The sequence below is a fragment of the Ooceraea biroi genome, chromosome 10 (assembly GCF_003672135.1).
Source record: "Ooceraea biroi isolate clonal line C1 chromosome 10, Obir_v5.4, whole genome shotgun sequence".
Classification (NCBI taxonomy): Eukaryota; Metazoa; Arthropoda; class Insecta; order Hymenoptera; family Formicidae; genus Ooceraea; species Ooceraea biroi.
Genome location: NC_039515.1, coordinates 2608081 through 3184796, shown reverse-complemented (window position 1 = coordinate 3184796; position 576716 = coordinate 2608081). Strand labels below are relative to the sequence as shown.

The window sequence follows — 576716 nt, the reverse complement described above, 5'->3', positions numbered from 1 at the left end:
GGCGAGTTTGTATCTATCAACCTGCATCAGACAATTGCTTAAGTTAAAGAATTTTGTGAATCTCGTTACTCTGACATTGATATAAAATTTATTGATTCATTCTTAATGGTGCGAAGGTAATGTGATATTATAATTTTTATAATTAATCAAAATCATTGAAATTGTGCAAAACTTAAACGTCAAAATTAATCAAGTTAAATACAATTGTTGTCAGTAACGATACATGAATTCTGCCAGTTGTTATATTTATCTGAAAATAAAGAATAAAAGTACAAGTTATTGTGTCTCCGATACGACAAAATTCATTACGCGATTATTATTATTATTATTATATAATTTGATGCGATTCTTTCAGAAATGTAGTTTTTCGAGAACGCTTGTTACCTCATCAAAAAATCGTCTGGAAGTTGAGAAAAAAATCATCACTTGCATGGTACGCCAGTTTAGCATAAATGGTTCAATTGTCCTACATCTTGCTCTATCCTCTCAAAACGAAGAACAAATTTACAAAACTCAAGAATCGTAGTGACTGTACAATATAATATGTATGCGCTTCCTCTTTGCATATAATTTATTATATTTAAATAAGAACATTTTTTGGCACTGTAGAATACCGGTTTCTCTTGCGTTTCTACATACTCTTATCTTTGGGACATATATCTATCATCTATCCGAATCGTCAGGCGTCCGCCCGACGTCTATTTATTCACGTAGGAATGCCCAGCGCGGGATCCTACCATCTTATACAGTGCTCCCTCACGCGTCGCCTTTTCGACAAGGAGAAAGACGGACCCGTAAAAAGAGACGAGACGAACCGCCGGAATCAAAAGGAAAGAAAGAAATGGGGAGCATATACCTGTTCCACGCGCGAGCACGCACATACGCGGAGCGCACACATGTGCCCGAACGTCGCTCCACACATGCATACCCGTACGCACGGCAGCCTCCCCCCACCCCACTCCCCACCCCTCTTCCCACCGCCCGGCGAATACAAGCGCCCTTAAGCACGAGACCCGAGTAAGCACGCGTGCACCCTCATACACGCACGTATGCAGACGCACGCTCCGCTCAGTGAGGATAAAACCGGACCGAATGGAGGGGGAGCCAGTGGATGGGAGTAGGCGCGCGCCACGAATGTGAGGAAGGGAGGACGGCTCGCGTCTCTTCCCCTTCTCTTCTTTGTCGTCGTACATGTCTTCTTTACTAGCGATGGCAGCGAGAGTCGGATATCATTGATTCCGCGAGTTTGTCTCGGAAGCGTCACTCCGTCATGAGATGATCAATGATGTTGATATGCTAAAAATGAGGCGATCCTGTGATATCAATGTACGTTCATGTATCCTTCGCTCGTATCTTCTTTTCTTCATCATCTTCGTTGGTCTTGGTTCCCGCAGTTTTATGAAGAAACTGATGTCTTTTTTTATCGTACGAGTGAAGTTCCGGAAGGTAACTTAGCTTCTAGCTTCAGCATTGAGCTGATGATGCGTTACTCGGATGTTTCAAGTTCCGCCATTTTGCGATAAGCATGTTGGTTCGTAGCGCAAACTGCAATGCAACAAGACACGTGCTACAGTTGAGTCCATCACTACACCCTTCTGCCGTCGCTGTCTCTCCCCTCATCGTTGCAGTCGCCTCGTACTTGTATGTTCCGTGCCACCGGGCTCCCTTACCCTCCTCCGATACCTCTTCGTCTTCTGCACAGCTTCTCTGCAGCCGAAGACCTCTCCATCTCCTCCCACTCCTTATCCCTCATCGTTCTTCTTCTTCTTCTTCTTCCTCCTCCTTGGCTTCCATCTTCGTCGTATTCTGCGTCTCACTCTCTCGCCATCTCGCTCCGTCGACTTACTTCGGGCCCCCGGACCAGCTTTTCTTTCTCCCGGTAACTGTTCAAATTTCGATCCCCGAGACATCGCGCGGCCGGTGGGGATGTGGACCCTTCGTACGTGCGCGCCAGTGTTTCTCACGCAGGAATATGCAGACTTTACTAGGTACGCAGGCACACAGTGGGCCTTACCGATATTAAAAATTATTGACTAAACAAAATTTATTTATAAATAAATTGCACGAATATTCTTGTCTCTTACATAGTTTAGCATGCATGGTAGATGCACATATACGTACCTACTGTACATGTTCTGCTGCTGCGGATTTGGAAAATGAATATATATACTTACACATGAAAAAGTTGTAATTTATATTTATACATCCAAATGTTAAATTTAAATGTTAAACTCTTTAAAGAGAAAAAGAAGGTGAAAGAAGTATACAACTCACATCTTCCAAAATAGGATTTATCTTTTTCGAGTCCTTAGCGTTAACTTATCAACTTGTCAAATATTCCGGCCATATGCCGATGACAAATCTTATCGTGTCGATAACAACGCGTTGTACTCCGAAATGTGAGTCAACAAACAGATCGGGATATTAGCGAAGTATACTAGCACGAGGATGATCGAAGATGAGAATCTCGGACAGCGTAGGGCCTTTGGGACCGCAGTGGTGGGGAATCACGGGGGTATGAGGTACTGCGGGCCGGTAACGCGGGGAAAGGGGAAGAAGACGGGGGTTTAGGACCCGAGATCGAGTACGAGGGACTCTTGGAGGGGATAGGCGCGTGCCCGCCCCGGCTATATAAGGCCCCGAACCCTCATTGGCTAGGCATTTCGGGAGCCAGAATCGTACCGAGAGCATCGAGGGTGCGGTTTTATTTTTCTTCCCACGTTTTTCTTTCCGGTCGGTCGGAGTAAACTTCACACGCTTACGTCTGTCGTTTCATCTTGACGATCACGCGTACTACAACTACTAAGGTGGACTACTTAACGAGTCGCATCGGACTTCACTCGACTCGACGAAGTTTTTCTCCGATAAATCGAACAGTGTAGCCAAGCGAAGGTCGCCTGGCACGCGCTGCTACAATTCCTGCTCCCGGGTAGTGGGGAGATTCGGATCTGTGATATGACCTTAGTGGGGCCCAAGGAGGAGAGCGTCTTACCCATCATGCTGAGTGTGCAACCGCAGCATCACCACCATGGCCTTCACGCCACTTCGAGCGCGCAGACCCATCGTGGCAATGTGATCGTCTCTACCAGCAGCATGCCGGCTAATAACAACACTCTGCAACACGGGTGCAAACGATCGAAGATCTACGGCCAGGCTACTGGACCCTATGGCACGGTACCGCATCAGCCCGCCTCAGTGGCCAGGCGAAACGCACGCGAGCGCAACAGGGTGAAACAGGTTAACAATGGATTCGCCACACTGAGGCAACATATACCGCAGACAGTGGCACAGGCCCTCGGAAGCAGTACAGCCGGAACTCATGGCGGATCCAGGGCCGGCAGCAAGAAACTGTCGAAAGTAGAGACCCTGAGGATGGCAGTGGAATACATAAGAAGTCTTCAGCGTCTTCTGGAAGAGCACGATACCGGCTCCGAGTCTAGTGGTTCCTCGCTCACCTCCTCTACCTCGCCTACGTGTGGGTCCGAAAATGGGGTCAGCTCCGAATCCAGCCATCATCTGGCTGAACTGAGATTACGAGGTAGCATCACCGGGGAGATCCGTCATCATGGTAGTCCACAAGGATCCGATATCCATCGGCACCAGAACCTCAGGCAAAACTCCAGTCCGACCTTCGTGCCGGCACCGTCCTCGGAAGCGTCAAGTTCACCAACGCCAAGTTTCGTCTCCGAGACGTCGTCGGCCGGAAGTCAAGGTTACGGCACACCGACCACGATTTACGCAACGCATTCTGATAGTTACGACAACTACGAACCGATGAGCCCGGAAGACGAGGAATTACTGGATGTCATCTCTTGGTGGCAGCAGAGTCAGTGAGGACATCAGCGTTGCTTTCATTAGACCCACACGCCCTTCTCAAGGTTGGTGTCGTGATCCACTGGTTCTTTTTCTCGTAGTTGTAATTTGCGGGTCATTCACGTCGCGCGATCTTGCGGCCTTGTACATTGCGACTGCATCGCGTACCGTAATCGTGAATGTCAATCCCGTCTCACTGAACTTATTCTTTGTGAATTAGTTGATTGTACAACAGGTTCTGTTAGTGACATCGGGTCCAATTTTGTTGTAATTTTATTATGATGTTTTTATTTATTTGACATGTTTTGTCATTATTTTAACTTTTCTGGATGTTGTGTGTGAATTGTGTAGAAGGATAAATCTGGGATATCAGAATTCTTGGAGTAAAGTTTTTTTATCATTAAAATTTACCGCAGAGAATAATAATTTTAGTAATTAATAATTTGATTTTAAGAATTAATGATTAATTGAATGACATTTTGATATAGCGACATTCGACAATTCGGTCATCCTTAATTGTTCAGAATATTCTTTTATTCTCGCCACCCTCACCAGTTAAAAATCATAAATTTTCGAGGGTGAATATCTCGCTGAACGGGGAAGTTCAAAGAAATTTCCGACTAGATTTGTGACCTTGCCCCCTCACAATGGCGCGCGCGAACCCTCGCTGAAACCCTGTCCATTCAAATCGCAGACTCCATTCAGAGGGGCATCGAGTATACATTCGAGGAGCGACGCTTTTGTGCCGCGATTTCTTTCATACTAGGTTAATGCGCATATATGTGCACACGTGTATGTATAATATATATGTACGTGAGTGAGTCCTTCTTCTATCGTTTTTTCCCGACCTTATCCTGCCACCCCTCTCTCTCTCTCTCTCTCTTTCTCAACATACCAAGTCTTGATCATCAGGGAAGACACTATTTTTTTAACGGATGTACATATACGTTATATAAAGTGAACTTCAAAAAACAGCAATTTTATAACGATAATGTATATTAATGGTATTGTTTTTGTTTTTTACATTGAAGACTGCAATTTTCTTTTCTAATAGAAAATATTAAATCTGGTAATTATTAAAATATAAGAATATATATAAGAAAAATCGAATAATTTAAATTGGTTAAATATTTGTCTTGAATTTTATTAATATTCACAACATACGTTTCTTTTTATTTTAATTTAAAGATCTTATCAAATTGTGACACAAAAAAAGGTCACACACTCACGTACAGTTGCCTTCCAAAGTTGTCTCTAATCTTGATGGACGTAACTTTTGGATTTATCAAGGTATCCTCTTTTATTCGTGCCTTTTCCTCTCTTTTCTCTCTATCGCTATCCTTCTCTATTTACCTTCCGTTCCACCTCTTTTTCACGAGGACGATTTCGTTTGCCACGTTTAACCTGAATGCATCTTTCAGGATATTCCCGTCCCTCGTTTGTCGGTTTTTGAACCGGTATAGGATGTTCGCTCGTCTCTCGTCTTCTCTCCTTTCCACTTTTTCTGTCGCTTTTACCCACGAGGAGCGGGACTCCTTTGCAGGCCTTAAAACCGCCCTTACCTGAAATCATCCCCTACTTCTTCCATCTCGTATACCTGCAAGGCTTCTTTTTTATCATTCTCGACCAACGAGTAATCTGTGATCTATTCAGAGGAGTCGATACCGTGCTGAAAGCATGAACGTTAAATAATTTATCAACTGTTATCAAAGATACAGAAAAATTATTTTAAACGTTCTGTGAATAAAATTTTAGACATATTTTTTTCATATTTTGAGTACTTAATATTTTATTTATGAGTACATAAATCAAATATTGTCAAAAAGCAAGACACTCTAATGTAAGATGTAAAAGATTATCTTATATTGTTATAATATCGATTATGCTCATCTAATAAATCTTTTTTATTATTTTTTGTTACAGAAATAAATGTAGAAGCATTTGTGGATCAAACACAAACATGAGCAAACAAGGAATGCAAAGGTAAAGAAAGAAAAGCAGCTGTTGCTAACTATATTCTAGTCATATCACTTTCGGTACTCCCTCATGAATATTATAAATCTAAATTAGTTTAATATTTCATTCTCTCTCTTGTATATAGGCAAGAGTCTTTTAAACATTATTTTTAAGAACGATGTCGTATCGATATCAAACATCTTGAAAGTGTACAACTAGGAGTAGTACTTCGAAAGTACTACTATACAAGAGACACATTGCAATTTTTAATAATGCTATCCTTCTATCTTATAATTTATTACAAAAGTATTTTTTCGTATTTTATTACCTAAAAATAAATATGTCCTTTAAAATGGACGATGTCTAATTGGCAGTTGATTATTTATACAAGATGATTTAGCTATCTTAATGTTGCAAAATTATTCTCTTGAACTATTTATTGCATGAGAAAATGTTTCAAAGAAAAGAGTGTGATCTCATGAAGAACTTAAAAGCATTTAAAATAACATGCAACATCAAAACTCCGTTATAAACCGTTACTCAGATTTCCAATTTCTTCTACTCTTTTTATTGGCAGAATGATTAGTAGATATTATATAAAAGATTATATGATTATAATTAGACATTAGGTTGAGTTTTGAAAACTGAGAAATAAGTCTATATATGAAACAAATTTGTACTAATCACAAGATGATTGCAAAACTATAAAACTACATAACATCCATTTGAAACATTTTTTCATTCAATAAGTAATTCATCAGTAAATTGAGCTCATTAATTTTCATAAAATCCATCGGTATGTTATAATTATTATTGTTTACAATAATTATGATAACAGCTATTGATATTATGATAATAATTATATATTATATTATATTACTTTATATTATATTATGTGTTGTATTGTATTATATAATATAATTATTGTACAACAGTGATAATTATATACACATGTATGCGAGTGAATCTTTATGTGTGCGTCCAACCATACGAGTGTGGATATGCGCGCGCGCGTGTGTATACATAATATGACTAATTAATTCAACAGTAATTTTATGAAATCTTTGCAATTCTATAGAATCACTGGCTATGTGTTATCGAATAGAGTTAGTGCTATCAGTATTCAGGGGTTTCGCTATTTCGGATATTATTCGGTATCCAAGTGCATAACTATTACTATTACATTAATGCAATTATATTATATTATTATATATTACACTATATTATAATATTTATTATTATAGTAATTATAATTATTGTTATATTATTATATATAATAATTGTTTGTAGTGCTGTTAGTATGGACTGAGTAATGTCTATAGATTTGAGTACTCGAATACTTTACTCATTATACGAATCCATAAAAATGACTTGAATATCCGGATGTGTTATTTTATTTTGAATTATTACAGATTAGTTTTTGGGTACAACTCTAATATCAGGTCAATTTGTTTAATTTAACTTCTTATAGACATTTATTTGAAGCGTGCTTCATCTATTGAGTGATAATTGATAATCAGTACAATAGAAATATTTTTTAAAAATATGACTGTATTTACTAAGAAAGTAAATGTGACATTATATAAATTCAAAATTATATATACATATATAGATTTAAAATTAATAATTGAAATTAAATTTAATATTATTAGTCAAAAAATTCAGAGAATAATGTTACATTAATATTTGTTGAAGTGTTATATTGTTCTCTGACAAAACTGTGCTATTATATTTTGCATATTCGAATACAAGACATTTTATTATTACTATTACATTACATTGAGCGCATACAAAAGTTTATCTTGTAAAAGACGTAATGATCTAGAGAAAATGTGACTCAAATGTGATTTATATCCCCGTTATTTTATACCCCGATTTCTATAATAGTTATAAGATAAATCTAGTAGTACCCAGAAGAATAATATCCAAAACACCGGTATATTTTGAATATTGACGGCACTAATTACTTGTACACTTGGTTCATAAATTATGTATAGAAATTGTGTATGAATGAAAATTGTATGAATGCGCGCATGTACAATCAAACGGAATTGTGTATTTAATTGTAATGAATCAATCAACGACATTTCGTGATCGGCGGTGCCTTTTTGTACATAAAAATTATTGTAATAAAATTTAATGACACAATTTGTTAAATATAACGAATGACGTTACGAATATGCCTACAAGAATATTATTTATTAACCTACTTTACTATCCCACTCCTTTGTGCAAAAAGTTCAAACAACTAATATTAACGAGAAACAAAAAGACTTTTAGAATCCACTATTATTTAGCGATAAGTACAAATTTAATTCCTTAAATATAAAGTCTTGAACAAAGACTAAAATGTTTCTTAGTTAACTGCATATATATTCGCAAATTTCAAATAGAACATGTTGAGTAATCTTAATATTTAAGCACAATAGAATCAGGATTAATAGTGAACACGTATACAAATGCTTCACAATTGTCCACTGTTTTTTTATTACACGGTATGTTCGTAATTTCCAACTTTATGAAGTTTCATCAATATTTTTTATTACAACAAATTAAAACGACTGTACCAATCTTAACATTATCTGATTGTGAGATACAATCGTGTGTGCGCCCGTGTATTCTTAAATGCACCTTACTTTACTGTAAATTATGGACAATTACATGTGTCCAAAGTTGTGCAGGTGCAGGATCCTTTTATTTGATTTACTTTTATAACTATAAGTTACCAATATATTAATGAGAAGCGGCTGCAAAAGAGAACATAACATATACACATCTATCATATGTTTCTTCAAAAATTACTTTTGAATAATAATAGTATGGTACACATAATTATGTTTATTTATTTTCTCAGAAAATATGTTTAATAAAAATCAACGAATGCAACTTATTATCAGCTCTAAAACAATAATTATTTTACATGTGCAACTATTTTTTATACCGATTATTCTTTTATTAATTTCAATTTTAATTTCAATTATATGTAATCTTGTTTTAATATCGTGTATGTTATATTATCTATTAGTACTATTTAGTATTATCTAATAATAATAATAATACGAGTACTATCTTCTTTACGTCAATAAAATGATAATTGCTCATTTTTGAAGTTAAATGAAAGTCGGAAAAATAATCTTTGTATGAAAGAAGTGACGATATGACAGTGTAAGGCGGAGCTAGTCTCCATTATCTCTGTCAATGTCTCTGCGGTTCCTGAGCAAATAACACAAAAGAAGAACAGTAATTTCTACGTCGTAGGTCCTTTTAGTTGCCACGTGAGTTTTGAAACCGCAAATGACTTACGACGACTGAATTAGCGTTAAAGGTTGCGATGTATAGTGTCATGTTTAGTTCGCAAAACGCAATGTATCACTTTGGCACAACACGGCGCAGCGTCAAACCACAAAACTGATACGAAATTATATATATTTGATTTCTATTCTTTATGGAGTTAAAAATAAAAAAACATTTTATAGTAAAGGAAATCTAAATTGTCTTCAATTAAAGAGAGAATAATATACAGGGTGAGGCACCTAAAACAGGCCACCTGAATATCTCGACTGTTATTGGTGATAGAAAAAAATGTGTCAGACCAAACTTGCATGGTTTCGAGGGACACATAATTGGTTCTAAATAGTTTTTTATTAGGTGGACGCGTAGAGGTCATATGAAGGTCAACTTCGTTTTTTTAAATGGTATGATATGTTTTTTTACGTACCATCTAGTAGAGGGTTTGAAGATGAGCACATTGATCTACGGGTCAAAATCATTCAAGGTCACTGAAGGCTAAAATTTCTAAGTGCTAGAACTTTTTCATTTCTGAGTTTACGGTATTTTCAATAACAGAGAACTCTAGGCAATATAAAAAATATAGATATCAACAACTCAGAACTTCTCGGAAAAGAAAAAATTTCTAAGGGCTAGAACTTTTTCATTTCTGAATTTATGGTATTTTCAATAGCAGAGAACTCTAGGCAATATAAAAAATAATGATATCATCAACTCAAACTTCTCGGAAAAGAAAAAATTTCTAACGGCTAGAACTTTTTCATTTCTGAATTTACGGTATTTTCAATAGCAGAGAACTCTAGGCAATATAAAGTAAATTATTTTCCCTTGCAGTTGGCCTTTAGTGACCTTGAATGATTTTGACCCGTAGATCAATGTGCTCATCTTCAAACCCTCTACTAGATGGTACGTAAAAAAACATATCATACCATTTAAAAAAACGAAGTTGATCTTCATATGACCTCTACGCGTCCACCTAATAAAAAACTATTTAGAACAAATTATGTGTCCCTCGAAACCATACAAGTTTGGTCTGACACATTTTTTTCTATCACTAATAACAGCCGAGATATTCAGGTGGCCTGTTTTAGGTGCCTCACCCTGTATATAATATAATAAAATATAATATAAATAGAAATAAGATATAATAGAATAATATAAAACAGAATAATGTATAATAATTTTTCAGTCTTTATCTTAGTTTATATTTTCAATTTATTTCTATATATGAGGAGTCATTTTCTTTTCTTTTATATTATTATTTTAAAATGTATTGCAGTATAGCTTATATTTAAAAGTCGATTTTATGTTCAAAGACGTCGGCAGTTTTGGCGTACCTCTTCTTATCCTTATTTCCTCTTATCTACATCGGCGAGCTATGTGAGAACACGAACAGGAACGGTATTGAGATTCACGAAGCTCACATCAGATCGTGGGCCTGTCTTACCGGTACAGCGAGTTAAATCGACGAGCTTCTTCAAGGGTGAATTGACTGTACGAATCCAAATTATCTAACCAGTAAGGAATCTCATTGAAAATGAGAGTTAACAATGTGTTCTGGTTATTACACGGCTAGTGTTTTCAAAGACTTTTAAATTGCATTTATAATTCAAAGTGGAACTCGCTATACAAATCATATTCAATAAAATAAACGATCCACCTTCTATTATCAGAATTGGCTAGATTTATCTGATTTATATTTATATATAAAAGCTTGAGAGATTTGTGCAATTTCAAAATTTTTGAAAGTTATTACATATTTATCATTATTATGAAATTTTTTAAATCTTTTTTATATATCTATTAGTTCTAGTGTATGAAAATAATCTTATTCAAGACTTTAATTTGATATGAACTCTTCACATTTCCTCATTCAGTATTTATCGCGCGTATAAAAGCAATTCTCTCTCAATTTCGCATCCGCAGTTGCTATAAATTTTACGACGTCGCGGTGCGCTTTGTCGCTGTGATACTGTTGCCTACAAAAACGTAGTTTGATACGAAAATAATCTACGATAAACCGTTATTCACTTTCGGGTGGGTCCTATAGAAAAAGGAGGAAAGAAGAGATCGACCGTTAAGAGGTCAACTAGAAAGCGCGCGCGCGTGTACAGAGGCGATCACGTGCATGCGGCAAACGTGCGTCGCGCTTTCCTACAAAGTCCGTTTCAGGGACACTTAAGTTAACACGAAACCCAAAGCGAGATTTCAGCCCGGCGCAAGAAAGGAACGAGTCTATAATATATTCCGTTGCGTCTGTGCCGCCCTTCTCTCCTTGAGGTCCGGTCCTCTTCTCGGTCGCGCGTCAGCCTTACCCGCACGCACGCACGCACGCACGCACGCACGCACTGTGCTCGCACGCGCGCGTGCATGCACGTATGCACGCATGTGATGCACGTATGCGAAACGTAACGTACTTATGTACATACGTAACACACACATGTGCTCAAGTGACTACTATATGACTCAACAGGATAATTAGAAGTGAGTTTTCCTCCCAACTCTTCCAAGCTGTACGGAATCCGATGCGTTCCAGCGCATCGCATATCGCGTTCCGTTTCATTAGAGAAAGAGAGAAAGAGAAAGTCTGTGTGTATATGTGTGAGAGAGAGAATGCTAGGGGCTGTTTTGAAGAGCATTATACCATTCTGCCTTGCTATCGTTTTCTTCGATTTTGCTCCCGAACGCATTTCTCGCGCCTTCGTAACTGCATTACGAAAAGAGCGCAGAGGATGAGGAAAATGCCGCGAGGTTGCGGCTAAAAAGAGGATCAAAGAACATCCTGCGAGATGTTAAGCGAGCTTCTCGTTTTCTAAATTGCTGGAAACTTGATAGCTATGAAAATGTGATTCTTTGATTCCGAGATGAGGCCGAAAACGTCATCGATGAAAGATGAGAAACAAAGAAGCGGAAGAACTCGTAAGCGCTCACATTTTAGATTTGCTGTGAGTGTCGTGGGTGGTCGTGGGCCAAACATCATTCCAGAAGATGCGGTTTAGATGTTGCGTTTCTTCGGGAAAGAATTCGACAGCGGAAGATGCGGGAGTGAGATACCACTCGGAATGAGCTTGACGATCACACATCAGTCGCCTTCAACAACTCGCCTCGTATTCATTCTGACTGTCACTAACAACAAGATGTTTATAATATTATGCACTGACATATTTGTAGTATTTGCAAGTTGTTGAAAAATTTAATTAAAAAAATTGCACATATTATTATATGATCTAATGTTAAAAACAGACTTTAACTTGTAGAACTAACTTCATAAACTTCAGCCAAAAATTATTTACAATTAATACTCGTAATGTTTAATCAATTTTGCATTGAGTCAAATCTGGATCGAGAATCAGTTTCTAAAATTATTTTCTCATTTCAATAACGCTTAATTAAATGAATAACGTCCAATTCGATGAATAAGACAACACAAAAATTAATTTGTATAAAATAATGTAAATATAAATACTTGCATACAATTCATTTTGTGCGTGTTTTCTATATAATTGGAGTTCTGGAATACTATAGCGAAAAGAATTATTACCTCTCTCGACTTTTCACGTGTCTAGGCTTATCTTCTTTACAATACGATACACGAGATACATAAGCTGTCAACGAGAAACAGGTGACTACTTGAAAACATATGTAAGCTACTTTATATAAAAAAATAAGTAAGCGGACAGTTCCATTTCTCTTGAGTTCGGATCGATGTCGTTCTCGCAGGCTCATCGGTTATTTCTTGAATACAGGATTAGCCATTGCAAGCTTCCCCCTTTTGTTTCGACGGTAACAGCGAGAAAAAGAGTTGTAAAATAAAATTCGAGATCTCAATCTCGATGTCAACTTACAACTTCCCGGAGGTCGCAACGGGAGGCTACCACCATTGGTCACAGGAAAATCAATCTTATGATCCTCCCCTCGGCGTCATAACTGACCCAGGCAGGAAAATCCGCTTGCGACGTAGGTGTGATATCTAAGTTAGATCATCTCGATTCTTTCAGTTTCTCTGTTACAGCTCCTCGTCTGTTTCAGCTCTTTCATCTCTCTCTCTCTCAGGTATAACGAAATAAGGCATCATCCATAGTACCGATGTATGTATTTCGAATGCACATCTTGACCGCATTCGACTTCGCGTGCATCCATTCCGCGTTTACAGGAGGATTCTCCTTGCAATGATCCACGTTTACACGATTTGTAAACCTTTTTCGCTTGTTTTATTGCAATTCATAATGTCTAAGATGCTGATACAATCCAAATGAGTAAACTATGCTTTTCGGATTGATCATCGATCGGTGGCGGTGCGGAACATTTCATTTGCCGATGAAAGATATGTTTAAATCCGCAAACTAGAACGATTGCACATCAGCAGATAGACGCCTTGCTGTAGCTATGAAAGGAAGAAGCAAATTTCAATGTAAGCGATACTAATCATAGGCTAGATTTAAAGGGATATTTTTTCTAACATATTTAGAAGAAGAATAACTTAGGCATTTTAAAAGTTCTTCCGCAAAAAATTAAAGTGCCGCCGGTTTTTAGCATAAATGGTAGGTTTCAATCGGCTACCGATACCGATTAGCATGCCGACACCACAGATTATTACCGAACCGCTTTTTTGGCTTCCATCCTTGTGCGCGGGCTGAAGTCGGTGAAACAACAACGCGAAGTGAAGAATGGACAGGCGACTTTGGTGAACGAGAAGTCTCACGAGGAGAACTTCATGCGGTGCCTTCGCCGACGTCGGCAGGAAACTACCAGGACGACCACGGTATTACCGCATAACTCCTCGACACGGTATAAACTCCAACGGATCCATTGTTTGTCGCCCGAGGCGTCCGTTCAACCGAGAGCCAGCTTCATTGTCACGATCCCGTAACCCATGAATGGCCGGCTATCTCGTTTAACTTCAATTACCGTGCCTTCCCTTTCATCTCGCTAGTGGTAGTACCGGGGGAGACGGCACCACATGAATGTTCTCTTCTCCTTTTTCCCCTTTTTCTTCTCGCGCCATCACTGCGTAACCTACGCTTTTGTCGCGGAAAAACCATACTCCAGCCTCGTTAGCCTGTATATTAACTAAGAAGAATATAATATGATGCACTTTACTGAGAGTAAATCTATTCGTCTGCGATTCTCATAATGTCACGATTGCACGCGAGAGCACCTTGAGAAATGTTTTGGAATTTATAATATTTCAAGAAAAATAGAAATAATCTATTTAATAGAGTTCCTTTTCTAGGGTGTGTCAGAAAGATGTATATATGAGAGATAAATTTTATAATATTAAAATATATACATTTATTGTGAACAAATAACTGTAACTGAAAATTATTTTCTATATATTTTATAATTTTATCTCATAGATTTAAATATTATGGGGGAAAGCAGTGTCTCATACAATAAGTTTATATGAAACAGTATGATCGCATCGGCCAGTTGAGAACCTCGTAAGTTTTTGTACCTCAGTAATGATTGGGTCAATCAGACTTCTAATAGACTGAATCGAGATAATAGACGACTCATAAAAAAGTGTCTTTACTTTGTTTTATATGTGAAGAATATGCGATCAGACATGTGCAATTGAAATTCATTTTATTAATGTAACAATATCTGTATTCAAGAACTCAAGATAGAGACAATATTTGTTATCTATGTTATGTTAATATTTGGTCAACGGTAATATTCATTTAACTACAAAGAAGCAGCTGAATTACTTTCCGAGGAAAGTATGAAAAATTCATTAATATTCACATTAACGATAATGCTCAGCCTTAAACATGAGAATACTGCTTAAGAGGAAACAATAGGACTCTTCTCTGAAGCGTTGAATATCCGGTAGGAGAAATAAGTAGGAGCCGCAGGGGTTCGACCCAAGGGTCGGTAATCATCGAGGCGTTAATTACTTTCTAATCGTTCATCGACAACGAAAACGAGATGCTGTGACTTTGCCAAAAAACAATTGTTCACGCTTTGTATTCTTTCCGCTTTATTATCGCTTATCGATCATCGCTCTCCGATATGAAGCAAATGCATCATCGAGAGAAGCCACAAGAAATCCCGTAGCCTCAGACCACCTGGTGAACCTGGAGAAAAAATAATGAAAAAAGACAAATAAATTTAATGAGGAAACACATACAAGCAACATGATTTTAATGGATTTTGGAACATCACGAAGTATACTGCGTTTCTTATACATATTCAATTGCGCATTTAGTGATTGATGTATGTAATATCTCAAAGATAATTTTTGAATAGATTTTTTTGTAAAGAAAAAAATTAATAAAGAAAACTACACATGTTCTTTCTTAAAATACTTTCAATTTGTTATACCAAACATAATATTTAATTATAAGAAAAAAATTTTCAATATTTTGTTCTTAAACATAATAAGTTTCATATATTTCCACCAGCGCAGAGTTCCATGAGATAAATTTCAACCAATCCCTGTGAGAAAGCTTCGAGGCCGGAAGTGACTGCAAATATTTGCTGAGCTAACTTTCGTTCACGATTGGGTCTCGATCCGGGCTAACTGAAACATAATTGTGTTCGACTAACGTTATATGTTCCTCATCGACGTAATAAATCTCGAACAAGTCTCGAAACACATTCAGTTGTATTTCACACAATCAGTGACATCGAATTGCATTATTAATTCAACTGTGATAATTTATCTTAAAAGACAAGAGCAATTTTAGAGTTGAAAGATATGTTTTCCTCTGGACCATTCACATACTCGTGCAGCGGCGACTAAAGATCCATTACGATCGTCGCTTCTAGATAATCGTGGCTACGGATTAGTCGCGACGTGATATCGTGGCATTAAGAACGGGGAATCGGCTAGGCCTCACGAAAACGCAGCGGAAGACAAAAAGGCAGCAAGCATAGGGGAGGCGTTGCGGTTGTTGGTCGCATTACGGGAGGCAATATGCCGAAGAAGAGTTAATAAGCAGCCGCCTAGAAGTCGGGACGGCCTAATGCAAGCCTAAATATACACGTCGTGACCGACGTTGGTAGGCACCACCGGCCGCACAAGCTCCACAAAAAATCCATACGGATTAAAAAAGCACGGAAGACGGCCGCTCCTCACACGAATTAAGAAGATCTTTATATCCTCGCAGCAGCAACACGCGACGTTTCGCACAGCCGTCTTTTTCCTTCTCCTCCTTTTTATTCTTCTCTTTCGCCCCTTTTTCCTCTATTTATCATTTATGACACCTCTTTCCTCTCGGATTAGCACGATCGCTTTTCGCTTATCGATTGTGCGCGTCGTACGCAATGTGTAAGTGCTCGATTGCACTTGCATCTGATTAAAACAGTTTACGCGGATTTTTTTGTAGCGCAAATCGATTTTGTCAATATGTTATTTACTACAATGTACATAAGATGCCATCGATCATGAACAGTGCTTGGTCAATTATGGAAAATGGTCAAGTAGACAAGCTCGAGAACATATCTGTCTTTAAATCAGATCCCCCTACGGTTACGAGCGCGCTTCGGTAATCCAACTGAGGGGAAAACGGAGAGATCCCATCGTCGGGAAAACGAGATCGAGGGATGAATCCCGGTGGCTGCGTACGCGGGTATCGAGTTTTTCTAGGCTCCTAGGAAAATATTATCGCAGTACCTTGAACCCGCGATTTTCTGAGCCGCCGAGAGGAGGAGGGTTTTTACGACGAAAAGTTCTCGTCCATCTTCGTCTCCACGTGGGTTTCCGTGTATACCACCACTATCATGGGTGCAACCGCAGTAGGGTCGACTAACTTCACCTCGTTTGGCTACCATTCTTCCCCATTCAGTATTCGCGTTTTCTTCTGCGGACAATCCATGGTATCCTGGGGTCTCACGCCTCGACATTGACCGCCACCATTCAGTTTGCCATTCTTTTTCTTCGACAGCGTCTCTTTGTCACCCCCTGCGAGAGACAGGGCATAGAGGGATGGAAGGAAGGATAGCTCGCTCAAGAGATTGTGGTATATAGAATGGGCAGCGAGATGAGAGATGGCTCGAATCGCGGGATCACCAACCGCTTGTGGGCTAGATTCAATAGAATGCGAGATCGGTGTGCTATTTTCCCGGCCACTTTGCCGAAATCACGCCCCACGCTTGGGGTGGGCATAATGTCGCTGTGATTCAGCCGAGGTACCTTAAATCATTCTCAGACAAACGGGGATCATCGATAAAAGATTACCAAAAGTTTCGAGATAGACATTGGATGCCGAGGGTACCATTGGCACGCGCTTATTTCAATGCAGAGATTTAAACAAATATCATTTTTGTATCGAAAGTATATGGTAATGCAAATAAAGTAGTAATATTAATGTATCTATGGCATATAAACCAAAGAAATATTATAATCTCAAAAATATCTTATATTATAGCTTACATCCCACACTTATATAAAGCAAATAACATAAAAATCAATTTTTAATTAATCTTTAATTAACGTTAACATTACATATTCGTCTAATTTTATTACTGAATTTTATTTTATTACTGAATAATTATAACGCATAATTTTATCACTAAAAGTAACGTAGACATGTGGATGCTGTTTCTTTCACAAAGAGCTCTACTAATTGTAAGTGGCACAATGTAATGTGAAATCCTGCTTCACTGGGTAGTCATATACGTATTCGTAGAAAGCACGTGCTTGACTTTCGGTGGCTGCAACCTGGACCAATTCCGTACGAACGAATTCCGACGATAAAGCCGACACGGAGTGCGGTCGATCTGTGTGGTATCGGAGCTGCTCTCCAGCAGCAAATCCACGAGTCAAGCGGAGCGGATCTAACGAGGACCCGAAAGAGAGGCTCCGACAATTACCAGTACCCTGGACGGCAGCAACGAACGGGTCCGCGTGTTACTCCTCCCTTTGCACTCCGGTCGAGTATAAACCGGACAGGTTTCGGCGCACCAATTATTAATGTGAGAGAAAAGGTTGAGGAATATACGCATACACACACACGCGTGCGCGCGTGCGCTTATATATGTATATTAGAATAAAATAAAAATGAGAAAAGATATAGAAAAATTAATCTTATCTGGAAATAGAATACAATAATAATATTATCCAATTATATTAATATTGGCGAATAAGAAAATGGATGTAATCGTGCATTATCTATGCACATCATGATAGAAAACCATTAAATATTTATAATATAGATTAATACAACATTAGTATAGTCTTTTCTATTTAAGAAGCTGACTATGCGAGATTTGCTTTAAGCGTAACTATTTATAATAATCAGAATGAACAATCCAAGACAGAGAAATCGCTCTTTCCTAAAATCAGATCAGCCAATATCTTCATGTAAATTGAAAAATAGGAGTTGCACGGCAAGAAAGTTACTCATCATAATTAATTAAAAGAATTAACTCTTCTTACATTAATTCATCAGACTTTGATGCTCAATTTGGAGATCAGTGTGGATCAGAAATGAAGTTGGCACAAGCTCGTGAACATTGCACGTGCCAGTGGCATGCACATACGCGCTTACGGTCCTTCGGATGCACGGAACCTACTGGCCCCGTGGCATACGGACCTACAAACCGAGCCGAATGCTTCAAGTTGTTCCGCGACCGAGGAACGAAATAAACGCTCCGGGACCACAGTGCACCACGCCTGGTGCCCTTTTTCATCTTCTGAACTTTACGCGGACGCATACGTGCGCCGCATGCACGTGCAAGGATAAACAATGCCGGTCGCAACGAGTCTGCTCCGGTAACGAGACCTCGGTGAACATTCGACGCACCTTAGGCTCCGGAACGAGCATTAAAAGTCGAAATTACATACGAGTGCACCAGGTCGACCTTGGGAATGAGCACGTCGAGTGCTCCCAAAAGGATTTTTAAAGTGTAACAACGATCTCGCAAAAAACCATTTTCTAGTTATGTTTCTGGGAATATTTAGAGTCCGCGAGCCATAATAGATTCTTCATAGGTATAATAATAAAAATGTTATCAATAATAATCGCATGTCAAATTGTTGAGTCTTATAAGTGAAGAAAGTTGGATTGCGTGTGTGTTATTTCTCGTCTTTTATGATAATGTCATTGTTTACGCTCATTTCACTTACTTATAAATTACTCTGTTAATCGAGCACAAAGCAATGGTTTTGACTAAATTTTACATAAATTGAATAAACTTTACAAACGTGACAGAAACTCGTATCAAAGTTTAGAAGTGTAAAAATGTTTTCCAAATACATTTGTTACTTTCTACAATAATATTCAAGATATATATTTTGATCGATTAATTAATAAATTCCAGTGAATTGAGCATTACGACGAGTCTTCACGTACACGCGCGCTTCTTCTGGCCACGCGACCGCCACGGTTGCTATTTCGAAACTTAATCTTCTCTCTCTCGCTCTCATCTGCTCATCGTTCTCGTCATCTTCCTGCGCTTTTCTTCCACGGAATGCCGATGGCTATCTCTGCATCGCTTCCACCCTCCTTCAAAGGAGGATCTCTTCTTCGTCTCTTCCCCTGATCTCTTCAGGGCCTACAATTCACCTTTCTCATCACTTCGAGTTGCTTTTTTTAGAGTCTGTTTATAATAGCCGAAGTAATTGCACGAGATGGGTGCATCCTCCCGCTTATCCACCCTTATTTCTGTATAGACAGTAAAATACGTAGTAATCCAGTCGACACGAAAGTCTTGCGTAATAGATTAATAATAATATATATTTTTTTTAAATACAACATATAATGATATGATATTGCACACACAGAATCGCATATCAATGTTATCGGGCGCGTGCACGGTAATTATTTAATATATTATGTAATATACATTATACTATATTACATTATATTTATTGTATTTTTATAATAATAATTATAACATTTTTACTTCTAATATAAAAAAAGTCCATAGCGCGGTTACTAAAGAAAAACTATTCCAACTGCTTCGAGCGCAAATTATTCGACGCCAAAATTTAATTTTATCGCAAAAATTTGTTTTTCTGGATACAACTGGAAATAGAAAATGATGAACTCTCTTTAAGTTAAACAACTAAACATGATGAAAATATCGATATCTCTCATGTGCCGTTAAAAAAACTAGAAGTCGATCGCGCGCGATTGCTTCCCATCGCTAGAAGTGCAGCGGCAGCAAGATCGGCAGCAACTTCTTGGGTTCCCACCGAACCTGGGTTCTTCGTCTTTGTCTGACCCCGCCGTCGATCCCTTTCTCGGGTGAAGCGTGGCGGCGCGGCGTATCGTGAAATGCGCTCCCGGGGCGGCGGCGGCATTTTATTTTCTCGACGTGTGTACGCGCCGTGCGCGCGTTGCACCGACTGCAACAGTGTTGCCCGTTGAAGAAGAAGAAGAAGAAGGAGGGACCAGTACGTCGGCATGACGAGAAAGTGAGAACTCAGTAAACGCTATTCCGCACAAATTACATAATAAACGCGCGCGACATATTGTATGATATAACCTCCACGCGCACCGGTCGAAAAATATTAACGACAATTCACGATATGTCGAAAAAATTAGCGACATGCATAACGGTTCGCTAATTATTCAGTTAATACAATTTATGTGTGTACTGTATGTACACACACATACATATGTTACATGTATACAATAGGTGCACGCGCGCAGAATCCGTATCTCGGAATCTCGAACCGCTTATTAAAATCTTCCCGCTTTTGTTATTCTGTTGATCTCACAGTTGGAAGTCGATCTTCCTTTAAAGTGATTTTCTTCAATAATAATTCTTTCAAAATGATCGTTTTGCGTACATGCAAATTTACGCGAAACTGTTTTATGCATGAATTTGCATAAATGCAAAACGAAGACCTCGATGTCAGACGGAACTTGGGAATTTACATCACGGAAATAATGTCGTGTGGAAAAGTCCCGGGCAATGAGCGCACGATATCGCATTCGTACTCAATATTAAAAAATGCGCTCTCTGCTTGGCGGGTACGCATTTGCATTTTCCGTGACATGCAACAACAACTGCGCATGTTCTCTCGCACACGTTCTTCCGATTGTTGGAGGCAACACGTACCGGAAATCGGCCGACCTGTCGGTCATTTCTTTGTCTCTGCCGCGATCTTTACGTTCTCTTTGTTATTTTTTCGCTGATTCTCCGCAACACTGTTTCATTCACGAAACTGGTTGCGGACACGTTGGCCCATTAAGAGCATAACCGCACGCACGCGTATCAAAATTGCGGCATTCGTAGAACCACGGTAATTGGCAAACGTTTCAAGTCGTGCTAAATTACCGCGCCACGTTTATCCCCCGATAATTTACCGTACCCGCATGTTAGCCCGCGTGTTCTTCGGTTATCCAGCGCGTTTCTCCAATCGCGTTAACTTCAACTACTGTTCGATTCGTCTTCGTCTTCGTCTTCGTCTTCGTTAGATTTTTAACGCAATTATTTTATTGTGCTAATTGCGAGAAACCCCACTATGTGAATAACACAAGTCATACTGCTTGAAGTCGCAATTAAAGTTAAAGTCAGATTGCCGTTTGTCAATATTTTTTATCCTGTGGAATTCAATTATTCAATGACATAAGAACGGTCTCTGGCCGAGAACAATAATTTTTAAGAAGGAATCTTGGGTTTCGCAGAAGCGAGACTGATCGACACAGGCGTCCGGAATTATGTTTTGTCTTTATTTCTTGCACGCGATAAATAAATACTTTAATATCACGTGGCGAATCGTCGAACGTCACCTGCAAACGACGCCCAGTTACGTCTGCCCAATTATTTCTGCACTTCTCGAGAATCTGTAAACGAAATCTGTAACAATGGATGTTTATATGTGTCCTCCTGTCCTTTTTATTTTCCTGTTGTTTCTTATTTTATATCCTTCGTATGCGGTTTCGAATGCAAGCGGTATTTCAGATGAGACCGAACGGATTGTCTATGCGTTCTTTCTAAACATGTTCGCTGCAATTTGCATTTGGTAATTGAAGCACGAATTTATTATAATAATCGACCACCTCCCTTAAGGCGAAATTGTCTTCGTTTATCTGTCGATAATTTGCACCACGCGTGCAATTCTGGCGCAATACATTGTGACCGCATGCGCGCCCGCTCCAATGATATTTCTCACTTGCGTGATTATCGACGTTAACCGGGAATTTTCTGAACCTGTTATCTCGTCATAAAATTGTAAATGTATACAATACAGGATTATTCGCGGTAATAACAAATGTGACGTTTCAATAGAAAAAGATTCTTCTTCATATACATGCACAACGTATTATTAGATCATTAACTAAATAATCCGGGTCGCGTCTAGATGACGATACAACTCAATGTAGCAATGTTCTGGAAACTTTTGTTCTTCGTTTTTTAACAATTGCCTAGTCTGCTATAAAATTAATATGTAACAAAGTTACGTTGTGCTATTACAAGTATGTGTTTAGTTTGACTCATCGCCATATAATCCGCGAGTCGGATTACTTACTAATGATAATATAAATAATATTAATATAAATAATTAATGACAATATAATCAAAATTTTGTAAATTATTTTATAAATCGTTAATTACTCGCAACATTTTCACGCTAATTCATTCTCGTTCTAATGTCATCGAAACGTCTGATCGATTGATATGCATCAACTGTGTCGAAACCGACATACAATAAGCGCATCCTCATATGGATGCAGAAAGTCGAGCGAAAGGATGAAACGAACGCTGCCGGCGGGCGATTTCCCCGGCGCGTCCGAAAAGAGAAAAGCTTTCACGCGAGTGAATGATCGATCCGGGCGCACGATCGAAAACATCGAAGTGGAATTGATCGCAGGTCTTGATACAGCGTCCCAGCTCGTTTCCTTAAAGAGACCAAAGTTTCTCTTTTCCGAATCTTTCGGCTGTTACTCCGTGATTTTCCGGAGATAATGGACCAATTCCACGACAGTGTGGATCCATTAGATCCGCAAAGAATTTTTTGATTTTGTTGAATTTTGTCTTTTTCGATCAACAAGATAATTCTCCCTGCCGAAAAAAAGAAAACAATCTAGCTTCTCCATTAGTGGCTATAATCCGTTTCTCAGGAGCGTATTGTCAAGAGGATACAATATATCGAATAGAGAAACCGTGAAATGATTCTTTCGGGGCCATCAAAACACTTTCAATTTACCATTACCGTAAATTGAAAACGTTCTTTCCTCCATCTCGGTCGTCAGCAACGTGAGATGCAATCTAAATCTGGATTTCTTTTCTACTCAATTTTCGCAGATTTTTCTGTTTAATAGTAAGTATACAGCAGAATCCCTTTAATCATCCCTTACAAACGAGCCTTCGCAAAAAACCTACGTGCTGCATTCTTATAAATCTTCCTTCAATGTTCACGCATCCCTCTACTTGCGCCGCCTTCGTGCAAACGATCTTCGTGGAACCTCTTTTTTTGGCCTCACCGATTTTGGTTGCGCCAATTTCCGATCTGATCAATTCGGCGCGATATCCCGGCGAATGTACGTGCGAATGTACAATTCCGCGCGCGAAATTCCGCTCGTTCGCACGAGCATGTCCACTCTCTTTTTCCATCCGAGCGTTGATCGCGAGCCAACTCACCCTCCCTTCTGCGGTGTATCATTACGGACTCGCGTGCGCTGCCCCCGGTCATTCTCGTCTCATCTCGAGCAGGATCCCCCATCTCTCTTCTTCGTTCGCCCGCTTCCGAGCCGTGAACCGTGCACGCGCGTGCGAGTGCGCGTGTGTGTGCGCGCGGTAAGCGCGCGCCCGCGCCCGTCCGCTCCTTTTTTTCGGCACTCGTGAACACGGCCGATGTTCGCCAGCGACTTCAGGTATTGAGGCAGGTATCAGACGCAGCACGTCTGATCGAACGATCGCCCGTACCAGCCGATCGATCTTCCAGTCGCAGCGACCGCCGCGGTGTTCTTCTCCTGCTAGCGCCGTGGAAATTGATGCGATACACTTATGTCGAGTTAATCGTGTTCTATTCCGGGTAACAGAACCGCGAGGAGACTGAGATGCAACAAATAACGTTGGCGGTAAACGTTTGACATGATACTAATGCTCTGATATTTCAAAGTGTTTTGAATTCTATGTCGCTGTCGCGTTTTGCGGCTTGAAGAAAGAAGAATATCTTTTTTAAAGAGTATATCGAATTTTATATGTGTTTAGAAAAGTTTAATCTAATTTCGTAATTGCTTATTATCGAATAATTAGTTTGACATAGGAGACTTTTGCTTCTCCTATATTTAATGAGTTAAAGTAAGCGTTTATGTATGTGTTTTGGATAATAAATGTTATCTCTCATATGTGTTTGATGTTAGTTTTTTATTAAATGCTATGTACAGTATGTAATATAAAGTTTTCAAAACTTTATTAATAAAACGATACATTTAGGAACATTTTAATCACACTATTGAATAGTATAGATCATTATAACTTATAATTTTATATTTTGTTTCTGTATTTAATTAAATATCGCAATATCAAAATCGCAAGATATTGCTCAAAACAACTTTGACAATTGCAAAAAGAAATAATACTTGATCATTTGTAACTTTGCAAATGCAAAAATTGGCAACCGATTAAAATTGTTATATATAATAATAATGTAAAATTTTACAAACATCTTAATCGACACACCCGTCGCAGAATTACCAGGAAATAAATTAATCTGCGACTGCGAAAAGTGAATGCTCTCAATCAATCGAAAGCGGCGAGGGTGAGGGACCGACTCTGGAGAAATTCGTTTGGATAGGAAATAATAGAGGGGTTCCGTTTCCCTCCTTTGTGCGTCCTATTTGTAAAATGCACCGTTGTACGCGGTCCTGGCAACGGCTACGACATTAGATCGACAAACTTCTCCTCAATCCCGCGCAAGAGACCCTTCTTTATCTCCTCGACCCTCGATAAATAATACATCCATATCCCGAGGACCGTCGATCTTATTCGCAGACGCGTCTCGATCTCCTCTCCATTTCAAGAATCGTACTTTCCGTTATTTTTGGAGAACTGCTACCGGAGTACGGTTAACAGATTAATTAATTGGCACCAACTGCTGAAACGCAGAGATAACTTGACAATTTATGATAATTTAAATTCCAAAGGGTCATACAGATAAATTGGCAGATAGAAAGTGTAAATACTAGTGTAGAGACTGGACACTCTCTTAAACATAAAGTAATTTATCTGAAGCCACTTTGAACACGGACAACGCTCGTAATTGCAGTAAGCGTTTGATATCGACATATCACATATTTTTGCGACTAATCGAATTATCAGGAATCAGGAGATACGATTACACGAATTAAACGCACTCGGCGCACCAAAATTATTATCGACCAACGACTTGTTTACGAAGTTGACTCGATTAGTTTTCAGGACTTGAAGTCCATCGGGCTCTCGAGATCACGATCGCGTCACACTGTCGACGCGTAAAACGACGAGAATAATGTCGCGGGAACGAAACGGAACGTTAACGTATGTAAATCCAGCGGAGAACTTGCGTGTATGCCAGGAAAATAATATCGGCGCCGTCGTTTAATCGCGATACTTTCCGCTCGTTGTAAATCGGCGATTGTTCTTTTTGTGGCTCGCGCCGGCGCAACGATCGATCCAGATCACGCACATTCAGAACTAATTATTCCGCTTTCAATTAATAAGCCTGCTGCTTGCTTGAAACCGATTTTCGCACATGTCGATTTTTCTTGTTAATTTTAATTCGGTCTGCCGCCGGGATCGGTTCGATAATTGCAATAAATATCACTTTTTGATAATCGCAAAAAGGTATTATTCAAGGAGCAATTTCGCAGAGACATCATTTAAGAGTCCACCGTAATTATGCAAAACAAAGTCATGGTAAAATCATGGTAAACTGGCGTCACAATAAGACGAACACGTTCAACGCAGAAAATGCGATGCAGCTGTGCTTCGTATATTCTCTTTTAACTTCATATAATTGATCATAAATACCTCACGCATCACGTTAATTATTAATTAATCGCAAATGTCAACGTTACACGAAATTGTCTACCTCGCCTGCACAAGAGAAGTATCCTCTCCGCAGGTGTATCACAGTGTAGTCTACTATTAGGCGTACCAAAGCAGAAGTCGAGATCTCACTAAAGCCTGCTGAACTGCGGACAACTTTCCTGTACTAATAATCGCTTGCGATTAAACGCTTTCATTCGTAAACGCTTATTATATTAATTATTAGGTGAAATTTATTACGCTTCTTTTTATATTTTTTATTAATTATATGTATATATTACGGCAAAATTCGCTCGTTTTACTCATTAATCATATAATTTATTAAACATAAAGCGGCTACATTCAATCTCTGTTTGCTTCTCGATGATTGATATAATTAAGCTAAAATGAGAATTTGCCGTGCATGCGTGAGGATACTTGATCTATCCACCTTATTATTCGACTTTATCTTTTACACGGAAAATACTGCTCATTCGTATTATTTAGCCATTATCAGCGTTCTGGTACATGTCAACTATAATTGTCTTCGCGATTTCTTCGGTATAGTTGTCCAGTACGATGTCACGTGTAGTCGTCGTCGACGCCTGATCGCAGGAGCGCTTCTCGCGATTATTTCGGTGCCACGTGCCCCGGACCTCCCGCCCCGCCGCACCGTCGTTTCTTATTATCGAACAGGCCGACAAGGACGAATGCGGCTCACCGAACGAAGACGGTGATACGAGATTGCACCTGTCGCTGTCGCGAAAGCAAGGTGCAACAGCGAAGGCAGCTCTCGCGCTGTCCGCGCGATAGTGGACTAATGAGCTGCACCGCGTGCGTTTCTGCGAACGGTTCGACCGTGTGCAAGAACACGCGCATGCACGTGCACCTCTACTGAATGTACGAACTTCCTGACGTCACGAGGAAGTACGTAGAAATTAAGATTAGATAACAGAGAAGTTCGGACACGATCATGCATGATCAACTAGATAATTCGCACACAATTGGAGGATTATAGTAGTAGACTAGTAGCAGTAGAATAGTAGAAGATTGATGTATCAGATTGCAAATTATAATGATACTTTTTAGTTTTAATAAATATTTGAACGTTACGCGTCTAAAAACTCTCTATAATTAAATTATTAATGTATTTATAATAATTTACTTTGTTCTAATACTTGCACGTTTATACACTGCATATTGCAACTGCAAGAAGCATATTTTCTGTTTATTTATGCAGTATTATGTATGTAACTTATTGTATGATTCAATTATTTTATACGCTCGCAAGAGAGATGAGAAAAGTCAAGATGAGAGCACATCTCGCGAGTTTCTCTTGTGCAGTTGAGCTTATCTTTTTTTTCAAAAATGTTATTACTGAAATTCCCGCCCTTGAAATATTTTAAAGTATAAAGTTCTCTTTCAGTTGATATATTATTGAGGAGATGTTTAAGTAACAACTATAAGTACGGGCTTTAGTGGCGTGCGAACAGCAGGTGCATGACCTCTTCATGATCGTAACTGCTGTTCAAAATTCTTTTTCCTGTCGCTGCTTCTTCGTCTCTCTCGTTGCCCTCGCGTATCCACGAACCTGTCGTCGGTATCACGGAACCAGGGTCCACTTCCGAATCTTGTGATAATTAAAGGCTGCCCGAGCAAAGCTGTCAATGATGATATACATGCCGAAGATTTAATGCCCGGAATTATTGCAGCTAAATAGTGCCGCATAATCGCTTACTATACTGCTATATTTTATACTATACTGTTATACTATACGTTTGTTAAAATAAAATGGAAAAATTCACGATAAGTCCATCTGTCAATTATGCGGGCATCAAATGCATTTGTAAATGCATTTAATCGAATCGTTTCAAGCAAATGGAATGGACATAAAATTTATATATATATATAGGCGTAAATGCAATGTACAAGGAAAAGCAGGATGACTAGACCAGATACAAGAAGCTACAAAAACTTGTCCGAAAAAATCCGAATACGGAGTTACAGTCTTTTCTGTGATATATAGACAACCGTATTAATCCGGGAAATCCGGGAGGGAATCGCGTTGGCTGCCGAACCGAATTGCTGACAGGCGGAACTGTTTGTTACCTCGAAGAAATCTAAGCTAGAAAGGCTGGAAAGCAGCTGTGGAGAGCGCAATATTACTTACATCTTACAATATTCCACAGATTACTTCGATATTCCTGGGAAGAAAACAAATCGAAGCCACGCTTCTTCCTTTGAAATATTAAGCAAATTTGCATTAGCATTTTCCATAAAAATGATAATTGCGTTATTTTTTTGCACGAACTGCGATGAAATCATCATGATTCAAATAACGTTCTTCATTTGATATAATTCATTAGTAAGCGTATGCGCTAATTATCATTGTCATTATTATTGCCATATAAAAAATGAGATTACTGAGTTTTAATCTTTTGCTTGCATCATTTATGCAAAAACATAGTATTAAGAATATAACTTTGTAAATCGAGAAAGTATTATTCTAGTTTGATCTACTAAGGATCTATCCAATATCGTAATATTAAAATTGTAATATTAAACATAGAAGTTCACAACTTCAATTCGTGTATTCATTGGACGTAATACGAATCATTGTTATTCATTGCCTCTCTCTCAATATGTACCCTTTTATTTACCCTTTTATTTCAGTTTTATATATAACTGCCTCTAATTTGCATTGTTACGCATTTCATTATATTTAGTAGTAAATTACGCAGCAAACGCGAGTACACGTTGCACCGTCTCACGGTGCACCGTCCTCCTTCTTGTTCCGAGGATACCTGTATTACTCTCTTTCTCCTCAATATCCCGTCTATCCTCTCTTCCGTTTACTCCCCCTCCTTTCCCTTCCTCGGACCTTCAATCTTCCCCCTTTCTCGTTGCTCTCGCTTTCTCCCTTTTTCTCCTTCTCGCACGTGCGTACGCGCGCGCGCCTTAGGACTTTTTTCCTGTTTTTACGCACCGCTCGTTTTTTCCCTTCCGAAATATAATTGGCGGTACGATGCACCTGTCTCCCTTTCCCTCTCCACCCTCTGGGCCCTTTCCCTCACTCCACGCTCGGCCGCCGCTTCTTCAGGCGAGGACCGTGCGGACCCGCTCGCTTATTCCGCGAGGCCCAACTTCGGCGAAGTTGCACTGGACGCGTGCCGGCAACTCGCTAACTCGCGGTTGCTGCAGACAGGAAGCGCTAATCGTCCGATATCTCGGAGTTAATTCTTACGGCAGAGCCAAATCTCGGGTTACAGCGTAATAGACCCAGCAGCGAGTCAATTATTATCCGCCATTACCGTTAGAATGTATTTTCTCCAAAGAACAAAAACAATAGATTATCGTGAGGCAATTATTTATTAGGTACCTGATATTTTTTATTGTTATACAAAGATTGTACATTAAGATCAGCGTACGTAACAGATAGAACGAGTACAACAATTATTGTGATTAAACTATGTATTTTTCAAACTCTGTATTTTTTAATTCTTACAAAGTTTGGCATTTAAATTTTACTAAAGAAATTGGCATTCTTCGAGATATCCTAGAAGCAAAATTTTAAAAATTAATAGAAAAATATTCATATTCAAGTATAGTTGTATAGTTTATTGTCCATTGGTTTTCACACTCATAGACGAATCGGTAAATCGCTCGTCCGCCGACAAAAGTTGGCACAGCTATGCAAGCAACGTCTTTGCAGCTTAAAACGAACAAAAGGATCTGATCGGCGACCAAATCGTGTCTTTGCCTGTACGTTGACCTTAGGTCCCTCTCTTTTGTTGGTTACGCGCTATCGAATCCACCATCTTTTGTACACATGCAATTTATCATTAGGTACAGAAATCATACTTTCCTAAAAAAGAAACAGACATAAATTATGATCATCGATTCACTTTTTTCTTTTCAATATTATTTATTCTATTTACTCTGCATAAATATACCAGTTTTGCAAACTTCAGACAAGTGATGACAATTATGTAAAATAAACTTTTTTGTTTCTGAATTTAATCGCAACTTGTTCTAACACAAAATATATCGTTTTATATCGAATGAGAAAACAGAAAATATATTAAGAAGGAAAAGTCACGCATTGTTTATTCCTTTATATTGCAAAATCTATGTATCGCAAAATTGTGGCTGTTTTCCTTCTCTTCTTCTGCTTCACGCTTTTTGACAATAACAAACGCCAGATACTATCTTCTAGATACTTTCCCTGTCTCGATATGCATGATAAATTATGTATGCACATACGCGACTAATGCAGACGCACGCACGCACGCACGCATGCACGCACACACCCATGTACAGGCAGTGCGTCGGCAATGGCTAATCTCTATTTGCATCCCCGAATTTAGACTCGATCCAGAAACCTGACTGCTCCCCTGATTTTCGGCATTCAGGTGGCATATGTCGCCCCTGTTCAGGACTCGGGGGCCGATACGTAGACCGTGATCCGGCATAACTGCACTGATATCGTGTAGCGACATCAGGGGTTCTCAACGATATGTGCAATTTTTTAATCAATTGAAACTCTAATAAAATTATTGCCATAATTATTTGAAACGTAAAAGATTAAAAATTGAATTTGATCGGATTAAAATAACGTCAATCACACACTTAAATCCAAGAATAAATAAATTATAATAATTTATAATGGTACACATTGAGACTGAACTCAAAGAAGATCACGTAAAAATAAAAACATTTGAGTCTCAAGATAAACTATAAATATCTATATATTATTTATATTTATTACATATCTACATTTATATCTATTATTTATAGTTACACTTATACTTGTGCTCGTATATTATTTATATATATTTATTTCAAACGTAGCATTTGCAGTCTTTTCATGTCAAACTTGTTCAATTTCAAAGCGACGATGAGAGAAGATGATGAGGGAAAAGTACGGTTTTCTCGGTAGTGGTAATAAATCACAAACACTCGTTAGCACGCCGCGAATACATTAAAGGATACAACGGCGCGCTCGCGCATTTTCTCGATGTGAAATACAACATGAGATCCGTTGTCCTCGCGTGCGAACACGCATGTGCAGGCGCTTGCCCTGATAGACGGAGGGTTGCGTGGCACCCCTCGCGCACGAGCGCGGTCATGACAGGGGCAAAGGGACGAAGAGAAGAAGAAAGGTGCGTACCGATTCAGCGGAGAAAAAGGAAGAGAGAGAAAGAAAGAGGGAGAGAGAGAAAGGGAGAGAAAGAGAGACGAGAGGTGATGTTGGCCGTGGGGTCGAAGACACAAAAGAATAGCGTCGCATGCCACGGAACGGAATCCACCCCTAAAATTCACTCTCTCGCGCTGCTCTCTCATGTGCGCAAGGTTGCCCGAACCTTACAAAACGCTCCTCTCGACATAAGAGATGACGTAGCGACGGATGAATCGATTTCCAATTCAAGTTTCAATCGAGAGGATCGAGACTTCGCGTATCTGATAACACAATTGAGCGCGATATGCAATACTTACCGTAAAAATGTTTATTACTGACGTAAATATAACGTCAGAAACTTTATTGCGCTATATATTATATACAGTTACGACTAGTATGATATCGAAAGAAGAATCAACGACGGTTCTCTCTTCCGCTGGAAAAATGCAAATCATCTTTGGCAATTTTTGGAAAATATTACTTAAGCGAAAACACAATATATTTCTCTTTACTTTATTGTTTAATTCTTTAATGTTTCGATATGTACCTACTAGTCTACTAATTACTAGTAGTCGCGAAACGAGCGCGACCAACTTCAATGCTGGAATTCCGAGACTCTACAAGTGGTTGGCAATCGGCGAGAGAACCACTGTACGCATTATTGATGAGTGCCGCGCAGGGTGGTTGGATGAGTCCCGGGATATTTTTGGGGTGGGCAACAGGCGAAAGTACTCGCGCGCGCTCGTGGAGGGTGCCCCGAGCTTTTTCGGATCGAGTCGCTGAGACGCAACGCGGCACGAAGAGGGGAAGCCAGAAATCGAATGTGCCGGGGTGGTACTGAGAGAGCGGGGCGGAGGGGGAGAGGGGACAGAAACCATCTGCCCGCATATGTTATGGTCCGCGTATGTCAGGCCGCAAGCCGTAAGAGAGAGAACTCGCTCGTCCGAAACCAGGAACCGACTGTCTGCCTGACGAGAGGAAGTCGGAAACGACGAACCCCGTCACCTCCCTCGATATATTCGAGGAAACGAGTGTTTTCGTAATTAGGAAATGTAGTAGAAGAGAAAATTGAGCCGGTGAGGGGTGGTTGGCTCGTGTCGGCGTGGACACGAACCAGCGCACGTTTTGATTTCGTTCTGGGCCTTGCCTCCGTGCGTGGCGCACATGACAGCACGCGCGTTCCAATTTTTCTTCCTTTGATGCTATGGAGTTTCAATATCCGGTCCTACTTATGGCGGGTCTGCCTACGTACGAAGAGAACATTTCATTTCAATTATATTCCCCCTAGTTTTTATTAATGGTTACAGAGTCGTTTCAGGATTATGCGGAGCCCCGATTCTGTCTTCGTCTTCAAGTTTGTTAAAAGATATTCTTGCAAGACTCTCACATAGTTACTAATTTTATGTATTTCACATTTTAAAAGTGAGAAAATTGGAAATAAATTGATAAATTTCTCCGAGAATACGTAAACGATGTGTGAATATTGCGCAGATATTGTTAATCAATCATTTTGACTATATTTTGACTTGTAACAAATATCGCTTCGCTGTCGGCGGTATGATCGTAATTTCATATTGCTCAATTTCGCGGTGAATTCAGGTGCAAAGTCGGTTACTTTCACCTGCATCGCAAGATCTGCAAGTCACAACCTAAATTCATTTCATTAACAATATCGGAGTTGCCCGTGTAAAAAATATCAGAATCACTCTTCAATCAATCAATCTTCTATAAATCTGCGCTCCGCAAAATATCGATTTCACAAATTCTCTTATCTGCTATGTAATGTTGATCCTTTCATCTTCCATAATTATCTATTCCAGAATACTTTGAAATATTCAATAATCTCTTGAAACAATTTCGCAGTCTAACATAAAAGAGAAAGAAGTTTAACGCAAGTTTAAAGCAACAGGAAGACTTCCCAAGGAGAATCCGTCTCTGAAATAAAAATCTAAGCTATTGCGCATGAGATATTCTATAGTAGTATATAGTATATCCTACATATAGCACACCGGACTAAATGAATCCATCATCTTTCACATTAACTGCAATTACTAGCAGCCAACCAGCAAATTCGCGTTCAGGATGGCATTAAAGAGCGCGTGTCTCGATCTCGGCGTGAATGGCCGATGAGCGCGGCCTCCCGAGGACCGTTCCGTTCCCTTTAAAAAAGCCCGAAGAGCAGAACACGACACGTCGTCGGCGATCGTTGCATTGTGATGCCGCGAACCGACCGACCGACCGACCGAACGAACGAGATCCCGTTCGCGCGCGAGCACGCAGCAGACGAAGCAGGCACCCCAAAGTGCAGCTGGTCCCACGTCACTCGTTCCGGGCACACGAACGAACGAAGGGCGCACTCGCCGTCGCCGCCGCCGCCGTCGTCCTCGTCGTCGTCCCGTTTGCACCATCGCCCGGGTGTATCTACCGTCTTCCTCCGTCATCCGGTTCTGTCCGACCAGCTGGGATGGACGAGGACGGAGGATCGCAGCCACGCTTCGGCCACGCGACTTCGAGCCACACAGAAGCTTCCTTCTTGCACTGCGTATATGCCTGTAGGTCGGAGGTTGTAAGTTGTAACTATGCACACACGTGCATCATCCCTGGATGATGATCGGCGCAAGCTTTGCCTCACCTTGCATCATTACGTGCGTCATTACGTGCATGGGAAATAATTATAATTATCATGACTAGTTCAGACGGAGTGCTGTTCAGCAGTCGTAAATAGATTCTGTTTCGGTTTCATTGCGAATGGAATTGTTCGCCAGGAAAGAAAAATAGTTTAGGTGTGTTTCCATAGAAAATTTTATATTAAAAATTTTATATTAAAGATACACTGACGTTAAACGCGCTTATATCGATATATTATTCAAACATATCAGTATTCATTATTGAACATTTATTTCCCGCATGGCCACAATTCAATATTGAAAATATTATGAAAATATTAACGCACATGTTAAGACAATTCTAGGTCCTGGGCATCTATCACGTAACTTATCCCCTAGGATGGAAAATGAAAAATTAAAATTTTTCCGAACTTTTACGTTATGAAATTTGCTGCTGAGATGCAAGAAATTTTCATTTTTCATTTTCCATCCTAGGGGAAAAGTTACGTGATAGATGCCCTGAAGGCACTTATGATGCGATATCAATGAAAGAAAATAATGCGGCGCGAATAATACATATAGTTTCTTGCAAGAGAAAACGGCGACTCTCTTGTCTTTTGATTATCATCATTGTCGCATATCCTTAAAGAACTCGACAGTTGGCTTTTTGTCGCGAGCGGTCGCGTTATAGATCCTCGACGATACGACGCGCAAGCGTCGCGGTGGCATTTCTGCCGAGGGTCGGCAAAAAAAGGAGCGTGAGATCCATCGGTGCTACGGATTAGTCTGCGCGCGAGTTGAACGGACTGCATGCAGCGTAAAAAAGGGAAGAAAACGAAAGAAAAAAAGAGAAGCGATTTCTTTTCGGGCTCTTTTCCGCGCCCTTTTTTTTACAAGTCGTCGAATCCTGGAGCAGGAAATGGCTTGGACTTTTTGCGCCTTCGAATCTCGCACTATCAAAACGTTTTGGATTATCTCAATCTTCAATGAAAAAAAATGGAGTTTTCCGTTATTTTCGTTGTATCATTATTATTCATTATCATTGACGAAGAAAAATGGAGCGCTTGCCACGAATAAAAAAGAATATTTTCGTAAGACTTTAAGCGCATTGACGCCCATTGCACACACACACACATACACACACACACACAAGATCCATGATATTAAACATTTTTCTGTTTTAAGTAAAATTACAATTTACGTATTTAATACAATTAAACTCCTATTATAACATCGATTTACCGTTTTATTATTTTATTTATTGCGATATTGTAATGATATTTTCTCGAAAGGAAAGAGAAAATATCATTACAAAAGATTGTGTGTGTGTCGTTATGAAAAATTTGATACGAAAAATCCGTATCTTGTTGCCCAAAAATGTTGCAATATCGTTTACAACTAAAAAAATTTAAGCAAAGTCAACTATGAGTACAGAGGAAGAGGAAGGGGGAGGTGTAGGTTCGAGAGAAGGCTGATCGTATAATTTTGCACATTGTAAAGCTTGGCCCATGGTGGGGTGGCCCGATAGAGAAAAAGGGAGTAGAATTACCTTTTGCAGTTGAATAGAGCGCACCTACATGGACGCGTAGGACGAGTTGTATAACGGAGTGTAAGTGCGTTTCGGATCAGGGTCGGGAAATCAAATCATATAAATAAAATCGATTTATAAGTTTTGCGTACTATGAGAAAGAATGTCGCATATATCTTTATAATATTTCTTTTAAGGCTTCTCCATAAATTTTGTTTCTCTATTTTGTTCTTCATCACGATTTACTATTTTAATTAAAATCTCTTTCAATTTATATTCAAACTTATTCATACGATGAATGTTGCAAATTCGTTACATGTTATATATAATTAGACACTTTGTGGTGGTCACTTTTAATTGTATCACGGTTGTCGGACTGCATAAAACGGAAGTTTGTTCTCCACTCGTTTCCCACCGAGACACCGTCGAATATAAATTTATGGCTTTTAAGTCCGCCCCTGCAACGAAGCACGGTGCGTAACAGAAGTGCGTAGGCATTGGTCGTGCACACGTGCAGGGGCACGCGTCGTGACAAAGGGCCCGCACTGATCCACCCCCTTTCTGCCTCGTTTTACTCCCTACTTCTCCGTCACCACCCTCCATCCCTCTTCATGCTCACGTTCTCCTGTGCGACTGTGTGATCTCGTCGTCGACTGCTCGGCCGCTTAACACAGACCCAGTTCGAAACACTCATCGCGTTATCGGCGCTTTTCGATCGTACAGGGCCTCCACGATGCATTGCACCGCAGTACCGCACGAATCTCACGTTGAAGTTGCGCTCACGCCGTAACTTGGCCGATAATCGTAAATCGAGGGACTTTTTGCGCCACCCCTTGCCTGCACCGGAAGAACGAGTCATGTTCGTGCCAGGCAGTGGCAATTCCATACAGTGAACGGATATACGACGAGTCATGCACTTCACGATCAATACTTAGATAAACAACATTTACAGTCATAACGAATTTAGAAGAAGTTCAACGGAAAACGGAACGAAGAAATGTAATATTGAGTTGTCCGAGAAGTTCGTACGAGTTTCAAAAACCACGTGGATGATTTCTTGGCCTCTAAACCAGCCAAGTTCTATGAAGACGGAATCCTAAAGATGCCTAAAAGATGCGTTAAAGTACTGCAAGATACCTACATATTGATACTTTGATAAATAAAATTTTTATGTAGTGTTTAGAAATTGTGTTTCATTTTAACTTAACAAAAAACTCGTATGAACTTCTCGAACAACCCAATATATTCTTCCATAAGCGACATAGATAGATGAAATATCAGACATCTCTTTAATAACAAACGCAACAAATTAATAGGGAACATGTGTCAAGGCTCGCACCATCCTACTCCATATGTAGAGCAGCATAAGCATAAGACCGCCGATGCGCTAAGCGCTGCAGTGACGCGAGTTCGAGGAAAACGAGAGCTGCGGCCGAATTTATAACGAAATATATAGAGCAGCGACCCTCGCGAGCGGCTTTAATCTCCCAGGGGCGCCGAGGGGGTGAAACCTCGGGCGCGCGCACGCACCTCGGCAGAGTCCCACGAGAAACGCTCAGGGATTATGCGCGAGAATCGAGGGACTGGCGAGGGGGCCCCACCGGGTCTCCCATTGTTGGCGATCTTCTCCGACGCATAATGCCCCCGGATGACACTGTAAACTTATCAGTCGGACAGTCGCGAGCGGCATCGATGCGCCGCTCGATAATACCGAAACTCCATGATATAAGGATGACGGCGGAACGGGGCCGATATCGCGGAGGTACACCCCGGTCGCGCACCCCATCTGAATACGTAAATCAGGATCAGATCATTTTGCAGCCGGAGTCCGCGCGCGCGCGTGTACAGAAGAGGCTCGCTCCTGCACCCATCGCAGCGAGCGCGATTGCCTTTGAAAAGATTTGATTCCGTTCTGCGTGCGACCACCGGATCAACATATCCGGCGACTTTACGAGTTCCGCCGTCTCTCGACCACAAGAAGTCACGCGCGATTTCGGCTCCACCCTGCTCGCCGTCAAGCTTAAATAGCGCGGAGGCGCTCGATATACGTTATCCCCCGTAATGATAATCGCGAAATTACGCACGTTTAACGCGCAATAAGACACGATACTTAGGTGCTGTTGCCATATCCCGACGCGTACACGTATAAGTCGCTTTGTGCTTCTCACGCGATTTTGTACGCGTTTGTGTATTGCGTCATATAAACTCTGATCTTGTATCAGCGTTGTACAGAAAGAGAAATTACGTGAAATTCCTGATAGCTAATTCTTTCAGTTTGCTTGAGAGCTGAAGAAAATCTTTCGTCAACGCTAATGAACGTTACATGTGTAGGAACTGAGCTCTTCCCGTTTTCAATGAGAATTAACGAGGAAGCGAGAGGATAAAATATTGCTCGACCAAATTTTCATAAATCACTGTCTTGCTTAACCGCTGTTAAAGACTAACCGGTGTCACGTGAAGACCATTCGCGCACGAATTACGTTAATCCTCTACGGGAGAGCGGATCTTCCTTACATGTGGGAAAGTCGTACCGCGTTATTCTCGCAAACAGATTTCTCGCAGCTGTTTACACAGACCAGAAACTGTCTATTTTCCATAAAATCGTGAAATAATAATCGCCATCCAGAGATTTTATTTAGAAAATATCAATTTATATATTGTATGTATATGAGACGTAAGTATGTAATATTCTGACTTGTAGATATCTATCATACTATGGCAAATAATTATTCGGTTTAGATCTACAATTAAAATTCTGCGCAAGGGTTTGCGAAGCTCCGCTTTATATAATGCGTATTATAAATTCGGGTCTTCGTTACCGGTCCCGTACGCGCCCGGTTTGGGATCTCAGGTTTAGGTGCACAAATGCAGACTAGATCTAGGTCGAATCCTGAACCCTCCACTGATCCCTTTGGCATAATCAGTACAGCCCCCGGTATAAAAGGTTTTTTATCGCAGTTGCTTCTTAAATTATAATTTACGGATGCGCATATAAACTACAGTTACGCTCTGACTCAATATTCAATCTGTTCGCTATTTTGTGTAGTAAGTAGAGCAAGCTCTAATTTTTTAACTCTGCTTTCTCTCCTTGTATTATCAAAGAAATATTGGATACTAGTATTTTTTAAAATAATGGTTGAAAAAAAGTTAAATTTTAAAGTAAAATTATTTATTCTTAAATAACTTACAAAACTTGGATATAAAACGAGAGATCCGTTAGTAAACGTATTTGAAACCGGTTTTCTTATTTTCCCGAATAAAAATCATATTTCGCATTTGGTATGTCAGTCTCACGAATGTACCGCCCCGAAACACGAAACTTCCGTGATGCATCGAGTGCGGCTCTTCCTGTCTTTTACCGAAGTAAAAGAATATACCTAGAATTAAAATATTACATTAAATTTTTGGAAAATATAAAACTGATTGAAAAAAGTAAGTAATTTGCGCAAAATATTATTTGTAATTAAAAATATACAAGATAATATTAATATGAGTAACATTAAAGTCTTTATTTTTTATTATTATTAATTTTATTATGATTTTACGAAATAAAATATCTTATATAATTTTGTTATAGATAGCTATGTACAGTACACAATACATGCGAATGTGTACCTTTTTATGATTCATTCTACAACGACAAAGATTTAAATGTTCTTTTCAACTAGGATAAAAATGCAAATCATGGAACGAATTTATTTAGGATATCTAGTGCGGGGATCTATACAATCTTTCATCACATGTACCGTGTCCGAAAAAATTGTAATCCACCCTGCGGAAGCAGCTTTCGTTACATAAATAATTGATTACATAACATAAAAATATAAATAATGGTTAGATATTTTTAAAAATATGGAATTTTAACAATTTTAACAATTGTTCCTAATCCATGATAATTTCTAAACTTAAAGTTTATAACACACATTTATCAATATTTATTAAAATAAGTAATTTAATACTTTCAATAAAATTTAATACTTTCAATAACGAAACGCGATACTTCGGCTACAAGTAAAAATTATTCAATAAAAACGGGCGTGTTTAAGATCAACAATGTAGACATATTTACACTTAATAATATTGTTTGCCACGGGTAATGCGCGTGCAATAGCGTAGAGCAATAAGGCCCAGAGTACACAATAATATGTACCTCTCTAATTGCGTATTGGCCGCCGTTCAATTACGCATTAGATTACCAAGATCACTTTGTCTTTCGTCTTCCGCGGCCGATGCCACCGGCACGAGCAAGCGGTAATTGCAGGGCAAGGTACGCGCGCACGCACGCACGTACGCATGCACGCACTTATTGCTGGGCCATAGACCCACACACGTAGTCGACGCAACTGGCACACGCTCTCTCTCCCCCGGCATATGGCGCGCACGGTCCCCCTTTTTCAGTTCCGGGGGAAAAGAAACGAGGGGCTGCGGCGCGTGCTGAAAATCTCCCACCATCCTCCTCTCTCTCTCTGTCTCTTCTCTGCTTCCCTTTCGTAGATTCTCCATCCTGTTCCGCTCCCTCTCGCGCCACGGCGCCCTTCCTCCCTTCTCGCACCCCAAACCCCGCGATCCAACCCGGCACAGTGCGGCAAAATGCTGAAACCCAACCCATCTATCCGATGTCCGCGCTCATTCTCGATGCGGACGCCATGTAGTGCATATCATGCGGACACGATCAAGTGAACAGAAGTGCTGGTGACACACAGTCGTAAGAGATCTCCCTTCCGAACGACATACGCGAGTTGTCTACTAGATTCAGGAACTTGCATGCTACTCCTCGAAAGCCCAGAAGGAATTCACGTTCCTGAGTGCTCCAGTTGGTGGACCTAATGTGGACCAGGATGTACATCGCATGATGTGAATCGTTGATTACGAGTGAAAAGTGAACAGTGGAGATAGGTCGAATGGATTAGTCAAGTGCGTGTAGTTTGAGTTCCCACAGAATGATCCTTTTGTTCACACGTCTAAGATATTCCTAATGTCTTCTTCCAGAAAACCAGCAAATGTTAATAGTGTTTGGTGTGCATCTTTGATAGTTTAGAACACCAAACAGATTGATTTTGACAACCTTTATGTGACTGTTGAACGATGTGCTAAGAAAGTTTAGAAGTAAGCCCCCAGTCATCAATCGTCTGGCCGCTGAATTAATATTAATCGATCGAATGTCTACACGCGTATGACGTTTCCAACATGAATGATTTCGAGTGGATGACACAGTTTCGTTATTATTGTTGGTGACGTTATTGTTGTCCAGAACAAGTTCGCGGTTGGAATCTGGATCATGAGTGCTTGCTACATGCGCAACATGTAGATCAACGTTCTGATAAAATACGAGAATGTGTGCCAATTGATAGTATCGCGTAAAAAGTATCGATGAGTAAAACCGATTGAATTGTTGCAACTTAAGTGCCTTTATCTAGTGAGATTTCTTGCCTTGCATCGGAAGTGTTATTCTATACGTAAAGACATTTGAAAATCGAATGGACCCTGCACGAACTCAAAAGATCTTCGTCTTTATCTTCATGGAAAAGATTACATTGCACTATCTTCAGCAGAAGTCATCTTGATATTCGGTAAGCATCTAACACTAGGAGGATATATTAAACATTAAAAATTCCACATTTGTTATCGCTTGCTTAATAATGCCTCAGTACAGCAGCAAAATTATATAAATAAGTTATTTTAAGATGTAGTTTAAACTAAAAGATAAACTAGATTATTTTATCATTTTCATTCAAAGTTTCATGAAGAGAATTGATATTATGGCTTGCAATTTGATTCGGTGATCAAGTGAAAATAAATTGTTCATCCTCGGATCGAATTTTCGGCGCGCGAAGACATTAGGCAGAAAAAAGAATGCAAAAAAGGATTGCTCTATTAGAAATGTATCAACAATTCGCGTAAAGATTTGTTTTGACTGATCTGGATAATAGTTTCTGAGGAGTCGACGACCGTCACAGAGAAGAATAGACGCTGACCTCATGCTTTACTTAAGCCGCGGCGACCGGCAGCGAGACAATTAGATCTCGGTTTGGGTCATCAGCTTCGTGGTTTAGTGGAGGAAGAAGTTATAGGCACTTGCAAAAGACCTGCAACGAAACGTTCTCACATTCCTATTTTCAAATAGTTTGATTAACAATGGACGATTAGTCAATTAGTAGCTGTAAAAAAGTAAAAGTAATCTATACAAAATAAAATACTAGACATACATTATTTTTTCGCAAATAAGTATTTAAAAAAGAAAAAATTATGTGTATAAATAGCCGCTTTAAATTCTTATAAAAAAGCTCCATGTTACTTTGTCACGAGAGACAGATTTGACCTAGATACAAATTGATACTCAATCGTCGCGTCCTCCAATGCTCTGCACCAATAACCGTTTTAGTATCTGACAAGACGATGTATTTTATCTATAACTCTGCCAGTTAAATATATCCTCAATAAACATTAGTATTTATCGATTGGTTGGCATTACCACTTAACATAAGCCGTTTATTTTAATACGGTTGTAAAAATTATTTGACAAAGGATTATATAATACAAAACAAGATTTCCGTCATGGAAGATATTTTACTAAAATAAAATGCTTATTATTAATCTTTAATAGTATGCGATTAATTGTTTTTTAAAACCGCTTGAAATATTGAATTTTTCGGTACATATTTTTTTCCAGCTAAGACAAAATTGCGTAACTTCGATGATAATTTACGCATCCTTCAAGATTCACGCTGATCCATAAATTGGACGAACAACCTGTAAGAGTAAGAAAACACTCGTTAAAACGACGACACGATGGCGATGGGGGTAACGGTGTTTTGCAACAGGGTACAGATAAACGGCAACGATCAGGAGCAATTGATGCTGCTGCGAACGTTGCAAGATAACGAGAACAACATTATCGGCAATCAGCCGCTGATAGTCCCGAAAAACAGCAGCAACAGCAGTAACGCAACAAATTCTGCGACGGTGTTACCTCCTTACGATCCCTCGAGATTAAAAAAGCACGGTAAAAATGGTCAGCCGCCGCCAGTTGCCGTTGCTCGAAGGAACGCCAGGGAGAGGAATCGCGTGAAGCAGGTAAATAACGGATTTGCCACGTTACGACAGCACATTCCGAGCCACATCGCCGCGGGTTACGGAGATAGGGGTAAGAAGCTGTCGAAGGTGGAGACCCTCAGAATGGCGGTCGAGTACATCAGAGGTCTTCAGAGGCTCCTGGCGGAAGCTGACGGTGTCGAATACGATTCCAAGACCGTAATCGCCGCACAATGCGCTCCTTCGCCAACTAACAGCGTCATCTCCTCGAGCCACAATGGTTCCGGCGAGAGGCTTGTTCTCGAGGACGATGCACTAGCTGCGGAAGACGAGGAAGGGGAACAACTGGACGAGGAAGAGGAAGGGAATAATGCGAAATCGAAAATCACGTTGTCGAGGTAAACGCTGGATATTAAACTGAGGCTGATAGACGCATGCAAGTAAAAATATTAAACTAAAATTAATTAAATAAAACTAAACAGTCTAAAATCTGAAACTTTAGCCTTGTTTTACAAGATACGCGAGAACACACCTGCATAACTACGATTTTGTAGTTTAACTTTATTTAACTTTATTTCTATTAAATCACATAATGCAGAAATTAAACATACCCTTTTTTAATTATATTAATTTTCTTTTCTTCTTCTTAGATTATCCCCTAATCGGACAACTATATCATCCCCGCATGATTATTACGCATCGTCAGTGGGAGACGAAGAAAATCTAGAGCCGCGTACCATGGTCGGTGGACAGAACTTCTCGAGACTTTCACCGAATTCCGTGACGTCGCCGCCATCAGAGTACTATGCTCAAAACGAAGAGAATCTGGAACCACAAATTTTGTCACCTTATAGCGGCACCGGGGACAGCGAAGAAGGTGCGACTACTGTCTACGCTACCAGTCCAGAGACTTTTTCCGGGGCTCTTTATTACAAACAGGAGATCACCGAGACGGGGGAATTCATGGACGTCGTCAGCTGGTGGGAACAGGAACAAGGCAGATTCGTTCACCAACAGCACACACAACGGCTGACGCACGTGTAATTCTAGGTGAGTCCCTCCGTTTCATGAACTTCAAATATTCAAGTTGGCGGATTTGGAGATTCTTCAAATCTTCAAATTAACCAGCAAATTATAAATAGAAAAATAGAAAAAAATTCTTAACATTATTTAACGCAACATGATTTTAACAAATTTTTAATTGCATTTTATTACAATATTATAATAGGCTATTCCTCCCTTGTTTTAACTATCGCAAACGAATAAAAAAGTAATTATTTAATTTATGCTAAAGATTTAAACGATGATCGCGAAAAGAATAGAAAGTGTTCGGCAAACATGACAAATAAGCAATGAGGAGGGTGACGATGTCTCGTCGGACGTGTTCGCGAGTTGTGTTCTTGATGCGTCCAGGATGCACACGTGATACCCGCGTCGCGGAAGCATCGTCAAGTGGAAACTCGTGTTCGGCAACGCTTCGCCTCGAACACGTGCTACGTCGGCGTCGAGCTCGAAAATAAACTTTACGCATCGACCACTTTGCGAAGTACGTGCCGACGTGACACTTGGGTGTCGCGATCCTCTCTCTTTTACATTTTTTGTCGTAGAATACCCCCTTCAGAGGGTTTCAGAGGCTTTATGAGCAACGGATGTATCTTTCTGATGAAAAGCACATCGTAATTTATTATACGTTATTGTAAAAGAATTGTCTTCCCTCTTCAACAATTATATATCACATATTCATATGTAACTAATATAATATTATATGTCATGATATCATTGTCAATAATGGCAAACATACTTCGACAAAACTTTGTATCATTTATTATATCATAATAATAATAATTTGTATATTGAAATTGAAATCTAGATTTCTCTTTGGAGAAAGTTCAGTTTTTTCTGTTGCGTCTTTGCTGTTAAAACCTTATGCATCGAAGGTCAGAGCAATCTTAACGGTCTATAGTATGCAATTTGGGAGACACATGGCTGGTGGTGGATCGTGATGCAGTCATTTTAAAAGCGTGCAACCGCGAACGGAAGTGGCGGAACGTCTAGCCATATGTTGGATATTCTCCTTGAAATATCTCGCAACCAGACCTTCCTCAATCTTCTTGGTTTCCAATTGCTGTTCATCAATCCCCAGGGAATATCTAACATATGCTTGCCTTAGGACCAATTTTTTCCAGATCCACTTAAAAGAATTTTAGATTCGAAATCGACGCCTACGTGAAAGCAAAAAAGGCCATACGTATTGCTTTTAATACTTTAAAACTAAAACTGACTCTTTAAGAGCTTATCAAGAAAAATCAAGAAAAGTTAGTATAAACTTCAGAAATGATAAAAATGAAAGAAAAATAAAAAAATTTTAATCTAATTAATTGTATTTTTCTTAATTTTGTGACATGATAAACAAATGTTTATTCGATTCGAAGATGCATCATCTGAAAATAAAAAAAAGCATCGAGCCTTCTAATGTGTTAGATAAAGTATACGTATAAAATAGCTAAATTTCCGTCCTAAATTTTATAATGAATTGTATATAGACTATTCGCAATAAATATCAATTATAAAAATAATTTAAAGTAATAACAGAAGAAATATCTAAAGTAACAATAAAAGTAGCTTAAAAAGTGAAATAAAGTTGTAAGCGAAAATCGATACATTCGATTCCGTTGCGCGGTTGCAGTACAGAAAAAAAATCAGCTGGCGAGCGGTCTCAGTTACCGCGCCACAAATAGAAGTCGCGGTTTCCTTAGAAACGTGCGTAGCGTCCACGTGCCATGTATACAGGCCGACATGTAGCGCTGGCCGCATATACGTTAAATCGACCAAAGGGCGGCGGAAGTTGCATTGCTGCCGCTGTTATCGCTAACATGTGCACGGCATGACGATTTAAAAAGCCTCTTGACACGTAAAATTTTGCTTTTACAATAATTATTCTGTCACTAAAACATTTTATTTGATAAAATATTGGCATATCGTGATATTGATATTATGATCTACCATAAGTAAAGCCAATTTTTTAATATTAATAAAATCTTTATTTTCCAATTTTATCTTACAAAATTTTTATAGTTTTACAAAACGGTAAAACAGTTAAACAAGATAAACTAACATATGAGATAAATACATATAAAAATGGTGTGTTGTTCTCCAAGTTTCTTAAAATCTTCTCTTTCTGAAATAAAGATACATTATTTATAAAATATTGAATTTATTCAAACACATCCATATACATGTATGTACGTTCATAGTTAAACTATCGAATTTTGTCTATTTTCTCAGCACAGTGTCTCTCAGGAAATAAGTTGTTTCTCGTTTCTGCAGTAGATTGTTACGTATAGAAACATGTCGGCGCGGCCAGAAACAAAAGGAGCAATGAGCCTCGCACGAGAGCCTGAAATGAGGCGGCCAGCAAGTAATTCTCGACAATTATAAAGTGAGGTCATCTGCGGAGTTTACGAGATGCGTCGTCGCGTCAAATTAATTTAATAAATTCCTTACTTGGCTCCCGGTCACACATATATTGGTGCGTGCGACCGCTATGCCGGTTCCTTTTTCTCGCTTTTAACTCGTCCCTCGCGCGAGGACAACACCATGAAGAGCACAGGCTCAGACCTTAACCCCGTGTTAATTCATGAGAAGCCTGAATCCGACTTCGACATTCTTCCAACTGAGCTGTGGGCAAACCCAATTAAATTTCCTTTTTGGGTAACGTATTACAGCAATAACGGAAATGCGTTGCGCGAATTAAATGTGGAATAATCCATGATAATGAAGACTATTAATCGAAGTAACTTTGCATTGAACACGGGACATTCTCGGTAAGAATATATATCAGAGCAGCCGGAAAGCCGCGGATTAAGAGTTACATAATGATCACGACTTGCTTCAGTAATTGAAATGTATTATAAGAATTAAATGTGCTGCAAAATACAGCCCTCTCGCAGGCACGTAGGTATTCGTAAGGTATTTGTAAGGTATTTGTAATTGTAAGAATCTTTCTTGAACCTTTTCAAATGTCGGAAGGAATTTATAAATTGACTTTATTAAAACAGGAAAGAGGCAAAAATAGCTTCCCCCTCCGTTATTCGAATTACATTTCGCAGACAAGATGAGGGGAAATTTTTTATCCTTATGTATGATAACATATCTTGCAATAAAATAAGCAAATTTTTCCAGATAAGGTATAATTTTTTATTTAACAGAATTTTATTTTCTTTTTACTATTCATTGAAAAAGAAAATGTCGATATTTATTTTCTGATATTTATCCTTGAAAGCATCTTAAAATAAAATAACTGATCGCAGTGAGTTAGCACAAACTGCACTGTAGAAAAGTGTCTATCATAATCATTAGTCATTTTGTGCTTTTGACTTATTCTACGGACATTTAGCACGTGAAACAAAGAATCGAACGAACAATTATGCTGGTAGAACCCGCATGTTGGTTATCTTATCAATAAACATTACCAGCATGGCAATGCGACGATTTTAAAACGGCCGTTCAGTGTTAATTTCAGTACTACTAAATTTTCTGTTTTTCAAAGTAGTCTCATCTCTGCGGCTTAATTATGAAAATATATATAATTTATAGATATTTGTATTTTTTAATAGCACTACGACGAATAAGATATTTATATATTAAATAAATATTTGCATGATGAAACATATTTTCGGGAAATATCGAAGATATCCAATAGCAAAGTTTAAGGTACATATTTCTTCTCTTCATTTGATATGCGTTAGGTGCAGCAAAGAAACTTAAGGGTTTCCAGATTTGGAAAGAACGAACACTTAGCCAAAGACTCTTCATGTCGGTTCTTAAGATCTTGAGAAAGCGGCGCGCGCATGACAGGTCATCTAATTTATCTATCGCCACTACACATACCACACACCGCTCTCTTTAAATTTTCTTTTTTAATTGCCATCTTTGCGATTAGGAAAAGAAAAAGTGATATTTTTTACGGAATTTTTTAAGGGACCGCTGAGACTTTAAAACGAATATACGATATTGCTATAAAATACTGTTATAATAAGTATTGGGTTGTAACATAAAGCCGTTATTAAAAACACTAAAAAGTCGGGACAAATATATGTTATAATGCAATATTATAAATTTTACCTTCTAAGTCATTAAATTTCTTAATTCGCCATATGTAGGTAATCAAAAGTAAAAATTTTTCACATTTACACGTATGTATGTATGTACGACGATGTACATACGACAAAATTATTTTGCTTCTCTTTTTCCGGAAATTTCCTGCCAGAAGGATGAAGATTTGCCATATTATTTGAACATACGTTTTTCCCACGATGTATCCGAAATTTACAGGACATCCGCGCGATTCATTCTTCCTTTTGCGAATTTATTCTTTCCCGATTCAGGTAAAAGCGGAGAATGTACGATACGATGCACAATAGTGAGAGGGGACAAAGGATTCAGAGGATGTACGGGATTCTTCTCCTTCCCCTTACTTTCTTACAGGATCATTGAAATTGTGACAGAAACTGTCTTTTCTCGATATAAATCTTCGATGAGTATTTACAGCTTTTGCGATCTGCAGGATTCTGCAATACATATAAAAATAATCATTTTAATTTAGTGAAAAATGCGGAAACGTTTATGATAAAAATGATAAAAACAATTTAATATAGGTAAAACTAAAGATACTGCAAAATGCTAATATTTCTTTGTGATTTCTTTCAGTTACAGATTCCAGTTAGAGAAGGTCTACCCACAACAATTCGTAGTCCAATGTATACTATAAGGCTTCGATGGAATTTCAAATGATCTCACCAAGAATTTAAAAATGAAGACTTACTTTCGAAAATATAATGACGAAAATGTGTATCTACAGGGTGTCCTAGATCTAACGCATTATCTGTTAATAGCATATTTCTGAGATCATTAGAGATAAAATTCCTAATACCAAACGTATTGAAACTATAATAATTTTCAAATCGGAATTTTGAACAATTACATTATTTACACTTCGCACACTGACACGATATAACGCATAGTAGCGAAGGTGTCATAGAACAAATGACATTCTTGATATGGAAAACAGTTAAAATTGATATTAATAATTAAAGTTTTGGAAAGACTTTCATTATATGTGATTTACTGTCTCTAAACATTTCCCACTTAAAAACTATCATAGTTTCGAGATTTTGGTGTCAGGAATTTTCTCTCCAAAGAATCTCACAATTATGCTTTTAGCAGGTGTTACGTGAGATCTGAGAAACTATGTACATATATGCATATAATAATTAATCAAGCAATAATCAATCTTAAGAATTGTACTTACCATCACTGCTATTTGGACGCCGAGCAAACCGACTTATTGTTTTGTCTTTCAGATTATCAATGAAGTGAAGCTCATAAATGTTATATCCTTACTTAATAAGGATAATATATTTATTTAAAAAATATTGAATCTTGACATCACATCGTATTATCCTTAGAAAAAATATTAATTATTTGTATTATACTTTATAAAATTCCATTTTAGATTATATATCATGTACCCGTAAATAGCTTAATTATACAAATTGGAATTAATAACAATATTTATAGACAATCTCTGTATCACATTGTACCAATCAGTTATTTTAAAGACAACTGAAAGGGATAATTTAATAATTTCTCTTTAGCAATGACGAGTCGCGCTTCCGAAAAGTATTTATTAATATCTATATCAAATCGAGTAATTAAGTTAATAATAATATCACGGGATTAATTATATTTATATAAAACTGTTTGTCACACACGAGACTATAAAATTATGGTAGTTACGATGAATATTTATAATTTTTTATATAATACAAAATGGAATTCTTGTTGTACAAATATCATCTATCGTTGACATAATATTTTATTCAATTTTTATAGCGTCTAAGGTTCAATAATTAAAACGTGAAGCTCTTATATTTAAAAAGATCTTTAAAAAGATATGTTTGTAACATATTTATTATGCGGTGTGTTTAATTTAATATGTTATGTATATCCAAGGTAATATTAACACATTCACCGCCATGGTTATCAATGATCGAATGCAATAAAATAAAGCAGTATATTTAAAAATATACTGCTTAAAAGACAAAATATGACATAGAAAAATTGACAAAGATTGGCTGTAATGAAATTTAAATTATTTTTATTAAAAAAGATTATATTATAACATGTAATTACTTATATTTGCAAGATGATAATTATTTAATAGCAACAGAAAAGCATAACGGACACTGTGTATGTGTAAGCTACACATAATCTTTATTTATTAAAATTATGGAAAAGGATTGTATGGATGGTAAATTGTAATAATGCAGATGATATGAGCAAAAAGTCAATTAAAACATGCGTGGCGATGAATCTGTTAAAACGAAACGACTATATACATATATATACATAGGGGTGTATCAAAAAGTAAGATCAATCGCCAAAGAGATAACATAAAAAGAAAATTATGTAAATAATATTATATAATGAACTTTTTTTCTCAATATTAATTTAATATTAATTTAATAAATACAATATTTATCTTTCTATTATGCCAAGACTAATGCAGAGAAAAAATATATATGCATTATTTTTATTGTAGATGATACATATAAGTCTATCTATCGGAATGATAATTTCCTTTTATTCATATGTGATTCATATTTGATCCTACTTTCTTATACACCCTTTATAGAAATGTGTGCATATATTTAATGCTGCGAGATACAATCAAAACAGTTGTAAATGAAAGTGCCTTAATCGACCGAAGAAATACAAATCGTATTAATATTTACGATTATATTTTGTATTAGAAATTTTTGATGAAATATTTAACAACACAAATAATGTAAATTGCTATTACATTTTTAAACACGAAAATGTACTACCTATTTACGGTACTACGACTTATTTAATAATAAAAGTAATTACTTAAATAGACATAATATTGCGGCAATCAAATGACAAAGTCAAATATTTGTTAATGATTTTATACAATTTTAGGAAAGCATTTTACAGTATATTTATATTAATACGTACGTTCATGTGCCTTAATTCTGAAACAAATCTAGTGCGATCAAGTCCCCTCCCCTTTCCCAACCGTCATTACTAATTATTAACATTTATAAAAAAATGGATAGTATCTTCTTTAATTCTGCGAACATAGAAAAACTATCATGTACAGTAAAACGCAACTTAAAAACTGAAATTGTTATATGCTTCTTGTGCAGAATTAAAGTATTACTGTAATACGTCAAGTGTTGTTTTAGAATTAATTTACTCATTGTAAATGATAGATCTAAACAATATTCTAACACTAATAGTACAATATCTACGCATTTCTGTAAATAATAGTGCCTTGATTAAGCCTAGAACAAATATTTTATGTTCTTGTACTTTATATATCTTTATAAGGAATATTTAAAATACATTTCGCTAATTACGCACATCCATTTGTAATTTTAATACTCCACAATACCTTTTACTTTAAAGGTGACACTTATGCTTATTAAAGGTGAGATGACACTTATTGTGAGATGATAAATATTCATATAAGATCTACGTATAACGATGACTCCTTGTTATGCTAATAATCAAAGCCATCTTTATTCAAAACAAACCAGATATTGCGCGATAAAATGTCTTGATTCTCGATCAACAGATTATTTTGGGCTGTGTGACATGTAATATGTATCTAACATATTTCAGTGTATAATAAATATTATACATGCATATACGTACATTTAATATATTTAATTATCTCCTATCATTATCATGTACTTTTTATCTAGCATATTACTTCGAGAACATAATAATGGAAAAAATCAATAAAAAACCTTTTAAAATGTGTATGTGTAAGTTTTCGCTCTGGGTCAATATAAGCCGGCATTCATCTGTCGCGTTGCTGCACGATTATCCATATTGCGAGGGTTAAATCTCGCATATCATTCGTTAATAAAAAAATAATAAAAATTCTTAAGATCATTTGAAAACGAAAATGCTGATACCTAAACATCAATCAAGATTACAATAGTTACAAATGTTGTATCGCAGTATAAATGTATTATGTACGGAATATTTAATTTAATTTTATTTGTCACGTTAAACTACAATTATTTTAAAGGAAAGTTTTAATGTTGCTGTACTTTTATAATAATACAATAATATTGCAATATATTTGCTATATTAAAATCTTGTACGGAAATATTTATTCAATGTTTCTGCATGTTCATCGCGCCGCATAAAAAATAATATCATAATAATGGATGCATATTGAATCAATTTGCACTCAAATAGGTGCTATATCTGATTTGCGATAAGCAACATGCAAATAAAGTGAACAAGGCTAGTTGAAAGGAGGAAACAATAGAAAAAATGCAAGATTTCTGCTTTATAAATTATCGGCCACTACTATGAGTGGTTTAGAACGCTGCTATTCGTCGTCTCTAAAATAGTAAGAACGCGATAATCATTAACGCATTTTTTCGCCGAGGACAATACGAGAAGTGTGTATATTTCTATTCAAAGTGTAGCTATACGAGAAATAACTGATATATACGGTTTAACGTGATCATTCTATTAGCGAGTACGAGAGATTTGAGGATTGTGACTGTTCCCAATCTTTCGCTCTCAACGATGGATGTGGCTGTGGTAATGGAGGAAACATCATATTTAACAACCTCGATTTATTCTGTGTTGCTTGGATTCATTGCTGTATTAGCTGCATTGTATTATTACATCGAAATACATTCTGAAGGACATCGCCTTATTAAAAAGCTACCAGGTTTACCAAAAAACTATTTACTGTTTCCTGATTTATTAAATATTATTCCTTTCATAAATGTTACTATTTTCTTACACTGTGATTTTAACGAAGTTTCAATTCAATTTGATTTAAACAAATCATATCTTATTTTATCCGTAATAAATTTTCAATCAATAAATTTTCTTCTTTAGGGCCACCATCCTTGCCTATTATAGGCCATTCGTTACTAACTTTAGGAATATCCTCAAGACTTATATTTCTAAGGTGTATGGAATTGGTGAATCAATACGGACCGGTAATAGGAATGTACTTAGGACACAGGAAATGTGTCGCTTTGGCAGATCCACAAGACTTGGAAATAATCCTGAGTAGCTCTGTGCACATTAACAAAGCCGAATCATATCGGTAAAAAATTAAAATACCGAGCTTTCATATAAATTTATTCTTATATCATTGTATTTTACAAATTTTATTGTGAAATATTAAAGTCTTGTTCGAAATTCCCCTATTGTGTAGATTTTTCAAACCATGGCTCGGAGATGGTCTGCTAATAAATGAAGGCGAGAAATGGCGCAGACATAGGAAGATAATAGCGCCCACATTTCACATAAGCATCCTAAAGTCATTTGTTCCTCTGTTTTATGAGAATAGCATAAGTCTCGTAAAACGGCTTACTAAAGAAGTAGGAAAAGAGTTTGATTGCCATGATTATCTATCAGCTACGACGGTCGATATCTTGACGGAAACGGCGATGGGAGTCCCATTAGAACCAGGACAAAGCACTGGACACGAGTTTGCCAAGGCCGTGATGGAGTATGATTCTTTTTCTTAAAATACATCTATTATATTTCACTGAATTACGTTTGTTATGCAAAAATCAATCATCATTGTTCGAATTATGTTACACAGGATGAGCGACATCACACATCGTAGGCATTTTGACATATTGTTATTTTTTGACAAGACCTTCAGCTTCTTTAAACTATCTAAACTACAAAAAAAACTACTCAAGACTATCCATACAGTAACGAATCGTGTGATTGAAAAGAAATCGAAAGCCGTTGACGAGCAGCTCAGAAATGCTCAGCAAAACGAGCAAAAAGAAACGCAAAGTGACAAGTTGACGAAAAGTACAGACGCAGTTAAAGATACGAAGAATACTGGGAACAATGGCGATAATCACATGAAATTCCATTACGTAAGAGATGACCTCGATGATATCGATGAGAATGATACAGGTGATAAGAAGCGACACGCTTTTCTGGAGACAATGTTAATATTAAAAAAGATGACTGGACAAATGACCGACCAGGAGGTTTGGGACGAAGTAAACACTATCATGTTTGAGGTATAATGATAGTGTTCCAATCTCAATCTTGCAACAATGAACTCAATCTTATGATGAAATGAAGTTAGACACACACGCGATCAATTTTAATTTAGCTCTGTACTTGCTGTTAAAAATCCCGTCACATGAGTATGCATTATGCATTATCATGCTAAGTTAAACTTGCATGATATTTATCTTGAGTGACAAAATTCATTGACAAAGTCAATTTTTTACAGGGTCATGATACCACTGCAGCTGGTTCGAGTTTCACACTTTGTGTCTTAGGAAGTCGTCCGGATATTCAGGTAAATTTTTAACAACTACTTGACCTGTACAGAATAATTTGTATATGTAAAAATATATATATAGCAGTTATTTTAAAGCGAGGAAAAAGATTAAATCTCATCGATTTTCAGGTTTCTTCACGCCATAAACTGCCATTTTCTTAGGATATATTTATTGGAAACTTTCAGATAATCGTTTAAAGAATTTTCGTTTTCATGGTTTCCGTAAAATTGTATCCCAGAATAGCTATAATAGCAAGAATTAAATAGTTTTACATAAATTAAATCGTTATATCATTAAAAATAAATATGATACTATAATACACTTGTTCAATTTGTTTTTAACATAACAATTTATATTAAAATTTTGATATACCTGATATATATATATATATATATTTCTGCAACTTTTGCCATGTAGTTTAGGATCTATTTTATACTTACCATTTATTTTGATAGTATGGCACATAATTTTATGAACAATTTTTTATCATTAATTGTATTTTAATAAATCATCAATTTTTATACCACATTCATTATTTTTGTTAAAATTACAATGATAATTTAATGAAACGCACCGCTCGTTGCAATCTGCGATATTAATTCACTGTCGTATGTCTTATAGAAATTGACATTATTCAGTACATCAATTCTAATTACAATTTGATTTTGCATTTTTTAGTTTAATATTTTTCATTGTGCAGGCTCGCGTGCATGAGGAAGTAGACTCAATTTTTGGCGACAGTGATAGGCAATGTACTTTCCAGGATACTTTGGAAATGAAGTATCTTGAAAGAGTAATTTTGGAAGCCTTAAGACACTTCCCGCCAGTACCTATAATTGCTAGACGTCTTACTGAAAACGTGAAAATAGGTAAGCTCACCCGTTAAAATCGATATTAATATACAATCGACGCATGCATGCATGCACATACATCATATATAATCGTTTTGTAATCTATGCAGTGTTTTATATTGCATAAATTTAAGTTGCACAAATACACACATAAAATTTTATAATAATGAAAACATTACTTAGTGACTTAGACATCGAATTCTAGCCTGTATTAAAATCAAAGAAGTCCGTACTTTAATCTTTCGTAAATAATTATAACAAGTAAAATAATTATATAAGTAAATAAATATAACAAGATTTTTAATGTCTTTAATCTTGTTTATTTAACAGTAACAGGCAATTACGTCATTCCAAAGAATGCCGAAATACTACTTGCTCCATACATAACTCACCATTTAGAGAAATATTATAGGAACCCATATGTATTTGATCCAGACAACTTTTTACCAGAAAAAATGCAAAACAGACATTACTATGCTTATATTCCGTTCAGTGCTGGACCGAGGTATTTAATATGGCTCCTTTGAAGCTATGAGAGCCAAGTTATGCTTACGTTTAATAGACATTTGTTCTTGAAATATGAGCATATCGTGGACATTCCACAAATAATGTTTTTATCACAGATATCACGATATGTTATTTATGTGCTGATAATCAATTATTTTTTAAGGTCATGCGTGGGACGGAAATTTGCCATGCTGAAATTGAAGGTTCTGTTGTCAACAATATTGAGAAACTATCGTATCATATCCGACAAATCAGACAATGAATTCGAACTACGAGCTGATATTATTCTAAAAAGAGAAGACGGGTTCAATATCAAAATTGAACCACGCAAACCAATGTCTTTTACACCAGGACAATAAGAAACGTTCCTTTATCTACGGAAATAAAAATCGCACATATGTAAAAGAATATATCTTTGAGTATATTTCGTTTGATGTTTTCCTATACAATGCACAATACTTGCGGCAACATTGCAGCAACGTTACTTTTGTGCTGTACGCGTTTCTTTATATTATATTATTATACTATGATATCAGATTCTTGTACATGTTTGTTTAAATGTCTGAAGATAATTCATTATCATTTTTATTTCTTGTAACGTTTACAATTTTTCTACATTAAATTTAAGTTATAAAAGAGGATGGTATGTAAGTGCATATATCTTGTATTGTACATATGTATTGAGTTGACTGGAAAGTCCGTGCCCCTATTTGTTTTTTGCAAAATTTAAATGCAAAACTTTGTGTTAATTTGTAATATAATTCTTAATGAATTTTGTTAATAAAATTGGCACGTACTTTCCAGTCTACTCAATACTTAAATTTACTTGTAGGCAAGAAATATACGGCCTTTTTTGTGTTAAAAACTGATCTTGAAGAAACTGGATGGTAAATGGTAAGATTAGTGGCGATTTCCGCGCGCTCCGATTTTAATTGGTCATAATTTTGTAATAAACAACGAGCGAGTTTCTTTTGTAATAAACAACGATTAAAACTTTTTGGTGAGACCGTTCCAAATCTTAACATTTGCCAACTGGACTATTTATCTTATTTACAGTACTAATAAAGAGGTATTGATAATGAGGCACTTACTCATTTTATTTATAGTATTAGTAACATATCCTATAAAATATCCTATAAAAATATAATGTATAGCATATATATTAAAATTATACTAAGCTACTTTTCCAAAAATAAATAATTATCATATAATTATTTATATATACAAAAAATTCAATATGTCCTATAAAATATAAAAAGTTCATTTTATACAAACAGAGAACATATTAATCATAATGTTAAATATACGTATAATTTCAAATATATACATTAAAAATATCCAACGGTGTTGGTACACATAAAAAAAGAGCAGAAATATAATTCTTTTCTATTATTATAATACTTCATGCATGGAATTTTCGTTATGCACAAAATTGAATTAAATAAGCATTTATATAGATGTATATTTACATATACCTCTCGGCATTTTTTTACATCCATTGATGATTGTTAGATAAGGAATTTGCACTGATTTTTTGCATTCGTTGTGTTCGCCATTTTTTAAGATCTATAAAGATAAATTGCAAAGCCCAAGGTATAATAAACGCACAATTTAATACTAGCAGAGAGACTTGATAAATCTTATAGCTATTAGTCCAATCCTTAATAAATCCTGCAAGAAAATGCAATAGAATCAATATACGTGTGTAATTATTGTGTGTCGAAAATTGTATTCAATACTGTTGTAATTGTTTGAATCTTTTGAATCTTACCTACAATAGCGCCGAAGATTATGGTCACTAAACCGCTGATAACAGCGAAGATGCCATAAGCTGAGGCAAATTGTTCTATACGTATATCTTCAATGATGACTAGAGGCTGCGGAACTATCAACCACGATCGCACAGTACCAATTATCGCTGTCATAATTAATACACCCACAAGCGTATGTTCACATAATAAAAAGCCTGTAACATTTTTATTTTTATTATAGTATTATTATATTATTATTATTGTATTATAATATTATTTTAACTGAAAATTAGTGACAATGGTTTTTAATATGTAATTCACTCCCTAGTAGAGATTTCAAATATCGCATATTGTTTGCTACATGTTTATTATAAAAATTGAATCTCAAAAATCTAAAACATTCCCAGTAAGCAAATTGATCGCAGACTGCGCGCAGATTGGTAGCAAATTTGATCAAAAACCCATACCAAAACCGTAGCCATCTGTGTCCGCATTCAGCTTGTGTTTTGGCGACAGAGTCTGCTGGCAGGCAATAGCAGCAGATTTGCAGCAAAAACCGCGCAGAGTCTGCGCTCATAACTTGGCAGCAGATTGGCGCCAGAAACCGAGCAGGATCTGCGCGCAAAACTTTCCAGATAACATTAAAAGACGTCTTATATTCTTATAACCCGGTAAAAAATTTTTTATATATTATCAGACAAAACTGGTTATACAAAATTATATATCATTTTTGTCCATATATAAATAGATATGCTTATATATAAATGGATATGATATATAATTTGTATATTATTAAAGATATGTAAGTAGTAAAATATATTATTTATTGTAATCTGAAGTCTGAATTATTCGAACTTCAAATTGCTTGCGTGCGTGAACTACATGGACGTCTATGGGAGTCTCTGTGCCGCAAGCTCAACAATTCTCAAAAAAATTAATATGCCAAGGCGTGTATATTAACTTTATTATATAACTGTCAGGCTAAATCTCAACGTTGAGTAAGAACTCGACGTGTGCACCACATAGCGGTGCGGAGCGAAAACGCATATTCCTAGTTTATATAGAATCATATACAATTATATATGAATGCATCTGAATCATACTTGTGTTTATGTATATTTATACATGATGCATAAGACTTATATATAATTATATATTAGACAAATACAGATCCATATATAATTATATATAAAACATTGTAACGTTATATATATAAGTATGCAAAGTGCGCATCTTATATGTAGCAGTTATTGCATTTATATATAAATATATATAACGTTCTATACTTTATCATTTATAATTATATATTTTCTACACAGATTATGTATAATCTTGTACAAGTATATTCAATTCTTCATGGATATACATACAACATTTTTTACCGGTAAGACGTCTTCTAAAACTATCAGATTGAGAGCAGATTGATTTTAATTTTATATAAATTGTATAAATAACATTAATATTATTTAATTAATAAAATTAAATTAATGAAATATAAATTTTATCGAATTATGTAATTTTTTTTCCACATTTCTTCTTCAGAATAAAGAAAACTATTAATATAGCAATATACAATAATAGATCATATATAAAAGCCATTTAAACAGCTGATTGGGTGCAACGTCTGCTCAGTGTTTGCTATCAATCTGCTCTCAAGTTTTGCACGCAGACCCTGCTCGGTTTCTGGAGCCAATCTGTTGCCAGGTATGAGCGCAGGCTTTGCGCGGTTTTTGCTGTAAATCTGCTCGTGTTGCTTGACAGCAGGCTCTGTCACACTTCTGGCAGCAATTTGACAACATAATTCCAGAAAACAAATCTTGCTTCAAATTTGTTGCCATTCTGGTATCAAAAGTTTGTAGCAAGCACTGCTCGAAATTTGTTTGCTCAGATTTTGCTATCTGGGTTGTTGTTACTAGATTATTTATACGTAAGAATATTCACCTGTTCTTGCAAATCCCATAAAGATCATAGCTCCGAAGAACAAATACTTAGCCTTTACGTCCACTATTAACGTAAACATTGTCAGTAAAACTCTCGAAACCAGTTCGGCTATCCCACTAATCGTGATGGCTAATGCCGCATCGCCTTTCGTATATCCCGCATCACTCATCATAAGCGGGAGAAGAGAGGAGAACCCATAGTCACTGGTGCACACGAAACTGATGCCAAAGCACAAGTTTAAGAAACCTAGATTCTTTATCAGTGACATATCCAGAAGTTCTCTTAGGACGGTTTTGTAGCTTCATTAACAAAATAAATAAAATCAAATTATGTATTAGATATATAGATATAGATGCAGAATTACACAAATAATTATAATAGAAAATTTGTAATAGAAAAAAACACAAATATTATAATAGATATAAAAAGATGAAATATTGTTCAAATAGAAACAGATTCTAAGACGTTACCACCCATTGAAATATTGAACTTAATTCTACACATAAATGTATGAAATAGCTTATAAAAATAATGCTTACCCTTTCTCCTCTTCTTGTTCTTGTTTCTCCTCATTGTCTTGTTTCTCTTCTTTCTCCTGGATTTCCTTATCAACTTGCCTTTCCTTATGCTGCTTTTCATGAAGATGATGTTGATGTATGTCACTTAATGCAACGCTCGTCGCCAAATTGACCAAACTGGACGCCGAAACAACTGACATACGTCTTGTTAAATTTTTCTGGATAGATTCCGATCTCGTTCGCTCGTGGATCTCATCCTCGATCGCTGATATTGATGCAACTCTGTACGCAGTAGGCTGACACACAACATTAGTTGCAGTATAAGCGCGATAAGTAGTATAATTAAAAATATGATACTTTAGGTAAGATTAAAATTTAAACGATAAATATCTATGAAATTTCAGACTTAAGATTGAAGTACCTTAACAGTTTCAAGTAGTAGAGACACGTCTGTGCCATTTTCTTCCTTAAGACTACGAAGACTACTCCATCTAGCCTTGGAAGACACGTGATTAGCGCCAATCGTTGAACGACGGTTGGATAACGTCAATTGTTGTTGAAATTTTCGTTCCTTCTTACGCGCTCTTTCGGCGCGAACTTCTTCTGGTTTTTTAGCGTGCCATTCCACGGGATGCATTACGGACATGCCGACGATACTGTTAAGACTTATTGCGCCCATAATCGCTGCAGTGCCTAATGGCAAAAAGTGAAACGTAACAAGTAAAGGTAATAAATAGAATTAGTTGTAATATATCTTTTAAATTTCCATTTTTGTCTTACCGCGAAAACCGTACATCGTCATCATCTTTTCAGTCAATGAGGGATAAACAATACCGCCCAACGAGATGATTACTTGTGATGCGCTCATCACCTAAAAAAAGAGACATTTTTCTAAGTTCTAGGAAGATAAAAATTCAAGCATTAGTAAATAGAAATTAATAATAATCATAATTGCTCTACTTTTGCCCTTTTCTTCACGAAATATGCATTGAAAATGGTGTTGCAGATTGTAAAAAATAAACCTGTTCCGAAACCTTGGATAAAAAATAGAAAAGCCATGTCGTATATATTTCTGACAAACGCTAGGACAATGTCTGGTATCGAGAAGAGAAGTGCTCCCATGATTCCCACTGATCTTGCAGAATATCTCTTTAATAATGTATTAGTCAGCAAGCCTATAACAAATATTCATATTTATATTTTTATATCATATTTTATATTTATATTTTTATATTTATATTTTTATATCAGTATATTTACTAATAAAGAAAAGTACTTGATATTTTATTCAGTACAACATAATTAAAATCTTGACACTAGATTTATGATAACAGCGTCATTTCATTAATCACAAAAGCTCATTCTCATTCTTCGGTTAAGCTAGCATTCTTATCTGACAGTTGTAAATAATTTGTTTAAAGAACCTAATTACATGCTGTAGTACGATTAACAGTAAAGTGCATTAAAGCGATATATGCATTATTCACAGACTACTTAAATTAGAAGCTACTTGCAATTAGACTCGTATTGTGACATTTTAATTTAAAGAAATTATTAATATCATATTGGCAATAATAGCATATTGGCAATTATTAATATCATATTGTGTGCTAAATCAATACTTTGATACTCTCGCGTATAAGAATGTCGACGCCAGTTGCTGCAAGTTTGCGGTAAAAAGTTAATGGCTTGATGCAGCGAGACTGATGATAAGAGTGGAAAATTGCATCTTATTTTGAGAATCACTCTTAATCTCCTTATCGTAGATATCGATGTACAAATATAAATGCATATTTACTCTTTTGAAAAAAATCCCGAGAAAAATAATACAAGTAGCACATGCGAATTCTCGTTATAAACGCGCATTTTATAAAATATATTTGCTAAACTTATAGGACTAGGTATTGATCAATAAATATATATGAGAGAATAATTAAATATTTTTCTTGAAATTTAATTATTGTAGATTGTACACTTACTGGCAAGAGAGTAAGTGATCATAAAGACGGAATTGAAAAGACTATTTGCCATCCCCGCCTGTCCGGAAGCTTCGATGAAATCACCGAAAATTATAGCGAATGACGTTGTCGGGCTAATGGTGCTAATCTGGAGCAACAAAAATTATAAGTTACATAATATTATGTGATATAGAATTCATTTTTATGTTGAAAGAATTTCTGAGACAATGTAACGATTTAAAGATATTTGTTGCATTCATTATACATACAATACGTACACGAATATATTATTTGTTAATGAATAGTGATTTATTTGTTTTATTAGTAAGCATTATGCCATCTACTAGTTATTATGGTTTTATACTAACAAAAACTAGTATCGTCGCTAGTGCAATTATCCATCCCCAGCCACCGTCTGGCGCCAAATCTTCCAAAGTAATCTCATCATCTTCGGTTGCCACTTCCATTTTTGTGATTGAGTGTTTCTTTCCATTTTTAGAAGCTTTGTTGATTGCTGTCGGTAGATCGATTGTATCGTTGGTTTTCGTCATCGCCATGCTACGCCTTTAATCTTTAAAATAAGATTTTAGAGTAGTCAATTTATATATGTCAAAAATTATATAAAAATTATATTTTTAGTTTTAGACAAATCTAAATTTTTATACATTTCTTTTCTAATTTATACAAATATATTCAACGTCATAATTTTGACAGAATATAGAAGCACAATAAAAAGTACGAAAAAACACATATCTTAAATTATTATTAGAAGAATACGTAACAAAGCGCTGATGTTTTAGAGTTGCAAATTGAACATACCGATTTTGTTATATCCAATACAATATACATGTATATTTCCCTTAATCGTATGGACGCACACACAAAACTGAAAATTTTTTAAATAGTCACGAAGCAAAATTACATGAATGTATTCTGCAAACTTTTGCCTATTCTTCCACGCGGCGACTAAACGTACATACATTTCAGCACCATATTCTTGTACTGCTCAGCGCTTTGACATTGATTGGATATTGATATGAGACGGATAATTGTGTGAACAATCATTTTTCAAACCGAAGTATTTTTACAAATCAAGGATTATCTGCGTTTCTGTTATTATTCACAAGTAATGGACCTTTAATATCTGACCAACAGAATCATGCAACAACAACTAAACTAAAACAAAACAGTGCTTTATGCCGTTCTAATACCGGTTATGTCGGTTAAAAGATAAGATTTAAGTATTTACCTATACTACTAATATAGAATTCGTCACACTAGATAAACAAGGTAAACGTCAATGATCTCGATACGCCGACACGATAATCGATGGTAGACAGTTTCCGACTAACTACAGCACGTCAGAAACAATTCTCAATTCGAGGGCTTCCTTATCTACGCACAAAATGTCATCGTAGTAAATACCCATCCTTAAATCAGAGTGAAATATTACCATCGTATCTGCAATTACGGAATTGCGGAACAAAGCAGCAAAGAATGCAAACAAAATGCCTTGAATATTTTCTGATGCATAAGATGCATCAGTTAAATTCAAGAATTATCGTTTTCACTTCATTCACTGAATTGCTGTAAACTTCATTTTTTATATTTACTTGAACAATGAATGGAAATGATTTAATATATAGCATTATTTTAAATATACAAGGATATATAATGAATAAGAAGAAAAATTAAATTATCGTTATTACACGTTATTGCAACAGTTCATGGCTTATCTAATAGAACTTTAGATAGAGTACAAACTAGATGACCTGTTTCCAAATATTTGTGTTAGCTTAAGAATATTATTAACAATTTCTGCAACAGTAGCTTCTGCAGAATGGTCATTTAGCAAACTCAAGCGGATTAAAAATGATTTAAAGTCCATAATGTTTCATGTCTTGTGGATTTAGTCAAATTAAGTAGTATTGAATAACTCCAATTTCTTCGCCAGTGGATGTTTAAATAAATAGTTTCAATAATTTTTCGACCAAACTGGCACAACTTTTATTAATTAGTGACACAACGTTTCGACCAACAGTATTTGGTCCTTTTCAAGTGTTTCAATATTCAAAACAATCAAAGTGTTTAACATTATGTTGCAAAATGTCAAATTGCAAGAACTAAAATTGAAATCGAAATTAGATGAAATACAAATAAACATAAGAGTGATAAAAAATAACTTACATGTTACGTGAAAAGTTAAAATTGAGACCAAAAGATCGAAGTATAAAAGTGGACTTCCAATCCATTCGGAAAACACATGCAAATCACAAGGCAACTGACAAAGGATTGGTATCGAGACAAACAATCTGTTATTCTCAAAATCTTATCATAAACAGGAGGCAAGTTGTCAGTGTCCTTTTATAAGTTGAGAGAGTTCATATTTTTCTTGATAAAAAACATTTCAGCCACTTCATGTTTAAAATTGTTCCTTCCCAAATGTAAAATTTCTGCATTAGTTCAATCAAAATCATGGTTGTTATCAATACGATGCTTGTTAACAATAGTCTTACAACTGCTATGTTTTTTAACGTCAGCCTTATGTTTCCAAATGTCGCTTTGTTTGACCTACCACTCTTATGACTCTGTCTCTGCCACCGTAAGATTGGGAAACCATCTGCCACAGCTCACGTCATATTTTTTTATTTTTTGATACTAAAAAGACAGACTATCTCTTGATAAAAGTTAAATAAAAAACAATCGCTGTAAAACGTACGACACTAAGCTCTTAATATAATCGGTATCACACACATACGTGATAATGAAATATTAATTATAATACATTAAATGATATTTAATTATTCGAATATAACTAAACAAGTTGTATTTTATTAATTAAATAACATTTTATTTTGATAACAATTGTTACTATTTTGCATAATAAATTATCTTAAACTAACAATAAGATATCATGGAAAACTATCTTGATAGTTAAACGCAACCTGAATAATGATTATCAAGCATACACTTTCTATTCCCCAGTTGCATAACTCAAGGCGCATAGTATTGGCAGAAACGTAACAGCAATATATAGCTATACATACAATACATACAATATAGATACACACAATATAGATACATACAGAACGCGCATTAGTAATATTAAAGAAAATTTTTGTACGAAGTTGTAATTAGTTTTATCATTAAATAAATGTGCGATATTATTTACGTCAAACTATGTTAAACTGTGTTATATTGTATAGATTCTATTGGTATAATTGATATCATATTACATAATATAACATTGAATTGTCAAGGTCAGCTTGACTTATATTTATCATCTTACTAATAATATCTGAATATGTAGGTAACGTACATCCATTCAATGAATGTTGGCAAGTCCTGTAAGAATTCACGTGCGGTCACTTTAGACGCGCGCGTCAATGATTATGCGTCAATCAACTTATCTATATCTATCATTCACGGCGCGCAAAAACACTCGTGTTTTATAGATTAAGCGAATAGTGAGAAGTGAGAAAAGTGATGATGTAATCGTTGTAAATCAGCATTGAAATGGAAATTACGAACATTTTAGAGTTAAATCTTTAGCGAGTGTTTGTGATCAAGAGAGACAGTAAATTTTATCGTATTTGTTGCATTATACACATAATTTTCATGGTGGTGTTAAAAGAATCATCAGAAAGTAATATAAAATTAAGCATGATGATGCAACTGCGTGTAACAATTACAAACTTACGTAATAAAATCGGACCTATAAATATGCTTTAATATTTTCTTATATTACTCATATTTATATATAATAATGTAACATAATATTTTTATTATAAATTGTTAAAAAAGCACTCAAACTAAACGTTAACGTTACATTATTTATTCGATAAAATTTAAAATTAATTGCATACACAAACAATTATAATTATATAATTATGTAATTATCTTTTTCATCGCATATCATTTTTTATCGGAGGTGATACTAGAAAATGCAATGTGTGTGTGTGTGTGTGTATACGTGTATGGATAATATTTGTATACATGTGATTGAGAATTTCTTATTAATGTTAATGAAAATTCGCTTATATATTTCCTATTAAATATATATAATTAAATATTAACATAAAAGACGTTCATTTGCTATAATCATGAAAATCTGTTACGGAATGATTTACGTGTTGTGAAATTATTTCCACTTAACGAATATATTATAAGTTAATCGCCGCGCGATTAACTTTGTCCTGATAACTGTAAAATTGTTATCTGTATTATTACATAATAATGTGTAGTACGCATATTACTGTTATCTTCTACTTTATTGATTTTTCAACTGATTGTCTGATCGATCACATGCCACTCCGTTGGAACAAAATTCCCCCTCTATGAATTGTCTAGTGTACTTTTCCACAAGAGTAGAAAAAGAGGCGAGTGGGGTAAGAAGTGAATAGCGTGCTAATCAGAGCTTAGTCACTCTCTAGAACGGACAGTAGTATAATAGTAAGACAAAGTCGTTAGTGTGAACATTATCTATCTTGGCGATTAGTGATCAATGGCAATTAGTGCTAATGTGATGATGAGATTTAATTATTAATGAGCGGTATAACTCTCTTAGCAGGTATCGTATCTTCTCGCAATATTCTGATCCATTCACGCTGCATCACATGAGGGACGATTCGTGCGAAAGATGACAGAAATTCAGAAAAAGAATGTTACGAAACAGGCTCTAGATGGTGGCTGGGGTTGGTTCGCTTGTCTCGGAAGCAGTCTGGTTAATGTAATTTTTGACAATGTTGTTACAAGATTTATGCATGAAACTTAAATTAATTATCTATTATTATGTATAGCTCCATTTTTGAAAAAAATAAGTTTGAATATTTGTTAAGTGCGTGTTTAACTATATCTGCATTTAACTTAGACCTCATCATTATGTTATCTTTGTACACATTTGTATTTATAAACATTATGCAAATATGTTCAATTTATCACTAACTGCTTCAAGAACTGCTTGCACAATTTTACGTCAGTACTGAAAACTTTAAAGTCAGATGCACAATTTTTATTAAAATGTTCTGAACTGCGTATATTTATTTATATTGCTCCTCCTTTTTGATACATTTATATTTATATTTCTTTATTTATATTTACATTTATATTTATATAGCTTATAAGCTATTAAATGTTTTATAAATTAATATATACTATAATTACACAATCAATATTAATAATCCATTAGATGCAAAAGATACGATAAAATATCATTTTTTCTTCTATTATCATTACTGTTGTTGTCATTATTATAACAATTTTATATACCTTATCTATAATTGAAATACATACAATAATAAAATGCAGCTCTCTTTGCGATCTTTGGATCCATCCTTTGGCCTGCTTTTCAAAGATCTGCTAGAAGATCTCAATGTTGGATCTACCGGGACATCAGTTATAATGGGTGTTTTAGACGCTATTGTAAATTTTTCAGGTATAAACCTAAAGCTTATAGCGCATGATAATGATATGTAATAATACAAAATACTACTATAATATTATGCATTATGAAATTTAACACTCACGCTTTCAAAAACTTGAAACAAGAAAATTATTCATTAATCGAAATGTTCATTAATATAATTATATAGGTTTTCTAGTTGGACCTTTATTAAAAAAGTATTCTTATCGACAAGTTGCATTCTTTGGATCTTTCATCAGTTGTATTGGATTGATACTTACGTCAAGAGCTAATAGTATGCTGTATATTATATGCACCTACAGTATTTTAGGAGGTATATATGGAAATATTATATTACAACTCACATACAGAAAGATAATTTCGTAATCTTAATATATCTTAATCAGATAAAACATATGAAATTACATAATTATAAATAATATTTTACTATCCTTCATTCGTTTTTAATTATTATCTTTTTATTTTGCAACAGGTTTAGGCACTGGTCTTGCGACGGCGTCCACTTTTGTCGCACTAAACACGTTTTTTTATAAAAAACGTGGACAAGCCGTAGGCTTTTCCATGGCAGGAACTGCACTTGCAATGATGTGCATGCCACAAGTAAGAAATATTACTTTTCCAAAAGAAGATAAAACAATAAATTAAGTACATACACGATTATTTGAATTTGTTTTCTTAGAAACTAAAACCTCAAAAATTTGCACCAGCTAGTCAAAGTAAAATAATATTTAATGCAAAAGACTTGACGTTACTAGAATAACATTTTAATTATTATAGTAATTAATTAAATATATCAACTATTTTTTAATACTCTCTCTCTCTCAACATTTATTATTTTATCTTGTATTATTTGTATATATTTATAGATGTCATTGTGTGTGTGTGTGTGTCTTTATACAAAATTTAAAGGAAAAATGGATTCTTTATAATGAACAATTCATTTGTTGCAGCTAGTACATATGTTACTAGAATTATATGGCTTCCGCGGCACAACTCTTATTATTGGAGGTTGCGCACTGCATTCTTTAGTAGGATCATGTTTATTACGTCCATTTGAAAAACAACCATCAGTACCATCTCCCGCAGTTAAAGTAATTATTTTAATTAATTTATTTTAATTTAATTTTAATAAGAAATACAGATTATATACGTATGTCTGTATAAAATTTAGTCTCAGGAAAATATTGAGAAGCGAGAGAGCGAAGCTTTATTAACGATAAACAATCCTGGGGAACGTAAGATGTCAAACGGGTCCATGTGGACCAGGGATCAAAACGCGGAAGACAAGAAATCGAAAGTCCAGCCTAAGAATGAATCATTCATGAAGAAGATAAAAACAACTTTCGATTTGGATCTTCTGAAGGACTCCATTTACTTAAACATCTCCATAGGTTGCAGTCTTTTCTACGTGGCTGAGACAAACTTCAAACTGATGACTCCCTTTTTCCTGATGAATATTGGTAGATTTCAATTAATTAATTAAATGTAGACCAGTATCGTAGAAAAGAATGTTCATTCGTTGCGTTCATGAATTTTTCTCTGTGTTACAAAGATATGGCCAAAGTAGTTTTCACATTTCCCAGATATTAACTTATTTATTTTTGCGTTTGCTTTGGTAAATCACAAGAACTTTATTTACGTGGAAAGTTTGTGCTGCATTCATATTGTAAATCTGCGCCAACGCCACATTAGAGCAACATTGTAGGAACTTCATTAATCGGAAAGACACCGATGCCAAGAAACATTCTTGCTACGACATTGCTCTCAGGAGTTACATAGACTGCTCGTAGGAATTTGACGATCGACAGGAATGACCAAGGCGGAGGTTGCATTTTGCCTGTCTTTGACTGCACTTGCTGACATCTTTGCCAGATTGTCGCTATCAATACTTTTCGACAGATTTGGATGGAAAAAGCGCATGATTTTCTGGATCTTCTGCCTTCTCGTCGGAATCTCACGTTCTAGTAATTTCTTCATTCAAAAGACTAAAAAAGGACTTTTGTAAAATTTGAATTTAACAGCTTGAGTTTTATATTATATTATTACTTACTGTTAATTATCACCATCGCCTATCTTATCAACTTAGAGATAGACATTTAGCTGCAATTAATATAATAATTAATAATAAAAATTTTAATATGGAATGTAATTTAATGTAGTATTTCGGAATATGCAGGAATACATAAATCTTTTTTGTTACAGCATTAGCAGAACAGTCGGAAAGGATACCACTGATCGTTATGCTCGTAATAGCCGGATTCTTCCGTGGTGCTACACTGATCAATTTTAATCTGTGCATATCAGAGTGTTGTACTCTGAAGCAGTTACCGAGCGCCGTTGGCATATTTATGGTGTTTAAAGGACTTTTCGTAGTCACTATGAGTCCTTTAATCGGTACGTTTTTATGATTCGAGATAATAATAATTTTCATGCATGTTTTAAAATTAAGTTAATGTAATATTCCAATTTCTGTTGAAAACAAAGGATACATCAGGGATGTCAGCAATAATTACAAGATCTGCATTCATATAATGACAGCTATAATATTCATCATGTCCATCTTATGGAGCGTTGAGTTTTCATACACTGCCCTTCGTAAACGTCGGCTTGCTCAGCAGTTACAATCGCATATACTGGAATAGTAATCTAATCTAGTAATCTAAATCTAGTAACAAGTGCGATGAACTTTTCTTAAGATGCATTTTTCTGAAGAAACTTTTATTCGAAATATAGAAATATATAGATATTAATAAAATTAATTATTTTAATCAGAATACTTATTTTGCTTATTTTTAATAATTCTCTTGTGATGAATAATAAACTATGATAATTATGAAACGTTAGTCTTAATTATACGTTGACAAAATTTCTATCTCGATATTTTATTATTTGCTCGTTTAAAGGACGGAATAATTCTTGTGCTAAGATGAATCAAAATATCTTCTTACTGTCTTCATAATTTGTAATCTGACAGAAGCATCTGATATCATCTAAGAGTGGAGATGAAATTTTAAGTAAAATCAATATTTTCCCTTGTTTCCTTAGCAAAACTTTTTTCTTGTGCAAAATTGCAATAAACTCCTTTTATCAAAATGTCATTTATCAAACCTTGATGCAAGACGTAGCTACTCATGTTATTGCACTCATACGAAATGAGACACGTTGATTAATTCGCACCAAACGCAAAAGAACCGATTATTAATTGAATGCGCCGAGAGGCAGCACTGCAGGCGTACGCATTCACACTGACGAATGAAAACACGGTCGTTACGATCTCGCATGGTCTCAAATGGAGTAGCGACTTTCATCACGCCGCTTCCTCTTCAGTCTCGCAGCAGCCGCAGCCACGTCACAATACATACTCTTCACTTCAAAGTGCCGAACATCCGGTCGTCTTGCGATATCTTGAAAAAAAGTGTTGAGCACATTATAATTGGCATTGTAATTTGGCAAATGATTAGCATTGTAATCGACATTTTAATTTGGCGAATAAATTAGAGATAACATGTTAATACTGACAGTCATATCGACATTACACCGCGTTGAATAATTTTCAAGTTACGTTTATAGCATTATTAAACGTATTTCAGTGATTGCTTGTAAAGACTAAGACTCGCGTAAACATCTCGCTTGACTGTCGCAAGAGAAAAAATCCTGAGTCATTCGTGCAGATAAAGAAGTGTGATGAATAACAAATACACAAATACAGAGATTAAACATATTCAACAGATGATTATCATCATGCTATCTAAATCATTTAAATATTGGGTTGTAACATAAATAAGTTCAGTTATATTCAATGTTCAATCTTTTAATAAGGTGTTGTGAACAGTAGCAGTGCTAAGTTTAAACTGACTACAAGTGACTTGTTGTTAATCACAGTTATGTGCAATGAGTCATAACTAAATTCTTGGAGTTAGAACATATTTATACTTGCAACCGAACTTATTTATATTACAACAATTCATTGATCAAACTGGAGATGTAAAATTTCTAGGATTCATCGCTATTCATGGTTTTCGATTTTTTAAATAAAAATAATCCAAAGATATCTAATACAATTATTCAAGCCAATACATTTGAAACTTGCAGAAGCATATTTGAACTACAAAATATTAGACTGCTGCATAATTTCTGTCGCATGCCGCGCGCTTATCCTCGACGTGCAGTAAATTATTATTAGATTTGTTGCACTGCGCTGCCAGGTTGGTTGCACACTACCTCGGCATGCTATGTACGGTAGTATATGTTACAAATACTCACCGCAAATATATAACGCATAGGAGCCGAAGTTAAACGAACCCTTATCCCCGTTCTGGCTTCGTATCTTATCATTTGTCCAATCCAGACTTAGCAATCATGCTTCGTCGTGATGCTTCTCAACGGTCGGGACAATGAGCTACAGTTCGTCGACGGTACCAGCACTGGGTACAATTGAGAATCCTGAGAAACCGCGTGCCGTCTTCCATGAAACATTTACAGAACGGTGATTGACCCCCTGACAGTTAGCATGGTGCGTGGGGAGACTGACCGAGGCTGGGCATGGGCGATTGTTGTCGGCGTGACTGTTATCAATGTAAGCCGTTCTCTAATCCATTACGATCATCATAAGAGATTATTCGAAACTATCACTTCCTGTTAATATAAAAAACATGTCCGTCTTAATGTCAGTCTCAGCTCTAACGCAAGTTCTCTCTCGCAAATTGAAAATCAAAATTGTTCTGAAAAATAGCTAAGATAAAAAGAATGTTAGAAAGAATAAAATAACATTCAAATCAAATATTTTTTGACAATATTATTTTGCTGATGTTCGAAAATATTGATATCATTATTCTTTATTATTCTTGTAAAAGCTTTTGATAGCAAGAAAAGTCTAACCGTTTTAGAGCTTTAGTAACATTAGGTTCTGCTCTTTTTATAACATAAAAGACATTTTGTACAAAGAAAAGTTATAATAAAAATTATAATAATTACACACACATACACAGTTATGTTACATCAATCTATCTAACTCTACGTGATATATTCTACAATATTTGTTTTATTTCCAAAACTTGCAATTTAATAGCATTTAACAATAAAATAGCAATTTCGTTACAAAGAACATGTTACATAGAAAATATGATACACATATAAACCTGAGGAAGAATGACATCACGAGCAGCATGAATATTAAATTTAGAGATACATTTATTAGTAGAACTAATTGTAACTACTCTCATCAGCTAGCTGTGCTGCCGATTCAACAATGTTTCGGCCTTATCTTCGCGGAGCGTTTTGCAAACCTTGGCATCGCCGCCACGCAAACAAGTCTCATTCTCCATCTTAATGGGACAATTACGTGCAGTCTAGGCCTGATAAGCGGCCCAATGATGAAAAGATTTACTTTTCGTCAAGTCGCATATTTCGGTAGTTTAACGGTCGTCCTTGGAATCTGCGCCGCTGCCTTTGCCACATCTATACCAACTCTCATTATCACTTATTGCGTTATCATTGGTAAGTCATTTAAATGGCCAATACTGAAGCTCAGATAAGAGAAAAGCGCGCCGTTTAAATATTCGCATCAAACGTCATTGACTTTTAAAAATCCAGAGAATAGTAAAATGACAGTGCAGGGAAATTTTTTATTTAAATCATTTCGTTTTCTGTTATAAGTATGTGTCTCGGCAAATAATCTGAAAATAAGAATGAAATATTCCTAGTTGTTTAAATATGAATCTAAATTAGATTTATGCTTTACGAGGAGAAATATTTGTTCTTATTTTATTATAAAAAACCTGATTTTTATAAACGTAAGATTAAAATTCTGTATTTTTATCTTAAATAAATGGTGTCATTCGTTAAGAAAAACATTTAAGAGCTGCAATTACATAATTATATTTGTGGTTTCAAAATTGTCTAAATCTGTAATTAACAAATTGATAGCTGACTATTATATATATATTATTTTTTAAAACAGTATTTATTATTAAATTCTATAAAATAATATTTATATGTATATAATGTAGACCTTATTTAACAGGTATTGGACAAGGAATCATTTTTCCAGCGACAACTTTAGCTCTGAACACATATTTTCGCAAGAAACGTAACATAGCGATGGGTTTCGCGGTCACGATGACCGGTTTGGGCCCAATTTTAATGCCCCTTCTGATAGATATACTTCTTGAAAATTACGCCACAACGGGTACTATCTTAATTCTTGCTGGGATCGCCACACATTCCCTCGCTGGTGCATCATTATTAAGACCATTTGAAGAGAAGCAGAAAGAGGTGAGTTAAAGGTACGTGAGGAAAAGCAATCTTATACGATTTCTACCTTCCTTATTTTATGTATATATCAAGTTTTCAATTGTTATTGCATGTATTGATAATATAAATCATGCTTTTGAGGGCTTCTCCTGCTTTCAGCAGATTCTGATAGACAAAACTAACGATGTAATGAAGGAAGAAAACAGCGTGAGAAAAATAGAAGATACTGAAAATGAGGCGGATTTAGAGAGCAACTCAGTTCGATTATTAAACGAGACGAACATTGAAGAGAAGAGGCATTCAATACATTACTTGGAAAACAATAATGCAGAATCGAAGGAAAATAAAAAAATCTCGTTTCTTAGAAGAGTCGCTGCAAGCTTGGATCTCGATCTTCTCCGTGACAGGCATTACATAGCAATAGTCTTAGGTAAATAACAAGATTTTTTAAAGAACTGTTTAAAACATAGACTTATCGTTATGATTTAGCATACTTGGAGCATGACTATTAACAATCTAGTGAATTTTGTGAATCTTTTTTTCACGTTGTTGATTAAAAATCTAAGAGTGTCCGATATTTCGACAATAGCATTAATTATCAAATATCTCTAACGTATTTCGCTTATATGAAAAACAGGCATGAGTATCTCATTAGTGGCTGAAACAAATTTCAATGCAATGATACCTTTCGTCCTGGCCGAACTGGCCAGTCTGGACAGAACGTCGATAGCTACAGTGATGTCGATTCAAGCTGCTGCAGATATTACGGGACGACTTTGCGTACCATTGTTAGCGCAAAAAGCCGGCTGGACGTGTAGGAACCTTTATGTAATATCTCTATTGGGATCTATCCTTGGGAGGACTCGTACGTATTGTCCAAGTATATTAATTCGAAACGATATAAATAATTTTGATATTAAATAAATTCAAATTCCAGCAACCGAAAATTTCACAACAGAAATGCCAAGAAACGTTTATTTCACAAAGAACAAAAAACGCGAAAATATCTTTTATGATATCAATTATTTAGAACTTTTATCGATCTGATTACCATGTGTTATTCTTCTCAATGCTTAAATACTTTCATGAAAGCAATACTTGTTAATTAAATATAATAATTTTCTACAGTTTTATCAACATGGGGCAACTTCTACGTCATTATAATCGGGATATTCCTGATCATCGGTCTAGCGAAGGGAACCAAGGCCGTATTTCAAGCACTAATCATTCCCGATTATGTGCCACTAGAAAGATTACCGACTGCATCCGGTATACAGATGGTTTGCAATGGCATTCTATCTATCAGCGTGGGACCAATTATAGGTAAACTAAATAAATATTCCAAACCGTACATCATTCACACGCACGCACACATATACAAAAAGTAGCTTGCAATTTTTTTCTATGTAATCGATTTATGATAGGATTTAATGCCTAATCCTTAATGTTTAATTGTCAATGATATTGTTGCTTCGATTTTAATTAAAATTAGATATTCTTAGGCTTGGTGCATGACTCGACGAATAGTTACGTGGGTGCACTATATTTCACGTCCTTCCTCAGCCTATTCTGTGTCTTCCTATGGTTAATAGGTGGACTTTGGACTCCCTGCGGCAATATTTTAAGATCAAATAAAGCAACTTCATCAGAGGAACAAGAAAATATTTCCAATAATTAACTAATATAATTAATTAATTTGACAGCCTTTAAAATTTTTTATTTTTAAGGCTCCCTATAAGTGATATAGTGAAATTATATATATAACTATAATGTTGAAATATTATATGATATATTAAACATATATTAATGATGACATATTACATATAATTTTCGATATTCTATATACAGGGTGAGGCACCTAAAACAGGCCACTTGAATATCTCGGCTGTTATTAGTGATAGAAAAAAATGTGTCAGACCAAACTTGCATGGTTTCGAGGGACATATAATTTGTTCTAAATAGTTTTTTATTAGGTGGACGCGTCATATGAAGGTCAACTTCGTTTTTTTAAATGGTATGATATGTTTTTTACGTACCATCTAATAGAGCGTTTGAAGATGCGCACATTGATCTACGGGTCAAAATCATTCAAAGTCACTGAAGGCTAAAATTTCTAAGTGCTAGAACTTTTTCATTTCTGAATTTACGGTATTTTCAATAGCAGAGAACTCTAGGCAATATAAAAAATAATGATAACAACAACTCGGAACTTCGCGGAAAAAGAAAAAATTTCTAAGGGCTAGAACTTTTTCATTTCTGAGTTTATAGTATTTTTAATAGCAGAGAACTCCAGGCAATATAAAGTAAATTATTTTCCCTTGCAGTTGGCCTTCAATGACCTTGAATGATTTTGACCCGTAGATCAATGTGCGCATCTTCAAACGCTCTACTAGATGGTACGTAAAAAAACATATCATACCATTTAAAAAACGAAGTTGACCTTCATATGACCTCTACGCGTCCACCTAATAAAAAACTATTTAGAACAAATTATGTGTCCCTCGAAACCATGCAAGTTTGGTCTGACACATTTTTTTCTATCACCAATAACAGCCGAGATATTCAAGTGGCCTGTTTTAGGTGCCTCAACCCTGTATATGTATATATGTATTGAATATTTAATATGGTGATTCTCCGAACAATTTTTAGCGTTAATGTAAAATTACGTAATGTGAAATCAACTTTTTATAAAAATATTAATATTTTTAACGCGTAATGTGTACACACACACACACACACACACAGTATTTGTTACGTAAGCAACATCATTAAACTTGAATGTGAAGTGAACTTGTACGTGATAGACAATAGCAGCTTTCTGTAACAATTTCTATAACAATTTCTTAAGATGATCCTTAATACGAAATTTAATATATTTTATATATATCTTTGCGCGCGCATTTAATAGTTATTATGAACAAATGCTTCAATATTTAAATACTAAAACATTGCAAATAGAGATATGCAAATAGAAATGTAAAGATATTTTAATATAAAAATATTTTGTGTATATGCATATGCATGCGTATACACATGTGTATAAATGTGCGTATGTGTATGTATCGCATGCTAGTGTGCACAATGTACATGTACGTATATTCATGTTTCCATACAAGTACAAATATCTTAATACTGTATTACACATACCGATTTCACTCTTACTTTTCATTTTGTTCTGTCAACCATAATATCAACATAAAGTTCCAATAAGAATTTAATTAGCATATTTCTATTGATCTGAGATTATATCTGATATATTAATGTAAGATATACTTTATCCCGATTATGTTATAATATATTTTTGTATAAATATACTACGTAAATAACAATGAAAGTTTTTATTCTTGTTTTTTGGAAACTTTTTAAAACTCTCTCTCTCTCTTTCTCTCCCCCTCTATTACTTATCTACTACTTTAAGTAGAATTATGAAAAGAGAATTTATATAATAAAATTAGTTTTTTATAACATGCCCATGAAATATGATATGGCAGTTAAATAATATAAAATTTAGTTAAATAAAATAGTTAAATAATGGAATGGTTTAGATTATAATATTGGAAAGATTTAGATGATTAGATGATATAGCAGTTATATAAATATAAATATATATTATATATCTATTATACATTGACCGCAAAACTATGCAAAATAATTACATATCTTATAGCAAAGTTTTTCTAAACTTATTTACTTCTCTGTTTTAGGCTGATTAAAGATTTTGCCTTGTCATTTGATTATTTATTGAACAGTCATGCATTCTCTTTGAGTGATTGCAATAACTAGATTAGATTAGTCTTCACAAGCTTTATCACTCGCAAAAATGAAAAGGGTATCGTCGTTATCGTCAGTATAACTTTTATCGTAATACGCGATACATTATATGATGGAGCTGGAGATATATAAACTTTATACAAGACATTTTGCTGTTATGTGCTACGTTCATCGGTGCATGAGTGTTAAACTTGTACAACTATAGAAAAGTTTCTAATGTAGTGCATAGTGTCCATATTGAACATTGTTTTTTTAATATAATATAGAACAAATTAATATTTTTCTTATTAAATATTGAAAACCTATTTCAAGCCATTTTACTGTAATGTTCTATCGATAACGTTGCGTGTTATATAATAATTAGTAAGTACAGGGTTCATTCATTCTTATCACAAATAAAGTGAAAATTAGTTACATTCTTGAAAGTTTTAATTAAAATTACAGATAACACGTTTCCTTCTAAACTGGGCAACTGACAAGTAATAATTACTGTACTACCGATCAATATAGATAATCAATGTAGATAAGATCTATTGTCCAGGAATCAATTGCATCGAAATGATATTACATAAAGTCAGTAATATTTTGAAATAACTAATATATAATATAAAATATAATATATAATATAAAATAATGCAAGTTTAATGTTTCAGTGAATTAAATGTGTTGTTGTAAATAATTATGAAATGACTCTTAATGTGCATACATGGTAAATGTAAAATCCGCACAATATTTTTTAGATAGATGTGAATCTTTAGTTTAGAATTTTCAGTATACCATCTCATATATTACATCTTGAGTAATTATATAATAATATATTAAAATTTGCGGGGCGATCGATTGTGCAATACCGTTTTACGTTCATTTCTAAAATGTCTGCGAAAGTACCGCCGGATGGAGGATGGGGATGGATCGTTGCCATGGCCGGTGCATTAAACGGTGTAAGTTCATTAACGGTGTAATTAACGTGAATATATCATAACATTAGAAATAAAATGCAGAAAGGTGACGAAAAACGTTATAACACAATATCATCGATCATCAAGATATAAAAAAATCTTTGTCCCCAAAAAAGTCTGACCGAGATTAATTTCCGTGATAATATTTTAGTTATCAACTATTCCGATTATACAAGGTTTCGGATTAGTATTCAAGGATATGTTCGTTACACTTAATCTAACAGCAACAGATACAGCGATTATAATCAATGTGAATCTGGCATTCGGTATGATACTTGGCTTGATTAATGGACCTCTCTTGAAGACTTTCGGCTATAGAAAAATAGCAATAGCGGGAAGTGTAATGAACGCACTTGGGATAACATTAACAGCATTCGCTAACAGTTTTACTCTCCTCATCATTTGTTACGGAATCCTAGCCTGTAAGTGAAGCAAAGTTATTTATTTTATTAATCGTTAATAATATCCTATAAAATTATTAGTTAAAGTAATTTATTATTTGTTTATAAAACACGTTAAATTAAGACACAATTATTTTGATTACTACGATTACAGGATTAATTAAATACACAATTATTTTGATTACTACGATTACAGGTAATAAATATATAATTACCTTTACACCAGTAAAAATAATCTCGATATGTAATTATTAAAATTCAATAATTTTCTCTAATAGGAATTTACGTCTCGTAAATTTTTGTACATATGTCCATGTCCATGAATGAATGACTTTTCTATATTCTTTGTATAGCTGTTGGTATGGCAATGTCAATGGCAGCATTTTCCCTAGCAGTTAACTCTTATTTTACTACAAAACGGAACCGAGCCATAGGCTTCATGATGACCATCATAGGACTAGGTCCGATTCTCATGCCTCAACTAGCATCTCTTTCACTCTCATACTATGGCACTCAGGTATTATGAAAAATATCTTCTTATTAAGATAAATTTCACAGATCCAAATAAAAATTGAAAGTTTTTCCATACTCTCGGAAATAAGATTGTTGTATGCAGCAAAAGCATTTAAAGATAACCTTAATACTGTCAAACAGGAAGTCTAAAATCGTACATTTGCGTTTCGATAAGATCTCGTTTGATATAGATGTACTTTTACTAGATTATATCGATCGTAAAGTTTAATACCTTCTTATACTCTAATAGTTCTTATCAATGTGGGTCAGCATTTGTTTACTTTCTGTTTCTAATTGTATGATTATCATTAAAATGACACATTAATGCCGATCTATGACGTCGAATCGATACGCTTTGATTAATAGTATACGTTTCTTGAAGCTATTTCTTTAATTTTCAAATATTTAATTAAGTTATATAAAAAAGAGAAAAAAAGAGATAATTAGCCTTTTATACATAATTTTAAATTTATGCTTCAATATACAACAAGGATTATCATAAATTTTATTAATGGTTAACGTAATAAAGAATGCATGTAATTCAAGATATATAATATTGAACAGGGAACCGTCTTATTATTAGGCGCTTATAGTTTACATTCGATGGTAGGCTGCTTGTTGCTGCAACCAATTAAATGGCATATGAAAAGTGTTCCCATTTGCGATGATCACTCATCAGAATCAATCAATAAAAGTCCTGAACTTCTAACAACTAAAGAAGGTAATTATACACTGATTAAAAATATATATTTATATATTTTGTATATACGTGCGTAATATATAAAATGCTCTTCGTTAATACTTGATAATTTTTACAATGTATAGAAATATCAAATCATGATGTGGAAGAAAAAATAAATATACATTCTAAAAAAGTAGCAATAAATAATTATCAAAGAACAAGAAAAATAACAACATCCAGCATCGATCATGATGTCGATGTTGCAAGCATTTATGGATTAGATACACCTCCACCTCGAAAGATTTCTATGGATGCCGAAATAAGTGCGTGTGGATAATCGCAATTCTCACTAACTGTTAAATTATGAAGTAACTAATTGTGAAGTCCTTTTAATTGAGAATCGTGTGATATTAAAAACACAAATTTTACATTTCAGACTTGTACAATGTAAAGGACATCGAGATGACAGTAATCAATACGGGATTAAAGAACAACCATACAAATTTGTATGGGAATCTGCAATATTTAAGAAAGCACAATTTAGGTAATTAGACTAAAATAATATTAATTAAATTTTACCGATGTTTATAAACATAATAAAGTTAAACCAACTTCAAATTTGTAACTAATTACGAATATTCTTGCAACTAGCTCTAGCATTCCAACAATCTAACGTTGAAAAAATATTTTCTTATCTTCCTCCTTCTTATACCTGCTTTTCTTTCTCTCTTTCGATAATAATATAAATCTTTATGTATATATCTTTAGCGAGAAGTGTGGATAGTATCAATCTTGGCAGCAGCTTCAAACTTTTTGAAGACTTTGCACCGACAACAAACAAAAAATTGACTTTTATTGACGATAATGATACAAGTCAGAAAGCTTTGGAACAGAATGCATTATTGGAAAAAGAAGAAGATATGGATTCAACCGAAAACAAAATCAGTAATAATGAGTAAGTATAAAAGTATTCAAACTGATTAATAAATAAATAAAAATGAAATATATATTTTATACACACTTCTTCTTATTTTATACATTAATACTAATGTAAAATTACAAAATGGTAACATAAATTATAATTATAAAGAAAGATAAACAGGAAAGAATTTCATATATACAAAATATGTTGTTTTGAAATTTGTGACACAAAATACTTATTTTACAGATCTAAACGCAATTCCATCTTTTACCGAATCGTGCGACAAATATGTAACCTTTACGATTTTGATCTGTTGCGCGATCCAATTTATGTAAACATCATGTTGGGGATGTCGATTGCGATTTTCGCAGAGGCAAATTTCTCGCTGTTAACACCGTTCATTCTTGCTGACATGGATATGAACACAGCGAAAATTGCTACTATCATGAGCGTCATCGCGATAGTCGACCTCATTAGCAGATGCGCGGCTCCTTTTCTAGGAGAATGGTTGCATCAACCGCCTAGAATAATGTACCTGATTAGCCTGAGCCTTCTGATAATTAGCAGAACCTGTAACGTATATTATACATTTATTATCTTTTATTATTATCTTTATTTATTGCCAAACATTTCCATAAAATATAGATTTATAAGATAATGTAAAAATGTATGTAATATGAAAAACAAATATTGATTAATACAGCGGTGATATGAAATTTATTTTGTTTATTTCTGGCACAGCACTGATTTTTACGAATAGCTTCATTTCGATAGTGGCCGTTGCGATCGGTCTAGGATTGGCAAAAGGAATTCGATCGGTGTACATGGTTTTAGTCGTGCCCAATTACGTTCCCATCCAAAAGTTACCTAACGCATCAGGGATTCAGATGTTGACCAATGGAATGATTCTTATGTGTGCCGGACCTGTATTTGGTAAATCACACCAGCTCTTCACTATTTGTTTAATATTTGTTCTAAGTAACGGAAATCTTCTCAGCAAGCACAAACTGTTAACAGTTGCCAAAAAGTTTAAATAAATTGTAACATAGAGAATTAATGTGTTGCAGGTTTAATACGAGACAATACTGGAAATTATACTATTTGTATTATCTTAATTAATTGTGTGACTGCTCTTACGATACTTATCTGGACAGCGGAAATTCTAATCACACGGAGAAAATCTATACAGGAGAAGATGTTGCCTAAAGTAGCTACATGATAATATTAATTAGGTCAAATATATATAGCACATATATATATATAATTTATAATGATATATTTTGTAAATAAATCATTTCCGACAATTTATACTCCGATTAAATTTTATGAAGCTCACTACACACCCAATTTACATATACCTTAGGTGTAAAGTGCAGGTCATATTTAGTAATTCTTAATTTTACGATGTACGAAAGGGAATAAGACATTCTTATACCTTTCTTAAACGACGTGCCAGATTTCCCCGTCAGCACGATCGCAATTAAGGTCGTGTCCTTGTTCGATACCATTTACCGTAGAAATGGATCTAATTACAACGCTAGTCCTCTCGACGACTAAAGTCTTCGAGGCAAGCAACCATACACTGTGCAAAACAATGGAACATCTTTTCCCACTATCTTCCGGCAGGAATTCCCACGTATCGCCATGACGAGTAACGTGTGATCTTCCTGAAGAGACCTGAAGAAGAAGTTCGAAGGTCAATGAAATGTAGATAATACGTACCATCAAGCCGATTTAAAACCATCAGTCTATTTAAAACTGTCACGTACAGTGTCTCTCGCATTAAGTTCTTATTTACTAAGTGTAACGCTTTCATTGTTACAACTATTAAACAATATTTTTGTCATAACATAATAAACTTAATATTAGCATTTCATAAAATCTGGCTTGAAATACGATCGAAGAACGAATACGAAATTCGCGACATAAAGTCTTCTTTTACGATTGAGAAAGCTGATTCGCGGGATATATATGCATATCACGTACGCGTCTATATTAAGATGCAGCAACGCTCAAATGGTCGTGACACTTTTCAGAGAACGTTCAACTTTACGAAATCGGCGAAAGTGACGATCAAACGTGATTGGCAAATGCATAAAAGAGTAATTTAAGCATAAAGGCAAGCTAATATTGAACAATATAACGTACCTGCTATTCTTTACACTAAAACGAGAGAAGTGTGTGTATTTCTTTTATCAAGTCAAATGAGAATATTTAGTATATGGACAGAGCAAATGTACAAAAGTTTAAACTTTATATCGTTTAGAGAAATATAGGACTGTACATATGATATATAAAAGTTTTTTTAGTTTATTTTATTAACTTTTAATACATAAATATATCAACAGTAACATGTAACACAATGTTTATTTTATATATGTACATATATTTTTATTTATTTATTTAATTTATTTATTGTTTATTTGTTTGTTATTTAATTTTGTTATTTACTCATGTAAATTACTCATTAATTTATGTTAAATTAAAATTCATTATTTTGCAGTTAATTGGAACATGACTAGATATAAGAAAAACTCGTTGGAAAGTGTTCGACATGCATAACATATAAACTAAAAAAGATATAAATAAAGGTTGAGTATATAATAGTATACACTTACGCCAATTTGACTTATGAAAGTGCACCAGGACAAAAACGTGTTCGGTTAAAATTCAATTCGGGTAACGCAGATTGATCTGGTCTAAAAATACTCAAAATAATCAGAAGGCAAATTTGAAAAAAAGGAATTTAATTTTTAAAAATACATAATGTTCTAGATGATTTTTTTGTAATTCATTCTCTAATTTAATTCAAATTTGTGAGACGCGATTGAATTGCAAAAGAATTATATAATTCTCGTACATTTTCTGAAATAAATTATTCAAACCATGTTTATCTTATATATAAGAAATTGATATTTTATATATGTATGTAAAAAATGTTTATTTGCGGCAATTTTTATTAATGTACAACTTTGCAAGTCACAATGACAAAATGCAAATGTATGCCGCACTGTCTTTAATTTTCTGTAATTTTTCTCCTTATTTCTTCAGACTTATTAAAAAATACTTATAATAAAACTTATAAAAAAATATATATCCGGATTACAAAGTATGTCATTATCCGGTTCACTGGCCACAATAATCACTTACATATACATGTAAAGTCGATACAGTTCACTCCTTCGCATTAAATAGCACTAAATTCAAAAGTTTATTGAAATGAGGTCGAAAATCTCTATTTTAAAATAATTATTCACACACAATTATTCACGAAAACACACCATCAAAATTACCCGCACACATACAAATTGCGTTGCACATTTTCTACAGATTAACGCATCATCTTCTGGCATGTGATACCTGTAAAAGGAAATCATAATAATTTCGTAAAATTATTTAGACAAAGAATCCAATTCTGAAGATACACTGAAACAATAGTGATACTTGCCCTTGAATGCCCGGTATAGAGCACAGGAATATCCGGAGATTCATTATTCTCGTTATCCTGTTCGCTGTTGTCAAGCGACGCAAACTCCTCATGCTCCATGATGCCCCATAAGGGAACGCTTTCTGGACCCGTGGAAGCCACAGCCAAATTGTTCACAGCCTGTGGCAGCACTTGATAGGCTTTCTCGATCGACTCCAAAATATCAAGTCTGTTTTTTGTCTTCTTAGCGTCAGAAGTTCTTCTTAATTCTTTTGTATTTCTGTCTATTTCTTTCACCGTTTTCTCCTTCTGCTGCTCAACTTGGCTTGATTTGGTGCTGGTTACAATAGGTTGCGGCGTTACCACATAGACTCGTTCTTTGTTCGATGGAGAAATATCCATGGAGAAGCCTTGCCAACTGTCGTCCTTAGTGGATGCGATTGAAGCATCGATAGAACTTTCAGTCGATTTGGAATTTTCTACTACCTTGAATAAAAAATTAATATTAAAGCAAGATAAAACATTATTGCTTATTTTACATTAACACACTTATTTAAAATTTTTCATTCATTACCTGTACTCGTGATTCTTTGTGATTGCTAGCCGAACTCTTGTATTCCTGATCATTAAAGCTGAATCCAGCCAGAGTATATGTTTTAACGTTACTCTCATGGGAGCTGACCACATGATTAATGGGTTCAGTAGTGGTCAAGTATTCGTCAGGAATCTGCTTTGAAGGAAACAGATACGGATTTGCGGAACTAGGCGATACTGTACTAGCAGTTGTACCTTTCGAATATTTCTACATTTGACAAATAAGCGTATTTACATTATCATGTTTGCTATAAATAGGTTAATAATAAATAAATTATAACTTTATGATTAACTTGAGAAATCAAGATAAAAAAAGTAATAATTTAAAAAAATCTTATAATTATGATCTTTGCAATTAAAATTAAATGTCGATTGTTTTCATAACTCATAAACTCATCACTCATAAACAATATCAACTTTAATAAAAATAGAATACAAATTTTTATTTCATCAAGAACTTATTTTATGTTGAAGAACACAAATATTTTTTTCAGGATTTTATATAGATTTTAAGATTTATATTAATAAAATCATATTTATATTAAAAAGATATGATATACCTGTATTGTCCAATTATCGATATTCTTTTGCAATCTATGCACATCTATGGAGTTATTCACTTTAGTACTAATATAGATTGGTTGCTTAGTGACATTCTCTAGTACTGTCGAAGTAGTCGGCCAAGTTTGCGTATTATGAGAGACGTTCGGACGACTAGTCACTCTAATCCTGTTTCTTGATTCTTCACCGACATAATTATCGTGATTGGCTTCGTCTGTATAAGTAATCTTTCGATCGTTATATCGTTGGAACGGAAGTGGTGTGTACTGCGATGTATAAGGAATTATGACCTGCACCTAAATTTTAATTACAAAGATCCAGATTATAGTGAGCATATTGATATAACATTTAAAAATCTTTTAAAATAAATCCTTTTACTCAAGAAATATATAATCGTGTCACCTGTTTATTTCTCTTTACGCTTTGCTGTCTCGTAGATGTCTTGTTTGCGTTTTCCAAATTAGTAATAATAATTTTTAACGTTTCCTTTGCTGTATCATCGTGGGAGTTTACCGCAGTGTTCCAAAACGATTCTCTTCCTGTATTCTTCAAAGTCGTTGACAAGTTACTTGGCCACAAATGTTCCGCTTGGTCAGATGGCGAGATGTAAGAAACATCCTTTCCATGGGAAACCTTAGAATCAAGATTTCCATTGAAATTCTGTGTTACGCTGTCATTAATCTTCGACGTTAAGGAATTAATTATCTGAATGTTATTCGTAGACGAGTAAGATTCTGTCGAAGCAACTTCTTGTCGCGTTCCGTAAAGCCCGTCTCTAGGCGCCAAGGTCGTCCCGGCGGTCTCGGCACTCTCAAAATCTGCGATCGCGTTAGAGGTCGGCGGTATCGAGGACGAGCCCGTCCGACTTTCACCCCCGTATGTGAAATCTAGCAACAGTGACTCCTCGTAATGTACTGGATCTTCGATCTTCACGGAAGATCCGTCTGAAGTACGCAGAGGTGCGTGAGAGTTCTTGATGACGTTGCTGCTGGGGAACAAATGGTCGTGCCCGCGCTCGAAGTTACTCGGCACTTGATCGAGACTAGAAATTCCATAACTGGGAGGATTCTGATCAATTTGACTCGAATTGCTGGGGAGATTACCCAACGGTTCACTTGATCCTGTTACACCGTAAATTTCTTCGCCGTTAAACGAAGGTTGACCAGCGACAGTTGAGTCGCCGAAAGGTGCTTGATGGCTTATGGTGTCAAGTGATTCCTGACGAATCGCGGTGGCGTCGAATCCATGGTGATTCGGTACAGTGTGACCATGAGACACCTGGGTGCTGCTGGAAGATAAATCGTTATGCGCGCCATGATCTTGAACACCGAAATTTTTCAACTCTCCATAGTTTGCATCAGGACTGGTATATTTTAATTCCTGATGGACTGCTCCTAAATTCGACTGACTCGATGGATGAACGGATTGTTCGTATCCATTGCTGGGACTGGGCTCTACATGAAGAAAAGAATCATTCCCCGCAAGTGGACTATCCTCTGACGGTGGTGGTGGTGGGCCACGATATTCCGAGTTCTCGTCAGGGACAGTTTTCACAGGATAATTAAAATTTTCCGCTTCGAAGAGCGGCGGCATCGCTCCAGGATACAAATGCAGATTTGGTATTTGACTAATCAAGGATTCATCCTGTCCATTAGCTGATAATGGCGGCACAAAAGAGAAATCCGGAGCCTGGACTTCCTGCGTAGCGGCTTGATGAACATCATGAGGGACTTCGTGATTAGCAGGCGGCAGGTAATTGTCGTTTAACGATGAAGATTGAGGCGGTGATGTAAATGAGGCGTCTCTTAAATGAGGAAGAGCGTGATGTATCGGCATCCACGGTATCTTGTTGCAAGGATTGCAGCTCTTGCCTTTAGGAGGGAAAACATATGTTGGATTGTTAAAGGAGGCTGAGGGAAGAGGTGGTTTGTCGTAGACCGGAGGTGACGGTTCATTGATTGTGGCGAATGGTGGATTGGGTGAAGTAGGAGGTTGCATAAACTGTGATGATGGGGGATAAGGAACCTCGGGCTGCAAGGGTGGCGGCGACGGTGATGAACCGAAACTAAAAGGATTCAGCCAACTCATTAGCTGCGAAAAATATCCTGGCGCTTCGGTCGGTCGATGGTTCGCCAATCTTCCAGTTCTGATCACTGAGTTAATCATTGGCGGTGGCGGTGGAACGAGATATTCGTTCAAGCTAACTCTACGAACGTGCCGAACATTATCAGGTCCTGCCCAGCCATTTCTGATGGAAGAAGCCGCGCTAGTTGTGCAGATCACCAGCAATAAGAATGGCAAGAACTGAAATAGAAAATTATTGCTTTAAAATTAAAAAAGAAACTTGTTGACATAAGCTTTGTGCAATTAAAATATTACATTATTTAACAAAAAATACTATAATTGTTAAACTATTAACTTTACTTCTAATAAAAAATTTTTGTCAAATCTGCAATTAATGTGCCATAATAACTAAACCACTGAAAAGATAATTAAAAGCAAAAATTTAAGTTTTTAAGTTCTTTGAATATGTCCATCAAATATTTATGATCTAAATTCTCACATTTCCGAATTAATAAGAAATAATTTCGAGCAAATGATGGGAATAAGAGTAAAACAAATGTTTCGTTGTTAAAGTTGTTGGATACGAGCTATCAGCCCTTGTCTGCAATGATAATTGATGTATCATTAAACCGATGAAAGTTTGTACGTATGTACACTTTCCGTAGCAGTCAACGACACGACGAAGAATAAGTGCGCGATAGCGCGAACTGGGTCGCACTATGAGAATCATTCTATGCTGCCGAGGATTATGTATGCCATGCGCAGAAACTGGTCGCCTTCCACCTTGTTATTCCAGAACGGAGAGCACTTGTTGCTCTCAGTTTTCCTCTCCTTAGTCCTGGATACACTTGACTACTTCGTTTTAGCGCGGTAGACACGTTTTACCGCTTCACACTTGCCGCACTACCTGGATTTTTGCACGTACAAAGAAAAGACAATATATTGCCGCGCCGCAAAAACTATTCTGCCGAGAAATGACTGGCAATTGGTTACAACACTGTGTCTGGCACAGTCAGTCGCCACAAATCACACGTTTGTTGCGTCGGTAATTCCATACTCGCTTCGTTATGAAGCTAAACGTTTTTAGATTTCGGTCAAAACTCTTTGCGTATTTTTAATTCGGAGATTGGCTCATCCTCGAGATGAGTGAAAAGCACTCGTAAATGTCATTTGAGGTTCTGAGACTGTTTGACCTATTTAACCGAACGTAGAACCTTGCAATCATCGTCTCCGTGAAGAGATTTCAAGTCAGCCGATCATTAGTAATGGCAAGAGGTCATAAGGCACATAACTGCGATGCCGGTATAAGATCGAGAATGTGCTACTATTTCATTCTATGCAATTGTTATACGAGTTCCTTCCTTCTATCTCTTACTTATTCCATCAACTACATATGTATGTCATCATTTATAATTGTACCGAATAATAGAGAAAGAGAGAGAGATCAGAATTTCAAATATTTTCTTAAGTAATTATAATTCTCTTCTCAATTAATCATATAATTGAAATTAACTTCTTAGTTTTTTATTTTGCTTATGTGTATACCTCTTTCGGAATATTAAAATATTAGAATATAACAATATTTGCGGCACAATATTTGTTCTAAACTAGTATGAATTCAAAAATATAAACTTTTATTGCATAATATATTTATTACATAATATATCACTGGAAAGCCCCATATATTTGATATACATTTTAAGTATATTCAGCATTTTTAATATGATTTACTATGATTACATTTCTACTTTGATTTATATTTAATTACTATTAAAACTATTGATTTAATTCTATCGAATTCGATATGGATTATCCTCCCAGAAAGCAAGACATTGTTACAGGAAAAACCCTCTTTTAGCGGCAGACGGCCGTTAGGAAAACGAACCAAATATCGAAGAAAGGCCGGGAATTGTCGCGATTCGCGACACTCACGGCATCCGCGGCAACTCTGAGATTCTCTCACGTGGATTGAATGCGAGAAGAGCTCCACGTGCTAGTTCTTCACGTACGAGCGCGTGTACGCGCGTCGCCTCTCGTGAGAGAGAACGAGAGTAGTCACGGGTGACCGTGTTTGTCCCGCGAACCGGAAACCGCGTAAGAAAGTGAAGAAACGGAAAAAAGAAGACTGCGAGAGATTCGCGTGTACGCGAACACGTCTCTAATAATGTATCACAGTGTTGCAAACGCACGTAATGCAAATTGTTTCCGATGAGGGTGCATTGCTATATGTTTCATGTACAATATGTAATGCAATTTGCAATGCACCGTCACGTACAGTCTTGTTTAACAATTAAAACAATTCGCTAATTAAAGTAATGACGCGTTTGTTTCATAAATTATACAATAATTAAGATATTATTATTACATTTTAATACATTCCGACAAATTGATTGAATTTTGAAAATTTCAAATTCGAAAAATTCAAATAAAAAATTGTTTGATATAGATGGATATAGGGTGATTCGTTTCATTGCATACATTTTGTTGAAATATTACATCCTCGCCAGAGAACATAATGTACATAATGTAATATGATAATAGTGCTTTTCGAGATGAATATTAATGAGAAGCCGGTGGGCGAATAAGCAGCACAGCAGAGCAAATAACAATGACTCCGCTGTTATGTCAAGAATAGAAGAACAGATCAAAATCTACTAGGAAGTAGTAAGATCCGATTTCTCGAGTCAATATCATTGAGAACATCTGGGCAAGAACATGGATTTGGCACACGGATTCCACGATCGAGTGTTTATGACTGACGAGCGTATCAACTCTCTTCTTCGATCATTTAAATCACCACGTCTGGATGGAAGATTATAGTTCCATCAGGCTGCTGCGATATATTGTGGTCTTGATCACGGTCTTCGCAGATGGAAGGGAAACGGGTCGTAGGTCTCGAAGAAGATGAGAAAACGCGCACGATTCACAGTAGCGTAATGCTATATTGAATGGCAATACTGCATTCCATATCTATAAATATATTTTCAGTAATAATAAATAATAAGCTCTTTAGCTTAGATATTGATAAAATGTGTAAATAAATATATAAAAGCAATTAGAGAAAAATGTTGAAAATAATCCACCTTTACAGCAAAAATTTAGCTTAGATATTACTATTTGTTTCAATTATATAATCTTATATAAATTATTTTACTTGTACAAAGCGTGATATATCTAAACTATGCCAATCATATAATATAATTAACAAACATATTTCGATATATTCATATTTTCTTAATAATTTAGATTTGAGTACAACACAGTACAATTAAATAACAATCAACAACAAGGTAGAAAACAAAACAACTGTTGCATTAAAAATTAAATTTTTATAATTATAAACAATCGATGCAACATCATAACAATACAACAATTAACAACATGTAATGGGACTATGACGTGTTCTAATAAACCAAGTCTGCCGGAAAGCGGCGAAGAATGCAATCGCGCGGAAGCCGCTCGCCGTGCGTCCCATCATTAAGAGCATCTCACGTTGCGGCAAGGAGATTCATTACTAAAACATCCGATTATTAAAATTGATTACGCCACTGCGCTCGTGCGCGTACGAGCCAAGCCGTCGCCGAATGGTGGATACAGCTCCCGCGCATACACGGCGCGGATAATGTAGGTAAGTGGGCTGTGGGTATTACGAGAGTCCGAGACACACAGCGCGCGAGAGGAGATGTAACCGCGCGGGACTGCGCGCGTACAATCTGGCATGCGCACACACGCGCGTGCGCTTTCGTACGAATGCACGCGCGGCAAATGAATGTCAGCGCTAATCGAGACGAACCGTCTCCGATAACGAGGCTGTGCTCTCATTGCTCGGGATAACGTTGCCCGTAATGAAACTGATCATCGCTGATTAGCCGGCGCCGCGTAATTCTGCATGTGCAGAAAAGTCAGATATCCCCGTGAAATCGAGACCGATCGTCAACGAGATCGATATTTAAATGCAATGCACTTGTTTTAATATGTGAAAGCTGCTGAGCTTTCTTCGGCGATCAGCATAACGAAATTATTTCACGGAGGTACGCGGAGGTGCGATGATTGATCCGGGATGCTTAAACAAATATGAATTTTCTTCTTTAGTTGTCTGAAGATTTTTTTGCATTTGCAGTGCGAAAATATAGGGAAAGAGAATGATGTTATATGCTTTTGGAATCTCGATAGTCCTGTGGGAATGGTTGGGTGGAAATCGGGTGATCTTGACGATTTTCTAGAAAAGACGAGCCCCCTAACGGTGCTTCAGCAACGCGGAAGACAATTATGTCTAGGAGCGTCGAGACAGAGAGAGTTAACTATCGTATTTACATCGCAAACTGTTCCAGTTCGACGTATGTCAGAAAAATGTAGCTCGTGTGTGAAACGTATTGACTTCTTAAAATTAAAAATCGTAATGAATTTTGTTGAAACTTATATGACTAAACCTGACAGCAAACTCCTTTGATAAATTATCATGTTGTTTAAAAAGCAATACAATTGAAGGTATTACAAAATATTTAGCCTTTCAGCTTGAATCTTTTTGTTAGAGATTGTAAGTTTTATAAGAAATTGTAATCCGAATGTAATCCGAAAATATAATATTTTATATAATAGTATTTGATTATATATATATATATATATATATATATATATATATATAACATCGATAATGCAATTAATTCTATTAAAAAAGGATATAAAAGAAGAATTTCATAAATTGTACTAGGAAATACGAGCTACATTGTATTGTGTCATGTCATACTGGCATTTACAATGTTACGAAAAGCATGAACAAACTTCCTAACAGACGGAATGAAGTTCCACCTTTGTTTTTTCAATGCAAACAAGTCTGCCAACTAGATACGTGGCTTATTTGTTATATTGTACTTTATGCTGATTAATACTACATCATAATTGAGATATTAATGGTATAATGATATAATGGTATAATCAAAAAATGAACATTACATTTATTTAAATTTGCTTGCACGCTCATCAAGATCAATATTAACATTTTGCTAAACCTAATAAGCTGTGTAAATAAAAAGTATGTCTAAAGAACTTTTTCTTTCCTTCCTCTTCCAAGAAAACAATTTCTCTCATATCTGCGCTGGATTCGCTAAGAACTTTGTGTGTATTTATAGATAAGAATGTTAAACACGTATTCGACTAATATATGAGGTAATATCAATAACACGATTAATAATGTTAAAAGACAAAGAACATTTTAGATATTAATTTTAACTATTATAATAATTGTACAAGATTCCAAAATTCTAAAAAATAAGAATTGAGAGATTAATTCAATTTTATAGTAAAAACTTTTTTTAATAGCTAATTCATATAAACCTCTAACTTAAATTAAAATTTTATTGAAGTCATATTATTTATTTTTACAGTTTTATTTGCGAAAAGTGTTTCATTTTTAATCATGTAACTCGAAATTTATCAGCGTTTCTATATTTTTGTTTAATCGCTTTCTACTTTCTACAAAAAAAATAACACATTTCTTATTTCTTACAGTTTTAAATTAACAATTTTATATAATAATCTTAATGTAAAATCTCACCAAAAAAATAAGATAACCATGGAACTGTTATGTTCCAACACATAATTTTGGAAATCGCAATCAGATGAAACGTGCAAAGCGACACAAACGGAAAGCGACAGATTTAGGTCGTACGAAAGAGTTTCCCTCTTCGACTGGCGCTGTGCCGAATGGTGTAATCGTTCGCCTCGAAAGCGGCATACGTCTTTGTCACTTATTCGTTGTCCTGACGCGCACTATCGACAATTCACAGTCTGCATAAATCAATCGTGACATTCGAAACACAGCGCGGATCGTGCATTAACATACTGTTCCGACAACGCTCTCTTACTAATTAAAGAACGTGATTCTGGGACTATTCTTCCCGTTTCCTTTCATTTTGTAATGCGATTTGTACGAAATCGAATCAATTGGTTAAAAAGATGATAATTTACCGATTGGAAGTAAATAAATTGGAATAAAAATAAAAGCGAGATATCTTGTATAATTTAGAAATAATATTTTACATCTTCTTGTTATTTTTCATGTTATATTACAATTACAAAATCCCTTAATTATAATTTATCGGATGGATCAACTTAAATGTAACAAGTATGCGAAGATTTAAGACCGACTTCATTGACGAAACAATGTTTGACATAAATATGGAAAATTTTCACACGTATATATCATCCATATGCAATATATAATAGATTAAATTGGAAAGTGGTGTACATACGTCTTTTCTGTGTCGTCAACGTTCTCATGATTCTCGACATATCATAATTGTGCAGCTTGCACAATTTCGCGTCGTTATCAATACCACGAATAGGATTGCAGCGCGTTAAAATAATCCATCATTAAGTTAACTAGAGCAATCAAGAAATGCGAGGCCAATCTACATTTTTAGTTAAAAACAGAATTAAATGTGACATTGCTGCAAAACTACAATATTAATATGTAATTATTATTTCTTATCAAAATTTTTCCCATTAATTTCATTAATCACAAAATTTTATGAGATTTTTATAGGATAAACATCAATTGTTTACTATTAATTTGTTATTAACAATTATTATATTATCAAGAATCTTTTCATTTTTCATTATTTTCATGTAGATAATCTATTACCGCCTAAAAATAATTTATTTGTTAATAATTTGATAACAATTTGTTGATTGACGCACGGCATCCATCAAACATGCAATCCACATGTAAAAATTTTCAAACTCCTTCCAACAACAATAACAACTCGACGATCGCCGTCAAACGACCTAAGATAATTTGTTGCAAAATCTTGTTATGATAATAAATGTCTATTATTATCATTACTCACTTTTCGAGCATCCATCTCCTATAATCAGGATCTTCCCATCAAGAACATGTCACAAGATCGCACGCAAAATCAAGTTTACACTTTTCGTCCTGGATGTATCTCCAGAGCAAATCCGAATCCTTGCCAACTTTTAACTTTGTGTCATCGTCATCACAACGCGCGCAGTGCAACCGACGGATGCGACAACTGAATTGAATTCTCTTCCTTCTCCGCGAGAAGGTGAAGGCTGAAGTGGAAGGACGCAGCAGGACCGGGACGGCGTAACCGTCCTCCGCGAAGAAGTTGGAAGTGAAGAAAATGGGAGGGAAGATGCGCACTTGACCAGGGTCAAAGAGAGAGTCCATTGGAGCGTCCTCGAACGAAGTCACTTATATACATTAGCGCTTCTCTCCTTCCTTCCTGGCGCCTCTCTCTCCTTCCCGTTACACTTTTCCCTGGCTTTGAGGCAAGGATTCTTCCTCCATATACATGCAGCCGAGGTTCTGAGTACCTGTGGTCGGGATACCTTGCCCGAGGACGAAGAATTTTCCTACCTGTTCGGAAAACCCTTATTTTATTTATCGGTGATGAATATCAAGAAAAAGTTACCTGAAGACGAGGGTTGCGCGCTGAAACATCGATGTGGATAGAAATCCTTCCTTTGTTCGGACAATGTAGCTCGGATTGCTGTTCCACAAATACCTCATGCTTTTTTATCTAATATATAATATATATAAAATCTTTTATACATTTTGTGATTTTGCATATTAAAATTTGTAGTACATATAAATTATATTAAATTATTATTGAAGCTACTATTAATTTCAATGTTTAATGTGATAAAACAAAATAATAATATTAATGTGGCAGCAATATGGTATAATTTTGATAATGGAGAAAATATTTTTAATGTATACATATAAATTGATTCTTCTTTTATTTAAAATATATGCAAATTGGATGCGCCCAATTGACGGATTACCCCAGTACGCGGCGACCACGCGATATTACGCGCGGACGTTAAACTCTCGGTAAAACTTTCTCGTTGCTTTCTGGTGATTTCGTATTCCGTAGATTCACCCTCGGTTTCCTCGTTGTAAGGCCGTCGCATTGAAAAACTGCACATTCTGTCTCGTCCGACATTTCACCTGAGGAAGAAACGTCGGGGCTGCGCAAACGCCGGCCTTGATTTTGAAGTATCGAAGCGACAGTGTTATATTTCAATCGTATTGTAAGGAAACCTCAGTTTTGATGATTACATAATATAATAGTGATTACATTTTTAGTTATATTTAAATTAGCCATAATACAAAAATCAATTAATAAAAGAAAATAGATAAGAAAAGATAAGAAATGATAAGTCGAAGAAATATCGAGAAATTAAATTCATAGATAATTCTTCAGCAAGGTAAAGATTGGAGTTTCAGAATAATTCACGCATGTTTGCAATAGCCTTAAAAGGATCCATATTATCTATATAGTTGTTGATGCATACGTTATCATGTTTTATAATCTAACTATACTCCACCTTTCTGATAAACGAGCATGTGTGACAACAAATCATAAAATTCTTCGCTATAAAAGTATTCGACCGTCGTGTCAAAGATCATTTGACCAGATCCACAGACGTACGACGCGACAATGGAGCGAGTCCAAATCCTCGTTCCTGTACTGTGCCTTTTGTGTGCCTTCGTCGTATTCAGAGACGCGAAAGCACAGACTGCGCTACCTGTCTGCACAATTCCAGGTGTCTTCGAAATCGTCGACGGGACATGCAAGAATTATTACATATGTGTGGATGACGGTGTGAACCTAATTCCGGTGGTGCTGTCATGCGCCAGCACTGCCATATTCGATCCTGTGAGAGGTATTTGCGTGCCCGAGAGTACAGCTATTTGCCAACAAACAACAACTCCATCGCCATTGCCAACAACCACCCCAGGACCACTCTGCGTCCGATACGGCAGGTTCCCGATACCGAATACGAATTGTAAAAGCTATTATTTGTGCTACTGGAACGGTATGGGTTACAGCGTAATGAATAATCTCACGTGCCCAAACACGCTGTTATTCGAGCCAGTGTCGGAAAAGTGCGTCTCTCCACTGAGGTACAGCTGTCCGGTGATACAAGGATGATCAAGCTCTGCGATCATACTGTGTAGATATAGTCTAGTGTAGAATACAATCTGTAGATTGTGTCGATGTAATGTGGTACCAATAATAAAAGATATTAGCAAGTACTCAATAAATTGTTTACTGAAGTAAGAATAAATAATTCTTGCCAAATAAGCTCCTTTTTTACTTATTGAATAAATGAGAACGATAAATCGAGAAATAATTTTGTCAAAAAGATGTTATAGTAATTAGCACTTGGTGTAAAGACTGAAAGGAATCAGATTCAAATTATTTACAATTAAAAGTTACAGATATTTTTCCACTTATGGGTATTATGGACTGATAAAGGAATAATACGCAGGTCTTTAATTCGCCTGCTTAATAGTCGAGTACTTATCAGCCAAGACATTATTTTCAACTTAATAAACGATAAAAGTACGTAACAATTCCTCGTTAGTGCAATCCATTATAGATGTGATTCAGTCAATGCGATTGCGCAATCAATGTTCGCGATTAATTATTTTCGAATGTTATGAACGTGCAAACTATAATCATTCGTACGATAATCAGACGCGTTTACTACTTTAAAGATTACGCTATAAAAGTTGTAAATATCTGTGCAATTCATTATAGCGTGAATGCCGGATGGACTGTTTAACTTAGCATTGGCTAAATAATTATTATGAACCAATGAACGTATAGAATATCGCCTTTTTATTTTATGCTAATAACTACATTTAATAACTACTTTTATTATTGTAAGAAATAGATTTTCTAAGCATTTTTAGAGCTAGCATATTCTGAAAAATTTTAAGAATGAATTTTATATAGTAATTTTTTTATAAATTTATATGATTAAATTAATAAAATATAACGAAATTCTGTACAATCTTCTATATTTTCGCTTTATTAAAATTATACGACATTAAATGTTACGATATTACACTCGCCAGAGTAATAAGAAAGTAAATTTCAAGACAGAATATCATACAATACAAATTCAGTGAAACTTCTAAGATTGCCGCCTATTGCCGCCTTCCTGATTCTTTCATTCGACCAGCGTCCAACTTCCTCTGTAGCCGCTCTTCTTCTCCTCGAGTGAAACCTGCTGTCCTTGGGATTAGTTATGATATCAAACAGATTTACTTTTGGCACTTTTTTAGGATCGTTTTCCATTGAATTATGTCGCGCGAATTGCGACATTACATTTTGGAACCCGACCGAAAAATCTTTCACTACATCTGGTAAAGCTTGTCTCACAATTTCCATCTTTGTTTTCTCAATATCCCTTTTATCTGGCGTTGATTTAATTTCATTCCTTTCCTTTCCATGCGCAGCGTTACTTGTCTTCTGTTCGTTCCTAGATCTTATGCTTTCCTTCATCGAGTTAGCATTCAAAGTGCTCGCAGGATTAACTAAATCTGCAAAAGTATTAAGAATTGTATCTTCTTTATTACTTGCAAAATCTCTTCGTTTTCGTTTTCGGGATTCCGTCTCGTATTTTTGATCAGATTCAAGAAGATCGTCTTTAGCTTGTTCCGAAGTGAAAGACTGCCGTGAATTCGTATTCGCGGAAAATGTAAATTGCAATTCATCAGATTTACTATCAACATTCTGACTTGGTTGTTTGCTGACGAGGCTTACGCCTCTCGTCAGATTGCCCAAGCTGGTGCAATTCAGCAACGCGCTGATGGCCTCCATATTAATGGAATCGTTGAAAGATTTCAATCGTTTGAACATATCGGGATGTCCGTGATGTTCCGGGTTCTCGTCTAACGATAACTGCTTGTCGACTTCAACCAAATTCTCTTTCTCCATCTTCTCATTAACGTGTTCTAGGAGAACCTTGATCTTCAAAATCAACTTATGCCGCGGCGTAGTCGTCGATGACAAGGGTGTGCTTCTGCGAGTCTCCACCGTAGGAACACTGCCGATCGTCATTGAACTGTTGTCACCCTCCTCAGAGATCAACGTGGCGGCTGTAGTACTTGTGAGTTGTTGCTGCACTTCGGACGTTGGCACTTCAGACGACTGCAGATCAATCATGGGTGTGTGAGTCTTCATTGTTGATGGAGAAGTCACATCAGATATCGACTTATCCTCGACACCTTGTTCCTTGGAACATACGCCCAACTCGCAAGATTCACTGGTACTACCGCAATTCCCGGACTCATCGCAAGCTTCCGAACTGCTGATGTACGCACAGTCCTCGGAGTCTTCACATATGTAATCATATTCATTGCTTGTTGTCGGTGGCAAGGTTGTTGATTCGATTTCTGGCATTTCCGATACTGTTGTTGTAGTTGAAACCGTCGAAATAAATTCTTCTTCCACAGCGACTTTTGGCCTGGTCGTCGTTGCTTCTTCGATTTCGTGCGTTAAATTTTCTTTACTTTCCCTAACAGATCCTTCTTCGGACGTTGATGAGAACTCGATCGCTGTAGTCTCGGTCGACAAGGACTCAGAAGCTGTATTTTCAATCGACTCAATAGTTGTACCTCCCGATGCGGACTCGATAGTCGTACTTTCAGTTGAAACCGTTGCAAGTAATTTGCCTAAAATCTTACCAGATTTTCCGGGTGCTTGCGTGAATTCGATAATCAATGGCGTTGCAGTTGTAGCAGCTTGTTCAGTACCAATTTCACCTGAAGTTACTGTGTTGCTCTCTAAAGGTGGAACGTAATCGACTCTATCTGATCGTTTGCTTGTCGATTCGGTTGATGGCATCATAATATCTTCTTCCGTTGATTCCTCCGAAACGGAGCCACTGATTTCTTTATCTGTCATGTGTTCTTCCTTTCCTTTTACCACACTAGGACTTGTTGTAACATCCGTTTCTGGTATAGTAGTAGTAGTAGTAGTAGTAGTAGTAGTCACACCATGACCCTGGCTGAGACTTTCAATAATCGTGGTAGTTGTTTCAACCGTTGGCTGACGTGTAGATTCCGCACTCTCCATCGAAACACTCTCGTATTCAGACACTGTCGTGGGTGTGATTGAACTTGTTCGTACGGTTACTAAATCTGACATCTCTTCTGAAGTATCTACTTCGATAGAGATGAAAGGTTCCGTGGGGAGCAATGGTCTCTTCTGGCTAGAAAGCTCTTTCTCTGTGCCCACTTTCGTGGTCGCTTCTTGACTAGCTGGAATTGAAGTCGTCGCTGTGCCCACCGAAGCCGTTGATGATGTTCCAGTCTGCGTATTCGTTTCTGTCGTAGCTGATGATTCAGTAGGCAGTTCCCACGAAGACGTCGTGACGTCTCGCACTGCACACGCTGGATCTGACGAATTCTCACAGTCCAAACCGTCCTTCTTCGAGGACAAGGACTCGTCGCTCGTTACGAAAATCGTGACCGGTGTTTCCGTAGCAACTGATGATTCTGTCGATATCTCTTTCTCGTCAGGTGATGATGTTGTGACGCCGACAGATAAACTCAAGTCTTCTTCACTTTCTTCTTCACTGCTGCTTCTCGGTAACTCGGTGATTGCCTTTTCAGTCGTGCTGATCTCAAGATATTTCGTCGACTCTTCGCTACTCTTCGTGGTCACTTCGCAAATGCCGTTCTTTGTGTTTTTACAGGGTTCAGTGACGTAACTCGTGCCATCGGTAGGTATACTGCTCTCTTCGATCTCTGTTGTCTCGGTACTTTGCGTGCAGGGTTCTTCTTCATTCTTTGTCGTTAGCTTATGCATCTTGGGGCTGACCCTGATCTCCACTCTCTTCTTCGGGTTATCCGAACCGTCGTTCCATTCAATAATGTTTTTGCTAACCACTGGACCAACTCCGCACTTCACCCTTTTATGTTGCCAGATGGTGACATCGCCGATGTGACCGATTGAAGTGAAGTTGACGACTTTGCTGACCTTAGTGTCCTCGTCTATGACCTCGAACAGAGCCGTCTTGCCGATCTCGAGATCGTTCGCCCCCAATTCGCCCTCGAGTCTCTTACATTCGAGATACCTATCCGGTATGGTCGCGGAATTTTCAAAAGAGATCGTGTACTCGCGAATTACCAGCCTCTTCGGTGGTTCAACGGTCTTATTCTCTTTGATGGTCATTGTCTCGATCCAACACAACGTAATGTCCTCGCCTTCGTGGACGCTGCTGGTCGTCTTCGCCTTGGAATTGTTGCCGACTACCTCGTTGAATTCCTTCTCGACGCTCAGATTGTGATTTGTTGAGTTTCCAACAAAACTGCTCGAGTATCTTTGATTTTTCTTCTTGTCATTCGCGCAGTTCACATGTTGTTCTTTCGTGATGACGTCTTCTAGATTGTTGATTGTAGTCAATAGGGAATCTTTCTTTTTACCTTGTCTATAGCTCCCGTGATAGAAATCGTTGATATTCATGTTTATGTTTCGAATCACCGTGTGACTCTGATTATTATTCACGCTATACAGAGAAAAGGAACAATTAAACTATTAATAATAAAATGGAAATTAATTATATTAGATTAAACTAACGTTTTCTTTTTTTGTGGTCCATGATAGTTCAGATTATGAGTCTTTGTCGCACTAGTTCTGTCGACATCCGATAATTTTATCTCCTTCGGTGAATAAGATTGCAAGGTAGTATCTTTCCAATTACTCTGGGAATCTGTTTTTTCCTTTTTGAATATATCTTGCATCTAAAGAATTAAATAAATACAAAAATTGGTAAAACAGTTGATAAAATTTGAAGAAATAATTAAGATATATAGAAATATCATACATAGAAATTTGTATACATTATAAACGACTATACGAGAAATAGATTTAATTAATGTGAGATTATTAATATTATCGTATTTTTGTGCATATAAAATAAATAAATCGGTAAATTCGATCTATGCAAAACTATTACATTTTATATCAAATATTGCAATAAAATAATTGATAATAAAATATATAAAATATTACATCATAAAACTCATAATTATAGTAATATATGTCAATATAACATGTCGTTCATCATCTATAAATTTATGAAGAAACAAGAAGAGTACGAACGCGTAAGTAATAGCAAAGACAGAAAAATTCCTCTAAATTCACATTGCGTACACAGAATAACTCTACATACTTGATTCGTGACAGCTGAATGAGAGGCAAGTGGTATTGCAGCATTATGTCTAAACGAACAGCAAACCTATTTTAGGCAAACAAATGTAATGTTCAATGATCAACAAATTATTCACTATTACATAATTAATCATTAAAGTAAACATTTTTCATGTAACAATGCACTACTAAAATAGTATATGAATAACAGAAACACAGTATAAATCTGTACAAAAATTACTCAATTTTTGTCATTATATGTAAAAAAGCTTATAGATATATTCAATATTTCTCGGTCATAAAATATAAATAATTTAATTTGCCAAAAGTTAAACTTTTTTCTCTTTCAAAATTGATTCAATTGATTCATACAAATCTAACGATATCTCGGTACGCGAGATTAACCAGCAAAATAACTACACAGCGTGCCAACATGAAAGTGAGAATGGCCAAAGAATAAAATATATATCACGGTACGATAAGGACGGCAATATCTACCGAGAGAATTAATTAACGAAGAATCTAATTGATTTCAAATGCTATACTGCTGATTTATTTATGGTATCGACAAGGCGAGAAGAATGTACTAGCTGTAATATATTTTCATTGGTATTTGTAATTAATTCAACGAAATAAAAGAGTAATCTCTTGAACTAGAAGTTTAAAACTTTGCATTTTTCTTTATATATAATAAATATTTCATTAAATTACTAATCTCTTTCGTTTTTATTAATATTTAAAAATATTTTTCTCTCGTGATGTAATTAATGTGTGAATATCATTTTATTTTTATATTATCAGTCTGCTTCCTTCTTTTCATAAATTAAATATACTACTTATTTTTTTATTACTTATTAAAAAGAAACAATTTTTCTCTTTCTTAATTTTACATTAATATAATTTTCAAATATTACGATTAAATAGAATCAAGATGAACTTACTGCAAGAATGAAGGATATAATGTAAGGCGCGCGAATCATCACCGCCAGAATGTCACTTCTCCTTTCAGATTCACCGTCTTCTGGTATCGTCAGCCAGCACAGCCTACACACAACACCAAATCAGAATTTCTGATCTGATCAACAAAATCGCTTCCACTTCTTGCACGTTAAACCATTTGACAACGCTGATAAATTAATCAATTATTTAATATCATAAATATTTTCCTAAAAAATTATCAAGAAGCAGGCCACTGATTTCTGGAATGATCAAACTGCTTCTTCAGGTTGATATTGATCACGACGAATACACCCTGATGCCACTTGGGTGGCAATACTCGTCTGGTGTTGAATCGAAGTCTGTTTCCCAGTGCCAACTCGACTGGATCTAGCACCTTCAGCAAATGCAAGCCACCGGCCCCCACTTATCATCAAGTCCTTCCAACCCCCGCTTCTTTTTGAACTACCGATTTATAACCGATCTAATTATTTCGATCTCTTCCGGACCTGTTATCAATAATACAGTAGCAGCAGCAACGTCACACACATCTCTTTATTTCTCATCCTTGTTTCTTTGCTTCTTTCCTATCCGCCCAACCGAATAACGATTAAATGTCACTCACCCGCCAACGCACCTCGGACGAAAACTTATTTGGTACTATCGGATTAATTACACAGGCCGACATGGTTTTTGCTGTTTGAATATAAGATATCATTTTCGATGTATTTTTTCACGCTGAACACGAATCCGGCCGCGAAAGTGTTCTATGATGTCAGGTTTTTGAGAAAAATGAGGTTAAAAGTGTCAAAAGTGACGTTTTTTGCCATTTTTATGATTTTTTCGCTGGTAAAATAAATTTTATTTTTTACTTTCGTTTTTGCCATCTTAAAGTGCCAACTTTTATCTTTAAACTCGATTTTTCGAAACTCCGTAGGATTTTTTTTTGCCGAGTTAACCACTCCGCTGTCAGACGAACATTTCGTGCCAAAAATGTACTTGGAGAACAAAACTTCAGAACTGGATAATAATGATTTTAATATGACGGTTTTTGAGGTCGCTGAATCTGAATCTGAAATAAGATTTTAAAAATTCAAAATGACCGATCCAATATGGCGGACCAAAATTTGTAAAACTATTAGAATTTCAATAAAATTTGGTATATACTGTTTTTTTACTTCTGGGTGGGTTACATTTCGCTTCCCCAAATGAGATTCTGGCATTTTTAATCTTCTGTGTATAATGTACTTTACACGAGCAAAAATTAACTATACCTTACTGATGCAAACACAGTATCCTGCACCATGTTCTTTGTTCGTAGACCGTTTAGCCGCAGTAGGAGCGATTTTACAAACCTTCTACGTTTACTAGAGTGCACCACGTGGAGGCAGCCTACATCACACTCTTTTGATTTTTTAAAAATGTTTTTAGCTTTGTTGTTTTTAAATTGTTTTATCATTTTTTATCATTTTAATTTTCATTTTTTTAATCATTTTTTATAATTTCATTTTTTTATTTTTAAATCATTAAAAAGATATTATATAAGTACATAGGCACATATAAACTTAATAACTTAATATCATAAATACTTAAAATCGAGTGCTACGGAGGCCGAAATGTTCGTCTGACAGCGGAGTGGTTAACTCGGCGAAAAAAATCCTACGGAGTTTCGAAAAATCGAGTTTAAAGATAAAAGTTGGCACTTTAAGATGGCGTAAACGAAAGTAAAAAATAAAATTTATTTTACCAGCGAAAAATTCATAAAAATGGCAAAAAAACGTCACTTTTGACACTTTTAACCTCATTTTTCTCAAAAACCTGACGTTATAGAGCAATTTCGCGGCCGGATTCGTGTTCAGTGTGAAAAAATACATCGAAAATGATATTTTATATTCAAACAGCAGACAAAAAGTCTAAAAATGTCGGCCTGTGTTATTTCAAAGAGCAGCGTGATTGAATATTGTTGCTTCATCATCTAGTCAAACTAATTAAACATCTCATATAATTCGTTATTATTAGTTAATTGAATTAAGTTGTTACAATTATCAAAATACTAAACTTTGATAAAGTATCATTATTTAATATCAATTTTTTATTTTTTATAATAATAACTGAACAAGCACTTTATCTTTTAGAAGATATTATATTATAATTTATTTTGGAATCTTCTCGTAGTATTTTAAAAACTGTCTACAGCGTTAATTCTTTTGGATTTATGAACAGACTATATATTTGGCTATATTCGTTTCAATTTAGCAAGCAATCGATGATTGACCGTGAAACATTTAATTTCAAAGTCTTCGTTCGTTATGCACAATAAAGTTCCACCGCTTTGTTCGTTTCTATCCTCTATGAGAGAAACATTTTGCCCGCTGCATTAAAAAGTTTAATGAATTACTGTTGTTCCATGTCCTTGAATTATAATAAAAAATTGCAGGTACCAGCTTGAAATAAATTTTAATCTAAAAAGAATTTAGTTTATAATTGCATAAGAAAAGTATCATTGTATATAAAAAAATATATTTAATGACTGTGCACTTTAAACGCCTATACAAGCAAGTATGAAAAAAATTGGAAAAATATATAATATGGCTTATATATATATATATATATATAGATATAAGAAACTTAAAAGAATAAGGAATAAAGATTTATTCTTTCAAGTTTCTTAGTTTTCAAGTTTTCTTCATACATCATAATCTCGCGAATAATATGAGAAAGTAAATGAAACAAAAAGTTATTTAATCATTTCCCGTTCAATGTAACGCAGTTACACATCTGCTTTGCATCTAATTATTTCCAATCGATAAGTGCTAAAAACGTCACTACGATAAAGCGCGGGGGCATAATTTATTAACAAACTGCCAATAGTCGTAACAGTGTCAACAACCTACATACTACAAATACGATTCGGCAATTCAACCGGATAATTGCGTGCGAATTAACTCGGCGTTTTTAAGTGGCTCGCGGCGATCGTTACAACGAGCGGCCGACTGTTTGATCGTTCTCGTTTCGATTTGACGTGGCCTGCACGTTAGACGGAAGAGGACGAAGACGAATGTCGGCACGAGCCGAAGAACGAAAAAAGAAAGATTAAAGGATCGCGTGCATGCGGGCACAATATCGTAAATGCTATTGCGCAAGGTGTTAGCTGAACTTCGTATGCCGAGATGAGGACCGTCTTGCGTTTCGATGTGGGCGATTGATTGGTACCGCTTTACGATTCCATCTGCCGCTTATACTTTTGTGATTACTTTGCGCCGCTATAATCGTCAATATTAGTATCGGTTTATACCCAATGCATAAACGCATTATACGTTACTTTCGTCTCTCTATGAGCCTTATTGTACTTGGATGGTGTATACCAGTGATGGCAAATACAAAATTTTTCGCGCACCAAAATGGCGAAAATTGAACATAGTGTGTCACGTGGCAAAATATGTCACAAAAAAGGTGCACTTTTGGATAATTGATGTATAATATATTGTCGAATCAATGTTACATTAACGTTAAAATAATTAGAGATAAAATAAAATGTAAAAATTGTATGCATGTAAATGGGTTATATATCATATAACACGTACGTAAAGTCTTGTTATTCATAACTTTCAAAATATTAATAATAAACATATAATTTAAAAAACTATTATTTAAAAAAACAACCATGTCATATTTTAAGACGTGAAAGAATTGTTGCAGAATATTATACATTACACTGTAATTGGACATTTGCAGTAACATACGTAACTCAATACTGGTTAATACAAGAGACAGACTGTCGCAAGCGAAAAGTCCGTAGATGCTTATTTCATGTACGACAAGAACCTTGAGCCATAATCGTCTTAGCTAATATATCATAGTGAAAGGACTGTTTTCCATATATAGTACATTTTCCACTAAGTTTTCATGCAGTTACAATCAGTGCCGAGTGCTGTGAATGACAATTTCCACGCAAGATTATAAAACATTCATTTTATGTATTCATTTTGCAGACGCGACGTTTATTTATTTCTGATTACGATCGCAAGTATTTTCAAGTTTCCTTAAAATGCAAGGCGATTTCGTGATATAGTAAAGTTTGGTGTGTAACGTTATTCTCGTTGCTGTTGAATAATAAATAAAAAATGTGGTTGATAATTTGTCTGGCAATAATATTGATAGTAAAAATTGTAAGCGGCTGGCAACGACCACTAAAGTTTCCTCCAGGTAAAGAAATAGTTTTTGTTGCAATTTTACTGAATAAATTAAATCCTAAATCTAAATTCTGTGTGTGAGACTTATTATCTAACAATTTAAAACGTTTGAAAATGCACTAAATGTACTAAATTTAAGTTAAATTAAATGTATTAAAAATAAACTATTGTACTCATATTATAATAATGCAATAATACGAAATAGTATCTATATTTTATGTATTTATTTCGAAAGAATGTTTCTTTGCTTTTTACTAAAAGCATTCACTTCATTTTTTATTTTTGATTTATGTAATTTGATATTTTATGTCGACGCGCAATTTATTACATAAATACATATAAGATGTTTTTAAACTTTATCTCACAAATTCTTTTATCTTTTTATTTGAGGACCTTGTGGCTTACCGATCCTAGGGAATATACTCGACGTGAAACGTCTCGTCAACGAAACAAAATTTTATTCTCACGCTTGGTGTCGTCTAGCCAACATTTACGGACCCATTGTTGGCTTGAAACTTGGTATAGCCGAACCGCTGATCATCGTGTCCGGTAGAGATGCCGTGATCGAAATGATGAATCGACCTGAATTCGATGGTAGGCCTGATGGATTTTTACATAGACACCGGACCGGGGGTGTACGGAGAGGTGTAATATTCACTGATGGCGATGTCTGGCGAGATCAAAGAAGGTATTTCGCGTTCTTTTATCATGGGCTTTATACAACCTGTGTTATTTATTTAATTTAAGTATATAGGACGTATTATTATAAAAATCAATATGAAAAATTTTTATTCTTAAAAATTAGATATTTTCTTCATTATATTATTCTCCAGAAATGCATTAAAAAACAATCAATTTTAAAATTCTAACAATTTCTATGATATCAAGAGATTTATATAAATATTTTTTTCTTAAAAATGTTGTTTCATTTACTAAGACACCGTTTAAACATAAAAAGGGCTATAATTTTAAACTGCAATGTTTATATAAAATCTCGGCTCATGTTTCATTAAAAAGTTTAAATTTTAAAACCAGCATAAAATTGTATGCTTCATTCATTGTAATTGTAATTCATATTAATTTTCTAAAATTACACAGCATTACTCACAATCAGTTTATGTAACACTTAATGTACTTTTCCTTTATATAACTCCTTTCTTGCATGAAAACTTAGGAAACCAATCAAATTATTGCATTGTATTATATTCAGATTTGTTTTGAGAACGTTGAAAGAATTTGGATTCGGAAGAATTGCTATGGAAGACATAATACTAAAGGACGCGGTTTCTTTAACAAGCATAATAGAATCACTGAGCAAATCAGGACCAATTACAAATTTGCATAATATTACCTCGATAGCCGTCCTCAATAGTTTATGGACATTAGTTGCTGGATCAAGGTAGGTCGCAACAATCAAAACTTTATATACAACGTTATATACACGCAATTATATTGTCAAAAATTACTAAAATTCCTACAACATAAGAATATACATAATTTGCTTACAGATTTGACTTGGACAAAGAAAATCCTAAACTAATGGAAATTTTATCAATAGTAAACGATCTTATTAGAAACAGTAATGTTACTGGCGGCATATTGACTCATTTGCCCTTTCTAAGGCACATTATGCCTGGATTTACTGGATTCACAGTTCTAAATCAAAGACTGGCACAAACGTCGCAATTCTTTTGGGTAACATCGACATTCTCTTCTATAGTAACGTAATTTTTATCCACACAATATCTTATTTCAGAGTGAAATAACGAGACACAAGCAAACCAAAACGCAGGGCGAATTCAAGGATTTTATCGACGTTTATTTAGCAGAAATGGACACCAAGCAATCAAATTCGGTCATTTCATATTTTGACGGTATGCAATGTTTTAACAATAGTTAAACAAATAAAAACAGAACAATTTTATGTAATAGAAAAACATAAATTTAAAAAGTTTTTGATCTTTTGTTATAGATTTGTATAAAGTTGTATATAATGTAACTAATAAAGATAAAACGAAAAAGAACGGAAAGAAAAACAAAAACGTAGTATTATTTAAAAATAAATATTATATTATTCGCTGCAATACATCTTATACCGACGCAATGCGTTAAATATCCAGAATTGCGCAAATAACCTTAAAACTCTCGTTCCAGAGGAACAATTAATTAGCATCGTAAAAGACCTTTTTACCGCCGGTGTAGAAACAACGAACAACACAATTGGCTTTATAATAACGTACCTCGTAGTGAAGCAAGATGTGCAGAGAAAAGTACATGAAGAAATCGAAAGAGTGCTGGGCAAAGAAGCGCTACCTCGCATAGCGTACAAAAATCAGTACACGCAATTATATCACTTATTATATTTACTATAATTAATTCGTAAATGAACACCTTTATGATATGAATATGTTAAATTATGTTATGAATATATGGCTGTCAATTTCCAGACTACCGTATTTGAACGCGACAATAGCGGAAGTGTCAAGATTAGCAAATGTCGGTCCTACCTCGATCCCTCATCGTGCAATGATGGACACTACCCTGTTGGGCTACGAGATAAAAAAGAATTATACCTTGTTAGCTAATTTCAGAAGTGTTCATATGGACGAGAAGCATTGGGGTGATCCGAGAGAGTTTCGACCGGAAAGATTTATTAACGACAAAGGAGAGTACGTCGAGGACCCTTGGGTAATAACATTTGGCTTAGGTAATTATAAATAATTTAATAAAAATGTATACATGAAGAAATCTCTATCTTCTTCTTTTCCATTTTATATTTGAAATTAAAGATTATAATTTTAACATCTGCAGGTCGTAGAAAGTGTTTGGGTGAGATCTTGGCAAGGAACAGCGTATTTCTATTCACAGCGTGCCTGCTACAGAAATTTCACTTCGTATTATCTCCAAATCATCCTGATCTCATCCTAGACGGCGTCGATGGCTTTACGATTGCGCCACCTAACATAAGTATTATTGCTATCAAAAGAACGTAACTGCTTTAATATGTACGCTGTAGTAAATAACTGATGTAAAATCCGAGTAAGAAAATAAATGATATATTCTTGAAGTAGAAATTTTTTATTAAATAATGACAATTTTTCAAGAGGATTACAATAATCGATCGTCGTACAATGGCGATAACTTTTATTTCATTTTTAAATACAAGTTTTTACCTGAAATAATATTAGAAGATTCTATATTTACACTTGATGTACAATTAACAGATTTTCTATTCACAGGAAATGCTTATAAGAAATCTTTCTATGCCTCCCATGTTTCCACAGGAAAAAAGGACATTATGTTCGTTTTTATCATTGGCCACAAGTTGTACGTTTGGCATTAAAACGATTAACTAATTATATAAATCCTTCGTTCAACTTTACTTGCATATAGAGCGCGATGTAGTAATGAGAGCGATAAATAATGGAAGACAATAGAGTTGAGATAAAAATCTTATCAACAGATCGGTATCGTCTTCGCAATATTAGAATAATTATTTATCTGTACATCTATAATTCAACGATTCAAGTCTTCAACCTTATTGACCAGAAAACTTTTACAGAGATTATTACCTCGAGCAATTAATTGGCATAGCATAATTTAGCAATGGAAGTCTCTACCTTCGTAATAAACAAAATGTATACATATATCTTATATAGCAAAACAGAAAATATATAAATGTCAGTTTTGATTGATATATTAACATGATTCCTAAAAAAAGGAAAAACAAACATATACTTTCAATATACAATATCAATATTTTTAGAGAAACAAATATTTTTGCACAGTCAGACGCGCGTTGTGAGAAATCTGTAGATTCATTGTACGATGTAGTGGAAGTTCCGAGTTCTAATTACATTAAATAGAATTTGGAGATTCATATGGTCCACATAGATACAACTCTCTTCTAAGAGAGTAATAATATCGAAAGTACATGCAGTCATGATCCAATAATTGAGAGTGTCAACTAATTGTAAGTTTAAATGACAATTTTACGATCTCGAGATTTGGTACGAACACGATGAAGTTTCAATAAAATTACACAGACCTCGTTTAATATTGTACAATAGAAGATATTAGTTAGAGTGCAATTAATAATATAATGTACAGACTAATAAATTAATACAGTGAAACAAGACACAATAAAAACGGTATAATACAACAACGAATTAACTACAATCCATATATAACACAAACACATATCTAATTAACATAAATAATTTAAGGATTCTTTCGAACTTTTCTTCTTGTCGATGTGTTGATACCAAATCGCGACCGGAAACTTGTATCTGTACACACACATACGCGCATACACGCAACATACACACGTATACATACAAATATGATTGTTAAAATCGTCAACTATCTCATGGAATAGACAGTTTAGAATTTGAACCGTCGTAATCCACCTGAATCTAACAAGAAGTTTTACGAGATTCGAGTAAATCTCTAAAAATGATATAATAATATATTTCGAAAATCTCTTTTGTTATTTACATTCCTCGTGTAGGAGAGCCGTCGACGATGTCTGATCTCACAGCACGTTAAGATCATTCACAGCCTTGTAATCAGCTTCGTCAACACTTTAGCTTGCTCGCAAGCAACTAGATCTAGAGCACGACCAATATTTCGAAGAAATTCACGTGCCGTAAAACTGAGTACTTCGTATCAAATGTGCTCTCGTATATATCTTTGCATGTAGAAATAATTCGATGTGGTAGAATTATTCGCTGAATAATCATGAGCTGTACGTGAATATGTAAAGGGGCAAGTTCATGAATAAACTAAAAATATTTTACAACGATGAATAAACAATAAACAATTTCCTGAATAGTGGCGTAATTTTCCTGGAAACAGCGATTTCTGTTTTACAGAATTAAAGAGACTCTAGATATTCCTCCAAAATGGTTGCCACTATACCTTCGTTGCGCAAAAGACCGATAATCGATGAGATCGTTAAATTATGTCGATTTTCTGCGCAATCCACGGACTGATTCTGTTCCTACGTTAGTAACTTCCTGGCTCGAACTGATTCGAAATTAGATGACATCCCGTCTACGCGAACCTCAGGACGACAGCGCCAGACCCAACCGTGCAAATACCATTTCCTTTCTCAGCCGCGTAATCTCCCAATAAACGTCATGAACTGTAACGATAAATGATGAAATTCAATATAATTATGTATACATAATTTTTTAATAAATTATTAAATTATATTTTATTATTATTATATTAATAATAAGTAAAGCACGTTTATTTATTGTTTGAGATATTTCTATTGTAAAACTTGCCTGAGCTCTTAACAAGACCACGCTCGACATATCTCAGATAATTCAGAAAATCACATACTGCTATAATCTGAAACAAAACCTCATTTGTTATTAACTTTCTAATTTCTTATAGAGCGGAATTGAAAGAGCTTGAAATCAGTTCAAGTGATTACTTACGCGATTGCGACAGATTTGCGAAATGCAGTACCAGTGATTCTCCTGATCACCAAGCCGCATCCGATAATGACATTGCCGTGGTGCCTCTAACAGTGCACATTTTCTGAAATCGGAATATTGTCGTTATGTCACATGGAAAACACATCTTTTATAATACCTAACTAATAATCCATAATTATAATTATAATAAAATAATTATAATAAAATTGCAATGACTGATACCACGATATCGCAATATTTAAAAAAAGAATCTAATTTTATAACAAAATTATAGCAACACTGCACAATATATTTGTAATCTTGCCATCGAATATTTTTGCAAGTTTCTCTTGTGCGAGTAATGTTAAATATTTCAATGTAGTAATATATTTACAGAAACGTACTTGGGAAAAGCAAGCTTCGTTTTGTCGCTGACCGCTTCAATAAATATGATGCCGTCCAAAACGGCTTGCCTGACTTTGGCTCCTAGTTCTTTATTAGGGAAGTCAAGGCAGAGGTCAATGTCCTCTCTGAATACTCGCGCGACGAAGCAATCGCTTTTGTCGACGCAGGGATTCGCCTTCCATCTCAGGAATTCGGTGTGCACTCTCGGATCAACTTCTAAACCGAAGTCCTTACACTCCCTTTCTTTCTCCTTCTCGCGATCTCGCTTCCAGTCTCTTTCGAGCGCTTCCTTGTCAGTCGGTAAAGGCGGCCTTTGTTCTTTCACTGGCGAATCGGGCGGTGAAGTCTCTCGACCATATTTCAAATTAAAATGGGACGGCGATCTGCATCAAAATTGCAAATCATGTTTTTAACTTGCTATTAATTTGGAGTTTTTATCTTGTAAAAACTAAAAATATTTATAACATATACTGTGACACACGATTATTATTTCTTCCTCCACGCTTATCACAATTACAGTGATCCGGAAAATTTTCATAAACTTGAAATAAAAATTGATCATTACCTTCGATGTTTCTTTGTGAAAAGTCCTTGTTGACTCTCTTCTCCACTGCCAACCCGTCCTTTTGTGTCAATTTGAGGGTGCAAATGAGGATTGGGTCTCGATGGCGTAGATGTGAGCACCAAAGTTTTCAAAGCTGCTACTTCGGCCGCGAGCACTTCCGATTTCATGCGACTCTCCTCCAGAAGACGTTCTGCCGTCGCCTGACGTACGTTAGCTTCTCGAACCATATTATGTGCCTCCTAATGTACATGTCACATGTAAATAATATGAACTATATCTTTTAGTTTTCTTTAAAGTAATTTTTTCTTTATTTTAATGCGAAAGTGGCGACTAACTTGGAAGAGACTGGCAGTGAGTTCCTCGAGCTCGGCTTCTACGTCTTGTCTGATCCGCGAGAGCCTAGCAACCTCCTCGTCCTTCAATTTCAATTCCTCGTGAGCTCTCTTAAGTTCCTCTTGCAGTTTCGCCACCGCGTGTTCCTTTACCTCCGCCACTGCCCTCCCCCATTGCAAAGTAGTAGGCGACGGAGGACTGCTGATCTTGTTAGAAACGCATAACGATGCTTCTTGCTTTTGTGCTTTTGACGCTTCCAACTAAAACCATTTTTACAAATATCTTTGTCAAATTTTTGTAAATCGCCCGATTAGGAAAAATATATTATAGATGGATATTAACAAGTTTATATTTAATATAATCTAGATAGATTTAATTCATGCGATAGACTTTTTTATTAATATCCTCTCTTATTTTTATAACGTGTGAAAACAGTTCGCAAAATTCGCCTCTAATAAAATAAGATATCGAATTACCTGCGTATCTTTAGGAAGAGAGAATTTCTTCAGAGACTCATGAGAATGGTCTTTCGTCACGTCCGTATCAGCTGTCTCGTTTTTCGTTCTTCCTGCGGATTTAACTTCATTCAACCGAAAATCCAGAGGTCTGCTGAATTGCGTTTGAGACTCCAAGGCTTCTAGCTCATGAGATTTTACTTTGTCGCATGATTTCTTTTCTTCCGATGGAGCTCGATGTCTCGTTAAGACTCCTCCTTGCAGCTTGTCGTTGTACGTGAATAATGGAGTTTTGCTTGAGCTGGAACTGAAGTGCGTGCGCAAACCATTATGATTTTATTCTCAAAAATAATATTATAATATTATAAATAATAACTTAATAACTGCACATCAATTAAAAGTTAAAGCATAATATATACTTTTTATTTTTATAAACAAAGAATTTTTCTCTTTCTTTCTTTCTCTCTCTCTCTCTCTCTGCTTCTTTGTTTGCAAGAAAACTTACTTGGGCGTGTATGTTGCTATATTTAATATATTTAAAATGCAAACATAATAAAACTTTACTATCAATATCTCTCTCATCATTAACTATAAATATCCTTTCCAATTCATGTGGAAGCAGAAAAATCTATACGCATCATCTACACGCACCTGTCACCTAGGAACTTATTGTCATCCTCGTCGAATAGACTAGTGGGTTCCTCGTCTTCATCCTCGCGCTTGCTGGCATATCCGAAGAGATCTGTGGCTGCTCTCGCGAGATCCGACTTGAGAATGGGATGAGGCGGATGCGAGGCACCAATCGAGCAGTCAGCCTCATCCGTATAAAGCTCGTCCTCGTCCGTAGTATACTCTTCATCTCCAGTTGTCCCGGTACTTCCAGCTCTTCTGTGCTTCGTCGTGAGCGGTCGATAGGCGTATTCATTTGAGCTGGAAACTGACTCGTTGGATTCCATTGACTCTGGCTGCTGCTGCTCCTGAACCTCCTTCATCGTGCCTCACTCTGGCTGGATGAGGTCTTCAAGCTTCATGAAACATTCAAAGTCTCGATTACTCCACGAAAGACGCGCAGCAGTTTCTTTAATCTTTTCCAAACATTCTTTGTGAAATGCTTTATATTTTTCGTAGCTTTTCACTTTAGAAATAATTCACCACAAAAATTTCTAAATGCTGATATCATAGATTAGTTTTGAATAGCAAATATAATAATATGACTCTTAATAATATTATTAATATAACATTAACAAAAATCTAACATTTAGAGAATCAGGTTAAAATAAATAACTCTAAATTATAATTGTTCAACTTAATGTAAGATAGGAAATCGCAAAAATAAATTATTTTTTAAACTTTCTTAAGCTAAATATGAAATGATAGTTTCTAAATGATTAATTGTATTCTTGCTTTCTAAAGCAGGTGTTTATTCGCAAAAGAATGCTCATTTAATCTTGAGTCTGATATTTAACATGTTGCGATCTTCGGATGAACCACAGAAGCCTTTCTTCAATGAAACCACACCGAAAATCCTTGTTTTATAAGTAACTTAAGTGAACTCTGCGTGGGCATCAATGTGGACGCAGGCACGCACATACTGGTGATTACGTCTTACGTAAGCGTACTTTGAAAATTTTAAGCTTGTTATCACTCTGGCCACGTATGTTGAATAAGCTTATTACTCGTCATGGTCAATACGCAATGGCAATAAATTTTCACGACAGAATTTCAATTAGCCAAATTAAATAGTCATCTTTTAAACGTACAATCAGTTATTTTGATTACATTTCTTAAACCAAATGAATAAATATAAAACATGTATATTATACGTTATTTAAATGCGAAACTAACACATGTTAAAATTCTGTGTTGATTGAATAATCTCTCTCGACTGTTTCGCTGATCCACTTTAATGTTTATTAACTATTGTAATGCATCTACAATTTGAGATAATGAAAAGGAACAGACGCTGTCGTGCTGCACGCAAATCCTCGCATTATTATATCATGTCATGAATGTGAACGTAACATTTAGAGGAGATATTTCCATCATACGCCCTCTTTACAAAATGCCAAAAATAATTAAGAACTCATCAGATCTTTCTTTTTACTGTAAACTGTTAATATAATTTCTCCCTAGTAGTAGACTTTCATTAAAAATCCGATAACATATTCTACAATATTATTGTCAAATTAATTCACATCAATTATCAAATTACGACTGTTACAATGTTTTAATCAAAATTCTTTAATAACTCGTCCAGTTTTAATCACCATTTTTTGTCTTAATAATGCATGGAATGCAAATATAGACATGCTTCCGGTTTAACTCTTCATAACGCTAATTGACGTGAAAAGCATGCAGAGAAGGGTATGCTGCAATTTGATTTGCATACATCCATCAAATTACTGCAACAGCGCTAAAAGGGAGAAAGAGGAAAAGAGAGAAAACGAAAGAGAGAAAGAAAGAGAGAGAAAAAGACAGAGAAAGTTTGTTGTTTTCAGAGTCCAGTTACGAATGTGAAGTTCCACATATTATTTACATATTTCTTCCACATATTTACGTGCACATCATCAAATAACGAAATATACTGATCATGTAATATTTTCCTCAAAATCATTATTATTCATATATAGGGATGTTATGCACAATTTTTTAATGCAACTGTCTTTCTTATCATTCTTCTCCCATTTTACATAATGCACCATAATTTCTACAATCAGAGTCACGAAACGATACCGATGACTCGTTCAATTCTCCATAATGCTACACGTATTATTTCTTCATATTCTCACGAGACAGGACCGTTAACAATGTAACAACCAGTGCCGTGGAATCTACGGAGATGATTTCCTTGAGGGCTATATGAGGGTCGCGCGGGACTTGCGTCATAGTTAAATCGTGATCGCGCGAGAAGGCGGCGAATGGTACAGCCGAGTACACGTTACGCTTATGCGAACACTGCTCATTAATATATAATCGCAGATTATAATAAAGCGACACTGAAATATTCTTTTTTTTAATTAAGGGTAATCCAAAAAAATTAAGAGTTTTAACAATTCTGCAGTCACAATCTACTCAATTAATATTATTTTTCCTATGAATAAATTATTGTCTGGAATAAAAATTTTACTTCTTTTACTTTAAACAAAAGTGAGTGCTGCAAAATACTGTAAGGAACATTGTATATTCTTGCCTTAATTATACGTCAATATATTATTTTACATTTTACGAATGATATATCTCAAGAATTATCTTATTTTCAACTTTTTCTAATAAAAAGTAACACATTATAAAAAAAATAAAATTTCTGCACTCCATTCACGCTTATTTTAATATCAACAAAGACTCATAAACCCACTCTCAATTATCAGGCGACATTAATCCAAATTAATTAATTTACAGAGAATATTCTGCGAGAAACTCATCACAATCCACGATAAAACTCCCAAGGCATACGGCCCTGGCCTTGCGCTCTCTCACGCTTCGTGTGTGCCAGTTACACACGGATCTAAATTGACGATATTTCCACGGTGTGAGTGTGTATGCATTTGTTGTCTCATATATGTGATACGTGTACGCCACGCATACTCACGAGCGTGTAAGCCGCGTGCGACCGCGTACCAGTCGCAAGCACGCTCCGTGAATTACGCGTGGTGCACAGGACAACGGCGGAAAGATACGACTCTGTCTACTGTATTTGCTTTCATTCATCCGCCAAATATAATACAAGCGAGAGAAAGCCTTTCCTTTTACCGCAAGACCGTTCATCATTTTCTAGAGACGACAGTAAGAACGCACGAGAGCGCAAAGCAGGATCCTTTTACTATCGATAAAGCTCTGCGGAGGCTTCAAAGTCTCACAGATTCTAGAAAATGGCAATAGGAACGTGATAATCAAAGTAAAACTCTCCTCGCATACGCAGAAAATTATTATTGAATGATACAAACGATATCGAGCACGAATAGGATTATAGACAAAATTATATTTATTGATGCTTGATTAAATAATTAATTAATTAACACTTTCTTTATATACCTTTTTCATCTAATGATATAAAAATTTATCATAGAAGAAATTTTCCGATGTTTCCTGTTGCAAAGTTTTTTACATTATAGATTTGTTATAATCAGAACGAACTTGCTATGCCATATCGAGATACTTTTATATCATTCATGTGAAATCTGAAGAAAGGGTGAGTCAGAATTCCCGAATAAACTTTTTGCGTGGGCAAACCCAGAATACCAGATACCAAACTGCGTCCTCCATCACAATCCACTGCCTTCATCCGAATAATGTCAACAGATTCTTCATTGATACATACAGCATACCTCACTATGGCGATATAATTATATAAGTACGAATTAAAATTAAAGTTAAAATAACTCGAAAATAAAAATTAATTGTTTGGACGAGACTTGTACTGGCTTTGATCCTGTAAGAAGGCGATCGACAGATCAAGGTTTAATATAATAATGCAACGTTAAAAATACTTCTGCCTTGAAAAATAAACTAGCAAGTACATAGATTTCAATCACATGACCTAGAATGCCGGTAACAGAAGCGTAATTTAATTCCCGCTCGCCACTGGTCGTGTCCATTGTTAAGTAGTCCATTAACGGACTTCATGTGTACATATACAATAAATATATAACATCAGTATTCCTGCTCTTTGCTACAAATATGCAGTTTATGATTTCTGTATCCTTTTCTTTATTAGCAATAACTCAATGGCATTCTGATCTAAGTCCACTGTATAAAGAACGAAATCCTGACATAAAAATGTATACGCAGAAATGCTTTGACATGGCCTGCAATGTCTTTTATAACGGCCGTTTGTGCCTTTGATAAGGTAAAATGACTGCGATAGCAACGTCATCAGGTTTCGTGTCACAAGGCGCATGCAAGCGTGCAAAAAAACTTCGAAACGTCAAATGAAAATGTCGAAAGGTGTCAGTTTACGCGCTGTTTGCGCAATTCGACACCCCGCGAGCGGGTAGCTGCATTTTTTTTCACGCTGAATAATTATTGTGCATCGAGATACCGCAAGAGAAATGTACAACCTCGGTGCTAAATAATATAAAGTTGTAACCTTCAGCTCCTTTGAGAAAGTATAGCGGTACTTCTTTATTGATAACAGATAGTTAGATATATTGATAACACGTGTGTGGAGACAGTTTGTAAGCATCTCCACTTACATTTCATATTTGCGATGATGACGCACGCCGTGCGTAATAAAAGGCCATTATTTCCTTCTTTGATGTACGACTCGCTCGTTGTGTCACAATTGACAAATACACACGTGCACACTATGCTGCAATGTATTATGCCTTTTTTCCCCAATTACACATCGCAGATATTGTCACAGCACGGAAGTGCAATATAGTACGTCGCATAGCTTCCGATTGTAGAATTGACATAATGTGTCTTGAATGATGGAGACAATAGCGTGGATTAATTCAGCAGTGTCTCACTTCGCACCCTGTCTCTCTCTTGGTCTCTGTTCCCTCTCTCTCTCTCTCTTCCTTTCTCTTTGACTGATGATATCGTATCACCGCATAATTAATGCAGCACTAAGCTGTCGAGACGTGTGTTACCTTCGCGAATGGTAATACATAATTCAAAAGGCGAAGATAACGGAAATAGTGCAATAGAAAAATTGTTACACTTTAATGAATCCAGACGTACACACACATTGATTTCTGAGAGAGAGAGATGGTTAAGATAGAATATAAACAAAAAATGATTATATAAGATGAACGTATGTGTGTGTTTTGTGTAATGTTCATGAATATATAATATAAAGGCCACGATAATACGAGTGGCCGTTCCACAATGGTAGGAGGATTACGAAAAGACAGTATGAAAAGAACTGTGGAAGTTGTTTCCCACGTATATCAGGACTGGCGCGTTACATCCGCTACTAAATCAACGTCTGCAATACCCATGACGTCTGCAAAACACTGTAAAGATTGCAATGTCCTGTCTGACTAGAATCCTAAACCCTTGTACAATTAAAACTTTACAAAAAAATAAAAATTTAGGTTTAAAAATGTTAAGCACTGTTACAACTTTTCGATGTTTACTGAGAAATATTATTTTATTATATCATTAATATTTTAATTCAGTTACTGACTTCTACATATTCGAAAATAAAAGTAAAATATTGAAATCGATAATTACATAAATAATAAGGTGGATTAAAATATAAAATCTAAAATTAATTTCTTATATAATAATTATTTTTAAAGATAATAGTGTAAGATTCTTTATAAAAATTATTATAATATAAATATATATTCTTGTTACATACATATACGTTATGTTTATTATAAAAGTAAATACTTTGTCATTTTTGTTATGAAGTGAATTACTTGCCAAGAGAAATAGTTTCTGCTTCATAATCAAAAAACTATATACCATAATTGTATTTAAGTATATATCTCGCTTTCAAGTAATCATCACGCTGAAATTCTCACATTTTTCGCCGTAACAATAGGACTGAACAGTAAATTATCCGGTGATTACAATGCTTACAGAACAAACAAGAGGAAAGGATAAATCAGGGGTGCGTTATCGCCTAACCAATCCGGCTTTCCGATCGATAACGCGGCACATGTTTGACACAATGCGATCTCAAACAGATAAATCCCGAAATAGGACGAGCGGGCGAGGCCGAGATGAATGGAAACGAATAAATCACGCGTGTTCAGTAACTAAAAGTACCCACTAGCGATGCGTATATGAAACGAACCACGGCAAATATCTCTTTTTCTTTCTCTCTCTCTCTCTCTCTTTCTGTCTCTCTCGACACTTTCCAATGTTACAAATCCACTTCTGGCAACAAACGCCATTGCGCATTTCGCACGTTCGACGCAATTTCAATCGGCACAGATGACGCAAATAGAGAAATATTCTTCTAAGAAAGCGCACCGATGTAATTTTTTACGATACGCTCCATCAATCAAACGGTCCAGCCAATCCCGGAGCAAATTGCTATCGAGAGTCGAAGGTCGGGTGCGAGTTTCGCCAGATTCGACATTCGTCTGTAAAATTCGCGCACGAGTAACGCGAACGGTGGCTCTCGGAATTAAAAATTAGCTCGATACGAAAAAAACATAATTGACGATCGCATGAAAAATATGCAGTTTTACACTGCTCTACATCAATTGCCAATTGCTCGCGATGAAAAAGGGAGGAAAGAAGAGAGGGTAAATGTCAAACTCATTATCATCGCAATGGCGCAAGGAGAATCCACTGACGATGTTCGCATACTTCATGCGTCACCATCGTGTTTCAGGCTCCCCAATCTACATTTCTCCCTGACGCGCAGCGTCAATCAGCGTCGATTTCAATTTCACAGCAAGAAATTCTCTCGAGTTGTTATCGATTATTTTTTCAATTCGAGATTCGAGATTAATTGTAATCTAGAATTCTAGAAATCCAGAAATAATTCGCTCGGCATAAAATCATAGAGCATAAAATCATCGATCGAGGGGTAAAGACACCTCCAAGACGAGAATAAAAGAAACAGAAATACGCTCTTCGAGCACGAGCTTTCCGAGAGCATCCCGATTGATGCTGTAACAAAAGCGTAACTTCCAGCAAGTGGCGCGGCATACCTTTCGGATGGGATTTTCTCGGATGATACAGTCTCCGAAGGTGGCAACATTCGTCAAAGTCCATTCAGAAATATGAAATGTGAAAACCGTTCGATTACGTCACACGATTGCAAAAGTTAACGGCAAATGTGGAACAAACGCCAATCGATTCGATGTGGAACGAACGCCGAACGTCACACCGAATCCGCGCTTCACGACGGTTCAGCGCGGACTGAATCTGCGGTTTCCTCCCACTCTAGAAGAGAGAACCTGCCAGTGATTTCTCCCCCCTTTTACTTGGCATCGTTTCGATCATCATCCTCGTCGTCGCCGCTCATCATCAACCTGCTGGTGGCGGTCCAAGAGGAATTACGTTGTGCAACTACGACGTACGCATGAAAGTAATATGTATTGATAATGACATTTCAGATAAAATCGAGCGAATGGAGAGTCGCAAGGGAACGAGCAAAAGGAAAATGGAAGATAAGGTCTCTACGAATAGACACATTCCAAGTGGCACTTGACGATCTCTCTTCACTTCGTGTTCGCATTGAATTTCTTGATTCCGCGATTCCAATCAAATCGTTTTCTGAGAAAAACGTATGAAGCATGTTTTCGAGGAAAAATTTGTTTGTACATTGTTACAAGCAATTTTCTAATCTCATCTACTCGAGTGAACAAGCTCCTGGCTGGTGTGCGTATCGTGTACCTGAAAAGAATAACAATTGATTGTTCTCCAACATCACTTTACGCAAAACAAACATCGGGAATTTATTTCTACTTCTTTTATTATTTTCAATTGCCTCTCTTAATGAATTCAAAAAAGTGTTGTGTTGAGTGTTCGGTTTTATTCGCGAAGCATTATTGATTGATTGTATTCTCGTCCGGCGTAATTGCTCGCTACACGTGTTTTCGCTTGTGCATTTATATTTAGCGTTTTTCTTTCCCGGATCTCTCAACCACTTGAATCGTCTGGAAGCCTATTCCTCCCACACACAGTTTTCGATAACACATCCCTCTCGTGCCTATCAATACTCGAGTGGGTTAACTGGAACGTTAATTATAGCATCCATAATTGAGTTTGATAGAGCTCAATGAGATAAGTGTGACCCTTGTAATGCAAGGCGATTCGTGCGTAGCACAGTTAGCAGTATTAATGCCAACCATCAACTAGTTACCTCCTACGCGCATATGAAGAATGAAAATCGCTCGTGTATCGAATGGCGCAATTCTTTTCTTTTGAAAACTGCTTTGAAAAGCAAATATTGTCTCTACGTTATTTTACCGCGATAATTGTATGGTAGAAAATTCATTAATAAAGACTTTTTAATATTAGAAAGAATTTAATAAAGAGAATATGATAGAAACAAAAAGATTTTATTAAATCTTTCATTTTATGCACATGGAACAATTGATAAGATAAACATTGCAAAAAGATATATTAATTTGAATAGTCACTTGCCACTGGCAGCTACTTTTTAGACGACGTGGCCCATTTGCATCGCAAGAACAGCTAAATACCTTTCTTGCGGCAATCACAATGCAATTATGTGATTAAACAGACATTGACTATTCAAGACCTCTCCTATGTGAAATCCAATACAATCAAACTTTTATTCACTAAGTTAAAGTTCATCGCATATAACTAATTAAAAAAGTTGCTCCCAATTTGAGTTTCTAAAATCCAATGAAAAAACTATTCCACCCATTTTTACACGAACCGGAGGCGATTGCAGGTATCAAACTGGGAAGAAGAGGTCAAAGTGCGATCGGTCCCCGTGCGGTCGTCCGAGCTTACTTTTAACATGCACCTTTCATGCACTTCGCCTGCATCGCGATAGAAATTCCGTACGCATACGCGATATTACATACGTCGCTTGTATGTATCGGTGCCTATACGTAGTGGCTATACGGCGTGACAGTATCGTGCAGATCATGTGTAGGTACATGCTCTCACGTTCCCCTCGGGCCGTGACCCGACTGCGCGCGAGCCGCGATGAATTCCATCGATGCAAAAGGGCTCGGTGCGCACGTAGCGGCCGATGCACGTGCACGGAGAGACGGTCGTGTCGTTAGATGGGTCGCAAAGAGCAACTGCGCGGACAGTGCTTCGGACGATGCATAATGGGTTTATCATTTTATTACGACGGTCTTTTTCCCCCGCCCGTTATCACATCCAACGACTCGACGAACCCGCGCACGTAACTTCTTGCGTACATCGCGAGTTGAGAAAGTATTATACATCCGGCGGACCTCCTGAGATTGAATTCGAATTCCGGGTGCACGGGCGCATGCGAAGAATACGAGGGAATATAATTATATGAATTGTGATAGATGCGTGAGAATAGCATGAGGTGTTTTTTATAATAGTTGTATAGTCGTGCGTACTTGCGGTTTTACTTGTGCGTTCTTGATGTAACATTCCTGACTTTCCGCATGAGCACGATTGAACGAAGCAAATTGCAGAGTTGGTTTGATTTCAATGCAATTTTTCAAAATTTCGCAATATACCCAACCTTAATTAAAATTCCAAAATAACTAACGTATAATAACTCGAGAGATAGCGGAAACTCTGAAAATATTAAATAAAGCCATTGCATTTGGAGAAGCTTAGTTATGAGAATCGATTTGGTTTTATGTGAAAAATCCGGAATTACTCATTACATAAAATCCAATATTTATGAAATATATAGTAGACATTTATTACTTATTCGCTTTTCAGATGTAATTAAATAAACATTATTTTATTAATATCAATGCCCCAACATGCATTCAGCAAAACGTGACTCCGAGTTTGGAAAAACATAATATCATGTATTTCTGTGATGTTCTTGATGATAAGAGTAACAAAAACTATTCTAGAATGCCGAGTACAATATATGTACAGATTCAGTCTATTACATCGCATATATGATATACTGGTTTAAAGATCATATAGATAGGGTGGAATGAATTCTCCTGAGAAAATGCACTCGAGCGAGTCTATTCCGCTTCAAAGAGCATAAATGCCGTACGGTGCATGTGATTCTGCACACAAAGCCGTGGGATCGCTACACACCCTCGCAGAATACCTCCTAAAATCGCAAAATTCTAATTTATACAAAGACAAAGTGTTAAATACAAGGGAAAAATTTTCTGTACAAATTACGATTTTAAAAAATAGCATGAAGCAAACAAGATTTAATGGAAAAACACTTGCTAAACTTATTATACTTGAATTGTCTCGCCCATTACTGAGATATAATAATTTACGATATATCTCTCACGAAATTGGAGCGAGACTTCGCGTTTTTTGATAAGTATATCAACAGATGTCCAATTAAGAATGTCACATTGTTGTTCACAATACTCAATTTATTTTTCCAAAGCATATATAGATTATTTACTTTCCTCATACTATCATTGTAAAAGAATAACCGTTACGAAAAAAAGATAATATTAATAACCGTCAAGTAATTATAAATCAGTACATATTATATTAATTTAGAGTAATATACAGAAGATTACAGTAGTACAACGAAGATACTTCCTTCGTGTCTGTATCTCGGTCCTAGTGATAAATCACCGAAAGGTTCGGAGATATTTTATCACGAACAGACGCCGCTTCCGTCTGGGTATGATAAAGCATGCGAGATTTATGTAGCAGCATATACCTGCATCCTCTGCGTTGCAGTCGCATGCATTTCTAGTTATCTCCGCTGGTTCCAGCGATACAAATGCATGATACTGCATGCACGCGCGTCGCGCATTCACTCTATCTCGAAAGGGGTAGATGCGCGACCTATCATGCACCTTGCGGGAGAAATTCGCCAAGTTATCCCGAAAGTGAAATACAGTATCCCTTCGTTTAATCACGCCGACACTGAGTAACCCTGCAAACTCACGTGACATAATAAAAATAGCACGAGCTACCGTGGAACGGAAAAGGCCGCTTGACGCATTTATTTCACAGTAAAGAGCTTATTTACTTTTAAAAAAGGTATCCCTTGAAACTCTCTAGATATAAAGTTACGTAATGTATTAAATTATTTTATTTTAATAATTACATAATATTATATATTAATTATATTCTTGCAATTTATATATATACGTGTGAATAATTTTGAATATTTATTTCATATTCATTTTCTCAAAAAAAAAACATAGAATAACAAATATCAGATTTAATTAAAAATTTCTATATTAAATTCCAAATTTTTCATAATAAAGTAATAAAATGCAGAGGCACACGCGCGATATTATACTATTTGTTAAATAAACTTGTTAAATAAACATTAAAAGGAAACGCTGAACTGAGATGATGCCTGAGCGATCCGATCAGGGCTGCCTCGAGGGTAGAAATCGCCCCGTTCACGTCTGCCCGATGCCGTCGAACCGCGGCGCGAACCGGAATCCAGAGGAAACCGGTACGACGGGTTCTACGGTCGATGGCTACCCGGCGATGCACAACTTCCCGTACTCCTAACTCATAAACGAGATAGCTCTCCCGTGTACTTGCCCGTAAAAATTCTTGCGGCAATCGTAAGGCGCTCCTCCCGAGCACGCTACGCGAGTATACGCGTGCGTGAGTACCCGTGTACGTGCGTGATTCCTCGCCCGAGCACTCCACGGGTGATCGTGTTCATTAACTACCATTGCACCGCGATATTCTCCCTCGCTGCACTGTACAAAAGCTGCCCTCTTTGCAGTGCGTAAACAGATTCGGAAAAATAAACTTTTTTAATATCAGTGAATAAAACTGTGAAAGTGTGGGCGTAGAGAAAAATTCTGAGAGTATTTGTAAAAAAATTGAAAATTAGTGTACAGTTGAAATGTGGATGAAATACAAATTGATCATAAGTTTGATGTATGATTGATATATTAATGATTATAATACGATATGTTTAAATGAATTTTCCTTTCTTATTTTGACAAGTAAAATTATTTCGATAAAAAGAATGCATTCTAGTGCGTTTAACCATAGTGAAAGAAGATACATTCTAGCGCGTTTAATAAACAGTGATTAATTAATTTTATTTGATCAATATAATAAAACAAGAATTTTCGTAATAAATTAAATTATTTATATGAATTTGAATAAACCAATTGGTGATTGAAAATGATATGTATACGCACTATTTTAACCATTTTTTCTTCCATGAAGTTATGTAAGTCATTGCATAAACTATGGAATTCTTTTAATTCGAAAAATATGATTAAAATAATCACTTTTTGTATTGAACGGAAAAATATTCGAGACGCATCGAGACGTATCAAATGTAGCAATGCTAAAAAGGAAACCTGGAACAGGGTTGTACAATATGAAAGTAGAATGAATACATCAGTAATGCAGATAAGTAGAATCGAATAGTGGAAGAAGCGATTAGTTCCACTTGTCTAACTTTAATGACCAGTCATAGTTTGCGCTCGAACGATTTTCAGGCATCCACGCTAATCAACGTACATTAATACGAGCGTCATACATTTCTCGTATTCGTGACTGTTTCAATTATCGAATTATTTAAAACTTAGCATGCGCATTGCAAAACTTTCCACTGTCCACGTATGCGCCATTGATTCCCCAAAATGCCAAGATCATTACAATCATCGTTCAATAATATTATGCGCATCTCATTAAATCATCTCATAATTATTGATTTTGTTAAAACACGCCTCCATTGATAGGAAACCATAAACATGAGGATACGATAAATGTTCATGAGGCAATGATTATATGTGTGATCATTACACGCACTTCGTCATCGACTGATTCTGTTGTCGATGATTCCGTTACCGTCAATAATTCGTGCACACACACGTGAGAATCTGACGTAGGACCGGTTTTCGTTGAACCGGTTTTCGGAAATGCGACGCCCCGTGAAACCGGTCGACGAAACAAAACAACAATCGCAATGGGATGACAATGATCCCTTTTTCCGCAATGAAAAGTGAATGAAAGGTGTATCATCTCGTGGACCTCGAAAAGTTCCTATCAATTTATCCGATTCATGTTAATTTCGTAGACGGGAGACGTTTCGGCGTTCGCAGGCTGATGGTCATGATTGTCTGATTGAACTCGGTATAATATCCAATTAGTCCTCTCTTTTCTCCTCCCTCTTTCTCATTTTTCCCGGAGTCTTCGCTCTTGAATTGAAGTGCACAAAGCGGATTAATTGAGCATCAGCGTGCACATGTCGCACGCGCTTCCATTGTAATCTCTCATGCCGCCTTTTGTCTACCGTACGGTACGTGCCGTCGCCAATTCTCAAGATTACAACAGTTGTCTGACTTTTTCTGTACCGTCACTTTTGCACCGCAAAGACTCCCGTGGCATTTTAGAATAACTAACATCTCTGCATACCGCTTTCCACGGTTCGTGAGATTTCTCCTCCCATTATGCACCGTGCAGTTCAAGTTGGCGTTTATTGTACTGCTCGTTACACTTTTGATCTAGATTGCACAAAATGTTTTAATAAAGTGTTAATCAGGTGTTAACAATGTCAGAAGTTGTCAAAATGATTCTTTCGCAATCGTAGTTGTTTTTGTTATTCATATAGATGTCCATCATGTAGATTCATGAATACTCAGTACTTTGATTTCCATAAAAAATTTTACAAAAATTATTATTAAATATGCGAGAAAAAAATGCACTAACAGTGAAAACATATACATGAACATATCTTGCGAAATATATCTACATTTATTTTAGATATCAAAGTTTACTGATTCTAAAGACAAACTTCATCAATGTAATTTGCACAATAAGATGTCTCGAAGATATTTCACTAGCTCTGGAGACTCTCTACAGGAAGGTTTTAGAAAGGCTGACAAAATCTCGTTTGGCGCAAGAGCAAGTAGAACGGTCTGCTCGAGTAACGGCACCCAGGATTTCAGGGCCGTACATTGATAAGGAAGAATAATCCTCCTGACACCTGCGTCATCCTTTCCGTTCAAACAATGCTGCAGTTAGCAGAACAACCTGCTACATTTCCGCAAAGGCAATTGTCACATTTTGACAAGAAAGCAATCTACTTTTCTCAACTTCTTATTGCTACAAACTATGAAACATCTTGATTGCGTTTGTTCCTCTTCTGATTTATTCCTCTTTTTAAATTGTTTTTTAACTCAATAGTTCAATACATATGAGAATAAATAAACAAGGAAACAAGAACTCTGATCATGTCTGAAGCAACATCAATCTTAAATTTCCTTGTAATTACGATCAGAAATTACGATCAGAGAGAGAGAGAGAGAGAGAGAGAGAGATTTTGTTTTATCGAGATAATTATTTGTTGAGTAACAAAGCTGTAGCCCGTTATTAAATAAATGACCGTATCAATTTTTCTAATTTCTCGATATCCTGTATGTTAACTGCTAACATATTTTTATCATTATACATACTTACGTATACGTAACTACGTTCACGATAGTGGTTGCTTCCACAGTACTAATTTGTAGTGGCCATTACGCGCGAAATAACTAGAATTATTAAACTGCTGTTACTAAAGCCTGTTAGAGACAAGCGAGTACAATGACTCTTGCGGACTGGTTCTTGCATTCCTTTGGTGATAATGACGCAGGTATCAATTATGCGCAAGCCTATCTGTGTATTTATGATAATATTATGGCACAACGTGATTCATTCAACAAAGAAGTTCTTTATGCATTTTAGTTGCATTTAATCTTGCGAAATGTTTCAATGCGCTATAACGTGAAATAATTTACAGTGGTCGCTGGTTTTATCACTGGACAAACGCTGATCGGAGAGGCAATCAATGAAACGTGCATTAATAAAAGCAACCAATTTTTCGATATTCAGCGATATAGCACTAGATATAGCACGGCAAAAACTCGATTGAGACACTTTGCACGCACGCTGCACAATAAGTCAACTTTCACCTCGAAAGAGAGAACCTAGAACGAGTGCTTTCGCGTTGAGAGAGAAATCTTAATAACAATCGTGCTTTTGGCTGGATTTAGACCTCTGCAGGTGTAAAATAAATATATAATTATATATAATAAATTATATAAAAATTGATTATATTTCTTGTATAATAAAAAGATATAAAATTTATGAAATTCAGTGATTCTAAATATTATATCTTTTTCTTGCGGAGTATATCGTGTCTATTGTATAATTCATGTACAATATACATAGGATGATTTTTTATTATTGGAATAAAAATGACGAAAAGGCCAGTAATAATTCCATGTGAAACATATAAAATACAGAAAATATGAAACGAATTCTTTTACCAAGCGTCTTGTTTCTTAAAACAAAATTTAAGAGTTGAAGTGTTAATAATATCTTTGCTCTTTCAAGCTTGCATAATTCTTGATAGCACTATGCCATAAATTAATAAATACATTTCAGCAGCACAATTATTCAGATATTCTATCCAAGAACATAATAATCTTTAAAAATCGTTCGAATATCATTATATAATATTAATATATTTATATGCACCATCAATGGCGGTAATTATACCATTCTATAAAATATCTTTTGCCATATTGTAAAGCATCAGTCAGAGAAGGCATATTTCCGGGCTCTTTTATAGACATCATTCGTCAAATGACGTTTTTTTACGATCTGATTTACTCAATATAATTAAAACGTCACCGAAGTTATTGGATTACTAGCAGGAAGAATCAATTATTTTCTAACGAGATGCTTCATAATAATTGGTTGCACACACGGGGGCATCCACCAAGTTCCTTTCTCATCGTTGAACACATATATGTATCGCACTTTCTCTTATTTCCTAGTTAAATGAAAAACCGGAATCTTCGCACGAACTTCTTCGTACACGCGACTTCCTGAAATTCGCAATTACCAGCGAATGCCATTATAATTACTTTGCTTCCAATTTGATCGGAAACAAGGACACGCAAAATCCGATAGTCATTAATATATGTGCATTGTATTGTGATGTTGCATTTGTATTAGAAAACTTTCTTTTATATTTATAAAGTTATGATTACTAACAAAATCAAATTTATAATTAATTTTAAAAGTTTAATAGAATAAAATCTCCCTATATGCGGGAATGCGGAATATAGAAAGTATTTTGAAGTGTAACATACAAAATGTATTAGTAACGTAGAATTTCGTAACGACCCTAAGTAACGCACTGACTAATACATTCCGCCGTACATTGAAAATGTTTGGAATGCTATTGTACATCTTATACACATATAGTGCAAATGCAATATTTAAAAATTATCATTCAACTGGTCGTGCATGCGTGCAAGCACGTGCAATGTTGAAATATCATACATAAATATCGTTATATGAAGTTATATGAAGAAGAAATCTCAGTTTAACTCTCCTTCGGCAAACACCTCGTAGAAAGGTAATTTTTAATTATGTAAAACATGACTGCTTTTTCCATACGATTAGAAAGTGCGGAGAAATTTCTACGGTGCTTGCGAGTACTGTTACATTTCAAGATTTCGCCACAGCAAAATATTCAAGAAAATCGCGTATAAACGCCAGAGTGCGCGCCAAGTACAAAGACCTCTTGCGTTATTATTAACGGATCCTGCTACCTTTTACAGTATACATCTCTTGTAATGCCTGTGCATAATATAATAAATTACGATTTTTCACACTATTACGCTGTAAAAAGTTTATCTAAAGAAGCTATATTATACGTAAGATATATAATTATAATGTAATAATGTAATTTAGTAAATTAAAAAATTATCTGGCGGCTTTATTATATTACACATATAATTTTACATTAAAAAAATTAAAAACTTGAAAGAAAATTGAAGAAAACACTATTTATGAATTTCCTAAGTTACATTACGCGAATTCAATCATAGCAGTTGCGAGGTAATTCAATATAAACGAGTTAATGCGATGGATCCATAAACAATACTCTTATCGGGTAGTAATAAACGTTCCTACCAAGATCGAACACTCGCGACTGATTTTGCGATTGCCAATAACCGATAAGACCGTTTATTCGTGTTTCAAATGGATGAAACTAAACCGAAACACGCGACAAGAAAGTGGAATATAGCATCTTGTATAATGCACTAAAAACGCATTACAAAATTAGGCTTATAAAAAAATCCTCTTTAAAATTCTCGGGGTAATGCGTTACTCAAGATAGTACACATCACACGACAAAGACCTACTTTTTAAATGGTCAAACATGATAGTTTCTCTTCCCCACATATTTCGCCAGCCAGTTAAGTGAAACTGAATATCAAATTCCAACGTGATATTCCAATGTGCGAGAATACAATTAAATTATTCTATAACAATTTAATTATTTAATTAAATCTATATTTAATAAATAAGTATTTAAACGACGAACTATACAAACAACAAAAAGAACAAAAAATAAAGATTAATAACAATTTTGGATATAGAAATATAAAATGGACATTCTACACAATAATCAATCAGCAAATCCATCGAAATTTTCAAATTCTTGTTTCTCTGTACAATAAGAAACAAAGAATATCTCTCGTACAGCATCCGTCGTGCGGAATCCGCCGAGAGAATCAGTATCGATCCGGAATACAGTCCGATTCTAATAATGGAAGCGACCAAACGTACCCACGTACCGCTGCTCGCGCCCTGTCATTTGCACCAGAAAGATCCCGTGCTCCGCGACAAGTCGAAAGGGCGGACGGCGAGGCCGCGGAATCACTTCCGGGTTTTGTCTCCGGATTACAATGCACTCGTACGTCACCGGGCACATCGGCGATGCAAATCGACCCAATCCTATTCACGCGCCGCGGGACAGACCACTACTGGAGCATCTCGGATCGCTGAGCGCGCCGACGCGCTCCATGCAATCCACCTGTCGGCGATGCTCCGACTAAAGTGCCGCTGAGATTTGCCGATGGTAATGCGCGTTCAGTTAATCAGAGTTGCAGTCGGTAATCCAACTCTCATGGTAAAAGGTTGAGACAGTCGTTGAGACTTACCCTGTAATTGGTAATGTCAATTCTGTCGATAACGTCACTTACGACTTTTCACCAGTTTCATCTGAATGAAACGCTTGGCGCTTTCGCATTGGAGCAGTCACTCCAGCATCCTTTTAAATAAAAATTTTTGGCCACAATTTAGCAAGAGTTTTAAAGAAAGTTTATGTCGAGTAATTACATTCATAATTATTGTTATCAATAATAACTAACTGCGTTATTGTCAGTTTTGAAATAATAAACGAGGCAATATATATAATACTGTATTTTAGTAGCTGGTTTTTAACATTTTTTTATACGCTTGTTTTTGTAAATCTTGTTAAGATATATGTAGTGTGCATTTAGTACGAGGCACTGTACTGTCTTTTTGAATCATTTTTAATTGTATCTTTCTTCTTGGCGAATTTTTATTAATAATATTATAAAATTCCAACGAACAGAGATCGATCTAGATGATAGTATACTCCAACTTAAAATAAAATTATTGTAAATTTCTGTTATATCTCTCTCTGATCTCTGAAATACATTATATATAATAAAAAGTATAATAAAAAGATAAAAAGTTGATAAAAGAATAAATTATATTCGAAGAAAAGTTGAAAGACGAAGAAGAAGCAGCTTCTTTTTGCGGTATTATCAATGCGCGTGGGTATATCCATTATAAAGTCGGGAGAGCGCAATTCTCCCGGAGCTGTATCAAAATCACACACATACATGCAACCACATCTCTCCGATGTATATGTACGTGTATAGACCTACGAGAGAGCAACGAGAGAGATATCGATTCGTCCTCCTTCCCACCGGCATGTTTCTCTTCCGCTCGGTGCCGATATGGATTAAGCTCAGTTACAAAGAGCACACCACAAGGCGCTTCGTTTTTCTCTCGTATCAGCAACTTTTCTCAATACGTGAGAAGTGTAACTGTAACAAAAGCGCGCGGACAAGTACTTTTTATTATAAATCTACAAGATTCTTCTCGTATTCTTCTCGTTTATCGATACGACTTATCATTCACTGTTTTTCCGCTTTTTTTTCGAAGTTCCGCGACACGCAGGCAGTTATTCCATGGTCTCATTTTCTTTTCAAAATTTTCATTGAAGGAAAAATTATAACGAAGCGCGCGTTCTCCTCGAACGAGATCGCTGGACGAAGGTTAAAGGAAGAAGCGTGGGTGGTTTATGGCGAGCAGCATGGAAGCGTTGCTGGTAGGTCAAAGTTTAAATTGACACACGCTCGGCGCTCCAATACGAGCTGCAAGCAAGTTGTCGGCAAACCTGATCGGAAACAACGGCCGGTACTCGCGTTATCTAACGCAGCCACACTTACGGACGCAACGTTAAGCAGTAACAACAGTAGACAGTATAATGGCATTCAAAGGGCTGTTTGCAGTTCAATGGAGGGAAGTGCGTTCTATGCAGTTACATAGAGAGATGGAATGGAGTATTTATACGCGTCTCTTTCTCTCTCTCTTTCAAGGAGAATGTAAAGAATGAATTTACAGAACTGCGTTCTGACTTCGTACTTTGGTACAATGTATGGAAGCTGGCACGTAAAATGCAATTGTAAAATTATATGCCAGATGGAAAAGATATCTTTAGCGTTTTGGATATCCATCTGTGCATCAAGATGATGTATACAATTTCATTCGTTAAACATGTGAATAAAGTACAACTTTAATGATTTCGAGTGAATATGTTCTCAAAAAGATGTTCGAGATTTATTAATTATTTTATACAATTATCCGCATTTCCTAAATCATATTTTAAAAAGTATATTTGATATCTCCCAACACATCGTATAGCTTCAATATTATTAAAAAGTTTTTAAAATTAGTCGATCCTAGATTTTATGTATAAATATATGTATAATATAAATTAAGATCGTAGAGACTGAGAAAGAATATTCTACAATTGTTGCATGAGTAAATCGAGCTTGAAAGGTTGTAGTATAATTCAGAAAAGCAACATCAAATTTAGCCTTAACTCAAACATTTGTATAGATTATTTATATCTAAGTTGTGTGTATCTGTGACTTTTGCACGTTAGTAAAACTTTTACATTTTACATTGAAAGGAAAAATAGATTAAAAGAAAAAATTAATTTCTATAATACCCTATACACTACACAAATAAAAATCGTAGAAGAACAAGGTCAGTTAAAATGACTGAAATTGCGGAGAAACCTCCGAAGCGAAAACCAAATGTTTCGCTCCAGTTCCCAATCATCCGGCGCGGTACACCAAACTCCTATTCTGCATAGAAAACAAAGTTTCTCATGCAACTTATGAAAATAGTACGCACCAAATGGAGTACAATCGATAAAATGTAATAATAAAAAATAGAAAATTTCAAGTTTCCGTGAAAGAAAGATATTCAAATCGATAATAATCTATAAAATTGTATAATTAATAAGTCATTTTTAATTGTATGTTCCAGATATTTTACTAAATGTTTAGTATATTATTTTTTATTAATTAAAATAAATTAAATCAAAGAGAGATAATTTTCAAACGGATGCAAGTTGTTTTATTGCATTGAAATTTTTCATTTTTGCTTATAATTACCAAAGATAATATTTTCATATTAACTATGATTAGAAAAATATTACCTTTGCTTCCATTTAAGAAATAAAGGAAAAATGCAAGTGAAATGAAAAGATAAAACAGTTATTGATTTATTGTCAACGTCAGTTTAACATTTATCGGAATTACCATTGTAACATTGCTGTTCATTTTGCAAACAGTTAATTAATGCATACTAAAAAATGAGACTGATAAATTAATAATTCAACACAAGATTGTATCATGCACACGATATATTACACAAAGCATCCGTTGCCATTATATTTTTCATTATATTTATTGTAAGTCATAGAAAGAGCATAAAAACTACAACGAAGAATATTGTAAAAATGGTACAAATATAAGAAATAAATTTAAAAACTCAAATGTAAAAATGTAAAATATAAATTATGCAGAATACTTTGAAAAAATAATATTACAGTGCCGATATGTTTAATTCTTTACAAACAATTCTAACACACATACACATGCACACGCGCACACACACACACACACAGAGATAATGAACTTAAAGACTCGGAATTTACTTACGTAATTGATAGTTGTTTATCATAAAATTATTAAACTGCTAATTATTTATTAGTCATTAATAAAATTTGACAATAATAATATCATTGAAAATCATATCAGTAAGGTTGATTAAATTGCAAAACAGTGTTTCATAATTAAACACATTTATTGAATCTTCTCGTGATATGAGTAATACATCGCCGCGTCGACCAGCGCGAGACGAATATACAATATATATGTATATATATATATATTATATATTTGATTACGCATTTAAATATATAGATATATTCACACGCACCTATATTTCATTCATACTGCTACGCACGCAAAAATACGCATAACCCGTGAGAACTGCCGAAAATACTGTTTGCCAATCAGCAAGCGCTGCACAAGACACACGATGATAATAGATTAAATATACTTATTGTATTAACTTTGAATTTTGATTTGTTGGAATTACCATGGTTGAGAGAATTTAGTCCTTAATTGTTCACGAAAGAAATAAAGAAGTAAAATTTTGTATTCCATTCCACTGAATCACAATATCACAAATGCCTGTGTATAGTTACGTAGAAGAGAGATGTCGATATCGAACGTCATGAGCATCGTTCTGATAGGCATTTGAACAGATTCCGACCTTGTTCTCGAGAGGATGGCAATAGGACTTCATAAACGACAGATAGGTAAGATATGTAGGCATATGTCCCACAGGCCACAGAATCTCTTGGGCCCATCTAGAAAAATATGGGTATACAGTACATATATATAGAATGGTCCAGTCAATTTTCGACAGCAGCGAGAATGAAGAACCTCTTACAAAAAAGTCCTTGAACCGTCAAATCTGTCACGTGAAATAATAAAATTAACGGAACATTGTTAGGATCAACGGTTCTTCTTTTGTTATCTTCATTTTGATTAGTATTGCTAATTTAATTTGAGTCTAATATCCATAATATCCAGTCTTGGTCGCTCAATAAATGATATTCATGACAATCAAGTTAACTTTTTACTTACGCATTGCTTTCTTTCGTACATTTGTGCGAAATTATACTAATAATATAATTTTCTAATAAATAACATCTTATTTTCTTCTAGCACGTATACGTGGATATTACCAGTGCCAAAGACGGGAAATTCCGTCCGTACAATTTCTCCAAATTCCTCATTTAACTTTAACAAACTTATCGACCTAATTGCCACTTTCTTCGTACCTTGGAAAAGTGTCAGCAAACTAGAGAAAATTTCGCGAATGCTCCTCGTTGTCCAATACATTTTATCTATTCTAAACTTCGTGACACATTCGTGACGAGATTAAAATACTTTCTGTAACTCGCTCGTTCGTTTCTTATTTGATTATTTATCCAGATAAATCTTCAATTTATATCTCTGATATATTTTCCTAACAGACATCATGAAAATGTATCAATAACGTAAAAACCAGAAATATAAACAATTTTTAATATAAGATATATTCAAGATATATTCTTAGCACTATGTTTTTCTTCTTTATGATGCATTTATGAAAAAATTTATATGTGTAAGATTTTTTAACGACTTATCGAAGATATGTCATTGAATTTAACTATGCATTTGTCATTCCGTAAGTTTAAAGAAGTATCAATCGCGCAGCGAATCCCACGAAGCGCAAACGAATGCTTACATGTTCGACTAATTTGATTAACCGCGTTCTACTATGAAGCTTACTCGAAGCCGATCGTAGAATAAATCAAACAACAAGTTATTTGCTTAGCTTTCTCAGAAATATAAGGAAACTAAAAGAATAAAATCAATAAAGAAAACGAATAAAAGCTTTCCCGACATGTCCACTTCTTTATTTCCGTTACTATTGTAATTATTTGTGTGTGTGCGCGCGCGCGTCCACACTTTTGTTTCCAAATATAGTATATATATATATATATATACACACACACACACACACACACACACACACACTATTCTGTACTTTAATAACTATATGTGTGTGTCTTTACTTTTTAATTTTAAAAGTGTATTTGTCAGGAAAAATTGTTTGATCAATATCGCAATTCGATGCTACAAAATAAGTAAATAATTTGCTATTTGATCTACTTGCTTATTGGCTTTGTATATTTATAACATTTAAATACAAACTTGAAACTGTGATTCTGACAAAATTATGACTGATTGCAATTAGCAAGTCTTTTAGATCCTCGCATTGTCAATGCGATTCTTAATATTTAAGATAAAGCAGAAAAATTGAAATCCTTGGAAAAAATAAAATATAAGTAATAAGTTTCCAATAATTTAATTCTAAGAAGAATAATCTTTTTACAAGAGGAAATTAATAAGAAATATCAAAATAATACTACAAACTTTGCTATCTTGTTTAAACTTAGAATTTAAAACTTAAATCAAAAACTTTATTAATAATTATACATTTTGGCATTTTGAATTATAAAAAACGCGGCATCCTTCATTATAATGTCACAAAGCACAAAGGGTACAGGTGAGTCTGTTATAAATGGGATGAGATATAGAGACATATCATACACATGCACACATACATACACATGCACATTCTATCTGTAAAGATTTAGAATAAATGATCAAAATCTTCACTCTTCCATTTGTAATTTGTGATTATTTTTTTATCTTTTGTGCCCCATAGCAGTTAAGGTAAAGAAGTTTATATTCTTTTAATTGCAAATGCAGTGTGTATATCTGTGTGTATCTCCTATTATTTAAACAAAATATTTTTTAATCCAAAATTAAAATATCATTGAATTATTTGTTCATAATACTAATATTATTTATATTTTTTGGCACTTGCTAACTATACACCAACGATTTTTATTTTGCCTGTGTAGGCATAATATAACTTCGATTTATTCAATTGGTCTCAATTCTTACCCCACTTACATCTTCCTATTTTACTTTGTACAGATAAGATGTGTTTTTTTTCTTTCTTTTTGTCAGGTTCTTTTATCAAAACTCAGAAGTAAAATGGAAAGAGGAAGACGAAATCGACCTGTTGTGATATGTTTTAAACTTTGCTAGAGGGTACAAAGAGATCACACTCTCTTTTGTGGGAAGAAAGATTGACTGATTCAGATCGAGTGTCATTAATGTTTTCTGATCCTATTTAAGCATTTTCGAGTTGAACGTGCCGTGTTTAATTATTTATGCACTGTGATATTTCGGATTTTATATACATGTCGTTTATTGAAATTCTAGTATTTTTATTATATAACTATATAAATATATTACAATATTTCTTGTATAACAAAGTTTTCATATTAGCTTGTAATGTTGTGCATAATTTTCTTATTTCTTTTTAATATTTTACATTTAAGTTTTTATATTAAAGACTTGGGAATATTAAGCACACACGATAGATGCGTTCCATCCAGGAAAATGCTTAAATCTTAATCAGAAGACATTAATGACATGGAATGTTTATTAACGAGAAAATCCTCGAAGGAACACTTATTGTTTTTTATCGCGCTATTGCAAGGAATTATACACATCGACACATCCAGGATTAATTGTCGCTAAGTTATTATTAATTACTGGTTATAAGTAGGCATTCCTTCAATTATTATGCCAAACGCAATTCACCGACGAATTCTCTTGACTGCTGCATCGAACGTTGAGAAGATGTAGATTCATCAAAATACACAAAATACGATGCAGATGAATTTCGTCAAAATTCAGCGAGAACCATTGAGTTTTGCTGGATGTGCAAATTGATACAGCTTTAGCGAGTTCATATTTCGACGCTACAAATATACAAAAATAATCCGGCTTCATCTTTATTTATTCGGCGTGTATGTATATATATCCTCTTCTGCATCTTTATAGTATCGAAAAATGATTCGTCGAAACTGCATCGTTTTAGACTCTCCACGATTTTGAAAGAACACGGCTGATTCGCATGAGCGAAACGTGATTTAATGGAATGGAGGTAAATCGCCGCAATTGTCATCGGGAAAGAACATTATACTTTGCGTTTGACATCGGACACAGGTACAAGTGCGCCATCGTCGATTAGTTTCATTGTTGAAAGAAATACTTAAGCGCTTCAACGTTTCGCGAAATTTCCCGAAGAAAATATTGAAAACGTCAATATTTAACAAGATAACTTTACAAAAATCGTTAACAATATTTGTTCGATAGAACTGTATAATAATGTAACTATTAAACTATTATATATTAAACGAGGAATGATTATTAAATATGTTATTAAATATATTATTAAATTTAAATTCTTATGTTCTACCTATATTTTATATTTTAACAAAATACATTTTTATATTATATATTTACGTTCTTCCACTAGAACGTCGTAGCTGATAGTTTCAGCGTTGCGATACTATACTCGAAAACCCGATTGAATTATTCTTTAATTCTATTATCGACGTATTGTAAATGTAAATGTTGAAATATAATTTTTTAACCGGGGAATGTAATTATGAACAATAATGATAAAAACGTTGATACTATCGTTAGAAGTTGCTTTCACAATGAATTACACCCGATAGACTACATCCGATAAGTATTTAGAATTCAATTTAATATTTACACGTGACTGAATTAAAGAAACTTCTCCGGGAAAGTTTTTCCGGGAAAGCACTTAAGTATTTCGTTCGACAGAATTCACGATTGAGAAACGACCAGTTAATTTCTAGTGGAAAATTTATTCGCGGAATCACAGATAACTATACAACCCTCGACGCTACATCGTCTGACTTCTGTCGCTACACACATCGTAAGATCAAGAGTACGTGCATAAAACGGCAACCGGTCTCAGTTAGACATTACTCAGGAGACTTCGGAAAGAGGGCTCAAATAATATAAACGATCTCTCCAGCGTTCCTCGATTTTTTCCATCCGTCGCGTGCTTATTTATAGTATAACAAAATATAAATCTGAAGGCGACACACATATGTACGCGCGATCGCGAGCACGTACACGTATACGGGGTCGTTCGTTCGATCAAATTGACACATGCACCTTAAATAACACAAGCCGCGAAGCACGCTTTATGTATAATATCTTTTTAGAAAATCATTCAATGTGCAACGCCAAGATTTCCAACCTAGCGTAATTTTTCAGAGAAATTATTTATTTAACAATTTTGCAAAAGTGTAATAATAAATAATAATCAATAAAAGATCACAGCACAATACAAAACAACGCGCCAATAATTCTCTCTCGATTACGAAGGTGTGTGAACAAAATGAAACAGAACATCATTATATTAATGATCACAAATTAAATTACATCAAACTATTAACAATTAAATAATTGCTCGATAGTGAATAATGAAGTTCACGAGACTCGCTAACTTGTCAAACGTGTCGATGTTGTGTATTGTGCCAATGCGATCGGACCAACGTCCCATATACTTGTACACATAGATATTTGTCTAGTATACTTTATGCTTGCGTTCATAAAAACATCCGGTACAATGAAGTCGGCTCGAGTGAGAAGTGCGCCGGGGATCTTTTAAATCTCATAATTACGGAACTTATTGACAACCTGATTGGACTCCTGATAATCGAACGGTACGCCGTGGCCCGAACGATAGTAGAGATTCGAAGCTCCACCCTCGGAGGCTCGCCTGTGTGCATTTGTGGAGTGGCCTTTGACATGAGCCGGTGAACCGCCTGCCTCTCCAGTATCCGGCAGCATCCTGTCCTTCGTCTTCGGCGTACTCCAGTGCATGGTCTGTGAACAGGAAAAGCTTCTGGTTCTTTACTGCGATTACAGGACGCGCCTTAATTAATCAAAGAAAGTGCGTTCGGTGTACGGCAAATCGATGAAATTAATTGGCCACGTGGAAGGCACACCTTGCTTTGATATTAATTTATGAACCAGAAACGAGAGAGTGTATGTATAAATTTCTTGCATTGGACATCAAATAGTATTATGAATGAGTCACTCGATTCATACGCTGCTGTTTGCGTTCAATACAATAGACTGAATCTATTGAAAAGCACCCTTTTGAAATAACGTCTCTCTTCATTATGATAATCTCACTCATTCACAAACAATTTATTTCATGATGCGCAATTTTTCTCGGAATATATTAATATCGTCCGATGTGCCTGCGTCTAATGAAAAATAAAATTTTATTTTGTCAGATGCAATTCATCGATTCTTCGAGATGAGAATATTCAAAATAAGCAGTTAATCAAGCAAATGGAAAGATGATTCTTTTAAATATTGCATTTAATTGTTCGATGCAGACGCACTGGTCAGTATTAATGTACGCGATTGCATATCGAAAAAATAAATAATGATAAAATTATTATTACAACGAGCTTATGTCACAACACGAGTTTATTACGCTTAGATGGCAAGCGTGCACATTAAAAGCTTATTAAAAATGTTATACCAAATAATACTATAGTCAAACGAATCGACTATTAATTGTTAAATTTTACCTGATGCACGTGTTCCTTCATGCCGAGCCACTGCTTATAACTGATCTTGATACCGCTATTCCGCCATTTGTCATAGTTGCTTCTCTTTTCGGGATCGCATAAGACCTCTTTCGCATACTGTGATACGAACAATATACCAGAGCTCAGTTTGATGTTTGAGAGCGTAATTATAAATAATAATTCGATAAAATTGATCGATCCTTCCTGCGTGGAAGACGCACCTTTAAGAGCTGAAATTTCTTCTCAGCTTCCTTGTCTCCGTCGTTCTTGTCTGGATGATATTGTAGAGCTAATACTTTATACTCCGCTGTAATCTGCTCAACCTAATTTTTGAAATAATAAATAAAATAGTATCTAGGATATTATATTTGATGGTAAGAGTGGAAATTTAATTTGTTTCTATTTTAAAGTTAATTATTTTTGTCTGTCTTTTGGCTCTTTCTCTTTTTAATTAAAACGCACATATAATCAGATATATTAAACGAAAGAAGTGAAATTAAAACAGAATATTACTTTAATTCTTTCATTCCTTTAGACGGCATAATTTTTTAAAATAATATAATATTTCAAAATAAAATAATATTCTAAATATCTTTTTAAAAAGTTTTTGAAAAAAGGAAAATTAAATATATTCAACAGTCTTCAGGTTCTAACAATACAAAGAGAAAAGTTTCGCTCATAAATCTAATCATTTTTACTCTTTTGTAATACTTTAATAATTATTTACATTAGTTTGTATCACAGCACGCAGATTTAAATATCTTTAAATATCTTTGCCGTCCGTAAAATTATATTTGTACTATTGCTTGCTGATAGAAGCGAAATGTAATGAACATGCTAACGGTTTATCGACAGGAGACTGAATTTTTATCAGCAGTCCAAAGATAACGTTAGTAAAACGTAAATACGCGAGAGTTGAGAGGCAAATAACCTTTCTATTACGTTATCTTCGTTAAATTGTCTGGCATCTATTGTATAATATTGATAAAGAATGATACGCCAAACTGTAAATAAATAATATGTTCGAATTTATAATTTACCATCTTATGCAAATATGTATTAGTTATATCGATAACATAGAATTTTGAATCGAATCGATTTTCTTATTCGCTATTGATGTCTCGTTGCGATTTGACTAATCGCTAAATATGGAACAATGAATGCATTTCAATCATTTACGAATCAAACCAATCTCTCACTCGATAGAGAATGTGATTTGATTTCAACAGAAATGCATCGTTGCGCAACTCACGACGTGAGCATACCGTGAACTAGAAACAAACGAGATTACGCGTAATTGTGTTGATCAAGAATTCAATTAATGCAGAGTCTAAATTGCAGTTTCCTTCGGAGACATAATTATTACAGAGGAGCAGCACCACGTTCAATTTAATTATCTCAGCACATAAATGTAGAAAATTATTCTGATGTACGTAACAGCGAAAGTTGCGATTAATTCATTAACATTATTACGATTGTGTTTATTATTCATAATTGATTAGATTATATCGTCTCCATAATATTTTGTATACTAATGGTATTACCTCAATAAATTAATGTTATTGTGTGATATGATGATGAATCATCGAATATCAAAAATTAGGAATAAAATCAGATTACAGATACATAAATAAATTGAGTTACACAATTATCGCACTACAGTTAATACACTTTTGATATATGTATACAGCTGTGTAATAAAATATTTTGAGATATATCTTATTAATTAATATAAATACATCAATAAACATTAATAAACTGTAATTTAATACACGTGTTAGTAAATTATTGCCAAACGTTTAATTACTAAGATATTATTATTACAATTAAATTCTTCACGTCTTTTTTACAAATTTCAATTTATAATTGTAATTTCACGCTATATCTGTTCTCCAATATGATTATTTCAGACATAAAAGCTTAGTTGGGTAACGCCTATGGTATATTTCGATCGATAAAAGCAATAATGCATTCGTTTATTTCGGATAGACATTTAAAACGAAACAGTGTAAATTAGAAAGTGTAAATCATTTGTTTCTTCGTATTTGAAAAATCACAATAATTCTTTTAGTAATAATGATGATTCAAATGTATTTTCTATGTATATAACATTAAAAAGTGCTAACGTAAACACTTTCTATTTCTTAGATATCTACAATATGAATAAACGATCGAAAATAATTAACTAAACACTCTCAACGCATCATCAAAATATTTCGAGGGGCAAATCTTTCCCGCAAAACAAGAGATCGCGTTAGAAAATGTTGTAAACACAAGATCAATCTTAATAGAGTCATGCGAAAAAGAGGTGGAAAATATATATCCAACATTCATGTAACAACCTACACATATTCTTTCACCTTTCTCATAAAATTTAGCTTCCTCTTTTTGTATGCCCGGCGCTAAATGTTAGACGAGATGTTATTTTGTTTCTAACGATTATACACCGTAACATTATATTATTTTTGTACGATAAATGGCAGTAAAATGGCGAGTCGCAGTTCACGTGAAGCGCAATAAATCGATTACAATGTGTCATGTCTCACCGTGGAAGACTCGTCGCAGGACAACAGCGCGTAATAGTCCTCCTCCTCGTTGGGTGAGTAATTGATGGCGTCCTCGACACTCATTTCGCAATTTCTCCTAGAAACTCTTTCTCGCCTTTCCCTTTTCGGACGTTCCGGACGCTGGACGCTGCTGGAACCGTAGCCGTTGACCGAGCAGCCCAGATATATGTATTTTGTCCAAACTTCTCTCGCCGGAATCCTTCTCGCGTCTGACCCGGTCAGTCGAGATCCTCGTCACCTGTTGCGAGCGAGTGAGTCCGTGAGTGTAACGTCGCTGACTACCACGGGTGCTAAAGTGAGCCGAGTAAAGGGAAAACCGTGTCGCGGACCCGGAAAGACCCGATTCCCGGGGAACCTCGCGCGGCTGCGTACTCGCGATCCCAAGCCCGCACCCCTTCCGCACCGATACCTTCCCATTCCTCGTCGCCGACGTCGTTTCTGCGCGCAATAAAGGGGCTACATCCCTCTGGCGCTTCAACACAGTTCTCTGAAACCTGCCTTCTCTTTCCTCCGTCGCTGAAAACCCTGACAAATTGAATCCGAAACAATCGAGTCTCTGAATAGTTTCTCTCTCTCTTTCACTCTTTTTTTCTGTTTCTCTCTCCTCTCTCCTCGCAGAGATTATGGAAAATTATAACATTAAAAGCAAGAGATTGCAGCAGAATTTTCCGATGTCAGGATACGTCAGAAGAATTGCGTCTTCTTATGTTTCGATACATTACTCTTTATCAAGAGATAGTGCTCAGGCGCAGCAAGGCTAACCGGATCGTGTAATGCTTATGCGAAGCCTCTAGTCGAATGGAGGCACAATTATCGCATCTCCGTAACACTTAATTTCTAAGTAGGCTCAATCGATAGGCTGCAGTCCTTTTATATCATAAAAGCGTTTTCACTTTTATCCTACGCGCCTTATAGGAGGAGATATTCTGTCACGCAAACCAAAATAGCGAAATTAAAAAAAAATATATATTTCAATATTTGAAATATTGTCGTCGCCCAACGGAATGTACAGATTCTTCGTAAAAAAATGATAACGTAAAACATTTTTCAATACGTTAAAGAACGAAAAAATCTGTTTTTATCAATTTTTTTATCATATAGTAAACTGTAGTTTATGATAACTCTAACTTATTTACTAAGTCACAAACATACGATTATGACGTTAATGTCAATAAAAATAAAATTCAAGTCCATATAGAATTTATTTAAAAAAGTGTATAGTACTAGAAAATAATAAATAATTTCATTATTATATCCTTCATAAGTTTATTACAAGTCTTTTGCAAGGTATATTAATATCACAGAAAACTAGATTTATTATTTATTCGAAACCTTTCTCTAACATTTATTTTATGTAAATATCATCTTTCATATGTCGTATTTTACGATATATCAAGTCGAAGCGCTTAATCGACACAAAACTTGCTCCAATAAATGACGTCAATAGTAGAACGATTGAATGCATTTGATCTTACATAACGTTACTATTATCAGCAAGATTCGCTGATATATTGAAATATATTGAAATCGCTCTCAAACGACGAACGGTCAATGTGCAATTACCTTTCCCTCGAGAAACCCGTAACACAAAAACCGTAAGAATGCACTTACGAGCACGAAGATTCAATCCCACGTACGAATTTAACGATCCTTTCGTCAAATTACAGCGATGTGGCTCTTGGAACATGCAGTCGCGCATATTGTAAGAAACACTATTCGACATTGAGCTCGCCGCATCTACGTCTCGCTGACACTAGATTCCGGAGACTCGCGGCTTTCACTCGCGATTGACCTTGGATCTCTTTTATCCGCAACTTTACCGACCGAGCGGGCAACTGTTCATGTGACTGGATGGGCACAACTTTTTATCATTTATGGCTGTCAATATACGTTATACGCTTTGATTGGCCCAGTAACGCGGACTCTTTTTGCATTGAAATTGTTTTACTTTTCATTAATTCCATCAGTTTTATTGATACACATGATAGGCCTCTGTGACACTTTTTTCGGAAAGTTATATGTTTAAATTTCGCGCGCGCAAGTGTATGTATGTATTTCTCAAAAAACAGATGAATAAAAAGTCTTAAATTTACTATGTTTTTCGTAAGAGACTTTTTTTAATTTTCACTATCCGATAAGCCTTTAATCTGAAAAATTTAATTTACATGATAGCGCTAAATATAAATCTTTGCATCTGCTGGTGCAACGGTATTCGTGCATGAATACACATGGACTTGATTAGAAATTTAAATCTTCTAAAGAATTATGAAAAAGGACGAACAGGAGACAGACCGAAACGTGAGTGAATGTATATGGGATTCATTGTGTATTCCTCTTGCTTTTGCGAGGAGAATAGATAGCCATCGCCAGCATTTTCATTTGCAACTATCGATACCACTGTTCCAACAACTGATATCGTTTGCAGAAAAGGATATCAGTAGCAAGTGAATAAAGCGTATGTGTGAATAACAAATGACAAAGACGTATCCACTTACATACAAGAAATAATGCAAGTAATAAATAATCCCTAAAAAACCTTTTTAAAAAAAGAAAAAATATATGCGCCAAGTATAATATATAAAAAGTCCCAACTTGTCAAAAGTCAAAACTAAATATGATTTTATACTCCGTTTTCCGCATTGTATTCACAACGCGTATATGTATAGTTTTATAATATAATTCTTCTAATATCATTTTAAATCGCAAATCACATGTATCACATTCAAATTAAATTTTCGAACAAAGATCTAAACGAATAGTATTATAGAATTCTATCAAGACAAAGCAGCTTTGAAGCCACAAACATTCGATAATAACACGCAAGTCACTTTGTGTTTACAGAAATTCATATAGCATCAATAACAGCGGACAATTTTCAAAAAGAAGGTTGTATCACGTTAGACGCGCAAACGTAGAGATCGTTAAGAGAATCAGAATTCTTTTTCAGTATTGATCGGATTAGTATTTTATATTTAGACGCGACGAACTGATTCACATTGTTATTGTACATTTATAATTCTCAGTTTCTGATTTGTTCACGTTGGACGATTTCACCATACGCAAAAGTGATTTGACGTACGTAGTGATACGAAGAACCTTCATTACATCGACATTAAGCAACAATGTATAAGTACATGTCGGTTTACATCCGCCACCTGAATTCAATGATACCAGCGAAATATGATCGTGGTAATGTATTAATCTGTAAGATCATAGTATGATTATATTATACGAACTTATCTATTTAAGATGGATTGTATAGTATCAATACAAAAGTATGTTTCCTTGTTATTTTGCAGAAACGGACCCTGTCTTGTGCGTGGATAAGTGGGATCTTCTTGACAAGATTCGGCAAACGTTAATATTATCATTTAAAGCAGCAATTTTACAAAAACAAAAGAGGTTTACTGAGATAGAGACAAATGATATAGCGGGACCACTAGAAGACGGAATGGATATATTATATAAGAAAGTAAATAAAGCAGAGTCAAAATTAAACGATGTTATAGTTCTAGCAATATGTTACTGTAACATGGGTGTACTGCGGAGTTGTCACGAAACAAAAGAGAAGTTATTGCTACGTAAGAGTCATTTGAAGAAATCTTTAGAACTGTTAAACCGAAAAGAATTGGATCGCAGAGCCATTTTGATAGTTTTGAGGGCATCTCTGCAATTAGAATGCGTTTATCGCAAATTGAATGAACCAGAGAAATTTTATCCATTCTCGCATAAAGCGCTCGCGTTATGTCACAAATATACCAAGTATGGAGAAAAATTTCCTGCGCCTATCAATATACTCTGTGTTAGTCTTGATATTGAACCAGAAGGATTTTATCCAAACGCTAGGGTTTCCTTCGTGGCTCTGTATAGAGAACTTTTAAATCGTTTAAAGCCTGTAGATGTAATAGTGAAATTTGGCTCCAATTTACGTGATGCATATACCCTTATAAATATTATGCAGAAGTTTTTAATGCGTCAGTTAGTAATGGTAATGACGAATCCAGTGAAAACAGGTTTGGCATGGGTTCGTGCTGCATGTGAATTGTCTAAGTCCTTTCTGCGCTTTCGCCTTTCCTTCACTGAAGCAGAAAATTGTCTTGCTTCTGCACAATATATGCTAGAACTATATAACAAAAAAGTTGATAAAGCCGAAACATCTGATCGCTCTAAAGATTTTCATGATGCATGTTATTATGAACTAAAAGCGAGTGTAGCTTCATTGTGGGGTGAGTATGGCAATCGACTGTTATTCTTATCGAAATATAACATGACAAATGTTAGACCTGGTAGAAGTATCCCAATTGATAAAGCAACTAAATCTATATCAATGTCTTCTACAACGCCTATATAATCTTTGACACTGGAGAAAAATCTAAAAATTATCCATAAGTATACCAACCAAGTCACTGATACATATGTGACAACTCGCGACGATGCTATCTCAGTTTTCTTACATTGCATCAAATGGTTTGAGGTAACTAAAGTATGTTATACGAAATTAGGATTTGTAGAACGTATTAAAGCAGTAACATGCGATAATAGTAAAACATACAAATATTTCGCGTATTTTGAACCAGACTTGAACAAGCAGATAAAATTGCTCAAACGGCAGATAGGGATGTTAAGAGATATTTGCGATATTGATAATTTCAACCCTACGGTAGAAGATTACCATAATAGAGCGCTTTATTATGATTTGGTAGTTGCTTATGCCATTATTGTGGACATGATAAGAGAAAATGCGGAATGTTATACAACATGTGGAGAAGAAGGGAATCTGACGAAAATATATGCGATAGCATAAAATGTCACATAAAGTATATCCTTTTATTTTGCACGTACTGGAATATTATGGTTGATAAAGGCGATTTTAAAAAAGCGTTTGAGTAAAATCTAGCGCATTTGACCTACTGCTTATCATGACTAAAAATAAATAACTAACAAGTTACTAATATCTATTCTATTTTCCTTATTATTTTAATATAAAAACAGAACTGTTATTTTCTAATACGGCATTCTATTTAATATTGTATCTTATATTTATATAATAGTGTATTACATTTATATTATTTATAGTTTGTTATATTATAGTATACTCTAATATTATATGAATTTATTATATAATACATTACTAAATATAATATTACATTATATTTAGTATTGTATCGAGTATTGTATAATATATTGTATATTATACAATGTATACAATGTATATTATATGATATAATATTATACGTACAGTATACCTGAATTTATTATAATGTTCATAAAATTATGTTTGGTAGGAAGCAACTTTTATAGGAATTTCGATTGTTAAGCGATTTGTTTAAAGCTAGTTTTACCAAATTTTTATCGTAAATTTCTTTGCATCTGTCACAAATGATCATTGTCTTATATATCCTATTATATAACATATGTCAATTAATTAATGTGAAAGATATCTTGATTTATGTCAAAGAAAAATTATTTATGTATATTGTTGAATGCAATAAAGTAAACTTTTCTACAAAACTCGAGCCAAACTTTGCCATCTGTAAAACTCAAATTTTACTTTTTCGCACTCAGTGAAAACAAGTTATTCATCAAACTAGTAATCACCATCGTTGTCTATCATTAGACATTATTATCTACGATGTAGACATTATCAATTAGATCAACATTGCCAAACATTGTTTCCTATATTACATGTATATGGCATTCTGATATTAATAATTGAACCAAACTTCTTGACTGATACAATATATGTAATACTCATAACTGTGTACTAAAAGTATATTTGATGTGTTAACTGTTAACAGATATAAGCTGTTACGTATAGAACTCAAATAATCGTGCACGATAAAAAACAATAAAAATAGAAAATCATTCGGATATCTTTATATGTATAAAACTATTTGATAAACCAAATATTTAAATTATGCAACTTAAATGTAATGCGATTACTAATGCGATTATTTAAATGTACATTATTATAATAATAATATTAAATGTCGATCAATATTAAATGATATATACATACCGTGCCAAACAAGTTTTACAAAAATATTGATAAAGTCAACAATTGACAAGTTATTAACAATTTTGTGATTAAATCGACAGGATCATTTTAAAAACTTATTAGAGTACAAACACGTGCGAAAGAAGAACAAAAGAACCAAGGATACAAATACTGGTATTTAGTAACAGCAGCCTATAATGTTTCGAAAACGTGTAGTCAACGTGTGGTGAACATGTGTCAAACGCTTACAATACTTGTGAAACTGATTCTATGTCAAATGTGAAAACAATTTTTTCCGCTTGTTAGGTGAAGCGAAAAAATGCTATATATTTTTTTACATTTAGAATCATACTGAGCATATTTCTATTCATTTTCTGCAATAGATGAAATAAAATGTTATCGATAAAAGTGTAAAAAATTATTAAACATATTGAAATTATTAAACAGAGAAAAGAAGAACATTTTTTAAATATTTCAAAAGTAAAGAAAAGAAAAAGAATTTGCTTTAGTTTTATCAACAATCGCTGATTGCCGACGAATTATAGCGAAATAATGGCCCAAGAGACGCTAAGAGATGCGACTTAGGGAAACGTGTCGAAAAGGTCGAACCCTTTCACCGCTCGAGAAGATGTGCACGTTCGCGGGCAGGAAATACATGCTCCGCTCCGCTTCCGCACGCATATGCGTGACAGACACGCAAGCGTGCACGTGCGCGGCACTATCCTTATTCTTTTCTCCATTCTTCAACGTACACTCACACAACAGCATTACCACTAAGGTATACAATACACATATTCACATTTGGCGCGTATCCACCAGAAAATAAGTCAGAGAGAGAGAGAGAGAAAGAGCGAAAGAACTGTTTTCAAAGTAAATCTTTTTTAAATAAACTGTATTAAGTAAGCAGAATTATTTAATGCCATATTTATTGCTATATTTATTGCGTGCTTCACTCAATTATCACTCAAAAAATATACATATGTATATAAATTTTTCATTGATATAACTTAAGAATAAAAAGAAATGATTTAATTATTATTATTATTCTGTTAATTTTTGGAAAAGCGAGATATTAATTTCAAAGGAAATTTGTTAATTTTCTTCATATCCATTCTTACAGTGAAAAGTTTTCTACTTCTTATTTCTTCTTGGCTATCTAATCTCTCCAATAGATACTATCTATACAAAGCAAACAAACGGGTGTACAAAATACCGTGAGCAACATAGTTACAAATACAAGGAAGAAATGGCGTGCAATGCATCGAAAAAATGCAACGTAGGTTCGTTTCTCTTTGCCAATGAAGAGTCGTCCTTCGACATCTCGACTCCGCCGTCCTCGTCTATCCCGAAATAACGTTTCGTACAAAGCGTACATGGGCGTTTCTTCGTGAGACTGCCAGATGCGTAGGTGGTGGCAATGAAGAAGAGAAGGAGAGCAAGAGAAACGAGTGAGCGAGCAAACGAGTGATCATATGGCAGTGCCGCTGATGGGGCTCCCTCCAGGTCTGGCTTGTCAGTACTTCAAGAAGTGTTGTGCTGTACCAGTGCACGATCCCTGACCGGGCACGATCCCGTTAAAAATTCGCGAAACTTAAACCGAAAATTAAACATATGGGATTTTCTCTAAAGTGAATGAACGTTTTTCTTATTCCGTAAAATAAATACAATGGAGCGTCCGAAATATATAAAGAAGAAGAAAAAGCTACTGCCTTAATATTTGCAATGTGAATTGAGTGAATAGTATGAGATCGTGGATGACAACGTAATTGATTGTTATCGGTAATCTTGTGACTTGGATAATTCATTACGCTAATTAAGATCGTAATTGGCTATATTAATTAAACGTATACAGATACGTAGATTGACTTTAATAAAAGATTACTCAGAATATTTTTGCATCATTTATATGTGAGAAATCCTAAATCAATATTCGATCAATCTAGAAAAATATATTGATTTGAATTATATAATTTAATATCATAAAAATAAATAAGGCTGAATGTACATCTTTACACTAAGATTACAATATTTTTTTAAAACATTTTATAAAATATATTGAAGAACATTAAACTCTGAATAAATATGTAGATATTCAAATTAGTTAAAGATTGTAAAACATAGATGTGTTATGCAAAGAAGATATACTTTATGTGTAATACAAAAGAAGAGAAAGAAAAAGCAAATAAAAAATTACAATATTTTACGAACTAAAAAAGTGCCACTTTATTCAAGAATATTAAAGTGATGTGACATCGTTATTTGTTAAATGTTTCTTGTTTCAAGAATAAAGAACTCGATAGTGATATCGTAAATACCACAAATTGGATAAAGCAGACAATGTCATGTGAAACGTGTGTGTATTAAAGGTGAGTTTGTTCTCACGATAAATTGATTGAACTCACATTTATTTTATATTCTTTGTTATATTCTTCTTTATACTCTAATATATTATATAATGATTATATCTCAAATCTCGTCGTTAGGAATAAATTTATATCGTATAGAAAAGTTTCACTATTTAGATCTATTTTCTACCCAGTGATAACAAGCTGCAATTTCGATGCTACATTGACATGATTTTGACTAGATATAATATTTTATTATACTTTAAATAAATATTTTTAGATAATACGTAGAGAATATATTAAACGGATATTTCCACTGATAATAAATCAGTTTGTGCATCTAGTTCATATTAAGTATTTTTTGTTGATATTCAATATCATATTCAACATTCGATAAGACCAAATAAATACAACATTCATATTATAAAAACATAATAATCAATAGCAAATTGTTTCCAATCTACTTTATTTATTATTTTATCAATAATTTAACTTTAACTTACTGAAAAAAGAGAGCAATTTCAATTTGCAACTAAGCCGCACATAAATTAAAAAAGTACTTTTAAATCAGAAGGAAATGTTTTTAGACTTTTCAAAAATTTCTGGAAAATTAGCTTAAAACTTTACTTTGAAAAAGTATTTTGAAAAATTGGTTTAAAAACTTTGAAAAAATGACAGTAAGAATGTAACAGAAGTCAAAAGCAAAAGAGCGAGAGAACAATCACAAACCAAGTCGAGCTAATTTAAGTTCCTCCCAAGAAAGAACTCCCTCGGTTGCACTAAACCGCGGCTTTATGGTCGTGAACAACGCACTACATTCTGAATGTAATGTTTGCTGCACATGTGCGCGTCTACGGGGAGCACGTGCGTCGCCGGATACAAGCTTCTTTTTATCGGGCCATGCGCCGGTGCAGGTGCAGTTGCAGGGCGCGATGCAGCGCGGCGCGCAGCGGCCAATCCTTCACGACGGGCGCGGGAACTTCTATTAATAGCAACGAACGCGTGTGATTTGTTCAAGAAACCGCATCTCGAAAACAGGACGGCTCGAGCTACTGCAAATATGATGGATTTAAACTGCCATTGTCAAAATAACTTGATAATTTGATAAAAAAACCGAAAGTTTTTTAAGCAACTTGTATAGTCACAAAATTATTTGTAATGTTTATACATAATGACCGAAATGAATATTGAATGTTATAAGTTTATAATTGTCATAAATTTCTTTATATTTTCCTTTCCTAAATTTAATAATTTTAATATAACTAATTGTTATGCTTTAGATTTATGATTTACATTTTTTATTATTTCTTACATCTTTTGTTGCTTCATTATACTACGAGATTTAGTTCAACAAAAGAGATAAATATTTTTTTTTATCTTTTAGTTTTTAAACTTTTGTAAAAATCTAATAAACCGTCTCGCGTGTGCAACTTTATCTTTTTCGTTTTTTTTCCTCTATGTTAATCATTCTCTCTTTCATCAGACTAATCTATGTATTTAGATAAAGAAACACTGGGCTTTTCATGGGTACGATCACCCTGTTTCTCTCTCTTTTCTACCTCTCTTTCGCTCTTCTTCTACTCCCATTTCTCTCTTTCTCATTTTCTCTCATTCTCTGCCTTTCTATTTATCTCTCTACCTCTACCAGGCACATTCTACCTCTCCCGGTCATACGAAAATAGTAACCGTCATCGTTGCAGTAGCTACGAGAGCAGAAAATTGCCATGTCGCGTATTCGTTTAACTAAATTCGAAGAAATGCGCAACTTTTCGGCTAATTTCTCTTTCATCAGACTAATCTCTCTCTTTCTCTCTCTCTCTCTCTCTCTCTCTCTCTCTCTCTCTCTCTCTCAATTGCAGCCTCATGAATAATAAAAATGACTATCATATAAACGTAGTATAAGCAAATTATCACGAATTTGCGAGTAAATAATCGTTCTGTTTCTTAATAAAAATTTAATAAAAATTGTTAATAAAATTCTGTTAAATTAGATCTAATTTTAAATTTTATTGCGAGCTTCATAGAATTTACAGGAAGTAATCGTGTCAATAAAAATACTTAGTTTTGTTAATTCGGAGAACTTATACACATAGAAATTTTAAAAGATATTTATTTTAAACGTAAAAATTTGCATGATTTTAATTATTGCAATTGATTTGCGAATAAAAAGATATGTTATCACAAAGGAACAATTTTTAGAATTCGCAAAATTTTCTTTACGAAGAAACTTTCTTTCAAGAAAATCTCGTTACAAAGAAAAATAGTGTCTTTAACAAATACCGTCGTCGAAATAACAGTGACGGATGCAGGGACGACGTGATAATGTTGCGTGCATAAAACGTGAATGAGCTGCATTCGCACTCGACCCCCATTTCTTCATTCGCCACCCCCTTCTGTATGTACGTAAGTGTTAAACGGGTCGTGTTTCTCATATACGATGCGATGCGTCTCTCACCGATGCTAAATATAATATTCGCGCGTATTTTCAGCAATGAATGAAAGCCCCGACAGACATTCTCATAGACTTTCCCGCGTGCAATTGCTGAATCAGGAAGGAAAATCACGATCACTCTTTCTCTGACGTCGGAATTTCAGCACTTTTCTCTCTCTCTGTCTCTCTCTCTCTCTCTTTCGGATAAATATATTTGTGTACAAGAAAATACAATAAATAAATTGTAATATATGTCATATTACAGGTATCCGTGGTATCCAAAGAAGCGATTGTAGAGGGAAGGTCATCATGGCAGTTGGTGAGTTTTATTCTTCTCCAATACAATCGCAACGGAGATTGCCAAGATCGCATACAGATCGTCGCAATATTTAACACGCTGGACACGTCGTTTACGCATAGTCGCATGCATCCCTCATATCCTTCATTTTCGCTGACAAATATCAACTTGCTCGGATATTTGTTAAATGAAATCGCAAATATAATTCACGAAGCGATATATATTAGTATCGTCAAAATTTGGAATGGTGAAACATGATAGTAACATAATTGTAATTAAAATCTTTTAATTTTCCAGTATACAACAATTTCTCAAATAATTAAAATTAATTATTTACACATTAATTATTTTTCTTTTAAATGGTACAAGAAGAAACTCTTGATATAGATTCCTCTAATAATGTCTTTCAATACGCTTGCTAAATTATATTCATGAAAAAAGTGCTGGCACAGTGTATCTCGTAATATCGAAGAACTCTGTTATAAGAGAAATAAGATAAATAACATTAAAGTGTACACGCAGATAATTGGAATCATAAGTAAAGCAAATAATTAATAATGTAATTAATAAATAATAAGAATATCGCATAAAACAATAAGATTCGGTGGCGCGCGCAAAGATCGCGCAAAGATCACGCAAAGATTGTAAATCACGGTGGTACATTTCCGGTGCAGCTACCGCATATTACTGCCGGTTTACCAAGTGGGGGAACAATGCAACGTCCGGTCCGATGCATCCCCCCACCATGATCGGATGCAATGGTGTCGTAAAGCTCGTTCATGGTGTCCCATGAAACTCCCGCAGTTACAGGTGGACTCGCTATTAGGCAGGTTGTGAATAAAGTGCATTGAGTCGAGCTGTGATAAGTGCAAACTTGATACATAACTAAACCTTGTGTCTTACTTTAGAACTAGAATATAAAATTAAAAAATTTATGTTTTTTATTGTTTATTTTAAACCAAATTTTATATCCAACTAATTTGATTGAATTTGAAAGGTGACTCTTACAATTTCGCATCTCTTGTGGTGCCAATTCGCTTTAGGATAGTGTTCATCGTAGAAAAGTGCACAGAGATGACAGACATACAACAGTGTGAGAATAATTTCTTGCGAGGAGCCGAGGAACGGCAGAACAAAGTGCGAAGTGAGTCAAACCTGTGATCCAAATCCGTTCGATCCGTATGTTCACAGATAATCCGTGGTACTTCTCGCTGTCCGGCGGGGCAGCGTCGTCGACGAAAACGACGACGACGACGACGACATCGACGTCGACGTCTTCGAGCAAGGGTCACGGCAGCGGTCTCTCCGCCCTGTTTCGACGAAGAGCTGGCAAAATGGGTGCGGCTTCCTCTCAGGGTGGCATCGCGGAACCCGAGTCCGGAGCATCAATGCACCACCATGGGGGTGGTCGCGGCAGCAGCGCGTCAGCCGGGTCGACGCCGACGGAGGAGCACGTTTCAATGCTATCGCGAAACATTACGATCCATCCCGGATGCGGGAAGAGAAGAAGCTTCCGGAATCTCTTCAGATCGATGAGCGCGAATGCAGACCATGCAGAGAAAACGCAGAAATTCCTGAAAGGCGACCCGAGGCCATCCGATGTTGCACCGCTGGCATCATATTTGCCACATAGGTAAATTCGATAATTTCGATAAGGATTAACAGGGATAAAATCAGATTAAATAAATATTTCGTTTATTTATTTCTTATTTTTTCTTATTTTTTAAATTGTTAACAAAGACATAAACAGGATTAAGGATGTCAAATGTATTCATTAAAATGTTAATGGTATTAGTTGTAAAAGAGTAAATAAAATTATTGTAGAATAGAGAAATTGATGTAGATTCTAAGCAGAAACAAAAAAAATTAATATTACTTGTTAAAGACTGAGAGAGAAAGAGAGAGATAATTGACTTATTTATTCTTGTAATAAAATCAGATTTTAAAACGTTCTGTACATATACAGATTTTATACAGACTTCTAAAGAATTTCTCGCTTTCAGTAAGCATTGACAAAAACGAAATTACCTTATTACAAATATATGTATCGCGAATTGTCTGAATATAGATCGTATTCGCATTCTGAGAAAGATCGGCATCGGCCTGGCCGAGATAGAAGAGCTTTGAAGTCTACTAGCGAGCTTCTGTCCAATGATATGATTTACTGCGGTTTAGCGGAAAATTCGAAAAATCATAATGGTGACGATAACAATAGCAACAACGATGACAATAGCAACGATGATGATGGTACCGCAGATGTCTTTCTCAGTGTGGATAACTCCAGGTTAATAAGAAAATTATTACTCTAATTTCTTACCGAAGATCGTTCATCGATTATAATCAATGTATCTTCGTGATTGCACTTCAAACTTTGATTTCATTACGTTTACATTAGTGCACCGCAGCTGTCATATATTTTCCAAATGCATACCATCTCATATTCCACAAATCTCTGTATCTTATTTCTGTATATGTACTGATTAGTAGTACAATTTTAAATCATTTTGTCAATTTTGATTTACCTATTTTGACGTTAATTTTGACATTTTCCTTTTCATATATTTGTGATTAATTATACATACTGGAAATCTCTCCGTGAAACATCTCGATACTTCAAAATCCACTTAATCGATTTATACCTGACTTTATCATTTATTTATCTCTTCTAACTTTGGTTGCAAAAGATTCTTTCTATTTCTTTTATATACATAATACCTGACTTGTTACTATTTAGTTTTCAGTAACAGACTCTTTGGGTAATTTAAGACTTTCTCATGTCGATGATATATTGTATTTGACATATTTGTTTATACACTTGTTTATATACTTGTACATACGTATGATCAAGGAATGCAACAAAAACTGGTGCCAAATGAATTACTTTGTTAAGAACTTCCTGTAGGTACTACAACCTTTCTTCCACTCTTCCCATGGCCAGTTCAACAACCGCATGTCGCAGAAGGCACTCAATCGGCACTTTTCTTGGAAAAGAAGCGTGCGCGTTTAATAACGCTGTGATCACTGGTGGACGACAGCAAACGGGAGGATCCAGAAATTTGTTGGAAACAGACCCAGCAGCAACTCCTATGTTAATTGATGATATCGATGGCATCCCCTGCAACGAAAACGAACAAATGTCTTGCAACAAGATCAGGCGTAGAAGATATAGAAATGCCTCCAATAAAGGTAAGTCTATCAATCAATCAAAAACGAATACGGATATTTTTTAAATTCTTTTCGTAATTTTGTTTCGCGCGTTTCAAAATTATTCGTTTCGAACTTGTACTTCTGAAGTCTGGAACGGCAAAAATTCGTGAAATAAATCATGGAGCACAAATCGTGCGAATTCTTTTTTTATTGCGGGTAATTATTATTATTACTATAAGAATGGTGCTCGAGTGAAGAGTTCTCACGCATTCCCACGTCTCGTATGCCCGCATGAAACGCCAAGCGTCACAAAAGTCGAGGTGCTACGACACAATTTCGATCGTTCTGTTTCATCGATTGTTCCCCAATCTCTATTCAGATGACACTTTTCAGTTACTTCAATCTTAATTAGTGCAACAAAGTGACGATTCTATTGAACGACTTTTATGTCAAAGACATCAAATACTTTTACACAAGAACTTAATATGAAAGCCCTTATGTACAAAATTCTTTCATCTAGATTTATCTTGGCAATCAATTTTAATGATTGCCTAAAATATTTTCCTATTGATGATAAAATTATTATAATTGAATATTGATGTTAATTATAGATATATTATTACACATTTACCAGACATCAATAATTTATTTGATCTAAGGCATAACATTTATTCATAAAATTTACTTATTTATTTATGTCAAGAGATGTAAAAGTACAATCTCTATATATATCTTGATTCTAAAATTAATTCTTAAAAATCACTCTGTACAGAAAATTATTTTATATTAATATAATAATTTATAACTTAATAACGTAAACTTTAAATTAATTTGTTAAATTATTTAACAAACTAATTACTTAATCCAATTGCTCATTTAAAATACAAACTTTTCTTAAACCGGTTAGTGATATAATTATATTTCTATAAACTTTGGCAAATACTGTCAAAGAGAATATGTAAATGAAAGAAAATACAAAAACAATTGAATTGTAATGTTATTAGTAACTCACTTATATGTATATATTTTATCTCTAATAATACGATATTATTATAATTATTTCATTAATTAATTCCGTTTGCGTGTGATCGCTTTTAAAATTCGGATCGCAGTTAAAATAAATAACGCATAAAGGATATCCGGCGATCTCGCAATCACGTAACAGATAAAATCCGGGTCCAATAAACGCGCATAAGTTGGATAAAGTCTGCTCCGGAAGTTCACAACTTTTAGTATTCGGCCAACGACTTCGTCGTTTTCCGATGGTCGATGTGCCGGTCGTCACACAGCCATGAAACTCTGAAATTTACGACATTACGTGATAAGTTACGTGACAACGAAACAATCTCGTGTGCATTTGCATATATAAAATCAATATATAATGACTTTTATAAAAAAAACTCATTAAAAAGTTAAAAATTTTATAATGAAATTGTTTTCACAGAAATATTGTTTAACATGTAATATATGTAATAGCATAGTAACATTATTGTATTAACATTCTTGCATATATCAAATATTTCGTGTATTGTATATTTAAATTTTATAAAAGTTCAGTAATAGGATTTATATATTAACAATTTCAATAATTTGGAACTTTAAAGCGAGAAAAAAGGAGAGATAAGTTTTTAATTTAAATTTTTCTAAAACCTATTCTAAAAACTTTAGATTTTATAATATTATAAGCTTCATGAAATTCATAATTAAACTTTAAATATCTTATATTTTACACATAATATACTCCTACAATATAGGATATATATGGAATTTTAAAATACACATGTGAATTACTCAGCAAATTCTTTTAATTAAAAAAATGAAGTAGATGTTTTGTCGTGCGTGCCTTTAATAAAGAAAATGCGACCTTGGCCAATGTCCGTTTTTAATTGATTGCAACGGAAATGAAGCTAGAATGTAGATAGATGTTCATGCAGTAGACAAAACTATTGATTCCATGTGCAGTACTGATAATGAAATACATATAAATAATTAATACAAGAATCCCTTCTTGTTAATTTCTTCTTCTTAATATCTCATAAATAATACACTCATACACACATGTATACAAGTGTATTAGTCTATAAATACGTTTTCAAACTGTGTTTTTACATGTCTTTCGTTGCAAGCAATGCACAGTGTGCTGCTTCCAGCATGAAACGGAAATATCCGTCCATATGTTGACACAGTTATAAGCAATCGCTCCGACGTACATTCTACGATCTGAACGAAAGAACACACTCTTTCTCTCGCATCGTAAATTCTTTCCTATTTTTCTTATTTCTTTTTTTGTAAGAATAAATTTAAAAAAGTCATATTTCAACTCGTATAAAGAGAAATGTTACCATATTTTTAATTTATTTCTTCATACAGAGTCATTATCTTCTCAATTATATCAATAATATGTGAAAATATGTGTTATGTGTTACGAAATTCACTCGTGATGCATTACCAACAAAAATGAATGTGTCAAGTGATAAAATGAGCCGCGTAAATGTATTGCAAGACAGAGGTCAGTGACCGCAAGATTAACTATTCTGCCTGCATATTTGATCCTATTTTCATATCATTTTTACCGGTTATACTTCCTAGTATTACGCCAGCACAGATCTAGCGCTTCCGGTGCTGACAGTTACTTTCCATGAGGCAGCATGTCAATCTTCATGACGATAAGTCAAAGCTTTACAAAGTTAATTCAAAGTCCATCTTAGTTAATCAGATAATCATCATATAATATTCAATTTGCAAGAAACGTTTGAAAACGTATAGAAAGGATAAAATTATAGAATCTTAAAATTAATTTTTATTGATCGATCGAATTGTCAATGTAATTAATGCATTCGCATAATTAATGTTTGTCTAATGATTATTCGCATTGTATTTTAAACGTATTTTAATCAAATATTATTGATTATTCTCGTAGTAGTATGTATGTCGTTATTTAAGAAACAACGAAAACTTCCGAAAGGAAAGAGAGGATGCCCTTCTGCTCCGACATTTACACGTGCTATAAACATTTACACAATCTCTGAGATTTTATCCAGAAGCTAAAGGGAAACAGCTTCTATAAACTGCCCGGAAGTAACTACTAATTGTTTATATTAATGTATATGTAGGCATGTATGTATGTAGGTAAATAGAAAATTATTATATTCATGTAACTTCATTATCTGCTAATAATTCATCGTGAGAAATTAACAGCTTTCTTGTTAATAAATAATAATAGCGCCTACATTTTGTTAATATTTTATTAGTTTTTTAATTATAATATTTCTAGTACTTTTTTAAATAATATCATGCTAATAAATCAAAGTTAGGAAAGATATTAATAATATAATTTACAAATATATCTTGTGAAGATATTTTCAACTTGTCTAATTTTAAAAATGCAATGTCAACATACAGGATGCAATGGGTTCTAATATCTGTTTCGTTAAAAAAAATGATCGAGGCGAAAGTTGAACGATGTAAAACAAGATGCATGTTTCTACCTACGAAACAGGTGCTACAATCTGCTGTAATCATATAGAACACCTTGTACAATCGTACAAACAGGCATGAAACGATTAAACATCTCGAACGATTAAAAATCGATAATAGAATATGTGTTCTGGATCACTAAAGCGATAATTTCTCCGTTGAAAATACACGTTGATCCCGTTTTATTTGAAACACCAATCTAGATTCGTGCTCGAAAAGGGATTCGAGTAATCAGAGTTAGTACGACCATCAAGTATATAAACGAGCTTTGATTGGTCAATACGCGATGTCCGGTAACTGATGGATTTATTCAACGTACCAAAACTCCTCGTCCCCATTACTCTTCGATAGCTCTCGTTCACTTATCGATTTCATCAGTCCTCTGCAAATTGCATTTATCGTGGAGTACCTTGATAAACATCCGGAAAATAACTTTCTCATTTAGCTCATTCGAAATACGCTTTTCTATAATTTGATCTTTCATAGAAAAAAATCAGGATAAAAAATGTTAACGCAAAATTTTACACGTTATATTTAACACGCTTCTTTCATCTTTTAGTAGTTTTTAATAGTTTTCAAATGCTCTGAGATGAAGAAGCGTACGATATTCGAATGTACATAAAAATTCAGGGTGCTTTCAAGCGTTTCTGTGAGTTTCACAGTAACTATGTTACTATGATGAGAGTCGAAAATGAACAGGCACAAAGGAGGATTGAATATATTCGTATGTATATACTTTTTTCAATTTAAAAATACGATACATCTACCATCTACCAGATAAGACTTATTTGCTTTAAGAAGAGTTTTCACAGAGTATCTCGGAGCGTAAGGCATGTATCCTCGAGCTATGTATATTTTTAGAAGAAGCTTTCCTATTTGATCGTATGCTATTTGAAAAAAGAAAAGGAAAAGGAATAAAACTTTATTTTTTAAAAGATTTCTTTTTAATGAAAATATTTGAATAAAAAATTATAATTTTTTTATAAGATATTCGTTTATCTCTTAGCTATCTCCGCTTGTCTTATGTAAATTTAAGTCAATTACAAACTCCTTCATCGTCAAGTCGATTTTTCTTTAATAAAAATGTGGAGAATTCAATGAATTGAAAAGAATTAAAATTATGGAGCTTTAAAAATCAAGCTTTGGAATTATGAACAAATAATAAGCTTTCACTCTACATTTAATTTCAGGTAGATTTTATATTAACAGATTTGTAATTTTAAGATACGGCAAAAAAATCCGTAATATGTCCTAAAATAATTCCTATAAAAGAATACAATTGTCATATTAGCCGGAAGATATTAAGAAAGAAGTTTAAAATTAAATTTCGGTGTAGTCAAGAATAAAAAGTTATTCTGTAAATCCTACTCTAAATCCTAACATTGTTTTAGATTGCGTCAGACTTAATCTATCGAAAGATTAAATCGTAAGCTTAGAATTTCTAACTAGATATTTTCTCTCTCTCTCTCTCTTTTTCTCGAAAATCCCATAAGCTTATAATCTAAGCTTATAAGGTGCAGCTAGCGTTAGAATAGTTGAGATTTTGTTTCCAAATAATCTTTGAGGATGTATTCTCGAACAAAACAAGAAATTGATTACAACAATCATTAAAAAACTAAAACATATATTATAAACATTAGAGCTAATATTGATAATACGTGCAAATATAATGCAAGTGAGCCCAATTTACATATCTTTATCCATAAATGAGAATTTATAGTTACTGTTAAAGAATTATCATGAAAGAATTGCTGTTAAAAAGTTACTATCAAAGAAAGATATAATCACAGGATTGAATGAATTAAAAACTTTATCGATTTTCTACTATAAAAATTAATCAATTTATTTGTACTGAAAAATTAACTTATTTGTTTAACTAATTCATTTGTTTATTTTTTACAATATAATATCATATAATACTATGTAATATGCTACATTATTCTTGTTATGAACTATCGTACATGGACATTTGAAATAATGATTTTCACTAATAGCTAATTTGTAATGTCATCTATTGAAATATTGCCATGACTTTTTAACAGACCAATGGATAAATAAGTGGGAGAAAGGTTCGGCAGATCTGAAGTTGTTTATATTTAGACTAAAGTCTGTACTTTAACGAGAAAATTTTATCGGTCATTATTCCCCGTAACGGCCAATGATTCTCTTGTCAGTCGTGATTTCCAAGAAAGAGAGGAACCTATAAATGCGGCCGCTAACTTATCGCGCGTCTTCTGTCCCTCCGAGAAATTTATAAGCGTATGCTCCGAATGTAGCACGCGCGTATGTATTGTAGACACATGATTTCATATCCGTTTGGCAGTTTCCCGCAATATCCATCACGTTTCCGGCGACAGAAATATTCCCAATGCTCGCTACTTCATATCGCAACTTCCTAATAATCCACCACGATGAAACAGTTGCGCTGTAAATGATCAGTTAATAAATATCCATTATGCAATCCAGTATTTTTCACAAATGGGAAATATTATTTTCGTCGAGTACTGTCTTGTTGCCAATCAAGAAAGTGATATTCTTGGAATGATTGACGTATAAAGTAAAAAAACTATCATAATAAAATACATAAACACTGTTCTCATAAAACCTCAAGACAGTTATTATTCTCTTGTTCATCCCTCGAGGATCGAGTGACTCAGTCTCCTCTTCTGATCTGACTAATTGAGTAGTCCAATTTCTGTATCAAACGCATGGCTAGATGTACGCGATGTATATATGCCCTAGTAATACTAGTAATACTTTCTTTGAAAACTAATCTTTTATTTAATCACATTCATTCTTTCCAATCGAATTTTTTCTATTTTTTCATTTTTCATTTTTACGAAAGTTTTATTTTTCAAAGGCAGTCTTTTCAAGTTTTACCTATTTCATCAAATTACGAAAACATCATCGATATAAATAATTAGTCATTAATTATAAGAATAAGCAATTTAGTGAAGAGAAAACAGACGAGAGAATGGAGATAGAGAAAGGAAGAGAAAGAACGTCTTTAAAAGCCGCATCGCGCCAGTGGAATTTTGATTCATCTGTGAATGGGGCTCCTGTTTTACGTCTTTGCTTTTAAGAAACTATGAATCAGGGATAGATGGATGATAAAAACGGTGAAAGTTGTATCATTCCCCACGCGCGTTTCTCAGTCTCTTTCAGAAATATTACTGAAACAAAGAACTAAACAGATTTCCTCTCCTTTTTTAATTAAGCGTTATTTAAAATTTTAAATTATTTTGTTATTTAAAATTTATTGTTATAATTACAAAACATGATTTACATATGTAAAATTTTTATTTTAAACTCTCTGTTAATGCATATTAACAACTTTTTCGTTAATCTAAACTAAGAATGAACAAGTCAAACAGAATGTGAGAGATAAACTACGATCTAGATTTAGCTGGCCGCTTTATTTAGTTGGCACGTTCTTATCTGTATGATAGTACAAATTATCACATGTTTCTTCAGAGTTCCTTCTTCAGAGTTCAGGAACAGTTTTCATGTGCATAATGTTTTCCTTATTAAACTATTGTATCACTCGAAATATCTATCTATTCGCGCTATCTATTCTCCGAAAATATATAGCATCTCCAAAAATATATAAATACAGTTTCGAGCATTTTCTTAAAAATAATACTTTTTCAATACTACTTTATATTTTATATACTCTTCACAAAAATGTTACAACATTCTAGTCCATGCTTCGTATGAACTGTATATTTATTTAATATTTTATTTTTCTAATTAACAAAAAGGAACAAAAAGTTATCAAATAACTACTGCATAGATAATTATCTAAAAACATAATTTTACAGTACGAGAATGCCCATTTATCAATTCCGTTACATAGTAAAGAATGGAATCCATGGATCGCCACATGGATCTACGGATCTTTCTTCACAGGCACGCACATCTTGATGCGCTTGCGCCGGACGCAAACGTCGTCGACGGTCGGTGCATCCCTAAGAAACACTCGGATGTCTGTTCAGTCCCGTCGCGCATCACATTGGAGATCGGTTTTATACTCTCTTCATTCTCGTGTACTTCTTTCTTCATCAATTTTTTAAAGCCAATTAAATACCGGTGTAATTTCGACGCGTCTACGATAATTATTGCTTTTCCACGAATAAATTAGAAAATCATATTTCACAGTATTAAAAAATAGTAATCTTAAAAAATATTATATGGATCATTATGTTATGAAATTGAAAATTGGAAGTAATATTCATCTTGCTAAAACGTAAATTTATCAAATTTAAACCGTTTTTAATTCTGCGCGCTCTGTTGATGATGAGAAAGCATTTTGTCATCGAATCAATTATATATTATATACATCTAGTAATCGTTTACTTTAATCGCGAATATGTTCCTTTTAACAGCTTGAAATGAGTGGATGGAATCGATGAGTGAGAAAAATGAGGATAAAAGCTGAGGATTATTATGCAAAACGCAGCGTTGAGTACTTCGGTAATTATCTTTTGACATTATCTCTCAATTACTATAATTATTATATATTTAATATTTTCTCAATTACTATTAATTATATTTTTATAAATTTAATTAATAAATAACATAGAATTAATTATTTAATTAAAACAAATAACATATATTTATTATAATTACTGCTATTATAACTTATTTTTGTAGGAACTTAATTTTGTAATTCTGTAGAAGCAAATAAGTTGATTTGAGATTTATTAAATATTTAATAAAATTGCACATTTGACAATATTTATCATAATAAAAATGTAAGATATTTTAAAGAAACAAGCATACACGTTCGCAATGCGATCCTTAAATTCTTTTTACAAGCACGTCAGTTATCGCCTTGACATACCCGATAAGAATATGGTATGTTAATAAAATGCAAAATTAATCACATATGTGCATTAAACGCAAATGCATAAGGTTATGAAGTACCATTAGGGCAAATTAATTATCAACTCTTTGTCTAAACATTACTTTTATTAGCGCATTCCAAGTTAAAATAATATTAAGTATTAATTTATTTTTTCTTACTTATTTTTTTATTTCTGACAACAGAAAAATTATTTGAAATACAATAAATACCATTTTAAAAGTTTACTAAAAATTCTCTGAAATACATTCAAAATTATCCGCGCCATTATTAATTAGGAGGAATCACAGAAATGATAAATATTTTTAAACTCTTTATTAAATGTATTATTAAAAAACATATGCGTCTAATATTAATCTACATACACAAATTAAAAGATTTTTAGCGCTGAAACTTTACATTACAAGAAATAATAAATAAATATAGAGAATCTACTAGATATTTTCTACTAATGAAGCATATCTAGAACAAAAATCAGATAGTGTAAATAAATGCAAATAAATTACATAATGATAAAATAAAATGAAAATATAATCAAGTCCGCGGTATATAGACAAATCCGGTTCACAATTGTATACAATATTATTATTGCTCGATGTATAGTTAGTTACATTACAGACAATACGAATGATGGAGATCTCAGAATTTAGTATGCAACATGCGTGCGAGAAAATTATAGGCGTCGCCTAATTCGCGTCAGCAAAGCTAAGAGTGTAAAAACAATGCGTGCAGGGTGGGGCTTCGAAAACGAACGGTACGATTTCCTCTCTGAGAGAGAGAGAGAAGCTTCAAGCAGTCGTATATCGTTATCCATTGACTCGGTTCTTCTGCGATTAACAGAGCAAAAGACCTTGTTCAGAGAGAAAAAAATTTATCGAAGTGTGCGAGAGTCATGCCGCATGATCGCCAGCAAGCTCTCGGTGAACGATTCTCTAAGACGTTAAAATCGAGACACTACAATTAAAATTTACAACAACGGAGAGAATTGTGCATGTTTCGTTTTGCGAATATAAAGTTATACAATTGCGAGCATCGGATGTTACAATGGTTGATGTTTACTCTAGTCTTCAATTGGAAAAACGAGACCGAACGAATTTTCTAAATTCTTCCGCAATTATACGTAAGTTACACAACGAGAATATATAAATACTCAACAATGCAAATTATTATTAAGTATATAGCAAGTGTAAATATATATATATATATATATATATATTTGTTTTGATAACTACAGAAGGCAGAATCATACATTTTAAAGTAATCCGATGTGCGCTCTTTCGAGAACGTTGATCTCTCTACAGCAATTATCGTCAGAACGACATGACCCACATGCCTTAGAAATCATTTGTATTTCTCGCGATATAATCATGACATTATTATAGTTTCTCGTCGAGATTGTCAGTAGCAATGAAAAATTCACGTTAACGTAAAATTCACGAGAAAGAGGAAGAAGAAGTGATTTATACAATGTACAATGATATATATTTATATAATAATATATAATACAATACGATACAAAAATATGCAGAAAAATAGATATTTTTTTAAATATTCTATAATTTTAGCTAATCAATTATTCTATAGCAAAGACATGGAAAAAGAGTATCGATTATCAATCGTTGCACATATCACACGTCTGTCTGTTCAATTAATTCAGATCACAGGCGACACTATACCTTGATTTTGAACTTGAATTTTACAAAATCATTTTATCATCTTAAGGTTATTACTTTCGCGTGTAACACGAAATAATCACGTTATCTGTGGCATTATTTCATCAAACACATTACGACCGCATCGCGTGCACCACGATATACGTCACACGAAATTAAGTGTATTTCCTATGCGTCACGACAGTGACCACACAGTTGCTTGTAACACGCATATGATAAAAATTTTATAAATTAAAGAGCGACAAAATAAAAGATAAAAGTAGAAGATGTAAGCAACACTGAAGAAAAATTTAAACAAATTATTAAATAAAATTGTCAAACCACATATAAAGCATGTGATTAAATTTCGATATTACTTCATAACATTAATGAAATTATTTATTTATTAATGATTATGTTATTTTCTGCCACTCGTGTCTTTACTACTACTGACATCAAAATTTTATTTATCGTACAAGAGAAATAAAATTATAGATATTTAAACTCTACTAATTTGATGTTTCAATTACTCATTTCAGGACCACAATCAGGAACTACCGTATCGAAGGATGGACATGGGGAAGATGACGTTCTTTTTGTATCCAGCAAGGAAAGCGAAGCTTCCAATCTATGGGTTAAATACTTAACAGCATGTTTCGAGCAAATCAGTCGTCAACAAGGAAGACCTCCGTTTAAGTGAGCATAAAATAAAGTGTCTTGCGACTGCAAAAGTTACTTCGATGTATGATCTATCCTAATTAATAACGTATATCATTTTTCAGAATACGTCATCTAGTGATCGAGGAACCAATAGCTCCGAAAACGGAGAAGAAGATCCGATCGTCCCGTCTCCAGATCGTTGTCGTCTGTCCAATATTGTTGGATCGCATCCGGATCAGTCCCGAGCATGCGGTTCATCTGACCAGTCATCTGGTCGCCGAGAAAGTCCTAGCGATGATGCTGGGCGTTCACGATAGCCACATCAACGATTCTCATAGATCCAATCTGGTCTCCTACGATCAGTGGAGGAAGTTCTTCGTGAAGGATCAGGATGAAACGTTTGTGGGTGAATTGCTGGGTGCGGCGATCGCCATTCTGGGCACTGCGCCGCCAGCAACCCTCAGAAATGACAAAACTGCATTTTCCGTGCACCCGAAAAAAGTCAAACTAGTAAGTAATTATTTCTGTGGCCAAATTTTGGAACAAATATTAAAATGTATAGATACTGGGCGCGTGCGTACATATATGTAGCGTGTTTAAGGCAAAAAGAACAAAATTAGTTTAGATATAATAAACTTAGTTTTAATTAATATATCAATTCTAAATTCGCCATTACGCTCTATGCACTTTAATATATGTTTGACTTTATTAACAATTTTCTTAAAATATTGTAGAACGCTCAAAATGATGTATATGCTTTGTTCGCAGGGGCAAAACAAAATAATAGCTTTGCTAAATGACCCATTGAGTCCGGAGGATAATGTTTCGGTAGTCGTCGATCGTTGCGGCGACGCGATCGATATAAGTAACGTGAAAAGAAGAAATCCTTATGCACTGCAATTTTCGATACCAGAGAAATGTCTCGAAGTGTCCATGCTGGTTGGCGTAAGGATATCTAAAAACGGCTGTGCGCTCGGTGTTAGACAAGTCAAATGCGAAAGCCGACTCAGAGAACTCGACCAAATCCTCCGGGCGTACGATAATCCTCTTGAATTTATGTGCCAGGTAACTCGAAGATTTAACTCGAAGATTTAACTCGAAGATCTTTACGAGAATTTTATTTCATTTACTACTGAATTTAATTGTCATTGTCAAAGTCAAATCTAACTTCGGTGATACATTAAAAATATATTAAAAAGACATTCTAATGATAGAGAATTTATTCTTACACTAGCTTATTATATTGATCATGTAATCAATTGCTATTATTATTACAAGTATTTGATCTATAATTTAAAAACTAAATCGAAAATTCAAGAGCAGTAGATAATATCATCGCATCTCTATTATTTATTACAGACTTTCGGCTTCAGTTCCACTGATCGAGAACAATTGGACAACTGGATGGTCCATGCGTTTCAGAAGAACATGCCACCGCATTTCAGTCTCTTGTCGACTCCGAGCGGCATGGTGCCCGCACATAGAAATCATACAAGTAAATGACCTAAAATTTAATTATCAAACAAAAGCTACATTTTCAGTCTTCTTTTATTTTATTTTATTGGCAGCGTATAACTGTACCTTTAAAAGTACATATATTTAATTTAAATATTTATAAAAAGGAGTAAAAGTGGAAAAGCATCTTTCTCTGCTCTCTGAGATAATTTTGATCAGTATGATTCTCTATTTTGCAGGCTCAGAAGAAAATCCAACGTTTCTGCATTTCGCCGCACGGTTCGGCCTGGAAAAGCTAGCGTGGCAACTACTTGAGTGTCCGGGTGGCGATCTAGCGTGCGACTTGAAGAACGTCTCCGATCTAACACCAGCTGATCTCGCCGAGCAAGCTGGGCACACGAGACTGGCACATCAACTGCGGGGCTACATGGTACAAAAACCTCGCCTTTAGATCGACGTCGCAAATAGTCAAACACAAACCGGTACTTCCGCGATATTTTACTCTTCGCTTTTCTCGAGACTCAATACTAACTTGACGCGTGCTTGTCTTAGCTTACGAGAAAAGTCCCAAAAATAATAGGACATACTTTGAGAAACGAAATGTACATTTTTTTCTTACGTAATGAACGGCTCGTAGTTTTTAATGGCCGATGCATTAATTGACGTATCAATTCTGTATTGCATGTTTTGGGCGTGACTTTGGATCCTGATGGATAAAATGCCAGCAAATGAACGAGTTCACCAACATGTACAGCTACCTCAAAGTCATAAGTCAAACGACGAACCGATCAACAGGTATTTAATCTATTAAAATAAATAATTGATCTTTACAGTAGTATAACAATTATGCACACTTAAAATTGGATAAAAAATATTATCTAGTTACGGTAAATTTAATCTACCGCAAGAATAAAATTATGCAAGAACAAAATTATAGCACATATTTATTCCACATTGTAAATATATCTATTTTTTACGTTCTTGGCGTTTGTTATACTGGTAAATTATTTTATGTGGAATGTTCAGTAAAAAAGAATCTATTAAAATAATATATAAATAAGTAAAATAAAAATTATTTATATATGGATGATCTTATTCTTAAAAGAAACAATATAAACAAATGTATATATTTAGGAACGAATTCAGCCACGGATGTCCCATCAGTGATTGCGAACGAGATCAACAACGAACAGGAAGATTACTGCCAACCGAGACCTTTGAGTGAAGTTTACTTGGTTCCACCGGTCGCACGACCGGTAACGACTCTAATTCCGACTATGCTAACGACGACGATCGCTAATATGACAGCAGACAGATCTTTAAATTCGAATTATTCAACCGTACCAACACCAATGCCAGTTATGTTCTCATCTGCATCTTCTGTTACATCAAACGGACTGGACCTATCCTTCCAGGGTTACATGAAGATGCATGCCGGTAATATTTTTTATTTCAAAATATCCGACAATTAATTATTGTCAATTATTCTCTATTTTATATTTTATATAAATATTTTATTAATATTATTATATTCTATATACAAAAGTTAATTTCTTAATCATAAATTTCTTATGTATGTGTATACAGGGTGAGGCACCTAAAACAGGTCACCTGAATATCTCGGCTGTTATTGGTGATAGAAAAAAATGTGTCAGACCAAACTTGCATGGTTTCAAGGGACACATAATTTGTTCTAAATAGTTTTTTATTAGGTGGACGCGTAGAGGTCATATGAAGGTCAACTTCGTTTTTTTAAATGGTATGATATGTTTTTTTACGTACCATCTAGTAGAGCGTTTGAAGATGCGCACATTGATCTACGGGTCAAAATCATTCAAGGTCACTGAAGGCTAAAATTTCTAAGTGCTAGAACTTTTTCATTTCTGAGTTTACGGTATTTTCAATAGCAGAGAACTCTAGACAATATAAAAAATATAGATATCAACAACTCAGAACTTCTCGGAAAAGAAAAAATTTCTAAGGGCTAGAACTTTTTCATTTCTGAATTTACGGTATTTTCAATAGCAGAGAACTTTAGGCAATATAAAAAATATAGATATCAACAACTCAGAACTTTTCGGAAAAGAAAAAATTTCTAAGGGCTAGAACTTTTTCATTTCTGAATTTACGGTAGTTTCAATAGCAGAGAACTCTAGGCAATATAAAAAATATAGATATCAACAACTCAGAACTTCTCGGAAAAGAAAAAATTTCTAAGGGCTAGAACTTTTTCATTTCTGAATTTACGGTATTTTCAATAGCAGAGAACTCTAGGCAATATAAAAAATATAGATATCATCAACTCAGAACTTCTCGGAAAAGAAAAAATTTCTAACGGCTAGAACTTTTTCATTTCTGAATTTACAGTATTTTTAATAGCAAAGAACTCTAGGCAATATAAGAAATAATTATATCATCAACTCAGAACTTCTCGGAAAAGAAAAAATTTCTAACGGCTAGAACTTTTTCATTTCTGAATTTACGGTATTTTCAATAGCAGAGAACTCTAGGCAATATAAAAAATAATGATAACAACAACTCAACTTTGCGGAAAAAGAAAAACTTTCTAAGGGCTAGAACTTTTTCATTTCTGAATTTATGGTATTTTCAATAGCAGAGAACTCTAGGCAATATAAAAAATAATGATAACAACAACTCAACTTTGCGGAAAAAGAAAAAATTTCTAAGGGCTAGAACTTTTTTATTTCTGAGTTTACAGTATTTTTAATAGCAGAGAACTCTAGGCAATATAAAGTAAATTATTTTCCCTTGCAGTTGGCCTTCAGTGACCTTGAATGATTTTGACCCGTAGATCAATGTACGCATCTTCAAACGCTCTACTAGATGGTACGTAAAAAAACATACCATTTAAAAAAACGAAGTTGACCTTCATATGACCTCTACGCGTCCACCTAATAAAAAACTATTTAGAACAAATTATGTGTCCCTCGAAACCATGCAAGTTTGGTCTGATACATTTTTTTCTATCACCAATAACAGCCGAGATATTCAGGTAACCTGTTTTAGGTGCCTCACCTTGCATATGAAACATTTCCAATAACGAAACTATGTATATTTAAAGGTGCTAAAACAACAACAACGAACAATGCAAATCTACCGTCATCCCGTACAGATACGCCCACACAAGATACTCGCCAAGAAGTTCATCAGAATTCCTTGGGAGCACGGGAGGACAATTGCAGCCAGAAAATATGTTATAATCTTCCGTACGGCAGAACGTCGTCTAACAGTAGCACCAAATCCAGAGAGCCATCAGGTCCGCAGGACGAGCTCCTAGAGATCATAAACGACTTCAAGAATAACGTTTTCACCATATCCGAAGTAGAGAGACTCGTTGAGAATTGGCAGAAGCGAAACGATGTGCAGCAAAGCTTTAAAGACAAACAGCGACAGCTCATGGCGATGAGGGAGGAATACGACAGAATACAGAAAAAATTGAAGGAAGAAATGAAGACTCCGACGCCGTTCGATAAGATACGAAAATTTTTCTCCAAGGGGAAAAAAGGCGAGTGTGACCATGCGCAACTGTGATATTTTTTTATAATCTAGTTATTACTTTTTAATTTATTATTAAATTGAATAATGAATATTTTTCGATTAACTTTCGTTACAGATGCGAAGGAATCTGCTACTACTGTCACCGATTTGTCTTCAAGCAAATCTGAAGGTATTAATGGTGGATTAGCTGATCATCGACCTGTTAGTAGTTTAAGTCTTCGCAGCGTTTCCAGTAAGTTATTTCAGATTTAGTATGACAAGCATTATAATAAAATATTAATTAAATAGAATTGAATTGAACGTCACTTTTGTTATAAAAGTTAGTTGTTAAAATTTTTTATAAATATTGATAATCTTATTTAAAAATTATATCGTGTAAAATTGAAATAATTAAATTTCATATGATTATATATGATGAGAATGGATAAACTTTAAAAATTATTAAGAAAATGTGTTTGAAACATGTAAATATTCAAAGAACAACTTAAAAGATGTTACAAAATTATAGAAAAAATGGATATAATTTTTTGACATCTTTTAGAATTGTTGAATAATCATTTTAACGCATGAGTTTATATACGAACAATTAAATAATCTCATTTGCCTGTACAATTCAATGTATCTGTTTAGGTTCATCATCATCCGGCAGAATGAGCACTATTAGCGGCTGCAGCGGCCTTAGCTTGAGTGACAGCGGAACTCATTCCGATTCCGAAGACAGAAAGGTACAGTTAGCATGTCACAAATCAGAAATAATCGAAAGAACAACAATCGAAGTCACAAAATCTTGAAAACAAAAACTCAGTTTTTTAATAATAATTATCACTCTTAATAATCAGCATAATTTTAATGGAGAAATACAATATTTGTTACGTTATGCATGTGTGATTAATTTAATCTCGCATTCGTGGCAGAAAAGTGTGTCAAACATAATGTAGACAATACTTAGAAAGTTTTATAAAAATTTGTAAGGAAAAAGTTGCAAGAAACTAAATATGTTCCCATTATTAAATCGTGCACGGATTGTTTTCAGCTGCAAAATGCCAGAGATGAGAAGGCTAGCATGACATTTTACGAAATACCACCTACGCCTAAACCATTCACGGGCAAATCTCTACTAGCATCCGGGTATTCCCCATTACCGATTGTCTCTGTCACGCGTGATCTTGATTTGCGCCAAGTGCAATCACTGTCCAAAGCTGATCACGAGCATTACATCGCATTTCCACCATCGGGATTACCCGTTTACGGTAATGTTGAAGTAATCGAATCAAACGCACGTACGTAACTCTTACTTATTCGAGATCGCAATTTGCACCAAAAATCATAGCAAAAATTGAAAAGATTTTTAAGATATTTAATCTCGAATGTGAATAAATATGAAGAAGAAATGAAAATGTTCTTTGGACATTTTCATGATTCTTAGATATAAAGTATTTTAAATATTCGAAAGGCTTCAGAAATGACTAACTTCCAATGTACCTCTTCGCAGCGTTTAAGGCGAATGGCTCTCCGAGGGAACCGGATACACCGAGCTCACCATGCGAACGTCCAAAATATCCTGATTTTGCGCAAAACGTTATTATTCCATCAGACAAACATCAAGAAGAAACCAACGCGATGAAGCAACACACTAACAACAATAATTACGTGAACACCGACCCGTCACCATCGAACGGTACTCCAATTCCATCGGGGATGTGCATCCCAGATTGTGCAAATGGCAATGTTGCAGCATCCGCCGATTCTGCTCATGTGGACCAAGAGAACGCGAAAGAGCGTCACAGCGATTTTAACGATACCTGCGGCCACGATACTGAGGCGTGCTCTGAAATTACAAGGATGAAACCATCGCTGTCTCAATCTACTGTTGACGAGGTCGATTCTGCGCCTGTCAGCCAGGGTCAAGAAGGCGCTGGAGTGATATATGACCAACAACACGTGCCAGCGGACTCGATGAGCGTTGTGAGAAACACGAGTAAGGTCAGCGAGACCAGAATGCCGGAATACATGAACCTTGCCGTCAATATGGGTCAAGATGTCATCAATACCCTTGGCGCCATACCAAAGAAACTGCCTGGACCACCTGTACCGCCGAGAGGTATGACTTTTCACGTATTTCATGCAAACGGGGCAATGCACAACGAGCAGTAGTACAAAATGTTATATAATAATATAACATGTTGTTAATAATTAAATTAACACACATATGTATAAAATGTTAATATAAGACACTCAAATACTATAAGTTGTTTAAGTTTTCCTTTTACATGTTTGTAATCTTGGGAAATACATTTTATAAGATGAATCATCTGATCTATTGACACAAGTTTTTCAATGCAATTCCTAAGAATTATTTTCTAGAATGAGAGATGAAGAAAAACTTGCGAGAAGAAGTTTTGAAGAATCATGATTAAGATCAATGATCCATTCATTAGATTCATGCGAATCTAATTGTAAATCCTATTGCAAATCTATTAAGAGAAAAGTTCTTATTTAATTGCTTTTAGATTAAATTTTGAAAAGTTAAGTTGTCAGTTCTCTTAATTATTAACAACTTGTATTTAATAAGTTTTTATTATTTGTTTCAGTTACGACTAAGAAATAGAAAACAGTAATCAGAGGCGGATGCAATGTTCGTTGACAATTTATTATGCAAATTATGTATTATTATATCTTTTACGCATTCAATCATGACTGAATTAATGTAATGTTGCTGATTAAGTATTAGTCAGTGTACGATTTATATATATCTCAATGTTACGTATACACTCGGTATTTATATGTGACGTAATATCTATATTTCCGTAAAAAAAAAGTATCCGTTAAGTGCAATGGTTATTGCTAATATACAACATTACCATTGCTAATATCTGTTGTTATAGATATTACATGATAAAAACATCTACAATATCGATATTTTTTCATATTACGCGTACAAAGCATTAATTAAAGATTAGATATATGCAAATTAAGATGTAAAATCAATTATAAAAGTAAATCTATAGAATGTCTCATAACTCGCGATGTAAATTTTAACTACGCTTGGGAACCCCATGTGACGTTGGCACATCCCAACTTATTTTTTTATTTTCATTGAAGTTGTACAATTTCTTTATAATAAAAACACGCTTTGTCAGGCAACGTTCATACCACATTTAAAGCACCAGTTTTCGTCCGATCACTGAAGTTAAGTAATGTTGGGCACGGTTAGTACTTGGATGGGTGACCGCTTGGGAACACTGTGTGACGTTGGCACATTCCAACTTTTTTTTTATTTTCATTGAGGTTGTACAATTTCTTTATAATAAAAACACATTTTATCAGGCAACGTTCATACCACATTCAAAGCACCAGTTCTCGTCCGATCACTGAAGTTAAGTAATGTTGGGCACGGTTAGTACTTGGATGGGTGACCGCTTGGGAACACCGTGTGACGTTGCCACACCATTCTTTTTTTTTCGTAAAAGTTGTACAATTTTCTTATAAGAAATACGTATTCTCATCAGCTAACGTTCCAATCACGTTGAAAGTAGTCAAATTTTAACAAAAAAATTTTCTGATAATGTAAGAATTAATTAAGAATCAATTTTTCAGTAGATATGTAAAAGCACAATATGTACACGCATCTGTAGTTACAAACGATTAAAACCAAACTTTTCACTCCTGAGCTAGTGGACGAAGAAATAACAGAATATTTATGGCGATAAGTAATACTTAAGAAATTAAAAAATTACAACAAATAATACTCTCGACATCTTTGTTGCTAAAAATTGATTTCCAATTGAGAATTATTCAAAAAATAATAGTTACGAATGAATGCATGAAGCTATGAAACGTTCTGTTTAATTCATAAAATGTGACCAATCGTATACCATGCGATAACGTAGGTTTTGTCGAATGAAAAACATAATAGATATAAAAAAGAATGATTTAAGTAACAGAGAGCGCAGGAAACATGTTTGAATATGCACGCATATAAATTGTTAATACAAGTAATTTACATAAATGAATTACACATGATGTTACATTCTCTCTATCTTCTTTATTTATTCTTACGCATATATATACAAATATATAACAACACCGTGTCTTTTTAATTCCTCGTTTGCATGTCAATAAGAAGATAATAGAATGCGAAGACGTAGATACTTGGGAATTATAGATGCGCTTATGCATTCCACGTTTCCATCCTTCTGGCTACACGCATACGAACATCGCGAGTCCTACATTTAGAAATACATTATTTTTATATATTTCGTAAAGGCAATATAAAATTACTATTAAATCAGTTATTCATATATTCGTTATACTCGACTAGACTTCTTCTCAGGTTTGGAGAGGCTTGTGTACCAAGAATGCATTTATTGTTAATTTTAAGACTACTGCGTAATCATAAATGTTTTGTACTATTTTTTATCACGTCTGTGACAACAACTTTATTTTATATTTATGTATGTAATATTGAGTCAATCGAAAAATATAAAGATATATTCAAAACTTAATTTTCATTTTTCTCATACATTACTATTATAATAATTTAAGAAACGTGGCAACAGTGAAAATTAGATGATAATGAATATTCGTTAATGAAAATTTATTCAAAATATAAGCAAAAATATTATGATTTGTCAGATAATAATCAGAATAACATGCAATAGTTTTTACCGCATTGTTTGCAACATTTGTAACATGCATAAAACAATTACTTTTATAATGAAATTTGCGTTTACTTCCTTAGATATAAAAGAAAATTTAATTCTGTTCACAAAATTATATTGCTCTTATTATTATCATCAGTAAAGTTTACCCAAACTTAAGAAAATTCTATGTAAATAATGATTTAGAAAACAAATAACTTTAATTCGAAACAAAATGTTACTCTCCAGTAGAAAGGAAACAATTTAGACGATGGTCCCCTCCCCTCCTCCGCCAAAAAACCACTTCTTTCCTTCCGGTTAAATTGATATTAATTGGTGTTCTAATTACAGCTGCGGTTCACCAACGTTTTCCGATTATAGCATGTGACCATGCTCAAAAGCATATCTGATACACCCAGTACAGAAAGATAATAGTCTAAAACAAGAATATATATTGAAAAATGTAATTATTATCATGCTATCATTGCAAACAATATTATTTCTAATTCGACTAAAAATTTTTCAAATTATTTCAATTATATATTTATGTATTTCTCAGCTCGAATCAAAACGAAATTAGTTAAATATTCCATGGATAATACAAAAAACAAAGAGCATTTTAATTAAGTTTAATTTAATTTAATTCAAGTTATTGTACATATATCACATTTAATTCTAAAAAATATGATTTTAATAAAAATCTGATTATCGAAATACAAATATATTTCATTTAGATCAACAAGTAAGAGGCAACATTGTATTTTTAATTTACAAAACTGAAATATTGGTAAAATACAATTTATACAAAATGTAAATAAGACTCAACATATCATTATATTATAATACATTACATCAGATTGATAATTACATCAGATATAATATGAAGTGTTATAAAATTATCTGCGGAAATGAGCGTTGAGATGCGTAACGCATGAACGTTGTGAGAGGGGGAAAAACGAAGCCGACGATAAGCATATATATTAGAGGTGCCGATTCTATTGAATGGCAAAAACGCGCGAGAAGACTCCCATCAACTTTGCTGCCAGGTAATACGCACCATAAGTGACAAAGTATGATAACAACAAATCGCAGCAAGTATACGTTTTAAGTGCATGTTTTATGTAAAAAACGTGTTTCCATCCACACAGTTCTCGTATTCGTGCCATAAAACATCATGATAAAACAAAAGTCGAGAGAAGGAATCGATAATGCAGTGAATAATCTTTTAATAATACATTTGCAGTAAATACAAACTCCAAGTTGACCGAATAATGTTACTACATTATTCATTCGAATCTCCATTCTGCTTAATTTCTCGAATTATTAGAAACATAAAAAAACAGAAAGAAAAATGCAGAAAAAAGATGAATATTATTAACAAAAATTGGGGCATTCTATGTTCTTTAATTAGAGTTGGATAATAAAGCTATTGACGTGATTGAACAAAAAGATAAGAAAAATATTATATTGTATAAAAAATTACATTTAAGATATTTATTTTATTTCGAAAAAAAATATATATGATTTTATCAATTTCTAGTGCAATTGTAATTAATATTTCAGATATATTGCAAAATGAACTACAGATCTTGAATGTATATCTTTCTCTAAGTAAAATTGTTATTTATGTATTCTGCTTATCGTCGCTAATCAGAGAATTGCTGTAATTATATTATGTAAAATCATTATGTTATATGTTTTAGACAATAATTTAATTATAATTCATAATTTCACACAAACTGCTCAATATTTATAAACATGTTCCTTACGGCTCTATCGTTATATTTTTTTATTGTACAGCTAACATACCAGATAGCAGTTAAGCATTGCCTGGAAACAGCAGGAAAATGAAGTCACTATTTATCTTGATCTTTGTGGTTACGATCTCCATTGCGAAAGCGCAAACCAATTATGCAGCAAAACCAGGCTCATGTCCACCTGCCTTACCTGTACAGTTTTGCGGACGTTCTTGCTACGTTGACTTACATTGTGCAGGAGTCGGCAAGTGTTGTCCAACTCAATGTGGCGGTGCTATTTGCTCCCTGCCCGTCACGACGACGCGATCTGGCCCGACAGGTAAGTAATTTCATCATCGCGTTTAGTTTGACTGGTGAAGCTGGTAAAACTGGTAAACTGAGGAAGACCATTGGATCGATACGACATTTTACTACAATTCTAAACACTACGATAAAATTTAATATAATATCGAAGTGTCATAATGGAACAAAATGTATTACAACTTATTCTCTGAAATATTTTCACTTGCAATCATTTTTCAATGTTATTTTACCGATAATATATTCCGAGAAAATATATTCTAACAATAAGTATCCTATTGTATTTGTCTAATATTTCACTTATTGAATATTTCAAATGAAACAAAACAGTTTCAGGGAGTAATTAATTTCTAAACATTAACAGAGTTATAATAATTATTGTTCTTTATTATAGTTTTGCAATAACAATGCTTCTTGTTAACTGCGATATACTGTATAATGAAAAAGATACTATAATAGAATATACATATAGGGAAAAATCTATAATCATTATTAAATATAATTTTTATATGAAATTATCATATAATAATTATAATTTCTACATTTTATATAATATAGAGAAACCAGGATCTTGTCCTTCAAAACCCACGGGAAGATGGGTGTGTTCATCGACTTGCAATGGCGACAACGATTGCAGAGGAAACTTAAAATGTTGCAAGAACAGATGTGGTGCACTAGCTTGTCAAAAACCGGACATCGAAGTACTTGAATCCAGCGAACCTCCTGCAGTTCAACCGGTTGCTCCGCGCTTCGGAAATGATTATAATGATTATTAAGAAATTTGTTCGATCAGACATCTCATCTCTCTATTACATTCATAATCTATTACAACTGACATTAAGTATAACTATGAGAGTATTTTATTTTTATTTGTAATCGTTTAGAATAATGACATATAATATTCTTCTTTCCTCTCTCATATTTATTTCAGGAAGAGAATACAGAATTGTAAAACTAACATCTAAATTTATATTGATGAGTAACATTTACGTGTGTTCTACCACTGTTAAAAAAGTGTACATCGTTAATTTTTTTTCTACAATGCCGCACATAGCAATTATTGTAATGAGGAAGTACAATTTCCATACGTTCGTATCACGATTCGATTTCCCACAATTGTATTTTTACTGCGAAAAGATTTGCAATCTTATTGCGATCATTAAATTGTCGTTTAGTCAGGCAATTTTTACACAGATATTTATAAGAACATTTTCTTAATCTGAATTATTTTGCAAAAAATAAATTCATTATATTATATTGATCGAATACATTAATATAAGTAAGATAAATATAAAAATTTACTTTATATAATAAATTTATATCTTTTTGTGAATTTAGAAAGAGAGACAATTTCATAAATTTGTGCCCAGCTTCCAGACTTTAAGAGAATCTAAACCAAGGTCATGCCAGCATCAAGAAAAACATTCTTAATAGTGAGAGAAGATTTACTGATACGCTAATGAGATTAGCTTCAGGACTCTTGGGAATGTCAAGGTGCTCTTGACATAGAGATACGTGTCGACATTTTATTACTTCTTATATGTAATGTTCTTAGCTTCTCTTTCTCTCCCTCTTTTTCAATTTTATTATCATATTAATTATCATGATATGAATGTCATAATCATGCCAATTGTGTAAAATACAATTTATATTAATTATAAGTTTTTCATATGTCTGCATATATTTTCGAGACATAATCTATAACATGTATATGTATACATATATGCATATGTAATATATTGAGCGTGCATAGATATGTGTGTTATGTGTACATACCGTACTAATAGTTTACTAAAGATTAATTTACAACAGTCAATTTTTAGCCTAACAAAGATAATAAAGAATAAAGAAATAAAGAAACAAATAAAACAATTTTCTTGAAATGTTCAGGTATGGAAAAATAAAAATGGAAACAGATTACACAATTATATATAATTATTCATGTTGTAGTCAATATTCTGAATGCATCCCGATTCAATTACATCATGTGCGTAGTAAACAATCTTCGTGTTATATATTTTATTTTTATCATTTTCCTTATAATACAACACGTAATACAAAGTGCATAGGTTCAAATAGATCATATCAATAACAGTTTTCTTAGTCACGCTAAATATGAAGTTACGACGCATTTGCCATATTTCGCACTCTCTTTGTCGCAATCATCCAATGTCAAAGTAGAGGTGGAAAGTATTTAAACATCCGTTTTCGCCGTTGCGTTTTAGAAGTCTCATCGAAACCGTGAGAGATAGAGCTTTTTAAGCAAGTATACAAGAACAGTTTGCAAGATGAAACGTAAGTATTTCAAGACTGTGCAACCTTGGAAGTCACAATGGAGTTTATGCACTTCAGCGTGATATGTATGCAATACGCAACATCTCATGAGATTTAATATATGTTCTCAGCGTACATTCCAATTGTAATATATGTGCAAGGTTTCAAAAATTGGATGTATGGATACGATATTCTTTACATTTAATCAATCATCAAATTTCCCTACAATACTTAAAAATCACACACTATGTTTTCGTTTAAACAATAAATTATGTGATTTAATTGTATACTGACACACAATAAAATCAATAGAGTCAATTTGAAGAAAGTAAAGATCGTAATTCATACATTGCAAAATATTCTCTTGCGCAACTAGATACACTGAACAATCTCTTAATGCTTGCGTGTGCACTTACGATCACCCACATAAATATAGGATTTACGTAACTCTTTTGCAGAAAATTTATCGCTCTTTGTGATACTGCTAGTATTGCTAGCCGCCGGCACATTTGCTCAGCTGTTTAGTAAGTAAATATTAGTTATACCAATATTAGTTATGCCAATCGGTTATGTGCACGGAAACAATAAACGGAAGTGACACATGCATCCTGCATGCTTTTCACCCTGACACTAAAAAGTTTATTTTACTTTAAGCGTTAAATAGAACTTTAATTAGCAATGAAGATAAATGACAAAAGTAAATTATGAAAGATTCCATCAACAATATTATATAATGTACATTATTATCGTTCTGCAGACAAAAGCGGCAACTGTCCACTAAGGAATACCGTGACAAACTGCGTCTCCAGATGTTTAAGTGATGATCAGTGCCCTTCCAATCAGAAGTGCTGCCCGAATAAATGCGGTCATACATCGTGCACTCAATCAACTGTCATCAACACTGGTAGTGACGGTGGATACAAAGGCTCGAGCAGTGAGTCATGAAATTCTATTTTCATATGCTAAGAATTTTTACACACTAGAGAAAAACTTTAGTAAAAGATCTAAGTTACGGCGTAAAGGAATGAAAATCAGGAACTTTATAGATACTGCATTTTAAATAAAAAAAATACATATGCATAGATATAAAAATAAAAAAAAAATCCAAAATAACCGTTACAAATTGTGGATTTGCTGAATATTCAAATACCTGAATCATCACAAACGTATTTTGTTAAATGTTTATAGATAATCAAGCGGTTTACTGCAACGGGGTGAGATGCGCTCAGTATGAAAAATGCCAATACGATCGCGACACCAGGCGTGACAAATGTACGCGTGCTTAACGCACTGAAAGAATAACATTTTTTTACCTTTCCCAAAAAAATTCTGTTACATGAATAAATCAATTAAAGATAAGTTACAACTGTATGAGTATCACAATGATCCTACGTTTGATTTTATTGATCATCAGCTGTAAAATATTTTATAGATATAAAAATAGATTATAGCTATTAGATATGAGAGAGATCTAAATATTTCAAATGTGTACCTCCATGTTTGTATTAATTTGACAATAAATTTATGTAAAAATCTTAGAATTACTTTATACCTAAATAAATCTCTTTCATTTCAAATTCAAACGCTTAGTTTGATGTCGATATTCGATCTCGATAATCGAAAAGTTATCGATGGAGTGATACTTCGCGTTATGTCGACGCAGAAAGATTGTAGGTTATGTGCATCTTGCGCAGATCCGAATCTTCCTCAGTTTAGTGAAAAAAATTATAAGTTTACACGGCAAAAGCGCGAGACAGTATGAATAGTCGATCGCGCAGACTCGACTTGCAAAATGAATTGCTGTTGTGGTGTTCGTACCCGATATAAACCGACCTAAAATATCTTCCGGCTCCGAGAGAGAGGTTAACTTTTCATTAGCTGATTACCGAAAATGGCTGTGGAATTTTTAATAAATCGGCTGAAAGCCTTGCTCGTGCTGCTTCTCGGGCTATTTAAGCGTGCGATGTGTTGCCTCCGTCGTCGAAGAAGATCGTCTTGCGATTCTGTGCCCCTGTCCACAGTCGGAGTGGTACCAAACGTCCTAACCAATTCAACAGTAAGCTTTGACATCTTTTTCTCATAATAGTTTCTTTTTAAAAAAATAAGGGTGAGAAAGTAGAGTAATAATATAAAAGTTTGTAAGAGTTAGAAATAAACAAATGCAAATATTTATATCTTTTTAATTCCTTATCATCAGTATCACTGTGCCATGTTATTGGATCATGCATTGTTTTATGATATTAACTTTTCAAAAAAGAATTAAAAAATAGAATATGTTAAAATTCGCATCAGTATAATAGTATAAAATAAAAATAACACATAATCTTATAGATTATACTAAATATGAGAAAGTAAAGCAATGTTTATACAATTAAAATTTATAAAAGTGCTTACCGAACATACTTACTTAAGGAATTAGAACAGTGGGACAAGTGGGAGGAAAATCCAGTTGTCGTTATACCAGATAAGCCAGTTAACATGGTGCAAGCAAAGATAGAGCAATACCGACAACAAGTGGTCAAGTCTCCCGAAACGCCTACTGAAGAGCAACTGAACTTTTTTGAGGTAACTGCAAATAGAACTGCTGTTCTTAATAAGTTCATTGCAACTTAATTCTTTAACATGTTTAGGACATGACTCCAAAAATCACCAGACAAACCAAGATTCTGCTGAAGGATAAACAAATGGAAAGCCAATCCCGCAACGCTGCAAAGTTTACAGCCATGGATCTCATCCCAACCGTAAGTTGATTGACCTTTTGCTTAAAAAAGGAGCAAATTTCTCTCTAGAAGCTCACGTCGCATTGTGCATCCAGAACGAATTGGAGGAGTGGGAGGAGAATACGGCTGGCTGGGACGTAGACGCTATAGAGGAGTTCAACGATCCTAGCAAAGTGCTGCGAGAGCAAAGGAGAAGAGAGAGGGAACAGCGGTTGATAGATCAGCAGCAGAAAAGACTGGAACGTACTGCGAAACCACCCCTGGGCGCAAAACTGTACTCCTGATGCAAAATCATATATATATGGGAATTAATATCAAAATACGCAATATTTTACAATCCGATGGGATACCAGAAACTTCTAATATAGCATTTAGCTCGTTCGTATTAAGCCCCTACTACCCGATACAAATTTGTTACTCGTACTCGTTAATTTTATTGTTTACTCGATTGATTTTATTTGTTTTTTTCTTATGTTCCTTTTCATTTATTGATCTCTGAAAAAGGAATATAGAAATCTGTTCCTAGATTCCCTGCTTCCAAAATTGCACATTAATTATTTTTATTTAACTTACTCGTATTTATTGAACGTTTTTTAGTGAACTTGTTAAATTCTCAATAAATAATTCGAGCAAGTTAATAGCAGTTAATAAAATATCACAAATATGTTTCTCTCAGTTACAACAGCATAAAGTTTGACATCGATGCATTGCGTTGATATAATCTTGAAAAGGATTAGAAATTTGTTACATTGCCATATTGTTGAATCATGTAAATGTCCACAAATGTTTCTCAGCCTTCAAATAAAGTCCCTTGCTAATTTCCTCTTTTATACTTTTAAGGTACTATATACAACGGAAAAATATGTTCAATGGAATATACATGTATAACAGAAGGAAAACGATATGCCTGTTTCCAATAAAAAATGATAACATTTGTAAACATTCCACATGAAATCTGTAAAGTTTTGTCGTGTCGTGTGTAATAGCTTTTACATAAAACAGAATACCTGTTTTGTAAGTTTATATAAGTATTAACCAAATGGAATTTATCTTGTAAATGCTTCTTTCTAGATTTGTTATCCTTACAAATCATTTTTCTATTACAGATTTTTAATTCGGCAAACTAATCTTATAAAAGTGACATTAATATATATTTCAATTTATTGTAAAGACGTTTTTGTTATTCATATACCGTTGTCAAAAACTGGTGCAGTGATCACGGACTTTAAATCGTTTTATAATAAAAAATACATTTGTTTCCAAACACTCCAGTTTTTAAGATACCTTACACGTTATATACGTATCATATAGTACAAGGAAAGGGGAAGAGACAGAGATACATGTTCCTGTTAATATAATTGATAGTAAATTAAAGGAAAAAAGAAATCTTCATCCTTCTTTAAAAGATTGTTATTTAAAATTTTAAATAAGTTTTCTCAAAACCGTGTTTTCCAAACTGATTTTAATGATATCTAAAGTGATGATATCTGAGTTATTCGATTGATTTTAACTTTCACATATATGTATACATATATAAAAAAGATTTACAAAAAACTTATATCTCTCTAAAAGAGAAGAAAAAAGAAGATATCAAGTACATGCGCTTGTGTTTCAATTAAAATGTTTAATAAAAGTTGTGAAAATCACAAAATCACTTTAATTGTAAGGAATAATATAATTTATATATTTTATTTTAATATTCATACATCAAACAACTGTGTACAGAAGCAATGATATCAGAAAGTGATGTCAACTGTAAATAAAATTAAAGCAAACGATTTGACAATATGAGTATTTTTATATTCAACAATACATATTGTAATATAATTAAGAAAAATAATCTTTGCTTATATATATTTAATTAATATCTTTAATTAATATTTAATTAATATCTTTATATATTTATGTTAATAAAATGTATTATTTTTATACAACTCTTTTAAATGTAATTTAAAGCATCAAAATTTGGCAGATCAAACGTGGAAAAAAATTTTCAAATTTTGCTTATTAAATTTTCATATACACAATAAATACTTTTTATTTATCGTATTTAAAACTATCAATTTAAATTAGCACACGTAAGTCGACAAGTGCCGACACATGTCAGTACAAGTGGAAACATCTATCTCACGTTTAATATGCAATTTCTATTTACGTACCAACTCAACTGTATCAATTACTCTTTGCAGAACCCGCCAAGATTGTCGCAGGCCGTCCATAGTTTTTCGCACAAGTAACGTCGCTGCATTCGCACAGTTTGCGTCACGAATGCGCGAAAAAACCAATCCAAACCGATTGGAGGTGTTGGAACCCTGGAGATCACCGGCCTAGCTGTCTTCTCGCCAGACTCGTCCCATATCAAAAGTGTGTTATCAGAAACGTATGTAGTGTGATTCTGTGAGTACGATTCAACCTACCGGTTAACACACAAATTTTACGTGTCAAAAAACCTTGACAAATCGGTGATTGTTACGTTAAACAACACATTATAAAGGAATAAAATATCTAGTATTTCAATGTGCAAATATAATGACACATGTTTGACTTTGATATTCTTGATAATGTCATATCTATATGCTTGACAAAGCATAATATTATTAAATCGAAAATAGTATAATGGAGTGAAGTAAGAAATGTTTTTAGTATTTTATTTAACTAGAAATATTATAAGAAGATATACACACACATAATAAAAGAACCGAATAAATTTCGCTGAAATAATTCACTCAAAAGTTTACTGTGCAAGATAAATAAACCTGCACTAGACTCGAAAACTTATACAAAGATGTAATATGTGTAATAAGATTTAAATAAAATTTTTTCGACGTTCTTCATAAATAAAAACCTGTTTGAAAAGTTAAAAATTTTAATGTTACGAAAAGAATGTAATCTGATAAAAGTCATGTTTAGTTTTTGAGGTTAAATTGACAATTAGTAATAGTATAAGATTGTTATATTATTCTTCCGTTATTTATTACTAGTATTGATACCTTTTACTTTCATTTGATGAATAATTTCGCTAACTTTAATAAACGGTAATTGATGTTACGTTACAATAGAAAGAAAATATGTTAAGTATTGGCTTAGAGTGACAGATAACCTCAAAAAATGTTGTCGACTTTTATGGTCTTATTATAGTGTCTTATATATACTTTTTATAATATCAAACAACAATTTTTCGAAACTTTTCAAAAAATTCCTTCTTTTACATATCAAAAGGCGTTAAATGATATATATTTTGATCAAGATTTGTAGTAAAACTTGTATTTTAGAAATTTATTCTACAATTTAAACATTTATTTGAAAAATTTATTTAATTTGATAATACAGTGGTTTTTGAATTTTAGAGGAAAAACCAAAACTGATTTAAAAAGCCACAAAACATATAAATACAATTTTATCAAGGAGCGATCTCACAGAAACACAAGTCCGTCACCTATAAATTAATAGTGGAGTCTTCAATGAAGAGCAAGTGTGACAGCAATTTAAATTGTAAAACAATGACGAAACAATATACCTTTTGTATCTCAAGAATTTTAGCCATCAGTAAGCGATCAGTGATCCCATTGTGCTTTATGAAGCCTGAACCTACATAAATTAAAAATGATCGAGAGAATGATGACGACTTGGAGAACAAAGCTTAAATATCAAAAAAAGCGAACACAAGGAAGAAGACAGAGCCAAAGTGTGAAAGCTTATCAAAGGCTACCGATCAAAATTAAGAAGTTCGACAAGAAAGTGGAAAGCATTGGAAAAAATGAAGTGAAAACGAAGAAATAAATCAGCTTGGAATTCCTGGTTCAAGAAATTTATAAAGTTTCATGTAATCACTAGACCGACACTTATGATCATCGAAAAGATCACGATTATGTAAAAGTGCATAACTAAACAGTGGATAAGGACGAAGTTTAGAATAACAAAAAGTCGACAAAAAGTTGATGATTGGATTTTAAAAAGAAGTTCGATTGAGACTTCAATAGAAAATATTTATAATAAACTATATGTAAGAGAAGAGCAAGAAAAGCTTGCTTCGCAAGCTTATATAAGAGAAAAGACAGTAAAATTAAATAAATGTTGGACAATAAAACAGGAAGAAAAAATGTATGTGTGTGTGTGTGTGTGTATATGCGCTTTGCCATACCTCTCATTACGTTTGTTATCCTGAAAAATCTTATTCCTTTTTATGGTATTAAGTCGAATCTTACAGGAGGTGATTATAATTTTAAGCAGCGAGGATTAATAAACAAGTTGCAGCAAGGGGCACGTCGATATTTATTTCAGATACACACATCTAAAAATACCTTTTGTAATTTTATTATTATGTGATATACACACACACACATTTCTAACATTATCCATTTGCTATTTACATTTACATTTACACACACACATACATATCATTAAATCATTTTGCAATTTCTTCATACAGAGATATAACATACATACACATAAGTATTATGCAAAGATTATGTAACAGTGAAGGTTCTTAGGTAACAAGGTTTTTATTCTTACTAAATTATTAAACAAAAGTAAATATTTTCCGACAAAATATAAGCTTCGGGAATACGTACATAGTATATAAAAAAATAACTGGAGAATATATGCCTAATCGATCTTTTCGTAGTTCATTCGTCAACCAATGCCGAATATCGAAAAATAGTATGTTGCAGAAAAACATTAACAAAACAGCGAAGAATTTATTTCTTACTTTTTCATGAAATCGTTCGAGTAATGACGACATGTGAAAACATCCAAACGGATGATCCGTATTTTAGAAATATTAAAAAATTTTAATAAACTTATTGTTACTCCAAGTAAATATCTCATATTATCTACTCCAGTCTGTAATAGACTGCGTAGAATTTTGGTCTGTATATATTTCAAATTTAAATAATTCTTAGGATAATTAGAGTAAAAAATTTCTAGCTGTTGATTGTAGTTATATTGATTGCTTATTAAAAAAACAAACAGTACAAGTTAACGATTCTTAGAAGTTATACTGTAAATGCTTTTAATTCAATGTTTCTGAGAATAGCAGTTTCTATATATGCAGCGTAAAAGCAAGTGTACGATTACGAGCGATGTCGCATGTTGGTTTGCCAGTACAAAATTACAGTATTTGCATAACTTTGGAAACAACTCTAATTCCACCTCGTTGATCATGCTGGACTTTCGAGAGACACTAAGCTAACACCAAGCTATTCTAATGACTACATTGCACGAACGAAATGATCGAATGTCTAGTGTCCCCTGTCGCAAGCTCTTTAATTAATTCTTCCAGGATTGAATCTTCCTACCATCCACTTAATTTGCAATGCGTGTAATTACAATGAGTCCGATGGCTTAACGACTATTTACATAGCATTTACGTAAGAAGCGATCTACCACCAAGGGCGAGTACAAACTATAAAAGAGATAACTAATCGAATCGACATCCAGTTTCGCGCAATCCTGAGACCGATAAAAAAATGGGTAAATCGAGTCTTTGCTTGCTGACTCTTCTGGTCGTACTGGCGGCCGCCATCGCCCAAGAGAAGTACTCAGACAAATTCGATGCTATGATCGCATCGGATGTCGATAGAGTTCTGGGGAACGATGAAGAACGAGATAAATATTACAAATGCTTAATGGATACCGGACCATGCGACAGGGAAGAGGAACTGTTTCTCAAAGGTATAATATTTTAATAATATTTTAGCAATTTTATTACACGTATACATGTAAGTTTCAAGGTTCATGTTTAAATCAGAGATATAAAATCCCTTCTCTCCCTCTCTCTCTCTCTCTCTCACGTTTATAAAAAGCGTTTATAAAAAAAACTAAAAATATTTATATCAAAAATGTTATCAAAATTAAATATACAAATAAGTATCTAAGAGGTATTGGAGATTTACGGTGTGTAAGTAAATAATTAAAACATGCAATCGATAACTCAAAAATTAATTGTTAAAAAATATACGTTTTGATTCTGCTTTTTGAATCTTTTTCTCAGAGTTCAAATGCGTTCTTGCGATCATTCTAAGAGCGTTTAAAATAGAATCGAAATGTGCGTTGTTGAAATTGACATTCTGATTACAACTTTATTGCCTTGTGCAGCGTCAACTGTTAAACTCTTAACTCTTGTTTCTTCGTACCATTGAGAATCGCAGAATCTTTATTTGTTAGCGTTAATCCATTGTTTGCACGATAAATATTTTTATAAATTTGAATTCTTGATAATTTCGTATTATTAAAAATTCCGCAATTTAATTTTTACAGAACACTCCGTCGAAGCGTTCGTGACAAGATGCCGAAAGTGTACGGACATACAGAAGGAATTTGCGGAAAAGGTAACCATCTGGTACACTCAGAACCGTCCCCAGGAATGGAGCGCCATGGTAGAGAAATTTATAGCGGATGCGAAGAAGATGAACATTACTCCCGACTCATGATCACCTGATGTTGCTACATGAGTCCTCAATGTCTCCCGCTACGTACTTTAACTATGGAAAAAAAAACTAATCGGACGTCAATTTTGCATAGTCTCCGAAGGTGTGGTGTAGCCGCAATAATACGAGCACATAGAGGCAAAATTTTAGTATGCATTATTACTAATAATAAAACATCGATTACTGATTACGATATCACAATGAAGCAAGCTACCTTGAAATAATCACTTCTGCAGATACAATGTCGTTTTCATGTAAATTCGAATAAACTACTGAACGTAAATGCTAAATGCTAATCTCTTTGCGCACATGGGAATACCTTATCGATGTAAGCTCCTTAGTCTTTCATGTTAAGTTAAATTTTGTAATCGTGCAGCGTCATCCGGATAAGTCAACCGACACGATAAATTTTACTCATAAATTACTAAGCATCGCGAACGAGAATCTTTGAAATCCGAAGGGGAAACAATAGTTGATTTTGTGAAAATGCTGATTCATCTCGTTTTTACTGCGATCAGTCCTCTCGGAAGATATTATTTGGCAAAGACAGAGCTAAGTATCATTCCCGAAGCTTCTCCAAACAAATACAGAAATACAATAATAACACAGGCACACAAAATAAAAAAAGTGGTCGATCCCAGAAGCCAAACTATCCTATCCATATGTATTTTGGGTTGCTGAACACGAATCCGAGGTTAGTTTTCGTCCATCGGATCTTGTTTTTTTCGAACCTGAAAAAACCGCCAGAGTCGCTAAAATCGCAGTTTTTGCTATGCAAAAGATAGATATGGGTACGGTGACGAAGAAGAAAGCTATATTCTTATGTTTTGAGTTGCTGATTGAGATTGACAACAATCATAGAAAGAAATGAACGGAAATGTTTTTTTAAATGTTTTTTCAGTTTTTTCAGGTTCGAAAAAAACAAGATCCGATGGACGAAAACTAACCTCGGATTCGTGTTCAGCAACCCAAAATACATATGAATAGGATAGTTTGGTTTCTGGGATCGACCACTTTTTTTTTGTGTGCCTGTGTAATTAATAATGTTGCTGAATAATAATTGTAGCAACATTATTGTATGTACAATCGTGTACAAAAGCCTTGCGGTTGAGCTTACATACTATCTGACTGCATCGCCGTTTTTTTCCGCCGAATCGAGGCAAAAGATCGCGAGCCGCGAGCCGTCACGTCGCGTCGCATCGCGCGTCGCGCCGCTGGCACGCATGCGTGTCGGTGCTGCGTTTCATTACTGTGCGCAAGGATCGGCGGCGGCGGAGGGGTGATGCGCTCAACGACGTCGCTCTTATTCACCGACGGAATCATTTCGGCTAGTCGACAGATAATGCCCGCGAGGAGAGGCGTCCGTGCTGAATTTCCGACGGCACTCTCGTAAGTGTAAACGTAATCTGCCGCTAATCTCGCTCGCGAGTCCAAGCCCCAAAGTCAGCGAGAATCGATCGATATACGGTGGTGGAGGGGAGTACGTTGAACGTTCGCGGCGCGTACGTACGTGACGAGTTGTACGTCATGCCGAATTCAGCAGCAGCCCCCTCGCCGGCACCGACGAGAACCCTCGTTCGGGGCAGCAGGTGGTGGTTATCGCGGTGTGCTGCCCGTCGCATCGTTGATGCGACGCGACGACGGATCGCCGCGATAACGGTCTCTGCAGTCTCGGCAACAATCGATCAAACAAAATCTCGCGGTGTGCGGTGCGAGATCGCTCGCGCGCGACTCGTCAAGTCGAGTCGAGTTGAGTCGAGTCGAGCCGACGACTGGCGGCAGACTTCACACGGCTACGTACGTACGTATGATAAAACCGAACGCGCGCGAGGACTCGCCGCAGATGGCGCGTATCCGCGATAGTCGCGCGCGGATTTATCTCGAAGCGGCCGCACGCCCTTCTTCTTTTAACGGCTCTCTTCTTTTTTTTTCTTTCTTCGTGACGTGCTCGGATCTGCTCGCGCAAAGTGAGACAAAGCCCGACCGCTCTTTCGTTCCGCGCGAATGATAATAATCGGAGCGCGAGTTTTCCGTTGATTTCGTTCGCCGATTCATTTCCTGTGTCCATGGCCAGTATCGTGCACGAGTGTACGTATAATAAATAAATATATCGCGCGTGGCACTGCAGTTACACATGTGTGTGAGACGAGCGTGCGAATTTATTCACCGGAAAAGCGCCGGCACGCGCGTGCCGCAGATATTAATTTCGCGGGAGAAATCACATCGTAATAACATCGTGTCGCGTTGGACCTCGATGAACATTGAACGTGAAAGGAAGCACGCGCATGCAGAGAGCAACCCGGAGATAAACACGAAGGGTCACAGTGGAGCTTTCGCGAGCGCGCGCGAGTATTGCGCGCCGTTACTATTCGCTGCCGCTTCGTTCAAAAGTGGCTCCGCGATTTTGTGGCATTACATAATGCGTTTTTCGTCGTGATACCGCGATACTTGATTCCTTGTTCGGAGGTAGCTAATATCGCGCCTGCAGCGTGCCGTACGTATTTGCGGCGCAGCTTGTATCTGTTCTTTCTTTTTTTTGATTTCGCATTTTCCGCGCGAATAAGCGCGCTCCTTCCACAAGGAAAACCTGTGTGATTTTGCGCGCCATGTGATCGTCCGCTGCAACGCGTTATTGCGCGCGATGATCTTTCGCAATCATGTCTGGTGCTCTAAATTACGCGGAATAGGGCGATTTAATCGTAACAATGTATAATATAACAGTCTTATTTGGCGCACATCTTGCGTGAGATTTTTGTTTGATTTTATTCCAGTTTTTCGCTTGTACTGCAACGTATATACCCGATAAAGAGGAATGGCGTTTCAAAAGAAGTATAATTATTTGCTTTATTTGAAAGGCAAAAAGTTGTTGCGCAGTCAAGTAATCTGTTTTGCAAAAACGAGTTTTTGATGAGCGTGACGATGGCTAGTAAGGAAGTAAATTCTGTAATTTGGAAACTTGTAATCGGTTGATACTCGGAAAGTCTAGTATCATTTATTGCGAACTAATATTTTCTTAAAATAATATATTTGCAATATATTTTGAATGCGGTTCACTTATATATAGCACTACATATGCTTTGAATTCTTTTTATTTGAAAGAAGAAAAAGAATAGAAAGTGTTTTTGACTTTTAACGCTAAGTGAACCGCAGCTGATATCTGAAATGATTGAGTTCTTTTGCTATCATATCAAAAGTAATGTTATCTCAATTTCTTTTAGTTATCGCTTTCTTTGTAGCTTCTATTGAACAGTTACTGAAGTGAGCAATCGGAAGATTCTTGCTATTTTGTTTCGAAGTAGTTATAATGATGTCTTAATTTTATAATATAAACTTTAACAAACAATATCTCTCTCTTTCTCTCTCTTCATGCAATTTTATATTATGTGTAAAAGTATTATACCTCAGATTTCAATAAGAGAAGGAAATACATTATCAATCAATGAAAATAAAAACATTTATTCACTTTATTTTTGTATGATAACAAGATTTATTACATTATCTTTTTCAATATTAAAAAATTTAGAAGCACGAGTCTGAAATTTACATGATTTCTAATTCAAAGTTTCAAATAAAACAAGCTTAAAGGACTTCAAATTTTTCAAATTATGCGTGTGTGTATCGTACTGCCAATTGCATCAAATATTTTTTAATGTGAATGAATAATGAAATGTACTGATAAAACTAGAAAAAACACTGATAAGACGCTTGTTTTTTTTTCTTTTTAAGAAAGCGTACGGAGTAACGAGAAACTGAAGAGGAAGATGTCTACATACACCCGTTGTAGACAACACAGTATTCGTAATACATCGTGACAACATCCTTTGCTCAACATAGCCCAATGAAAATCTCCTTAAGAATGAAAAAGCGATTATTATGGTGCGTCTTCGCCTTCGTCATCGTGGTCCTCATCCTTATGATCTCAACCGAGAATAACATCATCCAAAGGATACCGTTCTTCGATGTAACGGTGACCAACGGTATCAAATGCTACGATGAAGTTACAATCACGGAAGGACTCCGAGATTTCGATCCAAATTCAGGTAATCAATACTGCTTTTGCATATCAAACGTTCAAGGAATTGGAGCGAGGTCGCAATTGACAAGTTTCATTTTAGACTCTATTTCGCGTTCAGATATCAAAACGTTACCACGACAAATATTCACACACATTTAAAGATACTAAATTTAATATTTATTAATTTTTGCATATGTTTTTTTATTTTGTTTGTCTTTTTATTTTCATCTTTGAGATAATTTTTATGGTAATCTCATACATCTTTTTCTCACCGCGATGTGTAATGATAATTCGATTACGTGATTCGTCGACGAAGATTTAGTTTTTCGGTATATTTTTGTTACGTGGAAATAACCGAAGATTCGCACGGTATTGCACGATACACAGGAAACTCTTGGAATTAATTATTAATGATGTGTTCGTTTAACGCACGTTCAACATGTGTTATCATGTGTCATGCGATTGCACGAAGTGCAGTATAGATATAAAAACGTAACATGAAACTCTAGAAAAAGCGGCGTAATGTGCAGCGCACATTTTCCTCTCTTCTACGAAGTATAGCGATAGAAAAGCGTAACGTGAAACTCTAAAGGAGCGGTGTAGTGTGCAACATTTTCCTCTCTCAAAATTATAAAACGTATTAGTTAATTCTAATTGAAAAATTTTTATTTTTATCAAATATATACATAAAAAATTGGCTTCTATACCATTAATATTAACACATTTTCGAGCGTTTGATTTATTGACATTTGACAATTAAAATCGTAATACAGTAATCTTTTTCACCAATTTTGAATGAACTTCCGGACATCGCTAAAACGCAACCGAATAATGTATTTTCATATCATACGTAGATATATATATACCTGTAAAGAGAAAAATTACTTAAACTACATCCGCGCTTCAGAGGACGACAGGCCAGTGCCGGGTAGGAACATCTTTTTCCACGAAACTTCCTGCTTCGGCGAAGAAGGCCTAGTCCTGAACGCCCGACAGGCTTGCGCCGTGGAATCGGCGGCACGGATGAACCCGACGATGACGGTGTACCTACTGTTCGTCAGCAAGTCCGAGTTCTCGAACAGCACGCGCGAGATCATCAGGCAACTGCTCAACTATCACAACATTAAGATTCGACACATTTATCCGGAGAAATACGTGAAGAACACGCCGTTGGAGGCGTGGTACACCAGCGGCGCGCTGAAGAAGAGTCGCTGGCCCGTCAGCCACATGTCCGACCTGCTGCGTTACCTGACTCTCTGGAAATACGGCGGGATTTATGTCGATCTGGACGTGGTGGTCACCAGCTCGTTGGAGAATCTGACGAACTTCGCCGGTGCCGAGGACTGGGACGACGTCGCTGCCGGCGTCATGGGCTTCGACATGTCCGAGCTGGGTCGGCGTGTTGCCAACGCGTGTACCCGCGACCTCAAGAAAAATTTCCGCGGCGATCTGTGGGGTAACAACGGGCCCGGAGTCATCACGAGAACACTGCAGAAGCTCTGCGGCACGAAATACGTGAGTATTTATTGTACGAACGATTGATCTCTATCTCGCGTTCTGTATATATCGTATATGATTCGCGTTCTATATATGTGATGTTTCGTAAATATTAGTTTAATTTCGCGTCTCGGAATATACGCGATATCTGACGCAAATAGTAAAACGCAAAACCATTCAGCGTAAATACAGACATTCATGATAACGTAATTTATAACGTTATCTTTTGCACTGGAAGTGGATATTTTGTCTCTACAATGTACATACAATGTATTTTATTACACTGGCAATTGTTATAAAACTTTTATTATTTTCGTAATTTCAACATTTTATAATCACTCAAAACAATCCTTCTTTCGACCAAACCAGCAAAGTTTATTATTAAACACACGACGTTTCGACTGTAAATTCAGTCCTCTTCAAGTGTATACATAAATTAAAAGTAATACGTCATTTTCTGTAAAAATATGAAGTAATTAATTCATGAAGTAATCAAGTCATTTTCAGTAAGTGTATTTTATTGATTTTTATTTGGTCATACATTACTTTAATTACTTTATATTTTTACTGGGTCATACATTACTTTAATTACTTCATATTTTTACAGAAAATGACTTATTACTTTTAATTTATCTATACACTTGAAGAGGACTGAATTTACAGTCGAAACGTCGTGTGTTTGATAATAAACTTTACTGGTTTGGTTGAAAGAAGGATTGTTTTGATTGTATTATTCCGGCGATACTAATTCAAATTCCGAATTTTATAATCACATTTATTTCACAAAAGCATGAAAATTGAGAATTTAAAAATACATGGAAAATTTCAATCATTATCGAAATATTGGGTCGTCCGGAAAGTTCGTGCCGATTTTTAATAGATGACGTTGGAACATGTCTGAATATATCAATGTTATTGAAAACATACGATTTATATACATATGCTTAAAGGTGACATTTCAACGCATCTTTAGGAAAAAAGTTGTTTGAGATAAATTGATTCGTGTCAGTTTTGTACTCTTTTGAAGATGGAAGAAAACAAAGAATATTTTAGACACTTGATGCTTTTCTATTACCGGAAAGGCAAAAATGCCTCACAAGCAACAAATTCGATATGTTCTGTTTACGGAGAAGGCGCTTTAGCTGAAAGAACCGTACGTAAGTGGTTCGCTAAGTTTAGAGCTGGTGATTTTAACCTTAAAGACCAAGAACGCTCGGGCAGACCTCTACTACTGATGATGACCAAATCAAGACACTGATCGAGAATAACCCGCGCTACACGACACGTGAATTAGCAGAGATACTGAAAATATCGAAAACCACTGTCCACGATCATGTAGTGAAGCTTGGTTACGTAAGTCGCTGTGATGTATGGGTTCCGCATAATTTGGCCGAAAAAATTTAATGGATCGCATTTCCATCTGCGACTCGCTGTACAAGCGCAACGCAAACGTACCATTTTTGAAGCAATTAGTGACAGGTGACGAAAAATGGATCATTTACAACAATGTAAAACGAAAAAGATCCTGGGGTAAGCGAAATGAACCAGCATTAACCACTCCGAAAACTGGCCTTCATCCAAAAAAAGCCATGCTCTGTGTCTGGTGGGATTGGAAAGGAATCCTATATTATGAGCTCCTACCACACAACCAAACGATAAATGCAGATAAGTACTGCTCGCAACTGGACGAATTAAAGACAGCGATTCAGGAAAAACGTCCAGAATTAGCTAATAGGAAGGGCGTCGTGTTCCATCAGGACAATGCCAGACCTCATGTTTCTTTGACTACCCAACAAAAATTGTTGGAGTTTGGCTGGGATGTGCTACCTCACCCACCGTATTCACCAGACATTGCACCTTCAGACTTTCACTTATTTAGATCTTTGCAAAATTCTCTTAGCGGTAAGAACTTCAACTCTTTGATCGGCATAAAAAACCACCTTGAGGAGTTTTTCGCCGAGAAACCTAAGAAGTTCTGGGAGAATGGAATCTTCCAGTTGCGTGAAAGATGGACAAAGGTTGTGAAACAAAACGGTGCATACATAAGTCAATAAATATTTATCGACATAAAAAAATGTTGCCTTTGAATTTTCCTTCAAAATCGGCACGAACTTTCCGGACGACCCAATACTTTATTCTCACGTTTTGCTTTATTATTTTATTATTTGCTTTATTATTCTAGGCGCGCGATATGACGGTCGAACGTTGCCACGGCTTCACGGTGTACCCGCCGTCTATTTTCTATCCGATCCATTACAAGAAATGGAAGAAGTACTTCGAAATAAAAGACAGCGACGCAACATTGAAGATACTGAGCAAAGCGAAGGCGATCCACGTGTGGAACAAGTTAAGTAAGGCCGAACAGGTGCACGTAAATAGCAACGTACCTTACGCAGTTATCGCGCGGAACTACTGTCCCAATGTTTTCAATAACTGTGGCCAAATATTTTGAATCCAAGCTTAGTTAGGATAAAGAAAGAAAGAAAGAAAACATCGTTCGAAATACCATACCGGTAAAATACCATAAATTCTATACGCGAATTCCGTGGAACGCTGTCGCGATAAAGCGGAAGCGGACAATGATAAAAACTGCATTTAACGAGATAAAGGCTGATTTAGAAAAGTGTTCTAATCATCTCGCATGATGCTTCTACAAGTATTAAAGGATATTGTAACAATGTCGGAGGCACTTTACGCATCATTACTGCAGGTTACATGTTGCGGCCAAGTATGCGTTTAAAGCAATAAACAAGCGACCGCGGCATGCTGCAGCGAAGCAATTACAGCACGTGCATCTTGCATGTTTCGAGCGATATTTTCCGGCTACACTGACGAGGTGATCTCGATACAAGTTAAGGTGACGTGTACAGTATCATATACTAGCAGATCCCTTTTCACTTACCGCCTTGCCAGCGGAAGAGCTCTATTTTTGCACTTGAAGTCTCCTCGAGCTGTATTCTTTCAATTACATGGTAAGCGTGTAAAACAGGTTTGCTCATTTCCGTCGTGCACGGGGGTACTGTTTACATCTCGAATGTATCGTTTATCGCGTGCACACGAAATTAGTGTTCGTTTTATACCGGTACACACACACACACACACACACACACGTTGTTGCGTTTGTTCTAGTCAATCTCGATATACGGATAGTATATTAATTGACACAGGCACACAAGCTAAGCTAGGATTCCCGAAGCGGAATCAAATGCTCAGTATAAAAAAAAACAAACGGCTGTTCAGCGATACGTAATATCCACGTAACGTTTTCGTCCGTATCGTCTGTTTTGCGGTTGAATAAAACATTTCTGCAATATCGAACGCGAACGCGATTACGAAACGCATCCATTAGTACAAACTGTCAAAAATAACTGGCGTTTAATTATTATTAATATTATTATGATTAATTATAGTTATATATTAATTTAAGAATTCTACCCAGCGCAACACGTTACGTCGCACACTTCGAAGATTGACAGAATCTGTAATTTACTCTTTCGATTTTATTCTATTATTATCGACGTCTCTATTTTGGTTAACAATAGTCATTCGCGATACGTAATTTATTAAATATAATTACACGATATACATATAATTTAAATATCAAACTAGCGTAATTTCATTGCTGAAATTTATTTTCCTGGAAACACCATCGCAAATCGAGAGCAGCGACGTATTTCTTGTTATGTACGTATCTTATCTTAAGTTTGCACTGATAGAAGATAGATCGGAAACGTTACCATAGTATAATATTATGTCTGTGCGATATTTGAGTTTACGAAAGAGATTCACGAGGAATCTGCAGCTGCTCATATATATGTGCAAACATGAGCATCAATACAATAATGTAATACGTAATCATAAAGCATGTTTTATCGTTTCTCATGAATTTATATCTCCCTCATTTACGTATCGTACACAATTCTTTTTACAGCCATTGAATATCTCTTTTGTTTTCATTAGGTTTTGTTTCTAATAGGTTTTAGATAGCATATCGAGATAGTAGCGTTCGTGTGTTCGTTTGATGAAGACATAGGAAAATTGAGTATTACTCTCGCAAACCGAGGTTGACTTAATGTGCCAACAATTAAGATCTTAGTTTTGCACTAACGTGTAAAACTTGTTACATCTTGTTGAACCGTTGCAGATTTGTTGGCTATGCAGGTAGAATACGTATTTGTCTTGCGTTGAGAACTAGAAATATAATTTTCAATTTTCGGTACTTAAGGAACCAAAGAAAACCTAAAGCTGAGAAATATACTTTAATCGTTTCTATTTTCTCTATTTCAAAACAACTACGCGTATAGCAATTGATGAGAATTTCCGTCATGTTACGTGTTACAAAACATCGACAAGAAATGATAAATTTATCCATATTTCTATTAATACGCATTGTTCGGGAAATTCATACTGTCTTAAAGCAATAATGTACCTTTATAGTACAATATGGTATAATGGTACAACCTCCTACATACACTTTACAAATGCAATTATAAATGTAAAAGAGCTTCAGTTGAAAAAAGGTTTTATAAATTTTGTATTTTAACAATGTAAGAAGACGTTTCGTAACTTTTGGGACTCGCTACAACTTAACTCTATTTCTACATACAAAGATAAATAGCACATAAGTCCTTGAAAAAAAATCAAAAATGTATTTTACGAATGAATATATATAAATGAATATACAAGATACCTCAAAATTCGAATATGATGCATTGTTTTCATATCTAAACTTTAAGATATTACATGTAGAAATAAATGTTATGTACATACATAGTCGATGGAAAATCTTTTATTTCGATATTGTCTTGCATTACTGTATTAAGTTGTTTGTTTATTTCAAATAGCCAACATGTAAATAGTTTATTTATTATATTTTTTGACAGATCCTCTGATACAAGAACTGCAAGATCGTAAAAACAAATAGGTAAAATATACACAGATGTATTATTATTATTAAAATACGCATCATAAAATTACTTATTCTTTAGATTTCATACCTTGACAATTATCTTCCGTCTTCCTCGATAATGTTTTACATATACCCGGCCTTCACCGACGTCGCAAGACATACGTCGCGCAGACGTGCACAAGACGTAGTGACGTCGTAGTGACGTGCTTGTCACGTATAGTGCTGGCAGGGTATGTAGAAGTTTTATTTAATTATTATAATACATGTAATTATTAAATTTTACATGCATTTTTACATTAAATTCTTACATACGAAAAGTAAACTTTATTTATTAATAATATTTTCAAAATAGTTCAAAAATTGTTCTGTAAATACTTCACCATATTTTAAAGAAAGAGAGAGCATCCAAATTCATGTTACATAATAATAATCGTGCTACATCCGGCAGACCACAGCACGTGTAACGTTATGCAAACCTCACAAAGTCGTCTTTCGTGTAGACTATTTACATTCATTTAGTCTTGGAAGTGTAATTATCCGGCGTGACTCATCATTGACTTTATTCGCAAGGTTTTATTTTCCTTCATGGATATGCATCCATGTATACGTATGAATACATTATTATTATTATTACGTAACGTAATTTGTATTTAACGCATTGCATATAAGTCAGGAGATTTCGTGATTTGGCAAACTATATATATAACTATGTATATAAAACTATACATTGTGACTAAATAACGCTTTGTTTTCACACTTCGTTATCACACATTGACTCACTGAACTTGAAATAATGTGGGAAAAAGATATTATCATTATATCGAGAAAAATTTAAATATGCATCCACACGCATCGAATTATTTATTATCTAAGAACCAGTATTAAAAAAAATCATTCGTAATATTCCGTGCAAGCCAAGTCAGATGTATCACAAGTATACGTGAGTATAAAGTAAGAGAATTTGAGCACGTAGCGCGTCCCACGCAATGCGTTAATGCTAAATTGACGTACAATTCGCTGAGTGCTTCCCATGTTTCCCGTCAGATCGATATATCTTCACTTGAAAAAACTTATCTGCAGTATATTATCACGTCTGGAGTATTTAGGTATCAATATATTGCCACGATATAATCTGACTCCATATCGCTGCAAGATAATAATAAACGTATCCAGTAGATACCATGATGGATTCAGAGATAATCGTATACCGCGATGAGCAGTTGAAAGTCGTTTGCTGTACGTTTCATCGTGAAGATTGCAATAACAATTGCGCGGATCGCGGTACAGTTATAGTTACAGCCGCTCTGACAAACAAACAAAATGCTTGCCGCACGAGGAACAGATCTCCAACACGCTCTTGACGTCCGCCGGCAGAAATATCAATAGGAACAGGGGATAATACTGTCGCGGTACGTACGCTCCCGCGGTTTCTCAGTGCGATCAAGGATACGAAGTTATCCTATAGTCATGAGGAAACGTCGCGCGTTCTTGACGCTCTGCCTCGTAGTCGGATTCACGACTGTCGTCTGCGTCTTCTGGAGAGAATTGTCGATAGGACTGACAATCGCCATCTCGTCCAGCGAGCTCTACTGTCACTGGAGCAACTCCAAAGGCGTCATCGAACTCGGACAAGGAGAATGGGGTCAGTCATGAGTGAGACTTTCTGATAAGATAAGAGAATTTCGAATAAAAGCGCTTTATACGAGAGTATTATATAATATGTAAGAAATATTACATAACTGTGTCCAAGAGATTCTCGAGTAACGATTCTAAAAGAGCTTCTGCTTTAATCAAATTATCCGTTTTGGATTCACACAAGAAAAAACTTAAAAGTTACGATTATAGCTTTGATGTTATCATGAATGATTGCTCTCGATTGACGCTGACGCACAACGCGACGTGCTAGTTTAAATAAGCGCGTGAAGGAAAACACGCTGTTCCTCCCCCTTCCAGTTAAATGGAAATAGTAACTGTAAGCCGATGGGAGGAATAACTATCTAATCGGAATTTGTATAGTAAACATCTGGCGTTAGTTTTGAGATATTTAAGAGCCAATGGATTACTGATAAAGCGCATATTGAATCAATTATGACTCATTCGGTGACAAATAATGCGCTTACGATACGCTATACGATTCTTATGCTCTCCTGCTTACAATACTTACTAACAGTAGAAATGCCAGATATTTAGATAGATTATTTAAAAGCACTGTATGTACGTGTCATACTTATGTGTATATAAAAAATAAAAATTAACACAATTCTTTTCTTCTCTAGAAGAGAGACTCCAATCGGTTAATAATTATCTCATAATTATAATTATATAGAATAGAAAAATAAAAGATAATTAATATTGTTACGTAATATTAATTATTCTTTATTTCCTAATAATTGTGTATTCCTTTTCAATTATTAATTATTGTTCCTTATATCGTAATAACTGTGACGTATTCTTTTTCAATCGATATTTAATTCACGTGATTATAAAAAAAAAACATTAAAACTGGCCTTCTCAGAGACTTGATAAAACAAGATTGTAAAAGTATCCCTTCTTCCCTAATTTCAGATGAGCCGATGCTGATACCAAGCAGATGCATATTCTTTCACGAAACCGCGTGTTCACCACCGAATCTCACGCCTCGGCAGGCATGTGCCGTGGAATCGGCAGCCAAAAATAATCGCAACTTAAATGTCTTCTTGCTTCTTCTGGCGCCCGGTCGATTTTCTGACAACTCTGAGGCTTTTGTCAAGATCTTGGAGACGTACGACAACGTGTACATAAGGAGAATACGCTTGTCGACATACGTTCTCGATACACCGATAGAGGACTGGTTCTCGGCGAGCGTATGGAAGTTTTCCGAGAACCGAGCCTGGCTGCGCAGAGATCTTCATGATTACATCCGCATGTTGACTCTGTGGAAGTTCGGCGGTGTGGCGTTAAACTTGAACAGCATAGTGCAAGCGTAAGTTTCTGGATTCTCACACCGGATTAGCACGGATTATCCTATTAGAGGCTCCAAAGTCAATTTTACGAAGCGTGAAACTGGCGATCCCCCCCAAGTTTCTTGTTGATTTTTCCTTCAAACAAAGATGTGCCTTCAGAGTTGATCAGATTCTACAACTTCTAGAGAGGATCACTAAATAATACGTGTTAGCATTTTGTCATTGAATCGCAGAGAATTTGACACAACACTTGGCGAATATATTTGGACAAATAGAAATTTATTTTCAGATCGCTGGACGAGTTAACTACTTTCGTAGGTGTACGAGATCGAGATAAAGAGGTCGGCGTGATTGGCGTTGACACGAGCACAGATTTCGGAAGGCAGTTTATCGACGCCTGTATGGAAATTATTAAAAATACAACTGTGGACGATTATCTGAGTTACAATATCACGAACATCGTAGCTAAGGTTCTCAAGCAACTCTGTTATCAGCAAACGGTAAGTACAATAATGTTATTAAAATTTTATGAAAATATTATAGAAATAATTAATTATTTAAAACTATATATTGTACATATGTTATTTTAATAATTATAATTATTAAAATAAAATGTATCTAAACATCAGTAAGAATTTTAAGAACAGATTTTATTAATTCTGAATAATTAATTTTATTAAATATTCTAAGAACAAATTCCTGATATAAAAATATCAGATTACCAGCTTTTTTAAGGAGAAGAAATGTTATATTTTGATATTTTCATATTAAAATTTTTGTTTTAAAATAGATTCTGTCGACTGATATGTATCAATTTTATTAAATAAACAATTATATTTTGTATGCGTGCGAACGCTTTGCAGAATAAGGAATGCCGGCGATTCACAATTTATCCATCGGCGAAATTTTATCCCGGTTACTCATGGAAAGACGACGCAAAGGCGAAAGAACTGATACAAATAATGCGAAACGCGACAACGATTCACCTGCGGGACGATTATAACCGAAACACTAAAACCGACAGTATGGCGACTTACAAAATAGCAGCCAAACAACATTGCCCGAAGATATATGAATTCACTGCAAAAGACTTTTAAAACTTAAATATTAGCACAATATTGTACTAATTGACAACACGCGTAAAAGTATTGCGTGAAGAAGAGTCTGAAAAATACGTGATTGCGTCAATCGAGTGCATCAATACACTAGATTTCAGCCCGATTCAATAATCTGGAACGCAATCAATGCACTCGATTGTACGTACGCGTCTTGTACATAACTGTTGTTACAAATAGAGTGTTCGATAATAAACCAACGCCGAAAGAAGATAGAGCGGATTATGTTGAGTAGAGATCGAAGTCCTACGCCGTTTTGCGATCTTCGAGATATTAATGAAAGATTGGCAAACGAGCGCGCGTCTCGTGCGTAAAAATGTTTTAGGCAGCGATCCATTTTGGAACATATATTAAATATTAAAATATATATTTAAATGTATATTAAAACATGTCAGGGACCCGTTGTCTCTCTCTTTGTCGCGCGTTTCTTTCATCTTCGAATTATTTCAGCTCTTTCCTCGCTTCATTTAATTTTATAATTTTCATTAATTTATTTCATCACGATTGAGAATGTTGTGCTATCGAACGCATTTATATAGTGTGGGTTTGTAGAAGATGAAATTATCTTTTGTAATACTTAAGAAGCTTCTCTCTTCGCTTAATATCGAAGTATGACTACCTCACTTGTAAAGAACCAAATGCAACCGAATTCCGCGTCACGGAATATTTCTGCGAGCGCGGACACACTGGGTGGCATTAATGCAATGTTTGTACAATGCAAGTAGCTTCGTAATGCGTTTTGTGTACACTCCGTATACGGTTAAGTAGCAATTTAAGTTAAGTAGAATATATATCTATTGTATAAGTTTGTAATATCATTAAATTATAAATTAACGTCTATATGCAACATTGATACTTTATTTTATTTTATTCCGATTTATTGCACAAATAGATAAATATTCCAACTTTAAATTCTAAATATTATTTTTATCGTCATCTTAAAAGAAATGTTCGAATGCGAAAATATTTTTAGATGTCACAATCATCGATCGATATTGTAATATTGATAAAATGTGCTTTTGATGTAATAAGAATATATTTAAAAGTAAAATGTAGATAGAAGTTTATCGCTCGCAAAATATATACATCAAATGTGCTAAAAGCTCTGTTTCGTAACTGCGAATACAGATAATATTCATTCTGTCTTTGAATATTCGATGAGCAAAAAAGGAACTAATTTTGCCAGTGAATAACGCAACAATCTACGTAACATTATTTGGCCAAGGCTGTGGTCCAGTTGACGTTTCAAATGCCGCAAAACACTTCCTTTTCCTTCATATTTTCAACACATTTTAAGGTTAACTTTCCTCACGAGTTCCAGCATTTTCATTAATTACTTGCAGGGATTAATGCCATTTATAATTATTAAATTAGCAATGTTAATAAAACCCTTTCAGAAGAATCTCACATTTTTAGAAATCAATTATGCGACGCATCGAGGTTATGTTGTCGGCAAATGACAATGTAAATCGGTAGAAGAAATAATGAGAAAAATTATTGACGCACATAACCTTGACAATTTAATCTCCGTTCATCTCACAATCAGTTCTCGAGTGAAATCAGTTCTTGAAAAAAAGCCACTTGACGATCATCGATGTTCACCTTGAAATTTGATCGTCCGATATTACCTGATGCAGAACGTGTCAACCGCGATATTGTTTCACGCTACGAAAACATTGAAAGCGCGATCGTCCTTACAAAGCTCGCGTATTGCTCTCTCAAGTTTGCGGTATAACACGCATGTTAAACAATTAGATGTCACGATGGCCAAGCGAATATTCAAGGGTCACAACGATCATTACAACGGCATCACGATCGACTCGGCTGAGGAGGACTGCGACAATAAAATATTTATACAACGTCTCAAAGGTAGACACGTTCTCTCCCTCACTTTGTCTCTTATATAAAAGTATCAAATAAATTCCAAAGATGTATGAGACATTGCAAAAGTAGAATCTAAAATGGTTCACTAAATTATATTTTGCAATTATACTTTGCGTTTGTGCAAAGATAAAAGTGTTAAAACATTGTTTTATTGATAGTCCATCTTCTTTTTGTTAAAATTAAAATTAAATAGAACGTATCTGTGTGTTTATAAAAATATTTATGTTTAAAAATTATTCCATCATTGAGTTATCATTTTATTTTTATCATTAAGAGTGTTCATTCATCAGAAATATGTATTAATGAATGTATAAATTAATAAATTTTGCATCAAGATTGAGTTTTAATATTGCAGCAATAAAAGTGACAGGGATATACATAATGCTCCATGAATATGTTTGTAGATTCTTTAGAACAGTGGTCAAAAGACAGGAAACGCGCTATATGGTTTCGCGTGCACATACCGCACGCAGAATGGGTTCCCATATTAACGAAAATGGGATTTGTATTTCATCATGCGAAAGAGGAATACGTCATGTTGTACCGTTGGTTGCCCATCGACGAGGAATGTAACGTTCCAAAATACGCTCATACATTTTTAGGTGTCGGTGCATTCGTATTTAACAAGGACACCAACGAGATCCTTGTCATTAAAGAGAAGTACATTCTCAACAAAGCAAACTGGAAGCTTCCGGGCGGTTACGTGGAGCCAGGTTAACAAAACAATCCACTGTGGCTCTCATGATAAAATTAATTCGTGGGCTTAGATAGCTTTTTGTGATTATAGGAGAAAACATCGAGGCGGCAGCTAAGAGAGAGGTCCTCGAGGAGACGGGAATACAGGCGGACTTCAAGTGCTTGATCTCCTTTCGACATGGGCACGACTATTTCTTCGGTTGCTCGGATATGTACATGATTGCGTATCTGACACCTCAGAACTTCGAGATCGAGAGGTGCAAGCGGGAGATCTCGGAGTGCAGGTGGATGAAGGTAAAAAAAGCACACTCCAAAAATATCACAAAGCCTTGTTCTTTATCAAATCATGAAATCATGAAAGACTTGAAATTTAGATTACATTACACCCACAACATGATTTTAAAAGGACTTAAAAAGATATATTTTGGAATGCCTGCGTCTCATTTCAAATCGTTGCACATCTGCTTAAAAAAAAAAGATCTTTCTTGTATTGCACTTTCAGTTAAACGAGTTTATGCAACACCCGGAAGTGCACGCGAATAATAAAACTCTCGTGACGAAAACGGTAGACTTCCTACGACATCAAATGGGCATGGTTGTAAACTATGGGACACATCCCGTTACCAAGAAGCAGATATGCGTGTACAGCGTGGAGAACGCAAACATCGGAACCGCATCTACAGAATAAACCAGCTCTTTTGTTAAAAAAAAAAGAAAAATAATGTATATATACATGTATATAGGACAAAATAGTAAAAATTTTAATATACAACTTTTATATATATATATACACGATATATTAAAAATAACGCGCATAAAATATTCTCTTATTCTCATTCTGCTGCCATGTAAATATGCGAAAATAAAAAAATGAATAACATAACCGAATGTTGCGTGACATTAAATTATTAAATAATATTAATAAATAAATTAATAATGAGATTCTTCGCGACTAATTATGTTAGTTAATCCCATTAGAGTATATACCTATCTCACATTACACCTAATTATATCACAAATTCAAGTAATATCGCGTGTAATCGTAATCAGGAACTCGGATCATCGTGTACAATCACGTATGGATCGTATGAATATCCTTCCTGTCAAATTGCATTTTACAATTTTAATCAGACTTAGGGTATGAGTGTATTTAGCGTGATAAGCGTTACTAGCGCGGTTGTGACGGGCGGCATGTACCAGTGGTAGAAAAACGGGCGCGGGGCTGCCGACATCGAGAGGACGATCCAGCTTACGAGCCGTAGCGCGTAACTTAATACGACCTCCCTCGTGCGGGTCTCCTCGATAGGTGAGATCTGCGCGATACCCAATATACCGCATGCGGAGAGTATTGTCCAGCACGTCAGAAGCGCAGGATCCTCCGTGGTGAGCCTCATGTCGTAGCTGTAATAAATAATAATAATAATAATAAAAGTCTCGATAGCATTTTTAAAATTTACCGCAGCAAAAGGGTCGAGCTAGAAAAAAAATTGTGATAATTAAAAAATACCTGAAATTTTTCGCCCAAACAAGAACAGATGGGACCGCCGGGATTGCAGCGAAACTCCACAAGAGGAACAGGATCAGGTGATTATAGATCTCTTGACTAGCACTTCTGTCATCTTCCTCGTGCCTTGCGCTCCTCAAACGTTTAAACCAATTGAAATGCTGGAGCGGGGTCAATAATATTCCTTCCAGATAATCCTCGTACATCCTCGTTAACCTGAGGTAATACAGAAACACGGAGATCAGCATAGCCAAGCCGCCGCACGTTGCTGGAATCAGGGACACCACGAAGACGGCTGTGACGAATGGTAACTGAGTCAGGCCGTTCAGCACCCAGTCGGACCACGTTGTCGAGAAGGTTATCGCGCGTGCGAGAAATCTGTAAAAAAAGGGATACAAATTTTATTTACAATATTTCAGTTCACCGATCAATCTTCTAGCGACAATAGAAAATATTTTTTATTTATTTTTTTAAATATTTTTGAAGAAAAGATTTTACCTGACCGCTACTCCATGCGCAACGGAACCGAGAAATATGACGGAGCAGCAAACGCCAATGGCAGACACGCCAATGATACACAGAGCTATGCAGGTCTCATAAGTAACTCGAAAGACGAAGGACAATATTATAGTAACAGCTACTGTCGGCAGTGTGTCCGAGCCGCTGTGTAATCTCAGAGAGACGAACAGTATGAGTAAACTGATTATCGTGATGTAAAGCAACGGCCAACGGTCCCGTATCCTGCAGGAGATCTTGTCGACGGGCCCCGCCGGTTGAATGTTGATTCCGTAAATGCAGGTCGGATCGAGGGTCAGCCTTAAAATCGCCGTTTCGTTCCGACGTCCGTAGAGAGTCTGCATCTTCATCGTCTTCGGGCTGTCGTCCCTGTAACATCGTAACATCGCACGTGAAAAGGAATCTCGTACACGAAGTCGGGTCTTGTCTCGCGCGACCGAGATGCACTTACGTGTTGGTGAAAAATCTCGATTGCGTCGATCCCGGGTTCCACGGCTCGAGCAGCTCGACGATAGCGTAGTGCTTGAGATTCGTGCACGTGGGCACCTTCAGATGGACCGTGACCGCATCCATGATATCGGGAAGCGTCACGTAGTACCTTACGCTGCCCTTGACGCTCTCGATCAGATTGGTCTCGCGGAGGCCGAAGAAATGTTTCAGCTGCAGGAATCGGTTTTTCGTGGATACCACTCGGCTGTTGTAAAAATACGAGTCGAAGTTGACCGCGAGATGATTATCGAAATCATCTGCCACTATTCTCACAACGACGTGCGTGACGTTTAGATAATCGATATCCTTCAGCCTCAGATCGATGCTCTTTCTCAAGCGATACAGGGGATCGGGCAAGATTCTCGTTTTATTTGTCAAATTCCAGCCCCATTCGCTAAGAGAATACAAAATTAATTAACTTAATTTATTAATTAATTAAATAATTAACGGAGTAAATAGTAACTTCTTTCTCAGTGACAAAAATGTACAACTTGATGCGTGTGCGTGCCTTACCAAATCCGTTGGTCCCTCACTTTCGACGCTGGTTCTGACGCCGCGCACACAAATAACCAGTCTCTGTTTTCCAAATCTATCGTATCGATGGTCACAGAGTCCGACTCAGTCCGGGACAGTTCCATCGCCAGATAGATCGCCGATGATTTTCTCGACCCGATCTTATTATTGTGCCAGACGTACTGCTGATCCGTAATATTCACCCACTCGCTGTCGGCTTCGAACTGAATTTTTTCCTTATGATGGTACAGCCTCTTGCCCGAGTTGTGCTGAAACGGCCAGCCTTGTGAGATTGACTGAAATTACGTGTTTCGCGGACCATCTCGAAAGACTCATCAGTCTTACTGCCTACCTGCTGAAAGTGATAGGACAGAGACTGCATCTTCACATCGGGATCTGACGTGATCCTAGGCGGCTTCTTCGAATACTCGACGGAATCGAAGAGCGAGCGCACGATCGGGAACACCAGCTGCTTGCACCACAGGATGCTCAAGTGATCCGTGGACTTCCAAACGGCCGGCACACTCGTCGAGAGGACATTTATGTCTGCCGTGCGGTCGTACGTTTGCGCGGCGGTTACGAGGATGTCGCGCGGCCCACCGCCGATAGACACCACTTTCACTCCCGCATCCTTGATCTCGTGCAGGCGGTTCTCCAGCTCGCGATAGTAATTCGCGAAGATCCTGTCGAGGACCAAAGCAGGAGTGCTGGGAGTAGCCAGGTTTATTATCATGCTCGCGTACGAAGCATTCACGTTCGGCGTTAGCACAAGAGCACCCTTCGCTATGATGCCGCCCTGAAGAAGAATATCAATTAAGTCCTTCAGTCGAGACGTAGATCTACATTTACGTTTCTTACCATAGAATGACCAATCAGTACAACACTGTCCACTTTGTTTTTGTACAAAGCTAATATTGCTTTTATGCAATGCGAGACGTACGTGGTCTGCTCCATAAGAACACCTTAAATAGATTAATATGTATTTATAAGTGTAATTAATTTATATATAATGTACGTTAATATCAATACGGTAGTATTGATATTAATTACGATAGAGTAATATTGATAGACACTATATTTATATTTCAGTTGATTTACCTCCATAAAATGCAGAGTAATCTTTGTTGAATGAAACAGCAAAAAAATCAAAGTGGTAGGGAATCCTGTCCCTTATGCTCTTTCTTAAACTTACTGAAGCGATAGATCGTACTGAAATAAGAAGGAAGCACAAGTAATACACAATGTATAATACAAATAGCACAATATATGATGTATGTGTACATACGTAATACAATAATATATTATATAATCAAAATATATAATATCAAAGAAGACAAACCTTGCTCATGAGAGCCAGCATTGCCTGGTATGAAAAGCACCGGTATTCCAGAAAAGTGCATTCTTCTCAGTTTTTCCGTTACATAACCTTCTCCATAGGCATATAATCCGAATCGGGGATATTTTTCTTTTATATCGCTGTCCAAAGATATTCTCTAAAATAAAGTACACACACATTACGTTCAAAAATTCAGAAAATATTTGCTTTGAAGGCAAACAAGTAATGCAAATTTATCGAGTTGACCGGAGAGTCCGTGCAAACGTTTTAAGCAAATATTAATTCTTACTAAAAAGTTTTGCGCTTAAATTTTGCTAAACAAAATCCGTACACGAGCTCTCAACCTAATAGTTAGAAGACTTCTAACGCAGTACAGGTTTCTAGATAAGAACACATGTTTAAAGATAAGGATCTCTCAGTCTATAGGCTCCACAATCACTCTCACAGAAAACTATTACAATATTCCTAGTAACGTCCATGAGAAGTCCAGCAGAAAAGTAAAGTAGTCGTTAAATAATTGTATTTTTTTTCGCATCGTGTTCACATACCACATACTGCGGGTACTCGAACATGTACGTCATCTCGCACGTATTCTCCTCAAAATCGGTGATGTACCTTGCAACTCCGAGAATGTACAAAAAGGCAATCGCCGTGAAGAACGGCGACACTATGCCGTAGATGATCATCCATTTGATGGAAAAGGTTTTCATAATTTTCTCAAGCATCCTGGGACTCTCAAGTAAAAATATCGTTTATCATTCGAAAGAATTACGCGACCGAATGTCGATATTTTTAATTATTCAAGCGCCCGGATTCAATTGTCAATCGAAAATTTCGTTAAAATTGATCGAAAGCACGTGAACCATGTCAGTTCTCGGAGGAGTACGATGAGACGTAACATAAGTGAGTATTATGTACCAACTGACTTGGTATTCCCATTGTTTACATCACAGTTCAAAGCTTATTATTAAAGTCAAGGTTATAATCCTCGTTTCGCTATTAAAAAAGTTCGAATACATCAGAATCATGCGCAGTAGCGACTGGTAGCGACGCGTTTCAAGAATGTCTACGTTTCAAATGCGCCTGCATGCGCTTCGAAATTGAAAATGGAACCTAAGGTTTTTTTTGGCAAATGGCCAAATGGTGGCGCTTCTCTCTCCGAGCCAAACATTGGTCACAGCTTCCCTCCTGTTGGCAGCACTGCACGAGACATGTCTCTTCTTCACTTCCGTTTGCTTCCCGCGTGGTCGGTGGTGAGACGCGGAGGACTATTTTAATAAAATATAATTTCTTTAAGAAGAAAGTCTGTAAGAAAAATAGCGTCATGCTATCGTAGTGGAATCAATTCATAAAACAGTTACATTAATTAATTTAATTAACGAAGAATGGAGCAGAAGAAAAATTCAGGTACGCGCACCTCGCGAAAGCGAACACGTTCCGAAATGGAAACGCCTGCTCAAGAAGGATTCGATTTAAAGAAACTATCAAAACAACATATTCTGCAGTGTATTTCTGCGATTTTTCACTTGACGCGGGAACAATTGAAAGAAAAGAACAATCTCATCGAAGAGGCCGAACCGATATTTTTACAAGTGAATTGCATCAAAGTCCCCAAAACTCCTCGCAGGCGAATGAGAATGTAAGTAAATTTATGGAACAATAAATATATTTTCTGAAATATTTCCTTTTAGTTTGGAAAATTGCTAATAAAAAACTTGGTTTATCTTTTTAAATTAATTTTGATAGGTTGTCTTTTATAACTTAAAGTTTCACATGATTATATTTCATTACCAATGGATCCTTATGAGATTGTATCCTGATTACAAACACTGGAATGATGACAATTCATGTACAACAATATATCGTTATATTTCTTCTAAAATTCTAATATCCCTTTACGTTTTTTTGGGCTTCCAGCTTATTACCGCATTCAGTGATAACGTCAGACGACGAGGTCGCTCTGTTTGTCTGTGACCTGCAGAGAGGAAGGAGAAAGGATTACGAGCCAACGGTGGAACATTACAGGGACCTGTTAAGCAAGCACGGATGTACTCGTGTAAACGAGATAATACCTATGAATCGTGTGAAAACTGAATTTGATCAATTTGAGTTGAAGAGAAAACTGATAGCCAGTTACGATCACTTTCTCGTTGACGGTCGCATCAGCGGCCACATATCTCACTTGCTGGGAAAAGAATTTCTGAAGAGACGGAAATTGCCAACCTCCATCAGGATAGAGAGCAAAGATTTGAAACACGAGGTCGATTACGCATTGAGGAAAATGAGCATGTGCATTCACTCGCACGGTGATACCCACGTGGTCCAAGTAGGAAACACAGCCATGAGCGAGAAGGAAGTGCTCAAAAATGTCTGGGCTACGTGTAAGCACTTGTACAAAAATTATCCCGGTGGTTGGGAGAACGTACGAGCTCTTCGACTGAAAGGTGCCAGGAGTCTGTCGATTCCCATTTACGTGACATTAAGTAAGTTATTTTTTTTAGATCGATTATTCGGTTTACCAGCAATGCATATGACGGACTGTTAACTTACATAAACAACTTTATTAATTTCAGAGGATAAAAATACAGTGAAAGTGCCGATAATTCAGCCAAGGAGGCCAAAGGCCTATCGTGACGCGGAGGGTGAACTATCAACACTGCGCAACACCAGAGTTCTAGTTAAACCCAGTGGCGAAGTGATCGTCACCAAAGACGCGAAGAGCACGAAGAAAACTAAAAGAAAAGTGAAAACCAAGACACTGAAGAAAAAGGAAGATCGAGATATATAAAAATTCGCATTTGTTTTATTCTAAAAACCAATTACAAAAAACTTGTTACTCTCAGATCTCTAATGTACATTATCTAAATCTAATATTTCTAAATTTAACATTAAATTATGCTTGTTCTTTATTACACCCTATAGTTGACCATACTTTGGACTTAAATATTAGATAAATGCTCAACGTAAGACGTTGCTTAATAAATAGCCTGTTTACTTGTTTATTTTATACTCGTTTACGAGCTAATATTTGAGATGCCTGATAACTGTAATACTTGAAACTGGGAAGAAGGATTCCTTTCTGACGTGAACGATCAGTACAAAATAGTTTGATCCTTCTTGGATATACTCTGATATCCATTGGCCGGCAATATCGGCAAGTTGTTGGCGAGGCCATTGGCACTCTGCATACTCTTGTATACGATCGTCGTGTCCGTAACAACCTCGATTTCTTGAAAGTTCTGAAGCCTCTGAACATCCTTATCCCTTCTCAGTTTAGTGTTAGGTAATTTTCTTAGTTTCTGGACCTGATGTGGATTCAGCTCCAGTTCCTTGCAACACAGGTACAAGAGGGCTTGGTACGTCAGCTCACCCCGTGGTAATTCTACCTCCACGAAATCTGGATCCGCTGAATTGGCGACCCGAATTTTCAATACCAATTCTAAAATCATACGAGTACCCATCAAGCATATCGTGTCAAGGAATTGTAAAAAAATGTTTAAAAAATGCAAGTTTTTAAAAAGTTCCATAAATGTCATTTTACAATTTTATACTTTTGCCAATTTTTATGATAAACATTAATTTTTTTGTACATGTATATACGTAAATATGTACATGTCATATAAATATTTAATATAATAATGCACACAAAATAATGTTGTTATTAAAAGAAATTAAAATACACCATTTCAATAACAATTACAGTAACATAAAATGATTTATGGCTATATTGAAATCATATGTAGCTAAACTCATAGTTTAACTATGAAAAATGTTACGAGATCAAAAGATTGTCGAGTGATCAAACAATTTGCATCTAACCATCATGAAATGATGTGACGGATCTGCCTTCATCATACACATTATTTCTGGGTTTAGAAGGATTTGTAGCAACATGCAGAAAATCTGGTTGAGCATACGTAGATGTAACAGTATGCAACGAATCGTTCATAATTCGCTGAGCATCACTGCTTGCACCCAAAAGATGTAAGATCTGCTGATTACTGCATAAGGATGCTGGAGTTTCACCCATCTCGGACCACAGGTTTCTATCAGCACCATTTTTTAAGAGCAAAGCGGCAACAAGCAGGTGTCCCTTCTTGCATGCCCAGTGTAAAGCAGTCCTTAAGAAATATATTTAAAGAAAAGGACATGAAGAATCATCAACCAGGTGTTATTAAAAATATTGAAAAACTCAGGAAACAAATTTATTTTATTTATATATTCACTTATTATAGAATATCATCGCATTTCTTACGACGTTTTCAAGAAAAAGTTGGATATTGTCCGAGGAAAATATGCGTGAATAAATAAATTTTCGCAGATTTCGCGAAAAAACAAAGCTAGAATGAATAATACCATCCGCTGACAGGTTGCCGTGCATTAACGTCGACTCCTAAATTTATGAACTCTTGCACAGCATCCACGTCACCAACACAAACTGCTTCCCTCAGACGTTCTTCGAGTACTCTCTCCATTTTATAACGGTCTAGACACACCGCGTCATGGTGTTTCACATTTTTTATATGTCAATGTAAATGATGCAGCCACTCAATGCGCACGGAGTACAGGAATCGACATGACCAATTCAGCATTTCGAATCGGTCGGTAAAGTCAATATTATGTATACCAAAATGACAATTATTTAGGTTAAGAAACCTGTCATACCGACGAAATATTGTGATGTGAGCATGCGCCGTGTATGCGCCGTGATAGAAAGACAGCGCGAAATTTGGAATTATAGACTGTTCTGCTAGGAGCAGTTTAAAGTAAACATTTACCAAAAAGATATATAATTATATTACTATAGATCTCGTTTTATATCGTAAGCAGAGGGGTGTGGACACACTCTAATTTAAGCTGGAGACACAATGGGAGGCAACAGGTAACAGAAACAGGGAATAACTAATCGCGTTACACGATTTGAGTACGGATGACCAAATCGAGCAACGCGATTGATTATTTCCTGTTCCTGTTGCCTATCATTGTGTCTCCGGCCTTATGTTTATTTTTTTATTTTCATTGAAGTTGTACAATTTCTTCATAATAAATTCACACTTCGTCAGGCAACGTCCATACCACATTCAAAGCACCAGTTCTCGTCGAGTTCTCGTCGAGCTCTCGTCGAGGTCGCAAGCAGCAGTGCCGGCAGAACAAAGCGAGAGAGTTTATTAAGCAATTAAGCGGTTTATCCTATAAATATTGACCGGAAGAGCAGGAATTAAGTCCTGGACCATCTCCTCGGTGGAGACCGAGGTAACAAATAATATACAGATCGGCGAATGCACTGATAAGCGGACAGATGTGACTGCGACGGCGAGCAGAACCTTACCGGCTTTGCCTCATGATACAGCAATCAGCAAAGATTCATTTTATCTTAAAACGAATGACATCGCCGTATTCAAGAGGTATGAGACTATTACTTCTAATAAGCGATTATTAAGTACAGTAATGAAAGGGATAAAGAGCGGGAAGTCCCGCCCCATGCCTAATCTAAAAGCTACGCGCAGCAAAAAACCGCGCCAAGACTCAGTACTGGACAACAAAAACAAGACGCTAGACCAATCCGAAGGGACCACGCAGAAATCGGACCAATCCTGGCACATGAAGGAGACACAAGCTTCTTCCTATACTATAGATACACAAAACAATTACACAGCGCTAGATGTATCGAATAATATGGATACCGACGAGCAGGCCGATACCGACCTTGTGGCGACGCTGCGAAGCAGGAAACGCAAGATAATGAGCATCAAATACTGGAAGCGCCACGTGAGGATGGACGGAGAGACGAGGCGGAGTTGCCAAGCAGAGATAGTATCAGCATAGAGGATAGCCAACGCTGCAGCGAGGATTCATCGCAAAAGGAAACAACACAGATGCAGGAAAGTAAACCCCCCCCCCCCCAATAAATATCTTATATCAGAACCCGAAAGATACAGAGAGATTATTATTGACAAAATTAGAGCAGGTTAATTTTTTTATTAAAAGAGTAAATGATAAAAAACATATTTTGCAAATGTTAACTCTTTCAGATTTTCGTAAAGCAAAGGAAATATTAAATTTAGTTTGCGCTTGTTACTATACGTATACACCAAAGAAAGAAAAGGTCATTACAGTATTGTTGAAAGGGATACATCACTCATATGAACCGGACGACATATTAGCAAATTTACAATCATATGTACAACTTAATAATATTGATAATTTAAGATTTCTCAAAGTTGCAAGATTTAAAACAAAGCGATCTGTGAGTGAAAACAGACATTTATCTATTTACATAGTGCAATTGGATGCTACTTCCCAGTTGCGGAATCTGCAAAAACTAGATAGACTATACCACCATGTCATTACATGGGAAAGATTAAAAAGTACAGAAATAATACAATGCAAACGTTGTCAGCGACTGGGACACGTGGCGTCAAATTGCAAAATGCAGTTCCGTTGCGTCAAATGTGATATTAAACATGATCCGGGGAAGTGTAGTCTGGTCACCGATGGTTCGATAGATAAAACGAAACTTTTCTGCGCGAATTGTAAAGGTTACGGTCATCCAGCATCCTATAGAGGCTGCCCGGTCCTTGTTGCTATGACAAAAAAGATAGAGGATAAAAAAGTAGAATTGCGAGAAAAGAGAGAACGAAAGACCGCACACATTCATGCTTATGTCCAGAGAAATGTGAGTTTTGCGGATGCGGCTAGAAATAAACAATCGGCTACTAATATAAATAAGCACAGACAAGCTACAACTAATACAATACCAAATGCTAATTGGTGTGACAGTGCATCTTCCCCCCCTTTATCCTCATTTACAGAGACTTTTACAAACATGTTTCAGAATTTTCAAAAGCAGGTAATGGACAAACTAAACCACTTTGACGAAAAAACAAACGATTTACTTACAAGAGTACAAAATAACGAAAAGAAAACGAACTATATATTAGATATTATTGATTCCCTTCAACATAGATAATATAATTTTAAACACACATACCAAAGATAATCTTGTATCAACATTAAAATTTGTATGTATTAACGTAAATTCAATAGTCACAAACCAGAGAAGGAATTCAGTAATGTGTCTAATTAAAAGACATAATCCTGATGTATTATTTCTGGCAGAAACAAAATTGAAGGCTAATCATAGTATCGCTTTTAAAGATTATAATATAATAAGAAATGACAGAGCCGATAAGGACGGAGGAGGCACTGCTTTAATTATAAAGAAAAATATTGAATATACTCGGGTAGAGGTTAAAGCACAACAACCTAGAAAAATATTAGAATATACAATCGTTAAATTAAAACTTAAAGCTAATACATACTTATATTTAGTGGCGGTTTACGCTCCATGTGGAAGCCAAAAGGAGTTTATTCCCAATGTTTCTGATCTGTTTGCACAATTAAAGCTTGATGCGGAACATAATTATTACATTTTAGCGGGAGATTGGAATGCCAAGCATAGTAATTGGAACAATCTGATAGATAACCCAAGAGGAAAGGCGCTGAATACATGGCTTCAAAATAATGAACATAAGTATAAAATCAAATTATATAATACACAATACCCCTCTTATCCGAGGGGAAGTTCTTTTTTAGATTTAATATTAGCGGATGTAAGGATTGATTTTGTCAATGTACGAGAATCATCGCGGTTACCGAATGTTCCGTACGATAGTGATCATAACGCGGTTTTAGCACAAATTGAAATTCCAAAGGACACACAAATTCCATTTAATGATAGTATGGAAACCCAAACATTTAACTTCCAAAAAACGACTGAAGCGAATTTACGGATTTTCTAAGAAAAACGTACACACTCGACATTCCAAATGACAGAAATCTTTCCATAGTAGAAACGGAAGACTACCTGAAAAAAATAGATCTCATCATCCGAGATGCAATGGATAAAAGAATCCCTAAAAATACAGCGAGAAACATAGTGGACACTTACCTTACACCGAACATAGCTAGGATACAGAGGATGAAAAGTAGGATATTAACTCAGCTCCATAGAGCACAGAGACGTTGGCCCTGTGTTAATGCAGATGAAATTAGGACTTTAAAAATTCTTTTACGCGAAATTCGAAAAATTTTGAAAATAGAATTCGCGAAATCAGTTAACGAGTATTGGGAAAAGCGAATCAAAAATATCCCCATAAACGACTCGGCTTCCATGTTCCCCCAAGTAAACCAACTTTTTAGGAAGAAAAGCCTTGCAGAAATAGCTACGCTCACAGTTCCACACGATAAAAGGTATATTTTAGAACGTTATAATGTAGAGTGTAATGGAGATATCGATGATAGCCGCAATGTCATAATTTCTGAAACGAGTGACAAGCTAAACGCGATAGGAGCCTTTTTCGCGAATATCAACAACGAACAAAGAACCGGTAATGAACGTTTTACGGCAGTGATAAATAACAAAGCTGCTACTATAATCAATAATGCAAAGGTTAACTCGAATTCTCTTGTTGTGTTTGATACTGAAAATTTAGCTGACTCTCCGAGTTTTGAAAGCTATTCATTACCGTATTTTACATCAACGTTTTCTTTAGGACGGAAATTTAAAAAGTTAAATAATAAGAAATCATCCGGGATTGACAAAATACCTAACATAGTATTAAAACATTTACCGACAATAATTGTTAGAGCATATGCTATTTTATTCGATAATTTATTAAACTACCGACATTATCCGCACCATTGGAAGAAGGCAATGATTGTAGCACTTTTGAAAAAAGATAAAGATCCATCAAATCCGACGAGTTATAGACCGATAAGCCTATTACCAAATATTAGTAAAGTGTATGAAATGATTATCAAGGATGCGATAGTAGCAATATGTGCACAAAAGGGAATAATACCGGAAAACCAATTCGGCTTTCGAGCAAGACACTCTACGATTCACGCGATTAATAAATTCACGTCGGACATCTGCTGGGCGTTAAATGATGGGAAATGTGTGGGAGCATGCTTCATTGACTTAGAAAAGGCCTTCGATTCAGTTTGGCACAATGGTTTGTTAGTTAAGCTTGAGCAAAAAGCATTCCCCGTACACATGATTGAATTAATTTGGAAAATGATAACCGAAAGATCATTTGTTACTTTTATCGGTGCAGACACATCGACCAATGAATTTTATATAGAAAACGGACTACAGCAAAGAACAGTAACTTCACCGCTTTTATTGAATATATATACGTCTGATGTTTTAAATCTATTTAATACAACAGCTGAATATGCCATAAACTCAATATCCTTTGCTGATGATTTGGTCATTTATCTTGCTGATAAATGGCCTACTAGAATACAGAATAGATTGCAAGATAGATTTGCAAGGATCCATTCGTATTATAAATCTTGGAAATTAAAAATCAATATAGATAAATGCGAAACGGTATTATATAGACCTAGGCTTGATTTTGCGAATAGAAACGTAAGGAATAATTACAAATGTTTTGCGATAACAGTAGGTGAGAATAGAGAGAACTGTATTCCGCATAAAAATGGTGTAAAATACCTTGGAGTTTATATAGACGATAGACTTCAGTTTAATGCTCATGTCGAAGCACAGTTAGTTAAAGCGAGGAAAGCATTTTTTAAGCATAAAAAATTATTGTATTCAAGAATTTTGCATAAAAAAATAAAACTAATATGTTATCAACTCTTGGTAAGACCGATCCTTACATATGGATGTCCCATTTGGTACAATATCTCCGCTTCTCAAATGGAAAAATTAAGATTATTTGAACGAAAATGTTTAAGAATCTGTATGCGGATGTTCGCTAACGCGGAATATGATTATAAGCGAGCCTACAGCAATAAAAAGATATATGAGGAGGCAAAAATTCCAAGAATAGATAATTTTATAATAAAATTAACGAGAGATCATTTTGCTAACGCGATCGATGTAACGCAAAATAGCCTAATATTCAGTGCCCTTTTTCCCAACCCCGAATATTATAAAAAAACTCTCACCACAGGATATATCCCTCCCGAAGCGTTTCTCTATCTTGACGGAGAGGGATACATCCAAGATAAGAACAATATACCAATAATTTACCACATATCTCGACATAAAAATGTTAAAACAATTTAGTATAATTCGAATATAGATTGTTTAAGGGATAATGCAATATTGCGATATAGTATGGACATACCTACTATAGATAAAAATATCAAAAATTACGGAAAATACTGGTGGCTGGATCCTCCTAACACGACTAGGTCGTAAGTGATAGTACTGATACAAGAATGTACAAAACAATGTGACTGACTATCTGAGCAGTATTATTTATCACGTCAACGTAAAATTTGTATTGCTAGACATAAGAAAATTATTTATCTTTGTTTGTTTTTCGTTTTGTTGTTGTAGAGTTTATTTATGTTAACACACAATTGTCATAGTACCAGGATTTTTTTTAGCCTTTTTGCCTGGATTGAAAGACTGATAATGTTAAGCTCTGGCGACGCAATTCTTTTTTTGTAAACACATATGGTTTTGTTCGACACATATTGCATCATTTTAATATTGTAACTTTCTAAGAGAAGCTCATGCGAGCCCGTAGATTATTTATAAATATATCGTTTGTTAGGTTTAGTTTATTGGCCTTTAAATGTATTACTGTTTTTTTTATTGCTTTAAATAAACACATTTTCTCTCGTCTCTCTCACCAGTTCTCGTCCGATCACCGAAGTTAAGTAATTTTGGGCACGGTTAGTACTTGGATGGGTGACCGCTTGGGAACACCGTGTGACGTTGCCACATTCCAACTTTTTTTTATTTTCTTTGAAGTTGTACAATTTCTTTATAATAAAAACACACCTTGTCAGGCAACGTCCATACCACATTCAAAGCACCAGTTCTCGTCCGATCACTGAAGTTAAGTAATGTTGGGCACGGTTAGTACTTGGATGGGTGACCGCTTGGGAACACCGTGTGACGTTGGCACATCCTTTTTTTACGGAAGAGAGAAATCTTCAAAAATGACTAGCCACCCCCGGGGACAGGGAGGCGACGGTGTACGGGATTCTTTCGCGCTAAAAAACCCCCCGGGTCTCGTTGGGCATTGTGGAAGGACCCCCCCCGACCGGTTGTACCATGAGGGGCATCGACTCAGGGGCACGTTGGCACATCCTAACCTTTTTATATTTTTTTTCGCTAAAGTATTTCCTCATGATGAACACGTGTTCTTATCAGCCAACCATACCACGTTGAGAATATCAGTTCTCGTCTGATCATTGAAGCAACGTTGGGCACGAGGCACGATTAGTACTTAGGTAGGGTGCTCATGAACACTGTATGACATTGGTACACTTTACTTCCTTTTGGAGATCTTTTTTCACTATCGCGTGTTTAGCAATTTTTATTACTTTTTGCTGCTGACCATATATAAAAACTTTTTGAGATTCTTACTTGAGATTTCTCAGTAAAATTATTATGGAAAGCAACTTTGTATTGTATATTTTAGTTTATATATCATATGTTACTATGTAATAATTGCCCACGTGGTTTACTGCCCAGTATCCACGAAAGTCACTAGATCGCCGGCCTAACTGCTCTCAACTTCTCTCTGACCAATAGCATTCAGTGGTTGGTAGTCGTTGCTAGTTCTTTTATCATCATCATATGTTTTCCACACACTGTCGCAAGTTGTAACATATATATACTTGCGAACTGTTTAAGGCAGTGCCGACTCATCGCCGAAAAAATCTCTACCAAAACACCGTTTTATTCTTATCGTGAAAAAACTTTCGGGGTTAATTTTGCAATTGTTTGACATACAGCGAACTCACCACCTCGGCAATATGATTATAACTCTGAAAAACTTACAGCAGCAAACGTTTACGATAGAGATCGACTCGTCGCAAACTGTAAGTAAAATCAGATGGCATTAACCAGAGAGAATTGGCATTTTTAAGCGGTTCAACAAATAAAAATCTCCATCTAATTGTCATTATCAGGTCAAGGAACTCAAGGAGAAGATCGAAACGCAAAAAGGTTTCCCCGCCGAGCATCAGAAACTGATATACGCTGGTAAGCAATAGAATTAAATAAAATAACCTAAATCCATCCGGAACGATTCATCTCGGAGCGCCCGGCGTTCATTTAGCCCGTATCAGCGTACGCCTTCTTGTAACACGCTGAACATCACGTAGTGTGTGTGTGTGTGTGTGTTTAAATATATCTCGCTGAGGAATAAGAATGATGTTGCAAAAAAATGCTCATAGGTTAAGTCCGCTATCGTGCGGATACGTTAAGATGCACGTTAGACGCGTTACCCCTGAGATCGTGACAACATGCAATCATTTACAGGGAAAATATTAGCAGATGAGCAGCCATTAACAGAATATAATATCGATGAAAAGAAGTTTATAGTTGTTATGGTAACTAAGCCTAAAGCTGGTGCTACTCCCAAAACAAGTGAGGATCAGCAGCGTGCGGAAAGCGACAACAAGGAAGAATCTACTTCTAGGTGATTTAAACGTCAATTTAATTTACCTCTCAAGCGCCTACAAATGCCAGATCTGAAACCCTCGTTTTATTGCAATATTATATTGTAATTCTAGCTGTGTAATAAATTATGTGGCAAATACCGTTCAAGTTCAACGTGATATCGATTTCTGAAGGATATAAATTATTAACGTACATCGCGTGTAAAGAATTTGTGGAAATTTTTTATATCTCACGCCTCACGTCATTTTTGCATTACAGCGTGGCAGTTACGCAACCTAGTTCAAACCCTACTGTTCAAGATACATCGCGAGCAGCTAGTACTGTGCAAGAGCAGCAACAACAACAACCCGCAGCAGCAGCGGCTACAGCAGCGGCTACATCAGCGGCTGGCCAAGCAGAAAGTGCCTTGCTGATGGGAGAGGATTATAACACTATGGTAAACAACATCATGGATATGGGGTACGTGTGGAGAAACGACCTAACTGCATGATAATTTATTCTTTCTGTAAATACGACGTCCTTATTGTCTTATTATTCCTGTTTGCATCAGGTACGAACGCGAACAGGTCGTGCAAGCGTTACGTGCGAGTTTTAACAACCCAGATAGAGCTGTCGAGTACCTGCTAACGGGTATACCAGCGCAGCTCTTCGAGGACCCGCCTGAGGACCCGCCAGAGGCTCAAGAACAACTCCAGGATCAGAGTCAAGATCCATTAGCCTTCCTGCGCATGCAGCCACAGTTCCAACAGATGCGCCAAGTCATTCAACAGAATCCACAGCTGCTGAACAGTCTGCTTCAGCAAATCGGATCTACCAATCCTGCCCTCTTGCAACTCATTTCTCAGAATCAGGAAGCGTTCGTACGCATGCTCAACGAAGCTGGTTAGTGCTCGAAGAGCATAGTCATTATTATAGTCATTCTTTGTAACACGCTGATGCAATAATAATATTGACTTAATTTCTCCGTTCTTCCCTCGTACAGTGGAGCCTACTACGGGAGCGGGGGCGCGGGTTTTACCAACATCCGGAGGAGGCGGCGGTGGCGTAGCGTCCGCAACCGCAGGCGCAGGGGGTGCCGTGAACGGGGGGGCTGGCACGGGCGCGGCGGCGGGTGTGGGGCCTGGTTTAATTCAGATAACACCACAGGACAGAGACGCCATCGAGAGGTTGAAGGCGCTAGGTTTCCCGGAACATTTAGTTGTACAAGCGTACTTCGCCTGTGAAAAGAACGAAAATCTCGCTGCTAACTTTCTGCTCTCGCAAAATCTCGACGACTGAATCGCTCACACGATTATTCGCGCAAGAGTTCCGAGCAGGAAGGAACAGAAAAACAATGGACTGAACAAGGGTGGATAATCGCACCATTATCATTTTGACCTTAACAATAATCATCTTTACTTTGTATATAGGTATACACAATATCTATGCTATTTTATTTGTTGTGTAGATAAAAACCCTGGTGTGTTTGGTAAGTGATTGAATCTACGATTAAAAAAAACGCATACCCCCTCATAACTTTACGTATACGTCAACTCTTTTCTCGAGCATTGTTTCATACTTTTAAAAATTAAAATACATTCTTTTTCATTTAACATGTAACGCATGTGTTTACGAAAGAAAGAATTGTTGCTTACTGCAGAACGTATATATTATACAAAAAAAATCCATCCTTACAGCCTACAAGTGCTCTACCAATCTAAGAATCTTCTGGTTTCTTTAATATACATTGGAGCAATATAATTATGTTTTTATATGAGAAAGCCTAACGTGTTATGAAATACTGCAACAAAAGAATAATACCTTGCAGTAGTTATATATCGAGGGCTGAGCATATAGATCGAAGATATGTTCACTCTCATGTTATAGGTATGTTTTATACATATCTAAATATCTGCGTGTAGGTATAATGAGTACGCTTTGTACATTTGTGGGGCTTTCTGATGTAAAAATTATAGAGTGCATCCATCATGTACAATCGCATATATATGCATACGTATATGCGTGTGCATATACCTGCGTATATTCGTACCTATGTATGTATATACAACAGAAAGTATCTTTTACATGATAATCACGAAAAACTGATTATTTAAACATTAATAGTTTTCTTGCATGCTGAAATCGAACGAATTGTAACACTCTGTTATGAAAGAGAGAACTGCTTTGCCACGCACAATTTTGTTCCTATTTTATTTGGTTTCAATAATCACAATTTGATATAAATATTAAATAAGAACCTTTGAATGATAAGATCAATATCAAGTCAATCGGAATCCATAATTTAAGAACAATAAAACACTTATCTATTGAATATTTTCAAAACGATCATGACCTGAATAACCGTTATATACAATATTATGTTAGATTTGCGTTAAAACTATGTCTATGAAATAGTATAATTTATTATATGTACGATCTGTCTGGCTGTATTCCTTTTTATCGGATGAAAGAAATTTTAACATGTTTTCTGTAGGAACAGAAAAAGTAATTTGGATTTATCAGAATTGATAACAAATTACATACATACATAAGTACGTATGCATGCACGTTACATAAGCAGGAAATTCTGAGTTCTTGAGAATTTGTATCATACAGTTACTTATTGAAGTATCATTAAAAATAATAAATATCTAAAAATATTTTCATTGCTTTTATAATTTAGTACAGAAGAAAAAAAAAGTATAAAAGATGACTCATTGGAGAGTTCTAGTATGCATAAAGCTCCAATCCGTTTGTTGTGCTGAATCCGAGTTTTATTTCCCTTTTTTATAAATATAGAGAAATTATTAATATAGAAGAACTGCTGTTAATGAACACACTCTCCGTTGTGTGCTCAACACACTCTTGTAATACATAGCATAAATGAATAAATTACAATTTACAAAAATGCAAGTGGATCCGTTGTATCACTACCAGTAAGCAACTCGTAAATAAAAATGGTCAAATATTATTTTGTTATATACGCATATGCAACAGACATCGTTATTCTTTATTTACGTTCCACCAATTATTCTATAAATAGAGCAAGAAGTATAAGTTAGCTTAAAGAGAAATGCATATCATCACATACAGTTTATAACGTTATGAAATTAATATGGTCGTATGCATATAAAAATTCAGAAAACGTACAAACTGCACAGATCGCTGTGTTTTATTTACAAAAGTTCTTTCTTCTTTAAGAACTAGTAGCCCTCGACAGTGTTACACCTTTGCTTTGCAGATCTTTCTTAGCTTCTTTTATTTGCTAAAAAATGAAAGTAACAAGATTAAGATTAGTAATAACAATATTTCTGCAGGAAAGTTCCTTAAATAAAAGCTGAACTTACTTGCTGGAGTTCGATGGCTGCACTTTTACAAGTATTAAAGGTAAATACTCTGTACAGAATAACAGTAGCTGCGTATAGGCCAAAAAGGAACAGACAGATGACTGGAAGGAAAAGTATAATTTCGTGCGACTGCTTAAAAAGAGGAAGATTGCTTGTAAGCATAGCAACCCACAAGCCGCAAGCCACAGTTGCACCCGACAACCATTCCAACAGTTTTGTCATCTAGAATTGTAACATTATCTAATTATAATGTCATCTCGCAGACTAAACTGTGAAATTTATTGTATTATTTGATTAAACATATATGTTTCATGTAATGTTTGATTTTGTAAAATTGCATTTAACAGATTACAAATAAATATAACACGTCACAGTAAACGTATGTAACCGAATTGAGGAAGTTTTTAGTAAAATTGTATTTACTATAATCAAATAATGTAATCATGTCAATACGCAGTTTTATACTTACATTTTATTGCGTTTATCTTTTCATATGACGTTGTTAACCTCACAAACACCGAAAAGTCATGTATGCTCCACCTAAGCTTCAGATCTTCATTAGTGGTGGCGCTAATTTCTGACAACAGGTGTAAATGCAATAACACTAGCGGTCTACATTTAAATAATCAAAGATGCAAATTCAAGCAAAATACGGTATCGCAACACGCGTGAAACAGCCCTTTTTTACATAAATGATCAATTATTTATGACACGTCGTGTATCATATCAGCTGGATTTTTTGGGGAATTTTTCAGTCTTACCAAAGTGATTTTATGAGGCAGGGAGAAATAAAAGAATACTCCTTTTTATCGTCGCAAACCTTCACTATTATTTACAAGTACTTATTGAACCAATGTTTGTCAAACGGCGATATCCATTTATGACAACCGAGCATGTTATTTTGAACCATGTATTTCCAGGACCAAGGATGTTGATTATTTTCTTCCCTCCACTTTTCTTTGGCTGCATCACCGTCTAATATTCTTTGACTGACAGCTTTAGCTTTGAACGGCAATTGATTTGCTATTTGATTCAGTACCTTCCTTATCTAAGAAGGAGATTTTAAATATTAATATATATTTACTCATACTCATTAGTTACTATAAAAATAAAAATGGATACTTTGAAAAATATTGAGAAGAGATAATCTAAGCCATTAAAATACCTCAAAATATTCGCAACAACCGCCGACTTCAATGATGACACGTCCCGCCTTAATGGGAGTGATGTAGTGATCAATGGAACCTTTACCACCACCCATTCGTTGTCCTTGTCCCTGAGAAAAGTGTAACGAGTTCAGTACAAAAATGTAATAGGTTCAGTACGCTCTAATCTCTATTATATCCGTCACCTTTCTCGTGACTGGCTGCCATGGTGGATCCACACGCCAAATTGCAAACATCGTGTCTTGATTGAGTTTTCGGCCAAGCGTTAAACGTATCATCTCAAAATGACCGTGTCTCAGTCTACCTCCTCCCGTAGCCTGTGGCATTCAAGAACGCGATAACAATTCTTAATAGCGAGATGCTCCGTTCGATCATTTAACCATTGCGTTCGACAGAGACTTACAACGATACCGTACTGCTTGTACAAGAGACTGTTGTGGATTTGTTCTGGGCCTCGCATGTATCTCAGTCGCTTTTGCATTTTAGGTGGACGCATTCCAGCTGGGAATTGCGGCACTTTTTCCATTATTCTGAGTTTTCGTCGTTCAGGGTACTCAATTTCTGGCAATCAAATACAAATTAGAGCACAATGTATATTTAATTGTTTAACAGAGCACTTTTATTTCATGTTGTTCAACAAATTTGGCAACGTTGGCAATCATCATTGAAAAATCAGTATATATTATTGGCGATCTCCCTCTATTCATGCTAGTCAACATGCTCGTATAACAATAATGATGTAAATGTCACAGATAAATGAATTACTTACCTCCAAACTCCATCGGACGAGGAAAGACTTTTAAACCAGTGGCTGGTGTTTTTGACACGCATTGGTATGCTGTGAAAAGTAATGAAAATCGAATTTACAGAAAGAATTATTATATTAACGCAGTTTCTTCTCACAGAAGTATTATCTGAAAAACTTACTGGAAAGTAAAGTTCGCCCCAGGTTCCTGAATGCCAGCATCATTATTGAGTATCAGGGATAGAACTCTTTTAGGTTATAATTATTTGCGATTGCAATTACATCAAGTGTTGCGAATGATTTTGAGTGAAGAATCAATCAATCTATTTTATTTATCTGCATTCGTCCATAAAATCTTACGATGAAACAGATAAATAAACGCAGATTAACATCGATAACTAATTGTTAACATTTGTAGACGTAGGTTAGGTTAATTTCCCTACAATTACTGAACATAAGATAGTGATAGATAGCAACCACTCGTGACGGACTTTCTTGGAAGTTTCCATAAAAATTCCGCTACGCGACGCCACGCCTCCATGTTCAAATTCAAATCTACTTTGCGAAATAACTTCGACGATTTCTTTCTATATAAAAATCAATAAATAGCATAATACACGCACCAAGTGACAATTTATTTACCATATTGCTTTTTGTTGGAATTATAAAGTAAGTTAAATACAAAAGCTAACCAAAACCTCTGTGCCTTTATGCTGCAGTCGTAATTACATGTCTTACAGATCTATCTCGCGATTCTGTCTTACGTCACATTTTTTTATAATTTTTTTATAATTTCTAGGACAGAAAGAAGCAAATCTCAAGAAAACGTATTGCAGTCGAATCGTTCAGAACGTCAGTTTGTCATAACCGTGTAACGATATGAGCGAGGTTGCGATCAGGAAAAAGGACTTGTGACACGAATCAGAAGAGTAACACTAGAGAGAAGTTCGATATGTTACAATTACAATATTTTTATATATCTTTGATGACGGTTTGATGGTAACAACAGGTAAATACTACATATTGTACATTGAATAGGCGATAGTCGTATCTTATTGTTATAATTAGCGTATCGGCGGCGCCGACATCGATGTCGACGGTGACGACGACGGCCACGGCGACGAGGACGGCGACGGCGACGTCAACGACGCCTCGTGTCTCCCCCAGGGTGTACGCACGCGCGATCGACGTGGCGATGGTAATAGCAGTAGCAACAGCAGCAACAATATCTCAGTAACAATAACAGCAACGGCAACGATGACAATAATATAATGATAGTACTACAGGTAGGTAACAATAGCAGTAGAGTATCGATAATAGACATGATGATGATGATAATACTTCTACTAATGACGGTCATTCCACAGTTCCGGATGTGATGGGTTTCAGAGAAGCTGCCTTTGCGATTACGGTTCATCTCTCGCGAACTTGCGATGAATGGCAATTATGAAAATGGAGATCTACTGTGAAGAAAATAAGAAGGCAAGAAGTATCAGATTTAATACGCTGCTTATTTCTGTTCCTTGAACGAGAAAATGGATGTCGAACATCAATGCGTAAGTCACTTACGCATGACATTCACTCTCATCATTTTTTTTACTGTTCATTGATTAGTAAAGTCGGCAAAATCTGTCATCCGGCATCATGGAATGGCTCTGATATTCGTGCTGATACAACGCTTGTGATAGTACAAACGAGCAAAGCGCCTTTGAATTTTTAGAATAAAGAGAACATTATTAATGAAAATGTTTTCTTCAATTATTTCGGAACGAAAGTTCATGAGATTTCAGAATGAGATGGGACGTTTCAAGCTTGTTTTAACTAGTCGAGGTAATTCAATGTAGCCTTTCCGGTGATATATGCGCAGTTAAAAACCTTATTTTAAATCGGTCTTAAATTTTGAAAAATATAGATCCGATGTTACACATGTGACGCATGATATTTCCAAATGTGGAAAAGATGTTTGTCTTGAATGAGAAAATGTGAGAATAATTCTTCCGCTTTATACTTTGGAATTTGTCGAGACAACCGTTGAAATCTCATGAGCTCCTGCACATCAACGATCATCATCTTCTAGAATTGTCTAATTCGGAGGACACCTGCGTCGTACTATCGTTGTCGTAGACGCGATCACCACCGCCATCGTCGGCGTTCGCTCGCCGACGACGTCGCTCAAGCGTCATCGTCGCGAGCACAATTAGTAACTATACTAATTATCGCTTCTTCTTTCCTCCTTTCTTTCTTTCTTCCTTCAGTTCCGCGCATCACACTTAACGTTAATAGGGCGACATCGTGTCTGAGGAATGTGTGCGGATGCAGAGTCAGCGATGAGTCTATCTTTAATCGACAAGAATTCGACAGGAAAGGAGGCGTGGAAAGACAAATGCAACGTGTGTCATCCACCATCGCTTATTACATTGGTCGTGAGTAGGAATTAGATGAATCGGATGAATCGTGGGAAATATGGGGGTAGAGAGATGTGAGGAAATTACCAACGATCCCTGAACGCGATCCAGTAATTAGTATTGCAAACATACTGCATACAACTTTTCGTGCTCTTAGTATTGCAAATGTTTTAAGGAAAAAAAAATTAAATTAAAACGATAAAAGAGGAAGTACAAGAAAAAATTGCTGTCTTGTACAATATTCTGCGCGAGCAAAAATCCTGCCAGGAATCGTTGGATCATATTGAGAAGAATACGTTTTTCGGCGTGGCTTTATTCGCGACGAGCATGTCGACACTACAGAAGCACGAGTTTTTCATCTAAGTGACGTGGAATTAGAAGTGCGTATGTACATGAAGTCTCGTCTATTCTGTGTGTTTAGTATGTATCACGCGATGATATATATATGTACTAACATACAAGCCACTGACTTCGATCACTCTCAGTAAGACTAAGTAAACGCTATGGCATCATGATAATCACCGAGGGTGCCCTTATATCAAACTCGTTAGATAATGGCTATGAACGATTAGCGCGCGCCTGTCTCGCTTGATATTTAGATATGATCGATTCGTACAAGTTTTCGCCGTGTCCGCTAATGAGTTTGATCGCTTCTACGTCCATTCGAAGGAGAGAAACAAAATGAGATAAAGCGATTGGCCTCATAAAACTCATAAAAATTCGATAGTTAGTTTGAAAGGAAAACGCGTTTTCTGCCATCGAAAGTTATTCAACCCTCGATTAAATGGCGCAGTCTTACGATATGATATGAGACTATGTATATATTTATATATTTATATCTTCTTGTAGCTTCAAACGTTATTGCACTAAGCGTCTCCTATCATGTTTCCAATTAGTAAAATTTACCGCACTGTTTGTATCGTAACAAAATGCTGTACCATTGTATTTCCATTTTGCGCAAGACGAAATTAGCCAGTCATAAAAAATATCGATAGATACGTCTCAATAGTTTTCCTTTGAACAATTCTAAGAGCGTAATGAATGAAAAACATTGGTTTCCGCCATACCGGTTAAAGGGTTGATTGTATATACATCAAGCTTTATACGCATAATGATCGCGGGACAAATAAAGAGATAATATATTATATTATCATCGGGCGAAAGGCAACGTAGATCGTACACTTTACGTTGATTATATATATAATATGTATATATATACTATAGTAAAATTACGCTAAAAAAAGACTAGATTCTCGGCGGGATAGTCCGACGTTATTTCGATTTTTTTCGTCAATCTTTCACAATCGTGTATTACATTCATTCGTTTCACCGTGCTATTGCGATAACGAGGCGCCGCGTTCGCCGTTCGCCGCCGATGGATTGGATCACTATTGTCCCACGCGATGTGCTAACACACAACTTACATAGTTACATACATACTTAGACACGTAGTTCTTAGATGCATACATAATTAATAGGTTTTCTGGTTGATCCTTGGAGTAGGTTGTTCACTTCACGCCTAGTATTCTTGCTTTCTTTGCACTCGATCGTTTCGCGGTGATCAGTTTTCTAATGGAAAACAATGGGACGACTGTGTATGAGTTGCTAACTAGTTTTAGTCGACTGGGAAGAACAAACGGAACCTTCTTTCTCTTACGTTTTCTTCTCGCTGTTATATATAAGTGAGTAAAAGCGCGTATAAACCAAACAAACACACTGTGATGATTATTTAATGATCGTGCAGAATCTTTAAGATTATCTCTTACGTTTAAGAGATTAAATTAAATGACGAAGTTAATTATATGATTAGGAAAAAATATGAAACATGTTTCACAGTTTAATTTTCGTTTCGCGTTATATACAGTTTTGCTTCTTTTATACAATACTGATTAATGAGTGAATTAAAGAAAGAGTTGATGAATTATTAATCAAGATTTTAAAGAATTATTGTTTCAAACATGTTAACTAATAATTATTCCATTATTTCTCGCTTGTTCGACATTGGCAATGATTTATAATATATAATTTTCATTAAAATAAGCCATTTTAATATCGTTCATTTAGTTTATATACACTTTTACAAGTTTCTTTGTATCTAGGTACAAACGTACATGCTAATGATGTGGCAACATAACGATACAATATTCTTTCAGATATCACTTAAGGTACGCATATAAAATATCTCAAATATTGCTAAACATTAAACAATTATCACAAAGTAATAATCATAAGTCTAGTAAATAAATAGAAACGCATTACTAAACGAACTAGAATCTCTATGTAGGACTTCCTCCTATTGCATAGAATGCTTCGACCGATTTCGATATCTCGTAGATGAGTGTTTCACGATAAATATACAATTATACACTTGATATGGCAAGTACATATGTATATACATATTACAATATTTCGGATACAGTACCTAGATACAAATGTTCAAAGCAAAAATGCTCTCGATTGAGATACCGTATCTCGATACCGTACCTAGGCACGCGTCTACGCGTGCGTTATACATCTAGGTACTAGCATCTAGATGCTCCATGATACTGATCTCACCTAACGATGTCACATACGCTTGCGGATGCATTCACGTGGCGAAAATACGCGCGGGGATTTCGGCATAATAAAAACTGCTGATTACGAGTACGCGCGAGGTACCTAGAAGGATTTCATGGAATTTACGTGGTCTTGAGGGGACTGTAGGATAATTCGAAAGCGATGTCAGAGAGCAGCGTTCGTAGTGTCTAACGTATACGCTTATTTCCGTCGTCGACGTCTCCTCCTTCAATATATCTGACTGTTCTTTTTTTTTCGTCGAGCGACGCGCGGAACGATTCGCGATTCCCTATTAGCCATACAAATGTAACTTTAAACCTGTAAGTCCATAATTAATATATGCGCTAGCGCGTATATGTATAATGTATATATGTACACAGTCTTACAAAGCAAAATTTACAAACATTACGACGTATGGTCGATCGAATAAATATATCTTCTCCAATGCGATCCGGTCGAGTCGCGAGGCAAACGTGCTCGTCAAATTTGATCGCGCATCGTATATTGACTTCTGTCTGGTCATACACCCAGTTACTGATTGACAAGTTTAGCGAATTGCACAATTCACTGTTGACAGTGCCACGTATAAAGCGAGTATTCAGTGAATGGAAGATTCAAGATGAAAGATCCAACACGTAAAATCTTCCTTTTTTTTACGGCAGATAAAACATAACGGTCTTTTGATGATTGAAATTAGTTTTGCGATAATATTGATGTATTTTTATTAAATATAGAGATTATTCGTTAACATGATACGATAAAATTTTTATTCTTTTGTTATTTTCCACAAATTTCTTGCGCAAAATCGGAAAATCAGATTTTCAAATTTTTGAAATTTGAAGGATTCTGCCGCTAGATATATCATAACACAAAGCTAAGTATAGTACATTTGGAAAATTTATGAGAATAGCACAAGCCAGAGAATTCTTTGCAATTAATCGTGCGCGATCGAAAGTAAAAAACGTCGTAAGGATATTCATCTCTTGTGACTCGACCAGGGGAGAAATCATGATAGCGGAGGAAGGGTTTGAGCGAGAGATCATGATGGCGCGGGGCAAGAGCGAGGACCGACAATGGTCCTGCAGAAAACAAAAAAAAAGCTCGCAGCGAGGAACGGAACGTCGGAACATCGTGTGACGCTCGTCGTCGAGCGAGCGATCTACCTACCCCACTGGCCACCGACAGTCAGTTTTTTTTAAAGCCTCTTGCGTGTACGAACAGTGCTCCGACTATTTATTACGCCAACAAGTCTTCGCAGTCACGATATTCCAATAATATTCTCATATGCATATTTAAGAGGTAAAATTACAACAGATTAAATCTATTAAATGTTGCCAGGCGACAATAGACAAAATTCAGCTATTAAAAAACGTAACAAGAATTTCAAATGAAAATAGCAAAACCAAGTCAGCAAAAAAGGAAAATGTCGGATCACTGATAATGATAATTCGTAAAAAATTCGTAAAAAAATATAGTGAAAATATATGCATATATATGTTTATATCCTCTTCGCGTGTATCGGAGAGCTGTAAGATATTGATATAATATAAAACTTCTTCGTCTTATTATATTTTACGTATCATTATTTACGTATCGGCGCGCGATAAAAAATATGAATGTATCACGGCAAATTATATCATAATGCAGGAACTTTTACCCTCTGCGTCCGAAAACTGTTAGCGGTCGTAACAAATTGTCAAGAGACTGTATAAATCGTGTGTGAAAGAAGTTATCTCTTTCTTAATTTCATTAATACGAGCGCGTACGTGGATTTGTGTATGCGTTTGTGGCGCGAGAGGCGCGCGAGTGTGTGTGTGTGTGTGTGTGTGTGTGTGTGTGTGTGTGTGTGTGTGTGTGTGTGTGTGTGTGTATTGTATTTGTATTTGCGCGTTATTCTTGATGTGCTGCTAGGAAGCTGACTAGATTATAGTCTAAAATACGAAACATTCGGGAAATCGTCGTTGACGTAGCGGAATCTCGTTCCCGTTCGCGAGCTGTCGCGGACATCCTCGACAGAATTCTCCTCGAGAGAAGAAGCGCGAGGATGAGCGATTCGGCCTGTGTCTACTAGTGAGGATCCCGATGTTTCGTATCGACGTTGACTACTGCTCGACCTTCAAAGAGGTCGAACGGCTCTACCTAGGCATTCGACTCCTTTAGGTTGTCGAAGTACTGCATGATCTGGTTGTAGTCCATACCCAGATTGAGGTCGTCGAGCGGCACCGGTTCCTCCTGCTCCTGAGAAGAGGACGAGGCAGTGGAGGAGGCGGAGGACGAGGAGGAGGCGGACGGTGACGAAGACGGCGGGGACGTAGTGGTGGATGAGGCCGTGCCGCCGGTAGGAATAGACGAGTTCGAGACCGTGGAGACCACGGCAGACGTGGAGAACGACGAGAACATCGGATTACCGACTATGGTTGCCCTCTTGATCTCTCGGGACCTGCCGGCGTCCTTCGCGTGGTGTCTGTTGTCGTCGTGATTCACCAGCTCCACGAATTCCTCGTCCTCACCTCCGTTCTGTTTGTTGTTCGCGTTGTCCACTCTGGCCTTTCCGTGCGGTTTGACTACGTTGTGATTCGACTGCTGCGGCGGCTTGCCGCTGTGTCGATGATTATTCCCGTGATGGCTGCCGCTGCCGCCACTGGACGCCCTGTGTCGATGCTTCCGCGGCGGTTCTGGTAGCCGCACGTTCACCCCTGTGTTCCTATGCGGCGGTACCGGCGGTTTGTAATCCTCGCTTGTATTGCCGTTATTGGCACTGTTCGTCATCGCCGTTCCCGCAGTCGCCGATGTTGTCGATACCGAGATAGCGGTAGGTACTCCGTGCGGCGGCAAGGGCGGGGGAATGTCATCGTTGCTGCAAAAAAGTTTCGTTCATCATATTATAAGTTACATACTGAGTAACAATTTTTTTTTTAATATCATGTTCCTTGTTAATTGATATATAACAATATTTAAAGAATAATCTTCAAAAATGGAATCCTTCAGGTAAAAGAAAAGATAACGTTCAATAATTACTCATTCCGCGTGGTGATCATCACCGGAGTCACCATCGACGCTGATGTTGTCGCCGTTGTAGAAGTGGTAGGTGTTATCACCGCCGACGGCTTGACGGCGGATTTCGCCGCGAAACTACGCGCTACTCTGTCTTTCTTACAGTAAGTCGTGGTGTCAATGGCGCTGGTACCACCGCCATTAGGTCGTTGATTAACAGACGGCAACTCGATGTGGTTCGGATTGTCGAAGCACGTGCCCAGTTCGGCTTCGGGTTCCGCTTCACCGGCCAGCGGATTACTCGTCACGCGTACCTATAACGCCAACCGAGCAATCAGTCGCGATTACCTAACGTACAATTAGCTACGCTTGTTCGAAAATCTGATAAACTAGTATTAATACGGTGACCGTTGGTGAATCGTTTTTTTTTAATCACTTTCAAACCATTTCACTGATCAACGTACCTGTTGCGGACCGCAGGCGGCACGTTCGAGAGTCGCTCTTCCCAGCCATACCCAGTCGTGTGCGTTGGTGGTCGATTCACGAGGTGTTTGCCGTTTGCCGGACGCCAGCTGGTTCGCGGCGGCGCGTGCCCTCGCACCCGCGCCCGAGAGCACCGGTACGGCCGAGCCGGTCAGCGGTGAGTCCGGCGGTTGTGGCTTGAACTTGCTGGCGTATACCACGCAGGAGACGACAAAGACAACGATCGCGAAGCAGAACGCCGCGAGCAGCACGTACATCCCGATCTCGAGCGGACTCATGCGCGCCCCGACGCCGTGATGACGCACGCCGACGACGCCCATACCCCCTGAAGACATGCCATTAGCTATAGCCGTGCGATGCTGCCGTGCCTGCACCAAAGGCTCGTGCTCGTGCCCATCTTTCTCGTCTTTCAGCGGTAACCCTTTGCACAGAAAAAACAAAGAGAGAGAAAGAGAGAAAGGATAGAGTGAGACAGGGTGTTTGTGCTGAGTTAGAAAGCCGCCGAAAACTTTTTCTCCCCCCCCAGACTTCTTCTAAGCTAGACAAAGAAAGACTGCATGTGCTGCATTGGGCATGCAAAAGTCGAGGCGATCGAGCAAGGAGTGAATAGCGAATGCACATTTGCACTTTCAGTCTAATGATTACGGGATGTGAGAGATACTGCATTTGCGATTTGGCATTGCACTGATGCACAAATACGTGGTGTCTACGCGGAAACTTTCAGACTACCTGAAATAAAAGAGGAAGACTCATATGTTTTTTTCGAGATGACGTTTCAGGATTCCTCAACCGGATTGTTCTTCGAAAAGGAGACGGCATTTGACATTCAGCATAAAGGGAGAAAAAAATGGGAGGAAAACTACGAAAGGAAAGGCGCGCATAAACAGACGGAACTTCTTATAGAGTACAAGTCAAATAGTTCTCCGGCGAGGAAAGTTTCCGCTAAGAAGCGCGGGGCAAGGATGCATACTGTGCGATACGCGGCAGTTATAAAGCATAGAGAGAGAGAGAGAGGCGGAAAAAGAGAAGAGAACGTGAAAAAAAGCGAAAGAGAAGCAGCAAAGGAGAACAGGATCTATTTACCGATGAGAATGTCATGCAGATCAGACGCCACTTCACCCCGGCTGGTTTTGCGTTCTCTGTGATGGTGGGATCCGACGGTGCCGCCGCCGTCGTTCTGCACGAATTCCGGTCGATTGGGCACGTCGCTCGACGCGAAATCCACCTCAACGCCAGCGGTCGCGGTTGCCAGAACGGCAACCGCTGTTCTCTGGGAGCCCTTGCCTGATCGTCTACCAGCAAGCCGGCAGGACTCGTCGAGCTGTAGACTCACGCGTAGCAAGTCGCCACGGCCCTCGCCAATCGCAATCACTCGTGGGTGATGCGAGGCGACCATCGGTGCGAATGCCACGACGTCCTGATCCAAGCTCTCCACCAGCAAGTGGTAATCGGTCACGGCGATCTCCCTCAGAGGCGTGCGGGTACCGTCCGAAAACTCCACGTCAATGTCCAGTAGACCCTCCTGTCAATGGCGAACAAACAAAAGTAATTAAGTAAAATAATTAATGTTTTATCGAGGTATGATGCGGTGTTGAATAAAAATTGAACATTGCCATCTGTTACGGATGACACAACAATAATATTAGACAAGATAAGTAAGACAAATATTTCAATCGGTGATAATCTTGCCTGATACTGAGCGGTCAGTCTCCTGGTAACTGAAGTCTCGGCGACGTATCCGTTCTCGATCGCGGTGTCGGGGCTGATGCTCAGCTGAAGTCCGGATACCACTCGAACGGATAGACGCGTCACGGACACACGATCGTTGCCGACTCTGACTTCTTTCGCACCGATTACCCGACCGGTGAGCGGCGACAGCACCTGCACCTCCGTGCGACCTACCCCACGTCCCTGTACCAGTCTACCTTGAAGTAGCGTCGCTATTCTGGGATCGGAGACGCGCAGCATGCCGGCCACCAGGTCGGTGACGCGCAGCCAAGTGCGACGATTAACGAAGTACGACTCTCGGCCCGTGTCATGATCGTTCGCCAGGAAACGGGCGTGCACCTCGACCGGGCTCTGTTGGAATCGCAATCTGCAATTAGCCGGATTCCGATCGATCGTGTTGACAGTATCCCATCCGTGATCGTTCCCGTTGCGAAAGCTCCGCTCCTCCTGTTCGTCCTCCTCGAGGATCACGTCCGGGTCGTCCACGTCCAGGGAAGTATCCTCTATCGATTCCTCGAGCTCGACAGCGCTCCTTTTCTTCGTTCGCGCGGTCACGGGAGACGGCGATTCCGCCGAGGACCCTGTCTGTTCCTCTGTCTTTGTCGTGTTCAACAAGCTGCGCTTGCTCTTGGCGCCCGCCGCGTGCTCCTCCGACACCTTCCAACCCTTTATCTGGCTGAGCCGTGTGTCACCGACAGTTACTTCCAGAGGGAACTCGGGCATCCACACGGTGAACCGCGCCAAGCCTGTATACGTGCCGTACTTAACGAGGACCGACGCGTTGCTGGAACCTCTGATCTCCGAGCCATCCACATACACACTGCTGCACGAGGACGATACCTGCGAATTTAAACGGTAACCGAGCTTCAAGTGGTGATTAATCCTTGCAAACTACCAGCATGAGTTCAGTATTTAGACTTGGCAAACGATTCAATCTATTGTAGTGATATGAAAAGCTGACACATCGAGTACTGTTCGTTCCATAATTTTCACATATGTTTATAAATTGTCGTAAAACTCTAATAATATTACAACAAATTAAATTAGTTTAAATTAATTTTGTTAAATAACGAACCACTGGTATTTTGCAGCGACTAGCAAAAACGAGATACCCTTGAGATATTCTTGATCTTACAGTTTGTTTCTCGATTTGTCATAAATAAGATATCTCGCAAGCTGTGCCCGATATCTTTAACAATTTAACGCTCGTGAATAATGTATTGTTTCCCAAATAGCAGTTTGCCAAAAATACTGAAAGGCTACTGTTACCTTGAGGACACTCTCGTCCTCGGAATGACAGGACGACTGCAGTGTGACGTCAGCTACAGCGCCGGATTGACTGACGATGAAGACCTTCATCCCCTGCGATACCTGACGCCCCGTCAATACCGCCGTGTTCATCACCTCCCAGTTCTGAAGCAGGAATACAAAACATTTTTCCCGCGCTGAAGAGAAACCAACAGATCAAAATTCTATCTCAATTTTTAATAGTACGTGATGAAAATTTGCATGTATTTCAATATATGCATCTCTACGACTTTTATTGATAGAGCCATTATCCATTATTCATAACTGCTACCCATTTCTATCTCAAGCTCCGTTCCTCTTTCGGCGTGACGAGACAAAAGGCGCGATAAGCGATATTAAAAAATACGTGTGCCACGATATGGATATTGGAATATGCAACGAAAATATAAAACTCCTGAAACGTGATTTAGGTATAAAAATAATTTTAAAAATCTCCTTAAAAGTATCAAATTTCGGATTCAATATATTGCACGGGTTGCAATGTTTCGAATGGTCTTGCATTTGAAAAGTTAATCAGTATACGTTTAAAACACTTTATTTATTCAACCAAATAATATCTCTCGTTTTCGACGATATTATTCACTATATATGATGCACGAAATAATATTATACCCGAGGGGTTGGTCACTAGCAGTTATAGTGTACAAAAATTACCCTTGATACGGATTACCTTTAAATTACCTCAGATTCCTTAAGATTACCTAATACTACAACAGTTCGATCAAATAACTTGGTAAAAATTTCAATTTACTGTCAAAATTCATCAATGCCGTATTTTCCATATTGATTTCAGCCGGTAGTTCCCTCGATGATTGTTCAGAATTTTCCATTTTGATCGATTTCGATAATAAAACCAGAAAAAAAATAAACTAGCACAGAGCAAAAGAATCAAGCACAGAGTAGGCGGCTCGGCGGACATATAGATGCGAAAACATATGAAAGGTTGCGTTTCCGATATTTGGTTGTCTCTCGGCGGTTAGATATACTGAATATATATCGCGCATGGTATCACGATTACCTTAGATTACCTCAGATTATCTGAGACTACCCTAAGAATTACCTAGCCCTTGTACAAAGATTACCTCAGTGACCAACCCCTCGATTATACCATTCGCTAGCACAGAAATATTATTTACTAAAGCACCGTACTTTTGGACGCCTCTGCTTCCCAAATATACTTAATATCACGAAATTAAGTGGCAAACAATAAATATTTTATAATTGTTGCCGAAGTTACATTTGCACCCTACGATATTATGTGCATATATGTTTATGTACATGTATACGTGACACCCATGTACTTTCTACTAGTTCGTCAACGCGAGAACTCCGCAAAGGGACCAGTGCCCTTGGCAAGGGCTGGCTGGTCGGTTGGGGTTGGTCCAGCAAGCCATTTCCAAGTTGGCTTCCGTCCGTACAGGCTGCCGGCCTTTGGAAGGAACATCAAACGATTCGGATATTGCAGCGAGGGAATTTAAATCTCCGACGCCGAGCGCGCTTCCTGTATACCCCCCTTGGCGCCTTGGTGTATGCGCCAGTCGACTACTATATCACCGGCAGAAACGTGACCAGCACGAATGTGAACCAGCAAAATGTGAACCAGACAAACGCGTGCTCGTCTCTCGCGATATGGCAAAAGTACAGCGAACGGAAGTGGCGGAGTGAGAGAATATGAACTCGCGATTTTTCTCTCTGGTTTCGTCGGACAATATGTTTTTCAACTATGAGTTAAGGTCAGCATTCGCGTCCCGCGAGAGAGACGCCGTTCATTTCGTTGAACGAGTCTTGTTGTTCAACAAAGTATGATTGACATGATCCGGTTTGTCCAGAACGTTGGTCTTTTCAGAAGCAAACCACAAGAATAGATGCTATGGACGAAGATTAATTTCACGTTGGCCTGTTATGTCAAAAGACAATGCAGCTTTACACTGTTCTACGTGTGATTAATTTATCCCCTTCATTTTGAATGATCTCTTCATTTTTGGATGAACTTATTTGTTTGTCCTAATCTTTCAGCTTCAGATTAACTTGCCGATAAAACTGTTTGAAAATAGCACCGCAAAGTAATACAGGAGTCCTGATATACGAACTGAGCGTGCAATTGGACATCCAATTTTCGGGATCGTAAAATTATCTCTTGATGTGTGAATAAAATGCGCAGTTGTTTTTTATTTATTTTCCAACATCGCAATATTGTTGCCCGTTGAAAAAAGGCAGAAAATATTTTTAATGCAGAATGATGTTTCATCGACGACGGCAAGAAACGAATGGAGGAACAGCGGGGATATTAAAGATTACAGCGCGTAAAATATGCACAATACACGGGCAATTACGTTGATAAATTTCGGCGAAGGAAAACGCACGCGTGCCGGGAGGCCGTTAATTGACAAATTAGATAATTAATTCGTTTACATATTCCTCTTTGTAGGCGCCGCTGTGAGCTTGTGTCAGCGAACTCGGTGCGCGCTTCTTGATTATCCTTACTCTTCTAATTGCCACCCTTTCCCTCCCGCTTGCGCGCGAGACTGCGCGAGCAAAGTTTTTAATTAAAGGAATCTCTCCCTTCGTCCTTCCGCTTCCTCCTTTCTGTCCTGTGTTATCCATCAACATTGCGACACCGAGTTTTACGATCGAACTCGTCGACGGCGTTCGAATCCAATTTAAAGCACAAATGCGCGTTTCATTTCGCGTCTCAGATTCATTAATCTGCAAATCAGAATCACGGAAAAAAGCCGTGATTCTACAAGTTTCTTCTACAAGTAGCAGCATCGTATAATTCTCGTTTAAAACGGTCCATTTTCGGAAAACGGATACTCTGAGAAAAATGAACGTTCCGCACGCTTTACACGTTTTACTCCGTATTAGATACAATTTACCGTGTGCTGCATACAAGCAGGAAGACCGTCCGATGTAGCCAGCAATCGAAAATTTCATTACAATCTGTTGTCGCGGCAGCTGGGTCGTCGCCGTTAGCGAAATGGGAATAGCGTGATGCTGAGTGGATCGATTTCGCGGTATCGATAGAATTTCGCCATGGCCAGATATATCGCCGTTATGGCGAGCGTGCGGACGCGGAAAAGCCGAAGAGAAAAGCATCAGAGAGCCCGTCCTGGTAGCCAAAGAGGGAAAAGTATTATCCTTTGTCGGTCTTCTCTCTTCCTGTCGATTTTTCCTTTTTCTTCCCATCCTTCCACTTCCCATACCTCTCTCATTTTCTCTTTCTCGCTCGTTCAGCGTCTGGATGCTCGTAGATTGGCCGACCGAGTAGAAACAGATTCTCGCGCGGCCAGGTGATCGATATACGACCGTATTGATCGCCCGCTCGTCGTTGGAGTTAGCTCTTTTCCGAGAGATTTTCACTGGACGTGGGACGTAGAGTGTCGCGATGAAAATAACCGTAGCCGTGGGAAGAGAGCCAGAATGTCTGATCGAGGTCTCAAAAATCCTTCAAATACTTTCCCCATGACATCTTGAAGTTTCTAATCTGTCATCGCAGCGTCACGTTGGATTATCATGATGAAAACGTAAAGTCACTCGAGAATCTCCTTCTCGCAGATATATCTGAATGAATAAACTTCTTCGTCATCGGGTCATCGTAAATATGCGATTGACGAAACATACCGCGGAAAGATGCCAGTTTGGTTTTCCTCGACTAATAATAGAGTCAATTTATTTTTCAGTGAGGAACCTTCAATTTCAAATTCGTTTACCTTTTTATACCTATTTTAAAAATCCATGAGTAAACAGGTATACTTCGATACCATGTGAATAACATTGCGATATTCCCGACACGATGACAGCCTCCAGCTATTCCTAAAACTTGGCCAGTTCGTCTAAATTTTTAACCGACGGCGAAGATAAAAACAGGGGGAAACTGAAACGACTCTGCGCGACACAAAGTATCCGCCCCGCTAAGTAGAATTAACGTCTACACCCTTGTGTGTGGAGGAAACGTGTATTTTACCTTCGAGATCGGAAGTACCGCCTGTATATCATCCTTCTGTATCTCGAGCCGAGCCTGCAGTTTCCGCCTCTCGACATGATGATGATGATGGTGCTGCAGTTGGCGCTGTTGCATACGTGGCTGCAGCTGATCGGCCCCCGTCAACTGCGAACCGTTCTCCTCCTCGCCCTCGAGCTCATAACGCACGCTCCACACGATCCTGCCGCCGTCCCAGCTCCTGCGTATCTCCTCTTCCTCGCAGGCCTCCAGCAGCATCGTCATTATTTCCTCAGCAGATCTGAAATAGAATGCAGGAATGCTCAAAATAATTAGGAACGGAAACCAGAGAGAGAGACAGAAAAAAAAACAGATTATTTATTCTTTTTGAGAAGAAAGATGGAATGTTTATTCAAGGGAAAACGAAAAGTTTCGACAAGTATCTGACAATTGAATGTTTCGCAGCTACAAGCATCAGGACTGTATAATATAACTATAACTATAAACAACGGAAGTAACGATGCCGTGTAAAGTTTGTGATAACGAACAACGGAGAAGGACTATGGAGTGTAGATAGCATTCCTCGAGAGTTCTCGACGGTCGCGGTGCCGTGAACAATCTACAGAAGCTGTGTATCACCCCGACGAAGAGGACTTCGCGATGGTGTACTGCACGTTTCCGCTGCAGGCACGAGGCGAATGTTCGCGATCATTCGCACGTTCACACGTGCTCGCGCGAGCGTAAACGCGTCTTTAACGATTGATGCTATTTCATTCCGGAGAGGTTCGTGAGAACGAACGCAGGACCGATGCGAAACGAAAACTCGCCTGTTACTCGGTTGTTAAACGGCGAACAGAAAATTGTACGTCGTGTAAGAACTCGATGGCGCCCATGCCGCGCGAAGCTTTGTGTTTTTCCTCTCTATAGACGTTAAAAGCGTTTCTCCAAAACATTCTTACTGTTTCTGTTCGGCCACACGCGATCCCCCCGTTCGTTCTTATTCTTTTATATAAGGGAACAAAATTGCCGTAAAACGAGCAATTTTCACGGAGATTATAAATTAAAGTACGATTAAATTAATATTTATAGTCATGGAAATTTGATTAGAGATCCACATTTGGACGTACAGATTTATCAAATTAATTAAGCGCGGCGTAACTGACTCACGCCTTGCCAAATAGATATTTCCTTCTGTAACGCTAAATAACTATTTATTTTTTCAAAAACAATTCACAAAATTAAATTATGTTATATCGATATATCGCATCCCCTAAAAAAAGCGGTACGCTTTTAGATAGAATTTGAAAACGGATGCTGAATTTGACGTATACAGCAAACGAGCTTTGAGTTTGCGATTAAATCAGAGGCTGTCGCCCTTCTTCTAATGTCCCAGATTTACTTAAAGTTTCTAAATGCGACAGAAAGTGGCTACTTTAGCCGTCAAACTTGACCGTACAAATTGCCATTGGCTCTCAGAGACGACGTCTTTTAAGAATCGATATCCATTGAGAAACGGGTTTTTCTACGGAGACCCACGTTCCGCAATTCAAAGTACTTTCTTTGTCGAACGCTCTCAATAAGCGTCGCCCCCGGCGTCGGTCGCTCATTACCGTCCTATCGAGATTGCGGCAGCGACGCTTACACCAAAGTAATTATACCGCAGCCTCGAGCTGCCTAGAGCAGCCTGCGAAGAGCGTGGTATCACACAAGGAGTTCGTCTGATCGTGATGCGAGAGTCGTCGCGCTCGCTACCACCGCGATCAGAATCTCGATAAGCGGAATCGCCCCCTGCTCAAAATCACCCCCCTTATCATGGCCTGACGATCTTCGTTGCGTGCATGCTCCAACACGCGGATGGCGTTCGCCCTTCCGCACGATCGATGATCCCAAATCGAGTTGGCACGATTTCGCCGAAGCGCGCCAGGCGAAGCTTAAGCGAGAATCAAAATGGATCATCAACGACATGTTGAATGAGTGATAACGAGGATCGCCCTCCGGCGAATTTTCTTTCTTCTTCTTCGCATCTTCCTCCCACTCTCGTTCTTTCACGCTGCTCTTTCCATGTATTCCATTGCGTCAGCAAGACGTCTGCTCCGAGATGCCGCCGTCGTCTTTATCAGTGCTCGGCGACGGCGCTATATAAGGCGGTCGCTCGTCGCGATTACGAATTGTCTTGTAAAACGAGTCGTCGAGCTTGATCGATTAATTATGCGTCATAGCGCGCTGATACTTCTCGCGAGCACGCTCGCGTTAGTCGCGTGTGTCCGAGCGTATTCCGCGCAAGAGGAGTTGGTGCAGGATGAGGCGACGACGACGACTACGTCGACACTGACCGACGTGAGTGTAGAGAAGATCGACAGTTCGTCGGAATCGTCCAGCAAGGAAAAGAAGCTGTATGTAAGAAGAGACGCGCATCTCGACGACCAATGGAGCCCCTTGGAGGCTGAAAAAGAAGATGAGGCACTTGAGCGCGTAAGACGTGCATCGAAACGGAAAAACAAGAAGGATGATGACGATGACGATGACAGTAGCAGTTCTTCCAGTGAGGATAATAACGACGATGACGATGATGATAATGATGATCACAAAAGGAGTAAGAAACGGCGCATGAAGTCGAAAAAGCATGACGATGACGACGACGACGACGATGATGATGATGACGATAACGACGATAATCGCAAGAAGAACAAGAAGCGTTTGAAATCGAAAAAGTATAATGATGACGACGACGATGACGAGGATGATTGTATTGATGATGATGATGACGATGACGATGACTCGTCTTCGTCTTCATCATCGTCCTCAGAGGAGGAAGACAAGAAAAGACGACACAAGAGAAGAATCCAAGAAAATACTTCGGAAAGCACGTCGTCCGGCGAGGGAAGAAATAAGCAGACAAATCGACTTACCCGATCGGCGGAAAACACGTCGGAGAGCAAGACGTCTGAAGAGAAGGATCTAAAAGGTCGATTTGTCCGTGCAGCGGGAGACACTTCCGAAGCGAGCGATTCGTCCGAAGCAAAGAATACACCGAAGGAACGATTCGTCAGAACGGTTCCCATTGATATATCGGACAGTGACTCGACCGAGGAAAAGAGTAATCCGAAAAATCGGCTTATCAGAGAGGTCAAGGCTGACTCGGACAGCGAATCGTCATCGGAGGAGAAGGACAAGCCCGCAGGGAATTCGCGATTTATTCACGCGACTGGGAAGAACGACTCGACTTCCGACGAGGAGAAGAACAAACAGAAGGAGCGATTTACCAGAGCGATCGACAATACTTCAGAAGAAGGTAAATCATCGCCCGAAGAGAAGGATAAATCGAAGATTCGATTCACCCGAGCGATCGGCTCCGATACTTCGGAAGAAAGTAAATCGTCCTCCGAGAAAGGGACCGAAACGAAGAATCGGCTTGTCCGATCGATCGGAGGTCACTCGACGAGTGAATCGGAGTCTGAACACACTTCCCTTCACCATGTTAAAGTTATTACTAAAGAGCTGGCCAACAAACCACACAATCGAGTGACTCGATCGAAGGATGACAAGAAAGAAAGGAAGAAGATAACAAAGAAGAAGGTAACAAAGAAGAAGAAGCGCCATTGCACACCTAAGACGACTACCGTGAGGACAGATACTCTGGATCAAACGACGGCGGATTATCTTCCGGTTTGAGAGAGATATAACATCTAATAATATTTAGTTCCCAAAATATATTTCCCTTGGGTTAAGGGACGTACAGGGAGTTTGTATATTGAACTTGATGTAATATGACATATTGTTATTTGTGTCTATTAAATTTTCAGTGACTCCTATAAACTCCAGTAAAAATACATACAAACAGATAAATTTGCAGTTTGTTTTTATTAATCCTCCATGTTTCACTAAAACGAGAGAAAGAAAAAAGAAATGTTCTCAATAAATATATTTCTTACGATAAGTTTTTTTTTTAAAGTAGCACATCGATAACTTGGATGTCTTTTGAAGAATCTTCGATAATGTTTCTTTTTTCTCAAAACAAAAGACCCGAATTCTTTTATGAATGTTATACTTATTTTTACATGCGCATTTATCGAAAAATTTGTCTTCCGTCGCAATTCGCAGCAGAATCGATCCATAGAAAATTGAGCAACTTCAATCCACGACTTTAATTTAATAAAGGAGATATTTATTATCCATAGGCGAGGTATTTGTTATAAATTACTCATCGCATTAACTGCCCCTACGTCAAACAATCTCGTGTCTTGCAAAGCTCGCCGACGTGCGTCGTCTTAACGAGGGAAGTTATTCGTGTTACGCGACAAAGTTACATCAAAGATACACGATATATTCAAGTACTTACGTGCTTGGTACACGCGAAGCATTCTCCTTGCGTCGTGCCGTGAACGTGGCGGCAGTGTTCTTCGCGTTGACTTCGCTAGTCACGGTCCAGTCCGGGCTGCTGGACGAAGCATCCAGGATCTTCACGCCAGATTTCACCCTCGCCCTACAACACACGGCACGTGCACAATTTTAGCATAAATCGATTGTCATTGTCGGGCGAGAGATATCGAATGGAACACCGATCGCATTAAATAAGCAATATCTTCCAGCAATGTGCCAATCCTCCGCAGGAACAGAATCAGATCTCACTGATTCGCTTTAAAGATAATTACGGAGATTCATTTTTCATGTGATTTTCATTCGTGATAAGAGACCGTTCGAGATAATTAATAATCCGATGTAATTGGCAATTATGTTACGCGGAAATATGCCATCGCAGATATAGAATTTATTCGTTATGTATGTATACTTGTGTTGTTACACATCTAGCGCGATCTCGGCTATTTCCGAGTTCACACTTTACTCGAAACATATTTGCATCTAAATTGGTGCGCCGGATTAAAAACGACAAATTAGACGTAAAATAAACGAAGTAATCAGCGCTGCAGGACGTTTATATACAAATTGATTTGACGTCCCTTCAGAGTCACACATATATTTCTTCATTAATTTGGAGTTGTCGATATCAGATTTTCGATATCAGGTAACCCATATTTCGACATCCACTCGAATCTTCAAAACGGATACTCAATTGAATTTCGTTGGGAATGAAAAGCTTTTGCATTGATCTCGCGATTACGCGTTCCGTTGATAAATCGACGAAATTTTGCGCGAGATGCTACAAGCGCGTAGTTGTTCAATCAGAGAGATTAATTCATGACTGACAAATAACTAATTGAGCTTTCAGAAATTTATGCTAGGAATTATCCCGGGGATCGCTCAGCGTAGAACGAAGACTCGCGTTAAAGATGATAGATTATGAAGTACAATCGAGGAGAAGGGCCACGGGCGAGACATGAAATAAAAAGTGCTCTCAGGATAATGTACAGGTCACGTACGAAGTTTCAGAAATGTTTCTCTCCAACGAAGACTTATGGCACAATACTGCGCGGTACTTTCATTACTCATATCACGTCGTATCGATCGATCCGCGCGCGTTTCCTTCATCTATCGTATTATTAGCCGTGTCCTCTCTCTCGTCGTTAAAAATGAACGAACCATGCAGTCCATTGCCGGAGACCCATTGCCCTCGTGTTGCTTCAACTCGCTGAGCACACTCTCGTAATGCGCTCAAGTTCTCCTCGACAGAAATCAAAAGTCGCGTCTCCCGTGAGTCGATAACTGGTACTCATACATAAAAGAGTACACAGGCAGCGATATAACGCGATTACGACACCGCAACAAAAAACCCGATAAAATACAATTATAAACCCGCGACGACATTAACTCCTCCGTGTTCTTCACCGGATCCAATTATCCTCCTCGATCTTGCCAGTTATCTTTGGCAAGTTGTCATACGCAGATATCGGATTTCCGCTCAATCGGTCTGATGAGCCGAGGACTCTTCACACACAGTCCTCTAAGCATTGGTTCCCCATTGCCATCGTGTCGGGGCAATATCGCGATCAGCAAAAAGAAATCCAGGTTCGATGAAAGATTCGAGGCTGCAATTAAGGGCACATCGCTCCGAAGTCTACGGTCCGGAAACGGTATGTGGCAGGTATGCGCGCGCGTATACCTTCCGCTCTTGGGATTCCCGCGCAGATTTTTCGGGGAAATTCAAAGAACTGCAATTCCGAGCGAGTTTGCGAGAACGGGAGGGCGCGTTCGGGCGGAAAATTCGCGACGTTCGTCTTCGTCCTCGTGGAAGAACGAACGGTTATATGCTGTTGCGGGGGACGGTCTCCTCCTCGTGATCATCGCCAAGTCGAGTCGCTCGCGTGAACGCTGGAGGCCGCGTTCCTCTCCGCGAACTATTCATGCTCCAGTTACGTGACCGGGTCACAGGGTCGGTATCACATACGCGGTAGATGATACATACGGAGCCGAGAAACGCCGCCGAGGAGATGAGAGATCTATCCGATACCGCGACGCATAGAAATTCGACGCGTCGGTACGGGCGATGCGGATGGACCAAGAGATGCAACAAATCGTGTGCCATTGTCGTTGCACCACACACACAGAGCCACGATAATCCGACTGACCCGTCCCCGGTCCCGTTTGAATCGGATTATCGGGGAAGAACGCGGCGAAACGATGCGCAAAAATGCACGACGCTGAAATGGGAATACAATCGCGTATTAATAATTCTGTGGCACGGATGACGCGTGATGGCATACAAATCTGTTATTCGGAATTATCGAGAATATAAAATCGAATGAGGAAATCATCCGCGTGCGACTGCGCTGGTTGCATTAAAGCGTTCGGCGTACTCATATTTAATGATCGAAAATTTTATTGCAATATTTAAGAATCTTCTCGTTTACGTGATTGCAATATCTCTCGTGTTTCGTAACAAACGAAAAAATTCATGCACCGCGTGCATCGCGAAATATTCTAACGAATACATCGGATAGTATAATAATATTGATGGCTAAGCGTATTGAGTTTTCGTTCCATCAATTGAATTATTTAACATTCACGTAATGTCAACATGAAGATTAAAAAAATTTTGAGATATAAAAATTTTAAGTTTGCCAATGGGCGCCTTGTTTATTATGCTGTTCTATTATTAATCTCTATTATTAAACAGTCGTAATCTTGCAAGCGTAAATAATTGCGTATCATATCCCGACACACTTATTGCATGGCGGTCACTGGTGATCAACGGATGACGCAAACGGAAAGCTCAGTATCGGTGACCGATGACCGTCACAGTGACGAATGTGTAGAGTGTAAAGACACTCGAGTGTACCATCACATTGCAGTGCGGGTCGCTTAATTTATTGAAAGCGTGTCACGTGATCACAGGACTTGATGCAGTCACTTTAAGCTGCCGCTCGGATTCCGACCTGCACCCTTCAGCTCCTGAGACGGTCATTCTTAATTCAAACTGGAATGAGAATATTCGAGTGTGTGAACTTCCGTGCTCGCTGGTAAGCGGATTCCGCGGCGGAAAAGTGCACCGAATGGGGTGTCTAATACGAAACTTTGGGCCGCGCCCGTATATATACTTTCCGGTTGAACGCGGCCCCAAGCGGGACCGGATATTGCCTCTTCAAGTTCCTTCGGCGTATTTGCCCGGGTCGAAGAAGAAGAGCAGCCGGCTAATTCGTATCCGAGAAGGCCTCTACCCTTCCCCGCAATAACTCAATTTGCCTCCACCCTCGGAAACGGGGACGGCTGCCTCTTGTCGCCGTGCTATCGCTCGGCGAACGTATCTTTTCGACCCTCGCGCGCGGGCACCATAATGCGCGGATCAGCAAGAAGGAATTCGAAGTGCGGAGACGGCTAGGTGGAACGCGACATTTTCCACGACGTCCCGAGATCCCGGCATAAAATATTCCTAAGGCGAAATGTCGTCTCCGAGGCGGAGACTGATTTGTTGCGTGCGTTTGTAGCACGCGAGACGTCAGAGTCACATAAGACATGAGCATTCGCGGTCAAAAAAGAAGCAGAAAGATTTGAAAAAGCTTCATGATATATACAATACAGATAATCAAATTTTCTTCACACGTATCGCAACAATAACATTTTTAGAATATCTAAACAAGTGTACCGATATCTTTAAGCGCAAAAAGAAGCTATAAGGAACTTCTTCAATAAAGATATTTTCAAGAAATATCGCGAGAGGACAAAGTTGAGAGCACAATATTTTACGAGCGATTTGAGTTGGAACCCATAAAAATATTATGTATTCTATCGGTGTCTTATGGTCCGGATAAAGTTTTTAATTAATTGGTCAAACTGCCAAGCAGACTACCAGCAGTTTAGGATCTTCGCAGATGCCTCGCTTCAAAATTCCGCTGGCGTCAAATATTACAACATATAGCGGACGGCACAGCGGCGCATACTGCAGCGCATACCACGGAGCACACGCCATGTGTTAACTTTGTTCTCCACAATTATACTAACGGCAGATACGCGCACGTCTCATGTATATCCGAGAAGACCAGTTGTTCGCGATGTTGGACGCCACAATTCAAGCGTGCAAAAACAAGCGTAATTCTCATCTTTGCACGGCAGTTTGTTTCGTCATTTCCGACAATTTAATTTACATATCTCCGATCTGGATCATCTCGACCGGTGCGAGGCTTTAATTAAACCAACAGGAAATTTTACAAAACATCTCAGCAGGCGAGCGCCCAGAGCGCGCGATTTTATAAAGCGTCAATTTATTTCTGCTTTTGCAGCATCACGAACTAATTAACAATGTGTCGTATACAAATTTGTTATAACGACAAAACAAGGTCCAACTTGTATACAGAATGCGGTCGAATTCGTGATACAATCCGTGAAACAAAAACGATTTCTTACGTAAAAATATACGATAAAAACTTTCGAGATTCTATTTTCAAAAAGTCGATATCGGAAATCTGTTAAGAATGTATGTCTTTGCAAGTTGATGGTAAAAATTGTTGATTTTTGTCATGTGCAAAACTATACCATCAAATTACGTGCGGAATCTTTTTAATGTTTTCTACATTTTTAACTGCTTAAGCCTTAAATTATTCTTTTATCGATTTTTTGTATTGAACTGATTCGAAACAAGATACATAAAAAATGAAAGAAATAAGAAAATGACATAAAGATCCTCGAAAATGTAGTAAACATCCCATCCAGCTAGCAAGCAATTTCCGAGATATTTCGATGACAACAGAGAATCGAGTAGGGTCAAGAATTAGGCAACAACTCAACGTGAAACAGGTGAATATTTGGTGATCGTTAAACGGTGTTCGGAATGCCGTGCCGGACGAGCCACCCGGCGAACCAATTACAAGTTCCAGATCAGCTTATTTCCGCGAGCCTATCTCGCATTTACATAGAAATCACCGATGTGCAAAGCAACGACCGGGAACGCTATCGAGAACGATCTGGAATATGTACCCGCACGCTTCCAACGTTGACGAATGACCAAATGTTGCTCTGCAGCTACCGTTTATTCAATGACCCTCTCTATCTGTCTCTGTCTCTGTCTCTCCCTTTGCCTCTCTTGTTCATGCTGACGTACGTATTTTGGACAATCGATCGATACCGATGCATTTAGATAAAACCGCTTGCGAAATCAGCGACATTTCCGTACGAGTCCCGAGAAGAATTTCAAGAATCGATTCAAGTAAATTCGAGGCAATTCCGTTTGTACAATAAATCTCTACTGTGCATCGCGTGAGTCGTGCCGTATTAAACGCGCCACGCAATATTCATGATCGTAAGAGCTCGTCACAGCAATAAACCGGAATCGAAAACATTTCTTTCATCGCTGGTATCAAAGCGAATGAGATTTTTCTTAATTCCTGCTTCAACGTCCACGGTCGGAAGAAAGTGCATGATTACGCGAGACATCCTAGATGCAACGGTGCTGCACACCGTGCAAACGACGCAATATAATACAGAAAGGGTCGAGGAAGAAGAGGAAACCTATGGTCGGAGTAGCGCGCGGCTTAAGAGGCGGCCGCGTAAGAAATCTACAGTTTAACGCAGCAATGTAAGAGCCTTAGATTAAGGTTGCGAGACATAAAAAGCGGCATAAAGCTCGCCCCTCGACGCGGACAAAGACTGCGATTAGCTCCGAGCTCTTTAATGCGTGAAGAAATTTTCGCCCGCCTCGCCTCGCCTCCCCTCGTCCGTTTTCCTCCTACCTCTCCCCTTTCTCCTCTCCGGAGGTCTTTTCCACGAAGTAATTCGCGTTTCAAGTATTTAAGAGATCCGGATGTGTGTCGGGCCCCTTCCCGAATTCTAGCGGCTATTAATTACGTGCGTTGAATAAAAGTAATAAAAGAGCAAAAAGGAGGACAAAAATTAAATAATAATCGAGTTTGCGAATATTGCGACGCGGAAGTTGAACTGGAGCTAACTCCAATGTGATCAGATGCGCATGGAATATTAATTTTCGGAAAAGGTCAACTGTTCGTGACGTTCTACAACGACAATAGCACAATACTATTATTTAATTAATAATACGTTAACGCATGTTAACGTATTGTTGTACTAAAACGCCATTTGATAATAATTGCTGCGCAAGAGCACGGAATCGGAAAGAAATGATTAAAATGGAAAATGTGAACTTCCGCAAAAAGGCTATCAACAATGTCTGTATAAAAATATCGCAAAATGTGAGGCTTTTTATATGTAATGGAAGAATACTGCAAGAGTCACAAACCTTACAATTTACCAGGTTAAAAAGTATTGCCATTGCACACGCATAGATAACGTGGTAAAACAAGAATTTATCTCTATGGAGATAACTCGATTTTTATGAAAATATTTTATGTAACTGTATCTTCTTGATATAGTTCCGCGTATAAAATTTCGCTGAGCGTCAAAGCCATTCGAGGCAGATTCCACGTAAATAAATAAATTGCGCGATGCTGCTTTAAAATCGCTTCTGGTACGGGAACTGCGAAGATGATCTCGATAACCCGCGTGCCGCCGCAGTGAATTCAACTATCGATACCGCTTATCTTGCGCGTTATCACCGTCCAAACGGGTCATCCTACGGGATCACTCGAATGAAAAATAATAACAAAATTACGTGAATCATGTTGCGAGGACGAGCAATAAAAATCTGCTGACTAGTTCTAACGCAATTGCTTGACAAATAGAGAACCTCTCACAAAGAAGCCATGTTCTGTAAAGCATGAATTTCAAAAGCGAGTGCAATTACCGTAGCATACCCTTAAAATTTCATTATTCAACAATTTCATTATTACCAATTCATCTCATTCTATCACAGCATATAGTATAGGCGCATATGTACATAGTATTATACATCATATAATATTTAGTTACCAATTTAATCCATCAATAACTCACGAATTGGCGAATATAAGCTGTAAACGTTAAATCCCTCCATTTCGCGATATATCACCGAGGAAACGCATAAATCGCACAAATGATTTATAGCATCATCAGATGCATACATTTCTCTGACGTGAGATAGCATTCTCGAGTTCCACGAAGAGCTCGCAGGCTTGCTTACCTGAGGTAAACTGTGACGATCAACGGCGGCCGCTCTTGTCGGGAATCCGTCACTTTGGCGGGGTGCAGGAAGGCCGGCACGTGCAGCCTGGACCTTGGATAGAGCGGTTCATGCGGTACCAGCAACGTCAGCGAGTCGTCCGCTCTCAGCTCCTTGTAGTCCGCCCTGTTGGGTGCCAAGGGTATCTGGCCCAGAGGGGTGACAGGTTGGATTTGCACTCTGGGCCTGCAGAATCCCGATTCGCCGTTGCCGTCAGGGCTTGTGCTACCTCCTCCGAGTGCTCCCTCCTCCGTACGCGGTTCCAGCACGGAGTAAGCGACCTGGATCAATCGCGGCAGGCTCTTGGCGACCTTGACGCGACCGGAGGCGTCGGGCGGTGGCAACGGTGGCCACCAATCGGCCGGTATGGTGATCTGTGCGAGGCACACGCCGTTCTCGCCGTCGGGGCTGCAGGCAGCCGTGAGCGTGGAGGACGAAGACGATGACGAAGAAGACGACGACGAGGCGGAGGAGAACGAGGACGAGGAGGAAGAGGAAGAGTAGCCGCGGCCGTTGTTGCTCCTGCTGGCGGCGTTGTTCCGCGACGGGCTGACCAGGCTGGCATGCAAGACTACGCAGACCCGTTGATGTCGCGCCATCAGCTGACGCCTCGTGCCGGCCTCACTGCCGGCGTGGAAGAGCACCCTGAGCACCGGCGAGTCTCGCGGCACGCTGTTGCCCACCAGGTGGGCCGACATGTCCAAGTGACGTGCGCCGAGCTCCTGTGCGTCCAGGATCGTTGCTGCTGTGAGATTACGTCGCGTCTCCGGCGCCGGTAGCGTGTCCAGCGGATCGGGGACTATGTAGCGCGCCGGAACGGTCTGCTTCGTGCTGAAAGGCCCGTACGTGGCCCGCACCGACACCGGCTCGCTCGTCTGGAAGACGGTGAACTTGTCGATCGAGAGGATGGAGCCGGGCGGCGGAGACGGTACCACACCAGGCGGGCTGCTGTTCGACGCGCCGGTCGACAATGCCGGTGCTGGGTCCGGCGTGCGAGCCGGGTAATACTGTCGCGTCGTATGCTTCAGGAAGAATCCGCCATCCTTGTTCTCGAAGTGAACCTCCACTGACGCCGTCACGTCTGCAAAGAGACAGAAGAGGAAATTCAATAAGTGAATCCAGTCGATGCGGTTGCTTTGAGGAAAAAATTACAATTTGGCATGAACGAGACGATAGTCTGCTATTAGGGCCCAAAAACGTATTCCATGTTTCTTAATATTTCAGTATCACGTGTTGGCTTTCGGCGACATCACGCGCGCGCCTTTCTTGATGATAAATCATAGCGTTCACGGAAGTGGACAATTTTTCTTATGTCATGTCGATGGTACACGATCCGACGAAGAATGGAGTCGCCGGGAAGTTGGCGCGCGCGTGCTTACGCGCGTCCGGAAGTTGGCGCAGGTGAGTGGAGGAGTTGTAAATCGGCGGTAGGAAAGGGAGGTGCTTCAGTGTGGGTACGAGAATAGCGCGGCTGCTGCTCCATCCGAACATAAATTTTCGAGTAAATCCCGGAGTAAGCGCCAGCTGCCCGCACGGTCTCCCGTAAAACGGAAGAAAGCCTTGGGAAAGGGCGAAGAGAGAGGAAGAAGAAAGAGGGCGAAGAGAGAGCGAGCCCCCGGATTCGACCCTCGCATCGCTTATCTCCCTCGCCTCTGGCACCCCATGAACCACCCCCTCGTTTCTTCCGTGCTAACTTAGCTTCTATTTTAGCTTCTGTTTTTCTAATCTGATAACAGGCGATCACTGGCGAAATGATTCAGTGGGGTTTCAACGGGACTTATCGCTACATTGTAAAACGAATAGCTAGCAATGCTAGATAAAAGTAGCATCGCGACGTATCACGTGATTTACCCAGGACTTTTACTTGTTACTTTTAATCGATGACCAGGCATTTTATCATTTTTACGTAGCCCTGTAAAGTTTAATTAACATCGACAATTTACCTGGCAAAAAATTGATTAAAAATGTTGATCCGTGTCTGTCTGATGCTCTACAGCTTCACAATTTACCGTATCGAGACACGAAAATATAAAACGCTTTTACGGTTTGCAGTTGATTGGCGCGCTTAATGGCCGCGACCCTCGCAATTTCCACTTTCGCGGATCGTTCACTCTATAATTTCGCATCCCATACATATATACATATATACGCGTACGCGCGTTCAATTTTTGAACGTTCACGAGACCAACGCGTGGATTAAACGGAGAGAGAAGTAGGTACAACGAGAATAAAGCAGTCGTAAGAGCGGTTTTAGTGGCGTTTATTTAACTACGTTGATGTGGCATGGACTGGATATTTATGCGATTCGACATGTCGTTTCCTGTGATGGCCGGTGGTCTCGCAGAATAGACTTCTATCGGGCCGCAAGTGGAGCCTCGGGATCGAGCGATCGAATATGATGGCCAGCCGTTGTCATCCGGTGGTCGTTTTGGAAATACGTGGGTACGTCGAACCACTGATACATCTTCGGTTGGCTCTCGTCCAGCTCGTACTCCAAACAGCGTCTAGGAATGCTGCCAAGCGGTCGTTAGCACGTCGTCCTTAAAAGTTTTGCATGCCTGCGTATGCGATATAGCCCGCAGATTTTTCGAATTACATTCTACAGTTATACGTAGAATCTTCACATGTATATTTCCAGCAATGTACTTTAATGGATTTGACTAAAAAGGCCATTAGATTCAACAGTTTGAAATTCGACGAGAGTCGGAGGATACTTATATGAAAATTACAGAGACTGTATTTGAATATTGAATTTTTGTCAAGCGATACGTTTCCAAGAGTTCAAACTTTTACTAAAAAATAAATCCATATCGCTCCACTATCCACACAGCAAATACTATTGCGATACATATATGATTCGCGTGATTCGCGTGAAATTGAAGCAACTCGTATATATGTGCTAAATAGGATTGCGACGGGATCGATGAATCCCTCTCTCGCTCTCTGTGTCTCTTCCTCTACCATGTCTGACCCATTTGTAAGTCGAGCACCGACTCTCTACTCGCGAAGCTCTAATACGCTTACGACTCACAGTGAATGCCGTTTGCAGCCAACGATGGGGTAGTCTTCGCGGAAGCACTTCGTGTCTAACACGCTGAAGTACAGGAAGCCGACCTTCGTGCTAACGAGTTCCTCCGAGCCATGGAGACAGTCGTAGAACCTCTCGTCGCACGAGCAATGCAGCCTGATTTCGCACATTTCATGACACTTTATCAGATTACACCATTACAAAAAGCGACCTTGCGTCATCTGCATTTCAGATGACTCTATCACAATTGCATTATACTACATTTTATGCATGCAACCGCGTTAGGAATGCCAAACGGGGAGGTTCGTCCGGAAATTCTTTAAGACCACGAGCTCGCGCGAGGATAAACAATACGGGAACTAGGTCGCAACGAGCGACCATCGAAGAGTTCGGGAGCAAGAGCGGCGCGGTTAAGGTCCACTTTAAGTACGGAGCTCGTGTATCTAACGCGCAGCTTACAAATTACAAGTTTAGTCCACTCGTGTGCCAAATCCTCCGTTTTATTTTAAATCCCGGAACGCTAATAGGGATTATCCCAAGTACGGGGGATAGCGATGTCCTAAACGCGCGACAATATTTCCTTTCGTGTTCACGTGTTTCTCTCGTATAATTATTAAATATCTCTTGTCAAAATTAAACGAATCGATGCTGCAACACGTCTTGTTGACTTTTTTGTTCACGAATTATGCATTATTTTAATATATTTTAATATAAATTTTAATTTGTAATTTATGTGACGTCAGATATTTAAGATAATATTTAATATGATATTTAATATGATTTAATATATTTAGTTAACGTCCCGATATAAAATGCATTTGCTGATTTCGTTGACCTAACACGATAACTCGCAGCACGTGTTTTCAATATTTTATAAAATAAGCTGAATAATAATGTTTTTTCTCATGTCGTATATCGCGAGGAAATTGCCTATGTAATTAATATACTAAGTTTGCAATAATGCACGACGTCATTTATCAACGTCAGACCGTCAGCCGCAACTGTAGCAAGACACGCACGGAACTTGGTAGTGGTTGCTCCAGTTGCGTGAACAAAACTTGCAAACTGTAAGCTGGTTCATTGAATTTCTTCAATAATTCCATGTTGCATTGAATCCTTTGACATGGCGCATTGACATCAATACCACGCACAACAGAAATGAAAAACGCGAGCTTAAACTGACGTTCTTGTTTTTCCTTTCCGTCGTTCAAACGCTTCACGTTCGACAATGTAAAGCTCTATCCTCTCGTGCATTTATATACCCGTGTTTCTCTATTGTTTACAACGATATTCGTACTCGTATCTTTGTATGCACTACACGTACAAATAACTATATAGATAAACTAAAAATTAACTTTAAAAAATTTTTGTATAACGATACGTTCACACAGGTCGAACAGTATTTTTTCTACCATATCACCAATATATATATCTATACATTGAGCCTCCTTAATGAAGTTAACGTTTTTATTTGCATAGAATAATAGCCAATATAAAAATATTGAGGATTAGCAATCCTTTTAATGCTCTTCAAATCCTTTTACCTCTAAAGCCAGGATATTTTTGTACACATTTTGTAAACGGTTAAAACGGCAGGTTTACCTTTAATATTGATAACGTTGCCTTTATTAATATTGATATATTTAAATAAATTTAGATGTTGATGATATATTGAAATAAATATTGAAATAAATTGACACATTCTAAGAATATCTCAAAATATTTCGAAATCTTCACCTGAAACGCGCGAAAATCCACCAACGTCAAAAATAGATTCAATATTTTTCCAATGCAAGGTTCACCTCGTGTAAAAAGCCGTATTGGTCAGACCATATTTCGTCTGTGTCGCCTCGATTATGTCCCCGCAATTATCGTGCTCCCGGCAGCACGCATCAGTCATTGCGAACATCCCCAGATCATCCGGACCGCTCGCAATATTACCGCTGCCGCACCATTTGGTCCCTGATGAAAATTCAAACGAATGAATGATGAAATTCCTGTCACGTGCGGTCAAGCTCGATAAAGCGGTTTTGTTAGTAGCGCACTTGAATGTATTTGATTGAACATGTAATGACTTTACATAGAGCATTCTTTTTTCGTTAGATTAAATTAATGGAACTTTACAATATTACATTAGTGTCGCTTTGACAACGCCCACCTGGAAATATGAAAGCCGGCTGTCCATCCAGCGTGGTCTCGCGAAGATCATTGCTGAGAACCTCGCTGTTGTTTGGAAACGCAATGTGCCATCCGTGGACGTCAAGAAACAGCAACGGAAGCGCGAAAAGCGGCGCGATAATCGGAATCATCCCGTGATGTTCGAAATCCCGTGATCGTTTTAACGAAGACGAAGAAAGAAACCGCCTTTTATATGTATGTAGAAGACTCTGTGTCCCATTTCTAAGCCATCTAATCGCGCGAGTTACGCGTGGCGTACAAAAAAGGTGACCACTGCGTCGTACAGTGGATAACAATTGCGTGTCCTCCGTGAGGGAATTAATCTGCGTCGAGATAACACGGCCAGATCCTGAAGGGAAAAGGTTCTATGTTGCGACTATCATAATAAATTCACATGGTGACACGTAGAAAAGTAGATGCCGCATGCCCGAAGTAGTCGAGACGCCTCTTCCGGGCTAATTTAGTGCGATAAAAGCGAGATTTTTTTACGATAGCTTTTTTTACGAGAGATAACGGTAAATTCACTGGCGTACAACGCGTCGGTGAATTAAATTATTTAGGTGTAAATCGAAGAGAGCGATTTAATAGTTGATGAATATCAAGTCCCGAATTAGGGGAATTCAGAGAAAACTAAATCTCGCACAATTGAATCGTACAAGAAAGTTCCAAAAATGTATCCCAACGATCAGTGAAAAACGTTTTTTTTTCTTTTTTTTCTTCTTTTTTCCCTTTCTGCAACATGCGGACGAGGCGAATTTTCGAAACGGTACTCTCACGTGCAAACTTCCCGAGTGAAACTCGGTTTCTAGTGCAGATTTAAATGGATCACGGCGCTCTCATTTCGAAAGCAAACGAAAAACTCACCGGTCTTTTTGTCCGCAGCCTTTGACTGGGGTTTTTCCCCGTGATTGAAACGCTGGAGCTGTGGTCTTGATTCGCACTGGCCTTAAACTAAATGTAACAGGCTCTTCAATGGCACGCGCTCATCGTACATTGTTTGTTTCGATAGCAGAATCGGTGATAGCGCTCGATATCAAAGTAAATCCTGCAGATGCAGGAAGAGAAGGGCGCGGGTGGATGAGCGGGTTATGAACTCTCGAGCTGACCGGCATATGTCAATATTGTACAATCGTGATACCAATAATAACTCCACCAATAATCGATTACAGAACTGTTGTAGCCGTTACGGTAGCCAGCGAATTGACAAAACGCACAACAGATCGGACGGTTTGGAGAAAATACAGACATGTGCGCTCGAAGAATATCGATCATTTTCGCGTCGTGCCGAGGAAAAAAGATTTTATCGTCCTTTTCATATATTCGTGGCGTTAGGGTTTATAAAATAAATTTATAAGGAAATATTACGTATATCCACATATTTATAAGGAGATATTACGTATATCCATATATTGTATGTGTAAGATTATGGAAATATTATTTTCTAATATTATGTTATAGCTCTTTTAATGTTAAAATTCAATAAAATATATTAAAATGTACATTATTATATAATTTGTATTTCATAGAAAATAAAGCAAATCTAACTAGATAGTAAAATTGAGAAATAATATAAGAATTGAGAAATAATTCGTAATTCAATGTTATTCGCCTTCACAAAAATGTTTTTCTCTATTTGCTCTTTCTCGATTTCATTAATTTTATAATTTTATAATTATCATTAAGATAAAATAGTTAAAATAATTGTATTATTATATATCATTATTATTCAACACGTAATATCTGCATGAAATATGAAATATTAAAAATGATAAAGCGTTACCGATTATTATTCAGTGGATGTCTCATTTTAAATGTAAAAGAAGATAAAAATTATTTCCAACCGTCACAAAATTTTTACATCCATTTTTCCGTTTAATCTTTCATGCAGCATCACCAACGTATATTACATAAAGCCTCATAGAGAATTCGCGGTTCATTAAACAGCACTTATCAACCGCTCCCATCGTATTCCGGTATCGCTAGCAACACAGTGTTGAGATACTTCGGGAGTATCGAGTGATTCACGCTGCTTGCGTGCAATCGCACTCCAAAGCATCGTCGAGATTCGGGCAGAGGAAGTGCCGGATATTTCGCGGGCCGACCAGACCTTCCTGACGACGAGCACAATCAGCCAGCCATAGTCCAATGGCTGTTACACGGTCGACCGATACCGGCGGACCGATCCCAGGTACTCGGAAGATCACATCCAGACGTCCCGCCTCCACTTCCTCCCGCATCCTGTTCCAGAACTCCTTCAGCGGATCCGGCGGTATCGGGTCGCTTTCAGGTTCGCATCGACAAGTCTTCTCCAACGAGCTCTCGAGATCGATCGATGCGGTCGTTGTCTCGTCGTAGTCGATCGCTTGCTCCACGTCTTCAAAGTTAAACTCCGATGAATCATCAGGCGTTTCGCGAGTGTCGACGTCGCCTTTTGAAAGACCCTCGTGATCATCAGCAAGACGCTCCGCGTGATCGATGATCGACGGACCGGCGAGGTTCTCCACGTCCGTTCCGATCGCCGACTAAACAAACGATTCCCTTCACTCGTTTGTCGCTCGCGACTACAAGATATTGCTGCGGAGTAACTCGAATCTCGCGTATAACGATTTGTTCAGCAAATGCGTCAACTGAACAAACGTAGGAAAATATATGCGGGCCGTTCGAAGGACTATTCACTATTCTGAAGAATAGTCCAAGTGTTTGGAAACGTTTGACTTTCAATTTCAGTTTACAATGTCAGCGCGCATACTGATACCGCAAACAGCAACCCATCAAAATCAAAATCTACTTTTCAGATCTACGTCGATGGAAGTACGATATGTAGTGTACAATATGACAGTACTTTACGACGTAATCGCCTGGCCACAAAATTCGAAATGACTGATCGACCGACCGGCGTTTACTCGCGCATCTTGCTGGCTGGCATACCTCGCTTTTCCCTCCTCGGGAAACGTGACGATCAATCGGTTTGATCTCAATTTCGGTTTTATCGCCGGCGACAGACTGTCCCGCCGAGGCTGCGTCGACGTCGGAGATGCGCGCCGGGTCATCTCCGTAATCCTTCAGGATCCCGAGGAAGCTTCCCGAGGGTTGCTTCTCGCCCGACGTCTCTCCGCAAACATCCTCGTCGGTGCTGTTTGCCTCCTTCTGACACGTGTTTTTGATTGAAAGCAAGTCGATTGCCAGATGCGACGTCGAAACGACGTTTCGCAAGGCATCTATCTATCCCGATTGATTTGAATCTCGCTAAACGTGATAGTAATTAACGCGTTGGTGTATCTCGGTGCCGTTTCGTCGTGCTGTTTTTAAGTCGTCTTCAAGATGAACGGTGTGACGTTCGACGTACGTATAGCATTTCGCGCAGCGCCACGATAATCTTCTTACGTTATTGCAGCGCTGCATAATAAATAATAAATGCAGAAGGCAAGACATTAATTCGACAGTTTCCAAGTGACTTGCGCGGTGAGTCGAGCAGCATAGCTGTTAATATTTTCTGTAATCTTTATGCGAGCCAGTTAATTCTCGCTTGCTCCGTAAAACCGGGCAGTCCGAAACGCAAATGCGTATATAAAATATGCAGCGTTGCTTATAATGAGAAGTAGTTAGCAGGCCAGAGTGGATGTTGTACAATGAAAGCAGCTTATTCCGCGCGTATGCGAGCTTATTGGCAAAATTTTACTCGAGAAATTTATTAAATTTTATCCATCGTATGCGCGTTATTATACGCCCTGTAATTTGCCGGCTGTACTGTGCCGCATTGCTGTATCAACATTTTCATCCGTTTATTCCAGTCTAACGCTGTATTATTGGCACCAATTTAATGCCTGTACGTCAAAACAATTATTCGCGTGCTACATTAATGCCTTAATTAATTAGTTATTTAAATGCTGCCGAATCATTTTGTTATAATTAATCAAGACAAAACTGTGTCATGGAGATTAAAACACCGCCAGAGACTTCCTTTTAACTACACACTGAACGGAAAATGCACCTCGCAATTATTAAATCATTATAAAATATGCAGAGACATGTATGAACCGTCCGTCGCATTGTTCTCTTCAGAGAAGGCCGCGGTGTTATAACTTTATTATAATTATAGCTGCGAAATTACAATGTGCCGCTCGCTTAAAGCGCACGTTATTACATTATACATACTTGCATCCGAAATAGCTTCACCATGCGCATATTATAAATAAACGTCAAATCTGTGTCTTGCCGTCATGCATATCGTAAGTCAAATCTCTCTCTTTCTCTCTCTCTCTCTCTCTCTGTGCATCAACAATAAACGTGTATAGCTTGATTGTTCCTGAAAATAGCTTTATACTGTTACACGTTGCATACATCGTATATCGTATATCGTATATCGAACGTCACGAATGATGTCATAGTTATATGGGAACTTTAATTTTCCATCGCTAGCTAAGCGAGCTCCGAATTTCCCAGTAGACAACGTTACGTGCTCACGCTATTCGCCAGTTTCAAGATACACTTTCAAACATTTTCTCCTCAATTAATTTTTACGTAATCTTTATCACGATCCTCATTACGACTGCAAATCCCCCGGCAGCGACGTGGACTAGGAGAAATGGCTAGGAGATACTCCAAAACTGTCTCATTAACGGTCTTCTCCTCCAGGGCCGAGGAGAATCTTTCGCGACCCGATCAAGTGAAACGAAGTTACTGCTCCGTTACTAAACGCGGACCGACGTCACGGATGTTTTATTCAACCGGAAGCGAAACGTTGCGCGATTGGCGATACCTTCTCCTTCGTCGCTGCGAACTCGCAGCTGCGGGCCTTCGTCGTTGAATCGATCGTGCCGGACGACAGCTCCGAGGCAAACGGCTTCTCTGCACCGGGTCCGACTTTGCAGTGGCGAAGAAGGTTGCCGCTGCAATCGAGATCCGCCAGATATCCGTAGAGATCCAAGAAAATCCTCAGAGGTACCATGGCCGAGCCGCCTTCCGGCTCGCGCGTCAGTAACTCGCACACGTATATCATCGTCTCGAGCAGATTCTGAAGCGGGCGTAACAGGCCGTGAATTACAAGCGCCGTCAGACGCGATTAACAGCGCTACTTAACTCGCGGACTGATCTACGTGACCAACAATGTGTAATAAAATGTTATTTTCGTGATAAGACGAATTACTTATGAAATTTCGATGACAGCCTCTCGAGTGCATGTATCTTTAAACTCGCGTCGAATGTCACGTCTAATTGTATGTGAAAAATAGAACAAGAATTTTAGGCTCTTTGCAGCTATTTTTAAATTTTGTGTAACGTTCGTTTATCATTTTAAAAGTACATATCCATTCTAACAGGCATTTTAATTAACTGCAATTCTAATCTGTTTCTCTGGAACGTTCAGCGTAGTTAATAGTCCTTCGAAAAAAATCGGACGTTGACAGCTGCCGATTTTTGTACAGACAAAATTTATCCAGCAAGAGTTGCTGCATCACTTTCAGCTTGTTCTAAATTGCAACTTCGCACAGTGTAGATTTCTACGCTGACGTACCAGCCAATAATATCCAATCGTTTTTCAATTACCATTACATCGTGCGTACCATCGCGTCGTGTTAATTCTCCATTTTTTGAACGCTCTATACGGCTTGTATTTCCCCATTTGATCCACAATCCCACAATAAATAAAGATCTTTTCGAACGTATATGCGGCGCTTTTGTCCGAATAAAAATTCCATTCTCATACAAACTCAATGAAACGCGCCGAAGAGATAGTGTCTCGCTAATAGCGTCTGTAAACTCACGTTTCCTAAAAATCCGCAGGCAACGGCGAGGAATCGATAGAAGTCACAGTATTCTTTATCCGATAAACCGGCGACCACGAAGAGCTGATAAAGCCTCGTCTCGGGCAGGTCCAGCCCTTGCCAGTCCTGCAGAAGGGCCCTCAGCGAGACCTTGTCCACGTGACCGTATCGGTTGAGTAAGGTTCTCAGGTAGCCGGGCGTGATGCCCGAAGGGTGTGCAAAGGGCGGATATTCCAGTCTCTCCTACAGGACACAATATCGGCGACCACCGGAATTGTTCATGGTTAGTTATCAGCTGGATAGTCTTGCAATGGCCGTGTCTGGTCATCGATAATGCCCGCCGCACATACAATGCACAAACGCGGCGAAGCGGAGGTGCTATGAACCGGTTTCGCTGTCGCTAGACGCGACATTTCCACCGCGCGCTTCACGCTCCCAGGAGTGTGAATTACGCTGATATTTGTCTTCCAATTTCTCTCCCTCTCCTCGTTTCTCTTACATACACTCTCTATTTCGCTTGCTCTCTATTCTGAGAGATCTACGTACGTAGACCGGAAATATCGCGCTCTAAGCAGGTGTCGCGTGTCAGCTGCATGGTAGCACGAAATGCCACAGATAAGCAGAGGAATTTTGGTTAACAGTGATAACGCACGCACGTGTTGAATAACAGCTACAAATTGGATTATTTGCGTTGTAAATTAAACGGTAAAATATATAGATGTCGAGAAAGAGGAGAGAGAGAGCAGAGAGAGAGATATAGGAAATGGATGTTTCATGAAGGTTGCATCGCTTCAATTCTTTGGTGATGTGTAATTTCACGAAATTGAAATCAATTTTATGTTCGTGAATGCTTAAACCGTACCGTAATTAAGAAGTTATTTAACATTTTACATCAAAAAGTTTTGGTGAGGCAAAGCAAAGATAAAACAGTGCTTGTTCGAGCGCTAATTGGAAATAAACTTTTCACCAGCAAAGTAATGCATATGTGTGTATGTGTGTGTGTGTGTATGCGTGCGTGACATTTAATTCATGACAAGTAGAAGTTAAATAAATTTAGAAACTTTCACAGAAGATTTAAACGTATCGAGCGCAAACTGTGAACAAAATATAAAATACCAATAGTGTCAATAAAAGCATCGGCCTTGCAAAAAGCTTTAGTAGCCATCGAATTAATTTTGTCAATCGTTGCAACAATTTTATTTATTAAGCCGCGTTACATAAAGACCGAAGTTTGCGAATTTGTCGGTAACACGCATGAATAAATACCGATAACACGGACAATGATATCGGTTAATCTAATTACGAGAAAAACGATTCACACGCAAAACATCGCGGCACACGTTTAAGAATTAATTCGACTCCGCGATAGAATTGATTTTCAGTTTCATTGAATTCTTAAACATATTCTGGCAGCGCAAATTTTAACTTTTAATCAACGATCAATCGTGAGAGAGAAAGATCGCGCCTCGCGCCGGTTCGTAACTTCTCTTTAATGTTGTTATCTCACAACTAAAATTACGCAAACTTATAATTACAGACATCCGTTCGAAGAACGCCGACGGAAGAACTCTTCGAGATGAACGTGCTTCACTTTGACCCGCTTCACGAATAACATTGTGTAATAATGAATATTCGCAAGAGCGCTAGTTCCTCGATTGGCGCGCGTGGAATTTTGATTAATTTTTACTTTGCACGAGCGATATTATCAGAAATATTTTTCACCATGCTTTCCTATTAACTATTTAAATTGGACAGACTAAAATGAATATATTCAAGAAAAAAAAAGTAAACAGTATAATAGCAGACATTATAGAGAATTCTGAATATTATTATGAGAGTTTTTCTCTCTTCTCAGCATGAAATATTCACTGAAACGTTCTCACAATGTTTTTGTAGAGGAAAGATTCACTTCATTGCAAAAAGCAAGCTCCACTATTAAAGAAACATGTAATGTCGAGAAATGTTTCGCGCAACAAAGTTACATAAGACGCATTGTTAACATTTAAGAATTCGCGCTTTTGAGAAGTTCCGAATTTTTCCATCGGCTCTCGAAGACTAAGCTTCCTCTATAATACAAAGTTTGCGGGCGTCGTACGATGAATAATGGATCCGCGGAAAGGTAATACGAATTGAAAAGGAAGTTGCGTAGCTTTCGCGGCGGACGACGTGTTTGCGCGAAAAAAGGGAAACGTACTTTCGCCGGGGGCACCTCTCCGTTCGCCAGGGCGCGGAAATACGCGGCGGTCCATCGCAGAAGATCGTGAGGCTGCGTGCGGATCGCCGCCTTTGCGTAGTGCTTGAGAATCCGTGGAAACGTCGGCGGTATGTTTATTTGCTGGGCGCAGTAAATCCGCTCGGTCTGCGGATCTGACATTCCGCGCGCAGAGCGCAAGGACCGGAGTGAAGGCCAAGACAGGCGGAAGGAAGCTTGACAAGAGACGAACGGGAAACGAGATTCGACGTTGAGCGATTCGATTGATTCGCGGAGCCGCCAACGGGGCCATTCCTCTGCCGTTGTCATATTTCATTTTCTTTGAGGAAATGTCGGTAGGATGTACGGAGAGCAGCTGTGCACGGATGTACGGAAGCCTGTGTACGGTTTTGCGAATCCTGGCTACTCTCCAGAGTCTTGTCACTCAGGAGTGGTAACACACAAATAGTGAATCAAGTCGGTTTTTCTTCGGATATGTATAATTATTCATTGTACGTTTAATATATAATTTTAATACTTTGCGTTAGTTCCTACGAATAAAGAAATGTTAAATATTTCAGCATCATTTGAATCTTTTTTGAGTAATCTAATATATAGTAATCGGTTTATACTATTTTGAGAATTTCATAGAGATTTTATTATAATGTTGAGTCTGGCGATAGAACTACGATACAATTTTAATGTAACAAAAACAACGATTTTTTAAGACCCAAAAGAATTTTATCTTCGGTTTAGTTCATTGTACACAAAAAGCTAATTTTGTAATACATAATTTTGTTACATATTGCTTGGCAAAATAGTATATAAGATTTATTTAAATATACGTAATTCGAAGAAGAGATCATGAATAATCCAATAGGCTATATCTCTAGTTTTACAAAGAAATTTTATATCATAATTTGGAAGATTCTTGCAGTTCATAGAAAGTTCCGCAAAGTCTCCTATAAAGAATTTAACACTTTAATGAACTGAAGATGCAATAACCATCATCCATTCCATGAACGAGTTTATCTTTACAATACATGCTGAGAGCCTTTAAATTTTAACTAATCGATTCGATTTCCAGGTGTCTTACTTTTAATATCTTTTCATTCAAGATTCAAGATATCTGTTAGAATTATATATATATATATATATATATATATATATATATATGCATCCATTAACATATTTATTTCTGAAGTTTGTAATAATTTTATGATGAAATGCTTGAGCAACGAGTGCAAGTTGATGTAATAATGCATGACGTAATCATTATCTTGACACATCATATTGTACAACATATACGAGTAACATGAATGTAATAAATTAAAATACGATATTAATTATCGAAAATATCACACTTAATAATTCTCACTTTATTATAATATCAAATGAACAATTTAGAAATAATGGAAGTTTTTAACTTTGAAAATTTTCCTATAATTAAAATATATTAACAATCACTGCTAAATGATTCACATTTCGAAACAAATCATATTATAATGTTGCATAACACAAAATTCTAAATTCAAAGGAATATTATTCACATAATATTTGATGATAATAAAAAGGATAAATTTTAAAACAAGAATATAAATAGCAAACGTGGCTCGCGAAAATTCATTAGTTTTTAAGTATGAAAAAAAAAAATATATATATATATATTAAAAGATGTCACAGTTATGTTAATTATTTTTTTACATTCATTTATTCGTTATTCAGTTATTCATAGTTAATGTACAGAGTATCAATGCTCGTGGCAGTAACTGCGAAAAGTTCATAGCTCTGAAAATAACATTTTCAGAAAAATCCGCAAGTTACGTATCTCAGTGTCAATAAAAGATGTGACGTTTCAAGAAATCAATACAATCAACACACGAGCTCCAACAATAAACATTTCGTACGACCAAAAGCAACGTCTAAAGCAACTTGGTACAATTTGCACGTAACGTTTGAGACACGAGCGCGCAATCGTCCGGTTGCAACGAATGTACACACCGAGTACATATCGTCAATATTTTTACAAACGCGAATGAAAGCTCGATGAATTACCTGGAACAATAAGACCAATACGCCGACCACCTCCGACACTCTCAATGGAATACAAATGGCACTGGGCAAACAACAGAGATCGACAGCCCTCTGGAAATCGAACGCCCGCCACCGCCACTGTCCTCCGCCGTCAGATTCAATGATCGATCCGACCCCATTCCACCCTCGCATTACTGCGACCCTCATTCTATTACCCATGCCTCGACACATATACATTTCTCGATACGGCCGCACTGCCGCTTTTGTCACGGTGCATAAATGAAACGTTCGTATTCAGCCCACCGCTCACCGTCATTCCGCGATGCCTTCCGGCGTGCGTTAAAAAAGAAACGCCGCAAATGGAACGATTCGTCTTTGATCTCTTCTTCCGCTCAAATACTCTATCGAGCATTTAATTAGCGATCTGCCGGTAATTGACGGGCATTGAGCGAATCGAGGGGATTAAACGTACAGATAAGTAACTACTTCCGACGCTCAGCTCTAAATTCCCGATTAATCCAATACGCTTTAATGGAGGCTTTGTTTCGAGAGCGGCGAAATGATAAAGTCGCAGGGAATAATACAGGATAAACGGGAATCGCAAATTTATTTACACACCGGAACATATGGTGAGATTTTGTTGAATAATATATCACGCTAGGAATAAGGGTTGCCATATTTGTATCTCGTGACTGACGTATAATTAAAATTTTTCTACATTGTATAACCGCATGTTATAATAAAAATGTACTACCTATGTACAAAAAATGTTCTTACAGTTATTCATATTATAATTAATCTCGTATTATAATTTTTAATATTTTATAGCTATATGTACTTGCTAGCCAGATCATAGTGTATGATACCTTTTTGAAATATCGATATTTTACTAAAAAATTTTTTCCATGAAGAATTAATGGGAAAGAACCCCGCACCAACTTTATGGAAATTGGCTCTCAGCGGATTTTGATGAAATTTTGGGAAAAGGTCCAGTTCAACTTCCTGATCAAAAGTTCTCATGGGCCCAACTCCATTTAAAGCAGTATTTGGGCCCTGGAAAGCCCCAAAAGGGAAATAACAGCGGATTCACGGTAAAGAAGACTATTACCTAAGAATATCATGAATTATGATTTAGGATATTGCTGGGTAGTGTTTATGGGAGTGCTCAATAATACGAATACCCAAGGTGACATTTTCTCCACTTGGGCCTTGTCTGTCGATTGGGCCTTGCGTTTGATTGAACGAGATCGGGCCCAATTGTACGTTCTACTACCAAAATTCATGGTTCCCATATTCACGGTCGCATATACACATATAGTATATACAGGGTGTCCCGGGTTTTAACCGACAAACTGCGGGAGCATATCCTACTAGTGGAAATAAGAAAAAATTCTTATATCGAGTTTGCTTAGAAATGCTTTATTACAAAGTTATAAACCAATATTGAAAAGAAATATGAGATAAGTAACAACGGAACATAGTATAGAATTTGGAAGGTCGAAGATGTTTATGTTATGTGTATTCACATGTATTCATGTTCACTATGTTGAAACGATTCAGTATGATTGTTACTTTCACAACAGTAGCTGTTAGATTTCAATCGTCGTGTCAACTAGTAATTACTATCAGAATGCCAAAAGTGTTTTCAAATCAATGGACGGAATACACGTAGATATTCAGTATTTCGTGTAACGGATTTCCTTGTGACGGAAAATGCACCGAAGCCTGCCCGGTACGAGAGTATCAACGTTAGATTTTCCCTAATCAGGAGGAGTAAGCCAGATATAGATTTAAAAGCAACGAATTACTAATTCAGTTACTGAGATGCAACAAAATTTTCAGGAATGTCGTACCGTAACAAATTCTGTACTACGTCGATGTCCAGCTTGTATCGATGTGCAAGGACAACATTTTGAAATGCGTCACTAAATCATTGCGTAGATAATTTTTATTTTTGTGAAAAAATCCGTTGTTACTTATCTCATATTTCTTTTCAATATTGGTTTATAACTTTGTAATAAAGCATTTCAAGCAAACTCGATATAAGAATTTTTTCTTATTTCCACTAGTAGAATATGCTCCCGCAGTTTGTCGGTTAAAACCCGGGACACCCTGTATATACTTTTGATCAGGAAGTTGAACTGGACCTTCTCTCAAAATTTCATCAAAATCCGCCGAGAGCCAATTTCCATAAAGTTGGTGCGGGGTCCTTTTCACAAGGCGTTGTTACTGCACCAGTACGCTTATCAGCCAGTTTAATAATTAGAATCTACAGAATAACCGAGAGCATAATTTCCTGGAGAACAGTTCCACTCCCCATTCGGAAATATCTCCATTCTTCTCTCTTCTCGGACATACGTCCGATACGCTCTGATCTCCATCGACATGCATCTTGCAGCGTAATCGCTGGAATAGTTTTCAATCGATCGATCGGGAGGCTGGCCGCGCCGCCGCGGAAAAAGAGCACACCCTTCGCAACCCCCGCGTTATACGCAGCGCATCGTTCCCTCCGCAAACTCGGCACGAATATCGGAGGCTGCCTGTTCAAACAGCGAGCGGAAGCAATTTCGTCCTCCGGGAACGACCTTGGTACGACCGGCGCCGGGACGCCGACGTCGTCGTCCGGGGCGTCAATCGTCCATTGAATGAAGCTTCAATGCGGGATCCGCGCGGGGAGTGATAAGTATCGTAAAACTCGTGATGCTCGAAGCCACTGTTGGTTGATCGGCCTTCTGCCTGCGTTTGACCATAAAGAGGCAAAAAAGAAATGAAACACGCGGCCAAACGAACGCGGCGAACGGACGGATATCAATCGGAACCGATGAATCATTCGCTTCCGATGTAGAGCCTCTTTCTGAACCGCTTTTAGCAACAGTGCAGTGCATGCAGTCGGAACTTTGTGGTCACGATTGTCCGTTGGACGACGAAATCGTGTACTAATAGCGGCAACGACGACGACGATAGAATTTATGTGCGCGAGCGGATTGCAAACGGAGCTGGCTGAATTATTAGGACGTCTCGAGCGAACGTTTTAACTGCGCTCGGCTAAGCGTTAAAGCAGAAAATAAATGTCTCACCATGTGTGCGTGGATCCGAATATTGAAATTTTATTCACGAGAATCTTGCGCGTCTAAACGCGCACGAAATGCTTCCATGCGATATGATATCTTAGATCTTTCGCGAAAGGCGCAAGTGTCATCTGATTTTTCTGTGCGTCGGTTGAAGAATCTTCGAAGAAAATCATGCGAAAGGCGCATCTGTATATATATATATATATATATATAATATAAACGAAATTTTATCAACGTTTTATCGTGCAATAGCAAGAGGTTTTCCGAGCAAGAGAATTCTCTCCTCGAACTTCGTAGGTATTCGGGAGTGATAATGCATCGTCGTTACGTACGACTGGAGGCAATGACTTTTGACTCGCTCACCTGCATAAACAATGCGAAAAGATGGCGAGAGCCGACAACTTTGCCGTTCTTCGACCTGCTTTCGCGAGTTTCCGTGCAAGTAATTGTGGAGGGCAAGCCACCCGGCTACCATATACGTGCACTTCCGGCGCCTATAGCCGCAAGTGCCACGGCGCTTGTGCCACTGCACCACGCTGCATCTGATATCGCCTTGAGGAGGTGGATGGGGGTGCCGACGATGAATCGACGGCGTAATGCATACGGCTGCAACAGTTGCACGAGGCGAAACGGCGCGGCTTTAATAACTAATATCGCCGGGGGAAAAAAAGTGCAGGTACAAAATCCGGAAGGTAAATTTGTAAAATTACTGTGCCAGGGGGCTAGTTTTACATAGAAAGTGGATTCGCGTACTATAGCTCTTCCTTTATTACGGCACACACACCACGGAGATAACACCTTTACGTTCAACAAGATATTTTTTTATCTCCTTAAAATGTTCGAAAATTGGAATACTCGAGATACTCTGTTCCTTAAGAGGTTACTTAATTTTTTAAGTAGAGTGTGCAAAGCTTCTCCGAGATATAGTCAAATAATAAAAGTTTACTTTCTACTTAAAAATTCCAGTGAAACTTTTTCAGTATTTTAACTCGCGCGTTTACACGGAAATCTCCACAAACGATAAATCGATTTCGTGTTCATCAATGATCATCTGTCATTAAAGCTCGAGAGACAATATCGTCGCGGCGCTGTGTATTTTATAGAACATTGCGCCGCAGACCAGTGGAAAATCGCAATTTTAATTTGCTGCTCTGTACGTAGAAAACATATGTTCAGCTGACAGAGAGAGAGACGAACGAACTGTGCGGACCATTTGTGTAATTAATTTCGGCTAATATACGTTAAGAGCTGAAAGCTGGAAAGCACCACGACTAATAAAATAATTAGTGAACTGCGAGCGATGCACGTACGCTTATTAGAGTGCACATTATATTTCGCGACACACACTAGATTCATGGTTAGCGGGGTGAATTAATGTGCACTAATATTTCGGACTTTCCGTCGGTCCAAATAACCGCGAGAGATTTCATTTCGCGCGGTAGCCCAACGCAATCGCAAGATTCGCGTTCGTGAACGCCGGACAACGTCCGTGAATCGACCAAGTCGCCGGTTATTAGAGTTAAGGCTAATTATACAGCGCGGCTAAATCACCCCGCAGTGACACCGGTAATTACACGTAGCATCAGGTGCATCATTGTATACGTCGTCGGTGCACAGATTGCACTAGCGAGCACGATGGACACCCCCCCGACATAAAGCGCATTTGCATAGCACGTTCTTCGCGGCATTGACATGACTGAAATTCCTCTACATTAGCATTTTTTTTGCGCGCAACGCGTTGCACTTGCCGACACGTGTCACCAAGAAAATCACGTCGACCCAGACAGTTATTTGTTCCTTCTTTTTTTATTATTAATTTAATTATTGAGCGATTTACGCTTAGTGTGTACATATAATTGTACATAAAGCGTAACGTTTATAAATATATTAACAAATTTTAATTTTAGTTTTAGTGAATTTGATGCACTCTTGATATTAAAGGATATGTATCATAGTACTTTTAGCAAAAATAAAAAATCTGATGAGATAGCGATTGCTATCTCATAAGTATTTTAAGTCATTCTTTTATCATTCCAATAAACGTTTGCAGATTAATTTCCCGCATGTTCATTGTCGCAAAAAGAGTGTTTTCTTCAGATAAATGTAAGAATATTCAATAATACTCAACAACAATGTGCCCAACACAATCAATATCTACGACAAAGAGCTCGATATTGAAATCCTACAAGGTAAACAAGACGATACTTGTCTCGTTGTAATAATACCCGTGCCAAACACGATGCTATTCCATGTTTGTTAAACGTAATCTCGGTGAATGGTTAAATTAAACCCGAGCCAGCTCGAAGGATCTGCACGAGGGACGCAACTATAGACTCGTGTTAACGTGCATTAAAACGACGGCTGATTAAGGCGCCTCGTCATTCGATAGGCATGGAACATCATCGTGCGTCGCGACCGAGCGAGATGAATACCGCATAGAGCGAGTATAAGGTAACGCATAATGTACGTCCGCTCGCTCGCTCGTTCGCGGTGGTTACGTGACCGGGGAGCGAAAATAGACGTGCTCGCGCTCGCGCGCGTCCATTTTCCGTCACGCTGCGCTGTACCGGCATACGCTCGCGTAAGCTTATCGCGCACGTACGGCCGAAAGTAATTCCGCGTCTCGGGATAAGGAAAAAGCGCGCGGCAGGCAGGTTCAACAGCCTTCCTGGGACGCGTCGCCGTGACGCGCTTCCGGAACTTTCAAAAAAAGCCAGAAAAAAAAAAGAAGAAAGAGAGAGATCCGGCTTCGCGGAGACGTGGAACCGCCCGGAAAAATGACGTGCAAAACATCGCGCGCGTGCAAAGTCACACGTGCTCCGCCCGCTACAATAAATATTCTTCCGCCCTCGCAGAAGCGGATAACCGCTCTAACTCGATTTCGTCGTTACCGTTTCCCGCTTCGCGGAGTGTTCCTCGATCGTTTCCCGGGCGCGGATCACCTCCCCCTTCCCAAACCACCTCGTACATACGAGCGATACGTATCTCTGAAACTCCTGATCTTGCATCTTCTAACGCTCAAAGACTCCGGATACTTGGGTTCATGGGTGAATTCAAAAAAACGAGGCTTGAAATCTTGGACCGCGAAATATATCAATATCAGATCCCGATCCACTCACTTTTACGACGAATATAAAGCGTATCGAATCACGCGTTGGACATTGAGATGGCGACTTGAAGATTGGAGTTTGGCTAATAAAAATGTAGCCAATGCTTTAATTGATCAAATTCCGATCTCTAAATCGAATTTTTCCATGCATGGCCTGATACAAGTTTATGTAAAGCGCATCGCGACAATCCGACCGTAGAACGGGGAACGAGAAATGAGAGAAAACCGAGGGATTTCGAGAAGCGCACGAGTGTTTAATTTATCATACCGCTAGTGCGGTGCAGGCGGCAAGTCATAGACAAGCAAGTCAAAAACGAGCGCGACTGACGGGGTGACGAGGCGGATCAGGCATTTCGCCGAAAATACGAGGCGCAGTTACGCCAGTATGAAATGCGGGGGTGGCAAAGCCGCCTGAACGTACGACGCAACAAGAGAGACGGCGCTGGTGTCTCAAAGCGCGGAGGTGCGTCGATCGAGAACTTCAACCCTCTCCCCGACCGTCCCCCTGCTCGCTGGCATAATCCGCGCGCACATTAGATTCACAGACACTGCGGTGTTGATGCGCGCTCGTTAATCGAGCAGCGTCGTATCGCTACGCGATACAAACGAAATTTATAACGCTCGTTAATGAACGCAAAATCGTCACCCGACACTCATGATCGGCCCTCGTGAAATTCCGACGAGCACCGCGTTAGTATTATACGCGCGTTAACGTCAGAATATGCGTGTGTCGGAGTGTAAAGCAGGCCATTAGATTGATTTAACGGCGACGCGGAAATCATTTGTTCGCGTTTGTTGCTGCTCCACCTCGGGGCAAAAATCGTTCATCTCGTCGATGATGCGATCATGCCATTATCGCAAAACGACATAAACGATATGTTCAGCGTGTTACGGTATTTTCGAGCGTATTTGTAAAAAAAAGAAAATCGCAATTTCGGAGAGAATCAATTATCGTGCAGTAGACGACCGTTAAAAAAAATGTTAGTTTCAGTTGCAAATTGAACTGACCATATCAACTGGCTCAACTGTGTTTGATACAGCCGTTTTATTTGCGAAATTTGTATATGAAACGTTTTATGCGCGCAGCTATCAGAGATATTCAAATGATAAAAGATCCGAATTGATATTCCACTATGAAACACGCTAAATATATCCCTCTAATTATAAAGTTTAATTGTTTTACATCGCAAATAATTATTTCCACTAATAACTAAGCGATCACATTTGATGTTACATATAGAACATGAATATACAGGTCAGAATCTTTAACACTTTTCATGTCAGTTTTCTGAAATGGCAGAGTTAATTGTGAAACAGAAGGAAAAAATACAATAGCACCAATTTGGTCAAATAAAGTTAGAAATAATGGGATCAACACCAATTTCAAGCTGTTTGATAGATCAATCGATGTGCTAAGTTCACATTTTTATACAAGCAAAGTTATATATGAAGAAGTATCTAAAACGGACGATCTAGGAAATTTACATATTTTCTGAAGATTTGTAAAAACAAAAATCTCAGATAAAATTATTAAAAATTTAACAAGATATCATAGAATTCTGCGTAGTCTCGCTTGATACTCATGAAATCTATAAATAAATATTAAGGTTTTTATATTGAAATATTTATATTCTTACACTGTGAAAAAGTTTGGCATCGCATAGCTCGAAGAACGTGTAAAGAAGCATTACATTTTTCGTGAGGTACAAGGATCGTGCGTAATCCGCGATTCGAGAGAATTTACGTTCAGCTACGCCGGATAACAGGGAAGCTGCTTCTTTGCCAGACAAATTTCAACGTATTTTCTCGCAGAATCTTTTGCGTCGAACTTTTTTATCTCTCGTTACATGATGTCTTCCTTTCTCGCCGTGATTTTGTTTTATGAAGAAGGCAAGTAAAACATGTTACGCGGCATAGGTATAAAACGCTCGTTTTCACCCGACATCAAGAAAATTTTTCATCGTTTGAGAGACACGGCGCCTCTTCTCGCCCTGTATCATGTTGCGAGCTGAAAAGCAGCCTTGCTCTGTTTGCGTTCGATAATTACTTTCCACTCTGCAGATCAGTGGAAGGCTAACTGAAAACTAAATATAATCGTGTCGCGGAATCTGAGACCTCGCACTCTTTTTAAGCGTTATTATGAACCTGAAGAGCGATCAATCTTTCCTTCGCCGCAACGACCTCAGCGCCGGCGAGGCACGCTACCGAGATTACAATGTAAATTTTCTCTGACGCACATAACGTGATATATATAACAATAATTATTACACTGTCATGATAATTACAGTCTCCCGTTTATATACATTATTATCAGGGAGAAATTCATGCAAAGCGGTCTTGTGCCTTTCGTGACTCTTAGGCTACCATTTCCGCGCAGCGGCATATTCGATAAAGTAGAATCTACATTATGTCTGAACCGTGAGCCAGATTTTGTCATAAATCGATCATGCGTCCTCATTATCGAGCTGAACCTCAAGTCCCGAGTATTATGGTGTTATGCGACGCGGCTCGCAATCTCCCATCAGAAAGCGGTATTTTGTCGTCGCGTCAAAGGCGATCACGCAGCGCGCGTACGCGCCTCATTGAACGGCGTCTCATTGAACCCGCTTCGAATCAAGCGGAAAAATAGTGAGTGCATGTCGTGCGCAAAATGCAAATCGCAAAAACATCTTTGACGTCACTCCGTGAACCTTCACGGAGATTGCCTCGGTGATGAAAGACTCACGCGTTTTCGCGAGAAAGTTTCATGATACGCTAGGTTCAGCTCGATAACGTGGAACCTGCTTGGGGAACAGCCCGAGTGACCGAAAGGGCTCGGAAATCGGTCTCGGGGCAGGTATTCGTTACCGTTTTATTTGTTTCAGCCGCGGGTGCGGGCGGACGGCGAGGACACCGATCGATCCCTCCCGACAGCGTCGCCGCCACGCCACACCGCCACGCCGTTCTCTCGGTATCTCGGTGTGTGACTTCGGCCGGTTCTACCTACGTACACCAACCTACCTAATCGATACCCGACCCGCGACGACTCGTCCCTTTCCCTCCCTCTCTCTCTCTCTCTCTCTCTCTCTCGCTTTCTCTCTCGATTCGACCGTGCACTCCTACCTCCGGAGAACGACGAGGACGAGGACGAGGACGAGGATGAGAACGACGACCACGACGACGATGACGAACGGTGACGATGACGAGGGTGCAAGCCGATTCGTGGCGACGATTCCTTTCCAGCAACCGCCTTCACCCCCGGCTCCATCTAATTCCTCGGTTCCGCACGGCGGCATGAGAATCACGCTTGATTTCTACCCTTCCCTTCTCCTCAATTACTGGTGTCCTTCCACCACGGGGCGGGAAGTAATTATCGAACACAAACAAGATACAGTGCAACTGGTATTATGTAAGATGGTTTGGGCGCATCCGGAAGGAAGATTATTCCGCGTCAAGGAAACGTGTCAAAAATGAGGAAAACTTAGATGTTCCGTTAGGAGAGTGTAAAAGTATCTACATTTCCACAAGTGCAAATAATCGACAAGTGCAACCCTTCTGCAACGAGTGATTCATCGTTGGAATGTAAAGACCCATTAGTCACGCAAGAGAAAACTGGATATCACTTGGAGTATCCGTATACGATATACGTGTACCTAACACCAAGAGATCTAAATAGATACATAGATCGACGGATTATTTTACTTCCGTGAGGTTTTCATGCTCATTTTCAATACCGATAGCACGGGCAAAGGAGGAAGAGCAGTTTTTAGCTCTCCTGTCATCTCTTTACGAGTTTCCCTTTCGCCCATCGATACGTGGTTCCCGAAGCGTGACGTAATATTTTACGTCGACCAGCTTTCGCGATCGTCGCGGCGATACGCATCCATCACCTTTCCATCATCGCCGACCCTCGTCGTCATCATCGGGTGGCGTCATAAATATTTCGAACGTGCGACACGCCTGTCGATGCTGCGACAGGTGCATCAACGACGTAAAAAAAAAAGAGCACATCCAGAGATCCGTGAAACCAATCGCGTTCGCGGCGCGGCGGCCACGAAAGGCCCTAAGCGTCCAGGCTAAGCGGATTACCGGGTGATTACCAGGCGTTTGTTTCGGCCTGCCGTAACGTTTAGTTTCACCGAGTTCCGGGATTAGCATAGCGTTGCCCGTAGAATAGTGCGATACCGTAACCGTGATCGATTACCGTTCCCATCGGAATGAACTGCCGTTGCTACACGTCGCCGTCTCGCACGCCGGCCGGCTTACACGGCCGACCGCGCGTTTGATGCCGAGCCGAGCGTGTTTGACGCGCCCAGCTGACGAATGCCAGTTGCATTCGCGCGATCGACACGGATCGACGCGAACTCGAGCACGAGAGGAGGGATTATTCGCGTTTCGCAATCGTTTCAGTTCTACCGATTCCGAAGTCCGAAGGGACAACGACCTACGCGCGCGCGCGTGTGCGGCACGCGCATCCGATCGAACGAGCGTGATAATGCTTGGGAGCGGCGTGGCGGTAATCGCTCGCGTAATCGTTCCATCAATTTTCTTCCACCTACGCGCGCGTACCGAGGCGTAAGGCCGAGTTCACATCGATGTGGGATCGATGACGTTTCAGGCCAATCAAGAAATGCTGACGGCTTGATTGTAACGGCGAGTAATATATCGTTTTTCTTATGGAAGAAGGTAGCAAGGAGTAAATGCTGTGAAGTTTTCTGCTGGATTAAAAGATAACTCTCTCGTAATTGCTTTCTTGATTATTGTAACGTGTGTTTCAAGAAAAATGATCATATACTACTTGCTCAATTATTTTTAACAATGTGTTTACAAGTTTGGAAAAATATTTGCCATGTTGAGGATACTGTTGCAACAAAAATTTCAGAAACACGTTGTTAATGAATTAAATATTATTTTTTCTCTCGAAATTATATTTTTTAAACTATTATTTTCTGTTTACTGCAAAATTCCAAAAAAGCAAAAGTTCTTAATTAGAATCGCGGTCTTATCTTTTTATTTCTCTAGAAAGAACAGTTGTGCTTATTCAGTTTATAATGAAGCTTAATTTTTACTTTGTTTTCTTAATTATAATGAGAAATACACAAAGAAAATATACGCGACATGAAAGGCTGTTACAACGTTGCGATTACGTTGGAGAAATGGGTAAACGACACAACTTTTCTTGAAAACTTAATTACAAACGGTTTCAAAGTGAATACAGATCACAATGTTTTCGCTAGAAATACAACGAAAATTACTGCGTAAATGTATGCACGTGCATATTTTCATCTCCAAGAAAATATCTCGGTGGATACCCGTAAGATATTCTTGAAGGAAAATCTTGCAACATAGCATGTACACGCTCGCGTACACACAAATAAAATTAGCAAAGCTTTACGCGTTTTAAAATTATTGACATGACAGCTGCCACAAAAAATCGTGCAATTTTACCATTAAGAAATTATCATTACTGCTGATGATGATAATATGATAATAAGATGCTACGTGGAAAATGATGGAACGCGTACCAAAATTCTTCGCGACCGTAAAACCTTTATCTTGTTTCCTCGATACGACAATACGACGTGATACTATGTATATCTATGCCATAACTCGCATCTCCAACGAAACTGAATTACGGTTTCAGAAATCGCACGTTGATATTATTCTACCGTAAGGCGCGCCGCGTCTCACGACGTAGTCAAATGTAATTTACATTTTCTCGTGAAATATACGAGCGACGCGAAAGTCGACAGCACGACGGCATTCTTATCAAAAAATTCGAGAAATAACGTACTTTTCCTCTTCCATAAATGTGCACACGCGAACCTGCGATCGTTTCTCTGGTTACTAAAATATCGCGAATGTCATGCGGCTTACGGCTGATTAATCGAGAAAATAACAAATGTGTCCCGCGTTTAATTTCGACGAAGCACTGCAGCGTCCGAGACGTTGAAAACTCGAGAACCGCTTCTTTTCCTATTCTAACCGACTGCTCGCAGGGAAAAAAATGCGCCATCGCGAGATCAAGCGATGGATAAAAGTCGCGCAAAGAGTGGATCTAATTTTCGAGATTCGCATTCTAACGGAAATTGCATTACTTCGTCGAGATAGCCCGTTGAGGGCGTTTATGCTTACGACACGCTTGTATTTACAGGCGAGGCCAATACGGAAAATTAGATTTCCACGAAGAATAAGCCGGGGTCGGGCCGGTAAATGCTCCGCGTCGTCGCAGAGATCGCATTATTTTCGTTCCGAAGTTTAATCCCGTGGGAGGCCATTAGATATTCCCATTGCGTGGGTGTTGTACGTACCTAAGCGGAACGAGGTGACCAAAGAGTATATAAAGCGACGCGCGTGCGCGCGCGCACGGTCGGGCGACGCTTAAGGGACGGGACGTGCATGTGCGTGTATATGCATATGCGCCATTCCTCCAATTAGTCGTTTATTATTCGAAATTGTCCTGCGCCGCGGCTCTCATTGGCCGCGCTGAAGAATTTAATGAAAGAACGTAATTTGCGGTAAATACCGGGACTGAAAAAAAACGGCGACTATCTCAAAAACGAGCAACTAGAAAAGAATATTGTAAACAATGCTAAGAAAATTGCAATGCTATTTATCCCTACGACCGTGACTTCTGTGATACGTATACATGACGTAACTCTTTCTTTATCTTATCTGTTAATTAACATGTAATTTAATAACGAAATATTTATCGATTAACGATCTACGATGTGTGAATAATTATACGAGAGAGATGTTACGTGAATATTTATAGAGTTATAAAATATCTGTTTTTATCGAATAATTTTTTTACCGATAATTTCCGTGGTTTTCGCTGCATTTTCGTATCCTCTTTATTTGTTTGTTTAATGAATGTCGAATAAAATATTTTGAAATAATATTTCGTGCTTTAAATTTGTGCTGAATTATTTGAAATAAACGAGCTATGCAAATACTTTGTTTATCCATTACATATGTCACTCGAGTAAAATGTAAATGTCATCCAATTGCTAAAAATTATTCCGCAGGCGGTATACAACAATTTCTTTATCTGTTGATGAGTCCATGACGTAGCTGTCCAATGTTATCTAAATTCACAAACGACATATACATGAGACAAAAATTGTTCGATGAAAGTAATCGAATAATATTCCGGACTTCGGCCTGCGTCATCGAGTAGTACCCCGTGATGTGCGCGGATTACTAATCCCAGGATTGTTTCTTGCTTGGTTGCGCGGCAAACGCAGGATGAATTTTAATCGCACACAATACCGCTGCGCATTGTGTGCCGCAATTACAGATAAGCAAATAATATCATTTTAAAAACAGACGTGTGCGGCATCGCAATGCACGCGCGATCGGAACACCGAGAAAAAGGAGTAAGTCGATTATGGATGAACGCGGCCGGCTGATAAAGCACTCGTGTAGCCGATCAGATACCTATTCGCAGTTAATAAATCTGCGTGTCGCATAAATTCACCGTCATTCACAAGTGGCCTGCGCCGCGCATTGCACGCGCAATGACTCGCGATGGCGCGCAACAAATATAATAGTTACATTCACATTCGTTGTCCAGGATCGAGAGCAAACAAACAAATCGCGAAATTCAAACGATAATGTGAAATGCTGTTTGCCACTATTTGCCAGCGAACAAGCACACCGAGTGTCCTGCTGCAGATACCTGCAAATGCATATTCATGCACATCGCAATTACAGGTTTCTTCAGCCGTGGATCAGCTACACGAGGTGCGGAATAAATACGCGTATCCGTTACGTCGTGCAAGGGCAATCTGTTCTTATAAACAGTGTACGTAGTCACACGCAGCCGCGGTGATGATTCGTTCGCCGGATGCTGGGTGACGGTAAATGCTAAGGATGAAAGTGTGTGCAAACGCGATCGCGAATTAAATGCAAATTTATGCGGCGCGCGTTCATTAGCCGCGAGCGGTCAATTAGGATTGTTTCAGGCGACCCGTAAATCGCGCGATAGTTTTACCAGTGACTTGAAAATATTTGCGCGCTCGCGCGCGTATTGTTTCATTCGACGCGCACGTAGTTAAAGCGCCGTGTCGCTTGCGTATTAAATGACCGTTTCGCGGTCGTAGTTTGATATACATTTTATTAGCATACCATGTAAAATGAAAAGGGGCGAGATTTTACTCGCGACATGTAACACGAGATGTACACGCCTGCGATGCGCGATTTAATATTATGCATCTCTGCCTCGGCTCTTCGAAAGTAACGTTACATGTGCACCGCGAAAGATGAAAACGGTTGGTTCTTCAAGACGTAAGCGCAACTTTTACATCTTCCCCGCGATCGGTTTACACCTTGGTGAAGTGGTCGGCATCACGCCGGTAATCTTATCACGCTCGTAAAAATTTTATCCGTTCGCAGTTCTCTGATCAGAAATCAGAGCCAGAGATCGTCCTCCCTCCAGTCCAGTTGCTTCATAAAATCGTATCGGCCAATAAATAAAAAAATAAAACGCACGTTTCCGTTGGCCCGGATTGGACCAACCGCGCTAGAGCTTAAATCTTATCGGATGCACAGCAGTTTGTCAGCTTGAAATATCTCGCGGATGAGGAAGGCTTAAAAGATGTCGGAAACGACTGCGGCTTGATCAAAGCGGAAGCAGACCCGGAAAAATTCGGCGCCGTATTGACCAAGGGACCCATGGGTTACGTCTGGTATACATTCCGCGTAACACATGGCGCCGGCCGTAACATGTTATATTTCACGAGCGGTCTAAGCGGTCTTGCATGGCTCACACAACGTGTGAGTGAGTCTGTGTGTGATTCATACGAGGAAAAGCTCAGGCGCGCGAGTAGCGGGGCAAGGTAGCCGAGAATTTCCGGCCCCGGACGCGTTTTACGCGCGCCGCGTGCCGGACGCGTATTTTATGCGCGCCGCCCGGCGCGTGTGCACGCGCGCGCGAGACGCAGCGAACCGACCGGCGACCGCAACGGACATATGAGGCTGAGGTTTTACGAGTTAATATATACATATACATATATATCGGCACGCGCTCCGGCTATCGGGGTTAACTACGGCCCGAACGTAATTTATTCCCATCGCGATGGCGCCGCGCGCCGCTCCGCGTGAACGCGCTTCGCGAGCGCTCGCGATCCTGTCCATATCGAATTGGGCATCGGGAACGGAAATCGCTGCAATCGCGCGTTGGTCATTACCATTTTGCTTATATTTGTAGTATACATATTCAATTTTTGATAATGATGATGATCAATAAAATTATAACGATGGATAAAATATTTTATCGCCGATTAACATATCATAAATGTATTGTGTTACATAACGTAACGTAATGTATAATGTATAATAAAACCTTTTCATAAATTATGGAAAGCCTGAGATAAAAAGAAACTCTAATCTAGCACAATACCATAATTAGGTTTAATGGGTATTAACGTGAGTGCTAATTACAGCCAATTACATTGTGAATTAACGAAAAGAAAAAGCGCGGTGCATAAAGAGATCAAAAGAGACACGTGATTTCCGCTAATAAGAGCATGCGTAAGAACAGCCTATTTAAAACATTCGCAAGTTACATACTCTTAATACGAACGGCGAAACTTTTGAAAGGATTTCTCGCGGAAGCCCAGGAAGCTCGTAGTTCCGGTGGCGACACTTACCCGCGAATATCGTACATAGCACGCCCGTGTTCAAACAAGAAAGTTTTATAACTACCGCAATATGCTCGGATATTTCACTGCGCCGTGCTGCATCGCGCGGCGTTACGGGCGTCACCCGGTTTGAACGGAATTTATACTCATCGCGCCTAGCTCGAAAACGTCCAGCGTGCCGCAACGCTTTACGTCACAGCGGGCTCACGAGCCCCGAAAATGCTCGCGAGCAAATGTCCGCTCGGTATGCGCGCGAGATACGCCCGCGAATACGCGCGCGCGTCCAAGAATTTATACGAGCGGGGCGCGATAAACCCGTCCCGCCCCGAGAAGATAATGCGAAAATCTACGAATAATCCGATACGACGGCACGACAAATTGAACTTTCTGTAAAAGGTAAACTCGTTCCCGATGTAAAGCTCCGCGCGTGAACAAGCTTGATTTATAGACGTAGGCGCTAAGAGTACATTGCGATTTAGCATTTCAATGAATGTACACATGTAAAGCTATTACTTGTTAATGGCAGAATATCATATTCTTGTAGCAAAGAAATAAATAAAAGATTCTTTCGTGATAATTTTCATTTTTATGACTTTTAAGCTCAGAATTCGTAAAAGATTTTATGTAAATTATTCGACTTTGAAACAACTTTCCATTTTGTGTCAAATGTCAAACAGCTGTCGACATGTTTCTCGATATTACAAAAACTTCTTCAAGAGGAAGAAAAGGAATATTTTCAATGAAATATTTTGTTGCACAATTATGAATAAAAAGCATATGAAATTCGATTGACTTTTCTGTAACATTTGATTAAACCCATGTCAGATCATACTTTGTTCGGATGTTGAAAATCATCACAAGAAGCGATAAAAATAATGTTACTTGATCGGAACATACTAGCAATTCTACCTTAAATGCCAGGTACGAGTGTACCTATGAGTGTACCATAAACTTAGATTACTATGTCCAACAGTTTGAAAAGTTTCGTTTCGTGTATTTTCTCGAGAAAACTTCCTCGCGTAAAATAACATTGCCAATTCAGCAATGAATGCCCTTAAAACGCGGAGCAGAAAAAGCGCTCGACGTTGGGTCGATATTGGTGGCGCTAATTGCTGCTCGAATGAGTTTTAATTGACGGGTAGACTCCTCATCAGCATCATGGCAGGAAACGTTGAAGCAGGTGGCAATGCTACTGAGAGGACGGAAGAGGACGACCACGACGACAACCGTGATGACTACGACGATGAGAGCGACGACAACAACGACGACGACGACACTTTATGTCGCTTACGGAACGAAAAGTTTCATCCCGCTGTGTCAGCGAATCGTGCTTTACGAGAGTAGCATTGTGCAGCATCGACTGCCGCTCGACTCCATGATGTAAGGTGGTCTGCTAAATCTTCTCTGTCCGGAAGACCAAAAGAAAAAGAAGAGAAGCGAATCGTTGGTCAGATAACTAACCACCTTAGCCAGTTTCGAGGAACACGCGCGCGTGTGTGTGTGTATGTGTGTGTGTGCTGATAGAAAATATCGGATATCGCATCTCAATCGCTCGACTCCTTAAAGATTGAGAACACTGGACTAAAAGCAGAGAGAGAAAATAGAAGTCTCGCGCTATGAAAGAAGAATTCGTCAATATCCGATAATCACAAGAACTGTTACGGCAAATACGTTGTTACAAATACATATCGTTCTCGCGCTAGAATGCGATAGATGCATCTTCAAGATGAATTCTAAAGGACGCGGGACTTGCAACATGTACGTGTCTTTCAAGCAAGTCGACACGATTATCCATGACGTTGCCGGATACCCTGAATTTTCCACAGCGTCTTGAAGCCGCGATATCTGGGGATAAAGCGTCGTCGATTGACCTTTGCGCGATGCAAGTCGGTTCGCTGAATCTTTGATCGCTTTTCGAGGTCGAGTGCCATCGACTGGCAGCGAGCTCTAGCCGCCGCCGTCATTCTTTATTGGCCCCTTTCTGGCGCGACGAGAAGCGAGGACCAAACGCTGTTTTAATCCACCGAAGTACTCTACTCCAGGCACCCTTGCTCGTCCCGCCCACGGAGGTGCAAGGGTAGAGCGAGAACAATGGCGTGTGAAAGGAAACGCTTTGATCCGCACACGTTCCTCAGGCTCGCTTGAGCTCATGCTTTGTGCTTACCCCGAATACACGCCAGCGAGCGGAAAATTCAAGAGTCTTATACGCTGCTCGCGATAATGTGCTTATGAGATACACTGCATCATGAGACGTTCTTGTATTTTATGTATATTCAAAGTGTTTGCAAAAACCTACTCCCCTTTATTTCTTAGCTCAAGAAAATGAATCATAAAGCTATTCCTAAAAGTAAAAGTCTTGATGTCTCGCATTCGTAAGATTGACTAAAAAATATAAATAAAAGAATGCTTAAATTTTTAACGAAATGATTAGAGTCGTTATATAATTTTATTATATTAATATAATAGTCCGATAAAACTTTATTTTTAATAATTGTTTAACGAAAATAGTTTATTTGTATGGTACTAATTCCAAGTTATAATGACGTTTATCAAGAGACATCTAAGATTCACCTAGCAAAAGCATGCACGATTCATACGCGAGCTTTACATACCTTCCTTCGCATACATTCCTCACGTACGTGAGGAAATTCAAGGAGCGAGTTCAAAGGAACATAAAAATCAATTGCTCGACAAAGGAAACAATTTGTCACGTTATCCTTATCGCATGCCTCCACCTAGCATTCATCATCTCTCTCTTTTCCCTTACTTGGGGTCGATATTGACCCAGCCTTTTAGCGTAGAGAGGGGTTATCAACCCGAGAAGCGTACTAAAAGCGCGTTAATCAAAAACACTTTCAGCTTCGAGCATGGTGCATGGGTATACGCGCGCGCGGACGCGCGAATACGCCTCTGTATAAGTGAACGAAGCTGCAGATTGCTCGTCAGAGGAAGAGAGAGAGAGAGGAAGAGGTCTGGTCTCGTCTTAATGAGGCCTCGTTGAGGCTTGATTTAATTTCCAGGGCGCAGAGGAATCTTCGACGCTCGCAAAGCTGCCGCGCTGTCGCGACGACGAGGTCAGCTCTTCGAGTAACCCGCAGCCAAAGGCAAAGCGAATTCCGGGTAGTACAGCCTCTACAGCTTTTACCCATCGTCAAGCGGCTTGGAAACCGAGTCAATCCGCTGAGCGTAATAAACGTTGCGAATCAGACACGAGAGCCAGTCAATTTGGCGATAATGTCTAATGCATTTCGAATCTGATTCCGCTCATTGGAACGATCTTCAGGAACAGGAAAGGTTTCCACAGAAATGACTTGGACAGTTACGGCAGCTCTCATTTTTCAATCTGACGTAAGAAACGTAAGAGATCAATTCTGTCGGGAACGTCGTTAACCATCGGCGAGGGAGAAGTGGAGGGACGCAGAGCCCCGACAGTTCGACCGTGGACGAACTACCCCAGAGTTACCCCGCGATGTGGATCTCAAATGGGATCGAACGAAGTGCATGACGCCGGCCGTTACAAGAGGACGAGAGGGAAGGAGGCAAGTACGTCGAAGGAGTTGCGAAGATGGAAACCAGGTCTGGGCGGATCACCGTAATTTAAGAGCCACAGAGGGGGGTCTGCCCCCTTCCTCCTCCTCTCCCGGCCGCCTCCCGCACAAACTTAATCCACTCATTACACGGCATGCACAATGACGCAGGTCCTGCGCTCGCACGAACGCACGCGGAATCCCTCGAATTGCTTTCGGGTAATTGCGGCCGACTCTTCTTCCCGGACGTCGCGTGGGCAAATACTCGAGAAGGAAGAATTTTAATGGCCGTACCGGCTAATACGTTCGGCACACGGACCCCGGAACGGAGTTAAGACGGCGTCGTCCTATCGGAATCGCCGTAATATATCTTCCGCTTCGTCTTTTCTTTTTTTTTATCGGGCAAAAGATACCGGAAAGTAATTCTGTAAACGCCCGAGCTCCGTGTCGCGTCTCGTCGATGCGACGTTACTTTTCCGATACAGCCAATTCTCTTCAGTTGTTTCGAGAAACAACACGAACGTGTTTGCCTAGCAGAATCCCGGAATTTTATTAGCGAGTGCGAGACTTTATTTCAAAAATAGAAACTGCCCCGGCTGCAAGGAGGCGCGCTTGAAATAAAGGCCGGCGTTGTCGCTAAATCTGACCCACTGCACGAGAGATACACGAGTGTTTCATTCTTAGATTTATAGGAGTTACCATGCAAACTTCACTTTTCCGATAGCCCGTGGCGATGTTACTATCGAGATATGCTATCGAGATATGCTTCATTGCAGCAAAGCATAATATTTGTAAGCAGCGCAGGAAGTTTAGTCAAATAAACAGGATTAATTGAAATGCTAAGATAATCTTTCCGCTCGACCGCAGTTCTCGCATTAATATGTTAATTCTCAATTAATATGTGACAATATTTATAAAAACTGGACAGAACAAAAAATTAAATACGCGATTTTTTAAAGTAGCGTGTAATAATAATAAATAGAGACAAACGCACAAACGAATTATGAGATATTTGCTTTCACTCGCGAAACAACACCGTCAACCACGTTAGAATAGTTAAAGTCTTAATTGTGCAGAAAGATCTTTGTTAATTCGGGAATTAACATCTGTGGTTCTTACCACGAACTACAAAGGAGACGCAGCAGGAGAGAAGCTTCTCAGAATTTGTGCGGCGTAACTAGCAAATAACTTATGTAACCGTTTAAGACACTTTGAATAGCATAATGTGGAAATTTTTACTTTAAGTTAAGTCCCAAGCGCGTACATCACGATTATGCGCGTATACATGGACTCGATTTACACATCGACGTACATGTATTTCACAATGTACGAAAAGAGAGTCTGCTCGAATAAAAACTTGTCTGACGCTTTTTTTAGCTTTCTTGATTGAGGTAAAACGAGACGAATACTCGATATGAAGCAGATGAAGAGAAAAATCTCGCTCATCAAATTGCTAAATATAAACTAGATATAAACACTATATTGTTGTACAATATAAAGATACCATAAAGATATCATAAAAAATATATGCTGAAGATTGCAAAATCAAAGATCTTGAGATCTTCAATTAAAAACGAGATAGAGAAAGAAACAAAGAAGTACAAGAACGTAACGATATTCATTAATAACGTCTTATCGCTGATGCAACTTTCACGTTATTCCGTATAAAATTTCTCATTCCGCGACGAGAAATTCTATCTTTTGACGCATTATCATCCCGACTAGATTAGCCGTCTCGACCGCGGCGAGGAACGGTCATTCTTTTCTCATTAAGAAGCGGCGAATCTCGCTCATCGCGCTTGCTTTACCGCGTACATCACGTCCGCGTACATCTGCGGTCTCGTTTAGATTCGCGTTATAAATCAAGTGGAAACATAAGCGGCAGAGGAAGAGGGCAGGGGAGCAAGGTGGAGAAGGCCCTGTGGATTGTCAGCAGATATTGGACAGATGTCGCGTTGCATGTGCAAATGTATGAACGAAATGCTCGAGCCCGGAGAGACCCGGGGACTCGAGAATCGAGAACGTCGCTATGCGGATTCGTATTACACCACGATGAACTCCTTGTAGATGCGCATGCATACGAATGCGGCCTCGCAGCAGACACAAACGCAAATCGTGCCTAGAATGGTCCATCCACGAATCTAGATGCGCTCACGCGAGAGAGAGAGAGAGAGAGAGAGAGAGAGAGAGAGAGAGAGTGAGAGAGAGAAAGATAGAGAGAGAGATATGAAAATTTCAAGATATAAACTGCAGAGTGATTACTCGTACCAACGTCACGTTGTACTAGATCATGATGCTTCCTGGATGCCCTTCTAAAAATGCAGCACATTTTAGTGACGTGAACGAGAACGCAGCATTTTCTCCGTTATGTTTTTCCAGATTAACAATGTACTTTCTCTTACACTCTTTTTTTTCGATTAACAATGCTGAAACTTATTGTAAAGTAATCGTTATTAAAGGACGACATCGAGAACTTAACGCGAAAGAAAGAGGAGAAAATTTAAATCTCGCTGATTCCTGATCGTCGCAGAGACACACGACCGAAAGATGCTCTCTAGCACTGTGGCTAATTTCACGAGCGATCAAACAGAATCACCGCATCGTCGCGAAATTAATTGGCGATCCACTCTCCCGTGATAGACGGATAAGAATTCAACGAGTAATTCGCAGCATACATAATTCGATAATGAATATTCTTCGTTTAACGACCGTGAGAGTCGCGCCTTTCGTGCCGGCAGGCCAGAGGTGCGTCGCGACGCGTCGTGTGCGATTAATCAGCCAGCGCTTGATTTCTTGCTGGTTGGATGGAATATCGGATCCCGTTCTTGCGCGGCTCCCGACGTCCGTGTGCCCCGGAGAAACGGAGAACATCGTCGGGTCGCGTAACGACCCACTCGGGCGTCGGCAATCATTCGCGTCGCTTGATACTCTAATAATCGTACATATGTGCACTCGCGATGCCTCTTCCGGACGTCCCAGGCGTCCTCGTGTCGCATCGAGATGGCTGTTAGCGTGCACATCATTTCCACTCATAATTTAGCAGAGATGATATTTTTACAGCGCTCATCTGACGTACGGATAATTTGTAAAAACGACGTGTTTAATCTGCGAGCTGTTCACTCGAGTATGTAGGAATAAAAGTGCAGAAACGATGAGAATCATGCAGATTCAGCTGAACGGAAACGCGTATATAAATAAATTAATCAATTTTTATTATTTGATTATCAATAATATTCCAAGTTGCAATTAATGATCGATCAATTTATTAAGGACTAAATAGCCCTTAAATGCCTTCTCTTCTTCTCTCTGTCTATCTCCCAATCCTATCCGTTATAGAGTCCTACATTTGCAAATGCTCTTGGAACAGAACGGTCATGGACTTGTATCGATTCCGCATAAGTGCGCCATGCAATTATCGTGTACATAGTCGTAACGTGCCACTGGCACAATGCGCAATGTTCCATATATGTACATACCGTCAGCTCGTAAAAGCCAGGAGAAAACGACGAATGTATACCAGCTTCGCACTTCCGCCCGCATCACTGTCTCTCTCTCTTTTTCTCCCTGTTTTCCTCGTTCCTGCGTATATTTATATATATCTTATAATCTATGTATGTATGTATATATACATACGTGTGAATGTGCACGGAATATACAGGTTGCTGCGCCAGAGTTGCGCGGCTTTCGCGTTTCAAGCCGCATGATAGAAAACTGCAATTCCAGAACCGCGGAATACTCTCGATCCGTTATAACACGACGAAATTGCAACGGTGGTGCATTATTCGATAACACGGCCGTCGCCCTCCACCATCTCCACCACCCGAGGCGACAGCAAGGAAACACCTCAATCTCAGATACGGGTGTAGTATACATACAGAACAAAAGGCAAAATGCTGGAATAACGCGCAAACTGCAGCCGGCGGGAGTCACGTCGTCAACTAATATTTCAGAGATTATCTGATAAACTAGTCAAGACAGTAAGGTATTTCGCTACCGTACGCGCGAGTGAATATATGTGAGCGAGTTATGCAAGTCCTCACATTGAATGTGAAAAATTGGAAAGTAATGAAAGAGACGTACAAAGAAGCACGTTCAGTATACATAAAGGCTCTTGTAAAGAAGAATACATGTTCCTCATTTCGCTTCGCCATCATTTTTCAAATGGCCTGTGAGCGCGCGCGCGCGTGCACATGGTATTAACATAACATTTACTTTATTCGATGGAAAACGGAAGTAAGTCTTTCCCTCTCTCTCTCTCTCTTTACCGGGGAATAATGCATGAGGAAACATTGTGAGTTTTATAAACGGTGAATGTATTAAAATGTCGAATCGGAAACTTGAAGGAACCCCCGAACATCCGTCGAGCGTTTGTTCGAGCGACCAAGTTGCTCGACTTTCTCCGAGTTACAGATTTAGAGCGCGGACTTTTGAGAATACGGATCACGAAATCATTAAGGCGGAATCGCCCCGTACGGCAAACTTACCTCGATGCGCCCTCGCTTTCCCGCAAAAGTTCGGGCAAGATAAACGTAACGATAGCATGCATCCAACAAGCACAATAAAATAATTTTCGTTATTCGCGGGGATGTTTACCAATGAAACTTTTACGTCGTTGGATAATTGAGAGTTCAATTAAATGCAACCCGATGAAAAATATGAAACACAACAAGATTTTGAATTTTATATTTCCAGCTTTGGGGCTTTATTGTTACGCGTGTCTGAAAGCCCAGAGAATTAAAAAATAACTATTGTTCCAGACTCGCGGGAAGGGACACACATCGATAAATCGAATTAATCGGTTCGCCTCGCAAGCCCGCTCGCACGAATTACCGTAAACACTCATGCGAGGGATACCGTAAATGCTTGTACGATCGCGGGAACAGCGAATTTCGAAGGGACGATGGCTCGCGGCCATGAACCGTAAAAGTGACGTCCCTCTGCGAGGTAACAAGATTCACCCCCATGGTATCCCGGGAAAACCGGCGAGTTACGCGAGTTCCTCCGTGCTTCCGGTTTCCAGTGTCACAAAGTGCGCTTTGCGTCGCCGTTGATCGCGCGTTGCTGCCGACACATTATGTATTCCGCAAGTTCGAAACGGTCTGAGCGACGCCGCAGAGGCGCTTTTTAATAAATGACACTGCAGCGAACGCTTCTCTTCGCGATGCGCCGTCGTTACATCGTCGGATACTCCATCCGAGCTGCCGGAAGTTTAAAGCGCCAACCCGCGTATTAAGAGTACGTTCCCCGGATTTTACGATAACAACCGACACGCGGACCAACAGAAACGTTACGCCGGTTGCTTTAGCATCACTCGGGGAATCCGCCACCGTTCCGCTTTATCCAGATTTGCCCTTTTCTATCTCGAGGGTGATTCTCGCTACGATACAACGCGCGCGTTTTGCCCCACGCACACACGCTTTTCCGCTTTTGCGGAAAACGCGTCCCTACGGGCCGTGTCTTTTTCCGGGCGTCCGCGCATTTTTGCCGAGTTTGCCACTCCGCGAGTTCGTCAATAGCGCAAAAAATCGATAATGGCCGCAAATAAAAAACAGAAGTTCGGCCGCTGTCGCGAATGCGGATCGCGCGATACGGATAAATCCTAGCGTGGATCTGATCGAGCCGGTCTTTTTGCATCGAGCAATTGTTCAGTCATTTGTTTAGAACGATACTTGTGTGACCGAACGTCCATATTTTCGTAAAAGTGTTTCGCTTCCATAGTTTCATGAAAGCAAATACTGTAAGATAGCCGTGATAAATGTAAACAAATTAGGCTACTCAAAAGCGGCTACTTCGATAATAATTTGCGTTGGCGGATCATTAAATCTCTTTGTGCAGTAGTGCAGTATTTTAACAAGTTCACGTGACCAAGTTAAACGCAAACTAGACTTGATCGGATTTTACGTATAATTACGTATACTTCAGTAACAAGTGTTTTCGATAACAAGTGCTAGTGAGATGATGAAACGCGCGTATATTCTCGTCTATATGTCCAAACGAATATTGTCATCGCAAAGCCAGACAAAGCCGGCTACGATAGGGAGGAAACCGCGTTGTCGTGACGTAATTGCGGAATTAAGATCCTTATGGGAATTAAATCGACCAAGTTCCGGGTACAAACGAGCTCGAGCATCAATATCGCGAGTTGCTAAAGCTTCAAAGCGTCAAATCCGTCGGATTCCCGCAAGTCCGATATCTCCTTTTGATACCCGAATCCGCGGAATACAATAGCAAAGAGACGGAAATACAGAGAATTTTGACATCTTGAATTTAAACGTAAAATACACGTCACATACGCAACTGTCATCGCAAAAAAATATATTGCAGTAGAGAGAGTTATGATCTTTTTCAATATCGATTATGTTTTTCAAACCGTTGTGCAATTAAAAGCGGAGCATTCGCGCTTTGCCTCTTGTAGTTTAATAAGTTTTTTAACTGCTTTAAAAATTCACGCCGTTTGTTGCATCGAGGTTTTACAACTTTTCCTCATAAATTTCAATCTTACCCAGTGAATATCAAGGGATAACACGTTTTTGCACACAATAGATAATATTCTGACAACGTTCTGAAGTTTATACAAGATTAAGCGCTCAAGTGGAAAGCTCAAGCTGCTTTTTCTTGTTCCACTTTCGACTTGTAGTCGTAGGACGGCTGGATTTTTTGCGACATGCATTATTTATACGAGTCTTCTGGAAACGACCCTTTCTGTAAAAAGCTTCGCCGGAAGCGGCGAATGGGCACCTCTCGCCCCCAGCCAGCCAGCCAGTCAGCGATACGCCCTATCGCCACGAGGTGAAAAAGTGAAAACGTTTACGCGAGTTTTCACGCGTGCGTTGTGTTCCTCCTCGTTGTTTTCGTTTTCCAGCGTTTCCTGTTTCCCGGATTCCGCGCTCGCGCTTTCGACCATTGTTCTTGCGCGGGACATCATTAATCATTGAGCAATCATTACGTCGTCCCATTTACTTAACGGTCTCAATTAACCTGTTTGACCTCCGGCAATATACTCGTTAGCCATAAGCGCTCCGTCAGTACTCCATTATCGCATTAACATCCGAACAACGATCGATTGTATTTAATTGCGCTTTCTAGCATCGAGCACAATTTATCCGCTCTGTCCCGACGTGATAATATATATCGGAAAAGTCTGCCCGGGATTCGATAAGGGCCCGAGAACTTACCGGTGGTGAATCGCGGCGTAACAAAGACTAACGGCACCCGGAAATTCGAACGAACCGCTTGCCGCACACCGGCAGTAACCGTTAATTAAACGTGGCCATTGGACCAAGATCCACGCGATGAATCCTACTCGACAACGGTATACGTACCGCGCGAGATGCGCCAGCGTAACTTTGGAAACACGGTAACGAGGTAATCCAAATACTCGGCACACATGCCCGCGAGCTTGCGGTGATGCTGTAAAGCCCTTGGACTCGCAGCTCATTTTGCAACGACGCTGGTGATTATAACCACGATTATTACGGTTTTTATACCTCGCTACGACGCGCGCGTCAGACGAAAAGGGCTCGCTATGGAACGAGACAGTTAGCAGTCAACGGTGGCATACGGAACAGAAAATTAATCTAATAAATTGTATATAATGCATAATATAAGGACATATTTTGTAAATGATTGATCACTTTTAAACAGTGCAGTACGCCCTTCGTAGCGAAAGTGTTAATTACGAACGACGAACATCGAAACTCGCCGCAATAATAATAATAAATAGAGAATACGTTATATTATTTATCTTGATTCTCGGTTATAATTATTGCGAGTGTGTCTGTGTGTCTCGAAATTTTCCAATTTCATTAAATTCCGTAAACCTTGCGACATTCGCCGTGTTAATATCTTGCGCAAAGCCTGCACGTGGGAATCCGTGCAAGAGACCGTGAGTCGTACTTCCGACACAGCGCGGAAATTCCGGTGCCAAACCAGAGGAGAGATTATACTCCCGTGTTAACGCAGGGCAAACAATCGCGCGGCTCTCGTCACCATAAGGCGGCTATTACTTCGCGATCCTTGCGTCTGCTGCATGTTACACGCTGTATGTACAGTAACGGAAGGCGCCGTGGCATACATAACGTATACATGCGTAACACAAAGCGATGCAACAAACAGAAAAATACTCTCGCGTGCCTTGTTTCGCTTCCAATCTGGCTCAATGGAGAGCTGTCGAGCGCGAGCGAGCGACCTGAAACGTTTCGTGACGGCGCAAGAGCCGCAACGATCTCTTGGACGCTTTACCTAAATTCGCTGCTGCAAATTCAAGCTGCGCGGATACATTCCCAAGCGCCATTTTCAAGATTCGAGCTTCAGCTCCGAATAGCTCAGACTATTCCGATAATCCCAACCATCGGTTTTAATCCGTGCGACTATCGGCGCACTAATTAAAGTGGATGCGCGCGCGCACGAGCGCGTCGGCACGCGTGTATTCTCGCGACCGCGCCAAATTAACGGAGCGTTCGCTCGTCCGCGTGGTCGTCGGCGTCAATTAAAAGCGAGGGTGTTGTTATTAAGCAAGCGGGATCGAAATCAAGCCCGCCGGGTGGGCGCGTGTCTCGCCGTCGGGAGTTTCATCGTATAACTTTGGGAGATGCGAGGTGCATAACGAGGTAATACACAAGCCATGCACGTCTATAGGAGTTCACAGGGTGGCCTGTAATTCGTATCACCGGTGAGCGCGGTGTGGCGACTAACTGAGTTACAGAGGACAGGGCTCGCGTGTATGCAGGTGTAGTATGTATAGCTCGCTCGGAACGCTACAAGCCGCAAGAGTTAACGCTGCCGACAACGCAGCTTTCATAACGCCGCTGCGCCCGGGATACCGTAATACTTTGACCCCACGCGAGTGCTCGCGTCATCGAGAAGCGTGAAACCGCATGTTGCTTTACGTCAAAACGCCATGCACAACGTAGCAGCTCTGCCCGAATGGATCACACGTGGATCCTTTACAGTGCGTCGCCCGATGTCGACAATCGAATCAATAAGATCGCAAGATATCTTGAGCAAAGGATCATCCACTTCCGTTATTCTGTTGACGCTGAAAAAGATTAAAAAAATGGTGACAAACTTGTGTTTTCCATTTCCGAGTTTTACTTTAAAGCGAATGCTCCCGCCGGTCCTTCCCGCCGATAAGAGCATTTGCTCTGTTTTGTTCATACGAGTCGTCGTATCCGAACAAATAACAAAGTACGATAAACGATATCGGCGCGAGAGACCGGTCGGTATTCTCGCGTTACCACAGCTCGGTTTCAACAAACGAATGTCCGTTTCGGATAAAATCTCTTGCGCACCGATTCATCAACTCCCAGGAATCCCAGTGCACATAGATACGCGCGATATATATATATATATATATATATATATATATATCGATCAACCACGCGATTGCTAGCGTTTACGCGAATTTTTGCGATGGACCTCGATCTTCCGATCGAAACGTCCGTTCCTTCGAGCGTTCGAGCGCACGACCGCAGAACCGGAAGCTCCAATTCCTACCTACCGTTGTGCTTCGCTGCACTGGGAACGTCCAAGTTTATTCGCGATCGACAGATATTTATTGGGTAGCGAACACACACGACGTACACAACACACGTACTCGTGGGAACCGACCGCCCGGAACACTCGCCCGAAACCGCGGAACCGCGCGCTGCTACCGCCGAAGGGTGCCCGGACCAAGTTTACTGCCAGCAGTGCCATTACGTCGTGGTATTACAAATACACGCACGCGATCGTGATACTCTTTTTAATCATTCTTTTTTCCTTTTTTTTCATTCCTCGTGCCTCCGCTCGAAAACCCTCCAGCAGGAGATCCTGCGTCACCCGTTTATGCCCACGAGCCCTGTTTCGGCAAAAAGCGGGATATTATTTTGCCTCGTGGTTGTATCCGCGTTGTTTTCGCGTGGCCGCGACGGCCAATGCGTTACTTATGCGCTTTCGCTTGGACCACCGCGCGTTACACAAATATTTTTCCCCGTTGTGAATTATACTGTTGGCAAAAATATTTTTGCATTTAGAATATCACCTGTATATTCATATACGCGCGAGGCGAGGATTACTTTTTGCCGTAACCCAGATTTCGAGTTATGGACCGAGCTAACGATACTTACATATGTAATGACTTTATTCAATTTACGCTAATCTGTGATCAATTGCAAGTACGATTGCGCACGATTTTAGCGTTCTGGAAGTTACACATGCAAAGCGTTGCTCCGATGGATAAATTCCAACTAGAGCTAGCAAGGTTTTTGAATATTATCGTAAATTACGGAAACAATGTTGTAATTAATGATTACTCGAGTCGAAATTTTGCGCCTACTTTAATGCTTTTAGCAGTCGTACGAACCTACTTTTAGGAAAATAGAACCTAGAACTCTTACATTGAAACTCAAACTCCTACAAACAGATGTTAAGATGCTATTTTGACCCTGCAACATTCGGCTATAATCTTGATCGTAACCTGCTTTGACGCTCTAGCGGCAAAAAAGGAAATTTCGGACATATTTTAGTGTTAAAGTAGTAGCTAAATAGACGCTGAATAACGCCTCAAATGAAGAATTCGAGGTTCAATGTAGAACTAAAATTTCGACTCGGGTAATATACTGGTTGTTTTCGAGAGGTAGGTATTAAAGAGGTAGATTTCGTTAAATTAAACAACATAACAAAACTTTTATTTTCCATAAAACGTGTCTATTTTGATCTTGTTAAGCGCTGCTTCATTTTTGCAATGTTAAGTTGGAGCAAAAAGAGAACGTTTTTAAATTTTTCTTATTTTTGGTTTTGTTACACATATGCTAAACTCCAGCGATCTCCAGCCTCATTAAAAGCATTGCATCATTAACACGTCTGAAAGAGACGTCACCGGACACGGGTTATCTAACAAAAATTATCGTTTAACGAGAAATACTATCCTTTTGTCGTGGCTGTTGTTGTATCACAAATGATATCTTCAACGTATTTCAATACACATGTAAGAACCATTTCCGTTGCTTTTACTACCGATTCTTAACTTCTTCTTACAAATTGTGTAGGACAAAGCTGCGACAAATTTACGAGCCGTCATAAAGCGAAGTTGTCGGCTTCACATTCGAATGAGCTCGGAAATTACGTGGACCCGCTTCGTCCACTTATTTCAGCTGCTTATTTTATTGCAGCTCGGAGTATATTTTTTTTACATTTCGTTGAATAGCCACCGAGGTGTGATTCCATCCGCCCACCCATCCTAGATCTCATCCCGATTGAAACGTCATTCCGGCTTTAACTCCCGCAGCGCTTCGCCAGCAGATTTAGCGGTGGCTGTCGCCGCTCGAGATTTCAGAGTCTGGTTTAGAGAGGAGCGAAACTTATGCCCTCGACCTGTTCCACGGCCTACGATATAATAGCCACTAGTCGATTTCGGTCCTCATCGTGACGACCCAGATTCGTTTACAGCAGCAGATGCCTCGATACGATATATGCCAACCACTTACACCACGTAAAATCCCATCGAGCGATCAATATCTATCCTCAATCTCAATTTTTTTTCAATTATTCAATACACATACTGTGCCGAGCATCACGTACTTCTTCGTGTCGATTGCAAATAGTAAAAACTATAGAAAGAATGCTCGTCGTTCTATTGTCGCGATATTGATGGTAGGCTTAACGCTCGTCATTCTTCTCGGTATTAACCGTACACAGCTTTAACAATTTAATAAGAATTGGTATTTTTTAAATATAGACTTTGTTTTCAAAGATTTACGATACTGTCCATAATTGAATCTGGATCGAGAGAAAACAATTTTGCACCTTCAAAAATTATTACGAACAGATTAAGAATCGAGAAATATTTTAGCAGACATCACGAACAATTATGTCACGTGTGAAAAATCTTTGTTTTTTGTATTTCGCTATTAGATTACATGCAAATCAAATTAGATTACATGTCAATCAATGAAGAGGAATTTTTTATTCTATCCAATATCAACTCACCATGCAATAGCAATAGTTATCTGCTTGGCAAATCTTTATCCTTAGAACGCTCCGCGCGTCGCTTAGAAATGCCGAGTTTCATTTGAAACAGTAAAATTCTCATATTTCCATACTCCTTCTCATGGAAGCGACATTTTTCGAATAGAGAATAGTAGATCTGTATTTTCCTGCCAATACTTTGGGCGCCAGGAAGCAAAACGTTGTCGAGAAGTGCACGATGGGATATATGGATCTCTCTAGACAGTGGCTCGATAAGAGCCGGAGATAAGTCGCCGGCCGACAAGAATTTTATTCCTAGACGTATATATTCCCTGCGATTCTGCCCCGCGAGGGAACGAAACGCCGCGTTAAATATAGGGTCCGCGCCGTTTCCAGTACGATCGATGGGTGACTGCGAGTTTTAGGACGAGCTCTTTGTCCGAACGTGAGATTTACGTCGCGTAAAAGTAGATCGGCGCGAGAAATCATCGCTTCGCGGGTGGCTCCGTTCTTGCTACCTCGTCACGTAAAAATCGCAATAATATAATCGAATAAATCAATGATTGCGTCAAGAAAGAAAAGGTTTACACACGCTTTTACTTCAAACAAGTGACGTTACCTATTTATTTGAATAGTGCTCGACATTCATTCATAAGAATTTTAATTCTTTCCATGATTATAATGATTTACACTGGACGGTCGAATACGGAAAAGTCGATATTTCAAAACTGGACAGGACGAACATAGCACGCGATGATAAAAAATTCTGGTTGGAATAAAGCGGTAAAGATAAACCGACGGTGAAATTGCGCGTCGGTATAATTACGTATGCGACGGCAGGAGAGTTTGCCCGGTCTCGAAATTGCCTGCAACGTCAGAGGGGCCCACACGGCTTTTATGTCTTATTCAGAATTTTTTATGCCGCGTACTGCCCCACTACGCTACCTACTATGGCAAAAGGAAGAAACCAGGGGGAAAATTGCAAACATTGAAGTTTCTGCGGGAGTTACGCAAAAAAACTGCATAATATTCGCATATTATTCATCCAGATAGCCAAGATACGCGCGTATAGACCTGGTTGTCGGACCTAGCTGCCTGCCGACCTAGTTTCAGAGAATCCAAAGGGAAGAAGAGTTTTCTCGTAACAGGCATGTGCGTTATCGCGCGTTACCCATCGACAACGACGTGTAATGACGACGATCTTCTGACGCTCGGGCCAATCGTTCCGCGAAATTAAACCGAATCCAGTAACGCGAGCGGGCGATCGAGCGGTTCGTTGTATCGTCGTGCAAACCACCCTTCCTCCTTCCTCTTTCGTAGGGGCGAGGACGGAGAAAAACGGTGGCGAAACTGCGGCATAGCGCCTCGCTCCGTGGATTTGCGACGGAGGGGAAGTAACGTGGCGCATCCTTCCGTGCACTTCCGGCGGCGAAAATAGGGCCGCGCAATTTCACAGCCGTCGCGTCGCAGACACGAACACGATGCATTCTTCCGCGCGCGCGTACACGTGCGAGCGAGCGGAACTTTTTGGCGTCACGCCGCGCGCTCCGTGCGCGTCGCAGCGGCTCGCAACGTCGCAACGCACGGAACGCCGGAATTGGAAGCTGAAATTGGAATCCCATGCAGTCTCCCTTCTGTCGCCCTTCCTCCATCCCTCTTTCCACCCCGCCAGCTCGTAGCCACCCACGACATTCTGTTTTTTTTTCTTCTTGTTTCAGCTAGTTAACAATCGATTGTTTTTTTTTCTCTTTTTTCCCCCCTGAACTTTTCCGCAGTTTCACGACTATGTGACGAGGCGCGCATTGTTTTTTATTACAAAAATATGCGAGAGGCATGCACGGAACGCCGCGTGTTCTTGTGAAATCGTCGCTATCGTCGCACTGTCTGCCGAGATGCAATATCGCGCCGGTATCATCGGTTCACGATGATAATACCGAAGCGCTCCGAGTACCTTATCTCGCAGTAAAATTCTTTCAAGTTTTTAATGACTCTGTAATTAAAAACCTCCGCACTTTGAAAGTTTCCCTATTTTCGGTTTTACTGCTCCCCACTGTCCCTTTCCCAAGTTCCTTTTCGCATCACGTCATCATGACGGCCCGGAAAACGGCGATGTGGAAAATCAAGTCAGGTTTCTACTGCTGGACCATTCACCGCGCGTTTCTGTATTTTCCAATTTTTTCCCCTTCCTTTTTTTCGTTTGTTTGCTTGTTTGCTCTTCCACAAACGAAATAATCAAAACTCCATCGCGAACACGTACAATACGAGCAAGAGCCGGTGCATTTTCAATCCCGAGGTACGCCGACGGGCGCACTACGAATGATAAATTTATTGTTCCAAACGTATCCTTGCGTGTAGGAACACGCGCGAGGGTTTGAACCGAATACGAGGCCGTTCTGACCCGCATACATCCCGCAGATCAGCCGCCTCGATATTTTATAACCCGATTAAACGGGTGCTTTTAATACGTCTGAGCAGATAAAAGTGTGCGCGTGTGCAGCGCGCATTCGCATTCGTATTTGTTACGAATATAATATGGGAATATTCTAAATGTGCTCTATAGAAATTAGCAAAATATGTACATCGTGCAAATCGCCTCTATATTAATCCTTTAACCGCGGCATGTTAAACTGCTCTTTTGAAATTATCAAATGAGTAAATTGAAATGGAATGAGGTATGCGTCACAATCGATCAGATTAAATATTTCTGCAATAATCAGAATATAAACGGTATAACGGTCGCGAAATAATACTGGATAGCGCGGTTAATTGTTTATTGTAAAGTTCTTCGTTTTAAACGAACGACGTGATGCTCGCAGTTAAAGATTAATCCTTTTTAGTACGTGCGTACGTGTCTAACTATTCAGTGAATTATTCATGAAACATTAATATATCGGATAATATTATAGTAACGTGCTTTGTGCAAATACATGAAACAAAATTTCGAAATTCCAGTACACTGATATTAATTACATCGGGTGAAATTCCGTCATGAAATTCACGTAAAAGAAATAATTATTCTCGCTGCCAAAAGACGAAAGAAACTTCCCTTACCAAGAATTTCAATTGAATCCGAGCGTGGTGATCCGCGCGGATATTAATCTGGAATATTCCCTTAAGAGCACGTGCCTATATAATTCCAACTAAATTCCTGATAGGTAGAGCGACGTTTATTCGATGAGCGCGTATAAAGTATCTGCGCCCGGCGATTCGATACGGCCGAGTCATCATCGTCGTTCGTCGCTGAATCGGATACGGGTATCGCTCTGACCGTGAAGGAGATCGATTTCAAATAAAGCGGAAAAGGCGAAGGGGCGAACCACTGTTATATTCGACTTTCCGCTTTCATCCCGCACATTCGGCCCAGGTACCGGCCGCGTTCACCTAACCGAAGGCTTTCATCGTTGGGTTCAAAGGGTTTTCCCATCCCCAACTCGCTCCCTTTGATCTCTTTCTTTATCTTTCTTACCCGGTCGTTGCCGAATGAAATCAGAGATAACGGAAGGATTCTTCCATGCTGGCAAATAGAAATGAAGGAGCAAAGTGTTTTACGAGATCGATTATAACGCTAGAGAAGAGAAAAAAAACCACGTGTGTGCTCTTTTTTTGTAGTACAATATCAACGTAACTTATGCAGCTTCACGCAATAGTGATTAATTGACACAAGGCCACGCAATTGCTGCAAAGTGGAAAAAGCAGCTACATGTGCACCTACAACAAAGTATCAATAATACAAATCGTTTACTAATACAGTATTCGTCATACAGAAAGGTAATGCTCTTGCTTTCATAAAAAATAAGCAGCTCTAAACACACCTTATAGATCATTGGAGGAAATTCCAGTTCCAATTGGACATAAATTGTCGTACAGTGCGTAAACACAGTTGACGATGTGTGTCACATCGTTGGGGCGGCATCAGGGTGCGTTAAACGTGATGAGAAAACCTAAACGAAATCGTATTCCCGATGCGCAATGGGCAATATCAACCGCGCGGATGTGACATCAGCACATCAGGGGATAAGGGGCATCGTCGAGCGAGTGTGCGGGTGGGTGGGTGGCGAGAAAGTGGGTGGAATTCGCATAAAGCCACGACGTCGCGCAGGTAGCAGTAAAAAGGGGAACGACAAAGCATACCCCGCAACGGAACACCTCTCTCTTTCTCTCTCTCTCTCTCTTCCTCTCTGCACAAGGGAAGAAGGACCCGCGTTTCCGATCCGAGAACGATTTAACCTCTCAGTGGGCTCTCTCTCGATCCATGTATCCTATCCCTCCTCCCGTTCTCCCTCACACGCGCACCTCGTTACGGCGGTCGATGTAGCCCACGCGAGATACGGAGGGTACTCCGTTTCCACCAAGTGGGTTGCCAGGACGACTCCATCTCACGCACCTTCGAAATCTTAAGAATTGCCACCGAATCTGACCGCGAACGCCAGTTGTCGGATAAAATGGGTAAATATCGAAGTAGCTCGATCGATCGAGCTACTCCGATATTTTTCCGTATGCAGCCCAGCCACGGTACGTTCACTCTTCCCTCTCTCTTCCTCCTCTTCTGTTCCGGTTTGCTGGATGAAATATACTGATGATGAATGATGACTAACGATTCTGACTAACGTGTTTGTAAATGCATTAACGTTCATAAAGATATGTATCTATAATGTATCTATAGTGTACTTGAAAATATGTGTTTGCAAGTGTGGTAGTGGCGCATTTATGGAGCACCTTCATGTCCTCGCAGTTTCGACAATTTTTTTGAGTCATAAGCGATGATGGATTAAAAGCTTTTGATGAATTGTAGTATTTGGTTCACACACGTGCGAGCGTTATTTATAAAATAATATCTGGCATTGTACGTATTACTCGGAAAGAATTTGAGAACGTCAAGTGCCGTTAAATGCGTAGCGTCTGCGTAGTGTCAATATTTAACATTCCCGAACAACAAATTCCAATTGTCATTTGACAAACTGTGCAAACTGGTCACGAAATCTTGTACGCTTCTTATTTATACAATTTATCTGAAATATATTTTAGCAGATATTTAAGTGGAAATTTAATTTTAATGGGGTACTTTACACTAGTAGTCAAGAAGTTGCGGCAATAGATGGCGAACAATGAAATTTTCACTGAGAAAGGATGCAATCAAAGTTCGCGAAGAGTTTCGAGTCGACGAAATGCGCGATGCTTGGCGCATTATCAGACAATATGCGTATACAAGATGCCCACGTTTTATCGATATTAAAGGAATACAAGCTGCAGTGCAGAATGTTCATGGGAAATTAAAAATACTTTGAATCTTACGACGTGTGAAAAAACGCTCGAAACGACGAGCCGAGAGAAACAGAGCACGTCTTATTCGATAACAACAAAGCTAGGAGTGACAAGCGAGGAAATTATATGATTCAGAGGCACGGAGGAAAAGAATTTCATGCTTGACGATCTCTCTGCACTTTTGCATCTCTGAGAACAATACATTGAGCTTAAGCGGCTGGCTATGTATCTATATTCGTTGCATGACACAATCGACTCATAATTAGCGAGTCTTATTGCAATTAGCATTAAGGCAAGTTTTAATTATTGTCACCCGTGTTTCGTCGTTGAATATCGCTGTACAGGCTCACGGAGATTACCCGGCGCAGGATTCATTGAGAACGAACTCAACTCGCGCGTGCTTGCGAAACATGAAACTACTTTGAAATTATTTCCACACTTTGGTCGCTCGAATATCGCTTTTGATTCTCTCTTTCTCTCTCTCTCTCGCTCTTCGCTTTAAGCCGACTAATACACAAAGACATACGCGCAACCAGCCTCAGAGCCAAAACAGAATGAAATCCCGATCATTCCCTATCGTGCACGCAAGTTTCATGCAATTATCACGAGCGGCAACGTCAACGGAACAATGGCGGTCGTCGTAAACTTCGACTCACACACAGGTGAAAGTAGACGCGGCTTATCGACGAAATAAACCTCGACAAAGATAGCGCCGCAGCATGCGCTCTGCATGTTGCATGCAACTCGCCGAGTTGTAGGCCTTTAATTCATCTTGACAGTCATGAGAAAGGGAGGAGAGGGGTGCGAGTGAAATAAGAGTGTCGTGTACCTGCTTCGAGAGTAGATCTTTGTTAAACTTTAAGTAACGGAGAGCCCGGTGAATTTTATTTGACACCTGATGAATGTGCCCGTGCTCCGGAAGGATAATGAGAATTCCGGGATCGCGCGCGCGCGCATAGGCAGGAGTCAAGTATGAAATATCCCACCCGACTGCGAATAATGAAATAACCGACGAGGTGTATTAGCGACACAAGTCCTAGTGCGAGAATCCGGCGTCTCCAAAAATATACGGGGGAGAGAGAGGGTGAGATAACATCGGACAGTTGATTAAAACCGCTCTTTCAGCGCCAACTAGTGCAACCCTGAGATCCGGCCTGCAACGCACTTTTCAAGCACGCATCGTTGAACGCAGGTCTATTAGATCGATTTCGTTACACAATATTGCTGTAGCCCTAGCTTCGTACCCTGGAGACATTGCGCAGATGCGAGCGTGTTCTACTAATTCCCGCCGCATTATTGAACAGCAATTATTTACACAAGCGAATACAGCGGAGCCGACTGAGGTGAATCGAGAACCACCGTTGCACGGTATAACTGATATGCAGTATAAACCGAACGCGATGCAGCAAATGATATTGTTAGCGTGTTGCACGCGTATCTGCGTCCCTTTGGAAATGCGCATTCCCTTGATTATTTCGCTGATTAAATTCTCAATGTGATACGATAGAACGCAAAATACCTAATGATTCATTTTAGCGAAGCAGTTTCAATGCGTGTGTGAGATTTTAACCAAAAACAAGCAGTGATTGACTATCCAGCACGTTTATCTGATTCGGCTTGCTGTAACTACTTTCTATTTCCAAAATTCAAAATTTCGACGAAAGAGACTCGCTACAATGACTTTTCAACCATCCAAGCAGCTTTGATCCTCGAAGCAATTCTAAAAGAGCTTCATAATTCTATTCATGCATTGGTCGATCGTGCATGCTGTATTAATAATGAAGAGAGATACTTTGTATAAATGAACCATTTGTATAGACGATCGATGTTTGAATTCATAAAATAAAGTCTCAACTCCATTTTCAAACATACTATATATGTCGTATTATTTCTGTAAATCGCAAAAATACACGCCTAAATCTTGAAATATATTATAATATTGACTTTACTGGAACTAGTTCGCGATGTAATATTCAATGTACCTTCGAATACGAAATCAAAAATCATGATTGATCGCGTAGCATCCTCGAATTTTATTGGTAAGTCTAAATCATGCAGACAGGCAAGAACAAAGTTAATCTTGCGTTTCTTCAGCCAATAACTATTTTTCTGTTCGTTACAGTTATATTACAGTTCATCATTTTTAGCTTTAATTGATCTTTAACGACAAATGTGTGACAGAAATATTCCGACAAAACTCTATTAAATACACATCGAACACATGTCTATGTGTGAGAGTTCGAGGAACGGATACGTCGCGCGGAAACGAGATATTAGCGGAATACAAATGATTCGCGAGTCAGCATGAATGGGAATTAATCTCACATTTGAACAGAGAAAAATGAAGATCGGAAGCCCTGAATGAAGGGGAAGAGCGGCGATTATGGGGCAGAATGAAGCGATTCGTCGAGAACGCGCGATATCACCCGTCAGCATTAAGACGCGACGGCGTCATCTCGCACGAAACAACTCGCTTATCGCTTTGCTCCCTCCTCTCTCTCTCTCTCTCTCTCTCCCTGTGCCCTGTGCACCCCAACGTGAAATACGATGGCGTTGCATAGCCGCCGCCGCCACTTATCCGCTCTCCAGTGATGAGAATGAACTTGAGTGACGGTTTCTCGAGCAGAGCAGAGACGGCGCGAAAGAGAGAACGAAGCGCGAGATATCGCGCTTCTACGCGCGCGAAATCTGACTCGCGTACACTTTCTGCATCCGCGTGTTCAAAGCGCACGTTTCCCCCGCGCGTAGATTTTTGTTCTACGCGTCGGAAATTCCCGTCGGCCGAGCGTGTGATATTTTTCTTTGTTACTCGACAACCGTTAAAAACGTATCGGAAAAATTACGGCGGACGGTATTTCTTTGTCGCGTTCCGTTTGCACTCAACGTGCGTCGAGTGCCCTCCACGCGCCGCGCGCTTGTCGCACATTGAGTTCGCACTCTTCACCCGCTCTCTGGAAAAACTGCCGCACGACGGTTCGACGAACCACAATGAACGTAACACATCTCTCTTTCGAAGTGCGCGAGTCAAAAAGCAGAAAAAACCTCTATTAAAGCGAAGTAATGTGAAGTGCACAGTAATTATCTACGTAACTTTTATAAATTACGTATTCAATCTCGTGATTTACGCGTCAAACCGGCGTCGAGAATCGACTCGTGCAACTTTTCGTGCGAAAGTGGCATAATAAGACCGACAATTTATATCACCGCTTTTGAGTATAACACTGCTTCTTCCTACGCATTAAATTCCAGTGTAGTCAGCGTAAACCATTTTTACGCGAAACAATTTTCGCGGATAAATGTCATTAAGCGCACGTTGCAGTATGCATAAATACTCTTTTTTTTCTCAAGAGTAATCATTACACGTGCTCACCCGCGGGTGACGTCACCGGCGGAACGTTGCGTCAGGTCGGCGGAGCCTCCCTCGAAGGGTTAAATCACTTCCCACGGCGACGAAACACGGACTGTGGTTCCCGGGACGGAAACACGAAACGGGCATTACCCGGTGCATCGTTCACAAGGATTCCACGAGAGAAAGCGACGGAGGCTCGTGTATGCGCGCGCTCGCGCGACCAACTATGCCGGATATTACGGACGCGCATGTTTCAATCAGTCCGCGTCGAGAGATAAAAAGAAAAAACGAGAAGAAAAAGCACAACGTCGTGTCATAGAATAGATATACTTCCCCGACGAAGCATGTCGTCGTCGTCGTAGTCGAAGTTATCTCTCATCGTGACCGCCGAAGTGACGGAAACGCCGATTTATCTACCGATACTGTCATCGTCATGCAGCCTCTTCTCCCCACGTGAGATCTCGCGAATCGTTATTATGTCACATCGATTTATGAAGAAGGAAGGATACGCCATATGTATAAGTACACAAAGTTCGTATCAACTTTAACTTCCTCAACTAACTTCGGAATAGCGTTTCTCAGCGTTTTTCGCGCTACGATACACGTAGGACGTACCTAATATTTATATAGCCATCACCCAGATAAACTGGACGAGACGTTTGGAGATGTTTATTGGAGGGCTGGGAAAAGAAACCGATTACATTTTTGTCATAGTTGCAGAAATAATATTCCAGCAGTGGAGTAGTCTCCACTGCTGCAAATTTTTTATGCTTGTAGGAAATGATGTAAAATTTTTTACGAGTAATTTATGTAGTCGTATGATATCTCGTCTTATCCACAATCCATTCGCATTATCATTATGACATAGCATGTCGGTAGGAGAAATTTCCTTCTAAACCATAAAATCGATGAATTCTCTTTCTACGAAAACATCAATTTTATAAACATTCATGTATCATTAAAATCCCATTCGATTCGGTAATGCACGTTGATACATAAGTATTACAAATATATGTAAAACGATTTGTTGTGAAACGTGACCGGAAAAATCTGTATTAAAACACAGTTTATAAATTACGAATGAAATTGTCTCATTCTTCTGCAAACAGACTCACTAATATTGCGTGATATCGCAGTAACGTTAGATGCGACAAGTTTGTTGGAATTTATTGCTATTTACTATGAAATATCGTGAAAACTCGATGAAGCGACGTTTTCAATAACTCTTCATATTTCCCCCGGGCATGTGGATACGAACGATGGCTGACAATGAAAGTCGAAGATATTACACAAGGGAGAGATAGTGGAATTAATTTAACACCACACAATCGTGGATTTAAACTCTAGCGGTACGATTTGCTAACAATCTGTCGATGCTATAAAATTCGATAAATTAACGTTATATTTATTAACGTTACTTTTTCAAGTGCAATAAACAAATAAAAAAGATCTATTTCGTTTCCTTCTTTTTTATTTTGCTATATTACTAATTCAAAAATTTAGACAAATATATTTAGCAGAATTAACGGAAAGGAGCAGCTTAATTGTATAAAGGTCTGCGATAGAACAGAATAGCAAACTACACACACACACACGCACAAACTACGAAAATCGCCTGTACTGTACGGAGAACAGAGGAATTAATTTAAACAGTCCAAAATTAAAGGTCAGAAGTACACGCATTAACTAAATTCAGTCCTGAAAGCTTTTACTGTATTGTTTCCGAAATGTCCTCCATACGATACCCCAGAGAATAGAAGCAATCCCACGGGAAATTATTTTATTTATACATTTGTTATACGCTTTATAGAAATAATATATTGAACTTGTTCTTTTTCCAACGTTGTCATATAAAAGGAGACAAAGCGGAGATCTTTTTTTCCGATAAGTTTCAAAGTACTTCACGACGAAATTACATTCAGGAACAGAAATATATTGTGATATTCTTCTGTAATATTAAATAATGTTTCCAATAATATAAAAGCTGTAAACGCGTCTTATCTGCGGGCGGAAAAGTGTTGAAAGTAGAATAATCGAATTTTCGCATTTCTCTTCTGAGCATGTCTACCTCTTTCTTTCTTTCTTTCTCTCTCTTCCTTTTTCCTAAGATATAGGATAAGATGCGGTAGCCAACTACACGCGAACCAAAGATATCACGAGAGCAGAAGACAAAGACGGAAAAGAGATGATGTGCCAAATGAGAGAGAGAGAGAGAGAGAAACATACAGGATCGCAACATGCCGGCGGCCAAGGAGGAAAAGGAACGAGGGGAGAGCTCTCTCGGCTATCATCCGAAGAACAGAACAGGAACAGGCTTAAGGGGATGAGGAAGGGGAAAAAGGGACAAAGAGAGCTTCCCTGATCCCTCTCTTGCATGTCACCGAGAATGCCAGCCATCTGGCATCATGCCGTGATTCCCTACGACGACCGCCAGCCGGATTCGTGGCACGGTGGCGCCTGTCCGTTCTAGGCCCCGTTCTACGGGATCTCGTGTATCCCTACTGCACTTTTCCGTACATTATTTGAACGGAACAATAAACATCAAGTGAGTATTTCTACCGCAACACGCTATACCGCAATAAGAGCAAGTGCATCTAGCCAGCTGCACTCAGGTGTCGCGATATCTTTAATGACACCATCGTGAACGAATGGGATTATTGAAGATAGAATGTAGAAGATATTATTAAATGATTTATCAGCATCTAACTGCGCGATCCGTACTTTCTGTAAGTAATCTCACTTTTGCACTGCTTGTTAACGGAGGAAATCCTTGCGGATTTCTTTCATGTAACATTACTGCTGATTCGACGCCAGTTCCTCTTCCAGTCGACAAAGACCAAGTAAACGAGGAAGTACCGAATGCACATCTTTGGTGGCATAATGACATGATAAAAATACGCAATCCAAGAGAGTTGCTCGAAACTCCGCGAGTGCGCAGGTCGGAGGTCAGTAACGGAAGTGGCGTTCTCCTCATCGTTGTTCTTGAATGAAGCGCATTCAGGCCTGGCGTTTGCGATACAACGTGTCGCCGCCAGGCGCGACGAGACGAGACGAGACGAGACGAGACGGGACGAAACGAGACGCGCCGAGACGAGACGAGACGAAGCGATGCGACGCCACGCACTCACACTCGGCGCCCCGCACGTGCTGCATACGTAATGCGCATCGACGCGCCGAACAAAGAGAGACGCAAGTGCATAACGCCAAATCACGGCGGGTGGGACGACCTAGTGGTTGAGCGGCGCTGGCTCATGGCGCATATGGGGCTTTAGAAAGCGTCTCTCTGAATCGGTGATCGGATAAAAGATTGCGAAACCGCTAAATCCCACGATGAAATAAAATGTTTGTTTGCTTAACAAATGGATTGACAGTGAGCATGAATAATAATCAAGAAATCCGATTGTAAATATTTTCTCTTGGTTTACTATATTTTTCATGGAAAAAATGCAGTCATTCGGACAGTACCCATCTAAACTATATGTCATTGTTATATGAGAGAAAAGGAGAGAGAGAGAGTGCGTTACGTGTGTGTGTGTGTGCGCGCGCGCGTTGTCAAAAAGATTTAAAAGAAATATAATTTTCAATATGTTATTATTCGTTATCGAATCGTATTTTTGCGCGGATGCTCTTGAATATGCAGCAGATAGAAAATTGAAATTCAATAACAGACGGAAATGCATTAGACATGTTATTACAAAGTCAACGAATTGAATCTGCCGCATCTGATTTCCACCCACTCTATTCCTGCATCTCCATGCAAACATCTCCATCTACAAAATTGCAATGGGTAGTAGCGATGGGCCGTTCTGTTATTGCTCACCTGTTGTGGTTCACGTATTATCATCCTAAAATTGCGCTATTACCGCGCTACAATTCGAATTACAGCGTGTCTGCTCGCGAAGAGCAGTAATATGGATGTACCGCACATTGTCTATGCGCGAAAGAACAACGCCAGCGGCAACGATCGACCATCGCACAAAAACAAGGAGAGATTTCTTCTCCACCGCGGTTTTGTTATGTATTAACGACATTTATTGCTGGTATCTTTTATTGCAAAAAGGTGTCATTCGATATTACGATAGAATAGAAACAAATCAGTTATATACGCAGATACAGTTTTACAGTTTTATGTGCTTCATGTAATCGGACAGAAGAATCGCATAAATTTATACCAAAACAAAATTCTGCAAAATGCAAGAATATAAAAGTGAAAGATTTCAAAATACATCACGTACTTTTATTAATTTCTTTTTGAATAAATTAACAAAATAGCATTCGCTAACGTAATGTTCTCCGTAATAAAATCAGTTCATGAATCACGAAATATGACATTCTACAATTTATATATAACATTTGTAGTATTACGTATTGTATCATGCGTAATAATCGTACCACGCATAATACAAATGTTATACATAAATTGAATTATCCTAATTGCGCTATAATGATCCTGCAGCATAAACTGCAGACACGTGTCTAACGCTCCGAAATAACCTGCATAGCTGCTTGCGGAATATTACGCGTTGAACGTTACACGTTACATTACCGTTTACCGTATACATATACAAGAAAATAACGTCACAGAGGGGCCAACATTCAGATGACAAAATTTCGGGCTCTTGCGTAGAGAAAGAACAGATAGAACACGAGGCTCTATTCGAGGACAAGTTCTACTCAACGCGATGGGGTTATCTTCCCTCGAAAGGGAAAGGAAAGGGAGGGACGTCGAGAGAACAGCGAAAGGACACGCGACGCATCGCGAATGTGCGAATCGCAGTAGCGAGAGATTGGTAAAGGATAAAGGTAGGTACTTACCGGCAATGGCGACGAAGAGGAAGAGTATCCACGTATCCATGAGTCTGCCGGTCGAGAAGCAGCCGCCGCTGCTGGCTGGGAAGGCTCGCCTGTCCATCACGCACCGAAACGCATAGCTGGCTTGACACTTGGGAGGAGAGTGCTCCTGCTTTCCGCTCGGTCCTGCCTTCTGCCCGCGAGGAAAACGCGGCGAAGACGCACCCACCGCGACTATCTGCGACGGAGCACGCGGGATCACTGAGAGAATCACGTCGTTCGAACGACGCTCGGATTGTCCCTCGCCAACTTCACACTTGTGTCCGGTCACCAACTTCACTGTGTCCCGAGACCGTGTCCTCTGCAGCGCTCCGAAGTTGCTCCTTCACATCGTACTCACGCGCAGCGTTCTCGCAAATGCCACGAGCACGCACGAACGGACGAACGACGAAACGGCGTGTCGAACGAATGGAATATGAAACGACGAGGACGACGAGGACGACGCTGTTCGGTGGACGCGCGCGCCGCCTCCTCGCGCGCTCGCACGACGTGCGCGTCTACGCGTGCGTAATATACGGCACTACGTTCACGCACTCCCCTGTCTGTCCGCGTGTACGTGTACGTCGGATGTGTCCGTATGCTCCTCGTACAAGCGCGTGCACACGACGAGCGAAGAGAAGACGGTCGCGCTTGCCGGCGCCCGCGATGCACGCCGGAGTCGAACGCGATGACGTTACGTGAGGACGACGAGACGACGCGTTCCTCGCGTTTGTCGCGACGGGCCGCAACGAGCGAGCAGCGAGATTACGCGCGCACGCGCGGGTGCGCGAGAAGAAACAGCGAGGGAGAGAGAGTGAGAGAGAGAGAAAAAGAAAGCGCGAAGGAAACTGTATCTCCCTTCTCAACGACGCGGAGCGCGAGGCGGCGTGTGTACAGCCGACGTGCGTCGTGCTCTCACCGCCGCGTTGCTCGGAGTATTGACCGACTCGCCGCAGCTTTGGCACGGCACGGCGTGGAGTGGCGCGGTGCGGTGCGGTGCGGGTGAAGATGAAACGCGTGCGGGAGTGCGCGGGGGGAGACTGGAGAGTAGGCATGCTCCGTGGCTGCTTTATAGCTGGTCTTGCCGGCTGCGCGCGCACGACGAATCTCGTATTCGCTCGGCTCGCGAGCCAGCCGCCGCGCCGGCCGGCGCGACGCCGTAAGATCTTGCTGCTGCTGCTATGTTCACGATGTTGTTGGGACGTGTGTATGTATCGCGACCTGTGCGAATTAAAATCGAAACGGGCCGCGGCTACATACCACGGCTACGCAGGCTCAACGTCGTTGCGCCACGCTTCGCCGGTGACAGCTTGAATTGCCGTCGCGACATATCGACACCCCGCATCGGCATAAATATTAATGGAGAATGCCGACCTGCTCCGTTTGACACGCGGAAGAGTAGGATAGTACTAAACGTCGGTATCATTCTCAGTTTCGATATGTAATACTTAACAGTTTTATCTGGTTTCCGGATCGAAGCCGCGTTGTCTATCACCTTTGGACCATCCAACGTTCCGTACGAATGTTTCAGTCCGCTTCATCCGAGGGCGAGAAGTAATCTGATACTGATTTATAATTTTATAGGTGTCTATATATTTTAATATGACTCTCGAAAGAATTTTGTAAAATTTTCGAGGAAAACGCTAACGAGACGAAATTAATTAATGCGATTCAAGATTTATATTCCGCTGCTCAAAGACGTCCTGTAGAATTAATCTGAGATTATATATGTGAATAGTCTATAATGTATTTTGGTCTCTGGTTATTCATGAAAACGCATAAAACTCACTCGTTAGTGAAGCTGTGGAATATGGCGAGCCTAGAGGTTAGGTCTCTGATATAAGCGCGATTAATGTCGGAATAAAGTCAGGACGATGAACGCGCGTTTAAATCCGCCGCATTCTCCCGGTTACCCGGTTGAGATGAAAACTTTTATCGCGCTTGATATCGCGATAAGACATCGCCACGCCGCATGCCTCGACACTCCAGCTATTGTTAAGAAAGAATTCTATAGGAGGTGACACGAAAGAGAAAGAGGAAAGAGAAAGAGAATATTAGACTTTTGTTAAAACATTTCCCCATGGACGGCAGTTGCAACCGCGTTCTCTTTTGCCGTAGAATGACCTATTTTCTGTGCTCCTTTATGCAAATGCGCGTGATTGAGAGACACGCGGAAGCAGAAATAGGATAATCGTCGGTAACGCGACGCATCAGCGAGACACATTTTTCAGATATTCTTGATATACCGACGCAATATGTCGACCGAAAGAGAAATCAAGAAACAGAGAAATAAGATCAACGCGACACAATAATGTCGCGCCAGCGAAATGCGTTTTTTTTATGATTCGCTCATTCACTGCGAAATTCACGACGTTTCAAACATGCGCATGCGAATTATATAACCAAATGCTACATAAATGTCTAGAATGCTTTCGATCAATATTTTGTAGATTCCATATTTCTAAAAGCGTTTCTCGTGACACGAATTTGCTTTCAAATCCGAAGAATAGTAATCCTCCTGAGAGGTGTCAAAGGGAGCAGGTAAACTCTTTTCAACTTTTGCGCGTAAAAAAAAGAATTTTAATTCGAAAACTTTATTCGTTATGATGGTGAGGTATCGATTATTAAATCCTTTTATGACTTCTGTTGCTCCTCCTCCATGAAACTACATTAAATTTTATGAAAGTTGAGTGATGTACACGAGATAAAGCATAATTTTCTAAAATGTAAATTAAATTAATTCCATTTCTCAAGAGAATTGCAAGAAAATCTCTGTAAAAGTCAGATTTTTCTCTACTCGATTTATCCACAAAAAATGGTGATGTTATTTTCTTATTGTCTGCATTGTAGCATCTCAACAGTGCCAATTTTCCGCCTACATTGTCCGCATCTATTATTTAAATAAATACGACAATCGATATTAACTTGCAGTTAGCGTCATGCACACCTAGCCTTTCTTACCTTCTCCGGGAACTTAGTAACCGGTGGTTGCACGGGTCGCCTCTATTTAATCATTTTAATCTCCATTTCTCATCACATTATCACATCACGTACAGCGTAGCTAAGCACGAAGGTACACATCCACTCGAGAATGAGTGCTGGTGAGAGACTACACATATTTGAAGTGGCTCGAGTACTCCGCTCAATTGTGGTACGGGCTAAAGATTTCATATGTGTAATATTAATATGCATTAAAAGCAATTAACGTGATATAGTTAATGAAAAAAGAAAAATTTCATTGTTAAATATATATATGTATAGATTATCAAGAGACGCAAACAGCGTGACGCGTCATATATATTACTGCAATAAATAAAAAAACGCGAAAAAGGGGAAGGGAGAGAGAGAGAGAAAGAGGGAGAGGAAATGAAAGAGCGAAGATGTGAGGGTAAACGAGATGCAAATTTGCTATTTATAAATTTAGTGTCACATAGGTCTATTTTCTTTCAACTTTAAATTGATATGTTTGCCACTTTGACTGACGTCAGGATAATGTCGAATGTCGAATGTCAGATGCACGCATATATATCATGCGTAGAGACGGAATAAATCAAACAGAGAGTGTCAGAGAGATAAGAAAGAAATATGCGGGAAAACGATTATTGTAAACACGAGTTATAATTTATTATCAATATATCTAATATATGTACACACACAAAGTAACCGGCACGATTAGTGACATCAGTTTTCACGAATACGCACGCGCAATTATACATATACACACACGCATGCACGCGATACACATACATATATGCACTACACGCACACGCTTCAACAAAAAAATATTTGCGCACCCACGTACGCATACGTACATGCCCATATACGTATGCTTTATACATATATTATATATTATATGATAGATTATACATATACAACATATAATATCATGTATAACACGGGAGGATTTACGTCTGGTAGTCTCGTATATGTATATATATTTATGTATTTGTGTACACACACACACACACACACACACACACACACACACACACACACACAATTTTCGCGGAGCGGAGTGAAGGGGGATATTCTCGTCTTCTGTTCATTTTTCAAAATATATATATATATGTATATATATATATACTTCTCACATAACTAACTATATATAAATAAGAACGGTATGTGTGACAAAGTTCTGCATTCTGCGCTCAATATCCCTATTATCGCTCTGCCTTTCTTACTATATATATATATGTATATATCTATAATTCATTGTTCTCCTGTGCACCATTCCCTATGATTTTCTTTTTGCAAGGATCATTTTTATATAACAGTGGTGCGCTCGCGCGTGTGCGATGCGACGAACGACGGTAGTAGTAAACATTGGGCGAACGACAATGATGAGTTCTTAAGAAACAATGTCTCTCGATTCTATTATCGAAATGGAAGTCAACCGTCGTGTCCACGGCTGGCCCTTCGATGATGACTCTCACAACCTTCTGCATTCACTATAATCTCTTCGTATTTTTCAATATCACAATGGTTCAATATATTGACTATTTCATAGGTAATCTTCTTTAACTTCTAGAAGCGTGTTGTGTGAACGTGTTGTCGATTTATCACCCTGAAAGTAATTCTGTCTTTTCTCTCTATATTCTCGCGGAGATTCGCTAACGTTCACGTAAAAACGGTTGAATGTGCAATATATTTATTTATATACGTATTCTTTTTATGTGGTCGTTTCTAATTTCGATCTTGCGTAATGCTTTGTGTTTCATGCTTACGATTGTGTCTAGACTACACCACACTTCTTTTCAAATAAAAATTTCAACTTTTCTTTAAAACACGATTTCCTATCAGTAACATCAAATATATATGCAAACCAGAATCTTTGTCAAGCGTAACAAATTTAAATTTCCTTTCGTCAATAAATGTTCGTCAATTATTAATAAAACCTGTAACACTGATCTTCTTTTCAACTTAATTATCGATTGACAGTCTCTACAATTTGTCGAGTTTAAAAAAGTTTGTAAAATATCAAATATAAAATTTTATCGGACAAAAGGCCCTTCGGGCTTTTTTATAACATAACACAAAACATCTTCGTAAAGCAAACAATCACACACAAATCTCTCTTTTTATAACTACCGTATAGTTACAATCAACACAAACAATATAACAATCAACAGGCAGAAAATTCGACGCTTCACTACGCGAAAAAATACACAAGACTCTAGTTTTCAATGTTAACCGAGTATTATGTACCCACACGCTCGTACATATGCGAAATGCGTTACTATATCGTTACGGATGCATATCGCGCTTTCAAATTTCCATTTTCGACATTGCTCGCGCTATATTCCGCAAGTGGACCTCATCCGCCCACGCTCCGGCATCCCGTGCGTTCTTTACCTTCACGTACGAATACTCTTCCAACTGGACGGCGATATAAAACGACGTAGCTTTATTACAGATCGTGCGACACGTGAGGAACGCTAAATCCTGAGTATCTAAAACTTGGAACGAGCTACACGCAACTTACAGCGCAGTCGTTCACCCTCTCCGTCCACCCTCATTCACCTGATACTGATACTGATTAAAACGCTTGTGCTTTGACGATCGTTTCCACGTTGCAAGAATAGCAAAGTATCCTCACGGCCGTAATGAAACTGAGTTTTCGTGCGCGGTTTAGGTATCATAAAATACACAATGTACAACGGCGGGGTTGTATAAAAGTTTGAGGGTTTACAAGTTTGTTACTTTAGCTTTAAAGTGATATTCCAGGAGGTGCATACATTCGCGATAAGAGACGCCCTGTTTCTCATGTAACTTAAGTATATGTCATATACACTTAATGTAAGTAAATATATTTAAAAGTATATGTATATATATATATATATATCGGTATATACGGTGCCTTCCTTATTATTATGTTCAGACTCGAACAATTTTAGCCAGAGTATTTTTATACCAAGGGCGATACATTACGTGTGCAATCAAATATCGCAATTAAATACTGAACCTGCTCGACGTAATTAAAGGATCACCTTTTCGCATAATTGCGCAGATTTCAAACAGAACTAAGAGAAGGAAAACGTTTTACTGAAGACCAAGTTGTAATCCGAGAAACATTTTTACGCGAAATAAGCAAATATCCGCTAATTAATAATAATACGTTTAAAGGAACGATCCTTTAATCATGTCGAGCAATATGTTCTTTTAATCCTTCGAATACAGAAGATTATGATGAAAAATAACATCGTAATAAACTCTCATTCGATATTGATTATATATAACATCGTTTTTATGGCACTTTGCAAGATTACATGCTAATAGCCGCGATAAAAATTTACGAAGCACCTGCAACTGCAACATGTACATAATATCCGATAACTAAGTAACGTTTCAATTATGTCATACCTATATTTGAAGAAACAAATTCAAGATTTTTAATGATCGCAGGATTCTTACGTACTATGATTCTTTTTGCATACAATATTAATAATAATAATAATAATAATATCGCTTAGATTGCATGAAATAAAACTGCTTTAATACAATACATTTGTGCTAATACTGTTAATATAATTAATCGCGCATTAATTTTTAAACAAGAACAGAATATCCATAGTTTATAAATACCTAATGAATAGAAAGATTTATAATTCCATGTATAAAATGATAATCGTAAAAGTTCGAATATATCGCGACACAGCGAAAAGATAATTTATGTACAAGGATAGGCAAATTAGTCTCTTTGTAATTAACATGCAAATTATATATACTGTGTGCTGTTATATACCTATATGCGTAATCAAAATGAGAACAAAGATTAATCTTTCAAGCGTCAGAAACCATTTACGTCGAGAGTCATTTCAACACATAACATTAACTTTTACCATATATAACTGCGCACGCACTATGGTGCTTTCTTAAATACAAACTATAGATTTTTTTTATATTTAAACATTAATAGGCCATGGCATTATTCTTTTGATATATATAAAAGGTCTGATATATACGCGCGCATATGAAACATGAATTAAATTTATAAAAATTGATGAAAAAATAATAAATTATTTTTCAATTATATAAATTATAAATAGCATATTTAAACACGAGTGGCTAAACTACATAAGTAATAAAATTGATCATCACCAAAATTAATACTTAAATCATTTTTTTTTTGATAAATATGAAAAAGACTTGCAAATATTCAGAATAGCACCTCGAAATATGGAAGCTTTGAATAAACTCATATTTTTATTAATTTATTATTTGGCATCTGAACTATCCTAACAACAATCCAAAGTACAAATGTATATGTCGGATACATATTTCTAATAAATAAAATAATAAAAAAATAATTAAAATAATAATTACGTATCTTGTAAATTATATATCTCCATTTACATCAGTCTTTATACCATTACCGAATATAAATAAATACTTTTCTGTTATACATTATATTAGAAACAACTATATATGATATAAAAAAGTATATAGCCATATAATGTGAAAAATGATTAATAAGTTATGCAGAAGAAAGAAAGTAGAATAATTCTTATTATCATTTAACATTGAAGTTATTTCTGTGTGCTTCCTATATTTGTTGTGCTTCTATCGCATGAACGGAATACAGTCTTATCAAAGTAAATTCTTACATCAGACCTCTATGTATACAAAAGTGAGTAACTGCAGTAGCAAAGGCAATATATTGCCTCATGCGTTAAATATTATATTTCTGATCCAAAATTCATAATTGTTTGCAATAAAGCTAATGCATATCTGCCAACTGAGAATTTTTGTTAATGTAAAAATTGAAATATCTACAACATTCTGAATTAATTAACAATAAATAATGTAACAGGTTTTAATGAAACACGAAACTCTAACACACCTATTGTATCTACGTTTAACTGTTCAATCAAATCAGTTTTTAAACTTATTTTCTATCATATTTACCGACTTTATCATCTAATGATTATATTAATATTTTAAATTCTTTGTTTCATTATTTGTTACTTTACACTGCGTAAAAAATGAAATAATGTATAATACTGTTTCATTTCTATTGATTACGCAAATAATTTATAATCAGTTCTTATAAATATATCCCTAGAAGAGGGGAGCATAGAAAAATGGATAGGTTCAAGTCACAAAAGGACACACATTTAATGTGCTTGATCCTAGAAAAATGTGAGTATTTGCTGTAAAGAGAATATCTTCTTACTATTGAAGAAAAGAAAACCAATTTGTAGTGAAAGAAATATGCTTAAAGTTATAACAGCTATTTGAAAAGTGAGCTCGATACACGATGAGTACTCGATATATATACGAAACTGTTACAGTCATTTTATGACGAAGATCTCTCTTACATGGAGAAGTAAAAAAACTCCTCTAACGTTATGCATCGTGCAATAAAAAATGCTCAATTCCATTTTTTTTTTTCGATGGTAGAAAATTGATGTGCACGCGTCGATAGAGACGTAGTCTCGATTTATTATACGCAGCAGATGAATACTCAATGTCTCTCCTATCTTTTATTTTTGGCTACTATTAAATTAATTCAGAATTGGATTTAGAAAAATTAATTTCTCATTCGTGCGATACGAACGTCAGAACTTTTATGTTGTTCATTGGCACGCTCTCTCTGATATTCGTTCTCAACGGATGTTACATCCACGAAGTGTACTACGTAACGGAGGATGTTCCGCAGTACTTATTCGTACACAGTGGTAAAAAAACAAACGGGAAAACGAAAGAAAGACTAGTTATAGATACCTATATCGGAGGACAGAAGATTTCATTCGTTCCGATAGATCCGAACAATGCATCAAGGATGTACCTTCTCGGAGGTGAAGATGTTATGCGATTACGACGCAGCACCGCGGTCCTTAATTCTTGCACAAGCATGTACGTACGTATACTACATCTTTGAAACTTATAAGATATTACACTTTCTCGAACGCTGCCGTTTCTTTTGATTTTTCTCCATTATGGCCCGTGTGTGATTCCTGATAATACGGACAACCTTGAACAAATAAACCCCGTATTAGTTGAATGATAGAAAAGTTATATCGGTTATGTGCTGGTTTAATTAATAATCTTACAGATTTGTCACGCATACCTCGTGAAATGCAGCCTCCACGTTCTGCGGTGGGTCTTTGGCAGAAGTTTCAATGTAAGGTACACCCAAACGATGAGCCAATTCTCTTCCCTGTTCCTCGGAGACTTTTCTCAAATGCACCAGATCAACTTTATTAGCCACCAATAGCATAGGATAAATATCTCTATCTTTCACTCGTAGAATTTGTTCATAAAAATGAATGATGTTTTGATACGACTGTTTGTCCGTCACAGAGTACACCATAAGAAATCCATCACCCGTCCGCATATACTGATCACGCATAGCACTAAATTCTTCTTGACCGGCTGTATCCAGCACTACGAGGGCGTGAATAAACATAAAGAATCATTAATATCAAAATGTTACAAGTAACGCTTCATCTTTCTACATGTATCTATTATATACATCAAGTTTCTCATCAATTTCTTTGTTATCGAAAGAACACAACAAGAAATTATATAATACGATACATCGATAAGGAAGTATCACACAAGGAAAAGGAATAAGAAAGAAGATTTACCATCCAGGACACACCACTGTTTATCGACTTCTGTGTGCTGACTATAATTATCTTCAATGGTCGGATCGTAGTCTGTAACGAATAGCTTCTGAAAGAATTGTATGGTAAGAGCGCTCTTCCCGACACCTCCATCTCCAACAACGACAAGCTTGAAGGCGGTAAGATTGTCATTATTGGGTGGTCGTGTCATTCCTCTGAATCTCCCGCTCCTTCTTCGCCCGCTATTGTTCCTGCGTCTGCCTATTCTGTCAACTCTTCCGACGTATCTCCTTGGCAGTGCAACTGCTCGTGAGATGGCGAGTTGTTTCGTCGACTTGGAAGATCCTGCAACGATTCACCAGTCCTTAGGAGCTTGTCCAGCGGGATTAGGAGCAGGAATATATCGGTGCATTGTTCACGCGAAAGTCGCAAACAAGATCGTGCCGAGACATTGTATCGTCGATACAACGGGTGTGTCGATCGCGCGTTGCACAACGCGAGAGCAAACTCGTCGATCCTCGTCGAGGGACGCTTACGGTTTTACGGTGACACGCGTACAACGGCAGCCGGGATACGATCATTCGGTGACGAGGAAACACTCACCTTACATGATCCGCCACTCCTGGCTTCTCGCGCTAGCACAGCTGTCAGTCCGAAAATACTGACAAGTACCGTGCGCAAATATATCCGTGCGTGTGACTGGTTAGTCACGTAAAGGTTATTAACGATTTTTTTCCGATGGCTTTTGGAACGCGCGAACGATGCGAGTGCGAATCGCTGTTCTCGCTCATGCGCAGTGACCAGTTAACAGCTGTCGAACTTTTATACGCATATCACAAATCACACTGTAGACTCGAAGTCCGCAGACTGGCGGTTGGTCGATCGTTGGTTAATTTGTCCAGATTTTTGTCCATGTGAATCATGACGTCGCGCTACAGCTTACGGGCCAGTCAGGGCCAGTTGGCTACACTGATGCAAATGCGACTGTTGTATGTATCGTGTACTTTTGCCGGGTGTTAAATGATATTTTAATATATTATTTTATGTTTATATAATCAAGAGAACGACAATATATAAGTATAAGGAACGAATACATGTATGTATATTTTAAAGTTTTAATTCATACGGTAAATAGCGTGATTCTATCCGTTTTGAAGCTTATTAAATTGTTTATAGCTATGTATAAATGATAAGTGCAAAACTGATAAATAAATAATAAATAAGTAATAACTATTATATTATTCACGTTAGATTTTTATTGGAGCAAATCAGTAATTATGTATGTAATTATTATTCGCAAAATAAAATTTTAAGGTTAACTTTGCTTAATGCATAGACATATGATAAAGATTTACGTAAAATAATGAAATAAACTATACTTAAAACATTTCTAATACAGGTCGCAAAGCCACATTATTATTATGAAAAATATTGAAAACTAAAATTGTACAAGTATCAAAATGGATGTTGATCTATATGACGAGTTCGGAAATTACATCGGTCCTGACTTGGCCTCGGAAAGCGAGGATGAAAATGAGTATGGCAACGTTGGTGATGATGCGGAGGAGACGCAAGAAGAAGACGAAATGGAAGAGGACAAAGATGAATCACGCGAGCAAGCGGATCAAGGATCCTCTATGGCAGTTGTATTACACGAAGATAAACGATACTACCCTAGTGCATTAGAAGTATATGGGCCTGAGGTAACAAAGTTAGATTAATTTTTAACATTAAAATATTATAAACTATTGAGCATTAATTTAATCTATTCTTAAATATAACTATACTTTTATACAAATTTTTATAGTCACAATTATGCAACAAAGATAATTGTAAATCTAATAATAAAAAAGGAGCTAACTCTATTATTACTACTTCCTGGAATACTTTTATAAGAGTCTTTAACCAGAAATAGTTCCCTAATTATGCTTTGCTGTAAATATCTTTAGGTAGAAACACTTGTGCAAGAAGAAGACGCGCAGCCATTAACCAAACCGTTGATAGCACCTACCAGAAAGCCAAAGTTCCAAATAAAACAACAACAGTTGCCTGAGACGACTTACAGTATTGAATTCTTAGCAGATATGATGGACGCACCGCATCTAATTAGAAACGTGGTTCTGTTGGGGCACCTTCATCATGGCAAAACAACTTTGGTCGACTGTTTAGTGCAACAGACGCATCCTTATATACACAGTATAACTGATGAAAAGCCGCTGAGGTAGAATTGAAATATACGTGCCTCCAATTTACTATCTCAATCACATAAGCAGAAAATATAATTTAAAATAAAATATTTAAAATAAAATAATAATTTATAATAAAAAGTTTAGAAAATATAATTTTCTAAAATGTGTTAACAGGTACACAGATACATTGTTTACGGAGCAACAGAGAGGCGTGTCTACGAAGGCGACACCTGTCACTCTCTTACTGCAAGACGTCAAGTCCAAGTCGTACCTCCTGAACATATTCGACACACCGGGCCACGTGAATTTCTCCGACGAGGCAACAGCCGCGATTCGCTTATCGGATGGCGCGATACTGATCGTCGACGCGGCAGAGGGCGTGATGCTGAACACCGAGCGTCTGCTGAAGCACGCACTCCAGGAGAAGCTTGCTCTGACGGTCTGCATAAACAAGATAGACCGCCTGGTCCTGGAGCTGAAGCTGCCGCCATTGGACGCCTACTACAAACTGCGGCACATTATCGAGGAGATCAACGGACTGATAGCGATGTACTCCGACACGGAGAATCCCGCCTTCGTCTCACCTGCCGTCGGGAACGTCTGTTTCGCCAGCTCCGAGTACGACGTGTGCTTCACTCTGAAATCGTTCGCCGCGCTTTACGCCAAGAACTATCCCGAGCTCAATGCCATCGAGTTTGCCAAGCGGCTTTGGGGTGATATCTACTTCAATCCCAAGACGCGAAAATTTACCAAGAAACCGCCGCACAATACGGCGCAGCGTAGTTTCATCGAGTTTATTTTGGAGCCTCTGTACAAAATATTCGCGCAGGTCGTTGGCGATGTGGACACGACATTGCCTGACGGTAAACTTTTTTTTTCATTCCTTTTTTCGGTTGTCGTAGCTTCGAACTACTTCATGAAACGATCATTGCTACATGATTTTCTAGTTCTCGACGAGCTTGGTATACGTTTAACGTCTGAGGAGATGAAGATGAACATACGGCCTTTGCTGAGACTCGTTTGCACGAGATTCCTGGGAGATATGTGCGGACTAGTTGACATGTGCGTCACCCACGTACCTAGTCCGCAAGCGCATGCGCCCGTTAAAGTGCAGCATGTCTACACCGGCCCGATGGATTCGATGCTCGCACAGGATATGGTCAATTGTGACCCAGACGTTAGTATTTCAATCTAATTCCGACATCACTGATATAATCTTAACATCAATTATAATAATGGCATTATATTTTATACGATCAGGATTCTCTATTGGTTTTAATATAAATTTTCATAAAGAAATATTCTTGCAGGGAAAACTGATGATACACAGTACAAAAATGTATCCGACCGAGGATTGTACCCTATTCGTAGTGCTCGGTAGAGTGATGTCCGGTACACTGGAGGCGGGACAGCGCGTTCGTGTGTTGGGCGAAGCGTATTCACGCACGGACGAGGAGGATTCGCGCGTTCTCACGGTAGGCAGATTGTGGATCAGCGAGGCACGTTACTCGATTGAGCTGAGCCGCGTACCCGCGGGCAACTGGGTCCTCATCGAGGGTATCGATCGGCCGATCGTCAAGACCAGCACTATCACGGATCCCAGTAACTCGGAAGAGCTGCACATTTTCCGGCCGCTGAAATTCAACACCCAGAGTGTCATCAAAATCGCCGTCGAGCCGGTCAATCCGTCGGAGCTGCCGAAAATGCTGGACGGATTGCGGAAGGTGAACAAGAGTTATCCGTTGCTGGGCACGCGAGTGGAAGAGAGCGGTGAGCACGTTGTGCTGGGAACCGGCGAGCTTTACTTGGATTGCGCGATGCACGATCTACGGCGCATGTACTCCGAAATTGACATAAAAGTGGCTGACCCGGTGGTTGCGTTTGCGGAGACCGTGGTGGAGACTAGTTCTCTCAAGTGTTTCGCTGAAACACCGAATAAGCGCAACAAAATAACGATGATAGCGGAACCGCTCGAGAGAGGCCTCGCCGAAGACATTGAAGCCGAACACGTCCGCATTACGTGGAACAAGTAAGTAATCACTTTTGATTTTGAATCGTAGAATAGAATTGAATCGTTGAATCGTATTCTCAGTAGTCGAAAATAATTAGCTAATAATTTTTGAATTGTAAACAGTTTCTCGCGAATTAAGTATTGGAAGTGTAAATAAATAAAATATATAATACATAAAAATTTTTAATATTTTAATATTAAATTTTTAAGATTCCTCTTTAAAATAGAATTTATTTAAACAGAATTTTTATTTAAGACTTACTTTTTTTACTGAAACATGCAATATTAAAATGTTTTCTAATTTTTAATAATTATTTATAGAAATTATTAATAATCTCAATAGACATTTTCACTTAGAAAATGTTTATTTTGACAGTAGATTTCAGAACGGAATTATGAAGTTTGGCTAATTCTGAAAACATTAAATAGCTAATAATCCATATTCAATATTTATAATATAATAAATGTGACAATTACAAAAGAATAGCGTAAACGATATTATAAACTTTTCTATAGGAAAAGACTAGGAGAATTCTTCCAAACTAAGTACGATTGGGATTTGTTAGCGGCACGAAGCATATGGGCATTCGGACCTGATTCCACTGGACCTAACATCTTAGTAGATGACACTCTACCTTCCGAGGTAGATAAAACCTTGTTGAACAGTGCACGCGACGCTATTATTCAAGGCTTTCAATGGGGAACTCGCGAAGGTCCTTTATGCGAAGAGCCTATCCGAAATGTGAAATTCAAGATTCTTGATGCCGTTATCGCACAGGAACCGCTGCATCGAGGAGGTAATATCTTACGTTAATTTAATAAGCATAAACTAATTAATAAATATTAATAAATATATTAATTTAATAAGCATGATTAACGTGTCGTATGTACGTTTGCATTTTTAAAGAATAGCTAAAATAAAAAATGGAAGTTTAAAAATTGCGAGAATAAAGAGAGACAAGAATAGATTTTTCCAGATATAATTATCGATCTACTTCTTTTCATAATGATAATTTATAGCTCTTTTCACAACGTACGCATACTCGATCTTGTGTTCTTAGGTGGTCAGATAATTCCTACCGCTCGCCGCGTCGCGTATTCAGCCTTTCTTATGGCAACTCCGCGGCTGATGGAGCCGTATCTGTTCGTTGAGGTGCAAGCGCCCGCGGACTGCGTGTCTGCCGTCTATACCGTCCTGGCAAAACGGCGAGGTCATGTGACGCAGGATGCACCGGTTCCAGGCAGCCCATTGTACACGATTAAAGCCTTCATACCAGCGATCGATAGTTTCGGATTCGAAACGGATCTACGGACGCATACTCAGGGACAAGCATTCTGTTTGTCCGTGTTTCATCACTGGCAAATCGTGCCCGGCGATCCTCTGGACAAGAGCATCACCATTAGACCACTCGAACCACAACCGGCTACCCACCTGGCCAGAGAGTTCATGTTGAAAACACGAAGACGCAAAGGCTTATCGGAGGATGTGTCCATCAACAAGTTCTTCGACGATCCTATGTTGCTCGAGTTAGCCCGACAGGATGTGCTGTTGAATTATCCCCTCTAATTTAATAAACCTGTATTACAAGCGTAATAACAAATATGTAAAATATATTATTACATATTAATTTTTTTATACAAAAAGTATGAACAAAGAAATATACGCATCTCCTATGATTTGAAAACTTGCACTTCCTTTCTTATTAAACAATTCTGATAAATCTTAAGGAACCATTACAGGTGTAATTTCGTAATTAAAGAATTATTCTACAAGAACAATAACAGTAAAGATAACTTTTAGCATGAAAACCTTGCCCATTCAGAAGAATAATGTTTCAAAAATTATATCATAAAAAAGGAGAAATAAAATAAAAAATAATCTCTAATTGCTTAAGATATATCATATATCATATTACCAATACATTCCTAAAACAACATTCGCAAAGTTATTTTTATTTTCTCAAAAACTATTTTTGAATTATTTACAAAATTTTATTTTTAGACCTATTTTTCAATTTCAAAGTGAGCATCTAATAATATTTTTATAAAATATTTTATTCAATTAATTTACTATTAAAAATATGTTAAATGAAGTTAACGTTAGGATCCATATTATTTACGTGAATAACATTAGAATTTTAATCATTTATATCTATAATGATGCATTATAATGATAATGTCTGACAATAAAATACATATATATGCATTTAACTATCACAAATATCTGTTCCTACATCCGTTCAACTTTATCTCATAAATCAGAAATAGACGAAGGTTTTTATAGTGTATTTTTATAATCAAATTATCTTAAGTATAATCTTTAGATATTACTAAAGCTTTCTCATTGGCTAATAAGTATCTTAAGATCATATTTGAGATGATCCTAATATAAAAACACGCTATAAATATCGTCGATCGAGTAATTTCTCCTAATCTCTCCATTTTTACTACTCTTTTCTAATACTAACACCGACCAAGTTCCAACCAAGTTCAAATCCAGTCTATAAATCAAGAGCGACAGGTATCTCTCTGAATTCAGTTGCTCCTTCCATTTTTCCCTTCGTACGTCCCCGTTTTTTTCTGTTTTCATTATTCCCAAGCTGGAGTTAGGATATACCTACGAAATAAAGGTATACCCATATTACTTAAATTCCAATCGAAAGTAGAGTCATCGCTTGCAGTAGCACTCGCTTGAACAATAAATCAAGAGACTCCAGCAAACATGGCCGCCACGTATAACCTTACTTGTCGCAGCGACTTTTTCTGCGTGATGCAGCGTTTACGAGAATCGTGTTAAACGATTCCACAAAACGATGGATACAATTAAGTCACGCATTAAAAAGTAGAACGATAAGAAGAAACGAGATGCTAATAGCTCTCTAGCGTTGTTCTCGATTGCTCAAACTTGAGCCTCGATGTGTAATGGCAGCATAATCTCAATCCGCGATAGTCAATTGCGAGAGCTGGTGCGGATAGATCTGATAAGAATATTTCTCCGGGAGTTGTAAGTAAAATCGTTCTTTCTCGAAGCATACATATTGGCGAGACACCGCGAGACGCTCCGCGGCGCAGTCTCGATACGTCGGTCGCCGTTAAACGCGCACGCGGCGGGCGGAGTTACAGCTGCGCGTCTTTGGCGGGCGGGCCTGGTAGTCGGAGTTTGACGCCATTTTAACGGCTCCGGCCACGCCCACCTGCCTGCCCATAGGCCAGAGTTGCGTCCGCCCGATGAACGTGAGCTGCGCGTGCGGTGCCCGGTTTGGTCTCTGGCACGACGCTATCACGACCGATCGATCAGCGGCCACTCCAACATCCTCTTGCCCCCCTTTTCTACGTGCTGTTTTATCTTTCGTTTGTACATACGCACACGGTACGCTACATGGTATGGCTTGTAGTTTCTGCATAAACAATCCACTTTTCGACTTCATTATGCATCGTAATTTCCGCGACAAAGTGTAGGGTATCATTGATTATGCAAAGCAAGAAAATTATAGAACGGAATAAAAGCGATAGTCGCAAAACGGCTTCGTTACTTTTGCTCTCTCTGCATTCGTCCCTTTCGACTTTGCTTCCTAATCTTTTTATTTTCACATCTAAGAATGCAATTTCATATGAAAAATATCGAGGTATCGAGGATATCGAGGTCTGCGGTTTAAAAGAGTTCGATGATCCAAAGCATGTTAGGTTTTATGAGGAGGCAGTATCAATTAATACGGTTTAACACACTTTGGTTAAAACACTTGCTGTTTCACATCATCTTTATATCTCTAAATCATTAGCAGTGTGCAATGGCGTGAAATACAAGTAAAGAATACAACTCAATCAAATATGAACGGAGAACTAAAGCAAATAGATCAATTAATTCGAGCATTTTGCACGATGCAGACTGCCGCCTTCGGGAATGCTTATCTGATTGGTGGATGTGCTTATTGCTTAAGTTTAGTGTTAAATCGATATTATCACTTCCCACAATCTTGATAATGATAATCTTTAATCAGTTCTATGCTCTAATATTATCATTAACTATTAATCTCTAAAGTAGCAATAACAAATCTTGATTATTATGTCGTATTCCATATCATTCTCAAATCGGTCAATACAATTTAAATGTACACACTATATCTACGACTACAAACAGCAGAGATAATCAACAATCACAACTCAGTAAGAGACTGTGTCTCTTGACTGCCTGAACTGTTCATTGCCTCGTAATTACCATAATATTTTTCAACAGTTTAAGATCATTTGAAATATTAGGATACGTTAAGGATATTGACGTCATCTCAGCTCAACATCACATATTATGTAAAAGTGAAATTTATTTTATGTTTTATGTTTCCTCGAAGAAACCATGGCGAAAATATTTAAATGAATATATTTTTACGAATTGATTGAATTGTCCGTGTGAATTGTCTTATCGACGTCATTTTGTCGATTATAATAATGGCAATTTGATAAAGTCAATAAGTCAGTACAGGCAGTATAGAATATCACTACAGGTGTATCACAATCGCCAGTATTAACAAAACTTATAAATAAAATAATAATAATAATTGACTGTGAACACATCTGTCCTACATTTAATTGCACGCGGTCGAGTTTCTATTAATTATCATATGGCGCTGTGATATGCGCGTCTATGTAAATGATCATTTCACTTTGTTGATCTACACCGACCTTACCGTAAGTTTCTTCGCACTTAGAAACGCGCAAGTGTTACGTTCAGGAAGCTAAATGATATTAATATAATTTTAATTTTATGTTATTTAAATCCTTGTGATACTTAAATATTGCAAGATCTACAGTGAAACATGGAAAGAGTAAAATGTACTGAAATCTGTTAATAGCACGTACTATCACTCATCGTAAGTGATGAGTTCTATTTTCTCTTAAACGAGATTACTTTAAATCAAGCTGAACCTGATCTGAGAAGTTATTACAATTACAGCGCTCTTAGCACAAATCTCTTAAAGTCATTAAGGAGAAATATTGATTTTGGAGATGTTGATGATGCGTCTTCAAATAATCGTAGATTATGAGCAGATTTTCACCATAGTTTAAGTATAGTGAAAGGGATCAGCTTGCGAAGAGATTGTTCGATCGATTGATAGGATACGGAAAACATAACACGCGCGATCTATAGATTGAACAGGAACATATAGGCGCAGAACCTTGACGATCCCCCCCTCTCTTCTGCGGGGGACGGATAACGAGAAGAGAGAGAGAGAGAGAAAAATAACGATGAAGATACATGAGTGAGGTGGAAACGAGATAGCATCATCGCGAAAGGAACGCAGCGCGTTCGTCGACGCCCGTCGACGCTCGGCGTCGCTCGTGTGATTCCGTCACAACAAGGCGGGGTTTAGGCGGGGTCGATACGAGGTGCCTTCTCGTTTTCATGCGGTGTCGTCGTTCTCTTAATCGCGCGGGTATCGGAACACCGCGGCGACTATCATCATTGTTCAGCGTGATGATCGATTTGCGCATTCTCTTTTTCTTTTTTCTTTTTTCCTCTCTCTCTCTCTCTTTCCCTCCCACTCTGTTTTTCTCGATAATCGAGCATTACCTGCGCCGTTCATGCCTCCACGAACTTTTACAAGGAAGTTCATAACAACGATATTACATCGCAGCGCGACGCTCTCGCGCGAAAGTGACATGCGGGGGAGGGGTGGAAACACGCGGGTGGGGAAACTCGAGAGGGGAAACGGAGAGTGCGCGCGCGCCCTTCGGTTCGACTCGCGCCGGTCGATCGACGGTAGGTGACTAGAGGACGAGGACAGGCGGACTGACTACCGACGAGGAACGCGTGACGCGGTCGCGACGGCGATCGGAGCGAGACGAGATCGGAGCGCGTCGATCGGCGAGCAGTCGATCGCCGACGACGGCTACGACGATCACGATTAATTCACGACGACGACGACGACGACTAGTGCGCGACACGCACATACACACGACCGTTGCGTCGTTGGCCATGACGGCTGATGCCGGGACGTGATGCTACGTGGCCGCCGCTGTCGTGAGCCGCCTATCTATTCGGAGTCAGAGCAGGAGGAGAAGGAGGAGGTGGACGACGACTCAACTGCGACTCGTGCAAGAGAGGAAAAGCGATACCGCGAGCGACGACTACGAGCGACGGGCACTATCGGACGCCTCGGGGCCGGGGCCGGGGCCGGGGCCGGGGCTGGGGCCGGGGCCGGGGTCGGAGCCGGGGCCGGGGCGCCGTTGCGAGCCGACGGACGGAGCAGCGTTGCCACCTCTTCACCGCGGACGCGGTCGCGACCACCGTTGCTGCCACCGCCGCCGTCGCACCGTCGTTGCCACGTCCGCCGCTACGTTCCTTCGCCGGGAACGACAACGACGACGACGACGTTCGCCTCAGTCACGCTGCTGGTAAGCTGCTACTGGTTTGCATGCTACTCTTTCTCTCTCTTTCTCATTCTCTTTCCATCTCCCTCTTTCTCTTTCTCGCTCTGTTTGCAGAGCGCTCCGTGCATGAATCGGTGTGGCACGATGCGCGGCTCCGATTTCGTGTACGTGACGCGCAGTGGTATGATACGTACCCGTCATGTGGTGGTACTGTAACGTGCCGTTCCGTAACGGTAGTAGGGGGGTCACGGTAGTCCATGCCCGAATAAAAGGCATGGTCTCCCACCTGAGGAAACACTTGCGACCTCGAATCCCGATGATGTCGTTTTTGGATCCCTGCGAGTGATAAGACGGTCCCGAGTGTCGCGTGTATGTACGTGCCTGCCGAGTCGAGCGAAAAGAAAAAGAGAAACACTGGGTATATATCTTCCGAAGTAAGGAAATTATACGACAAATGTAGAGAGTGCGGGTACGATGTGTACCTTCCATGGTTGTATCGCGAGTGATAATTTATCTACCACATTGCAATAGTATGACGCAGCACAGCTGATATACAAAAGAATGGTACGTTCAACTGAAATTTCGCTCGTTCCGGTTGGAAATTGGAATGAACATTGAATTGGAGGAACGCAATTATATACCATACGAAAATATAAATAAACTGTTTTGATTTTATAAAAGACATGGAGGAATAAATTTTATTGCCGCTGAAGGAGCATTTAACGTGGATAATACATTTGTCGTATTTTATTTTGTTTCAGCATTTGCATTAACTTGAGAAAATGTTCAACTAGCTTTCTAAAACACCCGGTAGACACGTTTCTGCTGCTGTGCACTTGATGCGCCTCCTCGTATCTAAAAGTACCGTAGCGTTAAAATATTAATTTTTTATATTGATTGCCATCGCGTGTAAATCCTCGGAGATATTCCCAGACCTATAAAAAGTTGGAATGTTCACTTTAGTCTCGACTCGGAACGTCCGTTTGTACCGTGACCTTGTATGCAACAAGATTTGCAACTTCTTCATAAAAATTCATGCATGTATTCAGATATGTAAACGTGAAATATTATGTATTCATTAACATAATATCTAACATGTGCGCGTAGAACAATGCTCCAACAAATAATTTCAAGAAATAATTGTTAGAATATACATATCTGAATGTACGATGTATATTGCTTCATTTCATTTCTAATCAAAACAATTAGACGAAAGTTAGACGATAGTTCACTAAAAAGTAATTTACGGTTTTTCTTTTTAATATTATATTGAAATATTGAGATATTTGTCGATTTTGTTTCTTGAATTTCTGTAGAAGCGTTTATTCGAATAAAATAAACATTCGAAAGATTACTATACTTAATTCGTTATTTTAATAAAATTTTATTTATTATAGAGGATAGGAAAGCAAACTTCAAACTTTTTAGCGGTCAATATATTGGATTTTTTTAATTTGTTTCTTTTCTGATCAAACAAGTTAAGAATTACACGAATCGCTTTTTTCACTATTTTGCAATAGGCAGTGCAGAAATCTTGGAATTGATCTGAATTTGTCTGACCTCGCGAGTTTGTTTATCTGGCGCAAGCGACGACACGTGACTCGATTTCCGACGAGTCACGGTATGCGAGAAACGTTTTCTGGACTTGGCGCCCGTGTTTTCTCTCTCTCTCTTTCTCTCCCCCTCCCTCTCTCTCTTTCTCTCGCATTGAATAGAGGGTTAGGGGAGACAGTTCGTCCCTTTTTGTTCCTTCTTCATCCGGCCTTGGCGGATCATTCACAGACTGGAATCGTTTTCGCACAGATTTATACGAGAGCACAGGTGATGGTCGACTTTTATTTTTAGAGGTTCATTACCCCTTACAGTCCACCCACCACGCTACTACGTAATAGTAATTCTACCAAATTTGCTTTTCAAATATCCGGCACAATTGCAAACGGATCCCAAACAGTTCCGAGCTGCATTTCTGGAATTAATTAATTTGCGCAAAAGACGAGAGACGGCATTATTATAATACAACGCTGGTGATGAAACATTGAAGTAACAAGTACTGTGCATCGAAATGTAATTAGTTACGGAGTATTCAAAGCTCCACATACAATCAAGAAAATTTTGATGCGGTTCACGTGTACCTACAACAGAAGTCACTTTCCAACATCTTCCTCGAAATAATCGATAAAGGCGAGATCGAGAAGAATGCGTCCGACTCGCTCGTCGCTTCATTTCGATTGCACGCAAGTTTCCTTTTTTTTTTATCTGCGCTGCGGCCTTTAGCTATTCTCGTCGCCGAGTGGAACACACGGACGAACTCGCGGACATAGCTTGGCGACACACGCACTTACACACCTGCATGCATCGCACGAGTGTTTACCGGCTTCAAAGTATCGCGGCCGACACTTGGACACGCGACCGACAGACGAGGAGAGTAGAGAAACCATCCCCTTTAAGGATAGACCTTAAAGTCCTGATCACGCTGGTACGCTTCCCCCTCCTCCTCCGGGTGCTCTCGCGGGAGAGAGAGAGAGAGAGAGAGAGAGAGACACTCCTCCATGCTCCTTGTCTGCTAACGTACGTACGTACGTCGGCGGCATTGTACGGCACCGATGCACATGGAAGTCGTGTGCTGTGGCGCCGTTCCACGAGCAAACGCACCGACCGCGCCGGCGTTGCGAGAGCAGCAACTGCATCGCGATCGTGTGTGCAGGCGCGTTGCTGCGCGCGTTTGCGCGGATGTAGCCCGCGCTACCGATTACGCGTCGATTAGAAGAGTCTTGCCGGCGATGCACACGCGACGTTCCGCCATGACGAATCTCATGCTATAACATGAGAGCTATATTAAAATACCTTGGAGTCTCTTCCAGTGACTTAATTTTTCATTTTAAATTCAAGAATTCAATAAAATAAATATAAATATAAAAAATATAAAAATATAAAAATTTATGATATTACATATTATAAATTTTGGAAGCAAAATAACACTTGTTCATGAGAATTCAATTATAAATAAAAATTGTTTGCGTGTAGCGCACATTCATTAAAGTACTTTCTTAATTATTGCTGGAAGAAAAGTAAATTAGTAGAAAAGAAATTAAGTCTTCAAATTTTCTTAGCCGAAAATATTAGTTAAAAATGTTAATTTGGAACAGACATTACAAATCTATTATTATTCTATTTTAATATCGGATATTAATTACGTATCTCAAACTGACGTTGGTATTTGAAAGATTTATTTCTGCTCTTATTTCTGTAGCAGCTTTGAAAATAGTACATATGTATATAAAAATGTTCGAAATCGAACATAAGAAGTCGCGAGACTATCGCACTGCAATCCGCGGCACCGACTTCGTATACTCGCGCCGGACGACGCGCGCTTGCGCATCTAATTAGAGCAATATCTGTCGTTATATTAATGAACTGAATGCAAGAAAATTCATCACGTTCATCTGTTAAAAGAAATAAAAATGCAGATTAAAAATGCGATTATCCAACCATATGTAATATCTTGAATATGGCAGCTGTATTATTCGCGATGGATTAACAATCAATTGGTACAGCTGTTTCAGCACCGGCTAGCAACATGGAGGCAAAGGAGAAAGAAAGGCCACTGGTCCAAGACTTAAACGAACATATCGTCTGCCCCCTGTGTAGAGGATATCTCATAGACGCTACGACTCTCGTGGAATGTCTACACTCCTGTTAGTATCTCGTTCAGCATGATTACAGATCTTAATAAGATAACATTGATTGAAGTTTTATCAAACATACAATTTATTTATCGATAAACCATTATCTTTGACAAATAAATGTGTGGTACATCACGTGCTTGCTCCCGCGTTAATTTCACTGATTTATTGGGTTGGCCAAAAAGTAATTGCGTTTTTTTTTATATAAATAAAAGGCGAATTTTTCATGGGAAACAAAAACTTTATTAAACAATATATTGTCCATTTTGTTTGATTATCTTTTGCCATTTTTCAGGCAACTTCATGATTCCGCGCTCAAAAAAGTTCGTATCTTTTTCAGCAAAAAACAATTCCAAGAACGATTTAATATCCTCATCAGCAGTAAAGGTTTTACCATTCAAGGCGTTTTGCAAAGAACGAAACAAATGGTAATCTGATGGTGCCAGGTCTGGCGAATATGGTGGATGTGGTAACACATCCCATCCAAGCTGCAACAATTTTTCACGAGTGACCAAACTTGTACGTGGTCTAGCATTAATCATGGTGAAACACAACACCTTTGCGATTCACCAATTTTGGACGTTTCTGTTTGATGGCATCATTTAATTTATCCAGTTGACGACAGTATACGTCTGAGTTAATGGTTTGATTCCTTGCAAGCAGCTCAAAATACACAATACCTTTAAAGTCCCACCAGACTGACAGCATAATCTTTCTTTGGTGAATATCTGCTTTTGAAGTTCTTTGAGCAGGTTCATCACGCTTGCTCCACGATCTTTTTCGTTTGACGTTGTTGTAGACGATCCATTTTTCGTCGCCTGTTATCATGCGTTTCAAAAATGGATCATTTTCCTCACGTTTCAAAAGAGAATCGCAGATGTCAATACGCTTAGTGAGATGAATTTCTTTGAGCTCATGTGGTACCCAAATATCGAGCTTACTAATGTATCCAAGTCGTTTTAAATGGTTTTCAACACTCGATTTCGATATGTTAAGATTCTCAGCAATCTCTCGTGTCGTTAAACGCCGATTCGAATCGATCAGTGCCTTTATTTTGTCATCATCAATTTCGATTGGCCTTCCTGAGCGTGGTGCATCTTTCACATTAAAATCTCCAGATCGAAATTTAGTGAACCAATTTTGACACTGCCGCAGTTTTAAAGCATCTTCGCCATATACATGACATAACTTTTTATGAGCTTGCACAGCGTTTTTCCCTTTTCGGAAGTAATAAAACGAAATATGACGAAAATGTTCTTTTTGATTTTCCATTTTGAAATCGACGGCAAACAAACAATTGTTAACGAAATCGTGTACTTTCTTTTTCTAAAACAAACTTGAACTGTGAGTTGTTAACCTACATAATGAATTTGCGGTTTAGAATGAAGTTAGTTACATTTCAAGCATGTATGTCCATCTATTGGAAAAAAACGCAATTACTTTTTGGCCAACCCAATACATCACACATATATATATCAGAGTACGATTCCATTATATTCTTGTTGTGGTCGTCTTGACACGTCGCGGACGCGGATCATTAGTTTGCAGAGGCTGCATTCTTCGTCGTCTGAGCAGCGGCGTCCGCGTGTGCCCCGTCTGCAGTGTCGCGGCATCGCCGCAGTTGCTGCCGGACGTGCGCCTCCAACGGCTAGTATACCTCGCAGTGCCCGGTCTCTTCCGATCAGAGCTCGAGCGCCGGCGTCACTTTCGCCTGGTAAATCCGCAATGCCCGCTGCTCGCTCCTCCCGTGGGCGCCCTCGACCTCACTTTGGACGACTTCGTCAGTCTGAGTCTGCAGAAGCTAGAAGACGCGGATGATGAAAGCAAGTCGAAGGAGAGGCGGGACTCGTTGATGAACGATGACGAGGTGGTGCAGGAGGGTAGCGGCAGCACACGGTACCTCAAATGCCCGGCCGCCGTGACGGTGCGTCATCTGGTGCGTCTGTTAATGCTGAAGCGGGGGTGGAAAGAAGCCAATGCAGACGTCAATGGCGTCAACAGTAGGATAGAAATCTTGTATCAGGAAAATGATACACAACACTCCGACGAGGAGAGCACACTGCGTCCACTGGATCCCTCTTGGACACTCCTGGATCTTGCTTGCATATTTCAATGGAAGAGGGTGAGTTTAATGGTTTGGTTTGATGTGCGGCGCACGATCGATCGTTCTGTGAACGTTAGAAACGAGAGCTTCCTATTAACCCTTAATTATGGCATTGAATTGATTAAACCATGTAATTTTTCTTTCATTTGTATTTTTTCTCGTTGTACTTTGTCACTTTTTAGATAAGGAAAAAGCATACAATTTTCTAGCGTAATTTCTTAATGCAAATTAAATTCATGAAGATACGGAATCATAGAGAATTTTTATCATATTGGTACAATTTTCTGGAATTATAAAAACGTTAACTTGAAAGGAAAGCCTTTTTAACCTGCGCAGTAATTTTTCAAAAATTGCCTTACTAATACACTTTGTCCGAATAAAATAGACAAATTTAAAAACACATTTTATTTTTATGCTTGTTTTGTCTATTTCCAACAAAACTACATTACATGCATAGTGTTGCATATGTAAGATCGCGCAATAAATAGAAAAAATTAAAAATGTATTTTAAAAATAAAATTATTAAGAGAAAAAAGTATTACACAAACGGTTATAGAAACATGTAATAGAAAATACTGTTAGAAATTTGCATGACCAAAATCGGTCTGCCGATTTAATTAACTAAACCCGATTGGTCTCCGCGGCGTGGTGATCCATCTACATTTGTCCTAGTGAAAAAATATCTATTTTCATTAAAACTGATACTCTATTTTACAAGAACTGCAGGTCTTACAGATGGCAACGTGATGTATAGTGAAAATTCTTTTTTAGTAGCTTAAAATCTGAATTAACATGTTTTTTGCATGTTTTTAAACAAACTTGTGATAAAGTAATGGTATATTTGGCCGAAGACTCTTGTAGCAGATTAAATGCTATATTTCACGGGAAGTCAAGTTTCAAAAGTCTCCATTGAAAGGATTCTAATCGGTATTCGATGTTGGCTTAGATGGCCAAGTCATGCGCGCATGTACGGTGCGCACGTTATCAAAGACGGCGCAATGATTCGCATGTTGTAGGAAGTGCCGATGAAACTGTTCTACCGGATACTGCGAAAGGAAGAGACAATCTCGTCGCCGAAGATATCCGCGTACAAGGACGACGCGACGAAGGACGGTCCGCCAACGATCGAAAACATGCAGCGACCACCTACCCCGCCGCCGAGTCCCAAGCCCAGCCGCGAGCCGGAAGTGGAGCCGGCTCGCGCCGCGGAAACTCCACGCGTCCTCGAGACCGGCGTCGATGTTCGTGACAAAGAGATGACGAAGACGAAGAAGCCGCGCTGCGAAGTGACCCCCGTCATGCGTGCTCCCGATCCCCCGGCCACTAGTCTTTCGGCGGACAATCATCATCGGTCGACGGAGGGCGTGAGAAGAAAAGACTTGAGGTTGGAGCATCGAAAGCGACGGAAGCGACGAAATAAACGGGTAATCGCGGAGATCACGACGACGCCGCGCGAGGATTTACTGAAACTCAAAGTTCGCCTAACACCATGTCCGCCAAGGATCACCTCAAGCGCGGGAAGCGGCAGCACCGGCAGCGGAGGTAGTGGTGGCGTTGGCACAAGTCAGACGAAGGAAAAGCTGCTGCAGATGCGGGCCGTCAGGCGCGAGAAGATTAAAGCGATCGGACAGCAACGATCGGCAGCAGGTCCACTAACGCGCGACGAGAGTCCCAAGGAGTGCAGTACGACAGTGGAAATGGAGGAGACGATCGAGGAGATCATCGACAGCATCCCAGACGAGGTGGTTTGTATCGCCCAGAACATTGGTACGCCGAACGAGAACGTTACTGAGAGAGTAATCGGCAAGGAGGAGGCGGAAAAACCAACGAAGTCGGCGGAGGACAACGGCGAACCGGAAAGACCGAAGAAGGACGAGGAAATCCTACGACGATTGGGTCTCGTGGCGATAAACGAGGCCGGTGGTGACAAGACGGCGAAGCAGCGCGTATCGCAGAGCGGCGCCGACAGATCGGACAGCTTGGATTGTGAGAAGCTGGAGAAACAGTTGCGTGAGAGTAAGGCGAATCGTGTGCGGAGCCTACTAGCGGAGAAGCAGATGCGCGATGCCCTGAAGAGCATCATGTCCAAGACATCGAAGGAAGAACGGGTGTCGTCATCCGCCACTGCTGCCGTTGTTGCGTCATCACCGTCCGCGTCGGTTCCCGTGTCGGCGACAGCCGTGGCGAAGAAGAAGGAACCGCCACCGCTGGCGCCGCTACGCGTCGCGAAACCGTCCGGTTTCGCCACAACAAGCAGCGGCGGCGCGCTGCTGTCGAACGCCACTTCCAAGTACGAAACGCCGCTAGATCTCAGTAGCGGTGGTGCCGCCATTAATGACAACAATGTCCTCGATTTATCCGCTACGCTACCCAGCGGTGGGATACCAACTTTCTCATCTTCCTCGTCTCCCTCATCCTCGTCTTCATCATCTTCTTCCTCACCCTCGTCTTGTTCAATGTCATCGTTATCGGCAGCGAGACCGACACGGCCTGCAATCGGCACCGCCAGCGGTTTTCTCCGCAAATCCAAAGAACTCAATCAGCAGCAGCACCAGCAGCAGCACCAGCAGCAGCACCAGCGTAGAGGCCAGGAGTCAAACCTGAGGACCCTCTCGGATGTAGCAGTGTCCCGTCTAAGTAGCTGTTTGACCGAGAAAAGTCCAAGTACAATGGAGTTGGCCTCAATGGCGTTGGCCGCCACGAACAAGGTTGCATTGCGGATACCGCAGCCGCACCAACGCATCTCCGGCTTCGGTATGAAGATCAAACCGAATCTCGGCGTACGGCACATCCCCAATCCCCAAGCCGTCGTGGCTTCACAGTATCGTAATCAAAGGGCCAGTTACTTCAACACTGTCTCCCAACAGCCACCATAAACACGAGTTTCTCATCGTCGATGTTGTTCATCTCCTATAGCCTACCTTCTTTTTCTTCCTGTTCCATCTTCTCTTCTTCCACTATTTTTTCACTATTCTACTACTATTCACTATTTTTCTGCATTTTATTCAGTCGCAGTCCCAGTGCTGGGAGACAAAATTTCTACACGACCAAAATCCAAAGGCTGTAATGTTACCGTGCGTTTCCTGTTCGTGTCTCTCCAGCGACTCGTTCGCAGCGACATACGATGGCGCAATCAGGTCAATTGGAAAATACGTAACGAACCTTTTGGTGAAACTGATATGAGGAATATTTAAATCACATAAGTAATCGGTGTATTACAATAATTTCTAAATATTTTATATTATTATATATCGAGGAATATATAATAAGCCTTTAATACGTCTCTCTGATGAAATAAATACAAATACCTAGTATCAAGCTAAAATTGAGAAAAAGTTTGCAAATATACACACAACGTGTCCAATAACTCCCTTTACAGGAATAAAGAGAGTTATTGAACTTCGCACGATTTTGAATCAAGTTTCTCTTTACAAATCAAATGTAACAGGCGCGATATTAATTATAAATGAGCGTCCATATCTGTCCTTATCAGACGATACGTGAATAGGTCCGCCTTTGACCTGATTGTATCATCGCGCGTCTTTTGAAGGTAAGGGAGGCCGATTGCACATCGGATTATCGTTACCTAGATATATCAAAACTGTGTATGTCTGTAATAATGTATGCCTGACCTGTGTCGCGGTCTATACTTACTATGGTTACCGACGGATCGATCTGACAAACGAGCTCTCGTAAGGAAAATTCGTGACGTGTCCAATATTCGAAGACGCGAATTAGTTAGCATATACATGTATACATATACATATATGTATATCTCGAGAAGTGATAGTCGGTGAATGGATGGAAACGATGATAAGAGCGAAACGGATAATGCAAGTGTAGACATTCGTCGTTTCCTGCGATAGGACTGTGCGAGGACTCGTGAAGCACGTGAGAATTGAAGGAGGAAGTTCAAATTTGACTCGAGTACTCGAAGGTTTCTGGTCTACTATAGTCGAATAGATCGAAGCAGTTGTTGTTAGCATCAGGCTGAACGTAACTACCTTCGTGCATTTTTGTTATATAATATTCACATATTTTAATTAAGTATCACATATCACGCTCGCGATTAATCCAACATCGCGCGCATGTTGTTTCCTTGATTCCTCTTCTTAAAAGAAGGTTCACTTTTTTGTTTATTGCAGAAGTTCCTTGCGACTCTATGTATTACTGTACAATGCTGTTGATTTTTTTTAAGTTGTTTACTAGTTGATTTATTATGTTTGTAGGATATTTTTGGGAGTATATTTGTTCTGAAGACGTTCGAGATAATTAAAAAAAAAACAGATAAAAAACGATTATTTAATATTAGATATTGTATTAAGCAGTTAAAGAATGATTATGAGAGTTACGTATGTGATTAAATAATGGCCAATCTCATTTGGTGGGTTCCAAAGATGTAAGTATAAAATAATAGAACCTAATTCCGTGCAATCCCGAGAGGAGGATCCTATTTGCGTACGTTAGGTGAATGTTATTCTCAGGAAATCTAGCGAGAGAGTTAAACTCGTGTACGGAGTGGAGCAAGACCCGTTTCTCTCGAGTGTTCGCACGGGCCTACGCATCGGGTAATTCTTTTCTTCTTTCTCAGAAGTTACGCGACTAGCGAAATGTAATGTATAATATAATAAATCGTAGAGATGCCAAAGAACGCCAGAAAACGTGTGCAATGTATTAGTGCAATTTAGTTATCATCTAGCGTAAACGTGTAATCGATCGGTTGTACGGCGAACTATGATGCCGTTGACTAATTACTCGAAAACTCGTGGTAAAAGATGAATTAGATAGAATCGTAACGAACACATAAACGAGAATTTGCGTATGCGCGATTTGTGATTCCCCGGAGAGACTCCGTAGCGTATAGACATGTAGGAGGATTACGATGTTTTTATAACAGCACGTTTTTGCGAAATTTATAAAGAAGGATCTGTAAATCCGAAGTAAATCGTGACAGGATATTCCGCGACGTGCGATACGATGACCAAAAATCAATGCGTCTTCTGACTGACAAATATATTAATGCTTAGGTATTATATCGATACCGTAAATGGTAAAAGAACCGTAAGTTGAGAATTTCATACAACGTTTGCAAAAATAAAATCTCAGCCAGTTTCGTTTAAATTCCTTTGAATTCGTATAACGTGTTGTATTGCATTTTTTATATCAGAACAATTTGCGATATACGTTTATACTCAAAGTTTAGAAGAAAAACTCATTCTTAATGTTTTTTCCAAGATTCCTATGCGCATTATATTGATGGTAAAAGCAGTTATAGGGTAGTTTTCGAATTAAAAAGTTCGAGGATTTTATTCAAATCTACATTTGTGAGAAATGTCTCAATTTTATTGTAAATTTTGAATAATGTAAAATATGAGTTTTTATATATCCCTCGCTCAGCGGAATGTTTTAACAAGAAATATAGATATCAGCATCGTGAATAAATCATCATACATTGCAAGAGCAAATTAGGTCACGAATAATAGAAAATCAAATGAATAACCTTCATAAATCGCAGAAAATAACGACCAAAATGTAACATTAACATTAGGAAAATTTTTCAAGTTTAATTCGATATTGAAGGAATAATTGTAAGTCTCGGAATTTCTCTTCCGCATGACTGCTTCTTAAAATGCGAATAATAAAATGCGGAAGTGTTCGTAAAATTCAGATCTGCTGCTACAGGTTTACGATGTAAGGTGGAGTCAATACAATCGTTCTCCGACATATACATATATGTTGGACGGTATATTGGCAAAGCTGCACGCACGTGAAACGGACTATTACGATTTTAGAAATAAAAACCATGCGTATTCGATAATAAATTGTTTAAAGTGGTTATAGATTTTTTTTAACGATCGTTTCCTTGTTATTATATTTGTATTATTTATATTATAATTGTCATTTTTAGACTCCCTATATATGAAGATGATGTTGAGTATATGTTTTCACCAATAAATATTTCGGTGCAACAACTTAAACTCCATTTAGATGAAGTCGTTAGACGTGTCCGTGTGAATTTTTCGGATTATTATATTTGTTGCTAAAAATCAATAATTCATTATGAAACGGTAGGTATTGAGAAAACGTTGAGACATATTTATAAAGAAACAAACGTACTTACGCTCCTAAATTTAATATACAAAGTCATTTTCCATTTTTTAATTAACAATATCAATTCATTAAATGAAACTGTATTAAAACACAAAAGCAATGATTGCTATCAAAAGATTAAGTGTTAAAGTACATAACTGACAGTAATAATAAGTAACTATCTTAAATGCCAAATAAGATAACTGACTCCAAAAAATAACTTTGAATTTATTCCATCGAATTTTAGAGTAAAAATTTAAATATCTTATTTTTTTATTCTTTTATTTTTCCTGATTTTTAATATTATAAATAGATATTTTTATGTACTTACATGCTTCCTAATTGTAGCAGGGATAATAATAATAATAATAAGTAATAATAAATGACTCAATAATGCAAGCAAAATCATCGCGATTAAAATTTTATCTTAGAGTGGACGTTGTATATGTGTGTGTATGTGTCACATACATGTACGGTTAGTAAAGCATGCAGTAAAACTTACGAAAAGAAAGAAAATCAATAAATGAATGGGACATACAAAAAAAAAGGTAATATTAATTAGCAGAATATAGCGTGATAAAATGGGTGTAGTAAAAAGAGGAAAGAGAAGAGGAACAGTTAATAGATGTGAAAAACGAAGAAAGCAAAAGGGATATCGAAAAGTTAACGATATCGTCAACGGTGGAAAAACCAGCGAAGAATTTACGTCAATTATCGATGCACTTTCCCTCGTCCGATATTGAAGCGATACGTGACGCTTCTGACGATACGAGAGAAAAAAAACAAATCAAAACTGCCACTTTGATTGCGAGCGGGAGCTGATTGGCTAGCTCTCGCTTTCACTCGCGGCAAAAGATTTCAAAGAGGGACCCAGATATAATATTTTTCTACGCGCGTTTCTAAATACAACTGTGAACCGTTTCATTATTCCGCGAGTGTCACGACGGAGTTATTGTAAAAACTACATACTAACAAAAGTGGCACAAAAATGTAAACGATAAATCCGGACATTTTTAGTTTTTTTACAGCTATTTCTTGTCATATGGCCATTTGTTATAAATAAATGGACGAAAGTGGAGTCTTGGTACAAGTCCACCAGTCTCAGGTCGATGGAAATTTTAACGCACGTTCACGCAAGGACACCTCACTCAAGACTCGAGTAAAGAGGCCCATGACTTATTGTTAGCTTCATGTGGATTCTGCTTTATGATGCGAATCCTATGGTTCAGCTCACAACTTCCCATCAAAGACAGTATTTTGCCATTACATTAAAAATTTTACATAGCGAGATTATGCGTTTCATTGCACAGTATATGTATTGCTCAACACAGTATATATATTGCTCAACACAGTATATATATTGCTCAACAATGTAGACACGCATTCGGTTCAATTGACAAATCTGGATATATGTAGTTCCGAAAATTTCCAATCTCTGATGTTCATGAAATTCCATGTAAAACCTGCTTAATGACCAGGCTTAGTGAGAAGTTGCGAGCCGAACTGTACAACCCTGAACTGTTCGTGATTTGAGAACATCATTTGAGATGTGGTTCAACAATGGGTGCGTTTAGGAGACACCAACATTGTGCAATCGTTGGGTGAGCGTTCACTGAGCAAAACGTGATCATTGAGAGTAGTTACAAAACATTAAAAAAAAAATATCATCCGCTCATCTTTGTTTTGTTCAATCAAAGTACGGTGATGATCAGTAGCGACGAAGTTTGACTAGACATCTAGTTCGATAACGGAAATTGCTTTACGGACCCGCGTTCAGAGACGCGCGATCGCTAGAGCAATGATTCAAAGTAGCTGTGTTCGTTCGTGAAACCCAAAAACCTTTAAAAATCACTCGCGCATAACAGTCATCAAGTCCTTATCATCGTCAATTATCACTAACAGCAAGCGCGTCGTGTATAAAATATTCCATTTGAATGGACGTGCTCGCATTCGAGCAGTCTAGTACACATTAATTACCAGAGATCATTATCGTGATGATTTTGATTGACATTAAGTCAAATTGTAACAATGAAACGATACATTCACGTATCGTCCGTCATCCATGTTTGCGGTGTACACCCGGATATATTAATGGCGTCCGGTATGCCCACATTCGCGAAGGTATTTCGCTATCCGTGATTGTCCAATTTTTTATTTTTTACTAGCATGGAACGATTGGAATCATGTAGTTGATCGTACAAACAAAAACATTCTCTTTGCAAAAGAACTTCTGATTAAATCTTAAATGAGCGTATTAAACACTGAGCATTAATATAACTAATTAATATAACGATAAGTCACGTAAGCATTCTTGTCTTTACGCGAATTTTATGCTATGTTAAATATGCCAAATATCACAAATTTCTTATTACAATTATATGGAAAATGTTAAATCCTGCGTAATTGATTGATGTAAATGCAAGTCGAAGGCTTGTTGAATCAGTTTAAGTTACTTAGTCATCAATGATATAACGTGATATGTACGCACATGTATGCATGTATATGCATATATGCCTATGCGGCACGTTGTAACAATGGCATAAAAGTATCGCAAGAAACATTATAACAAAGATAAGTTAATTTGTGAAAAGAGAAAGAAGAAACGTTTCTTGACTAAAATTAGGCCTAAGCACACGTCTCATATTTAAAAAGAAAGACGAAAGCTGTTAATAGCATCTTTCAGATCGTTTTCTTTCCATCTTCCACGGGTACTTTAGGTATGTATTTGTTCGGCATCTAAAAAGAAGAGGGAAATTTTATAGAATCTGTGTTGTACCTGGAGAGACCTTGGAAAATTTCGGTGCGATTAGAGGTGCGTATATGTATATCATAATATATCTCATTGTAATTGTTCAAGTGTTCTAAATCAGCACTAACGAGAGCCAAGTTTAGCATGACAAAGGCAAAAAAAATAATAAAGTGCCGAGTATGGAAATGCGAGGATGATGTAGTAGCAATTGTTGTGTGTATTCGCGTTAGCTTGTCTATTCCGTCGTTTCCGTTAAAACTGTTCAGAGGAATATCATATTGCATTCCACATATTGTAGGATTACTGTTCGTAAATAAATATAATAATATGTAATGTCATTTTACACGTAACTAACAATCCTAATCTCTTCAAATATTCCTCTATTCCCTTCATTCTTTGTTTTACATTTATATCCTATGATTTATTCAATGTCTATTCCATCTTGTTCTTTCTACTCACATATTTCTCATTACTTAATGGAGCAATAAAGTATCAATATTATTAATATTAATAGAGAGAGAGAGAAATCTTTTTGCAAGGATTACTTTCTTACTTTCTCTTTTATCGTTTTTATCATCTTCTTACGTTGAAAGTTCGACAAATGCATCGTAAATTTGTAAAATTGTGTCGTTTCACATTTAAATGCTCCTATCCGCCATTGTTACGCACGGTTTTATCACGTTAGACCGTGAAGTTAATGGAAGAACATTCTGGTAGTAAATCTCGATTGTTAAAACGGCTTAGGAGACAGGAGCCAGCTAACATCTTAGAAAAGAATTCTCATAGGACTCACAATAAAATAGGCTCGAGAAACATTGAACAATATTTTTCTCTTAGTGTTCCACTTCTTCCATCTATCTTTTTTTCTGTGTTAGAATTGTTCGTTTAGGTAATCGAAAGTGATTTTAGTCACAGATGGACCTGCTGTCGCATAGGTACTAAACAATGCTTACTTTTAGCAAAATTATAAGACAGAGAGAGAGAGAGGAGAGAAAGAGACAGAGAGCGCAAGAGGGAGACAGAGACAGATAGATAGAAAGAGAAAGAGAGCCAGCCTGTGCCCGCAGGCCTCGACCGCTGATTGGCTGTAGCCTCCCCGGGGAAGTGCGTCGGAAGTAAAGAGGGCTGAGCACGCCCGGGGGCGCAAATGAGATGCAGTTACACAACGCGGACAATGACGCATTATATGCATCCTTCACACAACAACAACTGCAGTCACCATCGAATCGAATCGGTGTGACAGTGTGAACGTCCGTCGAAGTATCTAAGGTACGTTTGAATGGAACGAACGAATCACAAGGCAGAATTCGTGGTATGGAATCTTTAGGACTACTTCTTAACCGTAAAATTAGCGTAACAAAAATTTTCGAGACAAGTTGAAAGTTTATAAATTACGACTTCCGGTTCCGGGGAACTTCAACGATTCCGACATCGAGGGTGGATGGAATCTCTTCCGACACACAGGTAGCGGTTTAATTTCTCCTTTACGTAGTCCACGTAGTATTTTTGATAAAAAATTGAAAAAAGTCTGCGATTTTTCGGTAAACGGATGCGCATGCTGCGAAGAGGAGAGAAAATTGCATCGTCATCGTGTATAACGGACACCGCGTAAATTGTCTCCCTCTCTTTCGTTCGATCGTTTCGTGTTCTGTCTCGTTTCTTCCCATTGGCGGGCAATCCGCAGGATTTCGATTCCCCTCTGTCTCTCCTCCACCATGGGACGCACGGTGCGACCACCCTTCTGCCACCACTCTCTCCACTCTCGTGGTGGTCATCTTTTTACTTCTTCTCCTTCTTCTCCGTCTCGTTCCGTCGCGTTACCGGATTGCACGCACGCATTGCAAACGCGCGTCTACGGGCGAGTCTACACGCACACACGGACGCGCGGCACCCTTCGTGTCGCCCGTGCGGATGTAGTGGAGAATGAATAATGTACCCGCGCATCAGGAGGGGCTCCGGGGAATGCGAGACCCCTGTCCGCTTTCTTCCAAAGTACAAGCCACCGCTGCCGCGTTCTTATCGAAACGATGACAACACTACGAAAGATTTATGTATAGGTAAACAAGGACCCGATACGTGAACTAACGAACGAACTAGCTCTTTATATTGATGTCCGCTTGATCCGTTATCGCGATGCAAACTAAATTGTTGATGTCATTACGTCTCGCTCCTGACTAATAACGCACGGAAGATGCGATCATTAAAACAAGACCGATTAAACGACGATAGTCGATAGTGAAATCGACAAGGTTCTTAACGAATTATTCAATGACGTTGATATAAATTTTTATTTTAATCAATGTCTCATGATTATCGATTTCTCGCTAATGCGCCAAATGGGAAGTCATCGTGATTCTTTAATAGATCATTAATTTAAGTGTTTATAAGATTTGTTGTGCTTTTATGTCGAAAGTTAAAAGACTTTAGTGGAATGTAAAAATACGATGCGCAAAGATACGCGTCGCTTTTGTATTTTAGTACATACGGATTGGTAATACCATTTATTTTATGGTGTTCATTTCCTATACGCACGAGGCAACATGCCGTAAAATAAGCGACGAAACACTCGCGTTCTCCCACTATCGCGTGCCTGTCGAAGTAAGCGATAGGAGAGTCGAGCGAGGCGGAGTCGCGGCGACCGTCCTGAAATCAGCGGCAGGACAATGAATCGATAGAGTGCGCACCCGCACTCCTCGCCGTCGGCGTCGTCTTCGGATCGCATGGAATCCACGCGTTTTCCCCGCGCGATGACTCGCCGCGATGGGATCCGTATCGCGGATCGTAGAAATTGATTTCTCTCCCGCGATCGCGCGATTCGTCCTTGGTGATACACACCAAGTGGAAAAAGGACTGCTTAAGAAAAGGGGCGCGCTGACTCTCCTGCCTTCTTCGCGAAACACGTGGAGCGTTTCCCAGAAGCGGCGTCTCTATCGACCGATATCGGCGCACGCTCACTGAGAATGCCTGGCGCGCGCGCACACACACACGCACACGTCTCAACCGAATAGTCGGTTGGGGCCGCCCACGCATCATCGTCACTTATACATGTGCGCGACGGATGGGATCGACGATTCGTAGAAACAGACCTCGGCTTGGAGAAAGGACCAAGCCGAAGAGAGAATCGCAGAATTCCGTCTCTTTCTTAGCATCTCATTCGTCGCATTCCTAGGGTCGCTCTTCGTCGTCGATGACCGACCGACAGTCTATCTGTAGAGATCTTCGTGGTAGGGAGAGAGCGGCACCCCAAAGAGAAACTCCCTCCTCAGGGAGCACCGTAGCACGAAGGGACGATGAGGGACAGGAGGGAACAAAGGTAGAGAGAGAGCACGCATCATGACACGGATAATTTTGCGTTCTGCGATCGTAAAAGAGGGAAGAGAAGGGTACCCTGGTCTTGAGGTCCAACGACAGGGTGTGTCGGGATTGGAAGGTCGCGCATTGCAAAGAGGCGGGACTGACGGTCGTGGTTGCTTCTCTCTCTCTCTCTCTCTCTCTCTCTCTCTCTCTCTCTCTCTTTCTCCCTTCCTTTCACCCTCGGGCGACCCATGTAATTAAAAACCGACGAGAAGCTTTTCGGTTTTCAGTAATATCTTTTAACGCAGTTTTAATAATATATTCTATGTCGATCATAAAGTACGTCATAAAATGTGCGGTTCTTCTGTCTACGTGAAATTTCCATAGAGCAAGCTTAGAATGTAAATCATGCGAATCTATGCACATCTTATTTTAACGATTTATATTGCCGTAAATATGAAGATATTTAAAAAATACTAAATTAGTCATGGTTCTAGATGGAAAGAATTCTAGGAAGAGTTCTAGGAAGAATTATATGTGAGAAAAGTTATTTTTAAGCAAATAATAAGAAATTTTGTTGAGAGTAAAAGCAACTGTCCACCATTTGAACTCCAAAGCATGCATTCTTTCTGAATAGGGTGGTATGTCATAAATCTCTACCTGCATATGTACCCTTCAAAGCTTTTATCTTTAGTCACGAAAAAATAGAAATCGTGAACATAGGATTTTTATTATATGTCATTATACTTTAAAACACATATTTAGTCATTATAATTAATAAGTGCAAACAGTTAGTCATTATAATTAGAGGAGATAAATATTTAGTTCATAACAAAATTTAATCAATAGATTATATGCAGTGATTTATTTATAGCAGTGCGGTATTTGGTAATTATGCTCTTCAACATTCGCGCGTCGATTTTTTTAATCTTTATACTGCCGCGCTATAATTTCTCCATAAAATTCTCTTAAATTAAAAGAAACAATATCCAGTGTTATCATAGAATTTCTCTCTATAGAATATGGAGGGAGAGGACGAGTGATAAAATAAATTTTTCTTTTTCTTATTTATAATGTGTATAATTAATACTCAAGTGACGGTAAAATTGAGACACGGTACAGGTTAAAATAAATAATAAATTAGACGAACAAGATCGCGAAACTTCGACAAATTGCCGATGGCGTGCAACGCAAAAATCACTCGCAATATTTCTCACGAATCTCTTTTCCGCGAAATCGGTTTTATTATCCCTTTTACTTTTATTCCTTTATTCGCAAACGGTTTTCAAATAATAACAAACTGCACGACTTTATTCTGTCTTTTTCTCTAACAAATACGAGAATCACGAATAATGTAGAAATCATGATAATATATTGGGTTGTAACGAAAGTAGCGTTTCGTAGCGTAGTTAGTGAAATTCCAAGTTGTTACATATGTGTATAAATATTTATTCAACTATATATGCACCGTTTTGTTCCACTATCATTTGCCATTCTTGTGGTGGCTTCGCGATTCCGTTCTTCCAGAATTTTTCATCTTTTTTTTATTAAAAAAATTAAACAATACTACGAACTTTTGTTACAACATTATCCTTCTTTCTTTCTCTTATTATGTTCTTCTACTTAAAATTTCATAGATTATCTCGCTGATTACCGCATCTCCGTTTATTTCGACATTCCTGTGTCGATCGCAGCCTCCATGTTTTCGGGATCTTCATCCTCCATAGTCAGATAATTATAAACTGCATTATATGTGAAAAAAAGTTGAGATGTTAGAAGAAATGAAATCTCCCAATCAAAAGTTAATTATATGTCCACGTATAATTAACAACACCATTTTGTTTCCCCCATTTATTCTGATCCAATATCATAAAATATGATATCTATCTTGCGATCGTTATGCAGAAAATCATGGAGCGACTTTCAAAGTCCATTTTATATCTAAAGCGGGTTCTATGACGTGAATTTAAGGCATAAAATTTAAGCTTCAAGCTTCAAGCGTAACTCTTATGCCTTAAATTCGCATTGTAGAATCCGCTCAACTTGTCTTCGCAGCTCTCGTGTCCGATCGCACATCCCGTGCGAAATCTGAGTTATCGGATCGCCGTTCTTTCCTGATAGCATGCGTGACGTAAGCGGAACAGGCAGAATTTCTTGGATGCGCTCGCTGCAACCGACCTCGATCGTATATTTAGACGGTGTTCACGATTTGCGAGGTCTTAGGCGGAAGAGAGGCGGAAGAGAATACCGACTTCGGCGAAACTCGCGGCGAATATTCGGACAGCGCAGGCGCCGCAAACGTGCACAAATAGCGACGGCGGCCGCACGTCACGGAGATCTGTACAGTGCACTTGCACATGAAGACTCGCATAAGGATCTTAGATGTCGGAATGCGTTAATCTGCGGCTGTACCGCTGATAACAAGTGACATACGAACGCGTACGCGAGATGCACGAATTGTTTGCTTCTTTCTTTTTTCGCGCCTTGTAATTCAAGATATACATGTATTTAAGCCGACACTTTTTTATGGCAATGATTTTTAAAAGGAAACGAGATTTTCTGACTTTCGTACTCGTTGCATATCGCATATGCGACGCGAAAAAATGACAAAAAAATTAAAACTCGAATTTTCTTATTTATATCCATATTTGCTACATGTTGAACATCGCGCATCAAAGATCAAATCAGCATCTTTCTCTCTTCTTCAAATGAGAGAATTATAAAGTGCAAATTTGATATTTATCACGTACTAAATACCCAGGCGTTAAAGATCGAATCATCCATCTTTCTCCCTTCTTTTTATCTGTTACACTGCTATTACTAATTAAATAATAATTACCTCAGCACTGTTTTTACAACAAAACTTGATATATCTTATGAGTTACTACGGACGCGTTCTTGCTTTACATGCTATTTACATACATTTACAACTTAACTTACGCTATCACTTACAGCAGAGTTTTCTTTCTTTTTATGTTTAGGTATACACTATTCATACCCTGAATTCTACAGTAATTCTAGAGTTTATACGTGCACTTTTTACGTCACATAATTTTCTTATCTTATACCTTATACAGATTATAGTTTTCCTGCTTTACATGTTATCAAAAGTAGTTCTCTTACCTCTTACCTTATGCAGTATGGTTCACCATTGATGATAATCAGCAAGTTAGCAATTCTAAGAAAATAAATCGGAATAAATCGTAGAATAAGATCTTTTCGACACCAGGCATCGTCCCATGTGTTTCTGCGCATGGTTTCAAGGTCTTCTACGTGTTCCTTAAGTCCGATTCAGCTTAACCGTTTTAGCTTAACTCACTCTTTTCGTCTCTTTCTAAGGGGCAAATTAAAGAGACGAAGAGTGAGTTAAGCTACGGTTAAAGTTAAGCGACGTTAGTGCAACCGGGCCTAAGTATGGTTTCTAGGTAATCCCTATTCTCGAAGTCGCTGTTATATTTCAATACATAATGGCGTCTTTCCTCTTGAAAGTGTTAAGTGACTTAGCAAACATCGTGGGAAACTATTGGAAGAACAACGAACCGTACGTCACAGCGGCGATTTGAGATCATTCAGCATTTGTTACATCTACTTTCTATATTAAAAGCAAGAAAAAGATAAACGAGTCAGAGGCAGTAGAAAGAAGAGAGAGGGAAAAGAGATTATAGCAAGAGGAGAACGGTGGGGGAAAGGAACCGAGGAAAGAGGAGAATTAGCGAGGTAGGAGTACGCAGTGGACGAGAGTGAAGGAGGAAAAGGAACAAAGATTGCACGTGGGGAGCGAGAGAGATTATATTGGCATAGAAAAAGAGTAACGGAATGTGAGGAGAGAGAAGGATGAAAAGGACGCTCGAGATACAGGAAAAAAGCATTGAACAAAATGGGAGGTGGGGAAGGGGGAGAGGGAGAAGCGACCCGGGAGAGAGAAACACGGGGGGTAAGAGGAGAAGAGGAAGATTGGGAAAAGCGTTCAGGGAGAGAAAAAGAGAGTACACGGGGCAGGAAGGGCTGCACGCAGAAAGGGAGAAAGCTAGGGAGAAAGAAAGGGGGAGCCAAGGGCCATTCCCCGCTCTCCGCCGGAACGGCGGAGTGGGGAAAGAGAGATGGCAGAATTGGAAGGGGGCCGCAACAGGGAGTCGATGAGACGAGCGAAGAGCACGGGCAACTCCGCGGTAAGGGACGGGAGAGGAGAGAGGAGCTGGTAGTCGTAACCCCAGCTGGTAACGACGCGAGAGGGGCAAGCTGCGGCGCGTTGTGTGTTAGTACGGGGGTTACTATATATTATCTTCGCCGAAGGGGGAAGCGCGGAGAGGAGGGAAGGCAACAAGGAGGTACGATCCGGTAGTAGTGGGAGAAAAACGAAGGAGGAGAGAGAGAGAGAGAGAGAGAGAGAGATAGCGGAAAAAGCAAGATAGAAGAGAAGCGGACGAGACGAGGAGAGACGAGCTGACGAACCGGCAGAGCTAGTATAGTCGCATCGGATCCGAAGGACAGTAGACAGAGACGGATAAACGAGCGAGAGCGGAAGAAGGAGGGGGTCGTGACTGCCCGAGAGAGCAAGCGGGTCGGCGAGAGGGAGGAGAGCGAGCATATACCCGAAGGGACAGAAACGACGAGGGGGAGAGAGCCCGCGGGGAGGGAAAGGGCATATCCCACTCCGCGTGCCTCCCGCTCAGTTTGGCAAGAGACGTCGTCGGTGGTACGTGTAGTTATCGCGCTCGCGTGCTCTCCATCTCTCTTTCCCGTCGTCTCGTCGCGTCAGCTATACAGTCCAGCCAGACGGCTGTCGCGCGTTAGTTCTCGAGTGCGCCGCGCGGCGCTATCCACCGGGCCCCGTCGTGATTTCGTGACCGCCCTGCGCGCCCCGAGTGTGTAGTGCTTCCTCGCCGTTTGCGATCGGGAGGGAAGCGGCGGATTTCCCGGCAGGTTTTCTGCGCGGTTGCTGTACGTTTTCGCACGTCGTTGCTCCGTCGCAGGCCAAGCGCGTGCGATGAAGCGGAATCGCCACGATCGCGGCCGATCGAGAGACGGTGAATGACGCGTAACGGCGAGCGACGAGATCGCGCTGTACCACGCGCGATACCGTAGGCCGCCGACGGTCACAAAGAGGGAACCTCGAAAGGGAGAGACCGTGCGGGAGGGAGGACGTGCAAGCATCGGAGAGCATCGCCGGAGACGTTCTCGTTCCGCGTCGGACGTGGCGCTCTCACATCGGTGCACGTCGCGTCGTCGTACGTGGTGCATCGCGCGAGGAACAACGAACGCGTCGCCGTCGTGTAGTCGCCGTAGTCCTATGCACACACGCGCGGGCGCTCGCGCGCGCGCACGTATCACGCTCGTGCCCCAGAATCGTGCGCTGGAGAGTGCATAGCCGTTGCGCCCGCCATCCCCGCTGGCACGTTTCGCATGTTCGTCGTCGTCGCGCATACAAGTACGTATAAACACGAGCACATTGGCACTTGATACTCGTATAAACACGGTCACATACGTGTGTGTGTGCGCGCGCGCACACATGATACAATACTCGCGCACACGCAGCCCCACCGGTCGCTCACACACACACACACACACAGAGGATTGAAGGAAGGTAAGTGTTTACGCTTGTGTGCGAGAGATGGAGCGACGGGGCGTACGGTTTTCTTCGTCTCCTCCGTTGTGTTATCCCCATATCCTCCCCTCCTTCTCATCTGGCTATCTCCCTCACTCACACATCCTTTCTCGCACGTATAGAATACACACACACATGCAGATATTTTTCTTTTCAACGTATATATTAGTATTTACGCGTTTTCTCATTCTGCGCTGCTTCGTTCTCGGTTCGAAATCACACGGGATTCGTTTGTCAATCGAGAAACACTCGGGCAGAAGAAGCATGGATGGCGAGACGCATTATTGGTCGATTGTTGATCGTGACATTGAGACAAACCGCGTATTCGTGTAGTTTAAGTACCGCGAGATGTATAAAGCGTGTAACGAAAGTGCGAGTACACACGCACGTTTCACTGCTCCACTGTCATTGCCATACCGATATGGATAAACTAACAATCTAGAATTCTAGACAATTGCGCAGGCACATGTAAGCACAGTAGCATTGCGATAGATAGAATAATTAATCCTGCCAATTAGCGTAATTGTTTTAAATATTTCGAGCTTGTTCCGCTTATCACAAACGAACAAGTGGCCTAATTGCCAAATCCAAAAAATGCCGAAAACTAGAATAAATTGAATCAATAGAATGGAATTCTCTCTCATTAGATGTTTAAATTGATTTTGTGTCTTTACCTGTCCGCAACATTCTTTTCGCGGCGGAATCAGAAAGTTGGTCGAGAAGTGGGACAAAGTGATGGAAAATAATGGAGATTGCTTTGAAAATTAATATCGCGTTGTTTTTGGTATAAAGTTTGCACTTTGTGAGAAAGAGTATCGAATTAATATACAATATACTTAATACTCTTTAGGCCTAGGCAGATCTGCCGAGTCACATGTATCTCGAGCTCTTTGCGAGGGTGGTGTGTGTGTGTGTGTGTGAGAAGGATCTTGTCACTTCAATTCTTCGAATGTTCCACGAAACGCTTCGCGTACGAGGAGCACGTGCTGATTTCCGAAGCACGTGTATGCCGCAACTCAGCACGTATTAGCGATTCTCTTCGCGGACCATGTTACGCGAGTGTGGCGAATTTCGAGACGACCGCTTTATCAAAAACCGCCACCGCCGGTTTATCCCGATGGTGCAAGCATTTCGCTGACACCATGTCTTCAGTTGCTTCTGCTAACTCCATGATCTTTAAATAACAAACGTATAAGATGTTCCCATCAATCTTATGCTTACCGAAATAAGCTTTCTCAGATCTAGTAAACAACATTTCGCTTCGACGAATTAACAAATTCAAGATGCAACATTAAATCAATTAACATTATCCAATAATGTTACGTTCAATATATTTTCCATAATATTTAAATTCAAAACGTAACGCAAACCATCAAAATGAGGATTGAATGAGACAGCGACAAGGAGAAACTGAAATATTCTCAGACTCTGTTCCAATTTTGTTTATTGATGTCTAAGGATTATCATTTATACCTTTCGTTTTTCCGTACTCACTCACGAGTTAGAATTCGCAGATCTGGCTGTGTGGAGCCTCCCCATTATTACTTGAGATATTATTCTCGGGATATCTGCGTGATTTTCGCGCGACGTGTTCCCGCGTCTCGTTCGCCGTGCACCGCGAGAATTTCGCTCCTTCGTCTTGGAACAGCCCGATATAAATAGACGTAGTTACTAGACATCGCAGAACGTGATACATACTTAAAGGCATACTTCAGGGGACGAAATAATCCGGATAACTGTAAACGATGGTGGTAAAACGTGCCGCGTGAGAATAGAACGACGATGTGTTGTTCCATCTCTCGCAGAAAACTTGGTGCTTTTTTCATCGCGGATGCTATTCGCGTGTCATTACTTCGTAATAGACTGTACATCGATCACAGATAGCGTATTTCATCAGAGACATTTCTGGCTTGATAGGCGGAGCATGCTTGATCAGCGGCCACAGTTTTTGGGGATCACAGTTGGAAGACCAACCCTCGAGTCTTTTTTCAAAGGTCCTAAAGGTGATAAACGTCTTTCTGAATGAACCACTCTGATTCAGTTTTCTCTTCCCAAATGAAAACGAGACAAATGAAGAGTGCCCATTTTACTCGAGACCTGGCCTTGTGTTAATGGCGGAATCCACATCTTCGGTATACGCGCACACACGTGTCCGCGTTTATGGCGATGCGCCGCATATCCCTCGACGCTTCGGAGCGCGTAGAGTCGGTCCAAATGGAGACGTAAAAAGGGAAAGGAGGAAAGGAAAAAGTCGGAAAGTTTTGAATTTTCGCATGCATGGTGTAAGAACCAGGCGAATAGACTTATCGTCAGGGCCACAAAATACCGCGATATTCGATCAATACTGCCAGGTATATATATTCGACGGGCGTGCACACACGCAAATGTACACCACGTTGCAAGGGACGTTTGGCGGTTTTAACCGCACTGCCGGGTGAGCGGAAAAACGGAAGGAACGATTTTAAACAGAGACGGGAATAGGGAACGCACCCGTGTATCCACAGGCGGGTTGGTCTGGGGGGGATGAGGGGTGACAAGGGTGACGGAGGGGATCGTAGCTACCTGAGAAACCTTTGGAAAATTCAACTATAGACATAATGACAAATCGCTGACAATTTTCATATTCGGCAAAACTATACAAGGTTACGAATACAGCTGTTACGAGAGTGGAGAAATTCTTGAAGTTGTCAAGAAAGTAATTTCGGATCGAAGATCCGAAAGAATTAACTGTAACTGTGACTGTAATTTTTCAACATGTTCCGTCACTGGTGAAAGTTTTGCTTTTTCAATGTTGCCTTACCGGTGGTAAGCTAGATCGATGTTTAAATTAATATTAATAATAATTTGTTTAATTAATATATAATAAACAGTACAGTTAATTAATATATAAATGGCACAGTTAACGATAAGGTTAATTAATACATACAAATTTCTATTTCTCGATATTACTGTGTCTGAAATAAGCAACAGAAAAAGTTCTCTTTACTAAATTATAGTACTAATAGCACCACCAAAATCGATGTTGCAGTTGATTTTTAAAATTCGATGCACCCAAACTGATGGTATTTTTCCTTTACAGACTTCGCGTTTTGCAATTTATTTGCATGACGAAGAAATGGCTGGTATCGGCAAGAGGACACTTTTACGCGATGTGAACCCGTATCTAATTTGTAAAATATGCCGCGGCTACCTCATAGACGCCGTAACCGTGGTGGAGTGCTTGCACTCTTGTGAGTAAAGTTGAGATTGTAATAGTCAATCTTTTCTGATTGATTATTGCACTTGCCATTAATTCTCATCGGAATTTTTGCTATTTAGTTTGCAGGAGCTGCATCTTGAAGCATCTCGGCAATGTGGCGCATTGTCCGTCATGCAAACACGCGCTCAACAAGGCAAAACCAAACATCAAGTATGTAGCTTTATGTGCTACGTATATAATACATGTAATTTATGTTACATAAATGTTTTTGTTTTTGCAAAAATATGATCGGACTACCACACCAATAATAAAACTTTAATATAATTATTCAAAATAATTTAACTATGCGATTAAATTTAATTTCAAATAAATTCAAAAATATTAATAAATTGATTGTGTGTTGGAAGATAACGATCCTACTTTTTATAGATTGTATGTAATAAGCATAAACTGTATATTTTGAAATTTATCTACCAGATGATTCACATAATCGTGATTTTTCTGCAGAGCCGACAAAGCGTTACAAGATATCGTGTACAAACTGGTGCCCGGATTATATCATAAGGAAATGTTGAAGAGACGGGAGTTCTACAAGAAGCATCCTGAGCACGGTAAGTCGTTGCATAGATGCTCGAAATGTTCGCGCAACAGATATTCGCATTTAAAATCCACATTATCAAACGAAGCACATTTCGCTGATAGCTGATCGTGCGTTTACCTTGCTAAATCGTCGGTATTCCGATATTACATGGTTTGGATCAGGTCTTCTCGTTAGAAAGTGGTGTCTCGCCATTGCATCAAAGTCAGCGAAGTTACACACTTTATTGGACGACGCTATAAACCGACTTTCGAGTGAAAACGTGAATAAATGCACGTTGTAAGCAAAATACGGAACGCGCGTATATTCGCATATGACGCAAAGTTTGTCTCGGTAAAAATTTTAACGTGCTTTCGCGAGGAAACTTTCGAACTTAGTTGAAGAATTGGCTAAGGTTCAATAATAATGTTTGAATTTTGCTTAATCTCTAATAAACGAAAGGTATCTGAAATATTAAATTTTTTTATACAGCAAACTCGGCAACGCCGGAACAACGCGGTGAGGATGTGAGCGGACGATTAATATTCAATCCAGAAGATGTAGTGAGCTTGAGTCTAGAGTACCTACCACCTGGAGTAGATCCGTTGACCATACTGAGCACCAACGATATGGATACGAACAATTTGAACGGTGCCAATGGTAGTAATAATAATAGTAACAATAACGCAGTCAGCAACAAGCGATACCTGCAGTGTCCTGCTCTGGTGACCATCGCACACCTGAAGAAATTTATAGCGATGAAGTACAGCGTCGACATAACGAGATACACCGTCGAGATTTGCCATCGGCGTGCGCCACTGCCCGAACATTGGACTCTCATGGACGTCGCTTACATTTATGCATGGAAGAGGGTACGCTATTAATTTTTTATTTATTTCTCATTAATTTGCATTACATTAAAGGATTTATTTTACTCATGACTTTACATATAAAATTGCTTCTTGCGTAGATCGCACCAATAAGATTCTTCTATCGGGTGGCGCAAGAGGAACAGAGGCTCGAGGCACCGTTGCACCAAAGACCATCGACCCCGGGACTCGGAGCTTGTTTGCCGCCGAATGATGCGCGGGACGACAGTAATACGGACACTAATCATCCTATTAATCATCCTGAGATAACTGAATCCGAGCCGAAGCAGCAAGTCCACCAAACCATCAGAAATAAGTCAGCGAGTGACAACAATGAAAAAACGACATCTTCGCCAAAAGATCTGAGTAAAACTGCGAACGACAAGCCGCACGTGAAGCCGCTCGTGGAACGCAAGCAAGCACCGACCACCGAGAAGGATGAAGCAAACAAGACGACGATGAGGACAACGGTATCTACAACATCATCGACATCGACAGCAACAAACACGACGATGCTGACCACGGCAGCGACAAACGTATCTTCCTCATCGATGGTGAGCGTGTCGCCTTCGTCGACACCAACGACATGCGACGATTCAACTAAGCAGATAAAGACTCCGATTAAAATACTGAAGAACCCGGACGGGAAGTACGAAGTGTTAAAGAGTCCATCCTCCGTTGGCTGGAACGGGAAAGATCCGACCGCCGCGGTGACCGACATTAAAAGTTCTACGAGTCCCGAGTTCAGTGTCGTGAATTCCAACGGAGTGAAAATAACGTTGAAGCAATGCTCACCGCCGCAGAACAGCAGTGCGAAGAAACCGAAGGTTATCAGTAACGTTTTGCTGCGTTGCGGCCAGATGGAAAAAGATGCGTCGTCGTCGTCATTGCCGTCGTTACCATCATCGTTATTCCCCTCGCCCTCGTCGTTGAGCCCGTCATTGGCGTTGCAGTCGCTGCAGCAGCAGCAGGACAAAGATAAATCGGTCGCGACGATCGGTCCGCTGCATCCGGATAAGCAAGAGAAGCAACGGCGTAAGGTGACTTTCGTAGACCAACTTCCGGGCTCGGAGAAGGTAACGTCGCCCACTAATGCCAGCGCTGTCCTCAAAACGGCCCTTAAGAGGCCCGCGGAGCAACAGGATAAGAAGCAATTCCTTCAAAGCATCCAGTTGACTGCTAGGGAATCAGTGTCGGATCACGATAGTAAGGTGAAGTCACCTATTCGAGACACTCCGGCAAACATTCCGGCAGGCGTTCTGGCAAACGACGTTAAATCACTTCAGAAGGGCAACGCGATGCCGAGGAGTTTGGAGGAAACTCTGAAGAAAGACGGTAACGAGGTCAAAGAGAACAGCAGCGCCGAGAACGCCAGCTCAAACGCGAACACCATCGTAGCAAGCGCGATTGCCAAGCGCGTTACCGGAATGCCCGCTAGTAATCGAACGTACGCGTCGGGCAGAATCGATGACACGGACGGACGTGCGTCGTTCAACTCGGGAACCAGTATAAACATTACGAACAGCAATAACAAGATGGACGTGTATACTTTTTCAAGCGATCCGCCGATTGTACCGGCTGGAGCGGTGAAAAGGAAGTGTCCACCGGGCGTACCGATAGCCGATCTCAAGCGTCGGAAATCGCCGCAGATCGCACAAAAAGAAGTCAATAAAAAGCAACAAATTGTTCCTTCACAGAATGCTGCTATTAAAATGCCACGTACGCCGTCTGCGGAACACGTGATACCTACGAGTAGAGCGACTAACATAACGGCAGATCACCCGGGTAGCAACCCGGGTCGCGCGCCGAACAACGTGAAATCGTCGAGCGGCCCGATGCTCTCACATGACACGAGGAATCTTCTGGATGGCTGCGGTTTGAGCATTCCAGCGAGTTTGAGCATAACGCTGACCTCGCCCAAGTCCGCGGGAACATCGGGACAGCTGGTCGAATCTAATCTCGTTGATCTCGTTGATAATACTCGCAAGGTAGCGCTGGGCAAAGTAAATCCTAGTATCACGTTGAATGACCGATCGGTCAATTCGCGCGTGCTGAAAGCGCTCAAGACGGGGCAGATTAGGATGCCCACCACGCCGCCGAAGGCCAAACCGCCGGCGACGATGATAACCGCAGCGAAACAGACGATGACAAGTCGAAGTGGCGAGGTGGTGAATCATCAACAACGAACAACATCAGTAGCCGGCAAACGGAAAAGAGAACCGCAGGAGCCGTCCAAAGACATTCTGGACTTGAGCGGAAGCAACAAGAAGATGGACATGCATCCTCTAAGGATCCCTCAACCGGTGACGAAGCTCAATAAGACCAACAAGGTTATTCCTAGGGACACCATGCAACCGGGAGGCATCTCCGATCAGGGACAAGTGGTGACGCTCATGAGCGGGCACAAGTATTATCGAGCACCACCGGGTTCCTTGACACCCGCCGCTCATCGTGTTACCGATTGCCCGTTACCGGCACCGTCGCGGACGCCCGTCTACGCACCGTCCCTTGGTTCCCTCGGCCATCCGAATGCGAATTTCCCGTCGGTTTTTCCGAGTCTGCAGAGCATCTTCGCTCTCAGTCAGGCACCGAATCTCCAGCAGTTTCAAATGGACACGGCGCGATTGCGACTGCCACCACGTTCCACTGCAGAATCCAGCGGTGGAGCTGCGACTGGAGCCACTGAAAACGGCAATCCCGGTATCAGCGGAATGCCGGGGAAGAGTCATTTGGCTGCTCAGTGCGCGCCGGTTAAGCCTGCGAGGTCTTCCGTGGCGCCCTTAGCAGTGCCGATTAACAAGCAACAGTCCACCGACAAGTTGGCGAGCGCCAATAAAGCAGCGGTAAGCGATGCGGGTAAGCTTCCAATGTTTCGTAACAACGAAAGCCTCGATTCGACAGATGAAGCTCCACGCGCGACTGTTCAACGAAAATACTCTTCGAACGTCGAAAGCACGAATAATAGACTCGTATCACGGAGCAACGACGACAGCACGAAGAGCAATGCACCAGCTACTACTGTCGAGACCGTTAAAGATCCGAATGTAGAGTCTAAAAACTCAGGATCAACCGATACGGATAGTTCATTGCAGCAGCAGCAGCAGCAGCAGCATCGCGAGGCAGCGAGCCCTAGAGTATCGTCGACGGCTTCGCCGTCGCCACCTCCTGGTAATGGCAGTGTAAATACGAGAAACGAGGATAGTGTTAATCATAATGATAATATCAATAGCAACGATACGAACGCGAGTAACAAAGCCGCAAGTGCGACGTTCAGTCCGCCGAAGAACAACGTCAGTTCCGAAATGACGTGTAATAAATCGCCGGTTAGTCCGGATTCCAGTTCGATCACAGTGGAGAGTACTGCGACGAACAAGAGTTGTTCGACGTCGACGGATCAGGAAACGGTGACGGATGCCCAGACATCGTCCGATGTAGTCAAACCTTCCGACTCGACTGCCAATCCTGATGACAGTGCCGTTGACGGTTCAGCTACTTCCGACGATGGCAACAAGCTCAACGTCAACAAATCGGAAGCAACTGAAATTGCGAAGCAATTGACTTCGGAGATGGTACAAAAAAGATTGTTAGCAGTTTTCCCCTCGAACGAGTGGGCACATAACCCCATAGCCGCCGAACATCTTGGTAACTTTCTGAAAAGTCTGAATGCCACGATAAAGAGCAAGGGACATGCCGAAGAATCCAACAAGACATCCGAGGCGTCTGACCGAAAGATTGTTGGCAATGATGGTACGAGGACCAATAATGATGCTTCCGTAAACTCAAAGAAAGACATTGTCGAGCGTTCGTAATGATTTCGTAAAGTCATTTTACAGTGTCGCGGGAACGATATGCGCACGATATAATGTGTACGAAATCATCGCATATTTATATGGACTTTTACAGCTTCAAAGCGGACAGTTTTCAGTTTCTTGTATCTCGACGGTTGTTGTGTTTCACTAAATAACTTACCCGATTATGGCGTGAAAAATGTGTATTTTTACTTAACGTCGGAGTTTTTAAGATGCTATTACGCAGTGATGGTGAAAAGTATACGTACAAGCAAGCAAGCACGGATAAACGTTGAGACACTGCCATAGAAATAAAGGGCTGCAAAATAGTTTTCGACACAGACAGTTGCTGCAGTTTACGAGGATAGGAGAATCCTGTGAGAAACAACGTTATGTATATTATAGAATACGTAGTGTAAAGAGGAGACCGTGAATCTTATTTTTCCAAATTTCTTAAAACTACATTTTTCACCAACTGTGGAGTGATCTCTCTATATACATATAAACTATCTCATTAAATTGAAAACTTGCAACATTCCGAGAAAGAGAATCTGCAGTCTTTCTCCAAGAATTTATTTTATCGATGTAGATACAGGATATTTCTGTAATATGCGAGATTCACTTCAGGAATAGAATTCAGCACTTAAAAGTAACATTTATTCCGAATAAAATAATTTTTAAATTTCTTTAGCTTGATTTGCTGAAACAATGAGTGCAAAATTTATTGTAACTTGGAGAGAAGATCAAATAGAATATACTATAGTAACTTATATTAACTTTTTATTGTGCTAACTTTTAATTCCTGAAGTGTCTCACATTTATCACCTTGCACCTTGCAGTATCTTGTATGCTGACTAATTCTTTATAGCATATTGACCATAGTTGGTTGGGATGATTTCTGTGAATAAAATACATCTTATATATTTTATACTTCATTACTTTTGATGTCTGTTGTCGAAAGCAGATTGCATAAAATCATCCTGACCTACTGGACTAACAGTATGTGACAGGCATTACAGATGTGTTTATAATGATAACAAAAGTAAAACATAATGTAAGCAACAAGTTATAAATCGTATTCGCATCGCATATTTCACGTTAATTCTTTGATAGACTTTTACAACTTTACAATTAGGCAATATGTAAACACATTATGTACAGTCTGCAAGATATTTTTGCAATTATTGTTACACCGATATATATTGACTAATATATATTGAGTATAAATAATATATTGACGATTCGCTAGATGAAAAATGACTCTGTTGTGGTATTGTCGTGATAATGAAGTCATGATTATGTGTGATCATGGGAGCAAGTTGAATGAACAAAGTGTCATACGCGATTAAACGGAATTCCTATTCAAATTCAAATATGTGTTTTATATGGAATACAGAATAGATTTAACACTCTATTGAATTTATTTAACTTTATTCAACTTCGTACGATACACATATCATACACATCGAAGAGTTATGAAATATATGATGCGAATATATGATGCAAAATTGGTCATGTAGATTCTGCTATAAATTGAGGATGTGCAATATTACATGTACATCGCTCTTGAGAACACGTGAAAGGAACTTTTAGATTAAAGTACTATTGTTAGCACCTATTTTATTCTTTGTGTTATGTTTTATGATTAGTTGTATGCTTGATTGATATATATATATATATATATATATATATATGATATATATATATACACACACACACACTGTACAATAATTGTTACGTTATATATAGCTCTGTATCTGTATTATATTAATTGTATTATTTTGAAATTTGTATATATTTAATATTATGTATAGTAACGAAGGAGAGGGAGTGAGGTATGCAGCAATATCTCATCTTTCACAAACTGATGTTACTTTGTAAGTGAAAAATCGAGCTAATCGATTGTATTTCTTGTGTTTTAATTAATTTGCAAGAAAGGTAACACACATGTATCACTTGTAAGAGAATATATCATTCATATACTTGGATATACATTAATTTGTACAATTCTTGTATCTTCGTTAATAAATTCCTCTAAAATATTTCTATTAATATATTTATAATATATATTTCTTTTGCAACTCTCTTTAGATATCCAAAGAAATGTGATAAGTTTATAAAAATTCTTCAAAGCTTTATTTTCATTTTTTTATTTGAGAGCAGAAAAAGGGATACAAAATATTGTAAAGCACTTGCAATAATGTCAATTGGATTGCAACCCATCTCCCAACATTCATATGTATGTATCCTAGAAAAAATTTAAAACGAATTAATTTTCCTTTGACATAAATGCATTCGAGAACAATCAAAAAGACAAATTAACGCATCAGTATTAATTGGCGGATGACCAAGTGTGGATTCTATTAAATGGTATAAAGGAAACTTGCTATATTAATTTATAAAAATTAAGAAATTAAATGGTATAAAGGAAACTTGCTATATTGATTAATAAAAATTTTCATACTTATTATGTTATGTAACCTATATGAGTGTCCCGTTTGTTACGATCAGACACCGCCAATCACAGCACTCGATACTTCGATGAATACAATATCCCTAGCTCAATGAGTATTCTGATTGGTGGAACCTTATCTGCGAGCAAATGGGACTCACTTACGTGTTACATACCTCGTAATGTTATGTACCATACATAACATTACGAGAAAATAAAAAGTTATCGTAATAATAATTATAAGTACATGAAAATGTAATAATTAATGTCGTTCCGCGACGCTTGCCACGCGGCGGAAGTAGAGAGCCTTTAATAAGAGAGTCGACAACTCGTCACGTGACCGATCGCGCGCTGATTGGCTGAGGGCCAAATGCACACCTATAGCTTTGAAATTAGGTTCATATAAAATGAAATTTAAATGAAATTAGGTTCAGTGCGAGCCTCGCACTGCGAGGAGAGCCTGCAATTGAAATTATTATTGCAACCCCTCCTTCCTTTCTAGGCGGAAATGGAGATAGAAAATTGCCACGGTAGCCAATCAACATCTCGCTTGCACGAAGGAGAGATGATAGTTACATAAAATATAAACGAGCCGCTGATTGGTCGATCGCGATATTCCCTATCCGACTTCCACCGCGTGACCAACGATGCCGCGTTCTGTGTTTAGGAGCTAGAGACCCTCTTATTAGGAGCCATTACAGTTTGTGGCGCCGCACAGTTTGGTGGTTACTGCATCGGACAATAATTAGCTCCAAGTATTTCAAGATGAGCACAAAGGAGAATTCTACGGTGCCGGCGAAGAACATGAGCGTGCTGAACGCGAAGCCGTACGGCAAGATCGTGTTAACGTTACAGAATTGTCTTTTGCCAGAGGACAAGCTTAATTCCACTCCGTCGTATCTGGACGGTCTCGATGCGGAAACTGAGACAGATTTGCGGATATTAGGATGTGAACTTATACAGACAGCGGGCATTCTCCTGAAATTACCGCAGGTGAGTTTTGCAATACGCGATCATAATGAACGATTATAATAAGATATAAGTATACTAGCTATAGTTGTTATAACCTTCACGAATTTATAGGTACTTGCAGTAAAAGTTCGTATTAAAATTCTATCTTCCTTCCATCTGGATCTTTTTCCATTTTCTTTAGGTGGCAGGATATTATTGATTCATTAACTCCAAGTTGCCCTGCAAGCAACTTGGGGTTAATGAATGTTTGGGACGAATTCTCGTTGAGCAATGTTTCCAACTCATTCTCTACCTATTTCTGATGTTACAAACTTTTGCGAGCACCTATAACTAAAATCTTATTTCGAAGAGCAGTGCTACCATATATTCTTTCCTTCAAATACAAAATGATAATTTGAAAATTAATATATATGTTATATTATAATATTATATTAATTAATTTCTTAAATTTACATTGTGAAATATAAATATTTAGTTATTTATAAGTTATGGACTTTAAAAAATGGATCTTAAATCATAAAAAATTTAATAATGTCTGACATGTTACCAATGAAATAAGATATTTAAAAATAGAGAAAATTATATCTTAGAATGTTATTTCTTTAGATTTTAGATTTTTCATTTTGCTTTAGATTTTTCATTTTTATACACAGTGCGGTCTATACATTGTGAGACTAATATTTTCATAGTCATGCTACAGTCATTTCCATTTAATCCAAGTTTCCATAATCTTTGTCCAAAGTTGGTATTCATACTCTGTTCTCATATTAAGGTCTTCTTAAATATGAGCTTAAAATATTCATTAGCCAATCAGGCAGCTGTATTAGTATCTAAAAAGTATACAAAACCATAATTTCATATTTGACTATGTCCCATGACTATGATGTGTTATGACTATGTCGTTATAACAATGAATATATATGTAGGAATAATTTGAATTATCAACAGCGATCTTTGATATCGAGTATATTATGCTTTATAAAATGTATTTTTTGAGTCATAGATTCGGCAGCAATTGTATGGCAGTTTCTGGCTTAAAGCAAGCACTATTATCATTCACCCTATTCACCTGATTTGCCATCCCCAGATTATTTTTTATTCCTGAAGTTACAATTGCAATTAAAAGGCCAAAAATTCAGCACATTTCCGAAATTGAAACTGCCAATCAACAAGCGACCAACTGAAATAGCTAATCGACTGAAGATTATTAAGATAGAGGAGTTTTTAATGGTGATGCAACGCTAGTTTGGAATCGAACGCTTAACAGGGCATCAACAGTAATGAAGCCTATTTTAAATAAAAAGTACTTAGGATTTTGGTGAGTTTTTATGAGGGTTGTTTGATAAGTCCTTAGAAAATATATGAAATGGCGACGCTAATATCAAACTGACATAATAGTAACGTGCTCGCACATGTATGTGTGTGTGTACATTTTCTAAGGACTTATCAAACGATCCTCGTATTTTATATAAATCTTGTCTCGACACTTGGATCAACTTGTCTCAACTCAAAACCTTGTCTCACAAATGGACCGCACTGTGTATAATAAAAAAACTACTTTAACCCTTTGCGGACCAGAACTTGCAATTGTATATTGTTCATTTGCTATGAAACTGACTAAACAGCTCAAAATTGTATGTACTTTCCAGACTGGATGACTAGTGTAAACAAATGAATGGCAACTATGCGCTGGATATAAGCTGGCATGAGTCACACAGCGAAATAGAAGTGTGATGGCAGGAGTATATCTGCGTCCCCAAAGGGTTAAACACTGAAGACAATGTGTCAATTGTTGTTATTATTCAACACGGACGATTTATTAATCTTGTTTATATATATTTGTGTAGGTTGCGATGGCTACGGGACAAGTAATATTTCAACGGTTTTATTATAGTAAATCGTTAGTCAGACACAATATGGAGACGACTGCGATGGGTTGCATCTGTTTAGCTAGCAAAATCGAGGAAGCGCCGAGGCGTATCAGAGACGTGATTAACGTTTTTAATCATGTAAAGCAAGTCTCCAGTCAAAAGTAAGTATATTCGTCATTTTTTGCTTTAAGCTAAGAATAAATAATATTAATAATTAAAGTAAATAAATATGCAGTAAATAAGAAAGAGAATATGTACTATACATAAATTATAAATTTAAATTAAATTTATATATATATATATATATCTCTTTGCAATTTGTTTCAGAGCTATCCAACCTGTGATTCTCGATCAGAATTACGTAGCGCTGAAAAATCAAGTGATCAAATCGGAAAGGAGAGTGCTAAAGGAGCTGGGCTTCTGCGTGCACGTAAAGCACCCGCACAAGATCATAGTCATGTACTTGCAAGTACTCGGGTACGAAAAGAACCGCGCGCTGATGCAGCAGAGCTGGAACTACATGAACGACTCGCTGCGTTCCGATGTGTTCCTGCGCTATCAGCCGGAAACGGTGGCGTGCGCGTGCATTTACCTGGCCGCTCGCCAGCTACAGTTGCCGCTGCCAACGTCGCCCTCCTGGTTCTCGCTGTTCCGGGTCAGCGAGTCCGTGATCAGGGACGTGTGCCGACGTATACTGCGATTGTATTCTCGAGTGCGCGTCAAGCCCGAGCAACTGGAGAAGCGCGTCGAGGAGCTGCGACGCCAATACGAGGAGGCCAGGACTAAGGCGCGCAGCGGTGACGTCGATGGACATACACCGAGTCCACCGCTGCCAAAGCACCATAACGCTTGGGGCGGATTCATCAGCCGCAGCGGCACGCATGCAGCTCCCGAAAGAACGAAATCACCCAGGTAACGTTTTCACATAATTACAAAAAGCAATATAGTTATCTATAAAACTATTTATCTTTTATAGTTATCTAGAAAAATATTATTGTATAATTTATTTAGCAAACAAAAAAAGAAAGACAAGACGATTGCATTTGCAGAAATTTATCACGTTAATTATTTTACTTTACTTTCAGGCGTTCGAAATCTCCAAGCACTTCTCCATCACGAGGCGAGGGGACAAAGCATTCCAAGAGAAAACGTAGCAGATCCAGATCCCGCAGTCACAGCCAGAGCCGTTCCAGCAAATCCAAAAAGACGCAGCGGAGACGGTCGGGCAGTCACAAGTCGTCGCGCAGATCGCGGAGTTACCGATCGCGAAGTCGATCCCGGGATCGCGATTTGGAAAAATCGAGTAAACATCGTAGCAAGCGTAGGCGACACTAGGTGTACGAACGTATAGGTGACAAATTGTATTGCAAACTATCACAGACATTAAATTGAAAATGACAAAAAATTGCAAACCAATTTATAACATGTGGGGAGGGATCGTGTACAGGCTTATCGCAATGTCTTTAATTTATCTCGAAATTGACGAAACGCTTTTAGTTTTCGGAGCCGTTTCATCGCAAAACAGAATTGAACAGGGTATTGTATTATATATATATAGACAACAGACTCGTATATAACGTGGTCTTGTACACGTCGTACAATGTGAGTTTGCTGTACATGTATATCTCACAAATCAATGTTTGTATCGTTTACAGGAATTCACGTTTATGGTGAATGACATAAATTTGTACATGTTTCTTCAGTAAAGTATGGAAAAGCATTTTCTATATGTCTTCATTTGCAAATTTGCAGATTTCAGAAAATAAATAAAACAAAAACATTGATATATTCTAAGTACGCGATAGCGTATACATATACGTAGGTATCTTTGTAAATTTTTTATATTTACAAATTGGTAGATTCGTAAGAAGGATATACAGGAAATTACGTGTCATTCGGAATTCGATTGGAGGAATCGAGTGGAAGTGTGCCGCGGATCGCGTTCGCAAACAGCTTACGGCTACGGTTCCGCTTTTACAGATTTTTCTATTAATTTTCTGTAAATTTTGTCTATTATTATTTATAACTGAATGAATTTGGGGATTAACTGTACATTGTTCATGAACAAATATTCGTGTATCTTCCAGGAAAAATTTGTACCAGGCATACAGCTTCGTAAAGTTGTTACATACCTCACGCAATATGAAAATGTACAAAAAAAGAAGATTCAGAGAAGATATGTATCAAAAGTATGAAAGAGCATAAAAAAAATAAAATTTTATGTTTCTATCTCAGGCTGCTATCATTTTGTGAAACCCGACCGGTCGCGCCTTCTTCTTTTCGCCGGCAATCACCGGCGAAAAATCGAGGGCGAGCAACTGCGGCAGGAGGTGCACGATGTAATTCCTGTAACAAGGGACATCCTCGATCGGATTGCCGTGTAACGTTAACGATCTGAGATTTCGTAACTTTTTCAGCCTCAGAATGTCCGTGATATTTGAGATTTTGTTGCCGTGTAAGTAGAGAATCTTAAGGTTTGCGAACTTTTCGATCTCCCCTGTAATCTCCCCAATCCCATTGAAGGATAAATCCAGCCAGCTGAGGTAAATAGGCTTGTCGAGAACTCTGTTCGCAAGACGTTCAACACCTTCCATCGAGCTTAATAAATTGTTGCTCAGCCACAACGTGCTGGTTACGTAACGATCTCTGAAAGTTCTCGCTGGTGCTTTGCCAGTGCGTATTGTCTGCGGCCGTTTCTCCATCAATTCTGTGAGACAGAAAACTGAGAATGTGTCTTCTTACGAGTGGTTATATAAAAATAATAATCACCGATTTTAATGTTGTAACGAGTAATTTAATTTATAAAGATAATAAGAAATTGCCATTCTTTTAATTAACAACTAAAAGTTAAAAACTGAGCGTGGAAATAACATTTCTCCTATAATTTGATATACCATCCATGTTGATGGCTTTCTTAAATGACAAGTCTAAAGGCGGAGCGACCAGCATTTCTTGCCGCTCATTTCGTCTGTAATCCGAGGTGTAATCTTTCGAGAAATGTTTTACATTCATTGCGAATAATTGAATTTGGTAACCGCGATCTCAGTCTGAAAAATATTCGAAGTTCACATCAAGAGATAGCTCATCTAGTTATTTTTCCCCCACAAATCTTATGCCTACTACTGCGCACGCTCAGAAATGTCACTATATTATTTTGATTCCTCAATGGAGGGAAAAACAGTTGGAAACAGATTGAACCGACAGACCAGTAAAGGTTAGAGAGCCTCTAGGAGAGAGAGGCGACACGAGGTCATGTGACCAGCTTCGTCGCGATTGGCTGGCGGCATCATGGGCAAATTTATTCATTGCGACGCCAATGCAGACCATATGTGACGTGATTGCTGTGACGTTATAAGACCGTGTGAAGGCGAGAATAACATATCTGTGATTAACGATTCACATATATGAGGTAAATCTTTATTATTATAAATTATAAATAAACTTTGATTGTAAAAAATGTCAGTTGCATTCGAGAAATATATTGAAACAATATATTTACTGTTTATTCTTGTTTTCTATAAGAAATATTACAGTATCTCTTGATTTGGCGACGCTGATTTCTGTGTCAAGTTATTTATTGTGTTCTTTGTATTACAGACAGCATTACCACTCGCTATGCCATCCAGTTGCAGTGCATATAAGTGTTCCAACAGGAGTGATGAAGGGTAAACAAAAATGGATTGTTGTGGTTGGGAGAGGCAAGAATTGGACACCTAGTAGTTCTCAAAAAGTTTGCGAGGTTAGTAGTAATGTGCAGTATGCTTTGACTTTGCACTTTGGAAAATAACATAATATAAGACATTAATAACACAATGTAACTTACTGTTAAACTCAAAACATTTTGTGATTTTCTTCCCATAGCATACATAGTTTATACATATAGCATAACAAACGATTACGTTGAATGTAATATTGCTTAAATAAGACTTTATGTTATGTACTGAAAAATAGTACCTGTATTTAATGTGTTACTACAATATATTTTCCTCTGTTATATGCAATTTATAATATGTAAAATACGAGAAGGCACCGAACCAAATTTAACTTGTTTACATTCAGCAACAAATTCAATTTCCGATGGCGTGAAATGTACCCTATGGGAAGAAAATCACAAAATGTTTTGAGTTTAACAGTAAGTTACATTGTGTTATTAATGTCTTATATTATGTTATTTTCCAAAGTGCAAAGTCAAAGCATACTGCACATTACTACTAACCTCGCAAACTTTTTGAGAACTACTAGGTGTCCAATTCTTGCCTCTCCCAACCACAACAATCCATTTTTGTTTACCCTTCATCACTCCTGTTGGAACACTTATATGCACTGCAACTGGATGGCATAGCGAGTGGTAATGCTGTCTGTAATACAAAGAATACAATAAATAACTTGACACAGAAATCAGCGTCGCCAAATCAAGAGATACTGTAATATTTCTTATAGAAAACAAGAATAAACAGTAAATATATTGTTTCAATATATTTCTCGAATGCAACTGACATTTTTTACAATCAAAGTTTATTTATAATTTATAATAATAAAGATTTACTTCATATATGTGAATCGTTAATCACAGATATGTTATTCTCGCCTTTACACGGTCTTCTAACGTCACAGCAATCACGTCACATATGGTCTGCATTGGCGTCGCAATGAATAAATTTGCCCATGATGCCGCCAGCCAATCGCGACGAAGCTGGTCACATGACCTCGTGTCGCCTCTCTCTCCTAGAGGCTCTCTAGTAAAGGTACAATTTCATGCTGTCGCTCGTCGCTCATTTTCAGCGACAAAACAGATCACGTGATCAAAATTAACGCTGGATATTGGTCAATTTTGATCACGTGACCTGTTTTGTCGCTGAAAATGAGCGCCGAGCGACAACATGAAATTGTACCTTAACGGTCTCCATGGCGTAAATCGGTTAATAATTTACGTTGAGGAGAGATCCCCGAGTATCTGATACATCTGCTCGATGCTTTCTCTTCATTCGTGACGCTCGAGTTACACGAGTTACGTCAGAGTGACGGAGATTGACGACAGCGGCGTTGTTCGAGGCATCAACTGAATAACGAGGTTAGGTTATTACACTGCACCGAACACCGGGATGCAAAGTTGGGCATGTATTATACATTGGTTTCATACATGAAGGAAACTACGTATAGAACGTCCTAGGTTTCAGCCTGTATAATACCAGAGAGAAACCTGAGAGCGGCCACCAGCCTCCTGACGTTTGGCGTCGCCTGACAAAGTGGACGTGAACTAGTTCACGCTTCCCACCACAGACAACAGCACACGGCGGCAACCCATCCGAGCGCTCACCGTGCCCAACGTTGCTTGACTTCAGTGATCGACGGGAACTGGTGTTTTGCAACGTGGTGCGGCCGTTGTCAGTTCGTTAAGGGGAGATTCTCATGTAACGAGTCAAAAAATTCGATTTTTTTTGCTTAAATCAACTCTAATACATGTGGAAAATATGTTCCTAAAGTTACAGATCGATATTCGACCTCTACGTATAGTTATAGTCGAGTTTTCAACCGCGCGTTGAGTAGGTAGCTGGGAGCGCTCGGAGCGGAGACACGCGTCTCGTCTGCCCTCACTCATACACTCGTACATAACAAACAGCTTCGCAGGTATACGTCTAACGGTTTTCTTTTGTTGGGATATACCTTCGTGTACTTGTATAGCTGAGGCAGGAAATTTTTGCGGCAGTCACAATAGTGTACGCTTGCCTGTTGTTTCTCAGACGTTCTCAGTCGTGTTTCGGATTCTAGTCTGCGTAGAAGTCGTAATAAAAGACTTGCAAAGATGCGAAAAGGAAGCAAAGAGAGTACGTATCGTTCTTCGAGGCCGCGTAAACGTGTGTTCAGTGGCAATCAGAGTACGAAGGATGATAATGCTCCGAGAGGACAAAGTGCCAGTGCCAAAAAATTGAATACTGCGCAATCGGAAGAAATTCCCGTTTATCAATCGCACTGTTACAGAATTCTAGACTTTATCACGGTATTTACGGCACTTTCAGACTTACTTGTGTGCAGAGAGTGCAAGCAAACTGTTTCTTTTGCACAGAGTGCTAATCGTGGACTCGGTTTCAAGATTTTACTTTCGTGCCGATGTGGTAGAAGACACATTAGTTCTTCTCCTTTTATAAACAACAGTTATGAGATCAATCGTAGAATCGTTTTTGTCATGAGATTGTTAGGTATTAGTAGAGAAGGCATCAATTTATTTTGTAGCCTTATGGATTTAGGGAAGGGCATCAGTACGAATGCTTATTATGCCATCTTGCAACACATTTATGACGCCTCAAGAATAGTTTTTCTTTTGCTGCGGAAAAAAGCCGTGAGAGAGGAGCAAGTGGAAAATGAACAAAGAGAAAGGCCTTCAAATAATTTAAAAGTTTCTGGTGACGGCTCCTGGCAAAAACGCGGCTTTTCTTCATTATATGCAGTAACTACTCTCATCGGATATTACTCTGGAAAAGTGATTGATCTTGTCGTAAAGGGAAGCTACTGTCAGGCTTGTGTACTATGGAAAAGTAAAGAAGGCACGGATGAATATCTAGAATGGGCAGAAGCACACGAGGATGAATGCTGCATAAATCATGATGGTTTTTCAGGAAAAATGGAGGTGGATTCCATAAAGGAAATGTTCGCGAGATCTGAGGAGGAGTTAGATGTCAGGTACGGCAACTACATCGGCGACGGAGATTCTAAAACTTTTAATGGTATACTGGATTTGAATCCATATGGCGATGATTGTACAGTAATTACAAATGAATGTATCGGGCACGTCGAGAAAAGAATGAGTACACGGCTCCGCAATTTGAAGAGAAAAGAAAAATTAGGTGGAAGAGGAAAATTGACTGATATATTGATAAAATAACTAACTACTTATTACGGATTAGCAATTCGTCGAAATGTTGATTCTGTCGATGATATGAAAAGAGATATAATGGCAACATATAAACATTTGTGCTCAACAAATGAAAATCCAATGCACGAGAATTGTCCGCCGGGCGTACAGAGCTGGTGCAAATGGCGTGTTGCTGAAGTTACCGGAGCTACTTTTGACCACCCCGCCCCACTTCACCCAGATCTTCAAAAACATTTATTGCCTTTATACAAAGATTTGTCTAAGGATGAACTTCTTCAAAGATGTTTAGGCGGACATACACAAAATGCAAACGAGAGCTTCAATTCGTGTGTTTGGCGTTTGGTTCCGAAACATTTATATTGTGGCATCCGAACAATAGAAATAGCCACATATATTGCTGCAGGATTATTCAACGAAGGCTATTTCGCCATTTTTAAAATTATGGACACATTAGAACTAAAGATCGGTACCCATTGTAAGGAGTATGCAGACTCGTATGACGCCGCGCGGATACGGCGACAAGAGCGACGAAGCCTCAGCAGCTCGAAAGAAGCTCGAACTGCTCGCAAAGAAGTGAATTTACAACAGCAGCAGTTATACGAGGATGCAGAAGGCCTACTATATGGCCCTGGAATCGCCGATTAGGACTGTAAGTATTGAAAAGCATTACTTTTTATAACCGAAAACTTTAAACGCGTTTTTCTCGAAATCACTTTTTTCAAACTGGTGTGCAGGATAACTAAAAAAATATTAGACCGATTGGGTTCTTTCGGGGCTCTACATGTAAACAATTATATTGTTCATCGTATGAACCTCAAAAGCAACAAAATTTTTTAAGTAAATAATGTTTATTTCACAATAACAATGAAAATTTTAATGAAAAAAACAGCATTGTTTTTCAAATGTCGCCATTCTTTTCAATTTGGTTTCTTTTCTTGCTTCATGAGGTTCAAACGATGCGTAATGATCTATAATTAATAAATATTGTTGAATATTCTGTTTCAGACCATTACAGCGGATGCTAGACTGCACACCGTTTGACACCTGCGACGCCGAAGCCGCTGAAGACGGCGTCCATACCTATATCTATATATATGTTTTTTTTAACCAAAAAAATATTTTTATATTCTCTTTACATGTATTGATGTACTATTAAAGTTTGAGATCCTTTGACTAAATACGTTCTTGAAAAAAAATTTCGAAAAATCTGCTTCTTTTTGGCTCTTTACATGAGAATCTCCCTTAAGCTGGAGACACAATGCGAGGCGATAGCGATAGGAACAGGGAATAACCAATCACGTTGCTCGATTTGGTCATCCGTACTCAAATCGTGTAACGCAATTGGTTATTCCCTGTTCCTATCGCTATCGCCTCGCATTGTGTCTCCAGCTTTACGCTCGGTAATGATATAAGTGAGCATTTTCCAGCGGTACGGAAAGTACCATGAATAGCTACAATTCGGCATGAGGCGTGGTAGTCTAGTGGCTAAGCGCGAGACTCGTATTTTGTAATGAGACATTATTTTATAATGAGACATAAACATATACATTTAACATTTGCCATCCGCGCAAGTTAGGTTCGAGACCGAGCTGTGATAATTTTTTTTCTTCGGATTTTTGTTTCTTTGTGTTTGCATTATATCGTTTTATTATGTAAATAATAAATTATTATGTAAATAATGATTTATTATGTTTTATTATATTTTGGAGGTATACGTATATAATGAGACATAAACATATACATTTAACATTTGTAAACTTTTTATTTATTTATATAGTTTGTATACTGTCGAGTGTTTATTATACGACAGTATACAAACTATATAAATAAATAAAAAGTTTACAAATGTTAAATGTATATGTTTATGTCTCATTATATACGTATACCTCCAAAATATAATAAAACATAATAAATCATTATTTACATAATAATTTATTATTTACATAATAAAACAATATAATGCAAACACAAAGAAACAAAAATCCGAAGAAAAAAAATTATCACAACTCGGTCTCGAACCCAACTTGCGCGGATGGCAAAATACGAGTCTCGCGCTTAGCCACTAGACTACCACACTTCACGCCGAATTGTAGCTATTAATGGTATGTACTTTCCGTACCTCTGGAAAATACTCATTTTAAAGCCTATTACACAATGCAAAGGAACAGGCAACAGGAACAGGGAATAGCCAATCGCGTTGCTCGATTTGGTCATCCGTACTCAAATCGTGTAACGCGATTGTTTATTCCCTGTTCCTTTGCATTGTGTAATAGGCTTTAGATGTAAATTTCTCCGAAACCAAGGCTCATACACCCAAACCCTATTTTTACCTTCCCTTTCGAACGCACTATGATTCGTTCGAAAGTAGAGTTTACATGGGAAAGCTTCCCTGTGAATAGTTTGGACACGAATCATATATCATTACCGAGCGTAACGACCTAGTTTACGTCCACTTTGTCAGGCGGCGCGTCAAACGTCAGGAAATGTGCCCGTGGAGGCTGGTGGCCGCTCTCAGGTTCTCTCTGATCAATACGTAAAGTGGCGCCACCATATGCATTTGGTGATATTCCTTCCTGTCGTGAATGGTCGTGAGAGTTTGAACTGCTTCTAACGTGATTTGCGGACAAATTTATTAAATCTACCTTTTTCAATTCTCGTCTTACGCCGGGCCTCTCCGGGACCTGGGGCTTTTCCAAATCTTCCGACATTTTCGCAGCGTTGTTCAATTTCAAATCGGTGGTATATTTTGTTGTTTGTGTAATCTAACCATAAATGGCCGCTGATGTGATCCGTTTTCACTGAGATATAATAATACTGGAGGAGGACATCTACTGTCTCACGGCCGCTTTCCGCTTACGGTCGAAGCATAGCAGTGCCTCCTCCAGTATTATTATATCTCAGTGTCCGTTTTATACATGTTCTAACCGTATTATACGTTTTTATACGTAGGAAATATAGAAAAGTGCTCGCAGCGCCAAAATTGCCCAACCCTGCCGAGATGCCGCGGACCAAGTATACACGCAAGAAGACGAGCGACTCGGGGAGGGAGTACGACATGGTGATACAGACGTTCGACAGGCACTTGCAGCAGCGCATTGCCAAGCTCGAGCGTGAGACGCACGCGGACGTCAAGAGCTTCGAGACCTTCATCGACGTCGTGGTATCCCGTTTGCCAGCGGAGGTGCGTCAGATGATGCTGAGCGAGGTGCTCGCCTGGCAGGCTGGCGATCAGGAGAAGGAGAACTACCAAGTGAGTTCATCCGTCAGCATGCAACCGCCCGCCACGGCGCTCAGAGTAAGGGCAGCTAAAAAGGGTGCCAAGCGTGCTACTGCTGCGTCCGACGATGGATACGCGACCGGAGGCACCAGCATGGGTAGCGCAGTGTCGCGGGCTACCAAGGCGCAGCTGCAGGTGGAGGTAACTTCAACGAGAAGGTCAACACGCAGTTCCACCAGAGCGGCTCAACTCAGCGAGGTCACTCAGACAGTGGCTAAGCCTAGCAAGGGACGTGTGACTCGATCTGCACTGAAAGTGGACAACTTCAAGACACCGGCAATGCTGAAAACCTCAATGGCCGTGTACGGCTTAGTTACGCCAAAAATCAAGCCTAACACGCCGCTGAATGTGCTGAGACGTCCGCGACAGGGAGAGATGGTCCTGAGCATGCAGGGCAGTCCATTGTTGGTCTCCGCTGTTATCGAGGAGAAGATCGCCAACATCAATGTACCTCTGGCTAACGGCAATGTGATGTCTCTGTTGCCTCAGGAAGGATTGCGCATGTCGAATATTCCTCAGCTGGATCCTGAGACGATGCATCAATTAGCGACTCTTAAGAGTCACATCGAGAAAGTTATTAAAACTAAAGATACGAAGGATGTGTGTGAGCAGTAAAATTTTAGCGAATGTAGAATAGTATATAATATAATGAACATTGGAAAAATGCTTTTAAACTTTTATATATTTGCTTGTAAACTATGTAGAATATTTTTGCATTCTTGTGATACTGTTTGTAATAAATATCTTGTGAATATCGACAACTTTAAAGAGTTTACCATTCAGTGCGGAGATATTTTTGCGAGCGTATTACTTTAAAGAAATTAACTCTGTTTACACGCTATTTATTGTACGTAGCAGTTATGCATTAAATGATGCTGAAGAAGTATTTTACATATGTATATCATAATAATTATTACTTGAAGTAAAAATCGGAATTGTATTATTTTGTTAGTAAATTTATATCATCAACTTGAAAATTCAATGGCAAAGAAAGTTTGCTAATTTTTGTATTATTATTATTATTATGTTTACTTTTATTATATGCAATAAAGATATATATTACGTCTTCATCGAATTCTGTATGTATATATGTATAATTAATATAGCAAGCAACTAACTAATTGCAGTAAGCTAAAATCACTTCATAGAACTTTAAAATATTTTCTACTAAGCTTCAGTAATAATTTTTATAACATTAACAGGTTAATACATCAATAACGTGAGAAATTTTATTCAATAACGTTATTGTATGATACATACATACACACTGTCATTAAAAATATATTAAAATTTATTTCACTGAATTTGAACGATTTGAACTTGATGTAAGCCGCCATGTTTGAACGTACTCAAGGCTATATCACACGGTGCGTTAGTCCTAAGATATCTATGCCAGATTACATGCAAAGCGCCTTGCGACAGTTGCGACGCGGATCTTCACCAATCACATTACTTCTTACTCAATGATTGGAAAATATTTGTGTGTTTCATACAGTTCTCGCATGGACACGGAGATGGCACTCTACATATCTAACAGCTCCAATTCGTTCTAAAAAGTTGAAAGTGCAAAAGTCGCGAAGCATTGTAACACAAAAATTCATGAAAAATCTCCAACAATGGACAACGAAGCACAAACGCATGAAATGACACAGTATCGTGCGCGGTTAATGAGGCAAAAGGAATTTCTCACTGACATATTATCCAAGATTGAGAAACAAATACTTGCGTTACAGGTAAACATTAACATTTATGCATACATGATTAAGTTAAACACTTTTACTTACAATTTCGACGTCAGAAGAAGTATCAATGAAAAAATCAATCAATGCAGGTGGAGCGATTACATTTGCGGAACACTCTGCTTGGGGCTGACTATCTCAATCGAGAAACGTCCCAGTCGAAAAACGTATCGGACGAAGCAGTTACGAAAACTAGCGCGAAGACGGAGTCAGTAATGATGATGAGCGATACAGAAAATTCAGATTTCACAAAACATGAATTAGATTTATCCGTGCTACCGCACGGTTTGAATAATTTCCAAGAGGAGAGTGAAGAAAGTGGAGAAGATGAACAGTTAATTATAGACGATAAAGAATTCAAAGACAACTGAATCTTCTGAATTTTAATTTAATGTTGTAATTGCGCTAGATTAATGCTTAAGAACCAAATATTTTAGCAGATTTATATATTTTATAGGAGAGGGAGAAAATGTATATATAAAATATCAATAATTTTGATTTAAGGTCATGTAAGAAATAAACTTGCGAAGACTATACTGACGATATGATACTTTATTTTTATTATTCGTATCTTGCAAATATTTACAGGGTATCTAACAGTATTGTTTGGTATCTTAATAGAAGAGAAACTTTAAAGAAACAGCAATAGATAAGGAAACAACCTAAAATGTCCGACTCTGTTAGCCTAACAATAAGATCTTTGTATTACATATAAATTTAACATTGGCAAAAAAAAACACTCGACTATATTCTGTGGCGAAGCGTCGTCAACCTTCATCAACTTATACATTTCATTCTAATTTCAAATGAGTCTAGATCATTCGGTTGAATTATGATGGATAGCCTTGCGGTGATGGGCCGAATTGTGACGGGTCTTCGACCAGCGACGATGGCTTGAACTGTTCAGCGGAGAGGCGCGTGAAGCAGATTCCTATTCCTTCTATCAGGGCCAGCAGCACTCCACCAATGATCGCGCTGCCTACCATCGCCGGAAGGCCGTTTCTTGCTGCTAAAATTCCACCAGTCGCTGCTCCGCTGATGATGGAGTTGTAAGGATCTTCTTTTCCTCCCCTAAGGCGAACTAATGTGCAGTCGATTGTAGAAAACATGCCACCCCATACAGCAAAATTGCCAGCAATGATAGGTGCTCGTTGTCTGATTGCGACTACGCTGCCCGTAAAACGATGCCTCCATCCACTCGGTGCGTTGCGAAAGCCTTTGATGCTTTGGAAGATTGCTCCACCGATAACGCCCATTGTAAAGGCACCGCCACAGTCGTCAACTATTCGCCAGGGACATGGTTCTCTCGCATATTCTTCCATACTTTAGAAAACCTGAAGTCAAAAGTCACGAGAGATATTTCTTTCTTAACATTAATTTTTTTAACGAGATTGCTTAGATAATAAAATATCTTAATTTATACAGGACACGATTTTCATGATGAAAACAAATACTGCATTTGTCATTGTATTAATTTATGCTTATATTAAATTATAGATTGTTTTATGTAAGCGGTTAACCTCGATACGAAAAACGTGTTAATCTATAAAATTAATTTTGACATTACTGTTGGAAAAAATGCACTGCATGTGAAAATAAAGTCTATGTAACACGTTATGTAAATGTACACGTTTATATATGTTCTGACAAAAAGTAATTACAAATTGTATCACAAATTCACACGGCATGTGAGGTTAGACACGCATCTCTCAACGTTTTAGAGTTAAAACGTGCGTAACAATTTTAGAGACTTCGTTATACGTCACAGGTAAATCACTTTTTTGAGAACGAAACAATGTATTTTGATATTTACCGTATAATTTGATCTATAAATGTTCTCAAACAAGGTGTAAAAAATCTTTAAACAAGACACTTCAGCCATGAACCATGTGAAAGGACTGATAATGTCACATTGTCATGTAATGATGCAATATGCAATTTCTCTTGTACCTTTGAAAAAAAGGAAATTATTTGCTAATATAAATCTGAATTTCTCAATAACTCATTTTTTTATTTAAGAGCTGCTAAAAATTAAATATTGAATCGTATTATTAATATAGGCTGCAGTCCATTTAGCGTTACAAAACACTTTATTTTTTCTTTTCTTTCAAATAAAAAAAGGGCAGAATGCGTTTTGAAACATTTATAGTGCTAAATAGACCGCAGAAAATAAAAATAAAAAAAATTTTCTTTTATCTATGTATGTGCGCGCGTGCATACGCAAATCATACTACTCAAAAACTTGCCGTTATATTTCAAAATAAAGTGTATTCTAATTCTAATTTAATATAACATAAAAGTTGTTAAATTCATTATTAAAACAAAGTTGTTTATTTAAAGATAAAACTACTGCTTTTATTCCGTCATTGAGATTACATTCGACTCGCCGTTGATCTGTGCTACTAGTTCTTTTTTAATTCCAAGAAACTCCGCTAGAAGTCTCCACCATCAAATAAGATAGTGATACAGATAGTGGCCTGTGGCGGTTTGGAGCTAATTTCTTCAAGTAACAAAACTCAATTAGCAGGTTAGATAATGTTATTTTCCAATGATATAATATAACAATAAGTTTAAATAATTGTTTGTTTTGTTTTATAAAAACTGCTGTTCTATAACACATGAAACAAATTGTTATTTTTAAATAGCAAAATTCAATGGTACAGTAACGAATACAGTTTACCTTTAAATGTGATACAATGACAAATTTTACATGGTGTTAAACAAAAAAAATAGAGACGGAAAACCAAAAAACAGAAATAATTTTCTAATTCATCAATGTTTTTAAAATATGTAGACTTTATTACTAACTGTTGTTAAGATAATTCTTCTATTTTTGTGGGATTTGGCAAATGGTAAATTTAATAAAGATTAGTATTTATTTTCACAAATTTATGCAAACGTACATGAAGTGGTCCACCAGACATTTATCGTAAGCAGTGCTCTATAAATACCGACCAAATATCTGCCACAAATTAACATTAACACATCGAATTAAATTATCAATATAAAATACATTACGCGTTCATCAAATTTGATGTAAAAGATTTACAAATTTATAGTAGTATATTCTTCTAAATATGTAATACATTTATATTAAGCGCGACTTTACCTCATCTGGAATTTTCAGTCTTATTATATGCAAAAATTTTAATTTTTGATAGAATCTATTTAATTATATCATTACAAATTATATTATAAAAAGAGAAATTTTAGTTTGTTATAAATACATCTAATTATTCTTTATTACTAAATAATAACCAAATCGGAAGTTTTATCCGTCCTTTTTTTTATTAAATATAAATATAAAAGCTATATAAGCAGATATGCAAGATTTTTAATTATTTTAATATTTTAATATAAAATCGTTAAAATCGTTAATGTGTCTTGTAGTGGATTTACACTAGAAACACATTCTTCTATGTGATGTTTATTGTGACATAAAAATAAACATGCCTAAGTTGGCCTAGTTTGTAAAGAGGAGTGCCATGTTAGTTCTTTACTATATCTATTTGTTGGTAGTTATATCAATACTAGTAGATTATGACCTCATAAATAATGTATCTGCATTATAGTTGCATCTTGCATCTCATTGATTTTTCTAACAACTGGAAAACCTTAACAAGGTGTTCGCGTCAACTAGGAATTATGCAATATGATAAAAAATGTAATGATATCAGTTTAGGTTTTCGTGTATTGTAATTCTTTACTTTATACCTAATTTGTACATGTAATAATTATAAAACTGAGATGTATTTCATATGAGTAAAATTTAATTATAATGTATAATTAAATAATTAACTGCAATAAATAATAATAGAGCGATAAAGAATCTAGTCGCTAATTACATCGCTCCCGGAAATTGTTTACGATAAACAAGCAATACGTAATATTAATAATGAAGCTTTTGTCGCGATTAATCACATTCAATTACATAATTATGCATTATAATAAATTACGCAGAAAATCAGCGTGCTCTCTAATAATTTCTGCTTCATAACAATTTATGTGTCACGGATTTATATATCACGACGCGTTTAAAAATTTAAGTTAATAATAGACCGGAACAATTATTTACGTTTAATCGCCATCTTCCCGAGAGAAAGGGGAATAACGCCGACGTAACGCCGGCGAGTATGAACGAGGAGCGCGTCTTCGACGCGCTTTTGCTATCTTCTAAAGATAACCAGCCGCGATAAATCGATGTCCCCTATCTCATTTTTTATTCCTCGTTACGTTCGATTGTGTAACGGGCCTCCGATACCGCTCTTCTATACCGCTCTGTAAACTACATACGTGCGTACCGCACCCCCGGTCGGGAATTCGCGTGCAGGTGCATCTGTTGCATCCCGCACGCAGGCAAACGCGCGCGCACGCTCCGGGTCCGAAGCGCGGGGGCGGCCAACGATAGTGGTGGTGGTGGTGATGGTGGTGGTGGCGGTGGCGGCAACGACGACGGCGGCGGCGGCGGCGGCGGCGGCGGCTGCTCTCGGAAGAGGTGGCCGCACCGTGAAGACGCGCGGGGGTTGGAAAAACGATGGGGAAAGCCTCGTAACGGGCTACCGGTTACTACGCGGACGCATGCCCGTTGATAGCTCAGTGGAGCGCGCGACTTCGTGCCGTAAGCACACTTTTTGCGGGTGGATCTCTCTCTCCTCTCTGCCTCTCTCGCTTTCTTTCTCTCTCTCCCTCTCTGTTTTCGTCGGCGTGTGTGTAAGTGCAGGTGTGCGCGTTTCTTTCTCATCCCGTCTACCCCCCTCGCCTCTCCTCTCCCTCTCGTCCGCTGTCTATCTCTGCCTCGGCCTCCCTCGTCGCCGTGAGGATGGCAGGCTTGTTCGCCGGCGAATAAAATCGGCGATGAGCGATATCGCGCGGGGGTGGTGATAATCGCGGAAGAAAGGGGGCGAGAGAATAGATGCGAGGTACCGAGGGCGCGCTTTTCGCGCATTCGCGCGGTGCGAATTAATGAAATCGGAGTAATGAGGTCGAAGAGGACGGAGGTCCGAGTCCGAGAGCGGCAATGAAGGGAGTTCCGAGGAGAGGCGGAGGATTCACTAGTGAGTAAGATTTAGAGTGGGAACGATATTTGAAAGTAAGGGAGTACGCGCGGATAAGTAGGACGGGAAGAAAGATGATCTCTGGAAGAAGATGGAGACAGAGAGAACGAGAGAGAGAGAGAGAGAGAGAGAGAGAACATCGCCAATCCGAAAGTTCGGAATAGGTGAAAAGATATGTGTGTAACAGTTTGTGTTTTCTCCCAGATATGTGTAAAGCGGGGTGCGAGTATCTTGTAAAGTGTGATGTGAATAATCCGGTTCCGTAAAAAAAAGATTACGAGAAATTGAAGGGGAGCGACGTCTTCTTGCACGAAAATCGTGAGAATCGCAGATATCACCGAGAAGAGAGTAAAGTGACGAAGAATAAAGAGCAAAGAGAAGAGGTTGGAGGCTACCCCGTTCGTTCGCGTGATCAAGAAGACATCCACGACAAGACACTTGAGCTTGCGAGTTTGACGAACAGTAATGGTCGAAAAAGACAAAAATCTAAGGAGGCGAGAACAAGAAAAGAATTTCGGGTTGATTATTTAAACAAATATAAAATAAATTCACTTATATTAAAATCGAATTCAAGAAAACAAGAGAAAAAAAAAAGAAAATTATCAAACATGAACAGAATCTGTTCTTTAATTCTTGATCAAATGCATCACGAAATGTTAAAATTATCTTAAATTCTGTTTTCTGTCTTTCTTTTATTCCTGTAATACACATTACAAAATACAAAAAGAGGGAAGAATTGGGAATATTAGTGAAGAAATTCTCGTGTAGTTAATGTGCACTTTACTTTCTCCGTGTCCGTGTCGATACGTGCACGCGTGGGTGCGTACTTCGCAAATCCACAGCACATCCACCGCGATAATCCATACAAATAGCCGTATTGTAAAACAATCCAATCGGGTATTCGCACCTTTACGCATGTCGATGATCTCTTCTCCCCCTTGACATTCCCGAGTTCTCGTCCGCCGAAATACGCGTGAATGCACGTTTATTTCCACCGTGACAGCCGGAACTGATAGAAAGGTTTCGCCAGCTGTTTGTTATGCGGCAGCCGTGACACTTGCTTTCGCCAGCTTTTCTGATCTGACGTTGAAGAGTGAATTTTCGCACCGCGGAGATGCCCGCATACTTCTATCGGCGGAAACCCAGGTGATCCCGGTTTCGCTGTCACTGCGGCAAAATTAATTTCTAAGGCGAAATTAACCGCCGCAATTAATCCTCGAGCGACTGTATTTCTCGATTCGAGGGATTACACGCGGGGAATTACTCGTAGAACGCATATGTTACGCGAGCGAGTATTAGTTGTCGGTAATCTTCGGGTAACTGCGTTATTTGCTCGAGGAATGTTTATCTTATAGGTAGCCGGGATAGATGCATTCCGCCGAACAGAAATGCGTGGTAATCGGAGATGCATCGTCGGGAGGAGTGTGTGTAGCACGAATTTGAATGGCCGCGGGTATTTTTACGAGGGTGCTACACGGTGACTCACGCTTAAGTATTCCATTGTGCGGCGTTCCGCACGCATCGCCCCGCATAGCGGCCGCTTCCAAAAATACTCGTCTTGTTTCAGGGTTTCGCGCACGTCGATATGCAAATACATCAATAATTCATGTGGATCGTAGTTCGCCGCGGAATTGCGTCGCGCGATAAAGAAAAAAAGCAAAGAGAAAAAGCGCAACTAAAGAATTTATTAGGAAATTCCGAGCGGTAATGGACGAAGAAATTCCTTTGGGTACTCTTTAATGCCGTCGCATAATGAAACATTCTTCACAAAAGGGGAATTAATAAGCACGTACTTGTGTTCCTCTCTTTCCTTCTTTCTTCTTTTGCATTTTGATCACTTAAGTTGTCCCTCTTAATGAAAAAGTTTAGTTGGACGATAAAACGATAAAAAGTGTCTTCAATGAAGAGATCATCGCAACTCACCTGATTCTTTCTCTTGTTTTCTTCCTGCTGCGGAAGTAAGCGTGATGACGTAAGGTATAAAAGTATTGAATGAAAATAGAGTGTCTGCGGCGAGATGGTGCGGACCGTAAAGTGATTTCGAAGTGACGAGTGTTGAGCGCGCGATCGCAAACGGCGAGTCTGCTTTCAGCTCCGGTCCCGTCTGCAGTTTGCGCGCGGCTCGCACCGTAACCAAGAACATCGATATCTCGCTGCGAACATTCGGAGACTCGTAACTGAACATTCGAAGCATGAGGAACGTATACCTGTCGCCGACAAAAGATGCAACCAGGAGCTGATCTGAAGCTGACACGCTCGAGACACTCGCTGCACGTAGTACGTAGCGGGGGAATCATAAACGGCGGCCGACGAACACGCGGAGGATGGAAGCATGATTCTGGTAGCGCGGGTCCGTCGAACACGACGAAAAACTAAGAGGAAGAGCCTCCTGAGAGACGGTGGGCATGACGGCACACTGCGGGAACATGGATACCCGCGAGGACGGCGGAGTCGATCGCGAATCTCGAATCCGTTAATTCAATCGTCTCTCCACGGGGGGAAATCCTCGGGATGCGTCCGGTGGTGCCGAGCGGGACGTCGTCGTCGTCGTACTTCCGTTTGAGTTTACGTGTTACGTGAGATTTCGTTCGCGACGCAACGAGTCGACGAGAGGCACATCATTGCTGACGTCACACCCGTCGCGGAATAATAAATGTCTCCGGCGAGATACATAACTCGCGCCCTTTGCTAATGCCATCACGGGAGGTCGTTTCGAGTCGGCATCGATCCCTGATATTTTCTGTGGCATGTATATGACCCCAACGACGTGGGAAGGAATTTGCGGCAGTAGAGCCTCGAAAAGACCCGGTACCGAGGGTGGTACAACCTTGTGCCGCCGGTACGGTACCGTTTCCGTTTCCCCCGGGTAGGCGTGTGTGTGCGCGGGTGTTCCGAGGTAAAACACGGGGACCTCAAAGGTACCTTACGTGTGGTGGTACCTGCGGCTGAGTGTCTCTCTGAATTGCCCGAGTTGTTTGCCCCGCGTGCCAAGCACCGTGCCGAATCGTGCAAGACCAGCTGTGCGAATCGGTATCGAACGATACCGTCGAAGGATGAGACAATCCGCCGGGGCGTCGTGAGGAATAGCAAAAGGTGCGTTTTGCATGCTAATCAAATTCGAGACTGAAAAACGCCGTGTAACGTCGTGGTTGCAAATAATTCCGATATCCGCATGATCGTTCCTATGTGAAATCTATTATATCTTATCTGCTTGTAAGTTTTTATATGAAATTCTCTTTATACATAAATTTTCTTGCTATTTTCATATGAAATATTCGGATAAATCACAAGAAAATAGAAGAATGCTAGTAAAATTTTGCGAAAAAAGAAAAACTTGACTTCGCTCTTGGAGTCTACAAAGTGACCTATTCTTTTCACTTTTCTATTTCTCTCCGATATTTATCTCCATTCCCATTCTCTGTCAAATGCAGATGGAACGATTGAACTGAAAAATTTATTCGTAAAATAATTCGTTTTTTAGGATCATTATCATGTACACACAATACATAATTAAAAGATAACGATCTTTACGTGTCCACTTTCGATTCAGGAATTCAGACTTTGTATCGACTGCACGCTTCATTGTCGATCCAACTTTTAATATACGCGGCATTGCGTTATGTCCATTGCTCATTACAGCATCGCCACCTCTGTCATTCTTTACGAGAACATGTATTCATCAAACATGTATTATCAGTTTGCAATATCCACGAGCTGTGCGCCTGTTGTATTAAACTCCGCTGGTACACGCGAGTACACAACACGTAACTGCACGTTTCGCTGCGATCATTACGGCGATACTACGACAGAAAACAATAAAAAAAAGAAACGCCTTAAAGAAAAGGATATGATAGAAGGCAGACAGAAGGAAGAATAAGGAACGATAATAAATCTGATCCGATGTTTTCCGATCCATCGATGGCAAATGAAAGCCATTTCTCGAGGACGAACTAATTTCATTACAGCGCTTACATTAGCTGAATGTGATCGCGGTAATGGAGAATCGCGCGCGCGACCATTTCAGCGAGAGAATCGCTGACACGGTAATGCGAAGAGATCAAGTGCCATCTGATCTGGATTCATATCAGACAGCCAAGGTCTCGGCACGAGTCTTCAACACGTCACCGGAGACCGTTCTCTCATTGTAGTTCTCGAAGTTACGGGCGTGCTTTTAATCCGACGTAAATCGGCCCTAATTGCGCAGCCGTGACAGCCGTCGATCTATGCGCAGGGCACGGATGCAGACGGCGAAATTTGTGAATCGCGTACTGCTATTTTTCTATGACGCGTCAATCGATCGTATCTCCTGGGGCGGAGAATACCCGCAAAATTGAAATGGCCGCGGAAAATCGCGGGATGGCGGGAAGGGGAGCAGGAATGCAATTTCTGCCGCGACACGAAAATTTTCGATGCCATTTCTACCGCGCCGCTGCTATTCGAGATCACTGAGCCATCGTGCCTATTTTGCAGGATTAAATCTTTGGACATGCATTCCGCTTTGGCGTATTGAATTAAGAAGAAAAGGATAGATAATGGCAATTACGCTGATGCTGAATAAGCAATTTCACACTGAACGTTTGCGAGAGAGATTCAAATATTTTAATATTTGCCTGCACGCTTATCTCGTCGCAGCGTATTACATTTCATACGAGGATTTTACAACGAATTGTCTCTCTTTCTTTTCTTCCTTTTTTCTCCCTCTATCCCCTTTCTCTTTCTCTCTTCCTGTAAAAGAAGCTTAGAGCTTTATCCTACTAAGAAAATGCGAGCATATTGTGAACAGCCATTTTAACTCTGCTAGTAAAAAGTTGATTCTAACTTCATAAGCGAACAAGAAATTGTCAGAGTAGAGTTTTAACGCTCCAAACACCAGCGAAACGAACTTTTCTTCCTCCAGTCGTGGTAAAAACCTCTTTATGTTCGTCAGTGACACTATTTTCAGTGTAATGCCGAACTTAAGTTCGGCATTATAAAATAAGTTGTAATTTACTTCACGGTCATTAAGTAAATGAAATGTTTATAAGAAGATTATTCACATAATTAAAGAAACTTAATTACTTCTAAGTACCTTTAAACCGTAGATCTAACAAGTTTCTCACGACAAAAAGTTCTTTTGAGTATATATTTGTTAGCGCTAGTTATTCAATCTTGTAACATGTTTTACGTTAGACAGATACGATTACAACGAAACCTTGAATTTGGGGGGGACTAATCTATGAAAAAACCAATTCTCGGATTAATATAATAAAAGAGCTCAATATAGAACATCTGTGGGATTTCGCATCCATCATATCAGTAATCAAACTATAACCGGACAATAGCTCAATCATATCGTACGCAGACATGCAAGAAGTTACAGTCGCAGACAATCAATCATCTCCCATTTCTCTATGAATATTGCAGTAACGACCGCCAATTTGGAGACGTTTCCGAAAAGAGAAATCGTCGAATGCTAGAAATAGCTGCGTATTCTCGCACCTATATTAAGTAATCTGCCATGATATGTACAAACTAATACATTATATAATATCCCTCGATATACTGTTGCTGGATGGAAAATTCCGCTATGTTTTCAGTGCGTGCGTGCTTCGATTCCTGGACGATGACCGACTGGCTGTCGTCACGGTGGAGATGACTACCAGGTTAGTAGCTCGTCCCGAAGACGACGACGACGACGACGAGGTCCACGAAGAAGAACGAGACTCGGCCGTGGGCTATCACTGCCACTGATAGAGCCGGCATCCCGTCGCAGCTCACATCGATGCCGACCGCCACATCCACGAAACGAGGTATGACGGAATACGTGCTATCGTTGCGGAATATCGGCGAAACGCTGATTTCAATCGATCGCAGGCGAAATCGTTTACGGTCCTCTTTTATGGGATGCTTCGTTACATTGTTCCGTGAAAAAAAATAAAAATCGTGGAACAATCGGAGTCAACTTACTGTATTATTGTTGGGGAACGATTACTAGAGAGAAGGATCTCGAGCGAACTCAACAATTCTGGTTAAGAGCTTTAAGTTGCTTACTAAGTTGAATTTGAGAACTATCTTGCACGAAAAAGTTATTCTACGTTGCGTTGCAAACGGTTTAATCCAAAACTCTCACGGTGTATACATATACATTTACAAGCTTCTAACAATTTTTTATCTTACTATGTTCCTTTTTCTCTCCCTCTGTATCTCTAATTAAAACTTTTTTAACAAATGGGATGCATCCAGAAACTTACGCAGTTTCCACGTGCAATTTACTCTACCAAGACGTACCAATGACCAAAAAAGTTTTTAATTAGAGTTGCAAGAACAAAATAAAATTATTGGAGTAATGACAAGTGTGTTACTACGACGATGTCTCTATTTTCTCTTCTGTTCCGTTCGCAATTTTACTTCTGAGAGGATCCACGTGTATCTGGTATCTCATTATAACTTGCTATGAATATCTAACGAGCGGACAATTAATCCCTGATTATATCCCGTGCTTACGTTGCCAGGATCAGTCGCTTGGACGTTCGACAATCTTTCGCAAACGCATTCACGTCGAATTCGATGCGATACTTTGCCATGCGTAGTGCAACAGTTGCCTCATTATCATATACGATTAAATTATTGAAAGAACAGTTCGCGCCTTCATCTTCCCAGTCGCACAAGTCAGATAGATTGCGGAATTGTTAGCGGCAAGTGTCGGGGCTGGAGGAGGGAGAACGGGGAAAGGAGAACGGCTAGGGATCAAGGCAGAGATGGTGGTATTTAGAACTCATTGTTCTTCCAGTGGTCGACATGCATCGGTTCGATAGAGATGTGCTCGCAGCTTCCTCGATTTGTCCGCCATTTGTCCCCTTTCGCCTTTATTCACCTGGCCGCAGCTTTTCTCGTGGGGTAGTAGTACGGTCCCTTAACGGCGCTTTATCCTTACTCCGACGCGATCTCCCCTTGAACTTTGGTATTTACCTTCTTGTGTTGCTGCTGCTTGCTCACAAACGTGGATTGACGTAGATGCACAATGATAGCGATTCTAATGCGGTTCTGCCGAACCATTACCGGGGCGCTCGTAAATCCGCCCGCTTTCGATTCACGTGAAACTAGATTCGTCGATTAACACACATCCGCCTCAGCCGACGATGCTAATCGAAGATTTTCCGACACTTGTGGCATTACATATAATACATATAATACATACACACGCGTATTAAATGTAAAATGCGTATTTATGTTTGTGTATTTGTGTGTGTGTTTTGCACTATTGCGATATTCCCAAGACAATTCGATCATAAGGCATGAATTTTGCGCGTACGTTCCGTCGATTTCTCAACGATTTCAGGACCGCGAAGAGATGAGTGTGTCAGCCACGATACCGAAAAATTCCATTCGTGAATGTCGATATGAATGTGTCGCCGTGCGGAATCTAGCGCCAATTTCTTCGCGTTTCCACACGCAGAGAACAGCGGCTTTCCTTCACGCGGGCTTGCGTGTTCATCCATGTTCCATTTGTCTCCATCTCCTTCCCATCCTCTTCACTTCCTTCCCGGGTATCGATCGTCGAACGACACCGCGAAACTTTGCGCACCCACGAGAGGTAACCTGTGGAATTGACGGAGCAAAAAGCCTCCCTCGGATCTGAGGTTTGGGGGTTGCAGATTCGCGGAGGGACTCGCATAATTCGGCGCGCCTCCTGCGCGCGGAACGCTCGCGAATACACGCGGTAGATGCAAATCGGCGAACCCGCATGGCAAACGCGTCCGCGGCACGAATCTCGCATACGAATTACCGAAAAACGATTTCTATTACGTGCACGCCACGCGCACCCGCAATACTGGGCTTGAAGTTTAATGTTCGTGGGTATACGTACGGGCTACTGAAATCGAACGTCTGTTTATTCGCGACGTATCAGCGAATGATGAGCGCAAACATTTTACGTGTTTGCGAGCCTCTTGTTTCGTCGTTTTTTTAACTTTCTTCACTTGTCTCAATTTCATCGTTGGTCTCAAATATTTTTAGGCTGAATTTATTCTGGAAAACGCTATGAAAATTGTTTTCAAGAATAACTTATAACTCTTGTTATATGATGTCAAAGTATATAAACTATGTAAAGTATATAAGTAATATGTGGTAAAATTCTTTATGTTTCCCAACAAAGTGGTACATTCAACAATGAACGTTTCAATTAGATATGAATGGAGCAGCCTTGTAAAAGTACTACGAAATTGCACTACGGATAAAAAATTAATAGCACCTCGTGTGCAAGAGTACAAATTAGAAGTGTTCCGTGAAAATTATGTCCACTGAGGGAGCATTAATAGAGGCGCGACTAAGGGCGTGACATTGCTATCAGCACTTTAATCCTCCCACATACTTTTAAATGTTCCTGACAGCGTGCGCTAAAGTGCACGCAAATATTCGACGTACATCTCACATTAGCCACGTAGCAAAACTGCTCAACACAAAATCAATTGTACGTGCAGTAGTGTTTTTACCGCCGGGCTGGCAGCGAAACCGGATGTCGATAAATAATCGCGCACATAGCATTCGCGTGCTCCGGTGAATCCGACAAGTTTGCGACAAGGGGCGGGCAAGAAAAAGTAGATCGTCGCAGAACTTCTATTGTCTTCGGCACTTCAGGTTATAGCTTGAATTTTTCAGTCTCGCCGAGGTCATGTTTACTCTGCCTATCGATCGCCGGATGTTGCAAGTACAGTGTGTAATCTACTTATGAAATCTATGGAGTTATGTAGGAACAGACCGAACGCGTATCCCGCCGCTCGCTCAGCGAAGAAGCGCGCGGCTATTCTTGTCCGTTTGAAAGAAAAGATACATTTAGTCGGAACGTGTTTTACCAATGGTCACGCGAATTAAATCGAGCTCGTTTCGACAGATATGTTTTGCTTGAGACGGTATATCATCTCGCTTAATTCAAATCAGAGCATCGCGACAATGCGATATTGAACAATTCGGGAGTATTTTCGCGTCAAAGAACACTGACGATCTCCTGAAAAACATTAGCACGCTGTTGCAGGTCCAGTCAACCGGCTATCGATTGATGAAATTTGCGGCGAGATAATGGTATTAGCGTATTAAAATTGTTTCTCGATAATCCCGTCTGCGTTCGTAAGCTTTTTGTCGTTCATGCTCATCGATCATGTCAGTCGAGGCACTCGGGTGTCTGGGAAATGAACAGTTACGTAAAAGCGTTCCGTAGCTAATTCGGACTCCGTGGAAAATTCCGTGGGATATCGAAACAGTGAGAAATACGCTCCATCTCTATCCACCTGGCTATGCGCAGAATTCAAGGTGTCAATTAGGCAAGAACTTCGACGTCTCATGTCAGTCCTTTATCGAGGGATATTTCGAGGTCTCAAACGTATACTCTCTGACACGCATTCTTCAAGATTGCTTTCGTACAGTTGATTTTTTCGAGCAAACTCCGCACAGTTTGTTTACTCGCGGATCCTCAAATTTTTTTCCGATTTAGTACCGATTCATACTGGAGTCATACTGGATGATGTTTCAATTCTAATAACGTAAAGCTGTTGCACACCGCTTGCAAGCACACTTTTCAGTGGCACTTCAACGCGGCTGTACGCTATTTACGTAAATGCGCGTTTGAATTGCCACTTGATTTCCCTATGAGTGATTCTATTGAACCGAAGGAACGCATTTGAAAAGATTTTTCAAGATTTCATCTTGTTTGCATGATTTCATCTTGTTTGGATTCAATGGACTCTGATGAGAGTATCTTTCTTATCAAATATCTTCCTTAGTGTATTTTTTATGGAGCATTATTCGCTGCACGCAGCTGCAGTTATATCTGTCTTCAAATTACCTGTATTTGTCCCTTTATTCTGATTTATCATGATAATTGGCATAATAATATTTTATTTACTATGAACGGTACAATGATGAATGTTATATTGTCGTTTTATATAAAAACAGTCGCGAGAAGCGAGATAATGGAATTAATTAGAAAAGGAAACATCTATTTTAATATGCACAATTAATTTTCTTTGTCTATTTTAGCATGTGATAATCGATTCTTAATTTCAAAGTAGGACATTTAAATGTAGGACGTAGGACAAGTATATGCGATTGTAGGATTGAAAGTAGGACGTGTGACAACTCTTCGAGCTAGGCCCTACTACCAGCTAGTATTTCGCAACTTTAGCTTTCGGCGCACGTGTATATAGTAAAATTACACGAGCAATAAAGGACGATTTCGTTTGTTGTAAAACGAAACATGCGAGCGCATACCTCAAGTGACGTCAGGCGACATCAGGATTGAGTAAAAAGTTATTCGCGTGAAGCGAATGTTGTTTCGAGAATGACGACCAGAAGAGTCTCGAATTTCGATCTGGAGAGACAATCTTGAAACAACGAGCAAAAAATTGTGGTCGAGGATCCCACTGTCAGCGGGAATCAAACGCTGCTTCCGACTTTATCAGCGAAAAGGAACCGAGTTAGGGAGAATCTGATAAAGGAAGTAAACTAAGAGGCTTCGGGTGCACCGGACCGTTAAAAGGAAACCGAAAAACCCACCCCCGTCAAGGGGCATGCAGCAGCGAAATCGTGGAGACGGTCGACGAGGCGTGAAATTCGTCGATAATGGACCGGGAAGCTCTTTCTTCTCCGTCTGCACATGAAGCTGCCGAAAGGATATACGGAAAGCTGCTTGAACGCGGGGGAATCCCAAAGAGAGCAAGCGAACAACGAGCAAAAACGTTGGAGCTCGTGTTATCAAGTGCAACGACGTGTGATGCGACACGTCACTCAATTCGAATATTCGTTATTGCGAGCCAATTTTTGATACAACGTGTGACTTCAACTTATCTATTTGCGTAGTATAACATATAATCAAATGGCTGTAGCCCATTTTGTTAGGAATATCCATTGTGCATTCCTCAGTTGTTCCGATGGAAAGTAGCTACTTTAATTACCGGTCTCTCTCTCTCTCTCTCTCTCTCTGCATTGGAAATTCCTCAGTCTACCGTCGAGTTATTTAAAGTTACCGAACTTTGCGGCTTAATTATCGCGTTATAACTTTCGATTAATATTCCTTATGAAGGAGGTTGTAAAATCTTTCACTCTCTCTTTCTTTCTCTTTTTCTATCAAAACAAATGAAAAAGTAGAAAATACAGTTAAAATTTGTGTAAATATTCCAATATCTTTGCCATTGTAATGAAACAATGATGTCCAAAGACATATTGAATATTGAGAATGAGATGATAAAGACTTAAGGTTCCGATTGCGGTTTAGTGCTCTACGAGAATTGCTGACAAAAGTTTAATCACGGCGTAAAAGTTATCGGAATCGCAGGAAAATTTTCCGACACCAATCAGGCCGTCAGAGTAGAAATCCACGTGATTCCGATTGTTTGTCGACTGCACGTTGCAACAATTACAATTAAGGTTACGATGGAGGAGCTTACTCTATCATCCAACGTTCGTTTTATTGACATCGCAATATTGGAAATATTGATCAAAGTTAATACGCGTTCCGGGAGACACGGCGATCCATTAATCACGTTAATTTCACGGGACAGGACGAGCGCTGCAGACTGGAAGCACAAGCCGCTTATTTAGAAACAAATGTACGTTTGCACGGAGATATAAAATTAAATCTAAAAGCACGATGCATATTGTTATTCGAACGCTATTAAAATCGCCTACTAAAATTATTCGCATACATTATTAAAATCGATCAGCGTAAATTTTCATTTAACTATCGTTGCAGTCGGGACGTGGAACGCAGTATCGTCCATTATCAGCGCCGTAGCTCTCACATGCATGATCCGCATGATTCGCATTCGGGGGAAGATCAAAAAGGTTATTACAACATGATAGAGTTTACACAAGTTGAAGTTTAACGATAACGGATAGTGCGGTGGTGAAGCATCTGTAGCCGAATATTATTTCAAAAACACTCGACGGGGCGAGTCTCGTGGCTCGAGAATCTCCAAAGTTCAATTAAACGCGTGGCCCGAAGCCGAAACGGAAATTCAACCGCTGCTCGCCACACATCACGGCTGTCGAATTAAAATGTTATAGTTGAGAAGCATATTAGCGCGCTACTAACCACCGTGTGTGTCAATATTATTTTTAGCGGTCGACGCGCGCGTTACTGGAATTTCGAGCAAGCTCAATTCCGCTTCCGAACTCGGCGCGCGTCCACGACGACGATTGTAAGGGGAGATGGAAATGCAACGCGATCTCCCCAAAACATTTTGCGGTGACGATGATTACAGCGACGTGCGTCCACATGCGGCAGGATAAACGCAGAGGACGCTCGTCTGGAAATAACGTCCCCTAAAATTAGCGAGGCATCACGTGCTTTCGTCCTGGCTAGGCGCGCGATGCGCGAATTGAGAGTCACTGAGGCTTTTAAATCAGCCCCCTCTGCCCTTCTCCGCCATCCCCCGCCCCGTGCGTTGTTTAGTTGCTCGTCTCCGGCCAGATAAGCCACGTTAAAAATACACCGCGACACCCCTGGCTCTTCTGCCTCTTCTGCTCCGAGAAGATCTCCACCCGGCGACTACAATGCTTTCATGTCCGCTCTTTCCTCCCTGTTTCATTTTCATTCGCGTCACCTCTCCCTTAATCTCCCTCTGTCTTTTTCTCTCCCCCATTTCTTTCTACTTCTCTCTCATTGATTTCTACTTGATTCTTTCGCGCGATTTTGAGGGAAAAGGTCAGCAGAGCGCCAAAGCGAGATCTGCTAAGGGTATCTTCTACACCGGATTTGATGGCGCAAGAAGAAGATATAGTTTAACGGATAGAGACGGTGGCGGAGATTTGACGTCGCCGTAAACATGATTCGGGAGGAGGTGGAACGATAACGCGGCGCATAGGGGGTGACAGACGGGGTGACGGACGATGCTTTTCGCAAAAGCATCCACAAACGCGGCCACAATGATACGATGATATCTACGGATTACCGTGAAAATATCCGTGGAAATTCATCCATCGCTCGTTATCGGGGCGTTGCGAATTCACTCCTGCATGGAAGTCATTATCAGCGGGCTCGCGCTCGCTTGCGGATGATATCGTGGCTGGCATCCCCCGCCGCGGCTTTAATTACCGGCCGTCGAATTGAGTTATGCGTCTCTCTCAGTGCGTGCTCCGCGGTTTCGGTATAACGTTTGGTCTTATTACTAATTAATTCAGACCAATTAACTGCTGCGCGACAGGTTCTCGCGTCTCTCACGTGTCAATACGCGGTTGGTCTTTGAAGGGGTGCGGGGGTGACAAAGACCAGGTCTCTTGCAGCAGTTTGCAGCGAGGTAACAAAATGGCCGGTCTCGCCGTACTGGCGACACGCCACTTAATCATATTCGGAGCGCCTGACATAAATAAATTTGAATAAATTAGACTAGCATTTCTTTGACCTCTTTTCTTTGGCCGACCTGCGTTTTGCATATCGGAAGTGAGGATACGTAATAATGAAACGAAGTAAATAAAATAACAGCCTCCCATGGATATGGCTTCCTTCTCGCGATCGTGCTACAATTCTCGCGGGATATGTACGCCGTGTATGTCCAGGCATGTTTATCATATATTGGCATATATTAATTACAATGCGGTTATTAATTATACGACGCGCGCGGGAAACGAAATTAATAACATATAGGAATTAATAACATTTTCCCAAAATATTTAGCCAATTTGGGCAAGCAGGATTAGTCGCAAATGATAATTTAAATATGGAAATAATCGAATAAGCGATGATACATGTAGCGCACGGGATATGTCACATAGCATTTTCCATGCTTGAAGCTGTTTAATAGGTCAGGTTAATTAGAGCTACGCTAACGGATGTGAATTAGCCACTGTACGAATACTCTTCTCTCTCTCTCTCTCTCTCTCTCTCTTTTTCTCCTCTTTGGTCATCTCTGCCATGCGTTTTAATTTTATTTTAACAAATTATGATTTTGATCAATATTCGCTCCAATGCGCGTTTTATTATCGATAAAACATTGCTTTTATATGTTGCTCTATAAAGTTTTATTAAAATTTTAACTCGCGGCCATAAAAATATTTGAAAAATTGTCGCCGCTGTATAAAACGTTAATTTTATTTCACTCAAACTATGCGCAGAATCATAAAACATGGGCATGTGTGGATGACTATGTAATAATATTCATCTATCCAGAGATATATAACTATAGTTTTGGTTGCACGAACAATCAAGTTGAAGACTATTGCATCTCTCTATGGATCAATCCATTTTTTATGCATGTTCATCGATCTGAAATATTGCATAATACATTGAGTTGCTTTCTACATGACTACTGCAGTAACTGTTACAAAACAGAATTTCCAAAGATCGATTAAATAAGATCTATGGTACTTGCATGAAAGTAATGCTGAAAATATAATCGTTGCGTCTCTTTGAAGCAGTGAAACCTTACAAATATAAAATATTAGTAGACAGTAGCATGGTATTCCATTTTTTGTACTTTCTGTTCCTTTTTCTCGCCTTGTCGCGAGCCACTCGCTTCCTTTCATGTCGGCCACCGTAATAAGTTGTCTTAAAGCGCACTTCGAGGTTCTTCTCTTAAACCTATCGTGCAATAAAAGGAGCGAGGACCGTGAGCGACGAGAACGAGAAATATGAGAACAAGACGAGATCAGCCGCGAACTCAATGTACATTACCGAATTAACGCACAATGACGGAATGAAGCACGGCGGTGCAAAATTACAACAAGAAAAAGGACGCTCCGTCGACCATCGCGTCGCTCTCGAAATGCCGCCCTTCCGCACCCAAGGTGACCCAGAAAGTCATTTGAATTTAAGCCGGGCTGCGATAAATGGCAAACTTCGTCGACAACCAGAATAGGACGTAGATTAACTGCGCTTTGTACCGCGGATCGATACGGTTACAATGAAACAGAAAGGCTAATGGATTTGAAACATGAGTTTTCGTGTTTTTTTTTTGGGAGATTTTCATGAGTTTGGTGTTTCGTGAGTGGAGTGTCCTATTTTTCTCGGCGAAGAATCCCGCAAAGCGGGACATTTCGACTCGGCACGGGAAGGGGCACGGGAAAACGCGGACTGATGTCATATTTTATTTTATCGGTGAACACGTACGATTCGCGTTGCCTTTTTGCCTTAGCCGTGTAGAACGTAAATTCGTTCGTTGCAAATGACTGCGATGCGCGAAAAGTAGAGCTGCAGTTTCGCGCCCGCGATTGGGAAAGGTAGTGGCGCGGCGATCCATCCATTTACGCGATTCGGCGGCCGTGAGCGGTCGAAAGTGGTTCGCCATGTCAAAACTTTCTGACTTAAATATACGAGGCCTTTCGCATTCCCTGACTATCATAGCTGGCTTTTTCGACGATAACGCCGGCTATCTCGTTCTGCTCAAGTTTGTTCGCGGCCTTAAGCCGTTTCAGTGCTCAAACTGCGGGAACCACCCTCTTCAACCCTCTCGAGCATGGAACTGAAATGATCGCGGTTGTCATTCTTCGCTGATGCGAACATTGTCATGGGCGCTTTGACACCAAAATAGTCAGCTTGCTCTACGTTCCGTACATCTAGCTCATCTTCTATGCTTGAGGAATCTGTTTTAATTAATGCCGGAATTTCTTTTAATGACTTCTGCACTAACAAGTTAACACAGAAGTAAAAAGCAAGTTCTGTTGTTCCGTTTGTTTCAAAAGCTTTGCCGTAACACATTCAACCGATACAAATCATCCTGCGCGGCAAAATTGCGCTACATTTATCATATTCTTTTGTCTATCTGTCTTCGTGCAATTTTGATGCATAAGTCGAACGAACTATACCTTATTCCATTGTAATACATAAAACCATAAATAAAGCCTTGTTCAAAAAGTACCGTCGCTTTTGCTGAAAACGTTCAATAAACTCATCCATTTTTTATTAACAGCTAAGTAGCATTGAAAACTATAATATTAATATATTGTTATCGAAATGTGTAGTAACAGCAAATAGCTTAATTCACGTACAATCAGGATGCATTGTAGCAACGTGGCCGCTTAAATGATTCACACGTGATTTCGTAGCTACCTTAATCAGGATTCCAGCAGAAAGGGGATAATCGTTACGGCCGTCGTTACTATCGCTATTATCGTCTACGTCTGTTTCTTCGTTACGTCTTAAAGTCCTAACGATACTATAACAGTTACGAGCTATCCTTGTAGTATGCAAGGTATTACCTCCACCGTGGCTCGCACGAGCATGGTATAAGCAGCTGTGGAAGTCACGCCTGTAATATAACTCAATGAGGCTCACAAGCGTGTCATCCACTATTTAATATACACTTAAGCACTTATTAATATTAACCACACGTGCCCTGAAATGACATACAGTGTACGTGACGGCCCTTTCCCGCCAAACTTGTCGAAAACATGCTACGCTGTCATTCTGTTGCAGTTTACAACAATATACGTGCGTTTATATCGCAATATTATCTTCTATTTATCAGAGTAATCTTATCTAATCTTTATTTTTTATATTTTCGGTTCGTTGCAAAATACTATGGGCAGACTGGTTTCGTGCTGCCGCAGCCGATCAATTGTCGGTGCAAGTGGTCAACTAAACTGCGATAGCTTTTAAACGTAAATACGTGATATATTAATGAAGTCGGTTAAAAATACGGTAAAATTACCATCTTAAAAGAACTTTAAGTAATGTATATAATATTATAATTACTTTATTTTGTGACACTTGTATATATATATATATATACATATATATACAAGTATATATATATATACACAAGTGTATATATATATATATATATATACAGGGTGTCCCGGGTTTTAACCGACAAACTGCGGGAGCATATTCTACTAGTGGAAATAAGAAAAAATTCTTATATCGAGTTTGCTTAGAAATGCTTTATTACAAAGTTATAAACCAATATTGAAAAGAAATATGAGATAAGTAACAACGGATTTTTTCACAAAAATAAAAATTATCTACGCAATGATTTAGTGACGCATTTCAAAATGTTGTCCTTGCACATCGATACAAGCTAAACATCGACGTAGTACAGAATTTGTTACGGTACGACATTCCTGAAAATTTTGTTGCATCTCAGTAACTGAATTAGTAATTCGTTGCTTTAAATCTATCTGGTACTCTCCTGTTAGGAAATCTACGTTGATACTCTCGTACGGCAGCTCGTGCATTTCCGTCACAGAATCCGTACACGAAATGAATATCAGTGTATTCCTCATTTGAAAACACTTTTGGCATTCTGATAGTAATTGCTAGTTGACACGACGATTGAAATCTAACAGCTACTGTTGTGAAAGTAACAATCATACTGAATCGTTTCAACATAGTGAACATGAATACATGTGAATACACATAACATAAACATCTTCGACCTTCCAAATTCTACACTATGTTCCGTTGTTACTTATCTCATATTTCTTTTCAATATTGGTTTATAACTTTGTAATAAAGCATTTCTAAGCAAACTCGATATAAGAATTTTTTCTTATTTCCACTAGTAGAATATGCTCCCGCAGTTTGTCGGTTAAAACCCGGGACACCCTGTATATATAGCGGTAATAAGAGAAATAAGCTTTTATATTTATGTTAGTTTTATTATTCTACGATTATCATTAATTGAGACGGTTTCGAGAAAAACATTTGGTACACCCTCAGAAAGGATTTCTGATAACAAGACGAAAAATATTCTTGACTAATTTAATCGTATTACAAGTATAAAAAATATGAAAATAAAACAATTTTTAATTTAAATCAGTAATTTCTATTCTTCTCTCTCGAATTAAATAAGATTGTCTTACTGTCTTGAGACAAGAGTAACATGTACAAATTTATGCTTATATATTCTTGTATGTAGAATAATTTGATATTAGCGCCACTTTATAGTAAGCTTTGTCGATGTCGATGCATCATTTTCTCACAGTCGCTCGTCGACTCGGCGCTTCTGCGTCCTTTATTCGAATAAAACGGCCAATATTTATGTGTTGCAATCGAAAATCGGGAAAGTGTTTCTGTGTATTTCTGTGTTTCTGTTATTTACAATGAATAAGTGCAATACTCTACAAGAAATATTAAAAGATATGGAAATGTAAGTAAGTATATACAATATACTTACTTGAGAAATAAGATTCGAGATAAGACATTTCTATATCTTTTAATATTTCTTGTAGAGTATTGCACTTATTCATTGTAAATAACAGAAACACTTTCCCGATTTTCGATTGCAACACATAAATATTGGCCGTTTTGTGCAGATTCTACAAATTCTCTTAGAAGAATAGAATAAGATGTCTTTTAGATCTCACAATATTCTTAAATCAAGAATATTTTGAACTTGCTACAAATTTGTATCTAAATCCTTCTGAGAAAATGAATGAGATAGCACCAAGATTATTTGAATCTAGATTTTCGAATTTTCTATTCAAGATTAAAATATGCTTCTTTTCAATAATAAATATGATTGTCGCTATAGCGATCTTATTTTATGATAGATTAAAGAGTAATAGCATTAAGTCCAGAAATCTTTTCTGTGGGTGTATAAAATGTTTGTGGAAGAGGAAAAATCTTCGAGCCAACAGTATAGAAATTTTTCATTTTACAAATATTTTCACACGACTAAAAGGGCGGGGGGTGTGATAGGAGAATCGCGAAACGAATAGGCACCATTTGCACGAACTACAACCCGACTAATGTAACTTAAGATCTCTCTTGGGGAACCGTTGCCTAAGCTGCTATTTTGGGAACAGGATCGTTTGGAATTATCGAGAATTTATTCGAACACTTGCCGACAAATTGCAAGTTAACCCACCATGAAGCATAACGATGGAGAAACGTATTGGGAATTAAGCTTTCTCTAGTAAAAATATCGAGGGCGATTTAATAGTGTTTTGCAAATTCCCAAGTGTTATTAATATTATATGTATAACATATCCTGATGAAAATAAATTTAAAGTTTAAAGAAGATTTCTCTTTTCTGAAATTTAAATCGTGAAATTTAATTCTTCTTTCATCGCTTATAATTTTTAATTTTTTATTAATATCGTATTGATATTTTATTAATATTATTAATATCTTAATAATTCTATTGTAAAAGTAATCAATTTCAATTTTATCAGAGAATTTGTCATTAGAGTTTAAATAGTAGACTGTCGGGTACCATGCGTAATTAGCAGTAGAATGCACGACTGTAACCCGATTTCATCATCTTGTTATGCCAACGTTGCAGCAATTAATCCTTACAAGTTTACTGCCTGGAAAGTCAATATCTAGATAGTACCATTATGTAATGTGCAAAATTATGGCTCGCGTGGTGATATTGTTGCTCATTCCACGATAATTTATCGCCACTCGCACAGTTCTGATTATTAATCGAACTAGGAACGTGGACATGCGTGCAGGATATGTTACGGCAACGAAAAGGGATAAATGGGTCGTTTCAAAAATTGAATTTTACCCTGGTCTGCGGCCGAACGATAATTGAATTGACGATACACACATACATCGCGTACGCTAATGTATTACGCGTTTATGTACACGGAAAATCCTGGAAAGCAGAGGGAAGCAACTGCCGTGCACACAAGATATAGAGCGAACCACGCGAACATTAATAAGTCGTTTCGTCCCCTAACCGCCCTGAGAAACTGTTCCCTAAATCTTTCATATTTCCTTCTTCACCGTGTGAGTGAGCGTCCCTGATCCCTGGCGTCGTTCATCGTGCGATAGCGTATCTCCCTCGCGTTCGTTGTTTTATTTAGCTCGGTATACGCACTTTCACTCTCTCAGCGAAATTTATACGCGCAAATATTTGCGGAATTGTAGATGCCTCATTTTTAAACAGAGGAGTACGCATGTATTTACATGCATCATTTACTCTTACTGAAAAAAAACTTGTTACTAATTTATTTGCCCGTATAAATTGCAAAATAAAAATCTGAATGTAAATAGATAACGTAAAAGCTTGCTTTTATAATTAATTTTGATTGATTTTACCTTCGCGAGAAAACTAATTTTAATCTGCGTCGTCAAGATGTTTAATATTAAAAATTTGCGAGTGGCAGGGACTTTCCTGTTCTCCACCGAGCAGAAATTGATTATACATTTTTTACAGAGATCACGACCATATATCCGATGATTTTCAGATACTTGCGCACAATTATCGCATAACCGAGGCTTTCAAAGACATCACAAATTGATAAATTTGATATTATTAACAGCTTAAAAGAGGCTACTAATGGTTTCATTCTTCATGATTTATATAATGTTTCAACGTCCAGCTTAATATTGATCTTGCGAAAGCAGACACGGAGAGTTAATTTTCGTCATTATTGCGCTTTTGAAAGCAAATTTCGAGCTTAATTCCAAATTTCATCAAACAAAATCAGGAGAATAAATAAAGTAACATTGAAACATCATTTGTCAGCAAGGATATACGTATATATTTTTTAAAAGCAGGAGACCTATTTCTGGACGTTGGATAACGAGCGCGGACCGATATTACGTCCTGGGGGCTAATCTCTCACGCCGAGTGCGAGCTTTCGCTTCTCTTCGCGCTTCATGCGAAAGCGCGCACATATCGCTTGGCAGTGATCCTCGCCGTGGCGAGGGGGTATATTTCGCGGCGCCGTGTGTGCTTCCAAGAGAGAGTAGGATCATTCCAGGGACGGCTCAACGCTGGCCGCGCGAGTGGCGGGCCCTCGAGTATAATTAGATGTCCCAGTTTACTACGCGGCATGTCATTATGGAATCCGTTCGCCAGCAACGAATGTACGCGTCCGCACGTTATACGGCCCGTGTGCGCGCTTCGCTCAATAATAAGTTCTCTACACACGTACGTGTACATGTGCATGTACATGTATTATATCACGTGCAGGCAAAAGTTTAACAAATTTGACCCGGGTAACTCGAGCCACGCTGCCGCTATTATTCTCGATAAACGTTGTAATAAGTACTCGCTACCGTGGCAGTAAAGCCGTTATTATGGATGTAAGAATCAAGATTGGATTAAAGTATACTCTGGAGAGAGAAAAGAGGAAGAAGACTTCTGGGACATACATATAGTATATATTTTCATAGCTTTCAATTTTAATTAAATTTCAACTTTGTCCAATTCGCACATATAATCTCAGGTTTCAAAGTCCAGTATAAAGAAGAATTCTTCATGGAAATAATAATTAAATACGAACGTTTTATTAACATTTTCACTTAAATTGTAGCATGCTATTGTCGTACAAAGGTTTTCAACATTTTCTTTGCGTTTTTCCCTGTGTGATCTTTATGTAGCGAGTTTGTTAAGTATGATAAATATGTTCCCTAAATCTATATAAAATTTACCTCATAAATTGTTTATATTGTAAACTTCTCGAGTTTTTGTAAAACCACAAGAAATTACTTATTGCATCCCGTTCAATTGCGGTTTTCAAATATATCAGAGAGTCAGATTATAATGAATAAGCCTGTCGGAAGAAGTCAGGACAGAGGACTCGCGAGACCAATTTCCGCAGCACTCGTCCTGTCGCATTTAATGACATACGCCCGCTCGTCCTTCACCTGTGGCTCGGTAGAACCCCTATATATAGTTTGGTCATCTATGAAATAACTTTTTGCCATTTTCCTGCCGCCGATTGCCACCGATAGCCCGAGTGCACGTCAGAAGATTGAAAGATGGCACGTGCAGTCGCATTCTTCTCCCACACCTTGACGAGGAAAACTAGGCAGTGTTTTTTGATAAATTATTCTAAATTGGACTGCTCATTACTCATAATTTCCCTCGAGAAGCGTTTTAAAAATGCGCTGCGTTATTTGATCAATTATTATATATCGAATGTGATCTTTTCTTTTACAATTTTGTCTTGTCATGCAAAGTTTATTTTGTAATTATTCATGTTACGATTAACTTAAGCGATCAATGTTTGATGTACTTTCCCAGCGATTGATCCCACGTATCCGTAAACCTCTTAGAAACAAGCGGAGACTCGAGAAGTTTGCCTCTTTCGGCGCATCCATATATACATTGCGATGCACTCCTGCATCAAGGATACACGAGGAAGATATCGGTGATTTAATAAAAGCGGATTGTATCGGTTGGCGTATTCTATGATATACCAGCGATCACGTATCACAGAAAAGGAGGAAGAGAGAGAGATGGAAATTGTACGGATAACCAGGCTCCGGAATGTCTCGTGGGATCTGAAACACCTGCATCCAGTTCCATAACTCTGACCACTCTTCCAAGCCGCGATTCCATTGGCGAATCTCTCGAGTCTATGCCTTCTGGAAGCTGGCCAGAGTCGCCCTCCGTCTTCTCTTCCTTTTGCACTCCCCGAGGCATTCTTATTCGCTCCTCAAGGAAGCAGCGAGGAGCCAATGACAATTACGGTCTCTAACACGTGCTCCTCTTTGGCACTATTATAGGACAAGCAAAGAAATTTGCGGAAGCGACTTATGACGTATAATAATAATAAACAGGGTGTGCTTGCCTGCTTTAGTAAGTTAACGCTTGTATTTTCTCCAAATTTCTTCGGTCTTCCCATTAAATTATTTTCCGACACAGCGTACAGATTTTAGCAGAATTCTCGGCTCGTAAAGATCAATATTTTAACAAAAATATGAGAACACGAAGATAACCAGGGTAATAGATATTACCGAAGTATTTCTATCTAGGATTTCCCGGCGAAAATGAGAGATCTCAGAAAGTTATATTATACCATAAATAACGTATTACGGACAGCTTCGTTTTATATTAAATTGTGATAAAGTATGACGTATGCGATTTACCTAAAAGCAGATTATAGACTCATTCCTCTCGGATAATATATATTGAGGTCAGTCGAAAATAGCCATTCTCCAAAACGGAATTTATGCATCTCGAAATTTCCTACTCTACTTACTTCACTCCGGTGCATCCTGATAAATTATATTCTCCAATAACAATGCCGTCTTTCCGCGCTCCGAGGATGCACTACCGCGAGATTCGCATAAGTTGAAAGGCGAATAATCGGTATTCTTCAATTTCAGAATGTTCCCGATTTTTCGTATTCCGAATATGTTAACCATCGTATGTATGAGATTACGTATCGATCTATATGTGTTGCCTGCAATATCGTGTGATATATTATTATAGTTTGTACATTTCAAGCTACATCAGCTTGAACGCGATGCCGTATATCTGAGAGCTTTTGTATTATCTGCTGTATCTATTGTAACATTTTGAAAATTAAACTTTTAATCAAAATTGCACTTATATACTTTTCCTCCTTTTCCGTACAATACTGTAGAGAAATTATCTCCTAAGTATCCCGAGGCTGAATCAAAATGGAACGCAGCAGCAAGAGCAATGAATTTTTTTATTTTGCGCTTGTGTGCTCTTTTCAATCTTGCAATTTTAAAACTTCTCCAGCTTTTTCCGGCGTTTTGTGCTGTCCGTCCTGCTGCTCATCTCACTTATCTCGTAAGCCCATTCCGTGCTACATTAAAAATGTTCTGACAAATCACAAATTGTCACGCGAAAAAAATTTGGAAGTCAGATACGTCCGTGATTTCAGCATACAGGCAAACTGCATTACGCGTACAAATCGATATCTAGATGAGCGCACTCTCTCTCTCTCTCCCTCCTCTCTCTCGGAGGGCGAAACATGAAGAATATATCTTGAAACGCGGCCAAGGTCGGATCGAACGCCGCTTCTTTGCCCGGTCTTCCTTTGAGTAACAAAAAGCGCCTGCTTCTAGGATATTGCCCATGCCAGCTGGGCAATACGATAGTAAAGATACCAGCACGCAGTCTGAAGAAACTTGAATGATATACTTGAATGAGAAATTTACGAACTTCTCAGATTTGATAGTTTGCCAGTACGGCAGAATGAATCGAATCGCACAAACCCGCAGAAGATGCAACCCAACGATTAGATTGCTGCATACGATGGTTTCACAGATTCGTTGTTTACTTTGAAATTTAATGTCAACTTCGTCGTTAGCCAAATACAGTTTGTAACGTACTCCATATAACTTTACGTAAGAGGGTTTACGTAGGAATAACAAGAAACACATATACCCGTATGCATACACATCGCACATGGTCGCACATGGAACAATCAGAGATTGAATGTTTATTACTTATTATTGTTTAAGAAGACAGACACATGTCTCACATTTTTCCAATGTCGGATATTTGGCAGGATTTTATTTTGGAAGTTTTGTTACTGTGTTATTCATTACTCGAAAAGTACTGTTTGTTCCGGAAGAGATCGAGATCGGTATTTTCGAGGATATGATCAATTACGTGACATCGTGATAAAAGGTTATCATCGTCGACCAAATCATACCGCTATCACGATGTAGCGATTATACACGATATGTATATGTATGCATGCTAATTTGATTAGCGGACTCGCCGAGACCGCTCGCCTAATTCGTCCGGATGAAAATTTAGCTCCGCACATCGGTGAATTAGTTAATTGAACCGCCGCGGATTAGCGAATTAAATCAACAAGTTGAGAAACGACTTGGCGGGTAATGCGGACCGCCGCACCACAGAAATACCGCCGTCGGGTTTAACGAGATTAATTAACAATGTTGCTTCGCCCATCAATAACGGGAACAACTACGAATTGCGTACGTCACTCTCCCAACTCCTCGCGGACTTTCATAATCAATTAAAGTAATGATAAAGTATTAATGATCGCACATTACAATGCCTATTCTGGCGCATGCAATCCAAACATTTGCAAATTATTGCTTTAAAACCTATATTATTTATTTCTGTACTGTTATATCTGTTATATCTATGTAATTTAGCCATGTAACGTATCCGTGAAGAATTAGTCTATTCTTCATGAAAAGAATCGACCTTTTGAAATCGAATTGCAACTCAGCTGTCGATATAGCCGCCAATATATGATCGTTATTGTCGCCGGTAGAACCTCGAGCCTAGGTACGGTCTCGACATCTTAAACGCGCTCGTATCGTATTTTCTGCGGAGAAACAAGACTCGCGAACGCCGTCGTCGCAACATTTGATCCCCGTTCAATTATCTCCGAAGCCCAGATGATCGGGTCGAGCAAGTTTAGCGTAATTGCCGTCGCGGAGTCTCTAATTGTAACTTCGAGCCGTGCCTTGCTTGCGGCGAAACTTGAGAAATTAAATTACCGATGGTACATTTGGTTTATGTGACACGAAACCGAGCGAATCCACTTGACACTTTCCTTACACGCACGCGACAAACCATGCGATTTCTCGCCGACGAAGATTTCGCCCTTCGCAAATGGCGATCGATAAGAATCGTACGGTCTCGATGGCACTCGATACGTTGATCCGCACTGAGAGGGACAATGATTTTGTGGTTTAAATGTACACGTATACGCTTGCACAGAGAGAGAGAGAAATCCAGTAGAAACTACAATCCAACCGAAGACATTCAAGCTTCCACCGTTCACTCGCAAAGACAAAGCCACAAGGATTAGTGGCGAGCTTAAGATTCGAAGCTCGAGTCTTCCTGCTGTCTTCCGCACGCTCCATTTCACAGCCTCAACGGTTTTCCTCGTGTCGAAAGCTCTCTTCTATTCCTGGCGCGTATTTCTCATTCAATTCTTTGCTCGCAATTTCGTGAGACGTGTCTATCCATTTTACATACTGCCTAAAATTGGCATTGGACACTAATAAAAAATATTCATTACATTTTAATTAATAAATATTAATTAATAAATATTAATTAATAAATATTAATTAAAATATTAAATAAAAAGCGTAATATTGTGTTCCTTATTTAATTCGCTATTTATGGTAAGGATCAGTCTTGCTTGTCTGATTGCCATTGCCGCGCTACTTGGCAAGCGTTTCTCTGATTCGTGAAAATTTGTTGGTTCAGCATTGATCAATTGCGAGCGACATCCTTAGGTATAAGAAAAATGAATAGTGAGCAAATACGCACACACAGCCCGACGGGGTTCATCTATCTTTCAGATCTACTCCGGCGGAACGTTTTCTGTGTACATTATATATGATCAGTGCAATCTCCTTCTTTTTCACTGGGACGTTCGTCGACTTTTTACGGCATGCGCCTCGCCCCTGTTATTGACTAAAGTCAAAAAAGGCGACGTCGGTGGTGGAAGAACAAGTTATAAAATGTGATAAAAAGTCTCCGTTTTCACAAAGAATCTCATCAAATTTTTGCCTCTCGTGCGAAATCAAGAAACACTCGGAAATATTTGTTAACTGAAATTTTAGTGAAGTGACGCGAAGGAAATAACATCGTCAGAATAATTGAGCACAAAAGTTTTCAATTATTGCCCTTTCGACGCGCAACGGTTTATCTTTGCATGTGCGCGCAATTTATTTTTTGACAGTTGTCGTACACGTGACACGAGTACGAAAGAAATTTGCGTCACAGCGATTTGATCACGTTCGTCAGTGATACATGACTGAGTGTAGGTTGAGTCGTAGCGTTTCGAGTATCAAACATTCACCGGCCTCGAAAACTCCTGGGTGAAGTTTTTATTTTGTTATAACTTCATCTGCAACTCCACCCAACAGTTAATTATTTGCACTCACTCTATCTCGAAAACTTGCATAGTAGACATTTTTCCGATAGATTTCCAAAAATATTATAAGAATTGATCAAAGATAAACATAGCAGACTGGAAAATTGAAAGCATAGTTTACTGCTTAGCGATTATCGATTTCTTATACCTCCGCGTTGAATAGTGTTAATAATAATGCGCGATTATGTATGCATAGATCGCCTTTACAAAGTTTTACTTATTCCGTATTTAATATTCATGAGATGTCGTTAATACTGTCGTGAAAATTACGTGTGAGAATCAATATTATTATTAATAACACTATTATTGTTATTAATAATAATATTATTAATAATATAATAAGCCAATATTATTATCAATAACAAGTTCGAAGAGTCCATCCTGCCGATAAACATGCGATGCGGTCTCGTTGCAGTAACTTTGCACTTAAGCACGTAAATATGCTCATTACACGACCGGGTTGCGAGAGGTACGTTGTTTGAAAAGGGACTGTCCTTTTCATCCGGCGGATTCATAAAATTCTCAAAACAACTATTTCGGTCCATCTCTTTAAAATTCTCAGAGTGATTTAAGCGTCATAAAAAAATTGCGACACCATAAAAAGTTTCGACACCATGATGAGAAATGAGTCCCCCGAGAGAGCGGAGGACATGAACGAGACAGAGAGTGAAGTTTTAAAAGCAATAGAAAAATTAGCGAGGTAGAAGGGAGATCATTGGAGTAAAATAGACTAGTGATTTATATGCATTGTAAAACGTAAGGTATTTCCTGTCGGAAGAGCGAACAGAGTGACGAATATAGCAGCGATAAATGATTAGGGACTTCGAAGGCGAAGGAATGAGAAGATATAAACGACATCAAAGGGTAGACTCGCGAAAGAAATGGGCGACAGGAGGAAGAGAGAAAATTCTAGTGAGTCGGATCGCGGAATGAAAGCTCGCGGATAAAGATGTAGAATGGAAGCAGAGAACCGTGGATCATAAATGTGAAAGGAAGAGTGCGCGGAAGTATCGGATAAAACATGAAAGGAAAAGGGAGAGATTGCAGAGAGGTTGAGGAAACAGAAGAGAGAGAAAGAGATAAGAACAGTTAAGTACTATTGAAGGATATCAAGAGAGAATACGGAGAGAATGCAGTTGTTCGCGAGACATGAGGATAGGAAACAGAAAAGAGAGAAAAGAGAAGAGAGAGAGAGATCATCAAAGTAAAAATGCATCAGCGAGATTAATTTATTATTTTATCAATTTATTAATTTAACTTTCCCGCCATCACGGAAGGCTATATCGTCATTCGCAAGGTTATTGTAACACATTATGAAACTGCTAAATGCAATGACAAAAGAATTAGTTTCGTTAATCATACATATCTGGGCGCGCTCACTCATCAATTATGCATGAGCGAATTTTCATATCCCATTCCACGAAGGGAATCGAGAATACTGAGAATGAGAGGCATTAACATATCATTATAAATGCCAATAATTAAATAGTCCAGGGTGTGCGATGTTATCGTACTATCACGTTTTTCGTCTTTTGTCGTGAACATTTCAATCTGCAAACGTTCATTAAAGCCGGAGGTATTACATATTTTCAAATAAAGGGAACGTGGGCAACGGTTCTAAACAATTTCACTGTTGTAATAAAGTGGCTCATTACAATTGGAATAACGAAACCTTTGATGCCTTTGTCCGTTAACTGAGAGAGTTGAGTAAAACACGTCGTCGTTTGGACAAGATTTTATTGAGGTCTGTGACTCTTGGAAAAAGAAGAGAGATCAAGTTCTGATTACTCATCTTACATACATTTATCAGAAAACTTCCACGTAACCACGCAAGAGACTTGGCCCACGGCAAGGCTCGAGCGATTAATTATGAGACGTGGTCATTAATCAACGTGTCGCTCAAATTCAGAAACTCCTCGTCATATTTAATATTTTATCATCCATCCAGTTCTCACCCCCGGTGACCGAAGTCGTTACCTATAAGGTGCGAGGGAGATGACTGAAATTTATCAGACACGCGAGCTACCGGCAATCCGCAACTAGCCACTGGAAGAGAAAGTGCAAGCTGGATGGCAGGTGGAATGTACACTGGAATGGTCTACAAGGAAGCAAAACAGCTAAAGAAAGACAGAAAGAGAGAGAGAGAGAGAGAGAGAGGAATACAGGAGGGAATCTGGGGCGAACGAGGAAGGATTTGTTCAGCATTGTGTCACTTGAAGCCGCGAGGATCTCTGTCGTCGAGAGATTACCGGGATTCTGACTACGTAACGGATACGCGCCAAATGGAAAAGGATGAGAATAGAAATTGATGGGTGCGTGTTGGTCGCGCGCGATGGTATGTTGGCGAGAGATAAAAAAAAAAGAGTTCCGAGAGGAACTAGCACGGGTTCTGCTGTGCAAGTCCGTAGACAGAGGGATAATAAAGAGTGCATGGGAAAGACAAATACGGAATTTACCCTCACCGCTCTGTCTATCTGTCTCTCTCTCTCTGTCGTCTCACTCTCTCCCTCTTCTCTTCTCTTTCCATCTTCATTTTATAATCTACTCGAACGCAGTAATTCACATACTCGGCCGCATTACAGTTTCCTCGGTCGGCATTGATACCCTTTCGTTTCTCACCCTATAGTTACAATTCTCACATGAAATCAACCCCCGCAGTCATTGAAACTTACGCTGGCAATCGGATGGAAATTTCATTAACCAACCGATGTGAATTATGGGTCGACTGGATAATGTAGCATCGTCTAAAAAATCAATTCAAATGTCCTGCCTCTCCTCTCTTCTCTGCGCCGAACACGCCGAGCGCGGTTACCAATGATAATGGCATCTGTGATTTGATCGAACCGACGTTATAGACGTTAGTCGTTCCATTTAAGCACGCACGCAGGCCAAGCTCGATAGTTAAGCACGATTGGGCGCGCATAATGCGACATTGAAAAGCCGCAAATTCATAGTACACATCATCCGCTGTTTACCTATGTAACTGGGCGTAACTGCGGAGCAGTCGATAGTTTGTTAAACTGCATCGCACGACCGGTCGCAAATAGGCAATACGATATTAAATATGTCGCGCAGTGTATACGTGCGGCGTCGGCGTAATACCTGGATTTTCCAGCCCTGTATTGCCGCGTATTGCCCCCGTAGTACCGCTCTAATTGATTGTGTATCTCGTGCCTGTGTTTCCCGCACATCGTCGAAACGCATCGCATTCGCATGCCGGCTGCACATGGCACGAAATCAACTACGTTAAACCTTACGAATATATACGGTAAATATTTGCTGTGTCGTAACGCCACACGCGTCATCGATGATTTATAATGCGAATTATGCTGTCGACATAGGCGCGCGTATAGCTTGTCCATAAATTAACTTTGTCCATTACATGATTCACGCGTCTCATGTTTCTCGCGTGTCTTACCGAACGCGATCGGATGAATTCAGTGCGAAAGATATAAATAAACATTCGCTTAGCTCTAGTCAATCTCAATTCACGATTCAAGCTTTGCCATCTGTTTACTGGAAACTATGTCTCTCTGTCAGTTCACGGATTAATTGTCGATCAATCTTATTTTTATAGTTAATTAAAACATCGCGCACGTCGAATTACGCACACAGCGTCACGAAAGTTTTGCGCGCTTCTTCCCATAATGCGTGGATGCAATCAACTCTCCCAAAGCGCAATTAAAACGCGACCGGTCGGGCTCGAAACGTTACAAATCCGCAGCGTGTGATTTCCAATTATTAAATTCCCGTGCATCCGTTCGATTCGCGCGGTGTATGGGGGTAGACGGATCGCTCGCCATCCCTATTTTTGGCTTCCATATCATCCAAGATTAGTTAACGCCGCCACTATCGATGAATCGCGCTCGCCAGCGAGTGGACGCGTGTTCGTTGGCAATTCGGTCACATCACACCGTGCTCGACCACCATCACCGGGCTTATCCGGACCGATGCCGGTCACTTGCCGTTGTCACTTTCGCGGCTTCTCGCCCGATGAACAAGCGGCCATTAACGCCGATTTATGCGCTAATCCGTTTGCCGATAACGCTAGAAAAACTAATGGAAAATTGAGCGTTTCGAGTTCGACGCTCGATACTTCGAGCACCCACTCAATGCACGACGAGGGAGAGACAAAACGTGTATCTGCGAACGAAATGCCGAACAACGACGTGCATACGTGCACGCGCGCTCGATCACGTTAATTGGCCACATTAATTATTCCGCCGTCGTTCGGTCACTATTTTTTTTCGTTGCATTGATTTGACCGCGTAAACAACTCGCGGTGCTATTATCATCAATGCGAGACGAGCGTGGGACAGTACAGTTGGCGGTCGGGGACTACACTTTTTCACTGGGTCAAGTGTGAACCGCTAATTACCCACCCGGGCAACCTTGTTTTCCGTCGCGAAAGCAAACTTTGCCGCAGTGCTCCGTGACATTGTGACATCGGTCCTGCAGTGACATTGTGCCAGGGGGATATCCACTACGGAACAGCCCACTTCTCCATGAAAAGCGTCCCCCTTGCAAAAAAAAGAAGAAAAAAAGCCGAAGAGAAAGGATCCGATCCGTCTTTCGCGATCGTGCTACTCTTTTTGCGACACGTCGCGCGTTGGGACAATTGTTATGCAGCGAGTGCATACGTAATATCTTTATTTAGAAGACTAGCTCACTCTATCTTTGGCTACACTAGGATCGCTTTCTAATTGCAAAGACGGAAGCTTGAAAATGAAAAAGAATTTTTCGCTTCAGAGGAAATTTTAATTAAACCTTATTTTAGTTAATTGTTTTACTTTGCTCTTTATGTTTCGATTTATAAAAGAATATGAATAAGATAGGGGGGAGAATACAAATAAATGAATCTTGATGAAACCTCCTGTCAATTATCTCGGATTAAATATATTGCCAGTAAAACAAAGTGCTCCTTTCAGGGGTAACGTTCGTACGCTGAGTCGCGACTTAATGTATCTGGATTACTGACGAGGTGAAATTTATGGCCCCTTAATACTCGGGCTTTACCCGCCAAAACTCACCCCCGACTCTTGCCCAGCCCTCAAAACTGTCGTTCCAGTTTCCGGAAGAACTTCCTGCGTTTCACGTCTCCTCCGGAGCGTTTATAACTCATTAGAAGGAAGTTCGCCAGCGAAATTGCATTCGGAGTTTTCAAAACTCGCGACACTTCGCTAGAAAAGAGCTGCACCGGCTAATAGTTGCGCGTTTTGCCCGACGAAATCCAGCGGAAGCATCACGGCAATAAATACCACCGATGCCGTTTTACTGCGACGCATTACGAGCACGCGAAGCGCGCGTTTCGTCATCGATATGCGCGACGGGATTTTTCGCGCGTTTTACACGCTCGCGAAACGCGCGTCGACGTCGAGACGTATCTTTACGATTAATCGTAAATCGAAAGGCACGCAGTCGCGCCGTGATATTTCCGCGCCGTTTCCCGATCGAGAAATACGTACCCCAGGACCAGTATCGCAGAACATTGCCTTTGAAGGTCGGCTAGCGAGTCGAAGGCCGCGATCTAAATCCGTCCCGTTGAACTTCCACTGGCTCTCGTCGATGGAGATTGCTGTAATCTTACGTGCTGACCGATCTATCACTCTCAGCTCCATCGAACGTTTCGGAAATATTCCTGGGCGTACAAGTCCACCTGACTTACTTAACCGCGGTGCGAAATATTTTCTCCTCTTCTATTTCTTTTTAATTCAATTTGTGTCTGATGGAGGCGAGATTACATCGCCCACCACCGTTGCGGAGCGTTAAATTTTCTGATTACGTCGTACACCGTCGCGGAGCGTTAAATTTTCTCGATTCGAATCACGTAAAATATTCTCAACGATATTCCGATACGGAACGGTAAGGGAAAAGGAAGAAAAAACGTAGCGAAAAGAGTCCTTTGATTTATGATAGAAGTTCCTTCGTTCTTTTTCTCTCCCTTTCACTCCTCGACTTTGACACACATCTCTCGCAACAGTCGCCGGCAAATTGTTTTTCGAAAGTCGTTGGACCACCGACGGAGTTACGCCCGGGGGAACTTTTTTCTTCACCTAAGGGGACCGTCTGCAGGATTTGTGACTTGCTACCCTCGTACTTTACGACAGAAACTCACCATTTTATGTGATATAAGTCATCACGTTATGTCATATAAATAATCAAGGAGCATGTATCTTCAAAAAATATGTATGACAAAATTTATCTGTATAATATATATCAATCTAATTGCAAATTTTAATAAAACCTAGTCTCTCTCTCTCTCTCTCTGTTTAAGAGTATCTTCTTTTGAGATCAAGGAGAGAAAGAGAATAAACGTGAATAAGATTCTACGATATCAATTGTGGCATTATAAAAATTAATCGTATAAGATTAATTAATATCAATGATATCGCCAATAAAATATTTCATAAATTATTTTTTGATATTATTATTATTATATTCCTCAAGAAATATATTTTATCCCTATACGAAAGTCTTATAAAGACTTTGTGGATAACGGTTTGTAAGTAGGATTCTCTTAGCATCGCGTTGAAGGAAATAATCTCTGCCTTGCGGGATTCGTGGTGAATCCTCCATCTCCATTCCCTGTTAAAGCAAATCGACTTACTTAGCGCAATTTAATAAGACTATCATAGAGGCCTGAAAAATCGATTATGCCAATATTATCATCCGTCGAGAAATAGATATCGAAGGTATCTCTTTAAGAGATCTTGTGAAGAATAGGGAAAACGAGATTTTTGATCCGCGGAACTTAAATATCTCAGAAATTCCTTTCATCACGGAAATATCCAAAGTCAACCGCTCAAACTGGAGAGTCTACTAAATTATTAGTAATATGTTCAGTAGGAAACTCAAATAGTATTCGTGCATAATTTTGCATAAAAATCGCTTTTTTTCGAGATTTTAGATAGATTCTGGAAAGTGATTAAGATTAAGCAAAGTGTTAGTTACAATAACTTAATAGAAACAAACTTTAATATAACGTAAATTACCGCCACGTCAAGAAGAGAAAACATAAAAGAAGCTTCTTGAGTTATCTAAAACCAAGTAGATACGCGGTCGACTGTTTAGTTTCTAATCTAATTAAATTGGAATTTGATTGATTACAAGACTGACCAGTTTCCGGCGATTACGTTTATCCACCAGCTTTCCTCAACACTCGCCAGATGTTCGGTCATAATTTATTGAAGACTTCGAGGAATTTCTCGAACACTTTTCCAAGGTCATTTCGATGGCCGATCAACTAAAAATGCAAACACGATGTCGACGAGTAATTGTTTTAAGAAATAATTATTTTATAATTAACTGCTAAATTTCTTGTTAAAACACGCGTTCCTATATCGAAATTTATTCAAATTACATGCGCGTGCGAAGGTTCCTTTAATTTATTAGCATAATCTGCTTAACGCAGCGCCTCTCAAACATAAAAATTATAAATAAATAAATAAAAACCTTCACTTTTACTTACATTCCTCATTACGATATAATTTTATTATTTCATAGATATATATCTACAAATGTATAATAACTTTGCTTTGTCCAAATACGGAATTACTGGAGTTAGTGACATGCGAAACTCCCCTTTGGAAATAACGATGTTCTGACGTTCTGCCGTTATACCGATTGCCATGAGACTCGGAGGATTCTCATCCAGTCAGTTACCGAACGACGAGGGAAAGTTTCGCGATCCGTACACATCCGTCTACGGAATGCGCGGGCGGGCGAGAGGGAGGGAGGGAGAAAAGGAGGAAAGGACACCCGAGACCGAGAGTGTCGAGTGAGAGGGAGATTGAGAGATACCCGGGCCAGTAGGGTTGGCAATTAAGCGTGTGCCGTTGACGGCGGCTCGAGCATGATTTAATTACCGAGTGATTAATGAGTTTCGCACGTCGCGTCTCCCCCCTACCCCTCCTCACGCCCGCAACCACCCACTATCCACTTCCACGTCGTCGGATCTCCGTCCTTCGCGCTAGGCGATGCTCGCAGAAGCTCGCAAACTGGTGCGAGTCCGTAACGAATGGCTGGTTATCGCGATGCCGATTATCGTGCGAGTGAAAGAGACGTTTGACGGACGATCGGATGGAACGGCTCGTGGATGTAAATGCGAACGATGTGGATGAAACGACACGCGTGTCCGTGCGAATTCACGTGTAGGCGCGGAACGACAAACTTTACGTAACGGAAATGAATTCATCTTACAGCGGGACTTCGCTGGATGCACGGCGCCGATTTTCCGAAATATCATCAGCGGTTGTAAATAATAGTCCGCTTGCTGCAATATAGCTAGCCAACTTCCTGGTACCCGCGTGCCCCGATATTTTCCGCGCCATTTCCGACGTATAATGCGCGCCTCAGCATACCTCGTCTTCCTCGCCGAGATCTTTGAATAATGTCTCTAGGCCCGTTTGTGCGACGTTCATAAGCGCACTTTCTTGTCTATTGATAGGTGAAGTGGGACGAGAAGATGCCTGGAATAAAAATTCTTTATTTTGATAAAGCACTTCATAATTGCATTAATTATAGATATACAAAAGCAGAAGGGAATATAACTCATCTATGAGACTCATTTATTTCTAAAGACCACAAATTTTACATTAAATTTTTGAAAATATCATATGGGATAATGTAAATGCCATATTGGATCTATTATAATCTCATTAGCTCAAAGTTACTTTATAATAAATGTGAAATATTTCGCGCTACCAGAAATGATTAATTATGATTCATTATTAATTAATATAAATATTGTATAATAATCAGATATTTTGCGGATATTGTATTTTCATGGAATTTCATTATATTGTATTTTTTATGAAGCGCGCAACCGAACGGCTCGCTACCCCGTCCTTTTACAGCTACAGCTCCGCCTAAATAGGCAGGCAGATTGCGCTTTCCCCCTATCATTTTTGCACGTCTACGGTATTTACAGGGCAGACGCCACGATCGGATGAAGAGAAAAATCTCTCGGGGCAAACTTGTTTACAAACTCATTCACTCCCACGATTACGTGCGGAGTGGAAAAGTGGTATTCTAGCCGGACATCGGATAACTCCCGACAGATAAATGTCTTCTGGCGACCGTGGGAACAAAGGACATATCGTTTCCCACTTTTTTCATTTCACGCTTCACGTTCCGCGGAATCACGTCCCATTACTTAGATCTTGTACTTCGCGTTCGACAAAATATGTGCGATAACTTTTGTCCTTCTATTCACTTTCTGTCTGTTCTCCTTCTCTCTTTCTTTCTCTTTATTACGTGTTTTTATGCGTATAAATTAATCTTTTCAATTGTTACATGAATAAATCAATAGTAGATGTTATTTATAATTAATTGCACAAAATGGCACTGGTTCCTTGCCTTTTTACCATTTCTATGTCAAATTTATTCGATTTCAGTAATATAATTCTATTATCATATTCATTATGTGCGCATAAGAATGTCGGCATTATTCAATTCAATTGAAGTGAAATGAATTGAAGGAACGTTTAAAGAATTCTATAATATTTAATTCATTGCATTTCTCGCGAGAAATTTCGTTAGCGAGGATTTTACAAGAAGCCTCCCGGTCACACGTATACAATCAACGTGATTAACGATACCCCCTGATAGTGCAGATAAGGGGGGATTCATGAGCAAATGAATTAAGTCGGCGAATTATTTCGCTACCGGCGGAGGATTTCTTGCAAAGAGGTGCATTGCAATTGCCGGAATTGCGCGTGCCTCTCGCTCCTCCTTCTCACCCTGCCATCGCAGCATTTGCAGTGAGAGACGACGACGACGCGGCGCGAGGCAGCTACCCCTCAGCTTCGCGAAGGAACGATTCGTCGTTTCCGGATGAAACTTTTGCCGCGACATAAATTTAATGAGTCCCACCGAGAAGCTGTGCGCCGCGATGTCGTTAACGAGCCCATTCAGGGGGGGCTTTAATTTGATAGCGAGTCGCGCCGCGCGATAGCAGCTAAGTCGGGTCACGGAAAAGGGGTGACGGATGCAGATGGAGGAGGAAGCGGAAACACCGGGAGAAAGGAACCGCGAAAACGAGGAGATTTAGAGTGAGGGTGAATGTATCACGTGATCCGAGTTACCGGTTCGCCGCTGCTAACGACTCCGCAGAGATTTACCCCCTTTTTTTCTACGCTCGACTTCGTCGCGGTTAGTTTGTTTCGGCACTGCATTATGCATGAAGACAAAGGATTCTTTCGTGTGACAGCGTGTACACTGCACATGGACGTACCTGCCTTATTTCATAATGAGAATTCATAAGCGTGTGATATGTAAGATAAATAAAAGTATAAGTGGATGTACAAAAGCCGAGAGATTTATACTTTACTAAAAAATACTTTTAAAATATATTTTAAATATTTATAAAATTAAATATCTATTAATATATATAATTATATTAAATAAATAATATATATAATAAAATTAAATAAATTAAATTAAAATTAATAATAATAAATAATAGTATATAATTATGTAATAAGATGTTTATACATATAAGTACTTGTAATATACATATTTGAACTACTTTAAGCACTTTTGAACATTTAAACTACCATGCGAGATATCATGATCAAAGAAGTAAAGGATGTTGCATGTAATATGCGGAATATAAAAAGAGTAAAAGGATATCGTGCATCATAAATCGCCACGGGCGCGGAACGCGTGTCGCCACGCGAAATACAAAAACGTAGAGACGATTATTCGATTTAACACAAGCAACCATCGCCCTGTAGATATCCTTGTTCAATTATTACCAGTGTCCCCGTTGCGTGAATGACCGCCTAGTTTCGAGAAGCTTATGCTTGCGCTATTCAATTTCCCCGCAGCCTCGGGCCGTGCGGAACGTCATGAAATGCGCTCGAATGCGTTTCTGCACGGACGGGCAACTCGCACTATTGAAGGCACTAATAGAACATTATGTTCGCGCCGTTATGACGAAATATATTTTATCGCCATTCTATTCCCCTCCCGCCCTACATCCCCCGTTCTTGTGGGAATAGTTTCCATAAATTAGATACCATCTACATTTCACGAGGTGTACTTAATGGTGTACTTAATGGCTAATTTGCAAATTTATTGTATTAGTCTCGCGTCGTTGTGGCTCTCAGATGTTGTTTAACGGAATACAGGAATACAGTCGTCTCAATATTTTTCCCAAATTTCTTTTCAATATCGTCTTTCCGATTATTGGACGTCGTTCGACACATCGTTCCCGTTAAGTTTCATTCAGCCACAAACGAGAACGAGTTATGAGCAAACTTCAGTAGGCGACATAGATGAGAAAACTTTATTCTTCAGGTTAAAACACCGAGTTGTAACCGTTACTTTCAACTTTATTCCTCGATTTAGTGCGCGGGACATAAGATCACTGTAATTACTCCCATTTGTTCGAATAAAAATAAAAAAGGAAAAGGCGATCACGACCAGATATCCGCATTGTAAGTACCACCCGCAAATATCTTTTTTCTGTGCACGGGGGCTGGAACAAAGGGTCTTCCTGGAATTCCGATTCCGAGCAGTAAAAGCCTCGAAGTACCGCCCGATCTTCTACAACTACATCCTCGCAGCTTTAAAGTGGAAAACTCTGTTCGTCATAGGCCGCGCGCTACAACTCGCGCGAAATGTTCCTCCCCGTCCCTTCCTCGCAATGGACCCGGTTTCCACCCCTTCCTCACGAGTTCCGGAACCTTCGACTCGGTCTCCGATTCGCCCGAAGTCGGTTCCGCTCTCCTTCGTGGAACTTTAAGAATAGGCACGTGGCGATTCGTTCGAGTCATTACTCGATTGGCTGCGACGCGCGCGAAACTTTTAGCGTGCTTCCGCACGAAGGTACGCGTGTGGTGAAGTATCCTCTCGATGGGGCTTTCAAGGGATCGCTTTTGCATTCAGGGATCTCGCAACTTTTCCGCGGCGCGCCTCGCGCAAGCGTCGTAAAACACGCCCATTAACCCAATCGACGAGTTACAGGCTACTAACGAGCACGTCGAAGCATAGAGCGTATCGTTATTTTCCATTGAGACACGGGTATATACGTATATAAATCTTTAATGGCCTTTCGGACACCGCGACATCGTCCGAGAGACGTGATCCGATCGCTCCTTTTCGCAATCGGCCATTAGGTCGTAAAAATTTGATGAACCTGATCAGCATTCGATCTTTACGGCGCACTGAAAACCCATTACACCGGACATTTTATTTACCATGGGAATTTATCGCGCTGTCCTCTCTTTCTCCCTGCTCCGGCGCACCCTTGGCTGTGCGCCACCCTCCAATCAGAGTGATTTGTTCGCCAGTTGTAAAGCGATTTCATTCCTCGGTGGTCTGAGATCAGGGCGGCGAATAAATTGCGTGCAAACGCGGCATAAAGTCGATTCCCGATCCCGACTTTGCTTTATCGACGAAACGCGAGATAATCGCAGCCGGGAGATAAAACTGGATGGAACGCATTCCCCCATTCAACTTTAATATCCCGAGACTCGAGTTAATGCCGAACGCTCTATCGAATAGCGTAATGTCGGACAAGGGCAGCGTCGGGGGTAGACACGGGAATATAAAACGTAAGATTGATTGCACTGTCGTTGTCGTTTCTTTAATATTTATGAGCGGATTCGGTACGGTCAGACTGCTTACCAAGCAAAATCTATTGTAATTTTTCCCGCGAGCCGTAGGAATAGAGCGTATGAAGTTCTGCAACTTGTTTGTTCGCTCTCGGCACAGTTTCAAGTGAAGCGCATAATGCACCCGTACTTTCCGCGTAAGATTATCAATATTTATTCAGTAGATAAATATTGATGTGGAAAGGTATTTTTATAATGGAAGTAGTAAAAACATTTTATGATCAGAATGCAAAATGGATTCTTGGAAAATAAACAATTCACGTTACAAAAAGCGATACGTGTGTCTCGATTCACGTGGATTTATAACACATAAACATCGTGCAAATTGATTGCGTTGAAACATATGAAATAATCCATGTACAAAATTATTTTTGTCTGATTAATTTTATTTTCGGTAAATATAAGAATGCAATGTTTGTTTGCGCTAAGCTAACTAATATTTTTCGCAACTGATTTTAGATATGCAAATAGTACTTACAAACAGTTGGAATTCTTACGAGAAGGCACTCACAAACATGCATGAAAGCACTTCATCTTGCATTTTAGGTCGCGAAGTCCCTGATCGAGATGGTGATTATTTGAAAACATACGAGTGACGGAAATGAAAGAAGAGATTGTTGCGACTGAGATTAAAGATGAAGATTTCAGTCGTGATATTTTTCTAGTTCGTTACTCTGAGTACCCGAAGTTCAACCGGTAAAAAGAAAAAAAGGAAAGAGGAGAAAAAGGAAAATCCCTTCGCTTGGGCAATAAAACATCTCTCAAAAGAGCTGCTTTCGAAGCCGACGTCTCTTTTCAGATTAAAGTCTGCGGAAAATCTGCATTAGACGGGACCATCGCGTCCTCGCGAAATCGCTTGAAAACGGCGCATTATATATTATTAAAATTGAATTGGCCGTACTGAACGCGATGCTCTCTACATGACGAAAGAAACCGGCGGAGGTCGGGCAAGCTTTAGATGCTGTCGAGTCGGAAGATAAATGTAAATGGCATAACTGATACTGTTGAAGATTCAGTTCGCGATAGCGCGGCGGTGAAGGGAGACTGATTGTGAGACACAGATCGGGAGGGGGACCAGTATCGAGGATCGATATAAAAGTAACAGAACGGTGGATCCTGTCCTCGTCTTCGTGATCGCGCAACAAGGTGTAAATTTCAATAACGTAATTGTCGCCGATCGTTTATCAATGTTCTCGGATATCAAAAGGGAAGAGCAAATTTCTTGATCGAATATCGACGGAGGAACTAACCAACCAAGCATCTCACGGGTGTTTAATTTTTAACGTACGTGGCACGTGAAGTCTGATATTGCCGTTGTAATACGAGTATCGTGTCACATATACACCACCATCACGTCCATTAAATGCAATTCAAAAACTGTTCCGATTTTTTTTTAACAATAAAACATTACCGTTCGCATTTGCAGAACGAATATCTTTTTTTTTAGTTTTGGTATTTACGAGGAAACAGACATATACGGGAGCAGTTATTTGCAAAAATACCGTGGAACATTCAAATTCCAATTAAGCTTATCGTTTCGAAACGGAAAAAAATGTGAAAATTCTCGGTAAAACTTTCGATGATACTCGCAGATCTGTTTGGTTATTTTTGGATCCAGCCATCTTTCTTGCAGATACGACCTCTCTTCGGCAGTGCCGATCCTTTCGAACACACAGCCTATTTCCCTTGTCTTCGCTAGGAATATCGACATATCGGCCGTTGTTTACTATAGGCGTTTACCCATCCCAGAATTGATACCCACCCGAGAGAAAGAACGACAGTACAGGTTGGAAAATGAGCGATAGCAAGGAACGAAAGAGGGAGGTAGAGCTGAAGAAGAGAGGCTCCTAGTCCACGAACGGCAGATAGATGAACCATTAAGCCCTTCCTCTCTCTCTCTCCGCGAGACTGGTAACCGAAGGACTGAATGGAGATAAAGAAGGACGGAGAAACGACACGTGTGAAGTACACCGGAAAGATATCCGGGAAGGATGAAGGATAAGAACGGGGGAGCTAACCGATAGGCGAGAGAGGCAGGGAAAGAGAGAGAGAGTGAATGAGGCGCGTTCCACGATATTGGATTCTGAGTTTTGCGGAATAACGTCAACGTCGTCGTCCTCTCCGCGCCGTGGTTGGTGCCGCCCCAGGCACGACCCAGGCACGACCCTACGACGCCATCGAAGGCGATGTAAGCTCGTTCTAGTTTCTCAACAAAGTCCCGGAACAACCGAGGCGCCTCCGACACCTATTGGCCCCCCGGACGAACGGCGCGCGCGATGCTATTTCCATACCGGGACCGTGCCGATCGGCCTAACCCATCGGTATCGGACGGGAAATCGATCGGCGATGAATTGTCGATGGGGGGCGCGAGGAAAAACGGTTAATTCCGATCAAATCGACTACGATTTGGAATCCGTGCCCAAAACGCGATCAGTCGCGACAGTTCGGTGCCCATAATCGCATACTCTGCACATTCGCACATTCGGGTAACAATAATAAATGTCGCTTGATTTTCGGTTGATGCATCCTCTGCTAATAGATGGATTAATAACAAATCCGACAGATTAATCAGGGTAATTAATAGGGAAATTGTAAATTATAAATAAGACTTGCGATATAACATAAACATTTGATACATTTAATGCGCGCTGTGAATGCGAACTTAGATTCCAAGCGATTAGTTTTAGCGGAATCAATAGAGACAAGATTGCGTCTACGCCGGAATTGCGAACATCTGGTATCGCAGTTCTGGCTATAAAGCGAACGGTGTATGGGCCAAAATATCGCAACAAACGCTTCCGACTTGCGTTAAAAGCGTACTTTTATTGCCGTTAAATCTTTAAAAGAGTGCCATTAAACGCGCACTTCTCGTGCTTCTAACGTTATGCCGACATACCGACACCGTGTCATTTATTGACGATTTGCTCTCGCATATTGGAGAAGATACAACAACGAATTCAGTTTTACAGTTATTTTTTGTTACAAATAAAATTTATCTCGTTTCTTTCAGATCACATTTACTTTCTACAAATAAAAAATAACAATTGTTAGTGTAAAATTCTTATATATTTTTAAAAATTATATCTTCTGTACAAAAACATTATTTCACGAATGTGAATTCTGCGAATGCGCCTGCAGCTTGTAAAAATATAATCATGCATTTTACGTCTGACGAAGAGCCACGAGAAACCCCACGAAAAAAATATTTACACCACAGACGAGACGTGCAACTTTGCTTTTCAGCTAATAGATGATTTATTCCATTCACCGTGTTTTCGCGTTCGGAGGGAGCTGCCAATCGTAACAAAACCGCAAACTAACTAACGCAAACAGATTTTAATGACCGTTACGAACGATTTCTGGAGCAGACATCGCGCGGAGCGGATGCCTTACGCGCCTGATCGACAGAGAAAATAATGTATGGAATTACGTGGGATAGGGACTGGACCTATTGTACGATGATCATCGGCGCATCCCAGCCCATGCCGCGCGACAAGGGTTGTTCACGCTCGGCGCGGCCCGCGATATTGTCCGCGCGCGGAATACCGCAAACTGCATACGAGCGGCCATTGTGGTATCGGCAAATTTGCTCTCGTCGTATGCGTGTTCGTCCACAACTCGCGACCCCCGGGGCCGGCGGCCCGCCGTCAAGAGACTCTCTTAGGGCGCTCGCGTTACAAGTTACAGAAGTACTCGCATCTGCATTGCAGATTAGCCCGGCTGCTGCCGTTTATCCTCTCGGCAGTCGACACTAACCGCGCTAGCTGTAAACACATCAAACCCGCCTCTCTCTCCCCGCGCGAGGACGCGGCAGCGCGCCACGTTTCGAATACATCCGATATGCCCGACAGCACATTCACGCGCGCGGCGCCCACCCCCTTATCCTGCGCCTTGTTGTTACATTATATTTGCGATTCATCAACGGTACATAGTCATGTGTGCACAATGTGTCTGGTCGCGCGAGCAACCAGTCCGTGACATCCACCGATTACCTAGCCGGCGAAACGCCGGTTAATACGCTTCGCATAACTCAAGCGAGATTTTCTGACCGAGCAGCGCGCGCGCGCGATTAGCGATTAGCTAAACGCTTTCCCGCGGAGATTCATTGTCGCGCCGCATAAATTATTGGGACGCGCGCACGCGGCTCGCTAATCGTCCGGGCGACTCGAAAATCTATTCGTCGGAAATGGCGTGGTAACTTACCCTCACCACCATTAATCTCGCGCGGCAATGCCGAACTGGCTCGCCAATTACCGCGATCTCGGCAGCGACGATCTATCGTCGATTTGTGCGATGTTCGCGAAAACGCGCGCGGCACCTGCACATCCTCTGATCTCCTGTCTCTCTCTCTCTCTCTTGCTCTCTCTCATCGCTGTTTCGGTTTAGATTTATCTCGGTAGGCCACGCGCTGTTCTCGAATCTCCCTTGATTCCCTCGCGAGACTCACCCTCTCCGATCCGATCGATCTTGCCTCTCGAATTGAGGATTTTCGTCTGTCCCGTAACACACATCCAAATAGTCTGGGAGCCACGTCGTTATTTTCATAATATATGCGAAATTCTCCGCGGCCGCTTCCTGGAGCGCTTCCAAGTGGACTCGAGGGAATCGGCGGGGTAGAAAGGAAAGAGAAAGAGAGAGAGAGAGAAAACTTGACCGCTTCTCCGCACTTTTTCATCGACTCTTCCGGATATCGCGCGAAAATCCAAGATGTACGCCCAGTAGAGATCTTCATTCTCGTAAACAAGCTGAAGATGGAGAGCGCATCATCCTGAGGTACGCATCTCGCTGAATCCACGTCAGTGCTTACGAGTGTTTGTCTCTCTTCACGTGTGCGCGCGCGCGTTTTCCCTCATAAATGTGTACTCGCGAATCTATCCTACTTCTCTCGGAAATTCAGCGTACTCCAACTGAAGATCGATCACGCACCGACGAACCTTTTCATGTACCGTTTGCTACCACTTCGAATATTCCAATGGAAACGCTGGAAGTACGATTTAACAAACGGAGTTAAATATTAAAAAAGACAGCAAACGCAACCTCGAGAGGATTCAAGCATGCCAATCAGCTTTCAATGAATATATCGACATTAACACATTCACGTGCCAATGCAGAGATGAATGTGCAGTCGAGCACAGAGAGTTCTCCCTTTTAGATCTTACTAAAGCATTTAATATTAAGCTAGTATGTAATGTCTTCATTGTGTCTTTATTTTAAATTAGAATCACATTCTTTCGCGTAAGGTAAGATTTAACTTCGCGCCTGCTGTAAAAAGGTGTTGAAGGAGAAATGTTTCTGGCACAGATTTCATCAAACATTCAACGATACTAGTAGCTAAGCACTGTTAATATATAATCTTTCATATATATTCAACATTCTAAAGTATACCGTAGCTTTAAAGTATATTTAAAGCGCATTTCATATGCATAGTTCATAAATCTAAAATTTTTAAAATAATTTCTTAAATTCTTAGTACTCTGTTATTAAATATTCCATTGTCTTACATCTAATAAGAATAAGAATTCCGGACAAAGAAAACTTGCTTTTGGATATGCCAATTTTGGAGAAATTATTTCAATGAAAAAGTCACGCTTTTTTTGCAATATAGTAATCTGAAAAATCTAAAACGAAAGTTTCGCTTTAATGCTACATGACAGATACTTTTACCTCAATGTTTTGTTCAAATAAATTTGTTCTTGGTGATTATTGCATTAATAAAACAATTTTGAAATATTCGTTTGAAGGTATACAAAAAATCTATTCAGCGAGCATGTTTTTTATACATGTCAAAGAACAAGCTCGTTGTAAGACAATATTTGAGAATTGCAGTGACCGATTCACAAAACGCGATGAACAAAAATACCACGTATATTGTAGCATACCTGCATGCGGATACGTAATAATCTTTACTCGCTAATTAAAAATTTGCTGCGCTGAAGCACGCGAGAGCGGTAATAGAATTAAATAGTTCATGAAACGTGTACAATACCTGTGCATTCGTTGATTAAGTGCCTTGAAAATAATTGGACGTTAATTGAAGCCACTGGCCACATGTGCTAGAAATCTCTGCACTGCGAGTTTAACAAATTGCATAGATGCTCTGTGTGTTTCGCCATTAAAGTGCTACGTTATTTATGATGAATAGCATCGCGTTTTATATCTCAATTAATATCATTAATACTTTATCAAATAATCAAGATGACACAATATCGGAAAGTAACAATAAAAAAGTTGTAAAGTACATATCCTTTTCATTTATGTGCAAATTATTAAACATTCACATATTTAAATTAAACTGTAAAGTTAACATATGCAAAAATATTGTATAATATATTGTTTATTTAAATTATTTGCTCTTTATCAACATATCTTCTCTTTCTGTATTAACACATCGAATTTATAGAATCATTGATATCGATCGTGGCAGTTTTCGGCAAGCAGCAACAGCAGATAGTCCAATGCAAATGTTCGCGAAACTCATTGAAAAGTTAGCGATTGAAAAAAAGTGCAGAGCGATGAGTCTTACTCAATAAACGAGCTTTTTCTCTCCAGGCACTCGAATTCAATTTATGAATGTTTAAAATTCAATTACGTAAGAATCGTGCTGGAAAACTGGACAATATCGATTTTCTAGGTCGCAGTGCTCCAGGCGAAATCTTCCTTTAAAGAAAAACTGGTCAGAAGAAATGGTCTTTTGAGATACTCGCGACAGGTCCTTAACGGTTGCGAAATGCGATTAAATATCGACATTTTCCTATTTCAAGAGCAAATCGGATTCGCAGCGGATTCGTGATGAACTATCGCTAAAGTGTTGAAATACACATGATCTCACAAAGTCATGAAGGGTCAGACTTGAAGACGAGAAGATGAGAAGCAGTCGGCGAGCTGATTACGATTAAACGAGAGAATCCTTTGTGATTCTCCTGCTAATTCCATGCATAATGATCTCGCGCGAGGTTGATGCACGAGCGCGATGCAACGTTAGCACGTTCTCTGACGAAGATGGACAAAATAAATTTATACAGAGTTAATGTACGACACAATTCCATTGTATTTCACTGTCTCTCTCTTACCCTCCTTCTCACCCCCTCTCTGCCTCTCTTTCGGACTCTTTTCGTTGGATTACTGCAGCTATATCATGCTGACTGTGTCGAGGTGTATTTGCTTGCGAGAGTAGACCGGTTAAAGGAGATTGTCAAGCTGTCGAGTCCCATCGGTGGGTCGAGAATGCCAGCGAGGGGTTGAAAATATGGCCGTTATTACGCTGTAAAAATACGTCGTTATACGCTAAAGTACATCAACTGCAGTAAAAATTGTGGATTGCTTTTTTGCACCGTTCATATCCGCACGCACGTTGCCACGATAAATAAAACGCCCAATTTTTCCGAACATTAACGGGCAGTAACGCGTAGGGAGGATATGGACCAAGGGAACCGGGCAAAATATTCGCGGCTGAGAAAACATGATCGATACGTTACTGTTTGCTTGACACAAACGGTGTTACTTGTGTCAGTCGTGAAGCCGCGGCATCGATCGTTACCGCTTCGTTCTTCGCTCTCGGTTACATCGCGCGAGACAATTATACCGATGTAACTGCGCGACAACGAACCGCGGGACAAACAAGAGGCGAACGCTGATGGATTAATCTCGCTGCAGAATGCGCGTCATTTCGCTGCCGTCGTAAAAACGCAGAAGAGAGCGGATCAGCGAGCACGCGTGCGCTTACAGAAAAACGGGCACGCACTACCAACAGCGGGCGCAACACCAACCAACCGCCACCGCCAGGAGACCCATTTCGAAGGAGAAGCAACAGTGAGCCGGCGGCCGTGAGCTTTGACCCGGTGACCCGGAGTGCGTAGGTTGCTTGGAGGGACTTGACGCGCGGGAGGGCGGCAGAACGGAGGGGCGGCGATGGTCTTTCTCCTCTCCATGCAGGATGGAATCGATACCTGCCTCCCCTACCAGCCCAACCAGCCGCCCCTACTGGCCGTCCACCGCCCTTCGCTGCTCACCTTCTCGTTCGAGCAGACGGCAAGCAGGCAGGCAGGCAGGAAGGCCGGCCGGTCGGTCGACCAGCAGCCAGCCGGTCGACCGACCGTCCGAGGGGGGTTGGAGGAAGTCGAGGAAATAAAAGCATAGCGCGCGCGCCTCTCACCACGCCAACGTGTGTCGGCCAACAGCCGCGGCAACCCTGCCTGCCGCCGGAGTGGAGTGGAGCGGGGCACACCTGCGGCACCGCCACCCTTCGGAGAGGGCACCCCGCTTTGCTGTGGCTCTTCGATGGAGGCGACGTCGCGCAAGACGCCCTTTGATTACGCATAACCGCGTATCTCGGCTACTAGCAAGGATCGGTTGTCACTGATCGACCGTATCGGAAGAGTGGCACGAATCGCTGGTGACCCTTCATGTCACCCTTCCTTATGCAAGCGTTCCTTTGCGGCTGATCGGTCGCATCTTCTTCGTGTCATCTTCATTCTTCGACGGATCGACGATTCTCACGGTCGCACTTTGCGCGAGAGACGAACCGTGACGAAACGCGCTGACTTGTATCTCTTCGAAATTGCGACGAAAGAAGCCCAGAGATTCCGAGCGATCACGTTTGCGATTACTTATTGATCAATGGTTCTCCTTGTCGAGCTCTCGACGAGACTTACGTTATCGGGGCTCCGGGTACGTTCGTCCAGGTTAATTTAATTCGGTGATGTGCGACAAGCGACCCCCGGAGCAACATTTATCACCATCGAGGCGTGCGCTACGCCGAGCTTCGAAGCTCCAGTAATCGTTATTCTGTGAAGCCGCCTCTTTCGGGGACCAAGCTGCGCCTGTCTCTCACGCGCAGACCACGCGTAATAATTAATTAATTTCCTCGTTATTCAGCGATCGATCGAACGCTTCGCACGCAGCGGCGCATGTAAGAAAACCCGTTGGCTACTTGATCGCCGGAGAATGGAAATGAAATGCAAATATTAATACCTTGACTTATAGGGGCAGCATACGCCTGTTTCAGCAGCTTTTGCGAAAAAAAGAAACATGATTCTGTCCCGAAAAGCTCATGTTTAATTGATGCTGACTAAGCGAGATAAAATTGATGATTGTAATACTGATAAGAAGATTATTTAAAATTCCGCAATTGATCGAGTACTTTAATCTTTGGTATTTGATTAATGAAATAATTGATTAAAGTAACGTATCAATTAATTAAAATGACGTAGCCTATACAGCACAGAAGCTTTCAGCAACATTGCAGCAACGTTGCTGCAAATTTCTGTGTTATATGGGAGGCGAATAGGAAGAAGCAATTTGCGTTAATTAATTTCTTCATTAAAATACGAAATAAAATACGAAATAAATTACAGATTCCTTTCATCATCCTATCGATTCTGTTTGTTCATATACGGCGTCATCTCCTTTGAATGCGTTATTAATCCTTTTAATTTTCTCTTAAAGCTCTCGAACGCAAAAGACAGAGTACCGACGAATGTAATAAAAGCTTGCCTAAGGAAGATCGGAGAAATCAGGAATGCTCAATTACGTCGCGCGGCGCCATACATCAGGCATGTTGACTCCTTGATGGGTTCCACGTGCTCGAAATGGCACCTTAGTTAGGCGGCAACACCTGCTCGGAATGGCGTTGTAAGCAAGTTAAATCGATCTTCGATATCACTGCAGTTGCCATTTGAATCGCCCGATGACCGTTTTTGAGAAACGCCGTATTCGCGAGCAGTAATAATGCCGCACGAAGATGGATAAATGAAAGTAACTTGGGAAGTCCGAAACATTTTCCTGTTTTTCTAATACTTTTCAATCACAGGAATTTTATGTATGAAATAAGCAAGCAAGAGTGATTTGAAAGATAAAACTGTTTATCTTTGTTATTAATTAAATGTAAACCTGGGAAAGCGCTTTCTCGATCTAAATATGCATCCTGCCTAGTGAAATAATAACGGGGCGAATCTGAAAGATCGCCTTTTCCATCTTTGCGACCGGCGAAAATGTGATTTTCATGGCGCGCGCGTTCTCTATCGCGCAAATTGAAAGAGTTATTCGATAGGAACGGGATTCTTTCGCGAAAACATATCGAGTAACAGAGTCGTAAAAATACCCCTCGTATTCCACCCTTCCGTCGCACTTGCCGCTCTAAACTGGGTTAGGGAACGTGCATATATACCAGACGGTATGCCGGCCTGTACCGACAAGAAACTGCGCCGATCGGAATCGCATCGCCGCGGTATCTCGTCTCGAAGATTGAAGAGGGGGAGTGAGATATTTTCATTTCAGACTCTCAGACATTTCGGAACATCCTTGGCCAAGGAATTCGTGAATACAAAACAGGGGAAACGCTTCAACGTTACGACTGAATGTGCCTGTGCGCGAGATGGGGTAGAAGGGGGAAGGGGTAGGCAGAGGGTAGGTAGGTAGGTAGGCAGGCAGGCAGGCAGGTAGGTAGGAAGGGAGGGAAAGGGTTTCGAGGACAGTGCCTGCAGTAGCCGGTTGCTTCCGGTCGATAGGCGTTTATCGTTGACGACACATCGGTCCGCATCTCTCTGGGTCAATAGTACAATTTTAACCAGCTTCGTTCAATTAACAATCCAGGCGGCCCTTTTTTGTAATGACCCTTTTTTTACAATTAAGTTGTTCTTCTGACCCTTTAAACCTACGCATGCGATTGGTGCAGTAATTAATCAATAGTAGCACAATACGCGCGTGATGTAATGGTCGACAGTGGTCATGCAGCGACCATCACAATTACTTTATTTTTTATTAATTTTGTGATTGCGTTTTGTGGCCATTGTTATTGTCAGATCGCCTGTTATTAGGCGTTTTAGGATCTAGGACGTTAGATGTATGCGTATTTTAGAATTCTTTCAGATGTAGACATAATACAAGAAGGAGAGGACGACGAAAAATTACAATTAAATTATTTATTAGAACGCGTAAAAAAAAAGAAAAACTGGTATCAGCTGTTTAGGTAATAATGTCGTTAGCGACGAGTGTGTTAATCGGAAAACAAACAACGGCGATGATACGCTGGCGTAAGAATTATCTTCAAAAAACATTATTTAGCTGTCTGATTAAGAGCTTACGTCTGGCTGGCCGGCGACACTGGTTGTAAAATTGGATTTTAATGGCTTCCGACACAAGGGTTCTTTCCATCGGGCACAATGGATATTACAACGTTATCCAGGACTCGGCGAGCTTCAGGTGAACTGGGCTGAGCTGAGCTGGCGGAATGGTTTATCGATTCCGACTCTTGTCCTCTTTATCCTTTATTTTTTTTTATCTTTGTTACACACACGCACACGTATACACAGACAAGCGCGCTGCATGAACTCGCAGTCGGTTTACGTTAACGTAGTAACGCAAACCGTGTTTTATAATCTCCGCCCCTAAATCTCTCCCCATTAGCTGCGTCACGCTTCGCATGTTCGCGAAGAATTATCGTTTTCATCGAAAAACAGATGGAATCTCTGTGACGCGATACCGATGCGATGCGATTCCGGTCTCACACGAACGAGATCTGTGCGGAACTGATTTAATAGCGGAAGATTTACACGTAAGTATTCGTGTAATTCGTCGGTCAATTAATGTGTCCCGGTTTGAACTGGCCGCAAATGATGTCCTGTTACCATATTAATGATATTGGATACCTCGTTTGCGTATCTCATTTATTAAATAACGCCGCATATAATGTTCATATCGATGGCTTGATGAAATGTTATGTAGACTCTGGTTATTCGAAATATAAAGCACCATGTCGAGTCCGCTGATGCAATTATCGTAAGCGATATTTTAAAATGATTTAAGAGACTGTTATCAGTATTATAATTAATTCTGGGATATTAAAACAAGTATTTTATATTGCTTACAAAATTACTTGCAGCAAGTGTAATAGCATTTTAAATTCGGTACCCTAAATTTCTCAGTGTTGTATTTAAAATATCGATAATATAATGTTATAGTATCGTTAATAGAGCTATCACAGCACGAGATATCTATAGGAAGCGATTGTTTACGGATCTGCATTCATTCGTAGGAATTTACGTTCTTCGCCATTGAATCTCGCCATTGAGATTCGGTGGTCGTAAGCGGCGTTCATTTGATTTATGATCCGGCGTTTCTTCGCACAGAATATCGTAACGTTCCGACTGGATCGGGGGCGAGTGTTACGACGTTAGAGGTGTGTCGGTGTGCTTCGATCGAGCGAGGCTTGCTTTGGCAGGGTGGTTTATCGATTTCGTCCCTTTTCCTCTTTACTCCCTGCCCTTTACCCGTTTGGCACACGCTTTGCACATAACCCGGAGTTACCGGATCGCTGACGTACTCGTTACCGAATTTTCGCGCGTCGACCTCGGCCGTTCGATGTTTCCAAGGGAACGTACAAATTCGTTTGCTTTGATGGCTGGCGGTCCATCCGAAAACGCAACTGTAAATCATTAAAAATATCCTACCGCAGTCGGAGGCAGGCTGTTCTTTCTCAATCCATAAATCTGGACGTAAAAAATAATTTCCGCGTATAAGTATTGTCGTCTTGATGCCGGAAGATCTAGCTTCAGGTATTCGACGATGTTTCCAGTGCGTCGCAGATATCGCAAAATTTATGCGAGGTAGAAGCGACTCAGATTAAGCGCATTCGCGTTTTCATGGTATTTATTAATCCTGAAAGCTGGATTTCGTTAAGCGGGATCGTTCTCGCAACGCGGCGAAGGAATCGCGCGGAGAAATCGCGCGAACAAGGCAAATCCGCCCGCCGATTTGATCTGTGATACTCTTCCTTCCCTTTCAACCCTTCTCCCTTCCGCTCTTGTGCCCGTAGGTCCCTCTTGGTATTCAAATAGTCCCGTGTACATCGTCGGTCGCCCGAAGCCTCCAGCAAAGATCATAATCTGCGAGGCAGCGACGAAATCGGCGGAACGGTCTGGCATTCAACAGGCCTCGAACCAGTGACCCAAATCCGCGCGACGCTCCGAGACGAACGCTTTTCTGGGATCGAATTATCAGTCCGGCACGTTTCCACCCAATATTCTTCCAGCTCTCGCTCGTTTCGTTACCGTGCAAACGGCATCGCGTGCTCTCTCCGTTCAGCGAAAACGGACGGACCGATCGATCTCACGCGTTTCTACTTGTCGTTACATTGTTTCTTATGTGTCTCGTGCAGTTCGTCGTGATTTGTCGTGTTTTTCGACTGACAAGGGAAGATGACAACTAAATATTGTGATTTAAAGTGAGCTGAGTTAATTTTGTGAGATTGTTTTGTTGAGACTGTGTGAATCTGAGATGAGAATCGAATGTTACTAGATATACGCAACACGTTCGAAACGATTGATATATGTGATAAAGGAATATTTGAGAATCACGATAAGTTTGACAACTTGGAAAAATCATACTGATAACGGAGATATCCGTTTCTGCTCGAAGTGTATCGTAATCTATGTACGAACAGATTACAGTAAGTAAAGCGTTAAGCCGTTGAATGACACATTGCGGATATTAAAATATTTATATTAAAAACAAGATTAAAATATTAAAATAAAAATAAACAGATATAAATGTCTTTGTATCTACGCAAGATATACAAATTATAATATGTTTAAAAAATCTGAAACATATCATTTATATTTCTTTTACATTTAATACAATAACGCTGTCTTTCTCCTTCAAATGCAGAATACAGAAATACATTCCTATAAAAATTATTCGAAAGCAGATATTTATTCTTAAATAGCGAAATGCACGAGCTATTGTACGTGCGTGCTCACCGAAAAATTTCACATATTGTTTCGGAGCATTGCGCACAAACAAAAGATTCTCACGATTGCAAAATTGTCCGAACGAAGTTAACCCAAATCCATACATATCGTGACGGTGTTTTTGAGAGGACGAATTATCGGACGACCCATTTTCACCCAATGTCGCGCCAGCCCTTTTTGATCGGTTGCCGACGTGGAAATGATAACACGCGTCCGCCAGGCGTCAAAGGGGAAAAATACCGTTTGCGGGATACCGATAAGACTCGTCATTTCGTCGTCGTTTTCGCGAATCGAACGGAAAAACGTTCCGTTTTCCGCACCGCGCCATTCACGTTCCCGGCATCGCATCGGCGCGTGAACTTTTGCGAGAATTTAAAAACTACTTGCTCGCGTTCTCGCACGTACACGCGCGTAACTTCCACACCTGGACTGAGCTTTCGCACGTCGATACGCCTACGAAAAGTTAGACGAGGCGCAAATTTGCGTTTCAGAAAGTTTCGCGTTCTCGCCGTGCGAGTAGCGACAAAATCTTTTGACACGCGACTTTGCAAAAGTTTCGCCTTTTGAATAAGAAGTAAAATCTCATTCGTGCAACGAACTAAACAAAAATTTATTCGAACAATGCGGTATTCTGGAGATGAATATCTAACGAAAGTAGATGAATAGTGAATGAAAGTAGGTATCAAATAAATATTAAAATAAAGGTTGAAGACTGAAAGGATTGAAGATATTGAAGCGCTTAATATCGCATTTACAATTTAAAAATATATGCATGTAATACATAATTATACATAATTATAATTATAAATATAATATATAATTATAATTATAAATATAATATATAATTATAATTATCATTCTTTACATCAAAGCAAAAAAAGAGTGTAAACCACTCAGCATCAACAAAATTGTCAACGAGCGAAGAGAACATTATTATTACAAAAATTTAAGCGAACTCCTATTCTCTTACACTAAATCAGTAAACATATCTGAATTATTAACATGTAATTACTGAGCTCTTCACTAATCCTCATTGAGCTGCTGTCAATCAATGCGGACTTGATTAAAACCATAGTTGACATTCGCTTCAGTTCTCATCAATAAATAAATCTTCTATTGCTTCACTATATTTAGCAGTCCAAGTTTGACTAATTTTGTTCAGCTAAATTTTAGATTAATTATAATGCTACGCTCAGAACTGAAGGAATACTCATGACTGTATTTCGATAAATCAATATCCAAATTGTATCTAACAAAAGAGAGTAATCTACGACCAGAAGACAAAACGAAACGTTCGTTCTCTTCGATCGGAATTCTCTTCGCCGAACGGAAGAGGTCCGCGGACTTGATCTCGCAACGGCTGTCGTTAATGCGAAAAGACGAGGTGAGATACGAGGCCCGCGGATTATCCTAGTTTCTTGAAACGAGGTCGCTGGACGAAGGAGACCGATCTGTATGTTTGACTTCGCCGGAACATGCGTGCCTGTTGGATTATATTATACTTCGTCTAATATTATCCCGCCGCTGCTCCGGCAGACGCTCGAGTTGCATTGTACGCAAATTTAATGCCACGTAATAGCACATGCGCGTACCGGGATCCACCTCGGTAATCCCCTTCAAAATTTCATCGACAGCCCCGTATATATGGACCGTGCGCGATCGTTAAAACGCGCGTAACGGGGTAAGTCGATACGCTCAATCGCTTGTTATGCGCGGATTGTTGATGCACGCGCCAAAGGTGCGAGCTGCGATGCTGGAATCTGCTGGTATAATATAATACTTCCTTATATACGTGATAGACGCCGCGAGGTTTGCTTAGAGAACGACTTCATCCGGATGAAGGAATTCAGACGCACGAAACACACACGGGGAGACTGCGCGAAGATTCACGGCGTGTATAATGCATGAGCGGATATGTCGATTTTTCAGAATAAAATTTTCGAAAAATATGCGGAATTCTGTGGATTCCAGTTTGATTTTGATTTTTTTGCTAGTAAAGAAATTCCCAGAAAATGTTGAATTTAGGAATCTCCTTATGCGATTTTTTCAATTGATTAATTCGTCACATATCTTTTCATTCTCAACTGACAAATAGATTTGCACTTTGAAAGTTAATTACTTAAAATATTCAACGTGTCAGGTTGGAAACCAAGGCAAACTCGATAATCTTTATTGACATATTCCCAAGGGAAATATCACTTCAAAATTTAATTCAATTTAAAATCCAAGTTTGCAGACGGAAGGGGCTAGCCAAGCTATTCATAGTGGCACGCTTTATCTATTGAACGACGGATAATACTAAGCATTAGAAAGTGTGTTGATTGAGTTAACGGCAGTAAAATTTGACGGAAACTTTTTAGCAAGAGTTTTAGCGGAGGTAATAGTTTTCGCGGTAATTTCACGTCGCTGCGTAAGACCCTCCTCTTCAGCTATCTTACGCGGCAAATAGTAAATAGCTCTCGCTACGTGGTGAGAATTCTGTAGGTCGCAACCCTCTGGGGGATTTGCCGCGCCGTTAATTTTACGGGGATATGGCCAGTGCGAGCACACGGAACAACCTTCTCGAACATGGAGCATCCACAGGTTGTCGTCTGACCTAACTTGACCTAACCCGAGTGATTAAGGGCGTTGAATCAATGGGGCGGTGGCGGAGGTTTCAAGGGCGAGATGGTATCTCTTATCAAATCATTATCCATAGGCCTCCTGGAGGCCTGGTAAATCTCGCCGAAGGGAGACGCGCCTGGCACGTGAGAGCCCAATATTTCTCCAAACTACCTGCAATATTGAAGTTATTGAGCTTTCAACCACACCGCCGCGTCGTTAAATTCCCCTTTTACGATTCCTTTGAATGCTCGTCTTGCTCGCGTCTGCGATTCAACGATCGTGAAAATTGAAGGCGATTGCATTAAGGAATACTTCGTTCGCGTTCCCGCCGAGAGGAAAATTCCGTCGACTTTCGCAAAATGGCCCTCTGGATTCCCTTCGTGTCGCGCGGGCTTCTCTTTGGCAAACAACAGACAATGTCGCATTCCAAGAACCACGACGAAGGATGAATTATGCTCGGAAATAAGATAAAACTGTTTTTCTTCCTTTTTTTTACTCTATTTCTTTCATTCATGAAATGTTCTCTTCCGCCTCGAGACAAGACTCAGCTTGCCGTCTCGCAAGCTTTGGAAAATTTAATAGCGTGAACGACGCAGCTGAGTCTCTGCAAACGAATTTTGAGCTTAATAGACTTGTTCTTGATGCCGTTGCGCTCCGCAGCTCCTAGGCATTGGAGGTAGGCTCGCGAAGGTGGAATCAATACGTGAACCTACAACCATCTCCACGTACACAATACCAGGCGGCCAAGCTCGACAAGAGAGAGCTTGTCTGTACCATTCCTACCCTCGTTCTCTCCGTCGATTGTTGCTCGGCGGTCGTAGCATCCGTTTTCCTTCTTTTTGAACCACCTTCTCTCCCTCCTTGTCTCACCCCTCTGACTCTTTCGCTATGTCGCCTCTTTTCCTCGCACGGATTTTTCTCGGCAGAATTTCCGAAAAGTCTCTTTCTTTCTTCGCTCTTATCTTTTATTTAAGTCCACGTCTCTTCGCGAACGGTTTACAGAGGGCTCGCGCACTTCGGTTCAAGCTCAATTTGCGGAGTATCAGCATTCAATGCGAGTCAACGAACGCGTACGTGTGTACATACCTTCTTTTCCTCTTCGCATGTGTAACGACAGCGAATCTTGTTTGATCCACAGGAATGGGGAGTGTCGGCAGCAACGTGACAGGGACGACGACGACAGATCCGACGACGTTCCTGCCAGATGCGACGCCGACTCTGAGCGAGCGCGAACAGCTCAAAATCGAATTCTACAAAACGTACGACGTCATGACGGGGGTACGGATTGCCGCGACCCTCGGCGGCTTCTTCAGCTTGATGGTCTTGCTGGTAGTCTACAAGAGCAGGTGACTACAACAACAATCGTGTGCATCTTGCGTTAAATACGAATAAAATATTATTACTACATTTAAGTCTGTGTAGAATAATTATTTTCCGAGAGAAAGAACTATCTTTCTTATAGCTCACGTATGTCCTCAGATGCAAGGCGAGCAAACAACTGGAAGATCCGGCGTTAACCGCGGCAGCAGCCGCGGCGGTCGCGGAAGCTGAAGCCGAGGAACGCGCGCTCGCCGCCGCCCTCGAAGCGATCGCCAGATTACCACCTAGGCCGGGTCGTGGTCCGAGGAGGTCGTTGTGCGTCGAGGTAGGACAGCTTAAATATTGCAAACTGATCAGCCAGGACTTTATCGATTACGTCAAAGTTCTGAAATGGGGCTAACTTTCGAGTGATGAAGATGCTTTTAAAACATTTTTATTACTTGGATTCAGTTCAAATAGCACGAGTCCAAGTAATAGTAATTCAGATATGGCAACATCGCTCCTATACTTTCTATACAAAGTGGATAAATTTTCATTCTCCTGGATCAGTGCATTTTATACTTCGGGAAACACACTTTATTTGATGCTTTTAACAAAATTGCATGTAATTTATAATTTGGAGTGTTCCGCCATGCATTGATATATTAGATGGAAAGATTGATACCTATATTGTTACGTAAAAGAGGCATTATATCTGTGTCAGATGAACCAGTCTCGTTCACCCGTGGAGGCACCTCGCTTCGCCTCAGTCGGAGGTGGATACGATGCCCTGCTGGCAGCGCCAATCAGGCAACCGAGGTTGGCTCCCCCCGTCGATCACAGAAGATGTAGCTCGGTTACCTGTAGTAGCACCGGAAGTAGTTATCTGGAACGAAGGGGTTCAGCCATGGTGATGCCGTGCCTTCCGCCTCCTCCATCCTTCCCGCGTCACGCCGCCTACGATGAGCCATGGGATTTATATTACCCTATCGATATCCAGGTGAACTCGAATATTTGATTCTTCAAAGACAGCAACCTTTAAAAAAGTATCATTATTTGCGGCGTCTCCCTGTGGTTAAATTTATTTTTCGCCCCTTGCTCTATGATTATTTTATTAAAATTGTGTTACTACTATAATTTATTAGTATTACTACAAAACAATTTTGCTGTTCCTTTTATAATATTATTCCATTATTATTATTATTATTATTCTATCCTTATTATTATATCTGTGTTAATAAATCAAAATTAATGTAATCGCACTTAATGCTAAAGGACGTTACTATATTCGTCCATTACGGACGAATTTCAGTTCGAAACTAATTTGAAACTTCTGTTATGCCCAGGTAATACAGCCAACTCCCGATTTATCGCCATGCGGTAGCGAGGCCGGTCTTTATGCCGGTGCGGTTGGCAATCTTATGGCGGCGTCGTCGGGCAGAAGGGCGCCGTTGGCGTCGATGGGCAGCGTGGATCCTCCCGATCCGGACTCCAAGTCGCTCGGCTCCGATTCCGTGTTCCTGAAGAACGAGGACGAGGAGGAGCAGTGCGTCGACACGGAGGATGAGGTCTCGGGCTTTTCCACGGACTCGGACGCGCCTGGGCCGAGCTGTCGGCGGTTCCTGCGGGTGCCTTCTAGGAAAAAGCAGACCCCCGAGAAGTGGGACGGATGCGCGGGTTGCGTGCCCAGACGACGGGCTGGAAGCAAACCCTGCCAAGAATGCTTGACCATCAGTGCCGCCGTCGAAACCTCCAGGTAGATTTTTATCATGAATTTTCATACGATGAAGAAGAAGTTTTGCGGTGTAATTTGCATGTATAATTATTCGATGTAAGACCAACATCTAACTACATTCCGAAGTATTAATTTACTAATAATTTGCTGTATCAGAAAATTAGAATATACAATACTTCTTCGTAAAAATATTGTAAACTATTAACAGTTATTATAATAATTATTTTATTTTATGTTATATAATATTGCACATCGATATATTAGAAACAATATCGATATTTGTTAGTCACAATTTTTTGACTCATCCGATATTGCTTTGAGAAAAAGAAAAAAAGCCATAGCATTTCAATAAAGCATTCTTTTATTTTTTTCGATGATTAATACGCTTTTGGTAATAGGTCGCAGCCAGCCTCAACGGCGACCAGTAGCAGTCAGAGTAGCGTGGGATCTCCACCGTGTTCACCGCCGATCGAGCTGAGGCATAGACCACCGCCAGCGCCATTGCCATCAATCCCGCCAATATGGTCTCAAGAAACGCTCTTTTAGGACGCGTTTTCCGTATCGCGAGCATGTCCTTTGACCTGTTTTTACCGAGGTACCGAACAATCAGATCCAGAATGTCGATATGTTCGAGGAAATCATTTGCCCGAAAACTCGAGTCTCAGCGCTTCATCCGCGTCCTTGTCATCGCCATGTCGCGTCTACGGGGAAAAGTAATCTCTCTGGATTTCATCGAGACACATTTCACGATTGGATTCATTTGTTCGTCAATCACCGACGTAATTGGCTAGCAGATTTCGGCTGTAATCCACAGATCCCCACGACAATCAGCATCGCGTAAAAACAATCAAAAGTCAAATATTATCCAAAGTACGAAGAGAAAGTCTGAATTCCGACGTAGCGAAATTAAAGACGATCAAAAATTACACCGTTGGATGCCTTTGTAAACCGAAAGGAATGAACATGAGACGAATATCTGCGCACGGAGAAGGGATTAATCATGTAGCCGTCGAGGCGGCGGGGGAGGAGGGAAGACGGAGCAGAGAAACGTGAGACGCGGAACGCGAGACGTAGGAAGAGCGACAGGAAAAGCATTTTCGTCCGAGAAATATCGGAGATTGCCGATATTGCGGCGGCGACTTCCGTCGCCGGAACCGGAGCAAGCCCATCTTATAAGGCGGTCTAGATCTAGAAGTATTTCGCGTCGACCGTGTAGCACGCTCCGTGGTACACTCGGTGGTGCAAGCGCGCCAGACTCGGCTCGGATTACCTCTGCCGGTTCAAGGAACCCATCGGACCCGCAGCCGACGTCTCGCCGACGGCGACTTGTAAGATCTACGTTCACCTGAGATCTTATCCGACATGTCTCCGTTTGCCACGTCTGTCTGTCTACCGCCATTCCCGAAAATCCACTCTGCGAACAATACATCCGGCTTTATCTGAGATTCCGCGTAACCACGCTGCGCGCTCCGTCACGGCACGGAACATTCCGACGTTCAGAGATACCAGTTTACCCACCACCACCACCACCACGTAGCCACGAGCTACGTACCGCCGCGTCTCATAGAATTCAGAGGGTGGGAATTGGGTGATCCCATTGTTTTCCGTCAGTCAATCATTCCGTTTTTCAATGCAATGCAGCGGCGCACGCTCCGACATTTCGCGACGACAACGAAAGCAGGCAAATGCACTTCCTCGCACGGACATTCGTGGCGTCCCAATTGGCGCGATTCCGCGACGCCAATCGAGATCCCTGCAAGATTCTCGGGCAGTCGAGGAATCTGGGATAAGGACGCGGGGTGATCTATATATCGCACAAAAGGAGAAATCCGCTGGGATGAGCGGAAAAAAAACTCGTCTCGATTGACCAGGGTGAAACCGCGAAGATTCGCAGACTCAGGAAGGGGTTGGAGGAATCGCAACGGGGAGCAGCAGCAGCAGCAGCAGGCCGATCGACGACGTCGCGGCGAAAATAGGGAATTATTTTTATACAAGCGCGACGATAATCAAGCTCGTTGGACCGATTGTGATGCTTTCTCGCGGAAACAATAATACGCGCGCAATTACTCGACCGTATAACGTCAGTGTAACATGTGATTATCAACGAGGCGAGAGCGATTGGGGAGAGGAAATGGAAAAGTAGAAGAACGGAAGAAGAAACGGGAAAACTCGAGAAAAGAGATAACACAAGAAACGCGAGGGAAGCAGCACTCTCGTCCGGATGGCCGTCGAACCGGTCTTCCGCCCCGTCATTTTTTCGGGCGGGGTGAATCGCTGATTCGCTGTCGATCCGACGTTTCCCTAGATGCGAGGAAACAAATCGTATTTCTATTCGTGTAATCCTGTAAGCTCTGTAAGGTTTTGGGTGTACGTGTACGTGTCTATAACCCTCTTGCGTACGATAGATAAATGCCGTGCCCGTTGGAGGGGCGCCGGAAACGGCGATTATCGCGAACGGTCGCGGTGAATCAGAATTGTCGAAGTTTCCCAGACGCCGAACGTATTTTCGTTCGGTAAACGTTTTCCATCTTATCGGTCGTTCCGTAAAGTTGTTTCAGCGAGTTTTTCCACCGTATAATACCGAGATATCCCGCGCAAGCGAATACATACCCCCCGTAAAATCAGAACGAAGTAAATTTATCAACCTAAAAAAAATCAAACGAGAAAAAAAATATGAAAAATTCCGAAAGCGCCAAATTGTTCCTGTGAAATTAAACGCGAGACGAAAGGTAAATTGAAAGTGAACCCCTCGTCATCCGTTAAATTCAGTGATGTTAGCTGACGAGAAGCTCGCTCCGGCTGTAGAAAGTCACACCTATTAAAACGTCACAGCGTGACGTGAGGAACGAGAAGAGAAAAAGGGAGATTTAGATGTGACATATTTATTACTGACGAGAGTAATTTACATATATGCGCCGTCTATTTTCGGTAAAAGGACGAAATGTAGTTTAACCGGGCGAGCCGTATGTCACTTTCTCTCTCTCTCTCTCTTTCTCCCCCCTCTCTACATCCGGAGATCTTCCCGCGGAAGGCTAACATCACTGCCGGCGAGCCCCTCCAGGCGCACGAGTGATAACTGAATAAAAAATGAAAAAAGCAGAAAAATACAGTAAAACGCATTTGCGTGAGAGCAAAGCGAGCGCACGAGGACTACCTAAACTACCGTTGTTCTAGCTAAGAGTTTGTATAGTAGACGAATAAGACGAGCCGAGAAGTTATTATATCGGAGGGTAAGGTGGTGAAAAATATTACGTAAAATAGGCGGCACGCAGCGCCCGCGCCCGCGCGCTCAGTGCTGCAGCCGTTACTCTTAGATAGGTGTACATATTATATAATAATAATAACGTCGTGTTGCGAGATGCATTACAACGTCGAGGCGTGCCGTACGACGGCGAATCGAGCCCGCCCTCCCTCCCCCCGAATTGACAGAGGAGGGAAGCGAAACTCGTCTGACGTCGTGCACGCGAACGGGAGACTTTATATTACGTTGGCTGCGTTCCAAAACTCGCTCCCTGCACGTTCTCCCCTCCCCCCTCCGCCCTTGAATAAGGGCACAAATTCAACAAGCTGCGACGCACGGTCGGCCGACTATATATGATTACAGAGATCCGTCTCGTGTAATTCCTTTAATAATTTATACATGGCTATTTGTTACGACCATTAAGCGAAAACGTCAACTTTTGCGGACCTAAGAGATTACTGCAAAGTTTCTTAAAGGAGATAGAGATGGAGAGAGAGAGAGAGGGAGTAAGAGAGAGGGAAAGAGAGAGAGAGAGAGAGAGAGAGAGAGAGAGATGTTCAAACTCCTAGAGATACGTGCAACTGGTAAAAGTTCCGTGACAAATAGGGGAAAGTCTCTAATTGGACATCGTATGCCTTATTGAATCACTGTTACGTGCAATGTACAGAGAGGCCGACATCTCTCGCTTGAGAATTACGACAACGCGTTGCGGGGGAGTAATTGCGTAACGGGGTGACGGATAGGAGTATGGGGAGTTTTGGGACGCAGCTGTGTAGAAAAATTAAACAGAATTATACTATCGCGGAGAAGGTGCGCCTGCTATACGCCGACACGCTGATGAATTCGTTCCGCCAAAAACAATCAGTTAAAATAATCAGTTCAACATGCCATGTTTTTTGAAGAGAAAAAAGATCCCGAAGAAAGTTCCGAAGATAATTCCGAAGAAAAATTCAACAAAAAGATTCGTACGTTCCTCCAGAAAAATTAAATCAATAACGATTCTTTGTCGCTCTCGACCACACTGGCCAGTTTATTTGTAATCCCGAAGAGTCACGCGCAAGGAAAATGTAGTTCGCATGTGCGCGCAATTCAGTACGAACAATTTCGCGTATTATAACCGGCAAAAAGCTGGAAAAAAGCTTTCAGGCTAAAGCAGAAAAGTAAAACTGAGTTTTAAAGATAATCCTTGCGGGATGTCAAAAGAGTAAAGATAAAGATAACATTTCTCGTTTATGTTTTTTTTTTCCTCATCCGGCGTACGAAAGAGTCCCATCAAGGAACAATAAGTTCTCAACGGTGCACGGCGTGCAGCACGTCGCGCCGTAGTCGCGCAAAGATAAGGAGCTTGAAAAAAACTCGCGAGTGCTGCCGAATTGCCAAATGTAACAATCAAACAGTGTCTAGTCGAAATATAAGATTCAGGAAGAACCGAGAATGATATATAAATCTCTATATATATATATACATATACATATATACATATAAGAAGATATATGCGAGTGTATACGCGTGCATGCGTGAGTGCATGGGCGCGCGATCGCGCGCGCACGCGCGCGGCCGTGTGCCAAGTAGTTTAACGTGACTTTAGGCGGGCGGCGCGGTATATATATATTGTATATGTGTGTATGCAAATCGGGCGCAAGAGTGTGTATGTGTGCGCGCGCGAGAGACTTTTTAGAGACTGTACACACGAGTTCGTGTCGATTGATTTTAGCGTCTAACGTTCGTACAACCACGTTCGTGAAACCTTCTCTCGGTGCCTTTCTGCTGCACTTCTTCCATCATCGTTTAGAGGAATATACACTCTCTCCGCTTTTCCTCTCTCTCTCTCTCTCTCATCGACCGCTCTCCACTCTCATCTTTCCTCCCTCAGCTCCATCAGCTCAGGAGTGTTTCCGCGCGACGCCGCCAGAAATCTGACCGTGCTGAAGTATAAAACTCGCGCGCGTCCCCTTCTTTCTCTTCCTTCGGCTCGGTTCCCACGATTTATGTACGCTTGTTCGCTTCGCTTTCGCCCAGTCGCGTCCCTCTGTTGGCTTCTGTTTGCTGTCATCCCCGTTCAATTTCTCATAAAGCTCTACGAGATTTATGAGATGACGGTAACTTTCAAGGAAAAGTTTGCAAGTAATTTTCTTCGATTTTAATAAGCTTGGGGAATATGGTAAAGCATTATACTTACTTGAAGAAGTAAATATAATCTCCTAAGAGTTCGATACTTAGAAAATTACGATGTTGGAAGAATAATAAAAAAGCACAATTTTTAATATTTTTTCTGTCAATAACTTAGAGTTTGTAATCGTGCATTATTCTTAATTCCCCGCAATGTTTCTGATTGAAGCATTACTTTCATATTATTTATTATCCGATCAATGTTAAATCAGAATCGATTAGAATAAAAGTATATTAGCTGCGAAGAATTCTATTTCAATTTTTAAATTATACTTTTGCCGAAAACCTATCAAAATCAGAGAGAGATACTTGTAAACTTGTTTTCTTGTATAAAAGATATACTATACAAAAATATTGTAAATTTCTATTTTTCATTATATTTGCAAGTTTATTGGTAGAATTGAGGAAGATTAAAATTTTTCAAACTATTTTTCATCGAGTAAATTAGTGTAAAAATATCTTTAATTTGTATTTCTAGCCAACATCGAGGATTAGAAATAGTTTTATGAAACAATGTTCAGAAAGGAAAAGAAAATTGGGGGAAATAACAGAAGGAGAAGGAAAAGAAGAAATCCACATAAATTTATAAAAGGCATTGTAATTTATTCTGAAAGAGATAACGCGTTTGAAACATTCATATATAATTTTACGCAAAAATATTGTGTTAGCACATAATGTTTGTAGAAGTTGCTATTGAATTTTTCGTTGCATTTATTGTTGCATTTAAAGTTTAACGATGTTGTATGTTTCAAATTTATATTTAAACAAACGGGAGTCCCACTATTTATAACGGCATTGGCAAACAATTACCTTATAATCAGTTGTTCCAAGAATAAGCTTCGTTATCTGTCGAGAGATATCTAATATCTTACATCGTCAAATATTTTCTAACGCTAGATAGAGAAAAAAATCCAGGAAATTGCAATGAGCGGCCGCACGGAATCTCTCTCATGTTAACGATTATAGACCTTCGTACTTTTATAATTTTTCTACTACTCTTCGACACTTTAGATACTTTAAGAGTAAGGGACTGTTTACTAGAACTCGTGCCTAGACTCACTAAGCACTCGATACAGGCGATCGTCTAATCTCCTCTTAATTCGAGTTACTCATTTTCAAAACGTCGCATTCTCTTCCTCTTTGATTGATATCGATAAAGACACTCGTTATTAAAATTAAAAACTTATTTTGTCACGAGATATTAAAGCGTTTTCTTATTTGTTTGTACAAATGGTTATTAATGCAAACGTTACAATCTTATCACTGCGATATCAATCGACTTCTCTCTTTATCAATATGACGTCTTCATGTTTTCCTTCCTCGTTTTCTGTTAAATTCACTTATGACAAATTATATCCACCGTGCCAAATAAATATTTAAATGGATTGGCAACAGTTTTTCTTCGATTGAACGAATTTTTCTTTTCAATTCAAATTCTTTTCAAAGTGACTTTATATCGGCGTTTTCCTTATTATTTTACGGAAAGCGTTTAAGTTAATATCGGATATAAGAAAACAGAGAAACTTAATATTGACAAATCTCCTGTATTTCTAAAATAACTTTCGGATATGTGCGACTGATGTATTCATTTTAATATATTATACAAGGTGAATCATTACATTAAATTGTAAATAAAGATATATTAAATTGTCGCAATATACATATTTTCTTTAAAACAAGTAGATCTTCTTCTCTAATGGCGTTTATTTAGATAGAAAAATTTATACGTGAATGAATCACCCTGTATATATACACACACGAAGAATGTTGCAATATACATTGCTGTACATATATATACGAAAAAAATTGTAATTTCGTCGATACTTTCAACTTTTGTGTGAAAGATACTGTATTCGTCTGCAATGTATGCTATCTTCTGTCTCTATTTTACATATGTACCTAACAACTCTTCTTTTATACATTATAGACTTATCGAAGTGATTATGTTTAAACTTAATCAGATACGTGTTCATTCGCTAGTGACTCACGTAGAAGACCCGACTCAAAGTCTCTCGTTCTGTTCTGTACAAGAAATTTTTCAATCACTCTGTAGAAAGAATTTCTACATCCTCGCGACTCGTGTCTGATTATGTTTGGGCGCTTACTCTATTACCATTGTACTTCCAAATAGGTGCACGATAGCGAGAGCGCACGTTTGCCATGCTGATTTCGGCCGAACGTAATTTCAAAAGGAAGACACGCACGTTGTCGTAAATATATCATCAAGAAAGATGATTGAATTTCTTATGTAATAACAATGAAAACGCGCCGTACAATATTACACTGTGTATATACGCCAAAATATTATAATATATAAAAGACATTGTCATTTGAGTTAAATATAAAACTAAATTTGACAAAATATTGGCCTCAAATAATACGCGACAGATTGGTTGTTGAACATATCAATTTCGGTGCGTGCTAAATTTGCAACTTAGAGAATTAATTGGAAAAGGTGAACAATGAGAAGCACGCGACGCGACTCGCGTCGCTTTTGAATGCCATCAGCTTCAGCGGGATGCAAACGTGCGGCTTCGAAACGTGCACCGTTTGAGTGAAGCTTCAGTTTCGGATCACTTCTAATCTAGAGCTGAAAAGGGGGTGGGTTGCCCCCTCGGGTGGCGCGATTCTGCTATTCGGTGATGTGAGAATCCGTGCGAACGTGTCGGCTTGTTGGCGGTTGAGAGGACGCGCGTGTTACACGTATAAGAGACGCGAATGCCCGTTAATTGCATTGTCGCGGAACGAAGGGGGTGAAAAGCGACGACGAAGCGACTCGATAATTAGCGGCGAACCGAACGCGGGCGCAAACCGGGTTTGCGAGTGCGAGTTCCGTTTTGTAAATAATTCCGAGTTCCGTAATTCCGTTGCGTTGAACGCGATGCGGGCGATTCTAGCGGGGGTGGCGAGAAAACGCGGGGGCGGGAGGGGGACAAATGACGACGAATATATACCGGCGAGCGTACCGGCAAGAAAACGGCCTCAAAAACGGTACAGAGACACTTCCGTCGACCGACACGACGGGACGATGGTGCATACGTGTACACTATACGATGGCGCAACTCGGCATGAGTGACAAATTCGAGAACCGACACGCTGTGAAATATTTTTCCTCGTCGCGACACGATCAATATTCCACGAGCGTCCGTAATTTTCGGAGACCTGCACGAGCATCGGTCGCGTAACAAACGACGTGGAGACGTCATACGGTATTCCATTTGTATACGATAATGCATTCGCAAGGTGCTCGGGATAATCGTGCATTTGATGCACGCGCTGATACCTCATGTCAGTCATTTAATCTACTCTTCCGCTGCACACGGTAGCCTGTTAACTCGGGGAGGAACAGGAGGGAAAGTAAGGAATAAAAATAAGACAGAGGGATGAAAATCGAGAAAATATTTTTACAAAATTGGAAAAATATTCGTCGCTATTCTTTCGGAAAAAGCGATGGTACCCAAAAAGTTGCGTCGGTTGGGAACGCAAAATAGCATAAACGATCGAAATCTGATTTTTTCGACGATACTGAAAACTGTTACATCCATTAGAGTGCAACGTGTGATCGCACATTTCACTATTTCAATATTTGCGTACGTGTACTTTAACATGATTGCGGGGCCTATTTTCGTAAAAGGGACGCTTGAACGTGACGTTTGGACGCGTACGTGTGTATCCGAATAAATATAGAAATATCGATGAAATAGAAAGTAGGGAAGTTTAAAAATTGACAATTTAACTCTCTCACTTTCACTTGGCGATATATCTTCTAACGATCATTCCAGTAAGTCGTAATATATATCTACGAGATATATTTTCCCAGAAAGAAAGAACTTTTAGAAATAACGCTAATATACGTATCAATGGGGAAAGTGATAGGGTTAATGAAGGATACAACGGAAAACAATTATTGTAAAAGAGAGAACCGCGTTGTTAAAGCAATCAACGCGTAATGTGTTAACTGCCATAATATTAATTTATAGGATATAGAACATTTCATTGCCGGGTACTTGATCGATACGCGGTGCGCAATGCGTGAGAACAATCATGTCTTACTTCAAGTAAAAAAGTAGAAATTGCGCGGAAGAAAATCGCTATCACGGAATCAATGAAATCGTCATTAACGCTACGATCATCGATCGTAAATCGGATCGGGAGATACAATCGCTTTCGTTTCGCGGTACTTTCGGGCCTAGCTCTGTCAAGCCTTCCTTCGCCAGTTGGTCAGCACCGCGGACCTTGACGTCTCCCGCGCTGTTTTTCGTCGAAATGCTCGTTGCGACCGTTTACGAACGGGTCGAACGTCACTCGATCGAAGCGATTACAAAAACCAATTAGGGAGACGGGTACAGTCAACACGTCGGCGAATTTGTGTCCTACAAACGACGCTACATACACACACACACATACCACACACACATACATACACAAAAGCACGACGAGCCCCTCCGTTCTGTCGGTCGCCGGAACGAGACCCGAATGCCGAACGTTCTGTTCGACGTCGATGGCTCTTTTTTTACTCGAGATCGATCGAAAAACTCATCCCCGATTGCACCGATCAGCGGCGTGTGCGCGCGAGCTCACGCGCGCGCGCGTATGATCGGTCGATCGACATCGAATGGAGCGTTTATCGGGCAGCATAATACAATAAGTTACCCATAAAATGTTATTCGAAGCGTTAAAGGGAGAAAAAAAGCAAAGGCGATGGAAACGATGACATACACGCTTACAAGTTACACACGTGGTTACGGTACATATAATACACACATACATACATACATACATACACACATATACACGTACACACGGATATATACACATACAAGATGTTAATAAATTGGAATAAATGTTACGAGTATATTTCAAAGTTTTGTACTGTCCTTTTTTAATCGCATCCTGTCGATACTCTTTAAACGAGCGACGAGGCGGAAGTAAACATCTTGTTAGATTCCCCATTATGCTTTAAATGAAATGTAAGATATAAAATAGATAAGAAGATATAAAATATTCTCAGGTAATAAATCATTTTGCCTTCATAAATACTTATTATCACTTTTACGTTGTCACGGTATCGCAAAATTATTATTTTATCAGTTCACATCAAATTATATACTATATTATAATTTTACATTGTGTATATCTGTATATACTAAATATTTATCCGATTGAACAAGGTAAAAAGACCATTGCATGTATCTAGTAGCATAACTTTAATTTACTTATATTTACTGTTAGAGATACCTTTTATTCGTATTTTTTTATTTTCTAATATTATAATTAGTAATGATTTATTATTCGTATATCTATTAAACATACATAAAGCAAATCAACCATGTTGTACAGCAGGGATAAAGATGAGAGATGCTGAATAACTGGAATACAGCAGCTGATGTAACAGCCGGCATAACAACAAGTTATCAACTTGTGTGATATGACGACTCTCTTAGTCAATCAATATCATTGTTCGTTTTCGCTTGATGACCTATGAACTCAACTGGAACCACGTGTCCTCCCACTTTTAGGCCTCGGCTACGTCTTCCATTACAACGGCTGGCATCGCCTGATAACGAACGAACAATGTGAATGATATATAGGATGACGTATATGCAGGATGGTGCAAGCACCGATAAAAATACTGCAAGATAATTCACATCCATTTTTCTGTCTCTTTATCTTCGAATAAAATAATCCAACACACACACACACACACACACGCACGCACGCACGCACGCACGCACGCACATTTTATACGCTACATTCACACGGTCTTAGTAAGAGCGGTCTTAGAAAATGTAATTGTATAATAGAATTGTAAATGTAGTCTCTCTCTCTCTCTCTCTCTCTCTCTTTCTCTCTTTATTCCGTACGTCCAAGTACAAGTAATATCTAATTCTACTTTGCAGGCGAAGGAAACACTACCTGAAATTACATCCACATGAAATAAAGCCAGAGGCTGTCTGCTCACGGTATGGCATGTAAAATAGAGTGATCTCGTGAGTATTTACACATTTATACATGCCAGAAATAAATAAAGAAATAAAGCCAGAGGTGATTTACTCGTGCTGGCGTGTAGAATAAACAGGGGCAGTCTACTCGTGAGTTGGCATCTACATTAAATAAGAGCGAAAGGTCGTCTACGTGACAATGATGCTCTAATTGACAATTTCAAGCATCATTTTAAGCACATGACTCGATGCATCGAGCGTTTCAGAACACCGTATCGCGCTTTTTCTTGCGTCTTTCATAATTTACACGTTTTCCAACATGTCGGTAATGTGAGTGCTGTTGGTAATGCCAGTCATTATTTATTAGTTCCATCCAAATGATGGCGCTTTCGTGTTTCGAGTTCGGTAGTTGCTCCAGGATCTCTTTAAAGATCGTACGGCAGTATTGATCCAGATTGTACGCCGAATCACTTCGACGATACCTTCTGCAACTGGAAGCTATCTCGAGGGAGTTAATGGAATTGTGACAGTCGTGAGTCGCGACACACCAGGCAAAATCATGATGGATTACACCAAGTTCCTCGCTAAAGTTGTTGCCCACAGAAAAGGGAATCTAATTAGGGACATAAGTAAGTTATCAATCTATAATTTAATATATTTATATTTGTATTTTTTCTTTCGTGAAAATTTCGCAATAAATCATTGGCGCGATCAAGGATTTCTGCAGTTCTAGCTTGTTACGCGCCGAGATGATACAAAAATATGTGATACAGTTCAAGAAATTGTCTGAGTCAATTATTCATGCTAGCTTGTGCTTTATAATTAATTAATTAAATTAAAAGATAATGATAATAATTCGATAAGTGTAGTTTTTTTTATATAAGAAAACAAATATAACAAATAAAACATTATATTTATTAATTAAATAATTTAGAGATTATTAATTCTGTAATTATGTAATTATTATCACATCGAGTAAGTAAATATGCATCTATTGTATAAATATAAAATTATATAATATATTGTTTAGTAAGACACTTATCGTGGTTTCAAATTTAGTTTAATACTATACGTACCTCTTATCAGACACCGGCATTAATCTTAACGACTTTGTAAAGCTAATCACAAATACACACTGATATGTTCCTCGCATGAAACACATACAACGAAACATAGGCATTCCTTACACGGAATTATATCTTCGGTAGTTGTTTTGTACTTGTTTTTACGTGTTTGTGCACGAAAAGTCATCTCTTCGTCAGTTGCTCCTTTTATGTTCCAGACGTTCTAAAATTTCAAACACTCAATTCGCGAGGCGAAACTGCTTGAATTGAAATTGAAAATTGTTAGTTTAATATTGAACGAAACAATTTCTCGCACAGTATCTTTTTCTCAGTTACTCAAAAAATATATATTTTTAAAATAATGATATCTATTAAATAAATATCTTTATCTAATCTATTGATATTTTCTAAACAAGAGTAATAATCTATTGACCATGAAACAAATTGATAATTCTTTAGACTTTTTATTATAATTGTTTTTCATTAAAACATATTAAAAATATCTCTCGAATGTATTAAATAAAAAATACTTATAAATAAGGAGTTTGCTTTGATTATATATCGATTGTTCTTATTTAATCTATCATTACGTTTTAAATACAATTAATCTGAATCTAATGTATCGATATAGTGATGATTTGATGTTTTAAGTAATGTAATTGTTTATATTCTTTCAAATTTTAATGTAGACGCTCTTTATGAAAAAAAACCAAGTGGAATAGTTTTCGCTGGTGGTATGCCAAACGTTGCTACGTTTCCTATCAAAGATATTTCATTAACGTTCAAACCTAATATTTCGTTGAAACTTGACGAGCGTGAACTGAGTTCAGCGTTACAATATCTGCCCACGCAAGGGTAAGCAATATTAATAAAATATGTAATTAATTTACATAAATGGGCGATTAAAAATATTCTCAAATTTTAATTTACATAAAATCTTAAAATAGATATACTAACACGTCTGCACTAACTAACACGTTGACTGTCCACTACGGGATAACTCGTAGTTGAAAATGTGCCAATATGAAATACAAATTCCAATGTTGCTTTATTAATAAATATGTAGACGCTTTCTTAAATTAGATGATTATATTTTAATACTGCATTATTACTTATTGAAGTTATGCGCCCTTACTGAAGAAGTGGAAAGAATTCCAAACTAGATGGCACAAACCAAAATATAACGATTGGGACGCCATAGTCATGTGCGGCTCCATGGACGGTTGCAATAAGGTTTTTGAAATGATGATCAATCCAAATGATCCAATCATGATCCAAATTCCGACATATTCCGGAGTAATTGGGGCGGTTAGTCGTTTAACAATAATTTTTAATATTGATACCTTTTGCAGTGTTGCAAAATGTGCAAGGTATTCGTCTCTCGATGATTTTATTTCATTTTTATTTTTATTTTATTTATTTCCATGCACAGAATAATGGTAATTGATATAAATTCGTTAATATCAAGAAAATAATATACAAGCGCAAGTTTACTTGTGCAAACAATGGAAATCGTCGATACCAATCTCTTTTTCGCAAAATATAATCTTTGAAGAATTATTCTGAGAAGAAGTATCTTGATAACATAATACTTTTCCTCTATTCGCAGCTACGACCATTATCGCCAGAAATTGTGCAAATCAATCAAGATGCCGACGGAATAATTCCCGAAGATATCGCCGAGCAATGTGAGCAGAGACGTAGGGATGGCAAACCGATGCCAAAAGTAAGACAGAAAGTTCGCAGTATTGTATAAATACACTTAGAGAAATTCGCGAACGTTCTTTACTTTCTTCTCTTTTCTCTCAAACCCTATTAACGTTAAAAGCTTTGATGTTTTTACGGAAAAGAAGGTTTGTTTGTTCCACATTGTTGATTCCAAAAAATTCGTCTGCGATATTCGTCAAAACACGTTGCATGATTGCACAATTCAACTACAATTCAAGTTACAGAAAAGAAAATTTAACAGTTAAAAATTAAAATTCCTAAATTGTCCATTAAAAATCGCGAGATTAATTTACTTGGCGTAATTTCACTTAACTCTCTTTCGTTTTTTGTTACCACAGTAGTTTTAACTTTAGCACCGCGTTCATTTGCCGGAGAGATATGCAGAGTCTGTTGAATATTTCAGTTTCTTTATGTTAATCCAACGGCAGCAAATCCTACGGGTACCGTCTTGTCGGACGACCGGCGGAGGCAAGTGTACAAATTGGCACAGATATATGACTTTTTGATTGTCGAGGATGACCCTTACTGCTTCATTCACTTCTTGGACAAACAGCCCCTATCATTCTTCTCCCTGGATACTGATGGCCGCGTAATCAGATTAGACTCGTTCAGCAAAATCATTAGCTCTGGAATGCGCTTGGGTGTTGTCACAGCCGGCAAAAAAATTGTGTCCATACTGAGCGTTCATATGAGCAATTCCCTCCTTCATGCGCCGGCTCTGTCCCAAGTATACACAAATTTATGGTTAAAATTATTTTATTGAAAATACATGGCTACATTTACAATAATCTTCTCCAGGTAGTACTTTACAAATTATTAGATGTTTGGGGATGGGATAAATTCGAGGAACACTTCAAGGATGTTCAAAGGTTCTACCGCGAACGACGTGACATAATGCTGGCTGCAATCGAGAAACATTTGACTGGTACTTTATAAATTGATTCCAATAATATTTTTTATTGTTAGCAATTTAACCGATTTTTTCTGGAGATATCAATCTTTGTTAAAAAATAAGTTTAGCCACTTTTTGTTTTTTATAAACATGAAAAATTAATGTTAGCTTTTAATGTTAGCGTTTTTGGTTTAACTTGGTTTAACAAAAATTGCTTAGTTTGGTTACATTTACATATTTTAATTATTCAAAAGCCATTGTTTCCCCAATTTTATTGAGAGAAATATTAATATCAAAAATCGCCCTAAATATCTGCAGCAAGTGTAAATCCGGAATGCGTATGTTAACTTATTAGATTTTAAAAGTAACTTTCAAATATTCACACAAAGTTTCTACTTTAAGGTTTGGCGGAATGGACTGTACCGCAAGGTGGAATGTTCTTTTGGTTGAAAATACAGGGTCTGGAGAATGCAACAGATTTAGCGATGCAGAAAAGCGCGCCTGCCGGTGTCTTCGTTCTTCCCGAGAGTGCTTTCAACTATACGAACACGTATTCCAATAATTGCTTGAGACTAAGTTACAGTTACGCCTCGCCCGAAGAAATGGACAAAGTAAGTTCATGTATATGTACTAACTAAAAATGACTCAAAATAAAAATAATCGCAGCAGTTTTATTTAGAAAATCTACGTAAAATAAATTAATAATGTGTATGTGTATATCAAACATCTTGATAATTGTCCGCTTTCTTTTTTACTACAATACATTGATTGTTTTCTCTGAATGCAAAAATCTAAATTTAATCGATACTTCCTATTATTTTTTCAGGGATTATCTATACTGGCCAACATAATACGCGAAAACGTAAAGCAAAACTCGAGGTAAAAAACGTTTCGGATTTATTACTATGTATTGAGTTGATCGAAAAGTTCGTTTTACGCGGTTTTAAGCAAAATTTGCATGAATTTCCCGGTCAATTCAATAGATGCATATTATTATATAATAATTTATCTGTTACTTTTTGGGTGGTGTATGGTTGTATGTAATTGAAAAAATTAAAGCAAATAATGAAAATAATCAAGGATTATTTAAGTATCTCACCAAAACTGATCTCTATGTTCAACATATCAGAATTGTTCATGAAAGATCACCGTTTATTAAATATCGGTAAGTAGTTTTGCATCATTGATACTTCGACAGCCACCTATATCGACGACAAGTACGGGGCTGTGATAAATTACTAAGGAAACTTTCCCAGCATTGTTTAGCAACTGGTTTGCACTATTCATACTTTGATAAGATGCTATTAAATATCAATTGCAGTCTGTATAGTTCAAAATACTGTCGAGTTAAAGTGAGAGTAGTAAGCCGTCATAAGCACGAGGGGAACTCAAGAATTCCACACAGAAATGATGATAATACATAGATAATGCACGACGTCGTAAATGTAGATAGATACATTTTCGACAAATGAAGCAATTATAAATTAATTATAAAAATTGAAGTTTAATTATTACGAAAATTTAAACCGAATGTGAATTAAACAAAATATATATTTTATACGTTTAAAAACGGTCGGTAATGTCCATATTCTTCGCACAGCCTTACCCTCCTACGCGAAGAGAGGTCTTTAACCCTTAGAACGTAATATTGATCTGTACAAGTCCACGTCCAAAAATACCCTCTTCAATAAATAATTTTCTTGTTAAAAATTCCTATTTCTCTTCAGCTTTATTTTATTTCACGCGTTTCAAATTTCTTTGAAACTTTCGAAACACAAAGACATGTTAGAAAATCAAAATTCTTTAAATAAAAATAATTAAAAAATTTCATTTAAGATATAATTGTGTGTAAATGCGTAATAATCTATGACAAATCAAATATTAGTCTAAATAATAAAAGAATTACAATCTCTGAAAATTAATATTAATCTCATTAATAACTCATGATATTATCAACTCGAAGGATAAAATGCCGTTATCATTGCATTATCAATTTATCAACGATTCATAATTGGCGCGATCAGTTGATAATATAATCCATTACGATGAAATATAATTTCCTTCTTTTCTTCTTTCATAAATTTATTTTCAATTAATACAAAATTTACACAAAAGCGTTAATAAGATCAATACTTTTTAGCTATATAAAGGTACGTTTTTCCAGAGATATATTTAGATTTTTAAAGAGATTATTCTTTCTCTGCTTCAAATTACAAACGACAGTCATGTTTTAGGCTTTTAATATTACAGTGACTCCGTAAAGCAAAGAAGAGTTCTTTTATAAATTTCTTATATAAATATCTTTTTATCTCGAAGATACAGTGTCGACAAGAGATGTCGCTTTGATCGGGATCAAAGTCTGCTGCTTGGTGCACGCGAACCTTCCTTTAATAAGGGACAGGCGATAAGGGTAGCGCACTATTGAGAAAGGGACAGCTCCGTTTAACATGTCCGCTTTTTCTCACGTTTTCTCTCATCCGAGAGAAGCACCGACGTCGCACTGAAGCACCGAAGATCTATTACGCTTAATCAAGTAGATTACGTAGAATTAATTAAGGATCTTATAGCGGCGCAGCTTCGGTGTCTGTTCCACCCCGCAATTGCTCTCGGGTCAACGCGCGCCAACTACCCCAAAGGGCGACAAATTACAAATACTCTCCCTCCTTCTCAAGCCCGCTCTTTCCGAGGAATTACATTTATAGAGAATTAATAGCGGCTTTTATTGCGCATCCTCGGCGAAGTAACCAGCGGAATCGGCGAAAAAAGTCGATCTGTGATGACGACGCCGACGACGAGGATGACGACGTCGTCCACCACGACGACGACAACGACGACGCACGCGCAAACGTGCCGTTTCCATGGCGCCGTTGCTATACGGTCGGTCAGGGTAATGTTGGATTAGACACTACGCCGTTTCTCCCTCAACCCTCCGGGTTTCACGTTCAGTACACCCTAAACCACCGTCGCGGTTAGAAGATCTCCCGCGCCTTGACATCCCGCACGTGCGTATACTCGCACACGCAGCCAGCCACGGGCGCATATCCGGCGACACGTACGCAACGATATCCGGCTCACACGCACGCGACGCGTAACACGCACACGCACACACGTACGCATACACACGCGCGCGCGCGAGCGCGTCGTACGCACGCACCCCCCGCGAAATGCATCCGAGCGGAAACGCGTGATTGTTTAGCTTCTGTTCTTACGATCCCTGCGCACCCCCTTGCTGCAGCTTGTTTGATCAACAACCCCTACAACCACTTCCGCTCTTCCGGGAGAATCGCCGGGGAGATTTTTGCTCTTTTCATTCATAACGACGCGTTCATTTACGTATCGGTCGGCGTGCTGCTGCGTCTCGGTGAAACGTACCCCCTCCCCGATATAATTCCAATGTCAATTTATGTGCCACAGCTTTAATTGTATTATCGTCCTCCAATTGCTCCCCACGCGTACAAAGTCACGCTCTCACGCACGCATCCAGCCGGACCGTGTGTTTTTGTGTTCTTTGTGCAAAGGGGCAAAACTCCGGCGCATCACCACCACCACCATCACCACCACCTCCACCACTACCGGCGCGGCGTGAACCTCAAAATCCAGACTGCGTGCACGTCGTCGTAATCGAGCACGGTGTCGTGGGACGAAAGTGGCGGGTGGTGTGTTTACTGTGCGGTGGCGGTGAGGGTATTATCCTGACGGAAGCAAAACTGGTCAGGTCAGTAACACGGGGTGAGTCGAGTTGCTTGGATCCTTCGTTAGCGCTCACGTTAATCCGTTTGTCTTTCGTATGATGATTTTGCGCCTTCTAACGCAGATCAAACACATTTGCTATTTTTTCTGGACGAGTTTGAAGGCATTATAGATAACTAATTCAATTTCATTGTTTTTAATCTTTGCGGAGAGAAAAAAAATACAGTCTCTCTCTATGCGTTCCAGAATATTCCTACTAGTTGTGGCTTTTCCTTTATATTATTCATTTATATTATTCTTGAAAATGAAACGAAAATGAAAATTTTTATGAAAAAATGTCAATGCAGGTTTGCAGCTTTTCATAGATTTTCCTTTTCGTTTCTTTTAAAATTTTGGACGCAAGTGCTCTCTTCAGTTTTAAATATGGAGAAATAAGGAATGTTATACGTAGAAATACGTAAAAAAGATTAAAAAGTAGAATTTTTGTTTTGAAGAGTTATTGTTGGAATTATTGTAGGAAATAAATAGTTAGAATATGCCTGCTTTTATGCAACTATTCCCAAGTTGCAAAAATGCTTGTACATACACATGCATGTATAATAACATAAATACTAGAATTACAAATCCCGGAATATAATCAATAGCCACATTTATCATAAAGACCGGTTGATTAAACCGAATGAGGTACAATCAATTTCAATAATTACAGTATCCTGAGTAATCATGAAAATCCCGCTACTGCATGACCCTCGTCATGCAAACACGAGAAACAAATGAAGCAAATCGGCAACGTGCGTACACCGTTAATCACGCGACACACACGCGTATCATCTCGCACGTGCAACGACCGTGCAGCCGTCGCGGGAGAACGGCGGGCGATCTTTTTTTCCCTTTTGTCCCAGATTTTCGCGACGTTCGCGCGTCTCGCGGTATGCGGGGGTACGGCGGGGGAGGGAACGCGCGCGGCCTCACATTTACAGAAACATTAGGATGATCGATACACGACGGGTTGCCACGGCAAAAATAGACGAATGCTCGTAATGCGTTCGCATAGAGGGTAAATATGTTCGCCGGCCGCGCTATGTATATCGGCAGTGTATAGACGAATCCATCCCAAGTATAGGCATGTGCGCGCATAGGGGTGCGTGACGCGCGACACGGCGGGGTCGCGCAGGCGCTACCTGTAGACTCCGCGGAATATGTGATGATAAATACTAAATTTAACCCCCCGGGTAAAACGGCGCGACGTCAAGCTATCCGGATCGATAACACTTTTCTGGCGTCTCTCATTCTTTTTTTATCGGCGAAACGTGACTTTGCGTATGTAGGGCGTTTATATAAATCGTCGTTGACCGCGGGAGGTCGCGGTGCAGCGTGCCCCGTCCGCATATATGCGTCCCGACGCAAGGGTGCAGCGAAGCCTTTGTCGGGGTGCCGCAGCGCTTAAAATTCCATCAACACGGAAATTGGCGCGTCAATAGAAGCGCAGTTCACGGCGCGCGAATCTCGTGCAAACACTTAATCCGAGATTTACGCACTGTTAAGCTGCGCACGGGCTCTTTCGGCCCGTTAATTTGCGTTTTGATAGTACGCTTCGGAGTAACTTATCGTTTCAGTTTAAAATTTGGTTGTGGAAAGGGAAAAAAATCTGCGCAAATTTGTGAGTAACAACGCGAAGAGTATATTAACTGTTTATCGATTAAAATAAATATGTTACAAAATAGATCGATATAGGAAACTTTTAATAATCAAAATAATTCCTGGCTGCTTTTTCCAATTAATTTGATCAATAATTATCATTAATTTCTATTCATCAATATAAAACATTTGATACATTCTACTGTAATTAAAGCTTTTATTACCGTTTTAGAAGTGCATTAAGTACATATAACTGTGTAACATTAAAATTAAATTGTATGTGTATTAATCAAGTAATTAAATTAAATACATTTCTTGAATATTTCATAATAAGTGCACATAAAGATTATCATAATTTACTTTAAAAGTATCTGCTATTATTTAATGTTAAATTTATTATTTATTATCAGTAATATTAATTTCTCTTTTACCAAATTAAACATAGAAAAGTTAGAATCATAAAAATTCTATTTTATATAACACAATTGTATGATGCGCAAGTGGTATTGAACAATACTTAATTTATTAATAATTGCATTTTAAATCACGTCAGTTTTCAATTCTTAAAAAGAGTAGCGCGGACATGGCCAATGGAAAGAAAAGTTGCATCATTTACTCCGTCGAATCGATAAAAAGGAAGCAGTCGGTTATTTAATTTATGAAAGATCAACCTCGCTTTTTCGTCCGTTCTACACATCGGGATAAACAATCGAAAGCTCGAGTGCAACCAACAATTTAACATAACTATCTAAAAACTCGCTAAAGTGCGATATAAATTTGATTTTCTCTATCCAAGTGCCCAGAGTATCTCATAGCGTTACTTCTACTTTTATTCTTTTCATTTCCTTTAACTCTCGTTTTATCCGAGCTATTATCTCGAGGATATCGGTTTGAGGGGACGTCTCGAGTGGCCGGTCGTGCCGTCACCCTTACTCGCGCAGATCCTGTCGATGACCTCCGGGCCCGCTGTCTTCAGATCGTATGCCCATCCTATCCAAGCCATGAAATCTATAACGGCGGTCGTCGGATTGTGACGATAGAAGCCCAGCTCCGCGGCCTTGTAGTCCCACGGGAAGCAATGATGGTAATTGTGCCAGCCCTCGCCGAGAGAGAACATGGACACCGTCTTATTCTCCGCCGGCTTAAGACTTCTGAAACAAGAAGGAGAGAGGCAGAGGGAAGTTTCGCCGCTTGATCTGGGTCGGCTACGCGCGAGCGAACTTCTGCCGCGCGCGCGTGATCTCGTGCAACAGATTATTTAAGCGGAATAACACCCTACAACTTCTACCCGGTATAGTGTCCCCGCTGTGAAATTCCCCTCGGTAAATTTACCCCTTTAAGGACGAAGATTGACGAGCATTTGCCCTTACTCCGCTTTGAACAGTCACGACCCATGGAAGTCTTGAGATTCCTGAAATTTCCGATTTTTTTGCAAGATTGACTTCTTCCGCGACGCAGGCGAAGGTATGTCGGAAATACAGGACTGCGTTTCTTCTAGCAAGTTTAAAAATGTACCTCAAGGAGAAAAATTCTTTTTAATGGAGATATTCCAACAATGTCGTGATTTATGTTACGTCTGTTTTATCAGTTTATAAAACGAGAGGGCTGAAATTCGTTATTTACAATTATTTCCTACTTATAAGTACTACAACACTTGTTTCCAAAGAGATTAGACTCAAGTTTCCGAAATGTTAGATACGAAATGTTAGATGGTACGAAATGTTTTACGTGCAACGAGTATTAACGGAATTGGTGGGCGAAGCGAATTCGCGACAGAAACTTGTGTTTCCGAAAAAGTATACTGCTTCGTCACAAGATTAATCACTTCTTGATCAAAGAAGTTAAAGAACAGTTAAGTTGAAGTATGCTAATTACACTAAGAGTGTACTTAATATAAACTTCGATATACCCCTTTTAACATCTATGTACAGGATATCTAAGATCAGAGGCATTGTTTTGGAGTGTAAACATTTCATTATAAGTGTTTTTCTTTATAAAAATATCATTCTAATAATTTTAGAATGAGTAATTAAAAATAAGATGATTCTTCGCAGAAATAAGCTTAAAATTATTAATTCTTCTCTTTACATAATTCCAAGCAAATTCTGTTTAAACGAAATCTTAATACAATTTTAAGTTTTAAAACTAGTATTAGCAAGAAAGTTTTTTCTTTACGAACAGAAAGTTTTAAATAACGCTTTATTTTGGAATAATTAAAAAATTTAATATTTCTTAAACAGTGAATATTAAAAAATAAAAAATAATTAAAAAATGACATCAAACTGTTTACTCAAAATTCTTCAAAGAATCCATAAATTAGAAAAAACTATTGAGACACTGTATATATTACAAAATAATGCAGCTTGCAATACATTACAATAAAATAACGCAATAATTTTCCGATACAATAGAGTTACATCGGAGCCATATTATGGAACAGAATAATTATCACAGAATTATTAAGAATGGCTTTATTCAATTGTTGGAAAATCAAACATTGAAAAATCATAAAAGAGATATCAGTTATTAATTTTATTATTTAATATATAAAACTGCATACTTCAATTACTGAAGAGTGATCTTCTCATTTGTTCTATTTAAACCTATTAAGCATTCACATCTAGAGATGCGTGTGTCTCCATGTGCATAAACCTGTCGTGTGAAATACACTGATTCTCTCTAGTAATCATAACACTTTCCTACTTATATCTAATCACGATGCGAATGTTATGCTGGCCGATTCCGATGGCGATAGCGCAAACGTGAGCCCAAGAGAGTGGCGCGTACCTGTTGTACGGTCGGTTGCCGTATATGTGAGCGAAGCTGTTGACGATGAACGTCGCATTCAACAGATACACGTAGCGGATGAGCACGGCCCATATGCTTACGGTCCAGGTTTCATTCCACACGTATACCGGTACCACGGCTGGCAAGATGAACGTCAGGGTCAGCATGAGTGGCGGATAATATCTGCAATAAAATCGCATCGTGAGTGCCACGCACGACTTGATGCGCGTTGATTTAACGGCATCGCGTTTCTTTCTCATGATCACCTGACGCCCCAAAGCACATAAATCAAAGCGCAATTTATGTCTGCGCTGGCCGGTGAGAAACGTCGCGATCTCGCTTAATCCTTCAATCAACCAGGAGCGGTAATCGGGAACACGTTAAACGAGACCGGATCTCGCAATCAAACCGGTTCGAGAATCTCGCGCCTGCTTACGAATATTTTAAACCTATTTTCCTATTAAACCTATTTATTCGTTTTTCATCTCGAAAGAGAAGAGAGCGTGTAGCATCATTGTTCCCATTTCCCTTAATTAGATCTTACTTCATTCTCCGAGCATTAGTTCAGCTTGACGGACGCTTTCTACGTTGAATTATCATTGTAGAATGAGTGTTGATGCATCTTTCTAATAAGAAAGTAAAAAGAATTTTACTTTTTATTTCTCGGAAGATAGCATCGTGCCTGAAGAAACATTAATTAAATAATGGCACGATGATACGGAACACTGGCAAAACGTAATTGCTATCCGTGAATTGAAAGCCCGGCATTTCTTTTGAAGTGGAGAAGAGCATCTTAAAATACGCATATTATCTAAGAACAATCTTGATTTTCTGAAAAGCGAAAACGTAGATAACGTCACTTGGGAAATAATAGGTTCCACTGAACGCTTTTAGAGGATAAACTGTGGTACGACGGTTGACGGTATTCGCAACTGATTGCTCGTTCGATTGGCACATTGATTGATTCGATCAATCGACTCTATCATTTCAGTCGATCATTATTTTTCGAAATGCGAATAATTTTATCACAATTCAAGGAATATTATTGATCGAAATGCGCTGAACCATTAACTCACTTGTCGACGAAGCGTATCACGGGATCTGCGGCGATATCGCTCATGTCCACTTGCTTGCCGTACTCCTTGACTGCCGGATGATGCTTCATCATCAGCCAGCCGATGTGCGAGAAGAAGAAGCCCCGGGTAGCGTTATGCGGATCCGCGTCCGTGTCCGTGAATCTGTGATGCGTTCGATGGACGCGAATCCATTTAGACGGATGAGTCTGCAAAATGTGAAACGCTCTCTGAGGAATTTTTAGAATCTTTAGAGGCCGCGAAGCCTCATTAAGCTCGTGTCAGATTACGATCTGAAATTGCGATCTGGAATTTGGAATCTGATCAATTAAAACGGTTTTAAAAGAGCGGAAAACGTTTTACTTGAACATTAATACTTTAATATTTTTCGCTGTGATGTCCGTAAAGATTACGGGCGCCTCATGTAGAGTTGGCAAGGGTTGCACGAACTTTGAAAAGTACGCGCCTCATGTAAAACTACGTACTATAATGTATTTCCACGGAATATTTCTACGGAAAATGAATCTCTCTTAAAGACGCAGTCTGCTAATTATGATAAACTTTCGCGTGGTCATTAACCGACCAGACGATCATTAATTGACCGAATAATTACAACTGTGGTGTACGGAGCATCTTACCATGCCAGCCATGCAATACACATAAGCCATCAATATTCTGAGTGGCATTTTGGCTTTGTAACTCTTGTGCGCCCAAAGGCGGTGAGCACCCGCTGTTATACCGAAACCGGCGATATGTCCATACGAGAATTCTGAAAACATGGAAAGTTAGATGAGAACAAGATGAGAATTGTTTTTTGACCATCTAACGTGAGATATATGAGATTATTCGCGATTAAATAGCGAAATGGAGAACGGATTCCTAATAAATATTAATGAAATGAAATGGGAAGATTTTTATAAATATTAATTATTTTATTTTGAAGGTAATTAAAGATGAAACAAAATGTTTTCACATATAATATTAATAGCGCATGGAAATGAATTATTTTTTCTATTATTCTCCATAATTTCGTTTTCGTACTCTTATTTTATTCGCGTAGAATCTATTTTTTAATATCGTCTTAATTTCTATTTCGGCTACATAGTACAGAGAATCCAGATATTGCAATGAACGGAAATCATCCTCAACGTTTACGTATAAAATGTTTCCAGATATTCATTCTCTGAATGTCCATTTTTTAGCTTTAAGTATTTTCCAATTTGGAAATGACAGTTACAGCGAACGATAGTCGAATATTCCCGACGATCTAAAAATTGGCTTCCAATTTCCAGTAGAATCATGTATATTTTTATATACCCATTCGACGGTTTCTGCGCGCTCCGCAAAACTCTCATCGATTGATAAAATCACGATGGGGAACTAATTGACGGCAGTTTAATAAATATACGTACCCCATACCCAGGTCCAAAATTTTCCCTCGTCGTACCGCGTGGCGAACATGTAGACCGTCGAGACATGGAGAGCGGTAAGGACAATGATATTGCGCCAAATTAATGGCTGTTCCGCTGGTACGTGCCCTTTCGGCGGTTGATTGAGAATCGAATCCCTGCCATTTTCCGTTCCCGGCTGCGCCGACTTTCGGTCTGTATTGTCCTCGTATTCGGTTATCGTTGAACTATACATTGCTGGAACGAAATGTTTGTGGCGGCAATGGTGCACGTTTGTTTATTCCATTCGCGTTTATACGCGTATATATGCGTTTCACTATTTATCACGCGTGCTCCAAAATACGCGTCCTGGCAAGGGATCAGGAAAAAATTCGCGCACTACCTCGAGAGAAACGGCTATGATAAATCGCAGCGCGCAGTCAATTTGCCGCGTTTCTGCCCGCGCGCTGATTTATTTCATCTTTTCAGACGCGCGAGAGCTTCTATCTAGTTCGTCTCATTTATTAATTTGCAGAACAACTCTGAGCTCTCCTACTTGCCCCTTCTATTTTTAAATACGGATGCAACAACTCTGTAGCGAGTGCTATCGGTTTCAACGTACAGTATAAAAGTTTATTGTGCTTTTTGCAGATCAATACGTGTTATATACAACAATGCTCTATGTATGCACTATATTATAAATAACAATAACAGTAACAAACAATAACAAAAATGGACAATATCAATAATATTTTTCGAAGTTTGAATTTTCCATTTTAAACTTGGCACGAAATATTTTGTTTCTTGTATAATATTAAAAAACAAAAATATATGGAGATACACACGCGTGCGCGACTTCTTATTGCAGAAAATTTTATTATTAACGAAATAAAATAGAATTATTAATGTCGTAATGAAAAATTATATTTTGATAAGTTTGTAATTATATAATATTGGGTTGGCCAAAAAGTAATTGCGTTTTTTTTTATATAAATAAAAGGCGAATTTTTCATGGGAAACAAAAACTTTATTAAACAATATATTGTCCATTTTGTTTGATTATCTTTTGCCGTTTTTCAGGCAACTTCATGATTCCGCGCTCAAAAAAGTTCTTATCTTTTTCAGCAAAAAACAATTCCAAGAACGATTTGATATCCTCATCAGCAGTAAAGGTTTTACCATTCAAGGCGTTTTGCAAAGAACGAAACAAATGGTAATTTGATGGTGCCAGGTCTGGCGAATATGGTGGATGTGGTAACACATCCCATCCAAGCTGCAACAATTTTTCACGAGTGACCAAACTTGTACGTGGTCTAGCGTTATCATGGTGAAACACAACACCTTTGCGATTCACCAATTCTCGACGTTTCTGTTTGATGGCATCATTTAATTTATCCAGTTGACAGTATACGTCTGAATTAATGGTTTGATTCCTTGCAAGCAGCTCAAAATACACAATACCTTTAAAGTCCCACCAGACTGACAGCATAATCTTTCTTTGGTGAATATCTGCTTTTGAAGTTCTTTGAGCAGGTTCATCACGCTTGCTCCACGATCTTTTTCGTTTGACGTTGTTGTAGACGATCCATTTTTCGTCGCCTGTTATCATACGTTTCAAAAATGGATCATTTTCCTCACGTTTCAAAAGAGAATCGCAGATGTCAATACGCTTAGTGAGATGAATTTCTTTGAGCTCATGTGGTACCCAAATATCGAGCTTACTAATGTATCCAAGTCGTTTTAAATGGTTTTCAACACTCGATTTCGATATGTTAAGATTCTCAGCAATCTCTCGTGTCGTTAAACGCCGATTGGAATCGATCAGTGCCTTTATTTTGTCATCATCAATTTCGATTGGCCTTCCTGAGCGTGGTGCATCTTTCATATTAAAATCTCCAGATCGAAATTTAGTAAACCAATTTTGACACTGCCGCAGTTTTAAAGCATCTTCGCCATATACATCACATAACTTTTTATGAGCTTGCACAGCGTTTTTCCCTTTTCAGAAGTAATAAAACGAAATATGACGCAAATGTTCTTTTTGATTTTCCATTTTGAAATCGACGGCAAACAAACAATTGTTAACGAAATCGTGTACTTTCTGTTTCTAAAACAAGCTTGAACTGTGAGTTGTTAACCTACATAATGATTTTGCGGTTTAGAATGAAGTTAGTTACATTTCAAGACATGTATGTCCATCTATTGGAAAAAAACGCAATTACTTTTTGGCCAACCCAATATATAGTATGTATAAATGTGCAGTTTTTTATTGCCATACAGGTTTTTATCAATCCAGCGCAAATACTAATCATTTTTTTCAAATGGATAATTAGTATAAAATTTTCATGAAAAGCTTTTACGCAAGCTTTCATAATCCCATAAAATTAAATAAAAGTTGACGCATGTGCAACGTACAAAAAAATGAAAATCCGCGAGAGTCCATGTCACTCGCGAGGTACGAGTTGAAAATATCCGTGAGTAATTTTTACTGAAAGGATAAACGATATCAATTATCGCGTAAGGGTGAACAACGCAACTTAGTTACGTAACGTGTTGTTTGCAAAATTAAATGGCGAGCGCACGAGTCAGCTACGAGGGTTTCGTAGCGGTCTCATTACAGGGCGATCCCTCGCCTAACAAGCAGCCATTGTTAGCCGTTATAACCGCCGTCTCGACAGCCCGCTGTATAATTATCCGCAATTAAAGCGGGCGTCTAAATCGTGACTACGCTATCGTGAGGAAGCTCGTCGTTACGCGTTAAGTGATCGAGTCGCGTTTTCCCGCGTACATCATTTTTCTGTGTCGTCGCGCTCTGGAAAAAATCTAATTGCAGCCTCTCGCACAGCGCATAAGTGCACGCAAGAACTCAAGTTCGTGGTCAACAACGCAGATATGTAAGTAGATCGCATCGACGATCGGTCGGTTGCGTTTCGCCGGCCGTCACGCGTTTGCCCGAGTTAATCGTGAAAGTAAAAGTTAATTATCCGTCGGAGATACATACTATGTACGTGCCGATGACGCCACGTTTTCTCGCAAGGCGGTCACGCGACGCGCTCTCACGTGAGGCTTTTCCGGCTACGAGATGATTGATATGACACACCGGCTTGAGAAATGGGCGCATGTATTTGTGCAAAAAGTCCAATGCAAGAAAGATCCCTGCGAAGCGCGAGCTTCGTGTTGTGCAGAATTCCGAGACGGCTGGAAGTCTAACGGAGTAACGAACGAACGTTTGGAAATGACATTCTCATGAAAGAAATATATTAAACATTTATTTAGGGTGTACGCGATGTAAACATCATTCGATTATTATTTTTATTTTAAGGACAAACAGAAACGTTATTGTTCGTGAAATATAATAAAAGAGGAATGTATTTACTCTTTACAATTTATATAATAACAGCTTGAAAATATCGATTTGGAGAGAGATGCAACATAATTCGCACATGCATGTGAATTTGTATGTATATATTTATATAGCGTATACTGTACTGAGTGTATACTTATATAGTGTATACACATTTTTGTGATAAGAATGTTAAAAGAATTAATACCCTTAAAGAATTAATACCTAACATTAATCAACAAATAGAAAGGATTTTGCGTGCATATTCTTGAACAAATTAGGTTTGCAAATATCGTTAGTTTTTATAACAGGCTAGATCCATACGAAAGATTCGCGACAGCGAGGCAGCGAGCGTCAGATTTGCTTGATTAAACAATTGGTTGCGGAAACACCTGTGGCGGATGCACTTTTATTGAAATGAAGGCAATTTATTATACGGCAACATGTCCAATAGATCAATACGGACTCGATTGGGGTACACAGTGAAAGTGCACGTATAAAAACGTATAAAATCTTCTCCCACCGCGATTATTCGTTCCGCGTGTTTTCATGATGAATTATCATTACATTCGGATATCCGGTCACGCGATACGTGAATTTGACATGCATCTCGCGAGAGATACCATGCCGAGAAAAACGTTTCAATTATATGAAAATTTTGCAATGTGTATATAATTACGCGGAAACTGGAATAAATTCTCACGAGTTATTTCCGCGAATAGCGAATCTAGGAAGTTTCTGACGGCGTGTCAATAATGCTAACTACACTTTCCATTATTCGTCAGTGTGTTTTACGTTTTATCGCGGTTACCAGCTCCCACGGATCCCACAGATGGATTCCATTCGCCGAGTGTTTGCCCCGGTGAATACATCGGCGGAGCCGATCTCTTTCAGATGTCACGGAAGAGTTCCGGAGAAAAGGAGAGGGTTGTGAGAGGAAGAAGAGAGGGAGGAACGGAGATTTGCTGATATTGAGATTTACATAACGCGGCGATCCCAAGAGGGTTGGTCTGCGTCGAGGAGATACGCGCGATTTCGATTTTGCTGCGTCTTCCTCGTTGGCGTTTATTCGCGCATTATTCGACCGGCTACGGCTACGAAACAGCACGCCGCGCCGTAATTTACAGCGTAATAGCGGAAAACGGTCGGGCCTCGGTACGACCTGGCTATAAAGCGCGGTCGCGATTTCCTCGCCGTTTTGTTTTCCGCGCGTACATTTCGGCGCGTACGGGCTCGCAATGACTTACGTTAATATGTATGAACCAGCCGGCGTAAACGCGGATAATGCACCGCATAGTATCGCTATGCCACCTACGTCCCTCCGGATCCCTGGACGGTTTACAGCCACCCTTTCCTGTAATCCTACCCCGAGCTTAACGTGGCGAAAATGCACGCTAAATCGCGTTCGGTTGCGGAACAATGGGTAAGAAGGTACGATTGCGCAAAGACCCGTAAAGTTGTTCACGTGACGAGGAGGAAAGGGGTTGAGAAGTACGTAAGTCTGAATGTCCACGAATAAACTGATCCTTAATACTCTGCAATATTTACCCGAGTTATTATCGCGTATAAGCGTTGTCTCTAAATGCGAGATATAAATAGATACGTGTGAGTAGATTAAAGATGTTTGTAGGTCAGATAAGCAAAGAAGATTCTGTAAGAAAATCGGATTTTACGGCTTATTCGATCTTTTCTCATATTCATGTCACATAGTATGGATGTTTCCATGAACACAACTTTTGACAATATTAAAATTATCACGTTAATATACATTAATAATTTCCAAGGATAATAATTTCAATATTTTTCTTATACATAGCACATTTGTACATTGCATAATTAAATTGAAGATTTAAATAATCAACAGAGATGTCCAAGTCACTATCATATTAACGTGTATTTAGACATACATATCTGAGCGGAATATATTCGGAATTCAGTGGATACACTCAAATATTCATGTGATAATAATCAGATCATATTCATCTTTTGAATAAAGCTTTACATCAAATACGTGTCTGCGACCATCAGAAATGATTGATTTACTTTTCTTTGATTTTATATCTGCATATACATAGATCTTTTTATGTATTTCAAATACGTATTTCATCATGTCGTTCAAGGGTCTCGATATTATTATTATTACAGGCACGTTCTTTTGATGTATCCGTGCTCTTCCATTATGCAGGAAAGGCGTGACAGCGGGAAATGTTTGACATATTAGGTCGATACATCAGGTCGACAACTTTCATGGGAGTTCCATCAAAGTTACGACCCGCTAAGAGGAAAATCATGCCCGTAATCTGATTGAGAAAGTATGTCTATCCGCGCGCATTGTGACACGATCGGGTCGATGCTGAAATTCATCGATAAGAGCAATATCGACTGCACGCCACCCCACGTTTTAATTACATCTTGATCGTATACCCTACCTTTCCGGCGACCGGAGGTGCGGTGTGTGATGCGGCTATTAATTATAACAGGGCATTGAAGGATTACGTGTAAATCTTTAATCACGAACTGTTAACAGCGGAATAAATATAAAAACGCCGAAGCAAAACGGTTGTTGAAGAGGAGTTTCTAAAGTTCTCGAAGACTCGCAAAAATCTCTGGTCTCAACAATTTAGTTGCAACACGTAAGAACCAAGATTGATTAGCCTGACTAATTAGAAAAATTACAAATTATAATACTAAATTATAAAAAATCGGATCATAATAACATTAAAGACAGAGTAACATTTTGTAATATTTTGTAACTATTTTGTAGTATTTTGTAACAAAGTAATATTTTGTAACTGTTATCAGGACAATAATAAATTACGTACGCATAATGCATGCCCGGCAAAAAAAAAGGCAAACGATGGCTTTTCGTTGCGCATCTCGGAAGCCGAGTCCAATGCCACCGCGCCACGATGATGGACAATCGCAGATTTGCATTTCAATTCGCGATTATTAACGCATACGCTAATGGGCACACGTGCGATACTTACTGCGGACGATCCGGCGCAAATGCACGTCCCGATAGAAGCTATCAAAGGCGAACCGCTAGGGTGAACCGCACCGTTCTCGTGTGCACCGCACTACGTCTCGTCCGAACCGTTTCGCGGGATATCATACGGTTGCACCGCGCTTTATAGGATGCCCCGTAACGCCAGCATTATCTGCTCGACGTATCTGGTCAAAGATTTGACCACCACGTGAAAGGAGAAATGGTGGTCGCGCGCTTCGATTCGTCCGGGGGAGCAAAGTGGTCACCTCAGTATGAGGACATGTCCGTCAATCCTCCCCCCAAGAGAGAAGTTCTGTCTCTGTCTGTCTTTCTTTCTTTCTTTCTATCTATTGCTGGCTCTCAAGTTTCCTATCCTCTCTCAATTTCTATAAGTGCTCACGGTGAATGTATATGACAGTTCTGCAACCATGCTGTCACGGACATCGACGCATTTCTTGCTCTACATGCTTGCGTTGCATAACATTGCTGGCATGAACCATTCGCGAATGATTAACGTGAGTAATCAAGGGGCGCGATCGATGATTAGGTAGTTTCTGGGAAAGAGATGGAAAACAGGCTTTTTCCTTCGGAGGTCGAGCGGAATCGTTGCAATACGCATTATCATATTGTGCAGAATAATTTATGGTAATTGTTTAAATTGTAGTGTTTTACAATTGCAAATATTTGTACATTGTAGCTACGTAATTATCACGTAATTTTAACGTATAACATAACATAGATTAAAATCCACTTTTTATTACTTTTTACCGCTTCTCATTATTTGAAATTCACTCAAAGGTAAAGATTCATAAAGGCAGATACTATAATTAACGTAAAATCAAGTAAAAAATATTAATATTTATATATCTATATAGATTTTTTCACATTTTATAATTTTGTTTGTGCAATTATTAATTTTTAATTTCTTTAATTCTCAAATTATTACGTAATTTATAAGCGATTTCTAGATGAGAAAATTCAAATATTTACGATAAAATTATAATTCTTGATTAACAGATAAGAGTGAACATTAGTAAACTTAAAATGTATATTCCAAATATTTAAAGTGCTATTTATATTAATAATATAATTTCCCGAGCCGTTGTTGACACGTGATGATGTGCTACTTCCATTTATGTGTAATGTATTACGCTTTCGCGTTTGTAATGGTTAGCGCTCGTTTACGAATCAACATATATTGTCGACGTTATAAATTTTATTACACATATTTGCAAAGCGTGTTGCAATAAAATCTGATAGAGTTTTATGAACCCAACTGCGATGAGACGATCTCATGAAAAGAGAGATCTTAAAACGCTTTCCATTAAATTAAAACATGGGAAACTTTCACAGTTTAACATACGAAGCATTACGGTCGAGTTATATTGGATTCCAGCCTCCTTCTCCTATAATTCGTTAACTAGACTTTGGTAAGTACGCGGATTTCACTCCACCCATAATAAACACAGATTTCTCAATCAAGCTGATACTCTATTTTCTACTTAATCGTGTCACCCGAGCGTACTGCAATCCGGATACAAATCATTCGCCATTGAGAAGCGGTATATTTATATCAATTGGTATTTATAGCGATCTATTTTCTCGTTTTCGCTGTAATTCTAAAATCCAAAAATATTGATATATAAATGGCGCCGTTAATACCAGTATTTCACCGACCAGTCATTTTTGTATGAATAAAAAACGTATCAGTGTCAGTATCAGTGTTACATTGTCATAAAACATTTCGTTATAATATTTGCCGATTTATAATAGAAATAATACGAAAATTTCGGTTGCCAAACATTCCAGTATTCAGTGCTCGATGTCGGTATAATTAAAAGGTTTTTAGCATCGTCGATTTTCTACCAATATTTAAAATCTGAAAATACTTTGGTATTTAATTCCCAATTGAAAAGCGTTCCGGGAGTCGTAAACGCGATGGAAAAACAGATAAAATTGGAACGGAATCCGAGCGATGTGGATACACGACATATACTTGACTCGCGCGGATCACGATACACATTTAGCCACGTGAAATTAATTGTATAGCGTTTAGACACGTCATGCTATTATTCTTAACATCTGGAGCATCCATAGATAGCACGCATCCGTGCGTTTTATTTTTATCTATTTAACGCTAAATGGTCATACACATACGCATTATTAAACAAGCGTAAGATATAATGAAGATGTATAGACTTTCGCTTTGTAAATTGTTATCATTAAAATTTTAATTTAGATTTCTACAATTTAAGATATTGTAGAAATCTTACAAGTTCTAAAAACTAACACAATAAGCAATGCTGTTGTAAAGGCATATATTTATACAATTTTTCAATAAAGTGACTTTACGGTTACATCTTATTCGTTCTTTCTGAGCCGGATTGACGAAATGATCAAAATAATAACTTTAATCGTTCGCAGCGCATCTCTCGAGCATTCAGGTCTGAATGGTTGTTGCACGACGATTAGATTGCACCATATGGCGACAAAAAAGCAATCGAACTTAAAGAAAGTCGGTCAGCTCACCGTTACTTCAACTTTAATATCTGCGATTTGGCGATTTCGACATTATTCTTATGTGGCCGTTTCTTGGACGTGATCTCGCGAATACAAGGCAGAAGGAATACTAATTCGGGAAAGATGTAACTGGATAATGCAACTGACACTATTAAATTACCCGGGTCGACGAGTGTCAATTTCAGTGAATCTGAGGAGAATCTTTTGGAATGACTTTTTTGGAAACAAAAAACGAAGAAAAATCTGATGAAAAGTCGATGTACAGAGAAATTGATGAGCTTCTCAGAAACTAAAGCGATCGACTCAACTTTCTGCAAATTTCACAATTTTAATATTTGAGTACTATGAGTACTAAGATGAAGAAATTTTCAAAGAATAAAATTGAAATTAGCTTCTGAGAGATTTATAATATTAAAAGACGAAAGTGAATGATTGCGAATGTACGTTTGTAGATTGAAGGGCTCGAGGGAAAAAAGCCGGTTCGATCCTAACTGTCAACTTGTCCCCATGAAATTGACGGAAATCACGTGTGCGCGAATCAGTTAGATATAAATATATCGAGGGCTGCACGCCGTCGTCCGACGACAATAACGAGGCGCGACGCTGAGGCAGGGGTTGAAGCAAGTTGGACGGGGTTGCAATCGACAGTACAAAGGATACGTTTGCTGACACGAGGACGGGAACAGCGGAGGACGGTAGGTTCTTTTCTCTCGTTCCGCGATACCGATTGTTGCCGTGTATCTTCCGGGCTTCGATTCGCTCGACGCGGCGAACGTTTTCTTGAAAGCCGTTCCCGCCTTGTCCTTTATCGCGTGTCGTTCTCTCGCTTTCGCTCCTGCCACGCTTGCTTGACATCTGTGGAAAAGAAATCTCATATTTCTCTTATGTATCGGTGCATTATTCGACACATAAAGTTAGATAAATAAACGTCCTACTCCGGCGGAACATATCTGAGATATTCTCGACGTGGGATGTTTAAGGAAAAACTTTGGAAATCCGAAGGCGTGTTCTTCGACCAACTCGAAACTTCTTCTGAGCAAGAATCCGATTGAATAGGATTCTTTGGTAACTTGTTAATATACCCCATTAAAATATGACAAGCTTAATTTTTAAAGAGCCTTTTAGTTTGAATGATTTATTATACTATTTGAGAGAGAGAAAGAGCGAGAGAAAAAGAGAGAGATATATGTTTCGATATTTTTCTTTGGAAAAATCCACTTTCAATTAGTCGAAGAATACACTTCTTGGATTCTCTTTTTCCATAGCTAAGTGTAATATTCTTCGAAGAAGATTAAAATTGCTTTGTCGAAGTTATACTTGAATCTGAGGATATATCATAAGTAATTAAGAAAAAAGCTGTCAAGGATATAAAATACATATTATTCTTTAAATTACACTTATTCCTAATTACAGGACTGATAGGCTCCTTTCGACCAGTCTTGTCACGAGCGTTCTTAATTGCTTGCTTATTCATCGCTGAAAGTGCAGGCTGTTTTGTTCTTTTGTCCACTGCAAGCTCATCTGCATCTGCAATTGTCCCGTCGCGCAGTGCATTGTATCTGGCGGCTTTCTCTTTTCTAATCGCGGCAATGTCTGCCACGATCTTCGTCACGGGGGTCACGACGGTATCGATAGCTACATCCGCAGCTGCATCCGGAGCTACATCCGCAGTTGCATCTGCAGTTACATCCGCAGCTACGTCATACACCATAGCGGCTGCAGCCACCGTTCCATCAGTCACAGCTGCATCTTGCACCGCGTTCGTAGTCGTCTTGGAGATCACGGGGGGGTTCTCTTCTGATTGGTGTTGGCGCTCCGTTGATGGTATCGTCGTTCACGACATAGCCGAATCGATCGTCAGATAAATCCATAACGTCTTTGGCAACGAGTTCTTCGCAGCGGCATACCAGACGACCACGGGGAATAGGGGGCAAATCATCCCAGCATTCACCCTCAGCAACCCTCCCTGTCAGTTTTCGGGTGAGATAGGGATCCTCCTCATCCAGTTCCCCGTGAACGCGGAACAATCCGCATGGCCCTTCGATGGACGCGATCTCTGTTACGACACTTCTGCCAAGACAGCTAATCCGGATGTAGAGTGAGATCGTGGCCACGGTATCCTGAAGATCCTCGCTCCGCAAAGTGTACGTCCCTTTCGTGGACCTTAAATGCGAACATTATTGGTCTCGGAATTGCACGGTTGAAATTGCGGTTTCCTTCTATGCTCTTTTTAACCGCGAATTATTTGACTTTTACTTTAAATTGATTTTTCCGTCGCGAGAGGCAAGTCGGAACAACCAGTTTTCGAGCTGAAATATCCATCAGAGTTTTCACATATAGCTTTTGAGCTGTAAGCTCAGCTACGAGTTTATAAATCGTAAAAAATGAATGATTCTTGAAAAATTGAGCTTTAAAAAGAACGATAAAAGGTACAACAAAAGCGTTTCTCGGTCGATTTTTAACAGACCACTTTTATCATACAATTTTGATTGGGGACATAAAGATACACAATATTGAAGACCGAAAAATTGCGATATATGTATAAATGACAGTAGCTTTCTCGGAGAGCACTTTACCAACAAATATCCCAAAACAAATGCGATCGGACATTTAGATTGGGGCGAACTTCCGCGATAAAAAAGTTCCCGCCGAATGATCAACGTATGATGCCACGATTTTCAGCACTATCACCTCGAGATAATCTGCCGCTTATAGAAGTCCGACAAGTATTCTGCCAATTCGTTCCGCTCGCGGATCTGCCTGGAGATACCGTTGAGAAGATCATCGACCGGCACGGAAGCGTAGCCGACGTCTTGGCGCGAATTCATCTCGAAATACTCGGACACATCCTTCTTCACGTGTAGCTGAACGACGACGCCGCTCGCGTCTTTCTCGAAGAAGTCCGCCGACACGCAAAAGACGACGGATCTGCCACCGTAGAATTTCTCGTTCTCGCAGTTGGAGCCTTGATAAGGACGGCAATCTTGCCTATTTGGCGATAACGGCGTCCACTCCTCGTCCAGCATGCGGAACATGACGGTCGTTTTCTTCAGTACAACTTTGTCAAACTCGGTGGTCCAGGGCACGAACAACTATTAACGTAACGAGATAATTAAAGATAATGAATACTGCGATACCTTCCGTATTCGGTTGCGTGTTACTTAATGAAGATAAGATTATAGCGCTTAGAGTTTAAACTAAACCTTATACAAGTTCCAGATGGTGAAAACAACTTAATTCACAGGGAGTAGAATATGAAAACAACGTAATTCACAGGATTATAGTAAAAATGGGATAGCAGGGTAAACTGTACTGAATTATTTATTAGTTCAATATTACAGAATAGAAACTGTACTATGCTAGCCGGATATATCTTGGTCGACTTTAAAATTGACTTTAATGACATGTTTGACAGAATGATTTAATTTTTAGTGACGAAATTTGATATAATATAACCATCTTCTCGCAAATAAAATATCATGAATTTGGTAAAATATTATATATCAAGTGATAACATTAAGATACGACAAGAATTCGCTCACGTTTTCCACAGCGAACTCCAGCATCATCAAATACAAATCATTTGACACGATGAGCGACGACATTGTTCAGGAATTAATCTACGTTAATTACAATTTTTTATGCCATCGTTTCGTCTCTGACTTTAATTTTATGATATTTGTTAACGATAGGATCGATTGCGAACCATTTTTCAGAGTATATTCTGTTTTCTATGGTTATATATTTACATGTACATGGTTATAATTATAACTTGAAGTTGCACGCCGAACGCGGTGCGTGTCCGAAACTCCGAACTGACTAATGGAAGCTAGCGCTTGTTGCATATCTCGAATAAACAGTATATTACATTTCGATATCATTTTTTGCAGGAATGCATATAGAGAAAGAGAAGGAATGTCCAATTAAACGTTTCCTAGTTTTCTATTTGATGACTTGATATTAGATTTTAGATATAATAGAGCTACATTTTAAAAAACTGGCACATTGGTATTTCTTAAATTTCAAAAAGTTTTTTAATTATATAAATTATATAGAAAATAGGAGTACATCGGCACTTGAGGAAAATAGAAAAAGGAAAATGGGGGCAGATGAGAGAAGTCGAGTTAGTGACCTGCGGTTTATGACTTTACATTTTATGGCGTGCACGGTTCCAGTATTAAATCTTGACTAATGCAAGAAAACTTTTTACTAAATGGGAAATGTCCTTATATAAATGGCTAATAAAATGATCGTTTTTCGCAAGAAATTTAAGATTACACAAACTTTAAAACAGGAAAAGCCGAAGGCAAGTTTATATGCCATTTCATTTAGTTTTCCTTTAATTTAGGCTCAAAACGTTTCATCAAAAAATCATCCAACCGCGTAAGACTGGGACACGGAAGTGCATTTATTGATTTCCTGCGGCGAACAAGTATATCAGAAAATACGAATCACGCAATATCGCGAATAATAATGTTCCCAAACAGATGTCTACCGCATCGGTAACTATTTTAACTTGTTGCACCATTGCTCGCGGTAATATTACGACAGATTTTACGCAAAGTACAGAGAGATAGCAATATTATCATTCACCATTCGGTGTCTGGTTTCTCGATAACTATAATTTGCGGCACGAATGCGAGACGCATGCGGAATTAGTTGCGCCTTCATTTTCAGCATGTTTCTCAATTTCGGACGCAATTTAACGGAGGACCAGCAAAATCAGGAATCTCCTGACTACCTCTACGCCATAAATACCAAAGGGCTTACATACTCGCCAACACACCGTTGGTTTGCATTGCTCTGCTATCTCTTCTTCTCTCGTACTCTCTATCGATGCCTCTATAAATTCTTTATTCTCCGGAACATAACGCGCGCTATACGACCCGCAAGCATAAATCGCGAAAGTAAGTTATATATCCCAGCAATAACGCCTGGGGTAAAGTCCTCGTAAAAAAAATCCGAATGGAAACGCATCGATGCGAATTTGACGCAGCGTGCATAGAGGAATAGAGGGACTGATACGTCGTCGAACCTTAAATATCGTTCACATATGGATGAGCCCCGGTTTCCGCATGGTGACTGTAACGCAGAATTCTCAATCCGCTGTAAACTTGCGCTGCGACGCATTCACGTAGATCCGACGAGTGACAATGCTGTTGCATTACACACGTACATACATACATACACACAGCACGGGAACTTGCGAGGTCCAAACTTCAGAAAGCCGCGCTACATGCAGAAGTAAGCGACTAATTGGAATTGCTAATCTCGACGTTGATGATGTCGCGCAGCAATCGAAAGGTCCGTTTGCGGTCAGTCAGTGAACACGAATCAAACGTGAAAAACGGGAGAAGATTTCGTAATAAGTTCAATAAAAAGATATTTTTAATTTTATATATCATTATTTGATATTTTTTATTCTCTCTTTTTATCTTTTATTTAGTATATTAATTATTATATAATTTATATACTAAACAAATCACCTCGTTTTACTGATAATCGAGGGAGGATCTCCCTGCGTGGAAAGACGCAGAGGATGCAGCTTTGAAAAGACCATATCAGGATGCTGCAACGAACCGTGCGTGCCTGGTGCGAACGATACTTAATCTCTCGCACGTCGAGGGCACTTCTTCTTTATTAGTGTAACGGTTGTATCATCGGAAGTTCGCAGAAGAATGGTAACATGATTTCACACGCGACGTCATCCATGCTGCCGTCCTTCACTAGGCTTCCGCAGTGCTGTTTGCCACCTCCGTTGTCTGGCTGGCCGCCCCATCTCTCGCTCCACTTGCTGTAACCGGTTTTCGCCAGCGAATCGCCCAACACCGTGACCCACTCGCCCTCCTTGTAAAGATCGTGTAAACCCAAGAAAGCCTCCTCCTGAGTCGCTGCTCCCTTGAACGACCCTGAGCGATTGAACATTTCCACCAGCACCTGCGGAAACGGAATCAAATTTTAACGAAAATATATAACTAATTTAGTAATAATACAACAATAATGTAACCAAATCCAGGGAAGCAATATAGCATCGCGTCCGTTACGCTGATAAAATTACGCGCGATGATAATGATACATATCCCCAGGAAATATAATATTATATATGCACTCGGATTTCTGCATAAAATCCCTATTCTCACTCAGAATCACCGTTACATATTTACAAATCTTCCCCATCGGGAGGGACAAGATTTCCCTCGGAAATATCCTGCGAGTCGCGATCTTTGCCCGAGGAAAGATCAAAATCGCAGGGATCAGACCAGGATTATCGGACGCGATGCTTCCCGTGATCTCTCTCGATCGGCGATCACTCACGCGCTCCTCGGCCATGGAGTTGATGATGGCGAGGTGACCACCCTCCTCGTTGCAGGCTTTCCTCGCCTCGTTCCATGTAGCGACTCGCGTGTGCAGCTTGTGGGACCCGATCCCCACTGTGTAATGATAATCATCCCTCATCGGGGCGCCCCGCATGGCCACGTTGCACATGCACATCATGCCGTGCACCATCATGTTCCGGCTGTACAACTGCTCGAGATGCTGCCTCTGTTGCGTCAATTCATCCGATTTTCCGGAGGAGCCATCGGAACACGGACAACCGTGTTGGTGCGTATTACCGATACGCAACCCCGTTTCTGTATTCGTGCCAATGGGGGTGTTCGAGTGTTCGGTAGAGCCATACTCGTCGGTCAAGGATGGTGCGGCCGAGACGAATTGCTCGCGAGCGCCAAAATGCAACGCGACGCAACTAATGAGCAAAAAGTACATCATGATTTTCTCCCAGTTGGTCGCTCTTCAGTCGTAAAGTATCCCTACGAGATCTGCAATTGAACGGTTATTGAGCTTTGAGAATTGCGTTTTAAGAAGATGAAGGTCTTCTTTTAACGCGAGAAAAATGGAAACTATGTATTAGTTACGTAAATTAATTCAGTATTCTTTTTTAGAAAATCTAAATTTCATTTTATGTAGAGACACAGAAATGTCATACTTTACTTTTAATGTAATTTCCATTACTTTTTGTAACTTGATACCACTGTTTTAAAACTGCATGCAGTGAAACGAAAACATATTTTAATTTAAAATAATTATTCAGAGAGAGAGAGAGAGAGAGAGAGAGAGAGAGAGAGAGAACGCGTATGAATAGAAGTACTAAATTAATTTACACACCTAATAATAATAATGACTATATTATATTTCTCGTGAATTATACTTATCGTTCTTTTAAAATTATTTAAAGCCTCGAACAAATATAAACATACATTACAAAATAAAAACACTTTATAATATAACGCTTTCTCGAAAACTCGCTCAATAATGATTGAGAAAATTTACAAACAAGAGAATAAAATGAGCATTGTATATAATAAGTAAAAGTGATAAATTATATATAGAAACGACATTTGCAAGGATATGGAAATAGCCTATCGGCAGAACTAACTATTATCAATTACAAAATAACGAAATAAAACGTAAAAGTCGCGGATAATTAATTCTGATACTTAACGAGACGATACAGAGCCAAAGGAAGATCAAAGGCGTGATTCACAGTAATTATCGTGTTTCGGAAGTGGATTACGGACGTTTGCACAAAATTTCGGAGCGAAAGAGAGAATCCAGGATCCACTTAAGATCTCTTCTAGCTATTTGGCTAACGTTTGCCCCTTGGCAACCGTATGAACGAACACGTGCGTACCAAGCCGAGATCGGAGGAGAACTAAGATGCCCTTGTAGTGTCAGCACGACCCTACATCCCTACCCGGCTGCTCGGCATACCGAGGCAGGCCAAATGATCCGCCCAAAAAGACTGTAGTGTTCTATCACCGGCAATCGTCCGAAGACCGACAGCAGTGGTTCGCAAACGATCGCAGCATCCAAGGTCTCCGTATCTCCTTCGCTTTATGTTTCTTCAGAGAATCAGTCTGATCAAATAGCAGTCAGCAGTCAGCCTAGATCCCCTCCTAAATCTCTTGGCAGAGTGAAGGATATATCTTAAATGGAAAACTGATTAAATGTGTTACGAAATAATTGAAAGAATAATCGTTCCTAATCAGATTGGATCAAATATTGAAGAGCTTGGAGCGATTTAATGAAGCGAAAATATACTCATTATTTGTAGAAACTCTTCATATAGTTTGTTTTTATAGATTTTTGTATATATTATTTAAAGCTGATTTTTCAAGCTTACATGCACAAGTATGAATATTTGATTATTTAGCTGATATAAAATTTTAAATGTTTTGACAAAACATTTAAAATTAAATCGACCTGAATATATTAGGCAAAACTTAAAGATGTTTCCCGCTAACTAATATAATATTATATTTTGTGCAAGATATAATAAGATCCTGCACAAAATGAGTGAAAACCTATTATAAAACATTTATGGTTATAATTGTTTAATAGCAAAACAGATGCAGATACTACTGTAAAAAGCTGTCTGTTTGAAGCTTATTGAAGTGTATTATTTCGCGGTTCGTGGGGGAGAATCGCTGCTATCAGAGGAGGTGATAACGAGTGGATCCTGATTGCACACAGTGGCGTTCGGACACGGCGTTATTTCCCAATCGGATACAGTCCGGATCAGACATCGTACAGTAGCGATCGGACACGGTTGCGTTCGCGCACAGTTGCGATCGGATACGATGCCGATCGGACGTCAGTGCGGTTGGATACACAGTATTTTTATCGGACACGGTGCGTTTGCACATGATTCCGATCGGACACACAGTATTCCCATCGAATACGATTACGTTTGCGTACGATTCCGATCGGACGCAATTTCATTTGCGCATGGTTCCGATCGCGAACATCATTCTGACCAGACATGCTTCCGATCGGACACAGTTGCATCCAAACAACATCCGAAATAAAGTTCCATGTCCGCCACTGTGCGCAATTGGAAGGCTTGATAATCATTCTCCGCCTTCTCGTCTTATCATTTGTAAAAATATCTCTATACAGTCGCGTGTAATTCATCTGATGCGTAATATACAAAACTTTCACGCAAAAAGGCATATAAATATACGACAAGCGCGCGACAACGCTAAAATTTCTTAAAAATATGTATTTTTTTAAATATCATCACATTTATTAAATAACATCATCATTATTCTATGATGACAAATATTTATTCACAATTGAGGTGTTTCTTATGCAGAATTAGGTTTTGCATTGATATGTTTTCGTCTTCCAACATAAGATACACGCTTGCGATTCTTGCAATTTGTATACAAATGCAATTCTTACGTTAAACTCGTAAGTACCGCGCGTGGCGGGTAATAAAATCTGGAGCAGCCAGGCTCGAAGTTAATCGGAAGATTTAAGACGGGCCAACCCCTATCGTGTAAATGTCTCCGGAATATAGCATTGTAAATTTCCAGGCATACAGAGCCGCAGCGATCTCACCCTCACTCTATTCTCTTTTCTTTCCGTGGTATATATGTATGTGCCGCGGAGAAGTTGGTGGTCTCAGTGGATTAGAAGGATGTAAATAGCGAACGGCTACATAATTGGAAAAACTATAAATTCCTCGCGGCGTTAGGTGGGATTGCACCCCCGACAGACGAAACAATGCCACTGTCGCACAGCATGACATTTACCTAATCTAGGAAAACGAAAATCTTCTATTGGATCGCCCGAGAAACTCGCGCGCGACGTGAAAAACTTTTTCATCGAAGAGCTAGAACAGATTCTGGAAAAATGGAAAAATCATCAAATTGCGCCAGAGATCGCGGAAAGTTATGGAATAAAAGTGTACATAATTTAGCAATGTTTCTTTTATATTATACTTCGTTAAACAGTCGGACTGAGCGTTCTTTCTAAATAAATAAATAAAGCGTACGAAACAATGTTCCCTCTAATTTTACAATTATTTAACTTCAATACGTCGAATCTGCTTCAAACCATATGACTCACGATAGAATTCAGCGGAGAATTCTATCCTATAATCTATCGTGAGTTATAGGTCATCTAAAGCGGGCTTTAATCTGAAATTCAAACATGGAAGATTCCGAGAAAATATGCATGTATTTACATAGAATCTTGCGAATATATAAGGAGACAAAAAGGGAACAAGTTTTTTCCGATAATGTAAAGAATGGCTGCGGCGATGTGTAATGTGGTTTCTGTGTTATATATTTTTCAGATGCGACTAAAGCCCTGTCTCGCAACCTCCTATCTCCTGTTACTCTCGATCGTTTCCATCTACATCGCCCCGGCACTCAGTTCTGATACACTTCATTACAAGGTAAGTGCTATTATACGCACACATACACGCGCATACACGTGTCGACGACAATCTTCATTAAAATGTATCGTTGTTCTGTCGTTACACAGTAAATTGATATCTAAAATAGATTTTTCTCTTCAAGCGATATCGGTAAAAACAATTTTCACTAAATCACCAATCGAAGCGCAAAGAGACTGAACGGTTGAACGGGTTTCTTAGGTCAGAGGGCAATTTCGGTGATCGAGCGATTAACAAGACTTCTTGTGTCCACTTTCCGACTTAAATTGAGCATAATTGCTGCAATCAGTTTTAATGAATTTTCCAGCATCTCAGTCATCATAATCGATTCCTGATAATTCCCCTTTCAGTGAAAGGCAACGAGAGTCGACCGAATCTTATAAAAAGAGGGGAGCAATTAAGATGTTAAGACGCTCGTGCATTACGTCTTGTAACCCGAATATGAACGAGATCAGCCGCAGGATTAATGGCCAGAATTAGATCCGACCTGGCGAAGCTTTCGGCGCTCATCTCAATTTCACGTCGTCACGCAACTTATCGTCCGATTATACAAATCCCTCACGTCCTTGCTGCATCCTTTCGCCGCGTGCTCGCTCCTTCTTCCCGAGCACCAGCATTATTACGCGCATAAACCTTCGTCCGAGAGTTGATGACCGTCGGATGAGCGTTCTTCTCGTGGCAGATTTTCTTGGCCGTTCTCCAAGACGAGGATTTCGCGCGCCACCCCCGTGCGGCTGTAATCCATATCCGGTTTGTCTATCCGTGTACATTGACGCCGCGACGCCGTATTTACCTGAGCGAGACCGAGCGTCAGCTCACTCGGAACCCTCGGTGAAGAGTCGACGTACGTAACTCTCTGACTCCGTGACTCAATCCGGAAACCAACAAACCAGCGTAACTGTCCCTGGTCTCCCTCGCGCGCACGGTCAACTTCCGGCAACTTGAACCACTCCGGATTGCCGGCGACGAATAATGCGGGCACCAGCGGCACTGAGGCGACACAGAGAAGCTTAGCGCTTCACATCCGCGAAGCCACCTACGGACCATTGACTATCCCGCGGAGAATACGCGGCGACTCTGTTGAAGTCCAGGACTTGAGCCTCCAACTTCAGCTTTGAGGAGTCGCCTCGTCCAGCAAGACGTTCCTGCGAAATTAAATATATTAACGCGGCATCCTGGATCGAATAGCGTAAATAACGTTGCTGCGATTAAACCTTTGACAGCGAGAACCCTTTGAACCCGAGAATAAAACGCTCGCCATGCGCGGCTGCGGTTGTCGTGGTGAACGAAGTGCTTTGGCGAGTTACGCGGGTCGTTTATGAATTGCATAACATCAAAACGCATTTAGATAGTTTTAATCACGGATTGCCAAGATTATTAAATCGCTGTTAATAAATGCATCAAGCATTTATAAATCGGATATGGTGACCACTTCAAGCATCCAGAGCGGTCAAAGGGTTGACAGCAAGATATAAAAACAAAGGGATTTATTCATAAAATGGAATATATTTCAAGTTTCGCAATAATTTTCAAGCTTCAAGATTCACGAAAAAAGTGTAAAAATTCACTTTCCCCATAAATCTTGCAAATTTTCAAGAAACTTTTTGAGAGAGCTTGCGACACAACTTGCAAAAATAAAATCGTTTCATGCGCGAACACTCGACGTGATGCCGCGGATGTGCAATAAAGTTTGCCGTTTTCAGCGTTCGAGGCATCGTTACTTCACGGCGGACAGCGATGATGGGGTATCAGCGAACACAGAAGGGGCCTTGTCCGCAGCACCAACCCCGGTGGCCGATGTAACCGTGGAGTCGGCGAACTGGCACGCCCGCAAGAGTGAGTAACCGCTAAATCTCGTCTGCACGCGTATATGTTAATTAGTAATTCGTGCGTCTCGTTCCGGCCGTTACGCGATTCGGTTTAATCGAACGAAAGTTTAATCGAACAGCGAATGCCTCCGACCACAATTTACAGAGATCGCTTTGTACGTACGCGTTTACTCCGCGCTCATCATTAAACCAATCCGTACAACGCCAAAATCGTGTAAAGCACCAACCCCATAATCAATAAAATCACGATGACGTAAAAAAACGCGCACATGGTGGGATCACGAATAAAACGCTCGCAACGCTCGCGAAGCGAATAAAAGAAAATCGTGACGCGCGATAGCGAGTAACAAACGGAACGGCACTGAACAACTTTTCGTCGCACGGTTGTTTAAAAAGACTTTTTAACGGGTTATATTTTTTTCATATGCACCAACTACGTTTTTTTGTACCGTGTTCTCTGCCAAATAACGAAATAAATTCGCCTGAACGACTGAAATGGTTCTTCAGTTTTTTATATCATCTACAACTGAAATACTATAATAGATTCGGGACACGTAGCGTATTTTTGAGATAACGGCGTCGTAATTTCCGCAAAATTAATTTCTGAGTTATGTACATCCGCTATCTGATATTCCCATCCCATCGATTATGCGACGGTAAAACTGTCGCGCAGCGCCGCGGGACGGTTCGCTGCAGCGGGGGAAGAATACGATATGGGGATGCGAGGTGGATCTATGGTGAGTAGAATAGGATATATGCGGATATCCCGAAATGATTCGGCAGTTATAACGGTATTCCGAGGGCGGGCGATCCATCGGTTGCGCGGTTGCGTGATTTATTGCAAACCGGGCAGAATAGCTTGCATTATCGGGGATGATTGGCGATTCTATCGCGCGAGGGTGTCCGCCGCGGTTCTCGCGCGCGTGTAAGATCCTGCCCATCAATCGCGCGCGCACGCGCTTACCGTATACATACGGTACACGAGCGGCCGACGCTTTCAAGGGGTTGCGCTCGATATGCATGCAACATATATCACGGGGATGCCGCGTATCACAAGGGATGCGATATTTCCACGCTCTTTCAGACCGCGGCAATCCGTGCCTGGAGAAGTATTGCGGCGCGGGGCGGGAGTGCCAGGTTTCCGGCGCGGATGACGAGGAAATCGTCGCCGTGTGCGTCTGCGTTCGCAGATGTGCACGAAGGCATCGACCGATCTGCGCGAGCAACGGCAAGGTGTACGCCAATCATTGCGAGCTGCACCGCGCGTCCTGCAACGCCGGCACGTCCTTGACCACGCGGAGGCTCTCCAGATGTCTGGTGAACAATGGTGAGCACGTGCCAGACGCACGTATGCACCCTTAACTGCATGCACGCAACGGAAACGGAACGCTACCGCGCACGTATCGCAGAAATTTCACTCGAGTTCGCGATGTAGCATGCTGCGTGATATTCCTGCAACATTGCTGCAACATTCTTGCAGGATTTCAGCGGGCCAATGAGACCTCCATCTTTTTCATGAATTGTACGGATATAAGGGTGAAATATCAATCATTCGGTGTGCAATGAGCGATTTAATTTTACATGTTGGTCTCTTCGTTTGTACTTCTATTGGATTTAACTGTCTAGTTAATTTAGCTCCTTGCTCAAAACGATCAGAATTTGCAAATTTAATGAAGCGAATAAATCAAGTCGGTTATCCATTGGCAGAATGTCTATGCAAATTATTAATATAATTCGAATGTTTAAAGCGATAAAGTATACATGTCGGTATACGATACGTCAATCGATTAACTAATTTATATGATCAATTTCGATATCTGACATAATCGACCGATATGCAAATAGTTCTAATTTATAACTCAAAAGTTATACGTAACTTTAGGATAGATCATAAAATCATACACGAAAGTAAAACAGTGTGTAAATTTTGTAAGACCTTATCAATCTTGCCAAATAAGGATCGGCGAAATATCTTTGCCGATACTTCCAGCCTTAATTCACTGCTTACCTTAAGAGAAACCGCGATCTTTGGCCCAACTCGTACAAAACTTTGCTTCCATTATAAACTCAATAATAACTTCGAAGTTTTCTATTAATTTATGGCAGCCGTGTGGTCGTCCAGTTTATTACGAGTTGTAGCAACAAGAAAAAAGCAATGTCGTTACGTGAAAACCCGAAGTTATGATGGAATGTTCCATCATTTCCAGGTAATTACAGCGCACAGGCACGGAAGGATTTCTTCGCGCTCCATGCCTCAACCAAAGGCAAGAACGCCTTGCACACCAAGTTCAGGAGTAAGATGAAGCATCATCCGGCGAGCAAATCGGATGCGCGAAAAAGCGATCACGGTATCGGGAAGTGCTCGGCGCAGGAATACGAAATTATGAAAGTATGTCATCGATTTTGTTCCATAATAATCCTCGATATATAGGACACGGAAAATGTAAGAAGTATTGCTCGACGAAGAGCGCTGCCTTTATTTTCTGGATGGAGGATGTTATTTACCGTTACATAATGCTCTTTTCGGTCACATATATGTACGTTCAGATTTAACTTTGATACAAAGAAACAGGACACGTAACAGAAAAATTTCCATCTCGATAAAAGTATCCATTTCATCTTCTTCAGTTGATTTATTTCTGTTATGTCATTATCGTTTTGTAATATTTATTAAAGCACGTCTTTAACAAAAAAGTTATTATCTATTATTTATTAACAAATCTATTAACAATCTATTACTGATCTATTAACAAAGATTATTTATTAGATATAATCAGATATAATAAAGAAAGTTTTGATACTTGTCGCAGGACAATTTGCTCCTGTATAGCCACGCCAGGTTGATGGCCGAAGATAATCACAGCAAGGAGTATTTAGTCAGCATCATGTTTTCTCATTACGATCGAAACAATGACGGTAACTTGGAACGGGAGGAGCTCGAGCAGGTGATTTAGCATCGAATGTATTTTTCGCGCGTGATGTTTCGTCATTAGCGTTTTCTCCCGCGCATTTAGCGAGACCGAGAGAAAGTTGCGCTCGCGATGAGATTTATTCACTTTAACGATAATCGCACGGTTTTTCCATCGCGCGAATAATGTCCCGCGAATGATGCGCTTAACCGACCGTTGTCTCGAAAATTTAGATCGCCAGGGAGGAGAACATGCAGGAATTGTGCGCGGGGTGCAACCTGAGCCACATGATCAGCTACGATGACACTGACGGCGACGGCAAGCTGAACGTTAACGAGTTTTACATGGCCTTTAGCAAGCTTTACAGTGAGTACACCATCTGCGTTCCATCCATCGGTCATTTATTACAGAATGTTTGTCTCTTGCGAGTCTCTCAGCAACGACAAAGATAAAGTATAACATGTTAACGCGGCTTCCACAAATGATCTTATCTCAAATTGATTCTTTTTAATTGAAAACTCAAAAAGCAACTCAACGGGTTCTCCAGCAATCCTTTTCAATTATTCAGGGCTACCTTTTGATATTGCTGCTTGACACGATTTTGTCAGTATGTTACATCACTTTAACGGGGTAAGCTTATCTTCGCGATTAGTTTGGCCCGACGTAGCGATTAATCGTTTACGTAATTTTCTTACGGTAATCTACATTATAATGGTCTCCCCAGGACGCATTGTTCACGGACAATAGCGTCACCGTAAATTGTCAGACTGCACACGTGACCAGCGCAGTGCCATCGTGCATATATAAACGACCGCGCGGAATTATTATGCAAAGTTTGTGCGGCGAACGCGATCGCCATTCAATTTCGGAGGTGTAACGTATAACGTGTAATAACACGCGCGGGCGATCCTGATCTGTGCAGGTGTATCGGTGGTATCGCTGGACAAATCCCTCGAAGTAAATCACATATCCGCGCGAGTCGGAGACAACGTGGAGATTAAGTGCGACGTTACCGGGACACCACCCCCGCCCTTGGTCTGGCAGCGTTACAGCACGGACGTGAAGACCCTCAGCGAGCCGGAGGTATCCCAATCGAGCAATAACTCGATCCCTATCCCTTGCTTGGCCCTCGAGATATAATATCGGTCGATGGTACGCTGCTATCCAAGTAGTGTCCACAAGTGCAACCTTTATCCAGCTCACTTTAATAAATACACAGTTCTCTCATCGAGAAATATTTGTCCCCATTCATCCCCGTTTCATTCTGGATTATTGCGTTTCTCCCAGAAGATTTAGGATCGATGTCAAAATCTTTTGTCACCTGCGAGTGTATATTATCTTAATGACGAAGTCATGTTATATCGCATGTGTATACTCTGCAGATCCGCGTCTTCAACGACGGCAGTCTCTATCTGACAAACGTGCAGCTGGAACACGCGGGTAATTACACGTGCCATGCTCTCAGGAATCAGGATGTAGTGCAAACGCATTTGCTCACTGTATACAGTAAGTCTCCTCCCAGACAGAAAATAGGAATGTTATAGGTGCAGCAGAAATTCGAAATCTAATTTTGATCTTGCTCTATCAAATAATTGTATTTTATCTTGTGATACTCCTGGTAATCGTTTCGCGACTATTTTCTATGACTCTTATTTTATTTTATCAGTTGCTCAAAAAACTTTATTGTCACACAATCAAAAAATATAATTCATCCTGTCGAAAAGATTACCTGAAATATATTGGATTATAACATATTGAATTAATTCCATTTGTTTTTAATAATGAATATATATTACAATTCATATTATTAAAAACACTAGAAAAGCGGGACGAATGTTACAATCCAATAATAACACTTATTACGTTTCAGCCATACCTGATGTGAGGGTGACACCACAATTCCAATCCAAACGGCCGAAGGGAACGGCGAAAATGAGATGCCATGTGGTAGGCGAGCCTCTGCCACGGGTGCGGTGGTTGAAGAACGACAAACCCCTGAGCGAGGATCAGCCAGACAAGTACGAGGTGATCGGGAACGGTACGAAGTTGCTGATCAGAAAGGTGGATTATGCCGACACTGGGGCGTACATGTGCGAAGCAACCAGCGCCGGGGGAGTTACACGTGATATTAGTAGTCTAGTAATCCAGGAACAACCTACCCCAAGTAAGCAAGAGACTTACACGTTCTCAATATGTATAGAGATCTATTATATTTATTATTTGTTGAATATATTGTTAATATCACCGATATCATCAAAATAATGTGTATAGATTCATTATTTATTATTTATTGGACATGCTTTTTATTAATATCATCGATATTATCAATAATGGATTATCAATCAATTATAATTTAATTTAATTTAATATATGCAAAATAATTCTATTTTTAATCAATATGGAAATCTTGTATGTCAGTCGCAACGGACGAGGAGCGCAGATTCTTCTCCTTTCACGAGTGGGGTATTTTAGTGTACGAGCCATCCACATGCCGCGCGTTGCACGAGATCCAATCCACAGACATCATACCTGGTACCCAGGTGCAGAATCAGCATATGTTCTTCTTTTCTTATTTTGCCTGTTCTTCAAATTTGCTTTGCAAGATTGCTTTCGTGCTATCATGATCTCGTTCTTTTATATTTTCAGGAGTACGTCTGCGGGCCTAAAAACGTCCCATGCTCTTGGGGACGTGCCATAAACGTCGCTAACAGATACGTGTACGTCAGCCAACCGGACAAGGATCGCGTGCTCGTGATCAGCGAGGTGCAGATGATGATAATCGATGTACATGTCGTTCCTTTTTTATCTTAAGCTTTTATTATAAAAATTATTTTACGGATCGAGTGTCATCCCAATATGAACATTCAGGTAGTAGCTACAGACAAGAATCCCGTCGATCTGTGGTACGTGCAAAATTTCGATTACGTCTGGATACTGAACTGGCGAAGCGAGATAGACGTCAGCATCAAGACCGTACAAATAATCAAGGAAGCTGCTCAACGCAAGAAACACCATACCATACGACCGGACCCCATCGACGCGCAATTCGATCTCGTGAAAGGCCTATACATTCCGCAACAGCGTGTACGTTCGCTTTCATTTTCCTTTATGTATTTTTTTAACATTTCATCCATATTTTCTAGATTTCTAAATTTATTATTTATTTATTTCTAAATTTCTAAATTTAATTAGACTATGAAGATCCAAAACGAACCGTTTGACTAATTTGAAATTAATCTTTTCTTAGCAAAAAAATTTGTTAACATTTTATTTTATACATAAATATAATAAAACACATTGAGTGAATTCTATGTGAATCATAAAAATTCATTTTGTAGGATACGAAACATACGTTTAAATACGGCTACGTGACCCATGCGAATCAGCATGGGATGTACAAACTCAATCTGGCTGACACGAGGTATACTCGTACCGTAAATCTGGCCAGCTACAACTGTGTACCAACAAGCGTGGAATTTTCCGATCTTTGTACGTAATGTGTTCTTCGCTCCTCTTATATTTTTTTTCCACCAGGTATAAAGTATCTCCTAAATCCATTGGCGAAATCCCGTTTCGTTCTAGACGGCTTTGTAATATTGGAATGTGAGGAGCCGATCACCGGACGTCCGACTGGTCAAGTACTATTGGACTATCTCACTGACAGCGTTCTCGCCCACAAACCAAACATCCTCGGAAAACCAGCAATCTCTCCAGATTCTAGATATCTGGTTACTCTCGACAAGCAAGATACCGGCGTTACCCTTGTGGTGCAAGAAATACTACGTAATACATTTATATTTTTATATATAATACTTTCTTGCGTTTACTTTCACTCTCATAACGATACAAAAAGAAAATTTTAAATATCTCGAAAAATTATTATTAAAAATTATAAATAAATTATCTTTTTGGATCATAACTTTGGTAACCGTAAAAAATAAAATTTTTCAAAACTTAAATTCACAAAATTTAGGAGAAAGACTTAACTAAATTGAAAGAGATACGAAAGCAGACTTATGCAAGTTTACCCTAATTATCGAATTATGTAACGCAAAATTATATTTTTCCAGCAAGCGGACTAAAATTTGCGTTCGACGTGAAGACGACTTTAAACATTAGCGATATTGCTTTCTATCCGTCGCAGACGACGCATAGCTACGACATTTATGCTTCCTCGATAGACAAAGAAGACATTCTCTTTCTTGATTTAACTACTGGTGAGACAATCCTTTCTCATTTGTAGCCGAATCGAGGCACTTTTGCATTACGTCCCTTAGATATTTGTATTGTCGGGAGAGCTCTTTGGAGATATGAATTGCAAGCAGCTAACGTATCTATCGTTACAGGTAAAGTGGAAATGATAACAGGCGTGGGAAAGGCTACACCGCCGCATCTCACCAAATGGGGCAACCCAAACAGGCCGATAATACAAAGCGGCATATTTGGGCGATATATGGTAAGCCCTTCCAATCAAGCACTCTTTGTTCTCAACGGAGAGACTCGTACGGTGAACTGCGAGATTGGTGGCCTTATACATCCCGGCGCGATTGTTTGGTTCACTGTTTCACTGCGTTAACGAGCGTAGCTTCGCGACGACGACAATACGAGACGTACGTATATAAATTGAACATAGGGATTATACCGAGCGGATACACCGTAGCCAGTATCGGAAAACTTTAGAAACTAAAATTGAAAATAACTAGATATATATGTATAATCAACGTCAACGAATGTGCCTTCACCTTTTTTACGTTCTCAGAGCGAATGTATCACAATGTTTCTGGATTGTTACAATTTCTGTTACAATTGCAAAAGATGAAAAGAAAATAGCAATGTCCGATCCGAAAATGTCAACATATGATCAACATGGTATTAGAAAACAACTATAGCATGTCGTGCTAATTTACATATTGCATTTATATTTTATACTTTTAATCCATATCACATTAATTGATATACACATTGCGATTATTATACATGTATACTCCTTTATAAAAGGATTTTTAATTAATTCCTTTTAATTTCGAATATTAAGGATTTATAGAGATTTATAAAGAGAATTTCTACAATAACATCTTCCAGAATGTTATGATATAAAACAAATATGATACAGGATAGATTTAACGGAGACTGTCATGCTGTAATATTTTCCACGCATGTACGAGAAAAGATCTCGCAATTATTCTATTTTGAAAACAATTCATGTTCGTAGAATTGTAATAATTATCGAAAATAGAGAAGTAGAGATATTGTTATCAATACATATCACAAATATCAACTGCCAACATATATTACATATTCTGTGTGCGGATCTCATTGCTGTTTCACCGATATGTATACGATCGCGCTATACGGATAATTTCAATAAAAAATTCGAAACTATGTGTATTTTCAGCGATGCCGAATTTCGATGTAAATATTGGAAAATAATTTGTACTTCTATCGATATACGCAGCAACGCGCAATTACTTTTTAAAACCGAATTACCTGATATTATAATTACAATTTGCAATCTAAATATGATACATTCTTAAAATGTTGATCTGGAAAAGGTGAGGGCACTACATAATAATGTTGAATGAATGAAAATAACGAGCGATGGAGAACATAAACGACGAAAAAATGGCCATAATAAGAAAATGCAAAGATAATAGTTATAATAAGCTATACCTAACACACGGAAACATAATATACACAGGAGATAAGCTATTAATAAATGTATAAGAAAAAGAGTACGCGCATATTGAATAGGGTAGATGCACCAGTGAAAAAGATTAGCTGGTTAAGGAAATGCTATTAAAGAATTTCTTTCAACTTGTAGACGTGAAGTTTAAGAAATCTAGAGATAATAGAACACACAATGTAATTATTTAGCGCTGCAAGAACGCTGACACACCTACAATATATCAAATTCGATTGGCGCATAGTTCCTTATGCGCCTCTGCTATCTGGCTGAAAATGAGGTAGTAGTGTGATTAATAGTCAAATGTTACGTACTTTTTCAGATGAGAGTGTATTAGACGAAGTTTTTATTTTTAAACAGAACTTAATGACGGATAAAGTAAAATTATTTGTAAATAATACTGTTTATAACAGCAAATTAAACCAATTTTTATTTTTTAATATATTTCTAGTATTTTCGATTTAAATTATTTAGTATTTCCGATGCAAATACATTTTACCTCCATGGATGAGCTTGATAAATTTCACTCATCTTAATTGATTAATCTTGTTTGACTTGTATGATAGTCTTGCAGCGTAAGCATCGATGCTTTTAAATGAGTTCTTTAGAAATGATTAAAAAAGAGAGTCACAAATGACAAATTCTTTCCGCAATCCGAGAAAGTTATTGTAGTACGACGATGTTTTTTCTTTGTACCAAAGGGAAACTCAGAGTTGACTTTACAGTTCGTTAAAGTTTCCCGATTGCGATCAAGTTACAATTTAACGTGTCCCGACGACTTAGAAGCAGCTCGCAAAGAGAAACGTTTAGCATAATTACAACACTATCATGCTGAATTATGAGCGCGAGTGTACGTTGGACTGCGATTAGTATCTTGTGATATATAAAAAATATTGCGATATGACTATATATAATTTAATAAATAATCCATAAACCGTAAATCGTTTCGTAAAATGTTGTATATTTTTGTCTCGCTTTACAATCCTACTGTCTCCTCGGTTAAATAATGAATATCGGATAAGCGTAACTTCGTTGTTCATAAGTAAACGTCCTCCCGTTTTCTCGTCGCACAGATAAAGGGAAGGAGCGAAGGTGGCGGGGGTGAAGATAAAGGGAGCCCCGCCGTTGACAAGTGACTTAAGAGAGTTCGATTTCAAGTGTGTGTGTGTGTGTGTGTGTGTGCGTGCATGCATGCGTGTACGTATTTATGTATATGTGTACACACACACATTAAACACGTACACACACACATGACGCGTTCTCACCTTTATTCACTAATAAATTACGTGTTTAGAATTCTCGAATTCTACATTTAACCATCTACTGTACAAATTCGATATATGTTTACAATATATGCAGTACAAATACGTTCGATTCTCATTCGGTTCGAATTCGCGAAACAGGTCAGGCCTAAACCGCGCCGCGCCGGTGCAAAACGCCCTCTCGTACCCCTCCCCCGTCGATGATCACGTGGGTATGTCATTTCCTCATTGGAGAAAATTGCATCGTAAAGGGGTAAACCGTAACCAAGATGCACGGGCGACAGCTATCGATATCCAACGTAAGACGGATCGCAAGATCTATGCGCGTATCGTGTACACACTCCACATTGCACTTTCAAAGACGCTCTAATAGAGGGCAGGCGAAGTGGACGCACGGAGAAGGCGAAAAACACAAGCGTAATAAAAGTAGAGACAAAGGGGAAACAAACCTTGCAAATGTACGACGTGTACGACGCGAATACAAACTTTCCTAGCGAGAACACATGGGAAAACCGCAACGTTTAATCCATTCTCCCTGCGGGTCGGGTGCTGCACCCTTCTCATTAATCCGGATCGTTACCCTCCTCTTACTCGCGCTCCGTTTGATCGACAGCTTCTACAGGATTATCCACTTAGGTACACCACTTGTTATATATTGCATGGTTTTAAGTTGGTCCCTTGTCGACTGTAAAACAATATGTACGCGTTGCTGAAGTCCTCGTCCTGCGGCTTCTGCCTGCTCGTAATCTCGTCGTTGTAATAATACCAAACATCCGTGCGCGGATTCTTCGCGTACGCGGTGTAATGGCCCGCGGACACACCTGAAATTTTTATTTAATGGTGTAATGTAGTTGGACATTTTGTATTTCGCTTAGACACTTGCCTAACCCTCGACTACGTGAATTGAAACGATCATTTTAGAAAGGACGGGGATATTTCAAAGTAAGTACTCTCCAAGTCCAAAAGAGGCAAGAAACGTCATTCAAGACACCAATCATTTCCAAGAGGTACAATGTTCGACAATATTTTTCGGAGGACACGATTACAACATAGGTGTAAAACGCAACGTCGTAACGATGTAATAATACAAAGTGTGTACAAAGCATTCTGTCACCATTTCATTGTATCGTTGCTTCTATACTAGTAGCTGGAATAATCCTTTCCATACACAAATGTGTCTACGTCAAGGAAACAAAATAAAGAAATACGAATGTGCGCAACAAAACCCAATTTCCGACTTTAATAGGATAAAGCCCCTTCTAAAATAAAATTTCAATTCTATTGGAAGATTGCCATTTGCCATTTCTTTTTAGATCAATCAAGTTTACGCACCTCCAAAGTGGCACACGCAGGCATAGAGATCATAGAGGTGGCGTCCTACGCTCAGGCCCACCAAAGGGAATGTAACCTTATCATCTAGCTTCATGCTCGCACATTCATAAAACACAAATCTACAATCGATAAAGAACGATGCTTAAGCTATCTAGACAAGATATTTGAACTTTGTAGAGCATTTTCATTAAAAAAAATCTTACCGTTTAAGATATACAATAAGGAACTTGGGATATCGGTGTACCGTGAGCGTTTTCGTGGCACATTGGTTACACCCACATTTAGGACAGAACCAAGGATTGTGCTCGTCTAAAGTTTCACTAAAAGTATCAAAATTTAAAAAAAATTTAAATATTTGACAGAAACAAATATTCTAATATATAACATTTTACTTTCGACATTGAATTTTTTAGTGCGTTGTTTCTTTAACATTTAATATTTTTCATACTTCGATCGCGTGACACATAAATTACTTTGACTTGTTAATTCTACTTTCCATAATTTCGACATTACATTTTATCTCATTATTTAGAGTTATGATGATAATCTCGTTTGTCTAAATTAGTGCCGAAAAAGTATCTAAATTAATAATAAAGTTGATGTAATTTGAAAACATTAATTACCTTTGACTAAAGGCTTGAAGGCAATCGTAGAGGGACAGCGGATGATGCGGCCGTTGCTTGCTGACACTAACGTGATCAATAGGATGCAGGATTTTAGGAACATACTCGGTATAACGAACTGCAAGTGTGTCGCCGTTTTGTAGCACGACCATCCCCGTCTCGGGTACGCTACATCCTGTACAGTGTGCAGTATACATACATCGCGAACAATGATGACCCTGCAAGAATATGTTTAGTAACTTTGTATTGCAGTGCATCAATAACTTTAATTTACATTACGATAATCCTCTTGGAATTCTTAGATATTAACAGCTTCGTTATTTGTCCGCACTTACTTGTCCATCGACAAAATGGATCGTGTAGTGTCCCTCGTGCGGCACATTTTTCTTGACGATGTCGTACAAATCCCGTGCGTTCACTCTCGACGGCAGACGTATCAAGTGCGGGTAACCGAAGAGCTTCGTGCCCTTGCGATTATTCGTCGTCTCATTCGTCGTGTCGTGCCTCAGTACTAGAGGTACGTTGAGAATACGCACGGTAGGTCTCGGCCGGCCGGTTTGGTCTATCTTCGTAAATGACGAGACTGTTATATACGTGGAACACATCGGACACAGTTGAGGTTCCGTTTGATTCTTGAAGTAATTCTGTTAAAGTGATAGAAAAAGCTTAGGCTTTGGTTGAGATTGCTATTTTACTCGCGCGACAGTTTTCAGCGTAATTTGTGTTTCGTTTCTCGCTTCTATGTAAAACGAGGTGGAATCAATATAATATAGTAGTACCCTCAGTAAAGGCAGTATCAGATTAGTCTGAATTGAGTTCCAGGTATGAATTACCAGGCTTGTGGATTGTACTAAAAACGCCGGTCATACGAGTTTCCACCTTTTCGTTTCCAGTCGCCTCTGCTTTCAAGAAAGCGTCCCCGGCAAGTTTGGAGAACGTAAAGCTGTTTCTGGTTCTCGTACGTATCATTAGAATACCGTCCGTCTAGAATGTTACGTGACCTCATCTCAGACCTTCCCGAGGCGAAAATGGCAATAACTGCCTTGTTTCTATGCCCCTTCCACTAGATTAACACTGCCCGTGTTCTCATCATTGGGATAATTATGATTTTAATAAAAAGTTAGTAACAGAAACTAATAGATTCACTTGAGACTTCAGACAAATATTCTGAATATTCTAAACAAATTTTAATGAACATCCGCGTACTGTATTTTATTATATTTTATTATATTTTATAAAATATTCAATAAGAAAACATTTTGTTTATATTTAATACGATCATTGCTACTTGATAAATATCTCCAATTTCCTCGAAATTGCTATTATAAAAATTACGAATATTAGGAGATATTTTGATTTAGTATCCGACGCTGAAAAGATATTGAAAGAAATCTAAAAAAATTTTTTATCATAAAGAACAGAATACATAGATTACCAATTGAAAAAAACAGGAAAAGAAAAACGAGAAGGAAAGTGATGTATTGAACAAAGTCATCAAAACTTATGATGGTGAACGTATCAATACAAATGATTATTTAAATAAGACAGACTTACTTCGATGCATGGGTCGCACATGATGAAGTTACAGCTGTTGCCACTGTGCCTTTTCAAATCGCCGTCCAACTCCTCGAGGCAGATCATGCACGGTACTTCCTCGCTCGTGTTCGCACATCTCTGGGAGGAATCCGTTTCCAATGGGCGATCCCCACCGCCATCGGACACTGAAGTGTACGCATCGGGAGGTTCCATGAGTTCAAAGGCGTATATCGATCGATTCGTATCATTGACGTGTCTCAAGAGTGTATTGTCATCCTTAAATTTAAAATCTTGATGTAGAACCCAACAGAGAGTGATGTTTCCGCCTAAGTATGATAAGCTACAGCAAGCAAGTAATTCCCGATACCTACGGTGCAAGGGGAAAATAATGTAGTCAAAAAGCAATAGCGGTAAAAAGATCGGCAGCGATGGCGAAATAATAACAGAAATAAGAAGAGAGAAAGAAAAAAAAAGAAAGAGTGAGCCTGTATGATGAAGTGTAGCCTCGTAACTATGCTTTCACGCTACGAGAATGTTCCTCCAGAAAATCGCTCTAGGAGAGCAGTATCGGCGACAATCGAGTCTAATCGATATACCACCTTCTTGACTCTCCACTTCCCTAACTCTTATCTGACATCAAGCAAATATACTTAAATCCTAAATTACATTCATACATTATCAGAATCCTGGCAATTATTGATAAATTTTCTTGCGAAAAACCTTGCAACGCTGAGAGAATTTCTAAATCGCTGAAGGATGCATTAATTAAGGAAAATCACCGACCAGCTTATCGTAATTCGCAGTATATTTTCCGTTAACTATATATTATCGAAGCAAAACTAATTACTGGAAATAATTATTAATATAAACAAATCTGCATTAAAAAAATTCACGTTAAAGTATATTGAATACATATTCGGCCGTACCTACCAGAATCTTCGCTATGTGATTTTCTAGGACCTCGGCGAGCGCAATATTAGTCACCGAAATATTCTCCTTGCCGAGTGTCTTTAACAATTCCTCTTTCAACTTGCCGATTCGTGACTGCTTGTTTAAGGAAACGACACACCTCATGGGCTGATCACCGTTCGCAGGAACATACGTTACATTCAACTGCCTTTCCATAGCATGGGGCAACGGTACCGATAAGTACATGAAAGGCTCATACGTAACAGAAACATGATTGCATACCGAACACACGACCTGGAACACATTTAAATTATACACATTATACACAAACACAGGCATTAACTTGGCATATACTATATATTGTTCTAAAATTATATTGTGTTTAATTTTTATTTTTATTACGTTTAATTTTCCTTGGCTAAAAGTATTAATCGATTGTAATAGTAGAATGAGACCTGTCTCTTATCTTTTTCCAAGACAGGAAGGAAAATCTACTAATTAATTTAATATGGGAGATTTTTTACAGTAAGCACCGATGTGTTTTACGGTATTACTCCAACGTACAATCTCCCGGAGAAGCAAGCGATAGCATTTCGACAAGATCCTTACCGTGCTCTTGAACTGGCCTTGGAAGGTATCGACGATGATGCTCCTGTTGGATCGCAGGTGTTTCACCCAATGCTTGTCCGCCTCGATCTCGTCCTGCGCGGCGATGGCGCCGTTCCCGTAATTCTGCGAGATACGCGAGCACTGAGTGCCCTCGCTGCCGAGTCCGTCCTGCTTGTGATTCTTCTCCTGGTCGTCGAGTCGCATTCGCTTCACGTTGCACTTCTCCAGGCCGCTGTCGTACTCGATCTCCGAGCCGCTCGACGCGTGGTCGAGGCTACCGTTCACCTTCTGCACGTTCACCTCCTTTATGCGCTTGATGCTGACGCTCTTATTGTCGAAGTCGTGGTTCTCCATCAGGTTCGAGTTGTCCAACGGCATTCTGCGAGCGTTGTCCTTCGGGAACTTTTGCGAGTCGTAGTGGATCTCGTTGTTACACTCCTGCTGCGTCACCAAGAAATTGGCGTTACTGGTCTTAGCCTCTTTGTGAATGTCGTACAGGCTGCCGTACTGCGGCACGCTCTTCGACAACTCGATCAACGTGTCCAGTCGCAGGGACCGCGTCGGCGTGACGGCGTCGTTCGTGCCCTCCTCGTTCACTTTATTGTGAATGAAAGTGCTCGACCTCGCCTCGGCAGTCTCGTCTGAATCCAATGTCTCCTCGTCCTCCTCACCATTCAACGGCGAGTCCCGTGGAGAATTCGTGATACTGTCCAGTTCTCCAATTGACGAATCGAAATCTTACAAAACATAGTCGACAGTCAGGAATCGAACGTTCAAGATACGATTTTGCGGAATACACATGTGCATCACAAATGAATTGCTTACCTCTTGGTGAACCAGCCATCGTCACATTGGGACTATTTGGACACTCTGGCGACAAGCACTCGTACATCTCCAGAAGATCTGGATTACAGTTGGAATTGGCCGTGGCAGTGACAGGAGAAAGGGTTTTCCCGTTTGAGTTCTCGACAGAGTTAAAAGAATTGGCAGTGGTTGTGGACAGCGGAACTTGACAGTTCTTGGCACACTTTGCTGTGTTCATTTGCTCGTGAAGGGAATCCAGTAGAAGCGCCAGAAATTCTTGACAGTCATGCTGCCGTCAAACGTACGTACACATAAGTTCTCATATCCAGTGACAAACTATAATTATAAAAAAAAAAAACGACAATAATCACACGCTCACCTGTCTGTAATCCTTAAATTGCGAATGATACGCTCCCAAGGTCTGCTTAAACTCTGTTGGTCTGAGCACGCTATATCTGCCAGACCACATTTTCCCCAGGAGTACACTAAAATGTGCCATTAGCGATCCGGGTGGGGGCAGTTTCTCACCTTTCTGCTGTAAATCCAAGAAATGTCGTAGGACAGGAGGAGTCGCGGTCAAACATTGCAACCCAGCTGCCATAAAACAGGTATTACCCAAGTTACGAAGACCACACACACCAGCTGGCAGGACTACCACCTCTGAAAGCATTCGCAGTGGACGATGAAAGGGAACGGGTCGCACACAGCGGGCATCGTGTCGCATTTCATATTTCAAGCATCGCGTTGTTGTACATACACTCACCCATTGGCGACTCATCGTGGGAGTCTCCAGCCTCCGCGAACAGATTATTAAGCGTCGGTGTGCTGGGTGGCAGGAACGGGCCGTGCTCTATGCCAGTGCCGGAATCACCGATGGGATCAGCACCGACATCCGCGAAATCGTTCAGTCCGGGCGGAGGTGGAAGAGGAATCGCATAATCTGACGTCGAACTATTCGCTTCAGTCCTGAAACAACGCCCGACAATTGGAACCTCCTGCCCACAAACTGCTTAGAGGTTGTAAGAAAGGGCATATTTATACCATGTATCCTCAATGCCCATGTTAACTTCGGACGAAAGGGCTTTATCCTCCTGCAGAGTGAGTGTCTGATCCAAGGAGGAAGTTAGGGGGCTAAGGCCAGTCGATTCTAATACCTCTGATATCTCTGGGACGTCAGATAAGTGAAAAATTCCAGTACCAATCATTGAAATATCTTCGACTTCCGAAACATCCAGCTTATTGTCCATTCAGATAGCAACACGCAGTGCAGTCTAAAAGAAGACTAAGTTACGATATTAAGTCTTAATCACTCATCAAGGTATTCATTCTAATTATTATACTTGCTGGATTTACTTTGCTAAGGATTTATTTCGCGTAAAAGTATTATTCATTAAACAGAGAAATTTATATGAGCGATAATTCCTTTTTTAACTCGAAAGCTACACTTTTGAACGCAAAATATCCACGTGGATAATTAAATTATGCCTCGTCACGTGTTCACGCGACACGTTACGATGTACACAATTGCAGCGATACTTCTTTGTTTCGCAAGCTCACGCAAATTAATTGTGATGACTGATACTTCTAATAATAGCGGGACAAAGAGAACGTAGCGAGAACTTATCCGTGGCGGGAAAGATCTAACGGCAGTTTGCCACTCGACTTACTAATATCCATAGAGCAATTTCGGGGCTTGCTACTCTATCGTGGCTCGCGATCGCAAAATGCAATTCGATCGCACGGAAAGAAAATCGCGAGAGGAAGAAACAAGAAAAACAGAAACCTCGCAAACATGGTTTCGTGTCGTCCTAACCTGATACGCTCCCGATTCCACGCGGCCGTAGAATACGCATCGTGGCTCGCGTGCGTGCTTCGCGCGTTCACGTGCACGACAAACGATTCCCGATCAGCGTGCCGGAATTTCTCCGCGAATGAGGGAAACTCGCACGGAACCAGCGAGTCCGTTCAATATGGAAGAGAGCGGAGTTCTCGAAAGTACGGGCAACGGTAGAACGAGTTGAATTAATCGCGAAGCGCGGGCGCGTCATGACACTGCAACTATCGCGTGCACGAAGCCGACAACGCCGTCGGCGTGACGTCGACTGGGGCCCTCGGGGCGGCCGGGATCACGCGAGGGAATCACGAAAATCCAACAACAGTTTCTCGACTACTTACATCGTGGTAGAGACAACCCCGCGTCGCGAATCGCCTACACCGCCATTGCAGCGCACGACACGATCGGCAGATGCGCGTAGAATGAAGATGCGTCTACGGCGCCTCAGGAAATGAATGTGTTTTTGAATTCCTCGCCGCAGATTCGCGCAACTTACACAACACCGCCGGGACAATCATGGCGGCCCCGCTTGACGACAAACGGTGTCGACGGTGAGGAAGGGAGACGGCGCGAGACCGGACGTACCGTGCGAAGCGCCGCGCATGCGCACGCTTCCCGATCGCCAAAGCGTCGAAACCATAGGCTAAAACACTGCTTGGAGGGATCCTTCTGCAAAAAAAAAGATCAAGAGTATATGTATTATGTTATTATGACGTTAATACACGTTATATATTTATATAATTAAAGTAATTATCTAGCGGAAAATTACTGTAAAATTGATACGTACTGAGTGCATTTTTAGTGCTCCGCTGTGACATTAGTGACACATTTCTGTGTTTATAATTTTACTGTTCTACGAAAACATTGCACTAAGTGCGCATATTGCACTATTTTTCTCAGTAGAAAACGTTGTTTATCTTTATAGAGATTTTTAATGAGAAGAATCTTTAACGAGATTACTTATTTTTATCGTAAAGAAGGAAAATCGTAACGAAAAAGGCTGTCGAGCAATTACGTGCGTAAGATATTTAGATACACGTGTAGATCGCTGCGTAATTATTATTTTGCCGTTACTTCGAAGCTTTCATGTATAAATACGTTGGGCGTGTATGCACATATAAATGCATATAAATTAATGTAAGTACGCTGGGCGTGTATGCACATATAAATACATATAAATTATGCATATATATAAGCGTCAAGCGATTATATATATCAAGGTAGATTAAGGTCCAATTTCTTTACCTCTCGATAACTTTATCCAAAAGATATCTTGTAGTATCAGTCACTTTTTTAACCTGACAGAATATGGTAATTTATAATAACATTCTAGACACTGTGTCAAAAGTGAGTAGTATAAAGAATAGCTATCCGTTAAATACGTAATCAGCGGTTTCAATGAAGAAAATAAATTTTTAATTATCTAGAAGATAGCTATTGAGAAGTGAAGAAACCGGGCATAATTCATGACTTTTTTCATATTGTTTCCTTGTCTTTAATCTCATTTCTCTATCCTAACCAACAAAATATTCCAAACAAAATATATTATTTTCTTAGCAAGTTTGGTGAATAATTTTTACAGATATAAGTATATAAGCGTACACAATTTTTCGAATAGATTATATTTACGAAAACCGCGCTATATAAATATGTTACTAGGTTACATTTTAAATATTATTAGGTTACTAGGCAATTTTCAATTTGTTCGTGTCACATTGGCGTTCATATCGTATTCGTATCTTTTTTTGACATTTGCATGTGTAGTGTCAAGGCTCCTCGGCTTCGGTGCGCTTTCGACATTCTCTCATGTTCAATGTACTATTGCTCCAGCGTGACTTATACTTGACGTTCTCGCCCTGGCGCGCGTCAGTCGCTCCTCGTCTCCGCTCGTGGCCGCTGCGAGATTCGTCCGTGCACAGGCGCGCGCAAATCGTCTCGGACAAAGTTCCTTTTCACTGTGCTTTCAAACGAGGTTCGCGATTTCGCGAGCTCGCTCGAAAATCCATATAATTAATTAAGACACAAGAAATTAAGCAACGAACGCGCGAGGACGTCTTCCCGTTGTGCGCGGCGTTTCTCTTTCGGCACGCGCGATCGGGAGCGCGGCGTTTTCTCGGCGCGACGATTTCGCGGGTCGCTTTCTCGAAAGTCGTTTGGATCGCGCGAATCGCTGCGAGTCTCTCTCTCGAGAGAAAAAAAAAACGGGAGAGCGGCAGAAACAAGACGAGCGGAGACGAGCGCTGAGACGCGTGCGTACATTCGCCGCGCAACGTATCCGTGACGGGTTCGCGTAAGAAATTTCACCTCGTCACACAGTCACGGCATCGGTCAAACATGAGCGGAATAGGGAGACAGGATGAGGCGCATATGGCCACGGTAAGATGGACGCTGCGCGTTGACAATTGTCGAAAGTCTATTGCGCTGCTAACTTTGCGCTCGATACTGTCAAAGGCTGTCAAAAATCGCCGTCGACTTTGGAATCGACGCGCTCTCGAGTGCTCGCGAATGACATCATGGACGTATACGCGTATATATATAAATAGCATTGTTCGAAGAATCGCTTTATAATCGAATACCTCACGCGAGGTCGATTAAATTTTACTTTCGCCTTTATTTATAATCGAACAGCTTACGTGAGATCGAGTGAAATTTCATTCTCGTCTTTATCTTATTTTATCTTGTTCTTATCTGCGTCCTTTGTGATACTTAATTGAAATATAATGGAAACATTATATATATATAGAAAGAGCTCGTGTCTTATTGCATATAATGATGAGTAATGCACAGGCCTTATCAAATACTTCATTGTTCTAAAAGTGTCACGAAAATTTACTTGAAAGCGATAGATTTTCAACCTTCGAAACATAAAGTTCATAGCGTTGCGACCGCTGTAATTTTGTAACAGTTACGCGCGATCGTTTCGTAACGGACTCTCTCTCTCTTTCTTTCTCTTTCTCTCTTTCCCTCCCTCCCTTCGAACCCTGAGCAAACATGCTTTCGCGCCGCGATGGAATTCCGCTTTCGGCACGGATCGAAAGGCTCGCGTTTATTAGCGCGCGCGATATTTCATGAGCTAATTGAGTAAACTCGTGACACTCGTATCGCGCGAGCTAAATCGAATTATCTTGCTTTCAGATACCCGACAGCTGTACGTCGGAAATCTCAAATCAATGTCAACGTGCTTCATATATTGGGTTGACCGGAAAGTCCGTGCGCATCCTTTTAGCAAAATTCAAACGCAAGATTTTGTATTATTCCTCAATGCAAAACTTCGTAATTACCGCAAAGCCCCTATACTGCTATTAAAAAAGATCCGCACGGACTTTCCGCTCAACCCAATAAATTACTCATTATTAGAAATTATTTAAGAATAATTATTCCGATACGTTTTTATTATAAAGCGATAGCATTCAGTAATAAAAATAAAAAGAAAATAAGCGAAAGACAAGAAATTAATACCAGACATTAACCAGGAATTAATTAGGAATTATAACATAATCGCTTTACGCGTCCGCAGCCTGAACTGATTGAAGCTCATGGCTACAAGGCCGAGACCCATAAGATTTGGACAGAGGACGGTTATGGCTTGGCTGTGCATCGTGTGCTCCCGTCCAACGATCGAGTACCATCTGTGCCAAATATTGATTCCACCATAAATACCAGTACCGATTGTAGTGTCGAATGTCACAATTCATCAGCTTCTGTGGAAGCTCCCGAATCTCGTGGCAGTGCAAGTTCCAGATTGCCAGTTCTTCTATGCCATGGACTCTTATCCAGCTCCTCGGATTGGGTGCTACTGGGACCTCACGAAGCTCTCTGTAATCAAGTATTCTTAATTAATATATCTCTTCATTTTTTATTTCTTTTAATCGGGTTTTCTTCCTGTTTAATCACACTTAGCGTTGAGGAATAATTTTTCGTTACAGCATATGTTCTTTGCGACAGCGGGTACGATGTTTGGCTCGCAAACTGCCGAGGGAACACCTACTCCAAGTACCACAAGCATTACACGAGGAGAGATCGAGAGTTTTGGAACTTCAGGTGAGCGAACAGCTTCAATTTGCAAGCAAACGCAGGCAATTTTGTTACGCGCGCATATTTTTGTCGCAGCTGGCACGAGATCGGTTACTACGATTTACCAGCGATGATAGATTACATCCTAAAGGAAACCGGCCATTCCGACTTGTATTACATCGGCCACAGCCAAGGCACGACCGTGTTCTTCGTGATGGGCAGCGAGAGACCCGAGTACAACGCCAAAATCAAGGGAATGATCAGTTTAGCGCCCGCGGTGTTCTTGTCAAATCAACGAAGCCCGCTGATTACATTCCTGGTGCACATCATTGACTTACTCGAGGTGACGCATTGTTAAACTTTTTTTCTAGTTTCGTCTATAATGTCATACATATATTCATCACAAGCGTGTTTCAGTGGGGATCTGTCATCTGCAACATACACCATCTACTCCCTCGTAACAGATGGCAATCGCGTATATTGAGCACCTTCACGCGCAACGCCCCGTGCACGTTGACGCAGGGCTTGTGCAACTGCTGGTTTTCCCTCATCGCCGGATTCGGCAGCAATCAGCTTGATAAGTCCATAGTGCCTGTAATATTCGGACACTTCCCGGCAGGATCTTCGACCCGGCAGATCTTCCACTTTGCGAGTATAATACACTCCGGTGAGTAGGAAGCGCGCCTGAACAGCATCCGAATTGCGTTTCTTTTTTTAAATCTGCGCAAACATTTAATTAGGCTACTTCTTTTAGAATGTAAAAAAATAAATAGCTGTAATTTTGTTATGTTGATATTTTCGTAATCTTCAATTGTTTATTTTTGCAGGATTATTTCGGAAATTTGATTACGGTGCCAAGACAAATCTCGCGCTCTATGGATCCACTCAACCCCCTAAATATAGTCTCGAAAGAGTGAAAGCGCCCGTAGCGCTTTTTTACAGCGACAATGACCTTCTCATACATCATAGCGTAAGTTTTATATGGTGACGTAACTTTCATTCATGAGAAATCTTTATTATATATCTTTATTACATTATTCACGCACGCGAATATTTATATGCTAATAAAATTGCATTATACTCCTTACAAAAAATTACAAAAAAATCTCTTCTTTTACAAGACAGAAAAAATATTTTAATTCTTTAGAGACATATTTTTCAGAGATACACATATAACATAGTAGAAAACATAATAAAGATTGTAAAATGTATCAGTTAAAATTAATTTCTATTAAAATGTTTATCAAACTTTCGTATCTTATTAATTGTTTTAGGATGTTCAAAAGCTGGCAAGCACATTACCGAACGTTATAGAAGTTAAAAAGGTGGCCTACGAGAAATTTAATCACATTGATTACCTCTGGGGCCGTGACGCGAGAACGCTCTTGTATAACGGCGTCGTCGCTTTACTGAAGAAATTTTGATGCAACACATTAATATTATAAGATGCAATATGTCTATGTTGTATATAACAATCGCATAGTCAGGAGTACTGTGAGCTTCTCCGTCTTGATTGAGAATTTTTCTGCGAAAAATTAAGAATTAAGGAAAGTAGGGAATAATGCAAAACGGAATTTCCCAAAATATTTCCAATGTGTAATTAATATAATCTATTATTACATGACATATATGATGTGAGCATGTGTCGTGTATGCAAAGACTGTAAGAGTATTCTTAAAAAATAATACTATTTTTATAATATTCTTCGATATTTATATATATTTAATAATATTTTTAATAATATAAAGACGCACTTACTTTTAAAAGAAGTGCACTTGTAAGGAACTCCTGAGCCGGAAATGGAATGTAATTATTATTTCAGTACTCAGAGTAGCGGATAATCTAGATCTGGGATGTTTTGTATACTGTTCAAGATTAATCGCGTACGTCAGGCTTGTAGCCACGCTGTCACGCGGCTATAAGTATCTGAAAATTAAATGTTATACCAGACCATGTATAAATACAGTGTACATTGAGGAGAAACTTGCATTATTACCACATATCTCTGTCAAGAAAAAAAAGAAATTCTTTCTACTTCCTATTAATTATGTTTTCACGCTCAAATTAAGATAAGTATACATTCAAGTGTTTGGACTGAAAATTGGAGCAAAATGAGGAAAGAGGAAGAGGAAGATCAAAAGAAATGTAGAAAGCGTATCTAATAAGAACAAGGCTCTAACTAGAGGAAAGAGATAATCTATCCTTCTCTGCTGTTTCTCTCTCTCTCTCTTTCTCTCCCACTCCTCTATCAATTACAAGCAAACAGCTGACACTGTTCACGAGCACACGGGTGGTACTGGTTGTTCAAGATCCGTGAATGTGGAAACAAAAACGCTAAGAATGTGTCAGACACAAAACCTGTTTTAATCCTTAGTTTTTACAAATTACATTTCTTAAAGTCGAATACATTTGCATGCTTCCGCATGTAAATCCGTGTCAGCTGCATATTAATCGTTGAACAAAACCTTGTTTCTCATTTATCGCAAAGGTATGTAGATCTTTCAAACCAAAAAAAACATATAAGAACTCTGAGAAACGATTCTTATATTTATCTTATGATTCAACATATTTATCCATCAGATGATGGGTGGGTCCGATTTATATAAAAATCGGTTATCCAGTAATGATACAGTTGCTATAGTTTCCTGATTGGAGATAAAGATCATTATATAATGCGTCGACGAAAGCTGCAACTGGTTAAGGGCGCAATTTCATTCACACCTTACATAATTCTTACAGGCAACCACAAGCATGGTTCTAAAGTTCGCTAGTAACTTGTCATTCATGTTCACGGAGGCTCCTAGTATCATTGACAGATACCAGCTGGCTAAAGAAGCTGGGTTCAAAGCGGTAGAAAGTGGATTTCCATTTGGCTTCTCCAGTCTGGAGGTAGCCGCAGCCAAGACGAGGGCAGGTGTCGATCAAGTACTTCTGAATGTCTTCACAGGTATGTTGTGCTTACACGCTATATCATAAAAATAAATATTTCTTGGATATAATTCTTATATTTATATATTGCCAAGGTTGTGATTAGGAATAATAGAAATGTCGGAACTAATGCGTACATTGTCGAACAGCTTGAAGAAAATCATTAAGCTTAGATAAATTCAAGAATATGTTGGATTGTTCTCATTAGTCTTATAACACGAATATTATGATAGGCGATGTCACAAAAGGGGAATTGGGCTTTGCTGCAATTCCAGGCGAGGAAGAGAATTTCAAGAAAAGCATTGAGAAAACGATACAATACGCAAAAGCTTTGGATTGCAAGATGTAAGTATGATTATGTAAGTATAAACTGTAAGTTTAAAGGAGTATTATGATTCAGTATTACTTCTTACAGCCATAGATTTGCGTGCTGCATTAATTTTGACAATAAATTTCATTTTTGGCAGGATTCATGTAATGTCGGGAAAAGTGGAGTCATCCAAGGCTGCGGTTTTTCATATAAACCACAATGATGTGGTTTACATGAAAAATATGCTGTATGCCATCGACAAATGTCAAAAGGAAGATATCACTGTCGTGATCGAACCGATCAATAAATATACTGTACCGGATTATTACATGAATAATTTCGAGAAAGGTGCAAACTTAAACATTAATGTTTTACTTGGCATTATCTTATTTTATATATGTATTATAATAATAATAATCTATTAGAGCAACTTTCTTCATACATATTATTTTTATCATCGCAGCTTTAGATCTGGTGAGAAAGATAGACAATCCATACTTTAAACTGCAACTGGATATTTTTCATCTGCAACATTGCCGTGGCAATATTACAACAAGCTTTCGAGAGCTTTTACCTTACACGGGTTGGTGTCGTTTAACATTTAATATGTTCGTATCATTATCGTTACAAAATACAATATCGTTATTCTTTTAGCTCACATTCAAATAGCGCAAGTGCCTGATAGACACGAACCGGATACACCGGGGGAAATCGATTACAAATACGTTTTTTCCTTGTTGGAAAGGCACAACTATGCTGGGTATATTGGCTTGGAGTATCGGCCGAAATTGTCGACAGTGGAAGGATTAAGTTGGATTAAAAAATACGGTTACACGCTGTGATAAATACTCATGTATATGTTGCGTATACATATAAATGTATAAATAATTTCACTATCTATTTCTTCCTAAACATGAAATATATCTATCTATCATTTAATGTAAAATGAAATAAATGTCTTCTAGTTTCGTAAACATACTGTAATTTATAATTCCTTATACACACTGTTTTGAAAAGTAATAAGGTTTCCAGTCAACGATGATTAATAAATCATTTTCGATAAGCATGTTGTAAATTTTTTACATTAAAGAATTAAATACATAAGAAATACAGGCTCAGCATACCTAACTAAACATTAATCTACACAACTCACACGTGTAGATTATTGTTTACTTAGCTTTTAGGATTTGACGTAGCTCTTAATAATTGTTACATACACGTGAGACGTGTGTGTATAGTTTCAATATTTGAGAATAAAAATACACATAATTCTTTAAAAGTACACAAACATACGCAATATAATTAAGCATGGCAGTCCAATATAAAATATGTACGAATAATTTTTATGTCTAAAAGTCGCAACATGTAACAAATTGCACAGAAACATATTGCATTTTTTAATTTTTCCAAATATTATTTAAGTATTTGTAAAACTAATATTGTCATTCCAAATATTTTTTATATAAAAACGATATTCTGGAAAATTAATATGTAAACCATAAGTAATCATTAATTGTAATCGCGTTTACAGATATAAGTACAGACATCTCTTTATAATTCTTCTTTATAATTCTGTTGTCATGTATGTGTTTGATATTTTAATAATATTACACCGTTACACCCTCCATTGTAAAATAAAGCTTGTATAACATAGATATTTAATAATATATATGTGACTATGATAAAGTAAATCGCATTATAAGAATATTACAAAGTTAAGAAATCGATGGCACTTAATTATTAAATTTTGCAAAACGTGAAACAAGATCTTAGCTTATTAAGTATCAATTTAAACAAAATAGGATGATTCTCACTTTGTATGTGATATAAAGTTAAGATAAATATATATTTGCAAATGTATAGTTTTGCAAATCGTGCAAAACTATACATACGTATTTTCGTACGTTTTATAAATTATTGAGAAACGAATTAATATATAATTCTATTCTTTTTACATTGTTTTCTGTAAAGACAACCAATATTATTTTATGTAAAAATATTACATAGTAAACCTGGAAAGTTATACACAATAATAGTAATCTTAAAGAGTTATTATAAATTTATTATAGAATCATCCCATTTATCTTTCAATGCAACTTGGACGAATTTTTATTTGTAATTCTTGTTCTGTTCAACACACATGTACATATTTGTATCCTGACAGAGGTAGTCAGTGCAAATGCAGTTGTTCGATCGTCACATTAAACTGACTTCTCTCGCCATTTATGATACACATTATAATCTACACAAGCAGCTGTAAATTTATAGTGACATCGATATTATTTACCACGCTACAAGATAGTTCAATTATATTATGTAATATATACTAAGATTAAAATTACAAGGAGTTATCATAACAATACGTTTTTTTAACAACGATCCATGTATATATTACAATATATATAATACAGTTAATACGCAAAGTATCTTAGTGTGAGACAACCTGTAGTGTTAAAAATATCTGCATTCACTATGGTAACAATTTGGTGTAAATCTCTTTTTACGATAACAGCATTATGTAATACATACACAATGCCACAAATTAAAATCTCATTTCATAAGATTTAAGAAAGCGAGCGTAAATCAATAATTCTCAATCATATCCATCGTATCGTAAAGCAATTGCAATGATTGCACGAAGGCATGGACACGAGGCATTGTCGCGCGAACGGTGTCATTCAGACAGATTCTGTATTATTCACCAACGGTTGTTCGACGTCCACAGAAGGACCTATCACAGCAGTGCTGTAAAATATTTTTATCATGTTATCATATTTAAAAGAACATCTCATAATTTGCAAAAAATTTAACAATAATGAGGCATGCGGATTTTATATACCGTAACAGAAAAGAACAAGGTAATAACATATACAAAAACTCACAAATCAAATAATAAATTTGCATAGAAGATGAAAACAAAAGCTGCATATAATTATCCCAAATATTTGTACAGATAGAATCGTTGCAAAAAATATAAATGTTAGTTTGCATTCGTTACATCCAGATAATATTAAACGGCTAACAGATACCAGATATAGACAGAGATAAGATTCAAAGATACAGAATACACAAAGAAAGAATGACACTTGATACTGCACAGATGCATGCATGAGGCGTGATTAGCCATCACAAGTAATAGGGACTACGGATAATATTACCCAGTGCCAAGAGCCAAAATTGTAGCTTCTTCTATCATAGTCATTTGTTCAATGGTGGACCTGTGGTCAATCAGAAATTCAATAGAATGAATTATACCAAAAGGAGTTGTTGCGCACATTACATTTACCTATACTTCTGTAATGTGCGCATAATTACATACACGTATATTGCTGTAAAAATAATCAAAGTTGTGTATCTCAATTAGCTATCCGTAAACAAACTGGAACGTGTGCTACAAGCTTAAAGAAAAATATAAAAAAGATCATATTTAATCAAGTAGAAGAAAAAATATAATATAGTTGCAATATTGGATATTTTTATTTGTGTATATGTATATATATATTTATATATTTATATATATATATATATAATGTGATAATGAAAACTGACAAATTAATGACAAAAATTTCCACACAAGTTATTTTAGCAGTTCAATTTAAAATTATTAAAATGAGAAATATATAAGGAACAACAAACAGTTTTTGAATATTTTAGTATTAGTTTGTGGAAGCAAAGAGAGGCACTCTCAACAAATAAGCAATATTTATCGATATTAAAATCGGGAACTTACTTATCGGGAATTTCGTAGCGTGACGTGTATTTCTGTAATCTTAATCTGTGTACTTATGACAAAACATTGTGCAATGCATGTGTAAAATGTAGAAAAAAGAAAACTTAAAAAAATTTTTAATTTATAATCTTTTTTTATTGTGTATAATATTTCTGGAGTAAAATCAGTGTGTTTTGTGTTTTTTAAGAATGTACTTTCCGATCTTTCTTGATATATATTGTAAATGAACGTGGGATAGGGACATTCTGGACAAAGAATAATAATCAGTAAAACCTGATTTAAAAACAAAACTGTTATTTTTCCACTGATGTTTAATGCACATTTTCCATCTTATTTTGTACTTAATTTTCCTAGATGTACAAACGTTCTTTTAGCAATGTAGTATCTTGAAATCGGAATGAATGTATCATATTGCTCATTATTAACGGATAAAAGTGTAACGTTTAATAATAATAAATAATTATATAATGCATTATATGGATTTCGCTTGTGACAATTAAAAATGTTTCCTATACATTATACATTGATTTATTTACTATAATGTGAAAATATACGTCAAGTCCGCTGATTAAACAAAATATCCCACAACTCGTGATTTTAATTGTAAAATCAAAATTTTTTTATCAACTTTATATAATCCAAGAACATGAGTTTTATATCATAACTTTTTAATTTTTAACATTGTTTTCTCAAGATTATACGTGCATCACTATTTGAGATGTATAATATTAAATAAAATAAATTCTGAACATGAAAATATTCATGAGACACATTTAAAAATTATTTAAAGAAAATTATTATATATTTGTATCTGAGAGAATTAACTCACAGGATCAATCAACATATAATTACAACATATAATATTATTATTATATATTATATAAAATTAGCACATTGTTTGCTCTCCAAAAAGAACTATGATTCCAACTTCTATTGAAAAATCTATTACAGTCGCAAGTTGTGAGATACTGTATATTGCTCTATATATACTATGTATATGTATCAATTGAGGTAGATACCTTACTAGCTACGTGTAAGCTTAAATAATAAATCTTTGTGTGTATACTCTGTGTGTGACTTGTACGGAAACTATAATGGCTGCTATACAACGCTGGCATTTTGATATGCTAGCAATTCGAACGACATTTTCTATTGTCTTCGGTTAGGAATCGAACCTATGAAGTACCTGATTCACGTAGGGAGGTGGGGAGTCAAACTCGGTTTCATCACCCCACTGTTGGGTGCCATGGCCCAACAGAGTATGAGTATCCTCATTGCACAGCCGCTCGGGAAAGTTTACCCCGTCTCCAAAGCTGCAAGCCATATCCCTACCTTCTACTCGATGTCATCCCATGTCCACTACCCTCTATGGTGTAACTATCTCATCATATCTTCCTCATCCTCAACTTCTCGCTCATTGAATTTATATTTATGTGCGCGATTCGTCGCGATAAATGCGAATGCGGATTCGCAAGAAGAAGAGGCCAAGAGGAAGATAATTGTACATAGTTACACCACAAGTACTGTTTTTGCACTAAAGTACTTTCTGTAAGAACCAGATGCACAATACCTCTCATAATAATTGTAACAATTTCACGAGAGAGGATTGGTCTTCGTAAATGAAATTTATATCTGATTGCATACGCATGCAATTTTTAACAAAAATTGACATTATTGATTTCTTGTTGTACGTAAACTTTGAAAAGACGATTAAATCTCTTATTATACACTTTTCAACAAAGTAGCTATTTATCTAAGCATAAAATATTAGAAATAAGACTGCTTTATAAAAAAACACATGTATGCACTTCCTAAGAATTTCTCCGACTCTTTCATTTTACAACAACGTGTCCTTGCATCTCTTTCATCTATATATATTTTCTGATAAAAGATACATTCCAAGAAATAAGAAATGTAAAACATGAAAAAGAATTAGAAATACATAAACTGTGTTATAAAACGGAATTGTAACGGCAAAGAATGTTTTCTCAGAAGCAGAATGGATAAAGGGGAATTTTATTTTTTATATATTGCAGACATTTTAGAAAAGCCCAAGTTATGTTAAGAAATGACTGAGAAATAGTAATAGCTGTAGAATAGCCAGCACCAAACAAAAATATCAAATGCGTTGCATGCAGCCTGGAAGCACTTGAGAATCGCTTCATTACTTTGGAACTCTATAAAACAATAAAGAAACAAAGAAGAATTAAGAAACACACAAAACTATGAAAACACCGAAAATATCTTCTGAATAGATTGAAAGTGACAAAATAAGAAAACTCAAGACCGAATAATAGAAAACAGTCCTTCCTTTCAATAGTGAAAGCACTTATGTACATGTCAAACAGATCTTTATCGAAAATACGAGCGAGTTCCATAGTAAAGGGTCAAGGTAATTAACACTGCATTTGTATTTGAAGTTTTTATAATGCTGACCTGTTCTGAGTACTGCCCATGGAGTCATAAGTATTGGGTGTGCCCTGGTGTTGCGATCTTACTGGGTAGACGACACCATTTCCCAGACTAGAACACATCCAATGCAACCACTCCAATTTAAAAATACTGAATCTACTATGTGTCTTATCTTGATCGCAAAAAAAAAGAAAAAATATAAATCAACATATGGTGCTCATAGGAACAATTTGAAATGTGCGAGAGCAAATGTTGCATACTAGTTAACGGTGCACCAAACTGACTGTTCTCACGTATCCACATCTCTAAGAAATAATTCGTATCCAAAAACATAGGAAGAATATATTAACACACAGAATAAAGATGGACTAACAGTAAGTCTCGATTTATGCAACAGTCTATTCACATCCTGCTCTGAGAATACAAATAATACAAATTTCTTCTTCGTAACTGATATAACACAGATATATAATAAAATAGTATTAACACACACACATATATATATATATATATATATATATATATATATCCTTCCATACCAACGATAGTTGAACATCTTTCTCGGAAAACCTATATTTTATGCGAAAGGAAAATAATAAGACAAAAAAACATTCTATATAGAAAAATAATGTTGTCACACATCGGAAGACATTCTACATATATAATTAGACAAAAAAGTATACACAGAAAAATACTAATCAGAGAAAAAAAAACAAAACCCTTCGTATTACATAAAACATGCAATCTGCCTTGCTTTCGAAGGAAAATAATCTTTGAAAGGGAATCGATATTGCTCACACTTTATTTCAAGGCCCTGCAGTGTACTTATATTACCGTATTTCAAATTTCGTTTAAGTATGCCAAACCGCATAGTCGTTTTTTTTTATGGTAAAGATTATGATAGGCGGTATACTAGAAGCATACAAATTGACATAACAGTTCAGTCATTGCATATTGTGCAAATGGTTCCCACTTCGTATAAAACAATGTAATTCTATCGCGTAGAGGGTACGTTGAAAGGCTAGGGCATACGTACCTACTAAATACAGGAAGAAACCAGAGACGCGAGTTGTCACCGAATACTTCCTGAAAATTATTGTATTTTCCCAGGCTAAATCCGTCCTTGTCTTTTCCCGTCCGGAACATAGGCGTTCTAAAAGCCTCTGTAAACACAGCGCCCATTAGTATGCCACGCAACAAAGCGCGCGTACACCGTACGTGTGGTGTATCGTATTGAAACAGAAATATATCCAATAGTTACCTAGCGTTGACCTATTATGCACAACAAGATAGCAATGGTAGCAGAAAAGGGAGGTAAGACTAACTGCAAACATCAACGCAACAAAAAAAAGGAACAGTAGGTGAAATCTACCCATTCCGTCTAATTCGCCCTACAAAAAAGAAAAATGTTCGTACCAATCACGACGGTCACAAATAGCTCGAGACGGATAATCGATGTGAAAGTACGCGCTCGCTGTTGCGCTTCGACTTCGGCCCGGAATCTCAATACATTATTTATCTTCCACATTGTGAATTAGCCGTTAGAAACAGAAAGAGAAAGAACCACGTACTCACCTTCCAAAATTGTATAAAGTATTGCAAAGATGTGGCGGTAATAAATATACAGTAGATAAGTGCATACGCCAGAAACAGCATGAAGAATTTGTAGTTGTGGAAGCCTACGCAATTATTCACCCACGGACAGTGGTGATCCATCTTTAAGACGCAAGTGCCGCACACGCTGCAGTGGTGTGCCCTATCGGGTTTTATTAACTGACATTTCTCACAGAATCGCATGGCTGAAAACATGTATGACACCGTTGGTTCAAGTTTGTGATTTTTATGTTTCTATTTTTAAATTGTAAACCCATGTTTAGTACAAATCGATAATTCTTACCTCCTTTTATAGTGCGGTTGGTAACTGGAAGATCTTGTGCAAATCTTTCCAAAATTAGTCTCTGCACTTCCTCAGTTTCGGCTTGCTGCAACTTCTCCATTTCGACATCGGGTATTTTAAACTGTAAAATGTAAGGAATTATATGAGCACACTGTGGATCAATATTAGAGAATTATGATAAATAAGTGTGTATATAATTTTTACACAAATTCTGGATAAATTACCTTATCTGGTACTGGCATTAAATTTGTGTACACTGTCTGCCAATATGACCACAAAAACATCAGAATTAGAATGTGGAAGAAGAGCAGGTAGATAGCTGTTAACATATGCAAAATAAAAGTGTTGTATATTAACAGTCACTGGAATTCAAATAACTAGCAAATTTTCAAAGTTTTTTATTGTAACATGAATGATATAATTAATAATCAGTTACTATTCAGATAATATTATAAATATGATAAAGCAATTAAATACAATAATCAATTGTATCAAATAGCAATAAAAAATATAATAGGTGAGATACAAACCTTTTTGAGCATAGCTGTCTATTGTGTCTGAAACAGAATATAACAATATAATTAGAAGCTTTCAAATAGAAGCCTTTTAAAACTGTGAAAGTTTATGAATCCATAAGAACATAGATTTATAAACTCAAGTATACAAGTATATATAAATGTCTATGATATAATTAAAAAATTCTATTTCTTATTTTTTATACAGGGTGTCCCATGGGAAGTTGCTGAAACTAATCAGCTGTCATTTTTAAACGTATACAGTTATTGAAAAAACAAAAATTGCGTTGGAAAGAAGAAGAGGAGAGGAGAGGAAAGTCTGCAGTTTTTAATGGGTATAAATAAAATTTAGCAAAATGTTTGTATATCAGTTTATTTTATTAATGAAAAATATGCTAATAATCAAGTAAGCTAATGATAAATATTTTCAAAGTGTGCACCATCTGAATTTGTACAAAAATCAATTCTTTTACGAAAACTTGTGAAAACTTTTTCTAACATGTCGTCTTTAATGTTCCTGACGACCTTTTTAATAGCTACTACTAAATCTGACACTGTTTCTGGATTTCCGGCATAACAATGGTCCTTAATGTATCCCCAAAGAAAGAAGTCACATGGATTTAAATCCGGCGAGTACGGTGGCCATTCTAGCCCCCCCTGGGCAAATTTGGGGTATCCCAGACCGATGACTCGATTGCCATAAACTTTATGGATTGTTTCGAAGACTTCCTGGGTTCGATGTGGTGTCACTCCATCCTGCATGAAATGAAATCCTCTGACCAGGCCTCTTTTTTTTGCATGAGGGAAGAATTGTGTTTCGAGAAGCTGCTTGTAACTTTCACCAGTGACTGTTGATTCGAAGAATTGCAGATAAATTCCTTTTACCGAGATCGCAGCCCATGCTGTTATTTTTTGTGGATGTAAAGGTTTAGCCAGGGAAACGTTGGGATTTTCCGACCCCCAAAATCTATAATTTTGTTTATTAACATAACCATTTAGCCAGAAATGTGCTTCGTCCATGTAAATTATCAATTTTGCATCAAGTTCTCCATCTTCAAACATTCCATTTATCGTCTTGCAGAATTCCACACGTTTCGTCATAGCGCGTTTGGTTAGCAATTGATGCGATGTTATTTTATAGGGATGCATTTTCAGGAAATGTTTTAAAATCCTGTGTAACGTTGTTTTGGATATTTCAAGAGCTTGGGCAGCTTTCCGAATGGAAGAATTTGGATTCTCTTCAAAATACTTCTTAATATCTTCAATGTTTTCTTCTGCAGCTACAGACACAGAAGGACCTGGCAGATCATGTCTACGGTCTTGGATAGTTCCATACTGCATAAAATTATTGATAATTCTGATAAAAATAACACAAAACATTATTTTAATGCAAATTTATTGCCAACAAATGGAGTGACGTAACGCATACGTTTAAAGAAATAATAAATTCTAACCTTTTCAGCGTGTTTTCGCTCTTAACTTTATGTGTTCCGTATTTAGTACGAAACCCCCTGTAAGCATTGCTATAAACTTTTCCTCTGGAAAAGAAGCATTCGACAAGATAAATCTTTTCTTCCGTCGTCAGATTACTCATTTTGACGCGCACGGACTTGCATCTACCTCAACCAGAATAAAACTGCGGACACTCAGATGAACGACCGTTAACCATAAGACCCTTTCTGAAGTCATGGAGGGGAGAACCAATCGTTTACTTTCAGCAACTTCCCATGGGACACCCTGTATTATGCCTTTTATATATGTTTCTCATCCCCTGTCTACTAAGTTATTCTTTGTGGAAAGTTGAGTCGTAAAATCCTGAACTATTTTTCTCTGCAATGTTTAATGAAAGAGATATGCTTAAGTAAATTCCAGCTAATCAGCACCATCTTTTAGAAGTATACACATCTGTGAGTTATGCACCTGATAGTATGCACTCACGCACACTTTAGATACACCAGAAGTATATCTAAAGGATGGCGCTGATTAGCTGGAATTTATTTAAAAATATCTCTTTCAGTAAATATTGCAGAGAAAAATAGTTCAAGACTTTTCGACTCAACTTCTCATAAAGAATAACTATGTACTTAGTAAGAAACACCCTATACATACACATACATATATATTCTTATATTTCTGATTATATTACTCATTACTGATAAATTAAATATATCAGAAACATTAAATATATCAGAAACACCTAATTTCTAACTTTGAACTTCCAATCAGCAAACAAACAAAGATAAAGTAGATAAAGATATAGATAAAGAATATATCACAAGAGGTTCCTATTCCCACGATATCTCCTGTATAAGGCAACCAGGAAGCGAAATGAGGTTAGCAAGGACTCCTTCGGTTTCGTATAAATATAAATCAGTGAACGAGAAATGGGCATTGCAGGATCCACTTCAGATACTCACAGTAGCACAACTGCACCACGTAGGCATAATAGGACCAGGCGACGATTGTCAGGATGAAGAGCACTGGTATCCATTTAACGGCTTTAACACACCACCAGCACGAGCCGTTTTGCTTGCCCATTCTGTTCACCGCGTCGATAGCGTGCATGAGAACGTGTGCCTCCGGATGATGGTCCTCGTCAACAGTGCATTATCCTTCGTTCTGTCAAAGCGCAGCGGCATCGCAGCGCGACGACGCCTTTTTTTTCCCTCGGCGAAGCGACCCTTACAAGACCTCCGCGTGCAATGAGCGTCGAGCGCGAGGGCTCATCTCAAGAATGAACGTACGTGCGAATTATTCACGCGCGCGTTACTGCGGCGCGTTCTCAACTGCGAAATTTATTCAAACGCGACGGTAGCTCGTAGTCTTATTTTAGAATCGCTGGTGCTCTTGGTACTACCTCGTAGTAATATTGCCTTGCACACCACACACATCACGCATCACGCATCACTTCGCTCTGACGTTGATTCCTCTTATGTTTGACAGCTTCCGTCATAGAGCACGACATAGACGTAAATGTCTTCTCTAGAAGCGGCAAGATATTTTATTCGATGACTTGCGTACGTTTTCATGAAACATGTCGTTCGAGAATTATAACTAGGCAACGAAATACCGTCTAAATACTGAAGAAAGTCCCTATGGGTGTCTAAAGGTTCCTAAAAGTGTCATCGGTAAAAATATTTAATTTTTCAAAATGGCAGTTAATTCAAACGAGGATAAAGTTTTTCGTATAAGTAATCGTTTATGCGAATTTTCACACAATGGAGCATATTTGGCTATTGCGTTTCAAACGAATCTGCTTATAAAAGATACAAAGACTCTCGACACTTGTCAATCGTATGTGTTTACAGACGTGATACAGGTTAGTTTGTATTGACAAACCATAAAATAAAATTTAATTAAATTAATATTATAATTTTATCTTTGTATACATACATTACAGTATATAGAATGGTCCTCAAACAGCGAATATATCTTATGCGCAAACACAAAAAAGGCAATTATTCAGGTATATTCGATACATTATCCCGACTGGAAATGCAGACTAACGGAAGGCAGCGCAGGTTTGCAAGGTGTTACATGGTCGCCAGATAGCAAGTATATTATCACTACAGCGGATTTTAATGTAAATATATCATTGATAATTTTTGATTTTTATTACTCATTTTTCTGATAAAATAAAGTCACATTATGGTGTAATACAAAATAAAACATTTTACAGATTCAAATATCTATGTGGAACTTGGAAGAGCATACTGTATCGTATATACAAAATTTAAAGACTTCTGCTTTCGATAAGGTGCATTTCAGTCCAAGTGGTGACAGATTGGCCGTGATAGTTACAGAAGAAGGCAAGGATCAAGTAGAAATTTATAAGACTGATAGTTGGAAGATAAGTCGAGTAAGTATAAAAAATAGATCTTTTTGTAGAGACAGAGGACGATAGAGGTCAAACTATGAGATTACTGCCCTCGACAGACAAGTCTATGGTATTTGTAATTATATGGGAGCCAGATGAATTTCCTGGAATTTGGGTAGAAAAAGTGAAAACAGAGTTTCTGATAAAAAATCACGTTTTTATTGGCGTGGTTAACGACGACGCATCTATATCGTGTATTTTAACAGCATGATCGCAGCCACAGCTTGCCAATTGCAATATATTGGATGAATGTTCTTCACTCGGTCGAAACACGAGTCTCTTCACGGTCGAGTGATGTGCCTGCGAAGTGTCGTACTCGATCAACTTCAACCACGCGTTCTCCACGTTCATCGTAACCATCTGGATCGCGATACGACCCGTATCGTATCCAATCGCCAGAATGTAGGAAGGTCGTTGCGTGGCGCGGCTCGGTGCGAAACACAACGCTGTAACCGATTGGCCTTGCGTGTCCAGCGTCGCCTCTGGTACAAGGGTTTCAGGGCTGGCCTCTATCTTCTTAGCGGACCACGCGCAAACTTTGCCGTCTCTCGAGCCAGTCGCGAAGTAACTCGAATCCTCCGTCCAGCCGCAACACCAAATTATTCTCGAGTGCGGATTGTTCTTCCTCGAGCTGGCGGTGATTAACGCGTAATCACCACTCTCTTCTCTGAATAACGACCACCTCCTGTCTCTGGAAACGGATAAGAGATACTTGTCGTTCGGGGAGAACGCAAGTTGCGTTACAGTTAATTGATGAGAAACCAGTCGCTGGACCTGCGACCACGTGTCGGTGCTCCATAATAATATCGCCGAGTGCTCCTCGCTAGTTGACCTGCACGCTGTGGCCAGCAGCTGTCCGTCGTGCCTCGCCGCCATGCAGAATATCTCGTAGCCGTGTCCGTAGAGCTTCTGCAACTCTGGCCAGAGTGTACTTTGTGCTAGTTCGTCCTCCACCGGTGGTTCGTACGTGCCGCTCGTCGAATTTTCCTCTTCGCTCTTGCACTGATCGACTTCTTCATCCAATGTTGCCTTATTCATTAATCCGAGCGAGGGTACAGTAGCACCATGGGCCATTGTGATCTCGAAGTCGTCGACACTCGCTAGCAGCCTCAAACGATCCCTGAACGCCGATGTGGCCTTAAAAATGCGTACGACCTTCTCCTCCGCTCCGGAAGCGTACATGTACGGTGCTAACGTAACTAGACACGCCATGTCGTATCCGTGTAGCTGAGGACGTGCTATTTCGTGCCACAATTCCTGAGAGTCGTTCTTCCACGGCGCATAAATTCTCGTGCTTTGATCGGTACTAGCTGTGAGGAGGAATCTGTGAAGTTATTGCAAATGAGATGGTTATTCATTTTGTCTCCATGCTATTCTTATTTTATTCAACATGTATGTGCATACATGTATACATAATTTAATCTTACATTCACAATTCAGAATAATAATTCAACAAAAAAAGTATATACATATATATACACACACTACTCAACAAATTGATATTTAATTAATATTTAAATTATTTAAATTAATATTTTATGATCCCAAAAGATTAACAGAAATTATTCCATATACAAAATTTATACTAACCTTCCTTTTGGCTCCCAGCACAAGTCGACTACCTTTGAACAGTGACCGCTAGGCGCAGATCGTGGGATCCAATTTGCAATTTCTTGTGAATATCTCCATATGTGAAAACTGCCTTCGTGCTGACCGTGTCCCAGTATGTGCAAGCCATCTGGGCCAAATTTGCAACCGTAGAAGCCAAGAGAATTGCCACCAACGTTTCCAACACGTACTTTTTCTACCCAAATTCCAGTAGATTCATCTGGCTCCCATATAACCATAGACTTGTCCGTCGACGAGGACAGTAATCTCATAGTTTGTCCATCTTTATCGTCTTCTGCCTTTACAGGCTGCCAATGCACTCCATATATCCGGTCCTCGTGACCGTAAAGAATGGATTCCAAGCTAATGTCGTACTCCTCACCGTCCACTGTAAAGATGTATCGTTTCGGCTGAAACAAGTCACTGGGCTCTTTCGCAACAGCTTTGCCAATCTTCCACAATCTTATCGTCCTGTCCTGTGAGCCTGTTGCGAGAAGGCTATTCCCATCGTCATTGTACGCAAACTCCATGGATTGTACCCAATTTTTGTGTCCAGTCAAGCACTGGACCTTTACGAAATTCGATTCTGGTACATCCGAATCTCTGGTGTACAGCAAAATGGAACAATCGCTTAATGCCACAGCCAAGAGGGGACGTTTGGTGGTCGGCAGGTATGCCAGGCGACCGTGTATAATCAGATTAGGCTGGAAGAAGATACTCTGAACGGTTTTGACGCTTCCGTCCTCCTCTCTCAACCACACTTTTATCTCACTGTCGAGCGAACCTGCACAAATCAGTAGTTGTGGGAAATTCGATGTGGCAAGTGCAACGTCAGACAATTGGAGGCAGTCGGCGAAGTAGACGTTGCTTCCCATGTCCACCGTCGTGGTATCCCGAAAAGTGTCATCGGTGCCGTTCTTGCTCCAAATGATCACCCTGCCGTCCGCGGAACTTGACAGGAATTCCGATTCCGGCCCGCCGTCTCCCGGCCTGATCCATCGCACCGACTTGACGTGATCGCGATGCCGGTGCAGCGTGTGCGTGACGCGACCGATGTGCGTGCACGGCTCGTATATCGCGACCGCGTTGCACGCTCCGAAACAGATCAGGCCGTTGTTGCCCCAGTCAACGCAGTGCGGATAGGTGTTGCATGCGGAGGAGATGTAACGAGTCGTCATGTTGAGATTTCTTGAGGCTGAATACACGTCTTGCTTGTCAGCTTGCTATATCTTATGTCGTTGCAAGGTGCTAACCGCATGGATCGGCGTACTTGAGACAAATCTCGAGCATGCGCAATAATATAACCTCAGGAAACGTGCTCAGTCCTCAGTGCCATACATACTTTAACGTAAAAAGGGGTATTGTTGGGCCTAGAAAAGAAGGGAACAGGAAATGAAAATACAAATAAATACAAACATATTTTTAACGATTAACTACACAAAATAATATAAATCGGTTGCTATAGATATTTAGCAATTATTTCTTGTAAAAGAAATATGCGGATATGATCTAGATAAATCGATGGATTTTTACAGAAACTTCTTTGTGACCGTTTATGCAGCATCGACGGAATCCGCTGGTCGCCTAATAACGAATTATTATGCATATGGTGCTCCTCCCCCGCCGAACCTAAATTAATTGTTTATTCCACTGTATGGGAGAAACCCGTAGTTGTATTTTCCCCATTGGATACAGCACAACCCTCCGAACTAACATATAATTATGGAAAGGAACTGAAAGGAATCGAAAAAGTCGAATGGACTCCTAGCGGTCAATTTTTAGCTGTAATTGGATTTAATGAAGTAGTAAGCATCGCACTGTGTTCGTTGCGTATTATTGTTCGTATTATTATTGTTGATCTTTTCATTTTTACAATTAGTTGAAAAATTTCGAAACAGGTCGTTCTTCTCAATTACATCACATGGAAGCCACTATCGCAATTATATTTGGATCCAGTGATTAGAGAGTGTAATTACTTGACAAAAGTTTACAAGGAATGCGTCGATCCGAAGAAGATTTGCAATAAACGCTTAGCGTCTTGCGAGGAACGTACTTGTAAGGATATTTTTTATTATTCCTGAAAAACAGAAAGAAATCTTTCAATCCAAGTTTCTAATATATGTTAACGTTTATTTCCTCCGTAAATTTCAGTACGTGAAGTACACGAACGACCTATATGTATAGAAATTGGGAGAAAAGACAGTAATGACAATTTCTCGGTAGCAAAATTTCAACTGTTCGAGTTCAGCGCATGCGGGCAATATTTAGCGCTGAAACACGATTTGTATCCTACCACATTATGGATATGGGACATTTTGACGGATTATCTCGATTATCTGTTACTTGAGAGTCCTGTAACGGGTACGTGACATCAAATTTTATTTTTATTAATTTTATTAACTTCTTTTAAAGACAGTATATTAATTCGTATTGTGGTTTTATTAATTTTAGCTATCAAGTGGAATCCCATTCATCCACGACTGCTTGTGTTCTCTGAATGTATACGCGTCTATGAATGGACTCGGCAAGGCGTAAGATCTGTACCATTGATTAAAAATATGTCAGCTATAGATGCACATTGGCATCCCGCGGGAAAAAAAGCACTATTGTATAGTTACAACAAAGCAATGATTTATGATATTGCGTAATAATAGTAATATGTATATATATATATAAATAATAACGTGTGTTTGTAATTTGATTGGCTACCAAATATATTTAAAACGAATTTAAAAACATTAGCTTCCAATATATTCTTCCAATAAGTCTTTTTCAACATTCGGATTTCTATTTTTTAACATCAATAAAAATTTTTGCTCATAATAAAATCTTATCTTCTCAAATTTTTACTCTTCTAATTGCACTACTTTTTATTGTTAATCTGTTTGCGGCAACTTTAGCATTAATATTTCCTACATCGTACGAGGTTGCTTAACTGCTGTTTTCACTGCGCATGCGCGGCGCATGATGCGCGTCAAAACGCGGCGCCGCTGCTCCAGAAGGTGTCTGTCCCCTTATTTATTATCTTTTATGCGGCTGTTTTATTATAATTATTTAGAAAACATCATACTTGCAATATTTATCTTGTAGAAAATCCCGTGAAATATCATATCATTAATAAAAGGAGAATAAATATTTTTTACGTGTCGAGAAATTTACAACGATGTCTGCGAGTGTATCACACACGGAAAAGGAATTGGATTTGAGTAATGCTGGCCGTGGTGTGTGGCTTGTTAAAGTGCCTAAATACATAGCCAATAAATGGGAGAAAGCACCTGGCAACATCGAAGTCGGCAAATTAAAAATTACCAAGTGAGTTTTCTCGTTACGTTATTAATTTGTCAAGAACTTGATAAGAAGGTTAAGATTGGTTACAATCTTACTCTTGCACGGTAATAATAATAGGAATTAAACCATTTTATCTGGATAATTTTCCGAATTTCATGATAATTTCATGCAAATTGCTTTTCACGCTTGTGTAGAAATCCTGGACAAAAAGCTGAGGTATCTTTAAAGTTATCAGAAGCTGTCCTGGCTCTGAAAGAACCCGGCGAGGAAGAAATACCAAAGCAACATAGACTAGATGTTACGACAGTCACTAGGCAAATGCTAGGAGTATTCTCTCACGTTATTCGTAAGTACGATACAATTTCTAAGTCTGATGTACCTTTGACCAATGTTAAAACAACAACCATTGTTGTTTTCACAGCGTCCACAAGCTCGGATGCAATCGTTCCCGAAACAGAGAAACTCTTCATGGAGGGAAGGATTGTACAGAAATTAGAATGCAGACCGTACGGTATGTATTGCATGACAAAAGTAGATTCTTTGTTTCGAACCTCCTGTTGTGCGTCGTTTTCAACGGATGCTAAATTGTTCTGAACTTTCTTTTTGTCAGCTGACAATTGTTACATGAAGCTAAAGCTGGAAAGTATTAAGAGAGCCTCTGTGCCACAAAGACAAGTTCAGCAATTGGACAGAGTTGTACAGAATTTCAAACCTGTCTCTGATCACAAACACAATGTAAGTATCGTCTTTCAAGGCTTTTTAAGCTAATTAGAGCGATCTTTCTTCTACACAATAATCTTACAGATCGAGTACGCTGAAAAGAAGAAGGCTGAGGGAAAGAAAATGAGAGATAACAAGGATGCCGTGCTGGACATGCTCTTCGCAGCATTCGAGAAGCACCAGTATTACAATATAAGAGATCTTGTAAAAATTACGAGGCAACCTATTGTAAGTATATACGGAAATTCAAAGTACTTTATAGAATATTTTAGAAATTACAATCTGATTTATAATATCGCGTCGTATCCATTGCAGGTTTATTTGAAAGAAATTCTTAACGAGGTCTGCAATTACAATTTAAAAAATCCTCACAGAAACATGTGGGAATTGAAGCCGGAGTATCGGCATTACAAGGAAGAGGAAAAGCCTGCGGAGGGCACTTCAAAGAAAGGCAACGAATCGGAAGACGATTGACTTTTCCGCTTGTACATACATTTATTAAAATTTGCTTATTAATAAAATTCAGTTCTTAAATATCTAAGAAGTTGGTTGATATTGCACCTCGTTAATGTTGCAGAAATTTCTTGGTTTGCTCAAATATTTGAAAATGCTTGGAACATTAGCAGCGGATCGGCATCGCATCCGGTATCACGTTTGCTTGACATCTTGATCTCTACTTTTTCATTAGCAGCAATAAACAAGACAGAGCCACGGGGAAAGGGTTTAGATGACATTTCAGCCTCGCCGCTCGCTATCAACAGAATGCTGGCCGAGCTCCTCGGTTCTAAATTGCAAGCCTGCCCAGGTGGAATCTAAAATATTTCGGATAAATATACATATATACACAACAAGATACAATAATTTATAATCAGCAGAATAAAGGCAACAGTAGAGAAAACACTCACGGTAATCTGAGCGACTGCGAATTCTGGCACCGGCGGACGGAAAACCGTGGTGAACGTGTTTTCTTGGAATGGCTGAAGTTGAATAGTTGAGGGTGATACACATTCAAACGACATTGTCTGAATCAGTGTCGGGACGTCTTTTAACTTTGGCGTGAGTCCGGCCCTTATCACGTTGTCTGAACACGCCATGCACTCTACACAGTCTAAACATTGAGGCTCAATAAGTTTCAATCGATAGTTGAAATTTATATTATTTATATCTATATATTAAATTAAATTAAATTAAGAAAAATTAACGCACCGCCGGACAGATATGCATGAGGCACGTTTGGTCCGATGTATATGGCTTCACCCGGCTTCAACCTTATGTGATTGAATAGATATATCGTGAAGCAGCCCGCATCTCCCGGAAAATCCGTGCACAGGCGTTCCAACAGGTCGACTTCCGCCCACGATCTGGTAGCAAGGTCTAACAACAATTGATTATTCGATGTGATTATATTTTCCCAGCGAAACATTGCTAATTTCCCATCAGAAGAAGAAAGCTAAAATGAATCGCGATGCAGTTATCGAGAATATAATTTCATGCCGAGAGATAAGTGTCAAAAATTTATCTTTTGTTTTATAAAAAATTGCCCATGGTCCTAAATCTATCACGGTTTACCAAAGGTGTAAAAATTTATATACCTGCATTACGCAATCTGTCTATCAAGCATTTAAGCTGTCGTGCCACCTCGTCGGAATCACAGGTCATGAGACTGTGGAAACATTGTCGTAAAGTGTCGCTGACCATGGAATCGTCTGCTTCGAACAGTGAATGTACATTGGTCCTCCCCATCACGATGCGTAGCTCCGGTAGCTTTTGTAGACGTAATTTTATTTCGTCGATTGGACGGAATCCACAGAGCGCTTCAAAGTCGGTCAAGGCTATCGCCAGTTCGGGTTTGTAATTTGGATCTTTGTAGACATTTGGCTGCAGTTCATGCAATTCTTTCGCCTTTGCCTAAAACCAATACAGTGAATAAATAAATAATATATCTGTATGTTGTCAGCAAAAAGATATTACCTTATCTGGATGCACCTGTATGGATAAGGCTCTGTTTATAGATAACACCTTGAAAAGAAACGGCAAATTGGAGCCAAACGTCTGCACTGTATTACCACCCAACGTCTCGGCATTCTCTTGAATATATTTGTGCAAGGGTGTCTCCGTGTTCTTGAGATATGATGGACCGTTCTCGTGAGTACCCATCCATAATTCTGCGTAAGTTTGCTGCTCGTCCACTGCAAAATCAGCGTTAACTGATTTCATCAAAGTTGCGACAATACTATCTGCACCACGTTTCCCCCAATTGTACGTTTGGACAGCACACTTGAGTTCCATTGTAACTATGTCTCTACGACAGAATAAATTCCACATATCTGCATGAGATAATTGTATGCAGTACACATGTGCAGTACAGATGTGCCAGACATGAAAAAATATAAATGAACCTTACACGTAATGTCACTTTTAATAACAGGTAATGTGCAGTTCACTCTTTTTTAAGGATGTTAACTGTGTCTAAACTGTGTAAAAATGTCAAGCAAAATATTTAATTGTCATATTATATAAATTGTAGTTCATGTTATCGTTTTGTATGTACTTTATCTTATCAATATGCGTTGGCCAATAAGAAAACGTTATGTCATATTGTGCTAAATTACTTTAGCCTGTTCGTATACAGATAAAATTTTATTTATGACGATATCAGAATTATTATATAATTATATATATTTTGTTTTTATATATATTTAGCGTATCAATGATATTTATTATTCAAAATAAAGATTTTCTTATTGAGACACACGGACCCCTAACCTTCATTAGGTTGTAGGTTAATGAAGATACTTGTCAATTATCACATATTAAATATAAAATTTTGTAAAATATTGGCAACACATCAACATTATGTTTACATAAATTCGGGTTTGATCGTGCAATTTGCACATAGTAAAGCAACATAGTGATAATTACCAAAGTAAATAAATTCACTAAAAATTTTTTCTCATTGATTATAAAACTGCAAGTTGGCTCGTTTTTATTATCCTTATTACGTTGCATGATCCACAATTTTTCATATTATCTGTTTCTCGTAGAAATAAACGAACATTTTAATATCATATTTTAACACAATCGATTCTATCGATACGACATAGCGTGGCCAATCGTGTTCGCTCACGTTCTTTCCATCTACAACCCGTTACTAAACAGCGCATATACACATTCGTCAACAAAATTATCGCATAGGTAAATATACGTCAAAATTTCGCATAATTTCAAATAAGCATAACTCCGCGAAAAATTGTCGTATCACAAAGTTTTTTTTTCTATTTTCAAGGGTAAAGTCTGTACTTTAAGAAGCATTTGTTGGATTTTGAATTTACCCTTTCCCCTTCCGCCATCTTTTACAAAAGTAAGGACATGTTACGCTTCCAAAAAAATTGCATACTTTGACGCACTTTATGGGATAGAGTAAATTTTTTTTGCAAATTTCATGACAATCACGGCAAAATATAGACTTTTCCCTGCAAATTAAAAAAAATTGAGGTCTCTACGACTTTTCTTTCGCAGAATATGTCGTATCAAAGTTACCTATGCATTTTTGCACAAATACCGTCAGCATTAGCATTACCCGATGCGCACCACGGGGAGGTTGCTGATCGGATTTTGCGCATCGTGTGTGTGTGTGTCGTGGGGGGTGGGGTGCACGCGCGCATTTCGAAGAAGAAGAAGAATGTTCGCACTTAAAATTGTGTATTTCCACCTCGTCTATATGACTGCGGTAACTTTACAGAAAAACGCTGTATATCACTCTTTTTTGGAAAGATCTCATGTAGAAAAATGATAACTGTAGTAAGTTTATAGAGAAGTGCTGTGTATTAACTGTTTATTATGTATCTTGTTTATTAGCGTCCGGCACTTCGTTGCTAAGATACGCGCAGCAAGAGGGGAACAGTGCGAGTGACAACGACATCGGCAACTATGTAAATGTCCAACTAAATCCCGGCACTGTTCTAAGAAGAGTTAATACACAGTGCTTCTCTATAAACTTACTACAGTTATCATTTTTCTACATGAGATTTTTCTAAAAAAGAGTATGATATACGGCGTTTTCTGTAAAGTTACCGCAGTCATATAGACGAGGTGGAAATACACAATTTTAAGTGCGAACATTCTTCTTCTTCTTCGAAATGCGCGCGTGCACCCCACCCCCCACGACACACACACACACGATGCGCAAAATCCGATCAGCAACCTCCCCGTGGTGCGCATCGGGTAATGCTAATGCTGACGGTATTTGTGCAAAAATGCATAGGTAACTTTGATACGACATATTCTGCGAAAGAAAAGTCGTAGAGACCTCAATTTTTTTTAATTTGCAGGGAAAAGTCTATATTTTGCCGTGATTGTCATGAAATTTGCAAAAAAAATTTACTCTATCCCATAGAGTGTGTCAAAGTATGCAATTTTTTTGGAAGCGTAACATGTCCTTACTTTTGTAAAAGATGGCGGAAGGGGAAAGGGTAAATTCAAAATCCAACAAATGCTTCTTAAAGTACAGACTTTACCCTTGAAAATAGAAAAAAAAAACTTTGTGATACGACAATTTTTCGCGGAGTTATGTTTATTTGAAATTATGCGAAATTTTGACGTATATTTACCTATGCGATAATTTTGTTGACGAGTGTATTTTGTTTATCGTTTATCTCTATTTATTATTTCATTTATTCACTTATTTCATTTAATTTATATGACAATCATAGACACCAACGGGTCGCCTCCATTTGCACACGGAACGATTGTACACCGCACGATTGGACACGCACGATTGGACACGTTGTATTGCACACAGAACGATTGGACACCGCACGATTGCGCACGCACATTGCACGATTGGACACCGCACTATTGTACACTGCACAATTGGACACCACTAAAATAGATGTCTTTCCACAGTTTTATCAATAAATTTTATTGATAATTTGGTGATATTACGATTTCCGGGACCCCTCAATTTGACGACGGTTTTTGATAGTACTTTTAACGCTGAATAAAAAAGTATATAGGTATTATAGGGCTAACTGCCGTCGTTTATGAGATATTCGGTGTTAAAGATGACTTATGAAGGTTAGGAAACCTGTCATACCCGTCATAAATTGTATTAATACAATTAATGTGTATAAATTTAGTGTGTATAAATTATACACATAGTTTGTTTGCGCGCGCGCGCACACACACCACACACACCGAAGGGGGGGTGCGGGGGGCCTTCGGCCCCCCACCCGCACCCCCCCTCGCAGGGTGACCTCGATTGGCATGGAATGTCTAAGATACGAATCTCGTCAAACCCACGCGAAATCGTATAAAAAGTACTATTCGAAACCATCGTCATTTTTAACACCAACTATCTCGAAAACGAAAGCAGTTAGTCCAAGACCTATATACTTTTTTATTCAGCGCTAAAAGTACTATCAGAAACCGTCGTCAAATCAAGGGGCCCTGGAAATCGTAATATCACCAAATTATCAATAAAATTTATTGATAAAACTGTGGAAAGAACATCTATTTTAGTGGTGTCCAATCGTGCAATGTGCGTGCGCAATCGTGCGGTGGCCAATCGTGCGGCGTACAATCGCGCGGTGTCCAATCGTTCCGTGTGCAATACAACGTGTCCAATCGTGCGGTGTACAATCGTTCCGTGTGCAAACGGGATACGCCCGACACCAACGAACAAAATACCATAAAAAAAGTGACGAAACAGCTAACGTCCACTTGAACTTGATACCTTCAAAACGATCTAAGAAGAGAAAGATACTATCATAATTTTTTTAATTGTCACCTATAATACAGCGTGACTAGCCAGTTTCTCAACTAGTCTCGACTAGTTTCGACTGAAGTCGAAGTTAGTCCATTACATTTTGTTTTTAGTTTTGTGTCTCTTGACACGCGTCGTCAACCGTACCCGTAGGTATAAGTTAATTAGTCCATCGCACCGAGCATCAAGGTTAATCCTCCGCCGCGAGATTTTGAATACGACGCAAGAGGAAGAGGTCTCTTCTCTCTTGCGCATGACCGTTCGTCCCTCGATAATCCGCCAAGTTCAGGCGAGTCGCGCTGTCGCGCGTATACTGCGACGTTGTGCGACGTTACCGAGCGAGCGTGAGTGCCTTCAGTGGTCTCTCACGACGGTGTCAGCGTAACGTCAAGCTTCCCGGCTAGCAGTAGTCAATCGCGATCGGCTGAGTGGCACGCTCGGCACTGGTTCTGCTATGTCATTGTATCGTTGCGTGCGTACCGCGAGGATCTCGAAATCGCGAGTGCACCTGTGATAACGGCGTCGGGCTCGAGTTCTCGCTAAAATTCGTTCGTTCGATCACCCAGCCGTTCGTTCATTCGTTCGTCGTTCATGCTGATCGATGCAACGCGTCCGTGTTGCATCAGACTCGCGGTCTTCCGTCTTCGAGATATCGCGGAATTTACGATGTAGAAGACGCCCGTCGGATCCGCGACGGAGCGGCGCGTAACGTGCAACGAGCCGCGGACGACCTGCGGGACGTTCATTAATTGTGCGTGAAAAAAATACGACACGTGTGTGTCGGCAACCGAACACCACCACCACCATCGCCATCGCCATCGCCACCGCCACCGCCTGCTCGCGACGAGGAACCGACTGCGGAAGCCATAAACGTCGTCTCTCTGCCCCCCTTTTGCTCTCTCGGTTTTTCTCCTTCCTTCTCTCTCTCTCTCTCTCTCTCTCCTTCTTGCCATCTATCTACCCCCGGTTCATCTTACCCCTTCCTCGCCCGCGTAACGGCACGTTCTCCCGTTCCGTGTATTTTTCTCTCTCGTTCTCTCTCTCTCTTGTGCGCTTTTTTTCTCAGTGACCGTAATTCCGTTCCTTTTATTGTCACCACGCGCGAGGAGCCGATATCTTCGGGGTTTCGCGTGCAGCCGGTGCACAAGTGTAACGCGCGCGGTGTAACGCTCAGCGGTGATTCAGCGGGACGACGACGACGACGACGATCGACGACAGGCGACAGGAAGAAAAACCGCCAGCCAGTTGGCAGTGTTGGTTATGCAGTGCGATTAGCAAAAACGTATTCCTGGCGACAGCCGCAAAGGGTAATTTCGCTGTTTGTAATCCATCGTGTGTCGCGACACGTCTCGCTCTTCCTCCTCCCGTCGAAGGCCAATTATGTGCTGCTCGTTCTGTTCATTTTACAAATGTGGAAACCGTTAGAAAGCACTGCCGCTACGCGAGTCGCGAGCAGGCTGCTCGAGTAATTAAAACGAACGCGACGGACGTGATTAAAAAAATGACGGGAAGGGAATTAAAAAGTGACGGACGTACCGTCTCGAACTGGATAATTGGGTAGCAGCTGTTTGTAAGTAGTTGCACGATAGCCGATATATTCGAGTTATAATACGGCTGCGCCGCGTGAAAGGCGCTTTCTACTCGCAGCTTGACGTGTCGCCCGTCGTTCGGCGTTTTAACGACAAATGCGACAAGCGAGATAAGATATTTGCGTTTTGCCTCCTGCGAGTAGTGCCGGAGGAAGTCACCATGTTCCTGGTGACATCTGAGAGTATCGTCTCGCAGTTGCATCGATTGATCCGGCTACGGTCAGCCATTCGATTATCGCCTAGACTACTATCGGTTATTTTTCTTTTCATCGTTTCACGATATTGCGGTCTGAAATGCTTCGTATTAGTAAATAAAATTGTGTCTAATTTTATGGAACGTTGCTGAGTCAAAGTTATTTTTAAACGTTTGACATTACGTTGGTAATCGAAATTTTAATTCATCTTCTACCGTCATAAATTATGGTTTGATCATTTCGCAGGCACAATTTGATATTATACAATACATTATATGGAAATTTCGATGACGCTGTGTATAAATTAATTTTTTTAAATTGTTCTCTTACGTTAGTAAGAATTTATTCATTTTAAATTTGCATATCTGACGAAAATCATACGCACATTGCATTTTTAATAAGTTAATTTTAATCTTTTATTTCTCTTGTTTTGTTGATTGTGAGGCAGAAAAAAATCTCATAATTATTATGAAATTATATTTAAATTGTTGTGTTTACGTATATCCTTTGCAGTTTTAATGCAAACGTTCCGCAGGCACGCAATATTTATGAAAACTTAATCTGTATGACGTGAGACAAATGACGTGTTATAGCACAATGTGCAAAAACATTGATGCCGCGTCTAGAGGCGTGCGACATAAGTTTGACAGCTATGCCTCTGCATATGTCACAACATGAAAGATGAGAATGCATTTATTCATATAACGAAAGAACGAATGATCGAGTACTCATTCGTAAACTTTTGCTCAAATTCCAACGTGAATTTGAATATTTGATTCACGAAAAGATGCACGTTACTAACATCAAACTACTTTGCATTTTTGTCGATTTCGGGGCATACGCGCCCATCTACGATATACGTGTATCGTAACTCGGAGATTAACAATTTGGCATCTGTTACAAGTGCTTGACATTTGTCATTTATTCAAATCTCTTTTGATAAGATGAAAAATTAATTATAATAAAACACTTAAACAAATAATTCCACTGATTTAACAATATTATTATTAAATAATATTAAAATAAAAATAAATTAGAATTAAGCTTAAATTAATATGAAATTAATTAATGATGTAGTGTATCTTGGATTTTTTAAATTTCAATAACTTAATGATTGTACAAATACGCAGACACGATACTTGCATTGTGAATTACTTATGACGAAATTGGTTGTAACTTCGGGCTTTTATGCCATTATGTGTCTTTTATGCCATTATGTGTCTAGCTACTTACGCCAATTAGGAAGTAGTTTTTTTTTTCTACCGACTAATCGCAGCTGAAGCATCAGCTCAACGAGTCTCTCACGGCAGAAGCATATTTGCAACTGTACTGATTTGATACCTTGCTATGGTTCATCGGACATCATATAGAACATAAATTCCGTTCTAGCAGCGTATAGTGCGTTTGTACTGTATGGATATTGTAAAATACCACGTGGCGATATCTAGAGGTGAAATAATCAACGCGACGTGGATCTGTCGTATTCGATATTTTGCGGAACTATACAGTACAATAGATTCCGTTGATATCCGTTGTTATAGTCGCGACTAAACAAACATTACGTTACATATTCATGGTTTTTTACAAAGTGTCTCTCAGTGTTTCAAAGTAATCTAACGTGACATTTCAGGTGAAAAGTTTTTAAATAATAATTTAATATAACATTTAATAATATAAATAATAATTTTAAATAATCGTTCGAAAAGATGTGCGTACAATACGACAAAAATTTAAGATAATTCTTTATATAATTGGAACACTAAGCGAACTGTAAGAACGTGCATTGTTGGTAAATATAATATCACTATTAATTAGAATTTTATTGCAATAGAATAATAGTACAAAATTAATTAATTGCAGAATAAAATTTTAAAAATTGAGAATTTTTTAAACTCGTGTGCGTTAGACTTTAGAGCTTTAGAGAATGTTGTTTAATTTTAAATAATTAAAAACCACACAATCCTCTTTCAACGACCAGTCTGGCAAAGTCTTTTATTGTTGTTAAGTGTTCACAACGTTTCGACCGTGATTCCGGTCCTTATCAAGTGACAGATTTAAAAAGTCATTTTCTACAAAATAAAGGTGGAACATGACACAAACCGAACAGGACCATATATAAATTACAAATATAAACGTTGTGAACACTTAACAACAATAAAAGACTTTGCCAGACTGGTCGTTGAAAGAGGATTGTGTGGTTTTTATACAACTCCTGGCGGATGAAATTTGGTTTTAATTGAATAATTAAATTGATGTTAAATCGTTTAAGTTAATATTTCTATATGTATTCTATTTTCGATCGTGTTCATAAGATAGACATATTATAAAAATGAAAAGTTATCTAAACCAATGGTTTTTAATACAAACACTTGTATCTTAAGATAAACACATTTTTCTAATCTCATGAAAAGTTTATAAAACTAGATAGACATATTTTTAAGATAATTCCAAAAAATTATCTGTTTATCGCGCATGCATAAAATTATAAATAAATGACTTCGTTCTTCGTTGTCAGCAAACATAAAAAATATTAACTTTCCAGCTCTGACGGTAATTCAGTAATTATAATAACATGATGAAAATTTGATTGCAGGTTTAGGAAGTGCTTCAGCGAGCTAAAAGTTTCCACGATACTTTCAATCATGCCGATGGAATTCCTAGATCGATTGCCGGTCCCAAACCTTCGGGTGTACACCACCATAAGTTTTGCCATCCTCTCCTGTTCCATATATTATGCCACACAAATAATCAAAGATCCTGCCTGGAAGACGAATCACACTTACGTTGACGTAGGCGCCAATGTCGTAATTGGAGACGATGTCAGTTTAGCCGATTCCAGGAGCCTTGGCACGCACCTTAAGGAGCTGGCGGAATGCATGGTGGACGAACCTGTTTGCATATGGGTATGTTTATGCAAATAATTATAAAATTCTGTTAGGTCTCCCGTATATTGGATTCTTTTATTCTCAATATTACACTCGTGCCGGAAGAGCTTGTATGCTTTCCTAAAACTCTTCAACTAAGAGCTTTAAAGTGTGTACAGCTGCTGATTGTACCACCGTTGAGAAAACAGTCATTTTATGATTTTCTATCATTAGCATCTTGAATCATCAATTAAGATGCACGACGAACGACTGTGAGACTATTCACATTTCAGTTTTTTCTCTGCAGTAATAGATTGACACGTTGATACATAGCTATGAACGTCACCGTTGAGAAAACAATCTCTCACAGTTTCACGATTTCCTATCATTAGTATATTGAATCATCAAGTAAGATACACACATGAATTGTGAAGCTTCACATTCCAATTGGTTCTCTGCAGTAATAGATTGACACGTTGCGACAGCTCGGTGCTAAAACGAAAGAACAGACATGACATTAAATAATGAAAAAAATTGCGCAACGAATTCAATGAGACAAATTGATAAGGCTGATATTAGAAGCGGTGCGAACTCTCGATCGCGATTTCAAGCCTCAATGAGATCGTTCCAGTCTCGCTCGTGAACTCTTCTACTGAGTTTTTCTTAGGGGAAAAAAAATCGATGTTCCGTCGACCATTGCAGCAGTCTGAACGTACTACTTTCCTCCCTATATTATGGCATTACGTGTTCTCTTACGAGCGTAGCGTGGCTACGCAACTATCGTGTAGTCACGTCTGGCTATTGTTCGTTTCCAGCAAACGCATATCCAGCAAGCTGATTTGCGTAGTGCTGTATTGCACGCAACAAGCAATCGTAACTCATGTTCCGCATCCGCGTCAGCATTGTGCAAGTACGCTAATCCGCGTTTGCGTTGCGTGTAAAATGATAGAAAAAAAAATAATTGTTTTCCGATAATTATATTTTGAAATCGAGAGAAGAGTTCCGTAAAAAGTGATGTCCGTTAATTTGATGCAATCGGATTTCAGGAATAACGGAACGAATTAATTTTTATTGATCCTCCTATCGACCTGCTATCTCGATTTTACACATCAAAATTTCCCAGTCATTTGCACATCAACTGATTACATCCACGTATTTCGAAACACTTGGCGGGACATCGAAACAGAAAATATTCACGCTTAAAATTAGATGGCCTTTCTATCCTTTGGCAACGATTAAACAATACTTATTTCGACTGTGTTTGTGGAGAGCATGAATATTAAGTAATCTTAATTTTATTTTATTACTGAATACAAAAAGCGAGCAGACTGAATTTAAATTGAAAAAAGATATATTATTTATTTTGGCTTGATCATACATAAAGTTAAGACAAATAAAGTTAAAACAAAATTTATTCCACTTGCTAGCTTCAAAATATTTTGCTTTAAATTCTCCTGTTTTCGAACGTCTCGAACGAAGAGACAAACATTTTTCGATATTTGACATTTAACTCACAATTCTCTTTTTATCGTTTAGACTTTAATCAACATGGCTTACTGCATACTGATCCTTCTTGGAAAATCTATCCAGAAGCTCGTATTCGGTGAGCTACGAGCCTCAGAGAGACAACATCTGAAAGACAAATTCTGGAACTTTGTCTTTTATAAATTTATTTTCGTCTTTGGCGTTTTAAATGTGCAATATATGGACGAGGTTGTGCTATGGTGGGCATGGTTCACGGCGCTCGGTTTCCTGAGTCTTCTCAGCCAACTCTGCAAGGATCGATTCGAATATGTGAGTATAACGGATAGCAGGAATCGTAATGTATGCCAAAAGAAAGTTTGGCAACTCTGAACCAAAATATATAGATTATATATATGTTTTTCATAATTTTGTACGCTCTATAGACATACTAATTTGAAACGAACGTATTTCAAACGGCTCCCTTTGAAGCATTTTTGTTTAAATTATTTCAAAATTATTAATTGCCAAAATTAATTATCTTGTGTTTTGAGAAATATAACGTCTAATTTTTTCTGGATTAATTTTCAGCTATCGTTTTCACCTACTACACCAGGATGGAGTCATGCGCGACTTCTCGGATTGTTGGCTGCAATTCTTGCGCTATCTTCCTTTATGCTTCTGTTGTGCACCGCTGCAGCTTTCTTCTTTATATCTTTTAACACTTTCGCTTTTATGGCCGCTGAGGTAAGTTCTAATGATACATTAATTACGAAATGAGTATCGCTTCCCTAATTTTGAATATAATTTGTCGAAAAAAAATATGAAATGTGAAAAAGTTTTTATATTATATATCTATTAAAAGCACTTGGCAATAGTTTGCAGCACGATCCTATAATTTCTAATTTTGTTTTTAAAGTTTTATATTCAGAAATATTGGTGTTTCGAAATTTTAAGGAAATATTGGTTCTCCGAAAAGCTATTGAAATTGAAAGAGAATAGAGATAATTTAGACAGAAATGTATATATCTTTTATCTAAATTAAATTCAGATAGATAAATAAACTCTAAAATATAATAAATAAAATTTGTGAATGAATAGAGCTATCACATTTAGCATCTAAATATATGACGTCATGTTTTAAAATCTATTTTATAATAATCAAAAGAATTTGTCTAAAGATCCATTATAAAAAGCAAATAAATTTGTTTATAAGGAGATAATATTACGTGGATTCCTTATTTATAATATATCGATTTGATTTATGATTGAAAGCGAATTTTATAAGCGAATAGTTTGCTTTTATAGTGCGTTAACTGAACCTGTTATTTACCTTGACACAATTACAAGTTAACTACCTTGACATTACGTATACTGTCTGTGATTGTTGCAACATGCAACATGTTTCATCAAATGCATTCACTAATGCATTAATTTTTTTATAACAATTACAGAAACATAATAAGATATATAATTACATGGAAACATAAAAAGATAGAATTATCTAAATTAGAGTTATTATTTAAATATTGAGAATCAAAAAGCAATTAATACAAAGAAGTATTTTTCTTTCAGTTGATTTAAATTTTACGTTACTATTCTATAATTGATTAATTTTTTTATTTAGAATTATAACCATTTTTTTTTTAATTCACAGTGCATTCTGCTCGGAGTCCGTACTATCCACGTTATGCTACGCTATGTGATTCATCTGTACGATACACGTGGCGCCGGCACTTCGGCTCAACGCTCTTGGGACAAGCGCGGTCCCTTGACCTACTACACGGACCTGACCTCGGAATTGATCGTACTGGCAGTCGACTTTCTTCATCACGTTCACATGTTGCTATGGAGCAATATCTTTCTGAGCATGGCATCGCTCGTAATTTGTATGCAATTGAGATATTTGTTCTACGAGATACAACGGAGGATCACCAAGCACAGGAACTATTTGGCCGTACTAAATCATATGGAGCAGAAGTACGTAATTTATTTTATTTTATCGGAGTCGGAAATGCAAGCGTACGATTTTCTTTATCATAGATTTACTTTAACAAATAATAATAATAAAAATATAACATTTTTTTATTATAAATTTACATTTATAATCGTATTTTTCAAAAATACGTAGCAAACTCTTTGCATTAGATCGCATTGGAATGCACGAGAAGAAGATGTTAAAACCGTTTTTGGCAATTTCTTCATTTTTATAGTTATCCAATGGCATCGCCGGACGAGTTAGCTGAAAACTCTGATAACTGTGCAATATGCTGGGAGAAGATGGAAAGCGCTCGTAAGTTACCCTGCGCGCACCTGTTCCACAACTCGTGCCTGCAGTCCTGGTTAGAACAAGACACATCATGTCCCACCTGCCGACTGGCTCTAAGTATGCAGGCGAACCACAGGGAGAGCAACCAGGAGATGCAGCCGGAGCCCCAGACCCCTACGAGAAGAAACGGCAACTTCTTCCTCTTTCTTGACGGCTCTAGATACGTGTCTTGGTTGCCCAGCTTTTCCGTTGAGGTCTCGCATAACCGGTTACGCGGTAACATTTCTACATTGGCGCACACCAATTCCCAGATGGACGCTATGGCGAGACAGGTAAGTTTTGCGAAATAATAAATTGTAATTTTTATAAACGCTGACGTACGATTTCATCATAATTTAAAAACTTCGTAAAAGTATTTAACAAATGTAAATTTGATAGTTTTATAAAAAAAGCTTATATCTTTTTTTAATAAAAAGATACTTTTTACGATATAAATATGTAATGTAATGAATGAAAAACTTTTTCGTTTAGGTTCAACAACTCTTCCCTCATTATCCTCGCAACGTGATCCTAGAGGATCTCAGAATGACGCGATCGGTCGAGTGGACAATTGAGAATATACTCGATGGGGTATTAACCGTACCGCACCACCTAATTGAAGAACCGCAAGCGGAATCCGTCCCACAAACGCAAACATCCATGATGAACATCGTGCCCAGTTCTTCAGTGCAAAATTCGCCAGATCCTAGATTCGATATTCCATTTGCCGACAGGTAACAATTCAGTGTCTATCAACTTTCATTCGTCGCGATATCTTTCTTAAGAAGTAAGAAAGTATCAAACATTAAGTGTGCATGTGTGCGTGTATTAATTCGTTTCTACATTGTGCAATTAATTACGCAACGCGCGAAAAATCTTATGTCATATTGTGAAAGCAAAACCAGGTTTAAACCGCAAAGAGAAAAATATATCAATTTTCTTACATACAAAAGTCATCTTTGTCCCGTTTTTGTCATCGTTTAGACAACCTTATGGAATACTAAATACGCATTTATTATTATTTCCACAGTGGAGAAGAACCGTCGAGTCTTGGCGGACGTTTCTCGAAATCATCCGCCGAGAGAGAAGTCATACTTCAGCGGCGGAAAGAGCACATGCGATTAACGGCGCGTAGGAGGTACCTGGAGAAGCATCGGAAGCTGGAGATCGAGTCGACTAGTTCGCGGAGAACGAGCACCGAGAATACTATGTCTTAGATAGATAAGCAAAGGGATGAAAAGCTGCTAACAGTTTTGAAGTTAGATCGCAGAGCTTCGTAGCTAACGTGTGAAATTGGTGGGTTGCATGTATTTTTCTCTTTCTACCTTACGTCATTTCTTAATTTTATTTTCGAGACAAAAAAAAAGTGTCGACAGGTAAAGAGGAAACTCTTCGCTGACGACTGATCATTAAATACAGCAAGAGCTTATTGGAAGATCTCTTTATGTATTTAACTATTAGCGAGCGCTTAAAGACGGGAAACTTGTAATTCATGGCCGAGGGATTAGGCATGATAATTCTTTTGCAAATTATTGGAAGGTTGTGAACGCGAAATATACTCATAAATGACTTCACGTATAAGCCACGTGTTAGCCTTGGATGAATCATTCAGTATCAGCCGAGTGATTACGAAGGCTGTAACAAAAATCGACTAAACTATCGGAAGTAGAAAAGGGATATCAACATTTTTACGCAGTCTTACTTAAATATCCTGTTGGTGATAAAACGTACTAAATGCCTAAAGTGATATGTAATATACGTGTTTTTTTTTTGGGGGGGGGGAATAAATTGATATAGTCGGGGCTTTTCGAGGAAGCCTGATAAATTACATTGTCGTCCACTTCTCGTTGAACTAAGGTATCGGTTTTAGAATATTGCATTTTTTTTTTTTCATCAATATTTTATACATTATTTTTTTCAGGCGATCGTAAACTCTTTAATTTTATTATTCGTAAATAGATCGGAGTATCTTGATTGTATAATAGTCATATCAAATTTAATTTAATGTATTTAGTGCCATAAAGAACTCAGAAAGAGTGACACGTGCCAATTCAATGAATGTAGATTCCAGTTTGCTCATCAGAGCTTCTTTATAGCTCTGCTCCCGAAAACGAAACGAAAAGGAATTGGGCACGTGTAAAATATTGATTTGACTTGCAACACGTGCGGAATGATCGAAGAGTGATTGGTGGGTAATGAAGGGAAATGAAAATGAAGGGGATTCTTGGTTCTAAGACATATAATAAATACCCATTTTATATTTTTGTTCATAAATATTTAATTAATTTAAGTATGAGATATATGTACATGCTTTATTATAAAAAATTTATTTCAAAACGTTGGATTGTTTCTTAAATAATTAAATTTAAATAATTTCAAAACGTATAAAAGCAAAATGTGAATACATTTATGTTCCGGAACTTATGTTCCAGTTTATCTTTTCCTTTAGATTCATGCCTCGATGTTTGAATCTTAGATCGGTGACTGTAACTTGTAATATAAATGAACTCGTTTCGCACAAACGCGAAAGTTGTATAACGACGAGTTGTATAAATCTTGTATAAAACTTCGTTTCGTATGTAACGAGCAGGTCTCCGAAGTTTGTGAGGTTTGATGGTAAATCTTCTCAGGGCATTTAATAATACTGAAACTGACAATTTTTTCATAGAGTTCAGATTTGGATACTATAGGCGTGACGCGATGATGACTTCTCTCACGACTTTACGTTGCGAGTAAAATGACGTTGATTGGCAGGAAGGATTTCCCTTTAGCTTATCTATAAGATCGAAAGCTGAACTCGCTGTGAAAATTATACCGGTTTTAAGCCTTTTATAGCGACGTGCTAGATACTACCCGTGCGATATATTTTACTGAATTGTAGTTACGTATTGCCTAAGACGAACGATATCACATATAGGCGAAAAAAAAATCTTGTCGCATTGCTTGATATAACTATTAAAAGTCTATCGTCTGTCGCTTGCGTCGTGAGGAGAATTGATCTTGACTAGGAAAGCTTATTGCAAAACTTCACGAGCTTCCGAGCTCTAGTAACGAATAAGTTCTATTATTTAACTTGAAGAAGTTATTCTTAGTTATTAACGTTTACCTATTAAAAATCCTAGTGAGCTAAAGTATTTTTGTATATTTTATGATTTATTATTTATTTTCGTAATAATATAAAACCTACATAATTATATAATTTATGTATTTCTATTATATAATAACGCGTATAGTTTCAGTTTTCTAGCTTGATTATGTGATACAATTTCACACACAAACGTTAACTATTTAGACGTAATCAGACATACATACATACATACATACATACGGACCGATATATACGTTTAAAACATATACTCCTATACATTTACAGGATACAAATTATTTTATTAACTGATGTCACACACATCTCCATTGCTATAGTAAAGTTTTATAAGTACCCAAGTTTTTCTTATCGATCTCTAAGTTGCATATAAATAGGAGATAAGCGATATAAATTATATAAATTATTATTGCAAGGTAATCGTTATCCGCAGCGACTTTTGCGTTACGACATACAAAATTTATTACTTTATTATAATATAAATTAAAATATAACTCTCTCATGCGGTATTGCGTTAAAAATACGTAGAGCGCATAAATTATTTTATTCCTTAGGTAAATCTAGCATTTATTAAGATAAAAAATTATTCTCATTGATCGTTCTTTGTCGCTTCTATGTATAAATGTAAAACATGTTTGGAAACGTGAGGATATTTTCGTAAATTAAATAAAACAGCTTCATTAGATTTATGTTTCTAAAGAGACGCGACGTGGCTGATTTAGCAATGTAAAGAACAATATAATACTTCTACATTCATTACATTGTTCAACACAAGTAATGTAATGCTTATCTCTGAATTCTCCTAAAGTTACGCCTTTACGAATTTTTCCTTAGGACTTTTGTAAATACATGAGCGCGAGGTGTCCTATACATCTCCTACTTGCGATGTAATACCTATCTCCCATCTTGGCATTGTACAAGCAGTAAGAGACAAATAAAATGTATCATAGGTTGTGTAGCTATATCAATTACTCATTCTACATAACTGTATAGACATCCTTATATAATTTCTCAAGTATGTTCATACCATGTAATTTCCACTCAACGAATCTTCTACATCGATTAATAAGAACTTGTATCAACTCACGCCAATAAATATTCTCATTGAATTTCCATAAATTTTGCTGTAATATATTATTTGTCATTCATTAAACTATAGTAACAATATTGTTTTATATGTACATACGCGATAAATCAATTAGCATCAATTATAATTTAATTTCCTGAAATCGCATTTCTTATCTAATTTCTTATCTAACCAGGAAAGTTTAAGATATCAAATTATACTTTCATCTTACATTTTATATGGATATTACAAAACTATTTTAATTTATTACTACATGAATAAAAGATGTTATGATAATAGTTCTGATTCTTATCGGTTCTATAATATAATTACGGAGGGGATTACATGAGGAAGAGATGATTGTTAATTTCATTAATTTTATTCAACGATTATGAATTGTATTCACAAGTACAAAAACATATTATACATCGGAATTAATTTATTCTCTAAGTGGATACGTAACGTTGATCTGTAATTGTAATTGCACGATCACAATTGTGTATATTATCCAATGAAATTCATTATGACAATGTGCAGGATAATATGTGCAAAAATGAAGTCTGCAAATCCTCTTTCCGGGCTTATACCATGAAATTGACTCTTATTCTGTGGGTTAACTTGTAATCGGAGGCAAACTGAAACAAAGAGTACCAAATAATTTTACTTATAAAGTACAAACATGGAGATTTATCTCTATAAACAGGTTATGCATAAAATCGTATACAGTAGCTCGGGATTTGTTGATATATGCAATTTATTATAAAACAAGCAAAAAATAAACAAAAACTAGGTCAAACATACAATTTTACTAGTCTATCTCAATGTTTTTAAATATTAAATTGTATAATGTCTCATAAATTGTATTCCTAATGCCAAGAAATGTCAAGAAATTTCCTTGAATGCGCGAGTAACAAGATTTATGTAAAAATCGATCTAACGCAGTATAATTACCTCCTAGAATGAAGCAAGACACGCAGGATATGAAACCGCTGAGAAAACTGTTGAACGGGAACGTGCCGACGAGACAACAATACACGAACTGGGTGACACCCGTCAGGAACACGTACAGCAGGTACGCATCGATAATCTTGAGTTTCTTGGGCGTATTTTTTGTGTATTCCAACCAAAACTTGTGCAGTATCGTAAACGCAGTCATGTTCGTTGACTTCTGCGTGCGTTACTTAGAAAACAGAGATCGTTTGAAAGTCTCTCGTACACGCGTGGCAAGTACCGGTGACACGTACAACATATGTCAGCCATAACCTGCCACGGAGCCATAGAGCAAAGTTGTCGAACCGCCATGAAAGGAGTTACGCTAGCAACAGTGGCGCCATCCTGAGACTTCGCCTAGTAAATACTGATGGCGCGGGGCCATGGTGCGGAATATGCGCAATGCGAAAATGGCGGGACGCTCGTGATTGGTTCGATTCTTTTTACCGTTCCGCCGATTTCTATTCCGCAACTTATCATTGTATCTGCAGAATTATTTTGTGTGCTTGTGTGTGTGTGTAACTCGCGTCCGGTAATGTGCAAAAATTAAGAAAAAAAGAGAAGAATGCTTAACAAGAGGTTCGTAAGAATATTATGAAAAACTATTTAAATATATAATAATTTTTTAACATAGAGAATTATGTATTAACGCCACCCTCGACATTTTGCAGGAGAAACCTTCGTCTTGGAATGACGTCAGGAGTCTGCCCTGGACCGGTGATACGGTAAATCTGGGAAATCCTGTATATATATAAAATATTTATTATAGTTGAATACTTCATAATTTTTTCTATAATTATGGCGCACTATTTTCATCCTTTCGAGAAACTCAATATCGCACTTCGTTGATCTCGAATCGCGATCAGTTGCAAAGAACGGTGCGAAGTGCGTGCATGATATTTGCGTTCAAATCGCTTCGTATTTTCCGCGATTTTTATGCATAAAAGAGCTTTGCGTGGAGATTATACGCATTCTCTGTATCTATCGCAGTCTATTGCTCCGTTTATTTATACATGTCTATGGGATTTACAGTTTTTGTTAAACAGACATTCGTAAAATATCATTAAAAAATTAATCGTGCGTTACGCCGGCAACCGATCGTGTAAAAGCTTCTCGAATTATTTCCACTCAAAGGCTCTTCTTTTTGCAATAGTTGAAATATTTTATCTGAATCTGCAAATGTTTAATAATATTTTATGAACAAGTTTAGTTTTAAAAAATGGATACCACGAATTCCATGAAACTATAAAAACAAAAATGTAAAATGTAAAAACTTTGGAAATTGTAAGAACATTTAATAGAATTTTGATATTAAAATTAACTAAAATTATAATAAGAAGCAACGATGGTATTGTACATTTTGTAAAACGCGAGAATGAGACTGTCGAGTAACGCACTCTATAGCAACTCACGAGTACGTACGTATTATATCTTCAGACGATAAAGAAAATTGATAACATTTTAAAGAATTGCATTTTGTTCCTTTTATTATTAAAATGTTCTTGATTTATTATTAGAAATTATTATATTATTTAACATTCCAATAATACTTTTTTTTTAAATAACACAGTTATCACCAATAAATTAATTTTCTTTCATTTATTAATATCGCATTTTCTAAATAATTTGTGCATGTATATTGCACAATAAATAAATAAAGTATAAAATACAACAGTATGCAGCAGCTTACTATAGACCGCGTTCATAAATGTGAAAATAAATCAAAGCGATACAAATTTGCGAAAATATTTTTAGAAAAGTCCACGACGCTTTGGCAAAAACATGCTATTTGTAACAAAGCAAATTTAATGCTTTTAGAATTGGACGGGAAAAGATTCACGCGGAGAAAATTAAATTTTGAATTCAGAGAAGAACCTGCAAGCAACATCAAGTTGCAAATAAAACAGATAAACATCATAAAATTGCAGTTATGCAATGAAAAATGAAAAAACATCTCTATATACAGAATCGAAACTGTTGCCCCGATTTTATAATACAATTAGCTTCTAATTTATGCAATAGTCCTTAATTTTTCTAAAAAAGGGATCTTAAATGCTAGTTGCTCAACTTAAACATTCAGCGCGTTTTTATATTAAAAAAAAAACCGTTGAATGACGGACTAAAAATTCATGCTATTCTCTCTGCATGAATCAATTCTCTCCGCGCAATCTCATCTGCTCGACAATTTGCTGGACGCGCGGGGGGCCGACGTTGCTCGCTAATCGACATGAGTATGATCGATAATGCCGGCAAATCGGCACGGGAATGTATCCGGATATGCGACCGGCGATATTCGATCGTCGGCTGCACTGACGGCTCCGTCTTATAAATTATTGCGGGCCCTCGACTGTGCGGGTTACCGTGGAGAGTCCTTCAGGCGGTTGCTACCTTGGAGCACAACCTGACGAGTGGTGTCCTGACAAGCAGCCTGTTGCGTGACCCGAACGATCAATATCTGTGCGGGCGCAACACCCGCAACTGTGCTCCTCGTGTCTTCGTATAAACCGCCGCGTCCCTCGTACGCCGTGGCCGTGTGTGCCTCCTTTCCTCCCTGTTTAATCTTCCGAGACCTGACAGAGAGCCCGTCTCCCTCCGTTCCATATTACGCGCCGGGTTGACGCAGAGCGTGAGAAATTAGGCCACCCGATGACGCGGCTACTCAATGACGATTCTTGCAAGAATTCGACTCGAAATTTATTGAGATCAGACTTGTCGAACGGATGCTCCATTTAGATCTGGTGCTAGCGTTTTCATTTTCAAACGAAGAAGAAAGATATATAGTTTTAGTAATGGCAAGTTTCAGCAAGATATTGCGAAGAATGGTTTAAAACTGGATGTAAATGATCTAATTGAATTTTTGGTGTTACTTTATTATATGCTTGCTCAGGAAATTTATTCCTTGTTCGGGAAATGTAATCATTCGTTACTTTCTTCATAATTTGGATCTGCATTTAGTTCTTTCGTACTTAATTCTTTCGAAGAAGATTATCTGGATAGATCCTTTCTTCTTTTTATTATCAGAGAATAAATTATTGTAATTTGTACTTTTATTTTTGACGAAAAATTTCTCTATAAAGTTAAACGTAAATAGGACAGTAGCTTCACTGTTTTGCTGCTCACTTGCACCATGACCGATACTGAATTCTTCGCTTAATCTCTCTTCTCTCTCTCTCTCTTGTCAAAGTTCAAGGAGTTCAAAGAGTTTGAGAGGAGAGTGCGCTTTTTATATTGTACATAGAGTACGTAGGCATACTTCATCTCGAGATAAAAAAGCGCGAAGACGAAGTGTACTGTTAAAAATTTTTATTGAACATAAAACGGCCAGGAGAGGAGACGAGAAAACGAGGAGAGCAAACGGAGAAAAACGGAGAGTCGTGATGCGTGTATCTTTTTACTTAAGCTCCGTTTAATTATGCAACTTCTTAATGAAAAAATATGGAGATATAGATGCTTGAGGAAAACCGTCTTTCGAAATTAACGACAGCGCTTATTGCATGTCGCATCTCGCTCGTTATCGCCATTTACGAGATAAAGGAAGACAAAGATAAAGGAAGATAACAGAGCAGAATGGAAACTAGAATAATATTCTTTAGACTGGAACTGTGCATGGGAAAATTGGGAAACTTCCAAATGAACATAACACGCTCCTGAAATTTATTTGTTACGTATTAAATTAGATCAACTGTCGCGAAGTTATGACATATAATTACGATAACAGAATATGCGATTTAATGGAAAATTAAAAATTTCGGATTTCCTACATATTCTCAAATTGGATGGAGTTTCGAAAAAGGCTTACTTCCGATTGCGATGAAACTTTGTAAAAAGCTATAACTGTTGTGACAAATATGTAATGAAACAATAATTAATTATTATTTTATAGAAGCATTTTCACGATAATTATAAAAATGTCATTGACTTACGATGAGATTCTCGAGTTATGGCTTCCGATTTATATTTGCAGACTTTAATCCATTATTTAAATGTCAGAAAAAGAGATGGCCAATGCTAAATACATTCTGTGAACTACAATATATATTTAGCAGATTTATTTGTCACATTCGTAGAGCTCGTGCCCCGGTTTGCCGGTTTTATTTATATCTCGACTTAAATGTCATCTGCGAAGGATGTTATTCTGCTGCAAACTGTCATGAGTCGAACGATCAATTCTATGATTTATTTGTTGACGTACATCCGTGACATTTTCGATTATCATCTTTGAAACGTCAAATTCGTGAAATTGCACGTAAATCTTAAATTTCACGAAATAACGAAATAACGCGGATCATAACTAATCATGTAAGGAAATGCATTCTACCACAAACATTATTACGAAAAAAAATATACTGGAAACACATATTTGATTTGGACTCGACTATATGCAAACAACGTGCAAATTCAGATGACGAGAGTTCAAGACGACTGACTTTGACGGAGCGTGACAGAAATTCCTACGGAAACATTTATCCTTTTTGGCGAGTCGCCCGGTTCGACCCGTGGAAATATACTCGTCATACGAGATGCGCTCGCGGCATCGTGCCTACGTGCGGCACGCCCGTTTCTGTACCAGTTGTGAATTGTCGCGCTACGGAATTATTTATTCGCCTCGAGTCCCCCGGCGCGACTCTCGTGCGTCAGACGCACCGGTAATTTCGTCATGCGTGTCGCATGCATCCCGCATCCATATTCCGACTGGCATAGCGACAGAGAGGAAGCTCTGTCCCCGATCCTCGACGACGAGCCCCGACGATGATGCGCGCTCATTGTTTAGGCAAATGTAACGGAGAGACAGGTGTAGCCGACCGCGACGAGGGTGATCGTATCGTATCGAGCCGGTCGGACGCGGCTCGAGGCCTTTATTCTCAATCCCGGGGAAAAGCCCCGGACTTTCAAGGGGTCGGCTCCGCTCCGTGTCCTGGAAAACGAACTGGCAAAGAAGCTACCGGCGTAACCTGCCGCCGAGGGTGGACCGAGGCTGCCAGCAGGTGGCAGGTTCGCCGCGTATCGATTTCTTACGAATCTACCCCGGGCTCGGAATCGCGCCGGGGTGGTTCACGCGGGCGGCACGAGCAATCTACGTGATCGCCCCCGCTCGTACGGACGGTCGGAGGGTCGTAAGGTGGATGCACCGGTGATCGGTTAGGGCGATCCAGAAATCTTTCAGGGCCGACTAGGCGACGTTCACAGGTGGTCTCTGGAGGAATGGAAAAAACTTGGAACGGCGATCTCTCGCACGTTTACCGCTGCAGTTTTTTTATGAACGCTTCGTGAACGAGCTAGCGGAGCATGAATTGAGGATTCAGATTTTTGTCTTGGAAATTGGAATTGGATCAGGCAAAACATTGTCTGCTAAAGCTGCTTTTAGTTGGTCCGACCCCAATTTTTATATCAATGCTCTTTTTTGAGCTCGTATCAGACCATGCCTTGAAGATTGGGAGTTTTATTTGCACATCGGAATTGGATCAAACAAAACATTTCCCAATACGTAGTCTGACACCGGCTGTACGTATGTCCGTAAGAGTCACGTAAATAATAACGTGGAACGCACCACGAATCGTAGGCGAGATATGCGAATATTTGATCGTGCAGTAGTTTTAGAATAAAAGACCGAAAAACTTGTTTATCTATGAGATCAGACGACATAGTCTAACTAGTGCATAGCTGTTTGGTCGTCTCCCTGGGGAACCATTAGAATAAGGAGAGTAATCTCGGGCGAGACGAGTCCTCACTACAAAGTTTCTATGGAACGTCGTTGCACGTTGATGGATTAATATCGGCAAACATATTCCACAAGTTAATATCCAATGTATCAAAATATATTTTCCAAACAATATTCGCAAAGAGAATTTTGTAATATTCTAACTCCTTTTCGCAGTGCTGATCATTGGCAGGTTAGGCAAGTTTTTATTAAATGCATTAATGTATTTTTTAATATTTATGTCAATCAAGATATATTAAGAAAAAGGTTTTTGAACGTTTGTCTCGATATGGAAAAACATATTCGCTTTTGTATCTGAATAATTGATATTTGTTATAAGAAGCGTATTAGAAGCATAGTTTTATTCCAAGATCAGTTGTTGACATTTCTAAAAATATTTTATCCTATGATATTCTTGTCTTACGATTATGCAAGATTTATTATTATGCATACGTTAAAATATGTCACTTATATACATGTATATTAAGATATTAATATTTCTAAGGCAATTATAGATTATGAAATTATTATGAAGTTTTCTTTTTTGAGTCTTCCGTTAGCCGGTTAAATTTACATCTCCGATTCTGAAATATCTTGTACTTGTCAAATCTTTAAAGTTATGAAATTGGAGAAGCTGGAGAATTTCAATTTCGGCATAATTTTACCTATTCCATACATAGAAACAAATTCTTTTTCCATTGAATCTAGATTAAAAATGTAAATTATAATAATATAATTATTATAATTATTATTATAAGTGGTTTTAATAATAGCTGTTATTACCGCAATATATCCAAATTTTTCTTCTCGCGTTCGAGTATCGTAGATGCAAATGCAAAATCTCGTCCGGATGTGGCGTCACTCATGAATAAACGCAATGACAAAATAGTCTCAAATCTTCGATCGTTCGATAAAAAAATAAAAATTCTCGCTGACACGGGCAGCCTAAAAATTGCATCCGGAGTGCTATACTTGTGGTGTAGTCGCGACCGCGGATGAAAGGTCAGACTGCGCCGCGTCTTCGTTGGAGTCGATCTCCGTGCAAATGAAGAAGGACCATTGTGGAAAAGTGCTGAATAAAGCTTGCGGGAGTCTGGTGACGTAAACAATGACCTGCATGCTGGCCCCGGTTATTTTTGTTTAACCTGCTTCGTAATTTCCGATTCTATTCCCTGTCCTTCGGCTCGCGTCCTGTTTCGCGAAAAATGCACGTCCGATTGCCGGCGACCGTATTAAATTTACGATACACCACCAACGCGCGGTGCTGTAATCTTTCCCGCACGAGCTCGAAGTTGGGACTTTGATCGCGGATAATCCTGTTACGCGTTTCGACCGTGATCGCGTGCATCAAACGCGGCTCTGGATTTTGCCGAGAACGCACGCCGGAAATGGAAAAAAATAGCCGCGCCGTAAGATCTTAATCCCTGAGCGATAACTTGCATGATTTCCCGTTGCCCCATAGTGACGGAAAGTTTTTGACAACTCTCCAATGATGTTGAGGTTTCTCAAACTATAATAATGCTGGCGGCGAATACTTCGTTAACTAGAAACCAAATTCTATGAAAGCTCAAAGTGGTTCGCGAAAATAATATTACTGTTGGTCTCATGTTCCCGAAATTTCACGATAAAATTTTCAGGTAAAAGAGACGAGATAAAACGTCTCAGTTTTGGAAAATATGAAGATCTAAAGCACTTTTCATCATTGAAACATGTTTGCCTGCATACTTATTTATGACATAAATTTTATGTATTGCTATTTTAGAAAATGGAATCCTTTATTTGCATTATACAGAAGTTTACACATTACATTTATGCATTTATAGCTATTGAGAAATTAATTTCTTTTTCTCTTTACTTATGTTTTCCAAATATATTTTTATTCTAAATTGCTCTAATAATCATAGAATCAACCATAGACGTTTTTTGTTATGATGACCAGAAAATCCAAATCTATCTTTCTTGATATCATTTATTACGCAACAAATTTCTACTTTTGCAATATATGCATTTTAGCGGATATCAAATATGCTTCTCAATTATGAAGAGAATGAATCTTTTGCAGCTTTATATTTTACCGAATTTTTCAATATCGTGTCGCGTATTATTTATTTGTTAAGCACGCGAAAAGGGCAGAGAATTCACGGTGCAGTGTGGCAATTCATCGTGCAACGTGTTTATTCATTTGCTCACTGGAATTCAGTGTGATCGTACTAACCGGTAGTAGTCGATGTAGTATTCATGGGCGGACTACAAAGAGAATACATGGAACACGCTACTGGCGTTGCCTGGATCGTGGCTTACAAAGGTAAAATGAAAGCACCGATTAATGCGCGGATTCTACTATAACAAGCTACCAAATATAGTTAGTCCTCGGCAACATTAAAAATGGAGATCAATTAGAACCGACAAGAGCCCATTCTCGCTCGCGGCGAATTATTGTCGCGGCCGTTGTGTGCGATGATCAATTATTCCTCGGACTTGCGTCAATTTTTTATGCCGAGAGAGAGAACATTATATTTTACACATAAACAAAATTCGATACGTTCTGTAGATAGTCCGTAATGCGTTCGTTCTCTATTTCGCGCTGCTTGTCGTTCGTCAATTTGAATGATCAATTCAATTATGCACATTGCTATTTTCAAAATGTCATCATAAATACACCTGTGGTGGCTGGAAATACTTGATATATCGTATCAAACGAGAGAGAATCCTGTCATCGGACCGTCGCGTCGTCCCTCTCGGTTATTATTATCAAGCGGCGATCTAAAAACTCAATTGGAACGAAATTGCTCGAAATGCGGGTGCGAACTAATCCCGGGGCTTGATCATTCCATTTGAGCCGCAGTAAATTATCATTGTCGTGAGTGCGTAGAATCTGCGAGACCAGCTGACCTTGAATCGTGATTTAACAGCGCAGATTGACCGCGCGGTGGTCGTAGTGCCTCGTAGACGAGTCGGAGCTTTTGAAGCGTCGCGTCGGACGCGCGCATCAATATCGGAGCGCGACGAACACGCATTAACGGAGTCGCCGAGTGCATCCTGTTTGACAAGATGCGGGCGTCTTCTACTTGCAATCAGAGTGACTTACAAATGGACCGTGTCGTGCAATTGCCGGCGGAAGACGCTCGTTATCCCCTCAACCGAATCGACCCTTCGTTATTATCTTAAGTCGCGATCATTGCTGGGTTAATATCCTTAACTGCAGTGATTTAATGGAGAGGGAGATTTTTCTCAATCAGCGCGGACATCGTCTTTTGCTTCTTAGAGATCGTTGTCCCCGCATTGTGAATTAACGACCGTAGGATGTAGGATCGATGAGCTAGGTCAGAGTTAATCAGATAATGCAGGTTTGTTGTTTTAGAATTGCGAATGTGCGCCCAACGTGCAGATATTGTATATATATATATATAGTTTCTATTATGGATCTGTAGATGTGTAAGTTTATGATATATATGCATATAAATGTATAATTTGCCATAAATTTATAGATAGTTTAACATGTATAGATTTATAGCAGATTAAAAGAATGTTCTCTTGCAGAATAATTTTTATTAATATATATGTGACATTGTTGCGCTATTTACGTGAATTTATTGGCTGATTTATACGGATCCGCACGTTATTTATGGCATCGAATTGTTTTCACGAATGGGAGTTGTGAGAATAAAACCCAAACTAATCGATTCTATCTAGTTAAAGCTCATCTATTCAGATAATATTAATAATAATATTTTCTTCAAAGACATATATGTAAAATCAAATAAAATCTCGTCTTGATAAATCGTTCAATTTTTCACGGTGTGGTAAAATCAGCAAAATTTATTTATCAGCAATTATTATTTTAATTCTAACGATTTGTATTGAAACATATTGTGCCTTAAATATTTTGTGACAAAAACTATTTGGTATACGTACGGTACATGTGGTGTACATGTTTTTTGCAATACATGATACGTTTTTTGATACTGTCACTTTGTTATTCGCACCAAACCGATTAAACAAACAAACTAGCAGACCGCTCCACATATTTTGCATTAACTCACAGTACGTGACCGCGACAAGTTGCAAGAGATCGCTAAACACTCTTGGTTTTCGCAATTAAGGAATATCACTCCACGTGATTAATTAACTCTTGCTAATAACGGCTCGTGGGCGTACCTGATGCAACGGCTGTCTCTCCCAGTAAATATTTTGCAACGGTTGCCTATTTTACGTTGGAAACGAAGTGATAACGGACAGAACTAGCACATTATTACATTTTTATATTTTTGCTGGCGACGAGGAGACTCGACAAACCGGCAGACAGAGGAAAATCAGCGCATCGCAAAATCATTTATCGCGCGCTCGAATATTTTTTCCATAAATAGTTTTCGCGAGTTTATACGTATAAACATAGCACATTTCGCGACATTTCGTATAAAATCATGCTTGATAATTATTAATAACTAATTATATTTTTTTCTAAACTGAAAGAAAAAGATAATCCGATTTCCGTGATTTCCAACAAAATTATAAGGCTTATTTTGTTGATATCTTGTTTAAATGACGAATACATTTTTGACATGATATCCGAGAACTTGTGAACTTCCTTTGGGGATGCGTCCATCTTCCTCATGTCCGCGTTTGCGGCTCTCCGTTCCGAGGTAGCCGAACCTTAATCTGACAAGTGTGATCGTTCGCTGGATACGGTATTCGCTATTTTATTTTTGATGAAATACTCTTGAGATTTACTCAAAAATTAAAAGATCGGAACGATGGCTATTAATCGTGCGATTGTGATGCGTCGAGAGCCAATTAAAGTGTCACGTGATTTTCATATTTCGTTGATTAATATGAGCGATCAGTATTCTAATTAACTAAAGTAGTCTAATTAATTACCTCTTCACGGACCAATCGGGAGTGCAAATTGTCGGGAATGCGCGGATTAACTCTATTTTCACAAGTGAGTGTTATGGTGCAGCCATCAATGGATCACTGAGAGGAATGGTTCAAGAGGGGTATCGTGGAACAAACTTGGAGTGAGCAGCCATACGTACAGATAATTGTACAAATGAAACCAATTAAATCGTCATCTATTTTATTACTCATTTACTTATTATATGACAAGAATATTAATTACATATATTTCACGTCTCCTACAATTTATAGACGAGAAATCTCTTGAAATTCATTATCATCTTTTATATTTTTTACGTTTACGCATATAAGATGTTTAAATCTGAAAAAAATGTTACATTTTTACAGATCTAATAAAGCTTACTGCAAATTCTTCCGCGATTTTTCATTTTCTTCCAAGTTGCAAATAGAATATCTCCAGTATATTATTAAAATAGTTTCTCCAAATGAGTATCCGTTTACATGAATCTCTGTAAATTTCTTGCTGTCTTCTTGTCGTTTATATCAGAACTAAAAACCGTTAAGAAGCTAATATTGCGGATGAAATGCTAAAACTTGTCGTTCCGTCAAAAAGATGTCCATTAACTCGTAAATTCCGTCTCACTGTTCGTACCCGTTGAAAGCCATGAAAAAAATATCTTGTCGCGAATAAAGTACAGTGAAATGAAGTGTCCAATAAAGTGTGCTGAAATTTGTTGTTCCGTCAAGAAAATTCTGTTAAACAAATTTTCCTGACTTCCATGTTCCATTGATATAAATTTCACTTAAAACAGTGTAAATAAGAACTATAGTAAGAACAAAAAAATATCCGCAAGTCACGAGCGTTTACGTCAAGTATAAAGTGCAATTGAAGTGAAATTGCACAACGAAAAATGTGTGAATGAGAGAGGCAGAGATGCAACAAATTCCGTTGCATCTGGGAATCGCGCGGGATTCCAGATGCAAGAAGCGTAAGGCGGTCGATTTCGTTGGTGGATCACGACGACGGATGGACTCTTCGGGATTTTATTGAGCGGTGCTCAATCCCGACGCTCACGGAATAAAGTAACGAATAATAATGCATAGTCAACTCGCATTGCTTTCTGACGTAAACTAAGTAAAGACGATGCGCGGGATATCACAAGAATATCGCAATTCGCAAACGCGTTTCGTGATGAACAACGCGCCCCGTGCTGCGAGGGCGATATTAAAGCTGGCATGAGCAACTTCCTTCGCTCCCGGAAAAGCTGACCTTTTGAAAAATGAGCGGATCGAACCGCATGTTACTTATCCCAATTGCGCCTACGCATGCAGGCGCGCGCGTATATATGCGCCTACGTACGTACACGCGCCTGCGGATCACGCGTTATTAAACGAGGAGGGTGCCATGGCGGTCTGGGAACCTTTTTATTGATGTGAGATTTAACACGTAAAACACACCCACGGTTGACACCGACCCCTCCGTATGTAACGTACCGTGATTTGACATTATAGCCGCGCGTCGAGACAATTCCGACTCGGCTACGTCAGCGCGCGGCTTTTAATCGGAACGCCGCGCCGGGACGCGATATAGCACTTAACGCGCGTGAAGATAATCGCGGGAGGTAAGATGAGGATGCGGCAAAAAAGCTTTTGAGAAATTGTACAATTCGAGCGTAGTGCAGTCTCCAATTCGCGTTCGCGATCACCCGGAAGCAATCTCAAGTAGAGCGCCCAAATTTCGCCTTTGCACCCAATTCCGCCTCATCGTTTCTCTCCTTTTTTTTTCTTTGTATCTAGTTTTCGTGTGAGTTGTATCGTTGCATTTAGCACGATTGTGCGAGAGAACAGCTTCTCGAATGTAGAAACGTTATCCTGGACCATATAAATACTTTTCAGTGTTCTTTTGTTCTCCGTGTTTAAGATATCGAGAGCTTTTCATGATTTTTCCTGAATTATGATTATTATCTCATTCGTATGTTACCTCATTTCATGAAATGTGAATTATAATCTATGTTATAAAATGAGATAAGAAATACGTGTGCATAATTTGATTTGCGTATATTGAGTTACCATGTAAATATTTAATACGATTAGCGTCAGAGTACATGTTCCCATGTTTTTCTATTACGTTTGAGGCGTTTACGCTGAACGCAGACTTTATCGAGACGATCCAGCGTTACAAGATACGGCTCGGGATTGGATGACATTATTACTAGGTGACATTATTTTGCTTTTCACATAATTGGTAATAATCTCTCGTGCGCTCAGTAGGGCAGATCAATTGGGGAGATAAGCAGCTGGATCTGGAAATTAATTATTGATGAGCTATCAGTAGAGCGCCGGGCGTCTTCGGATAAGCCCGTAAATTGCAGCCGCCGTAATTTAATCGGCGCAAGTAGTTGCGCGAAATTTATTTAACAATAATTGACGATACCCACGGTGAAATGTGAAATATTGCAAGCAGCGGGATATGAACATTCGCGTGCTTCAACAAAATTAAAGCGTATTAGTAATACGCAAATGCAAATCCCGCCTAAACTCGAGCGAAACTGCAGATAAACTATTTTAATTGTTTTATCCTCACACATACACGCGCACGCGCGTTGCACACGATGATGCATGCGGGTACAAAATCTATAAGGTGTTTTGCAACGTATTTAAACAAACTTTGCTTTATGAGTTCCTCGACAAATTAGAAATCAATTTTTCCTTACTGAAAATGCGGCTTGACGTCGCACCTCGTGTTAATGACATTTTAATCCGTAATATTACATTATAGCTGTGAAATTGAAGTTCCATTAAAATAGAGTTCACTTGAGATTAATTTAAAGGAAAAAAATCTTGTTATTTATTTGCATTATTCAAGCTTTGTCTGCGAAAATAAATTTTCTTTTATAGATAGACGATCAATTATTACTTAAAATCTATGAATATTTTAACTTATTTATCACTGTTGTAACGGGGTTAACTCCTTAAATTATTCAGAAAATAGTTAAAGTTTAGCGAACACGTTGTCATATAATTTTCATGATTATGATGAAATGAAATTGAGATAAATTACGTGCAAGATTAACATAATTATAATTAAAAATGACTTTTAATTCAATAGTTGAGTTTTATTCAAGATATTATATCTACGTAATTGTAATACAACTATCGCTTTGCCTTGCACATGCAACATTGATTCTCTTCGTTGCGCGAATCTAATTATCACTGATACATTAATGTAAAGTCTTGAATAAATAAAAAAACAGACGTTATTTGTATGAGGAGAAACAATCACATGATAAATCTGAACTTTTGGAGAACAATATGCGCAATCGTGAATTAACATGATTGCAAAGGCATACACGATTAATTTGATATACTACTGGTTTGCGCTTCTCGAAAAATGCCAGTCACGCTGAGTTAACGGAACTTAATGAAATTTCCGGCATGCCAGACACATGGTAGCAATATGGGTAACAGATTTTTTCGAATTGAAATTCCGCGATACGGGACGGCACGCGCTATGAATTTGCTCGGTATGTTCTACCTTATCAGCAAAATCGGCAAGCGATTCACGTGCGACGTAATGCCCATCGATCCATGGGGCACGTTCGCAATTACGTGATACTTGATATTGCATCATAGAGCACGGCTACGTCTTAATGTGTAATAGTCGCAATTGCAGTTTCCTGGATGATATCTCTGGAACCATTTCCTAATGATTTTTCTAACGTGAGACTATAGATTGAAAAGGTATCTGCTGTTACTTGAAACGTAAATCCCATTTCATCTTGAAATACGATAACGTAATTAATATTATATTTTCCCTTACGTAATAACGCTTTAGCAATAACATCTATTATGACATATCATAACACTCTATGAATACATTTGTAAAGATTTAATTACGTTACATCATTATGTATTAACATCATTTTGTGGTTAATACAAATACATTAAAACTATCAATTCAAATATGATAATTATCGCATCATGTTGTTTCCAAGATTTGCTTTGTAACGTCATATTATTTTCCGTGTTTCGTGTTCGAATAATGCTTGCTTCTCAATCTTCTCGCAACTTGCGGAATGTCAGGAAACGTTCGGATATAAATATTTCTGTCTCTATGGGGAAGAATATCCAATAGCTGGGACGACGGAATGCATGGGAGGGTTAATAATTCCGCGCTGTCGATCCGCAATAAAAAAGAAACCGAGGCAGTCGCTATCGAGGAAAGTGAATACGACTCGACCGGGAAAGCGTGCACATTTGGCGCCGGGGGATGGAGTAAGAGCACACGGGGTAATAAAATATCCACTCTAAATCTATTGCGGGCGAGGATCCGCCGAGCGTGCCAATTAATCGCGGTAAAAGCATCGGGCAGCAAAGACGCCTCGTTTTCAGATTGGACTGAATCGGCACGCGTAATCGACGTAATTCAATGAATCACGGGCCGCTTCACGCTCTGCGAGTGTCACGTTTACGTAAGACCCGATTTACTTTCTGTACCAGAGGGTAAGGGGAGAAGAGGAGAGTTGGAGAGGCAGCGGAGGGTGTCGCCTGGTAGACCCGACAAAACGAACGGGATTTACGGGCAATGCCGGTTTTACATATGTATGTATACATATCTCTGCATACATCGCATACAGCATAGTATTTAATAAATGCAAAATTGCACAAAATTATTATGAGAATAAAAATTTATAATATGCAAAAAAGAATGTGCAGCATGTTACAATAATTGAATTAAAGATTAAACATTAAGCTTATCATTATTATCACAAATTATATGTTCAAATATACTCGAAAAGGTTCGAAAGAGGCTGCTATCGTCGATAAATTGCTGTAGTCCAGAAAATAGTAAAAAATACGTCACGAAAACAGAGACATTGTCTTTACTACTTAACAATACTTTTTTCGCTCCTTTTTCCTCTCTCTCTCTTTCTCTAACGTCTATTTGTCTCTCTCTGTCTTTCTTGCCAACAGAATCCAAGAGAGAACCGTGCAATCGTAGATGAGATGTCGTTAAGTATTCCGCGCTCGTTCCGCCAGGTCTTCCCGTTAATAACATCACGCATCCCGAACATCTTTCTGTGCTCATGCGCGACTGCAGCTGCGTGCTGGCGAAGCTGCGAGTCTTGTGAGCCAAGTCTCACGTAATGCTCGCGCATCAAATATTTCATTGTACCACGTGCTCTACTTTGAGCCGTGTGTTGGCGCCGGGAAGAATGCTCGCGAATAATGGGAAATGGGATTATCCAAAGCAAAGTGACTCAAGAAACTTGACGTGGCGTAATCCAGTTCTCTTAGACGAATGTTATTCGCAAGAGAGGATAAAGCGGGATAAAGAACGTTCTCTTTAACAGATCTGATTCACGTGACAGCCTAATAAATTACAACGTACTGTCGGCGTTTGTCCAAATTCCGACAAATTCGCACTCGAATTGGAGACTAATCGTTTCTAATCTTAATGAGTGGGATTCAATCTTCAATCAAGACTCAAATTTTAGTGATAATGAAGCATTGAATTTATGTCTCGATACAAATCCTGATATGAACTGTCATTTAGGAATAATAGGTGCACAGAGCGCGTTGGACTCAATTCACATTTTAAATATCAGGATTGTAAGTTCGCGCGTTAACGATGATTGAACACGCGTCACGTTGCACGGTGGAATTTTGTAGACTGAAAAAGCGGATGTAAAATTTATATTTTGACGCAAAAATTGAACGGTTGATCGATATTGAAAAAATTACTGCATTGTTAAGGGAGAAATATGATGCATACACGGGTGGAAAACTAACTAAATGCTCGTCCAGCGTGTTGCGGCTGGAATCACCTGTTACCACGAGGATATTGATTACCATGCATTACTATAGGAGATACATTCGTTTGCCTAAGCATCGTGGTCTGGCCATAACTGAATGGTCGGTAGAGAACCGGGGAAAAATGCAATGCTCGTAACTCAATGCACAATTATGGCAGCACGGTTATAAAAGTTACTGCCGCAGAATAATATTGCGTTCTTTGCAATTAAGCGAGTTTACAAGTTTTACAGAAATGTATATATACCTATATATATCTATCGAGTTGTCATAAAAGTTTGTAACTTCGTTTCTTTTTTTTAATGAGAAAGATGAAAAGTTCTGAAAAGATGGAATCATGAAGCTATTACAAAAATAATAATGGAACAAAACAACGCATATATGATTAAATAAATTTTTATTCACATATGTAATAATTTTTTGACTTGAAAGTTCATTAAGAAAACGCTATGAACTTTTGTTTGTACACCTTTTGTTGTTACACCTCAATATTATGTTAAAAGATATGTTAAAAGTCTAACGCAAGTGAAATATTATGTGATGATATGCGCTGAATGCTATATCATCAAAATTACGTTTATTTACACGTAACAGATTTGTCCCAATGAGCGTTTAGACGTAAACGAGAATCATCCCGATTCCTTGATAATAGAACAATAGAAATCTTAAAACTGCGGGACTCTTACCATTAAAAACGAAATAGTTATTTGAAATCGCAATTAAAACAGCGGGTGTTGCGGTTGTCGCGTAAAGACCGTAATATCGGTAAAAAGGCAGAACGAAATTCCGGTTAATCCCTTTCCAGATAATTGCTTCTCCTTGCTGCTCTCGCGACTGTAATCTCCGGGTAATAATTAAGTTATTTGGGGTTTACGCGCGGTAAATTACTACAACCGGATGGGACAAATCCTACAAGCACGAAGCGACATTCCTTAAAATGATAAATGAAGCGGGATCATAGAATATACTTATGAGACACGCAAACGTAATTGGTTCGTGGAATTTTTGTCGCATTGTATTCGTGCGGTTCATTCGTTGTATCTCGCATTGGACGATGATAAAGGTAACGCAGTGTGAATTCAATGAGCGATTGTTTTAATTATTATCATCATCGATCATCACCCCGCACGCGCCATCGACAGATCAGTGATTCGCACCAAGAAACAGGGGTACAGATCACATCGTCAACAGTCGCGTGGCCCTCACCCCGAGAATCGGATCGCGGTGGTGAGATGCGATGGCTTTAGTGGCGTATC

General features: G+C 38.6%; 52 protein-coding genes, 2 long non-coding RNA genes and 3 other non-coding genes across 111 annotated transcripts; 32 read left to right on the top strand and 25 right to left on the bottom strand.

Annotated features, from left to right (window-relative positions):
* Positions 1-2955: 2955 nt before the first annotated feature.
* LOC105278341 (achaete-scute complex protein T3) lies at positions 2956-3872 on the top strand. The gene has a single exon (XM_011337367.3). The coding sequence runs from the start codon at positions 2956-2958 to the stop codon at positions 3832-3834; it is 879 nt and encodes a 292-aa protein (XP_011335669.1). The 3' UTR covers positions 3835-3872.
* A 36000-nt stretch (positions 3873-39872) lies between these two features.
* LOC105278342 (achaete-scute complex protein T4) lies at positions 39873-51053 on the top strand. The gene is made up of 4 exons (XM_011337368.3): positions 39873-40851; positions 41952-42711; positions 42964-43363; positions 48023-51053. Exons 2-3 carry the CDS (start codon positions 42071-42073, stop codon positions 43355-43357), a joined length of 1035 nt encoding a protein of 344 aa, XP_011335670.1. The 5' UTR covers positions 39873-40851; positions 41952-42070; the 3' UTR covers positions 43358-43363; positions 48023-51053.
* A 657-nt stretch (positions 51054-51710) lies between these two features.
* LOC105278344 (cytochrome P450 4g15) lies at positions 51711-56141 on the top strand. Its single transcript, XM_011337372.2, has 9 exons — positions 51711-51819; positions 51897-52097; positions 52271-52484; positions 52596-52892; positions 52989-53427; positions 53646-53714; positions 54398-54566; positions 54879-55053; positions 55219-56141. The coding sequence occupies exons 2-9, from the start codon at positions 51950-51952 to the stop codon at positions 55412-55414; spliced, it is 1707 nt and encodes a 568-aa protein (XP_011335674.1). The 5' UTR covers positions 51711-51819; positions 51897-51949; the 3' UTR covers positions 55415-56141.
* Positions 56142-56347: 206 nt separating this feature from the next.
* Positions 56348-62559, bottom strand: LOC105278345 (monocarboxylate transporter 9). Its single transcript, XM_011337373.2, has 10 exons — positions 62473-62559; positions 61592-61794; positions 61245-61371; positions 60226-60440; positions 60046-60136; positions 59687-59958; positions 59287-59561; positions 58748-59046; positions 56827-57021; positions 56348-56726 (listed from the first exon to the last, which is right to left on the bottom strand). Exons 2-10 carry the CDS (start codon positions 61778-61780, stop codon positions 56545-56547), a joined length of 1845 nt encoding a protein of 614 aa, XP_011335675.1. The 5' UTR covers positions 61781-61794; positions 62473-62559; the 3' UTR covers positions 56348-56544.
* A 2733-nt stretch (positions 62560-65292) lies between these two features.
* Positions 65293-74621, top strand: LOC105278472. The gene is given in 15 exon segments (XM_026973150.1): positions 65293-65952; positions 66531-66657; positions 66815-66958; positions 67118-67245; positions 67596-67736; positions 67817-68105; positions 68454-68609; positions 68848-69039; positions 69130-69299; positions 71871-72141; positions 72668-72918; positions 73060-73327; positions 73535-73762; positions 74026-74220; positions 74400-74621. Coding segments are annotated over 15 exon segments (2826 nt in total). The 5' UTR covers positions 65293-65862; the 3' UTR covers positions 74576-74621.
* A 2130-nt stretch (positions 74622-76751) lies between these two features.
* Positions 76752-81433, top strand: LOC105278347 (monocarboxylate transporter 9-like). Of its 4 annotated transcripts, XM_026973148.1 has the most exons (13): positions 76756-77031; positions 77113-77241; positions 77322-77377; positions 77441-77609; positions 77779-78049; positions 78382-78545; positions 79106-79262; positions 79367-79546; positions 79660-79767; positions 79992-80178; positions 80392-80717; positions 80887-81078; positions 81213-81433. In XM_026973148.1, the coding sequence occupies exons 4-13, from the start codon at positions 77541-77543 to the stop codon at positions 81362-81364; spliced, it is 1806 nt and encodes a 601-aa protein (XP_026828949.1). In that variant the 5' UTR covers positions 76756-77031; positions 77113-77241; positions 77322-77377; positions 77441-77540; the 3' UTR covers positions 81365-81433. The 4 variants fall into 4 exon arrangements, with proteins under 4 accessions (XP_026828950.1, XP_026828949.1, XP_026828948.1 ...); XM_026973147.1 differs by having other exon boundaries at positions 77322-77609; XM_026973149.1 differs by lacking the exon at positions 81213-81433 and having other exon boundaries at positions 76752-77031; positions 77322-77609; positions 80392-80722; positions 80887-80972.
* Positions 81434-83484: 2051 nt separating this feature from the next.
* LOC105278348 lies at positions 83485-94744 on the bottom strand. The gene is made up of 6 exons (XM_026973301.1): positions 94601-94744; positions 85130-87031; positions 84727-85023; positions 84147-84374; positions 83594-84058; positions 83485-83505 (listed from the first exon to the last, which is right to left on the bottom strand). The coding sequence occupies exons 1-6, from the start codon at positions 94742-94744 to the stop codon at positions 83485-83487; spliced, it is 3057 nt and encodes a 1018-aa protein (XP_026829102.1).
* Positions 94745-95228: 484 nt separating this feature from the next.
* LOC105278349 lies at positions 95229-95900 on the top strand. The gene has a single exon (XM_011337380.3). The coding sequence runs from the start codon at positions 95260-95262 to the stop codon at positions 95752-95754; it is 495 nt and encodes a 164-aa protein (XP_011335682.1). The 5' UTR covers positions 95229-95259; the 3' UTR covers positions 95755-95900.
* A 715-nt stretch (positions 95901-96615) lies between these two features.
* LOC109610663 (serine-rich adhesin for platelets-like) lies at positions 96616-100513 on the bottom strand. The gene is made up of 2 exons (XM_020031260.2): positions 100198-100513; positions 96616-100126 (listed from the first exon to the last, which is right to left on the bottom strand). The coding sequence occupies exons 1-2, from the start codon at positions 100359-100361 to the stop codon at positions 96706-96708; spliced, it is 3585 nt and encodes a 1194-aa protein (XP_019886819.2). The 5' UTR covers positions 100362-100513; the 3' UTR covers positions 96616-96705.
* Positions 100514-105655: 5142 nt separating this feature from the next.
* LOC105278352 (methyl farnesoate epoxidase) lies at positions 105656-109619 on the top strand. Its single transcript, XM_011337387.3, has 8 exons — positions 105656-105912; positions 106290-106587; positions 107110-107298; positions 107408-107594; positions 107656-107773; positions 108054-108234; positions 108347-108606; positions 108711-109619. The coding sequence occupies exons 1-8, from the start codon at positions 105831-105833 to the stop codon at positions 108890-108892; spliced, it is 1497 nt and encodes a 498-aa protein (XP_011335689.1). The 5' UTR covers positions 105656-105830; the 3' UTR covers positions 108893-109619.
* LOC105278351 (guanine nucleotide exchange factor for Rab-3A) lies at positions 109008-131437 on the bottom strand. Of its 3 annotated transcripts, none has more exons than XM_011337384.3 (9): positions 131234-131437; positions 113735-114108; positions 113105-113390; positions 112631-112888; positions 112296-112534; positions 111730-112113; positions 111347-111449; positions 111191-111257; positions 109008-111045 (listed from the first exon to the last, which is right to left on the bottom strand). In XM_011337384.3, exons 2-9 carry the CDS (start codon positions 114073-114075, stop codon positions 110966-110968), a joined length of 1758 nt encoding a protein of 585 aa, XP_011335686.1. In that variant the 5' UTR covers positions 114076-114108; positions 131234-131437; the 3' UTR covers positions 109008-110965. The 3 variants fall into 3 exon arrangements, with proteins under 3 accessions (XP_011335686.1, XP_011335687.1, XP_011335685.1); XM_011337385.3 differs by having other exon boundaries at positions 131242-131437; XM_011337383.3 differs by lacking the exon at positions 131234-131437 and adding an exon at positions 120700-120925.
* A 3404-nt stretch (positions 131438-134841) lies between these two features.
* Positions 134842-144005, bottom strand: LOC105278353 (J domain-containing protein). Its single transcript, XM_011337388.3, has 4 exons — positions 143672-144005; positions 141347-141448; positions 141126-141242; positions 134842-140406 (listed from the first exon to the last, which is right to left on the bottom strand). The coding sequence occupies exons 1-4, from the start codon at positions 143753-143755 to the stop codon at positions 140185-140187; spliced, it is 525 nt and encodes a 174-aa protein (XP_011335690.1). The 5' UTR covers positions 143756-144005; the 3' UTR covers positions 134842-140184.
* Positions 144006-146288: 2283 nt separating this feature from the next.
* On the top strand, positions 146289-148149 carry LOC105278354. Its single transcript, XM_011337389.2, has 2 exons — positions 146289-146881; positions 146992-148149. The coding sequence occupies exons 1-2, from the start codon at positions 146815-146817 to the stop codon at positions 148041-148043; spliced, it is 1119 nt and encodes a 372-aa protein (XP_011335691.2). The 5' UTR covers positions 146289-146814; the 3' UTR covers positions 148044-148149.
* Positions 148150-151181: 3032 nt separating this feature from the next.
* Positions 151182-175862, top strand: LOC105278355 (phosphoinositide 3-kinase adapter protein 1). 4 transcript variants are annotated; one of them, XM_026973402.1, is made up of 17 exons: positions 151182-152056; positions 154732-154785; positions 155956-156397; positions 156833-157048; positions 157667-157950; positions 168444-168600; positions 168687-169074; positions 169333-169629; positions 169924-170059; positions 170259-170449; positions 170745-170814; positions 171154-171456; positions 173102-173545; positions 173654-173770; positions 174169-174263; positions 174572-174788; positions 175031-175862. In XM_026973402.1, exons 2-17 carry the CDS (start codon positions 154776-154778, stop codon positions 175690-175692), a joined length of 4029 nt encoding a protein of 1342 aa, XP_026829203.1. In that variant the 5' UTR covers positions 151182-152056; positions 154732-154775; the 3' UTR covers positions 175693-175862. The 4 variants fall into 4 exon arrangements, with proteins under 4 accessions (XP_026829203.1, XP_026829204.1, XP_026829206.1 ...); XM_026973403.1 differs by lacking the exon at positions 156833-157048; XM_026973405.1 differs by lacking the exons at positions 151182-152056; positions 154732-154785; positions 155956-156397; positions 156833-157048; positions 157667-157950 and adding exons at positions 165293-165434; positions 165774-165861.
* Positions 175863-176677: 815 nt separating this feature from the next.
* LOC113562866 lies at positions 176678-176796 on the top strand. The gene has a single exon (XR_003407217.1). It is a non-coding gene; the product is annotated as a 5S ribosomal RNA (ribosomal RNA).
* A 68-nt stretch (positions 176797-176864) lies between these two features.
* LOC113562863 lies at positions 176865-176983 on the top strand. The gene has a single exon (XR_003407214.1). It is a non-coding gene; the product is annotated as a 5S ribosomal RNA (ribosomal RNA).
* Positions 176984-179139: 2156 nt separating this feature from the next.
* On the top strand, positions 179140-182104 carry LOC105278356 (WAP four-disulfide core domain protein 2). Its single transcript, XM_011337392.2, has 3 exons — positions 179140-179224; positions 179979-180254; positions 180794-182104. The coding sequence occupies exons 2-3, from the start codon at positions 180026-180028 to the stop codon at positions 181009-181011; spliced, it is 447 nt and encodes a 148-aa protein (XP_011335694.1). The 5' UTR covers positions 179140-179224; positions 179979-180025; the 3' UTR covers positions 181012-182104.
* Positions 182105-182208: 104 nt separating this feature from the next.
* LOC105278357 (waprin-Rha1) lies at positions 182209-184047 on the top strand. Its single transcript, XM_020031339.2, has 4 exons — positions 182209-182530; positions 182968-183033; positions 183267-183443; positions 183698-184047. Exons 1-4 carry the CDS (start codon positions 182524-182526, stop codon positions 183793-183795), a joined length of 348 nt encoding a protein of 115 aa, XP_019886898.1. The 5' UTR covers positions 182209-182523; the 3' UTR covers positions 183796-184047.
* Positions 184048-184152: 105 nt separating this feature from the next.
* LOC105278358 (receptor-binding cancer antigen expressed on SiSo cells) lies at positions 184153-187013 on the top strand. Its single transcript, XM_011337394.3, has 4 exons — positions 184153-184565; positions 184922-185074; positions 185140-185250; positions 185325-187013. Exons 1-4 carry the CDS (start codon positions 184401-184403, stop codon positions 185511-185513), a joined length of 618 nt encoding a protein of 205 aa, XP_011335696.1. The 5' UTR covers positions 184153-184400; the 3' UTR covers positions 185514-187013.
* Positions 187014-190656: 3643 nt separating this feature from the next.
* LOC105278362 (ejaculatory bulb-specific protein 3) lies at positions 190657-191945 on the top strand. The gene is made up of 2 exons (XM_011337399.3): positions 190657-190902; positions 191488-191945. Exons 1-2 carry the CDS (start codon positions 190698-190700, stop codon positions 191658-191660), a joined length of 378 nt encoding a protein of 125 aa, XP_011335701.1. The 5' UTR covers positions 190657-190697; the 3' UTR covers positions 191661-191945.
* Positions 191946-193465: 1520 nt separating this feature from the next.
* Positions 193466-209595, top strand: LOC105278365. The gene is made up of 11 exons (XM_026973406.1): positions 193466-193745; positions 195384-195697; positions 196580-197187; positions 199352-199607; positions 204644-205040; positions 205310-205520; positions 205884-206094; positions 207870-208004; positions 208424-208732; positions 208807-209009; positions 209218-209595. Exons 2-11 carry the CDS (start codon positions 195496-195498, stop codon positions 209401-209403), a joined length of 2718 nt encoding a protein of 905 aa, XP_026829207.1. The 5' UTR covers positions 193466-193745; positions 195384-195495; the 3' UTR covers positions 209404-209595.
* On the bottom strand, positions 209480-214106 carry LOC105278366 (GPI inositol-deacylase). Its single transcript, XM_011337403.3, has 10 exons — positions 213622-214106; positions 213077-213230; positions 212836-212946; positions 212596-212699; positions 212090-212533; positions 211738-212006; positions 211187-211618; positions 210718-211104; positions 210223-210597; positions 209480-210116 (listed from the first exon to the last, which is right to left on the bottom strand). The coding sequence occupies exons 1-10, from the start codon at positions 213796-213798 to the stop codon at positions 209849-209851; spliced, it is 2721 nt and encodes a 906-aa protein (XP_011335705.1). The 5' UTR covers positions 213799-214106; the 3' UTR covers positions 209480-209848.
* A 167-nt stretch (positions 214107-214273) lies between these two features.
* LOC105278368 (ribosomal L1 domain-containing protein CG13096) lies at positions 214274-215962 on the top strand. The gene is made up of 3 exons (XM_011337405.3): positions 214274-214712; positions 214991-215556; positions 215647-215962. Exons 1-3 carry the CDS (start codon positions 214459-214461, stop codon positions 215859-215861), a joined length of 1035 nt encoding a protein of 344 aa, XP_011335707.1. The 5' UTR covers positions 214274-214458; the 3' UTR covers positions 215862-215962.
* On the bottom strand, positions 215855-217661 carry LOC105278367 (ankyrin repeat domain-containing protein 40). The gene is made up of 3 exons (XM_011337404.3): positions 217430-217661; positions 216893-217194; positions 215855-216512 (listed from the first exon to the last, which is right to left on the bottom strand). The coding sequence occupies exons 1-3, from the start codon at positions 217546-217548 to the stop codon at positions 216166-216168; spliced, it is 768 nt and encodes a 255-aa protein (XP_011335706.1). The 5' UTR covers positions 217549-217661; the 3' UTR covers positions 215855-216165.
* Positions 217662-223905: 6244 nt separating this feature from the next.
* LOC113562865 lies at positions 223906-224024 on the top strand. The gene has a single exon (XR_003407216.1). It is a non-coding gene; the product is annotated as a 5S ribosomal RNA (ribosomal RNA).
* A 4475-nt stretch (positions 224025-228499) lies between these two features.
* LOC105278370 (dolichol-phosphate mannosyltransferase subunit 3) lies at positions 228500-229531 on the bottom strand. The gene is made up of 3 exons (XM_011337408.3): positions 229326-229531; positions 228857-229078; positions 228500-228774 (listed from the first exon to the last, which is right to left on the bottom strand). Exons 2-3 carry the CDS (start codon positions 229076-229078, stop codon positions 228706-228708), a joined length of 291 nt encoding a protein of 96 aa, XP_011335710.1. The 5' UTR covers positions 229326-229531; the 3' UTR covers positions 228500-228705.
* Positions 229532-229659: 128 nt separating this feature from the next.
* On the bottom strand, positions 229660-230992 carry LOC105278372 (39S ribosomal protein L16, mitochondrial). The gene is made up of 6 exons (XM_011337409.3): positions 230950-230992; positions 230792-230860; positions 230426-230583; positions 230208-230339; positions 230022-230132; positions 229660-229904 (listed from the first exon to the last, which is right to left on the bottom strand). The coding sequence occupies exons 1-6, from the start codon at positions 230990-230992 to the stop codon at positions 229689-229691; spliced, it is 729 nt and encodes a 242-aa protein (XP_011335711.1). The 3' UTR covers positions 229660-229688.
* A 726-nt stretch (positions 230993-231718) lies between these two features.
* On the bottom strand, positions 231719-321094 carry LOC105278473 (transmembrane protein 132C). 2 transcript variants are annotated; one of them, XM_026973400.1, is made up of 10 exons: positions 317574-321094; positions 257640-258759; positions 250521-250664; positions 246206-246482; positions 242203-242346; positions 240895-241773; positions 240289-240727; positions 239187-239626; positions 238747-239036; positions 231719-238585 (listed from the first exon to the last, which is right to left on the bottom strand). In XM_026973400.1, the coding sequence occupies exons 1-10, from the start codon at positions 317668-317670 to the stop codon at positions 237868-237870; spliced, it is 4548 nt and encodes a 1515-aa protein (XP_026829201.1). In that variant the 5' UTR covers positions 317671-321094; the 3' UTR covers positions 231719-237867. The 2 variants fall into 2 exon arrangements, with proteins under 2 accessions (XP_026829201.1, XP_026829202.1); XM_026973401.1 differs by having other exon boundaries at positions 239187-239530.
* LOC105278373 (phospholipase A2) lies at positions 259923-264576 on the bottom strand. Its single transcript, XM_011337410.3, has 4 exons — positions 262865-264576; positions 262509-262668; positions 260710-260862; positions 259923-260191 (listed from the first exon to the last, which is right to left on the bottom strand). Exons 1-4 carry the CDS (start codon positions 263013-263015, stop codon positions 260032-260034), a joined length of 624 nt encoding a protein of 207 aa, XP_011335712.1. The 5' UTR covers positions 263016-264576; the 3' UTR covers positions 259923-260031.
* LOC109610894 lies at positions 264736-271813 on the bottom strand. The gene is made up of 4 exons (XM_020031263.2): positions 270841-271813; positions 268647-268889; positions 267670-267898; positions 264736-265312 (listed from the first exon to the last, which is right to left on the bottom strand). The coding sequence occupies exons 1-4, from the start codon at positions 271165-271167 to the stop codon at positions 264906-264908; spliced, it is 1206 nt and encodes a 401-aa protein (XP_019886822.2). The 5' UTR covers positions 271168-271813; the 3' UTR covers positions 264736-264905.
* A 4874-nt stretch (positions 321095-325968) lies between the features above and the next one.
* Positions 325969-327898, bottom strand: LOC105278374 (ras-related protein M-Ras). The gene is made up of 4 exons (XM_011337411.3): positions 327761-327898; positions 327179-327502; positions 326659-326975; positions 325969-326562 (listed from the first exon to the last, which is right to left on the bottom strand). Exons 2-4 carry the CDS (start codon positions 327366-327368, stop codon positions 326473-326475), a joined length of 597 nt encoding a protein of 198 aa, XP_011335713.1. The 5' UTR covers positions 327369-327502; positions 327761-327898; the 3' UTR covers positions 325969-326472.
* A 197-nt stretch (positions 327899-328095) lies between these two features.
* LOC105278375 (116 kDa U5 small nuclear ribonucleoprotein component) lies at positions 328096-333241 on the top strand. The gene is made up of 8 exons (XM_011337412.3): positions 328096-328253; positions 328557-328860; positions 329107-329378; positions 329521-330209; positions 330294-330523; positions 330657-331375; positions 331874-332154; positions 332419-333241. Exons 2-8 carry the CDS (start codon positions 328618-328620, stop codon positions 332922-332924), a joined length of 2940 nt encoding a protein of 979 aa, XP_011335714.1. The 5' UTR covers positions 328096-328253; positions 328557-328617; the 3' UTR covers positions 332925-333241.
* A 2179-nt stretch (positions 333242-335420) lies between these two features.
* Positions 335421-352682, top strand: LOC105278376 (polycomb group protein Psc). The gene is given in 5 exon segments (XM_011337413.3): positions 335421-337463; positions 337466-337747; positions 341278-341418; positions 342948-343528; positions 344527-352682. Coding segments are annotated over 5 exon segments (2976 nt in total). The 5' UTR covers positions 335421-337351; the 3' UTR covers positions 346387-352682.
* A 6031-nt stretch (positions 352683-358713) lies between these two features.
* On the top strand, positions 358714-371721 carry LOC105278377 (polycomb group protein Psc). The gene is made up of 6 exons (XM_011337414.3): positions 358714-361071; positions 364328-364478; positions 364567-364657; positions 364955-365058; positions 365517-365896; positions 365995-371721. Exons 2-6 carry the CDS (start codon positions 364364-364366, stop codon positions 369700-369702), a joined length of 4398 nt encoding a protein of 1465 aa, XP_011335716.2. The 5' UTR covers positions 358714-361071; positions 364328-364363; the 3' UTR covers positions 369703-371721.
* Positions 371722-371815: 94 nt separating this feature from the next.
* Positions 371816-372737, bottom strand: LOC113562851. Its single transcript, XR_003407203.1, has 2 exons — positions 372146-372737; positions 371816-371929 (listed from the first exon to the last, which is right to left on the bottom strand). It is a non-coding gene; the product is annotated as an uncharacterized LOC113562851 (long non-coding RNA).
* Positions 372738-372800: 63 nt separating this feature from the next.
* On the top strand, positions 372801-377203 carry LOC105278382 (cyclin-L1). 5 transcript variants are annotated; one of them, XM_020031323.2, is made up of 5 exons: positions 372990-373126; positions 374109-374423; positions 374953-375137; positions 375304-375888; positions 376062-377203. In XM_020031323.2, exons 3-5 carry the CDS (start codon positions 374959-374961, stop codon positions 376309-376311), a joined length of 1014 nt encoding a protein of 337 aa, XP_019886882.1. In that variant the 5' UTR covers positions 372990-373126; positions 374109-374423; positions 374953-374958; the 3' UTR covers positions 376312-377203. The 5 variants fall into 5 exon arrangements, with proteins under 5 accessions (XP_011335723.1, XP_019886879.1, XP_019886882.1 ...); XM_020031321.2 differs by having other exon boundaries at positions 374755-375137; XM_020031322.2 differs by having other exon boundaries at positions 373037-373126; positions 374103-374423; positions 374755-375137.
* On the bottom strand, positions 376977-378084 carry LOC105278381 (leucine-rich repeat-containing protein 51). Its single transcript, XM_011337419.3, has 2 exons — positions 377871-378084; positions 376977-377683 (listed from the first exon to the last, which is right to left on the bottom strand). The coding sequence occupies exons 1-2, from the start codon at positions 377986-377988 to the stop codon at positions 377208-377210; spliced, it is 594 nt and encodes a 197-aa protein (XP_011335721.1). The 5' UTR covers positions 377989-378084; the 3' UTR covers positions 376977-377207.
* A 1821-nt stretch (positions 378085-379905) lies between these two features.
* LOC105278380 (borealin) lies at positions 379906-386199 on the top strand. 8 transcript variants are annotated; one of them, XR_002193213.2, is made up of 3 exons: positions 379906-380047; positions 380147-382496; positions 382853-383033. XR_002193213.2 is itself a non-coding variant. In XM_026973486.1 (2 exons), exon 2 carries the CDS (start codon positions 380780-380782, stop codon positions 381854-381856), a length of 1077 nt encoding a protein of 358 aa, XP_026829287.1. In that variant the 5' UTR covers positions 379906-380047; positions 380147-380779; the 3' UTR covers positions 381857-382533. The 8 variants fall into 8 exon arrangements, 6 of the variants coding, with proteins under 6 accessions (XP_026829287.1, XP_019886883.1, XP_026829289.1 ...); XM_026973486.1 differs by lacking the exon at positions 382853-383033 and having other exon boundaries at positions 380147-382533; XM_020031324.2 differs by lacking the exons at positions 380147-382496; positions 382853-383033 and adding an exon at positions 384797-386196 and having other exon boundaries at positions 379912-380047.
* Positions 386200-386595: 396 nt separating this feature from the next.
* Positions 386596-387400, top strand: LOC105278383. Its single transcript, XM_011337426.3, has 2 exons — positions 386596-386857; positions 386956-387400. The coding sequence occupies exons 1-2, from the start codon at positions 386741-386743 to the stop codon at positions 387232-387234; spliced, it is 396 nt and encodes a 131-aa protein (XP_011335728.1). The 5' UTR covers positions 386596-386740; the 3' UTR covers positions 387235-387400.
* On the bottom strand, positions 387401-388790 carry LOC105278384 (mitochondrial import inner membrane translocase subunit Tim17-B). The gene is made up of 2 exons (XM_011337427.2): positions 388677-388790; positions 387401-388197 (listed from the first exon to the last, which is right to left on the bottom strand). The coding sequence occupies exon 2, from the start codon at positions 388183-388185 to the stop codon at positions 387694-387696; it is 492 nt and encodes a 163-aa protein (XP_011335729.1). The 5' UTR covers positions 388186-388197; positions 388677-388790; the 3' UTR covers positions 387401-387693.
* A 2555-nt stretch (positions 388791-391345) lies between these two features.
* LOC105278386 lies at positions 391346-460693 on the top strand. Of its 5 annotated transcripts, none has more exons than XM_011337430.3 (9): positions 391346-391481; positions 392122-392435; positions 394010-395010; positions 397494-397706; positions 448524-448731; positions 448865-449030; positions 449409-449684; positions 450031-450440; positions 450818-460693. In XM_011337430.3, the coding sequence occupies exons 4-9, from the start codon at positions 397679-397681 to the stop codon at positions 450963-450965; spliced, it is 1236 nt and encodes a 411-aa protein (XP_011335732.1). In that variant the 5' UTR covers positions 391346-391481; positions 392122-392435; positions 394010-395010; positions 397494-397678; the 3' UTR covers positions 450966-460693. The 5 variants fall into 5 exon arrangements, 4 of the variants coding, with proteins under 4 accessions (XP_011335732.1, XP_011335733.1, XP_026828627.1 ...); XM_011337431.3 differs by having other exon boundaries at positions 391352-391500; XM_026972826.1 differs by lacking the exon at positions 391346-391481 and adding an exon at positions 393877-393894 and having other exon boundaries at positions 391507-392435.
* Positions 460694-461593: 900 nt separating this feature from the next.
* LOC105278388 (kynurenine/alpha-aminoadipate aminotransferase, mitochondrial) lies at positions 461594-466530 on the top strand. The gene is made up of 8 exons (XM_011337432.3): positions 461594-462400; positions 463525-463690; positions 463957-464143; positions 464445-464561; positions 464967-465290; positions 465362-465488; positions 465858-466066; positions 466282-466530. The coding sequence occupies exons 1-8, from the start codon at positions 462331-462333 to the stop codon at positions 466336-466338; spliced, it is 1257 nt and encodes a 418-aa protein (XP_011335734.1). The 5' UTR covers positions 461594-462330; the 3' UTR covers positions 466339-466530.
* Positions 466531-467540: 1010 nt separating this feature from the next.
* Positions 467541-506474, top strand: LOC105278392 (follistatin-related protein 5). 5 transcript variants are annotated; one of them, XM_026972820.1, is made up of 18 exons: positions 467542-468457; positions 468974-469170; positions 495022-495123; positions 496827-496959; positions 498037-498279; positions 499160-499341; positions 499763-499897; positions 500095-500227; positions 500784-500944; positions 501244-501367; positions 501732-502025; positions 502280-502401; positions 502508-502645; positions 502730-502945; positions 503200-503350; positions 503444-503644; positions 503932-504078; positions 504208-506474. In XM_026972820.1, the coding sequence occupies exons 3-18, from the start codon at positions 495022-495024 to the stop codon at positions 504435-504437; spliced, it is 2712 nt and encodes a 903-aa protein (XP_026828621.1). In that variant the 5' UTR covers positions 467542-468457; positions 468974-469170; the 3' UTR covers positions 504438-506474. The 5 variants fall into 5 exon arrangements, with proteins under 5 accessions (XP_011335740.1, XP_026828621.1, XP_026828619.1 ...); XM_026972818.1 differs by having other exon boundaries at positions 468870-469170; XM_011337437.2 differs by having other exon boundaries at positions 467542-468507; positions 468870-469170.
* Positions 471146-476973, bottom strand: LOC105278391 (acyl-CoA Delta(11) desaturase). Its single transcript, XM_011337436.3, has 5 exons — positions 476056-476973; positions 475282-475412; positions 474647-474852; positions 473571-473753; positions 471146-471934 (listed from the first exon to the last, which is right to left on the bottom strand). The coding sequence occupies exons 1-5, from the start codon at positions 476285-476287 to the stop codon at positions 471655-471657; spliced, it is 1032 nt and encodes a 343-aa protein (XP_011335738.1). The 5' UTR covers positions 476288-476973; the 3' UTR covers positions 471146-471654.
* LOC113562693 lies at positions 485596-490215 on the bottom strand. Its single transcript, XM_026972831.1, has 3 exons — positions 488423-490215; positions 487572-487972; positions 485596-487043 (listed from the first exon to the last, which is right to left on the bottom strand). The coding sequence occupies exons 1-3, from the start codon at positions 488483-488485 to the stop codon at positions 486614-486616; spliced, it is 894 nt and encodes a 297-aa protein (XP_026828632.1). The 5' UTR covers positions 488486-490215; the 3' UTR covers positions 485596-486613.
* Positions 490309-496820, bottom strand: LOC105278389 (hemolymph lipopolysaccharide-binding protein). 5 transcript variants are annotated; one of them, XM_020031274.2, is made up of 4 exons: positions 495917-496820; positions 492382-492841; positions 491196-491698; positions 490309-490817 (listed from the first exon to the last, which is right to left on the bottom strand). In XM_020031274.2, exons 3-4 carry the CDS (start codon positions 491646-491648, stop codon positions 490521-490523), a joined length of 750 nt encoding a protein of 249 aa, XP_019886833.1. In that variant the 5' UTR covers positions 491649-491698; positions 492382-492841; positions 495917-496820; the 3' UTR covers positions 490309-490520. The 5 variants fall into 5 exon arrangements, with proteins under 5 accessions (XP_019886833.1, XP_019886832.1, XP_019886834.1 ...); XM_020031273.2 differs by lacking the exon at positions 495917-496820 and having other exon boundaries at positions 492382-495015; XM_020031275.2 differs by lacking the exon at positions 495917-496820 and having other exon boundaries at positions 492458-495015.
* Positions 506475-506488: 14 nt separating the features above from the next.
* Positions 506489-515006, bottom strand: LOC105278395 (ubiquitin carboxyl-terminal hydrolase 32). 4 transcript variants are annotated; one of them, XM_020031268.2, is made up of 13 exons: positions 514795-515006; positions 513661-513890; positions 513383-513585; positions 512999-513279; positions 512641-512908; positions 511816-512552; positions 511228-511500; positions 510316-510573; positions 509097-509405; positions 508762-508979; positions 508342-508458; positions 508139-508257; positions 507455-507627 (listed from the first exon to the last, which is right to left on the bottom strand). In XM_020031268.2, exons 2-13 carry the CDS (start codon positions 513864-513866, stop codon positions 507455-507457), a joined length of 3162 nt encoding a protein of 1053 aa, XP_019886827.1. In that variant the 5' UTR covers positions 513867-513890; positions 514795-515006. The 4 variants fall into 4 exon arrangements, with proteins under 4 accessions (XP_026828618.1, XP_019886828.1, XP_019886827.1 ...); XM_011337444.3 differs by having other exon boundaries at positions 513661-513901; positions 514795-515005; XM_026972817.1 differs by lacking the exon at positions 514795-515006 and having other exon boundaries at positions 506489-507627; positions 513661-513866.
* An 858-nt stretch (positions 515007-515864) lies between these two features.
* Positions 515865-520450, top strand: LOC105278393 (lipase 3). Its single transcript, XM_011337443.3, has 7 exons — positions 515865-516829; positions 517971-518271; positions 518380-518494; positions 518564-518810; positions 518885-519134; positions 519295-519437; positions 519742-520450. The coding sequence occupies exons 1-7, from the start codon at positions 516788-516790 to the stop codon at positions 519889-519891; spliced, it is 1248 nt and encodes a 415-aa protein (XP_011335745.1). The 5' UTR covers positions 515865-516787; the 3' UTR covers positions 519892-520450.
* A 101-nt stretch (positions 520451-520551) lies between these two features.
* LOC105278400 (putative hydroxypyruvate isomerase) lies at positions 520552-522675 on the top strand. 2 transcript variants are annotated; one of them, XM_011337457.2, is made up of 6 exons: positions 520552-520955; positions 521207-521414; positions 521629-521740; positions 521863-522053; positions 522169-522288; positions 522360-522547. In XM_011337457.2, exons 2-6 carry the CDS (start codon positions 521219-521221, stop codon positions 522545-522547), a joined length of 807 nt encoding a protein of 268 aa, XP_011335759.1. In that variant the 5' UTR covers positions 520552-520955; positions 521207-521218. The 2 variants fall into 2 exon arrangements, with proteins under 2 accessions (XP_011335759.1, XP_019886831.1); XM_020031272.2 differs by lacking the exon at positions 520552-520955 and having other exon boundaries at positions 521219-521414; positions 522360-522675.
* Positions 522668-533162, bottom strand: LOC105278398 (palmitoyltransferase ZDHHC2). 10 transcript variants are annotated; one of them, XM_011337449.2, is made up of 11 exons: positions 532677-532824; positions 530275-530301; positions 529969-530063; positions 529745-529865; positions 529423-529646; positions 529109-529238; positions 528884-529010; positions 527872-527958; positions 526622-526748; positions 524864-524923; positions 522668-524450 (listed from the first exon to the last, which is right to left on the bottom strand). In XM_011337449.2, the coding sequence occupies exons 1-10, from the start codon at positions 532822-532824 to the stop codon at positions 524912-524914; spliced, it is 1098 nt and encodes a 365-aa protein (XP_011335751.1). In that variant the 3' UTR covers positions 522668-524450; positions 524864-524911. The 10 variants fall into 10 exon arrangements, 9 of the variants coding, with proteins under 9 accessions (XP_011335751.1, XP_011335752.1, XP_011335753.1 ...); XM_011337450.3 differs by lacking the exon at positions 526622-526748 and having other exon boundaries at positions 532677-533162; XR_893778.3 differs by lacking the exons at positions 524864-524923; positions 526622-526748; positions 527872-527958 and adding an exon at positions 528646-528759 and having other exon boundaries at positions 532677-533159.
* A 143-nt stretch (positions 533163-533305) lies between these two features.
* Positions 533306-538931, top strand: LOC105278397 (WD repeat-containing protein WRAP73). 3 transcript variants are annotated; one of them, XM_026972821.1, is made up of 8 exons: positions 533306-533578; positions 533660-533842; positions 533939-534118; positions 537280-537549; positions 537643-537799; positions 537896-538105; positions 538196-538275; positions 538835-538931. In XM_026972821.1, the coding sequence occupies exons 1-8, from the start codon at positions 533411-533413 to the stop codon at positions 538844-538846; spliced, it is 1260 nt and encodes a 419-aa protein (XP_026828622.1). In that variant the 5' UTR covers positions 533306-533410; the 3' UTR covers positions 538847-538931. The 3 variants fall into 3 exon arrangements, with proteins under 3 accessions (XP_026828622.1, XP_026828623.1, XP_011335749.2); XM_026972822.1 differs by lacking the exon at positions 538835-538931 and adding an exon at positions 538645-538746; XM_011337447.3 differs by lacking the exon at positions 538835-538931 and having other exon boundaries at positions 538196-538482.
* On the bottom strand, positions 534273-537284 carry LOC105278396 (elongator complex protein 2). Its single transcript, XM_011337445.2, has 2 exons — positions 535727-537284; positions 534273-535460 (listed from the first exon to the last, which is right to left on the bottom strand). Exons 1-2 carry the CDS (start codon positions 536920-536922, stop codon positions 534287-534289), a joined length of 2370 nt encoding a protein of 789 aa, XP_011335747.1. The 5' UTR covers positions 536923-537284; the 3' UTR covers positions 534273-534286.
* LOC105278402 (general transcription factor IIF subunit 2) lies at positions 538753-540468 on the top strand. Of its 3 annotated transcripts, none has more exons than XM_026972829.1 (6): positions 538753-539056; positions 539227-539543; positions 539643-539767; positions 539837-539980; positions 540068-540237; positions 540330-540468. In XM_026972829.1, the coding sequence occupies exons 1-5, from the start codon at positions 538908-538910 to the stop codon at positions 540224-540226; spliced, it is 894 nt and encodes a 297-aa protein (XP_026828630.1). In that variant the 5' UTR covers positions 538753-538907; the 3' UTR covers positions 540227-540237; positions 540330-540468. The 3 variants fall into 3 exon arrangements, with proteins under 3 accessions (XP_026828630.1, XP_011335764.1, XP_026828628.1); XM_011337462.3 differs by lacking the exon at positions 540330-540468 and having other exon boundaries at positions 539227-539378; positions 539454-539543; positions 540068-540291; XM_026972827.1 differs by lacking the exon at positions 540330-540468 and having other exon boundaries at positions 538762-539056; positions 540068-540290.
* On the bottom strand, positions 540234-548623 carry LOC105278401 (mannose-6-phosphate isomerase). Of its 5 annotated transcripts, none has more exons than XM_011337458.3 (7): positions 542675-542937; positions 542157-542226; positions 541724-542079; positions 541345-541660; positions 540959-541126; positions 540658-540860; positions 540234-540564 (listed from the first exon to the last, which is right to left on the bottom strand). In XM_011337458.3, exons 3-7 carry the CDS (start codon positions 542075-542077, stop codon positions 540346-540348), a joined length of 1260 nt encoding a protein of 419 aa, XP_011335760.2. In that variant the 5' UTR covers positions 542078-542079; positions 542157-542226; positions 542675-542937; the 3' UTR covers positions 540234-540345. The 5 variants fall into 5 exon arrangements, with proteins under 5 accessions (XP_011335760.2, XP_011335762.2, XP_019886829.2 ...); XM_011337460.3 differs by having other exon boundaries at positions 541724-542054; positions 542675-542936; XM_020031270.2 differs by lacking the exons at positions 542157-542226; positions 542675-542937 and adding an exon at positions 548533-548623 and having other exon boundaries at positions 541724-542054.
* LOC105278403 (E3 ubiquitin-protein ligase AMFR) lies at positions 545856-558154 on the top strand. Of its 2 annotated transcripts, none has more exons than XM_011337464.2 (8): positions 545856-546823; positions 549893-550202; positions 551700-551957; positions 552216-552371; positions 553282-553604; positions 553838-554225; positions 554425-554666; positions 554963-558154. In XM_011337464.2, the coding sequence occupies exons 2-8, from the start codon at positions 549942-549944 to the stop codon at positions 555147-555149; spliced, it is 1815 nt and encodes a 604-aa protein (XP_011335766.1). In that variant the 5' UTR covers positions 545856-546823; positions 549893-549941; the 3' UTR covers positions 555150-558154. The 2 variants fall into 2 exon arrangements, with proteins under 2 accessions (XP_011335766.1, XP_011335767.1); XM_011337465.3 differs by lacking the exon at positions 545856-546823 and adding an exon at positions 546870-547086.
* On the bottom strand, positions 550229-551693 carry LOC113562694. Its single transcript, XR_003407055.1, has 2 exons — positions 550585-551693; positions 550229-550464 (listed from the first exon to the last, which is right to left on the bottom strand). It is a non-coding gene; the product is annotated as an uncharacterized LOC113562694 (long non-coding RNA).
* Positions 558155-558461: 307 nt separating the features above from the next.
* On the bottom strand, positions 558462-559388 carry LOC105278404 (dolichyl-diphosphooligosaccharide--protein glycosyltransferase subunit DAD1). Its single transcript, XM_011337466.3, has 2 exons — positions 559053-559388; positions 558462-558736 (listed from the first exon to the last, which is right to left on the bottom strand). The coding sequence occupies exons 1-2, from the start codon at positions 559255-559257 to the stop codon at positions 558606-558608; spliced, it is 336 nt and encodes a 111-aa protein (XP_011335768.1). The 5' UTR covers positions 559258-559388; the 3' UTR covers positions 558462-558605.
* Positions 559389-576716: the final 17328 nt, after the last annotated feature.

What these genes read in the sequence shown, in the direction of transcription:
- LOC105278341 (XM_011337367.3), top strand. Translation starts at nt 2,956, where the DNA reads ATGACCTTAGTGGGGCCCAAGGAGGAGAGCGTCTTACCCATCATGCTG.
- LOC105278342 (XM_011337368.3), top strand. Translation starts at nt 42,071, where the DNA reads ATGGCGATGGGGGTAACGGTGTTTTGCAACAGGGTACAGATAAACGGC. An exon ending in TCGAAAATCACGTTGTCGAG is followed by an intron (nt 42,712 to 42,963) that starts GTAAACGCTGGA and finishes TCTTCTTCTTAG; the next exon opens with ATTATCCCCTAATCGGACAA.
- LOC105278344 (XM_011337372.2), top strand. Translation starts at nt 51,950, where the DNA reads ATGGATGTGGCTGTGGTAATGGAGGAAACATCATATTTAACAACCTCG. An exon ending in TTTGCCAAGGCCGTGATGGA is followed by an intron (nt 52,893 to 52,988) that starts GTATGATTCTTT and finishes TATGTTACACAG; the next exon opens with GATGAGCGACATCACACATC. An exon ending in GAAGTCGTCCGGATATTCAG is followed by an intron (nt 53,715 to 54,397) that starts GTAAATTTTTAA and finishes TTCATTGTGCAG; the next exon opens with GCTCGCGTGCATGAGGAAGT.
- LOC105278345 (XM_011337373.2), bottom strand. Translation starts at nt 61,780, where the DNA reads ATGGCGATGACGAAAACCAACGATACAATCGATCTACCGACAGCAATC. An exon ending in GAACAAGAAGAGGAGAAAGG is followed by an intron (nt 59,047 to 59,286) that starts GTAAGCATTATT and finishes TTGTTAATGAAG; the next exon opens with CTACAAAACCGTCCTAAGAG. An exon ending in AATCTTCGGCGCTATTGTAG is followed by an intron (nt 56,727 to 56,826) that starts GTAAGATTCAAA and finishes ATTTTCTTGCAG; the next exon opens with GATTTATTAAGGATTGGACT.
- LOC105278347 (XM_026973148.1), top strand. Translation starts at nt 77,541, where the DNA reads ATGTCTGCGAAAGTACCGCCGGATGGAGGATGGGGATGGATCGTTGCC. An exon ending in ACTTCTAACAACTAAAGAAG is followed by an intron (nt 79,263 to 79,366) that starts GTAATTATACAC and finishes TACAATGTATAG; the next exon opens with AAATATCAAATCATGATGTG. An exon ending in TTTAAGAAAGCACAATTTAG is followed by an intron (nt 79,768 to 79,991) that starts GTAATTAGACTA and finishes ATATATCTTTAG; the next exon opens with CGAGAAGTGTGGATAGTATC.
- LOC105278348 (XM_026973301.1), bottom strand. Translation starts at nt 94,744, where the DNA reads ATGTGCAGTTTTTCAATGCGACGGCCTTACAACGAGGAAACCGAGGGT. An exon ending in TCGATAATTGGACAATACAG is followed by an intron (nt 84,375 to 84,726) that starts GTATATCATATC and finishes TGTCAAATGTAG; the next exon opens with AAATATTCGAAAGGTACAAC. An exon ending in ACAAAGAATCACGAGTACAG is followed by an intron (nt 84,059 to 84,146) that starts GTAATGAATGAA and finishes TTTTTATTCAAG; the next exon opens with GTAGTAGAAAATTCCAAATC.
- LOC105278349 (XM_011337380.3), top strand. Translation starts at nt 95,260, where the DNA reads ATGGAGCGAGTCCAAATCCTCGTTCCTGTACTGTGCCTTTTGTGTGCC.
- LOC109610663 (XM_020031260.2), bottom strand. Translation starts at nt 100,361, where the DNA reads ATGCAAGATATATTCAAAAAGGAAAAAACAGATTCCCAGAGTAATTGG. An exon ending in GGACCACAAAAAAAGAAAAC is followed by an intron (nt 100,127 to 100,197) that starts GTTAGTTTAATC and finishes TTCTCTGTATAG; the next exon opens with CGTGAATAATAATCAGAGTC.
- LOC105278352 (XM_011337387.3), top strand. Translation starts at nt 105,831, where the DNA reads ATGTGGTTGATAATTTGTCTGGCAATAATATTGATAGTAAAAATTGTA. An exon ending in ACATTAGTTGCTGGATCAAG is followed by an intron (nt 107,299 to 107,407) that starts GTAGGTCGCAAC and finishes ATTTGCTTACAG; the next exon opens with ATTTGACTTGGACAAAGAAA. An exon ending in AAACGTCGCAATTCTTTTGG is followed by an intron (nt 107,595 to 107,655) that starts GTAACATCGACA and finishes ATCTTATTTCAG; the next exon opens with AGTGAAATAACGAGACACAA.
- LOC105278351 (XM_011337384.3), bottom strand. Translation starts at nt 114,075, where the DNA reads ATGAAGGAGGTTCAGGAGCAGCAGCAGCCAGAGTCAATGGAATCCAAC. An exon ending in TCACTGCCAGTCTCTTCCAA is followed by an intron (nt 112,535 to 112,630) that starts GTTAGTCGCCAC and finishes CATGTACATTAG; the next exon opens with GAGGCACATAATATGGTTCG. An exon ending in CGCAAATCTGTCGCAATCGC is followed by an intron (nt 111,258 to 111,346) that starts GTAAGTAATCAC and finishes GTTTTGTTTCAG; the next exon opens with ATTATAGCAGTATGTGATTT.
- LOC105278353 (XM_011337388.3), bottom strand. Translation starts at nt 143,755, where the DNA reads ATGAGTGTCGAGGACGCCATCAATTACTCACCCAACGAGGAGGAGGAC. An exon ending in CCTGCGACGAGTCTTCCACG is followed by an intron (nt 141,449 to 143,671) that starts GTGAGACATGAC and finishes TTCAAAAATTAG; the next exon opens with GTTGAGCAGATTACAGCGGA. An exon ending in AGAAATTTCAGCTCTTAAAG is followed by an intron (nt 141,243 to 141,346) that starts GTGCGTCTTCCA and finishes TTCGTATCACAG; the next exon opens with TATGCGAAAGAGGTCTTATG.
- LOC105278354 (XM_011337389.2), top strand. Translation starts at nt 146,815, where the DNA reads ATGTATAAGTACATGTCGGTTTACATCCGCCACCTGAATTCAATGATA. An exon ending in ACCAGCGAAATATGATCGTG is followed by an intron (nt 146,882 to 146,991) that starts GTAATGTATTAA and finishes GTTATTTTGCAG; the next exon opens with AAACGGACCCTGTCTTGTGC.
- LOC105278355 (XM_026973402.1), top strand. An exon ending in TAGAAATGCCTCCAATAAAG is followed by an intron (nt 157,951 to 168,443) that starts GTAAGTCTATCA and finishes TACTCATTTCAG; the next exon opens with GACCACAATCAGGAACTACC. An exon ending in AACGACGAACCGATCAACAG is followed by an intron (nt 170,815 to 171,153) that starts GTATTTAATCTA and finishes GTATATATTTAG; the next exon opens with GAACGAATTCAGCCACGGAT.
- LOC105278356 (XM_011337392.2), top strand. Translation starts at nt 180,026, where the DNA reads ATGAAGTCACTATTTATCTTGATCTTTGTGGTTACGATCTCCATTGCG. An exon ending in GACGCGATCTGGCCCGACAG is followed by an intron (nt 180,255 to 180,793) that starts GTAAGTAATTTC and finishes TATATAATATAG; the next exon opens with AGAAACCAGGATCTTGTCCT.
- LOC105278357 (XM_020031339.2), top strand. An exon ending in CACATTTGCTCAGCTGTTTA is followed by an intron (nt 183,034 to 183,266) that starts GTAAGTAAATAT and finishes ATCGTTCTGCAG; the next exon opens with ACAAAAGCGGCAACTGTCCA. An exon ending in TGGATACAAAGGCTCGAGCA is followed by an intron (nt 183,444 to 183,697) that starts GTGAGTCATGAA and finishes AAATGTTTATAG; the next exon opens with ATAATCAAGCGGTTTACTGC.
- LOC105278358 (XM_011337394.3), top strand. Translation starts at nt 184,401, where the DNA reads ATGGCTGTGGAATTTTTAATAAATCGGCTGAAAGCCTTGCTCGTGCTG. An exon ending in ACGTCCTAACCAATTCAACA is followed by an intron (nt 184,566 to 184,921) that starts GTAAGCTTTGAC and finishes TACTTACTTAAG; the next exon opens with GAATTAGAACAGTGGGACAA. An exon ending in AGCAACTGAACTTTTTTGAG is followed by an intron (nt 185,075 to 185,139) that starts GTAACTGCAAAT and finishes TAACATGTTTAG; the next exon opens with GACATGACTCCAAAAATCAC.
- LOC105278362 (XM_011337399.3), top strand. Translation starts at nt 190,698, where the DNA reads ATGGGTAAATCGAGTCTTTGCTTGCTGACTCTTCTGGTCGTACTGGCG. An exon ending in AGAGGAACTGTTTCTCAAAG is followed by an intron (nt 190,903 to 191,487) that starts GTATAATATTTT and finishes TAATTTTTACAG; the next exon opens with AACACTCCGTCGAAGCGTTC.
- LOC105278365 (XM_026973406.1), top strand. Translation starts at nt 195,496, where the DNA reads ATGAAAATCTCCTTAAGAATGAAAAAGCGATTATTATGGTGCGTCTTC. An exon ending in TTGAACAGCATAGTGCAAGC is followed by an intron (nt 205,041 to 205,309) that starts GTAAGTTTCTGG and finishes ATTTATTTTCAG; the next exon opens with ATCGCTGGACGAGTTAACTA. An exon ending in ACATTGCCCGAAGATATATG is followed by an intron (nt 206,095 to 207,869) that starts AATTCACTGCAA and finishes GTTTGCGGTATA; the next exon opens with ACACGCATGTTAAACAATTA.
- LOC105278366 (XM_011337403.3), bottom strand. Translation starts at nt 213,798, where the DNA reads ATGCTTGAGAAAATTATGAAAACCTTTTCCATCAAATGGATGATCATC. An exon ending in TCGAGTACCCGCAGTATGTG is followed by an intron (nt 213,231 to 213,621) that starts GTATGTGAACAC and finishes ACTTTATTTTAG; the next exon opens with AGAATATCTTTGGACAGCGA. An exon ending in TGTCCTATCACTTTCAGCAG is followed by an intron (nt 212,007 to 212,089) that starts GTAGGCAGTAAG and finishes TGGCCGTTTCAG; the next exon opens with CACAACTCGGGCAAGAGGCT.
- LOC105278368 (XM_011337405.3), top strand. Translation starts at nt 214,459, where the DNA reads ATGGAGCAGAAGAAAAATTCAGGTACGCGCACCTCGCGAAAGCGAACA. An exon ending in CCTCGCAGGCGAATGAGAAT is followed by an intron (nt 214,713 to 214,990) that starts GTAAGTAAATTT and finishes TTGGGCTTCCAG; the next exon opens with CTTATTACCGCATTCAGTGA. An exon ending in TCCCATTTACGTGACATTAA is followed by an intron (nt 215,557 to 215,646) that starts GTAAGTTATTTT and finishes TATTAATTTCAG; the next exon opens with AGGATAAAAATACAGTGAAA.
- LOC105278367 (XM_011337404.3), bottom strand. Translation starts at nt 217,548, where the DNA reads ATGGAGAGAGTACTCGAAGAACGTCTGAGGGAAGCAGTTTGTGTTGGT. An exon ending in CGGCAACCTGTCAGCGGATG is followed by an intron (nt 217,195 to 217,429) that starts GTATTATTCATT and finishes ATATTTCTTAAG; the next exon opens with GACTGCTTTACACTGGGCAT. An exon ending in CGTCACATCATTTCATGATG is followed by an intron (nt 216,513 to 216,892) that starts GTTAGATGCAAA and finishes GTATGATTTTAG; the next exon opens with AATTGGTATTGAAAATTCGG.
- LOC105278370 (XM_011337408.3), bottom strand. Translation starts at nt 229,078, where the DNA reads ATGACAAAACTGTTGGAATGGTTGTCGGGTGCAACTGTGGCTTGCGGC. An exon ending in CAGCCATCGAACTCCAGCAA is followed by an intron (nt 228,775 to 228,856) that starts GTAAGTTCAGCT and finishes TTCATTTTTTAG; the next exon opens with CAAATAAAAGAAGCTAAGAA.
- LOC105278372 (XM_011337409.3), bottom strand. Translation starts at nt 230,992, where the DNA reads ATGATGCTGGCATTCAGGAACCTGGGGCGAACTTTACTTTCCA. An exon ending in GGGGCGAACTTTACTTTCCA is followed by an intron (nt 230,861 to 230,949) that starts GTAAGTTTTTCA and finishes TACTTTTCACAG; the next exon opens with CATACCAATGCGTGTCAAAA. An exon ending in GTTGTTGCGAATATTTTGAG is followed by an intron (nt 229,905 to 230,021) that starts GTATTTTAATGG and finishes TCTCCTTCTTAG; the next exon opens with ATAAGGAAGGTACTGAATCA.
- LOC105278373 (XM_011337410.3), bottom strand. Translation starts at nt 263,015, where the DNA reads ATGATTCCGATTATCGCGCCGCTTTTCGCGCTTCCGTTGCTGTTTCTT. An exon ending in AATACGGCTTTTTACACGAG is followed by an intron (nt 260,863 to 262,508) that starts GTGAACCTTGCA and finishes GTGCGAAATCAG; the next exon opens with GCTGCATTGCTCGTGCGACG. An exon ending in GGCTGCAAACGGCATTCACT is followed by an intron (nt 260,192 to 260,709) that starts GTGAGTCGTAAG and finishes ACCGCTTGGCAG; the next exon opens with CATTCCTAGACGCTGTTTGG.
- LOC109610894 (XM_020031263.2), bottom strand. Translation starts at nt 271,167, where the DNA reads ATGACAACGGCAGAGGAATGGCCCCGTTGGCGGCTCCGCGAATCAATC. An exon ending in CCTGCGGATTTTTAGGAAAC is followed by an intron (nt 267,899 to 268,646) that starts GTGAGTTTACAG and finishes CGCCCGCTTCAG; the next exon opens with AATCTGCTCGAGACGATGAT. An exon ending in AACGACGAAGGCCCGCAGCT is followed by an intron (nt 265,313 to 267,669) that starts GCGAGTTCGCAG and finishes GTCTTTCAAAAG; the next exon opens with GCGACGTCGACACTCGCGAA.
- LOC105278473 (XM_026973400.1), bottom strand. Translation starts at nt 317,670, where the DNA reads ATGGACAGGCGAGCCTTCCCAGCCAGCAGCGGCGGCTGCTTCTCGACC. An exon ending in GCTTCGCGTGTACCAAGCAC is followed by an intron (nt 246,483 to 250,520) that starts GTAAGTACTTGA and finishes ATTCTATTTCAG; the next exon opens with ATCTGCTGAGGAAATAATGA. An exon ending in CCGCCTGCGGTCCGCAACAG is followed by an intron (nt 239,037 to 239,186) that starts GTACGTTGATCA and finishes TTGGCGTTATAG; the next exon opens with GTACGCGTGACGAGTAATCC.
- LOC105278374 (XM_011337411.3), bottom strand. Translation starts at nt 327,368, where the DNA reads ATGACACGACCACCCAATAATGACAATCTTACCGCCTTCAAGCTTGTC. An exon ending in ACAGTGGTGTGTCCTGGATG is followed by an intron (nt 326,976 to 327,178) that starts GTAAATCTTCTT and finishes ACGCCCTCGTAG; the next exon opens with TGCTGGATACAGCCGGTCAA. An exon ending in TGGAGGCTGCATTTCACGAG is followed by an intron (nt 326,563 to 326,658) that starts GTATGCGTGACA and finishes TATTTGTTCAAG; the next exon opens with GTTGTCCGTATTATCAGGAA.
- LOC105278375 (XM_011337412.3), top strand. Translation starts at nt 328,618, where the DNA reads ATGGATGTTGATCTATATGACGAGTTCGGAAATTACATCGGTCCTGAC. An exon ending in TGGTCAATTGTGACCCAGAC is followed by an intron (nt 330,524 to 330,656) that starts GTTAGTATTTCA and finishes ATATTCTTGCAG; the next exon opens with GGAAAACTGATGATACACAG. An exon ending in GTCCGCATTACGTGGAACAA is followed by an intron (nt 331,376 to 331,873) that starts GTAAGTAATCAC and finishes ACTTTTCTATAG; the next exon opens with GAAAAGACTAGGAGAATTCT.
- LOC105278377 (XM_011337414.3), top strand. Translation starts at nt 364,364, where the DNA reads ATGGCTGGTATCGGCAAGAGGACACTTTTACGCGATGTGAACCCGTAT. An exon ending in AAGGCAAAACCAAACATCAA is followed by an intron (nt 364,658 to 364,954) that starts GTATGTAGCTTT and finishes ATTTTTCTGCAG; the next exon opens with AGCCGACAAAGCGTTACAAG. An exon ending in CAAGAAGCATCCTGAGCACG is followed by an intron (nt 365,059 to 365,516) that starts GTAAGTCGTTGC and finishes TTTTTTATACAG; the next exon opens with CAAACTCGGCAACGCCGGAA.
- LOC105278382 (XM_011337421.3), top strand. Translation starts at nt 372,899, where the DNA reads ATGAGCACAAAGGAGAATTCTACGGTGCCGGCGAAGAACATGAGCGTG. An exon ending in TTCTCCTGAAATTACCGCAG is followed by an intron (nt 373,127 to 374,952) that starts GTGAGTTTTGCA and finishes ATATTTGTGTAG; the next exon opens with GTTGCGATGGCTACGGGACA. An exon ending in GAAAGAACGAAATCACCCAG is followed by an intron (nt 375,889 to 376,061) that starts GTAACGTTTTCA and finishes CTTTACTTTCAG; the next exon opens with GCGTTCGAAATCTCCAAGCA.
- LOC105278381 (XM_011337419.3), bottom strand. Translation starts at nt 377,988, where the DNA reads ATGAATGTAAAACATTTCTCGAAAGATTACACCTCGGATTACAGACGA. An exon ending in GAAAGCCATCAACATGGATG is followed by an intron (nt 377,684 to 377,870) that starts GTATATCAAATT and finishes TCTGTCTCACAG; the next exon opens with AATTGATGGAGAAACGGCCG.
- LOC105278380 (XM_026973486.1), top strand. Translation starts at nt 380,780, where the DNA reads ATGCGAAAAGGAAGCAAAGAGAGTACGTATCGTTCTTCGAGGCCGCGT.
- LOC105278383 (XM_011337426.3), top strand. Translation starts at nt 386,741, where the DNA reads ATGGACAACGAAGCACAAACGCATGAAATGACACAGTATCGTGCGCGG. An exon ending in AACAAATACTTGCGTTACAG is followed by an intron (nt 386,858 to 386,955) that starts GTAAACATTAAC and finishes CAATCAATGCAG; the next exon opens with GTGGAGCGATTACATTTGCG.
- LOC105278384 (XM_011337427.2), bottom strand. Translation starts at nt 388,185, where the DNA reads ATGGAAGAATATGCGAGAGAACCATGTCCCTGGCGAATAGTTGACGAC.
- LOC105278386 (XM_011337430.3), top strand. Translation starts at nt 397,679, where the DNA reads ATGCCGACCGCCACATCCACGAAACGAG. An exon ending in CTGGTAGTCTACAAGAGCAG is followed by an intron (nt 448,732 to 448,864) that starts GTGACTACAACA and finishes GTATGTCCTCAG; the next exon opens with ATGCAAGGCGAGCAAACAAC. An exon ending in GGAGGTCGTTGTGCGTCGAG is followed by an intron (nt 449,031 to 449,408) that starts GTAGGACAGCTT and finishes TATCTGTGTCAG; the next exon opens with ATGAACCAGTCTCGTTCACC.
- LOC105278388 (XM_011337432.3), top strand. Translation starts at nt 462,331, where the DNA reads ATGATGGATTACACCAAGTTCCTCGCTAAAGTTGTTGCCCACAGAAAA. An exon ending in GAATCTAATTAGGGACATAA is followed by an intron (nt 462,401 to 463,524) that starts GTAAGTTATCAA and finishes ATTTTAATGTAG; the next exon opens with ACGCTCTTTATGAAAAAAAA. An exon ending in CGCCCGAAGAAATGGACAAA is followed by an intron (nt 466,067 to 466,281) that starts GTAAGTTCATGT and finishes TTATTTTTTCAG; the next exon opens with GGATTATCTATACTGGCCAA.
- LOC105278391 (XM_011337436.3), bottom strand. Translation starts at nt 476,287, where the DNA reads ATGTATAGTTCAACGATAACCGAATACGAGGACAATACAGACCGAAAG. An exon ending in TGTATTGCATGGCTGGCATG is followed by an intron (nt 474,853 to 475,281) that starts GTAAGATGCTCC and finishes CACATTTTGCAG; the next exon opens with ACTCATCCGTCTAAATGGAT. An exon ending in GGCAACCGACCGTACAACAG is followed by an intron (nt 471,935 to 473,570) that starts GTACGCGCCACT and finishes TTCTTGTTTCAG; the next exon opens with AAGTCTTAAGCCGGCGGAGA.
- LOC113562693 (XM_026972831.1), bottom strand. Translation starts at nt 488,485, where the DNA reads ATGTCGTCGCTCATCGTGTCAAATGATTTGTATTTGATGATGCTGGAG. An exon ending in TGGAGTTCGCTGTGGAAAAC is followed by an intron (nt 487,973 to 488,422) that starts GTGAGCGAATTC and finishes TTACGTTAATAG; the next exon opens with TTGTTCGTGCCCTGGACCAC. An exon ending in AAGCGGCAGATTATCTCGAG is followed by an intron (nt 487,044 to 487,571) that starts GTGATAGTGCTG and finishes TTCGCATTTAAG; the next exon opens with GTCCACGAAAGGGACGTACA.
- LOC105278389 (XM_020031274.2), bottom strand. Translation starts at nt 491,648, where the DNA reads ATGATGTACTTTTTGCTCATTAGTTGCGTCGCGTTGCATTTTGGCGCT. An exon ending in ACTCCATGGCCGAGGAGCGC is followed by an intron (nt 490,818 to 491,195) that starts GTGAGTGATCGC and finishes CCGTTTCCGCAG; the next exon opens with GTGCTGGTGGAAATGTTCAA.
- LOC105278392 (XM_011337438.2), top strand. Translation starts at nt 495,022, where the DNA reads ATGCGACTAAAGCCCTGTCTCGCAACCTCCTATCTCCTGTTACTCTCG. An exon ending in GCATTTGCTCACTGTATACA is followed by an intron (nt 501,368 to 501,731) that starts GTAAGTCTCCTC and finishes ATTACGTTTCAG; the next exon opens with CCATACCTGATGTGAGGGTG. An exon ending in ACATCATACCTGGTACCCAG is followed by an intron (nt 502,402 to 502,507) that starts GTGCAGAATCAG and finishes TTATATTTTCAG; the next exon opens with GAGTACGTCTGCGGGCCTAA.
- LOC105278395 (XM_020031268.2), bottom strand. Translation starts at nt 513,866, where the DNA reads ATGGACAATAAGCTGGATGTTTCGGAAGTCGAAGATATTTCAATGATT. An exon ending in AAGGCCAGTTCAAGAGCACG is followed by an intron (nt 511,501 to 511,815) that starts GTAAGGATCTTG and finishes AATGTGTTCCAG; the next exon opens with GTCGTGTGTTCGGTATGCAA. An exon ending in CTTCAAGCCTTTAGTCAAAG is followed by an intron (nt 508,459 to 508,761) that starts GTAATTAATGTT and finishes TGATACTTTTAG; the next exon opens with TGAAACTTTAGACGAGCACA.
- LOC105278393 (XM_011337443.3), top strand. Translation starts at nt 516,788, where the DNA reads ATGAGCGGAATAGGGAGACAGGATGAGGCGCATATGGCCACG. An exon ending in GGGACCTCACGAAGCTCTCT is followed by an intron (nt 518,272 to 518,379) that starts GTAATCAAGTAT and finishes TTTTCGTTACAG; the next exon opens with CATATGTTCTTTGCGACAGC. An exon ending in ACATCATTGACTTACTCGAG is followed by an intron (nt 518,811 to 518,884) that starts GTGACGCATTGT and finishes AGCGTGTTTCAG; the next exon opens with TGGGGATCTGTCATCTGCAA.
- LOC105278400 (XM_020031272.2), top strand. Translation starts at nt 521,219, where the DNA reads ATGGTTCTAAAGTTCGCTAGTAACTTGTCATTCATGTTCACGGAGGCT. An exon ending in ACTTCTGAATGTCTTCACAG is followed by an intron (nt 521,415 to 521,628) that starts GTATGTTGTGCT and finishes ATATTATGATAG; the next exon opens with GCGATGTCACAAAAGGGGAA. An exon ending in AGAGCTTTTACCTTACACGG is followed by an intron (nt 522,289 to 522,359) that starts GTTGGTGTCGTT and finishes TTATTCTTTTAG; the next exon opens with CTCACATTCAAATAGCGCAA.
- LOC105278398 (XM_011337448.3), bottom strand. Translation starts at nt 532,824, where the DNA reads ATGCACGCTATCGACGCGGTGAACAGAATGGGCAAGCAAAACGGCTCG. An exon ending in TAATGCCAGTACCAGATAAG is followed by an intron (nt 529,866 to 529,968) that starts GTAATTTATCCA and finishes TACATTTTACAG; the next exon opens with TTTAAAATACCCGATGTCGA. An exon ending in GCATAATAGGTCAACGCTAG is followed by an intron (nt 529,011 to 529,108) that starts GTAACTATTGGA and finishes CTGTGTTTACAG; the next exon opens with AGGCTTTTAGAACGCCTATG.
- LOC105278397 (XM_011337447.3), top strand. Translation starts at nt 533,411, where the DNA reads ATGGCAGTTAATTCAAACGAGGATAAAGTTTTTCGTATAAGTAATCGT. An exon ending in ATAGTTGGAAGATAAGTCGA is followed by an intron (nt 534,119 to 537,279) that starts GTAAGTATAAAA and finishes GGATTTTTACAG; the next exon opens with AAACTTCTTTGTGACCGTTT. An exon ending in ACTTGAGAGTCCTGTAACGG is followed by an intron (nt 538,106 to 538,195) that starts GTACGTGACATC and finishes TATTAATTTTAG; the next exon opens with CTATCAAGTGGAATCCCATT.
- LOC105278396 (XM_011337445.2), bottom strand. Translation starts at nt 536,922, where the DNA reads ATGACGACTCGTTACATCTCCTCCGCATGCAACACCTATCCGCACTGC. An exon ending in TGCTGGGAGCCAAAAGGAAG is followed by an intron (nt 535,461 to 535,726) that starts GTTAGTATAAAT and finishes ATAACTTCACAG; the next exon opens with ATTCCTCCTCACAGCTAGTA.
- LOC105278402 (XM_026972829.1), top strand. Translation starts at nt 538,908, where the DNA reads ATGTCTGCGAGTGTATCACACACGGAAAAGGAATTGGATTTGAGTAAT. An exon ending in GGCAAATTAAAAATTACCAA is followed by an intron (nt 539,057 to 539,226) that starts GTGAGTTTTCTC and finishes ACGCTTGTGTAG; the next exon opens with AAATCCTGGACAAAAAGCTG. An exon ending in TCTCTGATCACAAACACAAT is followed by an intron (nt 539,768 to 539,836) that starts GTAAGTATCGTC and finishes ATAATCTTACAG; the next exon opens with ATCGAGTACGCTGAAAAGAA.
- LOC105278401 (XM_011337458.3), bottom strand. Translation starts at nt 542,077, where the DNA reads ATGTGGAATTTATTCTGTCGTAGAGACATAGTTACAATGGAACTCAAG. An exon ending in TCATGCATATCTGTCCGGCG is followed by an intron (nt 540,861 to 540,958) that starts GTGCGTTAATTT and finishes CTCAATGTTTAG; the next exon opens with ACTGTGTAGAGTGCATGGCG. An exon ending in TCGCAGTCGCTCAGATTACC is followed by an intron (nt 540,565 to 540,657) that starts GTGAGTGTTTTC and finishes GAAATATTTTAG; the next exon opens with ATTCCACCTGGGCAGGCTTG.
- LOC105278403 (XM_011337464.2), top strand. Translation starts at nt 549,942, where the DNA reads ATGCCGATGGAATTCCTAGATCGATTGCCGGTCCCAAACCTTCGGGTG. An exon ending in TCGCTTTTATGGCCGCTGAG is followed by an intron (nt 552,372 to 553,281) that starts GTAAGTTCTAAT and finishes TTTAATTCACAG; the next exon opens with TGCATTCTGCTCGGAGTCCG. An exon ending in TGGACGCTATGGCGAGACAG is followed by an intron (nt 554,226 to 554,424) that starts GTAAGTTTTGCG and finishes TTTTTCGTTTAG; the next exon opens with GTTCAACAACTCTTCCCTCA.
- LOC105278404 (XM_011337466.3), bottom strand. Translation starts at nt 559,257, where the DNA reads ATGACTGCGTTTACGATACTGCACAAGTTTTGGTTGGAATACACAAAA. An exon ending in GTCTTGCTTCATTCTAGGAG is followed by an intron (nt 558,737 to 559,052) that starts GTAATTATACTG and finishes TCTTTGTTTCAG; the next exon opens with TTTGCCTCCGATTACAAGTT.